We start from the raw sequence: 576,716 nt of genomic DNA, 5'->3' as shown, positions 1-576,716 counted from the left end.
CCAGTTCTCAGCAAAGTAGGAAGGCAGAACGGTGTAAGGAGTATATAGAGGGTGTATACAAGGGCGATGTAGTTGAGGGCAATATTATGGAAATGGTAGAGATATGATACTGCGTGGAGATTTTGACAGAGCACTCAAAGACCTAAGTGGAAACAAGGCCCCGGGAGTATTCCATTAGAACTGCTGATAGTCTTGGGAGAGCCACCCCTGACAAAACTCTACCATCTGGTGAGCAAGATGTATGACACAGGCGAAATACCCTCAGACTTCAAGAAGAATATAATAATTCCAATCCCAAAGAAAGCAGGTGTTGACAGATGTGAAAAATACTGAGCAATCAGTTTAATAAGCCACAGGTGCAAAATACTGACACGAATTCTTTACAGACGAATGGAAAAACTGATAGAAGGCGACCTCGGGGGAGATCAGTTTCGATTCAGTAGAAATATTGGAACACATGAGGCAATACTGACCCCAGAACTTACCTTAGTAGAAAGATTAACGGAAGGCAAACCTACGCGTCTAGCATTTCTGGACTTAGAGAAAGCTTTTTACAATGTTGACTGAAATACTCTCTTTCAAATTCTGAAGGTGGCAGGGTCAAATACAGGGAGCGAAAGGCTATTTACAATTTGTACAGAAAGCAGATGGCAGTTATAAGAGTCGAGGGACATGAAAGGGAAGCAGTGGTTGGCAAGGGAGTGAGACAGGGTTGTAGCCTCTACCCGATGCTATTCAGTCTGTATATTGAGCAAGCAGTAAAGGAAAGCAAAGAAAAGTTCGGAGTAGGCATTAAAATCCATGGAGAAGAAATAAAATCTTTGAGGTTCGCCGATGACATTGTAATTCTGTAAGAGACAGCAAAGGTCTTGGAAGAGCAGTTGAACGGAATGGACAGTGTCTTGAAAGGGGGATACGAGATGAACATCAACAAAAGCAAAACGAGGATAATAGAATGTAGTCGAATTAAGTCGGGTGATGCTGAGGGAATTAGATTAGGAAATGAGACAAAGTACTAAATGAGTTTTGATATTTGGAGAGCAAAATAACTGATGATGGTCGAAGTAGAGAGGATATAAATTGTAGATTGGCAATGGTAAGGAAAGCATTTCTGAAGAAGAGAAATTTGTTAAAGTCGAGTATTGATTTAAGTGTCAGGAAGTCGTTTCTGAAAGTATTTGTATGGAGTGTGGCCATGTATGGAAGTGAAACATGGACGATAAGTAGTTTGTACAAGAAGACAATAGAAGCTACAGAAGAATGCTAAAGATTAGATGGGTAGATCACATAACTAATGAGGAGGTCTTGAATAGGATTGGGGAGAAGAGGAGTTTGTGGCACAACTTGACTAGAAGAAGGAATCGGTTGGAAGGGCATATTCTGAGGCATCAAGGTATCACCAATGTAGTACTGGAGGGCAACGTGGAGGGTAAAAATCGTAGAGGGAGACCAAGAGATGAATACATTAAGCAGATTCAGTAGGATGTAGGCTGCAGTAGGTACTGGAGATGAAGAAGCTTGCACAGGTTAGAGTAGCATGGGGAGTTCCATCAAACCACTCTCAGGACTGAAGACGACAACAACAACAGCTGCAAAATACTAATAGGAAGTCTTTACAGTGGGGAAGGCTAAAGAATCGGTTGTACGGATACCATGTGCTGTAGGCCAAAATCACAAAAATCAGCCGGTGGAAATATTTGCACCTCTGCTTGCTCGACATCAATTGACTAGTGAACAACACCAACCATTCCTATTCTGTATCGTTACTGGTGACAAGAAATGTTGTCTTTATGCCAACTTAAGAAAAAGAAAGGATTTGTTCAGCTCAAAGTAGCACCTTCCTGTGCAGAAGCCTGCGCGCATCGACAAGACATAATGTTACGCATCTGGTGGAACAACGGCGGTGTAGTGTACTACAAATTGCTTCCTCGAGATGTAGGCATCACTACTGCTATTTATTGTCAGCAAGTGAGACGTCTTGTAGACGCAGTCCGAGAACAACTATCAAGAAGTCCGCGTTAAGCGATTCTACTCCACGATAACGCCAGTCCGCAGTCTGCTAGACAGATGAAAAACATGTGCTAACTTCTGAGAGATAATGTTTTTTGCCCCATATTACATTACCTTAATATTCGCAAGTATTGGTACTTCAGATTCCCGAGTACATGAAGCATGGAATACTAAACTAAGATGAAAATCAAAGAATAACACAACACATGGAACTGTACTTGTCACTGAATATTTCTGCACACTGCCACTGTGCTTTCCGTCGTAGAGTAATGCTCTACATGAAACGACTCCCCTCCCCCCACTGCCGCCCAGTGTCAACGGTATCTGAGATTGATTCGGACATGACGTCCAGCACGCGTTATCACTGTTTTCTACAAACCAGGTATTTCATTACTGAATTCGGTGGTGACAGCTTTTCGTGGGGGAGCTGCACACGCTGCTTCTTTCCTCGTTACAGCGCCCATTGATAGCATATCTTGTCGGCATCTTTTGGAACATGAGTAATTTCAGGTAGTGCAAGTCGGGGCCGGCCGCCTTCGTTGTATCTTCTATAGTGTAGAAGGGAGGTCTCAATCTTTCAATGTCTTCGGTGGTAGGCACATCTCTGATGTCTGTCTTAAAAGTGTTGTTACTTCCACCAAGCACTTTATATGGCCCTTCGTACGGGGGCTGCAGTGGCTTGCGCACCATGTCATTCCGTATGAATATATGGTTGTAGCTAGAAATGTCTTTCAATATGAACTGGTGTCGTCCACTTTACTCTCTAGGTGTCACTGGCCGGAGTTGTCGGATGTGCGATCGTAATTTGGCCACAAGCTCTGACGCATTAACCGCACAATTCGTCACAATATGAACTCCCTGGTAAGCGCAGTATTTGTCCGTATACTAGTTCTGTAGCCTTCAGGTCACTCATAAATGGTGTACGGAAATCAAGGAGCACAATGGGTAAAGTCTCCATCCAGTTTTGCGATACCGAAGGGCTGACGCGAATTGGCGTTGCAGGTGTTCTACTATTCCATTTGCTGCCAGATGATAAGCAGTGGTAGGAATGCACTTGGTGCCTACAAACTAGCCATTGCTATGAATAGGTAAGCCTCAAATTGGCATCTTTGATCTCTTGTAATGCGTACCTGTACGCCGAAACGGGCGATCCATCCACGGAAAAAGGCTTGTGTGTGTGTGAAATCTTATGGGACTTAACTGCTAAGGTCATCAGTCCCTAATCTTACACACTACTTAACCTAAATTATTCTAAGGACAACACACACACACACACACACACACACACACACACACACACACACACACACACACACACGCCCGAGGGAGGACTCAAACCTCCACCGGAAAAAGGTTTGTGCTAGCGTCTCGTCTGTAATGTCATTTATGGGGACAGCTTCAGACCATCTTCAAAATCGATTCATGACCGCGAAGCAGTAGTTGTAGCCTCCTGATACTGGAAGGGGAGCCACAATTTTTGCATGAACATGTTCAAAGCGTTGCCTTGGAGACAGAAATGTGATTAATGGTGTCTTGACACGCCGAGTGATCTTATTTTTATGACACTCCATGCGGTTTCTGATAAGACTAATTTCACCGTGCCCCGGACCCTGGGATGAACCGTGTTGTGCACTGATGCAATTGCTTGTGATCGAAATTGGTGAGGTACAGGGTGACAATTATTGAACTATATGAAAAACAATGCAAATTAGTTATAAACTACGGCGTGCACACAAATGACTGTTCGGCAATGGTTTTGGTATTCTTGCTGTACACCTTGCCTTTAATGTAGCACCACAAAAAGGAGTCGCATGTATTCAGATCCGGAGAATATGGTGGCCAATTGAGGCGCATGCCAGTAGTTTCTGGGTGCCCCAGAGCCAGAATGCGATACCCGAAGTGCTCCTCCAGGACATCAAAAACTCTCCTGCATTGATAGAGTCGAGCTCCGTCTTGCATGAACCACATCTTGTTGAAATCAGGGTCACTTTGGATAATAGGGATGAAATCATCTTCCGAAACCAGCACGTGCCGTTCGGTAGTCAACGTGCCATCGAGGAATATCGCACCGATTATTCCGTGACTGGACGTTCCATACGACACCGTCACCTGTTGAGGGTGAAGAGACTTCTCGATCGCGAAATGCGAATTCTCAGTCTCCCAAATGCACCAATTTTGCTTATTGACGAACAAATCCGAATGAAAGTGGGCTTCGTCGCTAAGCCAAACAAGAATTCGCATACTAATTCCCATCATGTCCCGCGGTTAACCGTGCAGTTTGAACGTGCTAACGCAAACCGTTCAGAAGTAACGACGATTTTATTTCATATAGTTTAATAATTGTTACCCTGTATGAACGGTTGTACTTTCGTGGCAGACAGCCCACAGTACAGTACGACATTTGTTCCTGGTACAGTCATGCGTTGTAACTTTAATTCCGCTGGGTTATTCAGTAACGTGCGTAGCTCCTCATTTTGCTCCTGGGATTGAGCCAGGACCTCGTAATGGCCGCGCCGACTAGCCGCACGGTCTGGGCGTCTCGCTTGTCACGGTTCGCGCGGCTCCCACCGTCGGAGGTTCGAGTCCTCCCTCGGGCATGGGTGTGTGTGTTGTCCTTAGCGTAAGTAGGTTTAAGTGAGATTAAGTAGTGTGTAAGCCTAGGGCCGACGACCTCAACAATTTGGTTCCATAGGAACTTATCACAAATTTCCAAATTTCCTCGTAATCTATTGCGGTGGTTACAGCTTCAGCATGTCAGAGAGCGTCTTTCTGGCACATTTGACTTTCCTTACACATATACTTCCTAAGCGTGGCATATGCGGCGCTAAGTTCTCGATCATAAGTTGCCTAGCGTTGTTGTGACTGTAAAAATGATCGTGTCACATTGTTGCCGGCCGGAGTGGCTGTGCGGTTCTAGGCGCTACAGTCTGGAACCGCGAGTCCGCTACGGTAGCAGGTTCGAATCCTGCCTCGGGCATGGATGTGTGTGATGTCCTTAGGTTAGTGAGGTTGAAGTAGTTCTAAGTTCTAGGGGACTTACGACATCAGAAGTTGAGTCCCATAGTGCTCAGAGCCATTTAACCATTTTAACATTGTTGGCCGGGAGGCACCATTCGGTGGAGTTTGGCCGCCGTATTGCAAGTCCTTTTTATGTGCGCCACCTCGGCGACCTGCGAGTGAACGATGATGAGGGACACACAACATCCAGTCCCCTGCCGGAAATCGAACCCGGACCCTTTGCGTGGTAGGAGGTAACGCTACCGCTACGCTACGGAGGCGGACTACTGTGACGGCGACAGTTTGCGACTGAAGAGCGCCAGTGGTTGCAAAATACGTTGCACTTGCTGCTGAAGTACGGCGCAAATAGCGGTAGCTGATGCATCTACCATGAGCGTAAGTGGGGCATTGATACTGGATGACCTAATAACGTAGCCTCTGCTATTGCTGTTTTTACTGCTTGGAAAGCAATTTTTGTTTCGTTTGTCCATTGCACTCTAGTATTTTGCTTCGATGCACCCTTCAGAAGATCAATGAATGGCGTGTTGTTAGTGCATGATTGCGTATAAATCGATGATAGAAATTACTGATGCCGAGAAAACGACTTAGCTCCCCTAACTGTTACAGTACTGGAATACTTGACTGTGGCTTCCACCTTATCTTTAGGATGTCGAATGCCATGGGCGTCTATTGTATATACCAGAAACTGAACATCTGTTACCTCACAGACACACTTTTCAGTGTTAATAATCAGGCGCTGCATACGTAAACGATCAAATATTTTGCTAAAGTTTTCTAGATGTTACGCTTCTGACGCAGATATCACTAAAATGACCTCTATGTAGACGTAACAGAAATCCAGATCTGTTGCCATTTCGTCCACAACGCTCTGAAAGTCTGCGCCGCATTACACAGTCCGAAAGGCATTCTCACAAGCTCAAAAAGACCGAAGGACGTTGTTACAAACGTCTTGTGTGTGTCTTCCGGTGCAACAGGAATACGGTAGTACGTTCGCAATAAGTCAGTAGTAGAGTATATTGTCTTACCGTGTATGGTGAAAGCGAGTTCTTCTATGCGTGAGACCAGATACCGGTCAGGGATTGTCCTTGCGTTGAGTTGGCGGTAATCGTCACAAAGGCGCCAACCATTGTTCTTCTTCGGCACCACGTGTAACGGGGCTGCCCAACTGCTTCTGGAAGTTCAACAGATGCCTTTTGTTAGTATAGTACAGAATTTCTGCTTCACGGCTTTGAATTCTTCCGGCATTAGACACGGAAGACGTGCGTAGCGTGGTGGTCCTGGTGTGATAAGGATAAGGCGTTCTGTGATGGGCTTCACTGGCGCCAAGGTGGGTGATTGTTCTGTGATCTCGGGGAACTTCCGTAGCACGTTTAAGTATGGAGTATCCCCCGAAATCGATTGTACTGCCGTCTGAGTGAGACAGCATACCTTTCCTCGGCTATCCAGGTTAGTACTAGAACCTATCTCTCGCTGATGTCGTAGGTCGGGGACCAGGTGGTAAAAAGATAATAAATCAGCTCCCGGAGTAGGCTGAGGTACCTCTGCAACTGTAAACTGCCAATCTAAGCTGGGACGTAATCAGATATTAAGTACTAATGTCACGCACCCATATGTCGTGATCTATCAAATAATGTTTTTTTGTGTCACGGTCCGTGACGAGATGGCGACGTCTGCTATTGCCAGGAACAGCTGCTGCAGATATGCACTCTGCGTCACATTTCCATTTGCATGGTGGCGTACATTTTCGGGGGTGCGAAGATGTCTTGCACCTCCGCAGCTAAACTTTCATTTAGTGCTGTATTTGGTTTCATCTGACAATCTCTGTGCTGACACGAACTGGCTTTCCAGTTGCGCGAACCATACTACAGGGTTATGTTGCCAGAACGATGGTGGTTTGATCGCGTTTCTACTGATCCCGCTGCTTGCAGCTAGTTCTACATTTATTGTTGAGTCTGTCATTTCGAGCGTGGAAGGAAACGCGACACGGATGGCGCGGAAGAAACGAGCCTGTATGTTGCAATGCGACACGGCGTTTCTGAGCCAGCAGAGTTTGCTGACGTAATATGACGTTGGGCTCACCAAAATATGCGGTTAATGACTTATTTCCACATATTGCATTACTTTAATACTTGCATGTCTAGGTGCGTCAGGTTGTCTAATATATGAAGCTTGGAATACTACATTAAGTTGAAAATCAAAGAAAACACAACACATAGAAGTGTACATGTCACGGAATATTTATGCACACTGCCACTGTGCTTGCCGTCGTGGTGTGATGCCCTGCAAATACATTCAGGAGTTTGGTTCGGAAGTCATTCCGCATCCACTTTATTCACCTGATCTTGCGCAATCAGATTTTTACCTCTTCCGCTCTCTATTAACAACTTTCAAGCAACTTCCCTTCCGGATGAAAATGCTATTCGAACATCGTTCCAACGATTTCTTCGCCTCAAAACCGCGTGATTTCTACGGTTGCGGAATCTGAGTTGGCAGACTGTTGTAAGCCGCCCCGTGTGGCCGAGCGGTTCTAAGCGCTTCAGTCTGGCACCGCACGACCGCTACGGTCGCAGGTTCGAATCCTGCTTCGGTCATGTGTGATGTCCTTAGGTTACTTTGGTTTAAGTAGCTTTAAGTTCTAGGGAACTGATGACCTCAGATGTTAAGTCCCATAGTGCTCAGAGCCATTTGAACCATTTTCAGAGTGTTGTAAATAGTAATGCAGAAAATATTGTTGAGGACTAAAGTCTCTGCTGTGTGTATCAGATTATGGAAAAACGCTGCGAACTTACAAAACAACCTAGTACAGTTAAGTTATAATCAGCTGCTGTTAGACTTTTTATCAGTACCGACAACACGAAAATTCAGATGCCACAACTTATATAGTGTGCGCCTCCTTTAAAGCAGTAGTCGGATCATCAGATTGCTTACCAGGAGACCTGACTTCCACCATTCATTGTTATCATAGGTCCTGACAACCATTATTGTTGCTCGGTTTTCGCCGTGGGACGCAGTCCGGTAACTTAGCTGAGGCTGCGCCAACAATGTTAATAAGGCATTCCTTGTCCTCCCCTTTCCGGTCAAGTACCAGCAGTGAAAGTTTTTTCCACCAGCAGGATTCGAACCCATTGCCGTAGTTCCAAGCGCAACACATGAACGTGCATTTAAAAAACCGTGAAATATAGTTTATTGCTTGCTAAATGTAGATTAATTCCAGTCCCGTTTTTTCATGGGTCTCATTAATACGCCGCATTTTTATGGTACGTCACGTTTTATAATATGTTGTGCTCACGTTGCAGCCTAAGTCACCGCCGGCGTATTCAGGGCATTTTCATGTACGGCCCAAGCGCTTTGTCCCTCGTTGCTCAGGAGCCAAACACCCTAAACCCCCGATTCCTTACAGAATCAAAATTCCGTGTATGTTCAAAGTCTGATTACTTTACAAATGAACTAATGTGTTAAATATTAGACATTAAGCATCTAAGCCATAAAAAGGTTAGAGAAGGTTCGAAATTATGCTCAAAGTTTGTTGGAAATCGCCAAGTCTCTCATTATGAAATACTGGATGAGTATTGTCTGGGTAATTTATGCTCCACTTAAAACAAAAGCAAGTTTTTCACGAATATCAATGTTTATGACGTCATGTATCCTGAACAATATGCCATACAATGATGTAATTTCGCAGGTACATTCAGTGGCACGTCTGGGTACCGTCTAAAAACTGAGTGTTGCGAATAGAGAATACAATGATGTAATTTCGCAGGTACATTCAGTGGCACGTCTGGGTACCGTCTAAAAACTGAGTGTTGCGAATAGAGATGGCACACGGTACAGTTACATTAATGTGACCACTACCTCTGTATGACGTCAACGTGTAACACCCACTCACAGACGACAGGTGGCAGGACTGACAGTGGTGACTATATAAAGCATGTCGGGAGACGCGAAAAACCGTGCAATTGTTTTCATAATGCGGAAACGAAGTGCTTTATCTGACGTCCAAAATGGCATGATCATTAGCTTGGTTCGGGTTATTGCTGGAAACACTTACGAAACGGCTAAGTTTGTAAACTGTTCGCCTGTCGCCGTGGTTAAACTATACCGTTCGTGACAAAATCGTGCTATCCACAACCAACGCCGAGGGAACTGTGGTGAACCAGGGGTGATAGATGACAAGAGGGAACGACGCCTGCAGAGATGTGTACGAGCCAATAGACGTGCAACTGTCGAGCACCTGACTGCAAAGATGAAACTACGGGCTACCAACAAAATCTCATCAATGACCGTTCTGCGAACGTTGCTGCGTATGGGCCTCTGCAGCAGGCGCCTGGTTAATTTAAATAAGCTGACTGCTCTTTCGATGAAGGCTGGAATTTCCACGCCAGTACCAGAACTGGACGTCTATTGAGTGGCGACAGATGACCTTTTCAGGTGAATCACGTGTTATGCTCAATTGGACAGCTGGCCGTGAGCGTGTACGGCGTGAAACCTCTGAAAGCAAAAGGACCAGGCGGGAGAAGGGAGCGTTATGGTCAGGGGAATGTGATCGTGCCATTCCCTGGGTGATTTCCTCATTCTGGAAGGTTCAGTGGATCAATAAAAATGTGCACCTATCCTTTGGAACCAAGTCCACGCCTACAAACAGTTTACTTTCCTCGGCACGATATCTACCAGCAGGACACAGAAACGTGTCACACAGCTCATAGTGTACGAGCGTGGTTCAAAGAGGACCAGGAGGAGCTTGTATGTATTGTATTGTATGTTAACCGGGGACCTAGAAACGATGGATAGGCTCCGCCCCCGCCGCAGCCGCAGTAGCCCACAACCCCACAACGACTACCGCAGTCCACTTCACCCCTCCGCCGCCCCCCACCGAACCCAGGGATATTGTGCGGCTCGACCCCCGGTGGATCCGCCAGGGAACGTCTCACACCAGACGAGTATAACCCCTATGTTTGCGTGGTAGAGCAATGGTGGTGTACGCGTACGTGGAGAACTTGTTTGCGCAGCAATCGCCGACATAGTGTAACTGAGGCGGAATGAGGGGAACCAACCCACATTCGCCGAGGCAGATGGAAAACCGCCAAATACCATCCACAGACTGGCCGGTTCACCGGACCTCGACACAAATCCGCCAGGCGGATTCCACCTGGGGACCAGGCGCTCCTTCCCGCCCGGAAAGCCATGCGTTAGACAGCACGGCCAACCGGGCGGGCTAGGATGAGCTTACCATAGTCTCCTAGCCACAAAACTCCTTTGATTTAAACCCAGTCGAGAATCTTAGTACTGCGTCTATCAGGCTGTTAACGGCATGGCACCTCAACCGAGAAACGCAGCGCAGCTGGCACCGTACTAGAGTCGGCGTGGCTCCGCGCCTTGTCGATACCACCCAGAACCTTAATGACCTCTTCATGCATGTCTCGCAGTGGACCGCATTGCAGTGGTGGTTATTCATGTTTTTGAGAGGTGGTCGCATTAATGTGATTGGACAGTGTAGAAAAGAAGTAATAGGGAGAATCCTACAGTACCGACCGTCTTATTGTACTGACTATCGCTATTTCTCGATTCTAGAAGTAAGTGGCAGCACATACAAGGGTTGAGCTTAAAGACGCCATGATCCCACTCATGAGACATCGGGACACTTTATCCTGCGTTCAGTTGTTCGTGAGTTGTGAGCGTTTAATGTTACTTGTGCGAGACACGTTAGTTTCTAGACTGTGGTACATGTTTATGAGCAATTGAATTTATTTTTACATTTTAACTGTATTGTTTAAGAATGCTGTAGCCGTAAAACTTTCAAGACATAATGTATTAAGCAATATGCAACTGGTATCTTTGCTACTGTGTGGTCGTACAGTACCGTCCGGCCAGTTGACCACAGATGTTAAGTCCCATAGTGCTGAGAGCCATTTGAACCATTTAGATTCATGCTACTTAGGAAAAAATTCTTGAGGTTAGCATTTGCGTTGGCTTGAGCACCTAGAGAGTAATATAAAGAGTGCGTTCATGTTGGATGTGTACACAAATATATTATATTGTGTTTTGTGATCATTGCAATAAGTGAACAATGTTTTTGTTCATACAATAGTGCGTTTAATGGTTTTCTTCACTTGTGTGATGTTATCTACCAATAACGCCTGACAATTTTCGTTGAGAGGCACTGGCCGGTATTGGAAAACAGTTTTTGTACTGATTGAAAAACCACCTGTTTTACTTGTACATGACATGTCACTTTCGTAGAATTTCAGGGAAATCATGCATGTACATCCATAAGGCATTAGTTTGATTACTAGATCACTGTATAAAATTCCCAAATTTCTAAATATTTCACATTTTACAAGTGAAAAGATTAACGTGGCCGGTAGTACTGTGGGACTCTCCCCTAAATTAAAGCGTCGTGACTGATGCTTCCGTTTTACTACAAGAACAGTGGAAATGTAGCAAGTTGTGTAATAGATCGTAGTCTGGAAAAATGTGGTTCAACATCGAATTTATCAGCACGATGCAGGAGTTACCATTAAGCAAATTTCAAAATCATGAACGTTTGGAACGCAAAAGCAATAAACTATCGTGCGGCTTCAAGGCATTCTGGAGTCACAGAAGCCAATGTTCGGCGGTGGCGAGGTGGCGAAAGGGCAAAATAAAAATGCGAAGTCGACTGGGGAAACTTCCAGTAACCCACAGAGTGGTCGTTTCCAAAACACTAAAATGGAAGTAGCGCCATTTTTGTGAGAGAAACGGAAAGAAGCATTGTCAGTTTTCCGCGACGTTATACGAAATAAAGTACATGAATTGGCACGTGAACACGGTGACCAATTTAAAGCCAGCTCTGCGTGGCGTGCAAGGATGACGTGACGCAGTGAAGTTGTGCCTCGACGTCGAACTTGCCTTGCTCAGCGTCTCCAGGTTCGTATACGGAGAAGTTGGTGGAGTATAAGAGACACGTAATAACACTGAGAAACGAACATGCTTACCTCTTAGGTCAAGTCTGAAATGCTGAGGAAAATCCTCTTTACTTCGAGAAGCCATCCAAGGACTAGTGACCAATGATTTGGTACAGCAACTGGTTACTTCAAGATGTTCAAGCCCTGACCCCTAGCACGAAGTTTATGAAGTCCGTATCTCTAATTGCGAAATGGATCCAGACTGTTTGGACACGCGTATCCAGTGCATCAATTGCGAACGTCATTAAGAAGCGCTGTGTAACAACTGCATTAAATGGGAGTGAAGACAATCTACTGCGGGAAGAAATACGAGATAACCATGACGGTGGCAGTGACACTGTAGATTCTGTGGACCATCCCACTGAAGAGGAATTTTTGACATCTGTCCTGATTAAGGAAGTCGTTATATTTTGCTTTTTGTTTACCAGTACTTTTATTGTCTCCTTCAGTTATTTATAATAAGGCAACCATTGGTACGAGTAAGTTTTCAAATTAACCTATTATAGGTACACATGTCTTTGTGTAATCCCTTGTTGAATACTGGCTGGTCGACTTGCATTCGGAGATATACGATATACGGCATGCACGCGTCCAGCATTATGCAGTTTGCCTACTTTAGGAGCAATTGTACAGCAGGGTTCAAATGGCTCTGAGCACTATGGGACTTAACTTCTGAAGTCGTCAGTCCCCTAGAACTTAGAACTACTTAAACTTAACTAACCTAAGGACCTCACACACATCCATGTCCAAGGCAGGATTCGAACCTGCGACCGTAGCGGTTACGTTGTTCCAGACTGAAGCGTCTAGAACCGCACGGCCACATCGGCCGGCTGAACAACAGGGGCAAGCATGCACCCTACATGTTGTTGCTGTTTTTTTATGACGAGTAGGCCACTTCGGTTGTTATTCTGTGTCTACGAGACTCAGGTGTTATCCTATTGCTTGGAGGATGGATGTTGTTTATTGAGCCTTATCGCTATAGTTTATTATCCTTAGATTTGTAATTTATGACTCAAGATGGATGCTGGATATTTTCAAAGATAACTCTACCTCATCAGCATAATTTTTGACCCAATATGATGTCGCTATTAAACAGGGCTTCTCAACTGGTTGGAGAGAAGGTATTGGCGTTTTTTTAGGATTTAATTTATGACCAATTATGCCTATCCCTACCAACAACCCATCCAATTTATTATGTTAATCACCATAATTTATGATCCAAGTTGGCTGCCACTATATTTATGTCACCTCATCTATATAACTTTTGACCCAAAATGGCCAACACACTATGTCGTCACTTTCAGAGAGCCCAAGACGTGTCTAGCAATATGACATTAAAGTAAACTTATCAAAACAGCCGTCAGTTTAAAAAATCCATTGTCTCTTTATGTAGAAACGTTTATAGACATGTATCTACGTTAAAAACACACTGCAGCTCACACAAAACATAGCTGAATTACTCCATAGAACTGAGGCCAGTCGAGGCCTGCTTTGTCGCCATCACCTTAGAAGTAGCTGAGCATCCAACCTTTTATCCAGAATATAGCGGCTGGCAGGTTTATGTCTTCAGGAAATACGTATGTCGTAGCTTCAACTATGATCAGAGAAATGTGGCGAATGAAAGTGACCATCTTGTGGCCCAGCTAGATGTTAAGGGTTGGTGGGCATGTGAGGCAGTGGGTGTCCTCACTGAGGTCTTGGCAGGCTGCACATAACACGATGTCAGCTAATCCAGTTGCATGTAACTTCTGTCGTGTCGCAATTTTTCTGTTGATAACCATGTTGCTCGAACATGTGTGTGGAGGTAAACTTGGTAGAGATGGTGCCATATATTTGAGCAATCGCTTGCAGGATACTTCTGTTCGACAATTTGTGTGAAACTCGTTGTAGCAGGATAAGATATATGGCTTTGACTGTAGGAGGACACGTCGTCAGGAGTGTGGGGTAATCTACAGTAAAGGAAACAATATGTGACAAGGAGGTATGAATGTGACCAACCAACACTGCTGGAAGAATGAACACTGGTGGGAAGGCTTTCACCTTATTTCATGTAATGGAAACTCCCAATCAACTCCACTGTTTCTGCATCGTTTGCATATACAGAGTACTATCCTTGTCCTGTACATTGAGTAAACCAAGTCCTCCCTCATGTCGGGGGACGGTAAGCATTTCACAACATACCTTAAAGATTGTTCCCACCATCAGATAGCAACTGAGGGCCGCTTGCAGACGAAATCCAACTGTGTACTGTAAGGGTAGGTCTCAATTAAAATACCCCATTTTGAAGCAACATGACGACTGGGTTAGACCACCCATTGAAGAGGGTCGGGACAGCAGAGAGACTGTTGTAAATCTTAGCGTGAACACTCTACAACACGTGCTGAAAATTAGTGGATGTCGTACAGGATGTATTGGGGGTGAAGACAGTACCCAGGTACTTGTTGGTCTGCATCCATGGGAAGAATGCTATTTCAGCATCAGGGAGGCGGTGTCCTTTAGGCAGCACTGAAGATTTATTCACATTCATCGAGCTGCCTGCCGTTGTACTGTATGTCAAGAGTGTTTCAGAGGTCTGTTGTGTTTCTGTTCCCGAGGGAACCAAAAGTCGATGTAGCTTTTCCCCACAAAAGGTAAAGGTCCCAAGTTTGAGTCGCAGTCCGGCACACAGTTTTGATATGCTAGTAAATTTCAGTAAATATTTTCATTTTAAGCTTATTTTTTTAGAGATAATTGAAACTTGTCTTTTTAAGAAGGTTGATAACTGCATTTAATGCATTTTTAAATATGTAAAGGCTGTAAGGTGACTATAATTTCGCAATTTACAAGCACTCATATACATACTTTGCCATGATTTAAGACCGGAATTAGGTGTCATTTGATAGGTTGTACATCGTTTATATGAATATTTAAAGAAGACTGACAGTGTCACGTACACCTTGTAAATAGTTGCTAACGCTTACTGCATGAAAGGTGATTGACTGCCTTTATTATCAAAACGGTGTAATGAATGTATGCCTATACTAGCAGAAGTTGCAGTGCCAATGGAAATGAAACGGCAGACGTAACTCAAGCCGTGGGTGGAAAAGCGCGCACGGGTGTGTTGGTCTACCTAACGCAGGAAGTAGCCCAAGATGGACGATCGGGCCACCTGAGCGCTGAAGCACAATACAGTGGCGGCCTGCTGATGTGGTAGCGGGACCGGAAGGGTAACCGGAAACTGAAAATCTTGGACACCACAGAGAGGAACGAGGAAGAATTACCTTGAAAATCATGCAGGCTGGTCTATTTGTGAGAATTTTTACTATGAGAAGCGTACCACTGTATGAATTCCTAATTAACGGGGATAGGTATTTCCTCGCAAACTTTCTGCGGTGGACGACAAAAGACTAAAATATAGCTGGTCGGCGTGTTCAGTATTCAGTGATTGAGAGCACTTCTTTTGTCTACACTCACGGTGGGACGTTATCGGAATTCCGTTCTTGTGTCTGGGAGTTCGCGTTTCTTCTCTGTAGAACACAGAGAGGAGAAGACAGTATTAGGTTATATCAGTGAGGGCCGCCTTTTGCAGTCCTAGTGTTTGAATGAGTTTTTTTTTATTTTGTGGGTGCAGTTCTTCCATCGTCAAAGACGTGTATGAGAACCATCACTCCGACGCACCGGACGCAGTCCATACGGTGATATCGCTAATTTGGCTTAGTAGGGCTATAAAGCAAAACAGCTGTGATCAGTAAGTGTTATTTCCACTGAGTTTGCACAACATTGGAGATCATCATTGAAAGTAGTGTCTTCTAGTGTTTGGGACGTAGATGAAGCCAGTTTTCTCGCATTATTTATATTAGATCGCGTAGCCAATAAAAGGGGACAGATTTGGGCAATTGATCAATAATATTAGTTAAGAAATTCATTTGTATCTCTTTATGTCCATTGCACATTGATACATAAACATTTGCAAAATATAAAGGCGTTTTAATCTACAATAAATGTATAATCAGAAACAATATCATTTAGTAGTTACTAGTTCCCTTAATGATTCACTTGTGTTTATGTTGTAATTTATATGTTAAAGAGTAAGAAGGAGGAAATAATATCAGCATTAAGAGATCCTAATATCTGCTGCAGGGGGTAGTCGGACATGGCCAAATCTTCATTTTCACGTTCAGTATTTTCTGTTGCAGACATTCATTTGTACACCTGCCTGGAGTAGCAGCTTTGAAGATGCATGTTTGTGAAGAGTGCTAGTTTAATGTGATAGTATTTGTGTACAAACAGCTTGAAGTAGGCTTTAGTAGTTTCTCATGCAGTCTGCATGGTCAAATGTTAGTGATTTATAAGATTTCAAATCAAATTCACTAAAAGTAATGAGTATTAAGAGTGATATAGTAGAGCATGGTACAGGTGTTCGACACTTGTATTTATGTTGCGCTGCTGAGTGTCAAGTAAAGTATATTTCTTTCACAATTGGTAATCATTCAGTACATTCCACTTCCGAAAATCTGTGTCTTTTCCAAGCGCGTTGAGGACACAATATACTAAGGTACACAGCTGTATAGCTTACTAAAATATATGTAACAAATGGATATAATGTTCAAGGAAGCACCCAAGATGTCTTCGTGATGGAAGGAGACCGCCCCTAAAAGTGCTACCACATCATGCACCACATAAACCCACTTGCACACCTTATTTGGGAACATAGCTATTGTTTGTATTGTATTGTAAGTTAACTGGGGACCTAGAAATAACGGAGAGGCTCCGTCCTCGCAGCAGCCGCAGTGGTCCACAACCCTACGATGACTACCGCAGTCCACTTCACCTCTCCGCCGCCCCACACCGAACCCAGGGTTATTGTGCGGTTCGGCCCCCGGTGGATTCCCCCCCCCCCTCCCCGGGGAACGTCTCACACCAGACGAGTGTAACACCTATGTTTGCGTGATAGAGTAACGGTGGTGTACGCGTACGTGGAGAACTTGTTTGCACAGTAATCGCGGACACAGTGTAGCTGATGCGGAATAAGGGGAACCAGCCCGCATTCGCCGAGACAGAAGGAAAACCGCCTGAAAACCGTCCACAGACTGGCCGGCTCACCGGACCTCGACCCAAGTCCGCCGGGTGGATTCGTGCCGGGGACCAGGCTCTGCTTCCCGCTCCAGAAAGCCGTGCGTTAGACCGCGCGGCTAACCATGCGGGCCCACATAGCTATACTATACTGTCTGACAAATTTGCTGTACTATACCATCTGGGTATTGCCTTCAGGTACAGCACCATACTATACAGTTAGGCTAATGTGCTGTACTATATCACACGTATGGGTGCCACGCGCGAGGGACTGTCTCCCCTCCTTCCACAGACATTGTGTATGGCTCGTCGAATATTATTTCCGTCTGTTACATTCATTTAGGATCTTTAGAGCATGCGTGAAGCTTTGTGAGCTGCAGCTGATCAGCGTACTGCGTTACCGACGTACGAGGAATTAACAATCGGTGTCCCTCTTGTACATGATGATGGAGCTAGATTTTCTCAGAACCAGTAAGCATCAAGCTGTATTTAAAATAGTTGAAAATCAACGCAGCTGCCTACAACGCACTGACATTACAGGACATTCCGCCTTCAGAGCACTCCATGTGCTTTTTACGTATATAAGGGACTGCTTTGACAGATAGCACTGTGATGATGGAAGATTTCCTGGGTAGACATTTGGAAGAAGAGGCAGGAGTGGTCTTACAAACATTTTGTTCATTGTCTGGGTGAGAGAACCCGAATCACTGTTGTGTGCTAAAGAAACCTAAACGCGCCTGGTAGGATAATTAATAAGAAAACAAACAATTTTGTACAAAACTTTGTTAAAGTTTGCAAATACATTTACACACACAATACGGAAGAAATCGGTATATAAATGGGGATTGCAGGGTATTTGCATTTACTGTAAAGTTAATGGAAAGTGATCCCATTATGGCATACTTGATGAAAATGATGGATTCGAGGATGTTTGTTACATTAAGGGGTACATGAATGATCTGTTTATAAACCTCTATTTATATTTGGATCTGTTTAAAGAAAAGGGCTGGTTATATTGTACTAACATGTGATGGACCGGCATTGTGCTTATTGTCCTTCCACAGGTCTTAATAAAAAAAGCACCACAAACTGTTAGTGTGCCACAAATTTTATTCTACAGGCCTGCAGAAAAAGAAGCAATGAAAGCAGTGTATAGAATAGACTGAAGCTGACCACTACTAAATAGACCACTCTTTTAAGTGCAGTTAATGTAGAAAACTGTAAACAGGAGAGATTGGGGTTAAGAAAAGAGAACTGGGTTACTTGGTAAAAACAGTTGCCTTGAAGGAAAACTATGCATTGGTACTCAAAAAAGAGCAGTTCGCTACCAATGTGTAAGCAACGTTTACAAGTTACTTTAAACGCAGTATACTGAAAAAATTTTGATTCGAATGGGGAATACAAGATATCTGCATTCGAGGATGTTCACTACATTAGAGGATATTCAAAATTCATTTGTTTGCAAACCTCCACTTCCAGTTGGATCCGCTTAAAAAATGCGAGAAATAAAAAGCAAAATCAAAATTCCAGAATGCTGTCGGCTACAGGCAGGCACTGTCTACGCAATTTTAGTAGATTTTTTATATATTCTAAGTATTTCAGGAGCATAATGCAGTACTTCTGCCCCGTATAGCAGTATAGATTAGTTTGCATGATATTTTGGACATGCAAGAGATGGGAAGTAAGTAGACATCTGGATATTCTGCAAAATTCACATTGCGTTGCAGATACACAGTCAGAAATCCTACAGTAGGTTTAGCAAAAAATACTGCGTAATTATATATGCTCAGTGGATGCAGCCTTTTTTGTTAAAGTCATGCACTACACATCGAAATTCTATATTGAGACAGGTAACACCTAGACACAAGTCAGCGTTTAATATGATGGCTGTGAGTACACCGTAATCTTAACACTTTCATCGATAAAACTGACTAGCACTAAAGAATCATGATTTTAGTGCCAGATTGTAGCATTGTCAGACACGAGTCTCCACAATACCGCTATTTATTGAGATAGTCTTCACACAGAGCTAAAAACATCATTTTATTCCCTGCTGGGTTCTATTTTCAATACATTTAGACCCCTAACGCAGTTTCATACCATCGGATAGCAAGTACTTTGCGATGTGGGAATAGAATGTCAGAGGCAACACTTACACTCATCTAATCTAGTAACTACTAGAGGTTGCAGTGGGAAGTACACCGTGGAAAATACCCAGTTCCGTTACCACAGAAGCACTCTAACATACCATATGTATAATTCATTGCCTACACGCATTTGTCAGAATCTTTTTTACAATTCACACTTTAGCAACAAACTATTAAAATGTCAGCAGTATGCATTAAAAACAGGCCATTTATCATATATTCTGCCATCTTACTACTAATGACATCTAAGGGAGATATTTTTAACACATGTTTTAACGTCAGATTCCTGTGGAATTTGCAAATTTTAATTTTGTCACTGTATGTTGTCTATTAAAAATGTCAGCATCACCCTGTTTCTTCGAAAAATAAAGCTGTTACTACTTTTATAAGCAAAGGAATCAGTAGAATGGTAGCAGTGCTCTGAAAATAATAGAATAGAAGTGATTTTCTTCGATTCCTGTAATTACAATGGAAAAGACGTTTTACAGTAAACGTTTTAAATAAATTACATTGTCCTAGGCACTGCTTGTTGACCCAAAACTCCATACAGCATGCGTTTTGTACTGATTTCACTGTCCAGACACTTCGTCCATCAGTCAAAGATGTCTTTATGGGAGAGATAGGTTTTGTATAGCTTCTATTTATATGGTTGTTAAGACGGTTACTAACTGTAAATTGCGTTGGAGTCCGTGTAATCGATTTGCATGTTAACCGCTTTGGCAACTGAATGGTCGTTAAATATAGTAATAATTGTACAGTTTTTAAGACTTATGAAACTGCTGTCCAGCTTTTAGATTCATACTACGGCGAATAAAATCCTCCACATTGGCTGTTAAAATACTTTTATTAAAAATTAACTACCTGTTTTGCATCAATGGAGATTGCAGCTTTGGGTAATACTTTTTATTCAGTCTTGGAGGGGCAAAGCTATTACTTCGAGCCAAGTCCCATTGTTCATCGCCAAAATGCTTTTACCAACTCAGTGCACATATTCCAGAACAAAGCACGAGATACTGCTTGTTAGGATTATAAATGCCTTACACGATTATAGGGTTTAATAATATGTTCTTTAACCAGGTGAACGAGTAACAGGATTTGTGTGGTACCCTGCCCACTCGTGTCTTGTAGGGTGCCTAGGAAGCTGTTTTCTCGGATAGCTAAACAACTTTTTTTTCTTTATTGTTATTTTCAGACCTGTTTACAGGCAGGCCTGCAGCAGCATATTACGCCGCTCTTTGGCCTCAGAGAAACGCACAAGATACAATTGAAGACAATGTGGCGTAGAGTCCAAGATAAAAGTTGTTCAGACACTTGGACACATACAGAGACGAAAATTGTCACACGTGAACGTAGGTGCACAAAACGAATAACACTGAACCACTTAAGCACAAACGACGGCACACACAGAAACAAGAGGCGTTGATCTCCGGCGCGCGAATGTTCAATAACCGTGTACGAGTCCAGGGACCTGCCAAGAGAGGAGGAGGGGGGAGGGTTGAGAGAGGGAGAGGGAGAAGGAGAGGGGAGAAACGATGCCATGGGCAGGGGAGATAGGGGGAGGGGAGAAGGGGGGAAGCCAGGGGGAAGAGGGGTGGAGGAAGGGGACAGGGGAAAATTAAAGAGAAGGGAGGGAGGGTGCCAAGAGGAGAGGGTACAGGAAGTGGGGGCAGGGAGGATCAAAGTTGATAGGAGGGGTAGATGGAGGGGAGGAGGACATCATCAGGGATGGGGAGCTGGCGGAAGCCACCTTGGGAGAGGGTAAGGAGGGTGGAGAGATGGAGACTGGATGGGACGTGGGAATACAGGCGCGGCAGCGGGCGGGGGTGGGAGAGGATGGGCGAAACAAGCGGGTGAGGAGGGTCGAGTTTGCGGGAGGTATACAGGATCCGTATCCTTTCAAGGAAAAGCAGGAGGTGGGGGAAAGGAATCAGATCGTACAGGATCCGCGTGAGGGAGGGGAGACGGATGCGATAGGCAAGGTGGAGAGCATGGCATTCAAGGATTTGAAGGGATTTATAAAAGGTAGGGGGGGCGGAGATCCAGGCCGGATGGGCGTAGCAAAGGATAGAGCGGATGAGGGATTTATAGGTGTGGAGCATGGTAGAGGGGTCTAGACCCCACGTACAGCCCAAAAGGACCTTGAGGAGACAGAGTCGGGAGTGTGCCTTGGCTTGTATTGTCTGGAGATGAGGGGTCCAGGAGAGGCGACGGTCGAGGGTGACACCAAGGTACTTGAGCTTGGGAGTGAGGGCGATAGGGCGGCCATAGATGCTAAAATAGAAATCAAGGAGGCTGAAGGAAGGGGTGGTTTTGCCTACAATGATCGACTTGGTTTTGGAGGGATTGACCTTGAGCAACCACTGGTTGCACGAAGCAGTGAACCGGTCAAGATGGGATTGGAGAAGGTGTTGGGAGCGCTGCAGGGTGGGGGCAAGGGCAAGGAAGGCGGTGTCATCGGCAAACTGGAGAAGGTGGACGGGGGGAGACGGCGGCGGCATGTCCGCCGCATACAAAAGGTACAGAAGGGGGGAGGGGATGGAGCCTTGGGGCACACCGGCGGAGGGAAAAAAGGTGTAGCAGTCCATGTTATGGATGGTGACATAGGAAGGCCGGTGGGGGAGAAAGGAGCCGATCAGATGGATGTAGTTAATGGGAAGGGCGAAGGTTTGGAGCTTGAAGAGGAGACCGGAAAGACCGGAATGCCATATGCGGTCATAAGCTCGTTCGAGGTCCAGGGAGAGGACGATAGTGGAGTGACGGGAATTAAGCTGGTCGGAAAGGAGATGAGTGAGATGAAGGAGAAGGTCGTCGGAAGAGAAGGAGGACCGAAAGCCACACTGGGTAAGGGGAAGGAGGCGGTGCTGGCGGAGATGCTGGTGGATGCGCCGGGTGAGGATAGCTTCCAGGACCTTGCTGAAGACCAAGGTAAGGCTGATGGGTCGGTAGGAAGAGATGGCGGACGGCGGTTTGCCAGGTTTGAGGAACATCAGGATATGGGAGGTTTTCCACAGGTCGGTGTAGTAACTGGTGGACAGGACTACATTGTAGAGCCTGGCCAAGGTGGAGAGGAGAGAGGTGACACGATTGTGACCAGGAGCGGTGTTGCGTTTTGTGCGGAGTGTAGCAATGAGATCCTATGTAGTGACTGGGGCATTGAGTTCCGTGTGTGCAATGTTGTCCAAGTACTGAAACCAGGTGCAAGGGGAGGGACACAGGTGCCAGTTCGATCGCGGACATCTGGGAAGAGGAGGTAATCGAACTGGGGATCTTCGGGGATGGATAGGACATCGGACAGGTAGGAGGCAAAGTGATTGGCCTTACTAAGGGTGTCAGGGAAGGAGTGATCATCATGGAGAAGAGGGGGAGGGTTTAGTTCCGGTAAGGCGACAGAAGGCTGACCAGAACTTGGACGAGTTGATAGGTAGGGTAGCATTGAAACAGGTGCATGTCTGTCGTCAGTCCTGGCGTTTCTTGGCCGCAAGGAAATTACGAATGTGTCGCTGGAGTTGCTGGTGTGGCACGTGTGTGGAGGAAGGCATAGTAGAGACAGCAGGATTCACAGAGGAGGAGGACGGCCTGTGGGAGTAAGGTAGGACGGTGGGGTGGATAGCGACAGTAGGGACGTGGGCCTCCAGGGCCTCAAACAAGGTCTGCTGGAGAAAGGAGACGGCATGGGTTACATCGTCAGGGTGGCGGAAGGTGAAGGGTTGGCTATCGACCTGGGTGGAGAGGGTATCCCGATACGCATTCCAGTTGGCACGGGAATAGTCATGGACGTACTTAGGGGGAGGGTCTTTATGAGGGTCGAGGTGGGGGCGACGACCGTCTGAAACGGTGAGGAGGACAGGGAGATGGTCGCTACCAATAGGCTCCAGGACATCCACCAGTATGCAGCCAAGGAGGTTGACGGAGGAAAGGACAACATCAGGAGTGGAGTTGGATTCGGGACGGGTGTGCTGGGGGATGGGGATGAGGTCGACTTGAAAGGAGGAGAGGAACCGATGTCACCACCATAACTGGGTGGCGGAACGACTGTGGATGTTGAGGTCGGCGGCGATCACGTAGGAGGAGAAGGTATGGTCAATGTGGGAGAGGAAGTCGAAGGGAATAGGGGCGTTAGTGCGGACATAGATCGTGGCACAGGTAACAGTAAGGCCATGGAAGAAGAGATTAAGGATCAGGTGTTCGGTGGGGTCGGGAAGGAGAGGTTGGAGCCGAACAGGGATCTGGCGGTGGTGACCAATGGCAACTCCGCCACGCGCAATTGGGAGGGTATTATCAGAATGGTGAAGGAGGTATGGCGAAGTGTGGACGGGGTGATGGGGTTGGCGCAAGGTTTCATTGAGGAGGAAGGCGTCCACATGGTGGGTGGCAAGGGTGTGCAGGAAGGGAGCAGATGTTGTAAAGGATACGGTGCTGTCGTGCCATGACAGGGATTTAGACAAGGGTGTCAAGATGGGAGAAGGTGAAATGGGCCTGGTTGTTGGAGTAGGTGGCGTACATTTTCAGGTGGAAAACGGAACGGGCGGCGAGGGATACCTGTTGGAGGGTGTGGGGGCGCTGAAAAGGATGAACATTCTGAAGGATGATGGTGAGGAATCTGATGATGTCCTCAGCGGTAAGGGATGGACAAAGGGAATTGCTGGAAGGGGTGGGGGCGTCCAGAGGGCGGACAGGAACGGTAAGCTCAGGAGTGGTAGGAGGGGGTCGGGCTTTACATTTCTGGGAGTAAGTGGGGTGAGGGAGGTTACAGGTATTACAGGAGGTGGGGGGGGGGGGGGGAATGGAGATTGGGGCACTACCTGAGAAAGTGGGCTTGCCTACAGTGCGGGCAGGTGGGGGCCTCGCGGCACTCTGATGTAGGGTGCGCATTATACTGCAATCACCTCTGGCAGCGGAGGGATTGAGGAGGGAAACGGGAAGGCTCAACTTGGTAGTGGCGGTGAAAGAGCAGGGCACCCTCCTTCACGAGACGGTGGATGGAGGGGGCGTGTTTGGAAAAGATCCGCATAAGGCGGGTGGGGCCGGTGGATTTATGGATGCGGCGAACCACACGCACCTCCAGATGGGGATGCGCCTTGAGCTCTGCCAACACCTCCTCCTCCATGATTGCCGGACTAAGCTGAGTGATCATGGCAGTGAGGGTCGGTGGGCGACGCGGGGGTTGGGGTTGGCGGGAGGGAGACGGGGAAGGAGCAGGGGTGAGGGAGGCATTAGGGCCAAAGCAGGTGACAGGGATGTGGGAAAGGAGGTCCGTGTGGAGGGTAGGGCTGGGGAGGAGATTACCGAATCACAGCAAGGAGTGAGGAGGGAGATGGGGGCACCAGGAAAATGCTGGCGAAGGAAGAGGGTCAGGTTCCGGGCTTGAAGAAAGGAGGGATCAGGATGGGAGAGGAGGTAGCAGTAGGAGGTGGATGTGGAGGAGGAGGAGGAGGAGGAGGAGGAGGAGGAGGAGGAGGAGGAGGGGGGGCAGGTGGGGAGACATCCATGGCATCATGGGTTGGGGATGCGGGACGAGGCGGAGCCTTTTTGGGAGTAGAGGAGGCAGGGGTGCCACTGGGACGCTTGACGGCGGCGGAGGAGGTGTGGGGGATGGGAACGACTGGAGTGTGGTGGGGAGTGACAGGTCCCGGTGCTGGAGTCGGCGCCAGAGACGGTGAGGGTGATGGCGAAGGCGACAGTGAAGATGATGACGACGAGGGCGAAGGGGAGAGTGGGGCGTGAGCTGTAGCTCTCCGGGCAACCACCCTAGTGGGGGCTGCAGAAACGCTAGGAGCAGAGGGAGGGAGGGGATGGAAGGGATCAGAGGAGGCACGGGAGGGAGGAGCCGGGGATGGGGCGACAAATAGGGAGGGAGATGGCAGAGTGAGCAGTGGGGGGATGGACTGAGGGGGGAGTGATCCGGCACACCATGTGATATTGGTCGCAGCGGCTGAGGGGGAGGTGTAGACGATGGCAGTGGTGGTGGCTGTAGAAGAGGTGGTGGGGTTTGACATTATGATCAGAGGAAAAACACATGACAAGACAAGGAAACAAACGAGAGACGGGAAGGGCGACGAGAGACACAGACTAGAAGGTCACGGAGGACGACGAAGGAAGAAGGAGACTGGGGCCGAAGCCCCACTCTGCTGTCGCTTGCGGTGAGGGTGACCCGGCTGGCTGGCCGGTGGGGACGCCTCCGCTGCTGCTGCTGCTGTAGGCAGCTAGGACCACTGCTGGCTGCTGGCTGCGACCAGGGCTGGCGGGGACGCGCTGGCGGGGACCGGCGCTGGCGGGGACCGCTGCTTCCGGGCACCGCTGGCTGCTCGCTCCTCGCTGCTGGCGGGGACCGATGCTGGCTGGACTGCTGCACGTCGACGGGCTGGCTGGGTGGCTGGCTGGCTGGCGGGAACCTGCAACACCTATCGCTTCGATTGGTACCGCAACAGCACAATCGAAGGGCGGTATTCAAGCGAATTACCGCCGGAGAACCGCTAAACAACACACAAACAAATCATATTAATGGTGTTTACTACAGTAATTGAATTGATAACACTTTGGGTCGCAAGCAAATGTCGACATGCAAATACCCAATGCCCTTCGCTATGTACAGTGTCCATACAAGTAATTTATATGGATCGCAAGTCACTCTCTTCTAGTGCGGCTCTACTAGTGCAGCTCTACTAGTCCTCTCTTCTAGTGCCTCTCTTCTAGTGCGCCGTTTCTAGTATTCGGCCGCTACTAGGCGGCGCGTCATTTTGATTCTCTTCATGCAGATGCCGCTCCTGTCGTGGTGACGTCTCAGTCAACGTGCTATCGTCTCACATCCCTCTCTGCTGTATCGTTCTTGATCTTCGTGCCGTCGCTTATCGTTACGCAAGAACAATTTATAAGATCAGTAAGTGGTTACCTAATTGTCTAGTGTGTGTGTGTGTGTGTGTGTGTGTGTGTGTGTGTGTGTGTGTAGGCTTTAAAGTGCTCTCTATACCTGGTGCTGAAATCTCGGACTTTTTTTCCTACGCAGAATGTGGAGACGTCCTGGCATGTTTCGTAGATTTCAAAGTCTGAGTGAGGGGCATGCGTGATCTTTGTTATGCAATAGTTTCTGGTTTAGTTTATCAAATGTAGAAAACTCGGTTTACTTTGCTCTTTTTAAAAAATCTGCATTTCTCTGTGATATATTGCCAATGTATGCATTGCTAGATTTATTTTTGTCTATTTCATCTGTGGTGTGGCTTGTGTCTGGATCGTTCTTCACTTTGTCTGGGTCTCTGTCAACCATGGAACCATTGACCACTGCAATATGTTTCGCAACAAACACACAAACTGGCAACAGGCACACACATACACAATACAGGAGACCCATTTGGAACAGTAGCGCAAAATCTCAACGTACTCCATCGACGAAATAAAGGACATAAAATGTATCTGTGAGAACTGGAGATATATTACAGAAAATATGAGGATAAAATATTAAGCGATAAACTTGGAAGTAAATCAGCCAATTTCTTCAAACGCTTTGACAACACACTTAAATGAAAATAGTAACACACAGAAATAAGTGTCATTGTAAATATAAGTAAGCAAATCATGATCTGTATTGTTAACATAAATACCCTTCGACCTGGAATCTCATTAGCTGGAGTAAAATTGTCTTCAATGATGAGTCCACCCGCATCTCGTGGTCGTGCGGTAACGTTCTCGCTTCCCACGCCCGGGTTCCCGGGTTCGATTTCCGGCGGGGTCAGGGATTTTCTCTGCCTCGTGAAGGCTGGGTGTTGTGTGATGTCTTTAGGTTAGTTAGGTTTAAGTAGTTTTAAGTTCTAGGGGACTGATGACCATACATGTTAAGTCCCATAGTGCTCAGACCCATTTGAACCATTTGATGAGTCCCACTTCGAATTTAGCCCCAATGCCCAGTGAACATGTGTCTAGAGATGCTGCAGTCAGCAGTGGGATATCAACCTGTCTCTCGCCCTCCGTTCTGGTCGACAAGCAGGAGTGATGGTCTGGGGTGCCATTGCATTCCACAGCAGAAGCTCTGTGGTTTTCATCCCGACATCCTGCCAGCACAGTGGTACGTCGACGACATTCTCTACCCGTTTTGTTGCCTTCCATGGCGAGCCATCTTGGGCTTACATTTCAGCAAGATAATGCCTGCCCACAAACGACTAAAGGTTTTAGTCCTTGTCTTCGTGCTTGCCAAACCCTACCGTGACCAACGAGGTCCCTGGATCTCTCCCGATTGAAATGTTTGGAGTATTATAGGTAGGGCCAATCAACCAGCACGGGATTTTGCCAGTTTAACGTGTCTGTTGGAAAGAATTTGGCACGATATCTCTCAGATGGACACGCAATGACTCTATCAACGCCAAGCCGAATAACTGTTTGCTTAAGGGCGAGAAGTAGGCCAACCCGGTGTTGACTAGTTCAATTTGTCAAGCTCTTTCTTTTGAATAAAAATTTTAATAATTTGTTTGTCTGTAGATGTCCATCAGTCTACCGATTTCTTTTCTTTCATTTCTTTTTCAGAATGTACATTTCCTTTGTCGGTAACAGTGGATTGTGTGTACAGTTAGTTGTAAACAGAGCAGACCAATTAAAATCGATCGTGAGCACAGTTTTCAAACTCAATCCAGAACATCTGGACTTGGTTCACTGTGTTTTCCTAAATCAGCACAAGCAAATGGTGCAGTGTTGTACTATGATGGGTCATGGACCAGTCACTGCCTCGTCCTAATCAAACGTCGACAGGACGTTAAGATCAACATCTGTCTGAGGGGAAGTCGCTTTTACATCTTAAGAGAGATGGAAGAAGGGAGAAAAAGACGTTGTCGACGGCGCTAGCGCATACTTCTACGCTGACATGACGCGCAGGTTGCCACTTTTAATCCTAATGAAGGTAGAAAGTTTCACAGTCAGTATTTTATATTTCATATTAATTCTTGACTTCCGAAGGGCAGAGTGTGAGGAAATGTATTGTAGCTTCTGAATTGGTAGAGCCTAAAATTCTCAAAATAATTTTTACATCACTTGCATATCTGTGAGTATTTGTGTAAATACAAAGGGAACAGGGAAAGAAGTAATAAGCCTTATGAATCTAAACAGAAACAAAACAGTAGCCAAAATGAAGCCTGTTTGCTCGAAAGTACACACCTTTGCACATGTGTGGAATGAAAGTCTTTTGCGGGGGAAAACACAGTATTGTGTTCTCCATTCCGTGTATAGTTACCCACTTGCTTGCTATCCACATGGCAGTCGAGGCTGTTTCATTCTCAAGCGCCGGCTTCCTGAAATGATTAAGAGCTTGACGACAGTTCCTGCAAGTATCTGATGGTCCAAAGTATCTCCGTCGGGTTCATGACAGCACAGACCACATACCATTCCATTCGGTTGCGTTCTTGATCGAGGCGTTAACGAGGAGGGCACGGGTTTCTCATGCATCGTCACATTAAACGAATCAATCGCCGAAATGTTGACTGTACGGTTGGACAGTACGTCATAGTATCTTTTCTTAACATTGCACAGCCTCCAGATGATCATCAATAGTGGTGAGAGGCGTCCGATACACTGAAAAGGTAATGTAAATCAGAAGACTGGGAGGAGTCGTGGTCTAAATAACAACTGATTTATTCTTTCTTAGCATCACATGACAAATGGTGGCTAAAGAAACGCCACACAAACATTTTTTTATCTGATAGTCGCTTTCAATAATAAGCGGACTATGGTTAACAAAGCGAGCAGCTGGAGATCAACGCACCACACTAACGAAAACTGATAGCTTTATTTGACTTCATAAATGTGATTCTGTGGTGTGGCCCAAAAACTACGCTATTATCAAGCATCTATACACTACTATTCCATAAAGTAAACAATGGTTCCAAAGAACAGGATGCTGAGAAGCATATATTGGAACCCTACGCCGTAGCAGCGAATACTTCATCCTTCTGTAAGTGAGGGTGGTACAGCTCGCCGAGTGCAGTCATGGACGGCAGTATCTGATATTAACGGCACGCGCCCGGGCATATGCAAGTACGTGATCTAGCGTTCGGCTGATTCGGAATGCAGATACTTCCCTATAAGCCTCTGAAACCCCAGTGGATTCCAGTGTGCAGGGGGACCCGTTTGCTGATCTGCCAAACCAGTCTGACTCCATGACACGACTATGCGTGTTGTGATATGTCAAACATTTAGACGGCCAACTTAAAACAAATAAGTACACCCACGCATAACTCGTTGTGTGCGTGATGGAAAAACGCAGTACCTCTGACGGTTCAGATGGTGACTGGCACAGGCTCTAAGTGACACAGTAGCAAAGGACACAAGTCTGACTGTCTAGGCAAAAAACTACCATTCGTTACTAGCGAAGCCCCAGTACAAGAAACTCTTTGTTTTTCTCTGCAGCTTTCCTCCACATCTCGGTAGCATAGCACATTTGCGTGCTTAGACTACACACACATTATCACAAGCCAATCACGAGCTGGAGCTCGGCATTCGAAGCTGGGAGACCGCCCCGCTGCTCTCCCGCTGCTCTGCATACACAGATTTGACCAACCAGCGACTTTAAAAATTAATTGAGAGGAAAGGAAAAAAGAGTCAGCTTCGCGTCCTCTCTTTCATGCATTTACGCCGTGTCTTTGCTAAAAGCATGACTTAGATGGAACCACAGCCCTCCATTGAAAGATCGTTATTTACCCTGTTACGTCCATTTCGAACTTTCTAAAGAATGGCCATAAAGTCGCTAAAAGCCTCGTGTCTTCACAAATATGTTTTGTAGCATTGTCTGGAAGCCTAGGCACCACTGCCCTATCCCATGGAATTCGCAAAAATTCTCAGCCGTCTCATCTACTTTCTACCTAACAAGGTAATGCTGGCTTTATTGCTGGCCATCAGATCTTACAATGTGCCAAAAAAACATTCAGCAACTCCTCGGCCCTAGTCAGCCTACCTGGACACGGCCGCCGACCGACCGGCGCCACCCAATGTGTCTGCACAATGAGACCAGGGGATTTCGCTGTTGGCAAATGCTTTCACCCATGTTCCGCAGAAAGAAGTTCCCTCGGCCTGCAGCCGTCGTACTCTTCTACTTCTGTCAATTAACTAGGGACCTTCTTCCTTCGAACACAGGTAAAACCTACAACTATGCCTTCACGAGAACACACAAACAAGAGCGTTAACTACTGACAACCATTTCATCATATGAATGAAGTCAGATCGTATCAAATGTAGCAACCAAGTGATAAAGATCACCTTCCCTATGAACATTAAGCAGCATGACACCGTATCAAAAGTGGGAGTGCCCTGAATTCCCTCAACACCAGCCCAAAAGATGAATGCCCCCCCCCCCCCCCCCTGCCCTATCATGGGACCGTATGCCTTAGACATGCATTGGTACCTAACTGTCTGCAAATTTTTCTACAGCAGCCAGCAAGAGACTGGTATTTCATGCACTCGCTGACAAAAGGATCCACAAAGTCACTTATCAGGCTTCCATTCTAGAAGGTTCTTGTTCACCTTCTTCACACACCGAGGTACTCGAAGTATTTCTATACTGATGTTCGTAACGGACACGCAGTAATCAAGTTAACAGTATGTACATGTTTGAATACCCCATTTGTCTCCATAAAGAAAGTGTGCAGTCCTGTTGCATTCGTCTCAGGGTTCTTCCGAGTCACAATTTGTAGGTAGTGGTCACTAACTGATAAAAAACGCAGCCACTACTTTCAGGCTGATCTGAGATGTCTGTGTCTCATGGATGCAGACGAATGCTCGAATTACGTCGTAGTAGTATAAGCCGTTTTGGCAGACAACCCTTTTCAACATAAATTGACTTCAGTCCTTCGAGTTGTGGCGAAACAACCGTTGTATGATTTGTCAGATACAGAGGCAAGCGATTTTCCTGGGACTTATCCAACACCAATGTTATTTGCGCCGCGGCATCAAACATGCCTGTGCGCTTTTTTTTAAAAAAAACATTATTTAAAAAAAGTTGTGCTGAATAATACAGCTAGAAAGCCAAATATTGGTCAGAATGCGCAAATATATGTCGTGCCATCAACTATTACGAGTCTCAACTTTATCTGAGCAATATTTTGCTCAAATCTGGAGTTCTTACGAAAAATTGAATGCGCTGAATATTAGACTAAGAAAAATGAAAATTGCTACGAAGCTACAGTTTGATATAAAATATTAACTATGTGACCCCATTAAGCTACCTCTAATAGTTTTCAAGTAATTTACTAAAAACTAAATCTGGAAATTTAAACGTTCTTATTTGTAATAGATTAAGTATCATTTATATTAATGATAGAAAGTTCTGATTACAGTACTTGATTATATCCATTAAATAGTAAAGCTATAACAGGTTTCAAGACCTTAATGTAAATAACAATCCATACAAAGTCTCTTAAAGAAGTAGTTTGGACGTCATGTTATACTGTTAATTTCGTTCTAAAAGTTCTAGAAGGCAAACTTTAAATGCAGTCAAGCAAAAACTTTTTCTGTAATTAAAGCCAACTTAACATTCATACAAAAATTACGAATATTGTAAATTGATTAATGATGCAGTTATTAAAATCTATGTGTCCGAGAAAGTGGCCATTTAGTGCTACTTAGCGGATGACGGCAGATGTTCCGTTCGGTGTCCACTGCGCCCATACATAAATAAGGCCTGAGAAGTAGTGACACACACACTTCATACCCATCTATCAATCTGTCCTCGTCAAACGCTCGCTTACACACTGCCACGGATGACGTCACAGCCAGACTGCTATTAAAAGCATGCTTTGGATACAAATAGGAAGTGAAATCGCGAGGACTGTACACCTTACTGGATCGCTTAGATTTTACGGAAGTAACTGTTTGTGTTCCGCCCGTAATGTTAACAAAACAGCGTGGCAAGCGGTGAGATTGTTTTCCACTTTTGTGGCGAGCAGTTAATTTTGATGATTAGAAGTCAGGATGAAAGACCAATTAATAGCGATTTACCGTAAAAATCGCCTTTGAGCTGCTCATATTACTGTTGTGATAGGGACATTATTATTTTTATTATCAGGAATATAAGTATGTTTGTGCCTCTGAACTTTTACTGATTATATGATTCAATTAGAACTCTAAACTTTTACTTATAATCATGGTTCCTGATCGCTCTGAGTAAACAGAGAGTAGAAACATTTCTTTCAGTGAGCGCATGAAGAATGTGAACTTGCAGACTGGAAGCTATGGTCAATACGTTCTCCATCGTTTTCTGGCTGACCGCAGAAATAGTTTTCAGGCTCTTGTAAAAGGCAGCGACGAACGAACAAATTACAATACTGATATACACCCGCCGCCCCACAGGGTCACATTGATAGACTAAAGAATGCACGTAAGCCACATTATGCTGTTCACAACTGGAGAACCGCTCACTCTACTGAATTACATTCAGACTGCTGGATTACTTTTACCCCCTTTCCGCAGATGTGGGTTAGTAGTAAGTTTCGGTGGTTGAAATTCTGGTTAAAGAAACACAAACTATGAAAGTCACGGAAGGATGCGACACATTTGCTATGCAGATATTATTATGGAAACATTTCTGGGAAATGTCGTGGTGACTTTTGTAGGATTCCTCCAGAAGTGCCCCGGTAGCTGATTTACGGCTGAATATTCAACATACTCTTTTGCCATGGTATACATACGCTCACCGATAAAACTTAGTAGAATACACTCGATGGTCTTGAGAGCTATGGATGTAAAAAGAGAGGGAATATATACGGCAGAAACAATTTGTCGCATGGTTTATATGCCCTGCTGTCGTAGTTAAAACTGATGGCAAGAAAGAATACGAAATCGTACATTTTAACAGCACAGCATATTCTTTTCTCGCAAACGGCTTTAATAGAAATCTACACATCGTTGTTCAAAAAAATGTAAAGCTTTTGTCGGTCTGAATATTTTTTAGAATATCGTGTTAAAATCTGAAGTAAGTCGATTGAGAGTTTTTAAAATTTTTGCTGACATCTTTTCCCCTTGATGTAGCATAGGCATATATTTTTTATGCATAATATGTCCGCCTGAACTTGTATTAAACTTTTGTTGTTGTGGTCTTCAGTCCTGAGATTGGTTTGATGCAGCTCTCCATGCTACTCTATTCTGTGCAAGCTTCTTCATCTCCCAGTACCTACTGCAACCTATGTCCTTCTGAATCTGCTTAGTGTATTCATCTCTTGGTCTCCCTCCACGAGTTTTTCCCTCCACGCTGCCCTCCAATACTAACTTGGTGATCCCTTGATGCCTCACAACATGTCCTACCAACCGAGCCCTTCTTCTAGTCAAGTTGTGCCACAAACTTCTCTTCTCCCCAATTCTACTCAATACCTCCTCATTAGTTATGTGATCAACCCATATAATCTTCAGCATTCTTCTGTAGCACCACATTTCGAAAGCTTCTATTCCCTTCTTGTCCAAACTATTTATCGTCCATGTTTCACTTCCATACTTGGCTACACTCCATACAAATACTTTCAGAAACGACTTCCAGACACTTAAATCAATACTCATGTTAACAAATTTCTCTTCTTCAGAAACGCTTTCCTTGCCATTGCCAGTCTACATTTTACATCCTCTCTAGTTCAACCATCATCAGTTAGTTTTCTCCCCAAATAGCAAAACTCCTTTAGTACTTTAAGTGTCTCATTTCCTAATCTAATTCCCTCAGCATCACCCGACTTAATTCGACTACATTCCATTATCCTCGTTTTGCTTTTGTTGATGTTCATCTTATATCCCCCTTTCAAGACACTGTCCATTCCGTTCAACTGCTCTTCCAAGACCTTAGCTGTCTCTAACAGAATTACAATGTCATCGGCGAACTTAAAAGTTTTTATTTCTTCTCTATGGGTTTTAATAACTACTCCGAATTTTTTTTTCTCTTTACTGCTTGCTCAATATACAGCTTGAACAACATCAGGAGAGGCTACAACCCTGTCTCACTCCCTTGCCAACCACTGCTTCCCTTTCATGTCCCTCGACTCTTATAACTGCCATCTGGTTTCTGTACAAAATGTAAATAGCTTTTCGCTCCCTGTATTTTACCCCTGCCCCCTTCAGAATTTGAAAGAGAGTATTCCAGTCAACATTGTCAAAAGCTTTCTCTGTCTACAAACGCTAGAAACGTAGGTTTGCCTTTCCTTAATCTATCTTCTAACAAAAGTCGTAGAGACAGTATTGCCTCACGTGTTCCAAATTTCTACGGAATTCAAAACGATGTTCCCCGATGTCGGCTTCTAGCAGTTTATCCATTCGTCTGTAAAGAATTCGCGTTAGTATTTTGCAGTCGTCACTTATTAAACTGATAGTTTGGTAATTTTCACATCTGTTAACACCTGCTTTCTTTGGGATTGGAATTATTATATTCTTCCTGAAGTCTGAGGGTATTTCGCCTGTCTCATAAATCTTGTCACACTGGCTCTCCCAAGGCTGACAGTAGTTGTAATGGAATGTTGTCTACTCCCGGAGCCTTGTTTCGACTTGAGTCTTTCAGTACTCTGTCAAACTCTTCACGCAATATCGTATCTCCCATTTCATCTTCATCTACATCCTCTCCCTATTCCATAACATTGTCCTCAAGTACATCGCCCTTGTATAGACCCTCTATATATTCCTTCCACCTTTCTGCTTTCCCTTCTGTGTTTAGAACAGGGTTTCCATCTGAGCTCTTGATATTCATGCAAGTGGTTCTCTTTTCCCCAAAGTTCTATTTAATTTTCCTGTAGGCAGCATCTACCTTACCCCTAGTGAGATAAGCCTCTACATCCTTTCATTTGTCCTCTAGCCATCCCTGCTTAGCCATTGTGCACTTCCTGTCGATCTCATTTTTGAGGCGTTTGTATTCCTTTTTGCCTGCTTCATTTACTGCATTTTTATATTTTCTCCTTTCATCAATTAAATTCAGTATCTCTTCTGTTACCCAAGGATTTCTACTAGCCCTATTTCTTTCCCCCTGTTCCTGTCAATTGTTCCCCTATGCTCTTCCTGAAACTCTGTACAACCTCTGGTTTAGTCAGTTTATCCAGGTCCCATTTCCTTAAATTCCCACCTTTTTGCAGTTTCTGCAGTTTTAATCTACATGTCATAACCAATAGATTGCGGTCAGAGTCCACATCTGCCAGTGGAAATGTCTTACAATTTAAAACCTGGTTCCTAAATCTCTGTCTTACTATTATATAATCTGATACCTTCTAGTATCTCCAGCCTTCTTCCATGTATACAACCTTCTTTCATGATTCTTGAATCAAGTGTTAGCTATGATTAAGTTATGTTCTGCACAAAATTCTACCAGATGGGTTCCTATTTCATTTCTTACCTCCAATTCATATTCACCTACTACGTTTCCTTCTCTTCCTTTTCCTGCTATCGAACTCCAGTCACTCATGACTATTAAATTTTCGTCTCCCTTCACTATCTGAATAATTTCTTTTATCTCATCATACATTTCATCAATTTCTTTGTCATCTGCAGAGCGAGTTGACATATAAGCTTGTACTATAGTGGTAGGCATGGGCTTAGTGTCTATCTTGGCCACAATAATGCGTTTACTATGCTGTTTGTAGTTGCTTACCCGCAGTCCTAATTTTTATTCATTATATATATATTGAAAAATATGTAGCCTATGTATGACCACACATAGAAATTATAATATATTTGTAAACATTGTATATATGAAAAATATGTAAGTTATGCCCGTCCAAATATTAGAAGATTGTGTAAAAATTTGAAGTAATTCGTCAAGTACTTTTCGAAGTTTTTGGTAGCAACTTTAAACAATGACTTGTCTTTATACAGTACTATGGATTTAAGATTTAAACTGTACATCTTTTAAAGAAATAGTGTTTCTTCCTCTTGGTAGCATTTACTGTCGTTTTTCGAATTTTTCAGCTGTATATTTTATTTAGAGTTGTTTGATAAAGTTAAATTATGTAAAAAGATTGTACTTGTTTATTTCTCGATATGTGTGCTGGGTGCATTCTCGTACCAAATTGAGTGTTCTATCTTTTGATATTGTAATTTGGTGTAGATTACCAGAGGCCATTTTCGTGGCTTGGATGTCTGTCACAGTTACTCAAACCTTGTTCTCCACACTGTAGTGACAGGTCAGCCCAAACCAAACTTCGATACTTCATAGTGTAATCTCTCAATACCCCAAGTAAATTTATTCTCACTATGATGTATAGATGACAACACTTGTCTTCTTATATTGAACAGTGCCTCTGCATTGTGCTGAAACATATGTATAAATTGAATTAAGTTAGCTACTATTGTGTCACTGTGGAGAATATTTTCATCTGTATACCTCATTCATGAACAAAATCTATACATATGTGCAGATTGATTATTTTTAGCTTAAAATATGTTATTATACGTTCAGTGGGTTAGCTGCCCTCTGTAGTAAACAACTGAGTCAACGGCTCAACACTAAACTTGAACGGGTGTCATGGGAAATCGGCACCGAACAAATGCAACGAATAATATCGAACAAAATGAGAAAAAAGTGGTAAAACGCATGCCTGCAAACTACGAGGTCGCGGGGTCGAATCCTGATTGCAATATGGAAATTTTTAATCTGATTTTAATCTAGGCGTCACTTCTCAAAGATGTGAGGAGAGCCATGAACGACACATTGTTCAGATTCCACATTAAACTCTAGGTCCCCTTTCCCCGATTGAATAACTCAGGTAGGTTAGAGACACATGAGTCGCCGAAGCGGTGTCCAATTGAAAGACACACTCCGTCACTGAGTCACACGCGAATTACTTTAATTTCATTAATTTTTGTTATCAAATATAGCAGTGCCAATAGTACCACTTGTGTTGCAACCCTACATCTACGTCTACATCATTACGCTGCAATTCACAGTTAAGCGCCTGCAGAGAGTTCGTCGAACCACCTTCAAACTATTTCTCTAACATTCCGCTTTCGAACAATGCGCGGGAAAAATCAACACTTAATCTTTAAGTGCGATCTCTGATTTCTTATTTTATTATGATGATCATTTTTCCCTGTGTAGACTAGCGCCAAAAAAAAAAAAAAAAAAAAATTCTCGTATTCGGAGACGAAAGGGTGTGATTGAAATTTAATCAGGAGATCCTTCCGCAACGAAAAAGTCTCCGTTTTAATCATTGCCAGACTAGTTGCGTATTATATCCGTGGTATTCTCTCCCTATTTCGCGATAATAAAAGACAAGCTGTTCTTCTTTACATTTTTTTCAGTGAACTCCGTTACTCCTATCTCATGTGGATCCAACACGTAACAGCAATAATTCAGAAGAGGACGGAGAAGCGTTAAGTAGGTAGTTTCTGTAGCAGATCTTTCGCATTTTCTGTGTTCTACCAATAAATTTCTGTCTATGGTTCGCTTTCCCCAAAGCAGTATCTATATGATCGTTCCAATAAAAGTTACTCTTAATTGTAATCCCTAAGTACTTAGTTGAATTCACCGTCTTTAGATTTGTGTGATTTATCGTATAACCGAAATATACCGGGTTCCTTCTAGTACTCAAGTGGATGACTTCACACTTTTCATTATTAGAATTCTCGTCAGTTTCAACCTGTTCAGACGATCTTCAAACGTAAAAATCTGTCGTACCATCATGTTACTTCTGTAACGTTGCCCGTATTTTGCCTGCTTTTATATTTGCTTGCCAATGGCCTTGCCGCAGTGGTAACACCGGTTCCCGTCATACATCTACATCTATATCCATACTCCACAAGCCACCTGACGGTGTGTGGCGGAGGGTACCCTGAGTACCTCTATCGGTTCTCCCTTCTATTCCTGTCTCGTATTGTTCGTGGAAAGGAGGATTGTCGGTATGCTTCTGTGTGGGCTCTAATCTCTCTGATTTTATCCTCATGGTCTCTTCGCGATATATACGTAGGAGGGAAGCAATATACTGCTTGACTCTTCGGTGAAGGTATGTTCTTGAAACTTTAACAAAAGCCCGAACCGAGCTACTGAGCGACTCTCCTGCAGAGTCTTCCACTGGAGTTTATCTATCATCTCCGTAACGCTTTCGCGATTACTAAATGATTCTGTAACGAAGCGCGCTGCTCTCCGTTGGATCTTCTCTATCTCTTCTATCAACCCTATCTGGTACGGATCCCACACTGTTGAAGAGTATTCAAGCAATGGGCGAACAAGCGTACTGTAACCTACTTCCTTTGTTTTCGAATTGCATTTCCTTAGGATTCTTCCAATGAATCTCAGTCTGGCATCTGCTTTACCGACGATCAACTTTATATGATCATTCCATTTTAAATCACTCCTAATGCGTACTCCCAGATAATTTATGGAATTAACTGCTTCCAGTTGCTGACCTGCTATTTTGTAGCTAAATGATAAGGGATCTGTCTTTCTATGTATTCGTAGCACATTACACTTGTCTACATTGAGATTCAATTGCCAATCCCTGCACCATGCGTCAATTCGCTGCAGCTCCTCCTGCATTTCAGTACAATTTTTCATTGTTGCAACCTCTCGATACACCACACCATCATCTGCAGAAAGCCTCAGTGAACTTCCGATTCATCCACAAGGTCATTTATGTATATTGTGAATAGCAACGGTCCTATGACACTCCCCTGAAATCACTCTTACTTCGGAAGACTTCTCTCCATTGAGAATGACATGCTGCGTTCTGTTATCTAGGAACTCCTCAATCCAATCACACAATTGATCTGATAGTCCGTATGCTCTTACTTTGTTCATTAAACGACTGTGGGGAACTGTGTCAAACGCCTTGCGGAAATCAAGAAACACGGCATCTACCTGTGAACCCGTGTCTAAGGCCCTCTGAGTCTCGTGGACGAATAGCGCGAGCTGGGTTTCACACGACCGTATTTTTCGAAACCCATGCTGATTCCTACAGAGTAAATTTCTAGTCTCCAGAAAAGACATTATACTCGAACATAATACGTGTTCCAGAATTCTACAACTGGTCGACGTTAGAGATATGGTCTATAGTTCTGCACATCTGTTCGACGTCCCTTCTTGAAAACGGGGATGACCTGTGCCCTTTTCCAATCCTTTGGAACACTTCGCTCTTCTAGAGACCTACGGTACACCGCTGCAAGAAGGGGGGCAAGTTCCTTCGCGTACTCTGTGTAAAATCGAACTGGAATCCCATCAGGTCCAGCGGCCTTTCCTCTTTTCAGCGATTTTAATTGTTTCTCTATCCCTCTGTCGTCTATTTCGATATCTACCATTTTGTCAACTATGCGACAATCTAGAGAAGGAAGCGCAGTGCAGTCTTCCTCTGTGAAACAGCTTTGGAAGAAGACATTTAGTATTTCGGCCTTTAGTCTGTCATCCTCTGTTTCAGTACCATTTTGGTCACAGAGTGTCTGGACATTTTGTTTTGATCCACCTACCGCTTTGACATAGAACCAACATTTCTTAGGATTTTCTGCCAAGTCAGTACATAGAACTTTACTTTCGAATTCATTGAACGCCTCTCGCATAGCCCTCCTCACACTACATTTCTCTTCGCGTAATTTTTGTTTGTCTGCAAGGCTTTCGCTATGTTTATGTTTGATGTGAAGTTCCCTTTGCTTCCGCAGCAGTTTTCTAACTCGGTTGTTGTACCACGGTGGCTCTTTTCCATCTCTTACGATCTTGCTTGGCACATACTCATCTAACGCATATTGTACCATGGTTTTGAAGTTTATCCACTGATCCTCAACACTATCTGTACTTGAGACAAAACTTTTGTGTTGAGCCATCAAGTACTCTGAAATCTGCTTTTTGTCACTTTTGCTAAATAGAAAAATCTTCCTACCTTTCTTAATATTTCTATTTACGGCTGAAATCATCAATGCAGTAACCGCTTTATGATCGCTGATTCCCTGTTCTGCATTAACTGATTCAAATAGTTCGGGTCTGTTTGTCACCAGAAGGTCTAATATGTTATCGCCACGAGTCGGTTCTCTGTTTAACTGCTCAAGGTAGTTTTCATATAAAGCACTTAAAAAAAATTCACTGGATTCTTTTTCTCTGCCACCCGTTATGAAAGTTTGAGTCTCCCAGTCTATATCCAGCAAATTAAAATCTGCACCCAGAACTATAACATGGTGGGGAAATCTACACGAAATATTTTCCAAATTATTCTTCAGGCGCTCAGCCACAACAGCTGCTGAGCCCGGGGGCCTATAGAAACATCCAATTACCATTTCTGAGCCTGCTTTAACCGTGACCTTCACCCAAATCATTTCACAATTCGGATCTCCGTGAATTTCCTTCGATACTATTGCACTTCTTATCGCTATAAACACGCCTCCCCCTTCACTGTCCAGCTTGTCTCTGCGGTATACATTCCAATCTGAGTTTAGGATTTCATTACTGTTTACGTCTGGTTTCAGCCAACTTTCTGTCCCTGGTACTATATGGGCGTTGTGACCGTTTATTAATGAGAGCAGTTCTGGGACCTTTCTATAGACGCTCCTGCAGTTTACTATTAGCACATTAATATTGTTATTCCCTGTTGCATTTTGCCTACGCCTACCTTGCCGCGTCTCAGGAGGCGTCTTGTCGGGCCTAGGGAGGGAATTCTCTAACCTAAAAAACCCCCACGTGCACTCCACACGTACCCCGCTACCCTTGTAGCCGCTTCCAGCGTGTAGTGCACGCCTGACCTATTCAGGGGGACCCTACATTTCTCCACCCGATAGCGGAGGTCGAGAAATTTGCACCCCAGCTCTCCGCAGAATCGTCTGAGCCTCTGGTTTAAGCCTTCCACTCGGCTCCAAACCAGAGGATCCCGATCGGTTCTGGGAACGATACTACAAATAGTTATCACCGAGTTAAGCGCTATCGGGCTTGGCTAACACTTGGAAGGGTCACCGTGAGGTTCTGCTGAGTGCTGTTAGCAAGCACGATGTACTCACCCTTTGTGAGGCCAATTGAGGAGCTACTTGACTGAGAAGTAGCGGCACCGGTCACGTCAACTGATAACACCAAGGAGAGCCCCTCTGTATCCGCATCCGGTGACGCCTAGGGGCTGAGGATTATACGGCGTCCGGTCGGTACCGTTGGGCCTATACGACCTGGTCGGACGGTGTTTGTTTTTTTACTTTTGCTTTCAACATCCCACAGCTCTTTGTTAACAAGATTGTTATGCACAGAGCGTATGTTAATTTCTTGTTTCCACTTTCTACCATCAAACCCATTATTTTTATTTCTTGTCGATTCCTTTGCCAATTTCAACGTCCCATTTCAGACCTTAGTTGCGACCCAGCCAGTTTTGTGATTGCTTGTTAGCCATTTCTTCTCTCTGAGGAATATCAAACGTTGCTACATTCTGCATTAGGGTGTTTTTGTCGATCGAACTGCCACTTTTCCTGGAATGACCTTGGTTTCTGTTATCAGGAAACCGCTGATGCTCTCGAGTATTATTTTTGGCATGCTGTCCACACATATTACAGTCGTGTCCACTTCGTCCTCTGTTTTCTTCCATTACACGTAAATTGTTGCTTTCGTCACTTCAGCCACAAATCCAGAGAACGATTCGACTGAATTAGTAGGACTGTGAATTGAATCCCACTATAGCGACTGAGAGCAAAGTACGGTTAAGTCACCCTGAGGACTGTAGAAAGTGGACTGTTCTGCGTAACTCATTTTGGCAGAAAGGATGCATTGTCTACCTGCAGCTTCTGTACGTAGGCCCATTCAAAACTTCCTTTTTAAACCTAATGTGCTTTCGTCTCGTTCCAATATTTGTTGACAAACTCTTCTAAAAAAACTAAAATTTACAAACATATTGCAGTTTTGGTTTGCCTGATTTTGTACAGAACCTTCTTACTGAAGCTTTACAGATTTAACTTTTATTTCGTCCTATATCCTCCTGACAAATTTCTCAGTAGAAATCGCTAAGAAATCAATTAGGTGATATCTTCTGTCCCCTGAAAACGGTTTCGACATAGGTCCCTGCACGACAGGAGGAATAGAAGACATACAAGACTTACTTCTTCAATAACTTCAAGGCAACTGGCACCAGCAGCTAAGCTGATATCAAAACATTTAGCTTATGTTTCCACATCACATTTACTTCAGACTTCACATGCGTAAAATCGCATCTAAGCTTGTCAAGATAAGATTTAATATCCTTCTCTCGGATGTCGCACTGCGACTTATACTTTCTCCTATCCTCGTATGAATTCTCCGCGACTGCTTCCAACTTGGCAGCAAGTGTCTTTTCCACTTCTCCAGATATATCTTCTAGTCCCTCCAACTTATCGTTCATGCTGCTTTGAATCTGTTGAATTAGTCATTGCACCCATCAAACAGATTTTCAAATTTCGAATTCATATTCACGAATTAATTTTGGATTCAGTGAATTTAAACTTCCTTATTTATTTTCAAATTTTGAGACTAGATTTCCAAACCGTGAATTTAAATCTCCAAATTTACGCAAAACGAGTTGCCAAGAACTATCCTCTACTGGCACTTCCGCACCCACCCCAGGGCTTACTAGGTTATTAGCTATTTCTCCAAACATCGGTAGCTTGGTGGTTTCATTATCTGGTCTCCTAAAATCGACAACACAGTTCACAATACTCAAAAATGTCGTGATAGCTACAGTCAATTTATCTAGTCATTCTCGAGGTCCCTGCGGTTTGTACTGATGCAATACTCCGAACTCGGGAGGTTGATGTGGTCACGGAGCTTGTTCAACGAGGCGCGACGGCTCCGCTGTACTGCGCAGAGTGTAAACGGACAACGGCGTTGTCCACAACGAATTGCGGCCACGTACTGCCGAAGAGATGACTGTAGCGATGCGCTGCTCGTGTACTGCCTGCTACGTTGCAATGCCTCAGACGCCAATCAATATTTACTGGCGCTCAGTTTGTCTCTAAACTCGTCTTAGCGATCCAAGCCAATGTCCACTGGACTGTTAACTAAGGTTCGAAAAATCCCAGATTCAGATCCCCGTTCGCTAGCTGCCATGAACGTATGTTGGCAGTCGAACATAAATGTAAGATTGCATTTTGTTGACTCGATTTTGGTGTTGTGGTCAATTGATAGGTCGCACACAGCTGCAGAACAGTTCTTTTTTTAAAAAACTACAAGTTTATAGATCTTTACAGACTGTTAACGTGCAGTTATGTACGTGTAGTTGATTATATAAATGGGTTAGGGACTGCAAGGAATACATTTTATATATGTGACGACTGTTCTTCCTGACATGTCCGAAAGAACAGACACGATTTTGATACTGTAACCGTTATGAATCAGGACATACAGTGGTCACAGTTGAAAATTTGTGCCTGACCGGGACAGCACATATATAATTAAGGCATGAACGACCAGTTGATCACTTCAGTGCAGATGCACACCATGTTCGAAATCTTGTGGGTATCGATGAAATGCCGCGAATAACAAGATTAATGATTAAGGAGCACTACTTTAATAGTGTGTGGATAAGTTGAGAATTTGGGTCTGGCGGCAGGCGTTCTAAGGTAGTCCGTGCGTTGCGTCTGGTGTGTCTGGTTGCCTTAGTGGTCAGCGCATCTGTCCAGTAAGCCGGAGACCTGCATTAGAATCTTGATCCGGCACAAATTTTCAACATCCCCCAATGATTTAAACTAATGCCCACTAACAGCTAATATCAGTCATTTCTTTTCGTCTTGAAAACCTTTTAAATTTAATAGTTAATTAATCAAAACATAGCTCTTTGTAGTCGAATTAGATATGCCAGCATCTAATATAAGTCGCACTGCGGGCAGAACTCACAAAAAATTGAAGTTTCGACAGTTGCTCTACGCAGCCAATTATCGCCTACAAATCGAAGCACACAAACGTTATAAACGCGCATCCTGAAGACAAGCTCGTCTCTCTTCCACATTTAACGCTGTCTCAAGTCGCGACAGTTACCACCATTGTTGCTGGTTTCCTAGCGACTTATGTGTTGGGTTTTCTTTTGAAAACTACGAAGAATTCTTCTAGGCGTTTATTTCCATTTCCGAGTTGTTGTAACAGCTGCAGCTCAGTAACAAGCTCCGTTGTGCCAGGAATGCCTCTAAGCCTCCGCTCAAGTGCCTATGTGCTCGGGGCTCGGCGGCTGTCAGTCTGTCGTTAAATGGACAAGCCTTTCAGAGCGAAGTAGACATTTAAGTTAAAAGTCATCTGTGTCTTTCACGAAAGTCTCATTATTTCCAGGTGCATACTCAATGGGACCTTTTTGGCCTTAGCCAGAGTGACCGAGAGGTTCTAGGCGCAACAGTCTGGATCCGCGCGACCGCTACGGTCGCAGGTTTGAATCTTGCCTCGGGCATGGATGTGTTGAAACGTCCCCTTAGAAAAATTGTACATTACTGTGCTTAAAATGATACACAATATTTTTTTGCGCAACGCAATCTGACTTTCAATAATCCCTACAAAAGAATGGCTCTATACCTTTCAAAAATCACTTACCACACAAAAATCTTCGTTACTCGAACTACTGCTATGCAGCGAGCGCCACTGCTGCCAGCTAAATAAAAAAATTCAAACTACTGAAGGCACTAACTACTGATAGGCACAGTTAGCAAATTAAAGATTTTAATAGAGAACAAACAATGTATTTACCTTAATAGTGTTCAAAAGTCATAATATATATAGCAGTTCATGACATCCATTCTTACAAATTTGAAAACTCCGCCATCTCTTTCCCCACATCCACCACTGCTGGCGGCTCACCTCCAACTGCGCAACGCAATGCGCTGTTCACTCCCATCTGACCAACGCTACAATGGCGAGTATTACAACAATGCCAACCAGCCACAGACTGCACACAGCACAGCCAGTGATCCTCATACAGAGCGCTATGTGGCGTTGCCAATATAAAAAAAAACCTAAACAGCCTACTTACATAGCCCCTATGCTCCCAACAAAAAATTTAAAAATTGTTTTGGGCACTGGCCAATACAGATTTGAAATTTTTTTTCATAATTATGATTACAATAACAGAGAAATTAAATGCACACACTTATTGATACAATGTTGGTGAAAAGCTAAAATTTTCTCACAGTCCATAAAGACAGTCCTGATCATTCATCACAGTAAAATAGCAGTGTTTTTTTCAAAGACTGAGCAATAAAAGAAAATGCACTCGGAAGTAGTGGATTTCCATGCAGTCTTGAAGAAGTAGTGTTGTCCTTCCAACGGAAAGACAGTGCTGACTCTTGACATGCAGACAGGTAATGGGCCACAACAGAGCAAATCCACAGCAGAGTCAGTCGAAGTTTTGAAGAATATTGGTAGGCAGGTCATCACACAATAGACCCACTGTAGTCCTGGTAGAGATTACGGTATTGGTGGGCCACCAGAGGTGCAGACCCACTGCAGTCCTTGTAGAAATAATGGCATTGGTGGGCCATCAAAGATGCAGACCCACTTCAGTCCTTGTAGAAACAGCCAGCAGCCATCTGTTGCGACTGTGCAGGTGCACAATCACCATCGAAGAGTCTTGTGGACAATATAGCAAGTCCATAAACCTCCACTTTTTGGAATTGTCCTTAGAACCAGCAATGCTGTTAACCAGTCCCTTGCTGAATTATCAACACATGTGCAAACACTATCAGTTCCTACTTCTCACATATTGTCCATATACTATGACCAACAGAAACGTGTGCACTGAAATGTAACTTACAAGTTGCTTAATTTGATGAACTGATGTCAATTACAATTCTATAACATAAGAATACAAGGACATAACAATACAGATAACATTTTTAGTAATACAGGCTTTACAAAAGAATCGAACTAACATATACATCAGTGTTACAGGAATTATGACATAAGTACATACATAAAAGATCAGAATAACTTTTGAAACATCAACTTCACACATGAGCATTAAAATAAAACAGAATAAATAATGTCCAAGCATCTTTACAAGGTAAATAACATATTATCAGAAAAATTCTACAAGATAAATCTTATAATCTAAACACATACACACAGGAAAAAGACAAATACACAAGGGTACACAAACACATAGTGGGATAACACAAGAGGAAAGGGCAGGGTTTGTTTTCAGTTTAACGTTTGGTACTGCAGTCCAACCCAAAACTTCATTCCATAAATCGTCCCTCTCATTTCAACATTTGCTCCAGCCAAAAAAAATCCTATCCAAGCATGCTTTCTGTAATTATATGTTCACATATTTCTTACCTCATTATTTATTTTCCATCATCGTACCTCATCATTTATTCCCAAGAAAATCCTACCTAAACCTGTTGTCCCTAAACCCTAATTTTTGTTCATATCCTCTTTCAAAATCCTTTTTTGGCCAAACCATTTCTTATAGCTTCTCAATGCATTTCTTTCCTTTCATCACAACTCGTTCTCTTATATAGCCTACCCCATCTTAAGCTAACTTAAATCTACTGAGCTCAGATGCTAAACTAAAGGACCGGGCAATGCAGCAGTACAAAACAATTAACACAAACTGCAATGACAAAAAAATGCAAATTGGCAAAAAAGGGCAGCAATACAGTACTTAGCAAAGCAAATGCAACATTACAACTAATATGAAGCAATGAACGGCAACAAGAAAAATAAATCAGTAGTAAAACTGGCTTAACAGAGTAATACAAAGTGAAATCCAGTAACACTATGCCAGGCAAACAGCAGCAGCAAATGCAATAACTTATATCTAAACATGACAAAGTTCAAGCAGAAAAAATATTACAGTAAAGACAACAATGCAGAAAAGTGAAATGTCTATTCACATCTTAATATCTATGTCATTAAAGTGGTGCACCAGAAAACTAATTCTACAAAAGATATTACCAAGTAGTTGAAAAGAAAATTAAGTATGCAGTAACTGTTATTAATCCCTTCTTATTGTTCTTTCCTTTCCAAGTGCTCCTTTTTTGAAGAACGTGGTCATTAAATGATTATTTAATAGATCTGTTGACAGAAAGTGTTCACGTTAGCAAATGCATTTAATTTTATTTTATAAAACCAATGCTGCAACACAGCTGGAAACCAGATATCAAATGAAATAAGCAACTATGAAAGGCAAAGCATAAAAATATCATTCAATAGTCATGTGACATTTCATAAGTTAGTACAAATTCTCTCAACTCTCGTAGAAAGACGCTTGTCATTATCAGGTGTGCAGATGAAAGTAAGTATCTTTCCAAGTAACGAGCGTGTCGGTTTTGCGATGCTTTCTATAAAGGAATGTCAATAGTGAGGATAATGGCCTCTTTTTTTTCGCCTAATGGCTTTCTTTTGTCAGGTAGCTGTCGCGCAGTTGGGTGCCCACGATGCATTACGTGCAGGTGGTCACTTAACTGTCTTACCGAAATATTTACGACACCAGTTTCCGTTACAGTGGCAGTCTCATATAAAAAATTTCACAGGTCAAGAATTTGCGTTACACATCTGTAGAAACAAAATCCTATTGATATAAATATCCAAAAAATTTTCGTCGGCATTGTAATACATTCACGCATTTACATACATTTCATAACTCTTAAAGTACGATTCTTGGTTTCCAACTACCTTTTTCACAAACAAGAGTGGCTAACCACTACTCATTATTCCTTACCTTATTCGTCGACACTTCTTCAATATTTCATCATAACAGATACGTAGCATAATCAAATAACTCATATAGCATCAGCTTATTGATCATAAACATACCGCAACAGCATAATACATATCGTCATCATAACATCATAAAACCTCAGCCAAATCTCAAAATCATCGTAGATTTCTGCAATAACTTTAAAACCTAAAAAATATTCTCTGCTCATTTCAATAGTGTCATCTACCTCAAACGTACTTTAAAAATCATCATCCCATACCAAATACATCATTCAAAGCTCTCATAGTGTAACAAATACAATTTCATAAGTGTGAATTTATCCAACGGTGTAAATACGTAAACATCTGTCACTGATGTAGTATAATAAATGTTTGTTTCTCTCAGTTAAATGATCAGATAGCTGTGTAATTTATGTTTTAGAGAAATATGGTACCCATTTGTAAAGTTGTATAAGCAAATACCATATTAGCTAGGGCTCCTTGTGCTTGCCAAACACATGGTACACAAAGTAAGCGTGTACCCCCCCTGAGGATTAATACCCTCAGGTGTTACAGATTACAGCAATGGAATGAAATGTATCACGGAAAACCTTTGTACGTTGTATTTCAAATATCTTTAAAAATAAATGTTTTAAGTACAAAATTAATCAGCGCTAAACTGTGCGTCTTGTTGTAAAATAATCTCTGTGGAAGTGTCGTAGTTATCGTCCTCCGAAAGCTAAGTTCTGCAAAAGTCACTGTACTTACCTCATGATAAACAAAAGTGAAATGCTTTGCGTATAGATATCGTAGTTATTACGTACCTTACCATGATCAAGAAAGTACTATAATGTAACGTATTGTTGTGCTACGGAAAATGCTATCTCATTGTAGCTATACTACAAAAGTTACTACTAAAACATTTTTTACTTTCCAGAATAATAGAGAAAAACTATGCAGATATAAAACAGAAACACCGCAAAAGCAACATTGTAAATGGTCACTCATTAGTAGCGTCGTGATAAAATCGTGTAGCTGTCACATAAACTAACCACTATGTCATCTGGTATCTCACAGAAAGTACTTTAAATCCAGAATGTATTTTCAAGTAAACCAAAATGTAGCATTAAAATCTCATTAGCAGTGCTGGTAAATGTTCAAGTATGTGAGTCTTATAGCCGATACGTAATCGTGCAACTAACAAGTAAGAATGTACACACACAATAACACTGTGTCGTCTGTTCACTATAACAATGCATTCGTAATTTCTGTTTAAATAAGTTCTCTTGGTTCTTCACTGGATACTTAACTTCAAACATTGTTGCATGTTAACAGATTCTAAGTCTGACAAAGCATACTAGTAATGTAAAGTGAAAAGTTATATGGCAAAGGCAAAGTTAAAAAGCATATTATCTTTCAATAAACGGTTTTACATGTGAAATGTGGTGTAAACCTTTACTCTTCCTAGTACGCAGAGTTTCAACTTCAACGCAATTATCATGTGGTATACGTCGGATTCTGTAAGGTCCATTGTAAACTAGAAAGAATTTGTGACTCCAGTGTTTCTTCTTATGTGACAATGAATGAGCTTTAATGAGAACTTTCTGACCAATATATAATTTCTTTGCATTTGCTTTACCGTGTAATTTTCTCCTTTTGTCTGCAGCAGAATTTATATTTAAGAGCCAAATCAATTATGTATTTGTGTCGAAGTTTACGTGTATTCGGAAAAGGTACAAGCTCTCTGATTCTGTTCGGTGGTTCTTTATTCTTCAGTACAAGAATAGGTGGTAAAACAGTGGAGTCATGAGGCATTTCATTCAGCACGTTTTGAAATCAGTGTAAATATCTGTCCCAGTGGTGATGCTTTCTGTGACAATAAAGTCTGCAAAGCTTATTGATTTCTTTCATAATCCGTTCAGACGGGTTACAATGTGGTGAGTACAATGAAATAAAAACAGATTTGATTTTATGGTTACGAAGTATGCGTGACCAAACAGCAGATCTGAATTGCGGTCCGTTATCTGAAATGACTTTACTAATGTGTCCAACTTCAAGTAAGAAATTTTTAACAAACGCGTTGGATACAGACCGTCCAGTGACTTTACGTAACGGAGTGAAAGAAACAAATTTTGAAGTAAGGTCAACAGCGACTAGAACGTACGAAAATCCATTAGATGTTCTGACAAGCGGTCCCAAGAGATCAACAGCAGCAAATTCTTTTAATTTAGAAGGAATGATAGGAAGCAACGGAGCACGATGTGAGACAGTAGATGGTTTCGCCTTTTGACAGAGTTTACAAATAGACAAGACTCTTCGAATTCTCTTTTCCATATTGTTAAAATAACAAGTCGTTCGAAGAATATGATAACATTTCCGTGGACCAAAATGTGCATAGCTGAAATGAATGTACCAAATGAACTTATTAACAAAATCGTCTGGAATGCAAAGTACCCATAGCTTGTCATCAATAGTGCTGCATTTGAACAGTATATTATTTCTAACCAGATAATAATGCCGAATCTGTGTGTGTGTCTTTTCATGCCATTTACTTTTGATATCTTTCCAAATCGGATCTTTATCTTGTTCATGAGCAATGTCCTTTAAAGATGTGGTGATGAAGTTTTCAAAGGCGACTTTCTGAATGTAAAGAATACTGAAATTTTTCTCGAGGTTGCCCTCTGTGTTACTTTTCTCAAGCCCAGCCGGTGCGCGTGACAGTGCGTCCGCAACAATGTTCTCCTTGCCGGGAATGTAAACTATTGTGAAGTGGAATTCTTGCGAAAACAATGCCCAACGTTTTAACCTGTCATGATTTAATTTTGAAGACATAAGAAATTGTAATGCACGATGATCACTGTATACTTTTACGTGCTTACCAGAAAGAAAGAAACGGAATTTGTTAAATGCCCAAACGATAGCTAAGGCTTCTAATTCAGTAACGGAATAATTTTTTTCAGATTTTGTTAGCACTCGGCTAGCAAAAGCAACGGTTTTTTGGACGGTAGCGTCGTTTTCTGTGGCTTCTTGAAATAAATGGGCACCAAGACCGACTTTAGAAGAATGCGTGCTAAGGCAGAAATCTTGTGACAGTCTGGATGAGCTAGTGTTGGCGCGTTAAGTAACGCTTCTTTCAAAGAATTGAATTTCAACTGTGCTTGTTCGTCCCAGTTCTAAATAGTATTTTTTCCAGTGAGAGAACAAAGTTTTGGTGTAACTAGAATTTGCATATTCAGAAACAGACGGTAAAATTTTACGAGACCTAGAAAACTGTGGGTTTTTTTTGTGTGTGTATAGAACTGGAATGGCTCTGATTGCTTCTAACTTTTCAGGATCTGGCTGAATGCCTCCAGAAGAAATAATATGTCCCAAAACTTCACCTTTGTCCTACCGAATTCAGACTTTTCCAAGTTAACTGTAATTCCAGATTCTGCACAAATATGTAACACGCTGTTGAGGATGCGATTATGTTGTTCCCATGAGGATTCTGCTATCAGAATATCGTCCACATATAAGGTGATGTGACGTTTTAAGAACTCAGGTAATATGGAATTTAGCCCACGAATGAATGCTGCCGAAGAAATGTTCAAACCAAAAGGAAGTTTCCGAAACTGATAACAAACGCCGAAACAAAGGAAAGCTGTGTATTTTCTACATTCTGGATGAAGTTTGATCTGATAAAAGCTGTATCTGAGATCAATGGAACACAACACTTTTACACCATTAAAAATTTGAAGAAGTTCTTCCAAAGTTTGCGGCCTGTCTGTATCAGAAATAATGATAGTATTGATTTGTCTCGAATCTAAGACAAGCCTGATCGATCCATTTTTCTTCTCAACAACATGTAATGGATTGTTGTATGAGCTTACTGCAGGCTCAATAATGCCCTCGTCAAGCATAGATTATATTTCTGTTCTAACACAGTCCCTATAATGTGCTGGAATTACGTATGGTCTAACACAAAATTTAGTATGCCCACAAACACGAAATTGGTATTGAAATCCCTTGATTGTTCCTGTTTTGTGAGTAAAAACTGTGGAATGTAAAATCTCAAAAAGGTCCTGCCTATCAGTGTCATTACAATTCTCAATTGTTTGCATTTTATTCTGAATTAACTCATTAGTTTCAAATATGCCGTCGCTATCATCCCTGTCAGTACTTGTAGAGTGATTGTTAGTGTCTAGTTCCGTAGAAAATTCCGAACTGTTGTCTAACAGAAGGTAAAGCCGATTAATTTCCTCGTCAAGGTTTGAGAGCCAATCTTCAAATTTCAAAGCTATTGACGTACCTTCTTTCTCTAAACTTATTGCAGCATCGTAAAAGTTTAAGATTGCTTTTTATTCATTCAAAAAGTCTACTCCCAGTATAATTTCTGTCGACAATAATGGAACAATAAGAAAGTTCATAGAGAAGCTGTGGCTTTGACAAAAGAATTCTAAGTTGGTTTGTTGGCGTACATCTATACTTTTTCCAATGACTGCACCTTGTAATTTAATCTTACGGAACGGAAGTATGGGGCAATCGTTCGATTTGTTGCATTTGCTAAAAGCTGTTTCACAAATTACTTGAAATGGGACTGCCAGAGTCAAGTACTGCCGTAAATTTTACATCATTTACAGTAATGTGAATCACAGGATATGCAAGGCTGTTATGTTTTACGTCGTGTTCCTGGAGTGAGATGTCCCTAATGTCTTCCATTTTTACGTAATTACTAGCTGCGTCGTCAGTTTCATAACTACGTTTTGTGGCTGCCAGCAGTATGAGTCATTGCCTATTGTGTCTTTGTTGGCTTCCGTCGTTATTGGGATTTGGAGAACTAACTTCTACAGATTCACCTTGTCGAGAGGGCCCTGCTCTGTTTGAATCCCGCCAGCTCTGATGCAATTCAGGTCTGTCGTTACGATCATATCGTCTGTCGTCATGTCGGTAATTTCTGTAATTAATTTCTTGTCGGTCACGTGGTGGAGAATTTCTCCCTGAATTATCACTGCACAGTGAACCGTTGCGTCTGAGGTTATTCTGTCTACCGTAATAATAATTGTTTTGGTTCCCATATTGTCTGTTTCTATTGTAGTCTCTGTGATAGTCATTACCGCGGAGAGGTGATCTTTCCCTGTAGTTATTACTACTCTGCCAACGGTTGTCATACGGGTGGGGTCTGTTTTGGTCACGATTTACGTTGTACGAATAGCCTTGTCGTGTATTATTTCTATCATCGCAGAATTGTGACAGGTGTGACCTGTAACTGTTGTGCTCCTGTTTTCGCGTTCCGCGATTGTCAGTGTCAATTTCCAGTTCTTGTAAGAGTCCCTGAAAAGCTTCAATGTCGTCTTTGCATCGTCCTGCTAAAATAATCTGTCGTAAATATTGAGGTAATTTGATTAAGCAAATGCGGATGAGTTCTGAGGGGCTGTATGGGTTTGAAAGATACTGATTCTTACGCAACATATCTTCAAAATATTTCATAAGACTGGAAAATTCAGATTGTTCGAAACGTTTCATCATTCTGATGCCATGTTTTACTCGGTCTTGTATAGCTTGAGACCTATACGCTGAGAGGAAGGCATGAGAAAATTCTCCTTCACTGTGACAATCGTGAATGACCGATCGCATTCTTACAGCTGGTTCATTCTACAAGTAGCCACACACAAATTCTAACCTGTGCTCCTATGACCAGTTGGGAGGAAAACAATGAGAGAATTGATGAAGCCATGCTTGTGGATGAATGTCGTTGTCAGAATTCTTAAATGTTTTGAATTTACGTGCAGTAATGAACAGCTTATAGTCAAAATCACATCGCTCATTGTTACTTCGTTTCGGCGGTTCCATCTCAAAATCCAATGCGCCTTGCCAATTTCTTTCATAATTTCCGAAGTGTCCTGTGTTATTATTTTGTGGTTGTTCCGTATTTCTATGTCCCTCTTCCCGTACTGGAGCACGAGTGTCCTCTGAAAAATGTAATTCTTGTATTACTTGTGCCAACTGACCTTGTACTTCCCGGATTTCTCTTTTGTACTGCGTATTAATTTGATTTTGATTTTGTTTGAATTTTCTAATTTGTTCATACTCTTCAGTGTCAGTGAAGGCTACAGGTCTTGGGTCATTCAGATCATCATCTACCTTTGTAGATAAGTTAGTGAACTGATCTGAAAGTTCGGTTACTTTATCCGATAGTGAAATTATTTCCTCTGTGTGTTTTTCTGAACCAAGTTTCAGAGTGTCCATTTGTGTTGAAATCGTATCTACTGTATCCTTTAAGTTGTCCTGAGTTTTTGCAAGTTGCGTAACCGAATCGGTAGATGCAACTGAGTCAATTTTAGCTTGCAAGATCTCATGATTATCACGAACAATAGTTTGCAGTTCTTTTATGGCTGCTTCGTGAATCTGTAATGCACTTTCATGAAGCGAAAAAATAGGTTGGAAATGCCCACAAATTTGTGTTTTTAAGTCATTACAGACTTTTTGACATTTCGATTCAAAGTTATGTAACTCAGTAGTTAAATCTTCACGTGTTTGTTCGAGCGTGGTGTCTAACTTCCGAAGATTTTGTTCCATTGTGTCTAACTTTTAAAGATTTTGTTCCATTGTGTCTAAATTTTCCCGTTTGTTGCATTAACTGTAATAACAGTGCACTGGTGTCTGAAACATGTTCCTCAGTGCTTTTCGGCAGTGCATTTGAACCGGCAATATTCGCATTTTGAAAAGCAGGAAATGTGTCTTGATTTATTTGAGAAAACCGTGAGGACGCAAAATCTGAATCTACAGTATTTGCAAGATTGTGTCCTGTCATTTCGGAATCCTGAGGCGAGCTGTTGCCGACCGATCGATCGATAATGCTTCCCTGTTCACTAATTGTTTTCTGCCTACACCATATTTGCATCCCGCTCCATTTCCCATGCACAATTACCAAATTACTACTTTGAACAATAGTTAATTCATTATATGGTGGCGCTAAGATACTGCTTTCGTCTTCACTATCATTTCTCAGTTTACTTTGGAGCCTAGAATTACGTTTATCACACGCCATTATTGTCACAATATTTCACACGATAACTCAGAAAACCACAATTTGAAGAGCAAAATAAGAAAACACATTAACCTAACATTGAAAATAATATCGCGTTAATTGCATGCGCAGCAGCGAAATACTTGGTGCAGATCTACATGCATGCCACAACTGTTTTACTGTACAACGATGAAAGACTGCAGCTACAAAGGAGATTCTCTCTACAATTACGTGCTAGCAATAAACGAGATCTACACTAATTACACAAACTAAAACAAAAAATCAGAAGATTCCAGTGAGCTATCCTCGGCTAAGCGTCGACATATGAAACGTTACGCGCTGTTCCCTCCCATCTGCCCAACGCTACAATGGCGAGTTTTACAACAATGCCAACCAGCCACAGACTGCACACAGCACAGCCAGTTATCTTCATACAGAGCGCTACGTGGCGTTACCAATATAAAAAACCTAAACAGCCTACTTACAGTGTATGATATTCTTGGGTTAGTTAGGTTAAAGTTGTTCTAAGTTCTTGGGGACTGATGACCTCAGCAGTTAAGTCCCATCGTGCTCAGAACCATTTGAACCATTTTTGAACCTTTTTGGCCTTAGCGCCAAACTACAATAAAAATGGTGTTTCGAAGTCTTTCCATCAACCGGTCACGTCCTGGGGAACAACCTATGATAGAGGCAAAATGGTCACTGATGTTTCCTGGTGACACTAGACCTCTTTTACTGTTGGCTATACGTCTGAGAGGCAGACGGGCATAGGCGCTCTGTGAGGTACATATGCAATGTATTTTGCCTCTGATCCAGTACTCCGTGTGAAACAGCGTAGGCCCGGCAAAATTAAAGTTCCTGATTCGCTTCTAAAATATGTTTCTCTGCTTAGAGACACTCATTCTTAAGGATTTCTTGTTGAAAATCAGTCTAGTAATTTTCTTGGGTTGGAAGTATACAGACGCAGCACACCTTGTTATAGACCGTAGTTGTTCGGTGAAATTTCGTCTTTCCAGGGCCAACAGATTGAATAAATTGACGGCTAGCGCTGCCGTGAAACGTTGTCTCTGACAATAATTGTTTCCCAAGACGTAGTTTGTCACGCTTAGACGTTCGATGCAATGACTTTGAAGCACCTTGTATTACGTTAAGAGCGTAGCCCTCTTTGAACGCATTAATGTGATATCCGTGATTTCTTTTCCAAAAATTAACTAATGCGAAATATCATGATATAATTTTATTCCTTGCACTTGTGTCTTTCAGAAATGTTTAGAGCGGACGCTCCCTATAACCTCTACAACAGGTGGGAGGACCCCTTGCAGCCAAAACATTGGTCATCGGCGGGAATGCCCGAAGGCCTCCTAGTAGACCGGTATCAGAATAATTTTGCATAAGTCATTTTCAATATACAAGGGTCGCAAAATGGAAACCGCAGTGAATATCCGATGAAGTTTTGCACAGATGTGTTGGGCAGTGTCTCTTGTATGCCCGTCGATCGCATTACGTCGTTCGTGTTAGTTCTGAGCATTCAGGGAGCTCATAAAGATACCTAGAACAATAGTGTCTCCCGCCAAGTACGAGGGCCTGGTGAGAAATTTCGTCTGAAGCTGTGCAGCCAACATTACATAACTGTCGTGCGCTTTCTCCGTCAAGACAATTCTCAGACGCATTCTGCAGGGGCAATGAAGATGCTCCTGCATCGTTTTCAATTGGAAATGTTTGATTATCCACAATACAGCCCGTAATTGTCTCCCTCTGAGTTTCATCTCTGCTCACATGAACTGCTGGCTATGAAACAACAATTTGGCACAGACAACGAGTTGCAGGCCAGCGTAGAGAATTGGCGGAATGCACTGGCGGCTGCCTTCTACAACGAGGGTACTGGAAAGTTCGTACAACACTACGACAAACGTCTAAGTCGGATCGACGACTATGGAGATAAGTTGTAGGTAACTGTTGCAAAATAAAACAGTTTTGGTTTTCACTGTGGGTTACTTTTCGCGACCTATCGTTCCTTACTTTCTGAATATCCCTCGTATTTTCTATCAGTATAGACAGGATAACTGAAAATTAATAAGTTCTAACAAAAGGTCTATGTGTTACAAAAATATCACATTTTCACCGAAACAATCGAGACAAAAGAATGCACCAAAAATAGACTTTTGAAGATATCCGAAAACATGTATGTATCTGACAGATAACTCACATTTGAATTCCGGCATCAAATTCATATCAAAGTCGTATGTACCGACCTAAAACTGTGTGTCCCGCTAATTTGAAAAATAGTATTTCGATAAAAAATAATTTAAAGTTTTGGGTTGTATTTTTTGTAGTTAGGTTGAACATACCTCTAGTTAGTGATTACTGAACCATACAGCGATTCTTCCAGATCCAAAAGAAGAACCTCCTGCATCTTCTTCCTGGACATTGTGGTCCTGTGGCCTCTTTGGCGGCTTGTTACATCCGCTGCATTGCTCACTCGATACACTTTTCGTCCGGTTTTGTGAAGAAGTTGTAACAGGATGGTCTGATCTCAAGTTTAAGCACTTTCATAATTCCCATTACCCCTGTCAACCGTCGTTGAAATTACATCCTGCCACATTATCTGCGATTTTCCACTGTGAATGGTTTTGGGGGACACTTTTATCACAAATGGCTACGTGACTTGGTAACACAGTTTTTGGCGAACTTGGGATGAACACTACAATAGACAACTTATAGAATATTTTAAGCCAAGAAAACGATTTTCTGATATTTTCAAAGAGGGGTATTCCCTACAGATAGCTCATAGGCACATTTTCATGTATATTCATAAACATGTCAAAATAAAAGTTATGTGTTCTCATTTTATGAAAACAATAAGCTGTTTCATATTCTCTGTTTGCACGTGTTTCTGGTTCCTTTAACCATAGTTTATTGTGACCAACTACATGGTTACTTGGTACCCAGTTGATTAGTAAGTCGATTAAAGATATAAAAGTCACTTAAGATTCCTCACACGCTTATGAAACAATGGGTATACAGTGACCGTGGTCTTTCATATTAGACCACAAATATCGATATATTGTAATATTTATAGACGCTGGAAGATCATTGGCACTTTTGGAAAATCGTAAGTAATCTTTAGGTGGTATGTATAGTGAGAAACAGGCATACCTTCGTTCATGAAGAAATTATAGCAACCTACGTTGGTCCTCTGGTTTGGAGTCGCTGAGTGGTAGACTTGAACCAGAGGCTGAGATAATATTGGATAAGGATTTATCGACCTCGGGTGGAGAATTGTGAAACAACCCTTAATAGATCAAGCATGCATTTCACACGCAGGAAGCGGCTACTAGGGTAGCAGAGTACATATGGCGTGCACAAGTGGGCTTTTTGGTAAAGAGAAGTCCTTTCACTGGCCCAATAACATGCGCTCTGATTCCATCCAGGGCATCATTCGTCATATGAATTCGGTGAAAGCAAATATTAATACAGAATTAGCTACTTGCAAGAATGTCTGTTAAAGATTTCGGAATTAGACTCGCTAGTGCAATGACCACATTCTACTAGGGACGGAAGTCTGGCTGAAACCAGATATCAATAGCTGTGAAATTGAAAATCCCGACTGGAATGTGTATCTCAAAAACAGGTTGAACGCTGTTCGCGGAGGCGTGTTTGTAGCAATAAAAATATACCATAACATCTAGAGAGATTAGTACAGATTCATAATGCGAAATAATTTAGGTGAAGAAAAGTGTTGAAGGTGGATCAAATAGTATCATCGTATGCTTTTATAGATCCCCTAGCTCAGCAGCAGTAGTGGCGGAACATATGAGGGAAACTAGGAAAATATTTCGCGTTAATTTCTAATGTTAGAATTTTAGATGGAGACTTTAACTTACTGATAAATAGCATGCCTTCGCATTCAACATAATAACCAGAAGACGCGACGTACTCGCTAACAGAAAAGTGTATGCAATCGAGTTTTTGACCGGTTACCAAGTGAACGAATGAACTAGGAAGCAAAAAGCACCGACAATATTAAAGTCACGGAACTCTGCTATTCAGCGAGGAGAAGGTAAAGCTCTATATAAGGAAAGTATGGTCATCCTTTTCCCCCACGTTTGCCACTGCCCGCTGTTCAGGACTGGCTGAAACCGCGTCAGGTGACATTAGCAGCCACTGTGAGCCCAAGCGTTACGTATGAAGCATTGAAGTGTTGTGTATCTTCGAAGTTTTAAGGAGAATAATGCCTCAGTGTTCAACTTTTGGCTGTTCATTTCGAGGTGAAAATGGGGGAAAACGGCACAGAATTCCTTCCAAAGGGAGAGATCCAAAAAGAAAGAGAATATTGGTCGCAATGGGAAAGGTTGGAGAACTCGACTAAATAATTCAATTAATTTTATTCATTTCTGGCCTTTTGTCTTTGAATCCTTTTTACATTTCTGTTATTTAGCTTACATTCCACTCGAACAGTAAAGAAAAGTCTGAAGAGCTAATAGGATGGTTTAATAGTAATTTAATTACAAAATAGAAATCTTATAGATAAAACTGCCATTGTTAGCACGTAAAACGAAAAATTGTAAGTGGGGACCGTACGAAGTTACCATGACCGGTAAAAATTTGACCTGGCTGACTGTACAGTATGGTTCAAACTTACATTTTCGATGCTCACAATAATAAATTGTACTTTGGTCCACACAATATAATGTACAAAAAGATTTTTTTGTACTAAGTAAGTACTGAACCTACGACCTTTTATTCAGTAACCATTAACGTTACCAGGAGATTGTAATCACTTCTGCCACCTGGCCCCTAATCTACAATACGAATACAGTTGTTACTGTTTCCTACAGCCTGATTTCGATCGTAGGCCTAGTTTTATTCGAACACATTTTAAAAATATTTGTATTCTCTTGTACTTTCGTAATAATTCTCCAAATGTCATAGAACAATTTACAGACAAAAGTTTATGGGATAGATCTGACAAAAATACAAAGAATCCGTAATCATATAGGCACGTTCATCAGTTCCATTTACTAAGGTACCGCGCACATATATTTGAATCCAGTGTTTTATTTTGTATAATAAAAGAGACATTGGGCGAATTTTCGTAGAGCCTATTAGCAGAAACAAGAAGTAAGCCGATATAGAACTTCAAATTAGTGACTGATTTTTCCTTGCAATTGCGAAATAATATTAGTTCCCTTTCGTCCTGCTGATTACTGGATAGGACCAATTTAAAGCTAATTACAAAAACAGGTATTCAAACTTTATACCGCAAGAAGTCCCCCCCCCCCCCCCCATGAACCATGGACCTTGCCGTTGGTGGGGAGGCTTGCGTGCCTCAGCGATACAGATGGCCGTACCGTAGGTGCAACCACAACGGAGGGGTATCTGTTGAGAGGCCAGACAAACGTGTGGTTCCTGAAGAGGGGCAGCAGCCTTTTCAGTAGTTGCAGGGGCAACAGTCTGGATGATTGACTGATCTGGCCTTGCAACATTAACCAAAACGGCCTTGCTGTGCTGGTACTGTGAACGGCTGAAAGCAAGGGCAAACTACAGCCGTAATTTTTCCCGAGGACATGCAGCTTTACTGTATGATTAAATGATGATGACGTCCTCTTGGGTAAAACATTCCGGAGGTAAAATAGTCCCCCATTCGGATCTCCGGGCGGGGACTACTCAGGAGGATGTCGTTATCAGGAGAAAGAAAACTGGCGTTCTACGGATCGGAGCGTGGAATGTCAGATCCCTTAATCGGGCAGGTAGGTTAGAAAATTTAAAAAGGGAAATGGATAGGTTAAAGTTAGATATAGTGGGAATTAGTGAAGTTCGGTGGCAGGAGGAACAAGACTTTTGGTCAGGTGAATACAGGGTTATAAATACAAAATCAAATAGGGGTAATGCAGAAGTAGGCCTAATAATGAATAGGAAAATAGGAGTACGGGTAAGCTACTACAAACAGCATACTGAACGCATTATTGTGGGCAAGATAGACACAAAGCCAATGCCTACTACAGTAGTACAAGTTTATATGCCAACTAGCTCTGCAGATGATGAAGATATTGATGAAATGTATGATGAGATAAAAGAAATTATTCAGGTAGTGAAGGGAGACGAAAATTTAATAGTCATGGGTGACTGTAATTCGTCAGTAGGAAAAGGGAGAGAAGGAAACATAGTAGGAGATTATGGATTGGGGCTAAGAAATGAAAGATGAAGGCGTCTGGTAGAATTTTGCACAGAGCATAACTTAATCATAGCTAACACTTGGTTCAAGAATCATAAAAGAATGTTGTATACATGGAAGAATCCTGGAGATACTAAAAGGTATCAGATAGATTATGTAATGGTAAGGCAGAGATTTAGGAATCAGGTTCTAAATTGTAGGACATTTCCAGGGGCAGATGTGGGCTCTGACCACAATCTATTGGTTATGACCTGTAGGTTAAAACTGAAGAAACTGCAAAAAGGTGCGAATTTAAGGACATGGGATCTGGATAAGCTGAAAGAACCAGAGGTTGTACAGAGTTTCAAGGAGAGCATAAGGGAACAATTGACAGCAATGGGGAGAGAAATATAGTAGAAGAAGAATAGGTAGCTCTGAGGGATGAAGTAGTGAAGGCAGCAGAGGATAAAGTAGGTAAAAAGACGAGGGCTGCTAGAAATCCTTGGGTAACGGAAGAAATATTGAATTTAATTGATGAAAGGAGAAAATATAAAAATGTGGTAAATGAAGCAGGCAAAAAGGAATACAAACGTCTCAAAAATGAGATCGACAGGAAGTGCAAAATGGCTAAGCAGGGATGGCTAGAGGACAAATGTAAGGATGTAGAAGCTTATCTCACTAGGGGTAAGATAGATACTGCCTACAGGAAAATTAAAGAGACCTTTGGAGAGAAGAGAACCACGTGTATGAATATCAAGAGCTCAGATGGCAACCCAGTTCTAAGCAAAGAAGGGAAAGCAGAAAGGTGGAAGGAGTATATAGAAGGTTTATACAAGGTCGATGTACTTGAGGACAATATTATGGAAATGGAAGAGGATGTAGATGAAGATGAAATGGGAGGTAAGATACTGCGTGAAGAGTTTGACTGAGCACTGAAAGACCTGAATCGAAACAAAGCCCCCGGAGTAGACAACATTCCATTAGAACTACTGACGGCCTTGGGAGAGCCAGTCATGACAAAACTCTGCCAGCTGGTAAGCAAGATGTATGAGACAGGTGAAACACCCTCAGACTTCAAGAATAATATAATAATTCCAATCCCAAAGAAAGCAGGTGCTGACAGATGTGAAAATTACCGAACTATAAGTTTAATAAGTCACAGCTGCAAAATACTAAAGCGAATTCTTTACAGACGAATGGAAAAACTGGCAGATGCGGACCTCGGGGAGGATTAGTTTGGATTCCGTAGAAATGTTGGAACACGTGAGGCAATACTGACCTTACCACTTATCTTAGGAGAAAGATTAAGAAAAGGCAAAGCTACGTTTCTAGCATTTGTAGACTTAGAGGAAGCTTTTGACAATGTTGGCTGGAATACTCTCTTTCCAATTCTAAAGTTGGCAGGGGTAAAATACAGGGAGCGAAAGGCTATTTACAATTTGTACAGAAACCAGATGGCAGTTATTAGAGTCGAGGGGCATGAAAGGGAAGCAGTGGTTGGGAAAGCAGTGAGACAGGGTTGTAGCCTCTCCCCGATGTTATTCAATCTGTATATTGAGCAAGCAGTAAAGGAAACAAAATAAAAATTTGGAGTTGGTATCAAAATCCATGGAGAAGAAATAAAACTTCGAGGTTCGCCGATGACATCGTAATTCTGTCAGAGACAGCAAAGGACTTGGAAGAGCACTTGAACGGAATGGATAGTGTCTTGAAAGGAGGATATAAGATGAACATCAACAAAAGCAAAACAAGGATAATGGAATGTAGTCGAATTAAGTCAGGTGATGCTGAAGGAATTAGATTAGGAAATGAGACACTTAAAGTAGTAAAGGAGTTTTGCTATTTAGGAAGTAAAATAACTGATGATGGTCGAAGTAGAGAGGATATAATATGTAGACTGGCAATGGCAAGGAAAGCGTTTCTGAAGAAGAGAAATTTGTTAACATCGAATATAGATTTATGTATCAGGAAGTCGTTTCTGAAAGTATTTGTTTGAAGTGTAGCCATGTATGGAAGTGAAACATGGACAACTTGACTAGAAGAAGGGATCGGTTGGTAGGACATGTTTTGAGGCATCAAGGGAACACAAATTTAGCATTGGAGGGCAGCGTGGAGGGTAAAAATCGTAGAGGGGGACCAAGAGATGAATACACTAAACAGATTCAGAAGGACGTAGGTTGCATTAGGTACTGGGAGATGAAGAAGCTTGCACAGGATAGAGTAGCATGGAGAGCTGCATCAAACCAGTCTCAGGACTGAAGACAACAACAACAACAACCGCAAGAAGAACTACGAAATCTACTTTCGCTATTCATAAAGGATAGCAGCGAAAAAACTGTTTCATGTTCGCCACAACAAATGCTTTTCGACTCATTTACCTTAAATTAGTTGAGATTTTTTGTTGCTGAATGTCCGACATTTTCCGTTTGAAGCCACTGATCAATTTTAGCAGTGCATTGGACAGCACTTCTTTAATATGCACGAATAAATATTCTGCAGAAGTCAGTGTATCGCCAGGGACGTTGCGGGCCCAAAGACCACCGGCAAGTCGGCCGTACTCTCCCTATACAGAGCTTCAAGGAAAAGGCATTTCACAGCGCTCCTGGCGACCAGTGCGTGAACCCTGTTGATATCTGCTAAACGATCAGCTGCCTTTTGTCGTCGCTACATCGCGACACAGCCCCGCTTCGGGACTGGTGCCCGGGTCGCCGTGCATGAATCGTGGCATCGTTCAGAAAGCGTTCGATGGTGAGTGAGAGTCGGTGAAGGTTCGAGTGGAGGCTGCTTGGTTACTGGCGGAGGTTTCGTCTGTTTGTGTGGAAGATGTGGGCGTGAAGATTCTCGTATGACTATTCACTCTGTCAATGAAGACAGTGTTGATGTTTCCGTTTACTAGGATTTCAAATGTTTTCTCACTTCTATTAATGATGTGATGGGGAACGGTGTAAGGTGGTGGCAGTAGTGGTTTAACACCATATCTTCACAACATTACATGCGTACAGTATTGTTGTAACTCTCGATGTACGAAGGACCACGGAGTACCGTGGTGTGGTGTTCATCGCGGCGGATCTGCGTCATCCCTTCTTTGAGATGAGCTCTGAACTGTGGTGCATTAGCGTCACCCATCAAAAACGCGTGTGAATTGACGGATGGTAAGGAAGATGTCCATTGTGATTCACGGCACCTTAGTGCGGCTTTAAGGAACCGGTGCCAGCGTTTGACCACTACATTACTTGCAGAATGGAAACTTGATGTTGTGTGGTGACTGCGCCGCAAAATTTGCTTAGTTGGGCAGATAGGTCGGATTCGAACTGCTGTTCTCTGTCTGTCGTTATGTGGAGCGGCCAACCAAAACGAGACCCAAGAGCAGTGGCTAGCGTCTCAGCAGAAATGTTATCCACCAGAGTGGCATCTGGCCAGTGCGTGGAACGGTCTGTCACTGACAGTGGGCAATGTTGTACTTCTGAAAAAGGCGCTGGATCTACGACATCAGTATGATCATGCATGAGTCGTGCTTTCGTGTCTGCAAAGTTACCTTCCGGTGCATGAACATGACGAGATATTTTGCTATCATATTATATTTAACTTTCTCCCTCTGAAATTGAAGTTGAATTATTATGATTGAATAATATCTAGTTACTTAAATGGTAAACTTTTGTACGAGAGAAGTCGCTTTCCAAATATTTTTACACAATTATCTGCCACCCATCCACGTAGAAATTTTGTTACTATTTTGAATTCTCCAGTCTACAATACAAAATGATTAGAAGTTACAGTTCATAATCATACACAGTCTGACCCGTGTTGTTGAAGTCAGCGCCCGGAATGAAATCTCTGTGGCTCTGCAGAAATCTGGCGATCATCAGCTCTCAACATTCTTAATCGCACGCCGTGGGGAAGCCGTTTCTGGTGCTACGACGTGCTCGCTCTGCAGCATGGAAATCAACGTTCTAGTTGTGTATCGATTTCGATAAAGTACAGAATTTAATCTGTTAAAATATAGCATAAAGGGCCGTGGTGCAGGTTGTACTGATTTCCCAGGATACAAGGGTCCCTACGAGTTACGACACACCAAATATTGTTCCGAGCCACAGACAAGGGAGAAGTTAAAATAACTAAATAATTGAACGTATCTTTTCCACTCATGGAATTATATTTTTCCATAAATAATCTTTCTAGCTACATTTCAGTATATATCACCCTCATGTATAAGTTAAAATCTTATCACAATTAATCAAATTTAATTTTGTATTAAAGATGACAGCTTATAACAATGCCGCTAATTACAATTCCAATGTAATTCTACCCGCTGCAATTCTAAATCAGAAGTAAGTTCATTGTACACGTAATGTTCCACATTATATCCACAGAGTTCTTATATCACGAGTCCGAGATACGAGAGCTATCCACAAAGTACATTACGTTTTCGTTGGTGTCCGTTAGGGGCAGTGCTAGCACGGCCATCTTGGTGTCATGGCATTCCGCCACTCAGTCGGCATCCTGCTGTGCTACTGAGAGGTTCGTGCTGTACTCCGTTGAGTTACTGTGACAGTTTGAAATGTCAGCGTTAATTGAAAATGCCACGAAGTGTGAAGTGCGTGCTGTAATAAGGTTTCTGCGTGCAAAAAACTGTACACCGATAGAAATCTATCGGCAGCTTTGTGAAGTGTATGGGGACAACATAAGCACTGAAGGTGGAGTGCGTCAATGGGTCATAAAATTTAAAAATGGCCGAACTGACGTTTACAATGAAGAGCGAAGTGTAAGACCCAGCATAGTGACTGCCGAATTTGTCGAAAAAGTCGATGCCGCGGTCCGTGAAAACCGTAATTTCACAATAACGGAACACTCTACGAGTTTTCCACAAATTTTACGAAGTTTGTTGCACGAAATAAATACCGAAAAGCTTGGTTACCACAAGTTTTCTGCAAGATGGATACCAAAAATCTTGACAGAGATTCACAAAAATCAGCGAATGGCTGCAGCGTTAACGATTTTGGACGCTTACGAGAAAGATGGCGACTCATTACTCGATCGCATCGTTACTGGTGTCGAAACATGGGTTAAGCATGTGAACTGCGAGACAAAATTGCAGTCAATGCAATGGGGGCACACAAATTCCTCCCAAAAACCCAAGAAATGCACGCAGACAATGTCGGCAAGGAAGGTGGTGGCGACTGTCTTTTGGGACAGAAAAGGTGTGATTTTTGTGGATTTCCTGGAAAGAGGCACTACAATAAACTCTCAAAGGTATTGCCAAACTCTGCACAACCTCAGAAGAGCAATACAAAACAAGCGCAGGGAAAAGTTGGGCTCAAAGATCTTGCTGATTCACGACAACGCCCTGGCCCACACGGCAAGTGCCACTCGTGAAGTTCTCGAATCTTTTAAGTGGGAGTTGTTTCCTCATCCGCCGTACAGTCCCGACCTGGCACCGAGCGACTTCCACTTATTCCCAGCAATCAAGAAGTGGTTGGCTATGTAGCGTTTTGATGACGACGCACAGCTTCAAGAAGAGGTAACCACGTGGTTGAAGGCGCAGGCGCCCGAATTTTACGACGAAGGAATTTCCAAGCTCGTCCATCGCTCCGACAAGTGCCTTAATTTAAATGGCAACTATGTAGAAAAGTAGTATTTAAGTGTGGCTTTCATCTGCATATAATTTTAAAAATTCCAATACTTTATTTATTTTTAATTCCAAAACGTAATGTACTTTGTGAATAGCCCTTCGTAATTTGCCTTTCGCAGTTGTAATGAGTCTTTGAGCCATATAAATAACTTGCTCGATTATGCGTAACATCTGTGCCGCACAAGAAAAAGTAATAGGAAAATAAGTGATACTAGGTTGGCATTGTACATATTCGCAAGCCCATGTTCGACTGTCCATTTGTATCTCAGGCCACACAAAACTGCTATGTATTAGTTTAATTGTTGCCTTCACGCCGGAATGGCAAAAATTATGTAAGCTTTCAAAATCTTGTTTGTGTAGCGCCGAAGGAACGAACGGACGAGTTTCCCCGTTTGAAACCTCACAGTACAACTTGGTGCTCCAGGCTGGAACATCGACAGGCTTAAGTTGAAGATCACATGCGGTGCTATAAAAAATGCTGAAGTTCCCGCTCAGAATCTTGCTCTTGGGCTAGGTGCATAAAGTCAACTGTCTTCATGACACTGCTCACCTGGGACAGGCAACCTTTCACTACATTGTCAATTTCTGATATATGCCTCATATTAGTAGTGAATCGAGCTATGAATTCCAGATGATTGTGTTGCGTCGGGGAACATCTGTCATTATTTTGTCGAAAGACATAGGTTAGGCGTTTATGATCTGTTAAATGACGAAATCTCTCGCTACCAGCTGTGTACGAAAATATTGAATGGACTCATAAACCGCTAACAACTTGTGATCGTACGCACTACATTGTTGCTGTGCCGGAGAGAGTTTTCGTGAAAAGAATGTGAGAGGCTGCCTGCCGGGCCTTGTCTACGTTCTGTTGCAATGCAGCATCAGTTGCCGTTTGGCTATTGCGAGCGTGAGAGATGCTTCTAAAGCCGCATGTCAAAGAAGGGCTGCAGCTGCTACACTTTTTGGCTGCTTCAAACGCGTTATTCATTGACTTTGTCCACTGCACTGGTGTTTTGCCTTTTAACATTAGGACTAGCTAAAGCTGCGGTAGGAGACTCTTGGAGTTCTGCCACATGAGGCAGATGACGTAGACAAAAGTAAGAACTCCCAGGGATCTTCGCAAGACTATAGCAGTTTCTGGCCATGAAATATTGAAAATAGTTCCAACTTTCTCAGGTAATGGCAGTGATCCAGCTGGTGATCAGAGGTGATCTAAAAAGATAGTCTCTGCCTGGACAAAAACTCACTTTGAAGTGTTCCACACTACTCCGAATTTGTCATGGTGCTTAAATTTCGCAATCAGTTGTTGTTCCTCTGGGGTCGCTGAAAAAATGTGCATGTCATCAAGATGTGCAAAGCCATGTAAAACTGAATTCCATGTCTAGGAAGCATTTCTCAACCTGAAAATCATCAACAGGCTTTCGAATAGGCCGTATTCGGAATACCCCTTTCAGCTACAGGAGTCTTCGTGGAATCTAGTAAGCTAAACACCTTTTTCCACATAATGGATAATTGTAATTCCTCGATAGAGGAACAGGATAGCGATTCGGTATTGTTCTAGCATTCAGGGTATCTAACAACCCTACAACAACAAAGGTCAAAATTTAATAATGATTGTGTGTTGCTCACGCTGCTAAATACTGCATTTTCGGGCAACAACATAGTTATTATATGGCAGGTGTCATTAGAGCACAGTTAATAAAGTCATTTCATGTAATAATGAATAAACTAGGCACTCATCTTTTCGTGTTTCCCACGTTGGAGTCGTTGTAAAATTATGGTTCAATCGTCGAAAATCTAGGGGGTGATGATTCCAAGCTCGAATGCAAAGAGGCCTAGGTTTTATTCTCCTATATTCTAAAGTTTTGTAGATGCGCTTCGCAAACCGTTCTTGAAGATTAAACTTTTCAAAGTTAGTACAATAGTGATGTAAAAAAAAAATCTGCACTCCGAATTTAAGTTACACTTCCTATTTATTGCTTTTGTTGCAATATCACGTGACACACAAACATCACTTCACAATACAAAACATACTTGGAAACATCTTCCTCACAGTCACTGTTAAAGTTCACATTTTATAAGCTGACTACAATATGCTTCTTTCCAACATGACGTCCAAGACTTGACTTTTTCAAGGTCCGACTCTCTAACAACTAACTAATAATCGCTTACGCGCCCAAAAATCAGAGTTACAAGTACGTCAGAGATCATAGTGACAAAAGAAAGAATACACATAAGAATAATATCATTGCAATATAAACATATCGATGTATCACAAATGAAATCAAATCTGAATTTTGTCTCAGAAATATGTTAAGTAGTTAACAGAAACACAGTAGAATATCGCTGATATCGAGAGGTTGAGTTGAGGTGCCTAATGGTTACGTACTTCAAGTACCATTATAGGTGCTATATATAACATGACCACCAAGCACCTTTCTTCTTTGGTATTAAATGTAGAGATAATGACCAAAGTTTTCTGACGGGCGAATGACGCCTTCCTTCAAAATTGTATCGAATTCCGCCTTCGTCCTGTATGAAGTCGATGGGCCTACAGTAGTGTTGATATAATGTGCAGTGTTGTGGCATACTCTTTGTGTGGTCCCAGGAGGCCTTGTGATACCAGGAAATTGTTTTAGAACTTTGTCGTACCCGCCCTCCGACTGGAGCAATTTGGCGTCGTGTACCGTCTCTGTACGACAGAATCTATCGGCAGATAGTCTGGTGACATTGTCTATTATATAAGCCTTGCCGAAGTCCGGCAGCAGACGGTAATGCGCTCAAAAATCGGCTCCGATTATACACTCGGTTACAGCCGCTACTGTGGCATTCCACATCGAGGTGCGTCGTAGGCCCAGGTCCAACTCGGTGTGCTGAGTTCCATACGTCGCGATTGTTGAATTATTAGCCACAGAAAAACAAAACAAGGTGGCTGGTAGGTATTTGTGTCACTGGGTCCACTGAAAATTACTAAAATTACTTAGGTCAGAATCTTTGCATCCTGTCTGCGATGAAGATGTGCAAGGACGACTACTGACTGTCCGGAGCGATTACTTCCGCCTGCCGTTAACCACTGACGAAGGTACACGGCAAGGTATAGTCGTGTGTCTGGTTTTTCAAATTCTTGTGATACCAGCACAGGTCTGCTCAGGCTGAATCGTTAACTACTGGAGAGTTCGCTGACGAACGACATCTCAACTTGTGCGGAAAGGTCCTCAAGCGTTCCGGTCTGAGAGCAGTTCGGCCATCAGCTTGCTCACTACACCGGAGTTGTTACGCCGCGTGACCTGGCGCAGGCCTGTGTCGTGCAAACATGCGCGCTGCGCTGCGCCGTACCACACGCGCTATACGCCTCTCAATTTACGCCTAGCCTTATAATCAACTTGGCCATTACGACATGTTCCTTTGTGATGCAAAAATGGCATTTTTCTTTGCTGACAGACGTGTGCTTCACAGTGTGCGCAGCAGTGGATCAGGTACCGTGATCGTGTCAACTTTGCTACTAAAAAACGGAGCCACGGGGATGGTTTTCTCTCATCGATACCCTCATGCGCGAGAACCTGCTGCACTCATTGTCCGCAGCTCGTGGTCGTGCGGTAGCGTTCCCGCGCCCGGGTTCCCGGGTTCGATTCCCGGCGGGGTCAGGGATTTTCTCTGCCTCGTGATGACGGGGTATTGAGTGATGTCCTTATGTTAGTTAGGTTTAAGTAGTTCTAAGTTCTGGGGGACTGATGACAGTAGATGTTAAGTCCCATAGTGCTCAGAGCCATTTGAACCATTTTGCTGCACTCATTAGTGCATTCGGCAGCCACTCCGCCGCAGCGGAAACTTGCCTGCACCTGTGCGAACCACAGCGCCGGGCTGTGTGGACAAAACGCGGTAGCCGCATTGCAAGTCTTCAAAGTCATTTGACTAATTTCCGATTCTAGAAGGTTCACCGCAATACTTGCGTGTTGCCGGTTTATTTTCTCTAGATGTTATTACGTCGGGGTCACCACTATCGCAAATCTGCTGGTTGCTACACTCGTGAACTCGATATTGTGTTCTACTTACAGCGAGAATCAGATACAAACGAATGCGTGACTTGGAGTAACTATTCTGATAAATAAGAAGCCTTCACGTTCAATATAATAACCGGCAAATGCGATGTATTCGCTAACACAAAAGCGTATGCAATCGACTTTTTTTTTGCTCGGTAAGCAAGCGAACAAGTAAAAAAGGAAAGCACCGCCAGCACTGATGTCACGGAACTCCGCGCTGCAACAAGGAGAGGGCATTTCGCAGCTCACCTGGCAGCCAGTGCGCGAGCTCTGTTGACGCCTGCCAAACAGTCAGCTGATCGTCTGATGTCTGCCATAGCTGCCACTTGTCGTCGCTTTAAATCTTTGTGCTTGTCGAGAGCGGCAAGAAACAGATTCGTGAGCGGACGTCATGAACATTTCATCCCCAGCACTAACAACGTTGAGGTGCATTGCACAGCACGCTTTAGACAGACATGCGCCGTGTGAAATTGTGAGGGATGAAAAAGAAGACTCGCCGTGGCTCGACAGCCGTGTTAGCAAATGGCTAAGAAAGCAGAGAGAGCTTCACTGCAAATTTAAAGGTGGCCAAAGCCTTACAGACAAACAAAAATTAAACGAAGCCAAAATTAGTTAATGTGTGAAGCATTCAACGATTTCGAAACTAAAATTGTGCCTACCGACTTGACAGAACATCCTAAGAAGTTTTGGTTTTATGTTAAGTCGGTGAACGAATCGAAGTCATCTGTCCAGATACTCTGTGACTACCGGTATATTTGAAACGGCAATAAAAACTAAACGAGCAGCGATATAAATACACCGTTTGCTGCAGTATGCTTGGGACAACAGTACATTTTCAGCCGGACAAACTTTCGAAATTACAGTAGTTACAATTTTCAACAACAGATGGCGCTGCAAGTGATGTGAAAGATATAGAAGACAACGCAGTCTGTGAGTGCGCCATTCTGTACGTCGTCTTTCTGCTGTAAGCGTGTGCTGTTCACAACGTGCAAGTGTGCTGTGGACAACATGGTTTATTCCTTAGAACAGATGATTTTCCTGGTGTTGGAATTCCACCGCCTAGAACACAGTGTTGTTGCAACAAGACGAAGTTTTCAACGGAGGTTTAATTTAACCAAAGGACCGAAAAGCGATACAATAAAGGATCTGTTTGAAAAATTTCAACGGACTGGGAATGTGACGGATGAACGTGCTGGAAAGGTAGGGCGACCGCATACGGCAACCACAGAGGGCAACGCGCAGCTAGTGCAGCAGGTGATCCAACAGCGGCCTCTGGTTTCTGTTCGCCGTGTTGCAGCTGCGGTCCAAATGACGCCAACGTCCACGTATCGTCTCATGCGCCAGAGTTTACACCTCTATCCATACAAAATTCAAACGCGGCAACCCCTCAGCGCCGCTACCATTGCTGCACGAGAGACATTCGCTAACGATATAGTGCACAGGATTGATGACGGCGATATGCATGTGGGCAGCATTTGGTTTACTGACGAAGCTTATTTTTACCTGGACGGCTTCGTCAATAAACAGAACTGGCGCATATGGGGAACCTCAGAAAGTACTGGTCTGGGCCGCCATTTCTTCCAAAGGAATCATTGGCTCATTTTTCAGATCCGAAACGATTACTCCATCACGCTATCTGGACATTCTTCGTGAATTTGTGGCGGTACAAACTGCCTTAGACGACACTGCGAACACCTCGTGGTTTATGCAAGATGGTGCCCGGCCACATCGCATGGCCGACGTGTTTAATTTCCTGAATGAATATTTTGATGATCGTGTGATTGCTTTGGGCTATCCGGAACATACAGGAGGCGGCTTGGATTGGCCTCCCTATTCGCCAGAGATGAACCCCTGTGACTTCTTTCTGTGGGGACACGTGAAAGACCAGGTGTACTGCCAGAATCCAGAAACAATTGAACAGCTGAAGCAGTACATCACATATGCATGTGAAGCCATTCCGCCAGACACGTTGTCAAAGGTTTCGGGTAATTTCATTCAGAGACTACGCCATATTATTGCTACGCATGGTGGATATGTGGAAAATATCGTACTATAGAGTTTCCCAGACCGCAGCGCCATCTGTTGTTGACAACTGTAACTACTGTAATTTCGAAAGTTTGTTTGCCTGAAAATGTACTATTGTCCCAAGCATATCGCAACAAACGGTGTATTTCTATTGCTGCTCGTTTAGTTTGTATTGCCGTTTCAAATATACCGGTCATTTTTGAAACACCCTGTATAATAGCAATGAAACGGAGGACGACAAATAAAATGTCTTTTTTCACAACTGTTCCACAGAAGAAGCTCGCACTAAAGTTCCTCTTTTGAATCGTCGCACGAATGACCAAATGGCAGCAATCGAGATAAGTAACCATGGGATAGGAAAGCAACTGAAATCACTCAACAGAGAGAAGGCCACTGCACCTGAGAGGATACCAATATGATACCACACAGGCCATGCGAAAGAACTTGCCACTCTTCTAGCGGCAGTATTCTGTAGGTCTGTGGAGGAGCGAAGTGCTCCTTATGATTGGAAAAAGCACAGGTCATTGCCGTTTTCAAGAAGGATCGCCAAACAAGCGTAAAAACTATAGGCCCACGTCACTGACGTCAGTCTCTTCTAAAATTTTGGAACATTTTTTTGCTCATGTACTATGACATTTCTGTAGTAACTAACACGGGTGCCGAAAACAATGACAGAGTGAAATTCAGCTTGCTCTCTTCGTCCAGGAGACCCAGAAGACGGTAGATACAGGCGGCCAGGTAGATGCCGGGACCCTTGTCTTCCGTAAAGCATTCGATACAGATCCGCGCTGCGTCCTATTGAGCAAAATATAATCGTACGGAATAGCACAACATCTCTGTGATTCGATTGTGGAGCTTCTAGCAAAACTGAACACAGCATGTAATTTTCAATGGAAGCAGTCTTCAGACGTAAAATTAATTTCGAGCGTAAACCAAGAAAATTTTATAGTTCCCTTGCTTTTCACAATATATATAAATAACATAGTAGACAATATAGGAAATTCCATGAGGCTGTTCGCGGATTATGCTGTTTTATACAGTGAAATCCCAACGCCGGAGAATTGTAGTGAAATGCAGGATGCCCTTAATAGGATCGACGCTTGGCACAGGAATCGGGAACTGACGCTCAGCATGAACAAATGTAACGTATTGCGCGTATCTTATGAACCCCCAATAGACTAGCCGTGGTAATGGAGTGATAAATTAGCCGCCGGTCCCCGAGTTTCGATCGTTAAAAGTCGCCACCATTCGGAACACTTCGTGGCGATTCCTGTCTCAGATACCTGCCACCCGTAGTAAACCAAAGCTCTGCCACTATAATGCCTTAACGAAGTATTGTGTTGTCTGTGTGAGTGGATGATTAATTGATTAGTAACAGCAATTATATGTAATTGCATTATACAATAATAGACATGATTACAAATAAAAGTTTGTCTGCGTGGCAATCCTTCACAGCAAGCACAGGAATACTGGTTTCGTAAATAAAATAGCCTTTTCTTGCTGCAACTTAATTTATTTTCCCCGAACGAGTTTCGCCTTTTTCTTGCTCTAAAGCATCTTCAGTGGGATCTATAACGATACAGTTGAAAGCGCAGTGATCGAACAAATAGCTATATGTAGTGGCAAAAGAATAATAGTACACCACACAAAAAGGAGAAACATGGTGAACAGTGTGAAAAAGTTCGCAATACAAAATTGTGCTTATATTTCGGAAATAAAGTAGTAGTGTGACCACCAGATTAGATGAGAAGAAATCCAGATCACATAAAACTGTAAGTAATTACTTATCTACATAAAAAAGTGACGTAAACTGTTTGATAATCTGAAAATAACATAACTTTATCGTTATAAATCCCACCGAAGATGCCTTAGAGCAAGAGACAGCCAAAACGCGTATGAGAAAAATAATTTAAATGGTTCAAATGGCTCTGAGCACTATGAGACCTAACATCTGAGGTCATCAGTCCCCTGGAACTTAGAACTACTTAAACCTAAATAACCTAAGGACATCACACACATCAATGCCTGAGGCAGGATTCGAACCTGCGACCGTAGCGATCGCGCGGTTCCAGACTGAAGCGCATAGAACAGCTCAAAAATAATTTAAATTGTCTTAATAAAAGGTGGTTTTATTTACAAAACAAGTATGATTACAAATGTTTACCAAATGTTTCGAATGTCAGTTTTCTTCTACTATAGCGGAAACTCACGGGCATGCATGACTCGCACCGATCAACTGCTGTGGTATAAATCTCAAACTGATACAACATGGATTCGTGAATGCTGATTAGAGACGCGGCTATCTTATGTAGTGTGATTCCGTGGTGAAGCTACATACTTTAAGGGATGTTGGAGAATGGTGAATGTGTCAATTACAGGTAAGGGACCCTAATCTGGGAATAACCGAGTCGAAAGTTTTAAGCGAAAGTCGTTCTAAGAATTCTGACAGTGGAATACATGTACAGGTATTGTTGTTGCTAAGGGTGCTGGTAGACAACTTTTAGAGGAGTCAGTATGGACCAAAACAAGATAAAACTCTTCGGCAAAACTTGAGCTCTAAGATGCATACCTTAAGAGTTAAGCGTACTTGTTCACCTTCGCTTAAAATTTAGAAACCAAAGATCTTACATTAGAAGAGACGTTTCACACTATCGAAGATGAACAGGTTCTCATAGATCTCAAGGTAGGCATTTTAGATCTGATGTTCACTAGACTTTTTTTTGGTTCACGCTACCAGCTCCAAAAGTTTCGTACCCTACAACAAGTATACCGGTGCATTTATTCCATTGTTGTCAGAAGTATTAGAAGGATTTTATCTTATAACTTTCGTTTCGATCGTTCCCGGAATGGGGTCCATTACCTCAAACTGATACATTTACTTTTCTCCTACTTCCCTGAAAGTTTGTAATATCATCACGGAATCATCCTGTATGTGCCGCATTTGAAGATAAACGTACCTCTAACGTGCATTCACGAATCCATGTTATTTCAGTTTGAATATACCATCTGATTGGTACGAATGTCGCGCGCCCTTGAGCTTTCAGTACTGAAAGACACACAATAAAACATTCCCCCTTTCATATACTTTAATTTCGCAGTGACCGCGTTACTAACCCATGTCCCTCAGGTACGAACGCTAATTAAAATTAATCACATGTTTAAATATTACTGTTTGTTACTGAGGAGGAAATCTACACTCTTTAGAAGCTGTTAACAGTGGTTGACGTTTTTGGGTTCGGCTGTTAGTTGCCAGTTATATCCTACTATAAAATACGTCTGAGAATCGCGAGACACACAAATACACACAACAAAAAAGTTTTGCATTATCCCGGTTCCCAGAAGATAGACTTTGACTGTGGATATTGTATCGCAGACACAGTTCCTTTGACTGTTCAGAGATGTCTCTAAGCCGGCTGCTGTAGCCGAGTGGTTCCAGGCGCTTCAGTGTGGAACCGCGCTGCTGCTACTGCCGCAGGTTCGAATCCTGCCTCGGGCATGCATGTGTGTGATGTCCTTAGGTTAGTTAGGTTCAAGCAGTTGCATGTCTAGGGGACTGATTACCACAGATGTTACGTCCCATAGTGCTTAGAGCCATTTGAGCCGTTTGAGATGTCACTAAACCAGCCCAAAGATATAAACAAACATGCATAAGCAGCGCCTGTTAGAAGGAATGGGTCCGACAGCAGGTCAGTTCCAGCCATTCCACCAGAAAGGAGGTACACGTCTACCGCTGTTCTATCGCATCCGCATTGTTACTTTGTGCTAGGAAGGGTTCTCAACAAGGGAAGTGTCCAGATGTCTCGAAGTGAAGCAAAGCGATGTTGTTCGGACGTGAAGGAGATGCAGAGAGACAGGAACTGTCGATGACATGCCTCGCTCAGCCCGCCCAAGTGCTACTACAGCAGTGGATGACCGCTACCCGCGGATGATGGCTCGGAAGAACCCTGACAGCAATCACGCCACCATGTCTAATAATGCTTTTCGTGCAGCCACAGGATGTCGTGACACGACTTAAACTGTGTGCAATTGGCGGTATGATGCGCAACTTCACTTCCGACGTCCATGGCGAGGTCCATATTTGCAACCAAGACATCATGCAGCGCGGTACAGATGGGCCCAACAACATGCCGAATGGACCGCTCAGGATTGGCAACACGTTCTGTTCACTGATGAGTGTCGCATATGCCTTCAACCAGACAATCGTCGGAGACGTGTTTGGAGGTAACCCGGTCAGGCTGAGCGTCTTAGACAACACTGTCTAGCGAGTGCAGCAAGGTGGAGGCTCCCTGCTGTTTTGGGATGACATTATGTGGGGCCGACCTACGCCGCTAGGGGGCCACGGAAGGCTCTATAACGGCTGTACGATACGTCAGTGTCATCATCCGCTCAATAGTGCAACCATATCGGTACCATATTGGCGAGGCATTCGTCTTCATGGACGACAATCCGCGCCCCCATCTTACACATCTTGTGAATAACTTCCTTCAGGATAACGACATTGCTTGACTAGAGTGGCCTGCATGTACTCCAGACATGAACCCTATCGAAGATGCCGTTGAGGAGTGGGACAACCTGGATCAACAGTGCGTTGATGAACTTGTATGCCACGACGAATACACGCATGCATTAAAGCAAGAGGACGTGCTACTGGGTACTAGAGATACCGGTGTGCACAGAAAACTGGACTACCACCTCTGAAGGTCTCACTATATGGTGGTACAACATAAAATGTGTGGTTTTCATGAGTAATAAAAAGGGCGGAAGTGATGTCTATGTTGATCTCTATTCCAATTTTCTGTACACGCTCCGGGACTCTCGGAACCGAGGTGATGCAAAACTTTTTTTGATATGCGTACTTGAACCAGGTATCATGCGGTTCGTGGGTCACAGTTTAACAACCATTGCCCTAATTGCAATTGGGCACGGTGCCTAATGACAAGTAAGCTTATGGTATGTTATATCACAGGACGATATAAATATTTTTACATGGTTGTGCACGGAGTATTACGATGTGTTGATTGGTTTACTTGTTCTATACTACTTGAAAATGGGATTACGTAGACCCGAAACATGTTGTGATATAAATATCACACATTTCACAACTGTTGCCGTAACATTCTCAGTACCAAATAAAAGCTCTATCTCATATACTATAGGATTACTAAAATTTTGGTAACATTAGCTCTAATCTCTTCGTATTTCACTGAAGACCACGAAAGCATGCAGTTGAATGAAATTTCGTCATACCAAGAAACTCAGTCTTTGGTGACCAAATAGAAGTGTGTGACTTGGTATTTTCCATGCTATTATGACGGGTGTATGACGGAAGCCAGTGACAGAAAACTTTAATGAACATCGAATCGCGATCTGTTTGTCCCTTTTTCCGGGTTACGGCATCGCAACTATAGCTCGACGTTTCGCGCCGCAGTTATATACAGTAGCACTCAGGAACAACAGACGTGTTGCGTTGACTCCGTCTGGCAATGGCGAGAGGTATTCGGGCGGGCGACAAGCTGGCTGGGTGTGTTGGCCAGCTGGCGCTCCTGTCCGTGTCGCAATGTGCGCTCGCGACAATAGACGCACTGCGCATGTCACGTGCCGAATTTTCTGAAGTGTCCTCTGTAACACCGCTCCCGATATTGTGAACGTGGAACGTACTCAGTGATTATTGTACTCCATCCTATTTCTTCGCCGCATTGTTGAGCACAGGTAACTGTAGGGGAGAGTGTTGTTCCAGGGAACATTTTCTGTCCTTCAGTTCTCATTTATCATACCCCATAACCTTAAGTCACAGAGTGTGAGATCCGGAGATTGGGGAGGCCATAACAACGTTTCGTCGCGACCAATCCAACGGTTTGGGAACGTTTCATCAACACAAGTACGAACGGTGCATCATCTTGTTGGAAGTACCCTTCTGATCTAAGTTGTAGGAGCATGTCATCAACGGAAAACACTTTCAGAATTTGCAACTAGTCATACGTATTCATCGCTGGTGCTGTAAAGAAAAATGGGCCAAATAAACCAGTAACGGTCACGGCACACCATACATTCATCTTCGGAGATGCACGTTCATGCTCACAAACGATATGTGGATTTTCAGTACCCCAGAAATTTCTGTTATGACGATTAACTTGACCATTGGTGTAGAAAGGTAGCTTCGTCACTGAAAACCATTTGCCTGGTTGCTTTCGTGACATTACTGCCAGAATCTCTCAGCGTTCTGCTCGCACCGATTTCTGCCGAGCACTCAGACCTTTAACTTTTTGTGGGTGATATGGTCACATGTCAAGGTCCTTGGATAGAATTCAGTTCATTGTTCTTTGTGGAATCCATTTTTCCAGACTGCAACGTCTCGTCGATTTTCATGGCTTCCGTAGTATGGCCTTCCGCACTATAAGCAATGTTTACTTCACTTCTGCCAGTTCTAGGTCGCCTCGCATTTCTCATTTCCGTGGTAACTGTCTGTTACTGATCCAGTTGCTTCAGACTTCTGGTACAGGCGATAAATTGTTAAACAAGTTGCTGGCCGTCTACAGGTATTTGGTAATCGGTCTGCAAACCTTCCACGCACTTCTGTCGGCGACTGCATAACATCCATCAATCTTTCAACCACTCTTCCCAACTCCACTGTGAGTCTGTCAGTGACGGGCACTAACAACCTGGAATAGAAAACGAAACAAAATTTAGATTAGATTAGACTAGTACTTGTTCCATAGATCATGAATACAACACTTCGTAATGATGTGGAATGTGTCATATACTTTCGACCTATCCTTTATTTTCTTGTTGTTTTTTGGTCTTCAGCCCTAATACTGGTTTGATGTAGCTCTTCATGCTATTCTATCTTGTGCGAACCTCTTCATCTCCGAAAAGTACTGTAACCTACATCACTCTAAATCTGCTTAGTGTATTCACCTCTTGGTCTCCCTCTACGATTTTTACCTCCCACACTTCCCTCCAATACTAAACTGGCGATCCCTTGGTGTCACAAAATGTGACATCTCAACCTACCCCTTCTTTTGGTTAAGTTGCGCCACAAATTCTTTGTTTCCCCGATTCTGTTATACCTCCTCATTAGTTATTCCATTTTAAATGATGGCATTAACTTCTTTAAGTGCTGCAGTCTTTTTCTGAAATTTCAATTTAAAATTTTTCCAAATGTAAAAACATGTTTCAAAGTACCATAGGACCACCTACCTAGGAGCAAATATTAGACTAAAATTTAAAAGCGTTGCAGCAAAGAAAATCTTGTCGCTACTGTATTTAATCGTTTGTTTGGTACACTATTGCGCTACTACACACGAAAAACCAGTAAGTGAAATAAAAAACCAGATAAAGTTACATACGTTTTAAATTAGAAATTAATGTAAGCCAACACAAATATCCATTTCCTGTACGGGTAAAATTGTTAAGGCATTAGCAAAACTCAGTTAGTTTACAAATATCACATGTTCCATTGTAAAAGACATTATTCTGTTTCAAGGTACAACATGGTGCACGACCGAAAAGTATGGTTTAAGCGTCCACGCGTTATATAACTAGCTTTAAAAATATATAGAATTTTACTTGCAATGAAGTTTTTAGCTGAAGAATAAACATAAGATTTCAAATAGATTTAATATATTATACCACAATTAAATATACAGAGCTCGAAATATTTACAAATCCCATATTTCTACAGAATCCAAACTGATCTTCCCCGAGGTCGGCTTCTACCAGTTTTTACATTCGTCTGTAAAGAATTCGCATTAGTATATTGCAGCCGCGACTTATTAAACTGATAGTTCGGTAATTTTACCATCTGTCGACGCCTGCATTCTTTGGGATTGGAATTATTATATTCTTCTTGAAGTCTGAGGGAATTTCGCCTATCTCATACATCTTGCTCACCAGATGGTAGAGTTTTGTCAGGACTGGCTCTCCCAAGGCTGTCAGTAGTTCTAATGGAATGTGGTCTACTCCCGGGACTTTGTTTCGACTTAGGTCTTACAGTGCGCTATCAAATTCTCCCATTTCATCTTCATCTACATCCTCTTTCCTTTCTATATCAGTGCCCTCAAGTACATCGCCCTTGTATAGACCCTCTATATACTCCTTCCACCTTTCTTCTTTCCCTTCTTTGCTTAGAACTGGGTTTCCATCTGAGCTCTTGATGTTCGTACAAGTGGTTCTCTTTTCTCCAAAGGTCTCTTTGATTTTCCTGTAGGTAGTGTCCATCTTACCCCTAGTGAGATAAGCCTCTACATCCTTACATTTGTCCTCTAGCCATGCCTGCTTAGCCATTTTGCACTTCCTGTCGATCTCATTTTTGAGACATTTGTATTCCTTTCTGCCTGCTTCATTTACTGCATTTTTATATTTTCTCCTTTCATCAATTAAATTCAATATTTGTTCTGTTACCCAAGGTTTTCTATTAGCCCTCGTCTTTTTACCTACTTGACCCTCTGCTGCCTTCACTACGTCATCTCTCAAAGCTACCCATTCTTCTTCTACTGTATTTCTTTCCCCCGTTCTTGTCGATTGTTCCCTTTTGCTCTCCCTTAAACCCTCAACAACCTCTAGTTCTGTCAATTTATCCAGGTCCCATCTTCTTAAATTCCCACTTTTTTGCAATTTCTTCAGTTTTAATCTACAGTTCATAAACAGCAGATTGTGGTCAGATTCCACGTCTGCCTCTGGAAATGTCTTACAATTTAAAACCTGGTTCCTAAATCCCTGTCTTACCATCATATAATTTATCCGAAACCTTCCAGTACCTCCAGGCCTCTTCCATGATTGGTTTAAGAATCAGGTAAGAAGGTTGTAGTAATGGAAGCACTGGAAGGTTTAAGATAGATTATATGATGGTAAGACAGGGATTTAGGAACCAGGTTTTAAATTGTAAGACATTTTCAGAGGCAGACGTGGAGTCTGACCACAATCTGCTGGTTATTAACTGTAGATTAAAACTGAAGAAACTGCAAAAATGTGCAAAATTCTGCCAGGTGGCTTTCTCTTTCATTCCTTACCAAATGGTTCAAATGGCTCTGAGCACTTTTGGACTTAACATCTGAGGCCATCAGTCCCCTAGAACTTAGAACTACTTAAACCTAACTAGCCTAAGGACATCATACACATCCATGCCTGAGGCAGGATCTGAACATGCGACCGTAGCGACGCGCGGTTCCAGACTGAAGCGCCTAGAACTGCTCGGCCACACTGGCCGGCTCATTCCTTATCCCCATTCCATATTCCCCTACTACTTTTCCTTCATGTCCTTTTCCTAGTATCGAATTCCAGTACCCTTGACTATTAAGTTTTTGTGTCGCTTCACTGTCTTAATGATTTCTTTTACCGCATCATAGACTTCTTCAATCATCTGCGGATTTAGTTGGCATATAAACTTGTACTACTGTGGTAGGTGTGGGCTTCGTGTCAATCTTGTCTACAATAATGCGTTCACTATGCTGTTCTAAGTAGCTCACCCATGCTCCTATTTTTTATTCATTATTAAACCTACTCATGCATTACCCCTATTCAATTTTGTATTTATAACCCTGTATTCACCTGATCAGAAGACGTGTTCCTCCTGCCACCGAACGTCACTAATTTCCGCTATATCTAACTTTAACCTATCCATTTCCCTTTTTAAATTTTCTAACCTACCTGCCCGATTAAGGGATCTGACATTGCGCACTCCGATCCGTAGAACGCCAGCTTTCTTTCTCCACATAACTACATCCTCCTGAGTAGTCCCAGCCCGGAGATTCGAATGGGGGACTATTTTACCTCCGGAATATGTTACCTATGTGGATGCCAACATTATTTAACCATACAGTAAAGCTGCAGGCCCTCGAGAAAAATTACAGCTGTTGTTTCCCCTTGCTTTCAACCGTTCGCAATACCAGCACAGTTAGGCAGTTTTGGTTAGTATTACAAGGCCAGATCAGTCAATCATCCAGACTGTTGCCCCTGCAACTACTCAAAAGGCTGCTGCCCCTCTTCAGGAACCACACGTTTGTCTGGCCTCTCAACAGGATACCCCTCCGTTGTGGTTGCACAACAGTGAATTTGGAGTAGGATACCCTCACAATTTAACCTCTGCTACGTGTTCTTCGTTCCAAACAATGTATGCACACAACCAGAAAAAAAAAATAAGTTCCCAATTCATTCAGGATTTATTGTTGGAACAGTGAAAGAGGAGTAGATGAAGAGATTACATTTACAGATGACCAGAACAAGCATTTCTGAGGAACAGGTGTGGACCCACGCTGAAACAGCCAAATTAGTACGTGGTGCAGCTTCCACAGACGGCGATGCAGGTGATGCCGCTAGCACCCAGTCGATCGTACAGCTGGCGAATACTGTCCTGGACTGCGTATACCACGCCTGTTCGACCTATTCGCGTAGGTCTGTAAGAGTTGCTGGTTGACAAGTCATACGAGTCACTTCGCCTTCATTGATACCTCACACAAGTCTGGAGATCGTGCTGACCAGAATAGTTGCTGCAGTTTGACGAGCAGTGTGTAGGCGAGCGTTATCCTGTTGGAACAACACCTTATTGCAAGAACGGCAAAAGAACTGGTTTAACAACGTTCAGCACGTACCGAGCGCTGGTAAGCGTCCCCACCACAAGCACCATAGATGAATGAGAGTTGTAGCTTATCGCTCCACACAGCACAAAGCCTTGTGTGGCACCAATCTGTCTTGGACGAATGCGCTCTTCGAGACAGAGCTCACCACGTCTATGTCGTACACGCAAACGAATATCACTTGCATGCAGGCAGCATATGCTTTCATCGCTGTAGACCACAGTGCGCCATTCCATCTTCCAAGTGACTCTCTGATGGCACCACTCAAACCGTGCACATCGACGCTGTGGCGTGTGTGGAAGACGGACAAGAGATGTGGATTTCCGTAGTCCCACTGCTAATAACCGGTTCGCAACAGTTTGTATCGACATGCCTGGACCCTCGTACCTGTGCTGTGGTAGATGTACGATCTGCCACTACTACCCTTACAATAAGATGATTCTGGCGAACGTCTGTGCTGCGTGGACGTCCAGAACCTCGTCTACGGCTGTGAGAATGTTCACGTGATCACTAATACCAGCATCGTTGCACAACTGACGCAGCATGTCCAACTAGTGTGGCAATTCTCCGAAAGGAGCCTCCCGCCACTCGGAAGACCACTATTTGATCCCTTTCAAACTCACTTAGTTGGCTAAGAAGCACGAGTGCGTCTCTGCGGCATGGCTGCCTGCTTGCCGCACACGTCTGCATCACACTGTGCCGTCTGTCTGTGAGCATTCCATCTTAAAGGATAGACACAGATGGCGCTCTGGTCGCTGTGCCACTACTCTGTTGGTCGACGACGTTGAAACCGTTATGAGTACATCTACTATCCTGAAGTGACATATGCCGTCATAGGATCAGAATCGGGGTCGTCTTTGCCAGGTGTACTAATTCGTTTTTCACGCAGTTTACAAATGTCTTTTGAGAGTAGCACACCAGATACATACGCTCTGTATCATATCATTTTAAACATTACCCTTCTAACTCCAGTAATATGAACTCACTTCCCACTACATTCCACACAGATGATTAACTTTTAACACCTACCATTGTAACTTAACATGTGTCTCGCTGGACACGTCACCAGCTATTCTCACAAAAGCCACCACTTTTCTCTCGTGCAAGACTCCCCTTCAGTGGTCTACAAGTAACTTCATTCCAAATTATTCACTGATAATTCATTCTTAGCATACTTTTCTACAACCTTTTCTTCTCGCACGTCGTACAGCCAATCAGTCCAACAAACACCATTACACCTCTCCTCCACACATGTCCTTCAGCCGTCTCCCTCTCCCTATTCTTTTGATTTTACACCGATATTAATTTCTCTATGCATAGTACTTATACAACAGTAAATGTATTTGTGCATTATGTAATACATTGGTTTACGTATTTCAGATAACATAAATAATCTCACATAAAATATATAAATAAATGCTGGAAGGAGAATTCCGCCATTGTACGCGGACTAATTTTGTCTGCTGCCATGTGATATCACAGAGCCCTGCAGTTTCCTCCGTCTGACTGGATGTTTTCTTTGCGTAGACTGGATCTGAATATTTCCGACGTCACTAGGCTCGCTCTAAGTATACCGTTACTTGTATCTGATGTGGGTCTCGTCACGGCCGTGTTCACCTCCCAGGCAATTACTCTCCTTCTCTTAAAATTCATTGTGCCCATTTCTAAACTAAAAGTCGTTTATTCTCCACTAATGGTACTGTCTGTAATATGTTAATCTGATGGTATATACCTACCTAATGTGGGGCGGAAGTGTCCCACACAGAACTCAAACTGAATCCGAAAATTATTTCACAAAACTTGGTTACACCGTTCTTTTAGCATGTCTCCCGGGTAAGTCGGAGCTCTTCTAGGGCGGTGGCATCATTCATGGAACTTCTGTAACTGCGTTCGGGCGGGTATTTTCATCTCAGGGCAGCCTCTAACGTTGTGGCCGGCGTCCTGCAATAAAGACGCACGTAATCCCTCAAAACGCGAACGCGCGCGCGCACACACACACACACACACATACACACACACACACACACACTCACACACACACACATATGGTGTTTCAAAGTCTTTACATAAAAAGTCTAGGGGTGGCTGATCATGTCATGGGAACAACATTTTTAAGAGACAAAATGTTCGCTAACGCTTCCTGACGACGGCAGACGTCGTTTAGTATTCGTCAACCCGGGGACGACGATATCTCACCGAACTAGCACGGAGTACTAACCATATGCCTGCATACTACCTAACCCAGTAAATTTCTAGAGCGATTTTCAACAAGAAAACCTTAAGAATAAGTAACTCTATATGACCAGTTGATATTTTTTGCTATCTCTACAAGGCATTGATTGTGTGGGTCATGATACTCTCTTAGAAAAACTCAAGATTTATGGATTTGTTGGTTTAACACACAACTGGTTTGCTTCACACTTGAAAAACAGAATGCAAAAGATTGTGTTAAATAATTCAGGTGCTGTTGGAAAGGCAGAAAATTTTAGTGACTGAGGTAAAATTACAAAGGAAATCCCACAGGGTTCAATTCTGGGTCCACTCCTATTCCTTGTATATGTGAATGACCTTCCACTTAACATTAAGAAGCAAAGCTGGTACTTCTTACAGACGGTACTAGTGTTATAATAAATTCCATTAGAGCGAAAACAACAGGCGAATTGTTAAATCATATTTTTCTAAAGAATTATTAAGTAGTTCTCTTAAAACTAACTCTTTCTAAATTTTGAGAAAGCATACAACTCGTACATTCACATTTTTATAACAAATAAAGTCGCACCAACAACTGATTTGGCACATTAGCAGGAGTCAGTAAATAGAGTTGAAAGCACCAAATATTTGGCTGTGCATATTGTTGAAAACTTTATCTGGAAGAAGCATCTTACTGAGCTTCTCACACAATTAAAGTCAACTACTTTTCTTCTTCCTATAACTGATAATCTTGGAGATTGGCGTATCAACCTCCTAACAAAATTCAAATGGTTCAAATGGCTCTGAGCACTATGGAACTCAACTTTTGAGGTCATTAGACTCCTAGAACTTAGAACTAATTAAACCTAACTAACCTAAGGACATCACACACATCCATGCCCGAGGCAGGATTCGAACCTGCGACCGTAGCGGTCTCGCGGTTCCACACTGCAGCGTCTAGAACCGCACGGCCACTTCGGCCGGCCCCAACCTCCTAACATATTTTGTATATTTGCATCCAGTAATGTCGTACAGAAAATTTTCTGAGCAACTCATCACTTAGAAATAAAGTATTTATTGAAGAAAACTATCAGTAAGAATAAGATATGGTGTTCAAACGGTTCAAATGGCTCTGAGCACTATGGGACTTAACATCTGAGGTCATCAGTCCCCTAGAACTTAGAACTACTTAAACCTAACTAACCTAAGGACATCATACACATCGATGCCCGAGGCAGGATTCGAACATGCGACCGTAACAGCCGCGCGGTTCCAGACTGAGCGCCTAGAACCGCTAGACCACCGCGGCCGGCCATATGGTGTTCACCCACGGACATCCTATAGATACCTCTTCAAGTAGGCATTTTAACTGCGCCGTCACAATACATATATTCGCTAATGAAATTCCTCATAAATAATCCATCACAATTTTAGAAGGTCAGTGGTGTACATACCTGTTACACTTGACGTAAAATTGATCTTTATTACTCATTATTAAAGCTTTCAGGAGCGTAAAATATCTGAAATGTAAGATAGCAAGTTTTAAACCTGATTTAAAATCATTTGTCCAGGACTATTCCTTCTATTCCATTGACGAATTTCTACTCAAAAATCTGTTAGCCAGTAAAAAAAAAAAAGTTTTTGAAGTGCAGTTGGTTGAATAGGAATAAAAGACTAATGTGTTCATTAATGTTAGCAATAATCATTTATATGTACTGTAAACTGACTCGTTCTACATTATCTCGGAAAAGAATCGTTCAAATGATCTGCGGAACATGTAACTAACAAGTGAAGAAAGATATTTTAGAAGAAAATCAGGAACTTTAATTTTACTGGGCCTACTGCCTTTCATACGAAGCAGATGACTGGATTACAGGCAGCACACAAGGCATACGCACGCCTCAGATTGCGTATGCTCCGACGCCTCTCAGGCGCATAACCATTATGCTACAAAAGGTCGCCATGCGACGCCTCGAAGTTTCAGCAAACATTGTCTCTCTAACAAAGGTTTTTCTCCTTGACGTGGTCTATCGTCCACAGACGTTTGATGTAGCGACTTTGGAACGCCCTATGTCTATATTTATACAGGAGGTGGGCAAAAATATGGAAACATCGAAAATACTACACGTGACCGTGTCTGATACGGTTTAGGAAACCCATTGTCATTCGAAGCAGCTGCATGTCTAATCGAAATGGATAAATACAGGACCAGTATGGTTTTCACGAGAATCTTATACCACTCTTCCTGCAATATAGTTAAAATTCAGGTAACGATGATGAAGGTGGGTAGTGACCACAAAGGGTCAATAATTTTCGATCAGGTGACCATGGAGCCCACGAAAAATGCGATAATTCATCCTAGTGCTCACGAAATCAGCCCTGGACAATGTGAGCTGTGTGAACAGGGGCCCTGTTCTCTTTGAACGCAGCATCACAATTTGGGGAACAAAAATTGTACATTGGGGTGGACGTGGTCAGCCAAAATGGCTTGGCAGTCATGCGAATTTCCCGAGTAGCCATGGGACCCACGAAATACGGCTATATGGATACCCAAGTCATCGCCAAAACCGTGCCATGTTCGACTCTTGGCAGTAAGCAGTCTGCATCGTAGGCTTAGGACGGCGTACGCCAGACGTAAACTCGGCCAGAAGTTGGCAAAAGTGTGGAGCAGGACTCACCCGGCCATCTGACTTTCCTCCATTGATCCGCAGTCCATGTTTCATAGCATCGGCACCACTTTTTCCTGTTACGTGGGCATGCATTGCTGGTGGTTGTTTTTGGAATTCCAGATCGCCCTACAGTTCCCTGACTTTGGAACTCCATTCCTGTCTCAGTCAGCGGAGTTCGCGAGTGCGACATTCAATTTCGTAGTGACTTTTGCAGCTGTCGTCATTTTACTTTTTGCCATAGCCCACTTCAATGAGCGTCTGTCACGATCACCCAACTCACATTTTAATCCACGTTGTAACTTGGTGGATTATGTTTCTTCCGCTTTCCCTGTATGCGTATAAACATTTGATATGGTGACTTGAAAAAACAAACGCTTCAACTACTTTGGTTAAGGAACCACACACCATACGAAAACCAACAGTTTGCCCACTTTCTAATCAACTTTTATCTGATGTTGCGGCAGATATTTTCTATTTCGTTTTTACAATGTGTTGCTGAAGGCAGGCTAAACAAATCCTGCTCATCACGTCATTAATGCGACGCCAGCTGTCGACTGAAAGCATCGATTTGTTTCCCAGTACAAACAATAGGTTTTTTAAAGCGAAAATACACAATCAAAAAAAGTTTTGCTTCACCTCGGTTACGAGAGTTCCGGAACCTGTACACAAAACTGGAATAGAGATCAACATAAACATCATTTCCGCTCTTTTTATTGCTCATGAAAACCACAGATTGCATGTTGTACCACCATGCAGCGAGACCTTCATAGGTGGTGGTCCAGATTGCTGTACACACCAGTACCTCTAATACCCAGTAGCACGTCACCTTGCATTGACGCATGCCTGTATTCGTCGTGGAATATTCTCCACATTTTCATCAAGGGACTGTTGGTCCATATTGTTCCACTCCTCAACGGCGATTCGGCGTAGATCCCTTAGAGCGATTGGTGGGCCACGTCGCCCATAAACAGACTTTCCAATCCATCCCAGGCATCTTCGATAGGGTTCATGTCTGGAGAACATGCTGGCCACTCTAGTCGAGCGATGTCGTTATCCTGAAAGAAGTCACAAGATGTGCACGATGGGCGCGCGAATTGTCGTACATGAAGACGAATGCCTCACCAATATGGTGCCGATATGGTTGCACTATTGGTCGGTGGATCGCACTGAAGTATCGAACAGCCGTTACGTCGCCTTGCATGACCACCAGCTGCGTACATCGGCCCAACATAATGCCATCCCAAAACAGCAGGAAACCTCCACCTTGCTGCACTCACTGGACAGAGTGTATAAGACGTCCAGCTTGACGGGGCTGCCTCCAAACATGTCTCCGATGATTGTCTGGTTGAAGGTATATGCGACACTCATCGGTGAAGAGAACGTAATGCCAATCCTGAGCGGTCCATTCGTCATGTTGTTGGGCCCATCTGTACCGCGTTGCATAATGTCGTGGTTGCAAATATGGACCCCGCCATGGACGTCGGGAGTGAAGTTGCGCATCATACCGCCTATTGCCGGCCGCGGTGGTCTCGCGGTTCTAGGCGCGCAGTCAGGAACCGTGCGACTGCTACGGTCGCAGGTTCGAATCCTGCCTCGGGCATGGATGTGTGTGATGTCCTTAGGTTAGTTAGGTTTAAGTAGTTCTTAGTTCTAGGCGACTAATGACCTCAGTAGTTAAGTCGCATAGTGCTCAGAGCCATTTGAACCATACCGCCTATTGCGCACAGTTTGAGTCGTAACATGACGTCCTGTGGCTGCACGAAAAACATTATTAGACATGGTGGCTGTGCTGTCAGGGTTCCTCCGAGCCATAATCCGTAGTTAGCGGTGGTCCACTGCCCTTGGGCGGGCTGAGCTAGGCTTGTCATCGACAGCTCATGTCTCTGTGTATCTCCTTCATGTTCGAACAACATCGCTTTGGTTCACTCCGAGACGCCTGGACACTGCTCTTGTTGGGAGCCCTTCCTGCGGACGCGATCGAACGCGGTATTGACCGTCTAGGCATATTTGAACTGCAGATAATACAAGCCGTGTACCTCCTTCCTGGTGGAATGAGTGGAACTGATTGGCTGTCGGACACCCTCCGGCTAATAGGCGCTGTTCATGCATGGTTCTTTATATCTTTGGGAGGTTTTAGTGACATCTCTGAACAGTGAAAGGGAGTGTGTCTGTGATACAATATCCATAGTCAACATCTTCAGGAGTTCTGGGAGCCGAGGTGATGCAAAACATTTTATGATATGTGTGTCTGTGACCAATCGATAGAGCGGTTCCATATTAGTCTAGTGCGATATCTGCTTCATCGAAATGTATTAATAGGGACAACAAAACAAAACACGTAGAATAATCAGTACTCTAGCTGCGACTGAGCAGCACTGCTGCGTGCCGGAAGCAGATAGCGTGGTACAGGCTGCTGGAGTGCTGGTTATTCTTCGGTTTCTACCATACTTCCCCAAACCTATGAAGTGTATTACGTGCCAAAAGTTTGGGCACACCACTACAGAATGGAAAAGTAAAGCTTCGTGTGGTAAGGGTGGTATGGCCACCCATGCTGACGCACATTTATGTCAATTATTCAGGACCGCATCCCGCCTGGAGCAGACAGTGTTTGATGGTCAAGGAAGAAGAGGAAACCTGGGAATTAAAAGTGACTAAGCACATATCTTGCGCTGAAAGCAGTCATGGAGAAACCTGCAATAGTAAATGTTTCCACTCAGATGTCACCTGTGGATCCTGATACCAAGAAAGGCATCTGCGGAAGCAGCGCTTCAGATGAAACTGTTCAAACTCCAATGGTAAGCGCCACTTCCGTCCTGCTGTAGATGCCGTATATGAAGGGAAATTGCAGAAAATTAGTTTGCCTCAACCGAAATCCCTTTCATCATATCTGGAGGAGGAGATTAAGGCGCAGCGTACTGTTAAGAAGGCGGAATCGAAGCAAGTGGACTGTCAGTTGCAGGAACACTCGGAGGGTGACGACTCGGTCCTGGACTTCGAAGGCTACTTAACTGAACCCTCGAGTCCTCTCAGTTCTCCGTCTTTTGAAGTGGATTCTCCCACACGCAGGAGATCAAAGGAGAAAATTTAAAACCTCATCAGTCAGTGGAACATGAACGACTACAGAACACGTATTGAGGAGCTTAAACTGTTGCCTCAAGGGAGGCTCATGTGTCTGCCTCTCCAGGGAACACATTTTAAACGTAGCGACACTCCTCTGCTCAGGGGATACAGCCGAAATATAAAAGATGGTCTAAGTGGAGACAGGGCTAATAGCGAGTGGCTATCTATGTGAATGGCACTTACCACTCCACTTTATCGTTCTCTCTATTAAATCAGTTGCTGCTGTAGTGCACAATCCATACGCTGTTGGAATTTATAATCTCTATCTACTACCAGAAGAAATTCTGCATAGAATGGCTCTCTCTGACCTGCTCTCACAATTCCACAGCCTGTCCTACGTGTAGATTCGTAGGGGACTTTAATACACATAATGTGCTACTGGAATGTACATTGTCCTGCTCCTGTGTCGATCGTCAAAAGCCTCATTGTAACAGAAGAGTTATGCTTTCTCAGCTCTGGTGGTAGCACACGCTACTGCACATCCACGGAGTCATTCTCCTCCATAGACCTTAATTTCTATTCTGCTAGCGTTAGAGACGCAGCTCACTGGGACATGATCGCTGCTTTGCATTCAAATGACCCACATCTTAATCAACCTCTCAGACAGAGCTGTCCCTGAAAGGAAACCACCGTGGTGGATATTTAGCAGACCTCACTGTACGCTGTATAGCGAATGAACTGGTTTTGAACATCGCGACAGTGTCCACGACTGTGTGGAACACATCACTTGCGTGATCCACCGTGCTGCTGATGCATCTATCCCAACATCCTAAGGCTGACTTCAGAGGCGACATGTCCCATGGTGGCATGAGCGTTGACCCGCAATTAACGCTAGATGCATGGCCTTGCGTCGGTTCAAATGCCAGTCATCTGCTACGAACCTCGCAGTCTTTCGGGTCGTGAAGGCAAACGCGTGAAGGTCAATTAAAAAGAGCAAGAAGAGGTTTTGGCAAGTGTTTCTGGACTCAATAAATTTTTCCACTAGCTTTTCAACAGTATGGGAAGGATATCTGCCAAATATGTCAGAGCGCCTATTACTGCTGTACTTAGACAGGGGTGTGTACCGTCTACGCATGGTGAGGTCGAGCAAACAATGCCAGAGCAGTTCGGTTACTGTCACAGACAACCTGCATCCTTCTTTTCGCCGCTATCGGGCATTAATGGAGAGGGGTTGTTGGAATTTCCACTCAACCAATACTGAGGACTACAGTTTCACCTCTTCTATGTTGGAGCTTGAGTGCGCATTGTCTTGGGTCAAGGAGACTGCACCAAGTAAGGACTGAATCCCTTTCACCATGTTACAGAGCCTCAAACGGCAGGCAAAGGAAATCCTTCCATCCATTTTTAACACAACTTCGTTGATTAAGAACTTTCCGGATTCGTCGAAGGAGGCGATTTTAGTGTCCCTTGTGAAGCCCAGGAAAGGCTGCACATTGCCTAGTAGTTACTGTAGAGGGGCCCTCACTAGCTGCATTGGAAATACGCTAGAATGCATGGTCAACCGTCGTCTGACTTCTGTACTAGATTAGCGGGACCTACTTAGTCGCAGCCACTTGAGGTTTCGGAGGTGTCACTCAACCCTCGACAACCTCACTACGCTGGAGGTGGATTTACAACGATCTTTCCTACACCGACAACAATTCACTGTATGCGGCGTCGGTTGTGGTGTTTTCCATACCCCTATATGCTAAAGTCCGATCTCTGCTGACCTACGGAGAAGGAAAGCACTACATATGGTCATGAAAATTAATTATGGAGATTAATAATAATACTGCACAAAGGAAATGGCTTATGAATCATAATTAATCGGGGTGGCCCAATCAAAAGCTACAATATGGACGCTTCACCACGCGCATAGACATATTAATGAGAGAATTATGTAATTTGTAACGGGAAAAGGTGATCACTATAATAGTCAGATTTACAATCACAATGTTAAACACGTGAGTCAGACACTGACATAAATAATTTAATATTAAATACTTGGAAAAGGGGTTCTAAAGCGGAACTGTAATCGTGGCAGAGGTGGCATGATAAATGCAAAGTTATGTTGATTATACAGGAATACAACCAGTGACTGCAAGCAAGGTTAATAAATTACAGGAAGAATACGGAGAAATAGCATCGAACACCAATCAGAATGCTAAAGTAAGTATTGAAAGCAAACTGTCTGGTTGCAATTTATTAAAACGGAATAACTGGCTCCTAAAGGGAGTGAACTTATATTGCGTACCTACAAAATTGCTAATCGCAACGACGGCGCATCTTTACCATACTCTTAGCGTAATGTAGGAGGCAGTGGCGGCAGCGACTGGACACTCAGAGATAAGCCCTCTTTCTACCCCCAGTACTCGAGTGTAAACATCCTTCTCTGCGACCACAAGGCTTCCTCGTCAGTCACACAGCGGCCTTGTCATTACTCTTCCGTAGCCTGGTATGAAGTCATGACTTTTCCGTCGTCTAGCGTCAAGTGTTCTCTTTCAGAGTGATCTGTAGCGTAGCTGCTTTTCGCCAGAGCAGGGACTCGCCAGTCAATTGAGTCCAGTAAAACTCAAGTAAAGATGTTAAACTATCTCCTGCTCTTGTGGACTTTTCCTGTTTCTAACCAATAGTGCTCTGAGGTGAGGAGGAAGGCAGAGAACCACTCTCACCAAATGACACAATTTTGTAACATATCATGAGACGGCTGACATGTAGGCATAACACTAAGAACCAACCAGAAAGCTGGCTCATGAAGATTCATATGCTAATCTCTGGTAAGTAACATCTGGTTAGAAATCGATTATCTTTCTGAAAGGCTTGTATGAGCAATAATTTGCCTTTTTTGACAGAAATTGGCTATCTCATATCTCGCCTGGAGAGTGTTGGGTGAAGGTACTGAATGCTTGTTCGTCTATCTGAATTTGTGGCTTCGCCTCGGATTCTGAACAATTTTATGATGGACAGCTCCTCTATAAAGGACTGTCACATTTTTCTAGCCAGCCTGCAGGCTTACAACTGTGCAGTCCCCTCACCGTACTAAAACGAGAAATGAACAGAAAGCAATAAAAGGGGACAGTCGCTGGAGGTACTGACTCGACTGAAATATTATTATGAAGTGTCAGTGATCGACTACTTGTTGAGGGATATGAGCACAAAGTATTCTGAAATATGTTGGGTGACAGTTTAAGAAAAAACTGGCCACCTAACAATTGGTATGTTCTTCGACCTTGAGACTCCCTGCGACATCATTTGGAAACACAACCTCACAAATGGGGCTTCGGAGGACGACTACAAATATTCACGCGGTCCTTCTTTTCTGCGAGTTTCTTAGCGATTCTGACAAGGCAATGGTGTCCCTTTGGGATTTATAGTGACTCTGTTTGCTATTGCCATCAACGGTGCTATGGTGCCAGTTAAGTCTCCAGCTCGATGTCCGCTGTTTGTGGACGATTTTGTCATATTTTTCTCCTCCTCCAACCTTGCGATGACAACTCGTCAGTTGCAACAAACGGTATGACAGTTGGAGGGGTAGGGTGATGGGACAGATTTTAAATTCTCCAAGATGAAACCGATCTTGTCACCATTTTAATCTGCCTATTCTTAAAATAAGGGACACTATTTTAAATTTTAAATGTTCTGCCAGTTTTGTGCGACTTCCATTTGATGAGCAGCCCACGTTGTTACCACACACTAAGAATATCGAGGCCAAAGGTTTGAAGGCAGTGAATGTAGGTGATGGGCAGCACACTGCACACGTCTGCTCCAGTTTTAGAAGGCGTTTCTGTGATCCCATCTTTAGAACTGGTGCACATTTTCTGGCTCAGCTAGGCCGTCTTATCTTAACATTATCTATGCTGTTCACTGTTCTGTCCGTCTGGTTTGGCACACGAGCAGTTCTTACACATATGGTAGAGCAAAGTTAATGAAATAAGAGAGAAACATCTTCTCTGACGTGTATTAGTACAACATAACAACTAATCACTTGACACGGACAATTACTTCTTGAATAAGGAATAAACAGCTTTGAAGAGAAAGTCCCTTCTCAAGTAGTAAAATAACAGTAATATTATTAGGAAGGTAAAGGGACTGAATGAAAACGGCCACTTTTTGGAACAACGAATAAAAATCAATATTGTCTGAAGGTTGAAAGGCTTTAGGAAGAAAACAAACACTGCCAAAAAGTCACTACCTAGTAAATACACTGTGCACTGTACTAGTCAAAGTCCAAGCCCTTGTGGGAGCGTCCAAACTTAAAATTATGCACACTTAGACACAGTATGAGACAAAAACACAGAAGGGCAATTCAGTTTCAGAGTTTCAGTATAATGAAACTCAGTCAATTCCGGGTTGTTGCGGCGGATCCAAAGTGAGTTCCTGATTGATGGAATGCGACTGCAGGAAATGAACTACTCGTCATGACTTGAGCGTCGGTCTCAATACAGCCGTGTGTCAGGGTATCGCAGATACTACTTTCACGCATGTGGCCCATGGAGGAGAATAGGTCCGTGGGGCCAGCGACCTGAATCGTCATGGTCCATCCTGGCTGAGCGAGGCCAATGTGCGTGTCTACAGGACGGCTGTCCCCTAAGAGTTATGTAACCGCTTCCCACGGATGTAATGTTGACTGCGGCCTGGGTAGGCGCAAGGCCTACCCATAGCATTCACCTTGAGGGCATTCATGAAATGTATTCGTAACTGCGAACATGGACGACCATCAGCTGTGTAATAGAATGACGCCAGTGAAAATTTGTGGTGGACCGGGACTCGAACCTGGATTTCTCCCTTATCGGGGGTGGACACCTTACCATTAGATTGTCTTAGCACTACTCACAGAGACACTGAAACTTCTATATGTCGTCAAACATGTATTTACTACCTCTACTGGAACATCCATTTTGTACTATGGTGAGTCAAATGAAAATCTATAATGTTGTTGTGGTCTTCAGTCCTGAAACTGGTTTGATGCAGCTCTCCATGCTACTCTATCCTGTGCAAGCTTCTTCATCTCCCAGTACCCACTGCAACCCACGTCCTTCTGAATCTGCTTAGTGTAGTAATCTCTTGGTCTCCCTCTACGATTTTTACCCTCCACGCAGCCCTCCAATACTAAATTGGTGATCCCTTGATGCATCAGGACATGTCCTACCAACCGATCCCTTCTTCTGGTCAAGTTGTGCCACAAACTTCTCTTCTCCCCAATCCTATTCAATACTTCCTCATTAGTTTTGTGATCTACCCATTTAATCATCAGCATTCTTCTGTGGCACCACATTTCGAAAGCTTATATTCTCTTCTTGTCGAAAATATTTATAGTCCATGTTTCACTTCCATATATGGCTACACTCCATACAAATACTTTCAGAAATGACTTCCTCACACTTAAATCTATAATCGATGTTAACAAATTTCTCTTCTTCAGAAACGCTTTCCTTGCCATTGCCAGTCTACATTTTATATCATCTCTACTTCGACCATCATTAGTTGTTTTGCTCCCCAAATAGCAAAACTCCTTTACTACTTTAAGTGTCTCATTTCCTAATCTAATTCCTTCAGCATCACCTGACTTAATTCGACTACATTCCATTATCCTTGTTTTGCTTTTGTTGATGTTCATCTTATATCCTCCTTTCAAGACGCTATCCATTCCGTTCAAGTGCTCTTCCAAGTCCTTTGCTGTCTCTGACAGAATTACGATGTCATCGGCGAACCTCAAAGTTTTTATTTATTCTCCATGGATTTTAATACCTACTCCAACTTTTTCTTTTGTTTCCTTTACTGCTTGCTCAATATACAAATTGAATAACATCGGGGAGAGACTACAACCCTGTCTCACTCCCTTGCCAACCACTACTTCCCTTTCATGTCCCTCGACTCTTATAACTGCCATCTGGTTCCTGTACAAATTGTAAATAGCCTTCCGCTCCCTGTATTTTACCCCTGCCACCTTCAGAATTTGAAACAAGGTATTCCAGTCGACATTGTCAAAATCTTTCTCTAAGTCTACAAATGCTAGAAACGTAGGTTTGTCCTTCCTTAATCTACCTTCTAATATAAGTCGTAGGGTCAGTATTGCCTCACGTGTTCCAACATTTCTACGGAATCCAAACTAATCTTGCCCGAGGTCGGCTTCTACTAGTTTTTCCATTCGTCTGTAAAGAATTCGCGTTAGTATTTTGCAGCTGTGATTTATTAAACTGATAGTTCGGTAATTTTCACATCTGTCAACACCTGCTTTCTTTGGGATTGGAATTATTATATTCTTCTTGACGTCTGAGGATATTTCGCCTGTCTCATAAATCTTGCTCACCAGATGGTAGAGTTTTGTCAGGACTGGCTCTCCCAAGGCCGTCAGTAGTTCCAATGGAATGTTGTCTACTCCGGGGGCCTTGTTTCGACTCAGGTCTTTCAGTGCTCTGTCAAGCTCTTCACGCAGTATCTTACCCCCCATTTCGTCTTCATCTACATCCTCTTCCATTTCCATAATATTGTCCTCAAGTACATCGCCCTTGTATAAAACTTCTATATACTCCTTCCACTTTTCTGCCTTCCCTTCTTTGCTTAGAACTGGGTTGCCATCTGAGCTCTTGATATTCATACACGTGGTTCTCTTCTCTCCAAAGGTCTCTTTAAGTTTCCTGTAGACAGTATCTATCTTACCTCTAGTGAGATAAGCCTCTACATCCTTACATTTGTCGTCTAGCCATCCCTGCTTAGCCATTTTGCACTTCCTGTCGATCTCATTTTTGAGACGTCTGTATTCCTTTTTGCCTGCTTCATTTACTGCATTTTTTATATTTTCTCCTTTCATCAATTAAATTCAATTTTTCTTCTCTTACACAAGGATTTCTACTAGCCCTTGTCTTTTTACCTACTTGATCCTCTGCTGCCTTCACTACTTCATCCCTCAAAACTACCCATTCTTCTTCTACTGTATTTCTTTCCCCCATTCCTGTCAATTGTTCGCTTATGCTCTCCCTGAAACTCTCCACAACCTCTGGTTCTTTCAGTTTATCCAGGTCCCATCTCCTTAAATTTCCACCTTTTTGCAGTTTCTTCAGTTTTAATCTACAGGTCATAACCAATAGATTGTGGTCAGAGTCCACATCTGCCCCTGGAAATGTCTTGCAATTTAAAACCTGGTTCCTAAAACTCTGTCTTACCATTATTTAATCTATCTGATTCCTTTTAGTATCTCCAGGCTTCTTCCATGTATACAGTCTTCTTTTATGATTCTTGAACGATGTGTTACCTATGATTAAGTTGTGCTCTGTGCAAAATTCTACCAGGCGGCTTCCTCTTTCATTTCTTTGCCCCAGTCCATATGCACCTACTACGTTTCCTTCTCTCCCTTTTCCTGCTACCGAATTCCAATCACCCATGACTATTAAATTTTCATCTCCCTTCACTATCTGAATAATTTCTTTTACTTGATCATACATTTATTCAATTTCTTCGTCATCTGCAGAGCTAGTTGGCATATAAACTTGTACTACTGTAGTAGTTGTGGGCTTCGTATCTATCTTGACCACAATAATTCGTTCACTATGCTGTTTGTAGTAGCTTACCCGTATTGCTATTTTCCCATTCATTATTAAACCTACTCCTGCATTACCCCTATTTGATTTTGTGTTTATAACCCTGTAGTCACCTGATCAGAAGTCCTGTTCCTCCTGCCACCGAACTTCACTAATTCCCACTATATCTAACTTTAACCTATCCATTTCCCTATTTAAATTTTCTAACCTACCTGCCCGATTAAGGGATCTGACACTCCACGCTCCGATCCGTAGAACGCCAGTTTTCTTTCTCCTGATAACGACGTCCTCTTGAGTAGTCCCCGCCCGGAGATCCGAATGGGGGACTATTTTACCTCCGGAATATTTTACCCAAGAGGACGCCATCATCATTTAATCATACAGTAAAGCTGCATGCCCTCGGGAAAAATTACGGCCGTAGTTTCCCCTTGCTTTCAGCCGTTCGCAGTACCAGGACAGCAAGGCCGTTTTGGTTATTGTTACAAGACCAGATCAGCCAATCATCCAGACTGTTGCCCCTGCAACTACTGAAAAGGCTTCTGCCCCTCTTCTGGAACCTCATGTTTGTCTGGCCACTCAACAGATACCCCTCCGTTGTGGTTGCACCTACGGTACGGCTATCTGTATCGCTGAGGCACGCAAGCCTCCCCACCAACGGCAAGGTCCATGGTTTATGGGGGGAGGAAATGTATAATAACAAATCGAAATTTTGCGCCGTTATCCTGTAAGTTGGTAATCGTGCTCCATACAGCGTGAAGAATGGCCTGTAGGTGGCAGCATGGTGTAGATGCACACATACCGTCGCAGTATCAGTATAAAGATGGCCGCCCCACTTGCGACTTACACCAGGGAAGAATAGCGTTCCGTTATTCGGTTTTTGCGTAGTGAAGGTAAGAAACCTATTGAAATTCATCGACGAGTGAAGGTTCAGTAAGATGATGCACGTTTGTCACAGCAGCAAGTCTACGAATGGAGTAGGAAGTTCGCAAATGGTGTGACTTCAGTGCAAGATGATCCTCGTCCAGGTCAGGCACAACGAGCTGTGACTCCACAGAACACTTCAGCAGTTGAAGCCATAGTGAAGGAAAACCGCCAAGTGACACTGAATGACCCTGCAGCATGTTTACGGATTAGTAATGGGTCAGCACACCACAATGTGCATGATGTGTTCCAGTTTCACAAAGTGTCTGCAAGATGGGTGCCACCGCAGCTGATTCCTGAAATGAGAGAACGACGTGTTGATGCTTGCGAAGAACCTCTTCGGCTCTTTGAACGAGAAGGTGATGGATCCCTTGCAAGAATCGTTACTGGGGACGACACCTGGGTTCACTTCCACCAACCGGAAACGAAAAGAGCGAGCAAAGAATGGCGCCATTCCTCATCACCAACACCAAAGAAGTTTCGAACAGAACCATTAGCAGGGAAGGTTATGCTGACTCTCGTTTTGGACGAAAAAGGCGTCATTTTGGAGCATTACATGGCGAGAGGGACCCCTGTCACCAGTGCATCACACACAGATCTCCTAAAAAATCATCTGCGGCCTGCAATCAAATCAAAGCGATTGCTGTTAGCAGGTGTCCTTTTACAACATGACAATGTAAGGCCACACACTGCCCGTACAACAGTTGCAACAATCACAGACCTGCATTTTCATTGTCTTCCTCATCGGCCGGCCGCGGTGCCCGTGTGGTTCTAGGCGCTTCAGTCCGGAACAGCGGGACTGCTACGGTCGCAGGTTCGAATCCTGCCTCGGGCATGGATGTGTGTGATGTCCTTATGTTAGTTAGGTTTAAATAGTTCTAAGTTCTAGGGGACTGATGACCTAAGATGTTAAGTCCCATGGTGCTCAGAGCCATTTGAACCATCTTCCTCATCCAACAAACTCACCAGAGGGGTGAAATTCTCATTCTGGAAACTCACCAGAGCTTGCCCCAAGTGATTTCCATATCTTTGGACCACGTAGAGACGCAATGGGAGGAAAGAAGTTCCGTTGTGATGAAGGAGTACGCCACGTGGTGCATGAGTGGTTGCGAGGACTACCAAAAGAATTTTTTTCTAAAGGAATTTATGCACTTCGTAAGCGCTGGAGGACTTGCATTGAGCGTGGGGGAGATAATGTTGAAAAGTGATACAGCTTTGTACCACCTCTGCACAATAAATAATATTTTTTAAAAAAATTAAGGTTTTCATTTAACTCACCCTCGTATATTTCCATACAGGCAAGACATTCTACTCAGAAGTCGGAGGATAAATACGATATTGCAGTGCCTGTGTTATTCCAAATTACAAAGCAGTGTTCCTTTGGACATTCGGGTGGCGACAGGAACATATAGGACAAGTCCAGCAGAGAAGCATCTTCAGCTGTTCGACGACACCCTGTTCCACTTACAGAGGCAGGGCAACAAGGTATGATTCTGCTGGGTACCAGGGCATCTGGGCATTCTGGGTAATGAAGCAGCAGATGACGCAGCTAAGAGTACCTGTTACGATAACGCGATTTCTGAGTGTGGTGCCCCTGCACATGCTGTTAACTCGCTGTTGAGGCAGAGGGTCAAGCGTCCGTGGGAGGAGGAGGGGTTAGGCTCGAGCATTAACAGCCTGCGGTGGCTGCTTCATCTTGTATTCTCACATTGCTCAACCACGCGAAGTTCCCTGTTACACTACTTGAGATCTTGTGTAGGTATAAATTGTGTATTTTAATTACAAACAGCCTTGAGGCATGCATCTATTGGTATTCTGTGTCAAAGTGTGAGTGCGATTTGGAGAGAGTGTCCCAGGGTGGCTGAGGATTGCACAATTTTGCACGAAACAAAACCACATTCGTCGCCCATTAGGTGAGTACAGGCGCTGATGATCTCACTGTTGAGTGCCGTATACATACCAACACCACCGCCACCTACTGGAAAACATGGGAAAAAATCGGTCGTCTCCTTTACGTAGGGGCTTTTTGCTTTGAAACTTTTTTCATTTGGCGAGTGCTTGTGGATGAATTTCGAAGTTTATTGACACATGCTCATCTAGTGCAACCGTACGTGGACGGATGGTATGCGTTTTGATACCAGTCAAAAATACAGAGTAACTGGTAAAGCATTCAGCAGTATAGTAACTTTCTCAGTCTGCTCCGTACTGGTACTGAACACAAGAAAACACACTCTACAAGCATACGCTAAAATTCTGGGAGAACTTCAGATGTAGAATACGATAATTACTCGCAATTCTATGAGCTGTCTTAGTCTTATTAATATAATGTCACTACCTCGTTGATTTTTATTTGTATACCATACAAGTTCAAAGGCGGTTGCTTCTTTCAAACATCGCTCCAAGTGCTCACTGCCTTAAATCAGAAATGCAATATACACTGAATTTTTTCAACACCAGGGGTTTAGGTTTGAGAATCCTATTGATGTTACCAAAATCAGTTCAGAACTTTAGCCGCTACTCTAGCAGCGCGTCCACACACCAGCAGTCTGGCATTTGTCATAAGTAATAAATTCTTCACATAAAACTTCCAAGTTGATAGGCCGTAGTCGAAGTATAAAACTGTCTCCTGACGTTTCGTCTCCGACTGCGGGAGACATCCTCGGAGGTAAAGCAGATAAGGGCAATACCACCGTCATACTGAACATGATATTTTGGTTCCCTCCAATTACAAAAAACTCCAGAAATATCCCACTATGAAGATTTTAAGAACGACAAATCGACTGGTGAAAGCGTCTTCATTTGGTTCTGACGATAAGAAGCTGCTTTGTAAAACAGAAGCGTACCCACCTAGACTTTATGGTTTACCCAAAGTTCATAAACCTGGGATTCCGTTGGGGCCAATTGTCAGCGCTATAGACGGACCAACACACGAGTTAGCTAGACACCTTGCCTCAATGCTGCAGCCTTATGTTGGTAGGATGGACAGTCATAGTAAAAATTCAGCTCATTTCATTGACAAGTTAAAGGAAACGAGCGTGGGTCCGGATGATATCCTCGTCAGTTTTGACGTTGTGTGGTTATTTACCATGATTCCGGTAAACGAAGCTATCTTATGCATAGCGGATATTTTTCCTACCGATATTGTGGCATTATTCCGACACTGCCTCACCACAATCTACTTTCAATACAATAATAACTTTTATGAACAGATTGACGGGGTGGCTATGGGGAGTCCTCTCAGTCCAGCTGTGGCTAACCTATTTATGAAGACTTTTGAACAACGGGCGTTGCAGATTGCCAGTAAGAGACCAGCCGGGTGGCATCGCTATGTCGATGACACGTTCGTAGTATGGACACACAGAGCAGTGGAGCTGGATGACTTCCTGACACATTTAAACAGCATTAACCCGAAAATCCAATTCACTATGGAGACGGAAAGGAATGAGCAGTTGGACTTCCTGGATGTGTCTGTGATTAAACGACGGGACGGAACGTTCTGCCATAAGGTGCATAGAAAGCCCACACATACTGATCATTATCTACATAAAGATTCAAACCACCACCCGAGACAAAAAAGAGGTGTAATGAAAACTTTGGTAGACAGGGCGTACAAACTTTATGAACCGGTTTATTTAAAAGATGAGATTGAACAGCTACTGTCAACTTTCGTGAAGAATGGCTATTCTAGCAAGGATATAGATCGAGCACTTCGCTCTAGGGAGAGAATCAGGAAGAACGACGAACAACAGTCATCCAAGGGCAAAGTTTTTTTCCGTTCATTAGTAAGATCACAGATCGCATTGGGAAAGTTTTAGGCAAGTACGGGGTAGAAACTATTTTCAGACCCACTAGGAAAATAAAAGAATTTTTACGGTCGGCAAAAGATGCACGACACCCTTTGGCTACACCGGTGGTATATAAAATTCCTTGTAGTTGTGGACAGGTTTACATCGGTACCACAAAGAGAAGTGTGAATACCCGTCTTGTCGAAAATAAGAGGAATTGCCGCCTGGGTCACACGGATTAATCGGCCGTAGTGGAACATATTTACCAGGAAGGTGATCATGAAATAAAATTCAGCGAGACAAGCATCATATCAAAAACCTCGCATTATTATGCAGGCTTGTATAGAGAGGCTATCGAGATTGATAAACATCGTAATAATTTTAACAGGAAAGACGAAGGTGTTAAACTGAATTAAATTTGGATGTCAGCGTTGCACAGCAAGCGTGATAATCGATTACTTTCAATCGAGAATGTTGGCAATACCAGAGACAATCTCATAGCCGACGCCACGTGATCGACAGTGGCGCCCTCTATACTGCATATACAATCAGCGCTTCCTCGAGTTCTCTTCGCAGTTCACCACTTTACCTCCGAGGATGTCTCCCGCAGTCGGAGACAGAACGTCAGGAGACAGTTTTATACTATGACCACGGCCTATCAGCACGGAGGTTTTAAGTGAAGACATTGGATACCATGTTCTTCGTTTTGTGAAGTGCGCAGTTTTACATTTCCAAACATTTAAAACAAGTTACCAATCTTTGCATCACTTTGAAATCTTATCAAGATCTGGCTGACTATTTATGTAGCTTCTTCCAGACTTTACTTCATTATAGATAACTGCACCATGAGCAAAAAGCCTGAGGTTACTATTAATATTATCCGCAAAATGATTAATAGAAAACGCGAAGAGTAAGGATCCCAACATGCTTCCCTTGGACACATGTAAAGTTAATTCAACGTGTGACAATGATTCTCCATCCAAGAAAACATGCTGCATTCTCCATACCAAAAAGTCCTCAATCCAGCCACAAATTTCACTCGATAACCCATATGATGGTACTTTTGATATTACAGTATTATGAAAAGGATAGTTGCTGCTCACCATATAGTGGAGATGCTGTCACAGATAGGCACAGCAAAAACGACTGTAGGAAAGTGAGTTTTGGCCAGAAAGGCCCTCTTAAAAATTAGACAACACACACACACACACACACACACAATGAGCAGTCTCTCGCAGCTGAAGCCAGACTGTGAGAGGATCAGTGCATGGCGGGAGAGGCAACTGGGTGGTGGGAGTAAGGAGGAGTGAGGGGAAGGGCGAACAGGTCATAGTTGGGGTATGGTAAAACGCTGCTTGTGGGAGCATACAGGGATGAGGTGGAGAGAGGGTAGGGCAGCTGGGTGCACTCAGGGCGTTAGACAGTGGGCAGGAGTGGGAGGGGGTTGCGGGAAAGGAGAGAAGTAAAAAGATTGAGGGTCTGTTGGTGGATAGAAGGCTATGTAGTGCTGGAATGGAAACAGGGAAGGGGCTACATGGATAACAACAATGACTAATGAAGGTTGTGACCAGGAGTGTTACAAGAGCATAGGATATACCACAGGGAGAGTTTCCACCTGTGCAGTTCAGAAAAACTGATATTGGTGGGAAGGATCCAGATGGCACAGGTTGTGAAGCAGTCATTGAAATGAAGAACGTCATGATGGGTGGCATGTTCAGCAACTAGGTGGTTCAGCTGTTTCTTGATCACTGTTTGTTGGTGGTCATTCATGCAGACAGCTTGTTGGTTGTCATGCCCACATAGAGTGCTGCATAGTGGTTGCAGCTTAGCTTGTAGATCACATGACTGGTTTCACAGGTGGCTCTGCCTTTGAGGGGATAGGTCATGTTTTTGATGAGGCTGGAGTAGGTGATGGTATGTAGATGTAAGGGACAGGTCTTGCATCTAGGTCTCTACAGGGATATGAGCCATGAGGCAAGGGGTTGGGAGCTGGGGCTGTGTAAGTGTGGATGAGGATATTGTGTAGGTTTGATGAGTAGCAGAATACCACTTTGGGAGGGGTAGGAAAGTTAGTGAGTAGGATATTTCTCACTTCAGGGCTTGTCAAGAGGTGGTTGAAACTGTGGCGGATAATGTAATTCAGTTGCTCTAGTTGTGAGTGGTACTGAGTCACGAGGGGAATACTCCTCTGTGGCTGGAGAGAGGGAATTCGTGAGATGCTGGGTGACTGTAAAGATGAGGCATGGGAGATCTGTTTTTGTAGAAGTTGGCAGGGTAAGTGTGGGTATGGTCTGTGAAGGCCTCAGTGAAACCTTCAGTATATTTTAAGGGGAATTGCTTGTCACTACTGATGCCATGACCATGAGTGGCTAGGCTGAATGGAAAAGACTTCTTGGTATGGAATGAGTGACAGTTGTCGTTGTTGAGATATTGCTGGTGGCTGGTGGTCTGATATCGACAGAAGTACTGATGTAGCCATCTTTGAGGTGGAGGTCAACATCAAGGAAGGTGACTTGTTGGGCAGAGTAGGGCATGCAGTGAATGGGGGAAGAGCTGTTGAAGTTCTGGAGGCATATGGGTAGGGTGTTCTCACCCTCAATCCAGACTATGAAGATGTCATCAGTGAACCTGATCCAGGTGACGGGTTTGGTGTTTAGGAAGGAATCCTCTAGATGGCCCATGAATAGGTTGGCATAGCCATACACCAGATTTATTTGTGGGTAATGCCTTCAAAGGAGAAGTAGTTATTGTTGTTACCAGTGTAGCCCCTTCCCTGTTCCTACTGCATCAGTACACCGCTCTCCATTCCACCAGTGCAGCCTCAAGTGTTTTACTTCTCTCCTTTTCCACAACTTCCCCATCACCCCACCCTCCGTCTAACCTCCCAATTGCACCTAGCTGCCCTATCCTCTCTCCCCCTCGTCCCTGTACAATCCCATGAGCAGCACTTTCTGTCTGCAACCTTCACCCTGTCCAGACCCCTCTTTACACCCATCACCTGGTTGCCTCTCCCATCACATACTGTCACTCTCAGTCTGGCTTCAGCTGCCAGAGGCTGTTATCATGTGTGTGAGTTGTGTTTGCATGAGTGTATATGTTGTCTAATTTTGAAGAAGGCTTTGTTGGCTGAAAGGTCACTTTCTGACAGTTTTTTTGTTGTGCCTATCTCTGACTAAGCATCTCCACTAAAAAGTAAGTAGCAACTATCTGTTTCATGATATTCTTACATTCCATCCTGAATTGTCCACAGCTTATTTTTTATATTAAGTGTAGATGTGGTACAGAGTCAAATGCTTTTTGCAAGTCAATAAATACTGCATCTCCCTGACTGCCTTTATATAAAACTTTCAGTATATAATGTGAGAGTTTTTTTCACATTATCAATGTTTTTGGAATCCATGCTGGATGGCAAGTAGAGGGCATTTTGTTGAGATGTCTCATTATATTTGAGCTCAGGGTGTGTGGTAAGATTCTGCAAAAAACTGATGTCAAGCTTATTGGATGGTAGTTTTGTGGATCGCATCTAACCCTTCTTGTGAACAAATGTGACTTGTACTTTCTTTGAACAACTGTGCATAGCTTTTTGTTTGAGGGATGTATGATAAATTATAGTTAAAAGAGGAATTAGGTCAGCAACAAAGTCAGTGTAGAATCAGATAGGGATTCCCCTGGCACTTTTTTCAGTTCGAATGAGTTCAGCTGTTTCCCAAAACCACTGACTCTAACACTTACTTCACATATTTTTACAGTGATACGAGGAGTAAACTGGGGCAATTTTCCAGGGTTTTCCTTTGTAGAGCAACATTTGAAAACAGAGTTAAGTATTCCAGCTTTTACTTTGCTATCCTCAATTTTAGTTCCTGTCTCATTCACGAGTAACTGGACACTGTCTTTGGTACCACTATTTATTTCACTTTAGTGAAACATCATTTGGCAGTATTCTACTTCAGTAGTCATTGAAGGCTTCACACATTGCTCTTTTGACAGCCAAACACATTTCATTTAGCATCTCTCTACCTATAAACCTGTGCTTTGTTTTATACTTACTATGCAGTAGTCTCTGTTTCTTTAGAAATTTATTTATAGTGACAGTATACCATGGAAAAACCCTCCCGTTATGAACTGTTCTATTGGGTACACATGTACTCAGTTCATGGTTAACTACTCTTTTAAAGTTGATCCATAGTCCCTGTATATGCTCCTGTCCTGTGTTGAAAGTGCCAAGTTACTCTTTGAGATATAACTCTACTGCATTTATATCTAGTTTACTGAACATATATATCTTTATACTTGTTTCAGTTGGCCTTTGTACTTTGAAAATCATTGTTGCCTCAACTCCCTCATGGTTACTGATACCAGTTTCATTGTAAACATCCTCAGTGAGGTTGATCAGTGTCTTGTCCTGAAATCCAATATATTTCCAACTTTTCAGACAAGGCATTTAGTAATGTTTCACAGGATGTCTTGTTGTGGCAACCACTAACAAAACTGTAATTTTCCCAATTGGTTGTTGCGTGATATAAGTCTCCACCAGTGAGTGAGTCTCATGGGTGGTGGAAGGATCGAATTACCATTTTATGCCCTTCCCTGATGCTGAGTCTTACGCAAACTGTCTCACATACAGCTCCAATTTCTATCTTGATGGTCACTTGCATTTCCCATTAGCCTAGCCTTTTGATATATACTTAAGTTTTCCCCAAAAATCTCACAGCTACCAGTTCATATTTCAAACAGCTTTCTGTGTCTAGTATTATGTGAGATTCACTGCCTTTTGGGGCACTTCAGATTCCTGCAGTTTGTTGTGAATGCTTCAGCAGTGAACTACTAGGTTTTTAATACTCTTGCCTGTGTGCAGCATTCTTGTGGATCTTACACTTATAATTCTGAATCTCCTAGAGATGTTGTTATCTAAAATGGATGAAGAGTCACCTAATGTAAAAAAACTTTGCCGGCATCGGTGGTCTCGCGGTTCTAGGCGATCAGTCCGGAACCGCGCGATTGCTACGGCCGCAGGTTCGAATCCTGCCTCGGGCATGGATGTGTGTGATGTCCTTAGGTTAGTTAGGTTTAAGTTGGTTGGTTTGTGAGGGTTAAAGGGACCAGACTGCTATGGTCATCGGTCCCTTTTTCCAAATACCAAAAACACCCACAGAGAATAAAAACAATCAACAGACGATAAGACAGACGACACAGAACAAGAGAAACGTAGACAAAGACCAGACAAGACGAATTAAAATCACACAGAGTGTGACAGTGGTTGGCCGACCACACAAACAAAAAGGGAAAATCCAACCGCTGAGAAACACATGAAAAAAAAAAAAATCTGACAAATCGTAGGCCATAGGCCAGAATCAACACAAAAACTCACACACTTACATTAAGCGATAAAATCCCCCTGCCTGAATAAAACGCAGAACTATGTCCGCTATGGAAGAGTCGTCAGATAAAAGTGCAGAGAGCGTATCAGGCAGCGCAAAAGTCTGCCTGAGCACAGTTAAAAGGGCGCACTCCAACAGAATATGGACCACCGTCAAGGACACCCCACAACGACAAAGAGGGGGATCCTCACGACATAGCAAATAACTGTGCGTGAGTCGGGTGTGGCCAATGCGGAGCCGACAAAGGACGACTGATTCCCTGCGGTTGGCTCGCATGGATGACCGCCACACAGTAGTCGTCTCCTTGATACGGTGAAGTTTGTTTGGCACGGGCAGGTTGCGCCAATCAGTGTCCCATAAATCAAAAACTTTGCGGAGTAATAGTGCCCGCAAATCAGTCACCGGGAGGCCAATCTCCAGAGATGGTGCACTAGTGGCCTCTTTCGCCAGGCGGTCAACAGTTTCATTTCTGGGTATCCCAACATGGCCCGGGGTCCAAACAAAGACCACAGATGTGCCGCAATGGGCAAGAGTATGCAGGGACCCCTGGATAGCCATCACCAGACGAGAACGAGGGAAACACTGGTCGAGTGCTCGTAAACCACTCAGGGAATCGCTACAGATAACGAAGGACACACCTGAGCAGGAGCGGATATACTCTAGAGCACGAAAGATGGCGACCAGCTCAGCAGTATAAACACTGCAGCCAGCCAGCAACGAACGTTGTTCAGAATGGTCCCCTAGAGTTAGTGCATAACCGACACGACCAGCAACCATCGAACTGTTGGTACAGACAATGCCAGAGCCCTGATACGTGGCCAGGATGAAATAAAAGCGGCGTCGGAAGGCCACCGGAGGCACTGAGTCCTTCGGGCCCTGTGCCAAGTCGAGCCGAAGGCATGGGCGAGGCACACACCATGGGGGTGTACACAGAGGGTCCTGGAAAGGAGGTGGTACAGGGAAACACCCAAGCCCGTAGAGAAGCTGTTTGACGCGTACGGCGATCGGACAACCCGACCGGGGCCGACGTTCTGGCAGACGGATGACTGACAGTTCTAAGTTCTAGGGGATTGATGACCACAGATGTTAAGTCCCATAGTGCTCAGAGCTATTTGAACCATTTTGAAAAAACCTTTGCATGTACCCCACATACAACTGGCTATCTGAGTAGCAGTCTCTGATGTATAGTGCATACCTAACACATTTATGGGGACCCTACAGTTCTCAACTATATGGCACAAGTGCAGGAAGTTGCAACAGAACTTTTGAAGTCTCCGGTTCAGTCCTTCCACTCAACTCAAAATAAGAGGGCCATGATCAGTTCCAGGGAGAATGGTGCAAGTTGGGAGCTTTGTTGAAACTCTGTGCACAAGGGCTAGTCTTCTCAGATCCCCTGTCAGTTGCTGGAATGGCCAAAGTATGACCTTGGAGCCCAGACTGTTTCATTTTCAGTAAAAGACAACACCTCAAAGTTGTTGGTTAGGGGAGGATCAGGGGGTCCTCTCTGGTCCCACTCTACCCTGTACAGGATGGCTATATCTACCACTGAAATGCCATTCACATTCAAGTGGTCAAGATCCCATATTTTATGCAGAGCAGACAGGATCCACAGGAGATGATAATAAGTCAGGTAACACCAATAAACGATTCTTGGGATCTCTTCCAACACACTGATTCACAGAAGGTGGCAATCATCTGACAGTAGCCATAGTGATTTCCAGCTGCTTCCAAGTGTCAACTAATTTATCCTGTGCTAGAGAACAGCATTCACAGTGAGGTTACACTGTGCATGGTGCAGTGTTTTGCAGAGCAATGAACAATGACTTAGAACTAAGAATGTTGACTATCTTTCAATCTACCAAGCTAAAAAGTTTCTAATTTCCTATAAGAATTGAAGCAAATATATGAACAAAGATTTGTATTAAGGCAACAGAGAAAAACCTGTGAAAAATAACACACACAGTAAATTTTTTTACACCAGGTAAATTGTTTCTGGTACTGTTTTGTGGATGACGTGGAAGATCTTTCATCTGTGAATGATCCGATATTCAGTATTGTGGCGTCCTGTCTAATAGTTTTGCTGCTTGTCTTCCTTTGATGCAGTGATAGGATAAGGAATTCGCTTTTAGTAGGCGTATTGGGCAAAAAAAAAGAACACACACACACACACACACACACACACACACACACACACACACACACACACACACACAACACACATAGACACACACACAAACAAACAAACAAACTTTTTCCAGCAGCAATTTAAGAACATGGTAAATATTCCAATTTGCAGGTTAGATGAATTTTTTTTTCTTGTTATCACTGAATTACATGAAAACAAAAATAAATTGTGGAAAAATAAAAATGTTTTGTCATCTTTCTTACACTGTCTCAAAGCAAAATATGTAGAACAATGTAAGATTTAGAGAGATATGATCATAAATCAGCTGATTTTAATGAGTTCAGTTTTTTCAAGTAAATTTTCAGTCATGAAGTGCTGTATGTTAAAAGGTAACATCACTTTAATAAATAACTATACTATTTATTTTTACAAAACATACTTCAACAATGAGTATCCTCTTTTGTACATTGTTTACAATATTTACAAATTTTTACATGATTTTTGTGTCACATAGAATTCAATGAACATTACTGTACACAGATGATATATGGTATGATGCAAAAAAATTGCCCTCTAGCAAAGAAAGAACACAATAAAATCATTTACACTGAGCCAGTTTTATATAAAGATGAAACTAATATTACATTTTGGTTTGTTCTTATTATAACATACACACTGTTATATATTTTTAGATTGCCATACTTTGTACAGAAACATACAATTTATTTGCTGTCATTATATCAACCATTATAAACAATTGGCAGTGTTGTGCAATAATTATACATCTAAGTTTTTAGGTTTTACTAAATTCAGAAATAAACTGATCAGAGAGGAAAAGAGAACAGATATGAGTGTAAAGGAGGAAGATAGGAGAACACTTAATGTAAATTTTGAGAACTAATGGCAAGATTTCAGAATGCTTCAATAGACCGTTCTCAGTTTATATATGTTAGTATCTCAAAGTTCAGCATTAAATCAGTTCTCTCTGTTACTGATAACTGACTTGAAGAGACCACATAAGCTACTGTTCATTCTGTAGACATATTACTCTGTAGACATATTACTCGCTTTTACAGTGTAGACTGTACAAATAACATGTGGCTGTAGTATAGTTAATTGCAAGTTCAAATCAATCCAGTGCCTAGTAGATGGCTTTTTCAGTGTTTCCCATTCTCATTATCTCAAATTCCACAGTCTCTCATTATCTCTTTTTCTAATATATATATTTTGTTGTTTCAGTCGTTTTCAGTTATCTACCATTTGCTTAGGCCTATTTAATTCTCCTTTCAAGCTTATGATTTCCTCACTCATATAGTCTTTAATCCCTTCTTATTGAACTTTTCATTACAGATACCTCGAACTTGAATTAAAATAATGTTCTCAATCTAAGAACCAAACTATTGGGAGGCCAACTGTAACTAATCATTTAGTCTTCTCTATATTGTAACAGTATCTCTCAAATAAATGCTTTAATTTTTTATGTACATTTCACTTCTCTTTTACAGTCTGTGTGTATAACACACAGAAATGTTGATTAAAAGGCCAGGAAATTTAATTTTATTTTCATAAGTTCTGTATATTGCCAGACATCATTTCTCTGTCTCATTTACAACATACATTTTGAAACCTTGCTGTAACTACTGGAAGAAAGAGTAGAATAAGTTTACATCTAGTAATGCAATGAACACACACACATTGATTGTAGCATCTTCTATGGCACATGACATTTTAACACATTTACTGCACTTCCACACTGTCCAGTTCCTTTCCTTCACAATCACATTACAAAAATAATATAAGGAATTGAAAAAATGGAAATATTTTGCAGTGAAACATTACATCTTATTTAAATAAATATATACTTTTTCTTAACATTTAGAAAAAAGCTCCCTTTATGATATAAAAAACCTGTTGCTGCTGAAACAAATCCTGCTCTTTTCTGATATTTCTAAGATAGTTGACTGATATGAAGCTGTTACAGAGAAACTGACATCTCTCAGAAAATCTCAATTTACTCTTATTGCATATTGACAGTATTTGGAATGAGAATCACTTCCACAGAAACTGGGTCTCTCACTTCAAAACTGAATTTTCTGTGTATTTTAAAGTCATAAAACTAATTCTACTAAATTATGGAAGAGGCGAATTAAACAAATTTCTGCATGTATAATCAGAGGACTTTTGTGGGTCATTCAAACACCAGGATTAATTACACCAATAGGCTTAGGATTCCCTTCAACAGAAGGAGCCGAAATCTTAAACTCTTTAGTTTTCATCCCCTCTGTATCTATTTCCAGCCCTTTAAGATCTAACTGTGTAACTTAAAAGTGTGGTTTCTGGGAAATGCTTACATTTATTTCTTACATTAGTTTTTGTTTTGCAAATGGAATGCCTATAAATATTCAGAAATCACACGAATGGAAGTTTCATAGTTTCCGTCATGTTCCTTTTGGTTTCATAATACAAATTTGTACAGCAACAATCAAATCTTCATAAATGAGCAATAAGAGTTCATGTCATCAGTAACTACACATATTGAGCTCATGTAGTGAACACCCTGAGGAAATATATGTTCTGTTAGTAAACTTACAAAACAGTTTCTTCAGATTTATCCTTCTCATGTCATGTCAGATAGTTCATCTGAGTAATTTGCCATCATTCTTAATAGTACATTTTAGAGACTGTTTTAGGAACAATGTTTCTGATCATATAGCAATAAACATACTCCAATGGTACGTGAATCTCAGAGACTGTTCATGCTATTGCAAGATCAAATAGTTACACATCATGTCACAGACATGAAGCTGAAGCATGTGTTACGATACAGTGCTGAGGCAAAATCGTAAAGATGACTTATTGTCTGTAATGTAGTCTCTAAAGTTTATAAACCTATCAGATAGTTTCACATTACTGATGCACCCTTGAAAGCCAGTGTAATAGCTGGGATGTAGTCCAGTGGAAGTGGCTGGAGATCCTCCTGTAAAACAACAACAAATCCTGGCTGTAGTTTTGCGTAAGAAGTAATCACAATGTCATGTTGACAGTGAGAAGCATTATAAAGAATTTGAGAAACACAATTAGTGTCTGTTACAAATTTCACTGACAAACAAAAAGTCATCCTTGAACAGACAGTCAACTATCAAGAAAAAGTCTTGTGATTATACTATTAAATGCACATTTTATGGACTCTGTTATATATAATTGAATCTGTATGGTTAACAACTCTGTATTAACACCACTACACATTAAATCTAAAATTAGTCAGAACATTAGTGTCAGCAACAGTACAGTATCATGTATTGTTTATTTTTCTTCAATGGGCATCTGTGATGTTGGTTAATCATAGAACAAGTCATTATACATGTGGAAAAATTTTCAAATAAAAACATGAAAATTATGAATTACTATATGCCATAATAAAAACATTGATAACAAAAATTCTACACAATAATTTATTTTATTTCATAAAACTTGATAATCAGTAAGGAATGAGATAGGAGCTGGCTTGTAAACTAGAATAATTTCAGTATTCATCTAGAATGCTTTAGGAAAAGCACAGAAAAAGCATGTTACACTGGCTGGCCCAGCTAAACAAACATGAACCTTCCTATAATACAGTTTCTTATTACTTTTTACTACTTTGAAGAGAGAAACTGTCAGAGAAAGAGAGAGAGAGAGAGAGAGAGAGAGAGAGAGAGAGAGAGAGAGAGAGAAATTGTGTGATAAGTAGATTGTATGTTTTTGTTATATTGAAACTGATTAGTTTGATTTTATCATTTTCGTTATCATGTTAAAAAAAGAAGCAGTAAAATATTCCGATTGTGTCAAATAAATGGTAATCCACAGAATATATCCATTTCATTTATTGCTTAAGACTTTCTCAAATATGAGATGTGGCCATGGAGAGACAATATCTATCAAGATTGATTTTAGCATGAACTGTTGAAATGCATAAGCATGTTGCCTCAGTAATGAAGTGCCACATCAGGTAAAAACTGTTAAGCGCAAGCAAGAAATCTGTATATTCGAATATGAGGGCACCAAATGATGAGTTAAATCACAAATAATGGCAGAAATGCTGGGCTACAGGTTAATTGTTTCATAAAACTCTTTTTGGCAAATGCTAAGCTTAAGAGCATTCCAGTAGTCACATACTGTAAAAAAGACATTTTAGCCCAGCACATTGTATATATATGTGTAATTATATACAATAATATGACTTTGGGTGACAAATGTACATGCTGCTGCAAGTTAGTTAATAGTTCATGATTGGTGTGTGGGGGCTGTGAATTGCAGTTTCACTGCAGGTGACTGCAGTGGGACAGAAGAAGGAATTCCCAATGAGGTTCTCCTACAGATATATAGGTTATATTTAAAAACAGGAAGATGAAAGAACCAAAAGAGAGACAGAGGCCTTGAACACTGAATTAAGCAGTAAGGGGGGGGGGGGGGGGATAAGATTACAGGAAAGAGGTGAAAAGGGTGTAGTTTGCATACTTCTGTTGCTATTGCTGAACTCGATAACAGATAAGCCTATTATTTTTCAGCTGTTGAAGAAAGTAGGACACAGTAAACCATTATAATAATTTAAGATATGGATCAGAAACGATGTTGAACAAAAAAAGAAATGTTTTACTGCTTGGTACCAATCATGGGAGAGGTGTAGGCCAACATTTGCAGGAAAAACTTGAACCAGGGTGCCAGACCACAAATATTGTAAAGTCTTGTGCTACCCTTGGCAGGTATAGATGTTTTGTATGCACTAAGAATTTGAGTAAGGACAAACAGGTATTAATACTTGGAGGAGCAAGCAACTGGCTGGTGGAAAATGGAGAAGATAGCATCAGGAGTGGCCAGGATAAGCTGTGTGCAGCAACCTCACACATAAATACAGATTTCACTCAAGTTCTGCAGCAGCAGGATCAAGCCTCAATGAACAATTCCATCAGTCATGTTAAGAAGGGACTGATCAGACCGCTACTCAGTTCGAGCAGGGCTCGCAGCTGTGCTGCAACAGTTGCTGCTATTGGGAGGCAGGGATACATAAAGCATGGTCTATACCTTGACATGAGTGAGAAAAATATATTAATTCAACTCATAGGTGAAAAGATAAGGGAGGAAAGGTAGGAGATTGTCACAATGATAAAATTCCTGTTGTTTGGATTCAGATTCTTTATTTGCCATTGGCCACATGTAGTGGAATGGGCTTTGCAATGATGATATGAAACAACAGCAAACACTATATTAATCCTACTTTAATCAGTTGTACAGAATTGCAGTTATAACCACAAAACTTAACTTCTATATTAAATGTATCCCAGAAATCTCTTCAGCTGCAGAATGGATTGTTTATTAACCAATTATACAACTTTCTTGTAAAATTATGAGAGGTGTATCGAGTGCAGAATATGGCAGTTTATTAAATAATTTCGGACAGTTCACTTTGTGAAAGTTGCCTATTTGCATCAGCCTATGCCTAAGAATGTCAATACTCTTTTTGTTTACAGTGTCATGACAGTGAATATTCTTTCTGGTGTTAACTCTGATATGTTTTTTTCTCTTTGGTGTTAACTCTGTTAGTCTGTTTTTAGCATCTATCAGTGATACATCGATATAGAGGTTTACCACTGTCAGTATTTTGATCTTTTCGAATAAAGGGCGGCAGTGTTCCCTTGAACCAAATTTACAAATTATTTGTGGCCTCTTTTCTGAATAAGTACTACATAACTGACATGATATGGGTGACCACATAGCAACAGCCTGTAAGATATGTGAGACAGAAAAAGCCCAAAGTAAGCTGTCCTAAGATAATTATTACTCACTATATCAGCTAATTTTCATATGAGAGAGGACACCTGTGATATCTATTTGCACACATGATTAATGTGATGTTGCCTGTATACTTTGAAACCAGTGGGTATTCCAAGCAGTTTCACAGATTTTGATTCTATGTTATTAGCTAGTCACAGTTGAAAATGTTGAGCTTTCTCTGAATTACACAATAGTTTATTAGATAAGAATCTGTTTAGTGTTGGAGGGGAGAATACTGTAATTCTGGGGTAAGTCTGACATATCACTATTTGTGGTGATTAAAGTTTTATCAGCCACATAGCAGATGACTGACAGAAGTCCAACATAATGTGGCAAATCATTAATTGCAACAAACAAAGAAGGACTGTCTGACGACAGAGACCCAAGGCACACCAGATGTGACTTTTTTCTAGGAATAATGTCTCTTTGAAATGACAGCGCATGTACATTATAACGCCTGCCTGCTCGCGCTTGCAGAGTCTAAGTCCGTTATCAGAGCGTTACGTAATCAAGGTCACTCGCTCTCTATATAAGTGGGCAGTGCACGCCGCAGAACCATTCCGCTGTGGGCTCCATCTGCAACAGCATTGAAGCACTATGCCACGTCGACGTATGTATCGTCAACACCGCCACCGGTGGTAGCTTGGAGAATAAACTTGGAACAAATGGAACAGCCCACTCAGTGATATTAAATGCACCTATATTCTTTCTTGGGTGGAGTGGACCTATATTCTTTCTTGGGTGCAGGGTTAATTTTACTCTTGATGTTGCTACAGGAAATTCTGGTAGTGGTTGGTTTACTCTAGCCATTGTTCGTTGTGAAAAAACCTCCTTTCCTGGACTTGAATCTTTTGCTGATCGAGATGTCATGGTCTACAAGACCTGTCATTGTGGAATTGACCCAAAGTCTCAAAGTAGACCTAGTTATGTGTATAGTAATATGCCTTTTACATTGTGTACCCGCTCCTGTAGAAAAGTTAGAAATGATGAAAAAATACATGTATGGATGAAAGTACTTGGTGTACTTGCTGAAAATGTAAATGAAACTGGTGATATTACTATGTACTATAACTATTAATTAAGTGTGGTCCTTGACTCCTGTAACCGGATAACGTCAGCCGAGAACTGCTAGATGCACATAGTGCCGTACTGCCCGCTGAGCGCCTAGCAAGTTGGTGACGCAACCCGCTCCAAGAGACATGCACTGTCAATTCTTATTTATGTAAGAATTAACTAGGACACAAATGTTCTTTTGCTATTTAGATAATAATTAACTATTTCTAATGCTGTATTATTTATTCCATAATACTGTAGCTTGGCTAGTGAGATGTAAAATTAGATACATTCAAATGCCTTACTCAAATCAAATAGTTCAAGAGAGACCATATTCTTATTTTCAGATGCAATTACCGTCTGATTAACAGTTTCAATGTCTGCAAAAGTGGTATTTTTCCCTTGTCAAAAACCATGTTGTCTGTTACAAAAATCATCATGTTCTTCAAAATAGTTACTAAGCTATTGATGAAAAATTGCTTTAAATATTTTGGAAAAGATAGGACACTGGTCTATAGTTCTGGTAGATGCATTTCTCCCCTTTTGCACATAAGTATAACTTTTGAAATTTTGAGTTGATCAGGAAAACCTCCAAATTCTAATTTGTAATACAAGCAGACAGTTTGCAAATACGATGTTTTGTTCTTTTTTTGTTGTGTAGTTAGACAGCCCACACCTTTTGACTATGGAAATTTTAAAACAGCATGTACTATATCTATGGGTGTGACAACATCCTGATGGAATTCATGACCTCTAGGAAACTGATGTGATTGGCTGTTTAATTTTTAATCTTAATTTATTTACTGTAGTAATAATGTAGTTACTGAGCATTTCTGGCACAAGCAGAAGTCTTCAGTTTGGGTATAAGTGGATTCTTGTGTTTTAATACTCGAAGCAGTCTTGCATTTGTTGGGTGCTCCTTCTCTGTCGTTTCCATAGGCAATCAGTTTGGCAAATTTAAGCTTGGCTTGTCAATGTTTTTTTATACATATCCCAACGCTCGGTGCCATGTTTACAATTATTTATTTTTACACATTTTGTTCATTGAAAGCACCTATCCTCTGATACCGGAGAAAGATTTAAGATTTTTCCTTTTTTGTTGGTTTAGTAATTTCTTTTCAGTGATGAGAAAAAGTACCATAAGTCAGTATCTGACTTAAAGAAATTATTAAAGGGAGTCTCAACAGTTGATTGGAAGACATTGTACTCATAAATATACCTCCCATTTGCTTTTCTATGGCAGCCCATGAATAACATAAAAACATTCTTGCTTTTGACTTTTAACTCGTGTCATGCGTGGCTCCTTATTTGCAGCCACATAATCAGCATCTGACTGTGCATAGTGGTGTATAAGGATCATGAGCTGTGAAACATTCATTTGCTGTATAGGTCTCTTGAGAAATTAACTATAATATTGTTCAAGCAGGCATTCCCATGTGTGGGGCTATTGTGAGTACAATATAAATTTAATGATCTGAGTAGGTTTAGAAATGCTTTTGAGTTGTGTTCATCTGAGTCTTGAGCCTAACAATTCTATGCTGAAACCACCAATAATGCAACATTTGTTTCGAGTTTTAAAATTTTTCTTATCATTTGTTCAAATTTCTCAATAAATAAACATCACATATTTTTACCTTACAAAAGAGTTCTAACTCTAATAATTTACTCCTAATACAGTGAATGTTGACTTGCACAAGGGTAAGTAATTCACGTCTGTTTTTATTTCTCTCTAAACCATCGGGGTCCTGTTTTTTACATGAACTACTTGTACTCTGTGATGATTCTGGAACTGAAGGCTTACAATTTTCTCTATGTGATGACTCTGGAACTAAAGGCTTACAACTTTCTTCCTCTAAGACACTAATATTCTGATGGAAGATGGTCACTTGGTGCTTTCCAGAAGTAGTTAAAATGTTTTGTCTAAAAATAGAGTTGTACTGATTACAGGTGTTGGAGGTAAACCTTTACAGGCTAAATACCTACAGTCAAATGGTGAGGCTGAACGACTGGTCCGCACATTTAAGGCTCAGATGAGGAAACTCCTGACTTCTTCTGCTGCTGCTGATGCACTTCTCCAATTTCTGGTTTCTTATTGTTTCACCCCCATGGGCGACCACAGCCTGGCTGAGCTCTTACATGGCCGATAGACCCACAAGCTACTTCATCTTATGCGGCCTTCCACCTCACGGCCACGGGTGCCTTCGCTTGGCCGGTTCACTGCTGGCGAGCTTGTATGGGCACGGGGATATAGCAGGTGGCCAAAATGGAGTCCTGGCCGCATATTACGACACCGTGGCCGACACCTGTATGAAATCCAGATGGACACGGGTGTTGCAGTGTGTCATTCGGACCATCTTTGGCCTCATGTGCCGGAACGCTTGTTCCGAATGCCACTACACCACCTTTGGCTCTACTTGACACTTGGGATCGTGGAATCTCTCATTATTCACAACACAGTCCTCTCACCATCATCTCGGTGTCAGCACAAGAACTGACCCCACCAGGAGATGTGCCCATGCAGGAACCAGATGACCATTATCTGTCGGAGCAACTCTACTCATCTCCTTCTCCTACGGATGCCGACACATCGTCCATGTCTCCTGTTATAACATCCAGACTGGCCACAATGGTCAGATTGGGGCATGGGGCCCCAGCAGATTCGACCCCCACATCTCCTGTCATCTCGACCCATTATCATCGGGGACACTTCCGTCCATACGTGAAGCCTCCTCCTTGGGACTTAAAGGCCAGTCAAACAACACCTATGGACATTAGCAATCTACAGGCCACCTCCATCAAGACCTGTGCAAAAAATTCAAAGGGGAGAAAACTGTTGTGACTTGCCGATCTTTCAAATTGCCGCCGCACAGTTACGCACATCCTCTACATTCGGCACTGTCTGCCAGCCATGCAGCAGCTGCGCCCCCTAAATTGCCAGCCAGCCAGCGGCCGCTAGACTTGGACTCAGTGCTGATTTGACGGTTACAGTCTACACACGTCTTACTTTGTTTACTTGATCTGTGACTTTCATGTATTGTGTCGTCCTTGAAACATATTTGTTCAACTTGAAGTTGTAACAATATCTATGTAACATTTTTTTACAAACTATGGGTATAATACATACCTTATGCACTACACTTCAAAGAATCTCAACCATCTGCACAGTATATCATGTCACATAAAAAGAAATTTCAAGAATATGTAAGGTTTAATATAATGCCATATCATTAGTAAAACTATCTCTTACATAAAATATCATGCATATTACACTGGGTATATGTGCTCATGTTTGCTGAAGAGCTGAATGAAGATTGAGATATGATCAACCACCAGGTGTCACCGCAACAGTAAGAAACAGAATACATCATCATATCACACAAAGCATAAATACAAACATATTGTCACGTAAAAGAAGGTGTACTTAGATGAATGACAAACACTACCTTCACTTAATGAAGGTTTATTCAGCACTTGCATACACAAGAGTGTGGAGCGAACTGCCTCCAGCCAGAACACATACAGTATATATTCAGCTACAGAACATTCCAGTGAAATGATTCTTGAGATTTGTAGATACTTCTAGAATGTACTCAAACTGAATATAGAAATTAAAATTGTATGCTCCAGGTGAGCTTTGAATTCACAACCCTACATTCAACAGTCTAGTAGCATAACCACTGCACCACGGTACTGCTCAGCTTTTTCTGTGACATTGCTCCCTCCTGAACAAAACAGTGTCTCATTGTTATGTTGCTGCTACACTCTTCATCACCTTTCCGCTTGTTGCCTGTTGCCGGAGCCTCAAATTTACCCTGGGTGGCAGGATCCTCATGGGGCTTCATACAAAGGACATGGACCATATCTTCAACTTCATAAGTAACATCAGACAACTGTCTTACAATCTTATAAGGTTCAAATATCACCTGAGGAGCTTCTCAGAGAGACGAACCTTCCAAACAGGAGTGAAGATCCAGACGAGGTCACCAGGCTGGAAGATAACACGGCAATGGCCTGTGTCATACCTTCCATGATCGTTTTCTTGAGCATGCAGCATGCGGAGTCGAGCTAACTGCCAGCTTCCTCAGCTCTGGTTAACACTTAGCCGATGCAGTTGTCGTCCACATCATCAGGATGTAATGGAAACACAGTGTCCATCATTGTAGTCGCCTCACTTCCAAGCACCGGGAAAAATGGCATAAATCCTGTGGTGTCTTGTTTGGCGGTGTTGTAGGCAAATGTCACAAAAGGTAGCACCTCATCCCAGTGGCTCTGCTCAACACTGACAAACACTGATAGCATGTCGACCAATATCTTATTGAGGCATTCAGTAAGCCCGTTAGTTTGCAGATGGTAGGCAGTGGTCATGTGATAAGTACTGTTGCACTGATGGATTATCTCTGTCATAAGATTTGATTGAAAAACTTCCCCTCAATCTGAAATTAATGATCTTGGGGCACCGTGTTTTAATACAAAGTCTTCCACGATGAATTTGGCCATCTTCAATGCTTCGGCTACTTTCATGGCTTTTGTAATGGCATAACATGTCAGGTAATCAGTGCAAACAATAATCCCTCTATTGCCAGTACCAGACATTGGAAATCGTCTGAGGAGGTCAATCCCAGCACACTGGAAAGGCATTTTGGCTGATGGAATTGGTATGAGTTGGCCAGGTGATTTCTGAGGAACTGCCTTTCTCCTCTGGCACTATTTCCAGTGTGACACATAATGACGGACACTCCTAAATAAAACTGGCCAGAAAAATCTCTTGTGGATTCTATCATAGGTCTTAATAAATCCTAAATGTCCAGCCTCAGGTGTGCATGGAATTTCTGTGGAACATCTAAGTGCGCGTGTTTAGGAATCACTGGTAGCCACTTCTTTCCAAATGGATCAAAGTTTTCCTTTCAAAGTAATCCATTAACTACCTGAAATTGTCTTTTCACATCATCTGACCGATTTGAGGCAGGCATAATTTGAGATATCTTGGTGTCCTTCTTCTGTTCAGCAGAGAGATCCTGGAGTGCAGCGAGACAGTCACTATCTTCATCAAAGTCTTGATGGTCTTACACAGGGTTTCTTGAGAGACAGTCGACATCTTGGTGTTTTCTTCCACTCTTGTACAGTATGGTAATATCATACTCTCGAAGATGTAGTGCCCACCGGGTGAGTCATCCTATTGGATCCTTAAGACCTGTCAACCAACAAAGTGAATGATGGTCTGTAACAACTGTGAATGGCCTTCCATAGAGATACTGTCGAAATCTGCACATGGCCCATTTCACAGCAAGACATTCTCTTTCTATAGTTGAGTAGTTTCTCTCAGATTTTTAAGTGTCCTAGAAGCATAAGCTATAACTTTCTCTTTTCCATCCGAAATTTCCACCAGAACAGCACCAAGCCCATACCCATGGGCATCTGTGAGTAGTTCTGTATGTGCTTTCTCGTCATACAGACCAAGTGCAGGGTCAGTCGTCAGAGATTTTCACAGCACATTGAAAGAATCTTGTTGAGCACCACCTCCGATAAATTTAGCATCAGGTTATAACAATTCTTGGAGTGGCCTGTCTTTGATACAAAAGTTTTTGATAAAATGATGATAATAAGAACATAATCCAAGAAAGCTTCTCACATCTTTAGTACTTTTAGATTCTCACATCTCTAATACTTTTAATAATAGGAAATTCCATTATAGATCTCACCTTTTCTAGGTCTGGCCGCACACCTTCGTCTGACACAAGGTGTCCAAGTATTCTGATTTCTTTTGCTCCAAAGAGACACTTTCTTGGATTAAGTTTCAGTTCGCCATGTTGGAGACACTTAAGAATGGCCCTCAGTCTTTTTATATGTTCATCAAATGTCTTTGAGAACACTATAATGTCATTTAAATAACGAAGGCACATCATCGACTTCAGGTGACATAGAAGATTATCCATCATCCGTTCAAAAGTTGCTGGTGCATTACACAAACCAAATGGCATTACCTTAAACTCATATAGGCCCTCAGAGTGATGAATGCAGTTTTCTGATGATCAGTCTCATCTATCTCGATTTGCCAGTATCCCAAGTACATGTCCATGGTTGAGAAAAACGTAGCCCCCTTCAGACAATCTAGTGTAACATCAATTCGTGGAAGAGGGTAAATGTCCTGTTTAGTTATCTTATTAAGTTTCCTGTAATCAACACAAAAGCGCCAACTGCCATCCTTCTTCCTGACGAAGACCACTGGTGACAACCTTCAGCAGAAATGTTTTGTTGTTGACAAATACGGTTTTCTGCAACTGGTGACGGTACTTCTCTGAAATGACTAAATATGATGCTCCAGAGTCCACAAGAGCATGGGCTGGTTGGCCATCCATGAGGATATCGACATAGTTTCCTATCATTTTTGTAGTAATCAACGGCAGAGGATTTTTCTCTTCGGCGGTCTCACCTCCAAGGAAGGTCGCAACCTTTAGTTTTGCAGGTTGCAGTGGCTAAGTGATTGGCTGGAGCTTCTAAACAGCAATAGAGACCTTTATCGGTGTGTTGGGGAGCATCCTCTCCAGCGGCTAGTTTGCAGCGATGCTGGCCTACATCGTCCTGCACTGACATCTTCTTGTTCATCTTTGTCGTCCCAGAGTTGGCATCAGCTAAGATCGTTCTGCTGTCTTCTCTTGCGGGCGTCATCAAATATCTGCCATCTTTCTCAGCAATAGCACACCACATGTCCCAGTATTCTGCAGTGGAAACATACTGGTTGGTTATCATGGGTCCTCCAGACGTCAGTCTTCCTTGGAGCCGAAACAAGTTTCTCATGCAGCATTGTAGGAACTTAACTCCACCTGGGTCTCGACTTTTTCACCATTTTAAAGGGAAATGAAGGGTGAGAGATTGGGTTCAATGTCTATTCCACCTCCTCCCTTATGACCTCTTGAAGTCTCTTGGTTTTTTGCTCAACGTACAATCCAAGTGCCTTCTGAACTTCCCCTCTCACTGTCTGATGAAGAACACTTATGAAATCATTTGCTTACTCCATCAGAGACATTGATATGATGTTTGTAAGCTGTTCAAACTTTATGCATGTCATTCTTTTTTGATGCACTGTTTTGATATACTGGCACCATCTGCTGTCGAAACCTCCTTCAGGAGTAGGGCTTTATACATGTCATGCAATGTGCAACCTTATCGTCTTCCTTCATTCTAGGACCACTAATTTACACAGCTCCAAGGCGTCTTGAATTTAAGATGCTGTAGTTTCTCCTGGATGCTGTGCCCTGCACTTTAATTTATCTTCAGCCTGGCACTTCTGTCGTTGTGTGTCACCGATGGGGGGGGGGGGGGGGGGGGGGGGAGCTCTGTGTTGTCGATAATGTATGCTTTCACAAATTCCAATACCCAGCATCTCCACAGAATAATTTCATGTAGAAGAAGTCATACTTAGATGAATGATGAACACAAGCATCACTTAAGAAAGGTTTATTCAGCACTTGCATGTACAAGAGCATGGAGCAAACTGCCTCCAGCCAGAAAATGTACAGTATACATATAGCTGCAGAACATTCCAGTACAGTGATTCTTGACATTTGTGGACACTTCTTGAAAGTACTCAAACTGAATATAGAAATTAAATGGTACAGTCAAGGTGAGTTTTGAACTCATAACCCTCTACTCAAAAGTTTAGTATCATAACCACTACACCATGGCTCTACTCAGCTTCATCTACAACAATATAACCACAAAATTGTTTACAAAGCAATTGTACAATTTTACCATACAAGGAGTCATTCATTTCAGTGTATATAAGAAAAATTGTTTTAAAAATATTCCGGTTTTTGTAATTCCTTGTACAACATGAAAGAAAATTTTGTTTATTGAGAGTTTGTATACCTGCTAAGTATGTCTTGTACCTAGACCTTATGCTACATAGATTCTTATGATTATTCTGTAATATCTGAATGGAATTTTTTCATTCACAAATTACTGGATTTATCACATAGACTTCAGATCATTATATACACTTATGCATCATTTTGTTGACTGTATATGAAACACTATAGCAGTGTTCATACACTTTGAGCACCACTACGTATTAACTTTGTGATTTCAACTCTTTACTGTGGATTTATATTATATTGTTCTGTACATGATATTAAGAACTTACATTCTTTCTATGTTTCCTCCCTACTGTTTGAAGGATCTGCATTGGTGTCTTTTATGTAAAAAAAAAGATTATATTTATGTATTATGCTTGGCATGGACTTCAAATATTATATAATGCAGTACATGCACTTAATGTGTGCTGTGCACTGTATTCCAATTACCAGTGGTTCCTTTGCAACCTTTTATTCTTTGCATCATTATGTGCTGCACCTAGATATTGACCACTATGGCTCCTAGACTTTGAGTTTCATGCTAATATATTTGAATCAATATGATGGCCTAATGATTTCACTGTAGTGCAGTTTTACTATACACTAAGAGATGTATATGAGATTTTATCATGAAACTACTGATTATCCTTCTGTGATGTCAAAAGTTTTATAAAGATGTACATAGGCACTGAGTGCTAGCTTTATGTAGTACCTGGATTTCGTGCTATAGTATTTGTGAGACAGAAATCAAACAGGGGCCTCATGTCAGGGAATTAAAATTTTCAGTACATGCAAAAATGCTTGATAAGGTCTAAAATGCTTATTTTCAGTTTTCTGCATATTGTAATAATTTACTTCATTCTGTGTACATTCATATTGATTTTAAAGTTGTTTGAATCTGACAGGTGTCAGTAATACATTGAAAGCAATTGATGACAGTCTTCTCGAAAAGACCACTTGCTGCTGTGGGGATATAACATTGGCCCCTTTTCTAAACCTCACAGCTGCTTATGAAGTACTCCACAAAATAATATCTTCTAAATTTTACAGACTTTTTAAGGAGCTCAGAATAGCTTTGTATAAAAGAAGAATGTTTTCTGAATACAATAATGCCAAACATGACAAGTGGTCCTTCTCATACAAAAGTTATATTGCGTACAGATGTTTCCAATTTGCAGTTTGCACCCCTAAAATGTCACCTGACAGCTGGCACTACTGTAGCAACAAAAACCTTCACCTACAGAATATGTTAAATCTGCCGTTGCTGCTAGAAACGAAAAATGTGAAGTTCCTGACAGGCTAAATCTCATTGTGAATAGTAATTCAAACAAAACAACTTAAAGAATCAAATATATCTACTTTGAATTCATCATTAGCTACAAAGGTAGTGTACATTGTAGAATAGCTGCTCATGGAAATGATTTTGCACACCGCATCTTTCCCAAAGAAAATGGACCTGGTGGGTTTCCTTGTGCAGTAATTCCAGCAGGGATGACAAGACAATGATGATTTGTTTTTTAAAGACATCAGGACCTATTGCAAAGGGGAATAAAAAGACACTGTGTGCCTGAAGTAGAACCTGAACCAGAAGTTCAAGTCAGTGGCAACGAGGATCCTGAGAAAGACCTGAGCAGCCAGGTATTCCAGAACCAAAGAAGAAGAGGCAAAAATGTTATTTGTGAACAGACACCTTCAGACAGTATTTGAGAAATAGCAAATCAAATCCCTTGGCCACTATAAAATCTCAGTAATCAATCTTTGCATGTTCTTTGAATTAAAAATTTTAGGTCATTTTGGTCCAATTAAGGGCTTCAAAATCAAAATTTGGTCTAAGAGATGCCATAACAATATTTTGGAAAAAAAGACACAGACAAACGAAAGAAAATAAGTTGTGCAGTGTACACTAATTTTTCTCAGTTTGGGGCCAATTTATTTGGTTTCAATGTTCCATACACTACAATGTGCTACAGGTCTGAATGGTTTAACCACTTAATATGTAGTAAATTTAACTTAAAAAAAAACTCTGTACCATTTGATAAAGGACATTCTAGGTGCATATATATGCAAAATGTGTTTATCAAATATCTAAAATTAAACAATGGTAATAAAGGTAAACTTAAAGTGCTTTCTCTCCAAAAATCTACTTCCCACCACCAATATTCAGCATGTCATAACGCACTCAAATTTAGAGACAGAAATCAATTTGTTTTTCTTTACAAATTGAACAGAATTTAATGTCAAAAGTAAAAATTGCAATAGCTCAAAATCCAAATTTTTTGACAAGAGATCTCTTTTCGCTTTCCATCTCACATTTGTGGTATTTAATATAAATGATTCCATACAATGGTGGAGGATATATCAGGTAATTCTCATCACGATGCTGTGCATACTTGATGTGTGCTGTCTGTATTGTACTTACATCCTCATTTCTAATCCTTAAGTGAGCTCCTGGAAAATATTTGTTAACATAAAATTCAACCATGTATGATGTTGCACTTATACTTTAGTGTGTATTATGCTTTTAATGCTACTATTTGGTTTACAAAATTCTTTACTCTCTTATTTCCTCTCATTACACCTAGGCCTTGTTTACCATGCTGGCGCCTAAACTTACATCTCACCAGCTCAGTACTGAACAGTGTGTATAATAGCTTATATGGTTCTCTTTGTAAAATTAATGATTAAATTATTTGAACATGTTTTTTGTTTTCCCTTTCAGTGTCTACACTCTGGTTAAATTCACCTAGACATAAAGCAATATTTTCCCTTGTACCTTGACTTCATTTTTCATTTCTGGTAGCATGTAATATAGATTACTTACATATAGTTGTTAGGAATATAGCAATTAATTCTGTTTATGTTACCTTTACAATTTTTTTAACTTTTAGGGGAGCTATTGCATCTGTTTCTTGTCTTTTAAACTTTAGGTGGACTTTTGTTTGTCAGTGTATTTTATTTGTACATGACATATGTTTGGCTTCATTACAAATATAATAAATGATAAATATCAATACACAAAACTCTCTTTTACATTTGACAAAGAATTACAAAAATTTAAGATTTTTTAGAAAAAATTATAATGTTTTTCCTTATGTACTCTGATTACGATGACTCCTTATACAGCAAAATTGTATAATTGCATTACAAACAATTTTATGGACCTATATTTGTAATTATGCTTCATAAGATACAATGTATCCTGTTTGTTATTACTACAGTGCCATTGCTTGATGGTTGATCATAATATCTGTAATGCCTATGACATGCCAATATACTATGCCTTGCATGTTCTTGAAATGTTTTCGTATGAACTGACACAATATGTTGTGCACATGGATGAGAGGCTTTGAAGTGTCATGTATTAGGTATGTTAGACATCCATATTTTGTAAAAAAATGTTATGCACATATGTCATACCTGCTTTGAGTATCCACACTGTGCTTACATATCGGTCTATGCTTTGCAGATCCGAAGATGGCAACATAGTTTGCCAAAACCAGTAATCCAAATAAATGCTCTACACAATTGTGGACATTAGAAGTTTTTTTTTCTTTTGTATTTAGAGCATACAAATAACTAACTAATTTACCATAGTTAATATTGTAGGACATGCTGGCTCTATGAGCCCACTACCTAGCTGAGTGGTCAGTGCAACAGAATGTCAATCCTTAGGGCAGGGATTCAACTCCTGACTGGGCCAGAAATTTTCTCCACTCAGGGACTAGGTGTTGTGTTGTCCTAATCATCATCATTTCATCCCCATCAACACACAAGCAACCAAAGTGGCGTCAAATTGAAAGACATGCGCCCAGCGAACGGTCTACCCGATGGGAGACCCTAGTTACATGACATTTGCATACAGTCTATACATTTTTTATTTCTTAGAAAAAATTTTAGTATGTAAAGTTTATTACCAATCCAAAAACTGCCCTTTAACCTTGGGATAGGCTTGCTGATTGTAATTGTTACAGGGTCTTCTTCGTCCACTTGCAGGGCAGCATGATACATTCGATGAGATGCTGTGAGGCGATGCCAAAGACCATCAGCCACTTTCACCTGCGCACAGTTGTGAAGATGATTATGATGTTAGCAATAATGGAAATTCCTGGGTGACGAAATACAAAAAATAAGGGAAAGGCAACAACTCACCTATAACAGATCAATGGGTGGAGTACAGAAACACAACAGGAAACAGCACTCACACTGGCTTTCAATCACTGGCTCTTTTTCTAGCAACAGTACACACATTCACATATGTGTGAGAAAGTGTGTACTACAGCTAGAAAATGGGCTAGTGCTTGAAAGCTAGTGTGAATGTTTCTGTGCTCCTTTCTTCGATCTGCTTTAAGTGAGTGACTATGACATTAATATTTTGGTATTTATGTACCAAAATAAGTCTAACAAAATGGGTAGTGCTGTACTTAACTGCTAAGTACATGTGTAACATTTGGCAAATTTCTACATTAATACCATAAATATAAAAGCACAAGAAATTGTTGTATCAGTGTCTATCTATTTATTATTTCTGACATGACCACAATCACAGTTTTGTGCCATTTCTGTTTTATTTTAAACATACAATAAAAACAAGAGATAAATATTGGCTTAAATATAATACTCCAGATGTTGTGTTCTTCATACTGAACTTTGGTCTTTAATAGACCACGTCCCTCAACACAGCCTTCACTAGACATAATTACCCCAACAGCCTAGTTCAAAAGCAGATTTCCTGGACCATCTCATCCAATCATGGGATTGATGATCCCTTTAAAAAGAAGCAACTTCAGAGCACACCACTTGTTACCAAGTAGTATCCTGGCCGTGAATGTACTAATCAGCTACTTCGACATGGCCATGGCTTCCTGAAATCATGCCCTGAAATGAGATCCACTCTGTCTGAGATTTTGTCCACCACACCTAGAATAGCTTTTCATTGCACCTCCCCACCCCCTAATCTTTGCAATATTCTTGCCAGACCCTATGCTCTTTCTGGACCCATCTCCCTACCCTACAGCTCCTACCCCTGTGACAGTCACCATTGCAAGACTTGCCTTATATACTCTCCTACCACCACCTATTCCAGTCCTGTTACTGGCAAAACATATACTATCAAAGATAGAGCCACCTGTGAAATGAAATGTCATATACCAGCTGCTATGTAAACACTGTTTAGCCTTTTACATCGGCATGACTACCTCCCAGTTATCAACCAGGATGAACGGACATAGACAGAGGGTGTATACTAGTAACACACAATATCATGTTGCACAACATGCTCTACAACATGACAATCATGACCTCAGTGCCCGCTTCTCCACACGCGCCATCTGGATTTTCCCACCATACACCAGCTTTTCAGAACTCTGCACGTAGAAACAAGCACTACACGTCTGTGGTTCTTGTCACCCATCTGACTTAATTTATGTTAATTTCTTCCATTTCAGCACTACTTCATCGTAATGCCTCCATTCTTCACTCCAATTTAGTTTTCTACATTTTTTTCATTTTCTGACCTGTCTACTTTCTCACCACCCCCCTTCCCACCTCTGTTACGTACCAAGAACTTCGCTTTTCACTCTTATTAACTTTTGCATGATGTTTTAGTAGTAATTTCTGTCTTGCATATATCCTGTCTTCCACCTTTAAGCTCTCAGGATTTCATATCTCATCAGCACAGTCCTCACCAATCAGTCTTTCCTTCTCATCCCATCTGGTAAGTGTTCCCTGATCAGGGGTACTTGGTCACTTTTCTGAACTGTACCCCTTTCCCTGAGCCTCTCCAGTCCTTTTCCTTCACCCCTCTTCCTTCCCCTTCAACTCTTTCATTGGAAGAAGGAGCCACTATATCTGAAAGCTTGTGATTATATGGTCTTTCATCATTGATAGAGTACAAGGTAACTTTAATGTTAGAAGCATTTATAAAAACAACCAGGTGAAGTTTCTTAAGTTTCTTCCCTGTAGAAGTGCAGTACCTCTGCCTGTAACATTAGTTTGTTCTTGATTGATTCTTTATGAATTTCTTTAGCTTTTGTGGTTACAGAAAACTGAACCTTCAATTAAATCCTGTACCAATAACTGAAATCAAATCTTTTTTCTCTTTGACATTAAAAAAAAAAATACCAAACCTACCACATATGAATGCAGTTGAATTTTAAAGCGCAACATTTTCCTTTAGGTTACTGTCATATAATGCTTTGCTTCATGAAAGAATGTCTTCTTTCTAGTGATCCATATAGTAACAAGGCTGGCATATTTTTGGTTTGAAGTTTGATACCAGTTCTAAGAAGAATAGCAGTAGCCATCATTAAGCAATTGAATTTTCTCCATCACAACCACTGAGGACAATATTCTTTACATCAAAAAATTTCTTCACCTTGAATAATGATGTTTTGTGTATTAGAAATTTATTTTACTCATCTTGCAGCAAGCAGTTTTGAGCAGAGTACTGGGAAGGATCCATATTATTTAAAATCAACTATTATAACCAGCAAAATGAATATTTTGTGATCAAGATTAGAAATCAACATGTATATGCTAACTGAAATTAGAGCATGTTTGTATATACAAGACACAACAATACATGTAAATTACTGGTGACAATTTTAATAAGTTTTATGTAGATATGATAATGGGAAGTCCTTGATGGAATATAAATATTGGAAGAAGTGAAGGTAACAACTCACCATGCAGTTGAGATGGTGAGTCGCTGATAGACACATAAGCTAGACTTAGTACATTGCTAGCTCCAAGAGAAATCCTTCTTCAGAACTAATAAAATACTCATACACACATACTTACCTGGATACATACGCATACACCAGCACATTGTCTCAGCTGACTACACTGTGCCAGCACTGCACCTTGACTAGGTGAGGGGTTCTGTCAGGCCGAGTGGACAGTGGGAAAGAAGAGGCCATGAATGAGAGGGAGGGTTGGGGAAGGGTGACTGTAAGGGAGAAACACCAGGCACACTGGATGGGAAAGTTGTACAAATTAGCTCTTCCAGCTGAAAGTGGAGACTGTGTGCAATGAACAGTGACATGAGATGTGGATTAGGAGGGGGAGATAGAACAGAGAAAGAGGGAGAGTGTGGAGAGGAGAACGTGACTACAGTATGAGCAAAGATAAGGGGTGTGAGGCAGGAGTGGAGGTGGTGTGGGGCACAGGCAACTGGAGACTGAGGCCATGGGGATTACAGGACCACATATCACTTCCCCTACCTGCAACCAGAACAAACTCATCAGTGCCACATTTCTATCCCATCAGCCAGCTAGCTCTGTCTTCCAGCTGTCAATGACCCGTCCCCAAACTTTTCCACTTCCTGCCTCCTTTTTTCCTATGTCCACTTCATCTGATAGAGCCCCTCCCCCAACTCAAGCTTCAGTACTTACAATGTAGTTGCAAAGGTGTATGTGTATTCTGTTAGCCCTGAATAGGATTTGTCCAAAAGTTAGCAACATTCTCACTCATGTTAATTTATCTATCAATTACTCAGTGCCTCAAATACATGAGGCCTGTCTAAAAAGTATCCGACCTTTGCCCTGAAAAATATTTCGAATACCTGGCGGGGTTGGGACCCTAATCCCCTTCAAAGTAGGCCCCTTGTGCTCGCATACACTTAGCCCATCAATCCTTCCACTGCTGGAAACTCCTCTGGAAGTCTTCTTTTGGAATGGTGTTCAGCTGCGTCATCGTATTCCACATTATCTCTTCTCTACCCTCAAAACAGGATCCTTTCAGTGGCATCTTCAATTTTGGAAACAACCAGAAGTCACAAGGAGGCATGTCTGGATAATAGGGAGGTTTGTGAATGGTGGTAATTCCATGTTTGGCCAAGAAATTTTGGATCAAGTGGGATGAATGTGCAGGGGCGCTGATGTGATGCAGTTGCCAGTTTTTCACCATCCACATGTCTAGTCTTTTGCGCTGAACTGTGCCACAGAGTCACTGGAGAACATCTTTAAAGTACTCCTTTGTCACTGTTTGTCCTTCCAGTGCATATTTGTGATGCACAATTCCACAGACTTCAAAGAAGGCAGTCGTCATCACCTTGAATTTGCTTCACACCTGCCACACTTTCTTTGGCCTCAGAGGCTCTGGACGCCCCCACTGCGATGACTGTCTTTTTGTTTCTGGCTCATATCCGTACACCCATGACTCATCTCCAATTGTCACGGTGTTCAGAAACCCAGGATCAGTGTTGGTGGTGGCCATAAGGTCCTGTGCAAAATGGAGGGCTTTTTATTCTGGCGACAACTTGGGCACGAATTTTGCAGCCGCTTGGTGCATGTTCAAATCATCATGCAAAAGTGCATGTGCAGAACCTTTCCTCACTCCAGCCTCTTGGGAAATCTCCTGCACGGTCAAACAACAACCTGTCATCACCAGATTTTGCACCCTCTCAACAACAGCTGCACTCCAAGCAGGTTGGGGCCTGCCAGAATGCTGGTCACTCTCCGCTGATGTGCGGCCATTTTTGAATCGGTTGAACCACTCCTTAATTTGCGGTACACCCATTGAATCTGCTCCAACCACCTGCTGAATCTTGTTTCACTTTGAAAATCACCAAGCTTTTAAAAAAATTTGCTGCAGTATCTTTGCTCAACTTTTCATTCATCTTGAGAGAATCGGCGGCGGCTGCAGTGTAACACGTGTTAAATTCGGCTCACAAAATTTAGTTGAATTTGAAGGTGTTCTCGCAGGTGGTGTTGTCTAGTACAAGTGGAAATCGTATAAACAACAGTGTTCTGTGCAGTAGTGCTATTTTTCTTTCTGTGCTCCGCAAATATCTTCAAGAAAATGGTAAACAGAAGAGTCAACAGCAGCGCATCCAGCAGTGGGGAAGCAGCAGGTACGGTGGGCCTGCTCTTGGCGGAAGGTGTGGCTACGGCTCCCGGTATAGCGGAATTGGTCCGCTCTGAGGTAAACGCTGCGCTTCGCGATAAAAACAATCTCGATCTGATAGCAGGCACTATATCAGATACTGTAACAGCGGCAGTATTGGCCAAAATGCGTGAAACTGTTGAGGCCAATACTACCGAAATTACAGCACTAAAAAAGTCTGTGTCTGAATACGAGAAAAAGGCACGAGAGTTGGAAGTGAAACTATCTGCCACAACAGACGAGCCAGAAAAATACCAAAGGCGAAATAGTCTACGACTGTTTGGAGTATCAGAAAATAAGGAAGAAGACATGGACAACCTGCTTATACAGGTTGTGCGTGAAAAATTAGGCATTGAAGTGACCAAGGCAGACATTGACAGGAGCCATCGGGTGGGACGAAAACTACCAGGTGCTACCAAACCTCGTCCAATAATAATTAAATTTGTGTCGTACCGAAAAAGGGCTGAGATCTTTACCCAGAAGAAGAAGTTAGCAAGGACAGGGCTTACAATAAGGGAAGATCTGACACACGAACGGCTAAAGATTTTAAACAGTGCCATATCCCATTTCAGTCTTCAGAATGTGTGGACTCAGGATGGCAGAGTAATCATTAAGACAGCAGCTGGAAAGAAGACAGTCACAAACATGACAGAACTGAATAGTATTAAGTGAAGCTACTTGAGCCAAAAGTGCAAACTTAACACCATTTGCAAATTGTAACAGTCCTATACTCAGATATAGTCTTGCAATTGTATTAACTTTTTAATTATACCCATATTTGTACCTTCAACTAATTGTTTTTGTAACTGTATTAACTATTTACTATTTTGTGTGTCTGTAGCTCTAACCATTGCTTAATTTTAGTTACTGCTAATACGTTTTTCATTTTCTCAGTTTATTCTCTTCCATTCTGTAATAGTTCTATTGAAATTATTAGTCTCTCCTTTAGTTCATTAGTCACCCATCTCTTCAGTTTAAATTGTTCATAACAAATATCACTATCAGTATCACTTTAGCAAATTTAAATCTAATTGTAGCTTCCTACGATAATCACTATCAGTATCACTTTAGTAAATTTCAATTTAATTCTAGCTTCCTACGATAATCTATTAAATATTAAGCTTACTTCTCACTGCTGGCAGCATCGGCCTCTTAAATCACTCCCCTTTCCCTCATTTCCACCCTAAACTGTTTCAAATATGCTAATTACATTTCTCCTCTTACGACATAGGATACTCAGTGACACATAGCCGTCACTATTTTGGTCATATTCTCCTTGCACCGAATACCACTAATCCATTTTCTATACTCCCACAACCTCAGGAAATCTCTTGCAGTCGCCTTTCTTTCGGCACTCGCGGAGTCACAAACAGGGCTCGCAAAATCTCGGACACCCCTGTATTATGTCACTTGGCGGAAACACCGGCCAGTGCCCCTCGCGGCAGGTAGTGCCTAACAAAGGGACAAACCAGTCTGCCACCCTACTCCAGGCTGCTCAGCGGAACGCGTCAGAGCTTTTAGCAGCTCACTGCAACATCCAGTCTTAACCTGCGCATTACGAAGAACTTAGCCGCCTCTTCAACCAACTAAACTACCACGTAATCCTCTTATCCGAAACGTGGTTGAAACCACACATATCCTCTGCATCTATTCATCTCCCAGGGTACACATTTCTTAGGGCAGACAGATCAAAAAAGCGAGGTGGTGGAGGCGGCGCGTATATACGAACAGATCTCAAAGCGAAAGTCTTATGTACGTCAAATCCTGCTGAAGAAAAAGAGGCTGAATTCATGTTCATTGAAATAAATATACGAAGTCGGAAATTCTTGACTGGCGTTGTGTACAAGCCGCCAAAAATAAGCTCAATGAGTTCCTTCCAGTCGGAATTACATTCACTTCAGTGTCAATACGAACGTGTCATCGTAATGGGTGACTTGAACATAGACCTGCTAAGAGACACTCCCGCTGCAATAAACCTAAGAAGATTGTTTAGTTGCAATAGCATGAACATTCTTCCATTACAACCTACACACCGTACGGCGCACATACTCTTATAGACGTAATCGCTACGAAACAGACTGACAAAGTAAGAGATGTTGGTCAATAATCGGCCCCTGGCCTCTCAGCACACGATGTAATATTCCTGGCCTACTCTGTGCAGCCCCCAAGGATCAAATCGCGTTACATAACTTGTAGTAACATGAAACGTATTGACCTTGACGCTCTAACAGCCGATTGCTCAGAAATCTCATGGCATCAAATAATCAGAGAACCTACAATCAACGGCAAAATTAATGAACTTGGTGATAAACTCACTGCCCTCTATGACAAACATACACCTGTGTGCACAGTCCGTGTAAGAAAATCTCCTGCTCCATGGCTGACAGCTGAATTACGTGAAATGATGACTGATAGGGATGCTGCCCACAGGCACTTCAAGGCAGATCCGCAACCCGAGCGCTTCGAAGAATATAGAAAGCTATGGAACAGAGTGAAACAATGCATTCGCAATGCCAAAATCAGGTACGCTCGCTCCCTTGTATGCAGCGATCTGACACCCACGACTCTATGGAAGAATCTCCGTAGCTTGGGGGTCGGAAAGGCAAAATCGGAAACTACTTTTCATGTGTCAGCTAACGAATTAAATGAATTCTTCTCTGTACCTCTGAATACCAGCACGGCTGATAATTACCGTCTACAAGAATCCCTAAACAGGGTAATTAACAACGATACCTTCCATCTAAAACATGTAACAACAAATACGGCAAGAAAAGCAATAATGAGAATCTCTTCTTATGCAAATAGGCAGCGACAGTATCGGTATAACCATGATTAAGAATGGTGCCGATATCTTAGTACCTGTCTTAACTGACATATTTAATTTTTCCCTCGTGAACAGAATATACACCACTGCATGGAAAAGAAGCATAATTCGACCCATTCCTAAGATCGAAAACCAGCAACTGCCTAGTGATTACCGACCAATTAGCATACTGCCTGCTGTTTCCAAAGCACTTGAATATATTGTTCATGACCAAATCACTGAACACTTGCATGAATTCAGTCTACATGACAAATTTCAATCTGGTTTCTGTAAACATCACAGCACAATCACTGCTCTAATTAAAGTAACTGATGACCTTAAATATGCCATTGACAATCGAAAGGCAACAATATTGACGCTACTGGACTTCAGCAAAGCTTTTGACACTGTTAGCGTTGACATATTGCTCAGAAAAATTCAACAGCTTAATTTCTCTGATAGTGCAATGAGATGGTTTGAAATCTACTTAAAAGACAGACACCAATGTGTTGTCTGCGTAAATGAAAAATCTTCCTGGAAACATGTTTCTTCGTGAGTGCCACAAGGATTAGTCTTAGGACCACATTTGTTTTCTTTATATGTCAACGACATTTCGTCGGTTCTGTCCTGTAAATATCATTTCTATGCCGACGACCTCCAGCTCTACCTAAGCGTCAGACCTGAAGATGTAAACACTGCAATTGCTCTGATGAATGATGATCTGTCTCCAGTAGTGATATGGGCGAAAAACCTGGGGCTTAAACTAAATGCAAAAAAGACGCAAGTAATCTTAATAGCCCATCAGAAATTAAAAAGCTCAGATTTCCGCGAACGGCTGCCTCCTATTCTGCTCGACGGTACTCCAATACCATATCAGAAAACAGTGAAGAACTTGGGTGTAACTTTGGATGAGCATCTCAACTGGGCAGAGAATACAGTTGCAGTGTACCGAAAGACGTCTGCTTGTCTCTATGCTCTCAAAAAGTTTCGGAACATATTTCCACAGGACTTGAAACGCCATCTCGTGCAAGCACTCGTTGTACCGAACCTCCACAATTGTGATGTGATTCAACAAGGCAGGAGTAGTGAAAACAAAAGACGGCTGGAGCTAAGCATGAATGCCTGTGTGCATTACACCTGCAACATTCGCCCATATGATCATGTTAGTGCTTTATACTCCGAGCTAGAGTGGCTGCGGCCGGACAAATTGCGTGACTACCACACTCTATGTGTACTTCACAGACTCCTCGTCGTGCAAGCACCCCAGTACCTTGCTTCAGAGATTAAAAACCTGTCATGCCATCATAATCGAAACACGAGGTCACTCTTATTTGGTATCCTAACTGTGCCCACTCACAAAACAAAAACTTTTGCAAACTCCTTCTCAGTTGCCGCTGTCTGCCTCTGGAACAAACTGCCCCTTACCTTGAGGAAAATTCAATCTCCTGCTGCTTTTAAGAAGAAGTTGAAGCATTTCCTACTATCATCCTCATAAAGTTCTCCACAAAATTAATGTACAAGGCCAATCTTATCATCTGTCAAATAGCAAAGCTAGCGTCTCCTATCTTGCTCCTGAGACGCCTTCCTCTTCATCTATCTCTATTAGCCACACAATCTTCTTTTCCTTTATATTTCCTTAATTATCTTTCATCATGTCTCTCTATTCTTCTCCTCCCTTCACCATGAGTCTCCCTCATACTCCCTGCTGCCAGCACTCCTATCTAAAATCTTTCTCTTCAATAATGTATTTTTCCAGGTGTACCTTTCTAATTGTTTATTTTGCTTTTTGTACTAGATGTAGTTTAACATGCCTACTAAAACATATGAATGTAAAATAAGTAGAATGCCTGGTTAGATGTAAGAGATGCCCTGATGGCCCTAATCTTGCCAGGTTAAATAAATAAATAAATAAATAAATAAATAATTCGGTAATCCGACAAATACGTTGTGTAGCACCTCGCTAAGCGACCGACAGGCAGCGACTGATGTGCTGGAAGGCGGGGACAAAATTCACGTGTGTGCATAAAGATCTCTTCCTTTACTGTGTACAGTGGCGCTGCACTATTGTCTCTATTTTGCACTGGAAAATCAAAGGTCGGATACTTTTTAGACACACTTCGTATGGTGACAGTGCAAAATTTGACTGGAACTTGATGTGTCCATAAAAATTAAAACAGTTATTCCATATGTGGTAAATATTTTTTGGTAAACAGGGTATGTAATGACTGATATAGGAACAAATCTTCAACTCATATGAAGAGTACTTAAGGGGAAATACTAAATATTTTAGAAAAATTCACAGTAATTCACATACTTAGCTAAGCACCCAAATAATATCACAAATAACAGGTGTATATTTTATACCATACACAACATCCATTTACTGATTAGTAAACAATAAGAGGTAATTTTAGATCATATAAATGCTTCCTAGACAACTTTATCCTGTGCAGGTACAACATGAAAATGAGCTCTGCTTGAAACTAGCAGTAGAAAAATAAATTGTAGCTGCTGTTAAATAAAAAGCAAGTAATGAAAAATATTAAGTTTGATCTTAATAAATGGTTCATGGCATGGCTTCAGCAATATTGGAAACATTGGTGTAAGTATGTTAACACAGCAATAATGACTTTAAAGGAAATATAGCTAAAAGTTCAGTAACAATTTTGTTTTTAAGTGATTTGTTTTTGATTTTGTTCCTGTCTGAGATATCAGAAACTATAATCTACATTGATACAGGGTCCACAGCTGCAGTAATATTTTTAAATGCTTTTGTGATGTATTTTAAAATGATTTTGTGATGCCTTCAGATGATATTTTCTATCTTTGATGTACAGTTGTACAACTGCAGCCTTACACCATTTTCAGGTATCTAAAATAGAAGCATTATACATTAAATGAATTAACATATAACACATGAACAAGTTTTATCCCAAGATATACTAAGAGGATTATAACTTACTTTACAGAAGATCTGTTAATGGTATATTTGCCATATACATATTTGCTCCTATGTTGAAATTATGATAGCATATTCACTTTTTTTCTTCTTTTTCTCATGCCTTTGTCCTGCATCACCACAGGATCAGCATGATTATTAACAGATTTGCCACAGTTAGTTTAAGGGGTGGCTGGCTGCCCTCCTTGTGACCACCTCATTCCCCCAGGTGGAATATGTGTGATCCAACTGTCTATGTCTACTTGTTAGTCATATTAAAGTGAGCAAAAGTTTTTCTAAATGTTTGCAAATCATGTAACTGAGGCATAACTTTAGTACCATTCTGGTATTCACATAGGGTCAATTTCCAAGAAGTTAGTGCAATGGGTAGAGGAGGATCAGGTGAAGGAGAGGAGAGAAAATGTGTTGTGGTTGTGACGGAATGTGGATAGGGTGTCTCCTTTCAGATAATGAAGATATCAATGAACCTCAATCAGTCTAGGGGTTGTGAGTTTTGGAAGTCTAAGAAGGTTCCTCTAGATGACCCATAAACAGGTTGGTGTGGGAGGGTGCCAAATAGGTGCACATTGCCGTGCTGTGGATTTGTTATGGGTCAGGATATATGAGGGTAATAACAAAAGTAGGGTCTCCTATTTTTTTTATAAGCACAGAACTCTGTTTTTGTGGCAGTTGATCATACTGTTATGAAGAGTGCTTGACATGCTGTGTGTAAACATCAGCACACTGCACTGAGGTGCTCAGTCTTGGCTTGGCAGCCGTTGAGAATGGAGCTCCTGTTGGATGTTACCGCCAAGTGTGACTTGCGTGCAGTTATTCAATTTTTGAATGCAAAGGGCACTGTGCCGATTGAAATCCATCACCAATTGACAGAAGGGGATGGTGAGTCGTGCATGGACGTCAGAAATGTTCGTATTTGGTGTAGAGAGTTTGCAGCTTGTTGGACCGAAATTCACAACAAACAATGGAGCGGGAGACCATCGATTTCTTAGGAGACAGCGTTGAAGGTTGAGCAAAGCATGTGTAAAGATCGGGGGATCACCCTGGATGATCTCTGCACGTTGGTTCCTGAGATTTCCCGAAGCACCGCTCACAGAATTTTAACAGAAACATTGAACTACCGGAAGGTGTGCGCAAGATGGGTGCCACACATGCTGACTGAGCACTACATGTGGCAACGAGTTGAAGCTTCCCGTGCATTTCTTCACTGCCTTGCAGCCAAACAGGACAACTTTCTGGACTCAATTGTCATGGGTGGCGAAACCTGGGCATACCACTTTACACCTGAGACCAAGCAACAATCACGCTAGTGTCAGCATCCTTCTTCGTGAAAGCTGTGGAAATTCAAACAAACACAGTCTGCTGGTAAAGTCATGACAACCGTTTTTTTGGGATCGGAAAAGGGTACTGATGGTTGACTTTATACCCAATGGGACCACAATTAATGCTCACAGGTACTGTGAGACTCTGAAAAAACTCAAACGGACAATTCAGAACCGGACAAGAGGAATGCTGAGCAAGGGCATACACATTCTCCATGACAATGCTTGCCCACACACGACTCAGCAAACCGTTGCTCTCCTGCAACAGTTTCAGTGGAACATAATCACCCATCCACCATGTAGTCTTGACTTGGCATTCAGTGACTACCACCTGTTCTGTAAGTTAAAAGAACATTCAACTCCAACAACGAGGTGAAAGAAGAGGTTCATTACTTTCTGAATAGCATGGCGGTGAGCAGGTATGACATGGGCACACTAAAACTGCCACAGAATCTACAAAAATGCATCAACAGAAATGCTGATTACGTCGAAAAATAGCTAAATGTTGAAGCTGTAAAGTGATGGAAACCATTGTAGAAATAAATAGTGCTATGTATTTATAAAAAATGGGAGACCTTACTTTTGGGATTACCCTCATAGCTGTGTAAGGAATGAGGTGGCGGATTTGGAGGATGAAGGGCAGTGGTTGATAGCAGCAAGGCCTTGGGCGTGAGGAATGTTGGTATATAGTGTGATGAGAATGGACCCAGAAGGATGTAGGAAAGTCAGTGAAGGAAGTGGTTAGTATCTTTGATGTTGGAGACTAGGTTTCAGGCATTTTTTTTTTTTTTTTTTGGGGGGGTAATGGTCAACAAGAGCAGAAATTCTTGCAGTGGGAGCATCCAGGATTGTTGGGTTTGTGGATTTTGGGGGGCACATAGGAGGTGGGTATGTGGGGTGGTGTTAAGGTGAAGAGAGAGATGGACTCAGGTGAGAAGTTCTGGGAAGGACCTAAGCATTTCAGTAGGGACTGGAGGTTTGTTAAACTTATGAGGTGGGAGTACTACGGCATAACTTGTAGGTGGAGGTATCAGACAGTTGGCAGAGGCCTTCCTTCAAGGAGTCACCATGACTCATCACAACAGTGGTGAAGTATTTGTCTACAGGGAAGATGATTATGTCTGGATCTGTTTTCAGGTTGTATATGGCTGTCTTTTCTTCTGCTGAAATATTAGTTTTCTTAGGAAGAGACCAAGAGCAGGGTGGTTGCTCCGAATCCACCCATCCCTCCTCACACTTCCCTCCTGTCAGAGCTTTACATCTTTCTTCTTTCACATGCATGATGATAACTTAAATATCATCATGTCACAAAACCACATTATTTCTCCCAGCCCAATTTCTTCTGTACTTTTCACTCCAGGAACTCACAATATATTATCCAATCCTCCCTATAAATGCCGAATGTTTTTGCTTGTCCATTTCCTGCATAATTTGCCATTTTGTATCACCATCTCTACCCCAAAGGGCCCCTGCTCCACCTTCGTGCACCAGTTCAGAACAGTATTCCTTTCTCCAGCTAAAACCCTGTCCCACACACTGTTCTTTAAATGCTGTCTAAACCATGGAATACCCTCCCCCCCCCCCCCATCCCCTCTAATAATCTAACCATAAAGAAATCCTTTCTCTGGATCTCATGCCTCCTTTCACAATTATCTTCAATCTTCATCTTTTCCGATTCCACCATTCCCTATCCCTCACAAACTTGGTACTGCAAAAACACCTCTCCATGACACAAATATCTCAGAACCACCTCTACTCCCTCAACAAGATACTGTTCCTCCCACCTTGGAGCACCACTAACTATCAACACTCATTGTTCTCTCACTGCATCCCCCAACAACCTCTCAAGCACACAGATACTGCTCAGCTGAGCTCTTCAATTTACCACATCCTCCAAAATTCCCTTCCAGCATCCCACAAAACCAAGAACCCAAGCAAATCCAAGAAGTTGTGTTAACCTCTCCACCCAAAACCTCAGTCCCACAGTAGTTTCAGTTCTACCCAAAGACCTAACCTTCAGCCCTACACCCAGATTGAATCATGTTGAACTTATCAAATACCTTCTCTCAAACCCTACAGTGGAAACACATCTTTGCCATCAATCCCTCCAATCAAATCCAACCTGATCCCAACATTGAACCTTGCCTCTCACAGTTCATACAACCATTCAATCATGACCTTCTCCCCCTCCCAGCTGACCACCACTTAGTTGGCTTCCAGGAATTCCATACCTACGACTTGGCCTCATCATCCTTCCCCAGTTTCCTTTCTGAGAACACTAACCTTTCAGCAGAAGAAAAGACAGCCATGCACAAAATGAAAAAAAAAAAAAGATCCAGACATAATCATCCTTGATGTAGCAAAGGCTCCACCACTGTCATGATGAGTCATGATGACTGCCTGATGTAAGGCCTTTGCTAACAGTCTGACTCCTCTGTGCCATAGCGATCCCAACCCACAACTCCAACATAACCTCCAATCCATACTGAAATCTATAGGCCCTTCTAGAATCTCTTCCTTGTCTTCACTCCAATGCACCCCACATGCCCACCTTTTACATGCTGTCCAAAATCAACACTCACAACAATCTTGGACACCCCATTGTGGATGGCTACTGCACCCCTACTGGAAGAATTTTTGGTCTTGTTGACCAACACATCCAACCAATTACCCCAAACCCAGACTGCCACTTCCTTCACTGACTTTCCACCATCCTCCTGGATCCCCACTTGTCACAGTTGATGCTGCCCTCCCTATACACCAACATCCCTCATGTCCACAGTCTTGCCACTAACAAAAACTACCTCTCTCAATATCCCTCAGACTCCAAATCCACCACCTCATTCCTTATGCACCTTACCAGCTAGTTGGTAACCCACAACTAATTTTCTTTTGAAGGGAAGGATTATAAACAACTCCACTTCACCATGGGCACTCTCAGGGCACCCTCCTATGCCAACCTGTTTTGGCACAGTGTTACACTGTCCGGGTCATCTGGATACTTCCCACTAACACCAACCTGTCAGAACTTCGGAGATGGGAACTTGCCCTTCAGTATATCCTCTCTTCTCGTTATCCGCCAGGCCTCAACCAAAGATTTGTATTCCAGTTGCCAGCCAACGTTAAACACACACTTTCTTTTGCCCATTGCTAAATGATAAGAAAAAAATGAGTATAGATGAAATGATCAAGAATGTGTATATACACACACACACACACACACACACACACACACACACACACACACACAAACATAGATAAACACACTGCCCTGTTTTGTTGCTGAATGACTAATTGAAAAGTTGTGTTGCAACTGATAGCCATGCCTCCACATCTTCAGCACTTGCACCAAACTCAGCTGAGAGAGGCACAGCCATAACAGAATGTTTAGAAATAAGATTTCAATATATAGGTCTAAAGCTTGAAAAAAAATTTCAAACTCTGGATTTTTGCAACCCCATACATTACCCCAGGCAATGCTATAAAACTAGGACTATCTGGGCTAACCCCAGATGTATAGTAAGCCTATATATGGCATAATGTACCACTAAAGAATTCCTGTAAAATAATTTACAATCTTCCTAGTACATGTATGTTAAAAACCTCAACTTTATATATATAATATTTGCAACAACTGCTCAAAACTAACGTGCTCCCATATAATGAAAAAATATTTCCAATTTATTTTATGACAATTATATGCAGCCATAATTACAATAAAGGATCAAGATGTATGCAGCATTATTTACCATTGATGAGTCTTCCGTAAAGTTAGTTATAATTCTCATAGTGTATCTTGGAATATGATTTGTTCTTATGTTAAATTCATAACTGATGCTAACACATTCAACATATAGAGCTTCCACATTACATGCTTGAAAATGGCATAAGACCCAGATTGTACACTTGTACATCAAATAAGAAATATGTCAGCTGAAGGCATCATAAAATCATTTAAAAATGTTGGAAACTGCAAATAGAACTTGACATGCACTATTTTTAAATTTCCTAATGTTATATTTCTTAAAAATTTACCAGCTAAATTTAACTTGTTAATGTTTGATTCTTCCAAATGTCTGATTCTTTATGTATTTTTCTGGTGATAATTACATTTATAGTTTATGAAGAAATTAATTAAGAATGAGACTGACTAATAAAGTATAATCAGAACTGATAAACAAATAACACACAAATTCTTAATAAAAGTTTTTTTAGTCATCACAGATTTTGTTTTTAAGGTTATAGGAAATAATTATAATGAAATAAATTAATGATGTAAATATTATACACTTCTCAAGAGACACTTGGCAAGAGATGTTTGGCAAGAATCTCTTTCGATAAATGCAAAAAATGTGTTGAATTTTTTTGTGGTAAGCAAATATACTTTCAAGCTTTCAAAAACTTTTATTTGATAATATTCTATTACACACCTGTGATTTAGCAATGACAAAACTGTGGTGACTGATGCTGAGCTGCATGTATCCTCCAACAACAACTAATGCCCAGTGGCCACTGTAATCTTCTTCCAAGCTGTGCCATAAAAGTAACCCTTCAGTCTCTTCTGTTCGAAATGAAACCTCATAGTGACTCCTTTGTGAAGCTTCATGCCTAAAAGAAAAGAAATGAAGTGTGTTATTTAAGAATATCTGTTTAATACTACATTTGCAATGAGAACATGAACATTTTCTGTGTTGTTTGAATATCTTGTGTGACAGGGAGGGTCAGACTCAGAACAATTTCACATGACAGAAATTCTGATATACTGGCCAGCTCAAGTGTGGTTTTTAGGTCATTCTCCACACTTCTTTTTGCAAATGTTTGGCTGCACCTAAGAAAACACAAGGCACAAACAGCTCAAATATGGTGACATACAGAATAAAGTTTAGACAGTTCAAAGAGTGATGGCACACATGCCTCCCATTCCTGAGGTTAACTGACAGCTCTGGTGACAGAAAGGGCAGAATTAAACAGTGGGTCTAGAACAGCTGGTTACATACAAGGAAAGAGAGAGATATCCAGGTGAACAATTTTAGTTGTGGTAGTTTAAAAATATCTTTTTTTTCAGCTCATAAATATCAGCAAAACATATCTTTTTTACTATCTCTGGCACCACTCTAGCAGTATAGACTACAGTACACACAAATACAACTGTCCGTCATAGCACTCACAAATCATGTTCTTCTGATATGTCAGGTGGTGGATAAGAGAACATTTTCCACCTAAAGGTAAATGCAAATTATGGCAATGTAGTACTACCATGATCCTTGCATATCTTGGTCATAACATCACTAACAAATGTGGATAGTTTGGAACTTCTAAAAATTCATAGAGAGGTTGTACTTTTAGCTGGCATTGGTTGCATAGCTGTAATTATGAGGTCTGTTCAAAAAAAATTGAAACTTTACTAATTTCACACCAATGGTGTGTTGGAGTGAAATGCAGTTGACATCTCTGCAAATGCAGGTGTGTGATGTGTAGCTGCTGGAAGTTTCATTATTGTATGTCTTTTAGTTATTGTTCAAGGCTGCATTGAGTAGAATGTTGTGCTGCACAATTTGCAAATTTCGAGCTGGCATAGATACAGGAGCAACATAGCTGCATTAAATTTTGTGTTAAACTCAACAAAACATTTAAAGAGACACACTAAAAGATTAGGAAGTCTATAGAGATGAGTACTTAAGCCATATTCAGTGAACAAATGGTTCACAAGAATTAAAAATGGCTGGACTGAAGTTAAAGATGACCCATTATGGATACCCTTTGATCTTTACTGATGATGCTCATGTGAGAAACATCAGTGAAATTGTTCAGACCAATGGAAGACTGACTGTCCAAGAGATTGCAGAAACATGTAACATTTTGGTTGGATCATGTCTGAAATTCTGCACAGCATCTTGAAATGCAGTTTGTTGCTGCCAAATTCGTCACACAGCTCAAGAGTCAAGACCAGGAAGACCTTACAATCTGTGAAGAGCTTTTGGATTGCAGAAATGAGAATGAGATATTCTTTAAGAAACTCATAACTGATAATGAGACATGGCTCTATGGTTCTGATGATGTTAACAAAGTGTCGGTAAAGGCCATTCAAGACCAAAATAAACTTGTCAGGTCAGATCAAATGACAAAGCCATGCTGATAGTTTTCTTTAACTGTGAAGGATTAGTTCACCATGAATTCATGCCACAGAGACAAACTGTTAATTGAAGGTACTATGGGGACGTGTTGTGATGCTTGCGAGAAAATGTGAGAAGCAAATGGCTCTTGCATCAACATAATGCACCTGCAAATTCATCCTTGTTGGTGTGTGACTACTGCACACAAAAACAAAACCATTGTCCTACCTCCTACTCCGTGCTCTCCAGATCTGGCCTCCATGGACTTTTTCCTATTTCCAAAGTCAAAAACCCTATTGAAAGGATGACTATTTGCAATGACAGCTGAGATAAAATAAATTCTGCAATGGTGCTTTGTGTGATCCAGTAAGAGGTGTACCAAGATTGCTTCCAGACGAGGAAATGGTGTTGGGAGTGTTGTATCAGTTTTGGAGGGCAGTATTTCAGAGACCATGCACAATAAGTAAAAGGTAAGCATAGAAAAATTTTGCAACAAAGTTCCAGAATTTTTTGAACAGACCACATACATGGTGAGACTCAGCAGTATACTGTTTCATAGTCACAGCTTGTATGCTACATATTCATAAACAAATTTTATAACAGTCAAACAGAGTTGGAAAAGAAAGATAATGTCGAGAGTCAAGGACTGATATGATAATATGACTGCTTTTCTAGTGAAACATTCATCAATTGTTGAAACCACAGTGTCAAGCAGAGGAAACAATCCAAAAACTGCTTTGGAAAAACAATCACTGCAGTTTAGGCAAAACCAAATACTCCACATGCAAAGGAGTAAAATTGTGCAATCCACTAACTCTTTTGGGTAGAATATGCTTTTTAGTGCACAGCAGGATTTGCAGACATATTGCCGGTTCTACATCTACATCTACATACATACTCCGAAATCCACCATACGGTGCGTGGCGGAGGGTACCTCATACAACAACTAGCATCACCTGCAATCAAGACACTGACCATGAATCAGCACAAAACTACTACATGGGCTAATTACTAAAATTAGTATCTTACATTTATTACATTGTTGTAAATGATGATTTATAATTTCTTCTCCTTCTTCATTTAATGGAGTGCATTTACAGCCTGCTCCATTTTCACTGACACAATCTGCTCCTCAGTCTTTCTACATCTCTCTTTGCTATTGGTTTTTATAAATGATTCCTTATTTTATTATTCTATCTTCTGGTATTCTGTTGTTATGCTGTTCCCATTTTATGCAGCCTTGATGTATTTTTTAATTGATATAGTTTAGTGTCATGAGCTTTTAAATCCATGTCAGCAATACTGTGTAATGTGCAGTCAGTTCTTTGCTAACATAAAACTGTTGTACAGCATGTCTTGTGCCACAGTATGTACATAGTCCATGTTTTTTAGTTGCTTTCATACATTTATTATAGTCTGATTGTAACAATCTGCAGTGCACTTAATAAAGTGACATATGTGAGTTAAGGCAGTACTCTTGTGCTGGAGGAAGAAAAGCATTCTAGGTGTACAAATTGAATGTGTAAAGGAACACCCTCCTCTAGCATTACTTTTCCTCGACAGAAGTAATTGATATCATAAGAAGAAATTACTTTATTTTCATTATTACAGTTGTTATGTAATAGCTCTGAAGGTACAGTTGAAATTAATTTCTTTTAGAAACATTTGAAATTATGAAATATTTGGTATGCTTAAAATTTCTATTATTAATTACACAATTTAGTACTGTTTATTTTGGATTCATTTATAAAATAACAATATAAATTAATAGAAATTCATTTGCCAAGAGAATTTTTAAATCCTTTGGAATATTGTTACTACCACAGAGTGAGATTGTGGTGGGCATGCCTCTGATTTGGAATAACAATGTAATTTCAACTTTGTTAATGTGAAAATTCAAAAGACAGTGTGATATAGAAAAATGTGAGAGAATACGATATTCGTGAAAACAAAAAATACAGCGCAGGCTTACTTCAAACTTATGTCAATTGGAAACATGAGAACCTATAAAGTCAAAAATTTCAGCTTCAAGAATCAGCCCCTAGATGTGAAGAACAGTATGTTGCTGCAGTGTACCTCATTAGATGACAGTTTTTGACTAGTGAACTCTCTCTGATTATGTTTAGTGTTATCACAAGATGCAATGAGGAAATGGATGAAGCAGTTATTTGAGATTAGCCACATTAGAAAATAGTTCATTTAATTTATGTTTTTTGTAAAATATTTAGTGTCACACCATTGTTTATTTGCAGAAGTTTTGTAGGTCTGCAATGACTTTTTAGTCATGAAGATTTAGCTAACAATTTTCTAACATATGGAAATGCATAAAAAAGAATTGTTCAATATCTCATCTTGAAGGTTACTGTGATTATGATAGCAGTTTTCTTAAGTCATTGTGATTATTTGTCAAATTGCAAATAAATCATCAATATCTATAGCATATAAAAAAAAGTATCTGAAGTGAAATAGATGTGGCACCTGTATTTTGAGACCATAGGGTCCAGCTGTTTGAAATACCTTCATTCCCTATTGAACTGGTACATCCTGAGCCTCCATCTGAAATGGCACACAAGCTCAACCTCCCCAGAAAAACCATTTTGTGACCAACAGTAGTTATGAAACTTTTAAAATCACTTTTGGTGATCATCTGATTCACATAAAGTATTGGGCACAAAAGTTAATGCATGATGACAAATCCTTGACAATAATTGTATCTGATTTAAGCTAAGTTGTAAAAATGATAAAATCTGTCCTCTTAAACACAAGTAACCATGAATAAAATATATTCAATCTTTCAAAACAAAAGCAAAACTTTTTCCCTTACCTATGGAACAGCTGGTTCCAAGCTGCATTTTCAGTTTGAAACATGATTTTCATGATATTCCAAGTAACTTTAAATTAACAGAAATAAGTTGTACTAATAACTGTGGCCTAAATTTTATGGCAAGTATCCCTAATGGAGATGTTAACCGGAATTATAACCATACAGTTTTTGTGAAAGATCATTCCAGTCATCTAATCTAGATTCTAACCTTACCAAGGGGCTCTAATTGTCCAGCCACAGGTTTAATATTCCAAAAACTTGAATATATGGAATTTAATTTTACGATTAAATATGAAGGACTATATTCCGTGAACCTGACATGTTTCATATCATTATGAAGTGTTGTATTCGTGATCTATGGAACAAGTACTGATCTAATATAATCTAATCTTCAGAACAAACGTTAGATGAACTCACTTCAATACAGCCCCCTGCATGGGAAGATCCCTTTGGAAAGGCAGTTTATTCTGTAAAAAGCAAAAGTTGCTACACTGAAAATTAAAGGCTGAGGCAAGAAGTTTTAGTCCTTAGGTGAGACATTTCATACAATGTCATAAGAGATGCCAAAATCAATAATTTTTTTAAAATTTTTTGAGTGTAATTTGCCATTCAATATCTTGTTTCAAGAAACTAGTTGAAACTCAGTTAAACACAACAGAAAATATTATGTGACAAATGTCTTGACTGCTGTTTGTACTGTGTATGAAAAACCAGTTTTGAGTTTTAATACAAAATTGTCTGACCCTTGGTCTAGGAGTAGCATCTTTGACATTATGGTTCCTGGATCAACCCAATCACTGAGTAAATTTTGAAAAAATTCATCAGCAATGGCAGCTGAGCACTTTGAGTATAAGGAGTCCGCTCTTTCTGCCAAGGGTTTTGTTCATGAGGGCAGAGAAGTCTTTCAGGGTAATATCTTACCAGTGGAGTGGGAAACTGTCTCTAAAACATGAAAGAATCAGCAATAATCAGTGGCATGAGGATAAATAAGACAATGGAAACAACTGCACTGCAGACACTTCACGTGTATTCATAGAACACGTGGCCTTTAACTGAAACAAATGTCATGGTGATTTCTCCAACGACAAAATATTGTGGATTAGTTCCTCATTTGGATCTTGAGGAGGAGACTGTCAAGAAGGCTGAGATGGCCACAAGAAGAGAAAAAAAAGACTAACTAACGAAGTGGTAACCTTCTATAAGTTAAGTTGGAGCTTGCTTGTCAGAAGTTTGAATGTGATAGGAAAATTAGAAAATCTCAACAGGGATATAGGGAATTGCAAAGGCTTAGTCTAGATACAGTGGAGGTCTTTAAAGCAAAATGGAAACATGACCATTACTGATTAAATGAATGGCAGAGAGTAAGTTACTCTGAACAGTTCAGTGATAGGGTTGTTTTCATCAGAATTGGCAGCAAATGAACACTAACAATAATAGTTCAGGTATATATGTGGGTTCATTATCATGCTGCAAGAGTCATGAATTGTCTTGCCACACTTCAAGCCATTTGCTTCTCACATTTACTCACAGGTGTCACACAACACCCTTGTAGTAACATCGATGGATGGTTTGCCCCTGTGGCATGAATTAATGATCCTTCAGTATCAAAGAAAACTATCAGCATGGGTTTTGTCATTTGATCTGATCTGACAAGCTTTTTTTGGTATTGGAGAATCTTTCCTGACCCTCTGTGAAGAGTGAACCATGGTTTCAACATCATAAACATAGACCCATTTCTCAACACCAGTTATGAGTCTCCTCATCTCGTTCTCATTTTTTGCAGTCCAAAAGCTCTTCACAGATTCCGAGGTGAAGGTCTTTCTGGTCTTGACCTATGAGCCATGAGATGAACTTGGTGGCAACACACTGCATTCAAAGATGCTGTGTCAGGATTTCATGACATGATCCAACTGAAATGTTACATCTCTCAGACAGACAGTCTTCAATTGGCCCGCACAATTTCATTTATGTTCCTGACATGAGCATTGTCGGTAGACATCGAAGGCGGTCCTGAACGAGTGTCATCTTTAACTTCAATCCAGCCACTTTAAAGCCTTGCTAACCATTTGTAACACCAAGTACAGTTTAAGCACTCATCACTATAGGCTTTCTGCATCATTTTGTGTGTCTCTGTAAAGGTTTGCTTGAGTTTCATTATCACATTGCTCCTCTCTAACTCTACCATCTCGAAATTTGCAAACTGTTTGTCACAACATTCTACTCAAGACAGCACTGAACAATAGATAACAGACACTACTATAACAGAACTTCTGGTAGTTACACATAAAACACAGGCATGTCAACTGCATTCCGTTCCAATGAATTTTCCAGAATTTTTTGAACAGATATTGTACACTGTTCGAAAATAACAAGAGGAGAAGTTATTTTTGGAAAACTGCTGGAGGTGTGGGAAGACTCCATCTGGATTACATCAAGGTGAAACTGAGATTCTAAAAGCAGATATTGGAATGTAAGGCATCCCTAGGAGCAGATTCAGACAACAATTTAGTAATGATGAAAAGTAGACTGAAGCTGAACAGGATCATCAAGAAGAATCAAGATGAAGAGAAGTGGGATACTAAAGTACTGAGGAATGATTAAATGCATTTAAGTTCTCTCTGGCTGTAGATACTGTGAAAATGAATACCACAGTAGGCTGTTCAGTTCAAGTAGAATGGACATCTCTACAAAGGGCAGCCACAGGAGTTGGAGAGACATGTGTACTTGCAAGGTACATAACCATGAAGAAGTCTTGTGTACCATAAGAAATAACCCACTTGATCAATGAAAGAAGTAATTACAAAAATGTTTGCAGAAAGACAGGAACACATCTACATAAGTCACTCAGGTATGAAATGAGTAACCCCGACCTCTGATTCTTTCAAGAATCACATTCTACTGTATAAATCAGCTTCAAGCATCTGACTACTTAAGCTAGCTTTTCAAACATATCAGTGCTAATGATGTCATATCTCCTGAACTATGTATTGTACAATGATACAATTTTTCCAGGTACATTCAGTGGTATATGAGGATACTGTCTGCAAGATGTTTTGTAAACTGAAGAAGTAATAAATTAAAATGACATGCCAAATGCAGAAGTTTTACTGCGCAAACAGCAAAAATGTAATAAGTGATAAACATTTTTCCTTTCCCAATGTTGTTGGTGATGTCAGTAACAAAGAGTTTCATAAAGGTTTGAAATTACGTATAAAGTTAGCTGGGAGTCATAAAGTGCTATGACTCTGAAATACTGGATGAATATAGTTTTCATAATTTTCACACTGATTTATGCTGCTTCAAGACATATACTCAGCTTCTAACTGTAATATTTGATGTACTGCCTTAAACCTTTAATGTAAGATTATATCTCTTAATTGTGTAGATCACAACAGTACTTAAAATTCTTAAATTCAGGCAATAATTATATGAAAAAATAGGCAGGTAACTGGGACCATGCTCCTTGTACTGGGTTAGCCATTTTGTAATACAGATAAATAGGAAACACAGGGAAGCCAAGGTGAAATGACTGCATGAAAAAAGTGAAGAAATCAAAAAGGAATTGGTTGTCAGATACAGAAAAGTCAAGACACTCTTTGGTGAAATTGAAAGCAAAGGTGGCAATACTGATATTGCAGCAGGAATTCCACTGTTAAACATAGAGGAGAGAGAGGGAATGAGTGGAAAGAGTACACTGTCACAGTCTCTATGAGAGGGCAGGAGATTGGGAGGAGTGGAGTGTGATGGGGAAGGGGGGGGGGGATGGTGCGGGGGGTCTGTCTGATGAGATAACATGATAGAAAAAGAAATGCAAGTCAATATGAAAAGACATAGGGAATGCAATATTAGAGTCATTATCTATCAGAGCTTTGGAAGACCTACACTCAAATAGGGCAGACGGGGTAGATAATATTCTTTTGAATTTTCTAAAATCACAAAATGTGGAAGTAATTGACTATTCAAGTGGATGTGCAGAATCTATGAAACTGCAGACATGCCATCAGATTTGGGAAAATATTATCCACACAAATATGAAGATAGCAAGGACAGATAAGAACAAGAACTATCGCATAATCAGGTTAATAGCTCATTCACCCAAGCTACCAACAAGAACAATACAACACAAGAATCGGGAAAAAAGAGAAAAAAATCAAGGAGCTGTTAGATGACAATCAGTTCAGCTTTTGGAAGGATAAAGCCAACAGACAGGTAGTTCTGACATTGTGCTTGATAATGAAAGCAGGAGGAACAGCAGCAGTAGGAACAGCATTTCTGATCACACGAATACAGGGTTATAGATACAAAATCAAACAGAGGTAATGTATGAGTAGATTTAACAATGAATAAGAATATAGGATCGCAAATAAACTACTATAAACAGCATAGTGAACACATTATTGTTGCCAAGATGGACAAAAAGTAAACACCTACCACACTAGTACAAGTTTATACGATTGAAGAAATGTATGATGAGATAAAAGAAATTATTCAGATAGTTAAGGGAGTCAACAGCTTAATTGTGATGAAGGACTGGAATTCAATAGTAGGAAAAGGAAGAGAGGGGGAAATAGTAGGTGAATATGGACTGGGTGAAATGAATGAAATAGAAAGCCGCCTGGTAGAATTTTGCATAATTTAATCATAGCTAACACTTGGTTCAAGAATGAGGTTGTATGTGTTGAAGAGACCTGGAGACACATATATAATGGCAAGACAGCGATTTTGAAACCAGATTTTAAATTGTAAGAAATTTCCAGGGACAAGTATGGACTCTGACTACAATTTATTGGTTACTGACTGTAGATTAAAACTGAAGAAATTGCAAAGAGGTAGGAAATTAAGGAGATGGGGCTTAGAAAAGTTGAAAGAACCAGAGGTTTTTGAGAGTTTTAGAGGGTGCATTAGGAATTGTTGACAAGAACAGGGGAGAGGAATACCACGGAGATGATTGGGCAGCTTTACGAGATGAAATACTGAAGGCAGGAGCTTCTGTAAAGTTTGGAACGTAGGAGACGGATACTGGTAGAAGTAAAGCTGTGAGTACCGGGCGTGAGTCGTGCTTCGGTAGCTCAGATGGTAGAGCACTTGCCCGCGAAAGGCAAAGGTCCCGAGTTCGAGTCTCTGTCGGGCACACAGTTTTAATCTGCCAGGAAGTTTCATATCAGCACACACTCCGCTGCAGAGTGAAAATCTCATTCTGACTCATCAGTATATTAAATACAACAATATTCCACAGTAGTATGTAAACTAGTCATAGTGGCTAATGTCATAAATCACACAAGTAGCTTAAATTCCAATGTATAACAAGTTCCATTAAGACTGCTGACAGTTAATGACCTCTTAACTGTCAGCAGTCATTATGCAACCCGTTATATATTGGAGTTTAACCTACTTGTGCGATTTATGACATTAGCCAATTATGGCTTTTTTATGTACCACTGTGGACATCATTGCATTTGGTACATTGTTGAGTCATTTATGAGCAGTGTGCATTTTTGATCTATCTGATGTACAGCTTTTCTTGTTACAATAATTGAAACCAATAAATTGTAAAGGTGAATGTGTACAGGTGACGTCTATAAAAATGCTTTTCTTCAGGTACACAGGGCCGAGGGGGGGGGGGGGGGGGGGGGTAGTGGGAAGATACAGCATGAAGGAATCATCTGAAAGGGACAGAAATCAGTAGATGTGATATACATATACAGACAAACTATTGATTAAAATTTCAGAAAAATTGGTTGATTTATTCAAGAGATAGAGCTTCACAAATTGAGCAAGTCAATAATGTGTTGGTCCACCCCTGGCCCTTACGCAAGCAGTTGTTCACCTTGACGATGACTGATAAAGCCACTGGATGCCCTCCTGTGGGATATCATGCCACATTCTGTCCAACTGGTGAGTTAGATCATTAAAATCCTGAGCTGGTTGGAGGGCCTACCCATAATATCCCACATGGCCTCAATTGGGAAGAGATCTGGCAACCTTGCTGACCCAGGAAGGGTTTGGGAAGCACAAAGACAATCAGTAAAAAATCTTATGGGATGTGGGTGGGCATTATCCTGTTGAAATGTATACCCATTATGGCCTGCCACGAAGGGCAACAAAACATGGCTTAGAATACTGTCAACATACTGCTGTGCTGTAAGGGTGCCAATGATGGCAACCAAAGTGATCCTGCTATGAAAACAAATGGCACTTCAGACCACCACTCCTGGATGTCAGGCCGTATCATGGGTGACAGTGTGTCCGCTCCGATAGCTGAATGGTCAGCAAGACGGACTGCCAACCTAATGGGCCCGAGTACGATTCCTGGCTGGGTTGGGGATTTTCTCTGCACAGGGACTGGGTGTTGTTGTCTTCATCATCATTTCATCCCCATCTGCTGCACAGGTTGGTCAATGTGGTGTCGAATGCAGTAAGACCTGCACCAAGGCAGCCGGACCTGTCCCGTAAGGGGCCTCGCGGCCAATGATGCCAAATGCTCATTTCCATTTCCATGGGTGACAGTCAGATTGATATTCCACCATGACACTGGGTGCCTCAAGATACATCTTCATCCTGAAATCTCCTTGGCTGGTGCAGAGCTGTCTTCATTGATGAGGCCTGCATTACACTGAGCCACAATGACCAATGAAGACATATCTGGAGATACACTGGACAGTAGTGGGATACTCACCTGAGTCTTACCTGACAACATGGAGTGATGGTCTGGGGTGCCATTTCTTTCCATAGCAGAATACCTTTGGACATCATCCGCAATATCCTTACAGCACAGTGGCATGCTGACGATATTCTACACCCCATTTTGTTGCTCTTCACGGTAAACCATCCTGGGCTTACATTTCAGCAAATGTTTGTGTAAGGGCCAGAGATGGACTAACACATTACTGACTTGCTCAATTAGTGAAGCTCTTTCTATTGAATAAATCATCCAAGTTTTTTGAAAGTGTAATCATTTGCTTGTCTGTACATGTACATCACATCTATTTATTTCTGTCACAAATGGATAATTCCTTTGTAGTGCATGTTTCTTTATTTTGTCTCAGAGTGTTTTCAGCAGCTGTAGCAAGTTATCTACATTATGTTGACTTAAAAAGAAAAACTCATATCTCAAAAATAAAACAAAATTATTTTTGTTGGATTATTATGTTGAAAACCTTGTATCTCAATTAGTAACTGAATGAGAGGTAATGGCCAATATGCTGGGCTCTAGTGAGGAAAAGAAGAAACAGTGTAATGGGTTGTTACAATTAAGCCAAGAGTGTCTGGGTACTGCAGCACAGGCTGTACACACTACAGGACACCAAAAGGTGGTAGGTATCTTTACTAATCAGTGTGTTCACAGAGTATGCTGAAAAAATGATAATTCCACTAACTGTCAGCAGGTGAAAATATGGTGCTGAAAGCAGTCAGAATATGAAATGTTTCTGGTTTTAATGTTAGTTGTCTGTTTGCCACTTGGTGACACATTTTGATTTCGTTTTTGAAGTGACTGTAAGTGTAAAGTGTTAAGAAGGCTGAAGTTTGCTTTACAAGATGTAGTGGCTATTTATAAGAGAGAGTGTATCATTATAAAACATAAAATGTAAAAATAAATAAATACATAATACAGATTATAAAAATTGAAGCTGCCTGCTACTGATTCAATAATGACATTAACAGATTGAAGACAAAATAACAGATGAACTGAAATCCACCATCTCTGTAACAAAAAGAATCCACAAATGTGGACATGAGGTATAATAAAGGAAGAAAAATCTCTGCAGTAAATTCAGTTCAGAGAATAGCGTCATAACAAATTCTCTTTTATAAACCTTACATAAAAGATATTTGAAACTACAGAGTAAATATGTTTTATTTTAGAAGAGTATTTTAATTTAGTTTATTTTTGTTGTAAGAACAGGGGGGTGGGGGGATAAAAGGGTGCCCAAAGACACATAAAAGGAAAACTACATGACACTACCGTCGCCAGTGTTGAGACCTCTCATCCTGGAGTCTGAGTGACCTGTCCGTCCTTTTTAACTGTTCTCAACCTATCTCCCTGAGAAAGGGAAAGGAAGTTAGGATAGTGTCATGTGCTATATCGTCACCACGTGTCTTTTGGCAGTACTAAATATTTTGTCTCTGGTAGTAAGTGCTGGTCAGAAATTCTGTCATAAGTCAATAGTTTCCATGAACAAACTTTCCTTTTGATAGTGTAGGTCAGCATGTACTAGTCACAGGAGCAAATAGAAGATAATGGATGAAAACATCATGTATGTTTTGTACCATAGCCATCCACAAAGATATGGGCCAAGTGAAGTGACAATTAGCGGGAGTGAGAGTGAGAGAACAATGTCCTAAGATTCTTACATGCTGTCTGGGTGGTGGTATATCTTTTGGGAGTGATAGAGACCATTGTAGGGAGGATATTACTCACTTCAGAGCTTGATGAAAGGGTTTCTGAGTGTTGCCATAAGCCATTGTTAAGGTTGCCCAGTCTGGAGATGCTTGTTAACAGATGTGGTTGGTATAGCTGGGTGTATATGACACATTAGATGTGCTTATAGACTGCATGTGGGACTAGGTTCTTTTGTGCATGTTTGTAGAATATTATGAAGGGATTCCTCATCCCCACAGATTCACTACATACATGTTGCAAGATTGTATGGGAAATACTTTCTGATCTGGAAGTGGCAGCAGGTAATGTGGATTTAGTTTCTTATAAATTCATCCCATAGAGAGATAGAGGTTGATACTGAAGAAGGGGGCACATATATATTAAGATCCCTAGCTGAAACACATTTGTGGTGTTCCCGACAAGGGTGCCCTCACTGGATGTGGAAGACGTTGCACATACTGATACATCTGTATTTTCCATTCACATGGCATGGAATTACTAGAGAGAGGACAGAAGATTAGCTGAACACAAATAGGATAAGTATCGATCTAACAAAGAGCACCATAACATTTGCCTACAATTGTGTTGGAACTGCTCACTGTGTTGACAAATTTTGAATATCTGGAGGTAGTATTCGAGAAAGGGGGGGATACAATAATGATAATAATAATAATAATAATAATAATAATAATAATAATAATAATAATCCAAAAAACCGAATGTGATGGTGTCTTCCAGTGAGAGGTGTAGACTGTCAGGCAAAAAAGAGCTTCTTTCAGGTAAAACAAGCAATGTGGACTAGTGGTTCAGACATTTGAATTTTATTTAGGAGGAGTATGATTCAAATGATAATCTGACCATTTTGTTGTACATATTCTGTTGTTTCCCTAAATTGATTTAGATGAAAGCAGAAACGGTTCATTTGAAAAGGACACAGCTGATTTCCTTCCTCATGCTTGTTCTATCTGAGCTGGTGATCTGCCTGCAACGATCTCTTTGTCAGTGGGACATTAAACACTTAATGTTCTTCTGACATTTGAAATGATCAGCTCTGAAGGATTGCTCAAGAAAAGTGAAGCTTAAGTGATAATGTTCTTAGGTTACATATTATATATTAATGTTATGTATGTCAGTCACTAAAAATGTACAACAAAGAGCTTCACATTTTATGGAGGGAAACTTGTGTGCTGTAATAGTTAAATGACTTGAAATAAGTTTCATTCACCAACTACATGAAAATATTTAGCTTGAAGAATAGCTTCAGTGCATGAGTGCATAATAAAGAAAGCCAATGTGGAAGAATGGAGGAAAAGTGAGTAGCTAGATTATGCTCATAACATAACTGAAAGTATGCAAAATGATAGAGACCAGTGGCAATGTATGAGTAGAATCTGTGTATTTGTTTGTACATATTATGACAGAAATATGAAAGCTTCACTATAGTACTGTATAGTTAATTATTATGTAAAATAGAAAATGTGACAAACAGAACATCGTTAAACTGAATTAAATACAAAAATAAAATTTTATAAAGGACTTACTCTTCACCAAAGTATTCAATATCTTCATAGTATGCATCATATTCATTGCTTATTTCATAGTCCAGGTTCTGTAGGATTCCATGGAGGCCTGTCAGATTTTCTGTGATACTTCCACTAGTAGTGTTGACTGTTTTATCTCTCGTGTAGTTCATGGAACTGGAAGAGAAGAAATAATTCATCCTTTCATCACTTACATAATTTATTAGACTCATCTGTAATTTTGAGGTTAAATTTTAGTGGAGCTTGTGAATTGTGGTTTATTAGTCTCACAAAATACATAATCAAAATCATTTGATTCAGTTACAGGAGACACATCAGAAGTTTGGTAAAATTTACCGTAAACATAGAAAGCTGATGTTTACATACAACATCATAACAATAATACAATTTTGTTTTATATACAAAAAAGGCAGAGATCATAACAATAACAATAATAAAAAATAGTATCTAAAAATCTAACGCTAAATTACTCTAGCTCAAATTATCATGTCATCCTCTAAAAATTCTTCTATCAAACAGTAGCATCCCCCCCCCCCCTCCCCAGAATGTGATGTAGCCTTATTTTGAGGATCTCTGGCTTGTGTTTTGATACAAATGGGTATGCTGATTGTTGGGAGCACAGATGCTGTTATAAATATTATCAGGTGAGCACCAGCATATTTTTCTCGTGTATTAATTATGGTATGCACAAACAACATTTTCATAGTTTGCTCAGTCATTTTATTGATGGGCTTAGTTAGGATCTTTTCTTTCAGTATCTACTTACCATAGCAATTCTCACTTTTTTCTAAAGGCTCACAGAATATCTGGACATAATTTCAAGAAGAACCATTAAAACAAAACTGAATCCAAATCAAGTAGCAAAACTACCAGTTCTAGATAAATAGATGTTCTCTATGTTGTTATTTGGTTGTTATTATTGATTTAAGTCTGAAGACTGGTTGATCTTCTACATAAGTACTGTGATGTACATTCATCACAGTAATCACATAGAAACAAAAAGACTTGCACAGGATAAAATGGTGGGAAGAGCTTCATCAAACCAGTGTTTGGTTAATAGAGAAATATCTGACAGTGCAAGTCACATACCTGATTAACTAACAAGAAACCCCTTGAGTGGGAGGTTGAAAAAGTTTACAGCATTTTCACCCCACATATTGTCTACCATGCAATCATAATATTGGCTGCTAATGGCAACAGGGGACAAGAATGGAGGTATCCAATGGTGAGCACAGCGTGAGGCAATGGAGCGTAGTTGAACTACTTACTTAACTGGTAACTCGCAACAGTACTACAGTGCTAGTGGTGTTAATACAAAGCAGAGCAATGGCAAAGATAATCACAGAGAACATTGCATTATATCTACAATAACAGTTGCCAAAGTTGGAATTTTGCAAAGTGAGAAAGACATGTCACATGAAATATTAGTGTTTCTGCAACGCATATGCTCAACTGTGTGGACATTGTCCATGAGGAATACAATGATGAGAATACAGGTTTAACAAGTGAAAGTGATACTGAAACAGGTGTCAGGCCATGTAATTCATAATCCTTGTTGGACTGGAAGCCACAAGTCACGTCTCCAATGAAACATAGTTCAGGAAAATCGTTGTTTAAGGAGCAGGTACTAAACATAGCTACATACATGGAAGATTATCCAGTTAAAAAACAATTACGAACAGATTTGAATAAATCCACAGCAATACAACTGTGTGTATTCAAGGGAGGACAAGGTGCACTTGTTACAAAAACTTGTGTTTGTGCATTTCAAGAATGCTCCATACAATTTAAAGAATGTGCACGATAGTGACCTACTATGTTGTGCACATCAAATTGCATATGATATAGATTACACTGATTTCAAGGGAAACAGTTGGGAGTTGCATAACTTCAAACAGTGCTACAGAACTGTGGGACATAAAATAACAAAATTTCAAATGAAACGTCAACTTGACAATGCAGAGCAAACTGCGAAAATTAGGGACACCAAGGGACATCAAGGTCAGTTAACATCAGTGCCTTGACACATTTGTATAGTTAAGCCAACTGTAAATATGGGCGGTAGATTGGCAGAAAAGTTATTTAATGTGCTGCAAGAAGTTGGAGGAGCTCTGGCCCCTACAATTCTTTCTTGTGTGTGTGATCTTACAAGGGTAGTTGGGAATATTTATGTCACAACAATCAAGTGTGGGAAAATGGGCATAAGAGTACTACATCCATGATATGAGCACTATTTTTGGCTGTAGCTGGTCAAAATAACTTGCTTTTACTTGATTAATGGTCTGCATATGAAAATCATACTCCTTTAGAGCAAACTATCCCTCCTGTAAAGTGTGTGACATTTCAATTCATACCACCTGGATCACTTAACAAGTTCAGCCTCTGGATATTTTTTCCCATGTCTATAAACATATTATCTCACTACCTTCAACTATGATTTAAAGGATAGCCAGCTTCACGATAAGCACCATCACAAACTGTTTCACATCCAGTTGCATACCATCACATTCCATCAGTTCTCATCATCCCATTACACCAATGTGATTCTACATGCCTTCTTTAAGAGTGGATACCTACCGGAATATTGAGCACTATCAGTCTTGATGGTGTGAACCTTTGTGATTACTGTGGCATGCCATTTTTGATTCAGTGTTCATGGTGCTAGTTAATGGCTTGTTTTGAACATTTCTCGAATCTCAACAATATCAATTTTGCGAAGTGTAATTCACACATCTGATAGAAGGTTGATCTCTGCACCTCCCAGACACTAATTTTCTGTTGCCTTCCAATCATTAATATTTTTCCTGTCATAATTGTTAACACAACTCTTTCAAATGAGCCTGAACATGCAGCCCTGCCCACAAGGAAACTCATTTGTAATTACAGACATTAAACTGATGTGCTTGGGAGATAGTATTACAATTTACCCAGATATGTTCCGAACTTGAACAAAGAAGTGAACTAATGTATGCATGGAAATAAGGTTGTATGTCATACTTGTATTTTTGCACTTGACAGTTTGCTAAGTAATTTACAGTCAAAGCACAAATCAGATGCTAACATTCATATATATTATAATTTTCAAAATGCTAGTAGGAAATAATTATAAGCTTCTTGTGAAACTGGAAACATCTGAAAGTAAGTGATGACTCACAAACTGATTTTCTGGCAGAAAACTGATCAATCTGAAACCATTAGTCACTGAGGTTTCATTTAAAGTGCTTTCAATAGTAACACTTGCAATAATAGTTGTTAATGTTATTGAGAAAGGCACTGATGATTTACACTGGTTGCCATAAATTGGGGAAAAGTTATGACAACTAACAACTACTTGAGCAAACTTAAGGAAGTGACACAAAATTGAGTATCTTGATATGTGAGTAGTACTACACGAAACAACAACATGTAAACCAATAGTACAATGACCAATTCATTTCGTCAGTGCAGAACACAGATCTGCATGGGATAATAGCAGTCTTACATGAAAAATAAAAATCAACTCTGTTGAACGGCAATAATGTGTCGCTTACCAGGTGAAAATTACGGGGAGCCACTGCCAAACTGGAGGCAGATAGAGATGGTCCAGAGGTTAAATATTCACCATTATCTTGTTCATAAGCTGTTGGAACAATGTCTAACTACTGGTTCAGCATCCAAAAGGTGCTGATGGTGCTATGCCTTGAATGACTAGGACTGTGACATCACCCAACTTACACCAAACTTTGCTAAAACTAAACTAAACTCCACCCACACAGGCCATGAAGGCCCAATGATACTGATCAGCCACTGTTTGATCTGGCATGTGGTCAGCACACCGCTCTCCCAGCCGTATGTCAGTTTACAAGATTAGAGGCACTACTTCTCAATCAAGTAGTTCCTCAGTTTTCCTCACAAGGCCTGAGTGCACTCTGATTGCCAACAGTGTTCAGCAGACTGGATGGTCACCCATTCTAGAGCTAGCCCAGCCTGACAGCACTTAACTTAGTCTGCAGACTAGAACTGGAGTTACTACTGCTGCAACGTCATTGGCCACCAAACTTTGCTACACCCTCCATAAGACTGATATCTCTGTCTACTATGCACAGAGAAGGGTTCATGAAAAAGTTGATGATCAGCTACAGATGTGATGCTCACCCATCAATTATAAGCGAGCCCTTCTAGAATGCACATTGAAATGTACTCAGTGATGAAAATAAATGGATAGCTGTTTTTTCTGGAGTAAGTTCTGGGTTTAACTTGTAAAGTGACAGTGGGCATGGTCTGATTTGCATGATTTGTGTTTATCTAAACATTTATAAAAAATACGTCTTCTGACAAGGCATGTCTTTGTGCATGGTGGTGTGTCTTACCAGGTGGCAATGCAGACCTCCATGTTCTTCATCACAATATTGCAGTAATGTCTGTGTAGAGAGATTATTATGTATGTCCTGATGCCAGTAAGGTAACTAATGATTTTATCCTACTAGATGACAATTCTCAACCACTCAGGTCTTGTCTTGTGATAGAATATAGTCTAGAAGAAACAATCTGTTTATCTGTGTGTGGTGGAGCAAGCTGGGATATTTTTACTTCCCCTCTTGTTTTGCCATCTGCCTATTTAATTTTTTTTTCATTTTTGACTGATTACCATTAACATATGTGAGTATAATCGGCATTTTCATAAAAGAGAAAGGTTGGCCCTCAGTTTTAAAGAATATAACACCAGTTCTAATTTTGTGCTTAGTTCTACATATGTAATTGATTTTCTAATTTATTTCGACTATTCCTAGTTAGTATCTTTTGTTATAGGGTGAAATCAGTAATTGTTTTCTAACTTAAATTCTATTGTTGAATTATAAACAAATATAAATTCTGTTCTAATTATAACATTTGGAGGAACAACTAATAGTTGTCTTAAAGGATCTATTTGGCTCTATTTGAAAACATGTTAGCAAAGCCAGCCCTTAATTAATTCCAATGTAATTACCAGTTTTGTTCAAAGTATTGTTTGTGTAACTATATTTGTTGATTTCATCATTTAAACAAATAATTTGACCTAACTCTTGTAGTAGAAGAAACTGTTAATGAAACAGAATTTTTTGTTGTATTCAGTTAATTTAATGAGTTATGTTTTAATTGTAATTACTGTAAATTAAACATCAAACAATGTCTAGTTTTAGTGCCTATTATTGTGATGATATATAAGGGCCTGATTTTTGGTCCCAAGATAGTCAGTCCACGGCCGAGTTTCGGGCAAGAAACCTGTGTTGGTCAGAACAACAACAATGCATCAACTTAACTGTGAAATAAGTGTTAGACCAATAGGCCATGTATTAAAACAATGAGAGTGTGTATTCATTTTATTTGAAAGATTGTAAAATGTGTGGTTAGGTTTTTATTGTTCGTAGATGTTCAACAGTAATCTATTGTAGCAGTTTGTTGTTGTTTGCCTGCAAACTATTAATGAGGCTTATTGAAAGTTAAACAACAGTGCACTGCCCATATAACTGTGTATTATTGTGTGGGGGGGGGGGGGGGGGGGTTGTGATCAGTGAAAGTAAAGAACTGTGAAATGCAAATGTGCACCTCAGCTACATCATTTAAAGTAGTCAGTGTTGTACTTCCACCCAACATTTTTCAGCCAGTGTAACATTGCTGTATGTCGATACCAAGGACAATCAATGAGGAAATAAAGCAGGCAAACATCACATGTGGGAACATCAACAGTGTCATAAGCTGTTATTCATATGTAACCCAACTCAGTACTGGCTCTGTCGTCACTGTTATTCAGAATAAAACTTAATAGTACATGAAGACTTCGAAAATTTAATTATTTTGTTGGAGGTGCATGTGGTGACTGAGAAATCTTTTCAGTTTATCTTTTATGGACTTTAAGCCTACATCTCTGTGTATTCCTGACAGACAGTGCTTTGTATTGTTGTAGCTGAAGCTTAGTACAACAAACAACATGACAGAGAATGACAACAGAAATAATTACAGTCAATCTGTGTAAGATGCTAAAACCTGTACAGCCTAGTTTACTGCCTGCACAGAGGACAATTAACCAGCCAGTAACATTGTGGAATTTGCACACTGTGATAACCAAGTGGGTTCGGTGTTTTTAGATCTTCTGGGACTCTCCACTTTCTTGAATCATATAGAGAAGGATTTGCTAAAATCTTTTACTCTAGAGACAGCACACATAAGTAGAGTCTTTTAATGTGAAGTGAATATTGCCATTTCACTGCAAATGCTTCACGCAGATGAGTACAAAGTATAAAACATAGGCTAAATTCAACTGCTGATAGTTAATTTGATATCCTAGATTTCAGGTACTTGTCAGTGATTCTCAATTTTCTAATCCCACTAACTATTTACATTGCTGGCTATTAAAATTGTACCATGGAAGACAGCAAGCAAGAACATCAGTTTGGCATGAAGTGTACTACATGCTTAAACATGCAAATGATTAGCACTTTAGTGCAACTACACTGTTTGTAAACAAGGAACAATTAAACAGCTGGTTTCTTATGCAGAAATAGCATTTGAATGTTGTTTGTCTGCAAAAACGTTGTGTTATGCCTCAAGTAAGGAGAAACATCTGCCAGCATGTGTCAGAATGTGATAGGATGGTGGCCTAGTGAGATTGAGGTTTATCATTTTGCGATAATGCTGCTCTTGCTGATAGGAGACCCATGGCTGTCATGAGAATATGGTATCAAAGGAGTTCACAACAGCCAAATATAGTGATGTGCAGCATCACAATGGATCCACATGCCTAGAGAGGCATACTGTTCACCTGGTTAAGCGGGATTGTACGGCAGTATATTTACTGTATATCAGTCCCTGTGAACCATTTATAGCCTTTATTCTTCATTTTTTATGAATCACCTTACAATGCTGTACCAAGTAAGATGGTCTGCATTGGTGATAGAATACTGACAAACAGCAATACAAATTTAGTGTCATAAAACTTGTCATCTCTTTTCTTTCACTGGATGAATACTATTTAAATATATGGCAAAACCTTGGCCTGCATTTTAAAATTTCTTCTCTCGCTCCAGGCCAGAGGGTCATATCAGTAACAGTGGAGTAAAGCAAGAAAAGGAATCTTTTCATATTTTTGTGCCATAGTCAAGTAATAATGTTTGAATGATATTCTGCCATTTTACTGTACAATTTCTTTATTATATGTTACTAACATAATTTCAGCCTTAAGCCACTACCAAGTACAAGAGTGTTCGATATAATTAGACTTTGTTAAATGAAGTCATTATCAGGTTCTACTGAACTAGATGTCCCAATGTGTAGATGAGAACCAAATCAACAAAATGTATGGCAGACAGGTAGCAAACATGTTTTCCAGACAGGAAACAATTGAAACACAGAAAAACACCAATACACTAGTTACACATGCAATGAACCATGTTGATTTCACTAAATCATGTTAACAGCACATGAAACTGCCATATTGGTGTTCATTCTGTGTTTCAGTTGTTTAATGGCTGAAAAACATGTTTTCTACCCATCTGCCATACATTTTGTTGACTTTTTACTTATCTACATGCTGGGACAGCCAGTTCAGTAAATCCTGATGACAACTTCACTTAACAAAATCTAACTATACCCAACACTGTAGTTGTACTTGATAATGACTTAAAGCCAAAATCATGATAGTAATATAAAATAAAGAAGTTGCACAGTCAAATGGCAGAAATATCATTCAAACAAAAAAATTATTCTTGCTTTTGTTATTTTTTGTATGCAGCTTTAACCAACAATATGAAAGTAAATCATTTGACAGTGAAATAATTTTACTGCATTAATAGTGAACTTCCAGGTATTCAGTCAAGTTGTTGTTACCATTTTCTGTACAATATTTTGATGACTGACCTAGCCATCTTCTTCAGATGCTGTGAGTCTTGCTATTATGTGTACTTACTGCCTGGACTCCAACCATACTGTGAGATATTGTTGCTCTCATGCTGCTATTTATAGCCAAGTTCAATTCCTAATGTCCACTCCACCCTTGAATGCACTTTTGTGTTGTAGAGTATGCACTGATACTCTGCAAAATGCCAATTCCCTTCTATAAAACAAAAGAGCATCAAAGGATGAAGTGGACATTAGAAAAGAAATTTGCCTGGAAATGGTGGCATTAGACCAACAGTAGCTTGCAGTCTAGTTGGAGTCCAGGCAGCTTGTACACATAATAGCAAAACTCACAACACTGGAAGAAGATGATTAGGTTGGTCATCAAAATACGGTGCAGGAAATGGAAACAACAATTCAGCTAGATACCTGGAAGCTCACTATTAATCAATCGTCCAGAGAAAACCTAAAAGATTACAGTTTTACTGCAGATAAATATTCCTTTTAACATCAGTGTGCAATGTAGAAAAGGGATTCATCCTTTTATCTGTTTGTTGATAAAGCTGATGACTGCCAGTTTTACAAAAAAGAGAAACTCAGCACCACCACATGCAATTTTTATTGTTTATGACCATTGCCTATTTTTGCTTGTATGTGATGTCTGTAAGAGCACTGCAGAAAATAAATTACAGGAGCATATCTCTTCTCAGGTTCCCCAACTCTAAAACACAAACAATTAGAATATTCACATAGCTCCTTTCATAACATTATATATCTGTATGTGTGTGTGTGTGTGTGTGTGTGTGTGTGTGTGTGTGTGTGCGTGCGTGCGTACGTGTGTGTTTGTGTATGTGTGTGTTAAGGAGGTAGCTTTTCAGCATGTGAAAAATAAAAAACTTAAATGAGTGAAACTGAATGTGAGTGGAATATACTGGTCCCTACAATGGCACATTGATTAAAGCCATCCTTACTTAGGGCATATTCACCATGAAGCATGCCAAATGCAGTTTGCATAATGATTGGATGCTCAAATGTCTACATATGAAACTGATAAATTAAGAAATAAACATCAGGATACTAACTTTAACATTTATGCTTATGTATCTTTAAGGTGTTCAGTTTACATTCTCGTGAGTTAAAAAAGGAAACAAAGGTTTCTAATGAACTGTAATTCAACTGTGTTTGCAATGTATAAATACTAAAAAATAATATACTGAGAAGCAATTTAACTGAGGCTAGCACTTCATTTAGTTTGATAATGAGTAAGTGTAAAATGCCGAAGAATCACTCAGCCACAGACTACAAACTGAAGCATAGTCTGAAAAGACATTTATCTTCGAAAGTTAGATATTCGTAAAATGTCATTGCATGTCAATAATTTACAGCTCATTAGAAAGCTTAGAGGACAGAATTAACACAATGCACATTGATGGAATAGGTCACAGGGGAACAGCCAGATGCCAGTGTCCAATGGACACAACATTTTGGCAAGCAAGCTGATGAAGATACTGCCTTTTAAGAGTCGCCTCACAGGTGTCATCTACAATCTTGCTACACCTGTCTCAGAAGTCAGTTCATTTTGCAATATCTCCTTCCTGTTCTTAATCACACTAAGTGCAGGTTCTAAAGCCTTACTAAGGATGTAGCAAATATCATTAATGATAAATGGTTCCATTAATTGAATCAAGATACATTCTTCAGTGACACAGTCTAGAAGTTAGGCATCTGTGTCAGAAACATACGATGATTGTAATCCGTTCTGTGTAATTCTGATAGTGTTCTGTGACTGTTGACTTGTTAAACTGCTGCTGTGTAGTGTCACTGGTGTTTTCAGCAATGATCTCTGACTGTATGCACCATCTGACCTAAGTATGACATGCCACATTTATAAGGAATCCGACGGATCTCAGATTTCCATTGCTAAGGATCGTCCTTGACACTATTGTTTTAGTAGATCACATGGCTGCTTTCCTACATGGCCTTGCCTTTGATGGGGTTGGAGATTCCTGTGACTGGACTGTAGTAACTGGGTCCAGAAGTATGTATAGAACAGGTCTAGCGACTAGGTCTGTTGCAAGTATATGAGCCATGTGTCAAGGTGTTGGGAGCAAGGGTTGAACTGTAATGGACAAGTATATCACACAGCTTGAATGAGCAGTGTAATACCACCATCAGGAGGAAGGGGAGGATAGTGGGGAGTATATTTCTCATTTCAAGTAAACAACAAAGCCAGTTGTACAAGACGTGAGGGCTATGAGAGGTGCAATGTGCAGATCAGACCATTTCGTGCTAATGTCTAAGATATTATACAAGTTTATCAAAGGCACAGAAATTCAAGTGGAAGCCAAACCAGAGAAAGCCAATAATATTCAATATAATTTACAAAGCCTTGACCATAGTTCTACCCACTTCTTGTACCAGCAAAGGCTAGCAGAAAAACTTGCTGCCATTGAAGAAACCTCTGCAGATAAGATGTATGAGATGGTTAAAGAAGCCATCCATAATGCAACTTATGAAACACTGGGTAAAAAAAAAAATCCGAAAGAGTAATGGAATATGTGATGAGTGGTGGAACCACTCAGTACAAGAGAAGGTAGAAAGTAAGAAGAAAGTTTATAACAAATTCTTGAACTCAAGATCAGACGATGATTGGCTGGAATACAGAGAGCAGAGAAAAGATGCACAGAAAACAATAATTAAGACACAAAACCAAACCTGGCAGAAAACTGGTGAAGAGATACAACAAAAGCTTGGGGAAATACACGAGCAAATAAAGCCTGGAAGGTATTAAAAACAATGAGAACACAGAATAAAGATGAAGCAAATATAAACTTCATTAGCATACAGGAATGGGTACAACACTACCAAGGACTACTAACTGAGAACAGAGCTGCAGTCACTGAGAACCCACAAGGCATTGAAATGAGTAATAGTCACCTGGTTAAAGCAACACCGTCAAAACTCTTTGAGATATTGGCAGTGATTTTTGACAAATGCCTTAGAGGTGAAAGCCCCAAAGGAGTGGAAAAAGACAACAATTACATCAATATTTAAGAAGGGCAACAGGAGGAATTGTGCAAACTATCATGGTATTAGTGTGATGCCATCCATGGTGAGAGTCTATGGCCTTATCCTGAAAAAGAGGGTAGAAGAAGAAATAACCGAATCTGAAGAACAAAGTGGATTCAGATCTGGTTGCTACTGTACCGATGGAGTATTTACCCTCAAAAACCTAGTGGAGAAAAGGAGAGCAAGGAGCCTTACAACCCACCTTGTCTTTGTAGACCTCCAGAAAGCTTATGACACAGTTCCTCAAAACAAGCTATGGACAAGTCTAATTGATATGGTGTGTCAGTGAGCTATGTGAAAGCCTTCAGACTCCTCTACCAAGGTTGTACGGCAATGGTTAAAGTGAGAAATCAACTATCTCCAGAGTATGAGGTGACAAAGGGACTATGCCAGAGATGCACACTTGCCCCTACACTCTTTAAGATCTACCTATAGGAGGCACTAATATCATGGAAAAGGAAATGCAGAGGAATGGGTGTCCCTATAGACGATGAGATCTTGTTCACTCTATTTTTTGCTGACAACCAAGTGTTAGTAGCTGGAGATGAGGAAGATGCAAATTACATGTTACGCAAATTAAAAGAAGAATATGAAAAATGGGGTCTTATCATAAACGTATCTAAAACAGAATTTCTGAAAGTGGGAGAAAATACTGTTAACAACGTACAGCTTGGTTCTGATACTGTTAAAGGGTGTCATAATTTTAAGTATTTGGGAGTGACAGTGACGTCCAATGGTAGAAGTATGGATGATGTAAACAATAAAATAGGCCAGTGCAAGCAAGCCATAAAGCAACTAAATGGTATTCTCTGGAAGAAGGAAAAAAAAAAAAAAAAAAAAAAAACATAACGCACAGAACAAAACATACCATCTACCACACAATTATTGAAAGTATCACAACTTATGGTGCAGAGTTGTGGGAACTAACTCAGAGGCAGAAAGATCACCTGCTGGCTGTTGGATTTCTGGAGATGGAGTTGTGGATGCTCCAGACTTGACCATATTAGAAATGATAGGATCAGAGAGGTTATGAATGTCAAAAGCACAATCCTAGAATACATAGAAAGGAAGCACCTACTCTGGTATGGTCACTTACAGCATATGCCAGACACAAGATAGCCAAAATGGGTATGGCAATAGACTCCACATCAAAACATAAAGTGCGGTAGACCTGTGAGATGCTGGAAAGATGACGTCAATGAAACAATGGTGGCGAGAGATCTTAATGAAGGAGACTGGAATGACCGTGAATGATGGAGATTGGGATGCAAGAGGTGGTGGCAGCCATAGAAACCTCGCTCATATATATATACATACATACTCTGCAAGCCACTGTATGGTGCATGGCAGAGGTACCCTGTACTACAATTAGTCATTTCTTCTCCTGTTCTACCAGCAAACAGAGCAAGGGAAAAATGCTTATATATATTTCTCCATATGAGCCCTACTTTCTTGTACCTTATCTCTGTGGTCCTTATATGAAATGTATGTAGGTGGCAGTAAGACTGCCCTACAGCTTCAAATGCCAGTTCTCTAAGTTTTCTCAATAGTATTCAAGAATGGGTCACACTATTGTTCTATATGTGATCTCTTTTACAGATGAACCACAATTTTCTAAGATTGTTCCAATAAACTGAAGTCAACCATTTGTGTTCCTCACTACAATCCTTGCATGCTTGTTCCATTTCACATCACCCTGCATTGTTACACCTAGGTATTTGATCAACTTGATTGTGTGAAGTAGCACAGTATTAATGCTGTATTTGAACATTGTGAAATTGTGTTTCCTACTCATTTGCATTAACTTAAATTTTTCTATGCTTAGAACTAGCTACCAATCATCATCACACCAACTAGATATTTTGTTTAAGTCATGTTGTATGTGCCTAAAGGCTATCAAGGCTGACATCTTCCCATATAGTACAGCATCATCAGCAAACAGCTGCTGATTTCTGCTCAGCCTGTTCATCAGATCATTCATGTACAATACTGGTCCTATCATACTTTCCTGGGGCACTCGTGACAGTACACTTGTGTCTGATAAACACTTGCCATCAGGACAAGATATTCAGTCCTTTTACTTAAGAGGTCTTCAAGCTATCCACATATCTGGAAACCTATTCTCTACAGTGGGGCAGGATGTCAAATGTTTTTCGGAAGTGTAAGAATATGGAATTGAATATCATGAGCAAGCTGAGTTCATACAAGCAATGCTTACTAAAACTGTGCTGATTTGAGGAAAAAGGCTTTTCCACCTCAAGGAACTTTATTGTATTCAAACTGAGAATATGTCCAAGAACTCTGCAGAAAGGTCATGTTAAGGATATTGGTCTGTAATTTTGCAGATCAGTTCTTTTATCTTTCTTATATACAGGAGTCTCCTGTAATTTTTCCCAGTTCATGATAACTACAAGGTGAATAAGGGACCACTGCTGTAGAGTATTCTTCATAATACCTGAATTGGGATCCCATCTCGACCTGGCAACTTATTTATTTTCAACTCTTTCAGTTGCTTCTCTATTCCAGGAATGTCTATTATTATGCTCTCCACATGAGAGTCTGTATGACATTCAGGTGACAGTGTATTTGTATGATCCTCCTTGTGAATAGTTTCTTAAACATGGAATTTAAAACTGTAGCTTTCCTTTTGCTATTTTTGATTGCCACACCAGACTGGTCAATGAGTGAGTGGATGCCCTCCACATGAGAGTCTTAGCAATTTTACATATGACCAGAGTTTTCTCAAGTGACACATTATGGTGGTAGTTCTTGTATGTTTTTATGAGGTTATTTTTATGGACGCATGAATCTTTACTAACTTTTGCTTGCCATAATTTGTGCATTCTCTTTTGAACTGAGAATGCAACAGTTTTTTCTTCCTCAGTGTTTTTCAGATTTTGTTATTAATCATGGTGGTTATTTTCCTTTCTTAGTCCACTTACTTGGCACATACCTCTCTGGAGTGTGATTTACAATCTTTTAAGCTTTGCCCATAATTCCTCTGCTTCCATCATACTGGAACCAAATGATGTCCATTCACTGTCTAAATAGGATGCTAGCAAAAGCTTATCTTCTCTTTCCAGAAAAAATACTCACCTATCCTTCTTGACTGGGTTATTAACTTTTGTACTCATTATCACTATGTTGACATATGCCTTCTTATATCTACAAGCTCAGAATGTTTCCATTGCATGTGTCGAACTGGCTGCTCAAAACAACTTTTGGAAAACATCTTCAAAAGCACTTCACAAGACTGTCTGTAGTCCCTGCAGTGAACCCATAGATTTCCCAGTCTATACTTGCTAGGTTAAATTCACCTCTAATTAATATTGCATGCTATGAGTATTTCCGCCTTACCGAGCATATACAATTCCTCAATGAATTCAAAAAGCAAAAAGCATTGTGCTGGAATCGGGTGGCTGGTAAAAACATACAACAATTAACTTGATTTCAACTAGGTCTGCCCAAACCCTAGTAATGTAATGGTCACATTTGAAATTGACTTCATTAGAGACAATATTTTTGTCAGCTGCAATGAACACTCCACATTCTATGGTGTCTAATCTGTCTTCCCATTATGAGTTCCACAACTCGCTAAATATTTCAGAGCTTTTTTTTTGGGTTTCAGCCAGCTCTTGGTTCCCTGAATAATTTGAGTGTGGCAGATTCCTTGGAGGGCAACATTCCAAAGGAAGACTTCCCTAAGTTTCACAAGTTTGTATGAATGTGCAGTGTATTTGGGGTGGGGGTGGGGGTAATAGGTAGAACTTCAGAAGCATTAACACCACAATCCTAACATTTCCCTGTAGGTGGATCAAAACAAAATGTCCAGATACTCCGTGACCAAAATGGTACTGAAACAGAGGATGACAGACTAAAGGCTAAAATACTAAATGTCTTTTTCCAAAGCTGTTTCACAGAGGAAGACTGCACTGTAGTTCCTTCTCTAGATTGTCGCACAGATGACAAAATGCTAGATATCGAAATAGACGACAGAGGGATAGAGAAACAATTAAAATTGCTCAAAAGAGGAAAGGACGTTGGACTTGATGGGATACCAGTTTGATTTTATATAGAGTACGCGAAAGAACTTGCCCCCCTTCTTGCAGCGGTGTACCGTAGGTCTCTAGAAGAGCGTAGCGTTCCAAAGGATTGGAAAAGGGCACAGGTCATCGCCATTTTCAAGAAGGGATGTCGAACAGATGTGCAGATCTATAGACCTATATCTCTAACGTCGATCAGTTGTAGAATTTTGGAACACGTATTATGTTCGAGTATAATGACTTTTCTGGAGACTAGAAATCTACTCTGTAGAAATCAGCATGGGTTTAGAAAAAGACTGTTGTGTGAAACCCAGCTCGCGCTATTCGTCCATGAGACTCAGAGGGCCATAGACATGAGTTCACAGGTAGATGCCGTGTTTCTTGACTTCCGCAAGGCATTTGATGCAGTTCCCCACAGTCGTTTAATGAACAAAGTAAGTGCATATGGATTATCAGACCAATTGTGTGATTGGATTGAAGAGTTCCTAGATAACAGAATGCAGCATGTCATTCTCAATGGAGAGAAGTCTTCCAAAGTAAGAGTGATTTCAGGTGTGCCACAGGGGAGTGTCATAGGATCGTTGCTATTCACAATATACATAAATGACCTTGTGGATGACATCACAAGTTCACTGAGGCTTTTTGCAGATGATGGTGTGGTGTATCGAGAGGTTGTAACAATGGAAAATTGTACTGAAGTGCAGGAGGATCTGTAACGAATTGACGCATGGTGCAGGGAATGGCAATTGAATCTCAATGTAGACAAGTGTAATGTGCTGTGAATACTTAGAAAGATAGATACCTTATCATTTAGCTACAAAATAGCAAGTCAGCAACTGGAAGCAGTTAATTCCATAAATTATCTGGGAGTAGGCATTAGGAGTGATTTAAAATGGAATGATCATATAAAGTTGATCATCGGTAAAGCAGATGCCAGACTGAGATTCATTGGAAGAATCCTAAGGAAATGCAATCCGAAAACAAAGGAAGTAGGTTACAGTACACTTGTTCGCCCACTGCTTGAATATTGCTCACCAGTGTGGGATCCGTACCAGATAGGGTTGATGGAAGAGATAGAGAAGTGCTCAGTAGCTCAGTACGGGCTTTTGTTAAAGTTTCGAGAACATACCTTCACCGAAGAGTCAAGCAGTATATTGCTCCCTCCTATGTATATCTCGCAAAGAGACCATGAGGATAAAATCAGAGAGATTAGAGGCCACACAGAAGCATACCGACAATCCTTCTTTCCACAAACAATATGAGACTGGAATAGAAGGGCGAACCGGTAGTGGTACTCAAGGTATCCTCCGCCACACACCATCAGGTGGATTGCGGAGTATGGATGTAGATGTAGATGTAGATGTAAATGATATTAAACTTTTTTTTTCAATTTAGCAGTTTTCCTTCAAATTTTTATTTGTTAAATTTAGTCTGTAGTGTCAAGATAATGTCCAGATTTAGTTAGCAACTACAAGGGTGGTTTGATAAGCCTGGTAAATTTCCATGAAAGATGGAACATTTTTGTTGTGCCTTCATGGTTGGTAAGTTTAACTGTTACAAGGAAATTTATAAAGAATTTCAACAATGTACAGTACACAGTTTATTACTGAGAGACAACTGAATTGGTCAGTGTGCCAACTGCAATTGAAAATGGAAAAAACTGAGTTTTGTGCTGTTATTAAGCTTTTTCATTTGAAGTGTTGGACTGATGCACAAATCAAAATAGAATTGAAAGTTCATACAGGCTCTGAACAATCACTGAAGGCGATTTACTTCTAGGTTAATGAATTTAAAAGTGGTCATACAAGCACTGAAGGTGAAGTGTACTCTGGCTGTCCAGTTGATGTCACCACAAAGGAAACCATTCACAAAATTCATGATATGGTAATGCAACACTGCTGAGAGTGTAGGCATGTCAACTGAGCAAGTGCATAATATTCTTCGTATTAATCACAATCTACAAGACTTTTTGCACCAATTTATGCCTACTGATGAAACCTGGATCCATTATTAAACACAAAAGTCAAAATAGAAGTCAAAACAATGGACAAAGTGACAATGGTGAAAGTGTGCTGAGGAAGGTACAGATGATTTTCCGAGATGATAATGTGATGGCAACTGTCTTTTGGGACTCCCAATGAATAATCCTCATTCATTACTTTAAAAAAGGCAGAACCATAACTGTACCCTATTATACTTCATTGTTGGATCATTTTAAACTTGCCTTGGTTGAAAAAAGACCAAGGCTGGCATATAAGAAAGTGCTCTTTCACTAGAATATGTGCCATTCAGTGCATAGGCAATAACAATGGTGTAAATGCACAAATTTGGCTTTGAATTGGTTCCTAATCCACCTTATTCATCAGACTTAGTCCAAAGCGACTTTTTCCTTTTAACCTAACTTGAAACTTAGCCTTGCTCGGAAGAAATTTTCATCAAATGAGGAAGTGATATTTTCAGTCAACGAGTATTTTGCAGAGTTTGATGAAACATTTTTTTTCTATTGGGTTGAAATAGCTGGAGGATTGCTGGACTAGGTATATATCCCTCTAAGGAGACTACCTTGAGATGTAAAGTGTGCTTATTGTGAAACAAATATTTTTATCAAACTTATCAAACCATCCTCATACTTCTCTGTTGTTAATATATTTGACTTATTCTACTTGACTGCATGTCCTCCTTCGTTATGGGAACCACTGATTGAGTTAATGAAAAAGAAATCATTGGCTGTGAGACAGAACAATGAGAAAAGTATGGATACACTTTTGCTAGCTTTTTTATACTATCAGCTGAAAAACTCTCACCCTGACACACAAATTTGTGGTTTGAACAATCTTGGCTCTCTTCTACAGCAAAGCAACATTGTTAATACTATTAGAGTCATACTTTACAATCCTGTGAACGTGTCAGATGATAAATACTGTACCACTGTCGGTTTCCTCCCTCCATCTGTTATGGATCATGCACGGGAAGAACGACTATTGATAAACTGCCACTGACACATGAGGCTGAATCCTTCCAATTTTGGTTATCATGTTTATTTTGAGGAACACATACTGAAGGAAGTAATGAGTTTCTTAACTGGTCTTGGAATGACCTGTCTCAAAATTTTGAATGTCTGTATTTGTGTCATGTACAATGTATTTTTTGTAGTGCTTACCACTGGTGTTGATTAACCATCTCTAAGTGTTCTCAGGCTGACTGAAACATTCTTTTATTTTCAATAGTTATGTTAAAGCTTGAGCATATGTCTATTTTCTCATGGCATTGCCATTTTGGTTGGTACAGTTTTGCAGGAGCTAGGGCAATTTTTATGTGTTCTTGTCATACCAGTTTGTTGCCTCCAGTTGAGGAGCATTTTGACTTGTCATAATTGCTGAAACACCTCCCTACCAAATGTTCTTTTCATTTTTGAAACAAGTAGGAGTCACTGGGTGGCAAGTCTCGATTACAGAGTGGGAGAGTGGGTTGTTGTTTTTGTTATTAGAGAGTGACGTTTTTGATGAGCAATGTGAATGTGAGTGTTTGTGTGGAGGAGTTTTATGAACTTTCTCAGAATGTCTCCTATCTAGTTCAGAATCTCTTGGCTGTATTTGCTTGAACTTTTGCAGTTTGTGCACAAATAAATCTCACAACTTATGTGACTGCTGTTTGGTCTCAGGTTTTGACACCATAGTAATCAAATGCAAAAAGTTTGTGCAGAGAGCCTGTATGTTGCCATTATGCCCACACAGAAGTCTATATTTTCAGTTAATCATATGAATGATCCTTTGAGAAATCTCACATACCAATATGCAAAGTTCAGCACACTGATTCTCTGATCTTGCATGATCTGTCCGACATTAGTGACTGTGTTGTCAGTGTTTGAAGGTTTTCATTTCTTTCATCACTGTGAATGTCAGTGCCACCAGCTATAAGTGACCTGTATCACTTCTGAACATTTTTTCTATCAATTTTCGATGAATTTCAATAGATTTAATGCCTTTCACATTAAAAAAAAACTGAATAGCTGCTCAAACTTTGTACCTCAAGAAACTCAATCACAAACATTTGCTGAGCCAAGTCTGAGCATTGTGGTGAGATTGGAAATGTGGAAAGAAACAAACACAGCAATCTGAATGACTGTTAAATGTACTATTTCACTGCTGCCTCAAGACTTCAAGAGCCTTAATGATTTTATGGCTCTATAGATGAGCATTTGTTTCAGTGATAATCAAATGAACTGATTTTACACTTACTAGCTCCTTAAATGTTGTAATTTTGTCATGACCTGAGTAGTAATCAGTTCAATGGTCAAATAATCATATGTGAATTCCCTAACTCACCTCTTCTCTGCAACTGAAAACAACGTCAGATATTTCTTCTAAGAGTAGAGAGTGTTTTAGAATTAATGGCATAAATACATACAGTTGAAAGTACATGATACTAGAAGCAAGAAGTCTCAGTAAACATAGATCCATAAATGAACTGTTTGCGAGATAACTGTGACTTTGTGGTCTGCGAGCTAACTGAGACTTTGTGGTTACTGACTTAATTCTGTGTAAATGTCATCTCAGTTAGGAAAAGGTAATAATACTGTACAAAATTAAGAAAAGTTATTAGATATACTATGGTAGAAGCGCACATGTTCTGAACGGACATGACAACAGTTACATGACTGTACTCATAGATAAAAGGACCTTTAAGGTTGCCCCAAACACAGAAATCCATGGGAATCAGATCAGGTGATCTTGTAGACTGTGGTACAGGTCCTTCTTGCCATATTGCTGTGTTAGATGTCATCTCTTCATAGCAGCAAAATGTGCCAGAGCTCCATCATGCATGTACCACATCCTCCGGTGTTGCTCTAAGCATCCTGCCAGATGATGCCACAGTAACTGAAGGTAACTCCCACTGAATTTGTTTGTATCACATACAGACCACTAAGATGATCACCTACTACCCCTAACCACATATTCAGTGGAAACTCACGCACAGGATTGGGTTGGAGCCTATAGTGTGCTTAAAATAGTTGCAACTTCTGACAGTTCAGTACAGAGCAAGTGGACGGAAGCATAATTGCCAGCATGGGCTGAGTGCATCAGCAGGAGATGATAATGTCAGGCTTACTTGGCACAGAACCTGGCAGACTCACTTAACTGCATGAACAGCATGCCAGACAAGCTGGCTGATGTGTGATCTTTCTCAAATGATTTTAAAGAAATTATTCAGTAGTAATCTCTGCTTCTTACACATCTTATGTATTAAGTTGTCAGCTTCATGATGTACTGTGTATCATATCACTAATGGTCATAGTAATTGTTATTTTTTGATGGTAGATAAATTACTGCCAGAAATTCTTAAAGTTTTCAGTGAAAAATAATGATCACTATGAATTTGCTTTTGGTGCTGTGTATGAATGTAGATAACATACTGAATTATTCTTTTAAGTTAGAAGGGTATTGCAATTTGTCTCTAGTCTTGCTATCATGGAATGTACATCAAGAGCTCAGTCACAAGTGCATGCACCATTGAAAATGCCAGAATAAAATATTCATAGATCTATCACATCTCACGAATGGTTTGAGAAATCAAAAAAAGACTTTGGCAAATGACAGCATGCAAAGAAGAGAGTATTTTTCCATATGATTAATATGAAGAACTGCCGTATCTACCACGACATTTAACCGACTACAAATTTTTTCACTGAAGTAATGTAATTTTTAAGGACCATCAATAGCTGGTGAAATGAAAATTGCTGTGAATTTGACAATAATATAAATGAAGGAGTTACATGGTGCTTTTTATGCTGAGAATAAGCTTTTTCATAAACTATTGACCTGTCTTGCCCTCAGTTGCTAGTTTAATATTATACTGTTTCAGGATTCTGTCACAATTTCAATGGCATTAGAATGTTAGTGACATGAATTTTTGTAAACTCTGCTGTGTTTTGGCAAAAGAAGCAGACTTTAACATGGCAACAAGACAAGTTACATTTACTCAAAACTCGCCACAGTCCTTCATGAATCCGTCTCCTCGACTACCTTCTTGGTATGTCTGACAACTCAAGACTAGTCCTGTAATGTAACATTTGCTATGGCTTCTTTTGTCAGCATTTCGGGCTCACATTACTATTCACATAGGCCCATGTAGTCTCCGTTAGATTTAAATCAGCTTGATATGGTGGAAGCCTGATCAAATTATGTCCTTCAGCATTAGCCAGTCTGTCAGCCTGGCAGCATGGCACCATGGAGAATTTGACTTGTACAACACTACAAGTTCCATTAACTTTGCCTTATACATGCTAAATTCAACTTTATAAATGAAACCTTGGTTTCTACCCAGAGCAAAATATCTGCTTTTTCCACTGTATTATTGGAGCTTTGTTCATCACAACAAAGTGGTGCACACATTATCTATTACTATTATCAAATGTGAAGTAATATTTCATAGCAGAAGACTGTCTTCATAGCTGGTAAATGTGTTCTTGGATGATCACTTTTAATGAGAACCTCATGTTCAGATGTGTTGCACTGTTGTTATTAATGCATCGCTATCATAAAACACTTCAATACTTGAATGAGATTTTCACTCTGCAGCGGAGTGTGCACTGATATGAAACTTTCTGGCAGATTAAAACTGTGTGCCGGACCGAAACTCGAACTTGGGACCTTTGCCTTTCGCAGGCAAGTGCTCTACCAACTGAGCTACCTGAGCACGACTCATGCCCCGTCCTCACAGCTTTACTTCTGCCAGTACCTCGACTCCTACCTTCCAAACTTTACAAAAGCTCTCCTCTACTAGAGTGGCCAGCATGTTCTCCAAACATGAACCCTATTGAACATGCCTGGGATAGATTTAAAAGGGCTGTTTATGGATGACGTGACCCACCAACAACTCTGAGGGATCCACGCCGAATCGCTGTTGAGGAGTGGGCCAACAGTGCCTTGATGAACTTGTGGATAGTATGCCATAACAAATACAGGCATGCATCAATGCAAGAGGACATGCTATTGGGTATTAGAGGTACCAGTGTGTACAGCAATCTGGACCACCACCTCTGAAGGTCTGGCTGTATAGTGGTCCAATATGCAATGTGTGGTTTTAATGAGCAATAAAAAAGACAGAAATGACATTTATGTTGATCTCTTTTCCAATTTTCTGTACAAGTTACAGAACTCTCGGAACCAAGGTTATGGAAATTTTTTTTTGATGTGTGCATAATGTTCCATGTTACCATCAGCACTCATACAACACAGTTCATGCTCCGCAAACAACTGACATGAGTAGAATTCTGACTGTGTGCTGCACAGCGGTATCTATTCTGTTTACAACTACACATCTCAAAAATGTAAACAAAGACTGGACCATGGACTAGCATTCCCTGTTTACACAGAATCACATCAATAGTGGCTGGTAGACATAAAGTTGCAATTATCTATCAAACAGCCCATTTGCAGACCTATGATTACTGAGACATTTTTGCTTCTAGTATTGTGTACTTTAACCATATTCTTGTATGCCATTAATTATGATGCCCCCTGTATAGCTTGTTTCTGTACAATGATGTTAAATCTTCATATTTATTTTTGACCACAGCACATGGCTTCTTTCTATTCATGATTCATCAAACTTCACACTCTGTTTCGTTTGACCAGTCATATGCAGATACCGTCAGTCATAACGAGCCACCAGAAAAGTTGAACCACCTGACGATGTTGGACAGTTTCTCAGAGGAAATATTGTGGAATTTGCACAATGTGATCTGGCGGCAAGCCTATGAAGACTATATACATTGCTACAGGTATTTGGATTTAGGTTATGACATGTTTGATATGCTTGCCATTATTGGTGATGATGTGGAGCAGACGAATAGCGAAATTTTGCATGACCCGCTGAAGTGTCGGAGCATTGATGCTGTTGATGATCTCCTAAATGGCTGTTTCCAGCTCAGCAATGGTTTTGGGGTATTGCTGTACACCTTGTCTTTAATATAGCCCACCAAAAAGTACTTGCATGTGTTCAGATCCGAAGAATATGGTGGCCAATCAAGGCCCGAGTCAGTGGCCTCTGGGTAACCCAGAGCCAGAATGCAATCCTAAAAGTGCTCCTCCAGAACATCAAACACTCTCCTGCTTCAATGGGGTCGAGCTCTATCTTGCATGAACCACATATTGTCGAAATCAGGGTCACTTTCGATAATGGGGATGAAATCATCTTCCAAAACCTTTATGTACCTTTCAGTAGTCACCTTACTATCAAGGAATATTGCATCGATTATTCCGTGACTGGACGTTGCACACCACACAGTCATCTGTTGACAGTGAAGGGACTTCTTGCTTGTAAAATGAAGATTCTTGGTCCCCCAAATGCGCCAAATTGGCTTACTGATGAATCCATCCAAATGAAAGTGGGCTTTGTCACTAAACCAAATCATACTCACATCAACGTCCTGTTTGTCAGTTCTATGGGCAATAGTGCTGGGCAAACAAACACAACTGCTGTTCCATGGCCCTGGGGCTTAATGTCTGTTGGGCTTGAATTTTGTATGGGAAGAGATGCAGGTCTTCAACAAAAATTTGTCACAGTGACTTCTGGTAGACACCCACCTGTTGCGCAGCTAGTCTGAACGATTTCCTGTGGCAGGTTTGAAACACAGCATATGTTTGCTCAATGTTTTCCGGAATTTTCACCCTTTTAGGACAACCAACATTGCCAACACTGTCATCATGAACACTATCCGTTCTTGACTGTAGGCACACTTCGACTGGTTGACATCAGCTTGAACTCCCTCGCAAACTTCCTTTGAGCCACAGTTGGGCTGTGGTTGCTTGCGTAGTAGGTCTTCACAAGCACTATATGCTCTTGCACACTGTACAATGATATCTTTACATGCAAATGGCCGACAACAATAAGGCACATGCACAAGCGCATACTAATCTCCATCATGCACCACAGCCAACTGTGCAGTCTGAACATCGTAATGCAAACCATTCAGAAGTTTTGATGATTTTATTTCATACAGTTCAATAATTGTCACCCTTTACTTTTATTACTTCTCAAAGAGCCACAATTACTTTATAATTTCACCACACACATAAGATTATTTCAGATGTTGTTACATACCTTTCCTCAGTTTCAATTTGTAGATGATAAAATGTACTGCCACTTAGTAGAATAGGTGTGTCAAAGGTAATGTCATCAGAATCTGGAAACAAATAATGTTATAAGACATTGGTATGTTGATGAAAGTCTACAGAATGAATAGTAAAATTATTAGAAAATGTCATTTCTGTACATTTTTACATGGAAACCTGATTCCATATTATAATACAGAATGAAATTGCACCATTGGAACCTTCACTGTTGTGAGCAGATGCATGATTTATCTTCTAAATGGTACAATGAATCTCATAACGTGCTTGGATACAACTTCAGATTAATCATTACATTGACTAAAAATTCTGAAAACAAGTCATGTTAAAATTAATAATGACCTGCACTTGTCTATTCACTGGAAACTCAATCAGACATCCACCTAGTAGTGTGAAGTATCCCATTCTGCCCTAATGACAGTGGTAATGCCTCATGGCATGGACACCATCGGGGTGCTGTCTTGACCCACAGGTACTAAACCAACATGTAGTTTAGAGATGGGCACAAGGCTTGCACATCTTGCTCAGTGGCCTCCTAGATAGAGCCAATAGGACAGAGTGCATGTTACCTAGTGGCCTCACAAACACCCTTACTGTCCATGGAGCACTACTTAATCAATATATAATTCATTATTTGGGAATTATAGGAAGATTCATCATCTTGCCGAAGTTACAGGTTTCCTGCAAATGCTGTAGGAAAGCAAACAGATGTATATGATTGGTCAGTAATTACCTGTCTCATTTGGTTCTGATAAATGATGACAGATCCCAGAGAATACATCAGTTATTTCTTTACATTGATTCTAGACAAATTTTTTCTATGATTAGAGTGTTCAATGGCAGTGTTCTTGCACTCATACAAATTTCTGTGCCCCATAATGAACAATGGTCCATAAGTTGGGCAACATCTTGAATACCTTGCAGCAAGAATTTTTGTTTGTTGTTCTTGGCTATTTAGTCTGATAGCTCTGACTATCTTTAAATCGATGTTCTCACATTAGAACCATGCAGCAGTGACACTTAAAAAGCACAACACCTTGCAGATGTAATGTTCCATGAGATGGGCAGTCATGATCTACTTGTGATAAAATGCACTTTTACATGGCCGTCCCACAGGAAAGGTGACTGATTTTATTTTTGCATTACTGTTAATGCCATCTCTGAATGGAAGCATGACTTAACTACTGCAATATTGAGACTACTTTCTATTTTAAATTTAAGAGCACTGGCATCATAAACTTCTTGTAATAACTTAACTTAACAGTACCTCCTGAACTACAGTCATGATACGAGCAATGGAGCAACAGAACAAATCCATGGTAAGAATATGGGCCATGACATCCTATCCTCATTCTTTTACAACCTCAACACCTTTTCTCCTATCTACTTCTCCCATACAACCTGACCACCCTGGGACGGTATAACTGCAGTGGCAAGAACTCCCTTGCCCAGTATGCTGGACGCCATACAAAGGCCTTCAGAGACAACCACTACCCCCAGACCTAATCTGCAGATCTCCTGTGTCATATTCCCGCACATCCCCAATCCTCCTACTACCCAGCAAGAATCAGTGCCACCCCGTACTGGAAAAACTGCACAACATCCTTCATCAGGGCCATGGTTATCTATGATCATGCCCTTAAATTACAGATATCCTACCAACGATACTTCCCATAGCTATTCCAGTCCTGTTACAGGCTTAACCTATCCCACCAGAGGCTGGGCCACCTGTGAAAGCAGTCATGTTATATATCAGCTCTGCTGCAATCATTGCACATTTTTTTTATAAAAGAAAGGAAGGAAGACTGTGTTTAATGTCCCATCACCATTGAGGTCATGAGAGACAGAACAGCTTTTTTAAATTGGGATGATTACCAACTGGCTGTCCAACAGGATTAATGGCCATGACCAAACTGTGGCCAAGAGCAAAGTGGACAATCTTTGCATAGCATGCAGCTGAACATAACATGATTGAGTTCAATGGCTGCTTCACAACCCAGACCATCTGGATCCCTACTCCACCAACATCTTTTCTGAACTCTGCAGATGGGAATTATCCTTCTTACACATTCTCCACTGCCAAAATCATCCTAGCCTCACCCTTAGCTAATCTACTGTCCCAAAACCCTCCAACCAACAGTTTCCACCCCTCCATCCTATCACCTTCTCCCAATTCAAGTCTTCTCACCTTCATTGTGCATAGCTCTATGCCAATGCACCTGCTAGTCTTTTACCCTTCTCTACCCCTCTCCTTTTCCACTCCCCATCCCCCCCCCCTCCTCCTCCTACATCCTCCCAACACTGCACGTGACAGCTTTGTCTAGCCACCATCTAGTCCCTGCACACTCTGCCAGGCTGCACTGACTTCTCTTTCCCCACCCATATTCTGCTCTCTCTCACCATTCTCTGCCATACTTCAGATTACTGCTTCTGTCAACACCACACAGTCACATTCTGGCTGGAGATATTAGTCATGTGTGAATGAAGTGTGCTTGCTTGTGTGAATGTGTGTGTTTTCCCCTTTTGGAAGAAGGCTTTGGCTGAAAGCTCAATGTGTAACAGTCATTCCATTGTGCCTATCTACACCTCAACATGTCATCTTTATGGTAAGTAGCAGACTATTCTTTTTATAATATTGTGGGACACTACACTGGTTTGAACTGGGTAAAAGTGCCACATACACATTTGAAATTAATCAAACTCTTCATGGTAGTGAAATAATGAGTTGCGAAGATGTTTTAAGTGGTATGTAAAGTTTTGTAATCAGGGAGGGAGCACTGAAGATGATCCACATCCAGGAGCACAACTGAAAATTCGAGTTGAAGAAAATGCTCAAAAGTGCCTGAACTGAATATGGCAGTGAAAGGAGCATTTTGACACAATTCCAGGTATCCAGAAGGTTATGACTGTAGCACTGTAAGCAATTTCGGTGGCTGATTATCAGAATTGTTTCAAGTAATTTTTACAGTGCTTCTAGTTGTGTATTGACTCATAAGGAGCCTATATTTTGAATAAAAAGTCAAGTAAAATAAACAAAAACAGTATCTTGTATTTTATTTCAAAGCAGTCACCTTTGTCAGACAAGACATCTTGCCTTGCCTTTGTAGAACAAATAAGTTAATAGATGTAAAAGTTTCACTAGGTTTTTTTTTATTTCTCTACACTTGTTGTCTTTGGCACAAATCAAGATCCACAATAACGCTGCAAAAATTCAACAAATGTTCTAGTAAACAATTCCTCTAATAGTATCTGGCCGGCTACAAGACAAATTCAAGTGTTAATCTTAATTAATCATGTGGTTATTGCAATATTGGTGTGAGAAATCCATATCAGAGTATACATTTAGTTATCCTATTGAATGCAGTTGTTTTTGCTTTGAACAACCTCTCAGTAGAGTGCTAAGTTTGGAGCTGCCTGGAAATGCTCAACGTGGAGTCAAGATATGTTATTCCATTGTCTTCTAGCCTTCACTGGGGATGGTCAGTGCCAGATTTTGTTGTGCTGTTTATTCATGCTATACCATTTTTACATCTAAAATGCTGTCTGCTAGACGTTCCTTCACACTATCCATCACTGGACAGTAAAATTTGGTTCCAATAGATGATTTTGTTCCTGTGAAGCCACCACGCCATGAGCACCTGTGACAGCATAGAGTAGAGTTGGTTCACTTTTACTACGTGACACAAATGAAAAAATAAACTGTGAGAAATAACAAACAGATCTTTGCTGAAATCTCAAGACAGTGACCGTGGATAACGTTCCTCAGCAATACAGGCACTACTGACACCTGTGTGAATGCAGTAATAGACTTTTATACTTGTGTTACTGGAATAGTTGATGACAAAAATAGTGGATTTTTCTGGATATTAAGAAATGAAAATATCTACTCAGTACTAAATTGCTGAAAATAAGAGTGTTCTAGGCAATGTATTATACTCTAAAATCAGTCATTTTAATGATTGCTTTGATGCTCTTGAAAGGCAAAAATTAAGACATTGTACACTATGTAGACTTCTCACTAAATACAAATACACTAGAAACATAAAGTAGCACATCTAGGAACAATCTAGAATAAAGAGTAACGTTGCCTTTAAATATGTCTGCTTGTGTCTGTGTATGTATGGATGGATATGTGTGTGTGTGTGTGTGTGTGTGTGTGTGTGTGTGTGTGTGTGTGTGTGCGCGCGCGCGCACGCGAGTATATACCTATCCTTTTTTCCCCCTAAGGTAAGTCTTTCTGCTCCCGGGATTGGAATGACTCCTTACCCTCTCCCTTAAAACCCACATCCTTTCATCTTTCCTTTTCCTTCCCTCTTTCCTGACGAAGCAGCCACTGATTGCGAAAGCTCAAAATTCTGTGTGTGTGTTTGTACATTTTATTTATTGTGCCTATCTACCGGCGCTTTCCCGCTTGGTAAATCTTGGAATCTTTGTTTTTAATATATATAGTAGCTAATGGGGGTATTAGATGATGATGCACATGAATGGTACGGATCTAGTGTGACAGTCATTTGGCAGTAGAATGGGTGGAACTAAGAGGGTCAGTAGACACATTATCTGCACTTGGGAACAAAAACCAGTTCTAAACTCCAGTGAATCTGTGTATACAAACTAGATAGTGATAGCTTGTGCATGTGCAGAAGGCAGTATTCCGAGCATGCATTCTGCATGTCACTGGTTATTGTTTAGACTCGTTGTTGACATCTGTGGCCTGCAGCTAACTTTGGGTTTTCATATTGGATATATTGCACTATTTTTGGTGATTGAATTTCTGTAAATGTAGTAACCAAACAAAAGAAATAGGGTTTTTTTAACAAATTGTCTTTCATACAAGCTGTTTAGGAAAAGATTTCTTTGTACTGATTGCTTTGTATTTTAAAAATGGAATGGACCATGGAATGGAATGCATTTAGCATCCTAATTCAGGTGTTTTGTATGGAACGTTTATGTATGATCATAATGCAGCCCTGGATCAACAATATTTCCAAACTGGGGCAAAAGCCTGATAGTCCCCCTCCCCCTCTGCCCCCCCCCCTCTCCCCTCCTTTTCTCTCCCCCTCGAGCATCCTTCAGTAGGGTATGATACATAAAACATATTTGTTTGAGGAAATGTAAGACATGTCATTTGGGCTTAAGTGTGCAAAAGTGCAGTGCTATGCTTCATCATATAGAATTCTTCTATCACAATTCACTGTATTTCGCTCTGTGGAATTCAAACACATATATTTTGTAATGGAAGCCATCAAACCCATATTCAAGACAGCAGAAATTAAAATGTCCTGTGCTGCCTCTCCTGCTCCCAGTAGGCCAGTTTGACACCCTACCACTGTTAAAAAAGACTCAAGTCAATACTGGATGGGATTATTTGTGACCATGAGAATAAGAATTCTTCAGAAAATTAGCACATAAAATTAAATACAGGAAACACAAAACAGGTAAAGGCATGAGACAAGCAAGACAGTATACATTTCTTCAAGCTGTAGGTCCAAGCATTTTTTCCTCCTTTATCTTGCTACAGCTTCACACAGTGTGATTTCTTTCTGGAAAAGAATCTATTATCTCATCACAGTTCATCAAACATTTTGCTACATGGAAAATCAAAAAGACGTTTTGTCTAATACTGAAAAAGCTGTTAATTTGCATATTACCCAAGACTGATGTGGTTTATCAATTTGATTATGTCTATTTTGTGACTGTCTGCTCGATAAAATGAAACAGGCCTAGATAAAATGAAATAGGCCTGTCTCATATTGGAGCAACTGTAACGTACACCACATAAGCGAGACAGTTTTGGCACAAGTGGTCATATTTATCTATCTCATTTACATCAATAACATGGCAGAATATAATTCACTAAGTACTAACACCAAATACCTATTATGCCAACTACAAGCAAAATGTTTTATGTTAGAAAATAGTTTTGCATTTCATTCAAATGCTCCAGTTTCTCAAGAATGAGATCAAAAAGTAGTACTAGTACGAAATTTTAATATAAATTGTCTTGTTCTTCCATATAATTTATGTTATGTCCCTGTTTTTTCTCCTTCCTTTTTCTAACAAACAATCTTGTCATCACCAATTCTGTAACTATTCCTGCCATTGTCAAAACTTATGCTCCAATTCACTTCACAGTCCTGCCAGAATCACTGGTTTAGTTATCCCACGTTTATTCTCTGGTTAAGCATTACTACATGTTCATACAATGTGTTTCCACACTACTCTGGGAAAAGAATTAAGTGGCTGCTAACCAGGGATTGTACACTTCCCCTTAGTAGTGTAGAATTCTAGCAAACATTTTCTGTCAAAATTTCATTTTCTTGGATACCTCAACAAGATAATATGTAATCATTCTGACCTATTATTTCTGTTAATCACTTATTTCCACTCTGGTAGTCTGAATCTATGGATTTCATTAATAATTATAACTACACTTATCATTCACACACCCAGTCAACCACAAAGCAAACAGCAACTGGTTTTCACCCGTACATGTTTATTTGGCTCAGCTCGTGTAGCCCCATCGCCTTTTGTCTGCGGGAAAGGTTTTTTTTAATTTCTAGATGCAGCATAGATTGCCATGGCAGAGACATCATATACACTGTGCATGCATTCAAACATCAACTTATGTTTTGTTCAGATATCAACTTAAAATATGTTCAAGAATGCTCAAAGGCCAAAAGGGATGCATTTCAAAATCATACGAACAATCAGTATGCCAACATGTGCTGGATGCTAGGAGCTTTGTGAAACAACTTCCCCCTGAAGAATATGTATTTGGCACCTCCTGAATTTGCCACCCAGGGACAGATACCCCAGTTTGCCCCCCCCCCCCCCCCCCCACCCACCTGTCATCATGACCCACTGTATTACAATAACATATGTCGGCAACTGTTTATTTATGAGTAAATATTTGTAGAACTTTATATACCTGATTTCCAATTTGTATTTATAGTATCATAATTGACAAAAGATTATGTTTGATTTTATTGCATCTTTCATTGTATTTCTGCATGCCAGGAAGGAGAAACTGGTAATAGTCAGAAAGAGAAGCCAATCACAAAATTAATAAAAAAAATTGTTTTCCAACTAGGTGAAACTACTTCCTTCATTACCATGCTACTTGAGTGAATTAGTTCCTGTATCATAGACAGCAACTTGTCAAAATAAGTGACATGCCCATGTCCATTCTTACAAAGTTCTGAAATTCCTGTGTATCTTTGGCCCTCAATTCCTTCATTAACAGAGAATATATGCCACTGCCTTTGCCCCTCCTTCTCAGCCAGGTCCGAATCCAACAATTTCTGGCTTTTTATCATTGTTATCCTGCCCTAAGCATTACAGGCACTGCCAGGGTAATAGCTAATAATAATAATAATAATAATAATAATAATAATAATAATAATAATACTTTGTGTGGACACCAGAATCAGTAACTCACCAGAAGGCACATGTGACTGAGTGGAATATCTGGTTAGACTCCAGAAGTCAGTTTAGAACCATGTACTGTCTGACCATGATGTATTTCTTCAAACAACTTATGGGAATTCAGCCAGGTAGTATTAACAGCTGAAATATCGGCAGTTCCTGTTAATACTACCTGGCTGAATTCAAGTTGTTTGGAAATTGTATACACCAGGAGAAATTCAGGTCTCACACATTGTATGTTGTGTTATGAGGGTAAAGCAATATCGTCATACCAATGTGTTATCACTGTTAAGGGTATGATTCCTACACCTAATAGGGAAAGCTACCATATGGGTGTCCCATGACAACTGTATAACATGACAGGAAGATATTTTGTTCCATATTGCAGTAATGTGCAGTAACAATGCCAGCCATCTTGCATCAGTTATGCCACATCACCAGTCCCTCAAGATCAAACCCAAAGCATTGTTGTGAGTGATGTGTATCTTGAGTGTACTGTGTGTAACAACTACCATCCAGTGCTCAAATATGAACTAAATACTACTACAGCTGTCGCTTCTCAAAACAAAGCATGCTCTGACATGCCACAACAATGACTGCCATCAAACAATCTACTGTTGGACTTTCTATAAGATGCAGCAGCCAGTCTATCAGTTCATGATTCAGCAGGTCAGGTTGCACTAAATAGGAACAATAATGTGAATTGTGCTTCAGTTGCAATGTGAACAATATGACCACCATGTATGGCACAGGCACAGTACAGCAGGTGACACATTACTTGGATGAGAGTACCAGATTTGCACCCAAGCCCTGATTGTTCCATGATACTTTGTCACTTATATCATTCTGCATGACAGCATCAGTACAGCCACAACCAGCTTATACACCAGTTCTGAGGCACGGCACACAACCCAAGCTGCTGCTGTCCCAACCAAAACAATAGGCACTTTGGGTAACAACAGTATAACATGTGTTTGCTTCATTAGGAATTTTGGATGATAACTCTCAATTTGTGGCATTAATTTTGACAGTTAACAGAGTATTCTGACATTGTCAATGTTGCCATCCTTGAACTGCCAGCATGAAATGAATCTGAAGTGACAAAATCTGATTTGCTCCATTGTTTGTCACTCGTACATGAACAACAACTGAAGCAGGCCACCTTCGATGAATGACTTGTGGACAAGACTTCATTTCAACTGTGGCACTGACTATAGACACTACTCAACATGAACCTCACGCCAACCGTGCCATTATGGAACCTATGGTTTGTCACGCTCCCACTGGAGCTACAACTTCCAATGATCACCCATGATGCAGATCCACTAGAGAAGAAGCTTTCCCTGGCAGACAGAATCTTCACTGTGCTACAGTACTAAACATCACTGTTATGGAAAATGACATGAGTGCAGTGATAGATCTCAGTTGAATGCCACCGATGCTGAACTGCTCTGACATATGTTGAGAGGGCACAATGGTGATGTCACCACCCTTACCCAGGATACTGAACAGCACGATAAGCACTCCATTGCTCTCCTAGATTGCAATGGTGCACCAAATGCCACACCAAATTGTTGGTGTCATGCCCAGTTTGGTGACTTGGCAAAGAACTGCAAGCCTCCTTGCAGTTACTGTAGACACTCCACAATAGTAGCACCAACCTGCACTGGCACATCAATCTCTCAATGCCCACAACACACAGGACAAATATACTGAACAACACTTCACCCCCAGGGAGAAGGGTCTGTATGTTCGATCAAAGCATGTGTCAATAATTCCTTATTGATAAGGGGTCAGACATCAGTATGGTACCAAAGGAAACAAATGCAACACTATCTGGTGCAACATCTCTACAACTCCACACCACAAATGACTCACATATGACTATACATGACATCACTAAATGTACCATGGAATTATGCTTTGATCAACAGTTTCCATGGACTTTATTCACTAGAGATGTGAGTGAATAAATTTTCTATAGAACTTTCACCAGATTTTAAGAAAATCAGGGCTACTTCATAAGGAGAAATGATCATTTTAATAAAAAAGAAAAATCAGAGTTTCAGTGAAAAGATTTGAATGGTCATTTTTTAATGCTTTGTTCGTGAGTGGAATGGTAGAGAAATAGCTTGAAGGTGGTTCAATGAACCCTCTGCCAGACGTTTACTTATGAATTGTAGAGTAGTCATGTATATATTTATTAATCTTCAACAAATTTTTGTCTTATACAATAATGTCCACACTCTTTTTAAGCTGCCTTTCAAGAATAGAACAAATCTCAAATTTCCCATGACTATTCAAAATGTTATTGCCAGACACCAGAATATATTGGACTAAAAAATCTATAATAAACTATAAAGTACCAAAAACACTGATATAGGTTCTGTGAATACTATTAGCAGAAAAGTGCTATGATTCATGGAGGACAATTTTACAATTTGAGATACAGAATAGTACATTTATCTGTATACTGTTTTAACTATAAATGATTCTGCAGTAGGAAGCTTTAAATTATGTAAAACATTCTATTCTGCTTCTCTTTTGCTAAGTAGTAACAGTTTACTATAAATTTAGCAGGTTTCCTATATAAAAAAGAAAAAAGTTGTAAGTCTAAACAATTCTGCAATAAACAACAATACAGAAATTCCTGGATGAAATAATACATAAAATAAAGGGAAGGTAACCGCTCACTTCTACATCTACATATATCTACATATATACTCCAAGACTTACCAAGCGGGAAAGCGCCGGTAGACAGGCACATGAACAAAACACACAAACACACACACAGAATTACTAGCTTTTGCAACCGATGGTTGCTTCTTCAGGAAGGAGAGGGAAAGACGAAAGGATGTGGGTTTTAAGGGAGAGGGTAAGGAGTCATTCCAATCCCGGGAGCGGAAAGACTTCCCTTAGGGGAAAAAAAGGACATGTGTACACTCGCGCACACACACACACACAAACACACACACACACACACACACACACACATATCCATCCGCACATACACAGACACAAGCAGACATATTTAAAGGCAAAGAGTAAGGGCAGAGATGTCAGTCGAGGCGGAAGTACAGAGGCAAAGAAGTTGTTGAAAGACAGGTGAGGTATGAGCAGCGGCAACTTGAAATTAGCGGAGGTTGAGGCCTAGCGGATATCGAGAAGAGAGGATATACTGAAGGGCGAGTTCCAATCTCTGGAGTTCGGATAGGTTGGTGTTGGTGGGAAGTATCCAGATAACTCGGACGGTGTAACACTGTGCCAAGATGTGCTGGCCGTGCATCAAGGCATGTTTAGCCACAGGGTGATCCTCATTACCAACAAACACTGTCTGCCTGTGTCCATTCATGCGAATGGACAGTTTGTTGCTGGTCATTCCCACATAGAAAGCGTCACAGTGCAGGCAGGTCAGTTGGTAAATCACGTGGGTGCTTTCACACGTGGCTCTCCCTTTGATCGTGTACACCTTCCGGGTTACAGGACTGGAGTAGGTGGTGGTGGGAGGGTGCATAGGACAGGTTTTACACCGGGGGCGGTTGCAAGGGTAGGAGCCAGAGGGTAGGGAAGGTGGTTTGGGGATTTCATAGGGATGAACCAAGAGGTTACGAAGGTTAGGTGGACGGCGGAAAGACACTCTTGGTGGAGTGGGGAGGAATACATGAAGGATGGATCTCATTTCGGGGCAGGATTTTAGGAAGTCGTATCCCTGCTGGAGAGCCACATTCAAGGTCTGATCCAGTCCCGGGAAGTATTCTGTCACAAGTGGGGCACTTTTGGGGTTCTTCTGTGAGAGGTTCTGGGTTTGAGGGGATGAGGAAGTGGCTCTGGTTATCTGCTTCTGTACCAGGTTGGGAGGGTAGTTGCGGGATGCGAAAGCTGTTTTCAGGTTGTTGGTGTAATGGTCGAGGGATTCAGGACTGGAGCAGACTCGTTTGCCACGAAGGCCTAGGCTGTAGGGAAGGGACCGTTTGATATGGAATGGGTGGCAGCTGTCATAATGGAGGTACTGTTGCTTGTTGGTGGGTTTGATGTGGACGGATGTGTGAAGCTGGCCATTGGACAGATGGAGGTCAACATCTAGGAAAGTGGCATGGGATTTGGAGTAGGACCAGGTGAATCTGATGGAACCAAAGGAGTTGAGGTTGGAGAGGAAATTCTGGAGTTGTTCTTCACTGTGAGTCCAGATCATGAAGATGTCATCAATAAATCTGTACCAAACTTTGGGTTGGCAGGCTTGGGTGACCAAGAAGGCTTCGCTTAGAGGAAGCTTCCTATTTATATGCCAACCTATTTATGGGTCACTTAGAGGCAGACAGAATACAGAATACTTCCCGGGACTGGATCAGACCATGAATGTGGCTCTCCAGCAGGGATACGACTTCCTAAAATCCTGCCCCGAAATGAGATCCATCCTTCATGAAATCCTCCCCACTCCACCAAGAGTGTCTTTCCGCCGTCCACCTAACCTTCGTAACCTCTTGGTTCATCCCTATGAAATCCCCAAACCACCTTCCCTACCCTCTGGCTCCTACCCTTGCAACCGCCCCCGGTGTAAAACCTGTCCTATGCACCCTCCCACCACCACCTACTCCAGTCCTGTAACCCGGAAGGTGTACACGATCAAAGGGAGAGCCACGTGTGAAAGCACCCACGTGATTTACCAACTGACCTGCCTGCACTGTGACGCTTTCTATGTGGGAATGACCAGCAACAAACTGTCCATTCGCATGAATGGACACAGGCAGACAGTGTTTGTTGGTAATGAGGATCACCCTGTGGCTAAACATGCCTTGATGCACGGCCAGCACATCTTGGCACAGTGTTACACCATCCGAGTTATCTGGATACTTCCCACCAACACCAACCTATCCGAACTCTGGAGATTGGAACTCGCCCTTCAGTATATCCTCTCTTCTCGATATCCGCTAGGCCTCAACCTCCGCTAATTTCAAGTTGCCGCTGCTCATACCTCACCTGTCTTTCAACAACTTCTTTGCCTCTGTACTTCCGCCTCGACTGACATCTCTGCCCTTACTCTTTGCCTTTAAATATGTCTGCTTGTGTCTGTGTATGTGCGGATGGATATGTGTGTTTGTGTGTGTGTGTGTGTGTGTGTGCGCGAGTGTACACCTGTCCTTTTTTTCCCCTAAGGGAAGTCTTTCCGCTCCCGGGATTGGAATGACTCCTTACCCTCTCCCTTAAAACCCACATCCTTTCGTCTTTCCCTCTCCTTCCTGAAGAAGCAACCATCGGTTGCGAAAGCTAGTAATTCTGTGTGTGTGTTTGTGTGTTTTGTTCATGTGCCTGTCTGCCGGCGCTTTCCCGCTTTGTAAGTCTTGGAATCTTTGTTTTTAATATATTTTTCCCATGTGGAAGTTTCTTTCTATTTTATTTACATATATACTCCGATAGCCAACAAGCAGTGTGTGGCGGAGGGCACAATTCGCACCAAAGTCATATTTCCCCCCTTCAGTTCCACTCGTGGATAACGCGAGGGAAAAACGACTGCCTGAATGCCTCAGTATGAGCTCTTATTTCCCTTATCATTGAATGGTGATCATTGCTCAATTTGAAAGTTGGTGGTAATAATATATACTCTACATCCTCGGTGAAGAATGGATTTTGGAATTTAGTGAGCAGTCCCTTCTGTTTAGTGCGCCATCTATCTGCAAGTGTGTCCCACTTCAAACTTTCTATGAGATTTGTCACGCTCTCACGTTGGCTAAATGTACCAGTCACAAATCTTGCCACTCTTCTTTGGACCTTCTCAATCTCTTGAATCAGACCCAACTGGTAAGGGTGTCATACAGACGAACAATACTCCAAGACTGGATGAACTAATGTATTGTAAGCTATTTCCTTTGTAGGAGGACTGCATCGCTTCAGGGTTCTACCAATAAACCGCAATCTAGAGTTCACCTCACCCATGACTTGTGTAATCTGATCATTCCATTTGAGATCATTTCAAATAGTCACACCCAGATACTTGACTGATGTTACCGCTTTCAAAGACTGATCATTTATTTTGTACTCATACATTAATGGGGATTCTTGCCTTGTTAAACGCAGTAGGTTACACTTGCTAATATTGAGAGATTACTGCCAGTTATTTCACCATGCATTTATTTTCTGCAAATCCTCATTGATTTGTTCACAACTTTTTAATGATACTACTTTCCTGTTGACTTCAGCATCGTTGGCAGACTGACTGATGTGTGATGTGTAGAAACACACAACATAATGTAATATTTATACTAACTTTCGAGGTCTTGCTCTTCCTCTAGCAAAGTACACACATTCACATACACAACCGCAAAGAAATCCAGATACTCATATCGGCAGTGAGACTGACTGTTGTTTATTGATTATTAAGGGCAGCTGCCTGGGTACAGGGAAGAGGGGATGACATAGGGAAAGCTGCACAAGATAAGGAAGGAGTACCTTAACTCTGACAGCTGCCATCCATTCCACATCAAAAAGTGCCTTCCTTACAGCCTCACCACCTGTGGAAATCAGGAGCTGTTGAAATATATCAATAACATTAGGAAAGCCTTCATTGACGGTATCCTATTCAATTCATCCATGACCAGATCTTCTGAGCCATCTTCTACTCTGACACCATAAACCTGCTCAGAAGCCACTGACTAGCACTCCTCTGATCACTTTCTTCACCAAAGCTTTGACTACCTTTTATCATGCCCTGAGATGAGGGATATCCTACCCAAAATTCTGTCCATGTCACCCAAAGTGTTGCTCACTCAACCTACAGAATATCCTTGTCCAACCCTACTCCAGTCCTGCTCCCAATCCTGCACCCTATGGGTCATGCCTTTGTGGTCGACCCAGTTGCAAGACCTGTCCCACACAACCACCTATAATTTCCTACCACAGCCTAGTCATGATCATTTCCTTCCATATAAAAGCCAATGCCCTGTCTGAAAGCAGCCATATTATATATGACCTAAGCTGCAATTACTGTGCAGCATTCTATGTGTGCATCACAGGTAACTAAGTGTTTGCTTGCATGATGGGCACTGCCGAACTGCGGCAAGCTGCAAACTTGACCATCCAATCGTCAGACATACTGCATACACAACAATACAAATGACTTCAATAGCTGCTTCACTATGCAGGCCATTTGAATTATCCCTTTGAGCACTAGTTCCACTAAACTAAGTAGGTGGGAATTGTTTGTCCTGCAGGTCCTGCGATCTCGCAATCCTCCTGGATTAAACCTCCACTAACCTGTTTCCCACTGGGTCACCTTACAATTTCACTCTCTCTTCAGTCTCCACCACTCCTTTCTTGTCCAGATCATGTACTCCCCCCCTCCCCTCCTCTTCCTCCCTTTCCTTCTCTCCCCGCCCCCTTTCCACACCTCTCCCATTCTCTCATCCCTCTCTCCCCCTTCATCTCCATTCCTCCACTTCCTTCCCTTACCCTTACCCTCTTCCTAAGTTATATGCTCTATCCCAAGTACCTTCCTCTCACCCCACTACCCACTCCCCCCTCCCATGCCTCTACAACCTTCTCTACACCTCCACAACTCCCTCTAACCAGCCTACTGCTCTCAATAACTGACAATCAACAGTCGCAGTCTTGCTGCAGCCATGAATGTGAGCATTTGGGTTGTGGGGTGGTGTGTGTGTGTGTGTGTGTGTGTGTGTGTGTGTGTGTGTGTGCGCGTGTGCACTTGTGCTTGTTTTACTGTTCACAAAATTGAGGGCAGTAAATGTTATCCATTTAATGAGATGCTGAGGGCAGTAAATGTTATCCATTTAATGAGATGCTGAAGAACCTTAAGATCTGGACCTGTTATTCTGTAACAGATGCATTACATTGACCATCAAGTACTGGTAAGTAGCATCCAGCATAGAACCCAGCACTGAGAAGACACAGGAAAAAGCTCATCTCATTGTACAGCACTAGCAATCACATAAGAACTTGTGAACCACACACTGACACAGAAAAAGTGTAAGTTTTGCAGTCTAGTCACGCTTTCACCTTAGTATCTCCCTTCACATTTCTTGATTTTATGAAAGTCACTAGCTCTGCCATTTACCATTATAGGAAAAACAATATTAATTTTGTTGCCTCAACTGGAAGACATGGTATGGTGCTACCCTAATAAATTTCTGGACTGTAATGAAAGTTTCACAAATAACAAATATAAATTAAACAATAGAAAATCCATGATGGAATAACAGCAATATGGAAAGATAGCAGTCTATCTGTTCCATATTGTTGTTACATATCATAATTTGGATGTCATGTACAAACTCATCCAAAAATATTATTCTATTATCACTGAAATTTGCAGATGCACTGAAAATACAATGCATGTCATTTGACCAAAAAGGAAAAAAATATTTTGATTCTGTTTGCTTACCTATTTCACAGAACTGTCCCCAGTGTCTTGGGGAGCACTTGCAGTAATATTGTGCCAAATGTGGTTGACAAATGCCATCATTTTGACATGCACTAAAATTGCAAGGTGGTCCTGACCATTGTTTAATATGTTTCTTGTCTACAATTTCTAGGACTTCACCATTCACAATGACACGCTGCACTGCCCCATCCAATCCAGGTCCAAGGCCTAGAGGTTCATATTCTCTCCTGTTAAGGGATGTCAGATATGGAGATTTATTTACATGCTTTGCAATTTTGAAATATGTATTAATATGCAAACAAGAGAGGAAATTGAACAGTTCAATTCTGTAATCAGTAACTAGACTAGTTTTTCACAATCTTACATTTCTGGATATCTATCACAAAAACATCCTTCCATTATACACTCCAAACTCCTAGTTTCCACTGGATCTTATAATGGTATTACTCTTTAAGATTGTGCATATAGGGTGTACATTAAAGTCATATTACTCTGTTCTTAAACCAAAATATTTGCTACTGTTGCATTTATATATTTATAGACGGTCCAGGTCTTCAGCATCAAAATTATTCTGGTGATGAAGCATCCTAAGCCAAGTACTTTGAGATAAGGCTCATGAGTCATAAATGAAAATGTCTTGAATGAGCACTCCATGTAAGACAAATATTTGTAAACTGCTTATGTTTCATAATAAACAACTGCCTGTCACATCAAGATTAGTCACTCCACTCTGAAAAACAATACACTGACATCTGGGATGTGTCCACTGGGCAGTTTATTACAGTGTACAGTTCATAAGAGGTTGTTGATGATGGAGCATTAGTCGTTACAGGAATCCACAGACATGCATTTAATTTATGGTATAGCAGGACATAATGCTCAGAAAGCTGAATGCAGGCACAGAGAAAAGTTATGCAACAGGCATCATCCTAAATGAAAGATTTATGCCTGTGCACAGAAACTAACAACAAAGCTGAGTGAGTCAAGCTTCAGGCAGATTCATGCAGCAGAATCTGAGGTGGAAGAAGATCCATCAATAAGCACCTGTCAACTGGCCCAATTAAATGCACACTTCAAAATATGTAATTATCCCAGTCATGCACAAAATGTGTAAACAGCTGGATCAAATGATGAGTGGCACAAAGTTGCATTTAATGAGGAGAGTAGATTTTAGACTAGTATCAGGCATGCTAATTTGTGACTGTTAGTCAGATTATATCAGTCAGCAACATATAAAAAAAACTGTCAGGTCTTATTGTGTGCAGATGCATAAGCCATACTTCTCTGGCATTTGTTGGAGGAACACTGAACAGTGTGGGATATGTGCAGTCCATTCTGCTTGGCTTTTTAATGGACCAGAGGCATTTATTTTTTTATTATCTACACATAACATGTAATGTTACATGCATGATGTTACTAACTATAAATTAATCTTTCACAATTACAAATTATAAATATTTTACAATATGCTACAATTACTATACTTGTTTCTAGTACAGGATTGTCTCTGACATTATTATTCATGTTAAGTCCAAGTTATACAGGTATTTTTGGATAATCCACTGCTATAGTAGCATTTTAAAAGTACCCCCTTTAAGGCATCTTAACTTCATTTGCTGACAAATTATTAAACAAAAAAAAAAAACAGCTCTTTTGACATACGGCCTTTTTGCTGTTAAAGTTAATCTTCTGTTAACCATGTGAAAGTCTTTTTTGTGCCTTGTATCATTGTTGTGGTGCTGTCTTCTAGCTAGGGAATGCTCATGTACAAATTTTTTGCATTACCCAACACAATCTTCAAGATGTCTTCGTAAGTACAATTACCAGACAATATCTCTTACCAACAACATCCTTTCACCTTTTGTGACCACAGATAAACATAGTGAAAAATACTGTTTCCCAAAATGGCATCTGACACCATTGTGACTGTCTCTACATATTTGGAAAGCTAAGTTTTCGATACAGGATACTGTAACTGTCGTCCCAGACAATCTGTCTGTAGGTGTGTGACCCTGTGATTATGATTATATACTGTGTACAATAAAATTTTTCATGTTGTAAAATAGAAGTGTCAAAAAAACTGTCCAAGTAAAATATATGTGGCACAAAAAGTTCTGTTAAAATGTAATATATATTTAGAAGTATGTTGATTACAAAGGTGCAGACTATTCAGAGCTATGCCACCATGGAAAATGTGTAGCTGTAATAATCACAATAATCAAAATGAAAAATCTGGATCAAAACAGCAGGAAACTACTACTGAAGATGCAATATGGTACCCTCCTTCAAATACCTCACAGGAATCTTACTATTCTCAGAGGTGGACAGTTGTGCAGACATTGAAAGAGCCGTGAAAGTTCAAAAAGCATTCAGAACCACTAAAACAAAAAGCAATATCATGAATCACCATAATAACAAAAAGTAATATCATGAAATAAAATTTGAAAATGCAACATTACAGGGCTGTTCATTTTACAGGAAGCACTACATGCATTGGAGACCATAACTGCTGGAAAGCACACGAAAGTTGTAGAAAATGAGAAATAGGAGTGGAAAAATCTTTGAAAAATATATGGATTCACACAAGAAGATGAAATTTGGATGAAGGGGAGAACATCTGACCTCTACACACAAACATAATGTTTCACTAACATTGTACACAAGAATGACTTGAAATTTAATGTCAACAGACAACCCACTAAATGTCTACTCAACATTATTAATTTAAAGAAGGTCAAAGTCACCTGGTAAGAAGAAACTAGGGAAGATTTACGAGACATGAACAATACAGAAGAAAATATTATCAATTGGAATATTAATAATGAAGCACTTATTCCTGGAGAAGCCTAAAAACAAAAAGAAGGCTGATGTGAGAGTTACGAAAATCCAAATATAGTTTGGCTTCTCATCTTGGATTTATCAAGTAAATGCAACAAATTCTTCTGAATATAATGATGTTAATTCTTCTATGAAAAGCCAGAGTTAAAAGCTAATACTTATTAACAGTAATTCCAAATCTACAGTCTCATAAGATCAGCAGTGCCACTATGGTTAGTTGAAACATTCATTGTCATTGGTTTATTTCTAGCAAAACATTTCACATACCCTATGAAACTTCAGCTAATTATTACTTACGGGACTCCACCAATGTATAGGGGAAGTTCAAGATTTAGTTCAGTAAGTGAAGGTCCAGAAGATCCTTTTGCCACTGAACCCATGTCAAGCTGTAAGGTACCATCTTGCTCAAAACGACTAACTTTGACAGAGTGCCACTGCCCCACCATTATGGTATCCTCAGAACTGTCAAAAAATATAAAATTATTTAACATTTATAAATAAGGTCAATGTGTGAATGTAAGTATTCTGTAATAATTTATATATATCTAAAAACTGTGATGCACATATAGTCAACCAACAGACTTTATGCACAATATTGATCGTTCTATGATACATTCATTTTTTTATCAAAAGAACTATAATTCTGGACTTAATTTCTCTGTTTAATATGAAATCTCTCAAGGCCTAAAACATTTCCAAGTACACTGTCAGTAGATATTCTTCCAACCAGACATTTTGGAAACAGAATACAAACTAGATAACTGCCTATCACACTGTGATTTAACACTGTACCAAAACACATACTACTGGGATAAACAATAGCTAGAACTGATTTAAAATTCTTTGAGAGATAAAATAATGTATTCATTATAACAAAACTTTGTGAACCCTTCAGGATTACATTACTTTAGTTGCAACAGATTTGAGGTCTTTTTGAAAATCATAGATCTTTAGCAAAAGAAATTTCTAGAAAAGACATGATAATTTTGTAGACAGGAAGGGCACATAAGATGAACCTTGCTGTGGCGATGTTTAAAAGGCTATGAACTACATACAAAGGAAATGAATTCAGAAGTAGCACAGGTCTGCTTAGGATGTTGAAGAGATTGAGAGAGTAAGAAAATGCTTGTTTGAGAGATGAGGAGATAATATTGGGCCTCATATTAATAAACAATTTTAAACAATAGCAGCTTTGGTAGAGAGCTTTGCTCATATAGCCAAATCAGTTGGATGCGTTTCTGGTCAAAAAGTATTATGTGACAGAAAGTTTTGTTTTTCACATTTGTAAGGAATCTGCAGTTCTGAAGCTGGCTAAGATGGCACTCACGTTAGCTGTGTATTCGTGCATCAAACAAGCAGTCAAAAAGATATGTTTTTTCACAAATAGAATGGTATATCATGTGATAGGTTGGTATTTCCTGGAAAATATGATAGTTGGCTAATTCCGCTTCTGGTAAAATGAAGATCAATATCAAGTAAAATAGCATGAAATTCAGAAAAGAAATATGAGAATCATGTTTGTGGTAATGAGTTCAAATGTTTCATGGAGCTCATCCTGACTGCACGTTCAAATACAGGTAATACTGTCACTCTACTGACCATATCCAAGGACTTTAACGAAAGCCTTCTTTAAGCAGCCCAAAACAGTAAATGAGGGAGCCATCCTGATTTTTTATGATCACATCCATAATTTGTTTGTTTGACTCTGATTCAAAGAATAAAGAATGTCTTCTTTTTTTCTGGGTGAGAATGAAGTATTATTTTAGGTAACCTTTCTTTACTCTTTGAGTATTTCAACCATTCATTTCTGTAACATTCAATCATTTTAAGTTTACAATTTTAAACTACTGCCACACACCTATGTTTCTCCTTCTCTCTCTCACTCTTATATCTGTTACTGATCTCAAAGTCTCATTTAGCAACCTGTAATCTGATTTTGTAATTTACTTTTAATAGTCATTACTCACTGTCATAGAAACAATTACTTATAATCATGGTTTTAAGGAAGTGTACTTTGCTAGATGTTTTGTCCAATGAGTTTCCATGGATTACATGCACTTATTTTTTAAAATTTCCAGCTTATGACTGATTTAGATTCTTGAATGTCTGACGCACTTCAGAAAATTAAATTTGATAAATAGTGCAATGCCATTAGTTGCAAGAGCTAGCAAGTATTATATCAATGAGTATTCTATAAATAACATTACTTTAATTAAATGTATAGAAATTTTGAGTTAAAATGTCTGTACAATTTTAACATAGTTCATAAACTTGTCATTGTAAAATGGTTTACTGGTCTGATTTGATAATTTGATCCTCTATAAATATAAGAGTGGAAAAGAAATTATTTGTTACACTATATTTACTAAAATCTAGAAGTTTAAGTTTAGTTTTCAACTTTATAATGGCACTGTCATAATGCATATAAGTTTAAAGGAGTGATTTATACTTCCAGGTCAGTTTTTATAGTTAATAAAGTTACACCTTTTTTCTATTTGCATAGTTCTGTTTCTAACAGTTCATTTACACACTGCCAAAAGTATCTGAATAATATACAAAATTTACTAAATTCCTGTTTATTTTCTATGAGCAATCTTGGCATGAAAAATTTATGCATATGGAAGCCTGCTTTCCAAAAGCCATTCTTCTATCCAAGGACAATATTTTCTGTATTTATCAATCTCACTGTTATAAAACTTGGTGTCCTACAGCTGACTGCATTTTCATAAGCTTCAAAGAGGAAATGGAAACAGCTACATGGCATCCCAGATTTATGTATATCTGGAAGAAAGTAGGGTTGAAATATATGACTTTGAGTGAGGAGCTCCAGTTTCAGATGCAAAGCCTTGGGAGGGGCTTGTCTCTTTCATTGACTGAAAGCATACCATTAAAACAGGCCCTACATTTGATCAAATTTGATGAGCAGACATTTCATGTGATCTTTTGAGTTTTCTAAGCAAAGTTGATAGTTAACAAGTATCTGAGTTTGCGGCCAAATTGTAATTTCTTCTTTACACAATATTGCAACTGCTCCTCTGGTTGTCTTTGTCAGGCATTGAATGCAGATTTTGTTTTTGGCTGTTTGGACTCTAACTAAACTGTGAATGGGACAAGCTGCATGCTGACTTGTGATTGTGCCACTGAACAATAAGACAGCCAATAGACATTTAAAATCAACTAAAAGGATATACCAAAACCCAAAAAGGTTATATTACTTAATACAAACTATACATGAGCTGAGAGAGAGAGAGGATGCATAGGTAGATAGATAGAGAGGGAGAGAGAGAGAGACAGACACACACACAGAGAGAGAGAGAGAGAGAGAGAGAGAGAGAGAGAGAGAGACACTTAGTGTTAGTTTCCAAGAATCTTGGTTAACACCTTTATTGCTTTGAGATTTTTTGTTATCTGCACCCACAGTACTTGTATTTCCATATTTCATTTCTTGATCACAGGTGAATCAGTGTTCATTTTTTACATCTGGTTCCCGTGTTCTTATTGTCTGACACATTTGTATGATACATGATACACAGCCAGTTTTTGGGGCCCCAGATTTCCTTGCATCCAACAAAATGTATCTTTTAATTTCACTAGTGGAATCAGTATACATTGGATACTCTATTTTTGTAGTATTCTCTTGATCCTCCCAGGAAGGGCACAAGCACATGGCAAATATGTGATTCTAGCTTTTTCCTCAGAGGTGTCTTCAAAAATTCCTACACCTCTAGTAAATCCACCCATGAATAAAATTCATAATGTAAATAGAATGAGATGTCAGTTACCTTTCTACGATGTTTTAGTGAAGAGAATAGTGAATGGATCCATGGGAAAGAATGATTAAAAGAAATTCACCCACACCAATACTTACCTGCATGTCAAAAGCTATCAACAACAATCACAGTGAAGTTCCACACTGAGAGCAATGGTCCACAGAACATGTATGCTGTCAGATGAAGAAAGCCTTACTGAGGAACTGAGACATGTGAGGGATTTTTTTTTTTTTAATGAATAGGTGTTCAGAACAACAGAATGAGTGTCTCTTAAAACACAAAATGACCACTCTGCTGAGGGAACTAACACCTACGAAAACAGGTGAAATCACATAACTTTCATACACTAGTACCATTTCTGCGAAAATAAGAAGAATATGGTGTCCCAAATAAAAATGATCTACGAGGTGTGACAATAAAGTAATGAGACTGATTTTCTTTGCAAGATGTGGCAACCCTGCATGCTTGCGTAGGCACAATATCTTTGACCTTGGTCTATAAGCTGCTTCTAGTCCAATCGGCACATTAATGCAACTGCTCAGTCATGAGTTATGCTGTAATAAGTTAACATGTGTTTGTGTCTCTCATCATGGAAATGGAACCGTATAATATTGCTCAATGGTATGCCATTTCTTTTTTCCATTAAATTGAGTGAAAACGTGATTACAACTTAAGGTAAGCTTCAGAAGGCTTTTGGAGAGGATGTTTTGTCAATAGCTCAAGTTTCTCATTGGCATAAAATGTTTAATGAAGGCAGAATGAATGTTGAAGATGAAGAGCGCAGTGGACGACCATCAACCTCACAGGTGGATGTCAACTTGGCCAGGGTCTGTGAACTCATACGATCTGTTCGAAGATTACCCATGAAAATGATTGCAGAAGAACTGAACATCAATTGAGGAATGGTTTGTCTAATAATAACTGAAGATCTTGGTATGAGAAAGATTTGTGCAAAAATGGTCCCCAAAACACGGAAAAATGTGGCAACCAATCTGTTAGAGAAAATGGAAATCAATCCAGAATTTTTGAGCCATGTTATCACTGGTGATGAAAGTTGGTTTTTTCAGTACAATCCAGAGACAAAACACCAAAGTTCGCAATGGTGCTCAAAGGGATCACCCAGGCCAAAAAATGTTCGCATGTCAAAGTCAAAAGTGAAATGCATGCTTGTGTGCTTCTTTGATTCCAAGGGAATTGTTCATGAAGAGTGGGTGCCTCCTGGACAAACATTTAACAAAAATTACTACAAAGAAATTTTAGAAAGACTTTGTAAAATATTTCTTCATGTCTGTGCCAACATTGCTGATAATTGGGTTCTGCATCACAATAATGTGCCATCCCATACTGCTCTGTCAGTACAGCCATTTTTAACCACAACACAAATTTCAGTACTACCACAGCCACCTTATTCACCACATATTGCTTCATGTGACTTTTTTCTATTTCCAAGAGTCAAAATGGCAGTCAAGGGATACCATACTCAAACAACAAAAGATATCCAAAAAACTGTGACGAGGGTCTTGGAGGATATTACAGAAGATGAGTTCCAGAAATGTTACCATCGATGGCAGAAGCGCTGAAAAAAGTGTGTGCAATCAAAAGGGAACTACTTTGAAGGAGACAACACTAAACTTTACTATAATGGTAAGCAACATTTTTTTTCACATCAGTCTCATTACTTTATTGTCATACCTCGTATAAGAATAATACATAAAGAAGACCTCGCACCCTCTGAATAAGATGTAAAGAAGACCTCCCCTCCCAATATACTTCTCCATGTCCTCATGCATTGCAAGCTTGAGCTTACTGCAGGTGCCTGCGCTGCTTTCCTATCCTATACCACTGCTGCCTCTCCCTCCTACATTCTTACCCTGACACCTGCTGCCATTACTTCCCATATTTCTATCCTACTCCCCCCCCTCCCTCCCCCCCCTCCACCAACCCCATCTGGGACAACCCCCTAACCTAGTTGAGCTGCAGAGGTACACGTCAATACTATGCAGTCATAGAGCACAATATGGTTGTACAAGTGTGTGTGTGTGTGTGTGTGTGTGTGTGTGTGTGTGTGTGTGTGTGTGTGTGCGAGCGCACTTGTGGGGGGGGGGGGGGGGGGGGGAAGAAGGGGTGGGGAGAGTATGAGCTCCAGGCGCACCTTTCAGAACCCTGTAGACTAAGTCATGGTGTTCCACATGGCTCTATTGTAGGTTCCTTTCTTTTTTGGTATGCATTAATGATTTCTCATTACACAATAAGGATTCTGAACTAGGTACTGTTTGCAGATGACACCAGTCTATTGATTGAAGGAAACAAAGAAGAAAATCTTATTGCATCTGCAAAAGATATGATGAAATAAGTATCTGAATGGTTTACCAGGAACAAGCTAATGTTAATCCCCAAGAAACAGTACTTTTGAATTTCCACACAGATCAAAATAAAAATGCAACACAACTAGTAAAATGTATAGAAAATCAAAACATTAGTGCTGTCATTGAAGCTAAATTTCTTGGGATACATATCCAGGAAATTCTTAAAAAGAGCTCTCATATCACATCCCTAAATTCAATACTAGCAACCATGAGCTATGTAGTAAGAATAGTGCAGAAACAACTAAGGCTGTATACTTGGCTCATGTATATTCAATACTGAAGTACGATATCATTTTCTGGGGTAATGTACACCAAGTCAAAACAGTTTTCAGGGAACAAAAGGCAATTATAAGAATAATGAAACAAGTGAGCAGCAGAAAACCATGCAAACCTTTCTTTAAAGACCAAACGATCTTATCCTTTCCCTACATAAATACGTGGAAGTAGTCATGCCTGATGTAATTTGTATCTTTAATTGTAGAAGTAAGTTATAAATATACAATATTTAATAAAATTTGTAATTATTAACATTATAGATCCAATTTATTATAAAAATTTAAATTATTTACGTTTGAGATTTGTAAAGCCATATGGCCCAAGAATGTTGTAATAAAGTGTTTTTTTTATTCCAGAGATCAACCAGCGCCCCAGTAAAATAGACTCTGAAATAAAAAATCGGGACCATGGATTATCAGATAAAAAGAACATTAGTGATAACAGCAATATGCCATTAGTTATAGCGAATGTATATCTACAGTGCTTAAGAACCAAAGTGGACCTTTTATCGTTCTTCGTAGAAGAAGTGAAACCAGATGTTTTTTGTATCTGTGAGCACTGGCTGAATGAAGCAGAGGGTGACTGTTACAAATCTGTTGAGTGTTTGGATGTGATAAATGTATGGTATAGAACTACTGCAGCTCACGGTGGTGTGTCCATGTATGCAAAGAAAAATCTTAGTGTAAAGGAAATTGATTTAAAAAACTTTTGTACAGATACGGATCTTGAAATAGCTGCATCAACGTTACCAAATATTCATCTCACTGTTATCTCTGCATAGCATTCAACTGATGGTAACTTCGAAAACTTTATTGCACTCATGGATAACTGTTTATCTTACCTTACACACACACACACACACACACACACACACACACACACACACACACACACACACACACACACACCTTAAATCTAAACTCACATTGTGTGGCGACTTCAACATAAACATAGGATGTGGAAATACTAAAGAGAGGGGTTTCATGAACTTAATGAACAGCTGTGGGTTGTTTGTAGCAAACCAGCTCCCAACAAGAGGTGTTGCCTATCTAGACACAGTTGTCACCAACCTCAGTACTTGGGAATATAATATCAGTGTAGTTGAACCAATGATTGCAGAACACAGTGAACTAATAATGGAGCTTATTATCGAGAGCAAAAGTGAACTGCAACCAATCACATGGCTCTCAAGTTACACATTCAGTAAAAGGGCTATCAAAGAAGAAAGATTTAATTACCTTAAAGCAGCACTGTCTAGTGTAAACTGGCAGCAGAAACTTGCAGAAATGGGATCCAGTGACCCATTTGAATGCCTATTCCCAACCTTAAGAACAAAATTTGATGACATTTTCCCAGAAATCCCCAAGAAGAACTCTGCAAGCAAGTTACAAGGAAGGGAAAAACCCATTAAAGGGAAGATATGGTATACAGCTGAGCCAAAGAAATTATGTACAATGTATCACCAAAATATTCAGAGACCATATGGAAATAGATCTTCCAACTAAAGACCTGCTTCACTGTAACTATTTAAGAGCCAAAAAAATCTACCGAAAGGCAGGGGAGGATGCAAAAAAGAAATACAATGACAAGTTCATTAAAGAGGCTCATAATCCATGTAAAGCAGCATGGAATCTGGTAAATGAGCACAGTGAGAAGCCTACTTCCATCTCAAATTCTGGTAGTCCTGATGCCTTTAACCAGTACTTTGTTAGCGTAGTGTAAAGTACGGAAAATGAAATACCAGTTTCAGGTTTAGATCCAATGGCCAATATAAAAAGTGTAAGCTGCACTTTTAAAAACTGGGAGGAAATAGACCCTGAGGACCTTGTAAAATATAGCGAAGTCTTACACGCATTCAGAGAGTCGAGATATCTATGGTATGCCCTGCACAGTACTGAAGAAAATAATACCATAGCTCAATCAGCCACAGTAATTAACAAGTGTTTATCTTCTGGTGTCTTCCCAGATTTTCTGAAGGTGGCACGGACAGTACCAGTCTACAAAAAAGGTAACCCATGCAAAGTGCTGAGCTTCAAATCTATTTCAATAATACCCATTCTTGCTAAAGTCATGGAGTCCGTAATGAAACATCAGATACAAAATTACTTCAAAAACAATAAACTCTTCCAGGACACACAGCATGGTTTTCGCAAGGAAGGTCAACACTTACTACACTTACTACAATCACCAACAAACTTTCACATACACCTTTGCCTTTAACCCAAATAAATACAGATTCGTTTACAGATATTTTCCTCCTGTTACGAGTATATAATGACAAAGAACAAGGAGAAACATATGCTGATTTACCAAAATCCTTATTAGCCAATTTAGAAATATGATAAGTGCGAAAAGCAATAATGTCTCTGTCAACAAAACTTTCAAGTCCAGGAACATTTGGTACTCCTGTGCCACCACAAACAATGGCTATGGTAAACCATCCGTTACCATGACCAAATGAATCGTTTATATCTAAACTAAAATTAAGTCTGCAACTGACGAAAACAGCAGGACCATCCAGCAGAGCTTGTGCAGCGACCGACTTAACTGGAATACGATTCTTCTTGTCTCCAGCTGTTGTAGCAAATTCAATGTTCTCGATGGTCTTGTAGACTGTTTGTTTAGAACGGTGATGATATCTTCTGTACGGCATCTTGGCAGCGTTCAATACAGCTGCCTGTGCAGCAGCAGCAGCGCGACAGAGCCGCTGCGCGGCGCTCGCTCGCTTATATACATGTCCGAACATGCGTGACCTTGATTCAGACTTAGAATATTTCTGCCTGCTGGCGGAGCGTTATCCCGTACGCGGGCACTAGTCACTTTAGGTGCCCGCGTACGCTGTGCGCCAGCCAGGCGCGCTGCCAAGATTACGTAAGTTGGTCGGCGGGTTGCGTCAGCCGCCTTTGTGGCGTGACATGCTGTTGCCTCCTTGAGCCCCCCGGTTCTAGATGTACCCTTGTCCGGTTCTCAGCTACGCTACAGATCAGTTTGCAAACAAAATCATGAAGATAAGGGAGGGGTTTGAAGATAGAGAGAGTGTGGCATTGACACTCTGCGACCTGAGCAAGGCATTTGATTGCATCTCACAAAAGATACCGATTAATAAGCTCAAGTATTATGGTATTGAAGATGTAGTGCTAGCTACTCTTCAATCTCTCTAGAAAACAAAAGACAAATAGTATCACTCCATGGAGCAACCTCCCTAGAGCAAAAATTAGAGCATGGTGTATCCCAGGGATCCGTCGTAGGACCCCTCCTGCGCCTTATCTATGTCAATAATATAGATTGTATCTAGAGTTTGCTGATGATACCACGCTCTTTGCCAAGAGGAAAACATCTTAATAAACTCTGTTGAGAGCAGATGCACTCTTTGAAAGCATTAAAGAGTGGTTCATCGAAAATAAAATGAAAATTAATCATGAAAAAACACAACATGTTATATGCAGTCTCAGCAAAGTTGGCTGCCAGGACAACATGGAGGCTGTCAAACTACAAGGCTTCATGACAGACAGAAAACTAACAATGACAAGCACACAGAGTGTTTGTGTTCCAGGCTCTCTTGTGTTATATACCTGCTTTGAAAACTAAAAGGCATATTAACTAACCAGTACCTATTAACAGTTTATTATGCACTCTTTCATAGCCATATTAATTCTGTTTTGCTGATTGGAGCACAAGACAGTTTTCCAGTGGTAGTCCTAAAAATGCTCAATACACTGGACCGAGAAGTGCAGACTCTGCTGCTAGGACTGTTCAAGAGGACAACTGCACAGGACTTGAAAGAACACCCATTATATTCTATTGGAGAATTTTCCAATATTGATCAAAGTGAATGAACAAAATAATATTGTCTTAATATGTTATAACTGCCCTTATTTTGGAAACTTTTCTGTATGTTGTATAAATTTTTAACTAAATCTTATATATGTAATCCTGATGTAGTCTGTCCAGTCATGACTGGTAAATGATGCAGACCTAGTAATAAAGTAATATCCATGTACTGAAAATGAGATTTATATGGACAAATAAATAAATAAATAAACATAAATCAAGAAAAGAAGGGGTTTCAACAAGGAAGTCTGAGGAACTGAATTATTTGATATTAGTAATTTTGAATTTGAATAACCCACTTTTTGTTTCAAGTAACAATAATTGTTTGCAGTTGCTCGTATACCATATACTATTTTATCAACCCATAACTTGTTCCTCTAACATGCAGATTTCATAGCTTGTCAAGTAATATGGCAATGTTAAGACAATCAAATGTTTTTTCCACACTCAAGGAACATTCCAGTAACATACTTCTCACTCTCATTTTCTGTGGCAGTTTTATTTTATCTATTAGTTGTGTTATTGCTACTGAATTTGACTTGTTTTTTTCAGAAAGCTATTCTGATTTTCAAATATTAGATTGTGATGCATGAGGAATGTCACCAATTTAGCGTAATTATGTTTGAAAATACAGCTAAGATTGAGATTTGATTTGATTTTGAAATGGGTTGAAAGTTTTCTGGTTTAGATTTATCACATTTCTGGCAAACTGGGAATATCTGCACTATTTTTAAATTGTTTGGGAAACTACTTGACACAATTACATAATTTAATATTGTGGTCATGGCATCAGACATGTTGACTGAGCACCTTTTTTTAATATGCTAACAGAAATTTCATCATAGCCTGATGATTTCAATGTTTTTAATGGCCTGACTTTGTAACTTATATCCTTGCTGTTAGGTGGGGCAAAGTTTTGTTTAAATGGAAAGACCTTATATTTATGAGAAGTGGTCACTGATGGATTTTTACAGCAGAAGAAAAGTACTTGTTAAAAACATATGAAACATGATGTTGACATCCTGTGATAATTCTATTACGGCTTATTGTAAGATCACTGCTGGACATGTCCTTGTAAATCTTAAAGTTATTTATAACTTTCTGAAAAGCTGTGCCAGTGTTACTCAAGTTTCTTAACTTTGTCACTGCATATTTGCTTCTAATTACTAATGGTAGATCTTTGTAATAATCATGGTAGCTCCTAATTTCTACCTTTAGTCTATGATTATTGCCAACCTTTAGCATTGCACACTGGAAAAATATAAATTTTTCACTTGTTGCTTATATTTCATGATTCATACTTTCATGATTTGTATTTTTTGCACTCATTTAGTAGCATGAGTATTTTTAGCCCAATGCTGACTTTTTCAACACTATCATCATGGGTGGTTCTTTTTGAAAAATATATATTTTCTTTATGCTACTGGCATAATGATTTTCAGGCTTCATCAGTACCTGAACAGCATGTTGCTCAGAAAGGAAAGCTTCAGAACTAAATATAAATGAAGCATGTTATAAGGTTGCTAATGCATGATTTGCTACAACTGACCTCTTCAGTGGACTCATTTAACAGGAAAATGAAATTAAACTGATGTAGTATTAGCATTAGTGTTTTCAGCTAGAGTCAGAACACAGCAAGTGAATGTTTATATCACCTGTTGACATGATGTTAATCCATCATTTTCATTGAAGTATTTACTGTCTATGTCAACAAGTACCTTTTGTAATTTATGCTATTGTGATTAGTTTGAGCTTTGCCTCTGGTAGTCTGTAACAATATGATATAGCATCAAAATTCATAGAATCAGTGACCTATTGCTATAATTGGCTGAGATCAAATATTGTTACAACATAATCTTAGGGCTTTATTAAAATTTCTCATCAGACTGAAACAACTTTCTGTGATGACCCCAAAGGATTGAGATATCTTTCACTCTTAAGTTTTGGAGGTTGACTCTTTCTGGAAACGAAGTTCTTGAAGTTTTAAATTGACTGCAGTGCAAATAAATTTGATATTATTTGCCATATCTCACAGATCGATCGTACAAGAGCTGTGTCACATATAAAAGTGCTCTGCAAGCTTTTCATTCTAATCTAGTAACAAGATTCCAAGCTTTCGAAAATACTCTCCATTGTTTTCAGTAGGAAAGAAATTGGTAGTCAAAACGCAATAGGAGTTGCCGAAGGCACAATATTTATTGTTTACAGATGGACAAATAAATATATAAAATGGTAAATGATGCAATGTGACCCTTTGCAGACAGAGAACAGAGGCATCAACAGTAGTATGTCACAACTGATGCCCATGTTCTACCCGTGATGTTTTTCTGTGCTCACATGACAGTAACATTTCTCAAATATGTAGTGGCGTACCTGTGATCATTTATGGAAATAGACCTACACAAAAGCAACAAATGACTTCTGTAATTCAGATATTAGGCAGCTTGACACTTTACAGAACCCTCTTTCATCACAATGATTCCCTGAAAGTGCTACAATTTTTTGATTAGCATATTATAGTACACAGAAGATTAACACTAAATACTTACATAATGTCTGCTGCTCCACTGCCAAGATCGAACTGGAATTGCACATGACCTCCAGTGAGTATGAGAGCTATGAAATCACCCTTGCCATGCAGTGTCTGCCCATTGTAAAGGATAATACCATTAAGTGATCTTGACAGAAACCACACTTCCAATGAAAATGCTTGAACCACACCTTCTAGGCGTTGCATTTCTATGTAAGTCTCTCCACTGAATTCAGGAACAAATGTCTCTTCAAACTCTGAATTAACTGTAACAAAAGACAAAAGCCTTACAACAAGAATCTAAAAAATACTTATTGATGGTCACTACCAATATAGGCAGTATGTTAATGGTGCACTGTAATGGTCCAGCCTTTATTTAGAGATTAACACTGCATAGAAATGATTACAAAATGGAACTGTTTGCACTGGACAAGAATATGGTTATACAAAATAGCCAATGACTGCAAAACGATAAAAATAAACTGGCCATGAGTCCAATGTGTGCAGGTAAAACTACTGGCATAGTATGCAGAGTCCATAAATTTTAGATAGTAGTTCAAGGGCTGAGACATAGCATAAGCTAAACAGGCAAGTAGATACAATGTGTTTATGTTATGACATATGAATGTTAATGAGATTTCCATGTAGTGCTTTGACTTTTACAACCTTACCTGTTTTCAGTGGATGAACACAGATGTTAGCAATGATGTGGTTTGCATTAATGGTTTGTCCCACCTGATGGACATGTCTCCCAAGACGAGAAACAGCTGTTAGAATTCTAAATCATGGTGGCAATACTCTATTTCCATATGAGAAATTAAATTGGCATTTTCAGGGGATAAAATGAGTATAAAGCTGTATAGGTTTATTTTGAGAAGGGATACACATACTTTTCATCTATATCCAAACTCTACAAGCCACTGCAAAGTGTATGGCAGAAGGTACATCCCAGTGTACCAGTTACTAGGATTTCTTCCCATTCCATTCATGTACGGAGTGCGGGAATAACAATTGTTTGAATGCCTCTGCATGTGTTGTCATTATTGTAATCTTCCCTATGAGAGTGATACATAAGGTGTTATATATTGCTAGAGTAACCATTTAAAGCCAGTTCTTGAAACTTTATTAATAGATTTTCTTGGGATAGAGTATGTCTATCTTCCAGAGTCTTCCAGATCAGTTCCTTCATTATTCTGTGACACTCTCCCAAGGATTCACCAACCATGTGACCATTCATGATACCCTTCTCTGTATATATTCAATATCCCCTGTTAGTTCCATCTTTACAGGTCCTACACACTTGAGCAATATTCTAGAAATGGGGATTTTTAAGGAGTGATCTTTGTTGACTGATTACACTTCCCCACTATTCTACCAATAAACCAAAGTCTGCCACCTGCTTTACCCATGACTGAACTTACATGATCATTCAATTATATATCCCTACAGACACTTACACCTAGGTATTTGTGTGAGTTGGTCAATTCCAACAGTGATTCATTGATATTATCACTGGATACTACATCGTTTTTGTTTTTTTTGTGTTTCTTGAAGTGCAAATCTTTACATTTTTGAACATTTAAAGCAAGCTGCCAATCTCTGCACCACTTTGAAATCTTACAAGGTCTGACTTAATATTTATACAGCTTCTTTCAGAAAGTGTTTCAATGTAGATAATTCCATTATCTGCAAAACCTCTGAGGTTACCATTAATATTTTCTGCAAGGTCATTAATATAGAACATGAACAGCCAGGGTCCGACACACTTCCGTGGGGCACACTCAAAGTTACTCTCACGCCTGATGACTTTCCATCCAAGACAACATGCTGCGGTCTCCCTGTCCAAAAATTCTCAATCCAGACCCAAATTTCTCTTGATACTCTGTATGATCAAATTTTTGACAAGAAGCATTGATGCTATATTGAGTCAAGTGTTTTTTGGAAATCAAGAAGTTATGCATCTATCTGGTCTCCTTGATCCAATGCTTTCAGTATGTCATGTAAGAAAAGTGTGAGTTTGGTTTCACATTACTGATATTTTCAGAATCCATGCTGATTCTCACAGAGAAGATCATTCTGTTCCAGATACCTCATTATGTTTGAGCTCAGAATATGTTCTAAGATTTTACAACAGTCAATGTCAAGGATACTGGATGGCAGTTTTGTGGATCACTTCTACTACCCTCCTTGTGGATGGGTGCGACCTGAGCTTTCTTCTAACAACTGGGCATGGTTGTTTGTTGAAGGATTCTATGATAGATTATTATTTGAAGAGGGCCTAACTCAGCTGCAAAATTTGTACAGAATCTGATAGAGATTCCATTGAACCCTTGAGCTTTGTTCAATTTTAACTATTTCAGCTCTTTCCCAACACCACCAACACTCATCATTCCAGTGGTATGAGGATTTAATTGGGGCAATTCTCCTCTGTTATCCTTTGTAAAGCATCACTTGAAAACAGAGTTAAGCATTTCAGCTTTTGCTTTGCTACCCTCAATTTCAGTCCCACTGTCATTCACTAGAAACTGGGCACTTTACATCCAACAAGGAATTCTTTGGGCTTTGTGAAAGATTGTTTGACAATATTCTGGTAGGGTAGTCACTGAAGGCTTTATAAAGCTATTGACCTATAGAGAGTCAAGAGACTTAGCACTAATGAAGCAAAGAATGAGATTTGAACAGTATTTAGTGTATACGAGCGTCTGCAGAAGACAATATTCTTTGACTATCAGTAGTTCAATGTTTATATGCAATTAACAAATGTTTGTAATATTATGTAAGTAACAATAATTTTCAGAAGTTGCAGGAGCAACAGTCTGGATGATTGACTGATCTGGCCTTTTAACACTAACAAAAACGGCCTTGCTGTGCTGGTACAGTGAACGGCTGAAAGCAAGGGGAAACAACAGCCGTAATTTTTCCCGAGGGCATGAGGCTTTACTGTATAGTTAAACGATGATGGCGTCCTCTTGGGTAAAATATTCCAGAGGTAAAATAGTCCCCCATTCAGATTTCCGGGTGGGGACTACTCAAGAGGACGTTGATATCAGGAGAAAGAAAACTGATGTTCTGCAGACCGGAGCGTGGAATGTCAGATCCCTTAATCGGGCAGGTAGGTTCGAAACCTTAAAAAGGGAAATGGATAGGTTAAAGTTAGATATAGTGGGAATTAGTGAAGTTCGGTTACAGGAGGAACAAGACTTTTGGTCAGGTGAATACAGGATTATAAATACAAAATCAAATAGGGGTAATGCAGAAGTAGGTCTAATAATGAATAAAAAAATAGGAGTGCGGGTAAGCTACTACAAACAGCATAGTGAATGCATTGTTGTGGCCAAGATAGACATGGAGCCCATGCCTACTACAGTAGTACAAGTTTATATGCCAACTAGCTCTGCAGATGAGGAAGAAATTGATGAAATGTATGATGAGATAAAAGAAATTATTCAGTTAGTGAAGGGAGACAAAAATTTAATACTCATGGGTGACTGGAATTCGAGAGTAGGAAAAGGGAGAGAAGGAAACATAGTAGGTGAATATGGATTGGGGGAAAGGAATGAAAGAGGAAGCCGTCTGGTAGAATTTTGCACAGAGCATAACTTAATCATAGCTAACACTTGGTTCAAGACTCATAAAAGAAGGTTGTACACATGGAAGAATCCTGGAAATACTAGAAGGTATCAGATAGATTACATAATGGTAAGACAGAGATTTAGGAACCAGGTATTAAATTGTAACACATTTCCAGGGGCAGATGTTGACTCTGACCACAATCTATTGGTTATTAAATTGTAACACATTTCCAGGGGCAGATGTTGATTCTGACCACAATCTATTGGTTATGAACTGTAGATTAAAACTGAAGAAACTGCAAAAAGGTGGGAATTTAAGGAGATGGGACCTGGATAAACTGAAAGAACCAGAGGTTGTACAGAGTTTCAGGGAGAGCATAAGGGAACAATTGACAGAAATGGGAGGATAAAAATACAGTAGAAGAAGAATGGTTAGCTCTGAGAGATGAAGTAGTGAACGAAGCAGAGAATCAAGTAGGTAAAAAGAAGATGGCTAGTAGAAATCCTTGGGTAACATAAAAAAATATTGAATTTAATTGGTGAAAGGAGAAAATATAAAAATGCAGTAAATGAAGCAGGCAAAAAGAATAGAAACGTCTTAAAAATGAGGTCATCAGGAAGTGCAAAATGGCTAAGCAGGGATGGCTAGAGGACAAATGTAAGGATGTAGAGGCTTATCTCACTAGGGGTAAGATAGATACTCCCTACAGAAAAATTAAAGAGACCTTTGGAGAAAAGAGAGTCACTTGTATGAATATCAAGAGCTCAGATAGAAACCCAGTTCTAAGCAAAGAAGGAAAAGCAGAAAGGTAGAAAGAGTATATAGAGGGTCTATACAAGGGTGACATACTCGAGGACAATATTCTGGAAATGGAAGAGAATGTAGATTAAGACAAAATAGGAGATATGATACTGCGTGAAGAGTTTGACAGAGCACTGAAAGACCTAAGTTGAAACAAGGACCCCGGAGCAGACATTTCATTAGAACTTCTGATGGCCTTGGGAGAACCAGTCCTGACAAAACTCTACCATCTGGTGAGCAAGATGTATTAGACAGGCGAAATACCCTCAGACTTCAAGAAGAATATAATAATTCCAATCCCAAAGAAAGCAGGTGTTGACAGCTGTGAAAATTACTGAGCAATCAGTTTAATAATCCACAGGTGCACAATACTGACACGAATTCTTTACAGACGAATGGAAAAACTGATAGAAGGCGACCTCAGGGAAAATCAGTTTCGATTCAGTAAAAATATTGGAACACATGAGGCAATACTGACCCCAGAACTTACCTTAGTAGAAAGATTAACGAAAGGCAAACCTACGTTTCTAGCATTTGTAGACTTAGAGAAAGCTTTTGACAATGTTGATTGGAATACTCTCTTTCAAATTCTAAAGGTGGCAGGGGTAATATACAGGGCACGGAAGGCTATTTACAATTTGTACAGAAACCAGATGGCAGTTATAAGAGTCAAGGGACATGAAAGGGAAGCAGCGGTTGGGAAGGGACTGAGACAGGGTTGTAGCCTATCCCTGATGTTATTCAATCTGTATATTGAGCAAGCAGTAAAGGAAACAAAAGAAAAATTCAGAGTAGGTATTAAAATCCATGGAGAAGGAATAAAAACTTTGAGGTTCGCCAATGACATTGTAATTCTGTCAGAGACAGCAAAGGACTTGGAAGAGCAGTTGAACAGAATGGACAGTGTCTTGAAAGGAGGATATAAGATGAACATCAACAAAAGCAAAACGAAGATAATGGAATGTAGTTGCATTAAGTTGGGCGATGCTGAGGGAATTAGATTAGGAAATGAGACACTTAAAGTTGTAAAGGAGTTTTGCTATTTGGGGAGCAAAATAACTGATGATGGTCAAAGTAGAGGGGATATAAAATGTAGACTGGGAATGGCAAGGAAACCGTTAATGAAGAAGAAAAATTTGTTAACATCAAGTATAGATTTAAGTGTCAGGAAGTCGTTTCTGAAAGTATTTGTATGGAGTGTAGCCATGTATGGAATGATACGTGGATGATAAATAGTTTAGACAAAAAGAGAATAGAAGCTTTCGAAATGTGGTTCTACAGAAGAACACTGAAGATTAGATGGGTAGATCACATAGCTAATGAGGAGGTATTGAATAGAATCGGAGAGAAGAGGATTTTGTGGCACAACTTGACAAGAAGAACGGACCAGTTGGTAGGACATGTTCTGAGGCATCAGAGGCTGACAAATTTAGCATTGGAGGGCAGTGTGGGGGGTAAAAATCGTCGAGGGAGACCAAGAGATGAATACACTAAGCAGATTCAGAAGGATGTAGGATGCAGTAAGTACTGGGAGATGAAGAATCTTGCACAGGATAGAGTAGCATGGAGAGCTGCATCAAACCAGTCTCAGAACTGAAGACCACAACAACAACAACAACAACAACAACAATAATTACCTTTATTTAACTAAGTATAATTCTTTGTAAGGTGAAGTCAACACCAGCTCAGGGCTAAAGTTAAAAATAAGGTGGAAACCAATACGGATTTACTGATGTTTTGGAAGGTTGGAAAAGGTGAACATTTTTTGCTGCTAACAGATTCAGGTAGGAGAGGACAGAATTGGAGCGGGTCAGACAGGCACAAGACACTGTTGATGCAGGTGACAAAAGGTAATGCGCACTGCACTCCACAGTATTGTTTTAACAAAACAAAAGTTTAATTGCTTAATATGTGTGAGTGAAGCGGAAGTGCTAAGGTACAAGTTTGCAACACTTTAGAGGAGATATAAATTACGTCTGCAACAAGTGTTTGTTCCTGGATGTGAAATGGTCTAAGGCAGGGCTTCCCACTTGTGGTGCGCAGACCCCTTATAGGTCTGCTGGGTCTTTCTAGGGGATCCGTGGTCACCTTTCACCAAATCGTGTAAAATAATGAGTAAAATTGTTGAATAAAATGTGAAAATCAAATTCAACACTATTTTTTTTTTTCGTGTGAAAAACATGTGTACTTTTACTTCAGGTCGTATCCCCAAGCAGCCTTTGCGGTTCCTAAGTGAGAACGTATACACAGTTTAGTGCCGAAGAATGCGGCTTCTCTGATCGACTGTTTAGCAACAATACGGGTTTCGTTTGTGCCCCGGCTCTCGGTGATAGATGCGCTGAAACCTTTTACGCATGCACGGAACAAGCTTTGACGACCAATTACAGCACTCGCTGGCACGTATGCGGGCCCAGGCATCATTAAATGTTAAACTTGCTTTGTTAGTGCACTACCTATTTCATAAGTCGATTTTTGACCAGTTTATTACTTCTAGCATGGATCGGTGGCTGAAGTCAGGATCATTGAAGAAGGGTGCAGTTTCTTCATAGCCTTCACAACAAGGGAAGTTTCCAGTTGAAATGAATGACCAAAGGAAGACTTTACATACCTTTGAACATTTTTCTTCGGATTTCACGAAAAATCACACACACACACATGACTGTTGCGAAATATGCATGCTCCTTAGACAACAGTAGCCAAATAGTGGAAGTGAACTGACCATAAGTGGCAGCTTGTCAACAGTGAACAGGTTAGACGTGACGTTGATTGCTCTTGGAGGAAGACAGCTCCATCGTGTGAAATTTCAATTACCATGTAATTTTAATCAGGCTATAGTGTGCTGAACAAAGGGAGTAAATCCACTAGTAAGTGTCTGGATACAGAGGGAATTGAAATTGGATCGTTAATTTCAAGTTGTTTTCATTCATCTCTAAACCAAAGACTATTGATACTTCAGGGGAGGGAGGAGGGGGGGGGGGGGAGGGTGGTGTCATTGGGAACATGGCACTTGCATTAAGGAGCTTTCAGTTCCCATGGGTTTCGCTCTAAAATTTAAAGTTACTGTGCTCTTGACTGACTGGGGGTCCGCCAGCTGAAAAGGTTGGGAAGCCCTGGTCTAAGGCATCCGTTAATTAGACTGATGCAGATCCCCAGGAAAGACTAACTCATATTTGTGGTGGGACAAGTCACATAATTAGATGCCATGAGGACAAGAAAAAAATTTCCGCCGCTGCAAAACGGTATGTGCCTTCAAAGCACCTAAATCTCCAGCAACTGTCCTCACAACAGCACTACTGAAATTAACCCTCCACAGTTCTGTTATGAGCTGTGTTGACAAGTTTTTGCGTGTTTTGTTCAATATTTATTTAAGGGACTTTCTTATGCAAAACTACTTATTTAACCTAAAATGTTCCAAGTAGGGATCTTTTCCTATACTAAAGAGACTGAAACCGAGAATCCATTGGTGTGAAATATTATTGGGCAACTGAGTATTTTCTTTCAAAGTAAATTTAAATATCACTTAAGTGAACAATTAAAATAAATGTGGAGAGTTGTAGATTACATTGAAAGTATGTAAAGTAAATAACAATTCTACCTAGTGGGTGAACTTGGTTATTGGGACCTTCTGTCTGTGAAATTACGAAAAGTAAGTATTTCAATAGAACTGAGAAAAACCAATTATAAAACCTTTTGCAATCATTTCAATACTAACAAAAGTATCGTAAATATATTTCTTGTGTATAATACATGTTTTCAGAGGCAGTGTTGCTGATATTGCCTTCAGGAATGTAAGAAGGCATTATTGTTGTTCTGGCATTGTTTTCACGGACCAAAACTTTCTAAGTGTGTGGGTGTGTCCAATTCTGACTGCAGTCATGGTTCATCTATCTACGTGAATTAGCCTGTTCCTCCAGTGACAGAAATTATTAAAAGAGAAAAAGTTTTGAAAAGAACCAAAATATAGTAAAGACCAAATTTGGTGAATTTGTGGAATAAAGTCAATTGATTTGTTATTCTGGCTGGCGACCATGTTTTTCAGTAATATTATCACCCGCAAGTAGTAGTAATTTGACAAAATAGAAAAGCTGCAACCAAGACTACACAGTAACTTCACAATTGACCGTGCTTTATCCATTACACAGCATCTGAGGTCACTAGCAGTTGTTAAGGTGGTAGTTGTGTTTAAGTTCTTCAATTACCGAAGCTAGGATAACATCTGAATTCCTAATTGTAATTGCAAGAGTAGAAACCATGAGTGTTGTAAGCGGCCTTTAGACAGGACTAGAAGAAATAGTATGTGTAAATACTATCGTTATATATGTCTTAAGGTGACAGAACAGCACTTACATCACCATGATACCATTATAGATGGCAACTGTGACACGACTCGTTACTGAGAAATAAATAAAGTATCTGGAAAAAGAGGAAAAGAATAAATTGTAAATTCCATTTTCAGACTTTAAAGTGGGAGTTGTTGGCACCAACCTGTATATTGTAATGGTGTGGAGATAATAAGTATAATCATAAAAAAGATGGGTGACAAATAATGAAATTTTATCTTGTATCGGAATGGGAAATCACAAAGTGAACTTAGAGATTCCACAATCAGAAGGACTGATGACATAGGCAGCGAAGATGGCGGGCGGAGCGAAGATGGCGGCTGAAGCGGTAACATCATGCATGAGGCCAAGAGTGGTGCTACAGTGTCTGGGGTAACGCAGGTGGTGGCTTATACGCAGCACATGCGGGAAGTAGGAACTCCAGACAGAAGAAAAATTTGCACAGAAGAATCTCTGGATCCATTTGCAAAGACACAAATAAACAAAGAGCTGTTAAGTATGCAAGAATGAGGATAAGGCACTTTGCCATGTACAAAAAGAGAACCATTAGAAGGATTAGCTGGGGGAAAGTCAGTCAACTTTTTTGTTAGATCCCAGTAGGCAAAGAAATTGGTCTACACGATCTACAGAGTCAGAGTACAAGAACGTACATGGTGAATGTACTCCAATGAATATGAATGATTTTTTTTTCAGTGAGAATGGCTCAATTTGAAGAGTTGCATAAAGAACAAAAGGAGGCTAATGGCAATATAAAAGGTATAAAGGCTTCACAAAAAGAGACTAATGATAAAATTGAGACTTCTCATAGAGGAACTGATAATATGATTAGATTGTTTAGAGAAGAAATGAACAGAAAATTTGAAACTATTTCAGGACAGTTTAAAGAGCTAGTATGTGATCTTAATATCAGGCTTACAACAGTAACTCAACAATTTGGTGAGCAAACTGAAGGCATTGTTGCTCATTTAGGGAGTGTAGAGAGCCAGTTAGATGCTACTGAAACAGAAGTAGATGTCTTGAAAGAGAAAATGAGTACAATGAACGATCACATAGATACTGGATTAAAGGAAGTACAGGCCTAAGTAGAATCCTTAATCAAACACCTTGTATTTCATGAAGTTCAAAAAGCAGGATGTACCATTGTTGAAAAATGTGATTCTGATATCTCAAATATGAGAGGAAGAATATTTGATTCCGAAAAGATAATGGGTGAAAAAGCACAAAAGTGTAGTTCAGAAACCATTAAGTTCAGAAGACAATTTCAAAACTTGGAAAAGAAAATGTTAACTAGACAGATTTGTGAGGGTGAATTCTCAATTTAAATAAAATACTGGAAGGGGAAGACAAATTTAATCAAGACATGAAAAGTCAATTTTGGCACCCTCTAGATTTTATTTAAACTTGCGAAAGAAAGTTTCCAGGAAATTTTTAAATGTAGTCATTAGCGTATTAACAGGCGAAGCTAAGAGATGGGGATAGAGTTTATATACCGAAAGCATGACTTTCGAAGTTTTCAAAAGGAAATTTACAAAAGAACGTTGGTCTGAGGATAAACAGGAGAAGTTATGGTGTGACTTCAGCATGGCCTGAATTTTTGAGCTAAGAGGGAGAAGCCCCATCAAAGACTTTTGCAAAATGTGGATGAAGCGATTGGCACACATCCGAGATAGGGATTCGGTGAGCGAAATAATCTGGGAACTATGGAGCAAATTCCCAGGAGAAACGAAAAGATTCATAGGAAGTAATCATACTAGTTATGCAGCTTTTGTCAAAAGGGTAGAAGATGAAGACTATTGCTGTTCTATATCAGAACATAGTTCTGAAAACTATAACAACAACTTCTGTAGAGACCAAAATAGGTGAAACAATGGAAATAATGATCAAAATCAAGTGAAGTTTCAAGTAAACTCTGTTTAAAGTAATAGAGGGCAAAATGGTGCTTAAGGGAAAGGTAAAAGTACTGGTTCTCAAGAATCAAAAGATTCTATAGAACATTTAAACTGAAAACCATGGCTATGAGGGGCCGTATTTGTGCAGGAAGAAATAAAGGGCCCAATAAAGAGTATGTAGGGAAAATAGGAAGATATTACTGCCCTCAAAATGAGTATCAAACGTTTAAGTATGTTGGTTTTATGAAAGAACATAGACTGAAAATGTGTGAAAAATGCGGAAAGCACATAGTGATCGTGAGAAATGGTTTAATGTACTTAAGAGTTACAAGGCAGCACTAGGAATGCCTGAACGGCATGGAAACATCCACTGCAGGGTGAAAGGGGCGTACCACCACCTGGCGACAGGGGAAAGTGGCCTTGACTCAACGCCGAGCAGTAGGTGAGTGAGTAATGGGAAAGCCAGTCGCTCGCTTGGCGGAACTCAGCGAGCAGCTGGCGAGAACACTATGAATGATTTCGAGGTACAAATACTTCCTTAGTGCCATTAATAATTGCTCAATGTGATGCACAGGGGGAAATGTTAGGTTATGTAAGTAGAGTGTTAGAGGAAGATGGAATGGGTGCAAAAATAACACAATCTGCAGGTGTTAACGAACAAGAAGGTATTGCAATAAGTGCAAATAGTTTATGAGAAGGAGCTGTAGGTATGGTAGATAAAAGTGATAAGAGTTCAACTTTGGGTAGGGGCAAGAAACAAGTGTTTCCAAAGAATGACCATGCACGGTTAGGAGTAGATGATCAAAGAAAGATTAATGAACTGTTTTGTGATGAGCAAAGTAATAGCAAACGAATCCAAGTAAAATTTGAGGAACCTATGTTAGTTAAAGATGTGTATGGAACTGCTCAAGGAGCAATACCAAAAGTAACATCAGGCGTAGTAATTAATAACAGGGCCGCTGGTAAAAGAGTGAATTTTCCCAATGACATTAATACTGAAAATGCCGCAGGAATGCACGAGCTGTCCTGGTGATAGAATCAAAAGGATGAGCACATTGGTTTGGGAATACTCAAATGGAATGATTTAGCGAACTTCATGAAAGGAAATCTACTGGCCCAAAGAGCAAAAAAAGGGAATAATTTAGGACTATCTTCAGCTATTGAAGTAGACATGTTATGATTTTGAATAAGAAATACCCAATCAAACAACATACATCCAATCTCAGTAGAAACACGAGAAAGTTCATTTCAGTTAACTGCAACTGATCAGTCTCAATCTAAAAGCAAAATAGCAGATTTTTCCGAATTACCTAATACTTATCAAGGAAATGAAATGGTATGTAGAAGCCTAATGAAAGATTTGGAACTAATTGCAAATTTGCCGGAGAACAAAAACTGGGGCATCGAACAAACAGGATGCAGATGCTTTAACAGGGATAAAACCAAAAGAACTACCAGACAGGGAGAATAAAAGAGTGTGCACTTTGTCTTGGGAAGACATTGATGTAGTAACAGATTTAGAACATGAAACACACGCAGGAAAAGATATCAATTCAAAAAAGCTAACTATAAATTTAAGATTTTGTTAGATACCAGATTGCAAATAAGTGCGATGTCTCAACTGTTTTATGAAAGAATTGTGGATGAGCCTGGATTAACAGTTATGTCAGTAACAGGAATAAAAGTAATAGGAGCAACAGGGAAACTAAGTAAACGTATTAAAGTACAGGTTTCAGTGGATTTCAGGATCAAAGGTGAGAACTTTGAAGTAGATTTCTTAGTAGTAACGAATCTGTTTAGTGTGTTGATCTTGGGGATGGACTGGTTAGAAAAGGAAGGTGTAGTGATTGACTGCAAAAATGAAATCATAAGAATCAATAAGGATGAAAAGATAAAAATAGGTTTTGAGAAAATGGATGTAGAAATAGGTGTCGCAAGTAAATCAATTAGTATTGAAAGAGATGAAATTGGTGGTAGCCTATGCGAAATCTATACTCTATATCATGTAAAGAAGGTGTTGAGTAAAGAAGAGAAAGATTCTGAACTTATAAAATTGATACAGGGAGTTCAAGGGTTAAGTCCTGAACAGAGAAAAGATGTTTTGGATATATTGAGAGAGTACAGAGACATATTTTCAGAAGTGCCAGAGTTGATAAATGGATTTTAATATCAAATCAAAACCATGTCAGATGAACCATTTTGTTTCGGCCCCTATACTATCTCTTCCACACGAAGAGAAGCTGTCCGAGTACGGATCGAAAAAATGATGGAATGGGGCATAATAAAAAGGAGTGATAGTACATTTTCGAATACCTTGATAATCGTAAATAAGAAAGATGGATGAGTTCAAGAATTAATCGATGCTTGAAACTTAAATAAAATAGTACAAAGAGAGTTAGATAGACCGGAAAATCCAAACACAGTTTTGCAAAGGTTTCTCGGGATTAAGTATTATTCGGGCTTGGATCTGACGGCTGGATATAGGCATATCCCATCAGAAAAAAGTTGTCAAAAGTATACAGCATTTATCTGTGATGGAAAATGTTATCAGTAAAAGGTATTGCCATTTGGATTGAATATGTCTGTATCCATATTCATCAGAGCATTAGATTTTGTACTTGGAAGAGAGTTGTCTGCAATAATAACCATGTACGTAGATGATTTGTTGATAGCTATGAAGAAGTGGAAAGAACATTGTCAGCTGTTGAAAAGAGTGGGTCAAGCTCTGAGGGAAGGAGGAATGATACTAAAACTTTCTAAATGCGATTTCGGAAGGAAAGAATAAAGTTTTTAGGGCAGATAATTTCCATGTCAGGAATCAGAAAGGACAAGGAGAAAACGTTGGCTATATCAAATTGCCCAGCACCTAAAAACAAAACACAGCTGAAACGTTTTATCAGATTGTGTGGATTTTTTAGAAAATTTGCGGAAAATGCAGTGATAAATAGCCCAATTTGAACAAGCTTCTAAAGAAAAACTGTGTGTATGTATGGACATATGAGTGTCAAAAAATTTTCGAGAAAATCACGGACGAGTTAGCTAGGAATATAATTCTCTATCATCCCAATGGGGCAAAAACATTCTTAATGAAAGCTGATAGTAGCAATTATGGAATTGGAGTAGAAATTTTTCAAGAGGAAGTATTAGATAGAGAAATCAGTTAAAGGACGATTTCATTCACTAGTCGAATTCTGACCAAAGCCGAAAGAAATTATATGGTTTCTGAAAATGAAGCATTGGCCATTGTATGGGGTTTGAACAAATTTAAGAACTACTTATGGGGTTGACATAGTAATTAACACCAACCATAAAGTGTTGATCTTTTTAAATGACTGCAAGTTACTGAATGCTAGTCAAACACATTGGGAACTGTTGTTACAACAGTACGATTATGAAATTCAGTATGTAAAGGGAACTGACCATATAGTAGTGGACGCATTGTCAAGGTTACCAAGGGGATTAGGTAATGTTCCAGAAGAAGGGTATGAAGACGGTAATTTTCAAATAAATATCATACAGGAAACCATGGAAAATAAAAAGATTAAAGAAATTGTTAAAAAATTTGAAGCGTCATCAGAATGAGGATGACATATGGAGGGACATAAAAACACAAATGAACGATAAAAATAAAACCACAATTTTGAGTATATTATAAAGTATACAAAAATGTGTTATTTAGAAGGAAAAATTTAAACAAAGAGATTGGCGGAATCTGATGGTCTGAATAAGTTCAAGGCTGAAATAATAGATTACTACCATTTAGCCTTAGGTCATGCAGGAGCTAAAAGATGCTATGACAAAATGAAGCAGCAAATAGTAGTATAAAATAATGTGCTAAGGAAGATCACAGATCATATAAAGACTTGTGATCTGTGTCAGAAAGCTAAGGTTATGAATTTAAAGAATAAAGGATCGATGCAGCATATTTTGCTACAAGACACTTTGTAACTAATTATCTATACTGAAAACAGTAGGAGGATGTGTACAAATTTTTGTGGTTCGACATGTGTTCACAAAATATATAAAGTTGTATCTGGTAAAGAAGGCTACGACAAAAGTTTCATTCAAAAAGATGGAAGCTTATTAGGAAGCGACAGTAAAACCAAAGGCTGTATTGTCAGATGTTGTTGTTGTTGTGATCTTCAGTCCCGAGACTGGTTTGATGCAGCTCTCCATGCTACTCTATCCTGTGCATGCTTCTTCATCTCCCATTACCTACTGCAGCCTACATCCTTCTGAATCTGCTTAGTGTATTCATCTCTTGGTCTCCCTCGACGATTTTTATCCTCCACGCTGTCCTCCAATACTAAATTGGTGATCCCTCGATGTCTCAGAACATGTCCTACCAACCGATCCCTTCTTCTAGTCAAGTTGTGCCACAAGCTCCTCTTCTCCCCAATTCTAGTCAATACCTCCTCACTAGTTATGTGATCTACCCATCTAATCTTCAGCGTTCTGTTGTAGCACCACATTTCAAAAGCTTTTATTCTCTTTTTGTCTAAACTATTTATCATCCATGTTTCATTCCATACATGGCTACACTCCATACAAATACTTTCAGAAACGACTTCCTGACACTTAACCCTATACTCGATGTTAACAAATTTTTCTTCTTCATTAACACTTTCCTTGCCATTACCAGTCTACATTTTATATCCTCTCTACTTTAACCATCATCAGTTATTTTGCTCCCCAAATAGCAAAACTCATTTACTACTTTAAGTGTCTCATTTCCTAATCTAATTCCCTCAGCATCACCCGACTTAATTCGACTACATTCCATTATCCTCATTTTACTTTTGTTGATGTTCATCTTATACCCTCCTTTCAAGACACTGCCCATTCTGTTCAACTGCTCTTCCAAGTCCTTTGCTGTCTCTGACAGAATTACAATGTAATTGGCGAACCTCAAAGTTTTTATTTCTTCTCCATGGATTTTAATACCTACTCTGAACTTTCCTTTTGTTTCCTTTATTGCTTGCTCAATATACATATTGAATAACATCGTGGATAGGCTACAACCATGTCTCACTCCCTTCCCAACCACTGCATCCCTTTCATACCCCTCAACTCTTATAACTGCCATCTGCTTTCTGTACAAACTGTAAATAGCCTTTCGCTCCCTGTATTTTACCCCTGCCATCTTTAGAATTTGAAAGATAGTATTCCAATCAACATTGTCAAAAGCTTTCTCTAAGTCTACAAATGCTAGAAATGTAGGTTTGCCTTTCCTTAACATAACTTCTAAGTCGTAGGGTCAGTATTGCCTCACGTGTTCCAATATTTCTACGGAATCGAAACTGATCTTCCCCGAGGTCGGCTTCTATCAGTTTTTCCATTCGTCTGTAAAGAATTTGCGTTAGTATCTTGCAACGGTGACTTATTAAACTGATAGTTCGGTAATTTTCACATCTGTCAACACCTGCTTTCTTTGGGATTGGAATTATTATATTCTTCTGGAAGTCTGAGGATATTTCACCTGTCTCATACATCTTGCTCACCAGATGGTAGAGTTTTGTCAGGACTGGCTGTCCCAAGGCTCTCAGTAGTTCTAATGGAATGTTGTCTACTCCGGGGACCTTGTTTTGACTCAGGTCCTTCAGTGCTCTTTGAACTCTTCATCCAATATCACATCTCCCATTTCATCATCATCTACATCCTCTTACATTTCCATAATGTTGTCCTCAAGTACATCGCCCTTGCATAGACCCTCTATATACTCCTTCCACCTTTCTGCTTTCCCTTCTTTGCTTAGAACTGGGTTTCCATCAAAGCTCTTGATATTCATACAAGTGGTTCTCATTTCTCCAAAGGTCTCTTTAATTTTCCTGTAGGCAGTATCTATCTTACCCCTAGCGAGATAAGCCTCTACATCCTCACATTTGTCCTCTAGCCATCCCTGCTTAGCCATTTTGCACTTTCTGTCGATCTCATTTTTGAGATGTTTCTATTCCTTTTGCCTGCTTCATTTACTGGATTTTTATATTTTCTCCTTTCACCAATTAAATTCAATATTTTTTATGTTACCCAAGGATTTCTACTAGCCATCTTCTTTTTACCTACTTGATTCTCTGCTTCGCTCACTACTTCATCTCTCAGGGCTAACCATTCTTCTTCTACTGTATTTTTATCCCCCCATTTCTGTCAATTGTTCCCTTATGCTCTCTCTGAAACTCTGTACAACCTCTGGTTCTTTCCGTTTATCCAGGTCCCATCTACTTAAATTCCCACCTTTTTGCAGTTTCTTCAGTTTTAACCTACAGTTCATAACCAATAGATTGTGGTCAGAGTCGACATCTGCCCCTGGAAATGTGTTACAATTAAAACCTGGTTCCTAAATCACTGTCTTACCATTGTGTAATCTATCTGATACCTTTTAGTATCTCCAGGGTTCTTCCATGTATACAACCTTCTTTCACGATTCTTGTCAGATAACGGACCTCAATTTGTTTCCAGAATTTGGAAAGAGGGTCTGAAAGAGTTGGGAATAGGGGTGAAACATACAACAGTAAATCACCCAGCAGGGAACCCAGTGGAACACTGTATTAGAGAAATAGGACGATTAATAAGAACCTATTGCAGTAGTAACCATAAGGCATGGGGAAGATATGTTAGTGAATTTGAAAGAGCGATGAATGTGTTACCCCACTACTTCATCTCTCAGAGCTACCCATTCTTCTTCTACTGTATTTCCCCCCCCCCCCCCCCCCCCCCCATTTCTGTCAATTGTTCCCTTATGCTCTCCCTGAAACTCTGTACAACCTCTGGTTGCTTTCGTCCAGATGAGATAATGCTGAAAAATGAAAGCAAAAGTTTGCTATCTAAGTTAGTATCATTTCCAGCAACTAAAGATATCCCATCGTATGAAAAGAAGGAGATGATTTGAATGAAAATGAAGAAACAGGCTGAGGTGAATGCAAAAAGGCATGATGTATAAGTAAGAGCAAGCCAAATTCAAATAGGGGGATTTAGTCTTGGACAAGGCGCATACTAGATCGAGCAGAATTGATCAGGAAATTTCATAATTTAATTTTATTTACAAAGATCTATTTGTGATAGACAAGCGTCTGCATGACAACGCCTACAATTTGGTATTTCTGATATCAAAGTGAAGGTACGTTCATTACAATATCGAAAACATTAAAAGATATTTTCCTCGAAGAATAGAGGAATGAAAAATGTTAAAGTCTTTACAAAAAAATTGTGTGTTAACGAAGCTGTAAATGTTGAGGAAATTTAGAAAACCTCAATCGTTTATGTTGAAAGTAACACCAGAAAGTGAAAACAGAGATTGGAAAGAAGGGACTGTTAAGTTACTTTCGACAGCCAAAAAGTGAAGTTTTGCAATAGGAATGTGATGAAGGAACTGTTGTGACTTCCGACAGTCTGAAGTAGTGCATTTCATTAAATCGAAAAAGTGAAATTTTATTGACTGTAAAAATTAGTTAAGAATTGAAAATGTTCAGGTCAAGCATTGCCCAAATGAAACTATCAAATTTTATTAATATTGTAATGTGAAAGGAAGATATGAAGAAGTGTTGTGCCCTAAGCACATAATGGTGTTTATGTTTTACTCCTGATATCTGGAAGTAAAATGGGGGCATGTGTAACACTATCAACAATTTGAAAGTCGAGAGACTTTGCACTAAGCAAAGAATGAGACTTGTACATTATGTAGTGTACAATAGTGTCTGCAGAAGATGATATTCTTTGACTATGTGAAGTTTAATATTTATATGTAATTAACAAATATTGATAATGTTATGTAAGTAACAAGAATTATCTTTTATTTAACTATGTATAATTGTTTGTAAAGTGGAGTCAACACCAGCTCAGTGCTAAAGTTAAAAATAGGTGAAAACCAGTATGGATTTACCAACGTTCTGGAAGGCTGGAAAAGGTGGACTTTTTTGCTGATAACAGAATCAGGTAGGAGAGGGGAGAAGTGGAGTGGGTCAGACAGGCACAAAACACTGTTGAGGCAGGTGACAAAAGCTGATGCATAGTGTACTACACAGTATTGTTTAAACAAAACAAAAGTTTAATTGCTTAATACATGTGAGTGAAGGGCAAGTGCTAAGGTACAAGTTTTCAATGCCTTAGAGGAGATGTAAAATTACATCTGCCATGAGTGTTCGTTCCTGGATGTGAAATGATCTAAGACATCCATTACTTAGACTGACGCAGATCCCCAGGAAAGAAAAACTCATATTTGCAATGGTATAAGTCACACAATTCGATGCCACTAGGGCAAGAAAAAATCTCCACCACTGAAAAATGGTACGTGCCTACAAAGTGCCTACATCTCCAGCAACTGTGCTCATGATGACACTACTGAAGTTAACCATAAATAGTTCTGTATATGAGCTGTGTTGACAAGTTTTTGTGTGTTTTGTTCAGTATTGATTAAAGTGTCTTTTTTTTATGCAAGACTACTCATTTAACCTAAAGTGTTCCAAGTAGGAATCCTTTCCTCTACTAAAGAGAATGAAACTGAGAATCCACTGGTGTGGAGCATTATTGCGCAGCTGAGTGTTTTCTTTTGATGTAAATTTAAATTATCACTCAAGTGCAACAATTAAAGTAAATGCGGAGAATTGTAGATTACATTGAAAGTTTGAAAAGTAAATAACAATCGTACGTAGTGTATGAACTTGGTTATTGGGACCTTCTGTCCGTGAAATTATGTAAAGTAACTATTTCAATAAAACTGATAAAAACCAAGTATAAAACCTTTTGCAATCATTTTGAGGCTAATAAATGTATTGTAAAAATATTTCTTGTGTATAATACATGTTTCCAGAGGCAGTGTTGCTGATCTTACCTTCAGAAACATAAGTAGGCATTTTTGTTGTTCTGGCACTGTTTTCATGGACCAAAACTTTCTAAGTGTGTGGGTGTGACCAATTCTGACTGCAGTCATGGTTCAGCTATCTACATGCATTAGCCTGTTCCTTCAGTGATAGAAATTATTAAAAGAGAAAAAGTTTTGAAAAGAACCAAAATACAGTAAAGACAAAATTTGGTGAATTTGTTGAATAACATCAATTGATTTGTCATTTTGGCTGGTGACCATGTTTTTCAGTAATACTATTACTTGCAAAAAGTAGTAGTCTGATGAAATAGAAAAGCTGCCACCAAGACTATACAATAACTACACATTTGATCAAGCTTTATGCATTATGCGGCATCTGAGGTCACTAGCAGTTATTAAGGAGGTAGTTGTGTTTATGTGCTTCAGTTAATGAAGCTAGAATAACATATGAAGTACCAAATGTAACTGGAACAGTAGAAATGGTGAGTGTTGTAAGCGGCCTTCAGACAGGATTAGAACAAATACTACATGTAGATACTCTCCTTATGTATATCTTAAGGTGACAGAACAGCATTTACCTCGCCATGCTACCATTATAACTTCTTGCATATTTCTCTTGATAACCAAATGCATTTCATTCAGCTTCTCTCTATCCACAGTCCTGTGCTTTGTTTTACACCAATTATGCAGTAGTCTCTGATTCTTTACGGTGACTGTATACCATGGAAGTGTTCTACTTGGTACATGTGTGTCCAGTGCATGGTTAACCATTCTTTTAAACTTGAGTCATAGTTCCCCAACATTTACCTTCCCAATGGTGAAAGTTTTCAGCAAACTTAATTTAATGCTGTTTGTTCACTTTCCTGTAATACGTTGCACTAGCCAAAATGCAGACTCAGTGTGAATGCTGTTCTTGAATACAGGATGAATTGGCTGATGTTTGGATATCGCCATGACCACTGTCAAACAATTGGCAACTGCTACAAATTGGTGTGTTAGAAGAGCTCCAGAGACTCATGTGCCTGTGATCTCAGTACCAAAGGTACCTCAAATATTATCCTCACCTGCAAATCCATCTCTTCTCCAGAAAGCACAGGATTTGTCATTACACACACACACTTTTTTTTTTTTTAAATGTAGCAGTGTTTTTTTATGCTAACCACTTTTTTATCTCATTTTGTTCATTACTGTTCCTTGCATTTGTTCAGGGCGGATGTCCTGTGACACCCATCCAAGTTCACCACTGAGCCATTCACTCAGTTTTTTTAATTAAAGAGGGCAGCTAACACTCCAACCAAACATGCTGAGATAGTGTGCCAGTATTCCACTTGACTGTGAGTGGTGTTTCAATGGTAGATGTAGGCATCCTGTACAATGTGGACAGGGACCAGGGAGGACTGATCCCCACAACCAAGAAGTTCAAGGTGCTGCCTTTCATGGAAACTGAGCCAGTAGGAGTCACTTCACCTGTTTTGGGGGCACCTGCTTTGTCCTGTGTCCAGAGTAAGTAAATGCAAAATGGTAGGTGCTATTAATCATTGGCAATTCAAATGTATGGTGAATAATGGTACCCCTTAGGGAAATGGCAGCAAAGGACAGGGAAGAATACCAAGTGTGTATGCCTGGGGGCCTTATTCAACATGTTGAAGAGGTTATTCTGGCAGCCACTGAGGGAATAGGGTGCAACCAACTATAGATCGTGGTGCACTTTGTAACAAATGGTGCCTACCATCTGGGCTTTGAGGTCAGACTTGGATCATTCCAGTGACTGGTAAACAAAGTTAAGAAGTCTAGCTTTGCTAATGGAGTTCTAACAAAGCTTACAATTTGCAGCATTGTGCTCAGAGCTGATTGCAGCCCCATGGTTCGGATTCGAAAGGAAGGGCTGAATCAGAGACTTCAAAGGTTCTGTTACAAGCTTTGTGGGCCCATTTTTGGGAAACATGTGGTGACTCTTTGTTGATACAGGCTCAAAGTAACTGCAGTCATGTTGTCCACTATGATGGAAGCCACACCCAATGTATTGGCCTAGGTTTGGTTCATTGAACGTTTTCTACACATGCTTATTACAATTTACAGAGGCTGCCTTCAAGGAGTCCTGTGTCACCAAGAACATAAAACATAACTTCAGCCTTTGGTTCCATCCTTCTTCTAATGACAAAGCTCAATGCTAGGTATTGACATTTAAGGAGCAAAAGCTAAAAGCTGTACAATCTGCTGAGATTCTGCGAGATGTCATCAGTTGCTACACTCTTTTTGAATACCCACAGGATCACACCAACTGAAGATTGTAGCCCAGCTAAACTACCCCAGAGAAGACAGTCATGGAATTTTCTTTATTTGCTGACACCAACCCCTCTGAAACCTGGATAAGACACCCATAGCATTACTCATCAGGCACAGCCCTATGGACTTGTTCCAATGGGAGTAATGACAAACAGACACCAGCAATAGTACTCAAGGCAAATGGACAGTGCTTCATATCAGTGCAAATCCCAAACTTAGTCACTGTTTGGTTTTCATTCATTTGTCCATCTCATTTTCTCATTGTGAACACTTGCCTAGGATACTTCTAATTTATCGACTGAGCACAATGTAGGGAGACAGGAATGTGCGTGTGAGTGAGTAAGTGAATGTGTGTGTGTGTGTGTGTGTGTGTGTGTGTGTGTTTGTATGTTTCTCCTACATCTCCTAAGGAAGTGGATTCCGAAAGCTAGCTACACTCTGTACCTGCTGTTTGTGTACCTAAACAGAAATCACAGTGTATAGAGAAAGTGAAAAGTTCAACAACTTTTCATGCAGTGCATATCCTTTTGTTTTGTGTACAGTATATGCTAAGCTTCTACACAGTAGACACGTATGCTGAATGCACAGTACATTTTGTATGTCCACGATTCTGTACTGTGCCTGTGCTGCTCCATATCCAAACCATGCATAGCCTGTAGCATTTAGCCTAACATATTTGAGTAAGAATGTTTTGAGAGTAAATTACATTAAGCAGCTGTGAACAACAAAATATACTTATTTTACACAGCAGTAGACATATTACTTGTACTGTTGTGTATATACTATATGTCCTGAAATTAATATTATAAAGAATGTATGTTTTATTATATACTGAATAGCCAAGGAAACTGGTACATCTGCCCCCGCAAGCATGCAAAAGTGCCACAACAAGACATGCAATGGAATCGATTAATGTCTAAAGTAGAGCTGGAGGGAACTGACACCATGAATCCTGCAGGGCTGTCCATAAATCCACAAGAGTGCGACATTGTGGAGATCTCTTCTGAACAGCAATAATGTTTGTGTCTGGGAAGTTCAGTGGCCACTGGAAATGTTTAAACTGAGAAGAGTGTTCCTGGAGCCACATGTGGCGTGTCACATTGTCCTGCTGGAATTGCCCAAGTCCGTCGGAATGCACAACTGACGTGAATGGATACAGGTGATCAGACAGGAAGCTTACGTATGTGTCACCCATCAGAGTCGTACCTAGACATATCATCAATCTCATGTCACTCCAACTGCAGATGTCCTACAGATTACAGTGTCTCCACCAGCTCGAACAGACCCCTGCTGACATGAAAGGTCCAAGGATTCATGATTTTGTCTCCATACCCGTACATGTCCATCCACTCGATTCAATTTGAAATGAGACTCATCTGACCAGGCAACATGTTTCCAGTTGTTAACAGTCCAATGTCACCTCTGGCTGGGTTTGTGATACGTACATGACCTTTAGTTATTACTTGCATGGCACTGTTGTCTGCAAGCATTTAATTCTATTGTGTTTTTATCACATGTGTGAACACTTTAGAATTATTACACATGTGTGACGTGCAGTCACTGTTTATGCCCCAAAATAATGTTGGAACCACAAAACCTTGGAGCAAGTTCATACATAGAGAAACAGCAATGAGCTTCATTGACACTGTTTGCAGCTTGCGCGCTCAGTTTCTTCTTGAAAAAGCAGTCATCTTCTTTTTCTTTTTTCTTCTTACAAAATCTCCATTTGTACACTGATTTTTCCCTTTTGTTTTCACATTTTTTTTCAATTTTGTCACTGTTACTCACAGAAAGTTTTGGCTTATTCACAAAATGTTTATCCAGTTTAATCAGCATTCAACCATTCACACTTTCATTGTCATTCTGAATCCTCAGCTTGTGTCCTTCCAAGATTTACTTTTAGTGTCTACACAGCCGACAGATTGTCATCGGATTCAACACTATGTTTCAAAATGTCAAGACTGTAGAGCATCATTATTGACAGCAGATCACCATTAATGTCAACAGCAATTGCTTGTGACTTATCCACAGCATCAAAGATTCTTAAGATCCATAGACTGGTTTGAGTTTAAACCATATCTGACATGATGTAGTGCATGCAGTTCTTTACTTGGTTCAGCTTAGTGAAATCGATGGATAAAATCAAGCCTGCTTTTACTTTTCCTTCTTCTGCTAGCCATGCTTTGTATGCAGCTTCTGCAGCAGGAAGCACTTTGCCTTCATCACACACTGCACTGTGGTATGTCTCTAGACACATATCAAGTGTCATTTATGATGAGTAGTGCTTTGACTTGTATTTTCAATGAGTCAAACTCTGTGGAGCCCTCATATGTGCCGTACTAATCATTTTAACAAACTTGTTAATTTCCAAACTTTTAATATTATGAATTCAAGTTTTAGTGTAATCAAAAAAGTCAGTTTTGCTGAATGTGTAACCTGGGTCCATAACCTGTTGGGATGTTGTTTAAGACAACAGGCACAGAACAACTTCATTCACACCTCACTGCATGCAGAATAACAGAGAACTACTAACAATTGACTTGAATAAAATGTGCATAGTGATATCTACAGAAGCCGAAGATATTACAGGGAAGTAAAATTTGAATCTCAACAACGTTCAAGAGATGAATCATAAACACAGATACTTGATAAAGAAAATAATAAAATGAAGAAGTACCTGTACAGCCTTTTATTACCACTTTAATTTAAACAGTATTTTCTAATTTGCTCTAATTTTCTGGTAAATACTCACATTTGTGACACTGTCCTTCAGTTGCCTCTGATGGACATTCACAGGTAAATCCCCCACCTTGAATAACTTTGCAAACTGATCCTGCTACACATGGACTAGATGTGCAGATATTAATTCTATTTTCACAAAGCTGACCTGTTGAAGGAGAATAATTTAAATTAATACACAGAGGAAAAAGTTATTTATTAGCTAACAGAAAAATAATATCTGACAGTTAATGTTCCCACAAAATTTATAAATATGTGAATGAATAGAGAAGATGAATATGTACAGAATTAGTATCAGTAATTTATAAAATAGAATTAAATGAAAGCATGGAACTATTGTACCTCTGGATATTGCTACACATTTCAGTATAATGAAACATATCCTTGAAGCACATTGCACTAAATGTTGACAAACATTTAACCATAGTTTTAATTGGGCACACACAATAGTACAAAATTAAAGAAATCAGATTGTACAAAGAATCTAAAATTCCTACATGAATCTATGAATTCTAGGAAAATATGTAGGACCTATATGTGTTGTTCAGAGACACAAAATTGTAGTACTTCCTAACAAAGCACAAATGTAACAGGAAAACATACAGGAGGTACCTAAAGACACTATAAACACACTATTAAACTGAACAGATAAGTGATCCAGTAATGTTAGTAAAACAGCCTGGAATATAATACACGTGTAATATGAAAATAGAGAGTATTCAAGTTACACTAATACAGCACTAGGAGAAAATGGAATGTTGCTGAATGAGCCAAAAACAGTATGTGAGGCCTTCATAGAAAATTTTAATAAGACATGCAAAGAAGACATTGAAAAATAAACACTACAAACAAAGACAGTTAAAACAAGCAATTCATTTTTTTAAAAATAAAATCATTCCAATTTAGGCTGTTAAAACATTATTTGCTATAAATAATGTTTTAACATCCTGAAACAGAATGATTTCATTTAAAAATGTCAAGAAGGTTGTGGACCCAATCATCATCAAACTTCTGGAATCTGAAAATAACCCCAAAACTCAAAAGAATAATGCCTAATGGCTGGGATGATGTATCATCTACAGTACTTAAAGAGCGAAAAATGAAATAATGAAACCAATAGCAAATTTAATGAACATTTCAGCTAGCCAGGGGACTTTCTATTGCCTTTTAAACATTCCTGATATACCAACAGTGTATACAAAGGGTGCAACCACTGGCACAATTAATTACAGGCCAATTTCCTTAACTTCAACACTTGGCAAGGTACTTGAAAGATTAATTCAAGACCAAATAAAATCTTTCTGCTGCAAATACAGTATACTGAACATCCACAGTATGGTACTGGAAAGGGTGATTCTCAATAACAGCAGTAATAAATTCCTTTCATGAACTGCTAAAAAGACTGGTTGAAAGTGAGAAACTCAATTTTTTCTGTATTTGTCTAAGACCTGTGATTCTGTGGATCATGCAGTACTTGTATCTAAATTAGAAACTTATGATATATGAGGAGTAGCACTCAATTTCTCAAATTCTTACCCCAGGACGGAAGACAAGTGCGCTAAACTGCGTTATAAGAATGAAGGTAATATCCTGATAGTAAAATCAGCATACAAGACTTTGGAGTCCTGGGGACATATTCTTGGCAGTTTCTGTTTCTGCTATATATAAATGACATAACATAGCTGAAAAATTCAAAGCTGGTGAGCTATGCTGGCACTACCTCAACTTTTAGCTGGGGCTTTACTGAGCAGCTAGTGTTTCAAAATAATAAAGAGAACTTTACTTTGAAATGTTCACAGAATATCTAATCATGAATAAACTTACACTGAATAAGGACAAAACTAATGTGATCAAATTTTTGTTAAATTATAACCAGTCTCAAGTGAACATCAATAATTAACCTCTACCTACAGCTGAAAAATTAAATGAACTTGAATTTTTAGGTATTGCGATTAATGAACATCTTACATGGAAAGACTGTACCTTTAAATGGATTAGCTGCAACATTTACTTACCTTAAGTCCCAAAAATATAAAAACTCCTCCTGTCGTTAAACAAATGTACTACTGATGAATCCACTCACATTTGCGACATGAGATTGAAATCTGTGGTGGGACACTGACAGTCTACATGCGTCAGATATGTAGGCTTCAGAAGAGAGCTGATAGGATAATTGCTACTATAAGCAAATGTCAGTCCTGCAGTGACTACTGCGGCAAGTACAATTTACTAACTGGGCAGTCATTGCATTTTCTTAGGACAATTATATTTGTAAAAGACATTCATAATTACATTACATTAACCAAATGTGGTTTTCATAGAATCTGAGTAACAAAAAGCTACAGATCACAGTTCACTTGCAGCTGGAGACAATTTATAATGTATTGTCAAATAATATAAAGCATTTCTGTGCAAATCTTTTAAGGATGAGCTGAAACAGTTTATAATAAAAAGTATTTAATTATAACTCAAAGATTTCTGGACACTATTTCTGATAGTACTATTTTGTACAGTGCAGTATATCAGTGGTGGTAAATGTTTATATAATAGTATCTAATTTAGGCCTAATTGTTGTGTGTATTCACTAAACGTATGGCACTGTATCATAGTTGTAAATGAAAAAAAATGATAATGTCTAAGACTGATAAGTTACTATGGACAAATAAAGCTTCTTTTTCTTCTCATTACTATTATTAGAATGGTAGAGTATTGCAAACTGAGTCATACATGCATATATCATTACTTACGGATCGGCACATGGTGGACTGCATGTGAATAGGTTGGGCTCTAAAATTTTTGGTTAAGTTCTGGGAGATGTGCATGCAGTTATAAAGAAACAATGGAATCTGATTTTTAGTGAAGAGGGTGATGATTTACATGCCAATGGAGTTAGAAAGCAAAGCAAAGATAAGTGCTCAACCAAGCAATCCTGAAAAAAAGGTCCATTATTTTAACTGTTCCATTAGAATGTTCAGTTCCTACACAAGAAGTTAACAGAATTGCAAATAATGCTTTGAAATGAGCTAACGGATGCTTTTGTACTGTGTCTGAAGAAGTACTAGTTAAGATAGGATACTTTACCAACAGTGAACATGAATTGGCAGCCTACACATATACAAAGCACCTCCAGTGTAGTATTAAGAAAAACTAAAGATGCTAAATGGTGAAAGGGTTTTGAAACATTAACCACAGAATTATCAACAGCCGAAACAATTACTGTATTTTGCCTGTACAGATCTCCTGAAGGAGACATAAAAAATTTTCTTCAACACATGGACAACACATTATTGTAAAGTGTAAAAACATACCTAACATCCCAATCTGTGGTGATTTCAGTGCTGACTTTAGCAAAGCTCATAACGTAAGAACAGAGCTATTGAATTGCTTGTTCTCTTGTGACTCATAAATCACAAGACATTCCCCCACACAAGAAACTTGTTATAGAAAATCCACAATATGTAAAATAACAATAACTCTAGTTAAGAACATTTTCAAGCAGAAATAGTAAGGACTAGACTAAGAGACCACTATGGTGAAACCATAAGTTTCTGCACTGAAAGTAATAAGGCAAACCAACTGACAAGCACCTACAAGGGCACAACTTACAATGATCAGGAAAAGAGAACAGTATCTTATTATTTACCAGTTTTGGTAGTGCTATACATTTTTGTTGTAAGCATCTGTGAATTTGTGTTGAGTGAACTTAGGCTATAGTGTAATCTTCTGCTGCAGAAGTAGCTAGTGTTGCTTTAGTTGCTTGATTTCACAACATTTGCAAACAGTAAATATCCAGCAGACCTCCAGCTTTGGAACAGGGTGGAATTAGCAGCAGCTTGAAGCTTGTCGATTGCACACAGTTTGTTTACATCATTTAGGTTAGTGCTAGTCTAACTTACTTCTGAGTAGAAGTGAACAGTGAGACCTCTGCACAGCAGATTTTAGTTTATTTTTCTCTCAGTTATGTTTTGCATACACTCCAAATTCAGTAATGCCACACTTAGGTAATTTTCTCTTGTTTTTGGAGGAGGGGGGGGGGGGTCTGTTTGTACTTCCTCAATTACTCTTCATTGCTTTTTCTGTATTTCTGAGATACTATTAGCTTTTTTTACACTGTATGATATGGGTAGGGGCTGTGCTTCTCAGTGGACACAAGAAGAATTAGCTGGTGGCCATAAACAGCTGCAGACTGTTGACCATTGTTGACAGGCTTCTGGCTATTGCTTGAAGCTGTGGTGGCATCAGGGCACTGATTACAAGGCCTTCAAAACCCTTGGTGCCGTTGGCATCTCCTGGTGGTTAGGTTGTTGCACAACATCTGACCAATTTATCTTCACTCAAGAGTGAATGGTGGACAATGGTTTACTTGCTTGTTACTAGGTTATAAGTGAAAGAGGGAATGAGAAGCATGGCTAGTCCCTTACACCTTATCAACAGGTATGAGGCACTATCCAGTGTAGTCACTGGGAGCTCCAGCATGAGGCAGGAAGTGGAGCCCCTCAGGGAAATAGCATGCATGGTGGAAAAGAGTCCCAATGTATGTTTGCAGTATGGTCTTGCCCATAAGATGGAAGAGGCTCTGCTAGCAGCTGTACAATTGACCGCAAATGGTGGCACATGACAGCAAAAATGACACCTACTGCTTGAGGTCTGGGGACATCCTTGGTGCCCTTTGGCAGATGGCTGATTTGGTGAAGACAACTAGCATTACACTTGAGGTGCAGGCTAAGCTGACTATTTGTAACATCATACCCACAGTCAGTCAGTCACAGTCACTCTGGTTTAGACTCGAGTGGCAGACCTTCTGTGATGGTATCAGATGCTAGTTTCTCAGTCTCCACTATCAGGTACAGAGTTAAAGGATTCCCCAACATAGGTCAGGCATCCACTACATGCAGGAAGTGGCTACAAGGGTAACATACTGTATGTGGCAAGCTCGAGTTTTTTTTTTTTTTTTTTTCAATTAAAGAACACCTCCTTTGGGATCAGGATGGATTGGGATCAAAGTTACTTTGGCCACAGTGTTCTCAGAGAATGTCTGTCCTAGCAGATCAGCTATAGAAGAGGTTAATATGATATTAGCAAACTGTAGGAGCATCCAAGGAAAGACCCCAGAATTAGTATTGAAGTACTGAAGGTTATAATGTCCAAATAGGGAACAGAAAGTTGGTCAAAACCAGAAGTGGATACCAATGGCATCCTAAGTTTGGACTGGAATCTTTATCATAAAGATAGGTTAGTTGCCGATGGTTTATCTGTTGCAGTTCATGATTCAGAAATATCTACTGAGGTTATCACGGATTCTGTAGGTGAATTAATCCAAGTTAAGTTAAGCACAAAAAGGGGGGGTTAATTATCTGCCTTTATTGGCCTCCTGGGACAGGAGCTGTAGTGGTAGTGGTAGAGCACTTCAGAGAGAACTTGCAGAATCTTATTAAAAGCTTTCCGGATTATGCTGTTGTAATAGGAGGTGACTTCAACTTGCCAGGTACAGACTGGGACACTTATGCTGTAAAAACTGGTGCAGGGGACAGGGATTTGTGTGACATTAATATGAATGTGTTGTCAAAAATTACTTTGAGCAGATAATTAGAGAACCAAGTCATGAAGGTAATGTCTTAGATCTCCTAGTAACAAACAGACTCCCCTGAAATTATTGAATCAGTTAATGAAGAGGGAGGTATGAATGTCATAAAGATGTTAAAATAGGTAGAAAAATAACATTGCTTAGCCAGAATGACAGGATACAAAATGCAGAGTATTTGAGTAGACAGCAACAAATAGTGTTGAGGATGGAGATGTAGAACAGATACGGAAAACATTCAAAATCATCATTCAGTATGCCTTAGACAAGTATGTTCTGAATCAGGTTTTGAGGGATGGACAAGATCCACCATGGTTTAATAGCAGTTTTAGAAAACTGCTGTTTTAAAAAAGGAGAGCTTCATCACTGATTCAAGATAAGTCAAAACCTAGCTGACAAGCAAAAGCTGAATGAAGTGAAAACGAGCATATGGAGAGAAATGAGACAAGGACTCAATTACTTTTAAAGTAAAATTTTGTTGACCAATTTGAGTAATAATCCTAAGAGGTTTTGGTCTTATTTAAAATCAGTAAGTGGTTCAAAATCCTCGATTCATTCACTCAATGACCATACTGGCACCAAACCAGAAGAGATGGCCAAACAGAGAGATGGCCAAAATATTGAATTTGGTCTTCTGGACTTTTTCCACTGTGGAAGATAGTAACGTGGCCCCTCCTTTCAATTATTATATGAATGCTGAAATGGCAGATATTGAGATAGCCAATCACAGAATAGAATAGCAGTTACAGTGGCTAAGCAGTGGAAACGCATCAAGACCAGTCACAGTACCTGTAAGATTCCACAATACCACAAAGATTATGCAAAAGAACTTGCCCTCCCCCTTTTAGCAGCAGTTTATTGTAGATCACTGAAGTAATGAAAAGTACTTACTCACTGGAAAAAGCTCAGGTCATTCCTGTTTCCAGGAAAGTTTATAGGACATATGCACATATCATTGATGTCAGTCTGTTCCAGAATTATGGGACATGTTTCGTGCTTGAGAATTATGATGTTTTTGGGGAATGATAATCTCCTCTCTACAAATCAACATGAATTCTACAAACAGAGATCTTGCAAAACTCAGCTCATTTTGTTCCTCTGCAAGATTTGACTTTACAGGTGCTCAACAAGATTATCAACATCCATGAGATTCAAAACACTATAGATAACAGCATTCAGGTCGAGCCCATGTTCCTTGACTTGAGAAAGGCATTTGACACCATCCTACACTACTGTTTAATGGAAAAAAACAAGTTCACTGAGTACCAGACCAAATTTGCAACAGGGTTCAAGACTTCCTTGTAGACAGAAGACAACATGTCACTCTTGTATCGATTTGAAGAATGATCTGCAGAGGATTAATGAATGGTGCAGGCTTTGGTGGTTGACCCTGAAGGTACATAAATGTAACATATTGTGCATGCATAGGAAAAGAAATCCACTGCTGTACACGTACAGTGGTGATGACAAATTGTTGGAAACAGTACCAAGTGTAGAAGTATGAAAAGCCATTTTTGTACATTTTCACATGAACTGAAGCATTGTTCAGTGATACCGTGTCCCAGTGATGCAAATAGATGATAATCAGATGGCACCAAGTCTGGAGAATAAGATGCATGTCCTAGTATTTCCAAGCTGAATGGCTTGATCATTTCCCTGGCCCATTTTGCTGTGTGTGATGGGGCATGTGACGGGGCATTATCATGGAGCAACATGACTTTGTTTTGCTTTTTTTTCACCAGGTTGTAGCAGCTCATAATACATGAAACCCTTCTGATTCCACTATACACAGAACCTTGTCTTCTTTCCAAAACGATGTTGTCTCGCAGTCGATGTCAGTGGTTTGCCTGGAATCACCAATGATTTACAACACTTAGGAATCTCAAAACATATCCATTTTTCATCACCTATCACTATTCAATGGAAAAACGACTTTCTTTTGTATCTGGTGAGCAGTATTTCATAAGTGGTCTTTCGATTTGCTTGCTGTCTTTAATTCAGTTCCTGTGGAATCCATTTTCCCACTTTCTGCACCTTTCCCATAGCTTTCAACCAAAATAAATGGCTTTCTGCATCACATTCAGTTGTTCTAAGATTTCGTGTTGAGTCTGAGTATCTTCTTTATACAATAAGGCTTGCAATTCATTGTCTTTTTAACTTTTTCTGTGGTTTCCCATGCTGGTCAAAGTCACCATTTCTGAATTTTTTGAAGCACTCAAAACACTGTGTTTTCCCAAAAGCATGTTTGCCAAAAACTTTCACAAGCATTTGATGTGATTCTGCAGCAGTTTTCTTCAAATGATAAAAGGAAACCAATACTATCTGCAAAACATAGTTAGTAGGCACAAAACTCGACATGTATATGGGTTTGAAACAGATACCGATGTATGGAACTTGGGTTACTGTGTGTTGACTTTCACCATCAGCCATTATAGGAAGCAAATGGTACTGCAGACGTGGTCTCATGGGCCCTACACTGACGGTTAGCACTGTCTATAGGGAAATTCCAGTTTCATACTTCTACAACTGGTATCTACCATAAAATATTTAGGAGTAACTATCCCGAGTGACCTTAAGTGAAATGACCACATAAAGCAAACAGCAGGAAAAGAACATGCCAGACTGGGATTCAAATGAAGAATCTTAAGGAAATTAAATTATCCACAAAGGATGTCACTTACAAGGTACTTGTTCAACCAATTATTAAGTAATGTTCATCAATCTGGGATCTTTACCAGTTAAGACTGATAGAAGAGATAAGATCTAATGAAGAGTGCTTTGTTTTGTCACGGGATTGTTTCATTGGTACAAGAGTGTTACAGAGATGCACAATAAACTCCAGTAGGAGATATTACAAGAGAGGCATTGTGCACTATGGAGAGGTTTACACTGAAATTTCAACAGAGCACTTTCCAAGAAGATGTGAACAACATACTACTTCCTTACACATACATCTCATGAAATGATCAGAATACAAAAATTCAAGAAATTAGAGCTAAGAAAGTGGCTTACTGGCAATCATTCTTCCTATGCACCATTTATGAGTGGAACAGGTAAGGAGGGATCAGTTAGTGGCATCAAAAGTACCCTTCGATACACACCATTACATGGCTTGGCTTGCAGAGTATGATGATGTAGAAATCAAAATATTTATGAATAATTATTTAAAAAGTAATGTGAGAAAGTTTACTGTACTGGAAGTATATCTGAGAAAGTCAATATCTTTTTGATAAATTAAATATAATTTTGATGTAGCATTTCCACTTAAAACTAGCAGGTAAAAACCAGTCGCATAAATTATTCCTGCGTAGCACACAAAACCTGATATTGATAATTATTTTAAAAAACTGTAAAACAATACCCAGGAAGCTAATAAAAACAGCATAATGGTGTAAAATGACAGATACATCAGAAATATGCCAAATAAAGTGAAACCTGTTTGGAATATTGTAAAGAAAGAAACAGGATGTAACAAAATGAAAATTAACAGTACACAATTTAGTCAAAATTTGCAAACTATCATCAAAACAAAGGATGTATCTAATGTGTTTAACAGTTATTTTGTAAATGAAGTGGGAGCAAAATGTTACCTATAAACATTACACTCACCTGACATCAAAAATTTAAGAATTAGGTAACACAATATTTCTCAATCCAACAAACATGTAGGAAGCACAGAAAGAAACCAAGCTACTAAAAGCTAAACACTTATCAGGAATAGATAATATACCAGATTTTGTTGCATAAAATGTACAGACATAATCTCTGAACCATTGACTTATCTTTTAAACCTTCCCTTCTCAACTAGTAACTTTCCAACATGCTTAAAATTGTTACATAAATCAGGAAGCCAAGAACTATCTAGCTATATATCTGTTTCTCTACTGTCTGTATGTTCAAAAACTCTAGGACACCCTATGTCTTTTTTTTAAAATAAAAGACTGTCTAATTTCTTAAATAAGTATGAAACACTAATAGAACCACAATGCAATTTTAGCAAAAATATATAAATAAATAAATAAAAACCTGTCAACCAAAACAGTGATCTTATCTTTTCTATACAAAATGCCTCAAACACTGGATGGACAGAAACATACCTAAAACACATTCGTATATGTATCAAAACTCCTTGATGCCATCAGTCATGATGAATTACTTAGTAACATTCAGAATTGTGGTATTAGGGGAGCAGCATGTAACTGGATTAAGTCATACTTCCATGGAAGGAGAGGGAGGGGGGAGGAGGGGGGAGGGGGACAGTTCATAACTATAATGCATGAAGTAAGTGGCAGTCAATATCCATCAGTCAGACTTATAGTGGTTAAAGAATGAGTTTCCCAAGGACTCAAGTCTAATCCTGTTTTCACTATGTGACAGACCATCACTGCACATTGATCTTAACATACTGTCCCCATTCCATATGCACCTGGCTCACTACAGCCATTTGCTATTGCAGCGAGTTTCTTTCTCCATGTGCCTACTTACACCCAAAACCCTCAATTTAGGCATGTCAGTGGATACATATCTACTACAGTCACAGGTTATCAGGACCAAGACAATAGCTCCAGACCTGGCTAGGATTCAGCTGGGGTAATCTCATCTTCAGTTTGTATCTTTCCTTCATGGTGACAACATAGGAGCACGTGTAATGAAGAACATGTCACTTGGCTATACACTTCATATTTGAGACCCTTATTGCAAAGAATTGAGACTCACTCCCAGTGTGCTGCTTCATGTCAGCAACACAGCTCAGTATTTAAAACAATGCTCTGTGCCACAAAACATTCCCTCTGACCAGCTACTGCATTTACCCATGTGGGTACTAGCAGGGGTTTGAGCTCCTGCCTGCCACAGTCAGTTTGCTCACTTAATAAATGTGTTTCATTTCGTTAAATTTGCCCAGGCTATTTCTCCCATGAGAGACATTATCATTCCTGGTCTTTGTGTTGGAGATGGTGAATACTTAGTGACCAGTTAGTGACTTTGTTCTGTGTCCCACACTCATATGGACCACTTGTAAAATTTATTTTCTGGGTGAGTCAGCACTATAGAATGTTATTCTAACAGCAACTCATGGCTTCATTCTTATATTTAGTGTTGTCGTATCAGCAAGTGACTTTCTCTAAGAACTATTAATTGTTTGTTGAGTAATTTAGTTATTTGAATAAATCTGTTGTTCATCTTAAACCTCTTGTCAACATTATACTTTGTGCTACTACTGAATATACTTGTTCTCACATTCTCAATTTCAGCTGTTTTTTTGTGATTAATTAACTTATGTAGGGACACACACCTACAACTATTTGTAAATGATGTATGTATAAACAGCAGTAACAGAAAACTAAACTAATCTGTGGATGATTCCTGGATCTTAATTACTGGAAATACCGAAGAAACCTTTGAAAATAACATTAAGGCCTCACAAAGAATATGGTACAGTACTTTGATGCTAACAGTTTGATTATAAATTTGGAAAACAGTCATTGCAGTGGACATATTCTCCATCCACATGAGGACACCAGCTAGTCCTCATACTGAAATAAATGGGTATACACTGGAAAAACAGAATGTACAATATATCTTGGTATATAGAAACAACAGAAGATTAAATGAGCTATGCATGTAGGCTACATAACCAGAAAACTGAGGAAAATGTATTTCAAATTGAACAAACACTAAGAAATTTTACATTGGACAATAATCTTGGGGCTATATTTTTTGATTATGCTCACTTAATTTTGCTGTAGCCCTTAAGAGACATTGTGGACCAAGTTTGAAATCATTTGGATTACAGAGAAAGATTATTAGACTAACAGAAGGGGTAGATCAAAGATCTTCATGCAGGCAATTATTTAGGAAAAATAAAATACTCCACTTCCATGTATTTACATAAAAGTACTAGAAAACATAATTATTGTAAAAAAGAAATTAAAGAGTAACCATTCACGTGTCACCCATATTGAATGTGTGCACAGCTGCAACACAAGACAAATGCAAGATGTACAGGTACAACAGACAAATATGGCACTATTTCCAAAAAGGCATGCTCCAACCCAACATCAAACTGTATAATGCATTTTCTAAATTTATGAAAATAATAATGGATGGAAACAGTTTCAAATCACTGAAGGATTATTTGGTCAAGCACTGATTCTATACAGGGTTGTTCTTCCATGGGGGTTACATAAAAATGTTACGAGTTTTGAGCGCACATCCCCCCCCCCCCCCCCCCCCCCCATTTTTACTTTTGACATGTTTTGATAATGTGACAAATTTCATTACAAGTAATTCATACTATCCCATGCTGTAATGGACTTAAATATTTAAATAAGACTTACATACTGAAAAAAGTGTGAGTATTTTATACTGTAATAAACAATTAAAATCTACTGATATATGTTTTGCAAATATTCGTAAACTTATTTAAATTGGAGAAATTTAAGTATTTCTAAGCAACAGAACATAAAAAGTGCATGATTGCAGCCTAAATTGTGAATGCAGTGTAAATCAACACCAATTTAGTACCATTTTCTTTCTAATATGGTTTCTTTGCAATCAGGGTATTGTCTCTGGTGATCTTGCACACATCACAAAATTAATTATTTTTGTTCTTCATTGGTTGTTGTTAGTTTATTGAAAACTTCCATTAACTTCATTTCTCTTTCCGCCACATCATTTGTCATCTTAAAATCTTTCATAGCCTCTGTGGCACTAAGGTAGGAAGTGTAGGAATTCCAATAAAAAGAAACCTCATTTAAGAAACCTAAATCTATGCTTAACTGACCAAACTCTTGGCTAAAATGAACTCATCAGCCCTTTGCAAGAAGAAAATTTCATTCTGGAAACATTACCCAGGTTACAGTAAGCCATGTCTCCACAACATCCTTTCTTCCATGGTGCTCAACACCCAAGTTTCACATGAGAAATTCTGTGATGTTAGAAAGATAGGAGGTGCACTGGCACTGGCACTGGTGAGTTATGATCATGCTTGGGTAGCTCAGTCAGTAGTCTGGTTTTAGCAGCTAAGTGGAACAGACATCCTGTGTTTCTGTCTGTGGAGTGCGCATGCTAGTTTCGTTTGCCTTCTATAGTGTTATTTGTGTGCTGTCTTGTGCTCTAGATCGATGGTGATAAGATTCCATAAATCAATACTCCATTTCAAATTCTGCAATGCCTATGCGAGTCCAAAGATCTTGAAGTAGAATGCTTTCTTTGTAATGCAGCCAAAATCCCAACAAACGACATTGCGGGCATCCACTTATCTGTACTGAACAGCTCTGTGTATGTTCAAGCTGTCAGTGACATGAATTGTGATAACATCCTTCGGAACATGCAGTAGGGACCCTGTTTCTGCCACACTGATGGTAATGTTGGGATGGTGATGGACAAACATGCAGGATTAGGCATGTGGACAATTTGGATCTTTGAACTGCTGTTTGAACTCTCTGCAGCCAACATCATGGACACCTTCCATCCATATGGTGCCATTTATGGCTATGTAGCCTAACACTGGGCACAATTGTGAACATACCTGGTACTCAATCCATTCACCAGATAACCTTAGACCTCTGACGTAACGTGCCAGCCTACCTCCAAATATGTGGTTGCCTTGTGGTCATCATTTACCATGGCCAACCTTGGATTTTCTCGGAATGCAGCAAGGAAGGGCATCACAATACTTCCAGCCTCTGACGTGATACCTGCACCACAACCGATGTTCCTTCCAGTCTCCTATATGATGGCTCTTGTTGCCCCCACAAATCTGCACCACCACTTTGATCCTATATCAGCGTCCTTAGCAGAAGCCACCTATATAACTGTCGTACAACACCCACGGCAACAAAATGGCTCTGTTGACGCCACTGACACCACCACTAGTGAAAGCCTATTATCCCTCAGATAACAACATAGAGTTTATGTAAATGACAATACTGGTGACAAGCTTTGTGCCAGAACCATGTGATTTGCTCCTGTCTTCTGACATGGGAAGTCAGTCACAGAAGCAATGGCCACCAAAGTGCCAAAAACACAGATGTTGCACAGTCTCAGATCATGGTGCCTCTCCTACTGATGTCACCTTGGTTGCAGTTCCCATGGATGATGACCATGAGTCAAAGAGATCAATGTAACACTGGCTCCCATGAACAAATGGCCAGCAAGTGCTGGGGTTGTGGAACCGAGAGGATGTGTCTGACCCTTTGGACAGTTCTTCATCAGTTGAACACCCTAAACCACTAGAGCAAATGGATGATTTGCTAGGACTTCACTCTTCTATGTAGAATTGGAGCATGACCCCCATTTGGAGTGGTACCTTCGCAGCCACAACCTAACCATACCCTGGCTACAACTTCGTGGGCTGGATGGAATGGTCTATGACTGCCTTGCTTGGTCTCAATTCCCAGCAACGTGATACTGAACCTACACTCACTGCACCATCAATCATACAGCATTGCAAATATCAATACCAACTACATCAGTTTGCATGTGAAGATATCTCTTATTGCGAGACATGATTTGGTCATTTGACATTGACACTGCGCTCCTACAAGAAGAACAATTAGCTGTTCTACCTCACATTGCCAGACATGTACATTACACCTCTGCCAAATCCCCCTGGCTAGGGGTGAGGTTGCATATGTTTGTGAAGGATTTCTCATTATGGATCTCACCATTCTACCAACAGGATGAGGCATGGCCTTCACCACTACAGACATGCAAATCATCAGCATCTATGCTCTGCACAGTTCCACTCAGCAGGAGAGAGCCTTATTCTACTTTGGAAACATCTCTCCCCCTCCCCCCATCTTTATTAGAGCATTGTGCTACTTCTATATTTGGAGGGATCTTCAACTGATTCTCACAACTGAAAGATCAGGTGTCTCATTTTAAAAACCGAGCGAGGTGGCGCAGTGGTTAGACACTGGACTCACATTCGGGAGGACAACGGTTCAATCCTGCATCCGGCCATCCTGATTTACGTTTTCTTTGATTTCCCTACATCACTCCAGGCAAATGCCAGGATGGTTCCTTTGAAAGGGCACGGCCGCCTTCCTTCCCCGTCCTTCCCTAATCCGATGAGACCGATGACCTCGCTGTCTGGTCTCGTTCCCCAAAAACAACAACCTCACTTTAAAACCTGTCAAGAACTCTGCTTGATTGTCTGAGACCTCTGGCTCATTGACACATGGCAAGAGAAGTGTCTCCCAGGAGCTAGTGTCTGATGTTCAAGATGCTGATCTATGACTGCTGGCTTTCTCTCACCACAGTGCATGTATCTACATAATTCTCCTCAAATTACAAACAGTATATCATCGTCACACACCATGAAAAATGAACATCACCCATCTCCAGGAGGCGGGATGTCAACGTCACATAACAGAGACTTGGAAAACTTGTGAGTAATGACTTCCCACCTAAAGAATGACTTTAGAGTGGTGGTTATGGTGTGCCAAGGCCTCCTTAAGGCAAACCCTGATGTGATGAGGGAAGCACATTGTGCTGACACACAACTATTACTATTATGCCATCCTCTGAGACTTCACTGGACCACTAGATACCTACCATGCATCACATAACAACCAATGATCCATGATGACAGTTCATAACCAAACTTGTCATGCCACTGGCACAAACCATCGCCCAACAATCTGAAATAGTCACCACTTTTGTCGATCACTACTGGAACATCTACAGTGCCAGACTGCCAATGTGACAGTAACTGGGCAGGTCTTGTCTTACATCCCTTGCACTGTCCATGGCAGACAGGATAACGAATTGATGGAACAGATAATCATGGATGAGGTGGTGGCTGCTACTGACAAGGATACAATTAACAAATGCCCTATTATAGACATGTTGCCTATAAAGCTTTATTATGCCTTCCAGATATTAAAGGTTCCAAGATGGAACAGCATGTTTCAAGACCTTTTCATGCTAGGCTATGTTGTCCCTCCTGACTTTGTCCAGGCAGCATCATCCCTACCCACCTGCCAATCCTCCGTAATGAGGACTACAAAATCTTTGCCCGCATTTTGGTGGCAACCCTTCATCCCCTTCTTCCCAGGGTCCTTTCACTAAAGCATATGGCCCCAGGTGGTCAGGAAACTATGCAGGCACCAGCTGATGAATTTCAGAGTATGGTAGCACTGGGTGTGACGTGTAGCTACGGTCACAATCAACTTCGACAGCACAAATGACAAAGTACATCGTGGGTTCCTATTCTCCCTGATGGCTCCGATTGGTTTCCCAACCCCATTTCCTTAAAATCTTATGTGACATGTATGACAGTGCTAACTCCCACATACAAGTCAACCATTGCTTAATGAGTCCAGTTCCAGTATGGCGATATACCCCATGAGGCTATCCACTGTTGACCCTGCTATATAACTTTGAACTGGAACTCCTCTTGGGAATCCCAAATCAATATTCATGGGAGTCAGGCTACAACAATACCAAACATGACAGACCATTGAAGCAATCATGACATCTGGTGCAGCAGCAGGCAGTTCGATGAACATAAATAAATTGGCAGCACTGCCAATAGGACGCAGCCTCTCCAGTGCCAAACTAGTCCTCTTCCCATGGGTGCAGACCATAAAGTACCAAGGCATTGTCTTCACCCCCCAATACATCCCATATGATGGCCACTAATGTTTGGTGCACATTGCAGCATTTTTGAGCTGAGATCTGCAACAATCTTCTTCCATCTCAACCCTCTTCAGTGGGTTGTGTACCTCAACTGCTGTGTTACTTTAAAACTGGTTCAAGTTACAAACATCCTATCCTTATTGCACACAATTAGACTTGATCTGCAAGTGACCTTTGAATATTATCTGATGATCCTATGGAGGACTTGGTCTACTCAGTATTTAGCAGAGGTCTGATGCTCTGTATATGTTAATGACACAGAAACCATGGACTGGACTGAGAACATCCATCACACATAGAATGGTGGATGTCCTCATGCTGGTGTCCACCCTGCCACCAGTGCCAATTGGTCACATTCATACCTCGTCACATATTGTGACCTTTCTTGCAGTTTATAGTCATGTGCATCTTGCATTCCTGACCACGCATCCACCTATGGCCAAAGGTATCTTTCTCACCCTCTTATGTCAGGTGTCATGTTACATCATTAAATGGAAGTACCCTGCGATCTGTTGGTCAAATGTATGGACCATATTCATCCATTTTACCTCCCCATATATGTTTGAGCAGTATTACATAAGATCCATGCATCTGGATTAGCTGACAACCCACAGTGTGCTGCCTGTCAACAACTTGATGAGCAAACCCACTGCCTCACATGCCCATCAACTATTAACATTTGGGAGCTCAGCCCATAGATGGTTGCCTGTTTTCTCCACATCCCCCCAATAATGATTGAACCTAACTTCCTGGCTCCCAAACCCAACACTATACTATGGGAAAATTTTGGATGCTCAGCTACCTCTACAGCGATGGTGACAAATCAGGGCTCAGCTTTTTGTGCAACTTACAGAATGTCCACCTGGGAGCAACAACCCAGTTACCAGAAACTGTGGAGTATTTATGCATGCCCTGTCCAGTTGGGGTGTAATGGGCCTTATTCCTACTCCCTTCCTACGACATATCCCTCCCATTCTTACTCTGCATCAGGTCCTGAGGCACCATGACTAGATATCAATTATGACTCCTGCCCTTGGGCTTCACCAGCTGCTGAATGTATAGCCCTGATTGTTCTCCTCTCCCCCTCCTTCTCTTCTATTGTACATTATACTGTAGAAATGTTCCTCTACTGTCCTTCATTGGTTATGGCAAATTAAAAATAAAGTAATGAGTTCAAGTCTCAGCCTAGCACACAGTTTTAATCAGCAAATAAGTTTCATATCAGTACACATTCTGCTTTAGAGTGAACATGTCATTCTAGAGTTTGATATCTGTCAAGCACACACACACACACACACACACACACACACACACACATATATATATATATATATATATATATATATATATATATATATATATATATATATATATATATACTAAGACTTACCAAGCAGGAAAGCGCCGGCAGACAGGCACATGAACAAAACACACAAACACACACACAGAATTACGAGCTTTCGCAACTGGCAGTTGCTTCGTCAGGAAGGAAGGAAGGAGAGGGAAAAATGAAAGGATGTGGGTTTTAAGGGAGAGGGTAAGGAGTCATTCCAATTCCGGGAGCGGAAAGACTTCCCTTAGGGAAAAAAAGGACAGGTGTACACTCGCGCACACACACACACACACACACATATCCATCCGCACATGTCTGCTTGTGTCTGTGTATGTGCGGATGGATATGTGTGTGTGTGTGCGAGTGTACACCTGTCCTTTTTTTCCCCTAAGGGAAGTCTTTCCGCTCCCGGGATTGGAATGACTCCTTACCCTCTCCCTTAAAACCCACATCCTTTCATTTTTCCCTCTCCTTCCCTCTTTCCTGACGAAGCAACTGCCAGTTGCGAAAGCTCGTAATTCTGTGTGTGTGTTTGTGTGTTTTGTTCATGTGCCTGTCTGCCGGCGCTTTCCCGCTTGGTAAGTCTTGGAATCTTTGTTTTTTTATATATATATATATATATATATATATAAGCAGTAATAAACCAACACGCTCCTTCTTGGTCACTGTGGCATGGGTTCCTTGTCTTAAATTTCAACAAAATATGAAAAGTAAGTGGCCTCCCATTAAGATTCAGTTATTCCACTATGGTTTTGTACATTACATCATGAAGGAAAATTTTCAGGGATGTGGAATAGGCCAAGTAGCACAACAGAAGAGAGGAACAACTATTTTAAACATGTAAACATAGTTTCTACACATTAAGTAACACAAAGAACACTTGTGGGATTCATTACACCAAAAAATGTATTAATAACTTTTATTTTTTTATTTTATTTTATTTTATTTGCAGAGAACAGCTGCTCATTGAGTATATTATTTACATAGTATTTATATATGACTGCTAGTTCATATTTATTAAATTTACTGTCTACTGTTAATATTTGAATACACTGTTCCTCAGGTTCAATAATGTTTATCATGTAGATAAGAACAAATACTATCTACCCTCTGAAATCAAATTTTTATCATTGTTTTTGCCAAATATGTTTTTCCTATCTGTATTAGCCATCTTCAGTGGTTTTTGTGTCTCTCATTTTGTGTGTCCACTGGCATTTTCATCAAATTAAGTGCAATGTACAGCAAGCAAGGTTAAATGGAATGAAATGTGAAAAAAGATCTTTGCATCTCCTTATCATTACAGCAGGTGAATGGTTTTCATCCTGGAGTCTGAACGATAACTTTCCTCCCTCTCCTTATGCTGAGAAAGGATCTGTCTGCTTAGCTGAGTGGTAACCTGTTTGCCTACCCTGCAGCTGGCCTGGGTTTGATTCCCGGCTGGGTTGGAGATTTTCTTCACTTGTGGACTGGATGTTGTGCTGTTCTCATCATTATTTCATCACCACCGAAACACAAGTCACCCAATGTGGCTTCACCTGAAATAAGACTTGCATCCTGGTAGCTGAACTTCCCCAGACAGGGTCTCCTTGCCACCAATGCCACATGAGAAAGGAACTAACCAATAGTATTAAAAGTTAGGATATTGCTGTGTAATAATATTGCTGTGTAATACTATATCTCTATTGGCAGTACTCAATATTTCATCTCCTATAGGTAAATACTGGCCAATAATTCTATCACATAATTTTATAGTTTTCTTGAATGAATTTTCCTTTAACGCATAACATCATGTGCTTACACGAGAGCCAATGAGCATACAGAAAGAATAGTATATACAAAAACCACTGAAGGTGCCTAATATGATTAGGGGAAACATGTTTAGTAAGAACAACAATAAAAATTCAGTTGAAAAAGAAAGATAATATTTATTCTTATCTACATAATAAACATTAATTACTGAACTGATATTTATAATGAACAAATATTAAAATGCTTCAAGAATATACATATTTCTTACAACCCTAACAAAAATTTCTCTGTAACTGAGATGGCTAAAGAGATGTGCTTGTTTTTGACACAAATATACTAATTTAGCAACCAACCAAATGACACTAGCCCCAGCCCAGATGATAATTAAAGTGGGCTACAGCCAGCTGACAGCTGGGTAGTATGTTTCACTTGCAGCCATTCATTCTCATTCTGACATATAATACTGTTTCTCAACATTAAGGACTTAGCTTGCAATGGTGCAATATACTGTAGTATTGAAGGTACTGTGTATGTGTCCTTGGCTGCTGAATCTATTAAACTGAGAAACAGTCTTGCCCATTAAGAATATCCTTATTGACTTACATCCTCTAGGGTAGGAGGTGATATTCTGTTGGGTACCTGATGCTCAGGTACTCCTAACAGACACGGTGTGTTTCACTTTTTGGTTCATGTAATGGATCAGAGTGCTATTTGGGAGTCCAAGTTCATGAGGAGTATGGTAGCTTAAATAATTATCAGGTGCTTCAGTTCCATCAAGATCTTGTGTAAATTATATCCAAATGGAGCATACATTCAGTTAACAGATTTTGAGGACCCACATTGAAAATCAGCCAAGGTTGCCCCCTGAATATTTTCATCAGTGTAGACTGGAATATGGAAGTTCACATAGTTAACAAGAGTAGCAGTCAGCTCAAACCCTTGCTAAGAGCTGAAAATCATATGGATATGAGCTTGCATGCACTGTGAGGAGTTGTTGCTGGGTCGTTAATGGCAGCTCACCAAGCTCAATGCAGAGAGATGGGACCCCTCCTGTTAACCTCAAAAACTATAACAACAACAATTTTAAAGTATGTTGGTCCATGTGATACAAAGACAATATACATGACAGTCATCATCTAGTGTTAATTATATGTAAGACTCACTTAAATGAAAGTCTAGGTTGGGATACCAACAATATTAGGAAAAGGATAAATTGCTACTCACCATAAAGATGGCACGTTGAGTTGCAGACAGGAACAACAAAAAGACTACATTAAACTTTGGCCAAAGCCTTCTTCACAAAAGAAAAAACACACTCTTTCACACAATCAAGCACACCTCACACACACGAAATTGCAGTCTCTGGGCACTGCAACCGGCATTTTCATTCCAGCTGGAACTGCTGGAGACAATGGTCATGTGTACATGAGATGTGCTTGCTTGTGTGAATGCAGTTGTTTTTTTCTTTTCTGAAGAATGCTTTGGGCAAAAGCTAAATGTTTACAGTCCTATCATTGTGCCTGTCTGCAGTTCAACATGTCACCTCTACAGTGATGAATAATCTATCTTTCCCCTGTACTGTTGATACTCCAACCTAGAGTTTCCATTGTTTATATCTAATGAAGATTATATTGAAGTGGATGAAAAAAATAAAATTCCGTGCAAAAACCAAAAATTCTCATATTCTTCTGAACACACCTTGTATATTTGTGTGTTTGTGACAATTTTGGTATAATCTCTTGAATGAAAATATGTTTGAGATTTTTGACTTATTCCAAATCCATGAGAACTATTTACTTAGGATTTTTGGAAGGAACATTACCAAATTTCTTTTTTTGTTTTTGTTGTATTTTTCTTTATATGACATGTTATACAGGACCTCCTCATGTTAGATCTATGGAATGAAAATTACACCTAATCCTAGTTGAAACAAGTCATGGGAGTCAATCAAACTAGAACAGTCTATATCACACAAATCATGTTTCTTGGTGACTGGTTACAGTCAAAATGCAGACCTCCCCAAATTGTACTCCAAAGTTGACAGCATCTAGAGACTTCTGTAGTCCTGTAGTCCCTGCTCCATGGATCTATCTCCACACATCAACTTTGGAGAACAGTTTACAATTGTGGACTCTCTCTCTCTCTCTCTCTCTCTCACACACACACACACACACACACACACACACACACACACACACACACCCGCACATGCACACGCACACGCACACGCACACACACGCGCACACACACACACACACATACACACACACACACACACACACACACACACACACACACACACACACCGCAAACACACACACGAACTGACTTACACAGCCAGTTTTATGTGGACTCCAAACTACAAAAGCATTGACAGAGGGGAAAGAGAAGTGATAAGTGCAGAAGATATCTTAGAACCAACAAAGGATTTACTCATAGAGCTATGGATTTGTAGGTACTTAGCCATCAAGTCACACTCCACAAGAAATAACAGAAGTAAACTGAAATTAGTTCCTTACAGTCACTAGCAGAGTTTATAAGTTGCAACTGTATCCATACACACCTGTGTAAAGAGGCTGACAATGGCAAGAAAAATGATTGTCATGAACACTGAGACGTTCACATGTCCCTTCATGGAAGCAAGGCATACTAGCACAAGGATCATGCCTACATTCAGTTAGCCCAAAAGTGTGAATCACATGTGGATCACGACCTTCATGAAGTCTGATACGATGCCTTCCCACTTGGAGGAGTCGTATACATCCTACTAATCCAGATGATGTACCAGCGTTCTCAAACACTCTGAAACACACATATCAAGTAGAAAAGAGAAAATGACAAACAAGTATTGAAGAAATGTCTGCACAAGCAATATGGCAACAGTAAAAATGGAAGAGAAAGAAAGAATGAAAAAAGATTCTTCTCTTCACCATTGCTGTAAAAATAAGTATCAAATAGTAATAAAATATCAAAAGATTTTCTTATAATGACATTCCTAAGTGCACAAAATTTAATACTTCATGTTTAATACCAAATCTCACATAGAGGAATGTTCCTGATCAAAATATTTGAAGCAATAAAGTAAAGTAAAGACTGTAATGTAAAATGTAGACAGAAAAAATTAAGTACTTCTGCAAATGGATCATAATTTGGCCATTCACAATAAAAAAGTGTATACAAAACACGTCAAGCTTCTGAAAATGAAAATTATATACTGGAATACAGGGATGGAAATAGAACTCCTGTTCTTTCACACCGTGCTTATACTATTCTTTCCACTCATTGATCTGTTTGCATCTAGTATTTCCTCCACTTGTCACTATCTTTTGAGAAATCAGCAATCCCTATTCAGAGAATGAGATTACTTACTGTAGTTAACCAGTGCTTCTTTTCTGGGGGGAAAATGTGCTGGTAGTCACAAATATGTTATTCCAGTAACTTCCACACTTTTAACATATCCTGTGATTTACACTCATCATTTCTAGACTGCTACTTGCTTTTGCTATCAGCTGCAGATTGATGACCTTGGAGCAGCCATGAATCCACATATTTGTGGTTTGAACTGTGTGTGAGGAAGCCCTACAATTATGATGAATAGCACTGCAGAAGTTGTCCATACAAGCATAGGTGATCTAGATGAAGTAACTATAAAATTAATTTAAGAGAAACCCCTTTCACATTCACTAGGAGATATTGCAATTGTGCCCAAAGTGCGTTTCAAAGGAAGTAGCATATTTGGGAATTTATTTCCTTGATGATCTTTATGGAAATCATAAATTGCTCCTACTTCATTTAAGTCAAATTTGCAGGCTAACTTCCTAATTTTGGCATAATCGAATGTCAGATATTTCACAGAATTTCTGGCCAATACTTGGAATCTAAAATCTTGGTATCTTCAGGCATACCAACATAATCTCCTTGATGCAGATTCTTTTGAACAGCTTAGCTTCTTTCAGATTTTTATAAAATGCTGATGAAATACTTACAGGACTGTGTCTTTCATTTTTGTGAAGTTCAGTCTATGTCTGCATCTACATCTATACTCTGCAAACCACCATGAGGTGAATGGCAGAGGGGATGTCATATTTTACCAGTTATTAGGGTTTCTTCCTGTACCATTCACATATGGAGTGCGGGAAGAATGATTGTTTGAATGCCTCCGTGCATGCAGTAATTATTCTAATCTTATCCTCATGATCATTATGTGAGCGATACATAGAGGTCTGTAGTATATTCTTAGAGTAATCATTTAAAGCTGGTTCTTAAAACTTTGTTAATAGACTTTCTCGGGATAGTTCACCTCTATCTTCAATAGTCTTCCAGTTCATTTTCTTCAGTATCTCTGTGACGCTCTCCCACAGATTAAACAAACCTGTGACCATTTGTGCTGCCTTTCTCCATATACGTTGAATATCCGCTGTTAGTACTATCTGGTATGGGTCCCACATACTTGAGCAATATTCTAGAACCAGTTGCATGAGTTATTTATAAGCAATATTCTTTATAGATTGAATGCACTTCCCTGTATACCACCAATAAACCAAAGTCTACCACCTGCTTTACCCACAACTGAACCTATGCGATCATTCCATGTCATATCCCTACAAAGTATTACATCTAGGTTTTTCTATGAGTTGGTCAATTACAACTGTGATACACTGATATTACAGTCACTGGATACTATTTTTGTTTTGTTTTGTGCAGTGCAAAATTTTACATTTCTTAACATTTAAAGCAAAAACTCTGAGGTTACTATTAATATTGTCCACAAGGTCATTAATATGCAACATGAACAGCATAGGTCCCATCCCAACACACTACCCTGAGCACACCCGACATTACATCTACACCTTACGATGACTCTCCATCCAAGATAACATGCTGCATCCTTCCTCCCAAAAAGACCTCAATACAGTCACAAACTTCACTTGATACCCCATACAATCATACTTATGACAATAAGCATAGGTCTGGTACTGAGTCAAATGCTTTTTGGAAATGAAGAGCTACAGCATCTACCCAACTGCCTTGATCCAAAGCATTCAGTATGTCATGTGAGAAAAGTGTGAGTTGGGTTTCATATCACTGATGTTTTCAAAATCCACATTAGTTGGCACTGAGGAGATCATTCTGTTCAAGATACCTCATTATGCTGAACTCAGAATATGTTCTAAGATTCTACACAAATCGATGTCAAGAATATTGGATGGCAGTTTTGTGGATCACTTCCACTGTCCTTCTTGTAGACTGGCGTGACCTGTGCCTTTTTCCAAGAACTGGGTATGCTTTTTTGTTTAAGGGACCTAAAATATGTTACAGACAGAAGAGTGGCTAACTTAGCAGCAAATTCAGTACAGAATAACAGGGATTCCATTTTGCCCTGGAGCTTAGTTCAATTTTAATGATTTCATTTGTTTCTCAACACCACTGACACTGGTACTGATTTCATTCATCTTTTCAGGAGTGTCAGGATTAAATTAGGGCAAGTTTACTGGATTTTCCTTTGTAATGAAACATTTGAAAATGGAGTTAAGCATTTAAGTTTTTGCTTTGCTACCTTCAATTTCATTTCCTGTCTCATTCTCTAGTAACTTTAGTGTGACTTAAAGCCTTTACATAGAACCTGAATTTCTTGGCTTCTGTAAAACATCATTTGACAATATTCTGATTCTACTCATTTTGAAGACCAATTTGAACTGATTTAGGCTAAATTAACTCAAAACTGACACAAACACCTCCCAACTGCAATAGAGAAAACTCTGAAGAAAAAGAAACACTGATATAGCAAATGAACTGAATGCAACTAGCTGTTTCCAATACCAGTATATGTAACTAAAAAGTGGTGTGAACTTATAAGGAATAAAACTCGAAATTTCACTTGTAAAAACAGTGCCATCTGCTGGGATATTTAAAATACATGTTGCTCTAAATAAATCAAACACTTTTTAAAATGTAAGAAGAAGTTGCCTGTACTGTGTGATGTTACATAACACCAGAGAAAAGGGTGGCAGTCACCTTACTTGTACTTTTTGAATTTAATTATTATATACTCATTACCATATTTAATGTAGCCTTTAGTTGAAAGTAATAAACAGATAAAAGATAGACTTTCAGCATTGAAGTCTTGCTGAAAAAGGTACCAATAGTGAATAGAAACAATCACATATTATTGAAAATTTGTAATCAAAAAAATCTAATGAATTATATGTGACAGAAGTCTTGCAAGAGTCATAGAACAGAATAGAAATGGATTACATATTTCATTTGAAAGAAATTGGCTACTCGAAAAATGTATGTTGTCTGCTAATTGTACAAAATGTTATAAAATGTAGAACAAAGTACTTTTTAAATGGCTTTAGTAGTTCCTTTTTACTAATTTGGCCAATAGACAAAGCTTCAGCTTTTATAGTTTTCCATTCAGTATCACCAATGAACTTGATCAGCATCCTCTTAAACACACTGATTTTTGCATATGTGTTTTACCTTAGCTTCTTGTACTCCTATGATATTTGTTTCAACTGTGTGTAACTGTTTCCACTTTACTTATCTGTACTTCACTCATTACAAAGTTTCCATGTTATTCTATTTCTATTTCCATAACCACATGCTTTCTGTATTTTTGTTCCTTGTATTATGCTTTAAAATGTTATATAACAAAGTTTATTCTTCTCTCTTACACTAGTAAAACTACGTTCTGATTATCACTGGTATGCAGCAGGTAGGTTTTATGATTTAAATAATTAATGAACTAGCATGTCAACAATCTTTATTACATTTCCCATCCTCCTGGTTTTATTCACTGCTCCATGATCTGAACCATATGGTTGAAGAATAAGGTAGCTGGTCTCTTTTTAAGCTTCCCCTTAGAGAGTTCTTGCAATGTTGCAGTGTACCTTTTGGTAAGTGTCTGTCTTGTCAATTATATTTTTGTCTTCTACGAACATCAAAAAAAGTTTTGCATCACCCAGGTTCCTAGAATTCCTGAAGATAGATGTTGACATTGTATCACAGACACAGTCCCTTCAACTGTTCAGAGACGTCATTAAACCCACCAAAAGATGTAAATGACCATGCATGAGTAGCGCCTCTTAGATGGTGGGGGTCCAAAAGCCGATCAGTTCCAGTCAGTCCACCAGGAAGAGGCACATGGCTCATGTTATCTGTAGTTCAACCATGCCAAGATGGTCAATACTTTGGTTTGATCGTGTCCGCACTCTTACTTTGTGCCAGAAAGGGCTCTGAACAAGGGAAGTGTCCAGGCATCTCAAAGTGAACCAAAGCGATATTGGTCCAAAATATTTCAGGCATGCAGCTGCTTACATTCGACTTATTCTTCTAATATTTCAGCTGAATACTGTCCAGCCATCTTCAGAGTGAGCCGCGGTGACTGACACTACAGTACTTGCTCCTCCTTTTAAACCCATGGACTGCACTACTGTGCATGCGCCCACAGACATACAAGGCACCAAAGATGTTAATCGGTGGCATGGAGGTATGGAATAGGCATGGAAATAGATCTATGGCTGTGCAATCGATCCACATGGTGATATCGATGTATCACTGTGAGCTGCACCATCATGATGTCTTTGTGATTTTATTACAGAAATTGCCGGATTCCACAATTTGTCAAAGCTGAAACCACTATCTCTATTAATTAAATTCCTTGCCACTTCCTTCCTTCATTACTGAGGCTCAGACAGATGATGTTGAGGCTAAAATTTTGATGTTATTGTACACCATAGAATGCCCAGTGTCAATACAGTGCTCTGCCACCACAGATTTATTAGGTTGTAAGAGCCGGATGCACTTGCGGTTCTCTGTGGAACTCTCCTGGACAATAAATACTGTCTGTCCGATGTTTAAATGGGCACATTCACAGGGGATCTTGTAAAGCACAGGCTTACGAAGCTCCAAATCATCTTTAACAGAACCCAGGAGTGCTGCTGTCTTTGGTGAATGGCGAAAAATCACTTTCACTTTATGCTTACTGAGGATCTGTCCTGTTTTTTACAAGAGTCTTCCCACATATAGCAGAAAACCCATCGATTTAAAACTTTCCCTGTCTTCTTCTGGTTTTCTTATACCCACAGTTGGTTTCATTGGTAGGGCCTTGCATATCTGTTGTGGAGAGTACCCACTGGATTCAGAAACTCTTCTCAGGTGTAGAAGCTCATCCTCCAGACTGCTCTCATCAGCAATGACATTTGCTATGTGTACTACAGTTCTGAGTACACTCATCATCTGTGAAGGACGGTGGCAGCTATTTGCGCACAAATATAAATCTGTATGAGTCAGTTTTTTATATACTGCTTGTCTCAAAGTGCCATCATCTTTGCGCCCTACCTACACATTCAAAAATGGAAGGCATCCATCTTTTTTGATTTCCATCATGAACTGAATTTGTCTTCATATGGAATTCAGATGATCTCAAAAGATTCTTCACCATGGGGCCACACTACAAACATACCTCCAAAACACTGTGAGCTTAAGATATCAGATTCCAGGGTCTTCTCCTTGAAGTCCTCCATAAAAAAGTTTGCCACCATAGGCGACAAAGGACTACCCATGGCAACACCATCAGTCCGTTCATAAAATTCATTATTGAATAAAAAATATGTCAAGGTCAAAACTTGTTCAAAGAAAGCTGAAATCTTTTTATCAAAAGTTTTTCCACTAAGAAACAATGATTTTGAAAGAGGAAACTTGTGAACAATGAGACTACATCGAAACTGACTAACATATCAGAATTGCTCAGTTTGAGTGATTTCAGTTTGCCAATAAAGTCCACAGAGTTATATATATAATAAGCGCATTTTCCCACAAGAGACCTCAATAACGATGCTAAATGTCTGGCAAAATCATAGGTTATTGAGTCGATGTTACTCACTATTGGACTCAGAGGAACACCATTCTTGTGGATGTTTGGAAGTTGACAAAGCCTTGGAGGCTCCACACCACTTGGTTTCAATCTCCACACAACTTCTGGTGGAAGGGGGGAAGCATTCAGAAGTGAAGCAGTCTTCCTTACCACCTGGTTGCTGGGGTCTTTACTGATCTTCCGGAATGTGCTGTCACTCAGTATACTGTTCATTTTATCATGACAATCGTCACCAAACATTAAAACAGTGGCATTACCTTTATCAGCTGTAAGAACGCGCTGGGAAAAAGGAACACCTAAATCTTTCTGTTCAAGCTCTGATTTCTCTTATTTTATTATGATGATCATTTCTCCCTATGTAGGTGGGTGTCAACAAAATATTTATGAATTCGGAAGAGAAAGTTGGTGATTGAAATTTTGTAAATAGATCTTGCTGCAAAGGAAACCACCTTTTTTTTCAGTGACTGCCACCCCAACTAGCATGTCATATCAGTGACACTCTCATCCCTATTGCGCAATAACATGAAACGGGCTGCCCTTCTTTGCACTTTTTCAATGTCATCCGTCCATCCTACTAGTAAGGATCCCATACCACGCAGCAATATTCCAGCAAAATGGTTCAAATGGCTCTGAGCACTATGGGACTTAACATCTATGGTCATCAGTCCCCTAGAACTTAGAACTACTTAAACCTAAGTAACCTAAGGACCTCTGCCATCACGAGGCAGAGAAAATCCCTGACCCAACCGGGAATCGAACTGGGGAACCCATGCGTGGAAAGCGAGAACACTACCGCACGACCACGAGATGCGGGCATATTCCAGCAGAGAATGGACAAGTGTAATGTAGGCTCCCTCTTTAGTGGGTTTGTCACATCTTCTAAGCATTCTGTCAACACAGCACAGTCTTTGTTTTGCCTTCCCCACAAGGTTATCTATGTGGTCTTCCCAATTTAAGTTGCTCGTAATTGTAATTCGTAGGTATTTAGTCGAATTGACAGCTCTTAGATTTGCGCGATTTATCATATACCCAAAATTTTGTCAGATTTCTTTTAGTACCCATGTGGATGACCTCGCACTTTTCTTTATATAGTGCTAATGACCACTTTTTGCACCATCAAAAATTCTCTCTAGATAATTTTGTAATTGGAATTGATCATCTGATGATTTTACTAGACGGTATATTACAGCATCATCTGCAAACAATCTATGGGGGCTGTTCAGATTAAAAAGATGTCACAACAGTGCAGCTTGCAGTGATACATCGATATCTCCATGTGGATCAACTGTAAAGCCATAGATCAATTTCCATGCATATGTCATACCTCTATGCTGCCGATTAACATCTTTGGCACCTTGTGTATCTGTGGCCACATGTGCAGTCCATAGGTTTAAATGGATGGAGCAAGTGCTGGAGTGTCAGTCACTTTGACTCACTCTATAGGTGGCTGGACGGTATTCAGCCGAAATATTAGAAGTCGAATTTACACAGCTGCGGGCACAAAATTTTGTGGATCACTCTTTGCACTTTGAAAATATGAAGATGTACATTAAGTACTTCTTTAGGGAAGAAATGGTTTTAAGTGTTTGCCAATTGGATAAGTTAAGACACTTGAGACCAAGGTTACTGAGCTCTTTAAGTTTTTTGTTAAGATGCCATGACCGTGGCATGGTTCCAAATTTGCCAGGTTAGTACATTTTACAAAGTCGGCTGCTATGAATAAAATTTTAAGGAATGCAGGTGCTGCTATTGTTATGGAGAGGAACTGTTATACCTGCCAAAAATTGAGCCTGTTTTCAGAACAACTTTATCGCCTACATCTACTAAGGATATCTGTGGACTTACCCAATACTTCATGTAACCGAATCGATGGTATAACATGGGCCAAGTCAGACTGGGTTCATGAGGTAGCCACATTGAGATGTTTAGCTGTCTTGAGACATCTTCGCAGCAAAAAACTGTTATTCGCTGCTCCGTCATTAAAGTGACGGATAAAGATTTGGACAACACTGCAATGATGGTTTTAGCAAAAGGACTGAACTTTGCACACACGCCAAAGGTTTCATCAATAGCAGCTTTCATCAGTGCCGTTGAAGAAGCTGTTCGTCCTCTTTCTACAGAATCAGGAGAAGAAATAAGATGTAAAACTTGTCGAGCAGTTATGAAGGCTTGCCCATAAAGGAGTAACATATGTGTGGCAGAGAAGGCTGCACTACGTAAACTTTGCCAGGATACGGAGACAATGGTTCTTGCAGCTGATAAAGGGAGTGCCACTGTTTTAATGTGTCTTGACAATTATCATAATAAAATGAACAGTTTACTGAGCGACAGCACATTCTGGAAGATCAGTAAAGATCCCAGCAACCACGTGGTAAGGAAGACTGCTTCGCTTCTGAACACCTCTCCCCTTCCACCAGAAGTTGTGCAAAGATTGAACCAAGTGGTATGGTGCATCCAAAGCTTTATGGACTTTCAAACATCCACAAGCACGATGCTCCTCTGCGTCCGATAGTGAGTAATATCAGCTCTCCAACCTATGATGGTGCCAAACATTAGCATCTTTATTAAGGCCTCTGTTCAGAAAATGTGCTCATCATATACGGAGCTCTGTGGACTTTATTGGCAAACTGAAATTAGTCAAACTGAGCAATTCTGATATGTTAATCAGTTTCAATGTACTGTCATTGTTCACAAAGGCAGCTCTTTCGAAATCATTGTTTCTCATTGCAAAAAGTTGTGATAAAGAGATTTCAACTTTCTTTGAATATGTTTTGAAGGTGTCGCCATGGGTAATCCTTTGTTACCTTTGGTGGCAAACTTTTTTATGGAGGACTTCAAGGAGAAGGCGCTGGAATCTGTTAGCTTGCAGCCACAGTGTTTTGGAGGTACGTTGATGACTCGTTTGTAGTGTGACCACATCGGGAAGACAAGTTAAAAAGAGTTTTTAGATCATCTGAATTCCATCCACAGACAAATTCAGTTCACAATGGAAATTGAGAAAAGATGGGTGCCTTCCATTTTTAAATGTGCTGGTATGGTGGAAAGATGGCACTTTGGGACATGCAGTATATTGAAAACTGACCCACACAGATTTATAATTACACGCAAATAGCTGCCACCATCCTTCACAGACGATGAGTGTACTCAGAACTTTAGAACACAGAGCACATGTCATTGCTGACAAGAGCAGTCTGGAGGACGAACTTCTACACCTGAGAAGATTTTTTGAATCCAATGGGTACTCTTCACAACAGATACACAAAGCATTACAAATGAAACGAACTGTGGGGGGGGGGGGGGGGGGGGGGGGGGGAAAAGCAGAAGTTTTAAATCAATGACTTTTCTGCCACACATGGGAAGCCTAATGGCAAAAATAGGACGGATCCTCAGTAAGCAGAAAGTCAAAGTGATTTTTCATCCTCCACCAAAGACAGCAGCACTCCTGGGTTCCATTAAAGATGGTTTGTTGCTTCGGAAGCCTGGTGTTTACAAGATCCCCTCTCAATGTGGCCGTTGGTACATTGTACAGATGACACGTACTGTCTGGGAGAGATGCACAGAGCACCGCAGGTACACCCAGCTCTTACAACCTAATAAAGCTGCAGTGGCAGAGCACTGTATTCGCACTGGGCACTCTATGGTGTACGATAATGTCAAAATTTTAGCCTCGACTTCAACTGTCTGGGACTCAGTAGTGAATGAAGCAACTGAAATTTGGTTGGCGATGAATTTGATTAATAGAGATAGTTGTTTCAGCTTGGACAAATTGTGTAATCTGGCAATTTCTGTAATAAAATCACAAAGACATGACAACAGTGCAGCTCGCAGTGATACATCAATATCACCATGCAGATCAATTACACAGCCATAGATTTATTTCCATGCCTATACCATCTTCTATGCCACCGATTAACGTCTTTGGCGCCTTGTATATCTGTGGCTGCATGCGCAGTAGTGCAGTCCATGGGTTTAAAAGGATGGAGCAAGTGTTGGAGCGTCAGTCGCCCTGGTTCACCCTGAAGATGGCTGGACGGTATTCAGTCGAAACATTAGAAGAAATTTTATGGATCACTCTTTGTGCCGCAAAATTATGAAGTTTCACAAAGTGATGTTGTTCGGACATGGAGGAGATACAGTGAGACAAGAACTGTTGATGACATGCCTCACTCGGTCCACCCAAGGGATACCTACTGCAGTGACCCCTATCTACAGATTATGGCTTGGAGGAACCCTGACAGCTACACCACCATGTGAATAATGCCTTTCGGCCACCCACAGGATATCATGTTATGACTCAAACTGTGTGCAATAGGTTGCATGACGCGCAACTTCACTCCCAATATCCACAGCAATGTGCATCTTTGCAATCACAACACCATGGAGTGCGGTGCAGATGGGCCCAACAACATGCCACATGGACCACTTAGGATTGGCATCACATTCTCTTCACCGGATAGTGTCACATATTCCTTCAACCAGACAATCATCAGAGATGTTTTTAGAGGCAACTGGGTCAGGCTGAATGCCTTAGACACACTGTCCAGCGAGTGCAGCAAGGTGGATGTTCCCTGTTGTTTTGAGGTGGCATTATGTGAGGCTGACGTACACTGCTGGTGGTCATGGAAAGTACTGTAGTGGCTCTACAATATGTGAATGCCATCCTCTGACCAATAGTGCATCCATAGCCGTCCTCTGACCAAAAGTGTATCCATATTGGCAGAATATTAGGCTTTTATCTTCATGGATTACAATTCACACCCCCATTGTGCACATCTTATGAATGACTTCCTTCAGGACATCGCTTGACTAGAGTGACAAGCATGTTCTCCAGACATGAACCCTATCGAACATGCCTTCAATAGATTAAAAAGGGCTATTTATGGACAATGTGACCCACCAATCACTCTGAGGGATCTACACCAAAGCACCATTGAGGAGTGGGATAATCTGGACCAACAGTGCCTTGATGAACTTGTGGATAGTATACCACAACAAATACAGGCATGCATCAATGCAAGAGGACATGCTACTGGATATTAGAGGTAGTGGTGTGTACAGCAGTCTGGACCACCACATCTGAAGGACTCACTGTATGGTGGTACAACATGCAATGTGTGGATTCTGTGAGCAATAAAAATTATGTTTATATTGATCTCTGTTCCAATATTCTGTACAGGTTCCGCAACTCTTGGAACCGATGTTATGTGTATATAAATTTTGTCAGTCCCAAAATACTGGAAATGCTCTAATTATTAAGTAATCTATACACCAAGAAAAGATTAGGGTACTTGGATGTGTTACATCATACAATAAATACTGATGAAAGGATTTCACATTTGTGTACCATATCTGACATTTTAATGGTTCCCTCTTTCTAATACTGTGTGTATTGTCATATCAAAAAAACTTGAACAGCCTTTTATAAGAGATTATTTACAAAAAAGAAGGAAAGATGTAGGTCCATAAAAGCTTCATTTTTGAGTTTGAAAGAATATTTCATTTCATGCTATCGACCCAAGTCAACTTGCAGATGAAGTCATTTTATAGCAGAGTGTGATGCTTTGTTTTGGAAGGTTTCCTGAGTTTACTGTTTGCAATCATTAGTTGGTCATTAATGCTGCACTTTGATTGTGCATTTACTACAGTTTTGTATGATTAACACATTTCATAACAAGACAGGCATCTTTATTTAAATTTATGCCAATTGTTTAGAATGTGAGGCTGTATAGCTTTGCCTGTGGTTTTTTGGTACAAATTGACAAACAAGAATTTGTCTCTACAGTGTAGTCAAGGGATGATGCTTGACTTGGAAGAGATGATGTCACAGATGATGTTTCACTTCAAATGTCCATGAAATGGTGCATATGCTTATGGTACAAATCATGCTGTACTTCAGCATTAGTTTAAGATGAATGTATGGACAGTAAATGGAGGTGACTGTCTGGTTGTGTTTAGTTGGAAATGTTTACAATGGCTTCACTGGAATCACTCTTCCTGACTGTCTGCAGAATATGCCCTGGTAATAATTTTTTGTAGCTTACACATGATGGGCTCAAGAAATTCTTTCTCACATTTACTGCAGATGTTCTGAGCAGTGTGTAAAATGACAGATGGATAGGTGGGGGAGAATCAGTTCTAGAGCATGAATGTCTGTAAAACCTGAATCATTTAGATGTCTGTCTGTGGGGACGCCTGATAAAATTAGTTTGTGCAATGAAGAGATCTTAATAGGACCAGTTGCCAACATATTAGGGTGGGTTGTAACAGTCCACCATGCGTAGAAACAAGAAGAAGATTCTTTATCAACCATTCCAGTCAATTGGCATTATTAACAGCTCATGGTAGTTGGTAACTGTAATGTGTCATCAAACAATGATCATTTAGCACTAACTAAAACTGCTGAACTTTCACACACCTTCACCTCTCTTCTTTCCTTGTTTTCAAATAAGGGAAGCTCTCTTCTCTCCACTAATTTTGTATTAATGATTTGGTTAGATGCTGTATGGCAGTTTTTGCTCCCACAAAATTAAGCTGTTTCAGTGATGTGTTAAATACTTGTGTGTGATACTTTAAGAATATATCATGCAATAAATAATAATGAAAAGAATTTCCTCGTTTGTTTCACAATGAATACCCGTGATAGCAGTTGTCCCACACACTTGGAGGCGTTGGTGGGCACATGGCCAATGAAGGCATCCTCCTGCAGGTCCAATGATCTAAGTGCTCCTTGTGACTGGCCAAGAGTAAACTCTCCATTATCCAATCGCAGCATGCCATCTCTTTGGTACCTCTTTGCGCTCACTTTATGAAAGTGGTTGAGTTTCACACGTTCTGTTGACTTGATGACAACTGGACCATTACCCAAGTTGTACCTGAATTCCACATACCTGCCAGAACAAAAATGATTTCTTAAACCATTATGCTAATGAGATGCACACTGCATTTATATTAACAGAAGATTATATCAAGATTTAAAAAAAAACATATTATGCAATAAAATTGCATAAATGTTCATAGAGCTATTGTGTAACATTTTCGAGTATTTAATCAAGTAAAATGCTGCGTAAAACATCCACTTGTGGAATTGAACTGGGGTGTGACAGCTTTCAACCTCAGTATATTATCTTACTGCTCAATTTTCTATAGAAAAATGACTCAAGTAAGTATCTGAAATTACAGTTATACTATTACAAAATTGTTGCAGTTTTCATGGCCACTTGTTAACATATTGCCTGTTGGCTTCTGCCTAGGTATCTTCAGCCAATGTTTGTTTAACAGTTTTCCTGATATTTTGCCAGAATGAGTGGTTGGTACTGTCAAAGGCTCACCCTACAATCTGCCACCAGCAATGGAGGGTGAACATCTGACAATGCCAGCAACTCATGCTGATGAAACATCACGAAAACTGATAAATAAACATTGGCCTGTCAGCTGAAAGTCCCAAGATGTAAGCCAATGGGCAATGTGTCACTTAGCTATTGACTAGTTGAAATAATTAGTAACCAGATATGCAAGAGATGAGAAGGTTTTACTTCCAGTATGACTCGTAGGTGCATTTCCCTCTAACCCCCCCCCCCCCCCCTTCTCTCTCTCTCTCTCTCTCTCTCTCTCTCTCTCTCTCTCTCTCTCTCTCACACACACACAATTACCATAATTGAGAACAATTGCTGTTATTAGTTGTTTAAGTATCACAGATTTATTTTGAAGTCTGTGCAATGCTAATTACTTGTAGTTTTGGATGTTGGATGTTGTAACATATTCCCTTCTCAGTTATCAGTAACCCACACAAACATCAGAAGATTAAACAACTGCATAGCAATAATAACAAATATGGACTATGAATATAAGATTGTCTCTTTCCTAGCCATTATCCTGTCATTCGTCACCACTTGTTGATGTACTGTCTGCTGGCTTCTGCTTTTGTATCTTCAGCCAATGTTTTTATTTTCATCTTTCTGGTCAGATGCCAGTTATCAGTTAATCTAAGTGAATGAAGTCAAATGTACAATCTGCTTATTGCCCAAACTTTGCTCTATGCATTATCATATTTTAACAGTTTGTGTTCAATATTTTTGGGAACAAGTCTGATATACATCTAAATAAACATGGAAAACTACCTAAAACACAAACTCAGGCTGACTTGTGTACAAAACCAATTGTCGTCAATCTAGTGCACAGTTCGATCTATTGAGGCTACACAGAATTTATATCGCGAATGGCCCTGTACCCATCTAAACTCCTAATCTTCAGAAGTTGAACATTTCTCATTCTGTGCCTGCAGACAAGCACCCCAAATTACTAACACAAACCATAAACCTATGGGAGTTTAGTATAGAATATTGACATAAAAAATTAATTCTATCATTCATCCAGCATTATATTTTCGGAACAGTATATTAACAGTAGCTGGAGCGCACTGGAAATTTTCATTCAAAAAACTAACATATGAAAAAATTACAAAACAATGTAAACTGATCACCTCTTCATCAGTAAAGTTAATCTCCATTGTGCAGCTCACGTGGAAAATGAGCACAAAACTTTTGTAAATACATCTGAGATCAATTTTAAATGCTATCATATTATACAAACATTATGTAATACTAAAGTATCTTACCCATTAACAACAGCAAGTGACACAAAATCTCCAGTACCATCTGCCATCTGCTGGTTATAAAGTATAATTCCATTATTGTTATATGTGCTGAATTCTACATCCACACTTAGTCTGTGATATGCCTTTAGACGTCTTATTTGCACATATGAATGTCCATCAAAAGCAGGCACCAGGTAATCTGTTAATGAAGTTAATTATTAATTTATGTTTTTGGGTACAAAAGATTTTTAATTTTCTCCCTGTATGTATTATTAAAACTTACCTACACAATCTTGCCTGTCAGGAGTTTCCACATATTCATCCTTACACATGCATGTTCCATGCACACACCAGCTGTTTCTCACTCTGCATTCTGAGTCTGAGGTACATAAGTCACCCAAAAGACTTATTATATGAACAGTAGCTGGAGTGGGCTGGAAATTTTCATCCAAAAAACTAACATCTGGAAAAATACAAAACAGTATCAAACAGACTGAAGGATCTGACCATCAGCCTAAAACTACAATGTATATATTCTTCTCAACTGACTCGCAGCTAATTTTACAGTATTCTCAGAACTCCTTTCTGTTATACAATATTCATTTTCCAATACAGAGCCAATGGCTCAGTAGTGCAATTGACCACCTGTCTAAAATTGAAATATATACATTCTCCTCGAATCATTATCAGCTAATTATCAATATTCACAGAGTATGCTGATGAAATAGCTCCATTTTTATCAGTAATATACAACTGCTCACTTGATAAAAAATGAAAGAATGAAAAGCTGCACAAGTTACACCAATACACAGGAAAGAAAATAGAAGTAATCCACTTAATTACAGACTAATATCACTGGCATCCATCTGTAGTATGATTTTGGGACATTTACTATACTTCAACATTATGAAATACTTTTAAGTCGATGATCTATTGACACATAACGTGCACAGACAGAAAATAATGTTCATGTGAAACATAGTTGGCTCTTTATTCATGGACGATTTTGACATGGTATCTCAAGATGATTACATATTTTTAGATTTTCAGAAGACTTTTGACACTATTCATCTCAAGTGTCTCCTAATCAAGTTGTGGGACTATGGACTACAGCCTAAGATATGTGATTGGATTTGTGATTTTCTGCCAGAAACAACACACTTGTAATAATCGCTGGAAAGTCATCTAGTGAAACTGAATTTGTATCTAGGGTTTGAAAGGATGCTTTATAGCCCTCTGCTGATCTTAACCTACATGCCCTAAAAACAAAAGCAAAGCACCCAGAATGGGAGGAGGGCCTGAAAAGAAATGTCACAGTCTAAGAGGGTATGTGATATTATTTCAGTGATTACAAAATCCAGTCAAATTCACAAGGAAATTGGCAGCATATGCCCACTTATCAGTATGACATTGCCCCCATTCTGACCTGAATACTCACACTGAATCAGTCAGGAAGCATATTGTAAAGCACTTGTATCCTCTCCTGAGGTGATCTGGCTAATGACTGCTGCAACTGGTGCACAAGATCCTAGATACAGGCACTTGGATGGAGATGATGCCTGAACTGGTCCCATGCTTGTTCCTGCTGGCCATGCGAGTACCTCACCATCATGCAGATAGTTTATAGAGACATGTGTCATATGTGAATCAGCGATGTCCTGTTGAAAAATAGCACCACAAAACTGTCACACCATATGTAACCCATGAGGACACAGGGTGACCTCAATGTACTGATGTGTCTGAGTTCTCTCAGTCACTACCAGCCATGACCTGAAGCCATACCCAACGGTCCTCTACACCATGACACCAGGAGTAACATTATTGTACCTCTCCAAATCTTTGGGAGTGTGGGACCATTCCCCAGATCACTGACACACTTGATGACAATGGCCATCCAGGGTGGGGCAGAAGCACAAACATAGTTCATCGCTGAACACAACGCGATGCCATTCATCTGCTGATCATAATCATCCCAGTCACAACACCTCTCCAAATGCAGCCTTTTTTGTTGTGATGTTAATTCCAGTCAGTGCATGAACAGTGATTTCCTCGTCTGCCTGGTGGTAGCCTTTGACCAGTGGTACGAGATGACAAGGAATGTATGCACAGATGGCAGGCACAGGTGAAAGGGTTACAATGTGCTTGGTTCGCAATAGGTCAGTCCTCCCTTGTGCTGGTCAGATGTGGTCGACTGGAACCTAGATGATGAGTATGTTTGCTGTCAGTTTCCCATGCAGTACAAGACTGGGCCACTGTCACATCCAAATGCATCACGAATGTGGACATTGCACAATTCAACCAGCCAAGCGAATGGAGACCAATGATGATGCACCTTTCAAACTGTGTCAGGCACTGATAATGCTCTCTCATACAGGTACATAGCTTGTGTCCTTCACAGTGATGACTCAACATCTGATCCCATTCCTGCCACTTATATACACTACCAGGCCTGGTAGTCATTAATGCTCTCTGGGAGCTGTTCTGTCTATCACAGGGATTTTCAACTAATCATGTACATACCTGCTAATGGTGCATACATGTACAAAGTTATATTGACATCTGACTATGTCTTCTGTGTGCTTCACTTCTTTCTCATGCATTGTATATAAATGTTTTAGTAAACAACAGGAGCAGTCCTATTAGACTGTTTGCAGATGACATTGTCCTTTACTGTCTAATGAAGTCATAAAAGAATCAAAACAAACTACAATTATTTCAGCTTCATTTAATGATGGCGTCTAATGTTTCTGAATTTTCTTGGGATTGGGTGGACGGTGCCTCTTGGTCACAGTCTGACTGGGAATTTCAATCTGTAACTGCTCGTCATTTGGCAAAGTTTGAACATTTCCTTGGCTCAGTGTCTAATTCTAATTTTAATTCTTGACATTCTGTGATCAATCTCACAGAGAAAACATTTGACGTCGCAGCTTTGTAGGTGCTGGGGAAAGGTTTGAACTTTGCACTGACGCCTAAGAATTTGCCAATCATTGATTTTATTTGGTCTATCAAACAAGCTATTTATAAACTACCTTCCGAGGCTGCGGAAGAGGTTAGGAGGGAAGCTTGTCATGTGTTGGCTGGGGCCCGTCCACCCAAGTGTAACATTACAGCAGCTGAGGTGGCTGCTTTACGTTCACTCAGAATGGATCCTGATATTGTTATTTTACCTGCTGACAAGGGAAATGCGACCATTTTGTTGAACAAGCATGATTACATTCAAAACATGCAGTGTATATTTTCTGATTCGGCGTATCGCAAAATCGGTGCTGACCCTAATAAGAGAGTTGAGAGAAAGACAAATAACCTTCTGAAGAAAAGTTCTTTGTGACAGGAGACTGTCAAGAGTCTTAATTCTTAATGTGCTGTACCACCTAGATTATATGGCCCCCATAAGGTCCATAAAGAGGCTGTCTCAGGGAGGCCTATTGTTTCCAAAATTGGTACTCTGACATATTGTGTAGCTAAACATCTTGCTAGTTTGTTGAGCCCACTAATAGGTAGGTGTGAATGCCACATTAAGAACTCTGCAGATTTCTTACATCAATTGCAGGGATTGCGTTTGAATGACTCTGATATTTCAGTCAGTTTTGATATGGTTTCTCTTTTCACTCATGTTCCTCTTTCTGATTCATTGCAGCTAATTGAGGTTAAGTTTGGTGTCGAGTTAACAAATTTGTTTCGACATGTGCTGACTTCCACTTACTTTTTATTCAATGGTCAGTACTATGAACAGACTGTTGGAGTAGCAATGGGAAGCCCGTTATCACCTATTGTGGCCTATTTGTTTATGGAGGACTTTGAGGAACGTGCGTTGGAGTCAGCAATCTTGAAACCTGCACGATTTTTCAGATATGCAGATGATACTTTTTTTGTTTGGCCTCATGGTAGTGAGAATTTAAACTGGTTTTTGGAACACCTGAATTCAATCCACCCGAATATTCAGTTCACTATAGAGGTGGAGAAGAATGGATGCCTTCCCTTCCTTGATGTGTTGGTCAAAAGGAAGACTGATAGTACATTGGGACATTCTGTTTACAGGAAGCCCAACCACACTGACTTGTATCTGTGAGCTGATAGTTGTCACCATCCAGCTCGCTCAGTGTGAAGGAGTACTTCGTACCTTGGTTCACAGAGCCCACATTGTCTCAGACCCTTAAAGTTTGGCAGCTGAGCTATCACATCTCAAAGTCATCTTTCATCAGAATGGTTATAGTGAGAGGCAGATAAATGTGCATTGTGCTATCAGCCTTCTGTGCAACGGGTGAATGACGATAGCAACGAAGTGGCACCTAAGTCTACGGTCTTTTTGCCTTACGCAGGAAGCATTTCCAACAGGATTGGCTGTATTTTGTGGAAATATGATGTGAAATGTATTTTTCGACTACCTTCTAAGATTAAGGTCCTGTTGGTGTCTGTAAAAGATGATCTTGTTTTGTGTAAGGCTGGGGTCTATCGTATTCCTTGCAGTTGTGGCATGTCATATATTCGTCAGACAATCAGGACTGTGGAAGACCAATGTATTGAACATAAGCATCACACACACTTACAGCAGCCGAGCAAATGCGCTATTGCAGAACATTGCCTTGACACCGGTCATCCTATGGAATACAACATGGAGATTCTGGCTTGCACGTCCAGCTATTGGGATAGTGTTATTAAGGAAGCTGTTGAAATCAAACTATCAAGCAACCTTATTAACAGAGATGGTGGATTTTGTTTAAATGCTGCTTGTAATCTGGCTCTGTCTCTCATCAAAAAACAGAGGGACAGAATTAGTGCTACTTCACCTGTTGATTAATTGTCACTATTGATATTTCTGATATTGGTTATCGTTGTTTGTGTTGACACTTGTTCTGTGTGTGGTATCTTCCTTGTTTCTCCTCAGTGAACTGAGGTATTAAATTTCCTTGCACATTTCTTCCTCCATGCATTTGTGCCTTGAGAAGGGCTGGGTGTGCTCCTGTCGAAATATCGGCGGTTGTCGACGACGTCACCCAGCAGCAAACCCGTAAGTTATTTGAAATTACACAATGATTTATACAAGATATTTGATTCATGTAAAAAGTGGCAATTGACCCTGAACAATAAAAAGTGTGAGGTGATCCATATAAGTACTAAACATTTCTGTAGAATTTAGGTTACTTGATAAATCACATAAGTTTGAAGGCTGTTGAATTCACCAAATACCTAAAGGTTACAATCATAAACAACTGAAACTGGAACAGATTCAGCTCATAGTTGAAGGATCTGAGATGGAGCCACCCACAATATATACTAAAATACATTTATCAGTAATGATTATAGAGTTCAAATTGTTAGGGCATATTTCTGACATGAATTTACCTAATGACAGTCACTGTTTTTGGAACTGTTAATACAGTATCTAATATCAAGTGATGCATTTCGAACAGGTAGTACCTAGTCTTCAGGCTGTGCATTGAAAAGCCACTTAGATCTATGTCACAGAGGTCTGGTGTGTGGCTTCTAAAGAGTAAAGCTCTTATACGCTTCCTGAGAGTTCAGTCCCTTCAGTATAGCTATACTACACAGGTCTATGTCACAAGCAGAACTTGGGGGATGCATTTTGATTTTAGTCTTAATTATTTGACGCCCATATTTGGTGGGTTTTATATTAAAATGTACGTTTTATGAATATACATTGTTTAAAAGCACTGGCACATTAAAGATGTCACAAGAAAGTGTCATTATTGGTACAATTTGTTATAAGAAAATATGAGAAACTTCCTGTTTGATGTTAAAAATGTTCATATTTAATTGTTTTTGAATTTTAACATGCATGTTATGAAACTATGTCATTTCAAGGCAATGGTAAATTGAAGATGTATCAAAAATGCGTCTTTCTTGAAACGATTTCTGACAATTACATATCAGTTAATGGCATATCAGTTATTAATGGCTTCAAGGCATCATACAACACAACAGACATAAGTGTGGAAGTGTGTGGTAGTATAATAGGTAGAGATAGACACTTTCTATGGAAAGAAGAGGTGCTACAAAGGATGTGATGAAGAAATGGTATGAACAAGAGAGAGATCAAATCCTCTTTCTCCCAATTTTTTGTTAATCACCATTGCTTTTTCTAAAAGAGTCTTAGACTTTACTATTAATTTAATAGAAGTATGTTCCATAATATTAGATGTTATGACTTATAAGAGCTCTCTATTGCAAGACCAAGTTTGTTCCATTATCTAAACACACCAGAGGATATGGGCCAACATATTACGAGATTTTTTCCTACGTCATTGCCTGATTAAGTCGCAACTCAGAATTTATTTAGTCATTCAAGAAGTACAACCACAACACAAGACCTATGACATCAGGGAAGAATCACTGACTTGTCTTGTGAACTTATAAACATCACAGATTAAACTCACAAAACCTTAAATGTCTCAAAATTTAAATTAAAAATGCAGAAAACAATAAGCACACAGCAAAGTTATCATAGACAGCATTAAAGATCTATCTAAAACATGTCTTTTAGTATGATTTGCTATGATAAAATGTTGGGAAATGTGGCTTTGGTTGATAAATACACTATCTATAGATCTTACCTTGGAGTAGCTTTTGGTGTTATTTAGTAGTTGACTATGAAATGGAAAGAAGATACAGTATGTAAACTTTTAGCTTGAGTATGATTTCTCAAGAAGAGAAATTTGTTAACATTGAGTATTGATTTAAGTGTCAGGAAGTCGTTTCTGAAAGTATTTGTATGGAGTGTAGCCATATATGGAAGTGAAATATGGACAATAAATAGTTTGGACAAGAAGAGAATAGAAGCTTTTGAAATGTGGTGCTAAAGATAGAATGTTGAAGATTAGGTGTGTAGATCACGTAACTAATGAGGAGATATTGAATAGGATTGGGGAGAAGAGAAGTTTGTGGCACAACTTGACTAGAAGAAGGGATCAGTTGGTAGGACATGTCCTGAGGCATCAAGGTATCACAAATTTAGCATTGGAGGGCAGTGTGGAGGGTAAAAATCGTAGAGGGAGACCAAGAGATGAATACACTAACCAGATTCAGAAGGATGTAGGTTGCAGTAGGTACTGGGAGATGAAGGAGCTTTCACAGGATATATTAGCATGGAGAGCTGCATCAAACCAGTCTCAGGACCAAAGACCACAACAACAACATGAGATCGCCCCCTCCCCATCAAAATCTTGGTTGTGATGACAGACTGATCTGTAATGTATCCCACAGTCTAGGTTAGTTCTGATCAATAAATTTGCAAACTTCACTGGTATGGAATCCTGTTTCAACTGGAGTCATCACACAGTAAATCTTGTGGGGGAAACAAGTCACAGAAAGCATTTGACTGACGAAACACTTAGAAAGTGCAACAGATCTACTAAAAGGACTCTCCACACTATGTTTGTCCATCCTCTTCTGGAGTACTGTTGAATGGTATGGGTACTTCACCATACAGAGCTAATGGAGGGCATCAAAAAGTACAAAGAAGCACAACTCGTTTTGTATTAACATGAAATACGGGAGGAAGTGTCAAGGATGTGATAAGTGAATTGGGGTGGCAATCATGGAGGGTCATGCATGGATGTAAAATACATTTGTAAGGGGTGTAGAGAGTTTACAGCTGGTCTCAGTTAAATTAATGATGAACTAAGGTGCAGGAGGCTGTCAGTTTCTGATGAAACAGTTGCAAAAGTTGAATATCCCATGGGTGAAGATCATCTGATCACTTTCAATGATCTCTGCATTTTGGTTATGAGGGTTCCTGAAGCACAATTCACAGAAATTAAATGGAAAAGTTGCAGAATTGGAAGGCTTGTGCAAGATGGGTACCACAAAAGTTTATGGAAGACCATAAACAGCAACAAGTTGAGTCTCACCAAAAATCTCTTTGCTGCTATGTAGATGAAAACCATAACTATTCTGGTTCGATTGCCACAGTCAAAGGAACCTGGTTGTATCACTTCACTCATGAGAGCAAACAACAATGATGTGAGTGGCAACATTCCTCTTCACCCCACCCACAAAAATTCATAGAAACACAGTCCACCAGTAAACATAAGGCAACACTATTTTGAGATCAAAAGGGGATATCTTTTGTCAGTTTCATACCTTCTGGGACCAAAATAAACACTGACAGGCACTGTAAAGTACTGAAAAACCTCTGTGCAATTCAGCACCAGATGAGAGAAATGTTGAGCAAGGGCATAAGCATTCTCCATAATAAGACTTGCCCACATACTGCACACAGCCCATCATTCTGCTGCAAAATTTTGAATGGGAAGCGCACAAAGCTGCAGACATACAAAAGGATCTTCTTCGAAAGTAAAATACATACTTTTTCTAGGACATTGGCAAACAAAATGTGAGATGCAACAAAATCTTCCTAAAAACGCATAACATCCTCAGTGACCTACACAGCAAGTGCAATGATGTTTCAGACAACAGAGCTCAAAGTTGGAAACACAATAAGGAAATTAAGAAAGCAAGAAGTCTACAGGTTTAGAAGACATTCCAGACTCCCTCCAGAAGAGACGCATAGCCAGCATACATGCAACATTAATAAACATAATAAATTAATCCTTCAGTTCACATATCTTTCAAAGGTTGCTAAAGCATGCACGATTGTGCCCTTACTAAAGGAAAGTAATGCAGGAAGTATTGACGACTACAGACAAGTTTCACTACTGCCTTTCTCAAAACTAATTGAATCTGTTAAGAAGGAGAGATTGAGTTACATGAATAAATACAACCTGTTTAAGGAAGCACAGTTTGGTTTCTGAAGTGGGAGAAGTACAATATTACAATAGTGCAGTGCCTGTGTTATTCCACATCATGATGCAAATGTGCAGGCACTGCGGTGACCACAACCATTATGAAATACATTACATGCATTCACAATTGTGAATATGGACAACCATCAGCTGTACTATTGAATGACAATAATGAAAATTTCTACTGGACCAGGACTGAAACGCAGATTTCCTGCTTATCATGAGCAATCACCTTACGGTTCAGCTATGTGTGCACAACTCAGGACCAGACCTAGACTTCCATTTGTCATCAACCACATGTCTTTTACATCCAATATGTATATCCCCATGCAGGGGAGACATTTTACTCGAAAGTCGCTTGCCTGGCGTTAGCAGATAGATATGATATTGCAATGCCTGTGTTATTCCCAATGTCTGAAAGAACATTACACTGTAATTCAGAATAACATAGGCACTGTAATATTGTACTTATTCGCAAACACCGGGCAAGTGACTTTCAAGTAATATATCTCCGCTGTAGGGGAATATACATAATGGATGTATGAGTACAGGTTGTAGACGCATAGTTGACAATATATGCAAGTTTTGGTCAGGCCATAAGTTATGCCCAGATAGCCAAATGGTAATGTGACTGCTTGCTTAAAGTGGGAAATCCAGGTTCAAGTGCCACTCTGGTATAAATTTTCATTATTGTCATTCCATTCTACAGCTGATTGTTGTCCATATTTGCAACTGCGAATAAATTTAAAGTACAATATTGGCCATTATTGTTTCACAAAAGTTTTACTTGATGTTCTTGACATGGACTGCTGCATTCCAAGCAATTCTTTGATTCGTCTGAGGCTTCTGACACTGTTGACCATAAAATACAGCAGAACAAGCTATAAGTGTGGGCTGACGAGAAATAGCGAACAAAGTTCCAGTCTTACCTAGAAAACAGGGTACAAAAGGTAGACATAGTCCACACATCTGCGGATGAAAAGTTCTTAGCAAAACAATTGTCAGACAAGAACCGCATAAATATAGATGTCCCTCAGGGCAGTGAATTGTGTCCAGTTCCGTTCTTAACATATGCCAGTGGCTTTCCAGATAGTGTATGATGTAGAGAAAATGTTTTCTTCACTGATAACAGCAATATCATAGTCACTGATAAAACATCGGAGCTCTTATTATATAAGGCAAATGAAATCCTCAAGCAGGCAATGAAATGACATGGAAAATAAAGAAAAGGAGCAGTATGCAGTTCAGCACAATGAAGGAAAACACTCTGTCACACTAGGCACAGAGGATAAATCTATAGATTGGGTAACAAGCACAAAGTTTTTGGGGATGAATACTGTTTATCAATTATTGTGGATGAGCACACAAAGATTCTGGCAAAAATAGAGTCATCAGCATATTGTGGCTTTATCATCAGTTTGTTACAAGCAATGTGTTGTGGTGCCATACTGTTCCTGTGTACACTCAGTTCATAGTTATAGGATTCTATCCTGGGGATCAAAGGCGCAAAAATGGAGACATTTTTTTAATTGCAAGAAATATCCATAAGAATAATAAATAGGAATTGTAGTCGAGCTCATTGTAAAGACCTATTAAGAAATCTGGGCATCCTTTCTGCAACAAGTGAGTGCATCTACCAATCTGTGCACTTACCATGGATAACATTGGTAAGTATTCTATTAACAGTTCTGTACATAATCATGGAACAAGAACCAGCATGGACTTTCATTTGCCACAGAAAAATAATCAAGAAGCTCGAAACAGTATTTGCTATCAGGGAACAAATTGCATAATAAATTGCCACAGGAAATGAAAGACATTACTAAAATACACTGATGGAAACAAATTTCAACATTAAAAGATCATTAATGTAGAGTAATGAAATTTTGTGAATACATTTGTCTAGGCAAAATATCCAAGTGATTAACATTACATGATCACAGGTTAATGTAAGTGTGAGACAAGCCACTGCAAAAAAGAAATGCTGGTGCATTAATTATCAGTGTAACTGCCAGTATGTTGAATGAAAGCACGCAACATTCATTCATTGTGTTACACAGGAGCTGGATGTCAGTTTGTGGGATAGATTTCCATGCTTATTCCATTTTGTTGGTCAATACAGGGAAGGTTAATGCTGTTTATGGATGACATTGGAGTTGTTGTCTGATGGTGTTCTACATATGCTTGGCTGGAGACAGATCTGATGATTAAGCAGGCCAAGGCAACATGTTGGCGCTATGTAGATCATGCTGGTTTACAAGAGAGGTATGCTCACAAGCCTTGTCCTTTTGGAAATCAACCCCTGGAATGCTGTTCATGAACAGTAAATCAGTGAGTAAAATCATCAGACTGACATACAAATTTGCAGTCAGGGTGTATGAGATAACCACAAGAGTGCTTCTGTTATCATATGAAATTGCACCCCAGATCATAACTCCACATGTAGGTCCAGTGGAACTAGCATGCAAACAGGTTGGTTACATGTCCTTAGCTGGCCTCCTTCTAATCAATATGCAACTATCATTAGCATTGGGGCAGAACCACTTTTGGTCAGAAAACACAACAGACCTCCTACATGTCTTCCAACGAGCTCTCTTTTGACACCACTGAAGTCACAAATGGCAATGGTTTGGGGTCATTGGAATGCATGCTTAAGGATGCCTGGCCTGGAGCTGTCCTTGAAGTAAGTGGTTTGTAACAGTTTGTTGTGTCACTGTGCTGCCAACTGCTGCTCACATTGCTGCTACAGATGCAGTACATCATGTCAGAACCGTACGCTGGTAATGCCATGTGACCATCTGGATCCATGTGACTGTACTTTGTCCCAACCACCAATGCCAGCAATCATGTACAGTGGCTACATTCCTGTCAAGTCTTCCTGCAAAATCTCAGAAAGAACATCCAGCTTCTCATAGCCTTATTACATGACCTTGTTCATGCTCAGTGAGGTGCTGATAACTGTATCTTTGTCACCTTAAAGGGGTTCTTGCTAACATCAACTCACCACATCCAGTCTCAAAGATAAGCAATACCACAACTATTACAGCATAATTTAGCAAACCTGATGTTCATCCTTATAGCAGCACTACTTGTGCCACTCTAATGCAACTGGTGTGAAATTGGAACACATACCATCTTTCAGATGTAGGAATAAGCCTACCAGTTTTAATTTACTCCTTCTTGATGTGGCAATTTTTGCCCGTCAGTTACATTTGTTCAAAAAGGCACCTAAAACATTCTTGATAACTAATGTCCTTAGTGTGTGCAGCAACAAAGAGCAAAAGTATGTTTTTATATCATTATTTATCAGAAGATATTTGTGCATTAATCAAAGAACATTGTGTAATATGGGTCAACTGAACGAGGCAGCACAACTGTTAAAGCATTGACCTCGTATTCAGGAGGATGGGATTTGCTCTGTATGGCCATTCTGATTTGGGTTTTCTGTGGTTTTCCTAGACCACTTCAGGCAAATGTCACAATAGTTCCATCACCAAACCATGGCCAACCACTTGTTCTATCCTTTTAAATAATAGTTTAGTATTCTGTGTGTATATACGTATTTTGAGCTACTGATTTTTATTGTAGTACTGTGACAACTTCTATGTCATTGTGAGATGATTCACAGATGAAATAAATAAATAAATAAAATAAATAAATCACCCATCCACCATTTAGTCCAGACTTGACACCCAGTGACTACCATCTGTTTTCTAAGTTGAAAGAACATTTATCCAGAGGACAATTCAGCTTTAACAGGGTGAAGCAGGAATTTCTGCACTTCCTCAAAGACTTGGCAGTAAGTTGGTACAATATGAGTATACAAAAACTGTCACTGCACCTACAAAAATGCATTGGCCAAAATGGTGACTATGTAGAAAAAATTGTGTAAATATTATAGAAAATAAAGGGCTTTTTTAATCACCAAAAAATAAGACACAGACAAGGGAAACTCCAAGTAGGAATATCAACAATGTAGGAAAAGATAGATTGCTACTTCCTGTAAAGAAGACATATCACATTGCAGACAAGCAAGATTAAAAGACACTCACATATAGCTTTCAGCCAAAGTCTTCTTTACTGAGAAAGGCTATGGGTGCAAGTTATATGTGAGTGTCTTTTAACCATACCTTTCTGCAACTTGATGTGTCTTTTTTACGGTATGTAGCAACCTATCTTTTTCTACATTGTTAAAGAATAAGATACCTTACTTCTGGGATAACCCTTGTATATTTAATACTCCAAGTATTATTACCATCCAAAAATCGTGGCTATGATGATAGATTTCTGGCATTTGAGTATGAAGGAATCTGTAGAAATATGTTTGGCTTGAAGTACTTATTAATTGGGATGGCTGGATCAGGCACAGAACATAGTCACTCCTTTAATGTGTTCACAAAGACAAAAGTATATGCCTAGTACCACACATAGCAGCAATTAATAAAATTAATTGGATTATCATGTTTTAAATGAAATAACACAACTTCAGAGACTTTACTAGTCTCATACAGATACAGTTTTATGTACACAGACTGCAGCTGTGAGTGAAAATTTGTACCAAGGCTGGGCATCTCTTGCTTAATAGTGGGGTGCATTGGCTACTATGCCACATTGGCACAACAGTTTGCACAACTGAATGGGCTACCCTGGCATGCCTCCCTCCTCAATCCAAATTCTCACTGCCACCCCAGTCCACCTGGATATCAGGCTGGATTCCCCATTTACGTTTGATGCTGAGTTGCTATTCCAGAACATGGAGAACCTCAACAATTCTGTTCATATGTAAGGGGGAATTCAAATTAAACTGAGGTGGCAGTGAGAATTTGGTTTGAGGAGGGAGGCATACCAGGGTAATCCATGGAGTTATGTGAACTGCTGTGGCTAATGCACCTGCCTAGTAAGCAGGAGACCTGGGTTCGATTCCCTGTCTTGTCACAAATTTTCAATCACCACTTCAGCCTACATACATAAAATAATACTGTGATTTAACTCCACTGACAAGCAGTCTGACAGAGGATGTGCATGCAATAACACTATTATCCATTTTCTGGTGCAACTCATGTGTAGTAAAATTCAAAAGAGGTTTCTAAATTTGAAAGGTGGTGAACATGCTATCAAGATTTATGCAGATGCATCACTGCTGATTTTCTTTTTTTTTTTTTTTTAACCCCCCCTTACAACAAGTCAGCAGGTGCATTTTCTCTGTTGTTTTGACAAATATTTCCAATCCCATTTCTGCAATGTGTGGATATAGTCAGCCTCACGAAATAATACTCAGTACTGGTTTCATGCAACACCCAATGTCAGCAGGAGATGTTTGTTTCTCACAACAAACTTTTTTTTTAATACTGAAATTTCTTTTGCTCATTTGATAGAGCAGATCCAGTGTAGTCTTGAGTGATACTTGGTTTAACGAGACATGCAAACAGGGAATGTAGTAGGTGAAGAACAACAAGGAACCAGCAATGAATGAGTAATACTGGTACATGGCACACAGTGTGGTGCAGACCGGCATGAAAGACGGGCCAAGGACGATGTAATAAACAAATGTTTACTGACCTTTCAGACTCTTGTTGTTACTAACTGCATTAGGGACTGTGTGAAAACAAGGCATGTAGCCACAATACAAACATTATGTAGTACAGCATAACTTTCAAGACATTTTCCTGGAATGGTTAGTGTTTCAGTTTCCTACCGTAACATGACAACAGTATTCCACAACGAATTGTAATTAGAAAAAACAGACAGTACTAATATCTTCTAGCACTCATCACTTTGGTAACCATTCTTCTGCATGTCCTCCTCACCTGACATGCCAGCCTTCACAATACTGTTTGTCTGCTATCACCATGAAGCAACACTACTCAGTAGTAGTAGTAGTAGTAGTAGTAGTAGTAGTAGTAATAGTAACTGTTGTTACAATAACAACAACAACAGAACCATAAAGGAAAATGTAGGTAAGATCCTTGTAATGTAACTCTGGAGTTATAGCAGAAATGTAATGTACATAAGAGAAATATAATAGCTTTGAAGGATGACTGTAACACTCCCAGCAGCTACTATTATCTCAGTTCTGTGAGCTGAGGTGACATAAAAAAAAAACACATTTCTTCTGGAACCAATGCATTAAGAAACACTGATTACATCTTTGATTTGACCTTGATAGAGTTGGCAGAGATAACATAAATTTTTAGATGTTTAATAAGAACATAGGTAAACATATTGTTTTATCAGGTAACATATAGTCTGGGAGTGGAAAATACAGAAAGCTACCAAGATTACATTAGATCTACAGAAGAACTAACAGAAATGAGGGTAGAAAATAGTATTAATAACTACAGTTATCAGAATAGGTGAAGTTTGTCAGGAATTTAGGAAATGTGTATAGAAAAATAACAACTGTAATTTTTGCAAAAATGAGAAATCTGGAGAAAATGTATGTAGAATGGACTACACGAGACAGTTGCTCAGAGATACTGTATTAACTATACGATGTTCAAATCCTTATATTTATTAATGACAAATGGAGTCACTGTAGAAGGGTAACTTGATAAACAGTATGATGAGGAAAATAAGAATGTGTGCAAATAATAACCACGTTTTCAAATTCCTGTGCATTTAGATGCAGTGTTAAAGCCTGGGTGGTATTTTATATCAAACACAGAGAAATATAATATAACGAAATAATTTACCCATCACTGTCATTAAAAACATGACAAATACAACTAAATACAGTAGTGTTACACAGTGAGTCATGCTTGGGTAGCTGAGTCAGTAGAGCGCATGCCCATGAAAGTAACACCCACTGTTTATCTGCAAAGGACTTTCACCAAGCAACAAATTTAAGCTTCTGCCTATGACTGAAAATTTATTTTTACATCCTATATCAAGTACATAAATAGTATAGCCTTACTGTAAGCAGAAATGAGCCTCTCACAAAATTTCATCACCAGTAACAATCTTGAATGAAATTTTCACCCTGCAACAGTGTGTGTATTGATACAGAACTTTTTGGCAGATTAAAACTGTCAGGAAGTTTCATACCAGTGCACGCTCTGTTTCAGAGTGAAAATTTGATTCTGAAAGGCTACCCCAGGCTGTGGCTAAGCTACTTCTCCACAATGTCCTTTCTTCCAGCAGTGCTAGTCCTGCAAGATTCACAGGAGAGCTTCTAGAAGTTTGGAAGGTAGGAGTCAAGGTAATGGTGGAAGTAAAGCTGAGAGGATAGGTTGTGAGTCATGCTTGGGTAGCTGAAGCAGTAGAGCGCATGCCCATGAAAAGCATAGGTCCCAAGTGTAAGTCTCGATTTTGCCCACATTTTTAATCTGCAAGGAAGCTTAGTAAAAATCCTACTGACATTGAGATCCAAAGCTTAAACAACATACAAAAACTGGAATAAGGAAACTGGAAGCAATTATAGGATGAAGTTAATAATCAGGTATTTGTGCAAAATATGAGAAAAATTTTACCAGAAGGGAAGACAAACTGATTAGACATATGCATTGCTGCAAACGAACAAGGTTTTATGTATTTGTTGTGCTTATTATTAGGTTCAACTGAATTGAGACTATCTATTCTTATTTGTCCATGTTGGCATGAACTAAATGTTATTTAGCTATTTCTTTTTTCCAACATTTAAATTTGAAACTTCAAAGAGTCCATATGCAATACAAACTTTGCCTGGCCAGCCAGGTGTTGGTGCTCACTCACTGTTGGTGGCCTCGCCCTGATGCAGGGAGGCTGGTGCAAGTTCAGGTGGCTTGCCCATTGAGTCAGTACGCTCATAATAATAACTGTGGCCACTCCTATGTGATGACAGGTCACGAGTTGATTTAAACAAAGGTGAGCTCACTCCTTCAGCCTCTGGCTGAGTAAATCTCAGTACTGTTGAATGATGTATGGGTCGTTCTGTACCAGCACTTGCTAGATCATCTCCTGTAGAATTAAAATAGGCTGTAGAAATAATATGAATGCTGTGTATGGCTAAAAGAGCCAAGTCTCTTTTATTCAGTAGAATGAAGTAAAATAATGACAATGGTCTAAAATAAAATATGTACCTGGAGCACATCCTGATGGTGTAAGTTTAAAACTGACTATAGTACAAACTGTACACTTCTGACCCAAAACTCCAGGCTTGCACATGCAACGTCCTGTCATTTGTTCACAATCATCCCTCACTGAACCATGTGGGTGGCAATCACAAGCTGAAAGATGGAGGATATGAAGATCAATTAAGTACAATGATTTATTTTGTTGGTACATATTTTTTTATATTTTAGTCTACATAAAACTAGAGAACTAGATAAACAGACAAAACATTTAAGCCTATATCATTTTTAAACATTAGCTCACTGTTTCATAGTAAGTTTCAGCTAAATGGAGATCAGACATATGTAAAAAAGTAAACAAATCGTTTATTATTTCAAAAGTAATCCCAATAACTGTCAATACATTTATCCCACTGCGAGAAAAAATAGCCAAATATATGGAAAAATGTTTGTGGTTGTCTTCAGATACATAACTACACCCTGGTATGCACCTCCAGGGCTCCAAAAATATGGAAACCGCATGTGGAGAGATCAGAACCATATGGAGGACATGTTAGGGCTTCACAGCAAACGTCTGTAGTGTAGTTGAAACAACTTTGGCATCATAAAAGGTTGGGCATCATCCAGCAACAGAATGATGCCATCTGTAAACATCCTGGATGTTTGCAGTTGATAGCTTGCTTCACTTTTTGCAAAGACTCTGTGTGTCACTATGCATTAATTGTGGTGTCATGTTCCAGAAAGGCAATGAGGATTGGGTCATTCAATCAAAGAAAAAGTCAAAGGCCCCGAGTTCGAGTCTCCGTCCGGCACACAGTTTTAATCTGCCAGAAAGTTTCATATTAGTGCACACTCCACTGCAGAGTGAAAATCTCTTTCTGGAAACATCACCCAGGCTGTGGCTAAGCCATGTCTCCATAATGTCCTTTCTTTCAGGAGTGCTAGTTCTGCAAGTTTCACAGGAGAGCTTCTGTTAAGTTTGGAAGGTAGGAACGAGGTACTGGCAGAAGTAAAGCTGTGAGGATGGGTCGTGAGTCATGCTTGGGTAGCTCAGATGTTAGAGCAGTTGCCCATGAAAGACAGAGGTCCCAAGTTCGAGTCTTGGTACAGGACACAGTTTTAATCTGCCAGGAAGTTTCAGCTGCTAAATGCTTTATATCTTATGAACATGTATCTCTTGCTGTATTTATTATATGATGTGCGCCACCACGTGCTGGTTTTATTTTTTATTTTTTTTATATGAGACTCTCAAACTATAAATCATGCTGCAGGTTTCAGGAATAATTTTAGTTAACAATTGTGTGGATACAGCAGTACTGAACCTCTTCACTTCTTCCAGTCACTAGGAATCATCAGGTAGCTAACAGCCTCTCCTCACAGCTCACATCCTCTCTCATATCTGTATACTTTTTCGTTAGGGATGGTCTGATGATGTTCTGGGGCACAGAAACTGGTGATTCATCCATTCTTAGACAGTTATGGAAATCATCAAGATTCCAGCTGCTTTAGGTAACAGAATGTGAGCAGATTTCTTTCCTTGCATTAGCCACTTCTTTTCCCAAAGCTTTCTATTGCTTTTTTGGCCTTGTTACCCATAAAACACCAGAATTTCATACAAAATAAACACACCTAGATTAAAAAATCTCAATAACAGGATGGTGATGTAATTGCTGAGTGCAACTGGTCAGACGTGTGCAGGCTGCCACAAAAGTGGTTGGTCGGTCTTGCCTGTGTAGGGGCATTTCAAAATGTAAATAGTTGTGATGTCACATTCACTGAAAGCAGTTTGCTGTTATGAAGTATAGCGTAGTCTTCGTGCTAAAGCCTTTGACACATTTTGCTGTCAGCAGATGTTTGTGTGTGCACTGTGTTTTGTTGCTTTAAATGGCTCATTTTATTTGCAACTACAGCTTTGTTTAGGTGTTAATCTCTCATTTATATTTTGATGCCACACTATTATTCTACTGTAGCTGCCAAAAGTAAAATTCTTTGCTAGCATATTAGTTTTTATCAGTCAAAATTACAAAAACAATGAAACCAATTATAAACTTCTAAAAAATCTCAGGTTTTTACCAGATGAAAAAAATCCTGCATTTTTTTTCAGGATTCTCCAGCTGTCCCAGGCATATACACCATGGCTCTGATGCTTGCTCTCCAGCTCAATATGATCACACCATGTTTCATCTCCTGTGGCAATATGAGATGGGGAATGATATTCATCATCGTGGTGCCACTTCAGGTGCTGCAGCAATCTCAACATTCTGATCAACTTCTGTTTCTACATCAGGTTGTGAGGAATCCCCCTGCACAATGATTTCTGGAAATTCAGATGCTCTGTCATGAGGGTGTAAGAGGTACAGTGTCTGAGGTCCAACATGATCCAAATATCTTCCAGTGTCTGCCTTGGTCATTTCTGATTACAGCATCCACTGCAGCTTTGGCAGAATGGGTAATGACACAATTATCCAGTCACAGACAGATCCTGTTTTTCAATGGTACCACAGCTTCTCAAAATTGTTTATTACCCACAAACATAAGCACACGTGACATACTGTGTTCACCATACTCAGTAGAATTTTAACAGATGAAAAAGATCCTGCATTTTTTCAGGATTCCCCAGTTGTCCCAGGGCCTATACACACTGGCTCTGATCTTGCATGAGTTTCACTTCCTGACACTCCTTCCAAACTCAGAAACTGCACTACAAATCACTGTTCCTCTTTCCCAGCCTGCCTCCATAGTGAACTATGATGCACACACGTCTCTCTGACATCATGTTGATAATGTCTAACAGACAAATGGCATAGTGGTGAACATTCACACTATTCCTTCCAGATTCCCAATAGAGTGCACTCACCTACCTGAATTACCAGCATCCACACCATGCTTTTTATGTAGTCTGTCTCATTTTCATTTGACTGCCCCATATTCTCATAGAAGTATTTCAAAGTAAGAATGACTGAACAAATTATTCTGCTGAAATTACTGAGATCTCGTGGATATAATCCCACCCCCCACCCCCAAAACCCCTGGCTCATGCACCCTTTATTTAAATCTGAGGAATGGTTGCTACCTTTAATCTGAGTAATTTTACAATTTGTGTAAGATTATCTAGTTTAACTGTGACTGTTCTGTAGTAAACTGCTCTTTCCTGATTCAGTTTTTACATTTACTGTTGTCTGAATGTCTACCTTCCATTATCTTGCCACTGTCACATTTAAGGCAATACAACACTCTATTTACACTCCCCTTCTTCCAAAAAACATACATAATATTTTACTAAAAGAACATCAGATTACATTTACACTCTCATATGAATGTGCAAATGATGATGGAAATTTGTCTTGTACCTGTTGTGCGACTGATGAAAAGGAATTAGTAAAAATAAACTACACATCATTCCAAATCTTGCCTGATTAGTCCAGACATTAGTTATATCATGCTCACATAATAACATCATATATTTCTGTTATTTTGTTATTGTGGATGGTAGCCTGTATTAGCTGCATAGCCATATCAGCAGCAGGAGTGTACCATGAACATACTTTACAACAGGTACTTTTAGCAGATATATTTTAATCAAAGTGAAATAAAATATGTTATAAGAGAGACAATAGCACCTGTTAGTTTTTCTCTCAATGTTTTAGAATTCCATACAAGATTTAAATGTGCAAAATGTAGAAGACTGTTTGTGGATTCAGATAGCTCAGTAAATGCATAATTTAAAAATAAAATATGTTATAAGAGTGACAATAGCACCCATATCCTGTTAGGTTTTTCTCTGAGTGTTTTAAAAGTCCATACAAGATTTAAATGTGCAAAATGTAGAAGACTGTTTGTGGATTCAGATAGCTCAGTAAATTCATAATTTAAAAAGTTCAGTATGAAGCTTGTGGCCAAGATAGACACAAAGCCCATGCCTACTACGGTAGTTAAAGTTTATATGCCAACTGGCTCTGCAGATGATGAAGAAATTGATGATGAGATAAAAGAAATTATTCAATTAGTGAAGGGAGACGAAAATTTAATAGTCATGGGTGACTGGAATTCGAGAGTAGGAAAAGTGAGAGAAGGAAACATAGTGGGTGAATATGGATTGGGGGAGAGAAATGAACGAGGAAACCGTCTGGTAGAATTTTGCACAGAGCATAACTTAATCACAGCTAACACTTGGTTCAAAAATGATGAAAGAAGGTAGTATACATGGAAGAATCCTGGAGATACTAGAAGGTATCAGATAGATTACATAATGGTAAGACAGAGATTTAGGAACTAGGTTTTAAACTGTAAGATATTTCCAGGAGCAGATGTGGACTCTGACCACAATCTATTGGTTATGAACTGTAGATTAAAACTGAAGAAACTCCAAAAAGGTGGGAATTTAAGGAGATGGGACCTGGATAAACTGAAAGAACCAGAGGTTGTGGAGAGTTTCAGGGAGAGCATAAGCGAACAATTGACAGGAATGGGGGAAAGAAATACAGTAGAAGAAGAATGGGTAGCTCTGAGGGATGAAGTAGTGAAAACAGCAGAAGATTAAGTAGGTAAAAAGACAAGGGCTAGTAGAAATCCTTGGGTAACAGAAGAATTACTGAATTTAATTGATGAAAGGAGAAAATATAAAAACACAGTAAATGAAGCAGGCAAAAAGGAATACAAACATCTCAAAAATGAGATCGGTAGGAAGTGCAAAATGGCTAAGCAGGGATGGCTAGAGGACAAATGTAAGGATGTAGAGGCTTATCTCACTAGGGGTAAGATAGATACTGCCTACAGGAAAATTAAAGAGACCTTTGGAGAAAAGAGAACCACTTGTATGAATATCAAGAGCTCAGATGGAAACCCAGTTCTAAGCAACGAAGGGAAAGCAGAAAGGTGGAAGGAGTATATAGAGGTTTTATACAAGGGCGATGTACTTGAGGACAATATTATGGAAATGGAAGAGGATGCAGATGAAGATGAAATGGGAGATATGATACTGCGTGAAGAGTTTGATAGAGCACTGAAAGACCTGAGTTGAAACAAGGCCCGGGGAGTAGACAACATTCCATTAGAACTATTGACGGCCTTGGGAGAGCCAGTCCTGACAAAACTCTACCATCTGGTGAGCAAGATGTATGAGACAGGCGAAATATTCTCAGACTTCAAAAAGAATATAATAATTCCAATCCCAAAGAAAGCAGGTGTTGACAGATGTGAAAATTACCGAACTATCAGTTTAATAAGCCACAGGTGCAAAATACTGACGCAAATTCTTTACAGACGAATGGAAGAACTGGTAGCAGCTGACCTCGGGGAATATCAGTTTGGATTCCATAGAAATGTTGGAACACGTGAGGCAACACTGACCCTAAGACTTATCTTAGAAAATAGATTAAGGAAAGGCAAACCTACGTTTCTAGCCTATGTAAACTTAGAGAAAGCTTTTGAGAATGGTGACTGGAATACTCTCGAGAGAAAGCTTATGAGAATGGTGACTGGAAAACTCTCTTTCAAATTCTAAAGATGGCAGGGGTAAAATACAGGGAGTGAAAGGCTATTTACAATTTGTACAGAAACCAGATGGCTGTTATAAGAGTCGAGGGGCAAGAAAGGGAAGCAGCGCTTGGGAAGGGAGTGAGACAGGGTTGTTGCCACTCCCCGATGTTATTCTATCTCTATATTGAGCAAGCAGTAAAGGAAACAAAAGAAAAGTTCACAGTAGGTATTAAAATCCATGGAGAAGAAATAAAAACGTTGAGGTTCGCCGATGACATTGTAATTCTGTCAGAGACAGCAAAGGACTTGGAAGAGCAGTTGAATGGAATGGACAGTGTTTTGAAAGAAGGATATAAGATGAACATCAACAAAAGCAAAACGAGGATAATAGAATGTAATCAAATTAAGTCGGGCGATGCTGAGGAAATCCAATTAGGAAATGAGACACTTAAAGTAGTAAATGAGTTTTGCTATTTGGGGAGCAAAATAACTGATGATGGTTGAAGTAGAGAGGATATAAAATGTAGACTGGCAATGGGAAGGAAAGCGTTTCTGAAGAAGAGAAATTTGTTGACATCGAGAATAGATTTAAGTGTCAGGAAGTCATTTCTGAAAGTATTTGTATGGAAGTGAAACATGGACAATAAATAGTTTGGGCAAGAAGAGAATAGAAGCTTTCAAAATATGGTGCTACAGAAGAATGCTGAAGATTAGATGGGTAGATCACATAACTAATAAGGAGGTTTTGAATAGAATTGGGGAAAAGAGGAGTTTGTGGCACAACTTGACAAGAAGAAGGGACCGGTTGGCAGGACATGAAGGGATCACCAATATAGCACTGGAGGGCAGCGTGGAGGGTAAAAATCGTAGAGGGAGACCAAGAGATGAGTACACTAAGCAGATTCAGAAGGATGTAGGTTGCAGTATGTACTGGGAGATAAAGAAGCTTGCACAGGATAGAGTAGCATGGAGAGCTGCATCAAACCAGTCTCAGGACTGAAGGCAACAACAATAACAATGAAGCTTGCAGTCAACAACACAAGTTTAGATCTTATGTACTTCTAATTATAGTTCACCAATGAAAATTTCTTCAAAACATGTGGCTTATTAACATATGACCAGAGGGGTATATTGAATGTCCATGTACCATCTATAGAAAATAAAATTGTGAAAATTACAGGTATTTTTGTTCAATAGAGTACTTGTAAGTCCATAATTAAGGCATAAAGTCTTATCTCATGAACTTAAATATACCAGAAGACATCTGGCAAACTCTGAGAAACTGAGCTCTAACCAGGCACATAGAAATAGATCTAGTGAAGTCCAGAACACTTACGTAAACATCCCTGGTGACCTTCTGAGATCTTTGGCAATCCCCAGAAGCCTGGCTCACAGCGGTCACACTTCAATCCACCAACTCCTGGTTTGCAGACACACTGTTTTGTGAGGGGATCACATGTATCAGATAGTGAACCTGAAAATTGGCATTTGTGTAGAACAACACATTGATAAAGCTGTGCGCAGTTTTGAGTAAATGGTGAACTGTTTTACCAAATACAAGTATATTACTGTAATACTTTGCCCCTTTCCATATTATCTTTAACCAAATTCAGAACATTTTCAAAATAACACACAAAAATTCTGAACAAATGAGTGAAAATCAGGATACAAGCTTAATAATAAGTGGTGATAAAAAAGTTTCCTTTCACATTACACCAATCATTATACCAAATGAAATTGCCATGAGCATTGAGGCAATGCTCTGGATTGAACACACCTGTTTGGTGAAACACTGTGTCCTGCTGCACAAAGAAGTCCTTAACTTCCTGCTACACATCCATTTCCAACATGAGCTGTCAAACCTTCAAGGCTTTTTTAAGGGACCAGAGGTGTGGTAATTAAACAGGGAGACATCAGATCTCAAGTGTCTCCTTCTTGAGATAGCATAACTCGTGCATTAAAACATTTGTGACATGGGGACATATGTTACCATGAAGCAGCAGCACCCTTTGTTGCAGTTTATGTGGAAGTTTTGCCTTGACGGCATGCCATAATTTCTCCAGTGTTGCAGAGTACCATTCCACAGTAATGGAGACACCAGGTTCCTTGAAATCAATAAGCAATAGGCCCTGGTATTCAACTAATATGGTCAACATCACATATCCAGCAGATGACTGCCTCTTCAACTTCTTGGGTTGGGGGGGGGGGGAGGGGGGGGTTGGATGACCCACCACATCATCGATACTTTTAACTCTGGTTCCCAGTGGTGGCACCAGCTTTCTGCACGTGTGACAATGTGCTCAAGGAACGTGTTGCTTCCCACATTGAAATGCATCAGGTGCTTCATGCAAATAGCCACCTAATTTGCTTTTTGTTTAGCATACAATATCTGAGCTGGGATATCTACTGGCTGGAGAGATGATGGTAACTTAACTCCTGCATGCTACCAAAGCTGTTGTTGAGATCCTTGGATAGTGCATGAATGATTATGCAGTGGAATGCCATAATTGCATCGTCAAACTACCCACTGGTTGTGTGCAATGGATGAGGCTGGCCTTCCAGGTTGGCTGGCATCTTGTGTCGAATCATGACCAGCATGGAACTTGACACACCATACCACAACAATGGTTTTCAACAGACATGCTTCCACATACACATTCTTCATTCTACTAGTGTTTGCCTTTCATCAGCCAAGAAAAGAATAACAGCACATTGGTCCAGTTTTGATGCATTTGGTAATAACACTGCCATAGTTCACATTTCAGAATATACCACATGCACATTGGAAAGACATAAATGCAATGCTAACTCCCTGCTTATGTTTTGGGAGCATATGTACTGCATCAGCACCATCAAACAGAAACTTTTTGATCGCCCATTATAATTTATTTTCACATATTCTACCATGCCACTGTGTGAGGTTAAGAACTGTACTGATTTTGTGAATTCAATTTGGACGTAAATATAAACACATATTTATCACATTTTGAATTTAAGTAATAGTATGGACTCAATGGTACTTCAGTAGTCCTTTTTAGTTGGGGGTACATTTCCTGTATAAGTTTATTTTCATTAAGCATAAAGTTGTAGAAGTCCATGCAAGGGATGTTTACAAATGTGGTTGTTATCATTGTCAATGCTTTTACTGTTTCTAATTTGAGTCTGTTTTTTCATCTCACCATATAAGTTTAATTACTGAAAGTATTGTTTATGGAGATGTATTAGAACCTGGAATAGGTGACGAAAATTGAACCAAGATTTTAACATGTTTTAGACACACTAGCTCATTATGAAAACGAATAAAAACTTCCTCTTTTTTTCACTGACACTGACATTTGATTTCATATTACGGTCCAGTGGTTTAGCTTCACAGAATTTTCTTATATAACAGTACTCATCAAATAATTCTCACTAGTTGACAGTAAAATTCATGATACTAGATTTTATAAAACAATACAATTCTTGAATACTAATCCAGCTGATGGTTTTTGTTAAGGCTATCCACTTCATTGGCAGAAGAGGCTCCAGAAATGGTTCACATCATTCTCGAATGTACCCAATGTAGGTATATATAAAGCTGCAGTATTATCATTAAACTGATAAAGTGTCACTAGCTTATCTCTTCCCAGTTCATGTAACAGATTTTTTTTTTAAATACAGCAGATGGCAAAAATCTTTCAGATTTTCTGATTTCTTATTTTTCAAGGAACATATTTATTTTGTTTGCAACTTCAATTATAGATACATTTTCTTTTTCAGTGCACAGAATGCTGTTGGACAAAATATGTAACTGGCTTGATTGTAAGTATAGGGTGACTTTAAAAAAAATCTGAATGATACATTAGTCATCAGTGGACAACAGTAAGTAGGATTTTAACACTTGGAATACATAAAAAACTTATTCAACAGTTGGTAGAAGAGATAAACATCTAGTTTCATTATGACTCAAACGTTTTGTATGTTCAGCAAACTTCCAGAATCATTTTAGTTTTTCAACACATACTGCATAAATAAGGAACAGTTGATGGATTTTACCAAGTTTGAGCTGTAATCAATGAATATGTTGCCTGTGCCTGTTTGGACGGAATTGTGCACAAAATAAGCAGGGCATTGTAAACTTATTAAATTATTTTAACTATATTTCTTTCTCTTTTTTTTTTAAGAAAGGAAACTTAAAATGAAAATGGTATTGACCTCCTTAGTTTGTATTCTGTTGTTAGCCAAAATTATTACAGCCTTTTAATTAAGACTGAACTTTTGCAACACCTGTAAGGCATACAGGCACGAAGTCAAATAGTCTGCACTTTCAACACCAGAGTTCACCAACTCCCAACACTCTCAGGACAATGCCTTTATCTGGTTGGTAAAAACTAATCACTAAAGAAAAGAGCTTGAAGTCCACTTAGCCAGAATTGGTCATCACTGAAATAAATTGTGTTTCTTTAAATTCCTTCATTATTTATTCCATAGCAAATGGTGCAATTGTGTTAGTGGTAACTGTTTTGGTTTTTGCCTGTGAGCATGGGAACTACTTGTTAAACAGTGACTCAATTAGATCAACGATGCAGTCTATAGACCAGAAACTTGAGTTATCCATCTCTGTGTGGTATGCAAATGTGGCTTTCTTGTGCCAAAAGTTGCCTATCTATATCTGAAACTACCTTCACAGATTAGTAGTTATCAATTTTTGATCCAGAAGAGTTAATCAAAAGTGCAGCTTCATGTTTGTTGGACTTCATGTGAGTCATTATATCATGTGTCCTCCATGCTCAGTGCTAAATTTCACAACATACACTGTACACTCAGCATTGTCACCATGTCCTTTAATAAACAGAAATTCTTTCAGTGTCTTACTCTTTAGTATGCACTTTTGTTTTCCCACAATTTACTCATGTAATGTTAAACTCTTCAAGCTGGCGGCGATTGAGAAGTTTAGTGACTTTGTGCCTCCAGTTATTTCGAATTTTCAAATGTTATCCGGCATCAATAGCAAGAAGATGATCAACAAAAGTGCTTCGCAAAGTTTCAAGTCTAGTGCCACGCAAAAAATCTGCAGTGAAAAATCATCCAAATCAAAATGTAAGTGTGTAACATGTGAAGTCCATCCTGACAAAGAAAACTAGTTGAAACTATTAATTCGTTGCAAGAAATTGTGCGCAGATCCTTGGCAGAAAACAAAGTGTTAGCTGATAGACTCAAATGTCTTGAAAATGATCATGGAAAACTAAAAACCGCCGAGCAGAGCATAAGTGAATTCGACAGAAATAAAGTTTACACAGTAACCGATGATTCCGTCGCCATTTCAAGTTTTCCAACACATTCTGGGTGTACCGGTAACGCTAACCATAGCGCAATCATTTCGTCGTCTTTAGTAATAAATTCTCTTGCCGTGCTCCAAAAGACGGTAGGCCTATCTACAAAAGATCAAATCGTGCACCATCTGAAAGAAATGCCTGTTATTAAGCAAAATGTGGAACCTACACAACAGAGTCCGTGTAAAATAATGTATGCAGTTATCGTAAATAGTGTTTCTTCTTCAGTAATAGCTCAAAAAAACAAATTCGATATCCTACTAGAAAACGATGGTCATTGTGAAAAACAAACTTCTGCTGCATACAATAAATTTGCTCCCAAGACCGCAAAGTTAACACAGGTTCATAGTTATCAAAAAAGGTTACCAAATGTGCAAAAACAGAATATATCTACACAGCAAAAACACGTTTCAAAACCTTCTAGCCCCAAAACTGTGATGAACAAAAAAATTTGTGTGCTTGGTGACAGTCATGGACGTGGAATTTCAGCACTATTGAAAGATAAATGTAATTTAATGGTAACAGGTTTTGTGAAGCCAGGAGCGCAGTTTTGTGAGGTAAATAAACTAACAAACTCTACTGATGTATCTCACTTAAGTAACTGTGATTTTGTCGTGCTTCTAGGTGGTTCAAACAATATATATAGGAATGAAACAAAAGGGTTTGCAAAAGAAATGAAGGAATGCTTAACTATTACATAAAAATGTACTCGTTGTTAACATTCCTCATCATTATGATCTGCCTTCCTGGTCCTGTGTCAACCAAGAAATTTGCATTGCAAACAAACTGATATCAGAAATATGTTCTACATTTCATAATGTAGAGATGATTGATACATACAATTTTGGAAGAAGATTTCATACAGCTCATGGACTACATTTAAATATGTTACGAAAAGACCAAATAGTAGAAAAACTCCGAAATCATATCCTGAAGAAATCAGCCCCAAGTATCAAGATCGCCAAACAACCACAACTTACAAAATGGTTTAGGCCAAAAACAGAAGCTCTGATGGAAGCAGAACTGTTTCAACCACTCAAAACCATCTCTACTACCGAAAATTGCGTGCAAGAAGCCACACACAAAAATAAAATCTGGGCCAATTTTTTAGGGTAAGTGCTGAGTCAGAAATACCTTTAGAAAAGAAATTAATTAAACCCTTAACTGAAAAGTCACAAAGTCCATCATTTCTTGTATTACACCATAATGTCCAGTCATTCAGAAATAAGATTCAAATGCTGGAAGTGTTACTTCAGTCTCAAATAAATCCAGATGTAATATGTATTACCGAACACTGGCTGTCTAAAGAAGAAATTTAGTCAACCTCTATTCCAAGGTACTCATTAACAAGCTTCTATTGTAGGAATTTCTCCACACATGGCGGTACTGCTATATTTGTAAAGCACCAGATAAAATTCAGTGAGGTAGGCCTAAATGAACAGATTGCATTATCTGAAGATAAGGAATTTGAGCTTTCTATGGTTAAGCTGCCTGAACTAAACTATATAATTATAAATGTATGCAGAGCACCAAGTAGTAATATTCCAAATTTTATGACCAAATTAGAAGTTCTGCTGAATAGTTTCAGCTCATTAAATATGAGAATAATACTTTGTGGCGATTTTAACATTGATTTATCAAAAAACAGTAATGCTAAACTTGATTTGTTAAACATGACCAAATCCTTTAATATGATCCCCACAATACACTCTCCAACAAGATCAACAGAGCATACTGATTCAATAATTGATCAAATTTTCATAACTGATACTTGTTACAAATTCACTGGCGAAGTACTGAGCATGGGATACAGTGACCATGATGCTCAGCTACTGAGTGTTAACATGGAAAATAGTAAAATCAGCCCCAAAAAAGTATTTCAAAGAAGAAACTTTTCAGATGGCAATATTAGGATTTTTAACTTCCTATTAGCTAAGGAAAATTGGGACAGTGTTTACATGCAAACAACTGTTGATAATATGTTCTTAAGCTTCCATAACACCTTCCTTTATTACTTTAATACAGCATTTCCTTTTGAAACAAAAACTTCAAGCAATCAAAATAGAAAGTCGTGGGTAACAAAAGGAATCAAAATTTCAGTGAGAGAAACAGATTTCTCCAATATTGCTCCAAAAAATACATAGTCACTGAAGAATTTTCTGACTATTGTAAGGCCTACAAAAAAACTTATCTTAGAGTGATTAGACAGGCAAAACTTTTATGGAATGACAATTTCATAAGAAACTCTTCAAACAAAATGAAAGCTATGTGGAAAGTTATTAAAAAAGAAACTTGTAGTTCAACACCTAAAAAGGAAAACATTTCTCTAACACTTAATGACTCTAAGGTCACAGATCCATACACAGTTGTAAACAAGTTCAATGAATATTTCACCTCACTAGTAGAAGATCTCATTCAGGCAAACTGCAAGGTATCGTTCTTCAATTCCACCAATATGTCAAACAGCACTAATGCTACAATGTTTGTTTATGAAACAAACCCTGATGAAATTATGAACATAATAAAATTCTTACGCAATAACATCTCTAGTTTCTCTGATGAAGTACCTGACCTCATATTAAAGGTGTGTGCTCCCCATATAGTAAAGCCGTTATCAACCATCTACAACCAATCATTAAAAACTGGCATTTTTCCAGATGCGCTCAAAATAGCTAAAGTCTCACCATTACTAAAGAAAGATTCCCCTGATTTAGTATCCAATTATAGACCATTATCCATATTAAGCATCTTTTCAAAAATCCTGGAAAAACTTTTTTATGACAGGCTTATAAATTTCATAAAAAACCACGCACCAATCAGCATTCAACAACATGGTTTTAGTAAATCTTTATCCACCCAGACAGCAATTTTTTAACCACATACTGAAATCAATTGACCAACATAATATAGCTGCAGGTATCTTCTTAGATCTCTCTAAAGCCTTTGATGAACTAGATCATAAAATACTGCTTGCTAAATTGGAAAGAAGAGGAATAAGAGATGTGGCTCACAACTGGCTATGCTCTTACCTACAAAACCGCAGACAAAAGGTATCACTTCAATACGATATTATTGTACAGAATAAAATAAATAACACAGTTTTCCTCTTGGAGGAAAGAACAATAAGATATGGTGTTCCCCAGGATTCTGTTCTACGGCCATTACTTTTCCTCATTTACATAAATGATCTTGTTGAACGTATGAGCCCACAAAAAACTATCCTGTTTGCTGATGATACAAGCATAGTGTTGACTGGATCTAGCCCTGAATCCCTTCAGACAATATCTGATAACTCTATGAAAAAACTTTCTGAGTGGTTTAACAAAAATGGCGTAATTGTTAATAGTGGGAAAACTGTATGTATCAACTTCCATCTAATTCCCACATCCAGTAAAAAAACTATCCAAGTAAAGTTAAATAATGATAAAATTGAAAATGTAAATGCAACAACATTTTTGGGTCTATGGGTCCAACAAAATTGAAAATGGGACACACATATAAACAACTTATCAAAGAAACTCTCATCATTATGCTATAGACTACGAATACTAAAATCTACTACAAGTAAATCCACACTAATGCAAGCATACCATGTGCAGTTCCACTCATTGCTCCGCTATGGAATCATCTTTTGGGGAAATTCAACTCACAGCACAAATATGTTTAATCTACAAAAAAGAGCACTGAGGATAATCTGTGGCCTCAAAAAGCTGGAATCCTGTAAATGTCAATTTATAAAACTTAATGTTCTAAGCATCCCATCCCTATTAATTCAAGAAACAATCCTATTCACCAGGGAATACCTCTCAAGAACAGGCAAATTAATCCAAAACAATGATATACACACTCATTATACCAGAGGGCAATCTAATATCCATCAAATTTTTTCAAGGACATCATCATACCAAAAATATATAACTCATCTGGGTGTCGTATTACCCAATAAAATTCCAGAACAAATAAAAACTGCTCCAGATCCAATATTTAAAAATAAACTAAAGGCATTTCTGACAAAGCACTGTTCCTATTCAGTACAAGAATTCCTGGAAATGAAAAATTATAAAGTTCCTTTGTAAAATACTGTGATTAGAGTAAAACATTCTGTAGGCAAAATAATAACCTAATTTCTACTATACACAACTAAGTTTCAGTTTCACTTCCCAAAATTTTTCAACTCGCTTTATGAATGTACAAGTACACATTCTATTAGTATTAAAACTTAATTGTCTGTGAAATCTCAATGTTAATTTCATGTTTAATGTAGTTTTTAAATGACATTGTCCTTCTGTTGTGTTTCCAGTTGACATTTTCACTATTCTGTAATCTAAGTGATTATTTGTGTAAATATAAAGTAGCACTACATTGCCTACATGTATCTTAGTTCCCCATGTAAATTGTTTGTATTCTCTGTATGTGAAGTTACTATATTCATCAATGAACAACTTTTTCTACATTTTTTTAAATGGCAGTCCATTGCCTGTTTTTTTCTTTCTCCAAACTACATATTTGTTAAGAAAAATGACTTGTCCTATATCATGTGCATTTTGTATAATATGTGATCCACAGGATAAATAAATAAGTACAAATACAAATACAAGACAAATCTAGAGCCTTAGCTGGTTATTGGTGATGAGTATGATACCAAAATTTAAAGCAATTCCCATGTGTCAGCTTGACAGCTTGCTCTACTTGCACTTGCTCATGAAACGCAAAGGTCCTGAGTTCGAGTCTCTGTCTGGCACACAGTTTTAATCTGCCAGGGAGTTTCAAATCAGTGTGCATTCCACTGCAGAGTGAAAATATCATTCTGAAATTCTTATCTGTTTGCTACTGTTAAGAATATTAGTCAAGAACAAATAAAACAATAGTACTGCAGGCATACTATGCACAGTTCCACTCACTGCTTCGATATGGGATCATTTTCTGGAGACACTTAACTTCTGGTGCAAAGGTTTTTAGAATGTAGAAAAGAGCTCTAAGAATAATTTATGACCTTAAAAAGATGGAGTCCTGTAAATCTCATTTTACTGAGCTTAGTGTTCTGAATGTTCCAAGTTTATTCACTTGTGAAACTATCTTGTTCATTTGAGACTACCTCTTGAAAATAGACAAACTAGTACAGAATGAAAATGTACACAACTGTTGTTCCAGAGGGAAATGAAATGTAGATAAAAAAAATACCACAGAACAACAGCATATTAGCGAAATATATGTAATGCTGGTTTAGTACCGCACAATAAATACAGAAGAAATATAAATTGCTGTGTATCCAATATTTAAAACGAAACTAAAGGCATTTCTAATAAAGTACTGTTTCTGTTTTGTAAAATAATTTCTGAACATATTACAAAAAAGTTACTTAAAATTAAATCGTAAGAATAGGTACTTAATTTTAATTTGCTTACTATTTGCTAATGCTATGGGTTGCTGCAGCTTTTCTTTGACCTGTCCAACGTCAACTGTACAGTTTGTGCTGTCTGATAAGACTGGACCAACAAAAAATCATTCAGTCAGTCTTGATGAGCTATCTAATTTATTAACTGGTTGATGGAAAGTGGCTGTTTGGATTTAGTTTCCTGTTGTGGTACACTGTCATATGAGATGACGTCACATTTTCTGACATACGCTTTTAATAAAAAAACAGTCTGTCACTTAAAATGTTTTTTCTGTCATCTCTCTTTTGCACTCTTATTAAAACTTCCTTTTCTTATGTGTCCATTTTTTCTTGTCTTTAAGAACTTTCTTTTAATGACTGATTACATCTTTTCATAAAAACTATTAGGACTGCAGAAATATCTAAGTAAATTGGCCTGTTTCCGTACACCACTATATGATCAGAACAAGAGTTACAGTCATTTATTTTGTTTTTTTAAAATGTATGTCAATCAGTTATTGTTTCTTGATACCATGGTCCAGCTTCAGCTTAAATTAAATAATGGTTGAAATTGTCTTGATTAACAAGAAAAGAGCAAAATGAATTTGGCACTAACATTATGCTAAATTTTCTGATTTTCATAAATGGTGACAGAAATGATGTACCTTGTGAAAATGTAGACTGTGCTCCACATTGAGACAGTATTGAAGCAGGTTGAAATGCAAGCATTCATGTCATTCACGAATAAGTTACTGCCATAGATGTAAGAACCTCTGAAGAAGACTTGAGGTATATAAAGTACACTGAACTTGTTCAAACAGTAAAAATATAACAATGTTGCAGAGTATTGTCTCACTGTCAGGAGAAGACAGACCACAAATGTTTGACACACTGTACTGTAAGCAAACTCACAACTGAGGCATAGTTCTTGTGTTTACCTGTGTGCTTGAAGCCCATCAGTATGTGCTCTGCTATTGTAGCAATCAGGCAATCTCATTGTGAAGCTGCTCCGATTTTCAAAATGTATACAACAGTCAAAAAAGTGGATATGGTATTTGTTTTTGGTAAATGTCACCTAAACTGTCCTAGAGCACCAGTGGAGTTGTATGCCAGAAGGTATCCTGAGTTTGCCATGTCCTCACAATTTGTCTTTGTGAACATATAAAAGTTTCAAAACAAAAGAAATATGAAGAACAAAAATAAACCTGTGAACATCAACAGAAACAGACGAGAGAAATGAAGTGAACATTTTAGCAACAGTAACATCCAATCTGTATGTCACAATGTGTGGGTTGGGTCAACCAAATGAGCATTCTGAAAATAATGCATTTCATTCTTCTCACATTTTGTTCCATCAACATTTTAATGCCAGTTACTTTGAAAATCAGTTAAAAGTCTTGCAATTGTGTAAATGAAACCTGCAAAGCGATGTGGCATTTCTATGCAAGAACCAGCAATTAGAGACCTTTATCGCGGGCACTTCTAATAGTTAAATATCCACATGGGCTGCAAGAAGTGCATAAACTCTGATCTTGGTGTGTGAATTTGTGGCTTGGGCTTTTCATTAATTGTTATCATTTGTCCCTGATTTATTGATGGGACTCTAAACAGTCGCAATTTGCTACAGATCCTAACACATACACTGCTGCAGTTATTGGAAAACACTCCCTGGAGACAGGGCAGTCTATGCTATACCAACATGATGGGTGTCCTTCTCATTCCATACAGGTAATTAGAAATTTGCTCAACAGAACATTTGGAGACAACTGGATCAGTGATTTAGGAAATCCAAAGTGGATTTCATGCTCAACAAACTTAACACATATGGACTATTAACTATGAAGAAAACAAAAAATAACAGGGCTACAAGGAAACACTGATGACTCTCAAGACACAGAATGCCTGTACTGTGATAAATCTAGATGAAATTCAACATGGAATATTGTATGTGCAGAACTGCTTTATAGCATATGTCTGTGGTCAGAGTCAGCATTTTAAACACTTGATATGACAGTCATAATAATAAATACATAAACAGTACCTCAGTAACATTTTCTTTTACATTTGGTGTCATAGAGTAAAACTTTGTGGAACCCTTTCTTCCAGTTGTGGGATAATGGTTTGCAGTTTTGTTATCTTGATACTATTTGATCAAGTTCTATACATGTTATGCCATTTTGATAAACATATACAATCCCACAGAAAAAAGTATATAAATCTATTAAAAAGGCATTGTTGTAATTCAGCAGCAATAAGCAATAAGTATTACATAGTTACTTGTCTGCAGCAGAAAATGTTCCACATTTTCCACTATAGGTTAGTGAAAACAGCGCCTCAGTATAATTACTGAATCAAGGTATATCTCATCAGTCCAAAAAGTTTCAAGTCGGAATGAATAAAAAATTTGGAAAGTTCAGATGGGGGTATTAATGCTTCAGGTCTCCTAAGTACCCACCCTCTAATTCCCACCACCCACTAGAGTGCAACACACAGAATATTCATATAACAATGTGAAACAATCAAAAAAGTCCTTCTTTGGGAAGTTGTTCAACTCACAAAACACATTCGAGCTTCCTTCGGTCTTGGTGAATCATCAGAGACAATTGGATCAGTGATTTAGGAAATCCAAAGTGGCTTTCACGCTCACCAAACTTAACATTTCTCGACTATTAACTACGAAGAAAACAAAAAATAACATGGCTACAAGAAAACTGCACTTCCTTGTTTTGTGGTAGGTTCATATTGATAACACCAATTCTTGTCACTTGTGATAATTTTTTCAAGAAAAGAAATGTTGATGATTTCATTTCAATGAAGCTGTGACAAGCCTCCTACGGTCATTGTATTTGCTTGGGAGTCTATGTACAGGACAAGCTTTGAACATGGAAAATGTCTTGAACAATTGATTTAGAGTAGTTCAGTTTGTTGCTCCACTGCAATTTGTAACACAGACATGTTGGCACACTACTGTCTACTCACAACTGACAGGTCAAATGCACATCTGTTGTTTATAGTTGTTAGTTCAAGCTGCCACCACAGTAACTATGGTGATATTACTTACAAACCAGGAATAAAATCAGTCTCATAACTTTTTGGATGGGTTGTATATTAATGATGGCTTATCTTATCTGCCTGACTGTGTATAATGTTGAAAAAGAGAATCTTCCGTAACGGAAATTCTAGTGAATTGGTATAAAATAGAATAATTTTACCTAATTTATTGCAACCACATTGTGATGGACAGCCAGCATTCAGTGGTCCGGGAGCAGGTGTCTTCCCATCAGGACAACAACCGTAGAAAGCACCTGAACACATGTCTTGCTTGTTGTCTGCATCTGCTGTGAACATCATTTCAAAAGATCATTATGATGAAGAGCTCATATAGGAAAGAAAATTATTACAATGTATGGATACTTGGAGCATTTTTAACAATATAATGAAAAGGGTAGCTGCTACTTATCATAGAGTGGAGATGCTGAGTTGCAGAAAGGGACAACAAAAAGCCTGTTGGAGAGTTAGCATTCAGACAACAAGGCCTTTGTCAAAAATAGACAACATATACAAATGCATACGCTCATGAAAACTCAACTCACACACATATGACCACAGTCTCTGTATGCTGGAGCCAGTCTGTGTAGGTTTATTTTTGATAAAGGCATGGTTGGTCAAAAGCTAAGCTAACTTTCCGACAGTCTTTTATTTGTGCCCTTCTGCGATTCAGCACCTGCACTGTATGGTGAGTAGCAACTATTCTTTTCACTATATTGTTGCATTCCATCCTGGATTTTCTGGAGCATTCTTAATTTTCATACAGTCCTCTCTCTGCCTCTTTACAAAAATAAAAGTATTAAATGTGGTAGTGTGTTTCGTGTCCTCTCTTTTGTAGCATTGTAACATACTGTTGTTTGTGGACTAAAGTAAAATGCTAAAGACAGCCTTTTAGTAATGAAATCACTAGCAGATGAGCCTACTTATAAAAATGTGCACTGGTCAGAGAGAGGAAATTCAACAACTAAAATCTGGAATGAAAATTTTCTTACAAGTACAGTTAAACAAGTTATACTCATTCAGTCATAAACAATTTAGTAGTACATTGGTGTATTTATGATGATGGAGCTATTGGACATGGATAAAAGAGCAACCTAAAGCAATACTATGGAACAGCATCAGATTTCCATATTCAGACCAGAAATAATGGAAAGATGTCGTGAAAACAAAGACAGAGAAAATAAATGTGGCTTGCTATAAAAATGTGAAATGTGACAAGGACAAATGACTCATTCATCAAATATCTTGTCAATACTAGCCAGATCTCACTGTAAAAAGTCTATGAAGGGGAAAAAAAGGTCTGTGTGACCTACCATTCCCCAACCAACCCCTTGCTCCTCCAGAAGAAAGAACTGTAGTGACATGAGCCTAGGAAAATGACCTCGGTGACACAAAGTGGGCCACTTAAGGCAATATGCTGACCCAGAATCACATCAAAGTGCTCACTACACTCGCTGTCCACCTGCTGATCAGTGTCTGGATGGTTATCATAACCAGGGACACTTTGGTATGTGACATACATGGCTTCTGCATCCACAACACCACAAGAAGCCCGTTTCATTGAGAATAAATACTAGCCATCAGGCCAGGCCAGATAGGTCAGCAGGCCATGAAAGTGAGTGCACCTGTGCTGGGCTAAGTGTAGCACTGGCTGGAATCCAAATGTAGTACCTTCCAAAGTCTGTGGGTCAAGGCCTACCTTCCAGCACTGCATTATGTGAAGCTGAATTGTACTACAACAAACTGCTGGATGCGTATTAACGAGAGTATACAGCTTCCAAGCATCTTCTGATGCACCCTGATTCGCCATACTCCATCGCATCATAGCCACACACTCTATAAGTGGCATCAGAAATCCTGATGGAGACTGTAGTGGTGCTTCAATGTTTCCAACAGCAAATAGCAACACAAGTAGCAGCAGCATGTGCATTATATAGCTGCTCGTGAGGTCCTTATATATGTTGTCCCTGCACTTGTCCTCTTACCACAGTCCTATTTCTCATTATACCGGGTATAGATTCACTTGTGGGACATGAGAAGAGCTCAAGGGATGAACCAATGCCACAGACAGGATGCACACAGTGTAACCCACCAGATTACTTGGCCCAAAGCACCAAACCACACAATGTGACATGTTAGGTAGGCCAGTAAAGAGGGAATTACATCAGACAGTGTAGGGAGAATGCATGTCTGAAATGTCGCCGGCTGTGGATGAGAAAGAAAAAAATGTGAAACACAAATTAATTTGTGTGTTTGTCATATACCGGAATGTAAACCATTTTAACGTATACACTAGCAGTTGCTCATAACATTACAATGTGCATAAGTCTTGAATGCATATGATGTTAACTTCTGTGTTGTTTATCGTCTCTGGAGTATCTGAAGTTCGTTTCATATTGTTGTTTCTAAGAGTTAAAAAAACTTTTCGTTTTTACTGATATTAATTATATAAATTTCCTTCATGGTAGCAATGTGCCAGTTACGGTTATTGACAATGTTATCAAAAGAGTAGATTGCTACTCACTATATAGCAATGATGCTGAATCCCATTTAGGCACATTGAAAAGACTGTCAAACAAATAAGCTTTCGACCAGAAAGGCATTCACTGGAATTAGACAAAACACACACACACACACACACACACACACACACACACACACACACACACACACACGTGACCATAGTCTCTGGCTGCCTCCTGTTTGCATGAGTGTTTGTGTCTGTTGTCTAATTCTGATGAAGGCCCTTCTGAACAATAGCTTGCCTGTTTGACAGTCTTCTTGTTGTGCCTATCTGCAAGTCAGCATCTCTGCTGTACGGTAAGTAGCAATCTATCCGTTTCATAATATTGTAATTATTCCATCCTGTGTTCCCCATTGTTTGATTGAATGGTTGAATGGTTAGTGGTTGCTTTAGGAAACTAAATGCTTAGTGAAAACGCATCAGTGTTTTGTATTTGGCTTAATGGTGACAATTTGAAATTGGTGATTGTGAGCTTGAACTGTATTTAACAGAAGATGATGTAGTTTTTCAATAAAAATCAAATCCATGTTGAGGACCTCACCAAATGCCATAATTATGCAAGTTGGAATTTTGCAATACAAGCATATTCAGAACATGATGAACTGTAGGACTGTGGGTACCATCAACACTAATCCAAAGAAAGAAAGTAAGGGTAAGATCTAATTTTATAATTAGGTCCAATCAATTATGTACACATACACGTTACAACCTTAGCTAAGGAGATCTGGTAGAAATCAGAGTAAACTTTCTATGACATTATTGGTAGTTTAAACAGTCAAGTGGACTTATTGGAGGATACAATTCCCATTACAGAATTTTGGAATAGTCTAAAAGTGTTTAAGACTATGTGAACAAATTCATGTCAACCAATTATAATTTGAGAAATACTAAATTTGCTGTTTATAACTGTTTGTCAGTTTGACTGAAACATACTAAGCAATGATAACAGGAGTAAAAAGTGTGGGAAAACGTCAATCCAGATACCACACTAAAAAGGAAACTATTACATGAAATATCTTCACAGGGACATGCAGGAAGGAGAAAGACATCAAATAAATTTGAAGAAAATGAAAGTTTCACTTCAAATTTTATACCTTCATATTCAATGAATATTACTGATCTGTAATTTCAGCTGCCTTTATGTAGTGACAAATCGACATGACCCAGAACTACCAATGCCAAAAAGCCATCTTCTCTGATATAGATTAGATCAGATTAGATTAATACTTGTTCCATAGATCATGAATACGACACTTCGTAATGATGTGGAACATGTCAGGTTAACGAAAGATGTTTGTACAAGATATTACATTACACTAATATTTAAGTTAATTTTGTCCCCCTCCCTTAATTTATATCTAAAAATTCAGCCAATGAGTAGAAGGAGTTGTCATCTAGAAATTCTTTTAATTTATTTTTAAATGTTGGTTGACTATCTGTCAGGCTTTTGATGCTGTTTGGTAGGTGACCAAAGACTTTCGTGGCAGCATAATTTACCCCTTTCTGTGCCAAAGTCAGATTTAACCCTGCATAGTAAAGATCATTCTTTCTCCTGGTGTTATAGCTATGCACACTGCTATTACTTTTGAACTGGGTTGGATTATTAACAACAAATTTCATAAGTGAATATATATACTGTGAGGATCCCTAGATCCTTAAATAGATGTCTGCAGGATGACTGTGGGTGGGCTCCAGCAATTATTCTGATTACACGTTTTTGAGCAATGAATACTTTTCTACTCAACGATGAATTACCCCAGAATATGATACCATACGAAAGCAGTGAATGAAAGTAGGTATAGTATGTGAAATATCAAATTGACACTAAATCTACTTCTACATCTATGCTATGTAAACCACCAATGTGCATGGCACTCCATCACTGGTGTGGAAACAGAAAAACTCAGGTTAGAGATGTACTGTATATACCAAAAGTTGCTTCCAATCTTCTGTCAGTGAATGGAATGATTTGAAACAAATCCAAAATAAATTTTAGGCTTGGCTTCACGGCTCTGCTACATACAACAGAGATGCAACATTTGCATTTCCAGTAGCATTGATAAATACTCTGAACCTATTTCTCATACACAAAGAGAGAAGTGATTGCTAATATGTCTGCTTATAATTTAAATATCCTATGACGCTGGTGCACAGGACTTTTGAATTTTGCAGATGCAAATAAGCTGCCCAGTGCATCCACCTAATAATTGTCAGATAGAGGATGGGCAACGTGAAACAGACAAAGCATGTGGCTGTGGCTGATGAAGAAATTGTTGAGAATTCTGTCTGAAAATCCACCAATAGACCAGAAAACTGCAGAAGCCTCCTGTGCAGTACACACCAAAGGATGTCATAATGTCTAATGCTGCAAGGAGTAAAGTAGCTGTCACATGCAAGACATGTCTCTAAACAAAGCAAACCACAATGCTCTTTAACGATTTTGATTCAAGAACTTCACAACCATTACATCTATTACATATTCACAAGTGGTTCTATGGCAACTGCGTCACTGTGAAGTATGAAAAACACTAATACCAACACTTCCATTAATGACCATTCCAGAAATGTGCATCTATATTTTCTAAAAGAAAAAAATCTATATACTGGGAGCTTTCAGGCCTTACAGAAGCCTAACTGATAATCAGCTGGAAAAGAAAATACAAATTTGATCAACAACCGAGTACTGTAACAAATTCTTCCATAACTTCTTGATTGAGAAAGATATTAAGAATTGTATAGCACTCACTCTCCCCACACCTCTAGGAGACACGATCAATTGACTGACCACCAGTATCATCAGTTACATTTGCGATGAAAATATCATCGTCACTTGAATACTTACAAATTGGCTGTATTTATTTCGTAATTAAGATCGTAGACCTGCCCTAGATTTCATGTAAAAATTAAATTCGAGCGTTTGGTAAAGCCAGAAGCTCCCATTATATGTAACAACACTCTTAATACAATCCACTGAAGTGATTTGTCTGAATACCAGTAATTAAAACTACGTGGAGCTAATAGCAGTGCGTTGTTTTCTTCCCCCTTTTTCATTTTCCACTGCAATGAGTTGGGTGGATTGTTTAAGATTCGGCTAGCTCTTTTCAGCCAGTTTACCCTACCAACCGATAGTGGGCAGAGATTCCCAATATAGAATTACGGTACTATTAGTTCACAATGTCCTGAATGAGAGGGATGCCCAGTTCTGGATCATCAGAAGCCGTTCGACTTTGGCCTTCAAATGTTATGTCTAAAGCGGCTACGAACAATGGAGTGTTAACGATACAGTACCCTTGTGTACCATAGACATGAAGAAATAATAATGGTGTCGTGCTACGTCAAACCAGTAAACACAAGTAACACAGAGCATAAAACCGAGAACGGCATTAGTGTCTTCGAATGTGTGGGCATTATCAAGTGGAAATAATTGTGCTTTATCACATGTAAATGTTTAAAGAGCGTCTCACATCGAATGACTCAGAAGCTGGTTTCATCACATTGTTTACCTTATTACGACCCTTTATTTCTATATACTTTGATTAATACCTCTTGTGTGTATTGCGCTCTTTGAATTGCACTGTAAATATGTTGCTCACATTTGGCCTTATTTGTGATCGCATCCATAATACTACATGGAATAAATTATCCCATATTTGTTTTTGTTTCATATAAAATGGAAGCTGGGTTTGTCACTTGGTGTTCTGTGTACTCATGCACACGTATCCGTGTGTGAACTGCTCGATTTAAACGCGTTGTAAGCATATTGCTTGCATTCCATTTCATTTTTGTTCGCAGCTGTTGCTTGCATTTTCTCGCATTTAATGGAGAACTCCCAGTATGTTGATTTCTGTTAAATATATTGCCTGCACTGCCTGTTAATAACGTGTGGACCCATCTGCGTAACTACCGTTGTATTTTTAGTGTTTGCTCTGGTCACTAAAACAACAAAGCATTCCCATCTACGTCTGCAAACCACTGTGTTGTGTGTGACATTCAGTGACAATAAGCAATACCATTCAACGCAGAATTAGTTACTCATTCTTTGACAAGTGGTAATAAAGTCGAACAACATTTCTTTCAAAAGCTGCTAATGGAGATCTCCATTAAATGCGAAAAAGAATAAAAATGGATGCTAACAAAAATAAAATAGAATACGAACAGTACAGGCTACTCACAACACACTGAAATCAAGCATTCAAAAATTGATTCGTTGGCAGGAACAAATGTCCACAGAACACTATGCGATAAAACCAGCTCCTGTTTCATAGAAAAAAAAGAAATATTACGGATTCGAGCAAAAATCAAGCAGAATATGAGCAACACGGCCCCGGATCTACATTTCTGGACCAGGGCAAAAACTTGGTAGTGTCCCCACCCTTGGGTGTTTAAGATAGGATTGCCGCGAATGAATTAAGCATCAGCAACCACGTCAGTTATATGACACACTGAGTTTCAGTGGTTTCACTTGATGTGAGATAAACGACTGACACTAATCTGTGACGGTAACATGTTATATGAATGCTTTCACCAACTTGTTTTACACTCAATCCCTCGAAAGGAATGTTTTTGCTCACATACTTGTGCAGCCCTTTTGGTTGTGTCCTACATGAGTAATGGCCAGGGTTATCAACATTTCAGTGGAAAAGGAAACTCATCCTATTTCAAGGAAAGAACACAAAAAACACGTTTCATCATTCTTATGTAACACCACATTTCAAAAGCTTTTATTCTCTTCTTGTCTAAAATGTTTGTCGTCCATGTTTCATTTACGTACATGGCTATACTTCATACAAATACTTTCGGAAAAGGCTCCCTTACACGTAAATTTATACTCAATGTTAGCAAATCTCTCTTCTTCACAAACGCTTTCCTTGGCATTGTCAGTGTACATTTTGTATCCTCCCTACTTCGACCATCATGAGATATTTTGCTACGCAAATAGCAAATACTCATCTACTACTTTAAGTGTCTCATTTCCTAACCTAATTCTCTCAGCATTACCTGATTTAGTTCGACAACATTCCATAATACTCGTTTTGCTTTTGTTGACGTTCATCTTATATTCTCCTTACAAGACACTGTCCGTTCCGTTCAAATGTTCTTCCAAACCCTTTGCTGTCTCTTACAGAATTACAGTGTCATCGGAAAACATTAAGGTCCTTATTTCTTTTCCCTTAATTTTAATTCCTACTCCAGATTTTTCTTTTATTTCCTTTACTGTTTGCTCAATACACAGATTGAGTGACATTGGGGACAGTCTACAACGCTGCCTCACTCCCTTCTCAACCACTGCTTCCCTTCCGTGCCCGTCGACTCTTATAACTGCCATCTAGTTTCCATTTAAATTGTAAATAGCCTTTCGCCCCCGGTATTTTAGCACTGTCACATTTAGAATGTGAAAGAGAGTATTCCAGTCGCCGGTCTCAGTGGCCGAGCGGTTCTAGGCGCTACAGTCTGGAACCGCGCTACCGCTACGGTCGTAGGTTCGAATCCTGCCTCGGGTATGGATGTGTGTGATGTCCTTAGGTTAGTTAGGTTTAAGTAGTTCTAAGTTCTAGGGGCTGATGACCTCAGAAGTTAAGTCCCATAGTGCTCAGAGCCATTTTTAGAGTATTCCAGTCAACATTGTCAAAAGCTTTCACTAAGTCTACAAATGTCTAAACGTAAGTTTGCCTTTCCTTTACCTATTTTCTAAGATAAGTTCCTACATTTCTCCGGAATCGAAACTGATATTCTCCGAGGTAGGCTTCTACCAGTTTTGCCATTCGTCTGTAAACTGATAGTTTGGTAATTTTCACACCTGCCAGCATCTGCTTTCTTTGGAACTGGAATTATTGTACTCTTCTCAAACTCTGAGGGTATTTCGCCTGTCTCATATATTTTGCTCACCACGTGGAAGAATTTTGTCATGGCCGGCTCTCCCCAGGCTATCAGTATTTCTAACGGATATTGTCTAGAATTTCTGCTGAGCTCTCGAACGTATGGGAAAACGCTACGAGCTTATGCACCAACCCAATAGCATTCGAGGGAAACCTTAAAGTAGGACACGTGCTCATTTGATCTCAGACACGAAGTTCCAATCTGCGTAGTGGGGTCTGTGGCATTGTAACACGTGCTCGGGCTACTGGCGCAGCGGCTCAGGCGCTTACCTTTGCGGCAGCAGCGAGCGAAGAAGGCGGTCTGGTGGCAGTAGCTGCCGGAGGGGCAGTCCTGGCGAGCGGGCCCGCTGCCGCAGTCGTACTGCCGGCCCGTCTCCTCGTCCACCAGCGGCGGCTCCCCGTTGCACGGCTTCACCTCCATCCCTGCAAGCAGGCCGCCGCCACACGGCTGGCGAACAAGGCTCTGCACCACGCACTTGTTCCCCTACAGTCTCCTGACAAGTCACACTCGCCATCGCACCCCCCCCCCCCCCCCCCCCCCCCGCAGATTTAGTGGTAAGATTGCCCAGTGGATAGCCCGTCGAAAACTGAACACAGATCGAGCTTGAAAACAGGAAGAAAGTGTACTGAACTGTGAAAAGACAAGCAAAATAGGAACAGTGAACGGTCCAAGTGCAATGTAGAGCAGCATCAAAGAGGAATGGCGTCACGCTTAAGTGATTACGGTGTAGGGCTGCCAAGTGGGCGAGCTGCGTTAAACCAACACCGTGCCAATTTTTGCTTTGTTTTTGATTTTGCACAAGTACTCTGTAGCAACCGAAAGGAGTTGGCTGTGGAATGGGAACCGCACACGTTTGATGACAAGGTGACAAGTCATCCGAATCCTCCACCGCAAAACACGTCTGGTGTGTCATACACAGCATTAGTGACAACACGTGTGTCATATGATAGTAATCTCTTATCGACGTACCTAATTTATGCAATTGGCAAGTGAGTGAGATATACATCCTTGCCCCATCGGGCAATTCGTATGAATTTTAATGTGTTCACTCCCATGGAAATGATGACAACATAATAGTTTGTCACAGAAGCTGCAACAAAAGAACGCAACAGTTTCACACACTGTTTCTCCGTGCTCTGTCACATCTGTTTTAACGTTTTTGAAGTTGCGTTCCGTTTAGGATGTTTTGACACTTGAATTCCTTTGTTGAAACATAGTTCACACCCGTTTATTTGTTGTATCCATTTCTGTGAGACGCTTTTGTGGTAACTCGCCTGCTCTCACTATTCATCACACTTACTTGCGACGGTAAAGTATTCTTTGCACGTGAGTCATACTCTATAACTAATGTATTGACAACTGCCAAGACTACACAAAAAATTCTAAAATTCTAGTACTCTTTCTCAGTGAAAAATATGGAAATATTGTGACCATTGACATGAATACCCTCTATGTTAATCTTAAGCTACTTTTATTTTTTCGAGTAGAGTAATTACAGTTATCTTGCGTACTTTGTTTATTCATATACGAACTACATCATACAATATATAGCAACTGAAAAAAATCCAAGGATACAATTTAAAATGCACAATAGGTGTGTTTATATAAAAATATACTAGTCAAATACAGAAATAAATACTAAAAAATATAACATATACCATATTTCGCTCATCCAGAATTCGATGTAAGCTGCAGCCGTCCCAGTATGATTCAGGAGGTCCTCTGGAGTACACTCCATTCCATCTACTAATAGGCATTTTAGAAAGTATTCCACTGCTTCATTATGTACTTAACCATGTTCAGTTTCTCCCTCCCTCTTTCCCTCCCTCTTTCTGTCTCCCCCCTTTCTCTCTCTCTCTCTCTCTCTTCCATAGAGACATCCATGCATTATCTCATAACATAGTAAAAAAGTCTACTACGGAATAGGGAATTTGTCAACGAGGCGTGACTTCAGTTTCTGTTTCAAGTTAATCTTATTACCTGTTACACTGGTGTGTAAGACATGGGACGAAAGTAACTTTTCCGTGATGTTTTCCTGTCAAGTAATATAGCTCAATGAAACTTAGACAATACATAGAAAAAACTGCTGCAGTATAGTAAATAAGATAAATCAAATGGTTCTAATGGCTCTGAGCACTATGGGACTTAACATCTGAGGTCATCAGTCCCCTAGAACTTAGAACTACTTAAACTTATATAATCTAAGGACATCACACACATCCATGCCCGAGGCAGGATTCGAACCTTAGACCGTAGCGGTCGCGCGGTTCCAGACTGAAGCGCATGGAACCGCTCGGTCACAGCGGCCGGCTACAGAAGATAAATGAAAGAAATAAACAATGAAACGAACAGAAACGACACTTTCATTCAAAGACAATAATCACCATGGTCCCCTTGATATTACAAAAGGCGGGCCATGGTTTTTCCCAGGGTGTATTATTACCATAGACGGCATTGCATCCTCAGCAACGTGCTTCCATCAAGGCCACAAGATTGGTAACGACTTCATGTAGTAGGGCGTTCCATTCGTCCACCAGCGCGGTAGATGATCGTTGCTACATGTACACATGCTACAATACGGCTCTCCAACGCATTCCACATGTGCTCGACGCCATTTAAGCTGGGTATCGGGCAGGCCAGTCCATTTCCCGAATGTACTCTAGTTCCAAGAGCTCCTACACCTGTGCTATTTGGTGTGGTCGTGCAATGTCAGCCATAAACATGAAGTCAGGGCCGAATGGAGCCGCGAAAAGACTTACTTGGGGAAGGAGTACATGCCACAATAACGCTGACCGATGAGTGTGCCGTGTTCAAAGATTCTGACATCTGAGCGCCCAAGCCACACCTTGACACCTGGGCCACCAGAACGATCATGTTTGACAATGTTCCTGAGAGCCGTTAAGCGTTTCCCACCTCTCGGCATTTGATGATTCGTTCACCATTGCTGAACATTGTTCCTTTGGTACCCATTACATTCAGAATCTTTGAACATGGTACAGACACCGATGAACGTTATTGTAATATTGTATTCCTTCCCTTGTGCTATGGTCCTGATTTCATATTTATGTGGATGACAATGCGCGACCGCACAGAACTGCGCAGGTGGGGGAACTTTTGGAACGAGAGGGTATTCAGCGAACGGACTGGTCTTCCCCCGACTTAAATCCCATCGAGCACGTGTTGGATGCGTTGGGGACACGTACTGCACCACGTTCGCACGCACCAACCACAATCTAGCAATTGTTGACGGTCCCTGCGACGAGAACTCCTTAGCAGACCTACCGGGCAACATGGCAGCCCGATGCAGAACATGCATGTGAAAATCACACACCTTGTTAAGATTCACATTCCGCCTTTTGTAATGTCTCGGGGACTAGTATGAACCGCGGCATCTACAGTGTATTTATTGTCTTTGAATAAAAGTGTCATTTCTGTTCGTTTTATTGCTGCCCTCTGTATTATAAAATAGTTGTCCTTCTATGTATGGTCTATGTTTCATCGAGCTGCTATGACATCTCATGCGAAAGTTACTTTCCTCCTTTAGTTTTGCAAACGACTGTAGATTCTTTACATCCCTGGGGAAATTGCAAAGATTTTGTGACTATGTATCTCACTTCTTGTGTCACACTCGAACTGAGTGACCCTAATAGGCTGCCATTTCTCCTTATTATAATATGTCTGTGAGCGTTACTATTGTTTTCAAATTGCGATTGATCTTTGAAAATAAATTAGTAATGGAGTAATTGTACTGTGAGGCTACTGTCAGTATGCTTAACAGGTTAAGTAACCGTCTATAGGAGGTTGTTGAGTGGGCACCACCTGTTATTCATGTTACGCGCTTCTGTACAACAAGCGCTTTCTTCCTCAATGAAGAGTTAGCCCACAAAATGTCATAATGTCATAAGATTTTATTTAACGAAAAGATGAAAACTAAATAAACATTTTGACACTTTCGTTTGTTGAGTTTACAATGTCCAGTGCTCAAGTTTCTACAGTAGGCTTGATCATAGTACTTGCATCGCCACCAAAGAAACCTATTTCTGCTTCTACAGTAACAGTTGCCATCAACACGTGGGATCTTACCGATTTAATTGTGGTCGTATGTATGGGTCTCTCTCCGAAGTCGTACAGAGACTGATCTGCGATTTTCACTGCCACTATGTTGACGATCAGCTGTTAGTACTACCATTTTGCTCAAATGGCAAGTACCACAGTGCACTGATGTCCTCAACAGAATGTAGCTGACAAGGACTGTTTTCAGATAGCTCCGAGGGTCGTAGCTGGTGTATGGGCCATAGCGCCATCGCTTGTCGATGCAACGCTGGAGAATAATAACATGTGAGCAACCACACTATCGAAGAACACCTCTATTCTGCTGAAAGCATGTCACAGAGCAAGGAGGATAGCAATAGCCCGAGAACACTGCCAACTGACTCACAAAAATGAGGAAAGAGCACCATAACTGCTGACTGTCTACACTCTTGCAGATGCTTGGCCTTTTATTCTGATTTTGCGGTCTTCGGTCAGAAGACTGGTTTGAAGCAGCTCTCCACGCAGTCGATACTGCGCAAGCCTCTTCACCTCCACATAAATGCTACTATCTGCAGCTACTGCTTACTTTAGTGAAGCCTGGGTCTACCTCTATAATTTTACTCCCCCCCCCCCCCCCCCCCGCCGACCCTGCCTCCAGCCTACCCTCCACACACACACACACACACACACACACACACACACAGTTCACTCCAACGATCATTCCCTTTAGTCAAGTTACGTCACAAATTTCTTTTTTTCTCCAATTACATTCAGTTCCTCTTCATTGTGGCCATGGTGGTCTAGCTGGTAGACCACTAGACTTCAGCCCAGGAGGTTCTTCCTGAATCCCGAATGGGGGCGGATATTTTTTCCTCGTTCCAGTTGCTTCAGAACTGCCCTAGGTCCACTCAGTCTGCTATTAAATAAGTACCGGGGATCTTTCCCGGGGAAAAAACGCACCTGGGGTGACCGGCTCGCCACCCTCCCCCTCCTAGTGCAGCGGCAAAGAACGGCTGATCTCTCCCTAAGGCCAATAGCCCGATAACAGAATTGCGCCACAGACTTTACCTTTACTTTTACTTCTCTATTAGTTATTCGGTCTACTCATCTAATCTTCACCATTCTTATGTAGCACCACATTTCAAACGCTTCTATTGTCTTCCTGTCTAAACTTCGTATCGTCCACATATTACTTGCGTACAAAACTACACTCCATACAAATATCTTCACAAAAGACTTCCTGAAACTTAAATTTATATTAGACGTTAACGAATTCCTTTTTTCAGAGATTGTTTTCTTTCTATTACCAGTCTGCGTTTTATATCCTCTGTATTTCGGCCATCGTTAGTTATATTGCTGCTAATAGACCAGAACTCGTCTATTTACTAGTATAATTTCAAGTTTTAGTTATCGATTATTGAATAATTGGCCGGTTTTGGTGCCTTGGAAAAGACCGGGGACCTTAAGATTTTGCATGAACCGAGGTCTGGCAGCCACGTTGCACGAGAAAATGTGAAAAGTGTGAATATTAGTAAAAACCTAAGAAATACTCCCGTTTTCGTTGTTTGCTATCGAGTCGACGTAATGCCAGATCGTCACATTGGTCGCTTTTCTCTCCCAAACGTGTACATTTATCGTCTGCTAACTTATGTCGCGTGATTTACACTGTCCACTCATATTAATGTGAGTACCTACCAAAATACTGAATAAGCACTATGTGCTTCATGGACCGCTGCGAGACGTGACGGAAGGGAGTCCGTTAGGTTCCGGAAGGTACGGACAGGCATGTGGAGCCATGTTGACTCTAGTGCCGCGGCCAGCTGAGCTACGTTTCTCTGTTGAGGATCCACGGGGCGAACAACCTGTCTGAGGTAGTCCCACAGACTCTCGACTGAGTTTCTATCCAGAGAGTTTGGTGGCCAGGACAGTACGGTAAATCCATCCTGGTGCTCTTCGAACCACGCACGTTCTCTGCGAGCTGTGTGACACTTTCCACTGTCCTACTGATTGATGCCACCATGTTGTTGTTTGGTGTTCAGTCCAGAGACTGATTTGATGCAGCTATCCATGCTACTCTATCATGTGCAAGCTTCTTCATCTCCCAGTACCTACTGCAACCTACATCCTTCTTCTGTTTAGTGTATTCACCCTACACGCTGCCTTCCAATACTAAATTGGTGATCTCTTGATGCCTCAGAACATGTCCTACCAACTGATTCCTTCTTCTAATCAAGTTGTACCACAAATTTCTCTTCTCTCCAATTCTATTCAATACCACCTCATTAGTTATGTGACAATCCCATCTAATCTTCAGCATTCTTCTGTAGCACACTGACGAAAAACAAACTGCATGTAGGAGTGGACATGGACATGCATGCTTGTGTTGATACATTACGCCTTCCTGAATAGGGACATCACTGAGGGAATGCCAGTAAAACATTCCCCAGACAATGACCCTCCTTCCTCCAGCCTGGACCTTGCCGACGGCTGTTGCAGGGTGTTTTCTTCCGCACATTTCACGTCGTACACGCTAACAGTCGTCTGTTCAATGTAGCATAAAACGTGATTCATCTGAAAAGGCCACTCAGTGGACGCCCAGTTGCGGTGCCGGCGTGCAAATTTCAGCCTTCGTCGCTGATGAACAGCAGCCAGCATTGGTGCATGAACCAGGCACCTGTTGCAGAGGCCCACACTCAGCAATGCTCACTGAACAGTCGTTGAGGAGGAACCGTTGTTAACCCCTTGGTTCATCTGGGCGGTCGGTTGTTCAACAGTTCCTCGTCTATTCACCCGTACGCATCTCTGCAGCCGCCGTTCAAACCTTCCGTCTACTGCAGGGCTTCCGAACGTGTGGTCCGCAGACCCCTTAGGGGTCCGCCGGCTCTTTCTAGGAGGTCCGCGGTCGCCCTTCACCAAATCGTGCAAAATAATGAGTAAAATTATTGAATGAAAATGTGAAAATCAAATACATCACTATTTTTTTTTTCGTACTTCAGGTCGTGTTCCCAAGCAGCCTTTGCGGTTCCTAAATGAGAACGCATACACAGTTCAGTGCCGGAGAATAAGGCTTCTCTGCTCGACTGTTTCGCAACAATACGGTGGTCATTTGTGCGCCGGCTCACGGCGGTAGATGCGCTTAAACCTTTAACGCATGCGCGGAGCGACCTTTGTCAATCAATCACAGTGCTCGCTAGCACGTATGCGGCCCCAGGCATCATTAAATGTTAAACATTCTTTGTCAGTGCACTACCTATTTCATAAGTCGATCTTTGACCTTCAAGTTGTTTTCATTCATCTCTAAACCAAAGACTATTGATACTTCAGGGGGGGGGGGGGGGGAGGGGGGCTTAGTGGGAACAGGGAACTTGCATTAAGAAGCTTTCAGTTCCCATGGGTTTCGCTCTGAAATTTAAAGTTACTGTGCTCTTGACTGACTAGGGGTCCGCCATGGATTTTCGAATGAAGAAGGGGTCCGCCAGCTGAAAAAGTTGGGAAGCCCTGGTCTACTGCTACTGTGCAACACAGTTGCCTACGCACCAGTTCTGGATACTGTCATTTTGCCATGCGCGGTATACGTTAACCACGGCGACACTCGAACAGTTTACAAACTTAGCCATTTTGGAAATGCTTCCACCCTTGGCTCGAAAGCCAATGATCACGCCCCTTTGGACATCAGATAAATCGCTCTGTATCCGCGGCATGACAACGACAGCATTGTTTTCTGCGTCCAGCCCCCCATCCTCATCCCCCGACATGCTTCGTATACCTCCGCTGCTAGTGCTACAACCTGCCGTCTGTGAGTGGTTACAGCACTTTGATGTCGAACATAGGTGGTGACCACATTACTGTGACAGGACCGGTAATTTTCCTATACTCCGTTACCCATGTAATACTTGTGCTGACGTTCACCTTACACCTTGTGTCAAGAAATATCCATTCCGTTCGACTGATTAACAAAATTCTTTGCTGTTTCCTACATCAGCAAATCTCAAAGTTTTAATTTCTTCCCCCTGAACCTTAGCTCCCTTTCTATATTTCCCCCTGGTTTCCTTTACTGCCTGCACAACGTACAGAGTGTGTAAGATCGATGATGAGATGCAAACCTGTTTCACTACCTTATCATCTGTTGCTTCTATTTCGTGTTCTTCGACTCTTATAACTGCTTCCTCAGTAGCTCGGGGTAATAAACGACGGCGAAAGATTATCGCACCGTTTTTGCGACTGGATAAGTGGTGGACACGTACGGTTGCGGAAACTAGTAATCCCAGGAACGTTACTTTGTTTAGCACCGATGACGCATTTCTCTGGATTTATGAGGATTCTGCAGTCATCAGACCTTTGGAAGATTATGCCATCATTTATGTGTGCGAAGCGCAAGTGCAGTCACCGCAATGCTTCTTCGATAAAGTGCAGAAAAGTCTTGCTGCATATTTGGTTATAGGCTTTTACTCTGCCCAATGTCGGCCCTCTATAGTCGCCACAGGGACGCCAGCCGTCTGGATTCTTTGGTACTAAATGAAGGGAAGAAGCCCTGTCGCTTTCATACAAGTTCCATGCTACAGCGAGGAGCGACTGGGAAGACATGGAACTGCCGTATAAATCAAGCTACAGCAGTTGTAATTAAAGGCTTACGTATATCTTGTGGTGCGAAGTTAAGGCGCGTATTAAAGCACGCCAGCGTTGGGGCGAACTCAAGTCATTTGACTGGCGATTGTCAGGGCAGGCACAAATTGTTCAGCATCCGCAACAGACGCTCAGCCGTGCGTCTCGCTTGTATGAAGTCGGCTGATTAATGACATGCAATAAGTATAGTGGTATTATACGGTGATCTTTGAACTTATTTGGATTCAACAACCAACAGTCAGTCAACAGATTCGGAAAAGTCTTCCAACGGTAGACAAGTTGAGATATTTAGGTGAGAAAATGAGCTAATTGGATAAGTCGGGAAGCTAGCAAATAAAGAACTGCAAAACTAAGAAGATTGTACAAATTGGCTTGAAGCAGTTACAATAAAAAAATCTCTATTACAGAATGCAAAATTACGACATTACATTGCGCTTGTTAAAACAAGTATTTTGCGCATATGAATCTGACAGCAGATCTCAAATCAAAAATATCAAAAGACAAGAAAGAAATATTTTGAGTAAAATTCTAGGACCAAAAGATGAGAATGGAATTCGAATGATTAATATCTCAAAAGAAACCCATCAAGTTACAGAAATAGTGACAGATATAATCGGAAAATGACGATTACAGTTTTTTGTATCATTTATGTAGAAAGCATGTTCAACAGGCTCACAAAAGATTTCAGTTTTAGATTGAGCTTACCAGTTGGCTAACAAAAATTCATGATCACGAAAAGAAATTGACATACAGGAAGAAGTACTGTAATAAAAAGATAGACCAAAATTTCTAATAATGATGAACACTCAGAGATTTGCTGAGAAGCCATCTTGACAATCTTTAGAATGTATAGATGAACGGGAAAGGAAAAACACAGCGAATGGATGAAGAGGTATTCGGAGGAAAAAGAGGAAAAAGCGCTACATAGTTAAAACATGTTCTCCAGTGGGACACAAAATTAAAAGAATATGTACACTTCTCTGTGAACGACCAGCCGCTATCCACTTTCTTTTATAGGAGCCACGTTTCGAATGCGTCAGCTGCAACAGGGAGAGCGCCAGATGTGACGTGATGCAGGTACGCTAACGAACGGTCTGTATTCCTTAATAACAGACCAATAACGCCATTCTTGACGTATCATGAAGTGCCCTGAACAGAAAGTCAAGTTTAAGACAAGGACGCTGCGTTAGTCTCTACATCGCAGTTTAAAAAAGAAGTTGAGTGAATGACGTTTCAATACACGCTTTTATGGCGACCACTGGAAGTCCGATATATAGTCGCCTTTTCTATCATTTTTACTAATGCCTTTGTTCACCAGGCGGTAAATCTGGTAAAGACGAGGATGTCCTCGAAGCAAATTGTATTGACAGAAGTGGGAAATGTTACAACATGAAGTACCAGTGCCCTATTTATCATACTTTGTGGAGATGTTATCACCTAAGAGTACTAAACGATTAAACAATGGAGTCCTTGGATAAAAAGTTCTCCGTTACCGTGAAATATCGAAAGATTTAAGTTTCATTCCATTCGCAAATGAAGTCCATCAACAACATGACAGGCGTGACCCGCATAGACACAAAAATGCTCCAGTATTCGTCATGCAATGTATCCAAATAGCCTCCAAACATCATTTTGAGAAATTTCTTCCCCTGCCTGAAAGGCTTGCTGTGCCAGTACATGAAGTTTGCAGGCTCAAGGGTAGTGTGAAAGTATACAGCCTCCCATCGCATCTCAGACATTCTCTATCCTTGACAAATTAATGAACCGGGCAGGTCATTTAAAGCTCCTTACATTCCTCAAGGTGTTTGTGGTGTGAACTGTAGTTATGGTCTTGCATTATCCTACCGAAAAATATCACTTGGTACTGTGGTCTTGCAGAGTGTGGCTACAGGGTTTATCATCCTTGCCAAATAAAAATACTGACGAGCATTCAACCTCCCTTCAATAATTACCAAATCATTTCTGTTATCGTATCCAACAGCTTTCACACTACGATTCCAGGACTTGGAGAGGTATAGATCTCGAGAATCGCTGCTTTCTGTGGCCTTTCAGCAGGACGTCGATCTGACCGTAACAAACCGAAGAAAGAGTCATCACTGAAAACCACTCAATGTGCCTGTTGACTCTGGCTCTGCGCCATGCAAGTCTGTTGTCCGTAGTATGATATCAGCGGTTAACGACGCATGGCAACTCGAGATCTCAGCCCTCTTCTACTAATTTTTTCCTGGAGATAGGTATTGATATAACGAGTGTAATGTCTGTCCGAGTATGAGCTGTAGTCATCCTTCTATTGGTCAGAGACAGTCGAACAATCCTACGGTCTTCTCGTGTTTGGTGCAGTCTTTTTGGAAGGATTCGTGCCAAGTCATCTTGCCACACTGTTGTCGTGAGTCCATCTGGTCGGCCCTCGTTCTGCAGTCTTTTGCACTACTGCCTTTGTCGGTGAGATGGTCCAGTCTTCGTCATCCAATGATTCGCCCTTGCCCAAGTCCGAAAGATGCTAATAAGCAATTTCCGCCTTAAATTTCCATTAACTTTAGACACACCCAGTCGTCATCATGTAGTCACACTAATCTTTATGTGTAGGAAGGTCTTTAATCTGTGCTGAAAATATGCTTTCCCAAGGATGAAATTTGATCAACGTATCGCACAAGCTTGAAAACACTACATTTGGTATGAGTCCAGGTTCTCATGGTCTAACAATTTCCGTTAATGTACTGATCTACCACGCGACTGTACGTGATACGAACCCAGACGAAGACGTGTACGTTTTGTGGTAGAGAAGGCTGGCTGGTCCTTACCCTGGCAGAGCTCCATGGGCCGGAGGCGCAGCTCCTTCTGGCTCTGGCATGCCTCCATGCGCATGGCGCACTCTGACGGGTAGGTGCGCATGTCGGAGGCGCATACGGGCCCGCTCCCGCTCCCGCTGCCGGCCGCTCCCGCCTCCGGCTCGGCGCCGCAGTCGAACTGGCAGGTGCAGTGCGGGTACTCGTCGGGCCCCAGCCGACACGTCGCGTCGAAGTCGCACTCGATGTTGAGGCAGGCCTCGCGCTCCGCGTCCACCGTGTTCTCAAGCGACGTCTGCCACGAGTCCAGGTCCAGCTCGAAGGCGCCACCGGGCAGCGGCTGGAATACTACCTCTTCCGCCTCCGTCTGCAGCGTCGTCGGGACCGTAGTCAGGTCTTCTTCTTCTGCGAAAACATTGCTCGTCAACGGCGTGGTAGCGTCTTCAGGAGACTAGTTGGCACTACAGTAAAAGTGTGATTCTGCGTCTCTCGTCATTGTAGACTGCAGTGTTTGTGGAATATGCAGGTGACGGAAAAAGACACTGACGGAAAAAAAAATCGCAACACCAAGAAGGAGTTGTGAGACATAAACGAATTTTAGTAGGCGTGTTTCTGGATCTGAAAGAGGCCTCGGGAGTTGCATATGGCGCTAGTAGCGCCATTATGAAACTCAGGTTTGCTTTAAATACGCGTTGCAACGGTCTTGAGCATTATATACCTTCCAAATTGTACATTACTGGCCATTAAGATTGCTACACCACGAAGATGACGTGTTAGAGACGAGAAATTTAACCGCATGTGATATGCAAATGATAAGTTTCTCAGAGCATTCACACAAGGTTGGCGACGGTGGTGACACCTACAACGTGCTGACACGAGGAAAGTTTCCAAACGATTTCTCATACACAAACAGCAGTTGACCCGCGTGGCCTGTTGAAACGTTGTTGTGATGCCTCGTGTAAGGAGGAGAATTGCGTACCATCATGTTTCCGACTTTGATAAAGGTCGGATTGTAGCCTATCGCGATTGCGGTTTATCGTATCGCGACATTGCTGCTCGCGTTGGTGGAGATACTGTTAGCAGAATATGGAATCGGTGGGTTCAGGAGGGTAACACGGAACGCCGTGCTGGATCCAAATGGTTCAAATGGCTCTGAGCACTATGGGACTTAACTTCTGAGGTCATCAGTCCCCTAGAACTTAGAACTACTTAAACCTAACTAACCTAAGGACAACACACACATCCATGCCCGAGGCAGGATTCGAACCTGCGACCGTAGAGGTCGCGCGGTTCCTGACTGCAGCGCCTAGAACCGCTTGGCCACTCTGGCCGGCGTGCTGGATCCCAACGGCCACGTATCACTAGCAGTCGAGATGACAGGCATCTTATCCGCATGGCTGTAACGGATCGTGCAACCACGTCTCGATCCCTGAGACAACAGATGGGGACGTTTGCAAGACAACGACCATCTGCACGAACAGTTCGACGACGTTTGCAGCAGCATGGATTATCAGCTCGGAGATCGTGGCTGCGGTTACCCTTGACGCTGCACCACAGACAGGAGCGCCTGTGATGGTGTACTCACCGACGTACCTGGGTGCACGAATGGCAGAACGTCATTTTTTCGGATGAATCCAGGTTCTGCTTACAGCATCGTGATGGTCCCATCCGTGTTTGGCGACATCGCGGTGAACGCACATTGGAAGCGTGTATTCGTCATCGCCATACTGGCATATCACCGGGCGTGATTGTATGGAGTGCCATTAGTTACACGTCTCGGTCGCCTCTTGTTCGCATTGACGGCTCTTGGAACAGTGGACGTTACATTTCAAATGTGTTACGACCCGTGGCTCTACCCTTCATTCGATCCCTGCGAAACCCTACATTTCGACAGGATAATGCACGACCGCATGTTGCAGGTCCTGCACGGGCCTTTCTGGATACAGAAAATGTTCGACTGCTGCCCTGGCCAGCACATTCTCCAGATCACTCACCAATTGAAAACGTCTGGTCAATGGTGGCCGAACAGTTGGCTCGTCACAATGCGCCAGTCACTACTCTTGACGAATTGTGGTATCGTATTGAAGCTGCATGGGCAGCTGTACCTGTACACGCCATACAAGCTCTGTTTCACTCAATGCCCAGGAGTATCAAGGCCGTTATTAGGGCCAGGCGTGGTTGTTCTGGGTACTGTATTCTCAGGATCTATGCACCCAAATTGCGTGAAAATGTAATAACATGTCAGTTCTAGTATAATATATTTGTCCAATGAATACCCGTTTATCATCTGCATTTCTTCTTGGTGTAGCAATTTTAATGGCCAGTAGTGTACTTGGTGTGTTGGTGCTAGTCAAGAATGCCTTTAAGGTGACAAAGACGCCATTATCAACAGCTCATTGAGTTTGAACGAGGTCGTATACTAGTGCTACGAGAAGCTGGATGTTCCTTCTATGATATTGCAGAAGGACTTCGCAGGAATGTACGTAGTCGCTATACATGATTGCTGGCAGTGATGGTCACGGGAATGTACGGTCGCAGGAAGACCGGGCTGCAGACGGCCATGTGACACAGCCGCGAGTGAAGATCGTCGTGTTCGGCGTATGGCCCTGTTGCACCGTACTGCATCTGCAGCAGCAGTTTGAGCAGCATTTTGCACCACATTGATGCAACGAACTGCTGCAAATCGGTTACTTCAAGGACAGTTCCGAGCCAGACGCCCTGTAGCGTGCATTCCACTGACCCCAAACCACCGCCATTTGCGACTTCATTGGTATTAAACGGTACCTCATTGGAGAGCAGGGTGGAGGTCTGTTGTGTTTTCTGATCAAAGTTGGTTCTGTCGCGGTGCCAGTGATAGATGTGTGTTGGTTAGGAGGCCAGTTGAGGGCCTGCAAACAATCTGTCTGCGTGCTAAACACATTGGACCTACACCTGCAGTTATGGTCTGGGGTAGCCTACGCAACCTGAGTGCAAATTTGTACGTCAATGTGGTGATTCGATATCTTGTGTTTCCATTCACGAACAGCATTCCAGGAGATGTTGTTTAACATGATAACGCCTGTCCACTTACCGCTTTTGTAACCCATCACGCTGTACAGATTGTCGACATGTTGTCTTGCCTTGCTCAGTCACCAGTCTCCAGTCGAGCACATATGGGACAACATCGGACGACAACTCTGGCGTCACGCACAAACAGCATTAGCGGTCTCTGTATTGATCGACCAAGTGCAACAGGCATGAAACTCTATCCCACATCCGGCACCTATACAATACAATGCATGCACGTTTACAAGCTTGCGTTCAGAATTCTGGCGGTTACACCGGTTATTATTGCACCAGCATTTCACGTTGGCAGTGTCTTATCCCGCGCTTACAATATCCTGTGATTTTGAAATGTTAATCACTTAATTTTGTTTTTCCACAGACAAATGTATTCCCTAAATTTCAGTACTCTAAATCAGTTATTTTTTGGTGTTGAGATTTTTTCCGTCATTGTAGAAAGAGTGTGATGTTAAGGCTCGTTCTGTGACCATGGAGTTTCTTTTTTCGTTTTTGTGCGTTTGAACGACACAGAAAGATATTGGACCAGAGTGTGCATTGATTGGTAGGTTTGAAGTTCACGGAGCAAAAAACGTAAATTGAGTTAAACAACGCGCAATAAGTAAAATTCGCCTCTGCAACAATGGCACTTCAAAAGGCTACCGTTTCCGGAAAATTACTCCTGCTTCATCAAACATTGTAACAGCGAGACATTTCTCACCTAAATATAACTCACGTGAACAGGGATACCTTTAGCCACTCGGGGCAGGACGGGTTACTAGACAGAGATGTATGTACACATTCCGCTTTAACCTGCACAAGCTGTTAGCCATGCAAGCAAGATGCCGCACGTTACCAGCAGTTTTACTCCCAACCACGCCAAGTTACACTCAAACCAAGCAGGCTAAAGGAGTCTTGCTTGCCTCCCAGTCTCTGTTACGCTACGTAGCAATTATTTCTGTGCACTTTGTAGTATTAGGATTAGAGCTCGGAAGTTGATTAAAAGTCATTTTTTGTTCGACTATTACTAGACCTGCCCTCCCAGGCGACACCGTCTTATCGTACGCATCTTCAATGCCTTGCGGGAGGGTTTGCGTGCTTTGATGAGATCGAGAGCTGCGCCGGCGGTAGCGTAGCTACTGGCATCGATACCCAAGCAGGGGAGGCCTCGACTGAGGAGCCAGACGAAGTGTGTCCCACAACATAGGGTAGGGGATGGGGGCTGGATACGCTGGGTCGTCGACTCCTCTAAGGGAGCTAACCTTGAAATGAAAGCCCGGTCCTACAGGGTGGGGGTCGAGCGCCTGGAAAAAAAATAATAAATGAAAAAATGCTATTGCGAATAACTCTTCAAGGAATGTCGGACTGCCCCTATGAAGACAAACTGTGCTAGGAAACAGGAATATGGATTTACCAGTGCTTAAATTTGGAACATGGAACGTGCGTACACGGTTGCAAACGGGAGCTATGAATAGTGTTTGCAGAAGAGGTGCTAAGGTATGGAATGGGAGTTGTTGCACTGCAGGAAATCAGGTGGAAGAGAAGAGAAGGGATTTATAAGCAGAAATTCTTCCTGTACTATTTAGGAAAAGACGAAAGACAAGGGGAGTGTGGAATTGGGTTTATAGTCTCCAAAGATATGCGTAGATCTGTTATTGCTTTCACACCACATAATGAAAGAATATGTACTCTTCGTATGAAGGGAAATATCACGATGTGACGTTAGTGAATGTATATGCACCTACGGGAGAGTCAAATGAAGATACTGTGGACATCTTACATGGTCAACTGCAGGAGGTTTGTGACAGAGAACCCAGATTTGATTCCAAAATAGTTCTTGGCGACTATAATGCAAAACTGGGAAAGGAAGAGGCATTCAGAAGAGGGTGTCGTAAGGAAAGTCGGATAAAACTAATAATAATGGTATGATGGTTGCCCAGTTTGCTTCTGCAAACAAGTTGAAGGCAGTAAGTACCTGTTTTCCAAGGAAAAATATCTACAAAGGGACTTGGAAAATACCAGAAACAAATGAAGCAAACCAAAAAGATCATATATTGATATCAAAGAGGTGGGCATCCGATGTGGAAAATATGCGCACTTTCCGAGGAGCTAATTCTGATTCTGACCATTACCTAGTAGGAGCCAAAATGAGATAAAAACTTGCCATGGCTATCGAAGGAAGTAGTACCTGAGTAAAGGAATGGAATTTAGAACAGCTGAAAGATAGGGGTGCTGTCCAGGAGTGCCATAACAGATTGAAACCGGAGTTACAAACAAAAGATGATGGAGATGACATAGACAAAGACTGGAACTCTATTAAAGATGCCATTAGGACAACAGCACATGAAATACTGGGGGGAAACAAGGAGACTTAGGATTGAAGACTGGTATGATGATGAATGTAGGCAGGCAGTGGAACAGAAACAAGAAGCAAGGCTGAAATGCTTGCAGCGGAACAATAGATCGAATCAGACATTGTATAATGAAAAGAAAATAGAGGCAGCAACGGTATGTAGGGAAAAAAAAGAAGCCATGAAGAGGAAGATAGAGGCGATAGAAGAGCCTACCAAAGGAATGAAACCAAAAAAATTCTAAAAGAAAATTAAAGAAGGAACTTGACAACATGGACCGAAAATAACAGTTTGTAAGGACAAAGAGTCAAATCTGATGACAGATAAACAACATGTTCTGTATAGATGGAGAGAATATTTCAAGGGAATTTTTGAGGGCAATCCTACCAGGAATGAGCAGCCAATCTATTACACCTCTGATCCACAAATAGTGGAACCAACGTTAGGGGAAGTACGGAAGATAATGTATTGCCTAAACAATTACAAAGCACCAGGACCGACGAAATAACTGCAGAAGTGCTAAAAATGGGGGAACTGATCTCCAAAAGCGCATCCACAAACTTATTAAGTTGATATCATATCAGGAAAGAACCCCGGAAGAATGGACCTCAGGTGTAATTCACCCAATACGCAAGAAAGGAAACAAGACCTACTGTTCAAATTACCGACGAATTACCCTGCTGGATGTAACCTATAAGATCTTCTCTAGTACTATCGACAACAGATTAGCAGCATATGCGGAAGAGATTCTGGGGGAATATCAGCGTGGATTCCGGACTTATAACAACAGACCAGATATTTGTATTGAGGCAAATACATGAAAAGGAATATAACACTGAGCTTCATAACCTCTGTGTAGACTTCAAGCAGGCCTTTGATAGTCTCGATAGTGCTCAAATGCTAAATGATTGGCTGCTGCTTGATATACCATCGAAGTTCTATAAATGAAACAAAGTACATGAGTTTCAACAGAAAGGAAAATAATAACTTGGACAGACATTCAGCAGGTGGTTTCGATTTTGAATATATTCAGAACTTCTCACGGCATTACAACCCTCTGTGGATTTATAGTCTCATCAACAAGTTTCCTCCATTCTGGCGTCTCCAGGGTCATCGTCGGACTCTATCTTCTTCCACATCATTTATCCACTGTCTCGGTGGCCTTCCTCTCTGTCGTCTTCCGGCTGGCCTCCATTAAACAATCTTTTTAGTTATTCTTTATTTAGTTCTTTATTTATTTTGTTCTTTATTAACAGCACAAATTCCATGCCAATTGAAATAAAACTGCGCATCCTAAGTTTAAGAAATTGTTGGCCTCCAGATTAGTAAAAGGCAGCTGAAGCAGCAACTAGATGAGATCATGACCAAGCCAGTTGTAATTTATGGATGCGAAACACGGACGCTAACGAGTGTTGATAAGCAGCAGCTCATGATATTTGAACTTAGATTGCTGCGCGAGATCTATGAGGCAGTTCAGGATGATATGGATATCTGGAGATCTAATACGCATGCTGATCTGGACCGCCACATACAAGGAGCTGACATAGTAACAATTATAGAAAGTAGAAGAATAGCCTGTCTTGGACATGTCATCAGGATGGATAGTGGAAGAAAAACTAAAAAGTTTTTTAATGGAGGCCAGCCGGAAGAAGACAGAGAGGAAGGCCACGAGAACAATGGATAAATGATGTGGAAGAAGATATGAAATCTCTCAGAGTCCGAGGATGGCGCTGGAGACGGCAGAATGGAGGAAACTTGTTGATGAGACTAAAATCCACAGAGGGTTGTAATGCCATGAGAAGAAGATCACAAGACATGGCTCAATGAAATATGTATTACTGTCAGTCATTGAATGTCAGAAAATGGTGAATTTTATTTGTCATTTTTCCTTTTCCGGCGTTTTTCGGGATTATTTACTTTTTGTCGAAACGGTTTCTTTCCACTAGTCCTGGCGATTCTCAATTCGAACCATAATCAGGTTACCTCTAATACGTATTTTCTCTAGTAAGCAGAGCCATCTCTGAAAGTCGATCCTTTGCACCTATGAACGTGAGGTTGTCTATTGCACTGCAAAGCCAACTAAAGTAAGCTATACCAATTTTAATTGTTTTTCGAAGATGTGTATGCGGTGTTTAATGTCAACTGAGCCTATTTTTCCTGTTTCAATAAATGTTTGCCCTAAATTTAGAAAGACTATATGCTGCAAAATGTCACTTCGTTATGTAACCGCAGCGCGGCTTACGCAACTGCCGGAAGTGAATTTGGGTGCAAGCAATACTAGTGCGCCCAGCCAGCCTCGCGTAGCTCCTTTAACGCTATATTCTTAAGCATAGTAGACTATTCTGTGTATATCGAAGTATGTTGCAGCAGTCACATATATATAATCAAAGAGGTGGGGGGGGGGGGGGGGGGGGGCAGGCCCCCCCTCATGTGGCTGGTTCCCCCCCCTTGAGCTGTGAGTGTTTGTTGATGACTCAGTAACTGGGATGTTTGGGATTGGTCCTTAACCATAAGCCAATGGGATTCTTTTTTTTTTGCTGTGTGTAATATTTATAATTTTTTAAATGTTTTAATATAAGTTTTTTTAAATATCACAGGAGATAAGGAAAGGATAGGTACCATATTTCAGTTTCTATAATAATGTGTCACATCTACAACAACTTTAATCTTGCTAAATGGCCTCAGGTGCGTAGCACACATATCCACACACTAGTCAGTCTTTGTCTTCTTTCAAAATATTTATAGAGTGAGGGAAGCGCTGGTGAAATTTTCAAACTGTCGTAACGTATTCGAGGTTCCCGGCACAATTTGCATTGCGAGACATCTTCCGATTTACTAGAAACTTCATTATAAACAGAGAAAAACTTTTTCCCTGCTCACTTGGGCTCTGTTTCGTGACTGGTATATATTCCCCAATTCTTAATTTCTCCTCAATCTCCTTTGCGTTTGGTTTGTTCATTTTTCTGTTCGCACCGTTATGATAACTGTGCTGCAGTGAAACTATCTAAGGAAACATATAGTTGGATTGCTACGTTGGATTGACAGCGCGACCTATCGTCACGTGCAGTAGACTGAACGGGTCCATGAAGCTTGCCAGGCTTGCGGAAACACAAGCTGGTCTGCTTTAACCACTGTGGTTCAGTACACATGTACTCTTGTGGCTCTGAGCACTATGGGACTTAACTGCTGAGGTCATCAGTCCCCTAGAACTTAGAACTACTTAAACCTAACAAACCTAAGGGCATCAGTAAGTGGCTCGAAACAGAATACCCAGACACTCCGGGATGATGATGGCATTGAAACAGAGGATGACACGCGTTAAGCTGAAATACTAAACACCTTTTTCCAAAGCTGTTTCACAGAGCAAGACCGCACTGCAGTTCCTTCTCTAAATCCTCGCACAAACGAAAAAATGGCTGACATCGAATTAAGTGTCAAAGGAATAGAAAAGCAACTGGAATCACTCAACAGAGGAAAGTCCACTGGACCTGAGGGGATACCAATTCGATTCTACACAGAGTACGCGAAAGAACTTGCCCCCTTCTTACAGCCGTGTACCGCAAGTCTCTAGAGGAACGGAAGGTTCCAAATGATTGGAAAAGAGCACAGGTAGTCCCAGTCTTCAAGAAGGGTCGTCGAGCAGATGCACAAAACTATAGACCCATATCTCTGACGTCGATCTGTTGTAGAATTTTAGAACATGTTTTTGCCCACGTATCATGTCGTTTCTGGAAACCCAAAATCTAGGAATCAACATGGATCCCGGAAACAGCGATCGTGTGAGACCCAACTCGCATTATTTGTTCATGAGACCCAGAAAATATTAGCTAGAGGCTCCCAGGTAAACGCTATTTTCCTTCTCTTCCGGAAGGCGTTCGATACAGTTCCACACTGTCGCCTGATAAACAAAGTAAGAGCCTACGGAATATCCAACCAGCTGTGTGGCTGGATTGAAGAGTTTTTAGCAAACAGAACACAGCATGTTGTTCTCAATGGAGAGACGTCTACAGATGTTAAAGTAACCTCTGGCGTGCCACAAGGGAGTGTTATGGGACCATTGCTTTTCACAATATATGTAAATGACCTAGTAGATATTGTCGGAAGTTCCATGCGGATTTTCACGGATGATGCTGTAGTATAGAGAGAAGTTGCAGCATTAAAAAATTGTAGCGAAATGCAGGAAGATCTGCAGCAGATAGGCACTTGGTGCAGGGAGTGGCAACTGACCCTTAACATAGACAAATGTAACGTATTGCGAATACATAGAAAGAAGGATCCTTTATTGTATGGATTATATGATAGCGGAACAAACACTGGTAGCAGTTACTGAAGGTGGACTTTGTCTCAGTTTTACCTGTGAGAGATTCTGATGATTTTTACCACAAATCGGCACTTAGAATTTAGTGTTGCGCGTCGGTTTGACACCAATAGGTTGCGTTTTAGTCGACGGTTCATTGTCTTTCAATGATTAGCGATGAACATAGTTAATGATTAGCAACACTTTTGAAGTTCATTAAAATTTTACATAGAGAGCTTACCTGCCGCTTTATTGTGGGCTCGAGTGGCTTTTAACGATTTACTGAAGTCGTTGGTTCCACCAGTTTTCGAGTTTAGAGAAAATACAAAAGGCGATAAACTTTTGTTACTGAAAATTGAAATATCGTAGCTGCGGGTCGTCATGTCGCGTAATTTGCACTTCTATAATGTCTAGTGATTAATTTTCTTTACAGCACTAGGAGAAGTTTTATTTCATTATTTCAATTACTATGTTCACGGGAAAGGAAAGCTGAAATTATCTTCCGCATTGAAGACAACGAGAGCTATATTGTTTAATTTAAAGTCCAACATATTTGTTCCTCGTAACGTCGGACAGTGTAGCGTATTAACCCTGTGGTGCATGAATTTCACTGCAGTGGACAACTTATAATGGTCAATGTCCTGCCGTTTTCAATCAGTCAGGGGCTGAAAATGCATGCACGACACAACAACAGCAGGGAGTGCCGACTGCAGTGAAGTGTCTGCATTTGCAGCCTCAGGACTGATCGAAAAAGCCAAAGAAGCGACCGTTAACAGCTGTCCACTGTAGTGGACGCTATGCGCCACAGGGTTAAGTAGGTATACTGAGTCTGTTGCGAACGACACCGAGAAAGAAAGACAGGGTAGGGGCCGTGGACTTACCGGAGGAGGAGAGCTGGTCCTGGCAGTCGCCGAAGAAGAGCAGGTGAATGTCTGCGGCGGCGAGGCAGGCGGCGCGCTGCAGGTGGCACACGCTGGGGTAGGTGCGGCCGTCGGAGCCGCAGGCCGGCTCGCCGCGCTCGCACGCCTCCACGCACACGCACTCGCCCGCCACGCACTCCGCGCCCACCTCGCACGAGACGCCCTCGCACTCGTCTGCGGACCAAACAAGACGCCGGCGCTCGGTTCCCCGTGCACAGTCTGCGGCGAACGTGAAAGGTCTGCCGGGCTGCAACTCCACCCCGGAACTTACCACTCGCAGCCTTAGTTGATGTTTCCTGTGGCGTATAATAAATTAAGAGTAGCGATCCGTTCCTGCTTCACGCTGCACAAGTATCTTCGGCTGGGCTATTTGTTTGGTGAAGTGGTAATCCATCCAAACATACACTGAAGAGCCAAAGAAACTGGTACACATGCCCAATATCGAGTAGGGTCCCGGCAAGCAGGCAGAAGTGCCACAACACGTCGTGGCACGGACTAATGTCTGAAGTAGTGCTGGAGGAAACTGACACCATGAATCCTGCAGGGCTGTCCATAAATTCTCAAGAGTACGAGGAGGTGGAGATCTCTTCTGTACAGAACGCAGCAATGCATCCCAGATATGCTCAATAACGTTCATGTCTGGGGAGTTTTGGGGCCAGTGGAACTCAGAGGAGTGTCCCTGGAGCCACTCTGTAGCAATTCTGGAAGTTTGGGGTGTCGCATCGTCCTGCTGGAATTGTCCAAGTCCATCGGAATACACAATGGACATGAATGCAGGTGTTCAGACAGGATTCTTACCTACGTGTCACCTGTCAGAGTCGTATGTAGACGTATCAGGGGTCCCATATCACTCCAACTGTACACGCCCCATGCCATTACAGAGCATCCACCAGCTTGAACAGTCCCTGCTGAAATGCAGGTTCCACTGATTCCCGAGGATGTTTCCATATCCGTACACGTCCATCCGCTCCATACAATTTGAAACTAGACTCGTCCTACCAGGCAACTCGTTTCCAGTTATCAGCAGTCCAATGTCGGTGCTGACGGGCACATGCGAGGCGTAAAGCTTTATGTCATGCAGTCATTAAGGGTACACGGATCGGCCTTTGGCTACGAAAGCCCATATCGATGATGTTTTGTTGAATGGTTCGTACGCTGATACTTATTCATGGCGCATCACTGAAATCTGCAGCAATTTGCAGAAGGGTTGTATTTCTGTAATGTTCAATGATTCCCTTTACTCGTCGTTGGTCCCGGATCTTTTTACGGCCCCAGTGATGTCGAAAATTTGGTGTTTTACCGGATTACTGTTATTCACGGTACACTCGTAAAATGGTCGTACGGGAAAATCCTCACTTCATCCCTACCTCGGAGATGCTGTGTTCCATCGCTCGTGCGCCAACTTTAACACCATGTTCAAACTGACTTAAATCCTGATAACCTGACATTGTAGCAGCAGCACCCGATCTAACAACTGCGCTAGACACTTGTTGTTTTATATAGGTGTTGCCGTCCGCAGTGCCGTATTCTGTCTGTTTACTGGATCTCTGTAATTGAATACGCATGCCTATGCCAGCTACTTTGGTGCTTCAATGTATTATAAAATGTACATCTATTATTTTATTCGCCCGTGTGTGTGTGTGTGTGTGTGTGTGTGTGTGTGTGTGAACACGTTCTACATCTTCTCCTAAACCATTCTACAGATTTCAATCAAATTTGGCACACACTTCTCTTCTGTTAGCCCCCCGACACATAACGTCAGAAACACTGAGATGCGTCAAAAACTGCGGCATTGTGCCTGCCTGCTCCCGGTGTACAGAAACTACCTGAGATTTTGTTGCTTCATTTTGATAGATGTGTCCATTATGAATATTGCTCTCTACGGTTGTTTCATAATTTAAAATGTGTTTTCAAGGATAAATGGAAATAAAAATTTTTCGGGACGTCTCTACAAGCAGTGTTCATTTTTTTGTTTTCGTTTTTAGTAGAAAATTTGTCAACTAGTAAATTACACACAACCCTTCAACCGGAATAAATATGTCTATCACTGGAAACCATATCAGAATTCTCTACAGCAGTTCCTGAGATTAGGCTTCACACACAGACGGCGGTGGAGTTTAATTTATAATATGTATAGAAGAAGAAATTCTGACAATAGTAATTTCGTGTGACTTTTTGGCCTGGCGCAAGTCCTCTAATTGGACGCCACTTTGGCGACTTGCGTGTCCCTAACGTTTTCTTTATGCAACCATGCAAAGATTACTGTGGATCCGAAGCACGTTGCATTTATGGCGAATCTCCACATAACTGAGACATGACTGCTAGGTTAACAGGCAAACTGAAAAGTCCGTGGCCTGACCAATATACGAACCCAAGTGCTTTACTGCTAAGACTACCACCATGGAATATGGTCAAGTTTCGCTGCTTTCTGGAGTTACTGCGGTTGTATACTTTACTGTCCTTCCCGCCAAATATTGCCTCCTCTGTACCTGACTGACAGGTAGCTTCCATCATTGCCATGAGATGTCATTCCAACCGCCAATCGAATACAGAACAGGTAACGATATATATATATATTACTCACTCATCATTTCTTGGCAATAACGAATTGGTTACGCAAAGCGTCCTCGTTAGTAAGTCTACCTGTTAGTGAAAACCATATAAAAATCCCTATATTACTTCGTAACAGCAGCCTGAACATGCAAACAGAAACTGCGGGGGAGGGGGCGGGGCTTTATAACATGCATAGATACAGTAAAAGATATACAAACAGAAACAGCCGTCCAAGCAGATCAGCATCTTGACTGAATACTACAACAAGAACTCTTCTATATGACTCGACCGCAGTGCCGTGTTACCGTCATGAAAATGTTAATATCCTAGGCCGTTTGCTTAACCGTGCAACTCAAATGGACCCAAAAAAACCTCAGCATACAGTAAACACAATAACGTTACACATACATAAAAACACATACCACTGACAAGGCACAGTATTTCACCAGAATTTCTGATGAAATAAAGTAGCATCAAAAGTTAAACAAAACGCATGATCTCTTAAAGAAGACAAGAAGCTTTATCCAAGAGCTCAAACTGCGCTAAGGCTGATATAGATTATTCACAATAATTAGCAATAGTTTGCTGGAAACAACACTGCGAAACGATGTATTACTGAGGAAATAGCATCGAAGAAGAGAACATATCTATGACTTCAGACACAGAATATGATATTCTATTTAGTAAAATCGGAAATGCCATTGAGCATTTGAAAAACAATAAATCGCTAGATATAGACGGTATTTCCAGAGATATGCTGACTGTGATGGTAGAGGAAGGCATCGGTGCTTTACATTTATTATGTAATACTGTGTGGAAAACTGGTGATTGGCCTAATTCCTGTTCTAATTCCTCTTCGCAAAAAAATGTAGGCCTATAACATTAATGGAGGTTTTTATAACAGTCATACTGCATCCACAAAGACGGATGGTGAACACCTGGAGTTTTTTAAAGTGACAAATGGGGTCAGACAAGGTTGTATACTATCCCCTCAGATCTATAACATCTATGCAAAGAATGTCATCAGGGAAGAACTGGATGGCTAGATGATGGCACCTGAGCCGCAGGAAGGGAGGAAGAACTCAGTGTGCTGGTCTTCAGACTGAAAATTATTAGTTTAAGTTTCGGTCTAATGGTGATTAATGGCGAAGGTTTAGATCAAATTTAACTTACATAATGGTTAAAGGATCTGGAGGTAGTGACGCAAGAAATTATGATAAGTAATAAAACGTAGAATCGTCATTGGACTGGCCACGATAGTCAGATTTATTAAGATCTGACAGAACCGGGCAATATTCAAAACAACGAAGATGCGATGGGTAGAATCATTGGTGTTTCCTGTGTTCTTGTAAGGCTGTGAGAAGTGGTTCGCGAAAGCTAGTGACAAGAACTGAATTAACGCCTTCGAGATGTGTTGTTGGTGGAAGATGTTACTTTTAACATGGACAGAAATAAGAACAAATGCTTCCATTAGAGAATAACTTAGCATCACAAGAGGTTTATCTTCTCGCTCCATCCATAAACACTTCCAGCTCCTTGGCAAACCTCGAGAAGAGAAGGGGATAATTTAGAAACAATCCATCTTGCAAGGCAAAATTGAAGACAGAAGACCACGATCAAGAGAAAAAGACTGCCAGCTTGCCTCTTCATATTATATTAAGAAGAGCTGAAGATCGCTGTTGATGGAGTCGTTTAATCGACGACTCAATTACTTAAGAAATTCGTAAGTGAATTACGGTCGTGACACTCAGCAGCGAGTTAACCGGCTAATGATGATGATATTTAGATCACTTTCTTTTATAAATTAAACTTACAATCACTAATTCAGTTTCATTATTGACGAAAAACTTGAAAAAATTCGATGAAGTGCAGCTTGTTTTGTAGGATCGTGATCCAGAGTATGACAGATGTGATAAGCGTTTTACATTGTGAAAAGATGTTGTCACAGGTTTTCAACCACTAACTTTATCCTCCGAATGTGGAAATATTTTGTTGACTCCCACGTACGAAGGGGGAAATGATCATCGTAATAAAATAAGGAAAGAGAGAACTCCCACAGCAAGATTTAGATGTTCATTCGTGCTATAAATGAGTGGAACGGTCCATATATAACCTGAATGTGGTTGAGCGAAATCTCTACCAAATACTGAAGAGTGAAATGTGGATGTAGATACGTGAAGTGTGAAATTAAAAAAAGTTGATACTTCAGCTTATATGTGTAACTTCGCTCTATGACATGACTTAATATTTTTATTGAAAAATATGATGTATTTATTATAATGCATCCTGGACGATTGTAGAATTCAACTAATTATACTTTTTCTTGTAAGAACTCTTTGTAGCTGGAAAAATCATACCGGAATTTGCAGCAGCAAAAAACACTGCACATGAACTTCTGTTAATTTGGTTCTCTTGCCCCTTCATATTTCTCTTTGAAAATTATTAACTGACTTCCAACTGAATTTCCGATGATTATATGTCACCTTCAGGCATCTTCTAGAGCGTATTAATAAATAATAGGATACGCAAATACAGTACGAATGTAGATCAGGCGTATGTGTAGCTCTGTAGACCACCAAAATCGCAAGCCAATACGTCGATCTGTGAGTGAGTGTAAAAAGTAACTATAAGGAGCAGTGAGAAGATAACAAGTCAGATGGAAAAAAGTAAGTAAACTGTTTATTATTATCAAAAGTAATCTCTATAAGTTTTAATACATTTGTCTCATTGTGAAAAGGGGCAATGCCTTCATAGACAAATGTTTGCGGTTGCCTACGGATCCATGACTACTCAAGCGTGCGCCTCTTTATCTGAAGCAAATCAACAGACACGAATTTCTTTCTTCAGCGCTCCAAAAATGTGGAAATCGCATGAGGAAAAATAGAGACTCTATGAAAGATGTGTGAGGGCTTCCCAGCAAAACATCTGAAACGTAGGCGACAAAACCTTGGCAACCTGTGGGACACATGGGTACAATGAAGGTTTCGTAGGCAACTGCAAACATTTCTCCAGAAAGCCATTGACTGTCTTGTCTCAAAGTGGGGTAGATTTATTAACAGTTATAGCGATTTCTATTGAAATAGTATTCATTTTACTTACTATTTTTCCGTTTCGTTTTCATTTGAGTGCGCCTTATAAATGACTAAAGAAAACTACAGGCAAGCGAAATGAATAAACGGATATCAGGAGTTACTGGTGAGCTGCTACCTTTCCGTCTTACTACAGGATCTGTTATACCATACATTAACCCATCTTAGATGCATTATTTCGTCAACTTAGATGTGCCGATTTTCAGGTGCCTAGAACACTAACTTGTGGAAGCTGTAGTACGGTTCCTAGTAAATATTCTGTCTCGTTATGCCAGATAACTTTTCCTGCATTCTCCGCTGAGGTAATGAAGTGCTACATTCTTGCTCCATTATAGTCCGAAGCTGTCTCACCTATGTGCTTATGAAACCAGTCTTGGAAACTTGCAGTTGCTTGATTAAGGATAGAATATACGTCCATCTAATTTCACACGTGGCGAGATACTTCATGATGTTGCACATTTTGTGGTAGGTAAATACTTGAAAGTAAGCCTAAGGGATCATACTAAATGTTTCAGTTTTAGTTTTTGTGATCCTTGTTCCGCTGAAGTCTCGTCTTTGCGTTTACTTGATTTTTTTTTTTAAGTTCAAATGTGTGTGAATTTCTAAGGGACCAAACTGCTGAGGTCATCGGTCCCTAGACTTACACACTACTTAAACTAACTTATGCTAAGAACAACACACACACCCATGCCCGAGGGAGGACTCGAACCTCCGGCGGGAGGGGCCGCGCAATCCATGACAGGGCGCCTCTAACCTCGCGGCCACTCCGCGCGGCTTACTTAATTAGATTAGATTAGCTGTACTTTTTGTTATATAGACCCATTGTCAAAGGATTCTCTATGATACATAATATTTCAGAAACAAGATAAGTAACACATATCGACAAGAAAGAGGTATATTATTGTTCTTTCCACGTTAGCGAAACGTGGTCCTCGTGGAAGCAAAATCGGTAAAAAAACCTAACACAGCTGACAGTTGTGGGATTCAACAAGTGATTCAGTTGTTAAAAGACACGACTGGAGTAGAATTTAAATGTCTAATCTGTTACATTATTGAGGAAAGAGGTCTCTTTTGGAATGTGGTTCGTAGGTGGGTGTTGATGCTCTGTACGCAGCGTGAGAATGTCTACGAGGAGGAACGCAGTGGTGGAACTTCGCAAGGAATGAGGACCCGCCTGAAAAAATTGACGCGCCGCTTATCCTCAATATACGTTTCACGATAATATCTTTGTTTTTCCTACAAAAACTGGAGTATTTGTTGGATAGTCAGTCTCGAAACAAGTGAATATACTTATTGCTCTCAAACTGTTGTGACATTATCTCAGTTGATGGCTCAAGTGAATTACAGGGCGCGTCACACTGTTCTGACGATTTCAGATTTGAATAACGCGCGCTAAAAGCAAGTTACAACGACGGTGGCACCGTTTATTAGTAGCGCGGAATGTCAAATTTCATCCCGTATACAAGACAGTAACCACGTTGCACTGATCAGATGTGTAAAAACTGTCCTTGCAGTCTTCCGGCCCCTATCTCATCCGCAATCATTAAAGCAGCTAAACGTGCCGCAACGGAGACACAAGAGTGGCTAAAGCAGGCCAGCTTGTGTTTCCGCTAGCCTGCCAAGCTTACGGAACGCTTTCAGACTGCTGCATCTGTCAAAAGGTTCGCTGTCAATGCAACGTGACTATAGAATAGCCAGGTATACTTCTGCGTAAGTAGTTTCACTGCGGCCCATTTACTATGACGGTGGGAGTAGCAAAATGAACCAACTAAACTTAAAGGAGATACAGCAGAAATACGAGTTGAGGAAGAATATGTACCAGTCACGAAACACAGCCTCCGTCCAATAGGGGAAGAGCTATCGTACAGTTGTAAGGCAGCTTCATATAAAGCGGTAGGTATCTCGCAACACTGGTTGCGTAAAAAGTTATTAAACACTCATTCGTCATCCTCGAGCATGTTACGACGGTTTTGTATAGTTGACCAGCAGTTTCCTCAATCGATAAATTTTTTTAAGGAGAACAAAGACTTAATGGCTGACAAGTGTTTCGAAATGTTAAGCACATGAGGCTATTTTACAATACATAGGTTTCCAAATTTAGGGCACACATTGATTCAAAAAGGAAAAAAATAAGCCTCAGTGGATACTAAAAACCACTTTCAGGTAGTACGCAAAGTAGCGCAAACAAAGCTTAGCATGAAAGAAAAGCTTCTTCTTGCAGACATGTACGTTTTAAATTGACATAATAAAGAATAGCGAACTCCGGGTCTGCTATAACGCATTTGGATAAATTAGAGTGAACTATTTGGAGCCACCAGCTACTATTTGGGGCTACCAGCAGGGGCACCGATGCCGGACAGGCCAAAGGGGAGGAGCCAGACAAAGTGTGTCCCACAACGATCTATCGCTCCCCTTTCCTGTCCCAAACCTGTCCTCACCATTTCCTTTCCCTGTCATTCCCTGGTATATGTACAAAAGGGCAGAAAGACCACTAAAGGCGTGGAGAAGCCAATCTTTCTACGGGAGAAAACCCCGAATGAAAAATCCTGGTCCTCCAGGTTGGGGGTTGGCGACGGGCTACCAGCCCGTCCTGGAAAAAATAATCACCGGTACTAGCATCACAGAAGAGCCTCGGATAGGACTGATCTCTGTAAAACGACCTAAGCAAGAACAAGGACTACGGAAGGAAATACAACTAGGGACCTGGAATGTCAGAAGCCTATACCAACCTGGGGCAACAAAATGTGTAGTAAGGGAGGCAGATAAGTACCAAATTGATCTATTGGCCCTACAAGAAACAAGGTGGACAGAAACCGGAGCTACAGAAATGGAAATCTATGTCACATTCCATGGAGCCTCAGAAACAAACCACTCACTAGGAACTGGTTTTGCAGTGAAGAAATCACTCTGTACCACTCTCATAGATTTTAAATCAATCAACCCCAGAATCTCACTCCTAACCATAGACACGGGAAAACACAAACTCACATATATAAATTGTCATGCCCCAACCGAAGAAAGTGATGACATCAAAAAAGATATTTTCTACGAGGGATTAGAAACGGTTTTAGACAATGTACCAAGTGAACATTACAAAATTATCCTTGGAGATTTTAATGCGATAGTGGGGAGGGAGGCAGCCTTCATGGGGACCATCGGAAAGCACAGTTTACATGATGTGAGCAGTGATAACGGCACTAGGCTGGTTAGCTTTGCGACTGCAAAAGGCTTGTTTATAAGTAGTACTGATGTCGACAGGAAGAGAATATATAAAGGAACCTGGGTGTCTCCAGATGGGAAAACAGTGATCCAAATTGACCACCTAATTGTAGAGAAGAGAATAAAGAAGTGGATACAAAATGTTAGAACGGCAAGAGGTGCGGAATGTGGATCAGACCACTTCCTTGTCAGAGGAAGGATGAAAACAATATGGAGAGCCAGGAAGCACAAAAGAATGCAAAGAGTCACTCGATATGACCATGAGAGTCTGACTGAAGATAATATAAGAAGAACTTTCAAGATAGCACTAACGAACCGTTTTGAGGCTTTGAATGAAGAGGAAGGAGATACTGTGGTAGATCAGAACTGGAAGGCGATTGCAGAGACCATTAAAGAAACAGCCCAAGAAGTAATCCCAAAGCGAACTAGGGAAAAAAGAGTGTGGTTCAATGAGGAGTGTGAGGGAGCTATCAGGGAGAGACAACGGGCTAAACTACTGTGGATACAAAGAAATATGCAAGAAAAAGAAAAATCGAAGTTTGGAGAATCACGACGACAGACCCAAGCCACATTGAGGAAAGCAAAGAGAAAATATGTAAAAAGTATCATGGAGGAAGCTGAACAAGACTTTCATGGAAATAGGTATAAAGAACTTTATAGAAAAGTGAAAAGTTTTAAAGGGGGGACATACCATCAACACAGATTCATAAAAGATGCCAATGGAAGAATGTTAACAGAAGATCATAACATTGGAAGAAGATGGATGGAATACTTCAGAGAATTAATAAACTCTGATGAACCAACCGAACTACATGAGTTTGATGAACCAGTAACAGTAGACCCAGAATATCCTCCACCCACCATTGAAGATATAAGGAACCAGATTAAAAACCTTAAGAATGGTAAAAGTCCATGTGACGACGGTATTTCTGCTGAACTTCTCAAGGCTGGAGACAAAATCCTCTGTTTCAAAATCCACAAGCTAATCAAGCAAATTTGGGTAAAACATGAAATACCAGAGGAATGGATGGTAGCTGTGATATGCCCCATATATAAAAAGAAAGCCAAATCCGTATGTGACAACTACAGGGGCATAGCGCTACTCAACACCTGTTATAAGATCTTCTCCAACTGCCCATTAGAACGAATAAAACCTCTAGCAACAGACATAATTGGATAATACCAAGGAGGTTTCCAGGCAGGGCGATCAACCACGGACCAGGTCTGTGAAAAAATGTACGAATACGGACGAGAGATAAATCTCCTGTTTGTAGACTTCAAGAAGGCTTACGACAGTATACATAGACCTAGCCTGATTAGAACTATGACAGAGTTTGGTATACCAAAGAAGTTGGTCAAACTGGTAGAGGTATGCCTAAATGACACAAAACTTAAGGTTAAGGTAGGCAATCAAATGACAGAAAGCTTCCAAGTAGTAACAGAATTACGCCAAGGAGATGGGCTGTCACCTGTCCTCTTCAACCTGGCACTTGAGAAGGTAATGCGGGATTTCAACAAAGAAAACATCAAGGGCATTCAAATTGGTAATGAACACATTACATATCTGGTCTATGCAGACGCCATTGCACTATTAGCATGCACACAAGAAGATCTGAAGAGAAGTATCCAGACCTTGGAGTTATTGGCAGCTAGGATCGGTCTACAAAATAGCTCTGAAAAGACAGAGTATATGACCATAGGAAGAAAGATCCAGAACTCTCAAGATTTAATTGTGAACAACACCAGGTATAAACATGTGAAAGAGTTCAAATACCTTAGATCATTTTTTACAGAAGTAACATCAACTGAAGCAGAGATAAAATCACGACTGCAGGCGGGAAACAGATACTATCACCCTCTAGACCCTATATTAAAATGTAGAAGTGTCTCTCAACAACTAAAGCTACCGTTGTATAAGACATTAATAATGCCAGTAGTACTTTATGGTTCTCAAACCTGGAGCACTCGAAAACAAGACCTTAAGCGACTGCTAACATTTGAAAGGAAAGTCCTCAGGAAAATATTTGGACCAGTCAGAGAACAGACTACCGGAGAATGGAGAAGACGCCATAACACTGAATTAGAAGAGCTGTACAAGGAGCCTAACATCTTGGGAGTGATGAGAAGCAAAAGACTGCAGTGGGCTGGACATGTTGTTAGAATGGAGGCAACAAGATGGCCCAAAATCACAATTGACTGGGTCCGGTCAGGCAGCAGACCCGTGGGAAGACCTAGAAAGAGGTGGATCGATGGAGTGAGAGAACTGTTGCAGCTGGGAGTCACGGAAAACTGGAGACAGATAGCAGAAGACAGAGACGGATGGAGAGCTCTACCTGTGGTGGCGCGCGGTCCTCTGGGCCTGATCGCGTGAGTGAATGGATGAATGAATGAATGAATGAACTATTTGGGGCACTTAGAATGAATTCAGTGAAACAGCAACACACATGCTGGAAAAAAATAGTTGAAATTGGTATAACGGGTTCACAGTTGTGAACTAAAGTTACAGAAATTTCAAAACTTTACTTCAGTTGGCATTACTCATCTTCAGGACCGTAAGTGCAAAGGATCTAGACTTTCAGAAATGGTTCTCATTGCTACAGAAATCGTGTGTCAGAGGTGACCTGATGATGGTTTGAATTGAGAATAGCAAGTACTAGTCTAAAGAGGATGGAGTTCCAGAGAAAACCGTTCTTCTCGAAACAAATACATGAGTCCGTAATACGCCGAAAAGGAAAAAAAGGACAAATAAAATCCACTATTTTCTGGGCTGCAATGACGCAGAATGAATACATATTTCATTAAGCGCCGTCTTGTTATACTCGCGTATTTCTATCAACTTCCGAACCCCACTCATAACACTACAGCGAAAGCCTACACGATAAACTGCTACGTAACGTGGCACAGCGGGGAGGCGGGCAGTCAAGCAAGACTCCCGTAGCCTGCTTGGGTTGGGCACGGCTTGGCTTGGATTGGAGTAAAGCAGCTTGCCCGTTCTGCTGCTAACATGCGGCAGCTTGCCTGCCTGGCTATCAGGCAAGCATGTCCAGGTTCCAAGCGGAATGTGTACATCTCTGGTACTGATCGAAGCAACAACATGCTTTCGCGGTGGAGTGCCATTTTTGCTAATGCGAATCTTTCATGTGCGTGCAACGTGCCTTTCGTAAGTATTTCAAGATTCAGGCACGAAATCCAATTCCTACTCGTGGAACAATACTGAATTGGGTAAGAAACATCCGCGCAACTGTCACTGCATCGAATCGAAAGTCAGCCACTGTGGCCGAGCGGTTCTAGGCGCTTCAGTCCGGAACCGCGCTGTTGCTACGGTCGTAGGATCGTATCCTGTATCGGGCATGGATGTGTGTGCTGTCCTTAGGTTAGTTAGGTTTAAATAGTTCTAAGTCTAGGTTACTAATGACCTTAGATGTTAAGTCCCATAGAGCTTAGAGCCATTCGAACCATTCTGAAAGTCAACCAGCCCTCAGCAAACGTGCTAAATTCCCGAGAACATCGAAAGTGTGCACAGCAGTTTACTGACAAGCCAACGTCGCTCGTCGCGAAAATGCGTCCAAAGGTTGAACATGCGACACATTCAACAAATACTCGGTGAAGCATTTGGTAACCGCATAGTTTCCAAAGGCGCTTGTGCTGAATTGTCACTTGGCTCGCCTGATTTAACCGTGCCACACCCTTTTACCTATGGGGTTATTTCAAGGCGAGACTGTACTCCGACCTGCCGAGAAGTTTTCAACAGTTAAAAGACCGAATTCGCGATGAAATTTCCAGAATTCCTCCTGCAGTTACGAAAGATGTGTTCAAAAACTGGGTGAAACGCTTCGAGTATTGTGCAGCTTCGAATGGTCGTCATTTTTCCTATGTAGTGTTTCATAATTAAACTTGAATAAATCTTGTATCTTATATAAAATGTTCAACTTCGCAATTAGTATGTGTGTTATTCAAATTTTAATCGTCTAGACATTGTGAAATACCCTGTAGTACTACCCACGTTGTATATTTAGATTCATAAAGCAACTACTTCAAGATGCGTACTCAAAATTTCAGCTAAATTGCAAATGGTTCAAATGGCTCTGAGCACTATGGGACTAAACTGCAGTGGTCATCAGTCCCCTAGAACTTAGAACTACTTAAACCTAACTAACCTAAGGACATCACACACATCCATGCCCGAGGCAGGATTCGAACCTGCGACCGTAGCAGTCGCGCGGTTCCGGACTGAGCGCCTAGAAGCTAAATTGCAGTAGTGTTACGATCGACCAATGCAACTTAGTTTCTGAAGTGTTGTCACTAAAATTACCGACCCTTAGTTACGTGGAGACGTGTGTACAATGAGAAATGATAAATCCAAAGCACAGAGCGAGTTTTTGGGAGACGCCAGACGTTCTCGGACTCGGTGAGGGCTGTGGCTTACCGCACTGTCCGTCGTGCGCCACGGAGACGGGCTGCTGCCTCTCGCAGGACGCCTTCTGCAGCTCGCACAGGCTGGTGTAGGTCGCGTTGTCCGTACCGCACACCGGACTGGGCGCCTGCGCAGAAACACCACATTACAACTTCACTTCTGCTCTCTTACAAAGGCTCACGTTCTTAAAGTTCATTTGAACACTGCGTTACTGAATGTCATATGGCGTATTTCCTAAACATTACTTTCCAGAGAAAGGATTTGTCCCTAAAAGTATTTGTTCATGACGCACACACACAGTACTCTCAAGTAACATTTATCATGATCACATCCAAGAAACGCCATTTTCAACTCTTATATCGTGAGGTGCGTCTGTCACTTGAAGTAAACCGTCCAAGTCGTTATACACAATGTAATAAAATGAGACCAACGATCAGTAAGAGTATTGTAGAGGATGTTTAAAGTAACAAATTGAGGATCGGGACCCATGTCCGGATGACGTGAAACGCGCCTCATAAAAACGCAACTTTTGAAGTTTCCGCTATTTTGTGTTCGAGTATGTTGACAGCACTGAATCTTGTACGAGTTTTCATCTGTTGTCTTTGTGGTTAATAATGGAGCGTTTCGCGGCGTGTTTTCGTACTGAAAACTAATTAAAAATGTGATCAATGTTGTGCAGAGACTGATCGCACAATCCGTGGACCGTTTGATCAACGTAAACTACATCTATATCTATACTCCGCAAGCCACTGTACGGTGTGTGGTGGAGGGTACTTGGTGTACCAGTGTCGCTTTCCCCTTTTCTTGTTACAGTCGCATGTCGTTCACGGGAAGAACGACTGTTGGTAAGTCGCCGTGTGAGCTCGAATCGCTCTAATTTCACCTTCATGGTCTTTTCGCGAAATACACATAGAAGGAATCAATATATTGGTGGACCCTTCTAGCAATCTATGCTTTCGGAACTTCAACAGTAGACCATAACGTTATGCAGAACGCCTCACTTGCATCGTGTGCCACTGAAGTTGGCTGACCATCTTCCTGATGCTTTCGAACGTCCTAAATGAACCTGTAACGAAATGTGCTGCTCTTCTTTGGATCTTCTCTGTTTCCTTTATCATACCTATCTGGTACGGATGGCATACTGACGAACAGTATTCATCTTCTGGTGGAACGAGTGTTCTGTGAGTTACTTCAGTTCTTGATGAACAACATTTCCTAAGGATTCCCTCAATGAATTCTGGCATCCGAATTACTCGTGGTCAATTCTATGTGGTAATTCCACTTCAAATCACTCCGTATGCATACTTCTAGATATTTTGTGGGAGTAACGGTATCCAGTGATCGTTCTGTAATTTTATAATCATAGATTAAACGGTCTTCCTCTCTTTGTATTCGCAATACGTTACACTTATTTACGTTGTGGGCCAATTGCCGCTTCCGCACCAAGTGTTGATCCTCTGCAGCTGTTCCAGCATTTCACTAAGGTTTCCCAACGTCACGACGTCTCTCGTACAACAGCATCATTCACCAAAAGCCTCATGGAACTTCCGATCTACTAGATCATTTATGTGTATTATAGTTTCTATAACACTCCCCTAGAGCACTCCCGAAGTTACTTTCACGTCTGGAGACTTCTCTCCGCTCAGAATGATATGCTGTGTTCTGTTTGCTAGAAACTCTTCAATTCCTTACGCTTGTATTTTGTTCATTAGACGGACGAGCGGGACTGTATCGAATGCCTTCCGGAATTCAAGGAACATGGCGTGTGAATCTGCTGCTTTCTGTGTCTCGTGGACGAAAAGGGCGAGCTACGTTTCAAACGATCGTTGTTTTCGGAACCCATGTTGGTTCTTACAGATGAGATTTTCGGTCTGTAGAAATGTCACAACACGCGAACAATAAACGTGTTCCAAAATTCTGCAACAGATCGATGTCAGAGATATAGGTCTATAGTTTTGTGCGTCTGTTCGACGACCCTTCTTGAAAAGAGAATGACTTGTGCTTTTTTCCAATCATTAGGAGCACTTCGTTCGTCAAGGGACCTACCTACTGCACTCTGCTTCTAGAAAAGCGGCAAGTTCTTTTACATATTATGTGTGGAACTGAACTGATATCACGTCAGGTCTAGTGGCCTTTTGCTCTGTTGAGCGATTTCAGTTGCTTTTCTGTTCCTTGGTCTCTTATTTCGGTATCTGTCATTTTGTCGTTCGTGCGACGATTTGAGGGAGAAAGTACAGCGTGTGTGAAACAGTTCTGGAGAAAGAAGTTAAGTATTTCGTCCTTTTATGTGTCATTCTCTGTTTCATTGTCATTATGATCGCATAGTGTCTGGGCAGATGGCTTCGAACCGTTTAGCGATTTAACAGACCAGAACATCTTAGGATTTTCTGTCAAGTTCGTAGCTAGAGTTTTGCTTTCGTATTTCTTGAAAGCTTCACGCAAATCTCTTCTTACGCTAATTTTGGCTTCGTTTAATGCACCAAATAAGTTTACTGTGATGAGACTGACTGGTAAATTTCAAAAAACCAATTGGGCTGTGGAGATTAAGCCGTTGGGGCGTAATCGTGTCCGTCCTTCTGCGATCAACATCGCCATCGTGAGTGATAATGTTGCTGTAAGCCAGGGGAAATCTGTTCGCCGACGTTCACAATCATCCCAGGACCAGCATTCAACGAATTCTGAAAGAAGATCTGCACCTTTTGGCCTATAAAATCAAATTGATACTAGAACAAAGGTCAAACGATTACGAAAATCTACAAGCATTTGTCCATTGGGTGCTTGAGAAATAAAGAGCGGACAACCACTTCACCAACAAAATATTTTTCACTGAGAACGCGTAAATTCTGTAGAATGGTTTAGTGATCAAGAAAAATTCCAGGATTTGGGGGACAGAAAACCCTGGAGTAACTATGGAGAAGCCATTACTGCCACAACGAGTTACAGTGTGGGCTGTGGGAATACCTGAGCCGTACTTGTTTGAAAATGGCGCCGGGAACACTACCGCAGTTTGTAAAAAGAGTTTCTGTGATCTGAACCGGATGGTTCGAATGCTGCAGAGGTTTGGTTTCAACAAGATGGTACAACCTGTGACACATCGATTGCAACAATGGGCCAATTACGAGAGACAGTTGACAGTTGATGGTTGGAGAGACATCACAGTTACAGGTAGTCTGCGTAAACCAGTAATATTGGCCACTAATACATCTTGTGTACGGATGGTGTTAACCCCTTCAGCATCAGCTAAGGCCTGAAGACGGTGTGTTGAAGCGCCGAATCTAGTAGCCGTACAATAAATGACATCATAAGGACGGCTGTAAGTGTTTCATTTTCTTAGAATAGTGAACAGCTGTATTCCCCGAGACCTCCAGTCACAAGGGTGGACATACAAAAAATTACGAGAGAGTTTTCCTGTCCGCGTAATTTCTCTTAACAGCGACGTGAACTGGCCGCTCTGGTCTTGTGATACGACACCATGTGATTTCTTTCTGTGGCAGCATTTGAAGCCTCGTATGTACGCCAACAAACAATGATCACTTCCAGAATCCAAGGCGCAGAACTAGCGTGTAATTTTGGAACTAGAGGTGCAATTACGCAGAGAATTTGTGGAATATTTCATCGAAAGAACGAGAGTGAGACTGAAGTAATACAAAGGGAGTATGAGTTACATCATATTTCTTAAATAACCACAGGTAGCATTGCATTTAAATAAATTACTTAATTTTGTCAGTAAATTTGTATGTTATTATGAACTCAAAAGTTGTGTTTTTTATGGGACATCCTTTACTACCTGCACTTCGTCAGGGATGGCCTAGTGGCAGGTGCTGCCCTGTATAACTTCCACTCTCTGTAGTGCAGGTGGATGACGTTACCGAACAGAGGTTGCCATCCTCAATTTCTTCCTCTAGACTCCTTCTAAAGCTCCTCGAAGTCTGTCGGTTTTGTACACGCTGTATAAGAGACATTGTCAGGGGGCACTGTGTGCTCATTGCTGTGCTGTCATGGATAAAAGAAGCGACTTATTTGTAAAGCAAAAAGAGGTAATCGTCGGCTTTCAGACAAGGTAGGGAGGATGGAGGGGCAGAGACAATACATTTGATGCGGGTAAATTTGTGAACTGTGTCAATGTTGACAACGTATCGTGAATGGAGTAGTGGCCTATTTGTGAATAACTTCACAGGTCTGCGACATAAAAATTGTTTCAAATTTATTAAGTGATTTTTATAGTGCTTTCACCACTGATTTCGTAAAAACTAGTGAAAAAATTCAATCACGTACAGTTATCTCACAAACTGCTTGTCTAGTTTTAGCCTTTTTAGAAATTTCAGCACTCTAGTGAGTCTGAATTTTGGTTTTTAGGATATCCATGAACTGTCATTTAGCTGTTTTTATACTAGATATACATAAAATAAAGAGTAATTAGGAGAAACCAGCAGTATTTTCGTTTCAGTGCCTGTCTGTCGCGCTGCCCCTTCCCCCGCCATCATCAAGCAGTGAGCCTATGCTATTGTCTTTCAGTTCACAGTACTTCTTCACTCTGTGCTATTCACATCTTGTTGTTACTGGTGCTTTAAAATAGTGACTGTTTTCTTGTGTTGTGAAATTGTTTTATGGAAAATTGACAATAGCTACCAGAGGATGTATAAATTCGCCAGATTGCTTCTGTTACATTTGTGGTAACTATATCGTTAAAAAGCAACAAAGAAACATTTACCATTTTGTTGAAAAAGTATATTTTGCCTATTTTGGTATAAAGTTGGGAAATCATGTTAAGTCTGGGGCCCCTAACAAAGTTTGTTCAGTGTGTGTTGAAGAACTGAGGCAATGGTTTCAACATAAAAAGCAGTCCTTACGTTTTGGAATACCAATAGTTTGGAGGGAGGCCAAAAGTCATAGTGATGAACGCTATTTTTGTTCTTGCAACGTACGAGGCTTCAATTAAAAAAAGGATATTTTTTACCTCACATTCAATCAGCCGTTTGCCCTGTTCCTCATGGACCTGAAGTACCAATACCCTCTGCTCCAGATCCTTTGGATGATACAGATGATCACGAGCCATTGGCTCAGCAAGGTGATAGTGAAGAAGACAGAGATTGCTAAGATCCTGGAACAACCGATCCCATTCCATTCTCAGAATCTGAACTGAACGATTTAGTTAGAGACCTAGGCCTTTATAAAGAATCGGTAGATGTTTTAGGATCTAGATTGAATGATAAACGTATGTTGGCTCTGGTTACATCCTTTTCTTGGTATCGATCGAGGGAAAAGAAGTCTGTATCTTTCTTCTTTCAAGAAGGTTACCTGATGTTTTGCAGTGATGTTCCTAGACTTATGGCACGTTTCAAAATAGAATATGCTCCTGATGAGTGAAGACATTTTATTGATTTAAAAAAAAGCCTTAAAGCAGTACTTCTACACAATGGCAATAAGTATGCTTCTATACCCTTTGGACACTCGGTTCACTTAAAAGAATGTTACGAAAACCTTGAACTGGTTTTAAGCAAACTCTGCCATTCAGACCACAAGTGGACACTATGTGATTTCAATGCTGCTTGGTCAACAAAGTGGCTATACAATGTTCCCTTGCTTTCTCTGTGAGTGGGACAGTAGAGACAGAAAGCAATACTACATAAAAAAAAGCTTGGCCCTTCAGAAAAACCTTACAGGTAGGGGTTAAAAATATTGAGAGGAAAACCCTTGTGGATCCCAAAAATGTGTTATTTCCACGACCTCACATTAAGTTGGTGCTGATGAAACAATTTGTTAAGGCATTGCCAAAACAAGGGGAGTGTTTCAGATATCTTTGTGGACAGTTTCCTGGTTTAACCGAGGTAAAGGTGAAGGAAGGAATCTTTGTCGGACCAGACATCACGAAACTAATGACAGATCGCAACTTTGTGGGCAAAATGGAAACAAAAGAAACGGCAGCATGGACATCTTTTAAATTAGTTGTTACCGATTTCCTAGGAATCATAAGAGATCCACACCACAAGATAATCGTCGCAGGCGTGCTCGACAACTCTAAGAAGCTGAGCTGTAACATGAGCATTAAAGTTCATTTTCTCCACTGACATCTTGACTATTTCCCTGCAAACCTTGGTGATGTAAGTGAAAAGCAGGGCGAAAGATTCCACCAAGACATCAAAGAAATGGAAAGATGATATCAAGGAAGATGGAACGTCAACATGATAGCGGACTACTGCTGGATGATAAAAAGAGATGATCCTCAACGAATCAACAGTCGGAAAAGCAATAAAAGAAGCTTCGGCAGAAAGCGTTATTGTAAGGACTTATGAGCTTAAGGAGAAATGGAAGTGCACTGGAAATGTAGTTTACAACATGATTTATAAATAACATGAAATTATATAACGCTGGAAAAAGTGTGATAAATTGTTGAAATTTTGTTATTGTAACCAAAAATACTCTTTTTTGTGAGAAAACCTGACGTGATAGAAAAAAATGGATTGCATTTTTGAATTCAGCGCTGCAGAGTACATAAAAGTCAGCTATCAAATTTCAAACAACTTTCAAAAAATATTTTTTGCAGACCTGTGCAGGGTCTATACGCCTGATAAGAACGTTTCATTCCAGGGCTCCCACTGAGGCCTATTACCTTGCTACATATAAACAGTTCATCGTCCAAGCGGCAACGTGTGTTTCGTTTTTTTTTTTTTTTACGACACATCAGGAAAAACCTGCTGCCTGTGGAGCTCTGTTGCCTATGGATGACGACTGCATTCATGATCATGACACGTACAATTCAAATTTACGTTTCCTGTTTCACAGGATGGCTCTACGTCAGCCTGTGCAACTAATGCAGCTGGACGCAGCAGAACTTTTACTGGGAGAAAATAAGTTGGAGAATGCAACGTTTTGTCATGAAACTAGGCTTCATTAGTTAGGTTAAGGTTTCATCCTCGAAAATCGTCATTCTTGTTACATGATGAGGCTGTGCTGTTCAGCTAAAGCACTCGGTTCTCGTTTGTGGATGACGCACCCCGGCAAAAACAGTGACACAGCTCAAAAACGCAACACTTCAGAAAACTCGGCTTAAAAATTAATTCTATTGAACATGCATTGAAATACTATAAGCTTGCTTTCAATTTCAAGTAGGTATTGTTCACAGTAAATTCGGTTATATTTTTCCTACACGTTGGGGAACTTCACCCGTATTTCTCAGTGAAATAAACTACAGGTGCCGTTTTTCGACTTGTGTCACTTTTTTCACCGGGGTGCAATATACCGTGCTTGCATCCATAATATGAAATTACGTGTTACCTGTAACGTACATAAAAACAGTTTTATGTAAATAAAGCACCTATTTGCTAAGTTTGTTTTCCAACAACAGATAAACAAATCTAGAAATTTCAGTACTAAAAAGCAACTGGAAACAAACGGAGACCAACATACATCAGAGAAGCGAGAACTTTTGCGTCTCTGTGCTGTTGTACTGACATTATTGCGTGTCTCGGAGCGGTAGTACTTACGTCATTGCACGCGTCGGGACAGACACACCGTGGTTTCCCCGATTCTTCGCTTTTGCATTCAGCGTAGTGACTGCATTTGTGGCCCTCGCAACCATCTGAAAAAACCAAAACATAATTTTTCACGCTCAGTAGGAAAAAAGACCATGAGATACCAATGTTTTCAACTAGGGCGACGTTTCCTCCAAATGACAAAGACATTAGCACCACGTGCACAAACACAAGAGAAATCACAACAAAAAAGACGAATGTAGTTGAATGTATTGACAGTTTACGTTTATTCAGGAGATAGCAGATTGCTAGATGGCTGGTTTAGTCTTCTTCATTGCAGTATAGCACTGCCACCAGATATTTAGAGCGACTATTAATTACTGCACTATATAATAAGCATATATTTTAGTCAACACTGAACATAAGTGCATAATTTTAACATCATATGGAAGTGGGATGTTTAAAGTTCCGACCATAGATACACTATGTGTGGGTCTCGAGTCTAAGAATTCGCCGCGGTCAGCACATGCTCTCCAGTCCACAGTCAGCTCCGGTGGCTGTTATCGACGTGTCTGACAAGATGTATTCTCGATTTCGGCAACTCCGCTGAAATGGAATAATGTAACATTCTCCTATGCCAAACCGCACAGGAACCATTCAAACTCTAATCGAGCTGATGAATGAGGTTTCCATGTACTGAAGGTGTCAACTATGGCGAATGCATTTCAGTTTACTAATCACACAAATGTCAATTCTGTTCCGGATGTCCTGTTTGATGTACGTTCATGCTCAAAAATGAGTCACTTTCCTCCTTCTCTGCGGATGAGATGTGGCATTAAGCAATGTAAATTTATGATCTTGGGATGAATCTCTCAGTGGTGAAAAAGCGGCCAAACGCTTGTTGTTTCGGAAAGGCCGAAATTAAATTTGATTTTGGGCTCTCCTGTTGGACTCCCATTGCATCCGCCGTATGCGGATACTGAACCTACAGATACTTACAGCTTCACTGAATGTCGCTTCGTCTCTTATAATGATATCTTCAGGAAAATACCAACCTTATTCAGATTGCTACAAAAAAACTTCCTCCTTTACGGAATCGTTTGGCTGAAGTTTGTAGGAGATTCATATAAATCACATTTTGCAGAATATTTCTCACCATCGGTGTTTGTAGCTGCATGCCTTAGGTGACCGTCTATAGCGGTTTTCACGATGTGTATAGAAAACTTTTATGTACGTTGTTTGTAATATAATCATACATGTTTCTCCCGGCAGCAAATACCAGTGGAATTACGAACTGTAATTAAGTTCATCAACATGACGTGGAGGACGAGAAACAGTGGTTAATTTTTATTCCGATAAAAGAGCGTCACAAACGTCTTTGAGTAACAAAATCGTCACCAGCAAGCACATAAGCTACACGTAACGCTTGCTTCGGGTACCCACATCAGTCGTCAGATTCCTCACTGTGTGCATCCTACATGTAGAGTATGGCCAAGGAAAAACTTGACACCGCAGCATTTACAGGAAGTACGTAAATTGAAGGTAGAGGGGGAGAAAGGAAAGTGAAGGAATTAATGTTATCGGCAGCATCGGGGGTTTATGTGAAATAAGAGTGAAAATATGTTCCGGGCTGGGATTCGAACCCGGGATCTACTGCTTACTTATTTTTTTTTTTCATTTTGTTCGTTGTTGATCATTGCGGACGTCGCATGACATCCGTTCAAGTTCGTTGTTGATCCTTTCAGTCAGTTTTTTTATTATAGAGACCAACCAGATCTCTGACCGAACACGCTGAGCTGCCGTGTCGGCAATACAATTGGCATTCAAAAATAGGAATGATTGTATGGCACCAGTGGCCGGGAGTTCCCAGGCGGGAGGTTCAGCCGCCAAGTGCAAACTCCTGCTTACTAGGCAGTGACGTTAACCATTGCGTCACCTGGACACAGTGTTTATGGCAAATGCACGGGCTGTCCCGGCAAGTTCCCCGCTCGACCACACTTCAGCGTAGTGCCACCCATCTGCAGTGCCCGCCCATGTCCTTCACGCTCGCTAACTCTAGGTTCCGACAGGAGGTCGAATGTAAATGTGCATCTACGATGAGGGTTGGCGGTTCACTGCCCTTCGAGTCGAATCAGTTATATGAATCCACAGTGTCCGTTCTTTTTGACATGTTCGAGAGTACAGACACTGTAAGTAGGCTGTTTACGTTTTTATATTGGTAACGCCACGTTGCGCTCTGTATGAAGATCACTGGCTGTGCTGTGTGCAGTCTGTGGCTGTTTGGCATTGTTGTAATACTCGCCATTGTAGCGTTGGGCAGATGGATGTGAACAGCGCGTAGCATTGCGCAGTTGGAGGTGAGCCGCCAGCAGTGGTGGACGTGGGGAGAGAGATGGCGGAGTTTTGTAATTTGTAAGACTGGATGTCATGAACTATCATATATATTTTGACTATTAAGGTAAATACACTGTTTGTTCTCTATTAAAATCTTTCATTTGCTAACTATACCTATCAGTAGTTAGTGCCTTCCGTAGTTAGAATCTTTTATTTAGCTGGCAGTAGTGGCGCTCGCTGTATTGCAGTAGTTCGAGTAACGAAGATTTATGGTGAGGTAAGAGATTTGTGAAACATATAGGTTAATGTTAGTCAGGGCCATTCTTTTGCAAGGATTATTGAAAGTCAGATTGCGTTGCGCTAAAAACTATTGTGTGTCAGTTTAAGTACAGTCTTGTATAATTTTTCTAAGGGGACGTTTCAACACCACTCATTCATCTACTTGCAGGAATGTTGCTAGGATGGAGAAGGTGATTTACTACAGACGTCACATCAGACCTTCTAGAGAGCTTGGCGAGAAACTGAATATCGCCAAAGTTCTTGTTGTGTTACACACGGAGCTCGAATCGAATGCAGACTTCCCTCTTTTCTGAGCAAGAGGGCGCAGGGGTTAGCACACTGGGCTGGCATTCTGGAGGACAGAATGCGTGCTAGGCCTCCAGATTGAGGTTTTCGAGACTTTCCGAAATCGCTCCTGGCAAATGTCGGAATGGTTCCTTTGAAAGGGCACAGCTGATTTGCTTCCCCATCCTCGAAATGTTCTGCTTCGTTCATTATTACCTCGATGTGAATGGGAAGTGAAACCCTAATCTTCCTTCTTTCTCGCTTCCCTCTGGGAGACGTGATAAGACTATGTATTAATGGCGAAAGTTTGTAAAAAACTAGTGTTACGAAATGGTGGAATAATTTGTTTTCGCGCCGCGCCGGGCCGCGGACTCACCGCAGGGCCCGTCGTGCAGCAGGTGGAGGTCGGCGTCGCGGCGGCAGGCGTCGGCGCGCAGGCGGCACTCGTTGCCGTAGGTGAGGCCGTCGGAGCCGCAGACGGGCGCGAACTCGGCCGGGCAGCGCGGGCACTCGCACACCGGCGCGCCGCCGCGCTCCACGCACTCGGCGCCGCGCGCGCACACGTGGCCCGAGCACGGGTCCTCGGCGCCTGCACACGGCAGTTCTAAAGTCACACTACAGCCAGACTATACACCGTCTCACGAAAAGCTTACGCACCTGGGAGATATCGTCGAACGTAGACGCAGTTTAATACACCACTGGCCATTAAAATTGCTACACCACGAAGATGACGTGCTACAGGCGCGAAATTTATCCGACAGGAAGAAGATGCTGTGATATGCAAATGATTAGCTTTTCAGAGCAGTCACACAAGGTAGGCGCCGGTTGCGACACCTACAACGTGCTGACATGAGGAAAGTTTCCAACCGATTTCTCATACACAAACAGCAGTTGACCGGCGTTGCCTGGTGGAACGTTGTTGTGACGCCTCGTGTAAGGGAGAGAAATGCGTACCATCACGTTTCCGACTTTGATAAAGGTCGGATTGTAGCCTATCACGATTGCGGCTTATCGTTTCGCGACATTGCTACTCGCGTTGGCCTAGATCCAATGACTGATAGCAGAATATGGAATCGGTGGGTTCAGGAGGGTAATACGGAACGCCGTGCTGGATCTCAACGGGCTCGTTATCATTAGCAGTCGAGATGAGAGGCATCTTATCCGCATGATTGTAACGGATCGTGCAGCTACGTCTGGATCCCTGAGTCAACAGATGGGGACGTTTGCAAGACCACAACCATCTGCACGAACAGTTCGACGACGTTTGCAGCAGCAAGAGCTATCAGCTCGGAGACCGTGGCTGCGGTTACCCTTGACGCTGCATCACAGACAGGAGCGCCTGCGATGGTGTACTCAACGACGAACCTGGGTGCACGAATGGCAAAACGTCATTTTTTCGGATGAATCCAGGTTCTGTTTAGAGCATCCGTGTTTGGCGACATCGCGGTGAACGCACATTGGAAGCGTGTATTCGTCATCGCCATACCGGCGTATCATCCGGCGTGATGGCATCGGGTGCCATTGGTTACACGTCTCGGTCACCTCTTGTTCGCATTGACGACACTTTGAACAGTGTACGTTACATTTCAGATGTGTTACGACCCGTGGCTCTACCCTTTATTCGATCCCTGCGAAACCCTACATTTCAGGAGGATAATGCGCGACCGCATGTTGCAGGTCCTGTACGGGCCTTTCTGGATACAGAAAATTTTCGACTGCAGCCCTGGGCAGCACATTCTCCAGATCTCTCGCAAACTGAAAACGTCTGGTCAGTGGTGGCCGAGCAACTGGCTTGTCACAATACTCCAGTCACTACTCTTGATGAACTATGGTATTGTGTTGTTGCTGTATGGGCACTGTACCTGTACACGCCATCCAAGCTCTGTTTGACTCAATGCCCATGCGTATCAAGGCCGTTATTACGTCCAAAGGTGGTTGTTCTGGATACTGATTTCGCAGGATCTATGCACCCAAATTGCGTGAAAATGTAATTACATGTCAGTCCTAGTATAATATATTAGTCCAATGAACACCCGTTTATCAGCTGCATTTCTTCTTGTTGTAGCAATTTTAATGGCCAGTAGTGTACATGTACATACGAGGGACGTTCAAAAACTAATAAATCAAAATTTTTTTGTCCACCAATTGCAGTTGATAAGTGCAGAATTTGCTGTGGGACATCGTGGAATATTTCCGCATCAGCCTCTGTAGTTCCATGAAGTTCCGGTAGCGACGGCGCTGTACTTCGCTTTCAAAATGGCATCTGTAATGGAGGTGCGTTCCGAGCAGAGAGTATCTTATGGGAGAAAAGCAGAGCATCGCAGATATTCATAGGCACTCGCAGAACGTCTATGGAGATCTGGTAGTGAAGAAACGGACGTTGTGTCGTTGGGCGATGCGCTTGTCATCATCGCAAAACCGGTCTGATCGGCCACGTGCCGACTGGCAGTGTACGGACACTCATGTCACGCGACCAGTGGATTCCAGGCAAGCGCCTCGCTGCTCAACTGGACTGCTCTGCACACTCGTCCATCAGCTTGGGTACTCACAGGAGTGTGCCTGCTGGGTACCACGGTGACTATCAGGAGAACGTAAAGGACCGATGGACCCTCTGTGCGTAATTGCTTACACATTACGTAGCTGATCGTAGCAATTGTTTGACGAACATCGTCGCAGGCGATGGAACACGCGTTCATCACTTCGAAACGGAAACGAAACAGCAATCCATGGAGCGGCGCCACACCACCTCTACTCCGAAGAAAACGTTCAGAGCCGCATCCTCAGCCGGCAAACTCATGGCGACGGTCCTCTGGACTCCTGAAGCCTTTATTCTGTTTTTTCTGCCCTACCTCATTTTGCAACGATCAACTCGGAAATGCATTGCGTAGCCCTTAGGAAATTGAAGAAACGACTTCAGGATGTTCGTCGCCACAAATATGCAAACGACTTCTCCCTCTCCATGACAACTCAAGGCTTCGCACAACTCCGTGCACCAGAGAAGAGCTCAAGAAACTACACTCCTGGAAATGGAAAAAAAGAACGCATTGACACCGGTGTGTCAGACCCACCATACTTGCTCCGGACACTGCGAGAGGGCTGTACAAGCAATGATCACACGCACGGCACAGCGGACACACCAGGAACCGCGGTGTTGGCCGTCGAATGGCGCTAGCTGCGCAGCATTTGTGCACCGCCGCCGTCAGTGTCAGCCAGTTTGCCGTGGCATACGGAGCTCCATCGCAGTCTTTAACACTGATAGCATGCCGCGACAGCGTGGACGTGAACCGTATGTGCAGTTGACGGACTTTGAGCGAGGGCGTATAGCGGGCATGCGGGAGGCCGGGTGGACGTACCGCCGAATTGCTCAACACGTGGGGCGTGAGGTCTCCACAGTACATCGATGTTGTCGCCAGTGGTCGGCGGAAGGTGCAAGTGCCCGTCGACCTGGGACCGGACCGCAGCGACGCACGGATGCACGCCAAGACCTTAGGATCCTACGCAGTGCCGTAAGGGACCGCACCACCACTTCCCAGCAAATTAGGGACACTGTTGCTCCTGGGGTATCGGCGAGGACCATTCGCAACCGTCTCCATGAAGCTGGGCTACAGTCCCGCACACCGTTAGGCCGTCTTCCGCTCACGCCCCAACATCGTGCAGCCCGCCTCCAGTGGTGTAGCGACAGGCGTGAATGGAGGGACGAATGGAGTCGCTTCTGCCTTGGTGCCAATGATGGTCGTATGCGTGTTTGGCACCGTGCAGGTGAGCGCCACAATCAGGACTGCATACGACCGAGGCACACAGGGCCAACACCCGGCATCATGGTGTGGGGAGCGATCTCCTACACTGGCCGTACACCTCTGGTGATCGTCGAGGGGACACTGAATAGTGCGCTGTACATCCAAACCGTCATCGAACCCATCGTTCTACCATTCCTAGACCGGCAAGGGAACTTGCTGTTCCAATAGGACAATGCACGTCCGCAAGTATCCCGTGCCACCCAACGTGCTCTAGAAGGTGTAAGTCAACTACCCTGGCCAGCAAGATCTCCGGATCTGTCCCCCATTGAGCATGTTTGGGACTGGATGAAGCGTCGTCTCACGTGGTCTGCACGTCCAGCACGAACGCTGGTCCAACTGAGGCGCCAGGTGGAAATGGCATGGCAAGCCGTTCCACAGGACTACATCCAGAATCTCTACGATCGTCTCCATGGGAGAATAGCAGCCTGCATTGCTGCGAAAGGTGGATATACACTGTACTAGTGCCGACATTGTGCATGCTCTGTTGCCTGTGTCTATGTGCCTGTGGTTCTGTCAGTATGATCGTGTGATGTATCTGACCCCAGGAATGTGTCAATAAAGTTTCCCCTTCCTGGGACAATGAATTCACGGTGTTCTTATTTCAATTTCCAAGAATGTACATTGAACCGTTCTTCCTTAACCACACACGCCCGGGTTCCCGGGTTCGATTCCCGGCGTGGTCAGGGATTTCCTCTGCCTCGTGATGCCTGGGAGTTGTGTGATGTCCTTAGGTTAGTTAGGTTTAAGTAGTTCTAAGTTCTAGGGGAATGATGACCATAGCTGTTAAGTCCCATAGCGCTCAGAGCCATTTGAACCATTTATCCACACTACATGCCAGATCTTGCATGTTCCGGCTATCATCTGTATGACCCAATGAAAGATACTACCTGCGGGAAGCGGTACGTGTATGTCGGGAAGGTTATTGTGCAGCAGAGCGTTGGCTTCGATGTCGACCAGTGCTGACCCTACCAGTAAGTGTGTGTAAGACCATCGCAAAGAACGGAGACCATGTTGAAAAAATCGTTTCGTCGCCAAAAGGACAGGGTATAATCTGGTGCATAGGAATCCTTGATAAAATCAAACTACTTTCCGAAAAAAATTTGACGTACTCCTACTTACTTAACGCCCCCCTTACATACCATCAGCATAGATCTAAACTACTAGGGTTGCAATGACCTATGACAGTTGAAAGGCAACTACTCTGTCTTAGTGTTATTACCACATGACCAGATTTATCGGGCCCGATAAGATATGTAATAAGTGTGGGCTCCATCACATGACAAGGCAGGGCATCACCTCCTCTCCATCTTTTTCAGTATACCTATGACTCCATTTTCATAACCCTCTGTCCCGTCCGCCAGGTGTACCAACGGTCCCTTCATATCAACCTCAAGCAGTTCGTCTTCTGTAACAACAGATGGCTCGTCAAAATAAACTCCACCAAACCCCATACATTAATTATAAGACGAACCAAAAGCGGCATCCGTTTCGAAAATTTTCGAAACAATTTATGATCCTCCTACATAATTAACTAACACAAAAACTATGTCGGACTAACTATCGACCATAAGCTAGCATACGAACGAAAAAAAAGTGAAGCATCTAGAAGGGAGGAGGAAACGAAATGAAACGTCACGGTTTGGAGAGTATGTGATATTATTTCGTTGAATACAAAATCGAGTAAACTTTACGAAGAACTAGGCAGTATGACCTCACTTATCAGTATGACGTCGCACGCCTTCTGGCCTGAGTGCACGCACTGATTCGGTTGAGAAGGGTTGCATCTTCTCCTGGGGCAAGCTGGCCCACAACTGTTGTAACTGGTCCTTCATACCCTGGACACTGGTGCTGGGTCGGAGTTGACGTCCGACCTGGCCCGTCACATGCTCTACCGGGAATATCTCAGCATCACGGAGACAGTTCATAGAGACAAGTCCCTGTATGGACGAGCATCGTTCTGCTGAAAAATGGCACCACGATACTGTCACATAAGAGGTAACACATGACGTATTGTTCTGCTGTCAGCCACTACCAGCCATGACCTGAAGTCATATCCCAAGGCTACCCAAAACACAACGTCAGGAATAGCACCACTGTGTCTATCTGAAACTGTGAAAGAATGAGACCTACCCCCAGGTCGCGACGATGTTCAGCCAGGGCAGTGCTGAACCGCGTCTGTTAGCTGAAAACAACGTTAAGCGATTTACTAACAACCCACGGTTCCCAGTTATTGCACGACTCCAAACGCATTCGTTTGTGTTGTCTTAACGGTAACCTAAGCAATGGACATTAATTCTCGAGACCGGCTGTTGTTAGTCTCCGACCAACGGTGAGAGATGACACAGAATGTTGCCGGGAGTCTGTTACCTGTCCTCAGATGCCAAGGTACTATGAGTTACTATGTGATTGGTGCACAATACGGCGATTCTCTCTCGTGATTGTGAGGCACTTTCGTCTGGAACCTCGACGATATTTATTTCTGCCCTTTCGTTCCCATGCACGCCAAGTACGAGATACTGTCACATCCGTATGTTTCAGAAATCTGGACATAACAGAGTTGAGCTGTCTGGCCAAATGGATGCATGCAATGATGTCCTTTCAAGCTATTTAAGGCGCCGAGACCGCTGTCTCATACGAGTACCCGGCATCTCTTCGTCCTTCTCAGTGATCACTCAATATCTGACGCTCTTCACGCCCCTTACATGTCCTACGAAGTCTGGTAGCAATAGAAAACACGAAAAAGTCCTGCACTCTGGTGCCTTCCTGCCTGCCGCAGAGGATTACTCGCCGATTGCGAGTACATTTACGACGTTATGCTCATACTCGTCCATGTCTTCTGGGCGCTTCACTTTTCTTGTCAAAGGAGTGTACTTGCTGATCGAGTAAGCAATTGCATCCCTCCACTGTCCCAACATGTACAAAGCCTTGATCTGTTCCACCCTGTGCTATGTTACTGTAGTTTGAATATCCTTTCCAACCAAAAATCTGTCACCCTCTGCACAGCCTTGAACGCCCCGCACTCCTCCTTGCTTTCCGTACCCGTTTACCGGCTTCCGTTCAAATCGTTTATCAGATCATCAGATTACCATTTTTCCCTTCATCTCATACACCTCCGGATACCCTACACATCCCGCAAACGTGCCTCTAACAACCCCATGCTTCTCTTATAATGTCCAATTCTGGCATGTTGCTACACATGCAAAAGCACATCCCACAAACCCTACACTTACACTCTGTCCATATCGTCTCCCTGAGCAATCGTAACAGACTCCATCTCCCAGAAAATAACATCCGTCGTGACATTTACACTCAGATTGAAGACATTTCCTATCCTTTCCACCATTAGCGCTCCCTCTTCCCTTCCCGTTCCACCCTCTACCTCCCTCACCCCTTATAACCATAGCTTGACTTCACGCTCGTTATTCACATCCGAAATTCCACGTTTTCTTATAACCTACCATCCTTTATTGTATTCCTAATAAAACCCTTCGCTCCACTGAGATCCCACACCTTACATCATCAGAAACCTGCTTCTACTCTTGCAAATTATTCGCAGTATACTCATCTCGGGTTTGGTGCAGTGGAGTTTTTGGGTAGTTTTATCGCTAATACTATCAGTGAGTAATCATATTTTCAATTATTTTCAAAAAGGTGTAAATTTTTCTAATATTTTAGAATTATTTGTATGAGTATACAGGCTTTTGAGTGATTAGCGGCAAGTTGTACCACAGCCGGTTCACATACGCCCCTCAGGAGCGAAGGAATGAAAGAACAAAGAATGAAAGGAAGTCAGATTGGTTAAGGAGCAAATTAAAGGAGTACAGACCGTGCCACGTGCTAGTGCAAGACAACGTTACCAGCACTTGACAGAGTTTGAAAAGAGCGTCATTGTGGGCCTACATATAGCCAGCTGGCTAATCGTGCAGTATTTCCGAAATGTGAAGCGTTAGAATGTAACAATGCTTAATTTTGGACGCAATGGGAATGTGAAAGGGACTACACGCTCCAGAAGAAGACGGCCAACTTACAGAGGGTCTTTAGACCTCACACCCAGAACACTATCGTCTGGACAACAGCATACGTCAAGAGCGACCTGAAAAATTTGACAACGCACGGTTTCCAGCAGTCCACTGCCAATACAGGATAGTGGAAGAGGAGATACAGAGAGGCGGGGACGGAAAGCCCCGGCCGACGGCAACCTTGTCCCATGTAGACTGGGCGATTGATTGTGAAGAAGACCTACTGACTGTCGCAACAGGCGACGACGTAAGCTCCCATGGCCGATACACATGCGATGCAACGAAGACAAGCATATCAGCTTCCCTCTATCAATATAAATAACATAGGACCGCTGATTAACAGGTCATTACTTGAAGATAGGCTACAAGCAGTGGACGTCGATATCGTCCTCCTACAAGAAGTATACGACAGTAAATTTCCTGTCATGTACGAGTACGAATCCTACATATCGCACGCCTCCGAAGCTGGCGGCAGCACAGCAATACTTCATAAAGAAGGTTTCTCGGCAGAGGATGTACTGTACCTGTCGTCTGCGGGGGGATTAACAATGACAGTACTTGATGTACGACTCATCAACATCTTTGCATCGTCCATTGCAGACAGGAGGCGAGAGTGTTCCCGCTTCTTCGCAGAGGAAATTGCCCCACTGTTCCAAGGTAGACACGACCGATTAATTCTTGGCTGCGATTTTAATGGTATACTTGCACCGAAAGAGCAGTTTCCTCGATATACCCACTGCCAAGAACTACGATTGATGGTGCAGACTACTCATCTGGTTGACATGTGGGAACATGTCCATGGTCTACGTCCAGCATACAACCATACAACGAATCACTCCGATAGCCGTCTCGACCGAATATATGTTACACGCAGTTTTAACGCTGAAGTCCTGGAAGCGGAACTGTGACCTACAGCCCATACTGACCATACGGAATTAGTCTGTACAATGTCCTTCTGGCAGCAGCAGGTGTAGCGTAGCCGTGGTCCTTGGAAAATGAACGTCACTCACCTATGGGAACCAGCTTGTCGAGATACCACTGAAGATAATAGGAGATCAAGAGCCTTGGTACGTTCCGTGGACACCGATGATGACAGACACTTAACATCGCAAAAAGAAATAGGCAACGCCTTTGGAAAACAGTACGCTCAACTTTACAATGCAATGGATACCGATATGGCGGCCATTATCGAAGTTACAAATGCGATTTTCGGCACTATTGAACCAGAGGCGGAAGTGCGACTGATGGAGGAGATTACAGAAGAAGAGGTGATGGAAGTCATTGGTAGGGTAGCGGTGAATAAATGCCGGGACCAGATGGCCTCCCTCTGGAATTCTGTAGGACCTTTAGCTACATGATAGCACCACGATGGACTACTATCTGTCGCGAATTAATGTCACCCGACATGCCCCGCTGGCTTTTATGGAGGGACTGATTATCTCGATAAACAAACTCTCGGACGGTACACGGATACGGGATTACCGACCACTGACACTCCTTAACTGCGACTTTAATATATTCACCAGATCATTATCAGCACGCCTCTGAAGAGTATTACGTCACGTGATCTCACTCGATCAGACTTCACTCTGCGGAGATAACAAAGTCCAGACGGCGCTTGTTTAATACCGCGATTTGATAGCCCTAGCCGCGTGCATGCAGAACTCGCCTCGATAGATTTTGATCAAGCCTTTGACAGAGTAAGCCACGCCTATCTTGCAGAGATCCTGACACATAAGCGGTTTCCACGTCGTGATGCGGCTACTCAGCAATGCCTCCTACAAAGTTCTCGTCAATGGACGCAGGACCAAATCTCTCATCGTAGCGAGGTCTGTCAGACAACGATGTCCATTACTTATGACATTGTATGCACTGTCTCTCGGCTCGTTACTTTACGGCCTACGGCAACGCTTGATAACCGAGGATACACATTAACGTGCAAGTCATATGCGGATGACCTGGTGCTGATAGTGCGAAATGAAAACGATTGGAGTGTGGCTTTAGATTTGATATGTAAATATGGAATTACCACATGCAGCCGTTTAAATATGGACAAGTCTGTAGCGATGAATTTTGGTGTTGGGCTGGCGAAAGAATGTGTAGCACCATTACGGCTCATGGATACCTTGAAATTCCTAGGGATTGTTTTTACCAACGACACACGTCGCACAGCAGCGTACAGCTATAAGAGACTTCTACAGTCAGTCGCGGCGGACGTTAGAGGGAACATCACACGGGCATTAGACACGATCCAACGGATCACATACATCAACGGCTACCTGGCGTCACGAATTCCGCACTTTGCTCAAGTACTCCCCCTGCCGGTGATGATAGCGTGACGGATACTGGCGGCATTCGGTTCCTTCCTGAGTGCAGGTCTACTATTTAAAGTAAGATACGACTCCCTCGCCCTCCCTCGTAGTAGGGGTGCACTTCGTCTTGCACACGGTCACCATTGAGCGGCGGCGCTACATATTAGCACAATGTTAAAGCGTGGAGACTATAGCGGACTTGCCTGACAGAAATCTTAATAGAAGAACTGGCACCAGTTTCTCGAATGGCGCCAGTGGCGGTCCAGCACATTTCACTGTCATTTCAGAATATAAGGGCTTTTTTTATAGAGTGCAGCTACGTTCGGACGGCTGTGCCGGAAACCAGACGTGCAACGACGCATGGCACCTATCGGATATTAATGACCGGACGACGCAGCAATCCTACTGAGAGGAAGCATCCACATATCATTTGGCATATAGTATGTCCATATATACATGTTTCCTTAGGCACAGACACACTTGCTATGTGTTACCTAACAGTTATTGGTAAAAATGTTACCCGATCCAGACCCCATGCAATTCACATGACAGATTCACCATTGTTTCCTCAGTGCTAAACTCTGGACAACGATGAACATCACCTCATATGCATCCCCTCGGCAGAAGTGTGCCGTTTTGTCGATACAAATGATCATTTTCTTTCTTCGAATGGCCGGCCGCTGTGGCGTGCGGTTCTAGACGCTTGTCCGAAACCGCGCGGCTGCTACGGTCGCAGGTTCGAATCCCGCCTCCGGCATGGATGTGTGTGATGTCCTTAGGTAAGCTAGGTTTAAGTAGTTCTAAGTCTAGGGGACTGATGACCTCAGATGCTAAGTCCCATAGTGCTCAGAGCCATTTGAATCATTTTTTCTTCGAATTGGACAACACAGCACTGAACCAGGGATTATTTTCTCCCCGGACTGGACGTACTGCCCACGTGCTAAAACGAATGCAGTAAAGTGGCTTCGAGGCCAGACGGTGCTCTATTTGTTCAGAAAGGGCCCTAGGAATGTGATGGACTTTTGGACTTTTTTTACAGGAACGACATCTGAAGATTGTGAGCAATCCGAAACACCGACACTTTTTCTCTAATTTCCTATGGAGTGCGTTTCAAGATCCCCCGCATAGTTGGAATGTCCATAGTAGAAGAAGTTAAATTATCGATGCGGTGAAAGAATGAACAGAAGATAAGAACCGGTGGATACCGTATGCCTACGACAAGGCATACTCGGATGGTAGAGCAGCGGGGGATTGGAAATACGTTCTCCATTGTGCTGTGTATTTCTTCTTTATGTTATGCGAAAATAATGTTTAGTTTAATATCTTCCAAGAAATACGCAAATATTATTTGTGGTATGGCAATGAAATTGTTGTTACTGAAATTCAACTTCACTTAAGAGTTGTATGTATACCATGATTTGCTTTAATTTGTGAAAGATATTCATTAAAATCTGAAGCATAGTTGGATAAGTATTTCTTCTCAACATAATTTTATTGAGTTTTTCAATTGCTGATGTATGTTTAACTTTCCAAAGATTACTGCTTATTACAATATTAGTTTTACGTCAGGCTGGTTCACAGTTATACTGTTCAATTTATATAGAAAATTGTCAATGTCATTTTGTAACTACAACAGAAAGGTAGTTTTCTGTTTTCTATTGTTCGTATTTAAATTTAAAAAAAGGTGGTAGAACACTTACCTGCAAAAAAGAAAAAGGCGCTTAATGCAACCACTCATATTATATGGGAGATCCGGGTTAAAAAAATGTGTCGGTACAGCACTTGCCTGCGAAAGGAAAAGATCTCCAGTTCGAGAGAGAAAAAAGTCGGCACATAGTTTTAATCTGCCAGGTAGTTTCAGAGCAGCACCTATTCCGCGGCAGAGTGAAATTTCACTCTGGAAAAAACCCCTGTACTGTGGCTAAGCCAGTTCTCTGCAATATCTTTTCTTCCGGGAATGCTAGCCCTGCAAAGTGTGCAGCAGAGGTTTTGTGAAATTGGGAAGGTAAGACAGATTCACGGACAAAAGTGAGGCGGGCAGGGCGGATCGTGAGTCACGCGTGTGCAGTTGATTAGGTAAAAGGACTGCCAACGAAAGACAAGGTACCTGGTTCGAGTCCTTGTCCGGTATACCGTTTTAATCTGCAATAAACTTCGAACAGAAAACGACAAGCGGAAAACGACAACCAGAAAAGTTTTGAACAGTGGAGGGAATGGATGCCGACGCGTCTGGAACCAAATAGACTCTGCTTCATTGGAGACCGTTACTAAGTGAACGGTTAACACACTGGATTCCCGTTTCGGAGGACGGCGATTATAATCTCCGTACTGCCATCCAGATTTAAGTTTCCGTGGTTTCCCTAAATAGCGCCGGCCGCGGTGGCCGAGCGGTTCTAGGCGCTTCAGATCGTAACCGCGCGACTGCTACGGTCGCAGGTTCGAATCCTGCCTCGGGCATGGATGTGTGTGATGTCCTTAGGTTAGTTAGGTTTAAGTTGTTCTAAGTTCTAGGGGACTGATGAACTCAGTTGTTAAGTCCCATAGTGCTCAGAGCCATTTGAGCAATTTTTTGAACCATAAGTAGCTTAAAGCTAATGCTAGGGTAGTTGCTTTGAAAAGAAGGCCCCCTAACTTCTTCCCCATCGTTCCCATTCTGAACTCGCACAGGCGGGTCTTTTAGTTACTTACTTGCCCCATAGATCAAATTCACGTTAAAGGCTAAGATGTTGAACGTATCAACAGAGCAGAATTAGAGCACTTATATACACAACTAATTAGAAATATAATATTTAGAATGGCCGCATGCTGCTTATTTACAGTTTTTTGTGACTGATTATCTCTACTCAACAATTCCTCTGTAGTATAGAAGTTGTTAAGGAGAAAGCACTTTAATCTACAATTGAAAACACTTCTGTTATCTGTCAGACATTTTGTATGCATGGGTAGATTGTAAAAGAGTTTAATAGCTGCATATTTCACAGTTTTCTGTGCCAAAGTTGGATTCATTAAATCATAATGCAGATAATTTTTCCTTCTAGTATTGCGCTTGTAAATATATCTCTTATTTTCGAACTTAGATGGATTGTTGATAATAAATTCAGTTAGCGAATAAATGTACTGTGAGGCTCTGGTTAACATTCCCAGCTGCTTACAGAGATGCCTGCAAGATGTATATGTGTCAACTGTACACACAATTCTAATTACTTTCTTTTGTACAATCAATACTTTTTGCATAAGCGAGGAATTACCGCAGAAGATTATCCCATAAGGCATCAATAAATAAAAATATGCAAAATATGTTAATTTACTGACTTGTGTACCCCTAAATTTGGGTATTATTCTTTTAGCAAAAGTAGTCGAATCTGAATACATCATCAGCAGTTTAAGTTTTCATCGGTATGCACACTTACAATCTCACAATATTCGATCCTGTTTTGAGAGTACAAAACTGGAAGAACTGCGTATTGTTTCGAAGTTTAATGCTCGTGTGTTTAAGCAAAAGCATTCAGTAACTTTCACAAAAACATAGTTTACTATTTTCTCTGTTGGCCCTTCTTTGTTCTGCTTTACAACAGTGCTTGTTATCATCTGCAAGCGGCACTAGTTCTGCCTCCTGCTTGAAATAAAATGGCATATCATTAACATAAAGCAAGAACAGTAGTGGATCAGTGATTGAAACCAGTGGGATATCCATTTTAATTTTTCCCCATGCATATGATATAGGAACTTCCTTTGTATTATTTGAACAGCCGAAGGTAACTTTCTAAGATTGGTTTCTTACATAGGAACTAAATTAGGTAAGTGCTGAAATAGGTATGGCATAAAAGCTTGATTTATCTAATACAATATTTTGATTGACACAATCAAATGTTCTCAACAAATCACAGAAGATCCCAAAGCCTTGTGTTTTATCATTCATAGATTTTGGAAAGTGCTCAGGAAAAGTGTAAACATCTGACTGCAATTGGCTAAGTATATCATTTCTACACAGTTGGGTGGTAACTCTGAAGTACATTAACCTCTTAAGAATTTTAGAGAATGACGTAAGGAGTGATACTGGGCAGTAGTTGTTGTCGTCATGGAGTCATCCTTTTTAGAGGCCTAACAATGACATCTTTCAATCTTTCTGGGAAAAAGTGCTGACTTAACGGTGCATTATGCAAGTGACTAAGGACATTACATATTATACACCCTCAGCTTTTAGTATCTTAGTGGACATATTATCCAATCCAAATGAACTACTTTTTAAAGTAATGATGATCGTCCTTATTTCAGATGGGTATGTGAGATTAATTCGCCCTAATTTTACTTTCTTTTTATCAGTTGAGCGTATTTGCTAAATACACTTATTTTCAGAAACAGTGGCCTTTCTTTTAAGTCAGTTCTTCTACACGAAATTTTCGAACGATTCTCACTAACGCATCATGTTAGCTAACTGTTACTGATAAGATTAATTTTAGCGAAATGTGTCATGGATTAAGGACGCAGGTGAAGGTGAATGAACAGCCATTCATTAATATGCCAAGTTAAGTAGTTCCGTAAAATGTGAGCAGTCTCATTCCTCATGTAGCAATTGGCAATGAAGCGCAAGTTAACCAATAATCAGTTGTAAAATGGTAAGAAATTAAGAAGAAAGGTCTAGGATAAATAGAAAGAACGAGAGGTTATTCAGAGTTTCAGGTGAGCATCAAGCAGCCAACGTTGACTGAAACAGGGGAAGGGAATATAATAGAAGACGAATGGATAGCTTTGAGAGATGAAATACTGAGGGCAAAAACGCAAAGAGACAAGGCTCACTACAAATCCTTGGATAAGAAAGGGTATATAAAGTTTACTTGACAAAAAGAGAAAATATATAAACATAGCAAATGAAGCAGGTGAAAGGGAATACGGACGCCTGAAAAATGAAATGGGCAGAAGGTGAAAAATGGCAAGCAGGATTGGCTAGAGGACAAATGCATCTTTAGAAGGGCGTGTAACTGAGGGAAAGATGAGTACTCCCAATAGGACAACTGAAGCGACCTTTGGAGAAAAGAGAAGTAGCTGAACGAATATCAAGGTCACTTTCTTCAGATGTGTATTCCGTTTGTGGTTAATAGTTATAATTCCAAATATTTGGACAATGTTCGCTTTCTGCATCTCCTAGACATGACCGCAGCTCTTGTTGTTCACTATTCTTCACGGGCATGACATACACTATTTGATGAAATTCTTTGCGATGAAACTAAAAAAAAAAAGTACACGGGCACAATTCGAACCCTTACAGCCAGTGATGTAGCCGTGCACATTAGCCTTGGCACGAAAAGCCGCTTTCCAGGTATTCAACACAGGTCCCTCTGCAAGAAACATAAGACTCATCAAAACCGCGATTTACAGGTCTCATGGTCCCTTGTGAGATGGACGTGTCAGCCATTGTAAATTCTGAAACAAATTCAGATCACTGATGCTATAATCGAATTCAAGGAAAACTGTTACGTGCTCTAAGTAACGTACAACAGTCTAACAGTTTGTGACCCGAGTTCATTTGCATCCTCATGGTCGGGTAAAACAGGAGACGTCGGGTTTAGTTCTCTAGAATGAGCTTGTCGGCAGCAAGAAATTTTCCGAAGGCAGTCAGGAGAGCGCACAATAGGAGGTTGCTTGCTGTGCTCCGGAAAGTTGCAGGAGAGTTGGCGATGGAAGCAAGAAGCCATCGCCTCGGTTGGACCACTAACGGAGCAGCAGTATCCGTGGGAGATGCAGAAAACATTCTCCACAAGGTTTCAGCTTTAGCAGAGGAGAGACTACGCTTGGTCTGAGAGGAGATGAGTTATTGCATGAAAGTAAAGGATAGGGGTACGATAAAATATTTCTATGAGTACATTTGAACTACCTTACTCGTCATTAATTCTTAGTTAATGAAGTGAATGTTTACTCGATATTAACTACCTAAAACCCCTTACCCGCCAGTAGTTAATTAGCGGTTTCTTATGGAAACTGTCGCGGTCACAAGCGCATTACGAGCTCATGTCACCTGTTCCAGCTTTAGAAGGCAAGAACTTGACATGCTGACACTGCAGGTACCAGGACGACCGCAGCTATATGATACAAGGTATAGACTCACATCCAGCTGTGTGGTGTTCTCAGAAAATATGTGGATGAGACTGATTTTGTGAAATGTCTATACATTTATGTAAGGTGTAGGTGTTTAGGTGTTTTAAATGTATCCACTCGTCGAACACCTACTCAGTTAAATATAGTGTAGTTGTAGTGTAAATAAAGTACGTTTATGTTCCCAAGATTAGAGTGCCTTCGTTATTTCGAGATCTATTTTTCTTAAGGTTGTCACAGTGAGCGAATGTACGAGGGTCACTCCAAAAGCAATGCACACTATTTTTGTAAAAATACAGTTTTCATTCTGCATGTTTGAAAGTTTTACAGTGTGTAGATACATCCTTCCCTTTTGTTTTGAAACTTAGTTCAACCTGAAAGCGGGCACGGCAATACTGAGGATTGTTCCCGCAGTGGCAGGTCTCGTACTGCACACACACTAGACAATGTGCAGAGAGTTAACGAAAGCAATGCACACTATTTTTGTAAAAATACAGTTTTCATTCTGCATGTTTGAAAGTTTTACAGTGTGTAGATACATCCTTCCCTTTTGTTTTGAAACTTAGTTCAACCTGAAAGCGGGCACGGCAATACTGAGGATTGTTCTCGCAGTGGCAGGTCTCGTACTGCACACACACTAGACAATGTGCAGAGAGTTAACGAATTGGTGACTGCTGACAGACACATCACAGTGAACGAATTGTCACGCTTCCTTAGGATAGGGGAAGGAAGTTTTTGCAGAATACTGAAAGTGTTGGTGTTAAAAAAGGTTTGTGCCAGGTAGGTTCCCAGGATGTTGACAGTGGCTCCCAAAGAAACAAGAAAAACGGTATACAGCGAACCTTTGGGGCAGTACGAGAATGGTGGAGATGAATTTCTTGGAAGAATTGTGACAGGTGATGAAACATGGCTTCCTCATTTTTCACCAGAGACGAAGAGGCAATCAATGGAGTGGCATCATGCAAATTCACCCAAGAAAAAAATTCAAAACCACACTTTCTGCTGGAAAAGTTATGGCTACGGTGTTTTTCGATTCCGAAGGACTCGTGCTTGTGGACATCATGCCAAGTGGAACCACCATAAATTCTGATGCATATGTGACGACACTGAAGAAACTTCAAGCTCGACTGAGTCGTGATCGACCACATCGGCAAAAGCATGATGTTTTGCTGTTGCATGGCACTGCACGGCCACATGTCAGTCAAAAAACCATCGAAGCGGTTACAAAACTCAGATGGACAACACTGCAACACCCGCCTTACAGTCTTGACCTGGCTCCATGCGACTATCATCTCTTTGGCAAAATGGAAGACTCTCTTCGTGGAACAAGTTTTGAAGATGATGACTCCCTTCTGCACGCTGCTAAACAGTGGCTCCAACAGGTTGGTCCAGAATTTTACCGTGCGGGTATACAGGCGCTGGTTCCAAGATGGCGTAAGGCAGTTGAGAGGGATGGAAATTATGTGGACGAAAATATTGCTACTAAAGGATGTATCTGCACACTGTACAACTTTCAAACATGTAGAATAAAAGATGGATAAAAAAAATTGTGTCCTTTTATTTTGGAGTGACCCTCGTATCTAAAATTACATTCATTTATATATTGAATGGAAAATAATTTGGGAGATAATTTCAAAATTTTGTTTCCATTCCAGTTCACAACTTTCTGATCCCTAAGTTTTTATGGGAAAGATTATATGTAGGAATTATTCATATTTTACACCTAACGTGAAAGATACGAAGAATAACAACACGCTTTAAATTTATTTTGTTTTCTACACAAAACGTATAAAGGAATAAAATTTCTGATTGTTTCTAAAATTTCCGAGATCATATCCTTTTCAGTTGATGCAGAAAGTTGTAAAATGTGCTTCCGCCGCGCATTGGGCAGAGTCACCCACATGCAGCTTTCTCAGTTACAATTCTCGCGTTGTTGTTGTGGTCTTCAGTCCTGAGACTGGTTTGATGCAGCTCTCCATGCTACTCTATCGTGTGCAAGCTTCTTCATCTCCCAGTACCTACTGAAACCTACATCCTTCTGAATCTGTTTAGTATATTCATTTCTTGGTCTCCCTCTACGATTTTTATCCTCCACAGTGCCCTATAATACTAAATTGGTGATCCCTTGATGCCTCAGAACATGTCCTACCAACCGATCCCTTCTTCTAGTCAAGTTGTGCCACAAACTTCTCTTCTCCCCAATCCTATTCAATACCTCCTCATTAGTTATATGATCTACCCATCTTATCTTAAGCATTCTTCTGTAGCACCACATTTCGAAAGCTTCTATTCTCTTCTTGTCCAAACTATTTATCGTCCATGTTTCACTTTCATACATGGCTACGCTCCATACAGATACTTTCAGAAACGACTTCCTGACACTTAAATCTATACTCAATGTTAACAAATTTCTCTTCTTCAGAAACGCCTTCCTTGCCATTGCCAGTCTACATTTTATATCCGCTCTACTTCGACTATCATCAGTTATTTTGCTCCCCAAATAGCAAAACTCCTTTACTACTTTAAGTGTCTCATTTCCTAATCGGATTTCCTCAGCATCGCCCGACTTAATTCGATTACATTCCATTATCCTCGTTTTGCTTTTGTTGATGTTCATCTTATATCCTTCTTTCAAAACACTGTCCATTCCATTCAACTGCTCTTCCAGGTCCTTTGCTGCTTCTGACAGAATTACAATGTCATCGGTGAACCTCAAAGTTTTTATTTGTTCTCCATGGATATTAATACCTACTTCGAATTTTTCTTTTGTTTCCTTTACTGCTTGCTCAGTATACAGATTGAGTAACATCGGGGATAGGCTACAACCCTTTCTCACTCCCTTCCCAACCACTGCTTCCCTTTCATGCCCCTCGACTCTTATAACTGCCATGTGGTTTCTGTACAAATTGTAAATAGCTTTTCGCTCCCTGTATTTTACCCATGGCACCTTCAGAATTTGAAAGAGATTATTCCAGTCAACATTGTCAAAAGCTTTCTCTAAGTATACAAATGCTAGAAACGCAAGTTTGCCTTTCCTTAATCTATTTTGTAAGATAAGTTGTAGGGTCAATATTGCCTCACGTGTTCCAATATTTCTACGGAATCCAAACTGATCTTCTCCGAGGTCGGCTTCTACCAGTTTTTTCCATTCATCTGTATTGAATTCGCGTTAGTATTTTGCATCCGTGACTTATTAAACTGATAGCTCGGTAATTTTTACATCTGTCAGCACCCGCTTTCTTTGGGATTGGAATTATTATATTCTTCTTGAGGTTTGAGGGTATTTCGCCTGTCTCATACATCTTGCTCAACAGAAGGTAGAGTTTTGTCAAGCCTGGCTCTCCCAAGGCCGTCAGTAGTTCTAATGGAATGTTGTCTACTCCGGGGCCTTGTTTCGACTCATGTCTTTCTGTGCTCTGTCAAACTCTTCACGCAGTATCATATCTCCCATTTCATCTACATCCTCTTCCATTTCTATAATATTGTCCTCAAGTACATCGCCCTTGCATAGACCCTCTATATACTCCTTCCACCTTTCTGCTTTCCCTTCTTTGCTTAGAACTGGGTCTCCATCTGAGCTCTTGGTATTCATACAAGTGGTTCTCTTTTCTCCAAAGGTCTCTTTAATTTTCCTGTAGGCAGTATCTTTCTTACCCCTAGTGAGATAAGCCTCTTCATCCTTACATTTGTCCTCTAGCCATCCCTGCTTAGCCATTTTGCACTTCCTATCGATCTCATTTTTGAGATGTTTGTATTCCTTTTTGTCTGCTTCATTTACTGCGTTTTTATATTTTCTCCTTTTATTAATTAAATTCAATACTTCCTCTGTTACCCAAGGATTTCTACCAGCCCTTGTTTTTTTACCTACTTGATGCTTTGCTGCCTTCACTACTTCATCCCTCAGAGCTCCCCATTCTTCTTCTACTGTATTTCTTTCCCCCATTCCTGTCAATTGTTCCATTATGCTCTCCGTGAAACTCTCTACAAGCTCTTGTTTAGTCAGTTTATCCAGGTACCATCTCCTTAAATTCCCACCTAAGGTCTGAAAAATTAGACTGCGATCCCTCTGCAGAAGAGGCGTTGCGCTCTAGCCATTTTATGCAGTGCATGAATAGAGTTTAAAGATAGGATGGAGACTATTTATTATTATCACATACACATGTAAACAGATTGTCACAGATCTACTACGTTGTACAGTCTGTTCTATCTACAGTGAATTTCGTGCACCTGCATTACGGCATGATCAGCTTAGAAGATTATGTTTCACGCAACATGCAATTGTTGTAATCGGCCAAGGGGTATTTGCAGACGGTCGTCCTGTTATATTCCTCATTGCTCCATGGGCGACAAGGTGGATGACAGAGTGGGTCAAGGAAGTGTGTATGCACCCGCATGGTCTTGATGGAAGCGGTTGTATCTTGTCGATGGCAACAGAATGAGCTGTGTGATATTACGAATGTATCCTGAAACGTCCAATTTTTGTATCGCTTTTTTATTCGGCTCATAAAACCAAACGAAGAACACGACGTCAACACAGTTCTGGGGAGTCGCTCGAATTTGCGCGTGGAACGGCCTGATTGGCCAACTCCAGTGATAATTAAATCGGAAGCGACGCAACATATTTTTTTTCTTAACAGTAGAATTATTTCTCAGCTCAGTTTAACCTGTAACACCCTCACAAGCTTTTCGGACTGCTTGTCACCACCCTGTAGATACAGATGCAGATTTAGCAGACGTGAAGAAGTTATAATATGTCGGCTGTCAACAGCAAGAAACGCTTTTCTGAAAAAGATAAATATATTAACGTTTGTGTTAATTTCAATGTTAGGGATCTTTTCTGAAGGTAGTTTTCTTACATATAGCCCTCTGCGGAAGTGAAACAAACAATTCGGAGGAGAAGATATCAAGTGTGATGATACAGTGCAATGCTGAATATCACATGAGTAGATCGGACTACTAATAGAAAACTGAAGCAAATCAGAGAAAAAAAGAAGTTTGTAGCACAAATTGATTCAAAGAATGGTTATATCGATCGGACTCATGCCGAGTCAACAAGGAATACGTAAGCTGGTAATGGAGAAAACTGTGAGCGATAAAAATTGTAATGTGACACGAATGCTGGTGTACACTAACCAGTTTGAAATCGATTTAGGGAGCAATAGCTACACAAAAGCGAAGAGACTTTCCAGTATAGAGTATCATAGGCAGCTGCATCAAATCAGTCATCTAATTGCTGCCACAAGAACAACAACAGAAAGGCAGTGATTCAGAGCGGTATGTAGTGGGCGCAGTAGAAATGACGACAAGGGTATCGCCAAGAACGCCTCAGGGAAGTGTGATAGGACCATTATTATTTTCAATATACATAAGCAATCAAGCGGACATGGTGATCAGAAATCTGCGGTTGTTAAGTGACGACGCTGAAGTGTCGAAGTTCAGTGACTGTTGAAGGATACAAGATGACTTAGACAAAATTTCTGGTTGGTTATGAACGGCAGCTAGCTTTAAATGTAGAAAAATGTAAGTTGATACGAATGGGTAAAGAAAACAAACCGGTAATTTAGAATACAGCATTAACAGTGTCCTGCTTGACGCAATCATGTCATTTAAATATGTGGGCGTACCGTTGAAAGCCGATATGAAATGGAACGAGGATGTGGGTATTGTGGTACAAAAGGTGAATGGTCGACTTCGGTTTGTTGGGAGAATTTTTGGGTAGTGTGGTTCACCTGTAAAGGAGGCCGCATAGAGAACGCTAGTGCGACGAATTATTGAGTGCTGCTCTGGTGTTTGGAGTCCGTACCAGCTCGGATTAAAGGAAGACATCGAATCAGTTCAAAGGTGGGCTGCCAGATCTGTTTCCAGCAGGTTCGAACAACACGGAAGTGTTTGGAAGATGCTTCGGGAACTGAAATGGAAATTCTGGAGGGGAGGAGACGTTATTTTCTAGGAACACTATTGAGAAAATTTGAAGCTGATTGCAAAACGATTCTACTGCCACCGACATACATTTCGCGTATCGTCCACGAAGATTAGATACGAGAAATCAGGGTTAACACTGATGCATGTTCAAAATGTTCAAATGTGTGTGAATTCCTGAGGGACCAAACTGCTTAGGTCATCGGTCCCTAGACTTACACTCTACTTAAACTAACTTATGCCCGAGGGAGGACTCGAAGCACCGGTGGGAGTATACTGATGCATACGAAAAGTTGCTTGCGAGTGGAATTGGAAAGGAAATGATTACTAGTATTATAGGGTGCACTCCTCCACACACCTAAAGGCGGCTTGCAGAGTATGTATGCAGTTGTAGATGCAGATATACTTCGTATGACTACTGCTGAAACAGTGGTCGCTCGTTCCGTGCATCGTGCTGTGTTAATAAAAATTGTAGGCATACTAGGACAATGTAACCTCAATAACGTAAATTAGTAAATATAACGCAGTATATAGACTAAATTTTTTGACTATTAAATATGTGATTAATATAACAGCTCACTGTATACAACATCTGGAGACTTGTAAATATCTCCAGATATTGTATGCAGCGTACTACTAATGACATTGTATCATCTGAGCTGTATTTAAAATTCTGTTGTCCAGTTCACGTCTTTGAATTTACTTAGAGGTGGAATGCCATGTATATATCCATACAAATACTAAAAATCATTCTGTACCTCAGGACGATTTTCAAAAATCGAAACTGGTAACACTAACAAACATTTTCGTAAGTGCTGAGGGTGTGTAGTCAAATTTTCGATACGTATTTATTAAGTATGCAGTGTTTCGTGACTTTTGTCATTGAAGGCAAAATCTTATGGACTATTAGATAGTATCATACTTCCTCTACACGCTCGACGTTTCGATCTCTCTGCTGGGATCTTCTTTCGGTCTTGTGGTGTTCACGGTTAGCTGAACACCACTAGATCCTGAAGAAGATCCTAGAAAAGGGATCGAAATGTCGATCATGTAAAAGAAACAGCATGCGGCCTAACAACCGAGGAGATTTTACCTTCAAGTATTTAATAGTCTACCATGATCAACTGATTATGGATATTCATACGTGATTTAATTAGGTTGGTGCGTAATTCCGTAGCGGCTGCTATGGGTTTACTTATTTGTAGTTTTTGTAATATTTGTACATTTTATTTGTAGTTCACTGTTGCTGTTTGAGTGCACATATTGTCATTTTGTCAACTGAATATAATCAGTGGAGCTGTGGACACTTTAAAACAGAGTGCCAAGTGCAGAAATAGGAACATTTGTGGTGCATATTCTTCTATCTGAGTTCAGTAAAGGGATGAAAGCAGCGGAGATAGCCAGAAGCATTTGTGCCGTGTTTGGGGATAATGTCATTCGACAGAGCACAATAGGAAAATTTTTTCTCGTTTTAAGGAAGATCGTTTTAACATTAGTGTCTCCTACGTCCAGGAAGACCTTCGGGTTTTGATGAAGATCGTTTGGATGCATTAATCCACTACGACCCATGTCAGTGTAGTCGTGAACTGCCAAATGTGATGAACCGTAATCATTTCATCATCGTGCAACATTTGCATGCAGTGGTGAAGGTTTAAAAATCGGATGTGTGCGTATCGATGCTCTAAGCCAAAATCACTCTTTCCTCGTCATCAATTGACTCGTGAACAACATCGACCATTCCCATCCTGTATCGTTACTGGTGATGAGAAACGATGTCTTTATGTCAATGTAAGGAAAGTAAAAGAAATGCTGAGCCCTAACAAAGCAGAAACCACTCGTAAAAAGACCTGTGTGCATCCACAAAAGATAATGTCATTCATCTGGTGGAACAGCGAGGGTGTCGTGTACTACGAACTGCTTCACCTAATTGCAACCATCACTGCTGACATTTATTGTCAACAACCGAGACATCTTCCAGACGCAACCCAAGAACAACGACCAGGAGGTCTGCGCAGTCATACTACTCCACGATAACGCCCGCTCGCCATCTACTAGGCTGACGAAAAACACTTTTATGAACTGGGGTGGGATGTCGTTCAGCACCCACCTCTTTCAAGTAATTTTTCACCCTCAGAGTTTTATCTTTTAAGCTCTCTATCGAACAACCTCCAAGGAACTTCCTTTCCTGACGAAACCACACTCCGAACATAATTCGAAGAGCTCTCTCCCTTAAAACCACAAGATTTCTGAATCCGGAGAACCGAAAAGTTACCACAGCGTTGGCAGACTGTTGTAAACAGTGCTGGGGAGTATATTATTGATGACCGAAGTCTCGTACATGTATTTGTTGTGTTTATCTAACATATGGCTAAAAGCTACGAACTTATGCACCAATCGAATGTATGCACAGATAGCTCATAAATTTTTTTGTATGTTTTATGTTCATAATTATAACAAGATATTGACCATAGGGACTGAAATCAAATGGTCGTGGTAGACTAATAACCACCACCTTATTAGGGAATAGTGATGTCAATAATTTCATTCATTCTGTGGACACCCGTTCTAACGGTGGTTTTCTAGTGCTGAATGGGAGAAAAGAGCACGTGTCATCACAGCGGCAAACAGCACCAATTCCCATACTAAGGCGATACTCAGCTTACATTAACTGATGTTTTGTGGTGACCGTCCAAGCTAGAGGCTGAGCAGTCTCGTGCGCTATCATCTACGCAATGAAAACAACTAACATTAATTGAATCTGGTAGGTCGTTTGCATTTGCACGAGCAACGGCCTGATAGGTTAACGTCAATGCTAATTAACTCGGGAACGATGCAACGTATCGACTTTTATGTTTGGCAAACTATTTCTTAGCGCAACCTTCCTTGCAGACGATTATAAACTTTTAAGACTGTTTCTGATCATTCTGTCTACTCCTAAAGCTAACTTACGGTGTGCGACGGGGAGTGGTTCCGGTCTCATTACCATTTCGCCCTTTTTCCTGTTGCATTCATGAAAAGTGCATGAGAAATATACACATCAAAAGAAGTCTTGCATCACCTCGGTTCCGAGAGTTCCGGAACCTGTACAGAAAATTCGAATAGAGATCAACATAAACATTTCCGCCCTTTTTATTTCTGATGAAAACCACACACTCCACTTTGTGCCAACATACAGCGAGACCTTCAGACGTGGTGGTCCAGACCGCTATACACAGCGGTACCTCTAATACCCAGCAGCACGTCCGCTTGCATTGATGCATGCCTGTATTCGTCGTGGCATACAATCCACAAGTTGATCAAGGCACTGTTGGTGCAGATTGTCCCACTCCTCAACGGCGATTCGGCGTAGATCTCCAGAGTGGTTGGTGGGTCACATCGTATATAAACAGCCCTTTTCAATCTATCCCAGGCATGTTCGATAGGGTTCATGTCTGGAAAACATGCTGACCACTCTAGTAGAGCGATGTCGTTATCCTGAAGGAAGTCATGTGCACGATGAGGGCGCGAATTGTCGGCCAAGAAGACGAATGCCTCGCCAATATGCTGCCGATATGGTTGCACTACCGTTCGGTGGATGGCATTCACGTATCGTACAGCCGTTACGGCGCCTTCCATGACCACCAGCTGCTTACGTCGGCACCACAAAATGTCATTTCGAAACAGCAGGGAACCTCTACCTTGCTGCACTCGCTGGACAGTGTGTCTAAGTCTTTCAGCCTGACCGGGTTGCCTCCAAACACGTCTCCAACGATTATCTTGTTGAAGGTGTATGCGACACTCATTGGTGAAGACAACGTGATGCCAATCCTGAGCGGTTCATTCGCCATTTTGTTGGGCCCATCTGTACCATGCTGCATGGTGTCGTGGTTGCAAAGATTGACCGCGTCATGGACGTCGGGAGTGAAGTTGTGCATCATGCAGCCTACTGCGCACGCTTTGAGTCGTAACACGACGTCCTTCAACATGGTGGCTTTGGTGTCAGCGTTCCTCCGAGCCATAATCCGTAGGTAGGGGTCATCCACTGCAGTAGTAGCCCTTGGGCGGCCTGAGCGAGGCATGCCATCGACAGTCTCTCTGTATCCCCTCCATGTCTGAACAACATCGCTTTGGTTCACTCCGAGACGCCTTGACACTTCCATTGTTGAGAGCCCTTCCTGGTACAAAGTAACAATGCGGGCGCGATCGAACCGCGGTACTGACCGCCTAGGTATGGTTGAACTACAGAGCCGTGTACCTCCTTCTTGGTGGAATGACTGGAACTGATCGGCTGTTGGACCCCCTGGCGCTGCTCAAACATGGTTGTTTACGTCTTTGGGGGTTTAGTTACATTCCGAATGTTCTTATTGGCGAGAGATTCAGTGACCTTTCCGGGTTAGGCAGGGTTCAGAAACGACTAAATCAAGCAGTTGAAATTCTCGCGGTTTGTGGTCGGGCATTATCTTACTGAAATGTAAGGCCAGTATGGTCTGCCTTGAAGAACAAAGAATATTGTCGACGTACGGCTATGGCACAATCGTGCCGCAGATGAGAACCAAAGGTGTCCTGCTACGAAATGTAATGGTACCTCTAACCATCACTACTGTCTGTCGGGCCGTATGGTGGGCAACAGTCAGGCTGGTATCCCACCGCTGTCTGAAGCGTCGCCACGCTCTCTGCGGGCTGGAGTGTAGTTGACTGGAAAGGAACTGTCCAACAACTCTATCAATCAATGGCAAGCCGAATAACAGCTTGCAGAAGGGTCAGAGGTCGACCAACGTGTTACTGACTTGCTCAGTTTGCGAAGCAATTCCTCTTAAATAAAACATCCTCTTTTTCCGAAATTGTAATCATTTGTTTGTCGCGACAGGTATATCACATCAACCGATTTCTGTCCCTTTCGGATAGTTCCCTCGTCATGCGTTGTGTTTGTGTTTTGGAGTGTATCACATGTCATGCATATTACTTAGCCGACTTTCCCGCTTCGCGGATGCAAGTTCCAATCCTCTGCCGGTAGACGGCTGCGAAATGTAGCGTGTAACATGGCGGTATGCAACGTAACTATCTCCGTGCGTGAGAAACAGCTTGCTGTAACCGACCTTCGATATCTAAGAGTTCGTCCACACATTGAGCACCTCTCCTTCAGCATGACAGTCCCAAACCACACATGAGCGGCGCGACATCTACAACAGTCAGACGCCTTGGGTTCACTGCCATCGATCATCCTCCAAACACTCCCGGCTCCTTGATTCATTATGTCTTCTGTATCTTTTTTATTACGGAAATGTTTGTCATACCATCGTGTTTTCCACATTTACACTGTATCAGTGTCAAACATATCCTCATACTTATGTGGTTATTCAATGAACCGTTCACTATCTTGCCAGTAACTTTATTGAAATGTTGATCGCAGAGTGCTATTAAAGAAACTGTGCTAATTTTAAAGTTGCCAGTGACATGGGTTAGCGGACACCACAGCTGAAAAGAGTACCAAAACACACTTCTGTCAACAAGGAGTAATTGATTATATAATTAATATTTAAGGACATTCTGTTGTCACTTATTATGAGCGACCTTGTACAAGAATACTGGCTTATTTATACATGGACATACCTTTATTTATATTCATTGTACATCGTCTGCACGTGACAAAATGTTTCTAACATTTCTTTTATTTAAGTATTGTTGTAATATATAAGTGGTCAAGTGAGCCGAATCATATCCGTAGAATATAAGAACGATATTTGTTTTGTGGGGACGGCCTTCAGCCAATGGAAAAGCAGACAGTAGTGGAACACTATAGGAGCCAAGTTAAGACTGGGACTTTTCGAGTGAAGAGCTCAAGGGAGCGGTTCTGGACACGTTATGTCGAGTTCTTGAAGAACCTGGGGTAACGTGCATGATCCAGTAGTGCAGGTGTTTGATTCTTGATGGTAAACGGCCATTACCGTAGATTTATTTTTGAAGGGACCTTATATTTCCAGAGGTCTGAATGTGCTGCAGAATAGGACTCTTGAGTTAATTCGCATGTATCACGGAAAGGAGGATAGACAGATTATGAGATAATGTTCTTTGTATCACGTATGATAATTTGTAAATCAACAGGTTGAACACAACTGTTTTGAACTGCTGAATATCTCATGTACTGTAGTTATGGAATGGACTTAGTTTTCGAGTCTGTTCGATGTCTGTTTAGCTTGGGGATTCTGTTACCATTCTCATAACGCTCTCAACGTACCTTTACTGCATTTGATAAGAGTATTTTTGTCTGTATTTTAACTCAATATTGTAGGACCACTTACCGCTTATCTGAGGTGTCTTTTATAGAATAAACATTAATCATGTCGTTCTACATCAATTACAGACGCTGGAATTGAACCCTTGCTATTAATTTATCCATTCAACTTTCATTATGTATTTTTATGTATTTTATTATCTCGCAATTCTAGCCAATGCATAGACTGTTTGACTGCAGGATCGCAGCTACAGGTTATTGTTTTTTTGCAGCGAATTAGCTGCTGGGCATGAAAGCAGATGTGTGTGGCTGGATCCTATGACTATGCCGAGGTACTTTTTAAACAGAGCCGTGTTTAGCCCAAGTACCTAAACTTCCACATGTAAAGACGCAACTGGTTTTCTCGTGTGGATGCTGCGTGGAAGAGCAGTTCAGCTACCGTTGCATAACGAAATACGAACTTCGTGGAAACTTCGCAACTTGTACCTCAGAGAACAAGGGTAGCTAGAAAACTCTGTGGAAATATTGTTCCCTCTATGGAATTCAGTTTAAAAAGCTGTCATAAAAAAACGAATTAGTGTGTGAGAAGGAGCTTACATAGTTTCAAAAAAGACATAAAATTAGATTCCTAAGAAAAAATTGAAGCGTCAAAGTAAAGACGCCAATGCTTCATGCAGACGAAACACTGCTTCAGATCCTTCACTCTGTGAATAAATATTGCCACAATGATAGTGTACAAGAAGCTTTGTATAATAAAATATGCTGGTCAAAGTTTACTCACTAAGGAGTAATCACGATGGTGCTGCCACCAGGCAAGGCCTTCAGTTTGCTTTGCCACATAATGGTAGTAAGCAGCGTATTGTGCTGTTAAGAGTCCTATGAGCAGTGTGTAAAAGACAGTGTCATTTACTCACATATTGTCCACTTGTACACTCACCACTTAGCTCTGGAATTATTTTTTGGGGACCAATTGCCAAGATATGAACACAGTTTTCAAAAAACTGAAAAGGTCCATAAGAGTAATAACTGAAAGCAATGAACGGCATTATTGCAAAGATCTATTCAAAATACTGCGTATTTTAACCATACTATGTGAGTACTTTTACAAATCAGTTACGAACATAAAAATTACCTTAACAGTTACTGAACAAAATGCTCTGTCCACGACTATGGAACAAGATGTAGACTGAACTTAGATGCAGAAAAATCGTCAGCATAAAACTCAAACTTCATTTTCTACGAAAAAACAAAATTGTATAATAAATTTTCCAATGAGATTAAAGAGATTACTAAAACGAAGTTATTTATAAAGGCTATTTAGCAATACATTCTATACGTTGGGAAGTACTTAGATAACATACTAAGGGTTTAGAAAAAATGTAAAACAAGTAAATAATAATAATTTTAACAATAATAAATTAGCTGTGTTACTTCACATAGCACTTAGGAGTATAAAATTTGTTTTCTGTTTTGGGAAACTTTGCTCCCCAGGTTCTGCAGTGGTAATACTAACGCCTCACTGTCTTCTTGAGATCAGAATCTCACTCCTTATGGATGGAAGCTGACTAAATTTTCTGGGCAAGAAAATGGGAAATTACCGTACAAGAAATAGATGTCATACATCGTCGTTACGGTTATGATTTTCAGCTGATACTGTGTAAGGTTACATTACAAAATATGCGTGTGGAGTGTACAGTGTATGTAGTCGATGGTAATGAAAAATGAAAAAATCGTGTAGCAGTAGCTTTTCACTTTATTAGATAACCTGTTTGCAAAACAATATTGTACACTACGGCTAAACGGAATAAGATTGCGCTGTTTCAAACAGACTGAACATGAATTTGGGCATATGGAGGTACAGTCTCTATGAGGTCACCTCGATTTGGTTTTTCCGTGCTTTCCCAAAAATATTTCAAAGAAATGTAGGATGGTTGTAGTATAAGGTTATGGTAAACTAGTTGTCCCAGCCATGCGGAACTAGCCGTGTAAGTATGTAAGTGTTCTGTATACAGGGTGCACTTTTATTTCGACCATTCCAAATAACATTAAAAACAGACCACATCCTACCAGCCACATACGCATGATGTTGTCAAAGATGTAACACAAAAATGACATTCACTCTTGTTTTTTAGCGTACTCAGGCATCATTATCTCGTTCAAGTGCTGGAACTCACAGTAAACAAATGGACTTTGCGCTAGAGAACGCCTAAACCAACGAAGCAAAGGTCGGAATGCTACTTACCTATGCCTAATATAAGTTTGGGTTGATATTTCTTGTTTCCTGAAGGGCGAAAACAAGACGAGAAAGGATCTGTAAGTCGGGTGGGCTGTGTCTAAGCCATGTCTGCGCAGTATCCTTTCTATCAGGGGTACTAATTCTGCAAGGTTCGCAGGAGAGCTTCTGTAAAGTTTGGGAGGTAGGAGACGAGATACTGGCAGAAGTAAAGCTGTGAAGACAGGGCGTGAGACGTGCTTGGGTAGCTCAGAAGGGCAGTCTGCCGCCGGCAGTGCTGCGAGGCGGTCACGCGCCAGAGCGCTGCGGGCGAGGCGCGCACGGTGTGTTTGTGTTTACTTCGGCCGCTGTAAGTGCCGTTTTCCCTTCTATACCACCATGGCGCACAACTATCGGAAGAAGACATTACGTTTCAACTTTTGTTCCGACTTTGCCCGACCCAAGGCCCTGGAGTTAGAACGATTTATTCGCGATGAAGTTAAGATACCACCAACGGATCTAATTGGTATCCACTTGTCGATAGTTAGCAGTACCGTCTACGTCAAAATGATCAACGATGCGGCGTGCGACAAGGTGCTTCAAGAGGCAAAACGTGGACTGCGCTTCTGCCATTCCGACGGCAACGTCGGACCCGTTACCGTCGATCACGCAGGTCTCGGCACACGGACGATAAGGATCTTCGAACTGCCGTTCGAACTACCTGCAGACGTCGTCATCGAGGCGCTCCGTCCCTATGGCAACGTTCTGGAACATGTTGCCGAACGATGGGTACAATTTCAGACCTATCCCGTTTTAAACGGTGTTAGACAGCTCCGCATCGAGTTGCAGAAACACGTGCCTTCCTATCTACGTATCGGAGGCTGCCGTGCCATTATAATGTACGACGGCCAACCTCGAACCTGTTCCGGTTGCGGGAAAGAAGGTCACCTACGGTCTGAATGCATTCAACGACGTGTCGCGCAGCTCCCGTTGTCGGAAGCGTCCGTCACACCCACTATGACCGCCCTACCGCTCACTTACGCAGCGGCTCTTGCCACGTCTACAGTTTCGTCCAGTCCGTCGCCCGTTCCTTCCGATCGGCACGTCCCACCGTCCCAATCACCTATGGACGGTGTGGACGTCCCACCTGACAACCTTGCCGCCGAACAGGCTCCCGCACCGGACGCTGAGGAGAACAGTACTTCTTCACAACACCTGTTTGACAATTTCATTGTACCCACCGACGCATTCGAACCAGGTCGACGCTCTTCCTTGCCGCCGTCCGACACTGAGGAACATGTGCGCAAACAACGCTCGCCACGTAGGCGCAAACGCCGTCGCCGTTCACCCACGGGCTCTCAAAGCGTCGCCACCCGCGACGACGAAGACGACACCCAACCAACCGACATTTCCATGCAGAGGTCGGCGGACAACTTTCACGATGATCATTTCGCAGGACGGGACCTCTATGGAGGTCGCCACGCACAATGTAACGATCGGTGCGCCGGTTGAGACGCCTGTCTCCCCGCCGACAACTCCAGATCTCTCTCACCACGACGCAATTCCCATGGACATTGGACGGACCCATGGCATAGGAGCATGGGCCGACGAGATTGAGGAAGATACGCCCCCTCCTCCGGATGAGTTGCCTCCGCCGGACAAGGCTGCCTGTTAACATCAAAAGCGAGGCCCTGCACCTGATGGGACGGGACTTCCTGTCGGTGCCCTCCCCTTACTTGCCTTGGTGATGGTAGATGCGCGTCCACCACCACTGAAACAAACGTATCGGTTTGCCACGCTGAACATCAACATGATCGGCACTGTACCCAAGCTGCAACTCCTATGTGACATGCTTCGGGCCTCTGACGTCGACGTCGCCCTTCTTCAGGAAGTACGCGTTGCCACACTACCACCAGTCTACGGCTACGACTCATACACGTCCACATGTGATCAATCAGGGCGTGGAGTGGCTTTCTACATACGCGAAGGAATCCCACTCAAGGACACGACAATCCTTCCCTGTGGAAGAGGCATGACTGTTACCATCTTCGACACACGCGTCATCAATATCTACGCTCCGTCTGGCTCCACGAACCGTCGGCAGCGGTCCACTTTCTTCGGACATGACGTGGCGCCCCTGTTTTCTGGACGCTATGATCGCCTTATCATGGGAGGCGATTTCAACTGTGTCCTCCATCCGCAGGACCAAATGCCTGGTTATTCGCCATGCCCGGCGCTTCTCACCTTAATCGAAGATTTTCACCTAGTGGACGTTTGGGAGAAAATTCATGGCAATACCCCCGGTTTCACCCATTATACAGCACATTCTGCGAGCAGACTGGACCGGTTAAATGTCTCTGCCCACCTTGGCAATGACGTCGCCCAAGCTGAACGGTGGCCCCTTGCATTCTCGGACCACTGCGCCGTCATTTGCTCCCTGGCTCTGCCACCTCAGTCAGTGTGGCGCAGCAGAGGTTACTGGAAGCTTAATACTTCCCTCCTTAATGATCCACACTGCCGACAATGTATTGCCACTACGTGGGCGTCTTGCGAAAGACGCCTTCCGCAGTACACATCCACGTTCCATTGGTGGCTCAAATGTGCCAAACCTGCGATCAGAAAGGCCTTCATACAATGTGGCAAGGAAGCAGCAGCATGGCATCGAGACACCACAAATTTTTACTACGCCGTCCTCCGTGAGCTCGATGCACTCCCTCCATCACCTGACACCCATAGGGAACGACAACGTACCAAAGCTCGTCTCCTCTCTCTTCAACGTGCACGACTGCATGGTGTCGTGGTGCGTTCCCGACGACAAGACCTCTTCCACGACGAAACCCCATCCACAATCCATGCCGCATCCGACCACAGTCGTCGACGTCGACTCTTCGTCTCCCACATCACGACCTCCGATGGTGTTCACCACACAACACAGGCGGCGGTGGTGTCTGCCTTTGCTGAACATTATCGTCAATTTTATGATGATGAACAGATGGCGACGCCCATTCCTGATGATCTCCGTCCTTCCCCTGACCGGACACTTACCGTAGCGGAGTCAACGTCCATGATGTCTGCAATCACCGCAGAAGAGGTAGTAGATGCGATCAATAGAGGGGCCAAGAACAAATCACCAGGACCAGATGGTCTCCCAGTGGAGTTTTACCGGGCGTTCACCACGTTGATGCTTCCTCGCTGGACGGAAATGATTCAGGAACTCTTTACTCCATCCTTCCCAATTCCACCTGAATTCGTCACTGGCATTCTTCTACCTGTGCCTAAACCGAAGGGAGGGTCTCATGTCTCTGCATATCGCCCCCTTACACTCCTGAATGCAGACTATAAAATCTATGCACGCCTCTTAGCAGCGCGCATGCGCACCGTCTTACCTACGGTCCTTTCACCTGAGCAGACTGCACGTGGTTGTGGGGCCACCTTACAAACAGCCCTAGGAGAATGCCGTGACCTCATTGCACTGGCGTCGGTTTGTCGCCTTCGTGCATCACTGGTATCCGTCGATTTCACGAGTGCCTTTGATCGCGTTCGACACCCATTCCTCCTCATGGTGGCGACACGTATGGGGTTCCCATTACTTTTTGTCGATGCCATTCGCCGGTTACTACTTCCCGCCGTCTCGATGGTACAAGACAATGGGAGGCTAGTAGGACCGATTCCTATACGCCGCTCTGTACGTCAAGGATGCCCTATGTCTACTTTACTATATGCCATTGCACTTGAGCCCCTCATCACTGGACTTACCTCTAGACTGCAGGGCCTCACTTTGCGTTACTACACTTCTCACAGTAGGGCTTATGCGGACGATCTCCTCTTTCTCACCTGCTCCTCCACGGAACTCAATGACGCCATCCAATGGATCCACCAGTATGGACGTCTTTCTGGTAGCATTCTTAATGTCCGTAAATCGACTATGATGCACATTGGGCGCGGCCTCCCGGCTCTGGTGCCGAACCCACTCCCAGTCAGTACCACCCTTCGTTACTTGGGTATCGAATTTACGAGCTCCATACACCGCACAGTGGCCCTGGCATACCGGCGGCTTTTGCAGTCGATTCGGCACCATGTCCGCGGTCAAGTGCACCGTACTACTCCAACGTGTGTCCTATGTCAACATGTATGTAGCCCCTAAACTGGTACACGTCGCCCAGATCCTCCCAATGCCGTTACTCCTTGGCCGCCGCATCCAATCAGCCTTTGGATATTTCGTGTCAGCAGGGGCACTTTTCAAAGTCCGTTACAGCACTTTAACATTGCCTCCTGCAAAAGGTGGCCTCGGACTCGTCAACGTGCGGGCACGATCTTCTGCACTCTTTGTCCACACTCTGTTGCGGCACTGGCAGGGGACGGTTCCGTCCTTAACTCGTAGTCTCTTAGATATCCTCCGACCAGCTTCTCTCGATCCACTGATCAATGTGGCACCTATTTCTCCATTATTGTACCACGTCGCCAATTGTTTCATAGAACTCAGCAACGTTCGGGCCGATCTTCCAGTCGCCCGTCCTCCCCGTACAAAAGATTATTATCGTTTGTTTATGCTGTCCAACCCTTGCGACCCCATGGTGCTACGGCATCCTGACATTAACTGGCGCACAGTTTGGGGGTGTGTGCATGCACCCTTTTTACCGTCGTCTGTGTCTGCACTCTGGTATGTTTTAGTTTATGGAAAGTTACCGACTAACAGTCGACTTTATCGCATAGGACTGGCCACCTCCCCACTCTGCCCTGACTGTCAGCTCGAAGACACCGACGAGCACCGTCTTACGTGCCCCCTGAAACAAAACGTATAGCTCCTCATCCAACGAATCGTGGGCTTTTACCTCCGTGCCCCGCCAACGACGGTAACCCCGGATTTCCTGTTGTTGCCCCAGACATTTCACTACCCTCTTGCTAAGCACCATACTCTCATCTGGTTTCGAGGACTGGCTTTAGAATACCTCTTTCAAAATGGTCCGCATACAGTCCTTGACTTCTGGTACAAAGTTGTGACCTCGCATAGCACCCTCACCCGAAAACCATCTTACCGACAAACTTTTGCCGGTTATCTCCGCAGCGTCTTCCTTGACCCCCCTCAAAGCTGGGGTGTACCATGCATACTTATCACATGACGCAACACCCTTATCCACGTTCCCATGCATCGACCAAAAAAAAAAAAAAAAAAAAAAAAAATTAAAGAAAGCAAAAAGACAGAGTATGATATACTTTGTTGTATTTAATGTTTTTTCTTTGTAATGTATTTATTTATTTTTTTGCTTAACTAACAGTTATTTGTATATGTTTAAATGGAATGGTACCTTGAAGAACTCTTGCATAGTGAATATATATATATAAAAGATGGAAGAGCACTTGCCCGCGAAAGGCAAAGGTCCCGAGTTCGAGTCTCGGTCCGGCACATAGTTTTAATCCGCCAGTAAGTTTCAGGGCGGGTTCTCGTCAGGAAATCGCTATCTGTATAGTTCTTCTGTCTGAGTAACATTACGCCTACCTTCAAGCACAATAAAAAAAAAGCAAGATGATGTGGTTTTTTTAATCGAGGATGGCTTTATGCAACGTTACATTTGTAAGTACTACAGCACTGCATAACGTATACCCGTATTGTAAATAAGAAAACATTATTGCAATTACGTATCTGGTAACTTATATTGTCCGTGGAAAAGAGAATTTGCGCCTTTTATTCGTTGGTGTACACTGTGATCTCTCAAACCTTCAGTTGAAGACGACTAACTGAATGTTCGATGTGTGTTGTCCTCGTATTTCTCTTTGTTTACTGTCAAATCCGGCACGTGGACGAATTTACAATGGAGTGACAGAAGTCATGGGATAGCGATAAGCAAATATACAAATGACGGCAGCATCGCGTACACAAGGTAAAAAAGGGCAGTCATTTGTACTCAGGCGATCCTTGTGAAAAGGTTTCTGACGCAATTATGGCCGCACAACGGGAATTAACAGACTTTGAACGCAGAATGGTAGTTGCCGTTAGGTCCATGGCACAGTCCATTTCGGGGATAGTTAAGGAATTCAGTATCCCGAGATACAAAGTGTCAACAGTGTACAACATTACCACATCTGAGGCGTTACCTCTTACCACGGACAACGCAGTGGCCGACAGCCTTCACTTAATTGTCGAGAATAACGGAGTTTGCGTGGAGTTGTCAGTGCTAACACACAAGCAGCAGTACGTAAAATAACAGCGGAAATCAATGTGGAACGTAGGACGAACTATCCGTCAGGTTAGGGTGGCGAAATTCGGCGTTAGTGGGCTATGAGAGGTGACGACCGACGCAAGTGGCTGTGCACGACAGGGACTGCAGGGCCTCTCCTGGGCTCGTGACCGTATCTGCTGGACGCTGGAGAACTGGCAAACCGTGACCCCATTGCAGTAGGTAATAGCTGACAGTAGTGTTCAAGTGTGGTGCAGACCCTTCGAAGCCATGGACCCTACGTGTGAACAAGATACTGTGTCAGCTGGTGGTGCCTTCATAATGGTATGTTCTATTTTTACGTGGAGTGGCTTGGATCTTCTGGCTGTTCGGCTGGTTATAGAGCATTTGCAGCCATTCATGCTCGTCTTGGTCCCAAAGAATGCGCCATGTCACCGGGCCACAATGGTTCGCGATTGGTTTGAAGAACATCCTCGATAGTTAGAGCTAATGATTTGTCCAACCAGATTTCCGACATGAGCCCCATCTAACATTTGTGGTACCTAATAGAAAGATCAGTCAGTGCTAAAAATACTGCACAGGCAACCCTATCACAGTTGTGGAGTGCTACAAAGACAGCATGACTCATTAATTTTGCAGGGGCTTCCAATGACGTTTTGAGTCCGTGTTGCGTTGAGCTACGCTGGGCAAAAGGACGTCCGACAAGATATTAGGAGGTATGCCATGACTTTTGTTACCTCATTTTACTTTATCCTGGATATCTAAACTCTACGCTAGAACAGCAGTGTTACGTTTTTAACAACTTCACGTGTGTGTAACTGGCACACTGTCACATGCATTAGAATAGTTCTTCAGATGAGGAAGATGACTAACGAATAAAAAATGCTGGGTGCTGTTTAAAAAAGACGTAGTGCTGTTCATATCCTCATAACGAACAAAGTTATAAGAAAGGCAGTGAAGCTGGTTAACGTGACATGTCCAGTTTCCTTGTGAAAGAAATGCGCGGATGAATAAAAGCAGTGCTAGTACAGGACGGGGCAAATAAAAATGGCCCGGATGAGTGGATACAATTGGGAGTGAATGTATGCATACAATCCGTGACGCGCGCCGTGGTTAGCACACTGGACTCGCATTCGGGAGGACGACGGTTCAATCCCGTCTCCGGCCATCCTGATTTATGTTTTCCGTGATTTCCCTAAATCGTTTCAGGCAAATGCCGGGATGGTTCCCTTGAAAGGGCACGGCTGATTTCCTTCCCAATCCTTCCCTACCCCGAGCTTGCGCTCTGTCTCTAATGACCTCGTTGTCGACGGGACGTTTAACACTAACCACCACCACCATCCGTGACGCGCACAATATGTGTACGCCCGCCGCGTGGTCCACATCGGTTCAGAGCGAGTTCGGGCTATGTCGGTGTGAGTCGAGCACTGCAAAGGGGACAATGGTACTCTTAGTGGAGCGACGGGTGTTCGTTGTGGAAAGTTACGTCGTAATATAGTCACGGAAACGGCGTCGTCAGTTATATACATAAGAACGTAGGCTTCCGCGGCCGTTGTCATAGTGATTAAAATTCTTCTGGGTATTATGCCCCGTCATTGCTCAAAAACTAACAACAATAATAAACTAAAACCGACGTTTCCCTCTTCCCTTGCGTCATGACTAGCCAATCATATTAGAGGGCCAATTAAAAGTTTTACAACAGTGACGTCAGACATCGATAGTCTATATAAATAGAAGCACCTATCCCCATGCAAAACCAGTCGTGCTCTGAGGAAGGCCGTTGCAATTCGACCGAAACGTCGGTTTTAGTTTATTATTGTTGTTAGTTTTAAAGCAATGACGCGGCATAATACCCAGCAGAATTTTAATCACGGTGCGGTCAGTTGTTTGCTGAGGTTAAATGGTGTCAAAGTCGCAACAAAGAATGCCATACAATGCTTAGCCTGAAAATGGTGTCAGACAGAATCTGTTTTGGCCAAGTCTAAAACATGCCGAAACGTGTCCGCACACCAGAAAATGTGGCTGAAATTCACCAGAAGAGGTTTCAGAGTGCTACCAAATCATCCCGACGCCTGCCGTAAGAGCCCGGCATATCTCGTCGATCATGCGGATGAATACTCCACCTGGAACCACAGTGTGGTCGCGGCCCTAGCTGGCCACCCAAGTCGCATGATCTGTCAGTGTGCTATTACATCGTGTGGCAGGCCCTACGTCTAAGTTGTATCGCAACAGCCCTAGTAGTCTTCAAGAGCATGTGAGGTATCGGTCGAGTTGCGGTGCCCTGGAAATATTCTAAGTTCAGAGTTGGCGGCCACCGCTCGGGCCGCTCGGAAAGGCGCAGCTCGTTAGCAACCGCGTGATGCCGCACAACGGCCGGACCGCGTGGTCCATCGAGCACTTGTCTGGGAATCCTTGGTGACGTTGTGCGCCGGGAGGGCCAAAGATGGCGGAGTTTGTGGACCTTAATTGCAGACATTTCACAGTTTGAATTAATAGTTGCCAGATGAATCATGATACCTCAAAAAGAAACATGTACATTACCATTATTTGCACGACAATTCTGAAGGTGTAATCAGATTTTCAATATCTTTATTAGTTTAAAGTTTCGTATCTGACGGTAAATTGTGCAAGAAACACCCAGCAACGAATTCCTAAAATCTGAACACTTCATCCCATTGCGTCGATCGACGAGTCTTTAGAAAGCTATCAGTGTAAACCTAAATTGGTATAAATAACAAGCATATAAACTTGAATAGTGCACGAGTTATTGGAGGTCAAAGTGGCCGATTACTATCGATCGCGTCAGGCCATAAGTACTCCACAGTGACACGAAAATACGGTAGTAGCATGCTTATAAATGTATTTATTCGTCTATATCTTTGTTTATATCCGATATATACCATTCATGAAGAATTTGGTTAAATATTTACTGTGTGTTAGAAAGCACAGAGACATTAGGCTCCTGGTCTACCTTTTGCTTCTTTTCTTTTGATATATGTTTACTTAATTTGTTATGTATTTAATAATGTGGCCGGCCGGTGTGGCCGTGCAGTTCTAGGCGCTTCAGTCGCAGGTTCGAATCCTGCCTCGGGCATTGATATGTGTTATGTCCTTAGGTTAGTTAGGTTTAAGTAGTTCTAAGTTCTAGGGGGACTGATGACCACAGATGTTAAGTACCATAGTGGTCAAAGCCATTTGAACCATTTTAATAATGTGTGTTAGAGCATGTTTATGGTCCAGCCGTAGCAATATTTATTTAATTTCAAGTATTTAAATGTAAATCCAGTATTTCGAAAATGTTTCATTATGTTTGTGAGTGTGCGTTGGCGCGAAGACATGGCGCGAGCTCTCTAGCCAATCACAGCGCACGTAAATAGGGAGACTGGATGGAAGCGAGTTTCCGGAGAGGATACTAGGTAGTTCTGACAGGGCGGCATTTCTGGACGGTTGGGCACAGGACACGGGAAGCGCCGGGACGGTACGGCGCTGGGGACGCACGGTCGCGGCAGAGAATTGGAGTGTGGAGCGGTTTGTGCGTGGTCGCGAGAGATAGAAATACTTCGGAGTGCGGACTTGTGAGATTTCCGAGGTTTCTACAGTGAAGACGTAGTGTGCCTTTAGGAGTGACTGTCTCGCGGACTATGTTGTTGTTCTTAACTAATTAATTGCAGTAGGAATCTATTGTAGCCGTCCGGTGTGGCCGTGCGGCTATAGGCGCTTCAGTCTGGAACCGCGTGACCGCTACGGTCGCAGGTTCGAATCCTGTCTCGGACATGGATGTGTGTGATGTCCTTAGGTTAGTTAGGTTTAAGTAGTTCTAAGTTCTAGGGGACTGATGACCACAGATGTTAAGCCCCATAGTGCTCAGAGTCAGTTGAACCATTTTTGAATCTATTGTTTCCCTGTTATACAGCTTATACTTTATTTAATTGCTGGACCATCGACACCAGTAAGTGTATTGGAGACATATACCGCACTATCAAAAGTACTTCTAGTATCGTACTCATCATTTAAAGTCGTTAAGATAGTAGCTCCAGCTTTTATTTAATTGCAATCTTTCATTTATAAAGTTATATGTTACTTTCATAATTCGAAATTGCCGAGTGATAGAAACTTTCGACCATTCGATTTATGTGTGTATTCTTATCGTATACTGTAAACTCAGTATATGATCTGTAATGCGGCAAGTACGTATCCTAGGCCTTAGACAACGAAACCAGCCAAAACTATTAATATTGCAACGTTGAGTCGGAGGTTATGTAGTTGAGGGCCATGTCACCTCATTTCAGTCATATTATTTGTTGAAAGCCCGCAAGCAGCAGTACACTTCGGATGAGACTGCAGCAATCCACCAGTCTATCTTCGATCCGCCTTCAGCAAGTTGCTGACCAGGGCCCAGAAGTGGCAAGAGATGAATGGTGTCACGTTCAGCATCTCCTACAGTGGGATTATTGGGTGTATTTCCTCTCTTGTGCTGCGTTTGTAGCTTGGAACTCTTTTCTACAGGCCACTTTTATTTGCCCCGCCGCATACTACTATAGTGCGCGTCATTTATGACGCAGGCCGAGTTTAGGTTCGTTCTGCGCATCTGACGACACAAAACACAGTCAGCCAATGAACAGAGAACGACGTTGCCAGAGCTCGACTGCAGTGCAGAGCACGGACGAGTGTCTTCAGTTTTAGAAACGTTCAGTCATAAATAAAGTAACTGAACAGAAGCAATGTCTTGATACCAGACTCTTTTATAGAAAGATTGGAAAAAGCATTCTTTATACCAATTGCTTCAAATTCTATAGAAAGATTGGAAAAAGCATTCTTTATACCAATTGCTTCATATTCTATTAATTAATTGAATCAAACCAGCACTAAGCCTCCTAATTCAGGCGACAGCAAGGAAAGGTGTTTGCATCGATCTCAGGAACCGCTTTTTCGCAATAAAAACATGGGTAATTGTTTATTTGTTATTGTACTTCGACGAAGGGCGAGTAATTCATAGTCATACCAACAGTGAAGGACTTTCATCGACTGCCAAGCTTCGTTAGCGTCATAGTTAAGGTGTTGGGCTGCTGAGCGAAAGGTTATGAGTTCAAGGCCTGTGTGATGCTTAATATTTTCTTTATTTAAAAACAATGTCGAGGTGTCGTACTTCATGAATTTTATTCGTTTGAATGTAATTTTTTGAAGTTTCTAGTGCTTTGTCTCGTCATTAACCCTTTCGCTGCTACAGAGACGTGCTCCCTGCATTTCGCGCTGTGCGCGATTTTGTCATAAATTGCAATGCTCGCCTGTGCAGACACATGGTGTTTCGACTGCTTTGACACACTTATCATTCGATTTAACAAAAGCTATTTGGCCCAAAAATTTGATTTTTACACATCTTAATACTGCACAATAACTGCGTTGAACAACGAAACAAAATTAAGTCATTTATGGGGGGAAGGTATCAGTCAAGAAGATGTGTAAAAATCAAATTTTTTGGGCCAAATAGTTTTTGTGAAATGGCATAAGTGTGTCAAAGCAGTCGGAACACCATGTGTCTGCACAGGCGAGCAGTGCAGGGCGCACAGCGCGGAATGCGTGAAGCACGTCTTTGTAGCAGCGAAAGGAATAATGTTGCCGTGGTGGCCTTACTTCATGAACTGCGCGCTGCCCCCTAAACGTAAGTTTCGAACTATACCATACTATGGCGCTGCTTCTCTTGGAGCGTGCGTCGTGTGCAACTGGCAACGCAGCAGTCTACCGCGTGTGGGCGGGCATGCGCGAACCGCCAAGATAAAAGAATTGAACTATAGTGCTAGTGGTAGTGGTGGGTGCCGGAGCGAGAGGTACTGACCGCAGGGCCCGTGGTGGGCGACGGCGACGTGCTGGCGGGCGAGGCAGGCGGCGCGCGCCAGCTCGCAGGCGCTGGGGTAGGTGAGCGCGTCGCTGCCGCAGACGGGCCGCAGCACAGGCTGGCAGGGCGGCGGGCACTCGCAGCGCGCCAGCCCCAGCTTGCTGATGGCGCACCGCTGCCCGGGGCCCGAGCACTGCAGCGCCGCGCACGGGTTGCTCCCTGCGGCCGACACGTCAACAATCAGGCGGCAGCTCCAGGAATACGACCCCTGAACGAGATCAGGTTACAGCCGACACTCTTCCTCCCTCTTTCATAAGGACAACACATAACCAAACTTTTGGTTGCACCGGGTCGCCCAGAAAGTAATGCATCGCATTTTTTTTCTCACCCAAAAACAATGCTACGAATGCGAAACGTTACGCACGTATTATTTCAAGTCTCCCGACAAGGGAACCTCTCCATCGCACCCCCCTCAGATTTAGTTATAAGTTGGCACACTGGATAGGCCTTGAAAAACTGAACACAGATCAATCGAGAAAACGGGAAGACGTTGTGTGGAACTATGAAAAAATAAGCAAAATATACAAACTGAGTAGTGCATGTGGAAGATAGGCAACATCAAGGATAATGTGAGCTCAGCACCGCCGTGGTCCCGTGGTTAGCGTGAGCAGCTGCGGAACGAGAGCTCCTTGGTTCATATATCGACAGAAGCACAACATGCCGTTTCCAGAGCAAAACTGCACCAAGCAAGTGCCATGCAAGAGAATTTAAAATCTCAGTTTACAGTGAAACCCCGGCTAGACAACACACACACTGTAATCACTAGCGCCATCACAAACCAAAGATAAACCGACGTCAGGAGTTATCGATAGTGAAATTAATAATGAAGCGTTAGGTAGCATTAACTCTGTCTCTCTGAGACTAGGGAGCGAGCAGTATTCCACACAGAACTTAAACAAAAACTACGATGTCTATTAATAAGGTTACTTGCTAATTTAATTTCAACAGGTTCCTTAATAACTCTATCCCAACGGCTGGAAGTTTATGCCAGAAGCCCTGTGATGTTATGTTCCGTAGGGTGACGGGGATTTACAAATTAGTAAACTAACATACTTTGCATACTTGCACTCTCTGATGTCATACGGAATAATATTCTGGGGCAACTCAACACTTGGCAAAAGGTATTCACTGCTCAAAAGAAAGTAGTTAGAATAATGTGTGGGGTTCATAGTCGCACATCTTGTAGGTATCTGTTTAAAAGGTTAGGAATTCTTACAACTGCATCGCAGTACATTTACTCAGTAATGAAATTTTTTCTCGACAACATGAACTAGTTTAAAATCAACAGCGACATTCGTGATTACAATACCAGAAAAAAAGAAACACCTACACTATCCTTTACTTAACCTATCTTTGGCACAGAAAGGGGTAAAATATACTGCTATAAAACTTTTTGATAAATTACCAGATGAAATAAAATGTCTGACAGACAGACAGCAGTAATAGATTCAAAAACAAATTGAAATGATACCTTCTTGACAACTCCTAAAAAAAAAAAGGTCTTCCCTCGAGTGAAAAGTTTACTTTCTTTATTTCCGCAAAGTTATGATCTGTACGTTCGTTCATTGACGTCTCTGTTCACTGTAATAAGTTTAATGTCTGTGTTTTGGGACCGCACCGCAAAACCGTGCGATTAGTTGACGAAAGGACGTGCCTTGTTATTGAAGTCACGAGCTATATTTGCTGGATTCATATAGCCCACGGAATACATCTCACGTATTTAATGCACTCTCGTTCAAAGTAGCCAACAGTCAATTGCCAGCCAGGCAGCCTCGTTAGCAGGAATACTCTGTCTGTAGTCGACTGACGTCGTGTGTTTCGATGTTTGTTTAGGTGTAGCGTCCCCATACTACGGCGCAGTTACCTCGCATCGGACGGACAGATAATAATTGTCTGAAAATAAAAAAATTAAACATTTCGCACGACGGAAGACTTGAACCAAGGACCTCTTGTTTCACACCTGCTCACGCTCACCACGGGACCACTGCGTTCCTGAGTTCACACTCTCCTTGATGTGGCCTATCTTGCACATGGACTACTCAGTTGTATATTTTGCTTAGTTTTTTCATAGTTCCACGCAACTTCTTCCTGTTTTCCCAATTGACCTGTGTTCAGTTTTTCAAGGCCTATCCACTGTGCCAACTTATAACTAAATCTGAGCGGGTTGCGATGGGGAGGTTCCCTTATGAGTAACCGAGCCAAGTTACGTCACTTCCGACAAGCTGCAGGGCAGTTTCAAAATGGCGTCTGTAGGTGGTGTACGTTACAAGCAACGGGCCGACATTGAATTTCTCACTGAAGAGGAAGAAACTGTGGGGAATATTTACGAGTGCTTGTGTCAACTCTGTGGAGCATCTGCTGTCGACAGAAGTACAGATAGTCGCTGGACAAGGAGGGTGAGGTCATCTTAAGCGAGTTCGGCGGAGCTCCACGATTTGCAGCGGTCTGGGAGACCATCCATGGCTGTCACACCTGACACGTTGCAGCGAGCTGGTGTTGTCATTCTCGAGGACAGACGCATCACGACTCGGCAGTTAGCGGTGCATCCGTTAATCAGCAAAGGACGTTCACACAGTGGAGCACCGGCTCCACCACCAGGACAAGGGTTGGTACCGACAGGCCATACACGCCCTTGTTTCGTGGCGGAGGGCCATAGAACGGGATGGAGACTACCTGGAAAAATAGGATGTGTAGATAAAACACCATTCCTTCGTGTGTGTAATTATCATTCTGTTCAATGAAGAATTTCTGAAGAAAAAGATACAGTGCATTACTTTCTTGGCAACACTCGTAAATAAAATTCAACTGTACTGTTAAAAAAAAAAAAAAGAAGATGAAAGGTGTATAATCTGCCAGAAAATCCAAAGAGATAGTCGTATGTTAACTTGGCTACACCAGGGGCAAGCCATTGCACGATACCAGTGGTTATGTTACCTATGGCAGTCTTACTTAAGAGCAGTTATTAAACATAATTTTCCAAAATTTGATGTTTGAATGTAGAAGTCTTGGTTGCAAATTATTCTTTTATTAACAACGCGTTTCACCTTCGTAGTACGTCTCCAGATTATCTTACAATTTTCCTTTCACAAAGTATCAAAAACAATAAAATGACTATATGCTAGATTAAAGAATGCATCGAATCCGATGCTTCAGTCTAGCACACACCCGATTTATTATTTTTAATACGTTGTAACGGGAAATTTCTAAGATAATCTGAAGATGTTCGCGAAGGCGAAACGCGTCGTTAATAAGTTCCAACCAAAATTGTTTTTAATGCATTTATTCTACGTACGGTTGCTGTACCAGACGGCCTAGCGCAGAGCAATAAATTTCCGAAATTCCTTTGCCAAAGAAGATTAAGTAAATGTTCCAGAATTCGAGTCAAACATAGCTGCCAACATGAGGAACTTCGATGCAGTGAATGAACTTAAATCATCTAATAAAGGCTTCCTTTCAGACACTGCTGATACAACAGACCCATCCTTTGCAATCATATACAAGAGATCGTTTGTCGTACCAAAAGGTTGGAATGTTGCACAGGTCATATCAATACTCAAGAAGACAACTAGGAGTAATCCGATGAATTAAAGACCCATATCACTGACGTCGATTAACAGCAAGTGTTTGGAACATATTCTCTGTTCTATCATTATAAATTTTCTTCAACAAAACGGTTTGCTAACATGTAGCACGGATTCAGGGCATATCGTTCACCTGCAACACAACTAGCTCTTTAGTCTCATAAAGTAATGACTGGTACTGACAGAGGTCCTCAAATTTATTCCATATTTCTGCATTTCCAGAAGGCTTTTGACAAAGTTCCTTATAATGAAATTTCGTTCCTTATAATGAAATTTCGTTCCTTATAATGAAATTTCGTTCCTATGGAGTAACACGTCGTGATATTGTATCAGTAAGAGCAGAGAACGTAGTAATAGACGGAAAATCGTGGAGTAAAACAGAAGTGATATCCGGCGTTTCCCAAGGGAATGTTATACGCCCTCTATTGTTCCTGATCTACTAGTACATAAACGATTTGGTTTATAATCTTAGATCGTTTGCAGATGATACTGCTACTGGCCGTCCAGAAAAGTCATCAGAAGATCTAAAGTAATTGCAAAACGGCACGATATCTATATCTTGCGGAAAAGTTACAATGATCTCTGAATGAGGGAAAATGTGACAGCATCCACATCAGTACGAAAAGAGACACGTTGACCACTGACGTCAGTAACCGGTTGACTATTTATTTGCGTTTCATATGTACAGTTAAATTGACGGAAAATTAACTGTGCGACATAAACGAAAGTTGGCAGGCGTCTTTCTGCATCTGAAATGTGATGTGTATTTAAATTTCGCGTCAGTCGCACAAGAGCGGAACTAGTAGCGCCACTATGAGGATACAAAAATACACGAGGTGACAACCATGAGCGTCAGTTACGTTTGAGGTTCCACGCGGTGAATTGATATTAGTCAATACTGCTTTTAAGGCCACAAACAGGGTATTATCATCACCTTACCGAGTTTCAACGAGGTCGTGTAATAGGAGCTGGATAATGTTCCTTCTGAGATATTTGAGAAAGACTTGGCAGGACCGTAGCCACTGTACAATGATTTCTGGCAGCGGTGGTGACGAGAATGTACGCCCTCAAGATGACGCTGCTCCAAACGGCCACGTGAAACTACCAAGAGGCAAGATCATCGTTTTCGCGGTATGGCATGGCATATCGTACTGCACCTGCAGAACTTTTAGCACCCCAGTGACAACGAACTGGTAAAACTCTGTTACTTTAAAGACAGCTCCGAGCAAGACGCCCTTTAGCGTGCGTCCACTGATCGCAAATCACCGCCATTTGAGACTTCAGTGGTGTCAAACGAAAGCTCACTGCAGAGCAGGACGGAGGTCTGTTGTGTTTTCTGCTGAAAGCTGGTTCTGCCTCGGTGCCAGTGATGGCCGTATGTTGGTTAGAACGAGGCGATTTGAGGGCCTCCAACCAACCTCTTTGTGTGCTACTACCCCTGGAGTTACGGTCTGGGGTACGATTTCGTATTGCAGGGGGATCATTCTCGCCGTTATCCGTCGTACCCTCACTGCAAATTTGCACGTCACTTTGGTAATTCGAACTGTTGTACTGCTATTCATGAGCAGCATTCTACAGGGTGTTTCTTAATAGGATAATTCTCCCGCACATACTGCTATTGTGACCTAACGTGCTCTACATGTTGACTTGGCCTTCTCGATCGCCAGACCTGTCTCCAATCGAGCACATATGGGACATAATTGGCTGATAGCTCCAGCGTCGTCCACGAACAGCATTAACTGTCCCCGTATTGATCGAGCAAGTTTAACAGACTTGGAACTCCATCCCACAAACTGACATTCGCCACCTGTACAGCACAATGCATGCACGTGTGCATGCTTGCATTCCACATTCTAGCAGTTACACCGGTTATTAATGTACCAGGATTCCACATTTGCAATGCCTTATCTTGCGCTTACATTAACCTTTGATTTTGCAATGTTAATCACTTAAATACGTTACACTGACAAATGTGTTCCAGAAATTTCATCACTCTACATTAATTATTGTTTGGCGTTCCAATTTTTTCCGTCAGTGTATGTATTTAGGAGATGATACTGGTTTTTACAGCGTAGTAAAGCCATCAGAAGATCCAAACTAGTCATCTATGTGATACGTAAAGTGTCAACAATCTCTGAATAAGAAAAAGTGTCATCCGCATCAATACTAAAAGAAAGCCCTTAAGCGTCGGCAGCAGTAACCGATAGACTATTAATATGTGTTTCATATGTACAGTAATTTCAATTTAGACACTGAAATGGAAATGTGTAAATGCCAAACAAGAAGAGAAGGGGGTCACGAATAGAGGCGCACACGGGTACGTTTAGGCCGAGGCGACTGACCGGAGCTGCACATGCCGCGGTAGATGACGCGCAGCGGCTGGCGCGTGCGGCACGCCTCCCGGCGCAGCTCGCACTCGTTGCCGTAGGTGCGGCCGTCGGAGGCGCAGACGGGCGACACGTCCGGCGAGCAGGCCTCGCCGCAGCGACACACGGGCCGGCGCTCCTCGTCCAGCTGGCACCACTCTGACTCCAGGCAGCGCACGCTCGCGCACGGGTCTGCAACACACACACGCGCACTCCTAGCACCTTCCGAATCTCATAAAAGCAGCTTACAGGTAGCAAACTCCACCTCACAGCGTCACGCGACATTCGCTTAGATACACTGAAACGGTAGTTTAGTGGTCATTGATGCGTATTCCAAATTTGCGGAGATCTTACTTGCAAAAACAAAATGCTGTAAAAAGAAGGGAATGAGGGGGGGGGGGGGGGGGGGGGCGGAAATCGGCTTCACAGGTGATGGACAACTTTCTACAGATGTGGATGAATCGTTCCCAGTAAACTATCCAACTGATCATAATGGTAAGTACTGTATCGTTCGAACAAGACACAGCCATGAAAAAACCACCACAGGTACAAAGATGTGAGCTGGTGCCAGTGGCATAGAGACTGGACACTTGCATGAATATATCGACTTCGCCTCGGCCAACTGCCGGCTGAGAGTATTTGAACAACGAGAGATCTTGCACACTCTGCATTGTTGCTAGATGTATCCTAGATGGCGGCAATGTCGTCATCTAAGATTGCGGCGTGTAGACTTAGTGCATGAGGTCATGCGCCTGCCAGTGTGACCGAGTGCTTCTAGGCACTTCAGTCCGGAACCGCGCGACTGCTAGGGTCGCAGGTTCGAAACCTGCCTCGGGCATGGATGTGTGTGATGTCCTTAGGTTAGTTAGGTTTAAGTAGTTCTAAGTTCTAGGGGACTGATGACCTCGGATGTTCAGTCCCACAGTGGTCAGAGAAATTTGAACCATTTTTTGAGGTCATCCAATGGCAGCTATGACGTCACTCAAGATGGCGAATTTTGGCAGGAAGATATGTCAATCGGGCTACCTCCACTAACCCCCCCCCCTCCTCACCATCCCCAGAAAAACGGCGGGAAGTTTAAATTACCAACAGGATAGTGTATCAATTATATCTACTAACCTAAGAAAATGGTGGGAAGATGGGCCACTTGGGCTAAGTGATATGACCGACACTTCTTCCTATGAACTGGCGCCAAGTTTGAATTTTGGCGGTAAAGAAAGGTCAATTCGCTTATCTCTACTGAAGAAAATGGCGTGAAAGAAAGGACACTTGTACTAACCTCAGTCACCCGACCACCACCTCCCCCTGAAAAATGGCAGGAAGTTCAAATTCCACCAGGATAATGCATCACAGCAAGGTTATCTCTACTAAGCTGAGAAAATCACGGGAAGATAGCTCTCTTGGGCTGTCTCCACTAAACTAACTAACTCACCTAACCGCCACTTTGTTGTATGAACTGGTACCAAGTTGGAATTTTGGTGTTAAACAAAGATCAATTTGAGTGTCTCTACTAATCTAAGAAAATGGCGCGAAAGAAAGGACACTTGTACTAACCTCAGTCACCCGGCCGCCACCTCCTCCTAAGAATTTGTGGGAAAAGGGCTTCACTTTAACAATTTCAAGCAGTACAGCCATCTGGTGTCTTCAGCACGAGATCCGGACTCCAGCTGACGTAGTATACATCACCACCATGAGAGGGTGCTCTTATCTGTGACGTAATCCAAGATAGCGGCAAACAGTGCGTTCACCACAAGCCCTGGTCCTAGTACACAGCGCCACCAGCTGAGGGCGCTACTGTGACGTCAGGTAATGACGCAAGTATCGTTATCCAAGATGGCGGTATACAATGTGTTCACAAAGAGCTCCAGTCTCCAACTGACTTAGTACACAGTACCAGCACCAGAGGGCCCTATTGTCCGTGATGTCATCTGATGATGCGACTACCGTTATTCAAGATGGCGGCATAACTTGTGTTCACCACGAGGCCTAGTACATATTGACGCCACCAGAGAACACTACCGTAGACTTGGAATGAATTTTCACGAATGCCACGCCCACCTGGACTTGGAAGGCAATAGTTAAAGTTTCCCCCACGATCCTCAACCGACGCCGTGTCTCCCAACCAGCCCATGTTGTTGGACTAAGGAGCACTAACGTGTACTAATGTGCACAGTGCATGACGTAATCCAAGATGGTGGGAGGAAATGGTGGGAAGACGACTCTACCTATGATCGATATAAGTTTTTATTTTGCGAGCAATGTCTCCACCACAAGATCTAGACTCCAACTGACCTACTACACATTATTGCCACCAGAGGGTACTGTCATCCCTCCTATGACCTAATCCTAGATGGTGGTCTGTAGGGGGGGGGGGGGGGGGAATGGCGTGAAAATGACTCATGCTGTACTGGGCTGCTGGGGAGAGTAAGGAAGGAGAGCATTCTATTTATTTTGGAACATTTTATTTAGGGATGGAGCATATTTATCACACTGACACTAAACACTCGCCCTTATGTGGTTGGAATCACACTACACAGACTGCAGACACGCAAACAACCCCTAATTTTCCGAAATAATTTCAGTACAGACCTGTAGACTCCTCCTAAATAATACAGTACACAGATGTGCAGACACGAAATCAACTCTAAACTGTCCAACTAACGCACAGCGCATCTTACAGACCTGCTCACAAAATAATACAACAAAAACACGCACAAGCATCACCCACTACCCCCTGACCCATAGAGCACACAGGAGGTTAGCGACAACCCCCACCAAGTGATGCAGCCGTCAGCTGTCAAGATACACACAGGTGCCCTCAGGCATGAGGTGGTGACATCCCTTTTGTACTTGACACCAGAGAAATTCCTATTGCAATATGTGTTCACCTAGACACCAGTGTTGACGTGATCGGTCAGGAGCGCAGCCGCTAGCTGCCGCCTAATGCAGGTGAAAGTTGCCTTTATTTTCGAGTATACAGCCACTGTATACTCCAAGGCGCAGTCCCCGTATCCATCTCCAGACAGCACTTGTCATTACCGTTGATGAGAGAGTAGCACAGGGCGCATTGCTCCTAGCGCGAGATGACACACCCGTTCAACCCTGGTTAACAGCCCAGCATGACTGACACCTCGCTGTGAAACGTCCGTGTGGCGAGTCGCCATCTAAAGCATTCTCAATCTTATACTCATGTCACGTGACTATATAACAAACAAGAACTCAGTCAAACTCTAGTAAATCGCATAGTGCTTTTGTAACAGTTTTCGTGATGTCTCAGCTTGTATGCACGGGAATTCTTGCCCTAACAGAACCTGTTTACCAAAATAGCGCAAATGACATCGAATGCACTCTTCCCAGCCGTCCTAACGGGATACCCCAGTCCATCACGTGTTACCCTTCCTGCTTGCAACACACACAAACGTTCCCACCGCTATGTAAAGGCTCCTGTATCCCAGGACAAAGGATGTGAATGAATCGAGCTTTATGATTGGATCTTTTCGAATTTACCCACCGAATTACTGATGGCGTCGCTATTGAAGCACCATACACCTCTTCTTTCTTTCTGCAAATGAGGCTTTCAGCGGTAAAATGATTTTGCACAGATCGCTAAACTGCATTGACAGTTAAACCCACAAAGTTGTTTACAGATCATCAAATACATATCAGACTCACAAGGATATTGGAAGCTAGGATCATATTTACCAGTGCAACCACAATCAAATATTATGATTGCTGCTACAGTCTGACACTGATCGATGTTCACGTAATGTATCCTCTTGATGGCTGTGCTTCTGGAACGAAACTCAGTATCTATAGTGCACATAATTTTCCACGTAATAAATCTCTCTCATACCCTCGCAGTTGTCAATGTGTTGAATCTATATGTCCCTCACAATAGGACACACAGTCATCCTCTCTAGCCATGCCACAACATAAACCACAGTAACTTTACACTGCAATATACTCATTTAACGCAAACAATCCATTTATTTTTATATCTGTACAGCACATGAGAAAATTATCGTATGCCTACACTCACACAGATTATACGTCACGATACTCCTCAGTCCTAGGGGAGCACTGTCCACCTTTTCTTTCTTTCTACAGACTTGACGTTCAATGGCAATAAACTATTTTACACTGGTTGCCATATTGCACCGACAACTAAACCTCACAAAGTGCCATACATATCGTCAAATACGGAAAGACACCAACTCGATTACACTGTCCTCCCACTGGGGCCAGGAGCTTGAATATTAGTGCCTGAAACCGATCTCCAACTCAGCAATATATCAATGTGTACCGTGTTGATGTAGTACACATACGAGGGTAATGCCACAAGTAAGGTCTCCTATTTTTTATATGTACATAGACCTGTTTATTTCTACAATGGTTTACATCAGTTTACAGCTTGAACATTTACCTATTTTCCGACATAATCACTATTTCTGTCGATGCATTTTTGTAGACGCTGTGGCAGTTTTTGTATGCCCACGTTATACCAGCTTGCCGCCAGCTCTGCTGCTTTGACAAAGAAGGATGCCGCCACTGGCGTGATTATTGCTTGGTCTCAGATGTAAAGTGGTATGACCAGGTTACATCATCCATGACACTGAGTCCAGAAAGTTGTCCTGTTTGGCTACAAGGCACTGAAGAAATGCGCGGGAAGCATCAACTCGTTGCCATATGTGGTCCTCAGTCGGGATACGTGGCACCCATCTTGTGCACACTTTCCAGTAGTTCAATGTTTCCATTAAAATTCTATGAGCAGTGCTCCAGGAAACCTCAGGAAATAACGTGCAGAGATCATCTACTGTGATTCGCCGATATTCACGCATGCTTTGCTCAACCTTCAACACTGTCTCCTCAGAAACTGATGGTCTCCCACCCTTTTGTTCATCGTGAATTTGGGTCCGACAAGCTGAAAACTCACTACACCACTTATGAACATTTTTGACATCCATGCATAAATCACCATCCACTTCCATCAATTGCCGATGGATTTCAATCGGTGCAGTGCCCTTTGCGTTCAAAAACCGATTAGCTGCTCGGAATTCGCTCTTTATGGTAACATCCAACGGGAGCTCCATTCTCAATGGCTCCAAAGCCAAGACTCAGCACAGGGTGCACATGTTTACACACAACGCGTGAAAAACTCTTCATAACTGCCACACAAACAGAGTTCTGTTCTTATAAAAAAGTAGGAAACCTTACGTTTGGGATTACCCTCATACAATTCGTAACCTACGCCATACAAAATCACCACTTTTACATCAGAAAGCCCTCAGTGAATCGAAGTCACTCTCAGAACTGATGTGCAAAGACTGGCTCGTTTCCCCCCTCGGTACAAACGCACTACTGTTTCTGGTTTGGACCTGCCTGCTTGCTTGCATTTCTGCACTCATATGCAGACTCTGGGATTACATGAATACAAGTATTTCTGCATTGTTTGCCATAATATTATACCATTTTAACTGCAGTTCTAGATATTAAGCAGACAGCAGTATTATACCGATCGCTCGCTGAACATAATTCCTTGGATATAGACAGGAAATTACTCCTCAGCAAACCTTAAACTTTAGCGAGGTGCAGTGTGCTGTAAACCACTGAGTAACTGTTAAAAACCGAATCACAAAAAATACTGCATGTTACTGTCACAAGCGATCTTCGTTTTTCAGGTGCACACAAGTATCCATGTTAAAAGCCATACGCACGCCAGTTCATATGAAGAAACCTGGCGCCAGTTCATATGAAGAAGTGGCGGTCAGGTGAGTTGGGTTAGTGGAGGTAGCTCAAGTGAGCTATCTCCCCGCGATTTTCTTAGCTTAGTAGAGATAAGCGCTGTGTGATGCATTAACCTGTTGGAATTTTAACTTCCCGCCATTTGTTCCGGGGAAGGTGGTGGTCGGTTGACTGAGGTTAGTACAAGTGTCCTTTATTTCACGCCATTTTCTTAGCTTAGTAGAGATATGCGTATTGACCTTTCTTTACCGCCAGAATTCAAACTTGGTGCCAGTTCATAGGAAGAAGTGGCGTTTGTGTAATTTAGGTTAGCCCAAGTGGCCTATCGTCCCACAATTTTCTTAGGTTAGTAGAGATAACCATGGTGTGATGCATAATCGTGTTGGGAATTTGAACTTCCCACCAAGTTTCAGGCAGAGTGGAGGTGAGTGGAGGTAGCCCAACTGAACTACCTTCCCACCACAATTTAAAATTCCAGCCAAAATCCGCCATATTGGGTGACATCATGCACTGTTGCCAAGTCTACATGCTGCCTTCTTAGATGACGCCATCGCCGCCATCTTGTATACATCTGGCAACAATGCAAGTTCACCAGATCTCTCTTTGTTCCAATACTGCTGGATACAATCTGCTACTGGCTGGACGACAACAGAGAAGCCTTTTCAGTAGATAGAAGATTAGCTCTCGTGCTCTTGGTTATAGATCATCATCTAGGGCTGACATAGACAGCAAACACTCTTTTGTAATCTTTTAGACGTGAGCAGACAGTTGTTGTAAATTGCATTTGTTATGTACTGTGATTAATTGCACTTAGCCATTGAGGGCCTTTTTTGTGTTTTATGACATAATGTTGCAGACTTCATTATTCAACTAGCTACAAAGATAAGTAAACCTTTTAACTCATTTGTGTGGTTTGTTGCTAATTTGTTGGAGTGTTGTAGGACCTCCGTTCTCCTATCCTGTTACCTGACCCTGGGGGAAAGCTATGTAACAGTGGCAGGAAGAAATTGTCTTAGCGGTGTGGTGCACCAGAAGCTGTTTTGCCAACTCACAAACTCGGCCTACCGTAACAACAGTGACGAGTCGGCCTCCACAGCAGTAGCGACGAGGCCTCTACAAAGCTAGCGACGAGGGTTTACAAATGTAAGTTTCACAATCGATATTTCAAAGTACTACGGCAGTAGTATGACATACATGACTATTCAACATTCTCCTACATGAAAGCAAGTACCGTGCAATGTATGAAAAGAACGATAAAAATACATTTGTGGATGCATGTTAGTCTTCATGAGTCATCCAAAAGGACTGTGTATTTTGTTACATATAACTGAATAGTACAAACAAATCATACATGAAGCAACAAACATGAAACAAAATTACGTTCATCACAGTCAGAATTTAAATGACATTTAAAGTCATATTAAAACATTGGATGCATGCAAACGAAAATTTAATACATGTGATTTGGGATGTATTTCAAAACTCAAAACTGCACTTGATGAACAATATATATGAAATTAGTCGAAAAAGATATTTACCGTGCCCCACTGCAGCACATGAGTTTAAAAACTCACATTTTAAAGGAAAGCAGAAGTAACAACCTAACAGTAAGTGTATATGTTGAAGAATTACAGAGAAATGTTGAGCAGATCAAGACATGTAGAGGGAAGAAGATGTTGGTTAGATGGATATGTTTCTCTTCGTCACACAACGGTCAATTGGATATCAAACTATATAACAGCGTAGCTTGAGTGGTGGAAGTGCACTGAACATGACAAAAGCAGTATTCTCAACAAACTACCTGTTAATTTCACGTTCCAGCGTATTGTTATACTGTATTTACAATCTGCTTGAAGTGGTATTTTTTGCTGCTGTTGTTTGCTGCTGCTGTATCTCAGCTTTACAGTTTGGTGCTCATACATGGCAAACTGCTTCTTTACATTGTGTGGGTACTATTATTGCTATTGCAATGTGTGCTATAGATTGTGAAATTTTAAAAATGATCGATCTATTTATTCTTGTTGTTTGTGCATGCATATCAGATCAAAAATGGCTCTGAGCACTATGGGACTTAACATGTGTGGTCATCAGTCCCCTAGGACTTCGAACTACTTAAACCTAACTAACCTAAGGACATCACATACATCCATGCCCGAGGCAGGATTCGAACCTGCGACGTAGCAGTCGCATGGTTCCGGACTGCGCGCCTAGAACCGCGAGACCACCGCGGCCGGCACTACAAGTTCACACTTTGTAAGTTCTGCCTGATTTTCATAAGCCTATTAGAGACAGGGCAAAAAAGAGATGTAGTCCTTTTGGAAGGACCTGTGCCTCCTCTCCATACTGTTGTCCTAAGACATTTCGTCACCACTACATCAGGTGTCACTACATTGCTGCAACTCACTGTTCGACTATAGGTATGCTTCTCTCATGTGGTCATGGCAGTGATTCGATGGCGATAGGCTGCATGTGCGCGTCCTGTGGGCATGCCTTATTGCGATGGGCACCTGAAACTTTCCAGTAACGTTAGGCACACCCAATGAATGACATACAGTGACACCATTCTACGTCTGTAGAAATGGCCTTTTTCTATATTGCAAGAGTGAAAATAAGCTTCTATTAAGATGAAATCTTAAGCGATTTATACCATGGACCTGAAATAGTGGAGTATGAGTGGTCGAGCGTCCACTCACGGAGTTAAATCAGAAACACTTTCCATTTCCTTTAGTGTAAATGACGAAGAGTAATTTCATCCCATTGGTCTTACTTTTCGACTTCCATGTCAAATACTATTTGATTTTTCAGATGAATAACTGCTACTATAGATTAAAAATACCGCATACACGCTCTTTCTCATAGTCGAGTGAAAGGCCGCTTCAAGGCTTTCTGAGGGAGAGAGGCGGGCAATCGAGAAGCCTCCCCAATTCTTCTGATGAGTAGGTTTCCTGCGCTATCTGTGATTTATAGAGAACCTGAGCCGGGTGGTAGACACAAAATATTGTCCGAAATTGTACTAGATTGGTTCTTCGGAAATTATTTAGAGCCATTATTTCAAATCCCTAGTCGAAGTGTAAATGGTTGCAGTAATATACTTGACCTCTTAGCAACAAATAATCCTTAGGAAATACGGAGCATCATGACGGATACAGGGTTTGGTGACCGCACGGTCATTGCAACGAGACCGGCCACTACAACATTCAAAGATACCGCAAATAATCGCAACGTATATCTGTTAGAAACAAATGGTAGATGTGGTAAGGCCTTATGGGACCAAATTGCTGAGGTCATCGGTGCCTAAACTTCCACACTACTTAATCTAACTTACGCTAAGGACGGCACAAACACCCATGCTCGAGGTAGGACTCGAACTTCCGACGGGGGAAGGAACCAGATAAAATTTTTCTTTGTTCTTTCCTAAGAGAGAGTCCCATTCCCAACACACTACCTACGTAATCGTAGACCTTATGTGGCTTACATTCAGACAAATAGTATAAACGGTGAGAGGTTTATATCAAGTAAGCTAATAAGAAACTTATAAGTGTGGTGTCACCGTCAGACACCACACTTGCTAGGTGGTAGCCTTTAAATCGGCCGCGGTCCGGTAGTATACGTCGGACCTGCGTGTCGCCACTATCAGTGTTTGCAGACCGAGCGCCGCCACACGGCAGGTCTAGAGAGACTTCCTAGCACTCCCCCCAGTTGTACAGCCGACTTTGCTAGCGATGGTTCACTGACAAAATACGCTCTCATTTGCAGAGAAGATAGTTCAGCATAGCCTTCAGCTACGTCATTTACTACGACCTAGCAAGGCGCCATTATCAGTTACTATTGATACTGTGAATCATGTGATGTCAAGAGCGACGTTCAAAATTAATGGATTAAAGTTAAGTATTCCACCAGCTACGTCCGTTTTTCTAAATTCTAATTTCCTTGTCCCGTTCCAGACATCACGCCAGCCTGCCTGATGTAAAACGCGCGCCTTTCGGCCTCCTCTAGTAACACGGTGTTGGCTCTCCTGCCAACCACAACAATCATATCTCCTATGATACACATGACTGGTCTGGATGCTATTGCAGGAGCACCGATAAAAGCGTGCCAGATATAAAAGAACGCAAAATTTCCAAGTTTGGCGATGTTTTACAGAAGATCCGTTGTGGATGGTGCACGCTAAAAGAAAAGTGTGCTCAAATAGCCAAAAAATACAGACCTTTTTACTGGCAGAGACGGTACGCAATGTCGTTTCGTTCTGGATAGCAACTGAAACAATATCGAATGAAGGCAACAGAAAGATCGAACAAGTTTGATGAGAGTTTGCCACTAACACAACTGTAGTTCTATAAGGTAAAAGCTGAGCACACATCTGTCGGTTACCGTGAAGAAACACTGCCGTGGAGAAGGTCTTTACAGGCTGGACAGCGAAGTCTTAGGCATACTCGCGGAGTTGAGAGTTGAGAGCGGAATTCGTACTGACTGCCGAGTTGCTGGGTGGTGTGCTATAAAGGCTGCCCATATGCGAAATACCTGGAAGTTGTCTAGAATCGCATCGCTCACGGTAGTGAGCTAGTTATGGTTGTTTCTGGCAGATGTGAAGTCCTGTAATAGTGCAGTGGTTGTCGAAGGTAAGGTAGGTTGCGGCTGAGTTGTAGGCGTGTAGACAGAGCAGCAACCTGCACCACACTGTTGTGTGGCGTGCGGCTGGATCGGAAGGCGCTTGCCAGATGCCACAGACTGTTGTTGTTATGGTCCTCAGTCCAAAGACAGGTTAGATGCAGCTCTCCATCCTACTCAATCCTGCTCAAGCGTCTTTATCTCCGAGTAACTACTGCAACCTACATCCTTCTTATCTGCCTAGTGTTGTTATCCTTTGGTCTCCCTCTACGATTTTTACCCTCCACACTTCCCTCCAATACTAAATTGACGATCTCTTGGTGTCTCAGAACGCGCCCTAAAAATGGTTCAAACGGCTCTGAGCACTAGTGGACTTAACTTCTGAGGTCATCAGTCCCCTAGAACTACTTAAAACGTACTAACCTAAGGACATCACACACATCTGTGCCCGAGGCAGGATTCGAACCTGCGACCGTAGCAGCAGCGCGGTTCCGGACTGAAGCAGCTATAACCGCTCGGCCACAGCGACTAGCTAGTACCTCCTCATCTACCCCGCTAATCTTCGGCATTCTTCTGTAGCACTACGTTTCGAAAGCTTCTATTATCATCTTGCCAAAACTATTTATCGTCCATGTTTCACTTCCATACATAGTTACACTCCATAAGAATACTTTAGAAACTACTTCCTGACATTTAAAGCTATACTCGATGTTAACAAATTTCTCTTTTTCACAAACGCTTTCCTTGCCATAGACGGTCTACATTTTATATCCTCTCTAATTCGACCATCATCAGTTATTTTGATTCCCAGATAATAAAATTCATTTACTACTTTGTGTGTCTCATTTCCTAATCTAATTCCCGCAGCATCATCCGATTTAATTCGACTATTCGACTACATTCCGTTATCCTCCTTTTGTTTTGTTTCTCTGCACTACACTGTGCAATAAAATTAAAAGATCACATTTTCGAAACCACGCAATTGTACCCATTGTGACTCATAAGTTTGAAATTTTGGCTCAAAGGTGGCTACAGTATCCCTTTACACAAAAGCGTGGCACATTGAAACGTCACCCTCGGGCTTGGCTGCGCTTGAATCAGCAAGGTGTCGACACGTCTGGAAAAAAGGTCGCACCTCGTATGTTCATGCGGTGGGTTAATGATGTCACATTGACAAAAACGTTTCAGCACAATTCTGCCAAAAGTCAGCAGACCTGGCACCCTCTCATACTGCAGTGGCTGTCGAAGGCAAGATAGGTCCAAAACCATTCAACGATATTTGAATGTGAACTGAAGTAGCAAAGGGGGTTTCTGTCTTCTCAGTCCTCTTTTGCCGTGATCATGGGTGGCTGTAACATTGACATGTACATAAATAAAACGGGAAAAGTCCCTCTAAGACCCCACAGTTTGGCAACAGCCTCGGTGCAACCAAAGCACCTTTGTTTTCACATTAAAAATATATTTGTCAGAAACTCAATGAAGATGAGTGGATGGCATCGAGAGTGTTGACAAACGGGGCGAGGAGGGGGGGGGGGGGGGGGCCTTAGAAGGACTCTTTGCTGTTTTATTCACGCATGCGTCAATGTTGCAACCCCCCTCCTTCGGCTCCAACTACGATTACGTCACAGGCGTACTCGGAAGTGGATGACTGAAAAACATAAATACCCTTTGCTCCTTCGGACCACGTTCAAATTTCGCCAAATAGTTTTGAACGGATCCTACCGGTTCCAACCTGTACCCCAGAGCAAAAATTGCGGTAACACTACACTCCAAAGGGCTCAGACCATGTTCAGTGGAGTACCATACCCTCGGTGTCCTTTGAAGAGGTCTGAAACACCCAGGGGGTGGTATCAGTGTCGAAAGTTGTCAAGGACGTCGTCTTGTTGATCATCGGACTGCAGTCGTCTTCGACGGTGAAATGTGTAGGAATTAACGCCCAAAGGCAAGGGGTGGTTTTATTGATGCCATTTATGCCACCCCATTAGGCCTTTTCCTGTCAATTCTAGACGACGGTGTGTCTGAAATATTTACCTAGGCTACAGATAAGAAAACTGTCTGATTTCAGCTCTGAGTGTTCACGGTTTTGCCTCCATCGCAGAGGTGTCAAAAGAAGGGGTGAAATGTAGCGTGAGGGGCTGTTACGACCATCCCATCGTGTGACCCAACCACAGTGGGGAATTGTGGTAAAATTTGGTGCCAATGTGACATCTGTAGCTCACCTTATAGCTAGCATGAACTTATAAGCTTTGGCCCTTTTTTCGCGTGTGTCTATACCTTGCCGTTTGAAGCATCGCCGAGCCCGAGATGACGTCGCAGGGAGCCATGCTTTTGCACCATCGCAGAGAAAGACTGTAGCCACCTTTGAGACGAAATTTCAAATTTATGTGTTGCAATGGCAGGCATTTATGTGGTTTTGAAAAGGTGATATTTTAATTTTGTTGCGCAGTGTATATAAAAGATTCAGGGTAAAACTGAGAAGCGCAGTTAGATTGTTTGTTGTTGAAGCTGTCGTTTATAGTCTAATATAGTGCTCGGCGATAAAACCTTAGAAAATGATTTTCAAGATGTAACGGTAGATCCTTCTCTACCATTACTTTTCCTCAACAGTAGCTGTCGATAATAGTATTATTTTCCGTATTTTGGACAGGTCAGTATTATCACAGATGCTTTTCTCAAAACTTTCATATAATTTTATACACAATATGTTATATTTCAAGCTAAAATTTACGAAAAAGAATTACCTTACTTTCGATGCTACAGTCGATAAATAACAGCTCTGAATGCTAGTTAAAATATTTTTTTTAGAAACATTTGAAATTACGAATTATGTGGCATAATTAAAATTTCTATTATTACTTACGCAATGTGATACTGTTTACTTTGTTTATTTCTGAATTCATTTATGAAATAATAATCAAAATTAATAGAAATTCATTTGTCAAGAAAAATTGTAAACCCTTTGGAATATGGTTATTACCGCAGAGTGGTGTAGTAGCAGGCATGTCTCTGGTGTGATAGGACGTGTTTTTGTATTTTGGTCGAACAAAGTAATTTCGGTTTTGTTAATTTGAAAATTCAAAAGACTGTATGAAATACTGACATGTGACAAAATACATTAACGTAACAACAAAAATTCTGCGACAACAATCTTCAAGTTTATTTAGATCAATTCAACCAAAGGACCTAAAAAGTGAGAATTTCAGCTTCAAGAATCTGACCCCTAGACAAGAAGAATTGGGGGCAACTCTATACGAAAAGCTAAGTAAACTAGAAAGTTTATTGTAGTCCTCGCTTCTCTCAAATTTTTCATAAAAGACTTTGCTTATTGTGGATAATAACTGGAATTAGGAAGGAGAGGGCAGATTACAAACATAATATCACCAATTTTACTTCATATTTTAAGTGACAGGAAGGACACTTGCAAGATGTCAGCATCAGCAGTCCATCCCGCGTAAATTTGGAACATCTTGTAACAATACGCAGTTACGACGTTCTGAATGTGCAGCTTTAAAGTCCGCACGGCCCGGCTGTTTGTCACTCGCTCCCCTTCACTGCAGGTGCCAAATGTCTGAGCGCGAAGTACTGTGCTGAGGGCTGACAGCAAGAGCTCTCCGATTCCCGGGATGTTGATGGCAAGGGCAGGATGTCACGTCTGTGTTTTGAAATCTCGTCCGAGAACACGTTGTTCTACACGAAACAAGTCAATCTCACGTACATAGATGTTCAATAATACTAAATAAAAATAAGACCCTGAAGAATTATTACGAAATGGATTTACTCATTTTCGATTTGGAAATTAAACTTGTCAATCACATTGAACAACAGCTCAAATCCTGCAGAAGTATCTCACGTTAACATTGTCAGCTTTTGAAACTAAAGAAAATAAATCACAACGGTGATGTTAATAATTAAATAGCTCTATCTACTTCTGTAATGACACATTCATTCATTTCATTAATTTGCACTGAATTTTTCTATCGCAACATCAAAGTGCGCAAAGCAAAGAGACCTCAGTCATCAACTACAGAGTTGAAAACGCACGTTTTTACACAGATGAACAAAGCACTATCGCTTGTTAATCATCTACCTTACGAATACGAGCCTCTTTCTCACTCCTCTGTACAGTTCTTCGCTCTTGGCTGCAGTGGGCCGGAGCGAGTGATAAAAAGCCAACGTTTAAAAGCTGTACACTCATAAGGATCAATTTCTCGAGCAGATATCTTGCAAGTGTGGTTTTTGGTCCTTAAAATGCGAAGTCGAATTGTTATGTTCCCTTGTTAGAGAGGATATCTGTATGGTGCAAAAAGTGGCAACTGACAGTAACAAATGTTAGGTGATCCACACGATTACTAAAAGGAATCCGTTAAATTTCGGTTACAAGATAAATCGCATAAATTTAAAAGTTGTCAGTACAACTAAACACCTAGGCATTACAACTGCGAACAACTTTAATTAGAACGATCACACAGATAATCCTGTGGCGAAGGCGAACCAAAGACTGCTTTTTATTGGCAAAACAGCTGGAACATGTAAACAGATCTAATAATGACACTGCCTTGACTACGCTTGTCCGTCATCTTCTGGAGTACTCCTGTGCGATATGGGATTCTTAGCAGATAGGATTCACAGACGGTGTTTAAAATGTTCAGAGAAGGGCACTCGTTCTGTATTATAGAGAAATAGGGGAGAGGGCGTGCCCAACGTGCTAGGCGAGTCGGAGTTGCAGTCATCAAAGCAAGACGGTTTTCGTTGCCGCGAGGTCTTTCCACAAAATTTACATTACCGACATTGTTCTATCAATGCGAAAATATTTTGTTGACGCTCACCTACATAAGAAGAAATTATCATTGTGATAAAATAAGAGAATCGGAGTCGGCGCGGAATGATTTAAGCGTTTGTTTTTCCTGCGTGCTGTTCCAGAACAGAGCAGTAAAGAAACAGTCTAATTGGTGTTCTATAAGCTCGCTGCCAAGCAGTTAAGTGTGAATTGTAGATTAGTGCACGGAAGAGACAAAATCATGAATACCTCCTAATATCGTATCGGACCTTCCTTTGCTCAGCGTAGTGCAGCAACTCGACGTGGCGTGGACTCAACAAGTCGTTGGAAGCCCCTGCAGAAGTACTGAGCCATGCTGCCTCTATAGCTGTCCATAATTACGAAAGTGTTGCCAGTGCAGGATTTTGTGCACGAAATGACCTCTCCGATTACGTCGCATTAGTATTCGGTAAGATTCATGTAGGGTGATCTAGATGGCCAAATCGTTCACTCGAATTGTCCAGAATGTACTTGAAATCAGTCGCGCACACTTGTGGCCCGGTGACGCATTGCATTACCATCCGTAAAAATTGCATCGTTGTTCGAGAACATAAAGTCCATCAATGGATGCAAATGGCCTCCAATTAGCCGAACATAACGATTTCCGGTCAATCATCTGTTCAGTTTGACCAGAGGACCCAGTCCATTCCATGTAAACACAGCCCTCACTATTATGGACCACCACCATCTTGCACAGTGTATTGGTGACAACTTGGTTCCATGGGTTTGTGGGTCTGCGCTGCACTCGAATCCTACTATCAACTCTTACCAACAGAAATCGGTGCTCATCTGAGCAGGGCACGGTTCTCCAGTTGTCTAGGTCACGATCCCAGGAGAGGTGCTGAAGGCGATGTTGTGCTGTTAGCAAAGGGCACTCACGTCGGTCGTCTGCTGCGATACCTCATTAACGCCAAAGTCCTCCCCACTGAGCTATAGGATATGTTCGTTGTACATCCCACGTTGAGTTCTGCGGTTATTTCACGCAGTGTTGCTTGTTTGTTAGCACTGAGAAATTTACAGAAACGCCGCTGCTCTCGGTCGTTAAGTGAGGACCATCGGCCACTGCGTCGTCCATGGTGAGAGGTAATGCCTGGAAGTTTGGTATTCTCGGCAGACTGTGAACACCGTGGATTTCGGAATATTGATTTCCGGTATGGAATGTCACTTCCTCCGCCACACACCGTTAGGTGGCTTGCGGAGTATGGATGTAGACGTAGATGTAGATGCCTCTAGCTCTAACGAAAATTTCATGTTCAAAGTCTGTTAATTTCTGTCATGCGGTCATGAATCGGAAACCTTATCACATCAATCACTTGTGCACAAATGATAGCTCCACCAATTCACTGCCCTTTTATACCTTACGTACGCGATATTACCGCCATCTGTGTATGTGCACATCGCTATACCGTGGCTTTTGTCACCCCACTGTAATCTAGATGTAGATATCAAAGCTGGTGGTCGTGTATCCGACTACAGTCCACAGTTCACAGTCTTCAGTCCACCAGCTGCAGTCTGAACATTTTCGTTTGTCACCCTTTGTGCACCCCACCGTGCGTACAGGCGGCGGTTCGCGCTGTGCTTGGCGCACCCAGCAGCGATTCGGCACCCCGCGGCGGCTGCCACCTGTTGCTCCGCGACGCGACAGCCACTCTGCTGGAGGGCCATTTCCTCGATGAGAATGTGCGCCAATATGCGGCCCGGCCTGTGCGAAATAAACTGTCCCGGGGCGGCGGCTGCTGTGGTGGACGAAGCCGGTGGGGCCGTTGACAACACAGGTGTATCCACCAGCCTACATCTGGTCCATAGAGTGCCTTCCGGCTATGCGAAGGCACAGTTTATTATTGGTTATCCCTCTATTTCACCCCAAACGACAATACGACTAATTTTGTAGCGATACATTTAAAACAATATATATTTCATTCGTTATTAATATTTACAGCTTTCTCCAAACATTTGGGTGAATGCGACAGGAGTGTAATTCTGCTAGCGACTCGGCATCTGTCTCTGCAGATACTAGGAGTTTCAGATAAGGCGTTTTTCTCTGTAACCCATAAAATATTAAGTGAAAAGAATAGTTATTCAGACGTTAAGCCGGGTGGTGTAGCCGAGCGGTCGCAGGCGGCTTCGCACGGTTCGCTCGGCTCCCCCCGTCGGAGGTTCGAGTTCTCCCTCGGGCGCAGCACGGGATTAGCCGATCGGTCTCAGGCGCTGCAGTCATGGACTGTGCGTTTGGTCCCGGTGGAGGTTCGAGTCCTCCCACGGGCATGGGTGTGTGTGTTTGTCCTTAGGGTAATTTAGGTTAAGTAGTGTGTAAGCTTAGGGACCGATGACCTGAGCAGTTTGGTCCCATAAGACCTTACCACAAATTTCCAAATTTTTGCTGGACAGTTAAATGTAGAAAAGGCTACTATTTCTAGTGAATTATGAACTCAGATTAGCTACTTTCTTGAGAATTACATAAACCAGTTACACTTTATAACATTATTTTTTCTATAATGTAGCTGATATGTGGGTTGTGCATAAGCGTTTTTCCGTAAGCTCAATAAACACCACAGATACACTAACGTAGACTTTAGCCACAAATAATACAAACGTCAAAAGAAGTTTTTCATCACCCAGGTTCCCGGAACTCCTGAGGATAGACGCTGACTATGGTTATTGTATCACAGACACAGTTCCTTTGACTGTTCAGGCAAGTCACTAAACCCGCCAAAAGATGTAAACAACCATGCATGAGCAGCGCTTCTTAGATGGGGGGGGGGGGGATCCGACAGCCGATCATTTCCAGTCATTCCACCAGGCAGGAGGTAGACGGCTCGTGTCGTCTGTAGTTCAACACTGTCTAGACGGTCAGTACCACGGTTCGATCGCGTCCGCATTTTTACTTTGTGCCAGGAAGAGCTCTCAGTAAGGGAAGTGTCCTGGCGTCTCGGAGTGAACCAAAGCGACGTTGTTTTTGACATGGAGAGGATACAAAGAGACAGGGCCGATCATATGCCTTGTTCAGGCCGCCCATGGGCTACTACTACTGCAGTGGATGACGGCTACCTAAGTTTTATGGCTCGGAGGAGACCTGATGCTTTTAGTGCAGCCATAGGAAGTCGTGTTACGACTCAAACTGTGCGCAATAGGCTCCATGATGCGCAACTTCACTCCCGACGTCCATGGCGAGGTCCATCTTTGCAACAACGACACCATGCAGCGCGGTACAGGTGGGCCCAACAACATGCCTATTGGACCGCTCAGGACTGGCATCACGTCCACTTCACCGGTGAGTGTCGCATATGCCTTCAACCAGACAATCGTCGGAGACGTATTTGGAGGCAACCCGGTCAGGCTGAATGCTTGAGACAAACGGTCCAGCGAGTGCAGCAAGGTGGAGGTTCCCCGATGTTTTGGGGTGACATTATGTGGGGCCGACGTACGCCGCTGGTGGTCAAGGAACGCGCCGTAACGGCTGTACGATACGTGCATGCCATCCTCCGACCGATAGTGCAACCATATCGGCAGCGCACTGGCGAGGCATTCGTCTTCATGGAGGACAATTCGCGCCCCCATCGTGCGCATCTTGTGAATGACTGCCTTCAGGATAACGACATCACCCGACTAGAGTGGCCAGCATGTTCTTCAGACATGAATCCTGTCATAAATGCCTGGGGATCTACGACGAATCGCCGTTGAGAAGTGGGACAATCTGGACCAACAGTGCCTTGATGAACTTTTGGATAGTATTCCATGACGAATACAGGCATGCATCAATGCAGGAGGACGTGCTACTGGGTGTTAGAGGTACCGGTGTGTACAGCAATCTGGACCACCGACTCTGAAGGTCTCGATGTATGGTGCTACAACACGCAATGTGTGGTTTTAATGAGCAATGAAAAGTGCGGAAATGACGTTTATGTTGATTTCTATTCCAATTTTCTGTACAGGTTCCGGAACTTTCGGAACCGAGGTGATGCAAAACTTTTTTTTTGATGTGTGTATATTCTCATTCACTGTTTACAGCAGTCTGCCAACGCTGCAGTAACTTTTCGATTACGCGACTGTAGGAATCACGTGGTTTAGAGACGAAGAACTCGTCGAGCCTTGTTCGGAGCACCTTTTCATCCGGAAAGGAAGACGTTTATTCGAGAGGGAGCGGTAAAGGCGAAAATATGAGGGTACAAGATCAGATGAATAAGGAGGGTGCGAAATGACTTAGTAACCCAACTCCTCTGCTGTGTTTTTTGTTACTCTATCCGAATGCGGGTGGGAGTTATCGCCGAGAGGCATCACTACACGCAGTCTTCCTGGTCGTTGTTCTTGGATTGCGTCTGCAAGACGTCTCAGTTGTTGACGATAAATGTCAGGAGTGACGGTTATACCTCGGGAAAGCAATTCGTGGTAAACCATTCCATTGCTGTTCCACCATACGCAAAACACTATCTTTTGTTAATGCACGCACGTCTTATGTCAGCATAAAGGCACCATTTCTTGTCACCAGTAACAATAAAGGATAGGAATGGTCGGTCGGTGTTGTTGATGACGAGCATCCAGACAAGCACATACGGCTTCCGCTGACTTTTGTGATTTTGGCTTAGAGCATGCGATACCCATACAACCGATTATTGAATCTTCCCCAGAGCATGCAAATGTGTTGGGATGATCACAGCTCATCACATATGCTAGTTCGCCAGTACAGTGACGTGAATCATGCTGGATTAATGCTTTTATACGATCTTCATCGAACCCTGAATGTCTTCCTGAACGTGGTGAGTCATTAATGCAAAAAGATCCTCCTCAAAACGAGAAAAAAATTTCTTGCCGTGTTCTGTCCAGTAGCATTGTTCCCATACTGGGCGTAAGAGTTTCTTGCTGTCTCCGCTGTGTCACCACTCTATTATACTCAAACGGAAGAATATGTCGGAATTGTTACGATTTATCCACCTGGCATTCCATTTTCTAGCGTCCACAGGTACACCCACTATCTCAAGACGACAAAACGGCGATATGTAAGCTCAAGTGGTTACAGTAATCTACTAATAATAAATGATAATTGATAAATAAATCCATAGAAACCACAGTAACAACATGCAAAACGAAAACGCTACGAACTTATGCACCAACCTAATATTTAAGCCATCTGGGTAAAAATCAATTAAAATAAAATTTTTGTCAGTTTCTGTTAGGGAGCTAGAAGTGTTGCAACTTTAGGAGGAGCTGCAACATACTGTTCACAACTGTGCTCAGATGGATGTGATACTGGAATGTTGATATAGGTGTTGAAACCTAAATGGACGACTGAGTGCACCTTCTAAACGACTTGCGGACTAAATATAAAGCTTCTGATACACGTAATAAGTTTACTCTCTGTGCTGTTTGAAACCATTTGGGATTGTGGGTTCGGTGACACTAACACGATGCTTTAGATATGCCATAAACAGAAATCTACTGGTGTGAGTGAGCGTTCAGATCATTCCTGAGGACCACGGCGTCCTAAGCATCTGCCAGGAGATCAGTAGATCTTACGGTGACCTACAGTGTTTAACCACCTCTATGTCTTTACCTGACATATAACTAACTGAAACGGCTCTTTTTATATACATAAATTTTCAGTGCTCCGATGACTTGAAAATGACATCCTCCAAAGCAAGCAAGCAAATTATAATAGGAAAGGCACCAAATACGAAAAGACTTTAACTACCGATATCCTGTTTCTTGTCATTTTTTATAACAAATCGAAGCAAAAATGTGAAACGTCTCCTTAGAAAAATTATAAATGACTGTGCTTAAACTGACACAAAATATTTTTAGCGCAACGCAATCTGACTTTAAAAAATCCCTACAAAAGAATGGCCATGACTAACAATAACCTATACCTTTCATGAATCACTTACCTCACAAAAATCTTCGTTACTCAAACTACCGCAATACAGCGTGTACCAATACTGCCAGCTGAATAAAAGATTCTAACTACTGATAGGCACTAACTACTGATAGGCATAGCTAGCAAATGAAAGATTTTGATAGAGAACAACCTTAATAGTGTTCAAAAGTCATTATATATATATATATATATATATATATATATATATATATATATATATATATATATATATATATATATATATCAGTTCATGACATCCAGTCTTACAAATTTACTGTCTCTGATGGACACACGTCCAGATCATCCGCTCTCAAAACTCCGCCATCTCTCTCCCCACACCATCATTGCTGGCGGCTCACCTCCAACTGCGCAACGCTTCGCGCTGTTAACAGCCAACTGCCCAACAGTACATAAGCAAATTCCAACAATGCAAACCAGCCACAGACTGCACACAGCACAGTCAGTGATTTTCATATAGAGCGCTACATGGCGTTACCAATATAAAAACCTAAACAGCCTACTCACAAATGAATCGCTTTCGGTTTATATTAAATGTACCGCTGCTTTTAAACAGCCTATAATCATCGCAAAGCCTCCAAATACAGCCTTTGTCCGCAAGGGACTTAGTCCAGTATGGCATTTCCAATTTGATACTTGCGGCGTTTATAGCGATCGTGCAGCCCATCGGCCACGTCCTTCTCCGAGCTGCAAAAACCTGACATTTCTGATTCAGCGTTTCATGTTTGGAAATAATCGAGATGCACGTTTCCGTTGGTGATCTCGATGCATAAAAACACTCTTCCTTACGGGACTTACAAAAGTAGATTCATCGGCTCACATTACAAATTCCTTTATTAATATTACCGTTCAGGTGTTACGGTCACCATTTAATCTGTTTATCATTGTCCCAGTTTTCAAGAGTTTCAATTATGCTGGCTAAACCATGAATGTCTTGGTTATTTAATTCACATACATCGTGTTGGTGTTGCAGTAACTAACTATACTCTTTAATGCCATCCCTCTATAATCCAGTTTAATTTCTCTTGGACCAATATATTTAGCACGCAGAAACGGCACAGATGATATGTGTGCGAGACTGTAGTCACGGATATGTCAATATTGTGGACACCAAAGACTTGCTCCTGCAGCTATTAGGTCATATGGATAAACCTGAGAATCTACTTTACTCTCGGAATTTCAGGGAACATTTTCAGAATCGGATGAACAAAGTGAGCCAGAGAACATATTTCACCTAAGAATGTACTCACCTTGAGTAAAAGTCTAAGGAGAAGTTGCTCGGAAGCAAAACAGATACACCTAGCCCAAAAAAATAATGAAGAGAGAAACTATAGAAGTTTGTACAGGTTTAACAATAAAAACATTATTTGGCTTACTTCTTTCCCGAAGATAATGAAGCACAAGGGGGCGAACTTTCAGACGAAGCGAAAATGAAAACATTTTCTTCACTATTTAGCAGACCCAGGTTTTCAGACTATAGAAGAAGACCTAGGTGTATGTCAAACAGCTGTGAAACTGACATTTTCAGATGTTCTTCATCATATTTTCTCACAGCATAAATCATATCTTTTGTGTTAGAGGCCTAAGGATAAAAAATGTTGTAACTGGCTTATTACAAACATAGCGGTGTGCTGATCGTAACGAAACCGCGAGGCCTACCGTTACAGCATTTGACCCGTGATCGGACCATTGTGCATCATATTTAACCAAAACCATCTCATGTTAGAAATCTATGGCACAGTTCCTGTTTGGAGTGGGTGAAAATGTGATGTATCCTTTTGTTACCTAGCTTCAACAACAACAAAAGCTTCCCGCAGATCGAAATTATTTTCCATAAACTGTCCGTGCATCACCTTAATGATTTGTTGCCACACATAAAACTAAAATCGAAATGGAGTACCTTTCTTCCGGAACACATTCGTCGAAACATCCATATTTGTAAACTGAATAGTTTGCCTGTTTGAGTGAGTTGAATGAAATGTAAGATTACACGTGTATTATGTGTCGGATGCCGCAGACGAGACTCAACGAGAACTTTCTCAAGAAGGAGGGGAGGTAGTGAGTAAGAATTATCTCGACAGAGAATATGCTTCAGATTTTCTATTCGTACGAGACTGAGAACTTTTCCAGGGAACTTTTTTTTACTCTGAGATTCTTCTCTGGAGAATGTTCTCTTTTTCATTCATCCATTATGTAACATCCAGCACGACGGCAAATCAACACAACACCACAATGTTCACATACGGACACGTCCATGGTTATTATGGTTCAAGGGGACATGGAGAAACTATGTCTGCGAGTTAAAGAGACGACACAAATGACGCACAGAAAGTATTTGTACTGGGATTTTACGCGGCGTATTCCGAAAGTAAGATCCGATCGGTAGTGAAATGGAAACTACAGTGAAAATCAAAAGTGTTATATTTGCAATAGTTATCCACCCTTTCCAGCAACATCCCTACATAGTTGCCGCTCTGTCTGAGACATTTTTCGTAGCGATGTACCAACACTCCAATACCATCGTCATAGAAGGCAGCCACCTGCACTTTCCATTGATTCTCTACGCTGATCTGCAGTTCGTTGTCTATGCCAAAACGTTCTCATTGTCCCTGCAGAGTGCGGCTAAGAACTGCCATGAAGAAGGAAATGCATGAGAGTTATGTTGCGTGGGCTGCATCAAACCAGGCGGAAATTCTCAGAGACACTCATACTTGGCGGGAGACATCTTTACGTGCTCACTGTCAGCTCAGAACTGAAAAGACGGAAGTGACGCGATCAACGGGCTTACTAGAGACACAGTCCAACACACCTATCAAACCCTTATCAGATATTTACTGTGGTTTCCATTTCGCGACCGATCGGACCTTACTTTCGGAATACGCCACGTATTATTTCTCAATCGTGAATGGAACAATAAGTCTTACGTACATTCTTAAATCTGTCAGAATGCCTCAAAGGGCCACTCTCTCCTTACTATCAGACAATGTCACAGTGTCAGCACTTGTCAGCATGGGATTCCCTGTCAAAATGTCTTATACCATAGAGACGTCATTTGGACATTAACATATTATTGTGAGACAGAAAACTTCGAACTTATGCCTCGCAGCGGTCGCCAGCAGTCAACATCGTAAATAATGACCATTTCCTACAAATTACGGTTCATGGTTACCTCAAAGAAACAATGGGAAGTATTGGTTTCTGAGTCAAGCTATAAAAAGCTTATAAAAGCACACAAAAATAATAATAATAAAAGTTGGCGTCTCCTAGACTTTCCCTGCGTAATAACTGCTGATATTCTTCACGGGTTTGCAGCCAGATCATGTCGTCGTCCAGACACAATATTTCGGCGGACCAGCTGGCAGCCATCTTCAGGTGAGTTAATGCTCGTGTACTGCCTCGCCGAAACTGAATTCCAGCCACAACGACGGAAACCTTTATATACCACGAACAGAGTACCGCGCGTGCGGAAGGTGATGGGGAGCGCCTCCTGGCGACAAGTAGACACGCAGCGAGCCGGTGGGAAAAGAGCGAGTTGAATGAAATGTAAGATTATACGTGTATTATGTGTCGGATGCCGCAGACGACACACACCGAGAATCTTTCTCAAAAAGGAGGGGAGGTAGTGAATGAGAACGATTAATCGCAACAGCGCTAGTTAGAAGAATCCAATGACCGGAAAGAAGACCGTTGTTGTTTAATGTCGGACGAAATCGGATTCCATATTTAATTTAGAGGAAAACCTTTATTCCTGTTAATAATATTACTTACTAATCTAATTTCAATGAATTCTTTATGAACGCATTCCCATTAGTGAGAAGCAGGAGACATCAAATGTGTCTTGTCATACATAATCCTGTGTCCTTCGTTAAGGCAGTGTTCCTCCACTGCCGATTTCTCAAGCTGGAAAAACGGAGTGAGCCGATGATGTTCCACAGACCGGTACTGCATAGTTCGAATAGTTTGACCAATATACTTCTTTCCACAGTGACACGGAATTTCATAAGCCCCAGGCTTCCTCAAGCCCAAATTATCTTTAACTGAGCCAAGAAGGGCTCTAGTCTTGGCCACCGGCTTAAAAACACTTTTAATATTATATTTTCTTAAAATTCTTGAAATTTTGGATGATATACATCCCGCAAAAGGTAAATAAGCAACAGCTTCAAAAATATGCTCTATTGGCTCGTGTGGCGGACCAAACAGAAGAGCACGGCATATTTGTTGTTCCGTATATCCATTCTGTTTAAAAACAATCTTCAGATGATCAAGATCTTCTTTTAAATGTTCCTCGTCAGAAATGGCATATGCTCTCTTCACCAGAGTCCGCAAAACTCCCCTACGTTGGAGTGGTGGATGACAGCTGGTCGCATGAAGATAGCGGTTAGTATCAGTACGCTTCCGATACACACTGTGTCCCAAAGTCTCATCGTCCTTTCTTTGAACTAAAACATCAAGAAATGGAAGTTTATCATCACTTTCAATTTCCGTAGTAAATTGAATACTCGAATGTAGACAGTTAAAATGATCTAAAAAACGATTTAAAGCATCAGTTTCATGTGGCCAAACCATAAAAATATCATCAACGCATCTCAAAAAACACTTTCGTTTAAGAAACGAAGTTCTGAGTGCATGTCCTCAAAGTCTTCCATAAAAAGGTTGGCGACTATGGGGGAGGGTGGACTCCCCATAGCCACTCCGTCACTTTGCTCAAAGTTTTGCGGACCTTAATGAATGTGTGACGCTGCCGCGCAATTTGACCGCGCAGCTGGCATGGCCACTATACAGGGGACATTTCGAGAACAGGACAGGCAACTCTTTGCGAATTTGTTTACGTGTACGTGCGTAGCTGGCATGAACAGTTGCATACATTTCGATGCCAGGGCAGGCAGCTCTTTGCGAATTTCTTTCCATGTACCAAGTTGGACAGTTTATGCCTCTCAGACAAATGCATAGGCAGTGTATGCCGATGTCAGAGAGAAGCATTTGAGAATGGACGCGTGGCTGGGCTCAAGAAGCTGGTTGGCGTAACCGGAAAATCGCTCGACATTTGAACAGGAGCGATGCCAATATTCGACGATGCTGACAGGGATGCGTGACCACGGCTGTACACAGTGTCAAGAACTAAGCGGTCGACCTAGAGAGATGAGAGAACCTGGGGACCCAACGACCATCAAAGATCCTCTCAGAGCCACGGATTCATCATTATCACCGATCCAGCGTCCAACTGATGCTTCAGTGACTACAAGAACCATTAATAGGTGGCTCATAGAAAGTGAGCTGAGCTCACAGTGTCCCTTGCGCTGACTACCGTTGACCTCTGTACACCAACAGGCTAGTCTGCAGTGGTATCCGGCACATTCGACGTGATATCTCGTTGACTGGAGTAGAATTACCTTCAGAGATGCGTCCACCTACGAACTGACCCCTACGACCAGCGAAGACGTGTCTGGAGAATCCCCGGACAGCGATGGGATACCAACATGACTGACGCCCGCCATACGGCCCGACAAACACGGTTGATGATCTGGGGTGCCATTTCGTTTCATAGCAGGATCATTTTGGTTGTCATCCATGGCACTCCTTCAGCGCAGCGCTACGTCCACGATATTTTACGCCCCGTTTTGTTGCCCTTCTAGACAAGGACTCCTGGACTTGCCGTCGTATTTGTCAAACCCTACCGTGGTCCGCATGTTCCCCCTATCTCTCCCCGACTGAGAACGTTTGCAGCAATATCGGCAAGGTTCTCTAACCAGTTCGGGATTTTGACGATCTACTGCACACAGAATGTGGCACAATATCGCCCAGGACGACATCAGTCAGCTCTATTTATCAACGCCAAGCCGAGTAACTGCATTTATGTGGACCAGAGGTGAATCAACGCGTTATTGACTTGTTCAATTTGTGAAACTCGTATTCTTGAATAAATGTTCAATTTTTTTCTGAAACAAGTTATTTTTTTTGTCTGTACATCTCATTTACTGATTTCCGTCCCATTCCGATTATTCCTTGATGGTGCGTCGTTTTCTTCGTCTTAGAACGAAATTTTTGTTTTCAAAGTTTCATAGAGGTTATGGTTTCATTTCCCACTAGTCTTAAATCTAAGCCCACGCAGGTCCCGTGATATGCAGGTGTTATTGGGGAGTTTAGATGGTGTTTGTCAATATACTGCCACACGTCGCAAATGATACAGAAGAAAGCTAGCGAGAGAGCTTGGGCACAGCAATAAGGAAGCTTTCCGTGTGCGAGCAAAGTCATGCCGTCTCCCAGGAATTCTCGTGACTAGCGCAGCAGGGAATGAATGACGCCCTATTGTCGGTGACGTCACGCAGTGCTCACTCGGTAAGCAGCCATTAGCTGCGAAGGCAGCACGCGCCGCTGCGACACGCGACCAGCAGTTAGGATCAGGATAGCGTGACGTGACGGCCGGGCATCGCCGCCATCGCAGCACGGCAGCGCCGCGCTGTGGAACCGCCGGCAACGTAATCGTGTAGCCGCGACTATCGTATCAGCCGCAGCAGAACTCAGCAATTTGCGAGCGCACATTAAAGGCGCAGTAAATGGGGCAGTTTACGGCCCAGCGCAGGTATTCCGGTGGTACGGAAACTAACAGGTAAGGGTATGCTTTCTTTTTTTTTTTTCAGGCAGACCGTAAAATGGAGCCTGCATGGAAATATAGGAGCTGTGCGCAACACCCGAAGAAAGTAGATTTCACATTTGTAAGAATTTCACTACCACGCATATTCCACGACATTTCGCAATCGCCGAATGAATCTTCAGATGGCCTTAGGGAAACGAGTCTGTGTGTTTGAAGGAAGACCGACCAGATCAAATGTACATAAGGGCGTCTGCATTGTTTCCGGAAACAAGTCCTCACATAGGACGTGACAACGAGGGTAAACATGTAGCTGGACGAGTTTTCTGACTTCAGAATGTGGAATTTTACTTTGCAGTTGGGAATGCAGGCAGGTACTCCACCACTTCCTCCAACACATCACAAGGAATTGTGCAGTTCGTGTAAGAGGATCAACATAAAATAGCACTAAACAGAAATGAGTGTTGATAGCGAGTGTTCTTAAAATAACTGACGCTATTTTGGATTTTATATGTGTCTGTATATCACATCAGGTGAGTGTTCGTATCATTTTCGCATTCCCTGTAGCCTGCAGTACACTAGCGGCGTTGCCATGATAGATCTAAAATGAGTTGTCAGTAGAAGGCTCTGCGAAGAGATGAAGTGTGGAGCGAAGTGAACGATCTGGTTTATCCCCAACATATTCCACTGAGACAAGGTGAGGAGTCCAGGCAGGCCAGGCCAGTTCAGCGATGTTATGGCCCAGAAACCATCGCCTCACAGATGTTGCTTCATTACAGGTTGCTTCGTAATGTTTATACAACCATCGTCTCCGAACTGTTCCTCTACTGCTGATTGTGCGCTGTAAAATCTATTCATACCCTTCCTCATACACAAGGTACCACATCCAGACCAGAAAGAAACACTTCATGCCATAACATCAGCTCCAACATACGCCATTGTTGGCACTGCACACGAAGGCTGGTAATGTTGTCCAGACATTCCCCAATTTTACGCTAATTTAAAATTACTATTGTCACTGAGTTGCTGCTTTGCCTGACCGTGACCGGCACTCCTCTCGTAGTGTCTTTACTCGACTGCTACTACTTCTCGGTCGTCGTCCGTCGTAAAGCAGTTCGGGTTGCGAGCTCGGGTCTGCCAGTCAGTTGGAACGCGTCTGGAGCGCAGTCTGGACCTGCCAGTCGGGGAGTTGCAATGCCGCGCTCGTGCTGTCGGGTTGGAGCAGCAGTGAGGTCTGCGTCGACATGGCTCGCCCGACCACTGCCGCCACTCATCACTTGAGCCGGGCCACGGTCTTGGTGGATCGTCGGTCGGTCGTCCTACCGGACAACGCGGTTTGGCTCGCCGATCGTTCATGAGTCGGCAGTGTGTGTGTGCATCGACTCCAGATTTGTATTCGTGCGTGCTTAGTTACTGTTTGGTATCGTTCAGGTCCCCCCATGAACCATGGACCTTGCCGTTGGTGGGGAGGCTTGCGTGCCTCAGCGATACAGATGGCCGTACCGTAGGTGCAACCACAACGGAGGGGTATCTGTTGAGAGGCCAGACAAACGTGTGGTTCCTGAAGAGGGGCAGCAGCCTTTTCAGTAGTTGCAGGGGCAACAGTCTGGATGATTGACTGATCTGGCCTTGCAACATTAACCAAAACGGCCTTGCTGTGCTGGTACTGCGAACGGCTGAAAGCAAGGGGAAACTACGGCCGTAATTTTTCCCGAGGACATGCAGCTTTACTGTATGATTAAATGATGATGGCATCCTCTTGGGTAAAATATTCCGGAGGTAAAATAGTCCCCCATTCGGATCTCCGGGCGGGGACTACTCAGGAGGATGTCGTTATCAGGAGAAAGAAAACTGGCGTTCTACGGATCGGAGCGTGGAATGTCAGATCCCTTAATCGGGCAGGTAGGTTAGAAAATTTAAAAAGGGAAATGGATAGGTTGAAGTTAGATATAGTGGGAATTAGTGAAGTTCGGTGGCAGGAGGAACAGGACTTCTGGTCAGGTGACTGCAGGGTTATAAACACAAGATCAAATAGGGGTAATGCAGGAGTAGGTTTAATAATGAATAGGAAAATAGGAATGCGGGTAAGCTACTACAAACAGCATAGTGAACGCATTGTTGTGGCCAAGATAGATACGAAGCCCACACCTACTACAGTAGTACAAGTTTATATGCCAACTAGCTCTGCAGATGATGAAGAAATTGAAGAAATGTACGATGAAATAAAAGAAATTATTCAGATAGTGAAGGGAGACGAAAATTTAATAGTAATGGGTGACTGGAATTCGAGTGTAGGAAAAGGGAGAGAAGGAAACATAGTAGGTGAGTATGGATTGGGGCTAAGAAATGAAAGAGGAAGCCGCCTAGTAGAATTTTGCACAGAGCACAACTTAATCATAGCTAACACTTCGTTTAAGAATCATGAAAGAAGGTTGTATACGTGGAAGAACCCTGGAGATACTAAAAGGTATCAGATAGATTATATAATGGTAAAACAGAGATTTAGGAATCAGGTTTTAAGTTGTAAGACATTTCCAGGGGCAGATGTGGACTCTGACCACAATCTATTGGTTATGACCTGTAGAATAAAACTGAAGAAACTGTAAAAATGTGGGAAATTAAGGAGATGGGACCTGGATAAACTGAAAGAACCAGAGGTTGTACAGAATTTCAGGGAGAGCATAAGGGAACAATTGACAGGAATAGGGGAAAGAAATACAGAAGAAGAAGAATGGGTAGCTCTGAGGGATGAAGTAGTGAAGGCAGGAGAGGATAAAGTAGGTACAAAGACGAGGGCTGCTAGAAATCCTTGGGTAACAGAAGAAGTATTGAATTTAATTGATGAAAGGAGAAAATATAAAAATGCAGCAAATGAAGCAGGCAAAAAGGAATACAAACGTCTCAAAAATGAGATCGACAGGAAGTGCAAAATGGCTAAACAGGGATGGCTAGAGGACAAATGTAAGGATGTAGAAGCTTATCTCACTAGGGGTAAGATAGATACTGCCTACAGCAAAATTAAAGAGACCTTTGGAGAGAAGAGAACCATGTGTATGAATATCAAGAGCTCAGATGGCAGCCCAGTTCTAAGCAAAGAAGGGAAGGCAGAAAGGTGGAAGGAGTATATAGAAGGTTTATACTAGGCGATGTACTTGAGGACAATATTATGGAAATGGAAGAAGATGTAGATGAAGACGAAATGGGAGATACGATACTGCGTGAAGAGTTTCACAGAGCACTGAAAGACCTGAGTCGAAACAAGGCCCCCGGAGTAGACAACATTCCATTAGAACTACTGACGGCCTTGGGACAACCAGTCCTGACAAAACTCTACCAGCTGGTGAGCAAGATGTATGAGACAGGCGAAATACCCTCAGACTTCAAGAAGAATATAATAATTCCAATCCCAAAGAAAGCAGGTGCTGACAGATGTGAAAATTACCGAACTATCAGTTTAATAAGCCACGGCTGCAAAATACTAACGCGAATTCTTTACAGACGAATGGAAAAACTGGTAGATGCAGACCTCGGGGAGGATCAGTTTGGATTCCGTCGAAATGTTGGAACACGTGAGGCAATACTGACCTTACGACTTATCTTAGAAGAAAGATTAAGAAAAGGCAAACCTACGTTTCTAGCATTTGTAGACTTAGAGAAAGCTTTTGACAATGTTGACTGGAATACTCTTTTTCAAATTCTAAAGGTGGCAGGGGTAAAATACAGGGAGCGAAAGGCTATTTACAATTTGTACAGAAACCAGATGGCAGTTATTAAAGTCGAGGGGCATGAAAGGGAAGCAGTGGTTGGGAAAGGAGTGAGACAGGGTTGTAGCCTCTCCCCGATGTTATTCAATCTGTATATTGAGCAAGCAGTAAAGGAAACAAAAGAAAAATTTGGAGGAGGTATTAAAATTCATGGAGAAGAAGTAAAAACTTTGAGGTTCGCCGATGACATTGTAATTCTGTCAGAGACGGCAAGAAGAGCAGTTGAACGGAATGGACAGTGTCTTGAAAAGAGGATATAGGATGAACATCAACAAAAGCAAAACTAGGATAATGGAATGTAGTCAAATTAAATCGGGTGATGCTGAGGGAATTAGATTAGGAAATGAGACACTTAAAGTAGTGAAGGAGTTTTGCTATTTAGGAAGTAAAATAACTGAGGATGGTAGAAGTAGAGAGGATATAAAATATAGACTGGCAATGGCAAGGAAAGCGTTTCTGAAGAAGAGAAATTTGTTAACATCGAATATAGATTTATGTATCAGGAAGTCGTTTCTGAAAGTATTTGTTTGGAGTGTAGCCATGTATGGAAGTGAAACATGGACGATAACTAGTTTGGACAAGAAGAGAATAGAAGCTTTCGAAATGTGGTGCTACAGAAGAATGCTGAAGATTAGATGGTTAGATCACATAACTAATGAGGAGGTGTTGAATAGGATTGGAGAGAAGAGAAGTTTGTGGCACAACTTGACTAGAAGAAGGGATCGGTTGGTAGGACATGTTTTGAGGCATCAAGGGATCACAAATTTAGCATTGGAGGGCAGCGTGGAGGGTAAAAATCGTAGAGGGAGACCGAGAGATGAGTACACTAAGCAGATTCAGAAGGATGTAGCTTGCAGTAGGTATTGGGAGATGAAGCAGCTTGCACAGGATAGAGTAGCATGGAGAGCTGCATCAAACCAGTCTCAGGACTGAAGACAACAACAACAACAACATCGTTCAGGTCTTCGTGCAAGTGTTTGTCAGGTTGTGTGTGTAGTTGGTGTTATTTCCACTGACGACTATTTTAGATGTTGGCATTCTGAGAGGAGGCGATCTGTTGCTGCGGACCAGGGAAGTTAACTCCACATGGTGCAGTCGGCTGGGTCCGCTGGCGGTCTCTGCGTAGTGTCGGAGCGTGTGTGAAGCTGTCCGATAGCTACGAGCTTCGTGGTTCACCGACCCAGGACGTCAAAGTTGAGTAGTGGTTTCAAGTACCCAAGCCACATCCATTCATGCAGTGTGGTTCGTTTCGGTGGTTCACTGTTGGGGAGGTTTTCCTGTGAGCAACACCGAGTGTTTGTATTGCCGAAATTTAGCTGCCATGCGGTGGAATTAAATATATTGGTTGACTTCAATTCAAGTGCACCAGCGGAATTTTCTGCCTTGTGGCTATTAGTGTTCAGGTTACCTGCCCTGGCCACTAACGTAATTTCAGGCAGTGTCCTTTCCTCACCTGTTTTTGCTGTCCAACACGGTGTGTAATTTTGACAGCTTAATACGTATACATATTTGATTGTGGATAATAACGCCCGTAAAATTTTGTGTTTGAATTCTCATGTACCGGTTGGTGGCAAGCAAGTCGTTTGTCGGTCGGTCCGTGGCTGTCCCTTGGTTGGTTCCGACAGATCAAGTTGTAGTTGGGCTCACCATCTGTCTGACCTAAGTGAAGGAGGGCAGACCGTCCCCTGGAGGCTTCTGAGTGCTGTTGTCTTTGTTGTCTTACTCACCGGTGTTTAATTGTCTGTTTAGAATCTATCATAGCCAATGATAAAAGAAAAATTCTTGGTTTTACTGTGTTTTATTTAAGTAAGTTTTAATTCCGGCAAGTGGATAGTTGCTGAAAGGTTATTGCCGTTCTCTTGTCTTTTCTTTTTGATAGATTTCATCTACTTAAAACTTAAGGCTCATGGCTATATTTTTTTTTAAATTTTGGAAGTTAATTGTGGGCCTTCAGCCATTTGTATTGCATCTTGTTTTTGTTTGTCTATCCACCTTTGCCTTGAGGCTTTCAGTCTAGCTGAAATATATTTTCATTCAAATGGTTCAAATGGCTCTGAGCACTATGGGACTCAACTGCTGTGGTCATTTGTCCCCTAGAACTTAGAACTACTTAAACCTAACTAACCTAAGGACGTCACACACATCCATGCCCGAGGCAGGATTCGAACCTGCGACCGTAGCAGTCGCACGGTTCCGGACTGCGCGCCTAGAACCGCGAGACCACCGCGGCCGGCTATATTTTCATTATTTTATTTGCTATTTTAACGGCATTTTTATCTTGTTGATTTTTAAGATTTCTTGTTTGGAGGCCTTCAGCCGTGAAATATTTGCATTTTGAATCTGGTAGTTGTAAAGGTTCGGCTATGTGCCACTTCTGTTGTAAATGTGTTATTAAATTAGAATAAATTACAATATTAAGGTGAAACTGACCCCAACCTTATTTGGCCCTTTCCACAATCCTAATTACATTCCTGGAAATGGAAAAAAGAACACATTGACACCGGTGTGTCAGACCCACCATACTTGCTCCGGACACTGCGAGAGGGCTGTACAAGCAATGATCACACGCACGGCACAGCGGACACACCAGGAACCGCGGTGTTGGCCGTCGAATGGCGCTAGCTGCGCAGCATTTGTGCACCGCCGCCGTCAGTGTCAGCCAGTTTGCCGTGGCATACGGAGCTCCATCGCAGTCTTTAACACTGGTAGCATGCCGCAACAGCCTGGACGTGAACCGTATGTGCAGTTGACGGACTTTGAGCGAGGGCGTATAGTGGGCATGCGGGAGGCCGGGTGGACGTACCGCCGAATTGCTCAACACGTGGGGCGTCAGGTCTCCACAGTACATCGATGTTGTCGCCAGTGGTCGGCGGAAGGTGCACGTGCCCGTCGACCTGGGACCGGACCGCAGCGACGCACGGATGCACGCCAAGACCGTAGGATCCTACGCAGTGCCGTAGGGGACCGCACCGCCACTTCCCAGCAAATTAGGGACACTGTTGCTCCTGGGGTATCGGCGAGGACCATTAGAAACCGTCTCCATGAAGCTGGGCTACGGTCCCGCACATCGTTAGGCCGTCTTCCGCTCACGCCCCATCGTGCAGCCCGCCTCCAGTGGTGTCGCGACAGGCGTGAATGGAGGGACGAATGGAGACGTGTCGTCTTCAGCGATGAGAGTCGCTTCTGTCTTGGTACCAGTGATGGTCGTATGCGTGTTTGGCGCCGTGCAGGTGAGCGCCACAATCAGGACTGCATACGACCGAGGCACACAGGGCCAACACCAGGCATCATGGTGTGGGGAGCGATCTCCTACACTGGCCGTACACCTCTGGTGATCGTCGAGGGGACACTGAATAGTGCGCGGTACATCCAAACCGTCATCGAACCCATCGTTCTACCATTCCTAGACCGGCAAGGGAACTTGCTGTTCCAACAGGACAATGCACGTCCGCATGTATCCCCTGCCACCCAACGTGCTCTAGAAGGTGTAAGTCAACTACCCTGGCCAGCAAGATCTCCGGATCTGTCCCCCATTGAGCATGTTTGGGACTGGATGAAGCGTCGTCTCACGCGGTCTGCACGTCCAGCACGAACGCTGGTCCAACTGAGGCGCCAGGTGGAAATGGCATGGCAAGCCGTTCCACAGGACTACATCCAGCATCTCTACGATCGTCTCCATGGGAGAATAGCAGCCTGCATTGCTGCGAAAGGTGGATATACACTGTACAAGTGCCGACATTGTGCATGCTCTGTTGCCTGTGTCTATGTGCCTGTGGTTCTGTCAGTGTGATCATGTGATGTATCTGACCCCAGGAATGTGTCAATAAAGTTTCCCCTTCCTGGGACAATGAATTCACGGTGTTCTTATTTCAATTTCCAGGAGTGTACATGTTCTGCCCAGCCGGTTTAGCGGGCGTTTCAATGGACACAGGGTACAGCAAGACTCATCACTTCAAATCACCCGTTTCTAGTCATACACTGTCTAGCGGCATCGGTCTTTATTCAACCCCAATTATCCTCTAACACTGTCTACGAAATATATGGATTATGAGGAGATACTCGACCAGTGTGCCCCATCGTTTTTTATACCCCGTGCACAGTAATGTGCTAGCTGGAGCTTTGGTAGCGCTTTGGAACACACGAGCGAATCCTTGCGCTACTTTCATGCGATCTTTTACAACCACCATCCGAAATGCTCGGTAATCCCTGTAGGTTAATCCAAGAGATCTGCCTGACCTTCGTATAACGTTGATTGTTTATTCATGCCTCCACTTCACTGTCACACCACCAGTAGTCGACTTAGGCGGTTTTGTAAGGACTGAGATGTCCGGTATGGATCTGATGCTCGAGTGATCTCCTTTGAACTCTCCTGACCGACCCGTTCCCCCCTAAATGCAATGCCGGTGCCCCTGTCGTAGCATCTAGTGACGCACTGATAACCTAGACGTTGAGCGCCCCTAAACCACAAATAAACACACACACACACACACACACACACACACACACACCCACACACACACCCACACACGACTCCTACTGGTCAATTCCGTAATACGTCGGGATGTTCGAATGGTTTCTATCAGACGGAAACCAATGACACCTGAATCAGGATAGCATGGGAGGTATTTCTAGCTCTCTCCTGCTGAACGCGAGTGTAGTGTGTGGGTCATAGCGCCTTATTGCTCAGATTTACCGTTAGAAGTGTGGCGGGACTATTCTCAGCAGTCAAGAAGGCAGCCGATGTCAAGTGAAAAGTATGTCTCTTGCAATACTCGATTGCACGACCAGTACTTAATGTATGACGCAACCAGACACCAGATGATGAGTGGTATAGCGATACAGAATGCTTCTGACGACGAGTAGCCCATGTTGAAACTAATAATTCTGGTATAATATTAAACGCGTTTTGTAATGTAGCTGAATAAAATAAAGTCAGAAATCCAAACTGAACGCCAAAAGACAAAAAAGAAGAAAAGATCCACTACGAAGGAGTTATAGGAATGGGACACGTTTCCGGCCACCAATGTAATTGAGTGGAGTGGAATAGTCTCCAGTAACGAGTCCCATTTCGAACTGAGCCCCGATGACGAGCTAAGACGTGTTTGAAGACGTCCTGGGCGGTGGTGGGATACAAACTTGACTGTCGCCCACATTACGACCCGATAAGCAGAAGTGCTGAGCTGCTGTGCAATTCATTTCATAGCAGGATCCCTTTGGTTGTCATCCGCGGTATCCTTACAACACAGCGATACGTTGAAGATATTGTACGCAACGTTTTGTTGCCCTCCTTGGCCAGCCATCCTGGGCTTACATTTCAAAAAGATAATACCCGCCCGAATACGGCGACGAGAGTTTCTACTGCTTGCCTTCGTATGACCAAACGCTACCTTGGATGGCAAGGTCGCCGGATCTCTGCCAAACTGAGAACGTTTGGACATTGTGGGCAGGGCCCTCTAGCCACCTCGAGATTCTAACGATCTACCGCGCCAATTGGACAGAATGTGACACGATATATCTCATGAGGATGTCCAACAGCTCTGTCAATCAATGCTGAGCCGAATAACTGCTTGCATAAGGAGAAAAAGTGAACCAACGGGTTTATTGCCTTACTTAATTTGTGAAGCTCTTTCTCTTGTGAAACTGATCAGTTTTTCTAAAATTGTAATCATTTGTTTGTCTCTACATGTACATCAAATCTACCGATTTACAACCCATTCTGATAACTCTTTCGTGGTATGTAGTTTCTTTGTCTTACTATGTATTTTCAGTAATTTACTACACTGTCATACAGTTACTACATTAACAGGCCATATAACATGTATATCAGTGTCTAATAAATTCATTACTTAATAACAACAAAATATTTTGTAATATAATATACTTAATTTTATATTACTGTATTTTATATTACATATCACTGTCAATTAAAATAGCTGTATCAAAGATAAATGATGTATTCAATTTAAATTTCTTTCTTTTATAACAAGTGCAATAATTATTATTATAAGTTACATTTATGTATCTAATAATTTTGGACCCATTCTTTCCTTTATGTATTTATTAATAATTAAAAAGTTATTGTTGGGCATCAGGGAGGATATGTTATTATTATTATTTCTTTCTATAAGAGAGTTATAGTAATCGAATTAATACCTTTTAAATATATTTTTATTGTTTGCATGTATTTATAATTAAAAAGTTATTGTTGGGCAACTCGGTAAATGCGTTAGTATTATTTCTTTCTTTAAGATTGTTATAGTAATCGAATATTAGTGAATCAATACATTTTTAAATATATTTATGGTGTGCTAAAGTTTTATTTTTGCTAATTTATTATTTTTCATTTGTACTGAGTATCAGTTTTGCTGAAATAATCGGTCTTATGTGTAACAATTAGATTTTAATTGAATGATCACGATGATTGCAAGATAGGCATACTGTGAGCTGAAATATTTAGCACATTAAACACGCAATAACAAATAACAAAACAGAAACTTAGCTTGTAACTAAATGAGGAAAAAACGAAGACGCAGAATAAACAGGGATTAGGAGTATTTACAATACTTTATGGGAATTAGTTACCAACCTGTGTTCAAAAATTTGTAATTAGAGTGAGACACAGTTAGTCCGAAAGCTGTTAAGTTAATGTAATGTAATGAAAGCAGCTGTATAAAAATAAAGTTGCTGTGGATGCCGAGTTACACTGCAGTATCTGTCTGAGGCAACAGTTAATTGTTGTTGTTGTTGTCTTCAGTCCTGAGACTGGTTTGATGCAGCTCTCCATGCTACTCTATCCTGTGCAAGCTGCTTCATCTACCAGTACCTACTGCAACCTACATCCTTCTGAATCTGCTTAGTGTACTCATCTCTCGGTCTCTCTCTACGATTTTTACCCTCCACGCTGCCCTCCAATGCTAAATTTGTGATCCCTTGATGCCTCAAAACATGTCCTACCAACCGATCCCTTCTTCTAGTCAAGTTGTGCCACAAACTTCTCTTCTCCCCAATCCTATTCAATACTTCCTCATTAGTTACGTGCTCTATCCACCTTATCTTCAGTATTCTTCTGTAGCACCACATTTCGAAAGCTTCTATTCTCTTCTTGTCCAAACTAGTTATCGTCCATGTTTCACTTCCATACATGGCTACACTCCAAACAAATACTTTCAGAAACGACTTCCTGATACATAAATCTATATTCGATGTTAACAAATTTCTCTTCTTCAGAAACGCTTTCCTTGCCATTGCCAGTCTACATTTTATATCCTCTCTACTTCGACCATCATCAGTTATTTTACTTCCTAAATAGCAAAACTCCTTTACTACTTTAAGTGTCTCATTTCCTAATCTAATTCTCTCAGCATCACCCGATTTAATTTGACTACATTCCATTATCCTCGTTTTGCTTTTGTTAATGTTCATCTTATATCCTCCTTTCAAGACACTGTCCATTCCGTTCAACTGCTCTTCCAAGTCCTTTGCCGTCTCTGACAGGATTGCAATGTCATCGGCGAACCTCAAAGTTTTTACTTCGTCTCCATGAATTTTAATACCTACCCCAAATTTTTCTTTTGTTTCCTTTACTGCTTGCTCAATATACAGATTGAATAACATCGGGGAGAGGCTACAACCCTGTCTCACTCCTTTCCCAACCACTGCTTCCCTTTCATGCCCCTCGACTGTGATGACTGCCATCTGGTTTCTGTACAAATTATAAATAGCCTTTCGCTCCCTATATTTTACCCCTGCCACCTTTAGAATTTGAAAAAGAGTATTCCAGTCAACATTGTCAAAAGCTTTCTCTAAGTCTACAAATGCTAGAAACGTAGGTTTGCCTTTTCTTAATCTTTCTTCTAAGATAAGTCGTAAGGTCAGTATTGCCTCACGTGTTCCAACATTTCGACGGAACCCAAACTGATCCTCCCCGAGGTCTGCATCTACCAGTTTTTCCATTCGTCTGTAAAGAATTCGCGTTAGTATTTTGCAGCCGGGGCTTATTAAACTGATTGTTCGGTTATTTTCACATCTGTCAGCACCTGCTTTCTTTGGGATTGGAATTATTATATTCTTCTTGAAGTCTGAGGGTATTTCGCCTGTCTCATACATCTTGCTCACCAGCTGGTAGAGTTTTGTCAGGACTGGTTGTCCCAAGGCCGTCAGTAGTTCTAATGGAATGTTGTCTACTCCGGGGGCCTTGTTTCGACTCAGGTCTTTCAGTGCTCTGTCAAACTCTTTACGCAGTATCGTATCTCCCATTTCGTCTTCATCTACATCCTCTTCCATTTCCATAATATTGTCCTCAAGTACATCGCCCTTGTATAAACCTTCTATATACTCCTTCCACCTTTCTGCCTTCCCTTCTTTGCTTAGAATTGGGCTGCCATCTGAGCTCTTGATATTCATACACGTGGTTCTCTTCTCTCCAAAGGTCTCTTTAATTTTCCTGTAAGCAGTATCTATCTTACCCCTAGTGAGATAAGCTTCTACATCCTTACATTTGTCCTCTAGCCATCCCTGTTTAGCCATTTTGTACTTCCTGTCGATCTCATTTTTGAGACGTTTGTATTCCTTTTTGCCTGCTTCATTTACTGCATTTTTATATTTTCTCCTTTCATCAATTAAATTCAATATTTCTTCTGTTACCCAAGGATTTCCAGCAGCCCTCGTCTTTGTACCTACTTTATCCTCTGCTGCCTTCACTACTACATCCCTCAGAGCTACCCATTCTTCTTCTACTGTATTTTTTTCCCCTATTCCTGTCAACTGTTGCCTTATGCTCTCACTGAAACTCTGTACAACCTCTGGTTCTTTCAGTTTATCCAGGTCCCATCTCCTTAATTTCCCACATTTTTGCAGTTTCTTCAGTTTTAATCTACAGGTCATAACCAATAGATTGTGGTCAGAGTCCACATCTGCCCCTGGAAATGTCTTACAACTTAAAACCTGGTTCCTAAATCTCTGTCTTACCATTATATAATCTATCTGATACCTTTTAGTATCTGCGGGGTTCTTCCACGTATACAACCTTCTTTCATGATTCTTAAACCAAGTGTTAGCTATGATTAAATTGTGTTCTGTGCAGAATTCTACTAGGCGGCTTCCTCTTTCATTTGTTAGCCCCAATCCATACTCACCTACTATGTTTCCTTCTCTCCCTTTTCCTACACTCGAATTCCAGTCACCCATTACTATTAAATTTTCGTCTCCCTTCACTATCTGAATAATTTCTTTTATTTCATCGTACATTTCTTCAATTTCTTCATCATCTGCAGAGCTAGTTGGCATATAAACTTTTACTACTGTAGTAGGTGTGGGCTTCGTATCTATCTTGGCCACAATAATGCGTTCACTATGCTGTTTGTAGTAGCTTACCCGCATTCCTATTTTCCTATTCATTATTAAACCTACTCCTGCATTACCCCTATTTGATCTTGTGTTTATGACCCTGTAGTCACCTGACCAGAAGTCTTGTTCCTCCTGCCACCGAACTTCACTAATTCCCACTATATCTAACTTTAACCTATCCATTTCCCTTTTTAAATTTTCTAACCTACCTGCCCGATTAAGGGATCTGACATTCCACGCTCCGATCCGTAGAACGCCAGTTTTCTTTCTCCTGATAACGACATCCTCCTGAGTAGTCCCCGCCCGGAGATCCGAGTGGGGGACTATTTTACCTCCGGAATATTTTACCCAAGAGGATGCCATCATCATTTAATCATACAGTAAAGCTGCATGTCCTCGGGAAAAATTACGGCTGTAGTTTCCCCTTGCTTTCAGTCGTTCGCAGTACCAGCACAGCAAGGCCGTTTTGGTTAGTGTTGCAAGGCCAGATCAGTCAATCATCCAGACTGTTGCCCCTGCAACTACTGAAAAGGCTGCACCCCTCTCCAGGAACCACACGTTTGTCTGGCCTCTCAACAGATACCCCTCCGTTGTGGTTGCACCTACGGTACGGTCATCTGTATCGCTGAGGCACGCAAGCCTCCCCACCATTGGCAAGGTCCATGGTTCATGGGGGGGGGGGGGGGGTGGAACAGTTAATTACTGAGAATATTTAACATTGATCAGAAAAACACAGATAGCAGATGCGGAGGGTCGCGGCAGTGTGGCGAAACCGATGGTTCACGTTGATTCGACGGTATGTGTCATGATCGCCTGGGAGAACGTTCTCACCATAATTTGTGTTTTTAAATGTTATAAATTCTGTTTCACACTACTCAATATGTGCCGTTAGATCCATAGCGTTTTGTAGTGCTTTCGGAAATATGTGCAAAAGGCGTCGAAAAGTCGCTGTTTATTTTTGTGTCTTTCATTCTCTGCCATGGAGCAATGGGTGAAACCATTAATGACCATTTCTTGTAACTTATTACGAGCAATGGGTGAAACCAGTAATAGCCATTGCTTGTAATTTGTTTACGTGCAATGCTTTACTGAACAGTAATTGAAATAAATATGAAAGAAAATATTTACTCATAAATCACACCCACTATATATCTGAGAGAAACGCTAAAACAACTTGGTAATTGAAATGATGGTCGGGAACAGTACAAGACCAAAGAAGGCAGCAGCAAAATATCCTTCCCCAGAGTCAGGATACACTCAAGAACAACAATTAATTATAATAAAGTTGTCTCGGAAACTACCAGCTGGAAAGAAAATTTAATTAATTTCAAGAAGCGGAAGGGAGGGAACTTTTCGAGGTTTGTATCTTGTTTTAACTTATCCGAACAGTGAGAGATAAAACAAAGGACCAAGACTTAATTTGGCCGAACAGAGATGACATCTGCGGTGCTTTGAGAGTGGAGAGAGTATTTTGCGAAGGACAGAATTAGAACTTCGTGTTTGCGCGAGATACGCTCTGTGGTTCCCCTATCCTGGCATACAGTAATCACAATCAGCTACAATGCAAAATGTTGCTTGTTAGTCCTAAATATCAGAAACTGTTATTATATTCGCGATTTGCTCTTCTTCAACAGTTCTTACGTTTCAGTCTCATAGAGCAAACCAACATGGATTTTCGAAACATAACAACATTTATTGTCTGCAGAGCAACAAGTCTTTTCACACAGTCTTATCGTTGAGGTAATCCGGCGATTAGAAGGAATTGTATCTATTAAAATTAAATTATATGTCTATATACCCATGTGAATAACTGAGCGATCTGCACATCTAAATGCTATACAGGGACTCAGATTCTAACTCCCTATGCAGTCAAGACATTTTTCGTTGGTGAAAGGAACAGGAATGCGATCACTGAGAAACGGTTTGAAGAAGAAACAGTAGCACTGGTTGAGCAGGCTGATATCTACAGCTGGGAAAGGGCAACGCTCAACACCTACACTCCGGCACTGCCACCACTGGCGCCCTGGGTATGGCAGTTCTCAGCTGGAGAGCCCGCGCAAGGGCTGACAGTGCACATGGTCGGCTGCAAACACGACAAAGCCAGCTACTGGCCAGAGAATAAGGTGTTATTCACGAAGTGTGTTGGTAACAGACTCTATTTAACACTCACATATTCAAACTGAAGCAAAACCACAAGTTCTTTGCTATGTTTATGAAATGCTGAATGTGTCTTCAACTAAAAGCCACCAGTAAAACTATAACACCAAGAACGATGGCGAATATCCAAATTTTACTCTTTTGAGCACGCAATATAATAGGAAGGATATATGTAGTCTGAAAACAAAAACTGAGCCACATTCCAAACTTTAAGTTTTGAGAAAATGGAAGAAACATTGTCTTTATCACAGTTTTTTACATTTTCCTCAGAAACGCCTACACAGGTCAGAATATAAACGCATGAAAGCTTAATGTTACCTACAGAATATCTCTTTGGTCTGAACAGTTTATGAAAGCAGTTATGTGTCAACTTTTGTGTCATTAAACATGGCAAGCGCCCTGAAATGTACATAATCAAAGGCAAAATACCAAATAAAAAGTAAGCAAAAAACAAGTTATGTCAATATTTTGGTAAAAGTGGGAGAAAATAGTTGTTTTTTTACAAGTTTTGTTCATAAAACGTAAGAAACTAGTAGTTAAGTCTTAAATTGTAGGTGCTAAGTAAAAAGTAGTGTTCTTGAAAACTCTCGTATTGAAATAACTACTTCGAAAAAATATAGGATACAGTACTGTTCTTTAGGGTACATAAAGATATTAACATATTATTAAAAGTTTTCATACGTAAAGAACAGCTTTCAGACCATGGTTACCATGTTACTTCAGTGTAAAAAAGTTTGTTTCATCCGTTTGTGTATGAAACCATTTCAGAATTCTATACTGACGTCATTCCCAGCCGTGAAAGTTCAAGGATTTTTTTTTCATGTTTTAAACTGTTTTGTTTTCACCCACGGTTCAATACCACTGAAAGCTTTTTTCCTAGTTTCTCCTTGTCGATTTAGACCTAACAGTCTCAGAAATTTCTAAAGTTGTTGCATTAAAGCAACTTTTCGCTGATGCACTGAACTCACAAAATTCATCATCATCCATCAAAATGGTTAGAAATGATATTTTCGTGCGAACATACGGAGAAGATTGACAACGGGCAACCTCACATTCCTCATCTCTGTTTCTTTTTCCGTGAGACCAAAGTCGCCATACAGATTAAACAGGGATGGCCTGGCATAGTGCCGGCCGCGGTTCTGGGCGCTGCAGTCCGGAGCCGCGCGACTGCTACGGTCGCAGGTTCGAATCCTGCCTCGGGAATGGATGTGTGTGGCGTTCTTAGGTCAGTTACGTTTAAGTAGTTCTAAGTTCTAGGGGACTGATGACCTAAGATGTTAAGTCCCACAGTGCTCAGAGCCGTTTGAACCATTTGAGCCTGGCATAGCGTATTTATGTCGAACCTCGACAGCATGATAGTTAGACCCCAAATATATCCAAAGAAACAATGACATTATTATTTTGACTACTAAAGTTGTCGCTCCATACAATTATTTCTTTCTTCCTTGTTATTTTATTTTTAATGCCTCTCAATATTGAACTGGCGCTTTCACAGTCTCCTTGGCCACTCAAACGGTCACGTGAAAGAAACAAAAATCATGATGGTTGCCGGCCATGTGCAGACCCATATTAAAAGAAGACAACTGTCGTAAGAAATACATTTGGCAGTAGTTAATGTTGCTACAGAAAAAATAACTTGGAGCAAGTCGATTGTGCCTTGGTGAGCAGGGGCATCCGCAACCCTGACAACAGTTTCGATGCTGGGGTCAAAGTAGGCGACGCTCGAGCTCTCCGTACCACTTAACGCGGGAGCATCAATTATAGACCCACAGGAGGCGCACTAAGAGCTGCGGACCACCGGGTACCTCGCCAGGCATCAACAAGAGGTCGCTGGCCGCATCATAAAATCACGCCTCCATCCGGTCACAAATGACTAGAGGGCAGTGCGTCTCTTCCTGCAGAGTGACTATTTAAACCACCCAGGGACCACTGCGGACCCACGTAGTCATGCTCAAACATCGTGCCTTCATCATGACAATTTGTTGGTGTCACCAGCACCCCCATTACACCATGACACCATTCACATTCATCAATGACCCTATTTTACCTGTAATAAAAAATCGTGGAACGAGTCTTAAAAACGACCAATATTTGCCATCTACGTGGTTTTACAAAACCGTCGTTTATTGTACCTTGTGCCTTGTGCCTTGTTTTTACGCAAAAATCGTCAAAGGAAACAAAATAAAAATTCGGAGTACGTATTAAAATTCATGGAGAAGAAATAAAAACTTTTGAGGTTCGCCGATGACATTGTAATTCTGTCAGAGACAGCAAAGGACCTGGAAGAGCAGTTGAATGGAATGGACAGTGTCTTGAGAGGAGTATATCAGATGAAATTATTATCGATGTGGAAATATTGCAATAAAGTGATCCTACAGTTACATTAGGTATTTTTACTACTTTTAATCTACAGCGAAACTCATCTGGTCGATAATACCTCAAACCCAAAAAATTTACGCAGAGTTTTAAATCCAGCTGCATGGTAAGTACTTAAGCTCAACGTGCTATATCATTTATATAGTTTGTTAATATTCTGAAGGTTGTAGGGTAAAATACAGGGAGCGAAAAGCTATTTACAATTGTACAGAAAACAGATGGCAGTTATAAGAGTCGAGGAACATCAAAGGGAAGCAGTGGTTGGGAAGGGAGTGAGACAGGGTTGTAGTCTATCCCTGATCTGTATATTGAGCAAGGAAACAAAAGAAAAATTCGGAGTAGGTATTAAAATCCATGGAGAAGAAATAAAAATTTTGAGGTTCGCCGATGACATTGTAATTCTGTCAGAGACAGCAAAGGACTTTGAAGAGCAGTTGAACGGAATGGATAGTGTTTTGAAAGGAGGATATAAGATCAACAAAAGCAAAACGAGGATAAGGGAATGTAGTCGAATTAAGTCGGGTGATGCTGAGGGAATTAGATTAGGAAATGAGGCACTTAAGGTAGTAAAGGAGTTTTGCTATTTGGGGAGCAAAATAACTGATGATGGTCGAAGTAGAGAGGATATAAAATGTAGACTGCCAATGGCAAGGAAAGCGTTTCTGAAGAAGAGAAATTTGTTAACATCGAGTATAGATTTAAGTGTCAGGAAGTCGTTTCTGAAAGTATTTGTATGGAGTGTAGCCATGTATGGAAGTGAAACATGGACGATAAACAGTTTGGACAAGAAGAGAATAGAAGCTTTCGAAATGCGGTGCTACAGAAGAATGCTGAAGATTAGATGGGTAGATCGCATAACTAATGAGGAAGTATTGAATAGGATTGGGGAGAAGAGAAGTGTGTGGCACAACTTGGCCAGAAGAATCGATCGGTTGGTAGGACATGTTCTGAGGCATCAAGGGATCACCAATTAGGTATTGGAGGACAGTGTGGAGAGTAAAAATCGTAGAGGGAGACCAAGAGATGAATACACTAAGCAGATTCAGAAGGATGTAGGTTGCAATAGGTACTGGAAGATGAAGAAGTTGGCACAGGATAGAGCAGCATGGAGAGCTGCATCAAACCAGTCTCAGGACTGAAGACCACAACAACAACATCGTTCACATATGTATTTTTTACAGAATCATCTGTTATTGTCAGCTGTTACATATTTTAACCATATTTATATAACCTTTGGTTGAAGAGTGGTTTTTGTCCGCTGCCAGCAGGCCACCATTGTGAGTATTGAAAAAACAATAAAGAAAAAAAAGACAGTTCCCGTCGGCGAAAGAAGTCTGAGTCATGCGCCGACTGACTGCAATCCATCACGTCGACGACGTGTCATCGGAGAAGACTGCATCACGCCAAGAAGTTAGGCTTCGTAGTAGACAGCAGTTCTCCGAGTGCAAGTTTCCCCGTTTTAGTTCTGGCTCCCGGGAGTTAATTCAAGCCTATACCCAGAATTGTATTTAGCTTGAACCGCTGAAGAGGTTCTTGTTATCCTTAGTGCATCCACCAGTTTTCTGCGAGCTAATGAAGAAGTTGCTTGTGACATCTAACGGGGCTCTCCTCAATCATTAAAAAAAAGTAGGATTTGTCTGACTAAAAACGTATAGGTGCGTCTTATAGGAGCTGTTCATCCTTCGTGAACTTGTTTCATCATTTCTCTGGCTCGCTCTCTTTTCCTGTGGTGGATTTTAGCAATGGTTCAATGTAGTTCTTTGTTCCTCTGGCTATTTTGTAATTTGTTGTGTGACAAATCTCACATATTACACATGACTTTTCTCGACTTCAGAAATATCAGTTTTGGAAAGCTTTTTACTCATTGTATCTGTGTAAAACCAGTAATGAACATTAGTATTACGACATGAACATAAGTATAGTCTAAAAACTGTAAGCAACTAGTTGTAGTTCATATGTTCACTTGAAAACAAATTTGAACCCTTGGCCTTGGCGTAGTGACTTTACTCTTTCGGTAACTTTCAGTCATTAGCTCTACATTTTTCATTGGTGTACTTTTTGTTTTTAGTTTTGTTACTCCTATGTTCAACATAGATAACGTCACCCCACTTGTTTACTGCAAATAGGGTTTCGACTTTTTTTCCACACCTGTGCGTGTTTCCTTTTGCCGTTAGAAAGTGAGAAGAAAACAGCTGCCTACCCACGAGTTCCTTCCGGAGCTGTGTCCGAACCACGTTGCCTACTACTTTCAACGACACTAACACCTGCGAGTCCCGTTAGATGCTAATTGTGCTTCAAGTTGTCTTCCAGGCAGTAAAATTAATGAAATATATTAATCCTGTGTGTCGTAACCAATGTTCCTACATTCATAACAGCACCGACGTACAAGATAACAGTAAAGCAACATGACATTAGAGGCTTTGCTGTTATTGCCAGCAATAACGTGTTTGATACTCTGCACAATTAACTACTAAAAAGGCTAAAGCCTTAAAACTAACTTAGTGTGAGTAGGATTATCTTCGAATTCAGATAACCTATAGCGTTGACTTTAGCGGTCTAGGCCTACCACACTAGAAGGGGCTTCTTTTGGAGGAACAGTTCGGTTGTCATTTCCCTCATAAGTTTTCCAGTCGGACCTTCACTTCCCCTTAAATTGTTAAAAGCTTTCTTCTCCCCTTCTGTGGCGTTCCTTGGGCATACCCACTGTTAAAAGCTTCACAACAGTCTTAAAATACTTAACACACGCTAAAAAGAAGCGCCCAACGACTTCCAATACGTGTAAATAAGTACCAAACCAGTCTCATGGTGCTTGGCTCATAGACTGGATTTGGATACGCAGGAGGTGGCGCTTAGATCCAGAGAAACATTTTGACTTAAGGGTGATCTGTTTTGAAACTGAATAAGGTTCTTAGGCGTCAGTCTTCTGACCGGTTTGATGCGGCACTCCACGAATTCCTCCCCTGTGTCTATCTTTTCATTTCAAAGTAGCAATTTCAACCTACTCCGTCTGCCTCTAAAATTTTTACCCTCTACAGTTCACTCTAGTATCGTGGACGATATTTTCCCTTTTTTTGTCAGTGTTTTCCGTATATACCCTTCCTCGCCTATTCTGCGGAGAACCTTTTCATTCCTAGCCTTATCAGTCCACCTAATTTTCAACATTCTTCTGTAGCACCACATCTCAAATGCTTCTATCTCTTCTATTCCCTTCTGTTCCCACAGTCCATGCCTCCCTACCACACAGTGACGTGCTCAGCACATTCATTCGCAGACATTTCTTAAATTAAGACCTATGTTTGATACTAGCAGACTTCTCTTGCCCAGGAGTACCTTTTCGCCAGTCTTACTTCAATTTCTATGTACTGCTTCCTCCGTCCGTCATTTACTATTTTGCTGCTTAGGTACTTCATCTACTTCGCGATCCCCAATTCTGATGTTACGTCTCTTGAGCTTCTCATTTCCACAGTTTCTTATAACTTCTGTTTTTCTTTTGATTTATTCTCAGTCCATATTCTGTACAGTAAAATCAGTGTGCATTGCATTCAACACATCCTGTTATTCTTCTTCATTGTGACAGACAATAGCAATGTCATCAGTAAATGTTATCACTGGTATCATTTCACCTTCAATGTTAATCCCATTCTTGAACCTTTTTTTATTTTCACCATTGCGTCTTCGATGTATAGAGTGAACAGCAGAGGCGAAAGACTACATCACTATCATACACCCTTTTTAATCCGAGGACTTCGCTCTTGGTTTCCCACTATTATTATTTTCTCTTGGTTCTTGTACATATTGTATATCACATAGTTTAACTTTTACCGCAGTGTCGTATACGCATAGAACATATTTCAGCAAAAAAATAAAAATCGATTGTTGTGGCGCTTAACCGGGTTTTTATTTGCAGTCAACATAAATTTAATTTTATAGATGATTTTGCAGTGTACGGGGAACGAAATTTAGTACACAGAGCTGCCACCTCCCAACTTGGTCGAGCATCGAGTCAAGTTGGTCCCAGACGGGAGAGACGGCTACGATACCAGAGTTCATGAACCGAAGTATCTGGTACCGTGCCAGTCTCTCGCCATCTCACGCCCAGACCTTTCTAGTGGGTGAGAGATCTGCAGAACTTGCTGGTCAGAGCACTGGCCGAATACCCTCGGTATCGAAGTAGTTCAGAACAGCACGAGCAACATGTGGTCGTACGTTATGTTGTTGAAAGATAACGTCGCGGTGACGTTGAAGACAGGGCACAACCAGCGCCGTTAACGCGTCCGTATTGTAACGACTGCTGTCCACATTGCCGGCTAAGCGAAACGGAGTTGATCGCATTGTGTACACGATTGCAGCCCATGCTGTACCAGCAGGCATAGTACTGGGCCCGTATGACGATGTCGAATGCGGTTTGGCGACGTTCATCATCGTCCGAGTCTCTATACATGGCCAGTACCATTGTGATGATGTATGTAGACCCAGGACTCTTGCGACAAGATGACTTGGCACTACTCCGGTGTCCAGTATCGCCGTTCCGTGCACCAATGTCGGCACGGCAAAAGATCGGAAAGTAGCGGAAGAGCTGCTGACGGAATCGAAGCTGAAAGGGCGAGCCACGAGTCCTGCTTGGATGGCTCAATTACTATAGAACTTTCCCTCGAAGGGCGAAGGCCCGAGCTTCGACTCCGTGACCGGCACGCAGGTTTGATTTGCCAGGAAACTTCAAACCTGCGCATGTTCTGCTGCAGAGTAAAAGGTCATTCTGGAAATCCGGACAAGGCTCTGCTGACTAACACACCACCCATCTGTAACTGGAGAGTGCTCTAAAATTCCTCTTACAGAGTTCTAGTAGGTAATATTTTGGACTGGATTTGGGTTGTTTAGGGGAAAGAGACCAGGCAGCGAGGTCATCGGTCTCATCGGATTAGGGAAGGATGAGAAATGAAGTCGGCCGCGCCCTTTGAAAGGAACCATTGCGGCATTTTTCCGAAGCGATTTAGGGAAATCACGGAAAATCTAAATCAGGATGGCCGGACACGGGATTGAACCGTCTTTTGAACTGGAACCCCTGTCCGGAAACGTACCGTTTCCGTGCTACAGCTCTTTGGAAACATCTTTGCTAGGTTGATATGCAAACAGCGTAGACATGGTGCGGGGGAGGGGGGGTGTGGCGATGCTTACGTCGGATCGGATGATGGCATTTGACGTCTATTCTACTTCTCTGACCTGGTCAGAGCCTCGTGCACGTGTCTGTGAGTGTTAAAGCAAAGTGGTTGATTGTTCTTTTGCACAATACACCTACATGATCCTTCAGAATGGCGAAGCGCACGGGAACGGAATAGCTGCTCGTCCCCTTTATGAAGTTCGTTATCTACAACGTCCGACTCCATTGGATACTCTTTTCGCTACAATTACAAACGGCTTCGAGAAAGGGTAACTTCACTGTCAGCAGACGAGACTGCGGTGCTCCAAACAGACGCCGCACACTCGAGTTAACTGTAAACAACAGTGTTTGTGAAAACTGATTAAGTTTCCCTGATGTTTCTTTGGGTATTAATGACTGGAATTGCAAAATAAGTGATGCACTAGATCGCGCTTAATAAATTATTCGTAAAACTGGTCGCGTTACCAACATGTTTGCAAATGGTTGTAGGTGGGAGGCAGTAAGATTCCGTGCAAGGGTTCCGAATTAAAATATTATCTACTAAATTCGCTATAAAAGACCTAGAATCTTGTAAGGAAAATTTCAGAGCACGCTGTTTAAGGCTCGGTTTACACTGAGACGATACGGTGTCTGATACAACACGGTGCAATAAAGGTCGCGTGACGCGATTTTTATCGGTGCGACACTCGTTTTACCACTGGAATGATACGATATGCGAATGACACGCGATGCGACTCACCATACACCAATCACCAGGTCATCACGAGTCACGTTTCTGCTTCAGTTTCAGTTGCTATCATGAGCTATTCTGAAGAGTATGTTGTTGTGGCTTATCATAATTTAAAAGTCAAAAAACTGAAAAAGAAAAGGAAGCAATGGGTGCGGCCGTACAATTCTACAAATATCGAACATAGTTTAGCTGTGCCTTCTCGTGAGCTCTCCGAACACGAACACAAATTCCACGAATTCTACAGAATGAGTCCAGACAGTTTCCACTTTCTGGAGCAACTAGTATCGTCTGCTCTGACAGAGCAGGACATAAATCTTCGACTTGCTACTCCTACTGAACAGGTTCTCACTGAAATAAGTTTGTGCAAGTGCTTGAGCGACGTTAAAATGACACTATTAAAGACTAATTTTTTGTGAGGCCACGTAGTACGGTACGATATTGAGTGTTATATAATGGTTACGAATTAATAAAGATAGGATAACATTTCTACAACAGTTCAGTGGTGTATAATCCAGTCTGAAGAGCAGTGAAAGGAAACGTTGCTGGATTTGAAGAGGGATCAGCCATCATCGACGATGTAGCAGTGGGTAGTCAAATCTGGGTAGCGGTAGACAATGTGTTTGAAGAAATGGAAGCAGCCCATGATGATAAGGAAAATCCCGACTTGTCTTTATCAGGTTCGACCAGCTGCTCATTCAGAAGTAACAGGTACTTAACTTTCAGATCTCTTCTACGCCTGTCACAAAGTTTCCTGGAATTAGGGAGCATAGACCGAAAAAACATCGAGTCAGCATCATCAGATGATGAGTCCCGATGTCTTTTCGTTTCAACAACTTTTTACATTTCCAGCTCCAGCTTGTGTTGGCACCACACAAAAAAGAGAAGCGTGAGGTAGTTCCGCACTCAGCATAGTAGGCTCCAGCAAGCAACAATAGTTTCGCGCGTGGCATCTAGCTGCCAACCTCTTCGTGCATGATCTCCAGTATGCCTCACGTATTTTCTCGAGAGTGGAAAGAGGTTTGGCTCTCCACCAATAGTTAAAAAAAATTCGACCTGTTAGCTATATTTCGTATGCAGCAATATATATCATAAAATGCAACTTACGTAAACTGGAGAGCCAGTATAGTTTTCACTGCAAACTTTTCAACATACAGGATGTTCGGAAATTTGCGTCACAGAGTTCCAGGACTTGCAGAGGGAAGAGAGTAGATAATATTTTGAACTAGAACCCGTGTCTGCAAACGTGCCGTTTCCGTGCTACAACCATCTGAAAGCAAGTAGGTAACTCGACCACCTTAACATGTAATTGATTGGGCGTGAGCCAGTGCATCACTTGGTTTACAAATCGCTCGTGTACTCATTGACTGGTTCACTTGAACGTGATGCAGAACGACCTCCATGAGGTACGGCAGTCACGTAGTACGACAGTCACGCCTGCTTACGGTACAGGTACCCTTTCTGAAAGCCGATGCTTAATTGTGGCGAAGAGGATACGCAATGGTGTCTCACGTTGTGGATAAGGATCTTGATAAAGGCGACGAGTGGCTCTTCCATTACGGTGAGCTCCACCATTCACAGGGATCACGTTGATGTGTTCTGAAAACGTGTACTCAGCCACGTTGCTTTAATTCTCGCAGACACGTGAATGAGGCGCGAACCACGTCATCGAGGTAAGACAGACGTCAAATGATATCAGCCTATCCGACGTAACCACTCCCCACCATTGTCTACCCTGTTGCATACCTACATAGGAAAAGTGCTGTCAAATGGTTGTAGCAACGAAACGGTACATTTCTAGACACGGGTTCCTTTTCAAAATATTGTGTAATCACTTCCCTCTACAACTTCTAGAAGATTGTAACGGAAATTTTAGAACAACCTGTACATGTAGTGTTTAGTAAACTTCGAGGAGTCACGATGAATTATGATTAATAAAGAAAGGGAAAACAGTTAATTATGAAGCTACGACGTCAGACTGTAAGATGTATATATATATATATATATATATATATATATATATATTGCGAATATCAAAGACTGCTTAGCAGAGAACACGCGCGAATCTCAAAACAGTGGTATTTAATTTTCTATGCGAAGAGTAAAAATTTTCCTGAGACATGTAACTATAGAGATGGATGTAGATTTGCTTCATCTCTATAAAACAATTTTTGTGATGTACCTTGGATGACTTGAAATTTGCCTCATTGTCTACCGCACGATAGAAGCTGCGTGAAGCGACCAGCACTCCTTGTTGCGTATCGGTGGGCGTCCCGGTGTGTACCGCTGTGAACCAGAGTCAAGTTGCTCCTACTACGTTTTATACGTTCTGCCGATGAATGTTGTTTCTGCGCCTTATCCAGAGTCTCATAGCACATCGTATCACATATCGTCTACACTCAGTGAGAACTGCACTCTACAGTTTACATAAAATATTTGATCAGGCGAACATCCACTACTGAGTAACGTATTTATACAGTAAAAATCCACTTCAGTTTGCTATTAATTTTTCTGAATTTATTCCATTACCGTTTTCTAGCCTTAACACCTTATCTTCAGTTGATACCATGTGAGAAAGAGGAGGGGCTTCTAACTTGACAGTACTACGTGGTTATCACAGTAAAATAAAAGCTTCAGATGTGTATTCCATAATTATTAACCATAAATGTATGGCAGTCTTGTCAATCAGAATCGCACCCACCTCAAACAACAGCATGGGAACGTATGACCAGCAACCACAGGGTCCCCTGGACATCACGACACGGAAGCAACTAGGACAGGCGCCCCAGAAACCAGCTGACCGCAGCAGCGGAACTGAATGACGTCACGCGGGCGTTGTGGTTGCTCGTCATACGTTCCCATACGGTTGTCTGACTTGGGTGCCATCTCCGTTGACTAACTGGCTCGACCACCACGCATTTATGGTTTCGTAAGTGTGTGAGTACACCACTTTACACAACAGAATCTTTCATTCGAATATATTAACGCCATAGAATCTGTACGTTGGAGGCCCCTCCTCTTGTTCGTTAGTGGCACCTGAAAATGAATGTTTAATCTTCGAAGCTAATCGTGGAATAAATTTAGAAAAGTTACTAGCAGCTAAATGGGATTTTTATTCTACAAATAACGGTTTACATGTTTTATCCTTATTTTAATATCATAGAAATTCTTCCAATCCATGTGTGGCATACAGCAAACCAATGCTTAACAGTATTGGTTAAAAACAGTCTTGGTTGCAATTTTAGTTTTTTATTGTTCAACGACGCGTTTCGCCTTATTTAGGCATCTTCAGGTTACCTACATAGAAAACAGAGAACAAATACATCTAGTTAAGACTCGCGATCGCGTTATGCAAACTTAGATAAGCTATAAGCATCTATAAACAGAACAACTATTGCCCTTTGGCTACATTAACTAAAGGATTCTTCTAAGAAATACCAAATTAAGGTATTTGTTCTTTCAATAGTTGATCTGTTTATACATGTTATCCAGGTCTGCACAACGCGATCGCGGTTCTTAAATAGATATATTGTAAGTAGGCTGTTTAGGTTTTTATGTTGGTAACGTCACGTAGCGCTTTGTACGAAAATCACTGGCTGTGCTGTGTGCAGTCTATGGCTGGTCTGAATTATTGTTTGCTATTGTAGTGTTGGGCAGTAGCTCTTAACAGCGTGTAGCGTTGCGCAATTGGAGGCGAGCCGCCAGCAGTGGTGGATGCGGGGAGAGAGTTGGCAGAATTTTGAGAGCGGACGATCTGAACGTGTCTCCATCAGAAAGAATTAAGGTAAATACATTGTTTGTTCTCTATCAAAATCTTACATTTGCTAACTGTGCCTATCAGTAGTTTGAATCTTTTATTTAGCTGGCAGTAGTTGCGCTCGCTGTATTGCAGTAGTTCGAGTAACGAAGATTTTTGCGAGGTAAGTGATTTGTAAAAGGTATAGGTTAATGTTAGTCAGGGCCATTATTTTGTAGGGATTATTGAAAGTCAGATTGCGTTGCGCTAAAAATATTGTGTGTCAGTTTAGTGTTGATCAGAATAGGTAAAGAGCGAAATATCTGAGTACGTTCAGTTCTGCTCAGCTGTTCGAAAATCAAATAACGTAAGAGGTTTATCAGCACAGTAATTCATTAATTTTTCTAAGGGGATGTTTCAGTACTTGATCTCTGTTTTCTATGTAGATGACCTGAAGATGCCTAAATAAGGCGAAACGCGTCGTTGAAAAATAAAAAAAAAAAACTAAAATTGCAGCCAAGACTGTTTTTAACCAATACTTTTAAAATGATGTAGAGTGGTTAAGACAGGCATGTCTTCATTCACGGTGTTCGTCGTGACGTCAGAGGCTCAGCACACCGGTACAGGGGCGGGGCGGCCCAGCGCCGCTGTCGCGGCCCACTCACCGCAGGGCCCCACGAAGCGCAGCTTGAGGTCCGAGTGGTTGCGGCAGGTGGCGTGCCGCAGCGCGCAGTGGCTGTCGTAATCGCGGCCGTCGGAGCCGCAGACCACCTGCGGGGGCGGCGCCGCGCCTTCCTCCGCCCCCGCCGCCCCCGCCGCCGCCGCCTCCAGGTCCGGGCAGTCCGCCGAGCACTCGCAGGAGGCGGCGCCGCCCGGCGACGTCGGCACGCAGCGAGAACCCGCCGGGCACGTCACGCCGCCGCACGGGTCGTGGTCCTCTGCAAGAAGGCGGGTGGGCGCGCAGTGTCAGCACGGAGATCTTGTGCACATTCGTAGCGAGTTGCGGAAATTTGTTGCGACAAATGGGCACATTCGGCGTAGTGGTGCATTTTATTAGGATACACGTTGTAAGCAATTTAATGAATCTTGATTATAGTCTTTCTATCCTGCCTCGGGCATGGTTGTGTGTGATGTCCTTAGGTTAGTTAGGTTTAAGTAGTTCTAAGTTCTAGGGGACTAATGACTACAGCAGTTGAGTCCCATAGTGATCAGAGCCATTTTTGAACCCATAGTCTTTCTTTGTGAGACCTGCCTGGATAGCCGTACGTATTAAAGCGCCGCTTCCATTATGGGGAAATGCACCGGCCCGGGACCGAATCCGGCAGGTGGATTACCTACGAGGGTCTGTTTGCTGGCCAGCCTCGATGGGGTTCAAAAATGGTTCAAAGGGCTCTGAGCACTACGGGACTGTGGTCATCAGTCCCCTAGAACTTAGAGCTACTTAAACCGAACTAACCTAAGAACATCACACACATCCATGCTCGAGGCAGGATTCGAAACTGCGACAGTAGCGGCCACGCGGTTCCAGACTGAAGCGCCTAGAACCGCACGGCCACAACGGCCGGCCCTGGATGTGCTTTTCGCAAAAAAATGTGTGTGAAATCTTATGGAACATAACTGATAAGGTCATCAGTCCCTAAGCTTACACACTATTTAACCTAAATTATCCTAAGGACAAACACACACAGCCATGCCCGAGGGAGGGCTCGAACCTCCGCTGGGACCAGTCGCACAGCCCATGACTGCAGCGCCTTACACCGCTCGGCTAATCCCGCGCGGCTGGTTTTTAGACTGTTTCCCACATTCCACTACGCGAATGCTGCGCTGCACAGAAGTTTTATCTCAGTTACGCAATTCACAAATATTTACATAACTTTGGCTGAATTCCACATGAATAACACTAAGCGTAGGCACTTGGGGTACACATATTTTGCCCCAGGAGGGGGTGGAGGTAGCAGGTTGGAGGCAGGAAGAGCATCCGGCCACTCCTGAGACGAACCGCGCCAAATACGTTAATAGCCGTGCCGTTCCTGCTCCGATGCATGACAAAGGTACAAAAAAAAGGAGTCATTATCTATAAAATGATTGCAGCTGTGTATCGTAGCCGGCCGGAGTAGCCGAGCAGTTCTAGGCGCTTCAGTCTGGAACCGCACGATCGCTACTGTCGCAGGTTCGAATCCTGCCTCGGGCATGGATGTGTGTGATGTCCTTAGGTTAGTTAGGTTTAAGTAGTTCTAAGATCTAGGGGACTGATGACCTCAGAAGTTAGGTCCCATAGTGCTCAGAGCCATTTTTTTGTGTATCGTATTTTCAAATTAATAACACCATCTGCAGGGGTGTAAACAGAGTAAACTACAAACATTGATTGTTACGTCCCGCTCCAATAGCCGTAAGCGCTAGCATGCTGCTTCTGGCTTTCGGGGAGCCGCCCCGGTCCCGAACTGAATTCGCCCCGCGGCTTTAAGACAATGGCCGATGTGTCAGACAGCCTGGATGTAATTTTTAGGCGGTTCTCGACTTCGTACTGGGTGAATACTTGGCTGGTACCTACATCCCGCCTCAGTTATACGATTCGCAGACATTTCGTAAACATTGTGTCAATTTCACATGGATAACACTCGACGCAATCTGATGTGGTATACAATTTCCGTTCTGTCTGGAGGGAGGCTTGCGAGGGACGGACGAGTGGTGAAAGGGAGGGCATTCCGCTGACCTGTACCACTAACACTGCTAAATCCGGATTAACATGATTACTCAGAGGAGATACGAGGTAATGGCAAAGAAAAAAGAGGAATCCATTAACATGATCACTCAGTGGGGATACGAGGTAATGGAAAAGAAAAAAAAAGAGAAAAACAATCAAGTATGCATGAAATGACTGGATATTGTCCTATGAGATAAGGGCTTCTAGACGTCGGTGCCGGCGGTCAGATTCCCTTCAATACTGAAACTTCCTGGAAGATTAAAACTGTGTGCCGGACCGAGACTCGAACTCGGGACCTTTGCCTTTCTCGGGCAAGTGCTCTACCAACTGAGCTACCCAAGCACGACTCATGCCCCTTCCTCAGAGCTTTAATTCCGTCAGTACCAGTACTTCACAGAAGCTCTCCTGTGAACCTTGTAGAACTAGCACTCGTGGAAGAAACGATATTGCGGAGACATGGTTTAGCCACAGCCTGGGGGATGTTTCTAGGATGAGATTTTTCTCAGATTTCATCTGCCAGGAAGTTTCATATCAACACACACTCCGTTGTAGAGGAAGTTTCATATCAGCGCACACTCCGTTGTAGAGGAAGTTTCATATCAGCGCACACTCCGGTGTAGAGTGGAAATCTCATCCCTTGAATACTTCTCACGATATAGCCAGTAGCGTGCGGAGCTATTGCGGTTAGAGTTTATGTAATACGATTCTCAAGTATGCAGTCGTCTAATGACAGCGTTCATTCGTCTTCTGGAGCCAGAGGTGTGTATTATTTCTGCTATGCGGATGGCGACTCAGTGGCATGTTTGGAACCTGTTAAGCTCGCTGAATAAGGTGTCCAACTGTCGACATAGCGTAGTGGAAACGAATTGCAGAACGACATCGTAAACTCAAGACAGTGTGCAAAACTACACGTTCAATTAAGACAATTCGGTGTAGAAGTCAATCACCCCGTACCATGGCTACAATGCGTAATTCAGCATCCGTTCGTCAATGTATAGGAGCCTGTTGTATCCACTGACTGAACACATATAGCACTGTTGTAGCAGTATGTCACAGCAATGTAAATGTAAATAGTCACAAGAGAGAGAATGCTGTCGGGACTGTGTACCCACTGTCTATGTAGGGACCTAATACTTGTAAAGTTGAACAAATACGAAGTCTGTGGCCCTGAACTACAAGAGATAGTGTGGCAGATGACATTTGAGGGTCGAGTAATGATTGGTACTAGTGAGACGTCTGTAGCCGGCGGTGGAAGCCAAAGCTAGAGGGCCTTGTAGTCAGACAGGAAAGCAGACGTATATGTCCAGCTTGTGTTTTGGCGGCTATTGAACATAAAAGCAGCTTGCTGCAACGAAAGAATGCTTTAGGAGGAAACTTTTCTTGGTTAGTGGTTATCTTGTAGCTCTGAAAAAGAGTTCGTTACGGAACCACTACCAAAGTTGTAAAATACACTGGTGGCCATCAAAATTGTAACACCAGGAAGGATAGCAAAGAACGAAATTTAACTCTCTGCATGTACAACCTAGTAGGAAGAGCGCAGAATTGCCTTTGTAGGTGATGTAACTGTGTAAAGTTGCGGTTATTGGTACACAGAGGTGCCATCTATGACTGCAACAGCTTTGTACATCTACATATACATACGACAAGGCATCTTATAAAGTGTGATGGAGGGTACTTTGTGTACCATTTTCCTGTTCCAATGGCGTATGTTTCTCGAGAGAAACGATTATTCGTAAGCCTCTGTGGGGGCTCGCATCTCTCTAATTTTATCTTATGGCTTTCCCGCGATATATACACAGGAGGAACCAATACACTGATTGCCTCTTCAAGGAATGTACTCCATTGGAAGTTAAACAGTAGATCATAACGTGATGCAGACGCCTATTTTACGGTGTCTGCCACTGGAATTGGCATCTCCGTGAAGTTTTCGCGCTCACTAAATGAAAGCTGTAACGAAACGAGCTGTCTCCTTTGGAGCTTCTCTATTTCCTGTATCAGTCCTTTCTGGTATGAATCCCGCACTGACGACGAATATTCGAGTATTAGTCCAACGAGTATTTTGTAAGTTACTTTCTTTGTTGATTGACTACAGACGCGCGAGATTAGCCGAGCGGTCTCGGGTGCTGCAGTCATGGACTGTGCGGCTGGTCCCGGCAAAGGTTCGAGTCCTCCCTCGGGCATGGGTGTATGTGTTTGTCCTTAGGATAGTTTGGGTTAAGTAGTGTGTAAGCTTAGAAACTGCTGACCCTTGCAGTTAAGTCCCATAAGATTTCACACACATAAGATTTCACGTAATAAGAACTACATTTGCTGAGGATTCTTTCAATGAATCTCAGTCTGGCATTTGCCTTACTCACGATTAAGTTTGTATAGTTGTTCCACTTTAAATCCACCCGTACGCATACTCCTAGACATTTTATGAAAGTAAATGCACCCAGTGATTATTCTAAATACAATGAAGGTCTTCCTATCTATGTATTCGGAATACGTTGCTTTGGTTATGTTGAGGATCAGTTGCCACTCCCTGCACCAAATGTCGATCCTCTGATGCACATCATGTATTTCGATACAATTTTCTAGCGTCGTGACTTCTCTGCAGCAACAGAGTCATCTGCGAAAAACCGCATGGAAGTTCCGACATTATCTGATAGGTCATTTATATATCTTGCGAAAAGCAGTTGCCGCATAACACTCCCCTGGGGTACGCCCGAAGTTACTGTTGTATCTCAAGACTTTCCTGCGTTCAGAATGACATGCTGTGTGCTGTTTGGTAGAAACTTTTCAGACCAGTCACACAGTTGGTCTGATATTCCATAAGCTCATATTTTGTTCATGAGGTGGTAGTGTGGGACTGTATCGAATGCCTTCCTTACGGAAGACAAGGGACGTGGCATCTTCTTGGGCGCCTGTAACTAATGGCTCCTGTATCTCTTGGGCGAACAGAGCGAGCTGGGTTTTGGCACAGCTGTTGATAGAGTCGACCTGTCAATGAATGAGGCACAGGTGTGTACATCATTCCAGAGTTTATGCTAGAATACATCAGTCGCAGCGGCTAGCGAGTGATAGCGTGGCAGTATCTCGGCAGTCTTTGACCAGATTTTTCAGTGGGTAAGAGATGTAAAGAACTTGATTAAGCGAACACCCACTCTGTGTTTGCTGTGGACAGCACTGGCGTAAGGGAAGACAGGTCTCATCAATCAGACTTAAGAAATTAGAAATGTAACTTTTTCTGTCCAAATTATCAGGTATGTCAATCGGATGTGATAATGTGGTCTACCAAATTGGATCCTGTACAGTCACGCCCGGTGCTGTAGCCGTATGACGATGACGAATGCAATTTGGCAACATTCGCTCTCCTCAGAGCCCACACAGATACGTCCATAGTGGTCCTACTCCGCTGACCTGAGACTTTTTTGAAGAAATGGTGCCACTTTTGCATCCCAATATTGTTGTTGGGTGCACCAGTGCCAGCGTGCTCTTTCTGCTCCGCGTCAAAGAAAGACGAAATGTCACTGTATCGAGAGTCAACGGTACTCCGGAAGCCATTGCACAGTGTGTGTAGAAACTTGTCTTGCTGCAAACAAGCCCATTTTATGACTCAAGTGCGTGACGTTGTTAAGCCCTCTCAGGCGCTAATCGCGTGGGGCCATTGAGGTATTGCGTGGCCTTCATTATAGCCCTTCTAAGCCCTTCGATATCATATTCGAATGAAAGCTCTGGGTTTCCCGACCAGCTTGGCAGCAATATCGCAGAAGGGTAAACCGTTGCCTCAAAAGATCACGATCCTATCGTTGGTGAATTCCGACAATTTCTGGGAGCCGTTTCTCTTTCTTACACGAGCTGTTACACAGTTTTATCACCAACAGTCAACATTCAAAGATGATTTTTGAAGCATAAAACCGCTGCAACATCGTTTCTTATATATAGAACGCAGGTGGCGTTACTTCCATCTACTTTGTGCAATTCAGCTGCAATACTTACTGTTTGCATAACCAATCATGTAGGATATGAGAACGAAGTGTTTCGCGACGACATTGTCATACAGAACTTCGTGATGCGTCAGTGGAGTGTAAAATCTCGATCTTTCGACGATTACCTTCATCGCTTTCGTCAGGATCAGCTGACTGCTGCTGTAGTGGCCTTATATAGCCCATAGAAGACTTCTGATTAGTCGGTAACTACGTAATGCTGTCGCAGATGGTGCCAACGTCTGCGCTGGTGACACTACCGTTCTCGTGGTAGCGTAAACATTGCGACGAAAATCTCTGTTCTCTGCATCGAGAGCTCGCTTCCATGCAACGCTGTTGTCACGGCTGGCAGTACACTGAGTGGCCGAGACGTCTATTCGACTTTCGTTGTACCAAAACATCTAAAAATGGCAGCCTTCCTTCTCTGTCTGTCTCGAAAGTGAACTGGATATTCGGATGCATGCTGTTCACACGTTCAAGGAAGTGCTCAAGAGGTTCTACGCCTTGTGGCCAGACCATAAAGGTGTCGTCAACATAGCGATAAAATGAACACGGGCGAAGGGGAGTCAAATTTAATGTACTCTCCTCAGAACGTTCCGTTTAAAAGTTGGCCAATGCTGGGGACAGCAGAGAACCAATAGCTATTCTGTCCGTTATTTAATATAATTTACCATCAAACGGTCAGTTTATTGTCGATATAGACAAAGAAGGAAGGCAGTTTTTTTGGATGTTTTACTAATACGGAAGTCGGATGGACGTCTCAGCAAATCATTTTACCGCCAGCTGACGCACACCGGTTTATATATTAGCGCTCAGAGTTTTCTTCATCCAATCCCGGAGAGAGGAGTGTTAAATACATAGCTACACTGAGCAAAAACTGTTTCTGACGAAGAACTCTTGCATTCCGAAATTAACTGTCTGAAGTACGTGTTCCGAAAGAACGGCTATGTTTCACGTGATATGAAGTCCGCGTTCTCCTAGCGATCTCTCCAAGGAGAAAAATTAACGGCGGATTGAAACTCGTGTCTGAAACCATGAACCATGACATTCATAGCAGATAAGGCGTTTCTACACACCAACCAGCTCTACCTTCTTCACTGTCGACAGTGGCAATCAGTCGTGGTTCGAGGTCACTAAATAACAAACAACATCGCGAGACGTTCCGCCTACGGTCCATTAGCGTTCAAAGACACGTTAGCTGTAGCCTAGCGGCAGGAGTTTTAACTTAGACGTTCTGTATCGTCGTTGGAAGAAATTTTGGGACACGGTTTCCTATTCTCGATTTGTTGCTCAAGACGCCTTCTACAGCCCCTCGAAGTCTGTCGCAGTATTTATTGGATGTCCTGTGTAGGCTCTACGGTAAATGAAATAACAGTAACTGCCTCCTCGATAAATTAAACTAAAGGGCTCTGTGATAATATATGCAAATTGTCTGTATGTGTCAATATAGTGTTATGTAGTAACAGTTGTAAACATTATAACAGAAGAACAGATCAACAAATGGATACTGCAAAAACAGGTATATTTTTGTGATATAATGCATTTATTGCTGTGCACGCTATTATGGTGGATCGTGATGATTATTTTTAAAAAGTGTTTTACATTTACATCATAATTTTAGTTTACAAAACGTGGAACGTTTCTACACGCATTAAAAATTATTGTTTCACAATGTGGAGAAACTTTTTATGTTGTGACATTGAAAGTGTAAGATAAAAACGATGCAAAGTAAATGAAATGTAAATTTGTTCGTGGTTACATGCGAACACCAAACAGCAAGACGAAGAAATACAGTTCTGTAAAGTCAAACGACTGTACCGAAAGGAGGCTAGAGGTCCTGCAAGACAGATACGTTGCGTGGGCACTATGAACCAGACAGCACGCAGTACCCGGTCGCTTTGGTAAGTCGGAACAAAAGGATCTGGTCCTTATTGTATTAATGTTTACGAGTTTCATATGTGTCAAAGTAAAATTGAAGCGTTCATCTGTTATTTAATGTTAACAGTAAGGTATGTTGCGTACACCGTGTTATTCACATATTTTCAAGGCTTTGAATTTCGGAATTTAGGAAGACAAACGTGACTTCACGCCCAGTCCAGACAGGCCAATCAAAAAGCAAATTAAAGATCTAGAAGTTAACTAATATTTATCATATGACTATCAAACATTTAATATTAGTGACCAACCCATCAAATCTCAAAGCAGAGTTACTGTCTCTAGCTATATTGATTCCACTGTGATTGACGACCGTGTCCATTTCTGTCAGTACGAAAAGAATGAGACTATTGTGACTCAGCTGCCACTACGAGATAACTCAAGAAGTACTGGGTACAAATGACAACGATAACGTCAGAAAACAATGGCTTAAACCGAAGGACGGTGGCCGTTGAATAAATCAGATTTATTTAATAATTCCTCATTGACTTACTACAGCTTTCGTGATTCAATAAAATTCTCAGATATTTGATCATAATCTGTTCTAACTACATATTTACCAATATATTGAAATTTACATACATGTTGCGTTTTCGACGGGTTCCAAATTGTAACTTTTAAAAAAATTGACAAAGTTTTTTGACTATTTCTCAGAAGACAGAGGAATTTGTACTAGAAAAGCAAAGTATGTGTTGTGAGCACATTGGGCGTTTAGTGGTTGCTTCCTTAAGAAATCAGACAGACAATGTAACTGAGCAACTTAAAAGAAAAATAAAATGCGCTATCTGTATGTAAATATTTGTCCATTGCAAACTGCAGCATTCCATGTTATAGTGCCGTCTATAGCATTTGTGATTTCTTCACAACGTATTGTTGCACGACACGTATTAACTGACGGACCAACGTCTGAATAGCGGCCACCATAGTCCTTCAAACGCACTGACGGAAAAAAAATCGCAGCACCAAGAAGGAGTTGTAAGACATAAACGAATATTGGAGGCGTCTTTCTACATCAGAAAGATGATTTCTATTCAAATCTAGAGTCTGTCGCATAAAAATGGCGCTAGTAGCGTCAGTGGAAGCATATCATGTTTGCTTCATATATGCACTGTAACCGTAGTGATCGGTAATTACCTTTGAGATTGGACAAGGTGAGGTGATTTTAGTCAAGAATGCCTATAAGGCGAGAAAGACGCCATTATCAAGAGCTCACTGAGTTTGAACGGAGTCGTATAATACGCTACTAGAGCTTGATGTTCCATCTGTACTGCAGAAAGACTTGGTAGGAATGTAACCACTGTACTTGATTGCTGTCAACGGTCGTGAAACGAATGTACGGACGCAAGAAGACCGAGCACCGGGTGGCCAAGTGTCAGTAGTGAATGGGAAGACCATCACGTTTGACGTATTCCTCTGGAAGCAGCAATTTGCATCTGAAACAACAGTTTGAGCATCAGCTGGCACCACAGTAACACAACGAAGTGTCACAAATATGTTACCTCAAAGACAGCTGCGAACCACACGCCCTGTCGCGTGCATTCCACTGACCACAAACCACCACCGTATGCGACTTCAGTGGTGTCAAGCGAGAGCTCACTGGAGTGCGGGATGGAGGTCTATTGTGATCTCTGATGAAAGCTGGTCCTGCGTAGGTGCCAGTGATGACCGTGTGGAAGGAGGCCAGGTGAGAGCCTGCCACCAACCTGTCTGCGAGCTAGACACACTGGACTTCCATCTGGAATTGTCGTCTAGGGTGCGAACAGTATGACAGTAGGAGCGGTCTCTGGTTATCCCAAGCATACTGACGGCAAATTTTTACGTCAGTCTGGTGATTCTACTTTTTGTGCTGCCGTTGATGACCAGCATACCAGGGGGTATTTTCCAACAGGATAACGCTCGCCCACACGTCACTGTTAACCCAACATCCCCTAGTCGATCGCCAGATCTGTCTCCAACCGAGCACATACGAGACATCATCTGACCACAACTTAGGGGTCATCCACAACCAGCGTTAATCGCCCATGTATTGACCGACCAAGTGCAACAGGGGTAGAATTCTATCCTACAAACAGACATTCGGAACCTGTACATCACAATGTATACACGTTTGAACGCTTGCATTCAACATTACGACGGTTACACCGGTTATTAATGTACCAGCATTTCACATCAATTGCAATGGCTTATCTCGCGCTTACATTAATCTGTAATCTTTGGAATGTTACTCAATAACATATATTATCTAGACCAATATGGGTATTAAAATCCATGGAGAAGAAATGAAAACTTTGAGGTTCGCCGATGACATTGTAATTCTGTCAGAGACAGCAAAGGTCTTGGAAGAGCGTTGAACGGAATGGACAGTGTCTTGAGAGGATGGTATAAGATGAACATCAACAAAAGCAAAACAAGGATAATGGAATGTAGTCGAATTAAGTCGGGTGATGCTGAGGGAATTAGATTAGGAAATGAGACATTTAAGTAGTAAAGGAGTTTTGCTATTTGTGGAGCAAAATGGCTGCAAATGGTTCAAATGGCTCTGAGCACTATGGGACTTAACATCTATGGTCATCAGTCCCCTAGAAATTAGAACTACTTAAACCTAACTAACCTAAGGACAGCACAAAACACCCAGCCATCACGAAGCAGAGAAAATCCCTGACCTCGCCGGGAATCGAACCCGGGAACCCGGGTGTGGGAAGCGAGAACGCTACCGCACGACCACGAGATGCGGGCGGGGGAGCAAAATAACTGATGATGGTCGAAGTAAAGAGGATATAAAATGTAGACTGGCAATGGCAAGGAAAGCGTTTCTGAAGAAGAGAAATTTGTTAACATCGAGTACAGATTTAAGTGTCAGGAAGTCTTTTGTGAAAGTGTTTGTGTGGAGTGTAGCCATGTATGGAAGTGAAACATGGACGATAAATAGTTTAGACAAGAAGAGAATAGAAGCTTTCGAAATGTGGTGCTACAGAAGAATGTTGTAGATTAGATGGGTAGATCACATAACTAATGAGGAGGTATTGAATAGAAATGGGGAGAAGAGGAGTTTGTGGCACAACTTGACTAGAAGAAGGGATCGGTTGGTAGGAAATGTTCTGAGGCATCAAGGGATCACCAATTTAGTACTGGAGGGCAGCGTTGAGAGTAATAATCATAGAGGGAGACCAAGAGATGAATACACTAAGCAGATTCAGAAGTATGTCGGCTGCAGTAGGTACTGGGAGATGAAGAAGCTTGCACAGGATAGAGTAGCATGGAGAGCTGCATCAAACCAGTCTCAGGACTGAGGACCACAAGAACAACAACACATCAATATATTCCAGAAATTTCATTTGTCTGCATTAATAATTTTTTAGCGCTGCGATTTTTTTCCGTCAGTGTAGTTTGTGATGTTGCAAATACTTCTAGCAGAGATAAAGTTAACACCGTCAAGTTCCTAAACATCTATAAAATGACATTGGTGGTTGTCAAGCAGCAGAAGATTTTTTCCTGTTTCTTAGCCGTAGGTAACTCTAGGGTTTGGCTTCCTTTGCACAGCATGTTTCTTGTTATTCCACAATACCGAATCAGCGTTTAGTGTCATCCTGATGTAGAAAACATTAGTTTGACAAAATTGCTAGCCGCTATTTAGTTACCATTATCGTGGAAGAAAGACAATTTAACGACATAAAATGAAATTCGTTGCTTCTCTGCGTAAGAAATTTCCACTTTCCTTCAATTCGCAGCTGGCGATCCGTTGTCAAGGAGGAGAAGAGGAACACGGACAGAGGGCTTGACAAGAAAAAGTCTCGCGTGAAGGCAAGGGTGGTCGCGCTGCGGTGCGGCTGCGGCCGCGCCTCAGACAAGGCGGTTTTAAAACCTTCCTTCCGCTGTTTGCAAGTAAAAAGCCCTCATTCTGTAGGAGAATTCTTTTATAAGTCCCTCCACCCTTCCACACCTCGGTGGCGACAAAGGACTAGGGTGGGCTGCGCAGATGAGGTACTTAGTGGGGGAGGGATTGAGGGGGTGGCAGAGTCTGGGGGTGAGAAGATGTGGGGGTGGGAGTAGGAAGCAGGCGGCCCAGTGGGGCCGGCTATTACGAGGGCCTGCAAAGGAGGACGGAGCCGACTACCTTTTGCAATAGCTCCCCACCTCTCTCGGGAACCACAAACTTTGCATCCACGGTGCATTATGTAGAGCCTCTTACGCTGGAGGAACGCCTACATTTTTGGCCTTAAAGAACATGTTAACCTTTTGTAGAAGGAGAGAAGTTCCTTACCCACTTCATTGGCGAATGCGATAATACATTTATCAGATATCTGTAAAAAATATGGTTAGAGAAGCGTGCACTTACGCTCTATGAGACTAGTATCAGCACTAATGACTTCTTAGAAATAATGTGTTATTTGAAGGTTATGTGGTACTACAAGTTTTTGCGGCGCAAAGACTGCTCCATTAAGTTTCGGGAATGCAGCCGCATGAATTCTGCTTCTTCTTCTAACTTTTCGGCTGTATACCTTTCAGCCATCTTCAGAGAGAGCCGTACGACTGACGCTCGAGCGCTCGCTCCATCCTTTTAAACTCGCGGACCGTGCCACTGCGCATGCGGCCACAGATAACCAAGGCGCCAGTGATGTTAATCGGCGGCAAAGACGTACAATATGCATGAGTTACGTCTGTGGCTGCGCTTTCGATCCATGCTGGGAGGTCGATGTATTACTGGGAGCTGAACTGTAGCGACGTCTTTGTAAGTTCAATATTGAAAGTGCCGCATTCCATTTGATTACAGACGTAACTCATGTATATTGTACGTCTTAGCCGCCGATTAACATCACTGGCGCCTTGTTTATCTGTGGCCTCATGCGAAGTGGCGCGGTCTGCGAGATTAAAAGGATGGAGCGAGCGCTGGAGCGTTAGTCGTACGGCTCTCTCTGAAGATGGCTGAAAGGTATACAGCGAAAATATTAGAAGAAGAAGAAGCAGAATTTATGCGGCTGCATTTCCGAAACTTAATGGAGCAGTCTTTGCGCCGCGAAAACTTGAAGATTCACATCAAGTACCTCTTCGGGGAGGAGATGGTTTTATGTGTTCGACGATTGGACAAGCTACGACATTTGAGAGCGAGACTATTGAGCTCTTTAAGTTTTTTACTGAGGTGCCGTGACCATGGTATAATTTCGAAGTTTGCCAGGTTAGTACATTTTATAAAATCGACTTCCATGAATAAGGATAAATCATGGAATCCGGCACTTTAAATATTGAACGTACTAAGACGTCGCTACAGTTCAGCTCCCAGTAATACATCGACCTCCCAGCATGGATCGAATGCGCAGCCACAGACGTAACTCATGCATTTGTACGTCTTTGCCGCCGATTAACATCACTGGCGCTTTGTTTATCTGTGGCCGCAAGCGCAGTGGCGCGGTCCGCGAGGTTAAAAGGATGGAGCGAGCGCTGGAGCGTCAGTCGTACGGCTTTCTCTGAAGATGGCTGAAAGGTATACAGCGGAAATATTAGAAGAAGAAGCAGAATTCATGCGGCTGCATTCCCGAAACTTAATGGAGCACTATGTCGTGCTAGTTTCTGGCTCGGTATCGAGTGAGATAAGTTTATTGTTTGGCGACTCCATGGCATTTTGTGTGCACCACGACCAAATAGTGGATAGAATTGGAAAGAAAATCAGCACTGGCCGTATTTTGCTGTTTTATTGTGAGCAAAATCGATTTTCGGTCACTTAGTGACCATCCTCAGTGCTAGAAGTTAAAAATTTTCACATAATGATGAGAGAGTATTAAACCGAATATCACAACTACACCTGCGTATGAACATAACAGTTGGTAGGAACATACCTGTATCATACAATTAAATTTGGTAGGCACTGGTATCAAGCTATAACCACAAGCTTAGAGCGATCACATAAACTGAGGCCGCTGTATACATGCACCTGTACAGCAGACCTCAATCTGACAGGGCTTGGAACGCCCTCTATGTGTCACGTGAAGACTTAATATTACTGGTTTTGCAAGATACTAACACAAAATACTTCTTGTGCATTTGTGACTCATGAAGTAATTCAAATTTAAAATGTACGTAAAAAACGTAGCAGACGAAGGGGGAAGGAAACATATAAAATACACTGGAGTATTGTTTTTAAAAAAACCAAATTACAAAACATAAGACAGATCGATAGTAAGTCGTCAGAGTGCAGGACAAGTAAAAGAGAAAAAGAAAAGGAAGCAGAATAAAATATGAATAAAACGAATAGAGGTATACCACAGTTTTTTAAGAAACGCAGTACCCACCATCTGGCGTGGGAAGTTAGAAGTACAACGTTCGTCATTTACGTAAACTGTTACGTTAAGACTAAGGAGTCAAATATATAAAAATAGTAATAGTACGAAAATGCCATTACGTAATAATTAAAATGCCGTGAAACACAATAATCATTATAAAAAAGTTTGGAAGGTGTAGACAAACAATTTTGTTATCATATTTAACCGACATGATGATGTACATCTCGTTTGTCCCTTTGGACAAGCTAACATTATTATAACAATGGTTGTATGCTTTCGCATAAGTAGTGGGTCAGAACCCATACATACATGACATCAAACGTACTCGGTTGCTTAATATAAAACATAGCTCCCACAATTTGGCGTGGGAAGTTAGAAGTATATCGTTCTTGATTTACGTAAAATATTACGTTAAAACTGAGAAGTCAAATATACAAGAAATAGTAATAGTACGAAAAATGTCACTAAATAACAATTCAAATGCCATGAAACCATATTCATTACAACAACAAAGATAAGCGTAAACACCGCAGTCGAAAAGTCTGTGGTTTACTTCTTTGTTGGCTCTGGAGTTTTTTCTGGTTCTTAATGCAAGTATTAAAGAAAGGTAAAAAGTTTCTGAATTTGTGGGCATCCGTGCTGCAGCGTCCTTCAGTTTCAGCGTGGATCTGTGTCCCCACTAACAGCTGATAGACTGAACTGTTGTTACTCAGGTATAAAGAAGGCTTGCACTACGATCAACACCAGTAACCCACTGTTGGCTTCGAATCAGTTTTTGGTTTGTTGGGTGCTTGATATTTCAGTGTTCATACAGAAATGTTATTAATGAAAATATATTTTTGAAACAGCGTTGTTTTTGTGATCTACAGTCTGAAGGCTGGCTCAGTGCTGTTCTCCAAGCAAATCTACCCGGTGCGAGCCGCTTCATTTCTGCATAATTTTTGCAACCTTCATCCATCTAAACCTGCTTTCTGTATTCATCCCTTGGTCTGCTTCTACAATTTTAACTCCTCCCTCCTCCCTTCAAACCGTTCCCACCCTACACTTCCCTCCATTACAAAATTACCAATTTGACAATTCTTTGCTGCTTCCGGATGTTCAAATGGCTCTGAGCAGTATGGGTCCTAACTTCTGAGGTCATCAGTCCCCTAGAACGTAGAACTACTTAAACATAACTAACCTAAGGACATCACACTCGCCATGCGCGAGGGAGGATTTGAACCTGCGACCGTAGCGGTCGCGCGGTTCCAAACTGAAGCTCCTAGAACCGCTCGGCCACTTCAGGATGTTTCGTATCACCCGGTTCCTTATTTTAGTCAAACTGTGCCGTCAATTACTTTTTTCCCTAGTTTTATTCAGAACCTCTTCATTAATTACTCTATCTACCCGCATAGTCGTCAGCATTTTTTGTAATACCGCATTTCAAAAGCTTATATTATCTTATTGTCTGAACTACCTATCATTGACTTTTCACTTCCATACAATGTTACACCTCGGACAAATACCTCTGGAAATGACTTCCTAACACTTAAATTTATATTATATGTCAACAGATTCCTTTTGTTGAGAAATCTTCTGCTTGTTATTGCCTGTTTGCATTGTATATCCTTTCTACTTCGGTATTAGTCGCAGTTAATTGTACTTTCAACGAAGAGAGCAGACATGCAGAGATAAATAGACAGATAGAGAGAGAGAGAGAGAGAGAGAGAGAGAGAGAGAGAGAGAGAGAGAGAGAGAATAGTGTGTAAAACTAGAGAGAAGGGATAATAAACTACTTTCTAGGTTCACAAAGGGCTTAGACTCAAAAACTAACGACAAGACATAGTTCAGGGAAATCCAACCATTTGCACGAGATCAAGTGAGAGCTTCAGTGTAGCTTTGCTGCGATGGTGGGCAGAAAATAAACCTTTGGTGGCACACTTTTTATCATGAGCACATATACTATGCTTCAAATTTACTTCTTCTCCGAATGCAGGCACTGTCGGTGATAAGACCTATATCCTCTTTAAATTCGTATGAGACTGCATTTTAGAGCCCATTTTTTCTTTACTGTTATGAGAATGAATTTATTCACTGATTATCACTGACGTGTGACTAACCAGTGTAGTGTGTTATCACAATTTAGAGAGACGGCGGCAAAACTCGGGTAGCTTTCAGTAGTTCAAATTTATGGCTATGTCTGGCTAACGTATCGAGAACAGCGAAATCTGTCCTCGGAGTCTTTCGCGACGGCATACATGAATAAAACGTTCTCGGTTTTCAAGACGCGTTGATTCGAATAAAATCCTCGAGCTTTCCATGACCATCTCCGCCATCGTCGTCAGGAGTTAACTGCCTGCCGGCGCTGCTACGGTTTCTCGCTTATATAGGCATGATGATACCATCAGCAGCCAATCAGATAGACCAGTGGTTCACAACAGCTGGTGCGCGGACGTCCAGGAATCCGCGAGCTATGCCAGAGGGGTCCGCAAGGTTCTATTAGAATAAAAAAATACATTAAATATATTTCGTATGATAACAGATTTTTTGTCTTGGCCGCTTCCTGCATGAACAGAGCTTTAGCGAACGCTGACTTCTGCGTCTAGCGTCTTCCTACAGGCAACTGACACTAGCACACTCTAGCGCAAGACTAGAATTAGATAGAGGCAAATAGTTTTGCTGTATGCCGTTAGACTGCGCGAGCTGCCTCTTTGCAGCTGACAACTGACAGTCACTTTACACATAAACTTGCATTTCAGACGACAATCGGCCATTGTTAATCTAATGCCAGCGCTTACACAGACCGTGTTGTTGACATATACAATATTCTGTATTAAAACAGTAGTGTTTGTAAAGCGTTGTTTTTCGCGGAAGCTATTGTTCCGAGAGAGAGACAGAGAGAGAGAACACTCACTTCTCAGTCTCTGTTTTTGTTTTTCTGACTGGTTTGATGTGGTGCCCCACGAATTCCTCTCCTGTGCTAGGACCTGTTCATATCAGGGTACCACTTACATCCTTCAGTAGCATCGTATCTTCTCTGTTCCGGTATTCCCAATGTCCATGATTCACTAACATTGAGTGCTCTGCTCTTAGAGTACATTGCCAGAAGTTTCTTCCTCGAATAAAAGGCTATGTTTGATACCTGTAAACGTCTCTTGCCCAGTGGTAGTCTGCTTTTTATATGGTTTTTGCCTCATTCGTCATGGGTTGATTTGCTTCCACGGTAGCAGAATTCTTAAAGCTCGTCTGCTTCATGTTCACCAGTTCTGATGATTAGCTTCTCGCTGTTCTTATTTCTGCTGTTCCTAATAACGTTTTCTTTCTTCCGGTTTATTCTCAATCCATATTCCGTACTAATCAGACTGTTCATTCCAGTCAATAGATCCCATAATTATTCTGCACATTCACTGTGGCTAGCAATGTTATCAGTAAGTCTTATAATTGAATTTTAATTGCATTTTTGATTCTTCTTCTATGTACAGAATGAACGATATGGATGAAAGGCTACATCCATGTCTTACACTCTTTTTAATCCGAGCACTTCGTTCTTGGCCGTCGATTCTTATTATTCTCCTCTGGTTCTCATACATGTAGTAAATTACCCGTCTTTACCAACAGATTATCTCTATTTTCCACGAAATTTCGAACATCTTGCACCATTTTATACTGTTCAGATGTGTGTGAAATCTTATGGGACTTAACTGCTAAGGTCATCAGTCCCTAAGCTTACACACTACTAAAACTAAATTATCCTAAGAACAAACACATACACCCATGCCCGAGGGAGGACTCGAACCTCCGCCGGGACCAGCCGCACAGTCCACAACTGCAGTGTCCCAGACCGCTCGGCTAATCCCGCGCGGCCAGTTTTATACTGTCGAATTCTTTTTCCATATCGACAAGTCTTGTTTCCAGTATCAACGGCAACGTCAGAAAACTGCCTCTATGGCTCCCTTATCTTTCGTGAAAGCAAACTGATCGTCATATACCAGATCCTCAGTTCTTTTCCATTCCTTTGTACATTATCCTTGTCAGCAATTTAGATGTGTGACCTGTTAAGCTGACTGCGGAATAGTTCTCACACATATCTGCCCTTGGTGTCTTCGGAATTGTGTGGATGATATTTTTCCGAAAGCCTGGTATCTCGCCAGTCTCATAGATTCTACACAGCAACTTGAATATTCGTTTGGTTGCCACTTCCCCTACTGATTTTAGAAATTTCTATGGAATTTTGTCTATCCTTTCTGCCTTATTTGATCTCAAGTCTTCCAGAGCCATCTTAAATTCTGATTCTAATACTGGATCCTCTATGTCTTCCATGTCGACTTAAATTTTTTGTTCTATCACTTGAACGGACAAGTCTTGCCCCACACAGAGGCTTTCAATGTACTCTTTCCACCTATCCGATGCATTTAGCAGTGGAATTTCCATTACATTCTTACTGTTACCACCCTTAATTTTAATATCATCGAAGGCTGTTTTGACTTTTATATATGTGGAGCCAGCCCTCTTGACGATCATTTCTTTTTCGATTTCTTCACACCTTTGCCGCAGTGATATCGACTTGGCTGCCCTAAACTTTCTGTTTCTTTCATTCTTAAGGAATTTGTATTGCTATATTCCTCATTCCTGTACTCATCGTATCGAAGATGTTTTCATAGCATATAGTGCCAAGTCAGAGAAAACCCACAGAGAGAGAAATAACCTGAGGGATCAAAGATGAGAGCGTGAGGATTACGGGTTTGTGATCGGCAGGGAATGTTCGAAATCGGCACTTTGCAACAACCAATAAATTTTTTACTGAGTGATTTATTCTTATCAATTGAATTTTAACTCACGAACAAATTTGAAAGGACCACCGGAGGTATGTTGGTAGCTTCCTACCAACAGTACGGCAGAACAGTACTTGATGATACGAATTTTACATAGCACCCTGCTATTATTTCCTTTGTTAGCCTTTCTTAAACGAAACGCGTATTGTTTCCTTTTATAGCTCCGCAAGTTGAGCCAAGAAAATTTCTCCGCGTCGAGGTCTATTGTCTGCGCTCGGGACCTAAAAATAATACCTAAAAGGCTGTGTAATAAAGTCGGAAGTTGTCGGGAGGAGTTCCCTAATTTGAACACAAAAGAGCTCACGGAGATCTTCTCGGCAGCCAATTGGCCGGGCTCGCAGAAAGCCAAAGGCAACACGAGGAGTTACGACAGTGGAAACTTTGAAATACACTACTGCGAATGATGAGAGTGAGCTACTACGGTAAACTTTCAACACAATGCTGATGTCGCATTAGTACTGTATATGATGTATCAGTCATTATATGACAAACTGTATGTCGAAATCAGCTGTGCGTAGTTTTTCAAGTGGAAAATCAATGCATCAGGGGGCTCGAGGAGCACCTGTGGCATCGCAGGTTTATTACTCTTTTTTCTACTTTCAGTTCTATAGCTAAATCATTGTGATGTAGTGATTATATTTCCTTTTATCTTAGGACTACCTAATCCTTTTAGAAGTGAAATAAGCGAAACATATATAAAGAGGGTTGCTGAATCATGGTCTCGCCAGGGGTAATGTACTGTTCCTGCAACTCCCAGGTGAACGACGTCATAGAGGAGGAAGCAGTCTTCAGGCCGAAATCCAGATCCGGTTTCGCAAGATGGTGTATTCAGGATGCTGACAACGCCGACCGGTATCTCTGGGAGTAGAAGTTGGGAAATCTTACAGGACTCTTGAGGAGCTGAACAAACAAGGTAACCAGAGGAAATGAAGCCATCGCCGCCCAATGGTGACGCCCTGGTGCTCGAGGCCGCTAGGAATCCCGGGGTGGCAGTGCAAGCGTAGGCAAAATATTTACTAAGCTGTTCACATATACAAGACTATTGTTGCAAAACAATTTATTTCAAAACCGTTCATATTTAGTTATTCTGACCCTCAATATAATCTTTTCCTCTGCCCCTACAATACTCGTTGCGAATTTTCCGTTCATGGAAACAGTGTTGGAAGTCTTCCTCTGTAAGCCCCTTGATGATGCGTGCCGCTTTTTTTTTCGCCGCTTCAATGGACTACAAATTTATTCATTTAAATGCAGGCATGTCCCTGGGGAATAGATGAGTCACATGGTGCTAGGTCAAGCGAATAATGTGGGTATTCTAACACTGGGATGCTGTACGTCGCTGGAAATCTCTTAACAGACAATGCAGTATGAGTCGGTGAGTTGACTTGGTGAAGAACCCATGAGTTGTTTTTCCAAGATTCGGATCGTTGTTTTCTTAATTTCTCGCGGAGTTGTAGAAGAAGATCAAGGCAACAATATTGTTTAACAGTTTGACCTTCAGGAACACAGTTAAGATACACAGTGCCACGCATATCGAAAAGATACCATCATAATTTCTAATCTTTATTTGCTCATTCAAGCTTTTCCGCTTAAAATGTCGAGTGACTGGGGCGTCCCGTCAGGTAGACCATTCGCCGGATGCAAGTCTTTCGATTTGACGCCACTTCGGCGACTTGCGCTTCGATGGGGATGAAATGATGATGTTTGGGAAAACACAAGACCCAGTCCCTGATCGGAGAAAGTCTCCGACCGAGGCGGGAATCAAACCCGGGCCCACAGGATTGACATTCGGTCGCGCTGACCACTCAGATACCGGGGGCTATTAACATCATATCAACAATCTCTGTAGGAGGATAGTGAGCCATGTTTCGCTAAAGAATCATTTACTTTAGTGAGTTGATGTTTAAGGTTCACAAACTGAAAGTGAAGTGACGTCTGATTGCATTGCACCGACCTTTACACTTAGTCATAGTTCGCAGTTTGGCCATTGTAGTGCCACAGTCGGGTGAGTAAATCAATTATGAAGAGTTCCCTAACGAGATTTTAATAGCTTTCCGCCTCCCTCCATCAAAAACTGTGGCGGCTATGATACATTTTGTAAAAAAAAAAAAGCTTTATTTGGCGTAATGATAGAATTGGTGCACATTTTGTCTCGATTCGAAGGTCTTTCTCGGATCATTCTAAATAAATCGGAGTTCTTCCCAAGTTATAATTTATCTAGATTTCAGTGCCATCTGTCAATGATTTAAAAAATGTTTCAGACAGAACTTGATTACTTTTTTATGGAGAATCCGAATCTGCAATAAAAAAGGGTTTTTTTCCGTTTAAGATTTAAAAGCTGCCCCACCCCACCCAAGGGGGCGAGGGCAGTATGTCACGTGTAGTATCACGTGATGTCCCCCTTTGAGCTTACGAGCTTGTATTACCCACTATTTTTACCCGATGTATAGTTTTCGAGATAATCTACCTGTATATAATCGACCACCCTGTATATAATCGACCCCCAAGAAGATGAAGTAGGGATTAGATCATTTATATACATTTTTGTACATCAGCGAACATAAACCACGATAAAAATTATTAACTTTTTTGCATAATTTACACATTGTGTAATGTGTATCTGATTCTGTAGCATGATGAACACATGCGAAAACCTGCGGTCGGCCCTACACCACACACACCATTTGTGAGTGATGCATTGCGGCAGCTGGGGAAGTTGGGGGAGGGGGGAATGCACACATCTTTCCTGAGCAGGTAGACAGGTGAGGGCAACTAATGTTTTTCCACGTACAGTAAGTTACTTACTCACCATCCTTCATCATAACGAAATTACTGTATTCGCACGCAGGCTCGGGTAACAGCTAGTTTCCTCTAAATGTTCCAGTGCTAGGCGTCCACACGTTTTATGAATCGAAGGCAGAGAAACTGTATTCGACTAGCAAGCTAATACACGTGTGAAGCAATTGGATTTTAAGTAGCAGGTCAAATGTTAAACGCCACATTCATTTCAAATCGATGACCCAGTTTGAACCAATTTTCGAAGCGTAACTGCGAAGCAATTTCTTGCGATGAGGACGAACCGAGAGTAGTCGGAAGGACTGAAGCAATTTTGCCTCCAAGTAGGAGAGCGCAAAGTAATTTCAGGGCTCCGACCTGTGTCCCCTCCCTCGAATGAAGGGCTAAAGAGCTTAGTCGGCAGCAGCAGAAGACAGTCGCCGCGGGCGGAGATGGTCCACAAAGCGGTGCGGTGCAGCGGCCGGGTATTATTCCCCTTTGCTGCTGGCGCTCCACACACACACACACGCGTACACACCCACACCCACCCACCCACCCACACACACACACACACACACACACACACACAGCCCGGAGCAGGGCTTCAGTCAAAAGCGATTCCCCGCGACACAGTGGCCACTAATTCCACCAGGGAGCAAACAGACCGACTGTTTTTTTAGGTCGTGGGCCGGATTATGCTGGCTGAGTGCACGCGCCACACACGGTTCCCCTGGCATGTGCGGGACTCCCTTTAAGATACACATCTCGCGGCCAGCGCTCTCTTCTCTCCAACCCCCCTGTCTCACCCCCCCCCCCCCTTCTGCACACATTCTTAAGCGCTCCTCTTGTACCCGTGACAAGACATTTGACACGGTTTATTCTGCGCAAACACTTCCTATGGTCTTTTTCCGCCACACGTTAGGCCTTTTATCTCTTCGTCTCTGTGTGTAGGGAAGTTGAGGAACCAGAAAATCTACAAAGGTTTTCAGTTCCATATGCGTCTCTAGTGCTTCCATTGTAAGAAGAAAAGGCCCAGAAGGGAAGCAGAGCCTGAAGAACAGGGCCTTACTTACGGAGTGGAAAAATGGAATCCCGTTAATGGCACTCGCAGCGAAGGTAGCAATAACTGACTGACAAAAAGAACTGACATGGAGAGGTACGTCGGTTGTCCCATCCCTCGTGTTCCTATATTTTGCCTCACAGGGGGACCATATGAACTTCCGCTCACCGATTAGATGCATATTGACAGGGGCCGTAGTGCACAAATAGGACTTCACTATATACTGACGGAAAAAAAATCGCAGCACCAGGAAGCAGCTGTGCAATACTGACAAAAGTTGGTAGGTGAGTTTCACCGTCTGAAACATGACGACTAATCATATTCGACTAATCATATTCGATCCATCACCGAAGAGTCAAGCAGTATATTGCTCCCTCCTACGTATATCTCGCGAAGAGACCATGAGGATAAAATCAGAGAAATTAGAGCCCACACAGAAGCATATCGACAATCCTTCTTTCCACGAACAAAACGAGACTGGAATAGAAGGGAGAACCGATAGAGGTACTCAGGGTACCCTCCGCCACACACCGTCAGGTTTCTTGCGGAGTATGGATGTAGATGTAGATTCACGCCAGTCGAATAAGAGAGCCACTACGAGCCACTACGACGATGCAAATCAGGTTTGCTTCAAATACTCGTTGTAGCGGCCGTGAGCGTGTTTGTTACCTTTGAGATTGGAGGTGGTTGAACGTGACTGGAAATGATGATGCCTCTAAACTGACAAGGACGCCATTATTAAAACCTAACTGATTTTTAACGCGATCGCGTAATAAGGCTACGAGAACCTACGACATTGCATGAATGTAGCCACTGTACATGATTGCTAGCATTTGTGGTCACATGATTGTACAGTCGCAAGAAGACTGGGCTCCGAACGGACAAGTGGCTCTGCCGAGAGGGAAAGCCATTGTGTTCGGTTTATGGCTCTGGCGCATCATACCACATCTGCAGCGGCAATTTCAACAGCAATTGGCACCACAGTGACAAAACGAACTGTTACGAATCGGTTACTTCACGGATTACTCCAACGATAGCTCCGAGCCAGGTGCCCTCTTGCGGCGTGCATTCCACTGACCTAGTTCCACTGACTGCCATTTGCGACTTTAGTGGTGTCAAGCGAGAGTTCATTGTAGGGCGTGGTAGAGGTCTGTCGATTTTTATGATGAAAGCTGGTTCTGATTCTGTGCCAGTGATGTTTAAAAGGAGGCCAGTTGAAGACCTGCAGCCAACCTGTTTGCGTGGTAGACACACTAGACGTACATGCATCTGGAGTGCGATTTCGAATCAGCGGGAGCAGTGTTTTGGCTATCCCACTTACCCTGACTTTAAAACTACGTTAGTCTGTTGATCAGAACTTTTATGTTCCCATTCGTGAACAGTATTCCAGGGTGTGTTTTCCAACTGGATAACACTCGTCCGCATATCGCTGTTGCAACCCAACATGCTCTACAAAGTGTCGACGTGTTACTTTGTCCTGCTCGATCACTATATCTGTCTCCAGTCGAACATATGGGACATCATCCGACGACAAGAAGAGTGTTAGCCACAACCAGCATTAACCGTCCTTGTATTGACCTGCCAAGTGCAACAGGCATGGTACTCCATCCCAGAAACTGATATGCCGCACCTGTACAACACGATGCTTGTATGTTCTGCATCCTTTTTTTAAATATTCTGCCGGCTACACCGGTTATTAATGTATCACCATTTCACATTTGCAATGGCTTATCTCGCGTTTACATTAAGCTCTGGTTTTGCAACGTTCATCACTTAAATGCGGTACCCAGAGAAATGTATTCTTGTGACCTCATCACTCTACGTTAATTAGTTTTTGGTGATGCCATTTTTTTCCATCAGTGTATATAAACAGGGAAACGCTACAGAGTTTGAAAATTTTAGGGCCTCTTATATAATTCGTACGTTGGCCACTAATATTTAAGGAGTCCACAGCCCAGCGAGTAATCGCTTTGTTTTATAACCGCGAGGTCTCTGAATGGAAACTCACTTCAGGTATTTTTGTTTCATTCCTTCTAATTCTAACAACAGATATTCGTGGTATGCAACGAAATTGTGCGATGGTCGAGAACCGTTTACGAATGTAAACGAAATGTGTTTTGCAGCAGACACACTGAAAAAACCACGCACATGCATCATTCGGCTTTATTATATATACTGTATGTCCTGATATTTATTGTTTTTTCACATTCCCATTGTCAATATCATCCTGATTCGTGCAGTGCTCAATAGGTTACAAGTTATACTTTCCACAAACGTAGATACAATAATACAAATAAAACTGTTATACTGATTTTACTGGAATAATTGTATATCCGATTTTTATACTCAGCCTCCATACGAAAATTTTTTTCGCCCTTTCTCGATACAAAAAGTGTGAAAACAATGAAAGAATTATTAAGTATTGATGATTTCAGTATCGTGATAACATATTGTTAGAATTACGTGTGAGTGGAAAAAAGATGTACCAGCATCGATATTCGATCAAGAGAAATAACCTTTATGAACCTAAGCATTTACTTGGCTTACTTACTATTTTTTTTAAATTTAATCCCTGTATATGGTCTAGTTACTTCTTACAGGAAAACTCGCTCTGGCAAAAACTGGACGATGTATGTTAAGTATGACTTTTCACAACAGTATGATGTGACAACATACATAAGTGCTGTATAATTATGTATCTCGTTAATATTATGTTAGCAATGAATGTTCCACTTACTTCTTCTCTGTTAATGGAATTTTCAGTCGTTAGTCAATGTGAACCGGCAATAGCTACCTCCAGTACCGAAAATGTTTTGCAGTATTGCATTTAATTGTCGGTAGAAATACGTGACCATTGGGTAACAGTCTCAGAATATACCAAGCTCGTATCTCAAATCTAGAATATATTGTATACAAAAGTCTGTCCATTTTTTCAAGATATATCCTAACCATAACTTAGCAAAGCTGCAAAGTGAACAGAAAACTAAATATTGGTACGAGATGAAAGCTTGTGGACCCAGTAGAATATTTTCAACTGTCAAGTAAAAATTGTACGATGAATGCTTCTAATTTACGTTTGTATCCACAACAAAACTAATGTACACATGGCTGAAATAGTACTGAGAATTTATGCATAACGGAGATTCAAGTCCATACAAAGATATTATCTAGATGTGCATGCAACCAACTTCAGTACAGTTAGAGAAAGAAACTAGTAATGATGAGTTTAACACAATGGTTATCTTCTATCTAAACAGAGAGCTTGGTCCAGACATTAAAGACACAGAATAAGATTTTCACTCTGCAGTGGAGTGTGCACTGATATGAAACTTCCTGGCAGATTAAAACTGTGTGACGGACCGATACTCGAACTCGGAACTTGTGCCTTTCGCGGGCAAGTGCTCTACCATCTGAGCTACCCAAGCACGACTCACGACACGTCCTCACGCTTCAGTTCTGCCAGTACCTCGTCTCCTACCTTCCAAACTTCACAGAAGCTCTTCTACATACCTGCAGTATCTTCTCTTCCAGGAGTACTAGCTCTGCAAGGTATGCAGAAGAGTTTCTGTGAAGTTTGGAAGGTAGGAGGCGAGGTACTGACAGAACTGAAGCTTGAGGACGTGTCGTGAGTCGTGCTTAGGTAGCTCAGGTGGTAGAGCACTTGCCTGCGAAAGGCAAAGGTCCCGAGTTCGAGTCTCGGTCCGGCACACAGTTTTAATTTGCCGGGTAGTTTCATCGAAGATATAATTTTCAACAGAAATTGCTGATACAATTATGAACGTCCATATCCATACAAAAGACGTCCTCTTCTTTTATTCATCACAGTATGGATATCGATACTTTAGTCTCTCAAAATATTGAAAATTTGGTGTTCTTGTTTGCAGAGTTGTATCCGCTAGAGTAAACAACGTCAAAAAAGGACAGCAACAATTGCCACAAACGCAAGCCTCACTGCGGCCGTTACCACCGTCAGCAAAGAAACGCATTCAGTGCACTGCTCGTTCCGATGCGGACTCCTTGAGTAATAGCGAACATAATTTTCAAATGCGATCTTCTCGGAAACGATTGAGACTTGCGTCTTCCCGTTTGCATATGTTGAACTGCTAGTCGTGGCCTGCACACCCTATCAGCAGAAATCAAATCGGTGAGGGGAAGTTAGTAAAGATCCGCTTATAAGAGAAGTAGCCTTTCCCTCGTCCCGCGCGTATAACTTCCCTCTGTTGCCACAGCGTCATTTCCTCCAGGTAGCGTCATAAAGGAACGACGACTTCCCAACGTGTCTCTGTTGCCTAACGTGGATCATGCGGTACCGATGGGCTTTGTTTCTCCAGCCCTGGGCCACACAGCTCGCTTGTTGCTGCTACTTCGCTAGGGTATTGTATAGTCTCAGAGGATGGCGCGCGGGTGCTGAAGGTCATGTGTCATTTGACCGAACATTTTCGATTTTGGGAATTTCTTACGAATGAGGACTTGAACTGGTCGCGACGGTGGAGGAAACAAGCAAAAGCTGCAGGTCGTATGTAATTTACTTGTCCCAGGAACCAGTACTGTTCCCTTTCCCTACTTACTGGTACTATCTGCTGTGTAAATAAAAAATAATTCAGCGATGAGCCTTCTGTAGTTTAGTATTTTACTCGTCCTCAGCAATTGTAAGAGTACCTGTCGACAAAACCAGCAACGAACTGCACAAAAGAAATTTTATTTCTTGATCAGTTTCAGGCACCTGCTGCCCTTCTTCTGAAGAAAGGCATTATGTGTCTGACACCGCTCAACAAATAAAATTTCTTTTGTGCACTGATTACTATGCGCGTTTTTCTTGTAATTTGAATAGGTTAGCCAAATTGGAGTTTAGCAATGAAGTCATCAACAAGGAAAAGGAAATGATTGTTCTGGCGGATCTAGCCAATGGATGTAGAAAAAAATCCATCCGAAAAATGTGCGAGAGAACCATTAACAGACAACATCCCAAATCCCAAGCAGATGAAAAAGCAAAACCTGTTTCTGTTTCCTATCATGGCCCATGTTAAGAAAAATGGGGAAGCTGGGATCTATAAAATCCAGTGTGGCTCTTGCAATGACATTTATGTAGGGCAGACGGGCAGGGATTTCGCCATTAGGTATAGAGAGCATACATACATAAATATCAGTGTGCTTGGATGCCATTTGAGCGGCAAATCTCATATTCTACTACTCATGGATAAGGGTTTCAGTGTCTTACGCGTTGAGCCTAAAGAACGTTATCGTGGTATTCTTGAGGAGTTGGAAATTCAAGAGCACCGTTCAACCAATCACTTTGTAGTAATTAATGATCAAATAGGCTCTAGTCCATTGCTTTTTTTTAAATCTCTGATGATCTGTTGACTGTGAAATTTGCCCTTTCCTGGCTTCTTTGCCTGTATTTTATTGATTTAACACACGTCGCTGCTGCTTCTCGTTGCTCAGGCGCCCTCTAAATCCCACCGACTTGCCTTGTAAGAAACCCTTACTTCACGCGTGTTTCATCGTGCCCTGAGTGAGTTAACTTCCATTACAGCTTCCTATAGTTACCGGAATCGCATACGATCAGAAGGCACTAGCCGATCGTCCAAGGACGTCGATGGTGAGAATCTGAACTTTACAGAAAGATAACAACAGTCATGGAGGAACAACGAAGTCCTGTTCACAGAATGACAAGTTCGGGGAGTGAACCGATTCACTCGAATCGCACTAGGCATTGCAATATCAAGAACCAGGCAACGCTGACTACTACGAACAAAACGGGAGCGCAGTAGGAACACGACTGAGGTCTGGGACCCTGCGCTGCGTGGCTGCGGGCGCCGATAGGCTGGCGGGGGGGGGGGGGGGGGGGGGGGGGGCAGGGCCCGCCCCTATCGCTGAGGCGGCGACAGCAGCGCTTGCGAATACCAGGAGCGCCGCTTGCACCTGTCGTGAAGGTCCGCGCGTTCCGGTGGTCTTTCGAATTCGTCGGGCCAGGATATTACAATTTACACTCTGTTTTTCTCCTATCCTCACTCTTATACCCTCCTTCCGTTTATTATGTCTCGCTTGCGGCCATCTACTCCTATGAACCCCTTTCTCTTGATACGCAATTTTGTGTGGCTTATTGAAATTCAGGCACCATCGCTTCCTTCCTCTCTCTTACTTGGTCATAACATCAAAGACCTTGCCCTGTGGCAATTTTTCTGATATGGACCTTGTAGCTTTAGCTCATATATACTTTCTTTCACCCGACAACATGACATATGAAAATACTAATTCCTACTGTTCACAGGTATCTCTGTTTTAAGGAAACCAAGTTTATTATTTAGTTACTTTAAAACAGAGATATCTGTGGACAATGAGCATGTATGAGCCAGCTCAGCGCGAGAAAGTACATGGCATATTAACAAAAGCATAGACCACTAGGAGTCACAGGATTCATAAAACACCCGGAGAACGATCTGAGGAGCAATGGGCACTCCACCAGTTGTGTAAGAAGTGTGATTCAAATACTCGGCGAAGTGACACGTCGGAAAAAGAAATGCCAGGTTCCGCCTTTCTCCCATACATTCCCAGAGTGACGGACAGAATCGGCCGTATATTCCAAAAACACGGCGTAATGACTATTTACAAACCGGCAAAGAGGATCAAAGGGTGTCTCAGATCGGCAAAGGATGAAAGGGACCCCTTGCAACGTCGGGAATATACCTGATAACATGCACTTGTGGAAACGTTTATGTTGGAATGGCTGGACGATCAATCAACACCAGGATCACAGGGCATAAGCCGCGCTGCAGATTGGGGTAGGTGGTAGAGCACGAGCTGTGTGAGGTTGAGCGGATAGTAAAATTCGCTGATACGGAAGATCTGGCTGTAGAGTGGAGCTGTCACACCCTCTATTTCAGATAAGCTATAGAAATACACAAACGTGAGAAAAGCCTCGACAAGAAAGAAGGAAGCCTCAAGGATTCCCGTGCTGCAGCGAACGACCGTGCAGGTAGCAAGAGGAGAACAGTACCGGAAATAACAACGGAAAGCCCTCATATGTTGGTGCGCCAGGTACATACAATGTGCGGCCACGAGCTCAACTACAGTCCTCCACCAATAATAGAGTGTGAAGCTTTGAGAGTGCCATCCAGTCGTGAAAGCGAAACGTCAGAAAAACCGTCAAACAAACGTCGGCTTTGCTCCTGCTTGGTGTTGTCGTGCGGCGCCCATTTTTGCTTATATACGGAAGCCAGTCTGCACGCAAGCCTGTTTTTAGGATGGTGTGTGAGCCGATGCACTACCACTGTGTCTCCTCGATGAGTGGGACTGCCGATCACACGTGCGCTGCGGTGAAGCGTACGATTGGAAGAGGCTTTCAAAGTTTCTAAAAAGGCACTGTTGATAAAATTGTTCACCTGACGTAATGTGTTGCCAGGTTCTTGCAGGTAGTTTGTAAAAATCTCAGATTCTACCAACAATGTCATGACGTGTACTTTAGGTTCAATGTGCAGCACTTCGCCGGCCGGAGTGACCGATCGGTTCTGGGAGCTACAGCCTGGAACCGTGCGACCGCTACGGTCGCAGGTTCCAATCCTACCTCGGGCATGGATGTATGTGATGCCCGTCGGTTAGTTAGGTAAAGTAGTTCTAAGTTCTAGGGGACTGATGACCAAAGAAGTTAAGCCCCATAGTGCTCAGACCCATTTGAACCATTTTTTGCAGCACTTCCAAATGCGTATCAATTTTTTTACTACTATGAATTGAACCGTGCTCTTTGAAGAGCATTTCAAACGCCCTTCCTGATTGACCTACGTAAACGTTTGGACAGCTGCAGCACTTAAATTTATATACCCATATCGCCGTGAATTTGGAGGTTTTTCTATCTACACGGTGCTGCAGTCTAAAGCGAATAATGTCCATAGTCTTATACCCTATACGGAAATGAAATGATGATCGTATGGAATTTATTGGCCGGTATATCCTCTTCGGGGTTCTGCCGCCGTATTGCAAGTCTTTTTAGTTGACGCCACTTCGGCGACTTGCGTGGCAGTATACGCAAATTAGTATTGCGAAACTATCTATCAATAATTGCTGAAACTCGTCCTGTATAACTCTTGGGCATGTACACGACTTTCTTGTCTACCTGCTCACCTGCCGTTGTTTTTACTCGGTTGTTATCTTTTAATTTTCTGTAGTAACTAAGTTACTGTTGAGATGGATAATCTTTGCTTTCTGCACTTTGCTTTGTAATAGGGATTTCTTTATTCTTCTCATGATCGTCGAGATAATCGATGGCTCGTTTATTTTCCTGCTCAACTGTAAACCTACCTAAACAGCACTCATTCTCTCCCCTATATCATTAACATCGCTTCTATTTACTTTAATTAATTAAAAAATAACATCATACTGATAGCAGTAATAATAGAGAAGTGTGCTGGTTATTGCAGGGTTGCTAGTGCGAAACTGGTTTTCTAAATGATTAAGAAAAATCAGAGCCTTAATGCCGACTAGGGAATTTCCCACGCCTACCTCTTCAGGTTGGTGATACATCTTACCGTTAAACTAGAAATAGTTGTACGATAACGTCACTTCTAGAAGCTCCATTAATTCAACTCTTTCTCCTACAGCCATTTTATTGTATTTTATATAGCTGTTCTTAATTATATCTAATGTCTTATGGAGAGGCATGCATCTAGGTACGCAAAGATAGAGTCAGATGGTATAACTATATCCTTAACTTTTCCCGCAAACTCTTACGTAAGTTTAAAACTATATTGCTCGTAAAATGTGTAAAACGTTTTTAGCTTTTGTGCTAGTATTGTATTTACTGAGGCAATAGGACTCTGTCTCATGTCAGATACAAACCAATTTCAGTTTTTTATACACCTTTTGGTGAAGCCTGGCAGCATATTGAACCAGCAGAATGATTTCATTAACATTTTGAACGCCTCTTCCAATCGTCCACCGCACCGCAGCGCACGTGTGGTCAACAGCCCACTCACCGAGGAGACACAGTGGCAGCGCATCGGCCACACACCGTCCTAGCAGCACGCCGACGTGCAGAGTGACGTCCGTACATACTGCAAAACTGAGCGCCGTACTACGCCACCAAGCCTGAGCAAATGTATCGAACCGTAATTGTCACATCCTGTTCCCCGTTAACTTTAGTCGCTGCACTCAGTTTCACTTTTAAAGTTTATTGTTCTTTCTTTTTTACGGTTTTATACTTCATATATTTTTAAATTTTATGATATTTAATGAAACTTCATGAAGTTATAAGTCCTCTACATAATTCTACTTGTGTAATGTTACGATCTTTATCCCTCATTATATGTGCATTCACTGTTCTACGCTTATACTTTCAATATTTTACAGAAAATTTTTTCATACAGTTTGTATTTTCATATTTTTGTAATGAGACCTTCAGACTTTATGATTTCAACATTTCTGACTTTGAATATCTTAAGATACTAATTTTGTTTTCACTACTTTATTTTTAAGTTTATAATCTACTTCTCATCCCCCTTTTACAGTTTTACACATCCAGTTTGAAGTTTTAACAGAATATAATTTTACATAGTTGAATTTTTGCAATTTTAGTATAAGACTCTCTCTTGTTGAGCCCATTGCATCCCTGCCACTGTCCCTCCATCCCCGGTCCCTTTACCTCTTTTACCCGGTCTCAGTTCCATTTTATAATTTTACTATTGCATGTCATTTACATATCACAATATCACAAACCGATTGTTCTATACTATTATTATTTCAACGAGAATTTTTACATAATTATACGTTCTATAATTTTAGCATTGCATGGCCCCTCTTTTTAAACTCATTACGTCGCCCCCCCCTCCTGTTTCATATTCCCCTCAAAATCAGCCTCATTCCATTTTCCGTCTCTCCCCCCCGCCCTCCCCTCAAATGCATCTACTTAAAGCGATGACTGCAGTTGCAAAACACACTACCCCGACATGTCGTTCGGAGTAGATAAGATGGACTGCTCACGCTACTATTTAGGTAAATTCTAAATTTATGTACAATTCTATTCTTTTCTAATTATTGTGAAATATTAGGAAGGTATATGTTTAGTTTTACTTTGTTTTAGAATCTGAAGGTAATCCAGAGTGATAGAAACATGTAATCTAATTAAAAATGTGCAGATGAGAGTGACATAGTAACTGAGAATTAGCTTAAATATCAGTGCAGTAGCTGAATCTCTGAAGACGAATATGTCGGCTATAGTTAAATACAAACCATGTTAATGGTGTCGTTTGTAACCTACGTATATGTAATTTGTTGTACCTTCCAGATACATTCCAGATACTTATAAATTCCTAAACAGGGCAGTAGCTTCAAATTGATTCACTTGGATATATTAGTCTCTCGTGATTCTCTCTATTACCTGTGAAACCGACTTTGATTTAGCGACAAATAAACAACTTTATCTTCCAGACGGAACATGATGTGCGTTGTGAGCTGGTTTGATATACGACTACATGTTACTATATCCTGTGTAAGTTTCATTTATGCATAACTACTGCAACATATGTCCACCTTAATTTGTTTACCGTAGTCAAATATAGAACAACCTCTACATTTATAATGGTTCGCCTCATAATTTCCGCCATTATCTAATTAAATATTCCTTAATTCGTCATGCTGTTTCCATTGAAAATTGCTTCCAGTATAGAAGGTGTAATGCAGGAGAAACGCTAGTAGTTCGGTTCAAAATTTGCTTTTCTATCCATTAGACATTTTGTATTGTGGCTGCATATTCAACATTGTTCTTAGACAATGGCATCGATGGTTATTTACAACGAATTTCATTCGACGAACGTGTTATTCTGACTGCTTGTTTTTATGGAAACAACAGTTTCTTTGTAAACGACGATTTGTCGAAGAAGACAATGTTGTTGTGGTCTACAGTCCTGAGACTGGTTTGATGCAGCTCTCCGTGCTACTCTATCCTGTGCAAGCTTCTTCATCTCCCAGTACCTACTGCAACCTACATCCTTCTGAATCTGCTTAGTGCATTCATCTCTTGGTCTCCCTCTACGAATTTTACTCTCCATGCTACCCTCCAATACAAAATTAGTGATCCCTTGATGCCCCAGAACATGTCCTACCAACCGATCGATTCTTCTCGCCATGTTGTGCCACTAACTTCTCTTCTCCCCAATCCTATTCAATACTTCCTCATTAGTTATGCGATCTACCCATCTAATCTTCAGCATTCCTCTGTAGCACCACATTTCGAAAGCTTCTATTCTCTTCTTGTCCAAACTATTTATCGTCCACGTTTCACTTCCATACATGGCTACACTCCATACAAATACTTTCAGACGCGACTTCCTGACACTTAAATCTATACTCGATGTTAACAAATTTCTCTTCTTCCTTGCCATTGTCAATCTACATTTTATATCCTCTCTACTTCTACCATTATCAGTTATTTTTCTCTCCAAATAGCAAAACTCCTTTACTACTTTCAGTGTCTCATTTCCTAATCTCCCTCAGCATCACCTGACTTAATTCGACTACATTCCATTTATGCTCGTTTTGCTCGTGTTAATGTTCATCTTGTTTCCTCCTTTCAAAACACTGTCCATTCCATTCAACTGCTCTTCCAAGTCCTTTGCTGTCTCTGACAGAATTACAATGTCATCGGCAAACATCAAAGTTTTTATTTCTTCTCCATGGATTTTAATACCTACTTCGAATTTTCTTTTATTTCCTCTACTGCTTGCTCAATATACAGATTGAATAACATCGGGGAGAGGCTACAACCCTGTCTTACTCCCTTCCCAACCACTGCTTCCCTTTCATGCCCCTCGACTCTTATGACTGCCATCTGGTTTCTGTACAAATTGTAAATAGCCTTCCGCGCCCTGTATATTCCCCCTGCCACCTTTAGAATTTGAAAGAGAGTATTCCAGTCAACATTGTCAAAAGCTTTCTCTAAGTCTGCAAATGCTAGAAACGTAGGTTTGCCTTTCCTTAATCTTTCTTCTAAGATAAGTCGTAAGGTCAGTATTGCCTCACGCATTCCAGTATTTCTACGGAATCCAAACTGGCCTTCCTCGAGGTGGCTTCTATTAGTTTTTCCATTCGTCTGTAAAGAATTCGTGTTAGTATTTTGGAGCTGTGGCTTATTAAACTGATTGTTCGGTAATTTTCACATCTGTCAACACCCGCTTTCTTTGGGATTGGAATTATTATATTCTTCTTGAAGTCCGAGGGCATTTTGCCTGTTTCATACATCTTGCTCACCAGCTGGTAGAGTTTTGTCAGGAATGGCTCTCCCAAGGCCGTCAGTAGTTCCAATGGAATGTTGTCTACTCCTGGGGCCTTGTTTCGACTCTGGTGTTTCAGTGCTCTGTCAAACTCTTCACGCAGTGACGTATCTCCCATTTCATCATCATCTACATCCTCTTCCATTTCCATAATATTGTCCTCTAGTACATCGTCCTTGTATAGACCCTCTATATACTCCTTCCACCTTTCTGCTTTCCCTTCTTTGCTTAGAACTGGGTTTCCATCTGAGCTCTTGATATTCATACAAGTGGTTCTCGTTTCTCCAAAGGTGTCGTTAATTTTCCTGTAGGCAGTATCTATCTTACCTCTAGTGAGATAAGCCTCTACATTCTTACATTTGTCCTCTAGCCATCCCTGCTTAGCCGTTTTGCACTTCCTGTCGATCTCATTTTTGTGACGTTTGTATTTCTTTTTGCCTGCTTCATTTACTGCATTTTTATATTTTCTCCTTTCATCAATTAAATTCAATATTTCTTCTGTTACCCAAGGATTTCTACTAACCCTCGTCTTTTTACCTACTTGATCCTTTGCTGCTTTCACTACTTCATCTCTCAAAGCTACCCATTCTTCGTCTACTGTATTTCTTTCCTCCATTCCTGTCAATTGTTCCCTTATGCTGTCCCTGAAACTCTGTACAGCCTCTGGTTTAGTCAGTTTATCCAGGTCCCATCTCCTTAAATTCCCAACTTTTTGCAGTTTCTTCAGTTTTAATCTACAGGTCATAAGCAATAGATTGTGGTCAGAGTCCACATCTGCCCCTGGAAATGTCTTACAATTTAAAACCTGGTTCCTAAATCTCTGCCTTCTTTTATGATTCTTGAACGAAGTGTTAGCTGTGATTAAGTTATGCTCTGTGCAAAATTCTACCAGGCGGCTTCCTCTTTCATTTCTCTCCCCCAATCCATATTCACCTACTACGTTTCCTTCCCTCCCTTTCCCTACACTCGATTTCTAGTCGCCCATGAGCATTAAAATTTCGTCTCCCCTCACTATCTGAATAATTTCTTTTATTTCATCATACATTTCTTCAATTTCTTCGTCATCTGCAGAGCTAGTTGGCATATAAACGTGTACTACTCTAGTAGGTGTTGGCTTCGTATCTATCTTGGCCACAATAATGCGTTCACTATGCTGTTTGTAGTAGCTTACCCGCATTCCTATTTTCCTATTCATTATTAAACCTACTCCTGCATTACCCCTATTTGATTTTGTGTTTATAGCCCTGTAGTCACCTGACCAGAAGTCTTGTTCCTCCTGCCACCGAACTTCACTAATTCCCACTATATCTAACTTTAACCTATTCATTTCCGTTTTTAAATTTTCTAACCTTCCTGCCCGATTAAGGGATCTGACATTCCAAGCTCCGACAATAATAAGTTGATATAGGGAAAATATGTTACGTTATTCATTTATTTGTTTCTAAAACTGGCAATTGCATAATGAGTACAAACGTCTGTACTTAGAAGAAGATTAAAACTATTTTTAAAATATCGAATGCTACTACGAAGAAAATAGTTACATCCAAAAATTACAATTGCTTCCATGTTACAAGAGCTATGAAAGTTACGGACCTTAAGAAGACTTTAAAACACTATGATTTGCAAAAACCGAGTTGTATTACATTGTCCTCTATCTTGTATTTTGAATTTCCAGACCTATTTAAGATACTATCGACCTTAACAGCACGCTGAAATTACCAAAGACGGAAGTCCATGACAAAGATGGCTACGGAGCACAAGGAGATATATTATGAATAAAAACTGCAGTATATTTGTTTCTGCAACAAAACGACTCAAAATCCTTCGAAAAATCCATCAAAGACCCAATTAGCATATCAACCGTAGCACACACAAGAAACCCACCCTTACGGACCAGTATCTGCACATTCTCGCCCATGGCGCCCTGGCTCAGAAGTGCTGTTTTCCGACAACCCTGATGCATCGAAGAAAAAAGTCTCAGGTAACCTCACGCGTGAACACAAACGAAATATCTTTCGAAAAAATATAACTACAATACTGACAAATATCGCAGAAGATTAAGAGCGAGCCAGTAACCAAAATACCACCGAGCTGTAACGCGATGTTTTCGTTTAGGCTGTTTTCTGAGTCTTTGGTGGAGAATGTTACACGACTTCTGAAGAGACGCAATAGTAAATCAGTTGCCTCCGGTAAGGCAAGAAACTTCTTAAAATGGATGTAGGAATCAGAACACCCAGTGTGTAGAAAATTCCTTACGAATGTGGACACTTATGTTGGGCAGGCAGAGTATAATATAGAGCGGAATCGGATGAAAAACGGTATGTACGCCTAAAACTGACATACTTTACAAAGTAAACTTCATTTGCCAACACTTAAATAGGATAATTAGACTTTTTCGCTGTTGATAGCTAGCAATCAAAATGTTTACTTTGTCTGTGGAGCACCTTACGGATATTACTTGCCATGTTATGACATATGTTGTAATTAATTAGCTATGAGTAGGAATGCAATGTACATTCGAGACCAAACAGAGTACTTTGCCAACATAGTAAAAAAAAAAAGAAAGAAAGAAAGAAAGAAAACTGAACTGTCAACGCACTCGGGTGTCCACTGCACAAGCAGAACTGACAATTGTGGCCTAGTAACTCTATTGCTCTACCCACTGCATATCACGCTACCCTTCTTACTATGAGGTCATAATCATCAAATAACAAACTATGTCCCCTAATATACGATGTAAATCGCATTCCAAGAAGCTACACGTCATATCTTGGAATGATGGCTGTCATTAAAACGAAATTTCCAGTCACATTCCAGTACTTATGGATCACTAAAATGATACAGCCAATCGCAATGTAGTCCCGGAATAGCGATCTTGGATGTGTAAAAAAGTATTGCAACGATGCCAGTATTTTTCTCCACATTCAAAAGCATTTGTGCAAAAAATTGCGTAAAGGGTGTAGCTTGTAGTATTTCCACACATAAAATACATGAGGAAAGTACACGCACACACACACACACACACACACACACACACACACACACACACACACACACACTGTGACGATTTTTTAAACTGCTAAGTATCACTTAAACTGCACATGTTAATAATAGATCAGGAGACGTTCTGGTATGTTTACATTCATCACAATACGACCAAAAACAGTGTTGGAACAAGATAGATATGAAATATATTTATTGTGTACATATTATATTATGATGTTGGTGCATCATTAAAGTAAGTGCTACAAACACAGAAAAAAGAAATTTACTTTATGAATATACGAGATAGATTATATCAGATACTGGGTACATCATTTAGTGGAGGAGGTGTCAGCTGCTGTCTAAAACTGCATTCCTTTCTTTCCTCTTTAATATATTGTAATGTTCTACCTCATTAAAATAAGCATGCCGAACAGAAAGAGAGAGAGAGAGAGAGAGAAAATGTTTGTGTGTGTGTGTGTGTGTGTGTGTATGTGTGTTTGTGTGAAAGAGAGAGAGAGAGAGAGAGAGAGAGAGAGAGAGACCGAAGAAATTTACAGTGGTGTGTACGTTCGAGAAATAATGCCAGATAATGAGAATGTCAGCAACTGGAGGGGTTGTCGGCTACTATATTCCACTCCCTTCCTCTGTAATGTATTATAATGTTGTTGTCTCATTAAAGTAATCATTACAGAGAGTGAGATGAAATTTACTGTGGTGTGTAAATCTGAGATATGGAATTTACTGATGATAATATGTGGCAGATGTGGAAATACTGTATGTAATTTTTTAATGTTCTGTGCAATCATGTGAGATGAAATTTAATGATGAAGCAGTTGGTTCAAATGGTTCAAATGGCTCTGAGCAATATGGGACTTAACTTCTGAGGTCATCAGTCTCCTAGAACTTAGAAATACTTAAACCTAACTAACCTAAGGACATCACACACATCCGAGGCAGGATTCGAACTTGCGACCGGAGCGCTCGCGCGGTTCCAGACTTTAGTGCCTAGAACCGCTCGGCCACCGCGGCCGGCGGATGAAGCAGTTCCATAATTTTAGTGTGTGTGTGTGTGTGTGTGTGTGTGTGTGTGTGTGTGTGTGTGTGTGTGTGTGTGTGTGTGTGTGTGAGAGAGAGAGAGAGAGAGAGGGGGGGACAGGGAGAGAGAGAGAGAGAGAGAGAGAGAGAGAGAGAGAGAGGGAGAGAGAGATAGGGAGAGAGAGAGAGAGGGAGAGAGAATATGTATGAGTTTGCAAGGCAACTCTAACAACTTGCTCCAAAACCATAACAGCTTATCCCAAAATTACTTCATCTTGCTCCATTAACTGTATCAACTAGCACCTGAAATTGTGTTAAATTGCCTGTAACTATATCAACTTGCACTGAAAATGTATCAGCTCGTCCCAAAACTGTATCAACTGGACGCAAAAAACTGTATCAACTCGTCACTGAAAGTGTATCGGCTTGCTCCTGAAACTGTGTCATATTTCCCCAGAAACTGTACCAACTTGTCACCAAATCTTCATCAACTAGCCCCTCAAAATGTAGCAACTTGTCTGGAAAACATATCCACCTTCCTTCCTAGCATATTAACTTACTCCAAAAATGTATCATCAAAACATCCCTCCAGATAGTAGTGGATGAGGCTATGATAGTTTTGAGTCAAGTCGATACAGTTTCAGGATACAGTTTCGGGGCTAGTTGATTCTTTATCAGCTGCAAGTTGACACAGTTTCAGGGACACACTGATATATTATCGGTGTAAGCTGATATATTTTCTGGACTGGTTGATACACTTTTCAGGCAAGTTGATACAGTTTTGAAGTGGCAAGTCGATATAGTTTCAGGGGCAAGTTAATTTGGCTTTGAGGTAAGTTGATAAAGTTTTGGCCTCAGGTTGCCACAGATTTGTAGGCAAATTGATACAGTTTCAGGGGCAAGCCAATACAGTTTTGCGGTAACTTAATAGAGGTTTTGGGGCAAATCGATACAAGTTTGAGGAAAGAGGTACATTTTTGGGGTAAGCTGATACAGTTTTGGGCAAGCGATAAATTTTTTTGGGGGCAAGATGATGCAATTTCAAGAGGAAGTTGATACAATTTTAGGTTCTAATTGATACAGTTGGGGCAAGTTGTTACAGATGTGTAGCAAGATGATACACTTTAAATGACAAGTTTGTTCTAAATTTTAAAGAAACACAAAAGTGCATGCACACACGTGTATGAGCACACACACACATATTTTATCTCACATATGTGCACAGACAATTAAAGAATCACATTTGTCTTTCCACATCTGCGACATACTAATCATAATCAGTTAATTTCATTTTTCTCAAGATTAGGAAAAAATCTTTCTGGGTGTCGAATGCCTGCTGTATTACAACTGCTCTATATTCATGATTAAGAATATAGACACTGTATAAATATGGCTTGATGTTTATTTTTGATGTTTGTGGTCTAATTTTGTGTGTAATTAGTAGGTGATAAATTAGGGAGAGACATGCGTGTTGACACATTTGGTTACTTGAAATTACGAGTCTTAATCCTCAGTACAGTGTAATACGTTTTTCATCCAAGAGTAAAAATATATTCACAGCGATAATCCCTAGCGTCTTTTAGTTATTTATTTCTGGTGATAAACTTTATGTAATTTACCCGTAGTACTATACGATTACGACTGTGATAGAGTCACAGCATAGATCAGTTATTATCACTTGTTTAACTAATGCCAGGTAAGTTTATACAGCCACAACAATAACTCCGCCGTCAAAATTTAGGAGGTTGTTCAGGGATAGTTTCTGAATATTTTTGTAAAAGTGAGCCATACCCGCTGGAGGCTCTTGATAATGTCATTATTATTTATTTGGTTTGTTAACCCAATTAATTTATTTAACCTTATCTGATTAGGGCCATCAGGCCTTCTCCTACATCGAAACAGGGTCTCACACATACAGTATTATTACATCATACTCACCTAACAAAATAAAGTGTTTAGTATGACAACTAGTATAAAAATATGAGTGTCCGCAATGGCGGTATGGGTATTTGAACTAATAAAGGTAACACTGGCATTTCTTATTCTACTGCAGCTTCAGTCACTATAGTTAATATTATAATAATAACAATAGTAATAATTACCTAATAATAACAATAATATAATAATGACAATAACTGTGACATTAATACCAATAATGCTAGTGGCAGGTAAAAGAAGAATTTATAGATCTACAAAATAGATGTTTTATGATACAACGTGTTCTAGGAAAATACCTCCACAACCATGAAAAGGCCTATAACATGCAATCCATTCTCTCAAGATGGTTTCTCATAGATGCCTATGGATAGAGGCAAAATTTGCAACAATGCCGTTGCCATCAGCTTTGAAGCAGATTGACAGAGCGTCAATGCACTGCTCTTAATCTGGATTGAGTCAACCAATACACAAAGTGCATATTGGTCAATTATTCATCAGTAAATCTACGCATAATGCTGTGTGTGGCTGTTAATGTAGTACACTGCCGGTGAACTAAATCTGAGACAAAACCGAGCAGTACTGAATACTAACTTCAGGTCGCAGAGTTAAGCAGGCATTGGTACTATCAGCAGCAATTACCGTGAGTGAACGGAACAATTTCTGTGATAAAGACACATATACTCGCCACAGTTTCACTGTTGTGCAGACAATTTTAGTGTAATGAAGATATAATAATACATGAGGTAAGAAATCAAATGACATGTAATTACTCTGTAACGAACCTACGGAGTCCAATGGTATTTTATAATAAAATACATCCTTGAACAACCTTCGATACTATGTGGGCGGAGTTCGGGTTCATCCAATATTATTGTGTGTTTTGCAGTGACAGTATGTAATTAAATGCTGCGAATGATATTTCCTAAATGCATTTTAAACATACCAAGTAATTATGTAACTCGTAAACATACGGAATAATTATGTAGGAGACTAAACAGCTGGACACGTAGAGGCAACACAAGAAAATAAGAAATTAGAAAAAAAAGGGGCATAGAAGGATGCAACAGTAGGCTCAGTGTTTATATTTTTGTCATCCATCCTGATTAGCAATTACTGCTGCAGGTAATTCCATCACTTAATTGAAGTACATTCTAAAATTAAAAAAAGGTTTGTTACAGCGTCGGCTAAACGCTTTTTAATTACGTTTAATTAAGTTTAATTATTGGAACGTGAGAGCCTTGATTACATGCACTTTTTTTCGTCGTTGCTTCGCAGACTGGCTGGTCTGGCGTATGCGATACTGTAATTACTGAGAATTCATTTTGTGAATTTCAGATGAAATTTTATGAACTGGACCTGGTGCGACTGCTTGCGCGGACTCTGTGTGTGTGTGTGTGTGTGTGTGTGTGTGTGTGTGTGTGTGTGTGTGTGTGTGTATGGTGTGAGCATCAGCCGCAGGTCTCAGGCTGTATGGCTGCGAGCAGCAGGTGTGCGGTTCTCTTCCATACTCGCTCAGTAGGAAGATCTGATTCTGGTGGAGGACGATAGAAACCGATAGAAACGGAGCGGACGATAGAAACTGATAGAAGCGGAACCTTTCTGCACTTGAAGGGCTCTGAGAGACTCTATGAAATGACAGATTCATTATTTATACACTGAAGCGTCAAAGAAACTGGTATAGGAGCGCGTATTCAAATATAGAGATATGAAACAGGCAGAATACTGCGCTGCGGTCGTCAACGCCTATACAAGTCAGCAAGTGTGTGACACAGATTTTAGATCGGTTACTGCTTCTACAATGGCAGGTTATCAAGATATAAGTGAGTTTGAACGTCATGTTATAGTCCTGCATGAACGGGACCAACGACGACGGAAGAGAATCGTTCAACGTGACAGAAGTGCAACCCTTCCGGAAATTGCTGGAAATTTCAATGCTGGGCGATCAACAAGGGTGAGTGTGCAAACCATTCAACGAAACATCATACATATGGTCTTTTGGAGCCGAAGGTCCACTCGTGCACCCTTGATGACTCCATGACACAATGTTTTACGTCTCGCCTGGGCCCGTCAACACCGACATTGGACTGTTGATGGCTGGAAACATGTCGCGTGGTCGGACAAGTCTTGATTCATATCGTATCGAACGGATGGACTTGTACGGTTGTGGCGACAACCTCATGAATCCATGGACCCTGCCTGATAATAGGAGACTGTTCAAACTGGTGGAGGCTCTATAATGATGTGGGTGTGTGAGGTTGGAGTGATGTGGGGTCCCTGGTACGTGTAGATACGACTCTGACAGATGACACGTACGTAAGCATCCTGTCTTATTACCTGCATCCACTCATGTCCATTATGGATTAAGACGGACTTGGGCAATTCCAGCAGGACAATGCGATACCCCACACGTCCAGAATTACTACAGAGTGACTCCAGAAACACCCTTCTGAGTTTAAACACTCCCTCTGGCTACCAGACTCACTAGACATGAATATCATTGAGCATATCTGGGATGCCTTGCAACGTGCCTTTCAGAAGAGGTCTCCACGCCCTCGTATTCTTACGGATTTATAAACAGCCCTGCTGGATTCATGGTGTCAGAGTCAGTGTCCTCCATCACTACTTCAGACATCAGTCGAGTCAATGCCACGTTGTGTTGCGGCACATCTGCATGCTCGCGGAGCCTTAAACGGTATTAGGCATGTGTACCATTTTCTTCGTCTCTTCAGTGTATGTTACTGCGTAGGTAATGCTCTTTGATCTTTAAGTTTGTGCAGAAATTAAACTCTGATGACGTACTTTATGTCAATGTTTTAGTACATAATATTAAAATTTAAAAGATTTCAATGAAAAATTACAGTAGTGCAGCGAATGTGTAGCCTGATACTCAGAACAGGAGATTGTCCGTGGATATTCAGATTGCCAGTTTTTCCCTTCGAAAAATCATTAGAGCAAATACGATGCATATCTTCAAGACACATCATGCTAAGTACACGTCCAAAGTAAACGAAAAGTAATGAAGTAACCCTCACTCACACCCCTCTCTCTCTGGCTAGTACTATCCTAAAGCTGGCGAACCTACAATCAACGTTAGCCAAGGATGTCTTAGTAATTTCTACATCTGTCTGTGATATGATCTAGTTCCGCCATTTGCTTAACGATCATCGAGTAAGTTGTCGACTTTACTGATCACAGATTCACAATAACACATGGAGTGTTTAAACTCAGAAGAGTGTTCCTGTAGTCACTCTGTAGTAATTCTGGACGTGCGGAGTATCGCATTGTCCTGCTGAAATTGCCCAAGTCTGTCGGAATGCACAACCATGGTTGTTGGAGACAAAAGTTGCTTCAGAAACTAATTATAAATCAACATTTTTCGGCTAAAGTTTCTCGGAGGTTTTCCTAGTTTATAAGGCAAATCCCGAAACTGGTTACTGCCTCCAATAAATTTAGTGATGGAGAACGCTTCTGCCTCATTCCCAGATCACTGGAACTCAGCTGCAAAGAATTCAGCTACACAATGGGCCGGATCATAAACAGTCCGCCCTTCTCCTTAGAATATAAACTGCGAAGTTTAAGAAAAATAAAAATAAAAAGATAGACGACGGTCAGCCGTTGCAAAATGATGTTTTACAGTAGGTTGGTGACCTCGAAAAGGAATTCCGGAGAAATTCCTTCTAAAGGAACTGGAGAGATAATTTGCACTACGTAATATTTTACAGAAGGGAGAAGAGCGATATGCATGTTACAAAGTTAACTGTCGCTGTTGGTAGTGGCACTCCGAAGAATATTAAACTAATATCCTAGATATGACGTTATGCCAATGCCACAACGCTCGAATCGGTTCAAGTACTTTTTTTAAAAAAAATTTTAATTCGAGTACATGCTGAAAAGTATGCCTCCGAATTTTTTATTCTGCTCTCAATATCAGTTGAGTTATATACATGTTACGCATATTACCCGGTCGACTTCCCCGCTCCGCTGAATTTCCCGCTTTTCTGACACAAGCTACAACCGTCTGCCATTATAGAACTCAAAAATGTAACGTGGTGGTGTGTAGCGCAACTTTGTCAGTCCGAGAGAAACGACGTGCAGCAGTCGAGTTTTTAATTGGGGAAAACGTACGTCCATTTGAAATCCATATGAGAAAGAAAGCAAAGCTCTGTACGGTGATGATTACATCAACATCAGTAATGGGTGACATTGAGACGTTGTGCTCATAATGAAGGAAACATTGCTGTTAACCTGAACGTGTGTGATGGAGCTCAGATTGGATGAGTTCGTATGGCAACTGACGAAACTCATCGGAATCGGGTTGATGAACTCATCAGAGAAGATCGTCCAGTAACACATACAAAGCTCTGAGGTAAGTGTGACATATCACGAGAGAGTGTGCAGGCCTTTACTGCAGAACGGTGGTACAGAAAACTGTGCGCGCGGAGGGTGCCTCAAATGCTCACTTCGGGCATGAAACGGAGGAGACTAGACAACTGTTAATAATTTCTTTTGCTTTTTGAGCGTGAGAGTGATGGGTTACTCAGCAACTTTGTTACAGGAGACGAAAACTGCGGTCACCATTTTGAGCCCAAAACAATATAGCATCTATGGAGTTCGACCACAAAGGATCACAGATTCCAAAAAAGTTTAAGACCACGTTATCAACAGGCAAAGAGGTGTGGTGCATTTGGAATTCATCCCTCATGGCATCACAATAAACACTGCAAGCTACTGCGAGAGCCTCAGAAAACAGAAAGTAGGAATTCGAAGAGTTCATCCACGCATGGAGCAACCTCGTGTTCAGTGTGTCAATGGCAGGCCACACACGAGCGCAGTGACATCTGCAACAATCCAACGACTTGGGTTCACTGCCATCGATCACCCTCCACACAGTCCCACCTTCGCCCCACCCGATTTTCATCTGTTTCCAGAACTTAAAGAACATATTCTAAGACTTCACATTGATAGTGATGAAGCAGAACAAGTACAGGTGAGGTTGTGCATCCATCAACAAAGTCAAACATTGTACAGTGATGGCATCAACAAACAGGTTTCTTGTTTGGAGAAACGCGTTCGCCACCAGGGTGACTGTGTGAAGAAATGAATATGCAGACATGAAAAATAAAGACACAGACTGTTAATACATTTGTAATGTGGCAGAATAAATGGTCAGATTCACTCCTTATATGAGATCTTTACAAATCGCAATTAGAAGGTGAAGATGATTCCTAATATAAATCAACAGTTATGAGAACATTTGCCTATCAATATGTAATGCAAAAAGGGATGAAAGTCGATCGACGGTAATTAACAGACCATTCCTATAGAATACATGTCTATGAGCGGAAGATAGAACAGTCACTTTTAGCTTTGAAAAGCCAGCTCCACAACAGCGTAGGAAGCCACACTGCGGGAGGTATGCGGGAAACCACTTAAAGGGGTGTCAGAAAGGAGGACAGATACCCCGGGCCAGTTGATTCAGGCTGGAGGGCCGCCTGTAGCGAGGGCATCGATACAAGAGCACAGAAAAAGCTTTAGAACACTGCGTTTCGAAATTCCAATGGGATACGAACTAAAGCAAGTGACGCATTTTCGTCCAGCGAGTGCAACACACAGAGAGGTCAATGTACTTTATGCATCTGGAATGGGCACAAAATGTCCGATTGGCGGAAACTCACTAGGAAGGAGAAAACTACTGAAGTTTCGACGCAGGTTTATAGAAGGGACGTTGCGATTGGTAGAGAGTGTTTCTACAAAACAAGAGAAACGTTCCTATTGGTCGAAAAAAGTAGTGACGTGAAAAAGGAACCCAAGTGGAGGGAGGCAGTTCTGCCATGAGTAGGACAAGAGAGAAATTTTGTGGCGTGGACTCTTCTCTGAACTGGTGTGAAGTGCAGAGCGGAGTGCTTAACGCTCCGTGCGATGCAGAGAAGAAATTGGTGTGGACGCTGCATTCACCGTAGGTGCACTCCAGCTAAAATTTGCTGTAGCAACGTTTAGCTCCAACTGTGGAGAAACGGAACAGCCAAATTAGTTACTCTTCTTGCGAGAACTGAGGGGGCACTATAATATGCACGTTGCTTCAACCATGCGCGTGTTTATCGCCACATAATAAGACTAGGGCTGAGTACATATTTTCTTGCATAACGAGAAACATAGGGAAAGTTTCTGCTGGAAAGTTCAGGAAAGGCCAGATTAGTTTTGTAGGAATTTCAGTGGGAGAGAGCGGCCTTGCAGACAGCAGCACGTCGCAGCTTAAGGTAAATACCGCGTGCAGAGGCGTAAACACTGTTGGTCCACCAGCTTGTGTCCGCTGTAAACTCGAGCGGCCTTGGGTAATCTTGCGCTCAAACGATCCACCGTAGACTTGATTGTCATCCTAAATAGTACCGAACTTTGAACCGCAATCAGACGATTTTCGTAGTACTGACCAACATAATAACGTATGTATAGGAGCAATTTTGTAAAGAAACGTCCAAATGAACTTTGATATTATTGTGCTTAGGATTATTGTAAAGAAACTTCGAATTAAACTTTCAGAATATTGTGCTTAAGATAAATGTTCTTTCAGAGAGTTAATATTTAACATTATTGTGTGTAAACTTATTTGGCTTTTTGATTTTGGCAAGATACGTTATCCATTGCGCTTTTTTTTATGTTGGCGAGTTGAAAACTCTGTGAAAAGCTGTAATTTGGTGAGAAATATTGCGTCATTAAACTTGTCATTTCACCTCACACAGTTGTTCTCGATTCAAGAATAAGCAAGCAACTAAACAAACACTCGCACCCTTACAAAGTTTGCTTTATTTAAAAACCTTTAAGAGTTTTCACATTCGGAGACATTACCTTTCAGCGCGTCCTTGTGTGTAATGACAAATGTACTGCTCATATTCACGATTCAGAGCCTACACTGGAGGTACACCGTAGCACATGCCGAGAAACAGCTCTGATTTTGAGAAACGACTGCGAAGTCCTTGATCACGGTATTTATCAGTGCTTTTGTGTTGTTGCACACCTTGAACAAAGGCTTGGGAGTCGTCTTTTAGCGGCTATATGACGCGCCACACATTGCAATATGTGATGTTCAAGACCATATGTACAGATTTTTAACCCCTGTACACCTAAAACTAAATAGTTTTTAAATGTAACACACACAGCACTTACAGAAGACGACTATATGGGACGTAACAGTAGTTGTAATTTGGGAAGTGTAACGATAGGAGATTGTTTTATCTTTTTACTTTGTTGATACTGGAAGCATCTGAAACTGGTAAGAGACCGAAAGTGGGTACTGATGTAATACATGATGCAATAACCTTTATGTAAAGAAACTTCCAATTAAACTTTCATAATATTGTGCTTAAGATTAAAGTTCTTTCAGAGAGTTAATATTTAACATTGTTGTGTATAAACTTATTTCACTTTTTGATGTTGGCAAGAAAAATTACGACAGCCAGTGGTTGACATTGAAAACGGTCTTATCATTAGAAAGTTAAGTCGAGGCTGTGTAGCCACATCTGACGAAACTAACGGTTATTTTTATGTATTTACAGTTTGAAGATGACCACCGTTGGCTGGTCGAAATCGGTTACGTCATTTTGAAGCGCTCACGTGACTGAATGGTGCAAAATAAAATAAATAAATAAATAGCAGATGTGGTATGACCTGGTGGCTGAAGATTGCCAGAGAGATGAATATCTATCTCGCCGCGGCGTTTTGCTAGCAGAAGCAAGCAGTAAGAAACCCCCATCGGCAGACGCAAAACGAATCAGTGGCGGCGATTTCCGCGCGTACGTCAGTTAGCGCTGGGATTGCGTGCGCGCCCTCGGCAGCTCAGCGAGGACGTTATAGCGCCGCGACGGCCCGCTCTGTACATTTGATTACCGGCCTCGCGGCGTCGCGCGGGAACGTCACCACGCCATTTGGCCCGCTAACATCGTTGGACCATTTCGACGTCATCGGAAAAGCCGGTAGCGCAACGCTCACCCAAGAAGCCGGGCCTCGCCAATGCCGTAATCGATGTCGACCCAGATACACTATTCGTGTTTCTCTCCACGCATTTCTCTCCACACATTGTGCAGAAATCGCTGAATAACTTAGGGAAATTCGCTGACTAGCAGTTACTTTGTCGATTTGTTTATGGATTATACAGCGCGAAGAAAAAATACCGAATTTGTGGAAAGATCGGCATGTGATTCTTCAATCACATTTAAGACAGAAGTTTATCTAGGAAAATCGGGGGTGCATCTTGAAAACACATGTCTGAAAACGAAGAGCTGGCAAAATTGTCGTCACATGCAGCGCATCGAAATCTCCAGAACGACGTGTGTCACATGAGAATAGGCTGTCATATGACAGTGGAACCCATTAAACATCTTGCTCGTGTCTACTAACCACACAGTGCACAACCATAACTTGTGGATAGTATGCCACGACGAATACAGGCATGCATCAATGGAAGAGGACGTGCTACTGGGTATTAGAGGTACCAGTGTGTGCAGCAATTGGACCACTGCCTCTGAAGATCTCGCTGTATGGTGGTACAACATGCAAAGTTGTTGTTTTCATGAGCGATAAAATGGGCGGAAATGATGTTTATATTGATCTCTACTCTAATTTTCTGTACAGGTTCCGGAACTCTCAGAACTAAGGTGATGCAAATTTTTTTTTTTGTTGTATGTACAATCTAGCGATTGGTGAAGTGTCTCCAAATGTAAGTTGGTCACCTCGAATATCTTCTCTAAAGTGAACGTTGCTCGCGTAGGTACATACCGGCTCTGTGAAGCTAAGCCTGGGCGTCAAACGTACAATATGGAATTATTGTGCGTAGCATAACATGCAATCTGGTGTAGCTATTGTGTATTTTGCATCTCTTTGTCTATATATCTGTTCCGAACGTTATTGTCTCGTCTCACTGAGATAATTGGACAGCTCGGGCAAAGCGCAGAGGTCGTGTTACCTGTTCTTGGCTACGCTGCACGCAATTGCAGCGTTACTAGAGCCTCGTTTTTTAAATCGCATTTTTACTAAACCTGCTGCACTCTTTTGTGTTAAATTTGGTTGAGGAATCGCATGCCGACCTCAAAGTGCGGTATTTTTTACTTCTCCCTTTATGTTGGGAAGTCCGCCCCTACAGCTGAATGGTCAGCGTGGCGGTCTGTCACGCCAAGGGGCCCGGGTTTGATTCTCGGCTGGGTCGGCGATTTTCTCCGCTTAGGGATCGGGTGTTGTGTTGTCCTCGTTATCATTTGATCAGAGTCGCCACCACTGGAATCACTTCCCTGGACGCTCATGCAGTGGCCATCTCTGACGAGGCTTCCCCCATGACACGAGCTGCCATAGGGCAAAACGCAGTGTGATGTTTACGTTGATGCGGGTAGTGCAATGTGACAATTACTGCCTGGGCAGAGGGTAAAAAATGCAAGGTTTAATTTAATGCGGGTAGTGCTTTGTGACAATTACGGCCTGGGCAGCTGGTATAACATGCAAGGCTCTATTTCGGATTACAAACTTCATAATGGGTCTGTCTGACATGTTTACTTAATATTTAAAAAAAATGTGACTGCGAGAAAGACGATTATAATATTATTATTATTGTCACTATATCTCTTAAATGAATTCTGAGTGATACGTGAATCATAGGAGACAGCGGAAGTGATACCTCTCTACTCTTTGGCGTGACGACATATGCGCGTGACTGCGTGTGAGATCGCTCTCCAAGTTTTTGTATATTTTTAGGTTTCATATATATATATATATATATATATATATATATATATATATATATATATATATATATATATATATATCAATTGTTTTTGTGATAATATTTACTATATGACTTATTAGTGGTTTCTTCATTCACCTCTGCCTTTCTTGTGTTGTGACCTGACATTTGTGAGTGTTTCGTATGAAGCAGCTTAACCTCTTACCTGTGTTCACATTGCGCACTGACCAGTTGCAGCTGTAGCGGCGCATCGAAAGCTAAGTACTAATTAATTGTTTGTGTATAATAGTTGAAAAACGCACAGGAGGAGCTAGATAGGATGAGGAGGGAGAAGGGGGTTGGGGAATGGGAGCTGGCTATTGGCAAGAGATCTGCTAGGAGAAAGAGATTTTCAGATACTTTTACTATTGGCGTTTGTAATAGATATGACCAACTGTCAGAGTCTAGTGGAGAGGAATCTCTAGTAGCTGTAGATGTAGGAAGCATGCAGCAGACCTCAGCAGTTACGGTGGCTAGGACAGTTGCAAAGTCTAAGAGAAAGAAGAAGGTTCTGCTGTTAGGTAGTTCTCATGGTAGAGGTGTAGGCCAGCAGGTGCAGGAAGTTTTGGGGAGTAAGTACCAGGTCACCAGCATTGTGAAGCCTAATGCAGGATTGGCCCAGGTGACTGTTAACATAGGGGGGTTATGTAGGGATTTTACTAAAGAGGATCAGGTAGTGATTGTGGGTGGGGCTGGTAATAGTGTTGATAGGTATGGGGAGTATGACATAGATGGTGACCTGGAAAAGATAGCCACTCAGACTGGCAACACGAATGTGCATCTCGTGGAACTGTTTCGGGGTCACGATCGGTGTCATCTTAATACAGCCGTCAGACGTAATAACATGAGACTTGGGGGTGCGCTGATGAAAAAATGGTTCAAATGGCTCTGAGCACTATGGGACTCAACATCTTAGGTCGTAAGTCCCCTAGAACTTAGAACTACTTAAACCTAACTAACCTAAGGACATCACACACACCCATGCCCAAGGCAGGATTCGAACCTGCGACCGCAGCAGCCCCGCGGTTCCGGACTGCAGCGCCAGAACCGCACGGCCACCGCGGCCGGCCTGCGCTGATGACAGAAGGCATGAGTCACATTTCAGTGGTGTCGGTGGAGTCTATCAGCAGGACGGGTTTCACTAGACATGGCCTACACCTCAACAGGTATGGAAAGGGGAGGTTGGCAAAGCTTATAGGTGACAGCATAGGTGGGGGTGGTGGGATCACTCATGTGAAAATTCCGGTAGTTGTGGGTGTTAGAGCTGTACCTTTTTTAGATTGAAGTCAGCTGATAGGTATTCCTGCTTAAGGGAAGTCTCTCTAACAAAGAAACCACTTTCGACAAAGCTTAGGTATCCGATTAATGAGGGAATTAGTATATTTCATCAAAATATACAGGGTATTAGAGATAAAGTCAGTGAACTGCTTATAGATGTTGACTCTGAAATTATTGCTATATCTGAACACTTCTTAAATAAGGAGATAATTAAGAGGCTTCCTTTACCAGGCTACAGGTTGGTGGCAGCTTTTCGAGGAGCTCTTTGCGGTGTGGGGGAGTAGACATGTATGTGAAAAACGGTAACCCATTTGAGTCAATTGATGTTTCAAAGTACTGCACTGAAAAGGTGTTTGAATGTTGTGCAGGTGTGGTTAAATTTAGTGGAGCTAAACTTCTTACTGTTGTTATTTATAGATCCCCAGACTCCGATTTCACAACATTTTTGCTAAAGCTAGAGGAAGTTCTTGGTTGAATTTATAGGAAATACAAAAAGTTAGTTATATGTGGTGACTTCAATATTAATTGTATAAGTGATTGTGCAAGGAAAAGGATGCTGGTAGACCTCCTTAATTCATATAATCTTATGAAAACCGTATTCTTTCCAACGTGAGTGCAAGGGAACAGTAGAACAACTATAGACAACATTTTTGTTCATTCCTCATTACTAGAAGGGCATTCTATTAGCAAAAAGGTGAATGGCCTTTCAGATCATGATGCACAAATTTTAACTCTAAAAGATTTTTGTGCTGCATCACGTGTTAAATATAGTCATCAGCTGTTTAGGAAAGCAGGTTCAGTTGCTGTAGAGACCTTTGTGAACCTTATCAAGGAACAAGAGTGGCAAGATGTTTATAGCGCTGATACAGTAGACGATAAATATAATGCTTTTCTCAAGACTTTTCTCGTGCTCTTTGAAAGTTGTTTTCCGTTAGAACGTTCAAAACAGGGTACTAACACAAACAGGCAGCCTGGGTGGCTGACTAGAGCGAAAAGAATATCTTGTAGAACAAAGTGGCAATTATATCAAAACGTTAGAAACAGTCACAATCTAAATGCAGCAGCCCATTACAGAGAGTATTGTAAGGTGCTTAAAAAAGTTATTAGGAAGGCAAAAAGTATGTGGTATGCAGATAGAATAGTTAAGTCTCAGGATAAAATTAAAACCATATGGTCAGTCGTAAAGGAAGTGGCTGGTCTGCAGAGACAGGTAGAGAATGTAGAATCAGTGCGTAGTGGGAATGTCCGTGTTACTTATAAGTCGCATATATGTACAGGATTTAATAATCACTTTCTGAATATAGCAGGTGAACTAAATAGAAACCTAGTCCCAACAGGGAATCATATAGCGCTCGTAGAAAAAAGTGTTCTGAGACTGTTACCTGAAATGCTCCTCCATGATACTGACAAGAGGGAGATTGAGTTAATAATTAAATCACTAAAGACCAAGAACTCTCATGGATATGACGGGGTATCTAGCAGAATACTGAAGTATTGTTCCATGTATGTTAGCCCAGTACTTAGCCATATCTGTAACTTTTCCTTTAGGAGTGGTCGGTTTCCTGACCGATTAAAGTACTCGGTAGTGAAGCCACTTTATAAAATGGGAGACAGGGATAATATTGACAATTATAGACCTATTTCTATGCCATCGGTGTGTGCTAAAGTTATCGAGAAGGTTGTATATACAAGGTTACTGGAGCATTTAAATTCACATAATTTGCTGTCAAATGTACAGTTTGGTTTTAGAAATGGCTTAACAACTGAAAATGCTATATTCTCTTTTCTCTGAGAGGTTTTGGACGGATTAAATAAAAGGTTGCGAACGTTAGGTGTTTTCTTTGATCTGACGAAGGCTTTTGACTGTGTTGACCACAAAATATTACTGCAGAAGTTGGACCATTATGGAGTAAGGGGAGTAGCTTACAATTGGTTCGCCTCTTACTTTAAGAACAGAAAGCAGAAGGTAATTCTCCGTAATATTGAGAGTGGTAGTGATGTTCAGTCCCAGTGGGGCACTGTTAAGAGGGGTATTCCTCAAGGGTCGGTGCTGGGGCCACTGCTGTTTCTTATTTAAATAAATTATATGCCTTCTAGTATTACAGGTGATTCAAAAATATTTCTGTTTGCTGATGACACCAGTTTGGTAGTGAAGGATCTTGTGTGTAATACTGAAACAGTATCAAATAATATAGTTCATGAAATAAGTTCGTGGCTTGTGGAAAATAATTTGATGCTAAATCACAGTAAGACTCAGTTTTTACAATTTCTAACTCACAATTCAACAAGAACCGATATTTTGATCGGACAGAATGGGCATATTATAAGCGAGACGGAACAGTTCAAGTTCCTAGGCGTTCGGATAGATAGTAAGCTGTTGTGGAAAGCCCATGTCCAGGATCTTGTTCAGAAACTAAATACTGCTTTATTTACCATTAGAACAGTATCTGAAATAAGTGACACTTCAACACGAAAAGTAGTCTACTTCGCATATTTTCATACGCTTATGTCGTATGGTATAATTTTTTGGGGTAATTCTTCTGATTGAAAAAGGGTATTTTTTGGCTCAATGTGGTGTAAGTTCGAGAACCTCTTGTCGACCCCTATTCAATAGTCTGGGAATTCTGGCCTTGCCCCCACACTATATATATTTTATTTAATGTCGTTTGTTGTTAGCAATATCAGCTTATTACCAAGAGTTAGCTGCTTTCATTCAGTTAATACTAGGCAGAAATCCAATCTGCATGTGGAATGCACTTCCTGGACTCTTGTGCAGAAAGAAGTACAGTATTCTGCTGCATCCATTTTCAATAAGCTACCACAAGAACTCAAAAATCTTAGCAGTAGCCCAAACGCTTTTAAGTCTAAACTCACTCCTTCTATTTTGTCCCCACAAGAACTCAAAAATCTTAGCAGTAGCCCAAACGCTTTTAAGTCTAAACTCACTCCTTCTATTTTGTCCAGGAGCTCCTGGAAGAGCTGAAAAATTAAGCAAATTCCAGTGTTACATTATTGATTTTCTTTATTTAAACTTACGACTTGTCACCTGAATATATTTTTTTTTTTTTACATTTCATTTTATCTGTTTCTAATATCGTGTTATAATTTCATGTATTGACTCGTTCCATGACCATGGAGACTTCTCCTTAATTTGGTCCCACGGAACAATAAATAAATAAACGAGGTGCACGTGCAGCCACAACGAACAGCCGATGTAAAATCACCGGAGCCGCGCACTATCGACTTCGCAATGTAGGAATTCAGCGCTAACATCAGGTGTTTTACATTTATTTTACGTATCATGCCCTCCAAAACACACATTCCCGCTTCTAGGGTGGCTATGGTTCTTTCTTTCTTTCCCTTGTTTCAGTTTACGGCGTTTGTTTCCAAATGGTAAGTCATATGTTTGTTGAACTGGGTTGACATTGCTCCTGTTGTTCATGACCCATGGTGTATTATACACATCCACTTTACGCTAAATAGTGTCGATTGCTCGGCAACATAGTACTGAGAGAGTTTAAAGAAACTGTTTTTTTTTTTAAAAATACCTTTCAAACCACTGTAAAAATAAGTATCAGCAAAGACAATAGTGAAAAAGCCGCGACACAGAAAGAGTGAGTTCTGGCCGTCCAGCCTAGCTGAAAATTCAGTTTCTGTGTATAACATTTCCACAATAACGCCATTACCTTGGCCCCATTGTGCCAGTGTGCGGAATATCGCCACGAATAGATCACTATGATTCGATATGAACCAGGTGAATTCGTAACACCTACGTATTCAAAGCCCTAAACTGACAACTATTGGGCAACTTTTGGAAGAAATGCAGCTAAGTGGTGAAGTTAAACGTAATGAACAAATGAAAGTATATGGAGTGAAGAAGATGCTGTACTGGCTACACATTTATTTCTTTCTTCCTTCTTTTTTTAATTTTTTTAAAATGATCAACTCTCTTCAGACTCGTTTCAAGTAGTCAACCACAGTCTCCCTCTATAGTGCAATTATTTCATCTGAGAGTAGCACTAACACGCAGCATCCTCCGTTACTTTTTCTGTTTATTCTAGTTTATGTCTTCCCAAACATTTCTTTCACTCTACGGTTCGCTCTAGTAGCATGAACGGTATTCCCTCATGTCCTAGCTCTTATTTTAATTAGTATGTTCCACATATTCTTTTCTTCGGTGATTCTGTGGCCCACGTCCCCTTTAGTTATCAATAAACTTAAGTTTCAGAGTGAATTTGTAACATCACAGCTCAAACTCATCGATTACTTTCTTTTCCAGTTTTTCCACTGTCTTTGATTTCACACTTTTTTTTACATTTTTAGCTAATATGGAAATGAGTGAATGTGTGAGGAAAGCTGGTGCACATTTCTACTAGTAACTAATTTAATCAAAGTTCGGCAATACTAAATAAATGAATTAATACACAATACAGCTTACGGAGTTAAATGTGCAAAATGCTCTACTCCAACTGAAAATTTTGAGCAATTTGTTTCTCAAGTTAGGGCTTATGTCTGCAACTTCCTGGTAGATTAAAACTGTGTGACGAAACTGGACTGGAACTCGAGATCTGCAGTTGTTGCATGCAAGTGCGCTACCGATTGAGCTACCCAAGCACGGCTGACCATGGGTCCTCAGAGCTTTAATTTCTGCAGTACTTTATCTCCTACTCTCCAAAATTCACAGAAGTTCTCATGTGAATAAAATGTTTTGCGGAGTTTGTGCGCCTGGCGAAAGTAAACCTGTGAAGAGGTGTCGTGACTCGTGCTTGGGTAGCTTGGCCGTAATAGGCAAAGGTCCCGATTTCGAATCTCGTTACGGCACACAATTTTATTCTGCCAAGAAGTTTCACATCGGCGCACGGCCCGCTACAGGGAGAAAATTTCATTCCTATATTTGATCACAGCAGACTTCTTTCAGCGAGAAATACCCTCTTTGTCTACGCTATTCTTCTGCTTTATCCTCGAAGAGCTTTCTTCCTCGGCGGTAAAATTCCTTCATCCCTTTTATGATGCTCTATAACACTTAAGTCTTTCTTTGGGCTACTTTTGGTCTATATTTCGTATTCAGTCGATTGTTCACCCTGTTCAACAATTACCGTAATTCTTCAGCAGAGGACCGGAATGCCGTCAGCCAATCTTATCCTTAATGTACTTTTACTTTATATTTTTAAATCATTTGTCAATAACATTTCTAGATTTGATTAGAAGACTCAAAAAACACCAAAGTGCCCAAAATCAGTATTTATAACATTTCTTAAACCTTTCTTAGAAGTTATAAATAAGAAGCAAAACCAGAAAACAGTTAATAGCTGATACGTTTGTCCCCGAGCTGTTCCACATACTTGGAAGTGGCGTGCCACGGTTTCTGTGAGGTGACTAGAGAGCTGTACTGGCGATCGATGGCAGTGCTGACAGAGAGCTATGCGTAGATCCGACAGGGCCTTTGATCTCGGCTGACTGCTTGCATTCGCGTCCACAGCGCATCCCAGACACGCTGTATACGATTAAAACACAAGGTCTTGCCGGCCACTCCATCCGGTTGACTAACAGAGCAATCTGACGGAACACACATAATCGTCGAGCAACAGTACCACTGAAAAATAGCACATGTGGCTGTAGTATCACGCCTTTGTACCACAATACGTAAACGGAATTATTTCAAGAGCGTAGAACGATGTCACATTCTCTACGTCCATCTATCATTCGTTATCGTGATCTCGCTACCATCAGACTGGTCTCTTTCCACGAGGTTTCTTTAACTACATCGTGCACCTCTTATTCTCTTGACGAACGTTCGACGAGATTCGTATGCAAACTTAAGCGATATCTATCTGTGAATAGCACATTCTTCGATTCATTTATTGTCCTAAATTCAATGTTTCCGACTCTTCAAGAAGCTCTTTACTGCAATGTATAGGATATCTGACATTCACTATCAGCTTTGAACTCGTGATACTTTCTTGGGAAACTGTAATCTCTGAGGCATCTCCAAGTTGCCGGCCGCGGTGGTCTCGCGGTTCTAGGCGCGCAGTCCGGAACCGTGCGACTGCTACGGTCGCAGGTTCGAATTCTGCCTCGGGCATGGATGTGTGTGATGTCCTTAGGTTAGTTAGGTTTAAGTAGTTTTAAATTCTAGGGGACTGATGACCACAGCAGTTGAGTCCCATAATGCTCAGAGCCATTTTAACCAACCATCTACAAGTTCTGCTGAAGCCACAAAATTTAATTAATACCAGATATCGTTTGTGATGCTGAAAGATTCGTCTTAGTATTCGCCTACGGCCAATATTTTCAGTGAAAGGGAAGTCCCGTCAAATCTTTGAAATGGCACATTCAGCACCTTTGAACTGTGTTCTGAGACAAACGTGCCTGTAGAAGTTGGTTAGTGCTACCCTGCAAAGAACGGGTCCTCTCCATCCTAATCTACATTCCCTACATCTACGTTAATACTCTGCAGTTTCTCTTTCGTCGTCTGACGCTGTTTGCTTATGACACCTCTCTGATTTATACCCTGTCCTGTTCCAGTCGCAAACGGCCAGCGGGAAGAACGACTACGTGTGAACCTCCGCATAAGCTCGAATTAGTCTTATTTTAACGAGCGTGTTATTTCGCGCGATGTAAGTACTTGATAGCATTTCGGTACATCTTTGGAACGTAATACAGCAGCGAATCTTCGAGGTGTGGCTTCGACAAGTCTTGGTAGGTTTCCAGAGGTATCTGGCAACAGGTGTCTTCGGGCCGGTGACGCAATTTCTGTAAATTACGGGCCAGTTGTCCGTGCGCGCGGAACTGGGCCCCAACATCTTGACAGGTATAACCCATTGAGGTCACATGAGTGAATACCGTGGTCAAGTCATCAGTGTAAACTCACTATCATTCTCCTCCAACTACTGTAACATTATTCTGATTTTGTGACACGGACAGTTATCCTGTTCAAAGACTCCATAGCTGACGGTGAAGATATCAAATATGATGAGGTGCGCGTAGCCGGTGTACTGGTTGGCATGATTCTGCGAATACAATCGATTTTTGCTATCGATTAGCGTCTACCGTCTTTTTTCCTCAGGGGCAGAGGCGCGAGGTCGAGGGGCCGTGGGGAAAGCCGAGTGGCAACAGCAGAAAGCTCGTTTGCCGTGCTGTGACGAGAAACCGCGGATTGGGAAAGTTGTTGAGTTCATTAAGTTCAAATGGTTCAGTTGGCTCTGAGCTCTATGGGACTGAACATCTGAGGTCATCAGTCCCCTAGAACTCAGAACGACTTAAACCTAGATAACCAAAGGACATCACACACATCCATGCCCGAGGCAGGACTCGAACCTGCGCGGTTCCAGACTGAAGCTCCTAGAGCCGATCAGCCACACCCGCCGCCAGTTCATTAAGTGAATTTGTGATATTGTGCTGCTGTAAATTGTTGGACTACACCCTGTGTTCTGATGTTTCAGACCTAAAATTGTGTTAAGTCATACGATTTGAGGATTTTAGAAAATTTATGCGAAGAACACTGTCCGGAGGACAGTTTCATGGTGTCTGAAGCTCTGGTAACGACACTGTAAGTGAGGGGCTATAGTAGAGTGCTGTACTGAGCACGCGTCATGTGAATTCTTACGTAGGAATCTTCAATCTGCCCTGTTGGAACAGTGAACTGGGAGGACGAGGATCTCAGTATCGCTAGTGAACAGTTACTGGTTGTTGGTCAACTGGATGCGTGGGATTTTTGGAAAGGTTCTCACCCAGAGACACGCTTATAAAATTGTAATGGGTGCTCTGTCTCATCAAATAAAGATACGTTGAGTAAATCACAGTCTGTTAGATTGGTGTATTATGTACGTAGACTTAATTATTCGTTAATAGAGGTTTTAATAATACAAAATTACGTAATTGTTTGTTATTCTGTCGCAATGTCACCTCTGGCAGTCTATTAATTTGTCGGCGGGGGGGGGGGGGGGGGGGCTTCGGAATCTATGGTATGGAGAATTTTATACGTTTTTGGTTTTAATGTTCGTAGAAATGGTTTTGTAACATTCTCTTGTCCCTTTATGAGGTGCTGGTTACTGTGCAGGAGCAGATTATCCTAAGAGTCTGCTTTTGATAACATTTGCATGTTATGATTTCAGTTTGTGGTTTTAACGAATTAAATGAATGTCGCTTTCAAATAACTTCCGAGAATTCAGCCAGGTAACACTTTCAGCGATTGCCGATATTTCGGCGGGAGAACACCCCGCCATTTTCAAGGCCAACTGCAACGGACAGGTGACGTACATGCAAATTTAAAACCTCGGCTCTCGGACTGATGCAGGAAAGATAACACACACTCTGAACACTAGTGCCACCAAAGATTACCAAAGTCAGAGAGTTCGATAGTGAGACTACGAACTCGCAGGTGAGGTAGCATTGACTCTGTCCCTCCGTTTTTTGACAAAGGAGAGAGCCGGATTCCAAACAGAGTCTAAACAGAAACCTCCATCCCTGATAGCGAGGTTGCTCGCTAGTTTAATCACAACTGTCTCCTTAATAACACTGTCCCAATAGCTGTACGTGCATGCCAATATCTCGGTGTTATTATATAACATGGGATGACCAGTTTCAAAGCAATGTTCAGCAACAGCAGATCTACTTGGTTGCTGTAATCGTGTGTGCCGTTTGTGCTCAGTACATCGGTACTCCACGGTCCTGATAGTTTGACCAATACATGCCATGCCACAGCTACAAGGAATGCGATATACACCCACCTTACCCAAGCCAAGATCATCCTTAACAGAACCCAAAAGCAGTTTAATTTTAGATGGAGGTCGGAAAAAACATTTCACATCGTATTTCCGTAAAATACGACCGATCTTGTTGGAAGTGCTTCCTACTTAAGGCAAAAAGGCAGTAGACTTAGGTGTCGACTCAGAATTATCATCAATCACCCAATGCAAAATTGGTCGATAGCGCAACACACGTTCAATCTGTCTATCACTGTAACCATTTTGACGAAACGAAACTTCAAGATGGGACAGCTCATGTGGCAAAGTCTCAACGTCGGAAACGACATGTGCCCTGTGTACCAAGGTACGAAGTACCCCTTCACGCTGAGCCGGATGGTGACAACTATTAGCCTGTAAATGCAATTCGGTGTGAGTTAGTTTCCTGCAGACTGCATGTCCCAATGATCCATCATCCTTCCTCCTAACCAACACGTCAAGAAAGGGAAGGCAACCATCCTCTTCCACCTCCATCGTAAATCGTATGTTCGGCTGGATCGAGTTCAGATGTTCTAGAAAGGCACTCAAATTCTCGATGATGTAGTGACCACTGAGATCGCAACTGACTTCGTCGTTGTGTCAGTATGGGAACATGCAGGGAGTAGTCCGCTGCGGAGACCGATGTTCAACAACTTGCGCTGCACGTTTTTCTCCGTAACACTTGTGCCTGCAGCAGCATTGCACTCTACCGTCAGAATTACACAGCCGGCTAGCCTTCGAATTCCACGTTTTGTGATGAGGCTTGGACGTCGAACACTTTGTCGCCAACTCGTGGGTTCACTGTCCTACTTTCCATAGGTGCGCACGACAGCAGCACCAAACAGCCCAACACCTTCTTAGTGACGGAGAGGCTTGTTTCCAGACGCCAGGCCACAACAATAAGCACTTTCTCAAAGACGCTAATGTCAGTGGGTTTTCTCATTTTCAGCCGGTATCGTCATTACGATTATTCCCCATTTTGCTCTGGTTATACAAAGTGCTCGGAAATTCCCGGTACACACTTCTAAGATTTGTTGTGGGGAGTGAGTAGATAATATCAGGACTTGGAGCCCATATCTGGGAACGTACCGTTTCCGTCCTACAATCATTTGAAAACATGTTGGTAACGAGACCACTTTCACAAGTAACTGATTACGCGTGACCCAGTACAACACTTCTTTTTTACAGTTTTGCTCATTAACAGCAAAACGAATTACTCACGCACTCGTTGGCGGGTTCTCGTCAGTGTGATGCAATACGGCCTCTTCCAATTCGGATGCACAGCCTACTGGCGAAGAAGGTACCTTTTCTCGAAGCTGTTTCGTAATTGCGGCGAAGAGGGTATGCAACGGAGTGGAGCGTTGTGGAGAAAGATTTTTAGAAAGGTGACGAGCAGCTCTTCCAACACTGTGAGTTTCGCCACTCAGAAGAATCATATTAGTGTTGCTCTAACATTCGGAGACACATGAATGATGCTCGAACCGGGTCAGAGAGGTTGGATCGACGTCAAATGACATCAGCCGATTCAGCGTAACTACCCCTCACCATGACCCTATTGCATGGTTTCAAACGGAAACGGTACGTTTACGTAGACGAGTTCTTCCGGACACCCTATATACTTCCCTTACTGCCTCACGTGCTACAACTCCACCACGCCGCATTTAATGTCGTGCCGGGTGCTGGTCGTATTATTTTTGCTTCTCTGTACATGTTGACTGAATCTTTTTGGAATAAAAACTTCTGAAATTACGCACAGCCTCTCTCTTGTAGTTATACCTATATGGATATTGTGTCTGTTCTTTCGGTGTCCGAAAGAACAGACACCATATCCATATGAGTATATAGTTCTGGCAACACCGGTCATGACCTCCTTCTTCTGTGCGGATGCACACATATTCCCAGAACTCTTACGGGACTTGGTAAGAATGTCTTCCACGAGTAATGAGTGTGTTGGGGTGGGACACTACGAATGTAGTGTGTGGACATACAAGGTGAGAATGTGGGTCTCGCGGGACGCGTGCGTGAGATAGTCCCTGCAATCGCACTGTACTGTGCGCTCGGTGGCACAGATGGATAGAGCGTCTGCCATGTAAGCAGGACATCACGGGTTCGGGCCCCGGTCGAGGCAAAAATTTTCACCTGCCCTCGTTGATATATATCAACGTCCGTTAGCAGCTGATTAATTTAAATCTCTCTTGTAGTGTCTACCTGTGATTTGAAGAGCTCATCTGTGACGAGCTCCTCGCTCTTATGAATCAATCTGTGACGAGACTTTTCGTTCTTCTCTGTTTCCTCTATTAATCATGTCTTGTAAGGCTCCAGACAGAGGAGCAATGCCGGAAACAAGCACCCTTTCCACTGATGAATCACATTTACTCATAATCCTTGCAATATGTGAGTGTGACATCTACCGATCATCCAACTAGTTTTATGTATGTGGTCCCTCCCTAAAGGATGAATCAGGAGAAAATACATATGCTTTGAGGGGTGGTAGTACCAGTGATTGTGAACAAAAACCTTCATATGGACATATGCCCTATTCCGGAAGGTTTCCTAGGTACAACACATTTAATATAGCTTTTGTACGTTTTTCTTGGATAACTGGAAAATTCCACCCTGGAACGAAAACGTCTCGCAGTACAAAAATAAAGTACGTCAAATTTCCAAAAAACGTTTCGTCTTATTTTCTCTCTAGTACTAAAAGTTGGAGCGAAGAGAACTCGAGAATACTGAAAATCTCACCTGACGCGCAGCCACTGTAAGTTAGGTAGTTTTCGTAGACAAGGTCGAGGCAGTTTCTCGGCTTGATGGACCGCGAGTGTCCTATATCAAATAATTCGTCTCAGTCTCTTCTGCACTTCCGCAGTTCATTTTAAACTGTGATAGTGTTTGGGTAATACTGAAAATAAATAACAATGTACATTAAATGTGGTGTGTCTCGGAAGCCATTCAGAATGGGTCACATGCAAACGTCACTTTTTTTGTTTGAGGGTCACTAATACTATCACCCATCAGAGCATTAATTTTCCCCCTGACTCAGCCTGTATACGAACAGACATTTACCGCGTAAAACTATTTAAAGAACTTTATAGAGAGTAGTGTAATCGAAGAATAATAGTTTCTCTGTCCACGGATGCACAATACATCAGAGATCAGTTTTTGGTACTATGTTACTATGGTCGCGTAAACGTTACATTGGGCTCGAAACAAAAGTGAAAAGGCAAGGTAGACATCATGGATCCCGCTTAGTAATTCTGGACGGTCGTTGCTCTCCTCTTCTATTTATAATTTTCTCTCTTTATGCTTAGTTCTTGGGGACTAGTGTAGGTCGAATGCATGCTCGATTAATTCGCCCAGTCATCTGGACCCTGCAGCTATTCACTTTTATACATATCACTACAAAAACCGTCATAGGCTGTGTCAGAACGTATTTACTAACTTTGCTTGGACTTTAAACAATGCGACAGTAGCAAAAGGAAGCCATAAATTTTATCAGTTACTGAGATGGCATCATTGGATCTAACACAAGTGGATGTTTGTACGAGTTTGGCGATGTTGCGTGGCACGAGGACATATATTTTCGACTAGCGGCCACACACACACACAAAATATATTTCATTTTGTTTAAGACTCAAAATCTTACAGCGATCTTTACAACGGAATGGTAATTTTAAGATCAACTTCTCGGTAAATGTTAAACACGCCATAAAGTTTCTAGTAGATAATTCAGCTATTACTTGTAACGAGGAGGAGCTTCGTTCATGCCTGATTTACATCTCATACCCCTCTAGCGTTTCTTTTACCTATGCCTCCTGTAATTCAGCTAATTTTCGATCTGTAATAGTACTAAACGTGATGTGGTACCAAGCCTTTATAGCAGCCACGTTGGCGCCATATTCTTCGTATTCATCTGGACAGACTGTATGTCATTGCGATATAGGAGATACTTTTTCATACGCTTGTCTATAGATCATGTTTATAGAGTAGGGTTCTCTGTTTTCATTCTTGCCTTATCCGATGCGAAACGGTTCAAAAATGGTTCAAATGGCTCTGAGCACTACGGAACATCGGAGGTCATCAATACCCTAGATCTTTGAACTACTTAAACCTAACTAACCTAAGGACATCACATACATCCATACCCGAGGCAGGATTCGAACCTGCGACCGTAGCGGTCGCGCGGTTCCTGACTGTAGCCCCTAGAACCGCTTGGCCACTGCAGCCGGCATGCGAAACGATAGTGCTTGCTGTTGTGGCAATACAAGACTGCGATGAATCGGTTTGGAAGTCGACAGCAATGTATAATAATCTTTAAAACATGATTTGTAGAAGAACTAAATCAACAGGTATGTCACCTTTTGTACCAGACATTAATTTAGGTAGGTTACTCCTTATTGTACAGGGTGGAGCAAAAAAAGTGGCCCTGAGAACAGAGTTGCAGGACACGAAGAAACGCAGCACAGGAAAGGAAATGCACTAGTAACCTGACTATAGCAGATGTTGAAAGTTACGAAGATTTATGTCTTGGCACGCTTTGGGTCCCGATTACCAAGCCGCTGAAGGCTGGAGTTGCTGCAGTCTGATTCCGAATGTTCTGCTGCTATGAGGGTTGTTGCGATACACATCAGACTTGAGGCCTCCCCACAGAAAGTAATTGCACACTGACCTATCAGGTGACCTGGTAGGCCAGCTAGGGCGGCGACCTGATTGAGTGACCCCTGATGACAACTCTGACAGGCGTGAAGTTGCAAAAATGTGCTCCAAGCTTCGGCCAGCTGTATGGGCAGTTGCTCCATCCTGTTGGAGGTAACTATAGGTGTTTTCCTCCTCCTTCAAAAAAATGTTCAAATGTGTATGAAATCGTTTGAGACTTAACTGCTAAGGTCATCAGTCCCTAAGCTTACACACTACTTAACCTAAATTATCCTTAGGACAAACACATACACCCATGCCCGAGGGAGGACTCGAACCTCCGCCGGGACCAGCCGCACAGTCCATGGCTGCAGCGCCTGAGACCGCTCGGCTAATCCCGCGCGGCCCTCCTCCTTCCAATCGCATCCATTCGTTTGGGATACTTTTATTGGACCCACCCTGTATAATGCGTAATTCAACGAACAGGTACTAGATGACGTGTGCTAAATGGCAGAACCGCAATTAACGTGTGGCAAACGCATCATAAAATTACTATTGCTAGCGAATGGAAGGCTATTTTAAGAACTATAGGGTCAGGGAGTACTACATATCTGTATTTCTCAGTTTTCTCTGTCACAACAGACAAGGACGCTTCTCATGCTCATCTGACTGACCGCTCTGTTCATCTGTTAATTATGTAACTCAATTAAGCAGGCAGTACGCCTTCTAATCAATCGGGGCCCTGGCGTAGATAGTTGGAAGCGTTGGCGAACAAAGTAGAAGTCCGGATTGTGAGGCAGCAAGTAAATAGCGAGCGCAAGGCGGAGCCGGCTAACTCAATCAGAGCAGAGTTCGACAGAGGTGCGGCCGAAAGAGACTACGGGGCCTAACGAAGTTTATTTTGCGTTATTTGCAGTTGCGTCGCAGATTAAATAAATCAACGCGGTGCCTCAGCGGGAATAATCCAGTTTGTACGGCAGGAGGGCAGTTGTAAATTTACCATCGATCCGCACATCGGTCACGCCGCTGTTTGCAGAACGTTGCCGCGCTACGCCCATCCGTTTGGATAATTGCCGCGTATTTCGAAATCACACGCGGCGATTGTCAGTCGATTCTGGTGACGGCTTGGTGGTCGGACGACCCGTCACGTATGGATTAGTGCTTTGTCACTCGTGACGCCGTAACAGTGATGTCCTCTGTGGAAGCCGGCCGCCGCTGTGTCGCTACAGTAGTTACGTTTTCATCGCTTTCTGGCGTCTGTCACCTGTTCAGTTCCGAGCGAACCACGACTGCTAAATCACGAGGGTAACATTCCTTTTATATTGCGATTTTCAGGTAATGAAAACGAAATGTTTCTCGGTGTCCTCGGTCTGGATGTGTACTCACTCACAAACAAATGTCTGGCAAGAGCATTGTAAACAGCAACCCGCGTTTTTTGTCCACGTTTAACGCGTGGCTGATTTGGTAATGAGTAATGCACTTTGATTATTCTTATAAAGACAATAGCCTAGAACGTTTAATAATATCTTTTTGTTTATAGCTACGTTTCGGCTACTACCACCATAAGGTCCAAATCCAGCGGTCGTAAAACAACGTTCTATGTCAGTTTCAACGGAAACCTCAAATGAGCTGACGCCTCCTTATGCATAAATTTTATAGAAACTTACATTGAACGACGCTTTACAAGTGCTAGATTTTCATCTAATGATAGTAGCACTGAAACATCGTTGTAAATAGAGAGTTGTATACAACGATCTCGATGTCTTTATTCACAAAAATCTAGCATTATTGCAGACTGATTCAGTAAATTTAATTCCTTTATTAATAAGTTGTGGTCAGATGTCGTAGTTAGTAATGCAGGCGCTATTCGTCCTATTTTAGGTGGTATTTGCCTCACAGTTGCGAGGAAATATACAAGATGTTTGCATACAGTTTTTTTTCGATGCTAAATTTGTAACTGGTTTTATTCAGTCCGCAACCTACTTCCAATTTGAGTTTACCTCTAGTTTCCTCAATTATTTATTCTATATATTACATTCCCTGCCCCCCCCCCCCCCCTCACCGCCCTTTCAGTTTTTACCCTTCACGGCTTCCTCTGCTACCTTGCCTCCTTCACAGACGCTCTATCAGCATGCCATGGCTATTTTCCCAGTCAGTTTTTTTCCACACATTCATTTCCTTGTCGATTTTGCGGGTCCTCCTTATTTCTTTTCTTATCTCCTCTGACCATATAGTTTTCAACACCCTTTTTGTAACAAGCCGTCTCAAACACTTCGATTCTCTTTCTTTTACAGTTTATAGTTTATAGATTGCAGATAATAGTGCGGAAACCATACAATACTGCAAATCCTACGGCTATTCTTTCGCTTAGTCTGCCTTTCTTTTTTTTAGTTTCAGTGTACTTGGTTTCGTTTCATGGCCATTCAACCATGTCAGTAACGGAAAGACGATACGACAGAGTATTGTAGACGATTTTCTTGACAGTTACGACGATACGAACGTAAGGACAGCACAACACCCTGTACCCAAGTAGAAAAATCTCAGACCTGATCGGGTCTGTTGCAATGACCGCGTAACTACCGAGACTGTTAGCCTTTTTAATTCGTTATCGTTCTTGATAGCTCATTCCTCCCGTACCGTCAAGGCTCGTATCGCAGATTAATGTCCGACAGTGCACAGACATATCTGAACCGGCGGAAAAATGCTCCTATCGGAGCACAAAAAATGCCAATATGTTCCTGATTATTTAAAAGACTCTGATTGGAAAGTGGGGTGCTAGTTGCCTCAGTCTACCGTACTCCTATAGGACCATTTTTCCGCCTGTTTCCTTCTTTTTCCTGATGCAGCAGTGCATGTAACTCATATGAAAAGAAATGTATTGGTCAGTAAAATTTATATAATTAGTTAAAATTGAAATAACACAAAACTAATTTTACACCTCAGACCGTAATTTACGTGCAAAAAAAGTTTGCGTGAGCTTTAGTGTTACAACATGGGGTTCTCAGATGATAACGGGAACACTTTACGGCATATTTCTCCGTGCTAAGTCATTTTATAAAATACACGTCCGCTTCACATCGGATACTGAGTGCGTATTTTACGTGTACAATTAGGATAACTTTGAACCTCTGTACCTCGGAAACGAATAATGATGTGAAGAAAATTTCAAAGGTACTGTAGTTCGTGATCGAAATTTTAGCAATACCTCGTAGAAATCACATCCATTTGCTGCGCATAGGCGTCTCCGAATCCTCAGCTGGGTTTTGGTGCCCAAAATTTGCACCTCTGCATCTTCGAAATGGACAAAGACGTCAAGAAAATTTTCGAGGTTTTATAGATCGGAATATTAGGAACATTAAAATTTCAGCCATTTTCTGTACATAGCCTCTTGAAATCCTCTGCAAGATTTTGGTAAGCTGGTGATGGCAAAAACATAGTAAAAAAACCTTTTTGTGGGTTGTTTCGAGAAACCACCAATGAACTAATGGTGTTCCATAAATCCCATCAAGCCCACCGTAGGCCATTTCAAACGCTGAAAGAACTAACCGATTTGATCCATTTGTCTAAGCATCAGGAAGAGTGTAACATTCATAATTTTATCCTGTACTGTAAGATAGTGACCATGAGACGACATTCCATTGGCTGCACAAATGGTTCGTGGTCAAAGGGTTATCAAAACACTTGACCCTATCTTTTTATCAGTAAGCATACTGTAGCTTGCATACTGAAACCGCCCCCCACCCCTACTCCATGCCAAAACAGAAAAAAGTAGTAAAATATTTCCTCGGGAAAATTTTGAATTTCGGACAAGGACCCACCCACTCGAGAGAATCCCATAGCCGACTACCACAACTGTGTATTCCCAATTTCATTTCAGCAATATATGGTAAAGTAATATAAGGTAAATTATAACACCCAGCTTTGTTGAGTGTTACGATTTATCACAGTCCAGAATGTCATTAAAAAGTGAAATTCGCATGTGGAACGAATCTAATTGAAATATTTTTCTTGTCGTCGCAATTTTTTCTCTGTACTTTTTCCCTATACCTAAGTCACTTCAGCTATATTCACGATGGACAGCAGAAAGATAATCAATGAAGACGAATCAATGGCCGCCTGAAGCTCAGTCTTCTGGGCCTGTTCAGACAGATCAACCCTGTAAGCACCTGTCCTTTACACAGTTGTAGCTTTCCAGACAGCTTCAAATTATGTCATAACTTTTACGCTAGCAATAAAGCAGTATTGGCCATTTACATCGTTCTGGAAGTCAACGAGATCATTTAACAGCAGAACTCGGAAGAAAATGCACATCTGAACGCAAATACCACCACCAACTGTACGATAAAGCTTATTTAGTACTTGAACTTCTATTTCCTGAGGTCGTATTGAATAATATTGTGCTGGAATACAGTACAGGCACAAAGAAAATTTGTACTACGAAATAAGGCATTCGGGTTAGGTCACTAACGTCAAGTAGGCCTCAGTTTAACAAGCTGCGTAGTAGTCATATACTGAGGTAACAGAACAACTACAAGCTTATTGCGTCTTCATTGGTAACACGAATTTCTTTAATAGGAGCAGCTACGTCGATTATGTGAAAAGAAGTCAGACCAAATATCTTGATGTGGTGAGCTCATTCTGAAGTACTGTTCATAAACTGCACACTTTCAACGCACTTCACGTACGAATTGTTGGTTGACTAGTCTGGCATTATTAAACAAATGTTGAAGGTTTCTCTCATGACACACGCCTTCTTTCGGTAACAATACTTTAACTATATGGCGCATATCGTCCAGTACATAGGACAGCTGTTAATTATCGCTTGTTTGGAGTTTTTAATCAGCCCTGAGGCTGCAAATGCAAACAGTCCACTGCAGTGGGCATTCGCTACTGATGTTGTGCCGTGCATGCATTTGTAGCTCATGATTGACTGAAGTGACCATTAACAGCTGTCCTTAGGTCCACTTCATTGTGTTAGGAGAACTGCAGCTCATCGGAATATATCGGAGAGTAGGAGCATGCTGCTCATGCAAACATTTTAGATGCGTTTGATCCTTTATGTTAGTTATAACTCACTGAAATGAAAAGTACGAAACAAATGATCATGTAGAGCTTCTGTCTTGTTTAGGAGACCTAGGCACTATAATTTGGGTAGTCCGTAGTTTTTATCGAATATTTTCTGACGAATAGCTCACTTACAGAGTAACATACAGAGAAAACTAAAATAATCTAATTTATTGAATCTAGATGTTCTGGTGAAACTCATGCCTGACGCCTCCCACGGTTTTCATTTATTAATATGGTTTGTAAAATGAAGCAAATTATTGTACTAATTGTTTATTATTATTCGAATTATTTTTTCTCCCGTATGTTGTGCTTTCTTTACACTTAAGTATTCGAATATCCTCCACAAATATTCTGAATATCAAATGTCGCATTTCATCATCAGCAGTCTCAGACACTAGGATCCTTCAGACCAAAACTGAAAGCTGATATGCGAGATATCACATCTCTTAATTGAGCAAGTTGTGCAATCTTGTGATGATGCTTTGGATGTGACTGATTAGACTAAGTATTCAGCAAATCGTGTAATGAAACAGTAACAGGTCTCTATGTATATTAGTACGCAGTATGCTACATTTGTTTATGTTTAAGAGAGCTGCCGAACCACGAACCAAGCGTCGATCTTTTGTAGGTCTTCCTGCATTTCGTTACAATTTTGTAGCGTTGTCACTTCTCTGAACAGGGTGAACAATATTACAGCCGAAAAACTGCATGGACGGATTCCTGACGGAAGTAGAGGAAAAAGTGTTCCATTAACATGTACCCGGAAATGGACGGAGTACGTGCAACTGCAACAAATCCTCTCGGAAAGCAATACAGAGCTGCATCGCACCCATGTGACAACAAACATTCAAAGTGGCCTCCGTGGGATGCAATGCACGCGTTCACATGTCGCATCATAGATTGCCAGACTCTTTCACACGTTCTGGCCTCTTTCCGAACCGCGTCACAGGCGTCATGAAAACGCTTTTGAAGGGTCTGCACATCAGGAACTGGTTCAGGATTCACAACGCTTTTCAGTTGCCCATGAGGTTATAATCCAGGGAGTTTAAGTCCACTGATCCAGCAGGCCATTCTCCCCAAGTCCGGGGAAGACGTTGGTGAGCTGCTGGGGAACTATAATACGGAAGTGGGGTGGTGCTCAGTCATGCAGAAACCACATAACTTGTCATACTGCCAAAGGCACACTCTCAAGCAACCCAGGCAGTCTGTTCCGCAGGAAGTCCAAAAAAGGTTCAAATGTGTGTGAAATCTTATGGGACTTAACTGCTAAGGTCATCAATCTCTAAGCTTACACACTGCTTAACCTAAATTATCCTAAGGACAAACAACACACCCATGCCCAAGGGAAGACTCGAACCTCCGCCGGGACCAGCAGGAAGTCCAGTACGTTCCCCTGTTGAGGTTTGTGGAATAATTACCGGTCCAAGTATGTCGTCGACAAGAGCCACTGTCCATACACTGGTGCTGAACTGATGCTGATGAGACGTTTCAACCATTCCCCGAGGATTATCTGTACCCCGCAGATGACTATTGTACAGGTTGGTGATGCCATTTTTGGTAAATTTTGTTTAATTGGTAAAGAGCACTCAGGACACAAATCCAATTACTATGATGGTCTGGTGCAAAAAGCAAGGAGACAAATCATTTCCGTAGAGGGAAATCCACTGTTGATGATCTTTGTATCCGTTTCCATCTTTGTTTCTTCCCGACATGAATACCGGTCCATTTTGCTGCCTACAGTATGCTGCGTCAATCACACAACCTGCAACATATTAGAAGTACATGGCACCTGGTCAGTGGAACTTTCATTCGTCAGCGTCATCTACCATGGCAGCGATGCATTTCTGGAAATATGTTCAAATGATCTATTTTCCTCCATTTCCAGTCAGGAATCTGTCTCTCCAGTTCGTCGGTTTTATTAATGTTAACCCAGTAAACAACATTATCATCCGCAAAGAACCTCAAGGACCTTCCGATGTTGTTCGCTTGAGGACTTATATATATTATCAACATCAGTGGCCCTATAACAGTCCCTTGGGATAGGCCCGAAGCAATTTTTACTTCTGAAGATATTTTTCCGTTAAGAATGACATCCGTTTTTCTATTTGAACGAAATAATCCAACGAAAAGGTTGGTGTGATATTACCTCATATTTACACTCTGGCCATTAAAATTGCTACACCACGAAGATGACAACTACGGACGCGAAATTTAACCGACAGGAAGAAGATGCTGTGAGATGCAAATGATTAGCTTTTCAGAGCATTCTCACAAAGTTGGCGACGGTGGCGACTCCTACAATGTGCTGACATGAGGTAAGTTTCCAAGCGATTTCTCATACATAAACAGCAATTGACCGGCGTTGCCTGGTGAAACGTTGTTGTGATGTCTCGTGTAAGGAGGAGAAATGCGTACCATCACGTTTCCGACTTTGATAAAGGTCGGATTGTAACCTATCGCGATTGCAGTTTATCGTTTCGCGACATTGCTGCTCCCTTTGGTCGAGATCCAATGACTGTTAGCAGAATATAGAATCGGTGGGTTCAGGAAGGTAATACGGAACGCCGTGCTGGGTCCAAACGGCCTCGTATCACCAGCATTCGAGATGAAAGGCATCTTATCCGCATGGCTGTAACGGATCGTGCAGCCACGTCTCGATCCCAGAGTCAACACATGGGGACGTTTACAAGACAACAACCATCTGCACGAACAGTTCGACGACGTTTGCAGCAGCATGGACTATCAGCTAGGAGACAATGGCTGCGGTTACGCTTCACGCTGCATCACAGACAGGAGCGCCTGCGATGGTGTACTCAACGACGACCCTGGGTGCACGAATGGCAAAACGTCACTTTTTCCGATGAATCCAGATTCTGTTTACAGCGTCACGATGGTCGCATCCGTGTTTGGCGACATCGCGGTGAACGCCCATTAGAAGCTATATTCGCCATCGCCATACTGCCGTACCACCCAGCGTGATGGTATGGGGTGTCATTGGTTAAACATCTCGGTCACCTCTTGTTCGCATTGACGCCACTTTGACAGTGGACTCTTCATTTCAGATATGTTACGACCCGTGGCTCTACCCTTCATTCCATCCCTGCGAAACCCTACATTTCAGCAGGATAATGCACGACCGCATGTTGCATGTCCTGTACGGGCCTTTCTGGATACAAAAAATGTTCGACTGCTGCCCTGGCCAGTACATTCTCCATATCTCTCACCAAGTGAAAACGTCTGATCAATTGTGGCCGAGCAACTGGCTCGTCACAATACGCCAGTCACTACTCTAGACGAACTGTGGTATCGCGTTGAAGCTGCATGGGCAGCTGTACCTGTACACGCCATCCAAGCACTGTTTGCCTCAATGCCCAGGCATATGAAGGCCGTTATTACGGCCAGAGGTAGTTATTCTGGGTACTGATTTCTCAGGATCTATGTACCCAAATTGCGTGAAAATGTAATCACATGTCAGTTCTAGTGGAATATATTTGTCCAATGAATACCTGTTCATCATCTGAATTTCTTCTTGGTGTAGCAATTTTAATGGCCAGTAGTGTAGTTCATTCTGCCATGCAAGATATTTAATCTGGGCACCACCAGATGAGTTATCCAAGACTGGCACTGGCTACCCATGCTGCGCATGCAGTTGAGAGGTTCCATGCCCTCTTCTGTATGTTGCCTCTCTCTTTCATCAACTTTATTAATGTTTTATGTCACTGCGCGGTGGTAACAGGCCAAATAACGTTATTGTAATGAATTTGTACTGAGAGCTCCCAATACTTTTCACTTGATACTTATGCATGTTGAGTTACTTCCCTGGGTGGTCTGTGCGAGGCGAGCATCGGAGGACGCGGCACACTGCGTTTCCAGTTGGGGGCTGCACTTCTCCAAATACTGAGAGGGTCGAATATCAATGAGCTTAAGCGCCCGGCGGAATGACTGACGTTGGGCGAGTTTCGTCTGTTGTACGCAGGGTAAAACGAGCTGCGAGAAGCCTGAGTGTCGCCAAAGTTTATGTATTTATCGTTCCGGCGCGTCCGGAACGAAGACTGCTGGCACCAACTGACTGCATTAGCCTCATGATTCTGAGAATACTTGTGGACTGTGCCCTGCTGGACGCGAGTGTCTGGCGCCGGATGGCCGGTGGTCTAGATATGTTGTTTTCGTAGCCGGTCAAACGGTAAAATCAGTGCCCTCAGTTGAATAGCAGAGGCATGGTTGGTCAACTTAAACTGAGACACGTTGACGTCATAAAGCCTGGCTCGAAATTGGAGGGAATGGTCGCTATTGGCGTGAATGGTGTTTTGAGACACTGTGGGGGAATTTTGGAATCAGCAGTGAATGCTGATTAGCGGTTTTCGAGGATGGTAGGTAGTTGAGCAGTGTTGGCTCTGCTCTTGCGTTGCGCGGGCGCAGTATTTCGGGATCTGATCTTCGTAGGAGTCGGACGGTCTTACGACGTAGTCGCACTTTTTCGGTAGAATTCTCGGACAGCCTTCGAGGCCAGGGGTTAAAACAGAGTTGCTGCACAGCAGAAGTCGGCGCCTACATAATCAGGATGCTGCCTACCGACGACCTGCTACAGATTTCAGTATTGGTAAAGTATTTTGCGGCTCCAGCATTGTGGGACCCATCAATTTTATACTGACATCCTCAACAGCATTCGCGCTCGCTTTGCTACAAGTCCACATCGCTCGTCTCTCCATGTGATCCCATTTGAGCTCTCACTACTAATCGCAATACTGCAATATAGTCGGGAGAGTAATATTTGATTCATTAGGACCTCCAGTCGTTATCGTCAGTCTATTGCATCACAGAGAGTAGGAGCCCCTTGTTCTTTAGCCAACTCGTATTCTCATAATAGTTCGGTATACCCTATCCTTTAGCCTACTGTTTGCGTCGATGATCATGTGCCTTTATGTTCTGATGTATAATAAATCTCATCGTAATGTTTAATCCGCATATCATTTCGTAGATATATGCAGAATCCCATTTCCTGCTCTTTATTATGATAATATTCTCTATTTTTTCTCTTAGTAGATTACGATTTTTATTAAATTATTGTGAGTGTGCACTCCTTATTTTACCAACTAGCACGGTCCGCATCATTTCCTTTCGTTACCGTTGTGCTCGTAATTAATTGGGTGATAGGTAAGGAGGGGGACGATTGCATGTCTCTTTCTCAGGCAAAATTCGTCAGAATTAAAGAGGTACAAAGTCTTCTCCACCCCATCACCTAGCATAGTGTGATCGTAGCTAAAAGATCGATCACACTGCCAACAGGCAGCACTCTCGATGGCGGAGATGTGAAATTCAGCTATCCGCTGCCGATGGCTGATGACGTACCCTGTCGTTTTGTTATGTTTATGTCTAAAATAACAGACACTGTGGACAATCCACGGCTGTATGAAATAATTTCGAAATTAATTCACTAACTGCATGTTCCTTGACATGAGCCATATTAAGCAAAGATCTACTACCTAATACTAACACATGAAAATTTTTGCCCGACCACGACTCCAACCCGGATTTCCCACTCATTGCGAGCAGTTGCCCTAACAACTTCGGCTATCCGTGCACGCTGCGCGACTGCCCCAAACTTCCATATATCACACTGTCTACAGGTTTATATTGTACTCCATTAAATTCATCACCTAATGATCGCAGCATTACCAGGCTTCCCGCAGCAGCGATAATGAAACAATTATAACAACACTGGTCTCGATTACTCGTTGTTTCATTCTTCCTGTCGTGTGAATCCAAGTAATGTTGCGATGTGACGAATTTAGTGGACCATGATAGGAGGATGTATACAGTATGACAAATGGAAGTTTGTGTAGGCCAGAAGAGCGTGCACGTATGTCCCGGATCTTCAAAGTGGTTGCGAAGACCATTCGCGAAAAGCGGGAAATCCGGGTTCGAGGTTCGGTTCGGAAAAAAATTCATGTGTCACAATTGGGTAGCAGAACTATACCTAATGTAGATATTGTCAAGGACTCGCAGTCGGCGTAATAATTTAGTTGCCTGTCGTTTTTGCTAAGAGCAAATCGTGGAAATGGTGTGACTACTTGTGTTACCCAACAGATAGTGTGGGATTGGTTCCCAAGTATGTGAGTGGCTCGAGGACTTGTTGAGTGATGGAGCCCAGTACGTTGTCCTCGATGGTGGGTGTTTATCGGGGGTGGGGGTGTCGCCTGGAGTGCTCCGCGGAGGTGTGGTGGATCCGCTGTTGTTTTCTGTCTACGTGAATGATCTTTTGTATAGGGTGGATAGCAATGTGTGGCTGTTTGCTGGTAGTGCTGTGGTGTGTGGAGGGGTGTCGTCGTTGAGTGACTGTGGAAGGATGCGGGAGGACTTGGACGGGATTTTTGATTGGTATGGGGGCTGGCGGCTGACTATGGATGTTGATGAGTGTGGGTTGATGCAGATGAATAGGAGGAATCCTGTAATGTTTGAGTTCTCCATTGGTAGTGTGGCGCTTGGCGCGGTCACGTCGATTAAATGTTTGAGCGTAACATTGCAGAGCGATGTGAAGTGGGACAGGCATGTGATGACGGCTGTGGGGAGGGCGGATGGTCGTCTTCGGTTCATTGCTAGAATTTGGGGGGGGGGGGGGGGGAGGGTTGTGGTCCATCTGTGGGGGAGACCGCTTGTAGGACACTGGTGCGACCTGTACTTGGGTGCTGGACGAGCTTTGGGATCCCTATCAAGTCGGATTGAGGGAGGACATAGAAGAAATTCAGAGGCGGGCTGCCAGATTTGTTACTGGTAGGATGGATCATCACGCGAGTGTTATGAAAATGCTTCAGGTACTCGGGTGGGAGTCTCTAGTGGAAAGGATGCGCTTTTTTCGTGAATCGCTACTGAGGAAATTTAGAGAACCAGCATTTGAGGCTGACTGCAGTCCAATTTTACTGCTGCCAACTTAGAATGGGTAGCTCTGAGGGATGAAGTAGTGAAGGCAGCAGAGGATAAAGTAGGTAAAAAGACGAGGGCTGCTAGAAATCCTTGGGTAACAGAAGAAATACTGAATTTAATTGATCAAAGGAGAAAATATAAAAATGCAGTAAATGAAGCAGGCAAAAAGGAATACAAACGTCTCAAAAATGAGATCGACAGGAAGTGCAAAATGGCTAAACAGGGATGGCTAGAGGACAAATGTAAGGATGTAGAAGCTTATCTCACTAGGGGTAAGATAGATACTGCCTACAGGAAAATTAAAGAGACCTTTGGAGAGAAGAGAACCACGTGTATGAATATCAAGAGCTCAGATGGCAACCCAGTTCTAAGCAAAGAAGGGAAGCCAGAAAGGTGGAAGGAGTATATAGAAGGTTTATACAAGGGTGATGTACTTGAGGACAATATTATGGAAATGGAAGAGGATGTAGATGAAGACGAAATGGGAGATACGATACTGCGTGAAGAGTTTGACAGAGCACTGAAAGACCTGAGTCAAAACAAGGCCCCCGGAGTAGACAACATTCCATTAGAACTACTGACGGCCTTGGGAGAGCCAGTCATGACAAAACTCTACCAGCTGGTGAGCAAGATGTACGAGACAGGCGAAATACCCTCAGACTTCAAGAAGAATATAATAATTCCAATCCCAAAGAAAGCAGGTGTTGACAGATGTGAAAATTACCGAACAATAAGTTTAATAAGCCACAGCTCCAAAATACTAACGCGAATTCTTTACAGACGAATGGAAAAACTGGTAGATGCAGACCTCGGGGAGGATCAGTTTGGATTCCGTCGAAATGTTGGAACACGTGAGGCAATACTGACCTTACGACTTATCTTAGAAGAAAGATTAAGAAAAGGCAAACCTACGTTTCTAGCATTTGTAGACTTAGAGAAAGCTTTTGACAATGTTGACTGGAATACTCTTTTTCAAATTCTAAAGGTGGCAGGGGTAAAATACAGGGAGCGAAAGGCTATTTACAATTTGTACAGAAACCAGATGGCAGTCATAAGAGTCGAGGGGCATGAAAGGGAAGCAGTGGTTGGGAAAGGAGTGAGACAGGGTTGTAGCCTCTCCCCGATGTTATTCAATCTGTATATTGAGCAAGCAGTAAAGGAAACAAAAGAAAAATTTTGAGTAGGTATTAAAATTCATGGAGACGAAGTGAAAACTTTGAGGTTCGCCGATGACATTGTAATTCTGTCAGAGACGGCAAAGGACTTGGAAGAGCAGTTGAACGGAATGGACAGTGTCTTGAAAGGAGGATATAAGATGAACATCAACAAAAGCAAAACGAGGGTAATGGAATGTAGTCAAATTAAATCGGGTGATGCTGAGGGAATTAGATTAGGAAATGAGACACTTAAAGTAGTAAAGGAGTTTTGCTATTTAGGAAGTAAAATAACTGATGATGGTCGAAGTAGAGAGGATATAAAATGTAGACTGGCAATGGCAAGGAATGCATTTCTGAAGAAGAGAAATTTGTTAACATCGAATATAGATTTAAGTGTCAGGAAGTCATTTCTGAAAATATTTGTTTGGAGTGTAGCCATGTATGGAAGTGAAACATGGACGATAACTAGTTTGGACAAGAAGAGAATAGAAGCTTTCGAAATGTGGTGCTACAGAAGAATACTGAAGATAAGGTGGATAGATCACGTAACTAATGAAGAGGTATTGAATAGGATTGGGGAGAAGAGAAGTTTGTGGCACAACTTGACTAGAAGAAGGGATCGGTTGGTAGGACATGTTTTGAGGCATCAAGGGATCACCAAATTAGTATTGGAGGGCAGCGTGGAGGGTAAAAATCGTAGAGGGAGACCAAGAGATGAATACACTAAGCAGGTTCAGAAGGATGTAGGCTGTAGTAGGTACTAGGAGATGAGGAAGCCTGCACAGAATAGAGTAGCATGGAGAGCTGCATCAAACCAGTCTCAGGACTGAAGACAACAACAACAACAACTTAGATTTCGCGGAAAGACCACAAAGATAAGATAAGAGAGATTAGGGCTCGTACAGAGGCATATAGGCAGTCAGTTTTCCCTCGTTCTGTTTGGGAGTGGAACAGGGAGAGAAGATTCTAGTTGTGGTACGAGGTACTCTCCGCCACGCACCGTATGGTGGATTGCAGAGTATGTATGTAGATAGATTCTGTCCTGGATCACAATGTCTTCCGCTTGCGTATATCCAACGGGCTCTTTAAAAATGGAGTCCGAAACTGCATTTATAGTAGCCAGAAAGGGATGTTTCATCGTATTAAGTTGTGTGCAGCAATGGCACAAATTGTGGGTCAAAAAAATGGGTGCTGCGTTGATATGCCACCCAATGTTCTTCCACCGCGCATGTGGTCTGACGTGTATGTGATAATAAACCACGACTTGATGCATTTAGAGTAGTGAAAAGCTGTACCGAACGTCTTCCGGAAGTCAAGAAACATGGCATCAAACTCTATCCTCAACTGTCGGATTTCATTGGAAATTTTTGGAAATTTGTGGGAAGTTCCTATAGGACCAAACTGCTAAGGTCATAAGTCCCTAGACTTACACGCGACTTAATCTAACTGAAACTAACTTACACTAACGAGAACACACACCTATAGCCGAGGAGGAGGGGGGGGGGGGGCGAACCGTGGCAGGCGCCTGAGACCGCACGGATACCTCGCGCGGCAGTTGGGTGAAAACATGAAAACGTGGTACCCACATGAGCTATTAAGTGACATATTTTACAAGCTGAATGTTCTATTCTTGACTGACTGTTTCATAACTGTGATTTTGTTGCGAGCGCACGGAAAGCGCTTCTGCAGGCCACACAACAGCCTGCGCTGCGCCGCAAGCCGCAACACGTCCACAGGGCCTGTCGGACCGCCCTGCGCCTGCTGCTGCTGCAGCCCGCAACACGCCCAGCTGGCGGTCGCTCGCCCGCGGCGCTGACTCACGGTCAATTATTTTATATAGACCCGCTACCCCATAAAATATGCGCCCGCTCCCTCCAAATTCGTCCCCAGGCGAGCATCGGGAAGGATATGGAGGAACGACAGCAGGAAGAGGAGGCTGCCGGAAGAGCGCCCGTCGCCGGAAGGCCCCCCGGCCGGCAAAAGTGGATTGCTGCTTCGCCTTCCTCTGCTGTTGACAATAGAGGGTAAACGTATCGGGCCGGTTCTCAGACAGCCGTGCATTCGACCGGACAGCCATATTTCTCAATATTGGGAATACTCGCAGTTTATCTGGATTCTGTGATTCTCGACTGGATGAAGCATCGTCTGCTCTACGCACAGATGGATACCCTGAACGGAAAAGACACTCCTTAATTCTCTGCTCTCTTTCAGACAACCAGTTATTTACCGTTTGTTCAGTCACCGAACCATCAGGTAACTATTTTAATATTCCTGTCACTCTACCTGCCTCCCTCCCTAGCTCCCTTCCACCCTTCCATTCTCACTCCGACTGTCTCTCTTTGACTACAGCTATCAATTTTTCAGTTTGTATATATATATATATATATATATATATATAACAGTCGGCATAATTGTACACGAATGCATTGATGTTAGTTGATATATATATATATATATATATATATATATATATATATATATATATATATATATATATATATATATATATATATATATAAATAATCACTCGAGGTGGTGCACTGAGTAAAGGCACTAGAGTTGCATTACAGTTTACGTTTTCTCTGAATTTCTTAACGGGATGTGAGAACTGATGGAATATGGGGGCATGAAACCGGATGCGAAACAGTGTGTTGTGGAGTATATTGTGAAACGGGTTATCCTTTAAGGCTTAGCTGCAGATTGTGGCTTCAGATGGCTCTGAGCACTATGCGACTTAACTTCTGAGATCATAAGCCGCCTAGAACTTAGAACTAATTAAACCTAACTAACCTAACGACATCAGACACATCCATGCCCGAGGTAGGATTAGAACCAGCGACCGTAGCGGTCGGTCGGCTCCAGACTGTAGCGCCTAGAACCGCACGGCCACTCCGGCCGGCTTAGCTGCAGATAGTGCGATATGTGTTTTATAGGCACGGAGGAAACAAACATTTAGAGACTGAAGTTGTCCAGTGGTTCTGGGTGGTCTGAATTGGGCTGTCACACACTTTTCAGAATGGATAGTGTTCTCTAAGACAATATCATTTTTATACGGGGCCAAGAATCGTGCAAGTTATTTTGACCAGCTATTGGTCAAAAATAGTGCTGTTACCATAGTTACATCTCCCTTACGCCCGTTTCCCATGTCGCTTGCTGTGGCGCAAATATTCCTCGCTACCCTTGCAAGATCACGCACACGAGAAGGAATCGTAGGGGTCATAGCAGATTCAACTTTTCGCAGCACAATAAAAACTTTCCAGCCAATTTATCATCCAGATTAACAGTCAGCATAATTGTAAACGAATGCGTTACGGCATTGATGTTAGTTGATCTTGATACAACTCTCTTGGTAGCTCTAATTTCCAGGGTTCCTTTCATATGCATTTCCAGTTTAAATCTCGGGTTGAAAACAAATTCCTTATTGAACGAGGGGATAAGTTTGTTTCTCATCTAAAACTTTTCGGCCCGACTCTGCAGTTTTCTGTGCATCGTCAAGTTGACGTTCTCTTTGAAATTTCAGTATGTTACGTCTTCCAATTCTGTAGCACTGTCTGAAGTTGTGCAACTATCCACTAGCTCCCTGGAAATCATTGTAATCTATTTCGCGTGCAAATTAATGAGCATAATGTAATCAGTCACTAATATGCGCATCCCGTAAATAGTATCGAGCATCCTTGAAATGCGTAGAAACCAATTTTTGTAACAAGTGAGTCTTCTCCTCCCTTGAACATCCATAATTTGTCTTAAGCGCTACACAGTCATATTGCTGCGAACTTATTCTAAATCTGTTCATTTCACTATGTCACACATGATCCTCCATAAACGTAATTGTGTTTAGTACCTTCTCTTTGGACAATAACTGTTCTTTACTACGTTTCACTGGAGACCGGATTTGTGGCTCCGTGTCTGGCGATGAGCTACATGGCTCGGCACCTGTTTCAGTAGTACTTTCGCTTGTTAAGCACGTATAGTCATCATTTTAATGGCCATTTACATTGCTGCATAGTCAGGCGTATACGACACCACACATTCCACTGATTCATCTTGCATGTAAGTTAATACTTCAGCTGCCATTTCTTTCTCACTCTACAAAATTCTTTGGGTTCGGCTCTGACGAAATGTCAATAACGGCAACTGTTGTTGTAAATATAATGCAGTGTTTGCTTTGATTTGTATCAACACCACTAGACCACTAGCACTGTAGCACTTTTAAGTTACTCTGCGACTAAACAGTTCAACTGCGCTCGATAGCCTCATGCTGTGCTCACCATAGGATATGGTGGGGGCGTCAAACACTGTAAACATCGTTGGCCTTTTGATGTATCGTATACAAGGGGTTGTGAGATAACCCTGTTTGCCAGGAAGTTTTACATTCGGCTTACTGCTGATGATAAATATACAGTGAAATAATTTTTAGACAAGAAACATAAAAGTAGGTATTTTGCAGGGTAGTATACAGGGTTCTTGGTAAGACATGGAGAAAAAGTTCTCCTTGCCGATGGCAGCAACATCTTACTCACTAATACAACATCAGAACTCTTATTAGAGAAAGCAAATGAAACATGCTTACTAATTGGGTAGTATTTAATAAACTGATGTTGAACATGAATGAAACGAACAATATGTACTTTAGCAAAAAAAAGGGGGGAAGAAGCAACTCTGTCAGTTTAAATATAAAGAATAGGTGATAAATCTATAGACCGCAAAGCAAACACCAAGTTTTTAGCGATGAACACTGATTGTCATCTAACATAGTATGAATATATAGAGGCACTGGCAAAATGGATGTCATCGGTATGTTTTGCTCGTAGGGTCTTAGCATAAGTTTTTAACAGGCAGTGTCTTGCGGTGATATACTATGTCTTCATACACTCAGTTCTTACCTATGGGATCCTTTTCTCGGGATCGAAGGCGCAGGGCATGGACACAGTTCTTAAACTGCAGAAAAGGATCATAAAATAATAACTGGAGATAGTGGTCGTACTCTTTGTAAAGAGATACTTTAAAAAATTGGGAATCCTTCTCATACAGTGATTAATTTTTACTTTAATAACTTTTACTTCTGTTAATCTAATTACCGTCCTTAATTCGTCGTTTAGCATACATATCTGCTGTTATGTCATGCAAAATTTTGTCCGTTGTTAGAATGTGTGGTATCTGCCCCATCACAGTTTACGAATACAACCCACTTCAGTACCAGGTAAAAGTTATGTAAATAAAACGAACACTTTATTAACTCAGACGCTGACGCGAAACTTTACTACGAACTAGAATAGAGGAAAGACCAGAAGGAAAGTGTTCCATTAAGTAACATGACTCGCTCTTGTCTTTCTTAATATCTACTTCTTAAAAGTCGAAAAAGTCTATCCCCTCGAAGATAAAACCATATGTTTACGTACAATCTAAAATCGCAACTGCAGACCTTGATTTTGATTAGTGTTAATACCAACTGCAACATAAATTAGACATGATGAAAAAATAATATCCAGAATCACATAAAAGTAACCTTTGAATAGAAGGTGCTTCAGGAAATAAGATTTGTGCCCATATATCTCATTCCACACGTAAAATATACATTGAAGCTCTTAAATTTGCTACTTATGTTATTTTTATTTGGAAATGACAGAATCAGATGTAATCATCATGAATGGATTTTTCCTGGAAAGAATTGGCCTCTCAAAATTAGACAACGCAACGGAGAAGGCAGTTAACTGCTTGGAGATTACGGCTTGCTGGGTTGGAGTTGATTTCCGCACAGGACGCAGGAAAGTGAAGAGAAATAGCAGCGTAATTACATTTCTCGTTCGCACCATTTACGCTGTTGTATCGAAATTCTTAACGTCTTGGGCTTATTAAGTCTCAGCTTCCGGCCTGTTATCTGATGAAGGAAATGGGAGGGAAAAGATCAGGTCCATATAATGCTATTCATCTGATGCCTTCTGCAGAATATTTTAAAGATAATTTTTAAGAACTTGTTAGTAACCGAGGCAATGAAAGGAATTTCTGGCCCAAATTAATGTGGAGTGAGTTAATCTTCTTTCCGATGTCTCTCTGTTTGTGCCTAAACAACGAAACACATATTTCTCTGTTAAAACAAGAAGTCATGATACAACGATGAAGTAGTCTAACGAGGGAGTTTTGGTGCTGCACAATGAGTATTTTAAGTTACGTCAGGTACAAAATAAATATTTTCAGAAAAAATTTTGGCATCAGTAAAAACTGAGAAGCGTGAGTAATGTTCTTTGGCGATATAGCGAGAAGGAAGAATACAGGACTCACTAGACGAATTTTGTCAAGAGGCAACCAGTGGATCCAAGGAATAAAGAAAGACATGACATAAATGTGCACAATCGAGGATGTGCGGAAGCAATATTATGCAAAATGTGATGCATAATTGCAACTATTTCCGAGTTTAACAAAAGAAAAACATGCTACTAGAGAGAAGAAAGGAAACAAAGAAACAAAGCAGAATTATTGCAGAGTGCGAAACAGATTGGAAGACAAACTGAAATCAGTGGGGTATGTTAGATAGTAATAGACAACCCAAATTGAAAGAATGTGTTAAACTGCACGCAGTGTACTAGGAATATTGATGGCTGAGTGGAACAGTATTTGTATCCCACTGATATTACAGGCAAGACCGATAATGATTTTTAAGCACATAATTTATTTATGAAATCTCCTGAATGACGCAACATACGACTAGAGCGGCCGATTAGGTAATTAGACCTTTGGATCACGAATACTTGCTCAGCTTGCACAAGACAAAAACCGATAGACTGAAGTGTAAGTCATGAACTACTTCTGTGCTCATCCATAGGGAAATAGCGAAGTAATCGCACTGTACAGAAAGTACAGATAAGAAGGATTTATCAAGGCACCAGTTTCGCCATCTCAATAATGCCATCTACAGGCACCATATGCACTTCATGTATAGACAGTCAGCTGTTTGGCGATTTTCCTTGGCAAATATTTGGTCAGGTGCTCTCTCGCATCCACATTGGATCGACGGAGATGATGTTTTCGAATGAATGTGGGGTCTTTCTAGAGCTAACAAGAAATAGAAACAACCTCAAAACAACTATTGTATTGCGGTTCTGTGTCATATCACCATTTGAACTATGTGTGAAGTAATGTGATAACTTTTATTTTCATGAAGTAAGTATACCGTTGAGTTTTTGGGTGGTGGTATTCAAGTAAGGGAATGTTCGGCTTCATCTGCGTCGAAAAAATTTTCAAATGATCGTCCGAAAGTACAAGGGTGCTCATGTCGGTCACGTAATTTTTTTGAAACTTTGAATTATAAAAGTCTACACGTTGGTCACATTATCATCACGACCTAATTTACATTTTAATGCTTGTTGAAAGACTATAATATTAGTCCAGATCCCTTGTACTCAACACAATCACTTAAATAAATTATCAGATCTACCTTCTTTTTGCCATCCTTATTTTGGTCGAAATAAGAGTATTTCACTAATTTTTTGGGAACTGACTAAGTTAATGCAAACGTTTATTCACTGAATTTCTGCATGTGCTCGATGACCCAGCTGACACTTACATACGAAACACCGTATTGATTATGAGTGAATATGAGGTTTTTGTGGTCTGCAATGAGATGATAATATTTTGCCGTGTTCAATACGCAAGTTGTGTAAAGAGATATTGTTTCCGAGCTGAAGTGATTTATTCTGCCAGGGAAGAAACAGAACCATTTCCTGGAAGGACAGGAGCACCCTTGTCCCTAGAAAAGATGGAAGTCATTTCAGATTTTAAGTAGTCATCGCCGTTGTATTTCTCGTTTGCCTATGTCAAGAACATTCTGTTGATGTGGAAATATTTAAACTACTGCAAGGAACTGTTCACAAAGAATAATTTTCCAGCTTCAGTGGCCTGGGAAACCACTACTGTCTCGTAAAGCGGATATGGCAGGTTGGAGCCCCGCGTCAGGAAACCGCATTAGCCTTAAAGGTGCCTTTTCAGCATGTCTATCCTCTCCATTTAATGAAACGGTAACAGGAATGATCACATAGCTGCATTCTAGTACGGAATGTGTCTAAAATCGAGTAGGCATTCACAAAGTTTAAAGATAATTGATCTTATAACATTAATTCACTTACAACTCGTCTCCAGCTGGTAGTGCTCATCACACATTAAGGCATACATTTCATTACGTTACTAATACTGCGTTATTGCTAGTTCGTTGAGTTGTCGGGATCTTCACTAGATCCAGATCACATGCCTCAGAACACAGAAATTGAAAGAGGTATGTGTATGTCTTTCCATAAAGACTGTTTACGATAGAAAGTTAAAAAGCTTTAATTGAAGCTGCAAGTATGGAGACCTAAGCAGTATTATCAGCGTTCTTAGTTAATCGAATATTTAATCCTTCACTTTTGGTCGGTCCACTTTGTACATTGCTTATTCCTTTTGTTCCTCCTCATATCTGTGCGGAGTCTATAGTGATTGTTCCTTTAGCTAATACATATTTCATGCTTGGTATCACATACAGAATGTTATATATGTTACCATTATGTTCATTTTTACACCGTTTAATAAGGAGGCTAAGGTCTATTATCTTTACTAGTCTACTTGGTGGTAAAATCCTCTTTATATGCTGAATCTTAAAAATCCGAGGTAATATGATCACAAAGCAACTGTCGTAATACTTTTTCATGCAACTTTTGATTGGCATTTAAGGGTTTAGTAACGCGCTTGTGTGTTTCACACTGCTTTAAATTTTTCTTTAATCGTAACTTAGTTTATCAACTGATGTTTTGCGGTTATCGATCAAGTATGTTTATGAGAGCTATTTTTCATTTTTATGGAAACAATTGAACGCTGTTTTCTTGTGCAGTCAGTATCTTATCGGCCTATATGATTTTCAAGCTTCATGGTTATAGTTTCAGTGTGGGAAAATTTTTATAGATGGATGAATTCATTAATTCATTGTGTGACAAAATTGTTTGATGGATGTCCGTTGAGGTGCAGCTCCGTTTAAAAAAAATTCTCTAGCGTTACAAAAAGCATAAAATAGGAGAAAGGCTGCGTGCTGCGACGCTCCTTTCCTGTAACGTGTCATTCTGACCTGACCCTGGAATCGGGTAGCATCTATGCAAATAGAACAAGGAATAATAAACAGATATTTACAGAGTGATACGTAAGCAGCAGGCAATGGATTAATACACTACTGGCCATTAAAATTGCTACACCAAGAATAAATGCAGATGATAAACGGGTATCATTGGACAAATGTATTATACTAGAACTGACATGTGATTACATTTTCAGGCACTTTGGGTGCATAGATCCTGAGATATCAGTATCCATAACAACCACCTCTGGCAGTAATAACGGCCTTGATACGCGTGGGCATTGAGTCAAACAGCGCTTGGATGGCGTGTACACGTACAGCTCCCCAAGCAGCTTCAACACAATACCACAGTTGATCAAGAGTAGTGACTGGCGTATTGTGACGATCCAGTTGCCCATCCAACATTGACCAGAGGTTTTCAATTGGTGAGAGATCTGGAGAATGTGCTGCCCAGGGCAGCAGTCGAACATTTTCTGTATCCAGAAAGGCCCGTACAGGACCTGCAACATGCGGTCGTGCATTGTCCTTCTGAAATGTAGGGTTTCGCAGGGATCGAATGAAGGGTAGAGCCACGGGTCGTAACACATCTGAAATGCAACGTCCACTGTTCAAAGTGCCGTCAATGCGAATAAGAGGTGACGTGTAACCAATGGCACCCCATACCATCACGCTGGGTGATACGCCAGTATGGCGATGGCGAATACAGTTTCTAATGGGCGTTCACCGCGATGTCGCTAAACACGGATGCGACCATCACGATGCTGTAAACAGAACCTGGACTCATCGGAAAAAGTGACGTTTTGCCATTCGTGCACCCAGGGTCGTCGTTGAATACACCGTCGCAGGCGCTCCTGTCAGTGATGCAGCGTCAAGGGTAACCGCAGCCATGGTCTCCGGGGTGATAGTCCATGCTGCTGCAGACGTCGTCGAACTGTTCGTGCAGATGGTTGTTGTCTCGCAAACGTCCCCGTCTGTTGACTCAGGGATCGCGACGTGGCTGCACGATCCGTTACAGCCATGCGGACAAGATGCCTGTCATCTCGACTGCTAGTGATTCGAGGCCATTGGGATGCAGCACGACGTTCCATATTACCCTCCTGAAGCCACCGATTCCATATTCTGCTAACAGTCATTCGATCTTGACCAACGCGAGCAGCTATGTCGCGAAACGATAAACCGCAATCGCGATAGCTACTATCGGAAGCCTGATGGTACGCATTTCTCCTCCTTACACGAGGCATCGCAACTACGTTTCACCAGGCAACGCCGGTCAACTGCTGTTTTTTGTATGAGAAATCGGTTGGAAACTTTCCTAATGTCAGCACGTTGTAGATGTCGCCACCGACGCGAGCCTTTTGGGAATGCTCTGAAAAGATAATCATATGCATATCAAAGCATCGTCTTCCTGTCGGTTAAATTTCACGTCTGTAGCACGTCATCTTCGTGGTGTAGCAATTTTAATGGCCAATAGTGTGGTTGAAAGAGTTAATTTGTGTCACTGACGTCTTAGGCACGATGTGCGCCACTACAGATTGCGTGTCTGATACCTACTTCAGAGTATTGGGTAAGGTTTATCAGTGTTCACCGCTCACGCGAACCAAGTTGTTAGGGGCTGTAACAAGGCCGTTCACCAGAATTCTAACATAATCTACTGTGAAAAGATAGTGCCCTGATATAAAGGTAACGCAAGGGTCCTTACAGAGAACGAATCGTGAAAACCGTACTTTGCAACCGAATGAAAAGTGTGTTCATATCAGTCTCTATGTGGCCACAACGTGAATTGTAGTGTGAATTTTAACTTACGTAATAAATACAAGCGGGATGATTGTGTTTAAACTTCTGCACACGTCCTCGAATAATTATATAATTTAAAGATCTTGAGGATTCAAACGGACAAACAGTTTAATCGTATGTCTTATGTTAACGGGTCGCATTGAATAGCTCATTAGCCATGAAAAGTGTGCGAACTAACGCCTCTTATGGTCCAAGAATCATAATACGAGCACACGTTTAACCTATCATAAGAACATTATTCTCTAATCAGTTACCGTACTGAATACTTCGATTTTGTCACATTAAAACATTATATCATTAGCTCCGATTGTCCCCTGAACACCTTTGGGAGTATTTACCGAGTTTCGTTTGAGGAAGATCGCACTGTAACTCTCGTGTACCTATGGGGTTTCATATTCTACATGGTTCCCCAACTAATTTTAAACCAATCATGAACGGGTGAATTCTAGGACACTACTGCCGATTTCCGATGCCGTCACTATCCAACTGAGCTCGTGAACGGTCTCTAATGATGATTATGTCGATGGAACGTTGCTCTCTAACCATATTCGATTTTGCACTTCCCTTCGGGGATTTCACATGCCCCCAGCGACTAATAGAGTCATAGATTCTCTGAAAAAGTAGAAAGCATTTGCGTGCTAAAGCGCTTGTACTACAGCTAGCTGAAAGGTAAAGAAGTAGACGTACTATGTCGAGACTAATCGCACTTATGTTTACGAATATGTTTGAAAAGAATGTTGTGGAAGAGATATCGTAATATCACTTGATGAAAATGTGACATAATTGCAGTGAAGAACAAATCGACACGATGTATAAAACTTGAAGAGTATAAAATAATTTTGATCGCAAAAAGTTTTCTTTTTTTCTTTTGCGGTGAAGGACTGATTTATATCCTACAACGTCACGTGCAACCAACTCCACCCAATGGAAAGTGATATTAGGAAGCAGTTGTGTAACACATACATACTGAGATTTGCACCACTGTCATGGCACCTTTCTATATCACTTTCTGTTTCTAACCTACGGACTAATTTCAAAATTTATGTGTGCAGTCAAATATGATATCTCGTTGAGAATTAGCTTAATTGCTGTCAATTTCTTCTTGTTAAAAGTTCACTGCGTCATTGGTGATTTGACAGAGCTATACTAAGAAATAATCAAGAATTCTTGGAGCACCTAAATTTTGCCTGGTCTTTGCTGCTTTGTTATTTTCCGATTTAGATGATTCTGTCGTCTATTGATGAAAATAATTGATGAGCCCCAGTCTTCATTTACCTTGTTAATTCGTGCGCTACATAAAATTGCAGAAATCTAGAAATTTGTTATACAGACTGATTCAGCTGCTCCTAACTATGGGTTTTACGCAACCCGCAACACCTTCCGAAACAACGCACGAGATATTCATTCTCTCTTGAAAAGGTTCAAATGGCTCTAAGCACTATGGGACGGAACATCTGAGGTCATCAGTCCCCTGGACTTAGAACTACCTAAACCTAATCAACCTAAGGACATCACACACATCCATTCCGAAGGCAGCATTTGAACCTGCGACCGTAGCAGCAGTGCGGTGCTGGACTGAAGCTCCAAGAACCGCTCGACCACCGCGGCCGGCATCATATTCTCTCCCTCGCTACGTGCAAACTATTAACCCTTCTCAAAAAATGGATGGGTACTTTTCGTAGGAAATGTAATCTAGTAAAATTTTTTACTAGGATACATTTTCGCCGGAGGCCGCAGTTTCATTCAAGGAAAACGCACTTAAAGGTCACTTTTGTACGTTTTTCTTCAATAATTCGAAAACTACGGCCTCTAGCCAAAACATGTCCAAATACAAAATTTAACAATACTTAATTTCATACAAAAAGGTCTGGTTCATTTTTCGTGTAGGATTAATACACTAAGGCGGCAAAATGCATGCGACACCAACGAATATCGGGGTGTGCCTCCTTTCGCCAGGCGTAGCGCAGCAACTCGACGTAGCGTGGACTTCAAGAAGACGTTGGAAGTCCTCTGCAGAAACATTGTAACAGCCCATAACTGCGAAAGTGTGGCCGTTGCAGGATCTTATGGATGAACTGAGTACTCGGTTTTGTCCCATAAATATACGACAGGATTACGGGAATTCGACGACTTCCTCTGCCGACATCGCCAGTAGTTAGCTTCACGCCGTATGTTGGATGTCTACCGGGGACCTAAAAACAGCGCAGAGGCTCCGTCCCCGACGCAACGGCAGTGGTCCACAACCCCACGACGATTGCCGCAGTCCACTTCACCCCTCCGCCGCCCCACACCGGACCCAGGGTTATTTTGCGGTTCGGCCCCCGGTGGACCCCCCCAGGGAACGTCTCACACCAGACGAGTGTAACCCCTATGTCGGCGTGGTAGAGTAATGGTAGTGCAGGTGTACGTGGAGAACTTGTTTGCGCAGCAATCGCCGACATGTATAACTGTGGCGAAATAAGGGGAACCAGCCCGCATTCGCCGAGGCAGATGGAAAACCGCGTAAAAACCATCAACAGACTGGCCGGATCACCGGACCTCGACACATATCCGCCGGGCGGATTCATGCCGGGGACCAGGCGCTCTTTCCCATCTGGAAAGCCGAGCGTTAGGCCGCACGGCCAACCTTCGCGCAGTATATAGTACCTTATGTAGCTGGCGGAAATATGTCATGTTGACGGCACGATGTCATGTAATTTTCGTATGCTAACACGGATTATGTCGTCGTCTGTGATGGAGGAACATTGGTAGCGCGGCTAATCTGTTTGAACGGAGGATAACTTAGTTCATATGTCTGTGTCCTTCCGACATCAAACGCTCATTTCCAGACACCACTAAGCAGCTGTCCCTATTAATATCGTTGCTGAACATTCTCAGGGACTTCTTTGATGACAGAATTCCTGTAGGTAGACACACGGGATAAGATTTTTGTTTCATCACAGACATCATAGACATGAACCTAAAATCAAATGGCTCTGAGCACTATGGGACTTAACTGCTGAGATCATCAGTCCCCTAGAACTTAGAACTACTTAAACCTAACTAACCTAGGGACATCACACACATCCATGCCCGATGCAGGATTCGAACCTGCGACCGCAGCGGTCTCACAGTGTACGTGCGTGGTTTGAAGAGCATCGGGATGAGTTTACAGTAGTTCCCTGGTCACTAAATTAACCGGATTTAAACCCAATCGAGAATCCGTTGCAACATTGCGATTGAGCTGCACTTGCCATGGATCCTCGATCGAGAAGCCTAACGCAACTGGTCACGGCTGTATGGCTCCACATTCCTGTCGGAACCTTCAAGAACCTCACTGATTCTTTTTCTGCGTATCTCGAAGAGGTCAGCGCTGTAGAAGTTGGTTAATCAGCCTTTTGACAGGTCGTCACATAAATGTGACTGGACATTGTACAGTCTCGTAGCCATATTGACTAAATGCGACGCTCGATTAGTCGATCATCCGGACTGCTCCCCCTTGCTTTGAGATTGATGGCCTTTCCAGGAACCATTATGTTTGTGTGGCCTCTCCACAGACACCCCTCCTGCACCTACTGTACGTTTTGATGAGCACGCAGTCCGCACCCCCTTCCCTCAGACACCACTCCACTCACCGTGACTTGGACCGTATTTTGTGGATGGAGGGGATTCCTCTTTTACCTGTAGACGCCGTCCTTTACATGAAATCGATGAAGAGGACAGTATTCTAAAATTACCATCCGTACTTCTCATGGAGTGACGCGGAAAGTCGCAGTTTTTGCGGGGAAGACTGGTAAGACAATAGCTTCTGTAAAGTATTGGCTGTTGCAGCGTACGGCCACGGCGAGCGTGACAGTGGTATAGGCACGACAGGCATTTGTTTGCTGCGGGCCAATAACGCACCCCCCCCCCCCCCCCCCCCCCGCCCCGGCCCCTGGCAGCAACACGCGGGCCCGCCGCCACCAGCGCCGCATTTTTATTCTGCGGGCGACATCGGCCGCCGTCGCCGGAACTGCCGAGTCAGCTCCGCAGGAGGGGGCCGCGCCACAAATTCCATCAGAAGGCAGCGCACAACAGGAGGCAAAAAAACAACGAGTGGCGAGTGGCTGTATTCCCTTTTTTATTCTCTCGCTGTCATAGTTTCAGACAGCGACACGAAAAACGCGAAAAATGTACAATGGCCATTTATCTCCTTGTTTTAGGCTGGAAGAGTGTATTGTTATCCGCAACGTACAGCCTTTAAGCCCCTGTCGGCCCACCTACATTCTCCGAACATTAAGCGTCTAATATACTGTAGGCTGTATTTTTCGGCACAAATTGCCGGTGTTGTTTCAGGTTTTCAGAATCGGATTCTCTGTTGGCTTCCAGCAATCCTTATACACGAGAGTTTTTCATTTACAATGTCGCTCGTGAAATTGTTTCAATTTCATCGCAACTAAAGCATGGTCTTTTTATCTTAATAAAACTTGCAGCGCCAATCATCATTTTTTTTTATTTAGTACGATTTAACATAAAGGATGATTAAACTGCCACTACCTGTGGGTTTTAAGCGATCCGCAACGTTTTCAGAAACATGAAACTTCCTAGCAGATTACAACTGTGTGTCGGACCGAGACTCGAACTGGGGACCTTTGCCTTTCGCGGGCAAGTGCTCTACCAACTGAGCTACCCAAGCACGACTCACGCCCCTCCTAGCAGCTTTAATTCCGCCAGTACTTCGTCTCCTACCTTCCAAACTTCACAGAAGCTCTCTTACGAACCTAGCAGAACTAGCACTCCTGGAAGAGAGGAAATTACGGAGACATGGCTTAGCCACAACCTGGGGGTATAATGAAATTTTCACTCTACAGCGGAGTGTGCGCTGATAAGAAAACTTCCTGGCAGATTAAAACTGTGCGCCGGACCGAGACTCGAACTCGGGACCTTTGCCTTTCGCGGGCAAGTGCTCTAGTAACCGTCAGAAACAACTATGCGCAAACTACACTGATCTGACAAAAGTTATGGGACAGCGACGTGTACATATGTAGATGGTGGTAGCATCACGTACACAAGGTATGAAGGGCAATGCATTGACGGAGCTGTGATTTGTACTCAGGTGGTTGATGTGAAGAGATTTCCAGCGTGATTACGGCTCGCGATGGGACTTTGAACGCGGAATGGTAATTGGACGTAGACGCATTGGACATTCCATTTCGGAAATCATTAGGGAATTAAATATTCCGAGACACATACTGTCAAAAGTGTGCCGAGAATACCAAATTTCAGGAATTACCTCTCACCACGGACAAGACAGTGGCCGACGGCCTTGTCTTAACGACTGAGATCAGCGGCGTTTGTGTAGAGTTGTCAGTGGTAACAGACAAGCAATACTGCGTGAATAACGACAGAAATCAACGTGTAACGTACGACGAACTTATTCGTTAGGATAGTGCGGCGAAATGTGGCATTAATGGGTTATGGCAGCAGATAGCCGACGCGAGTGCCTTTGCTAACAGCGCGACATCGCCCGCAGAGCTTCTTCTAGTCTCGTGGTCATACCAGTTAGACCCAGACGGAAAACAGTGGCTTGGTCAGACGAGACCCAATTTCAGTTGGTAAGAGCTTATGGTACGGTTCGAGTGTGATGCAGACCTCACGAAGCCATGGGCCCAAGTTGTCAACATGCACTGTGCAAGCTAGTGGTAGCTCCATAACGGTGTGGGCTGTGTTTACAAGCATTGGACTGGATCTTCTGATCCAACGGAAACGATCACTGACTGGGAAAGGTTACGTTTGGTTACTTAGAGAGCTTTTGCACCCATCCATGAATTTCATGTTCCCTACCAACGATGGAATTTTTTGTGGATAATAACGCACCATGTCACCGGGCCACAATTGTTCACGATTGGTTTGAAGAACATCCTTGACAATTTGAGCATATGATTTGGCCATTCATATTGTCCGACATATAATTCGTGACAGATTATCCATGACCTTAGTGTGTTGCAAAAAGTAGTGGAGTTAGCTACAGTGGGAACTGATGGAGTGTGTTGAGAGGAAGGACAGAATTTCCGGTCTGGTTAGTATAATGTTATGAACGCAGAATCAACTAAGAATAGGTGTAATAATGAATAAGAAAATAGATATGCAGGTCAGTTATTGTGAACAACTTAGCGAACAAAAATTCATGACCTAGATAGATACAGTACAAAGCTAACATTCATTGTAGTAGACACTCATTATAGAAGTATAGGTTAACACTCCTACTGGCCTCACAGGTCGTGAAGAGACTGAAATCATGCAATTGAAATTAGTCAGATAGTAAAGGGAGACAAAAATTTAACTGTGATGGAGCACTGGAATTCGATAGTGTTAAAAGGCGGAAGAACAAGAGTAGAAAGTAGACTGGGGGACAACGATGAGGCAGGAAGACGATTGCTAGAATTTTAATAAAGAACAAATTTATTTATTAGGAAAACATGGTTTAAAACTCATGAAGGGTGATTGTATACCTGGAAGTGACGTGAAGACATCGCTAGGTTTCAGAGACAGAGATTTCGAATCAAGGTTCAAAACTACAAAGATTTGCTGTGGCAGATGTAGATCTTGTCTGTAACTTATCGATTATTAACTGCAGATTAAAACTTAAAACACTGCAGAAACTTATATGAGAATAAGGTAATGGAACCTAGATAAACTGAAAGAAACAAAGGTTGATGAGACCAATAAATGGAGCGTTAGTCAATGACTTCCCGAAACAAGTGAAAGAATTACAAGAAGACGAATACATAGATTTGAGAGATGAAATTATGGAGTTTGCTGAACGACAAGACCCATAGGAGGCCTTGGGCAATCTTCGAGGTATAGAATTTAAGTGACAAGAGGAGAATATATAAAAATACAACAAATGAAGGACGCAAAAGAGAGTACGGACGTATAAATCATGAGATCGACAGGAAGGGTAAAAATAACAATGCTGGATGGATAGGGGAGAAATGCAAATCTGTAGAAGCATGAGTGACTATGAGAATTATAGATATTTCGTGAAGGAAAATTAAGAAAAAAGTATTTTGAGAAAAAAAACATCTGGTGTGACTATCAAGAGGCTGTACTAAAGAAAGAAGGAAAGACTGATAAGTGAACGGAATATAAAAAGTGATTCAGGTGCCTCTAGCCACGGGTTTTATGCAACCTGCAACGCCTTCTAAAACAACGTGTGAGATTCTCATATTCTCTGGCTTGCTAGCAGCATACTCCTAGAAAATGTGGGCGTTTTTGTAGGAAATTTAATTGAGATTAATTTTGTAGAGGGATAGTTTCCCGCTAGATGCCATATTCAACATGAACATACAAAATTGACCTTGAAACGCGTTTTTATTAAGCGACTCGAAAACTGTGATCTTCAAAAACAACTTATTCCAGTGTAAAATTAAGCTACATTAAATTTACTAAAAAAGTATTGTTCATTTTTTCTGTAGGACTAATAGGAAGGGAATATGAAAATCTTGTAAGTGGTTTTCGATGGCATTGTGGGTTGCATAAAACCTACTGGTAAGGACTGCTGATTCGCCCTATAGAGAAGGGATTTACGAGGGAAACGAACTTGAATACAACAGCACAGTTAGCAAAGAGGAAGCAGATTTAGGTGAGATGGGAGATGTAATGGAGCTAAGGAATTCTACAGAGCAGTTGAGCTAAGCCGAAATAAGGCACCTATAGTAGACAAAATTTCCTCAGAATTTTTGCAATGCTTGGAAGAACCAGCGATGATAAAACTATTCTGCCTGGTAAACAAGAAACACGAAACTCTCGAAAAACCCCACACCCTGAGGAAGAATGTAAGAATCCTAATTCCAAGATGATAGGTCATTACATTACTGAACGTTACCGAACCATGTGTTTGCAAAATACGACGGCTGTCTGACAAGTAATGCCTCCAAATATTTTTTATATAAAAACTCTAGAAGCTTTTTAAATAAGACGAACGTTAGTAATATTTTACATCTATATTCTTCATGTCTACATATTCGCAGTCGTCTGCCACCAGAGGGTTCGGAATTGCAGAGTGCAACATGGCGATGTATAACGTAACGATGTTGGCGTCTGAGAAACAGCATGCTTTGATCGAGTCTCGAATTCGAAGAGCTTGTCCACACATGGAGCACCCTCTCCTTCAGGATGACAATGTCAGATCACACACGAGCGCTGAGACATCTGCAACAATCCGATGCCTTGGGTTCGCAGACATCGGTCTGCCTCCATACAGTTCCAACTTGGCCCCATCCGATATTTATGTTACTGTAACTTAAAGAACACCTTAGAGCACCTCAGTTCGATAGAGTTGACACGGTGCAAGAAGAGGTGAGTCTGTGGCTCCTCCAACAAAGTCAAACATTCTACAATGACGGCTTGAACAAATTGGTCTCTCGTTGGGAAAAAATTTGGTCGTCGCCATGGTGATTATGTTGAGAAATAGTTAATACGTAGACACGAAGAATAAAAGTTTGTTTTATTTAAATAGCTTTAAACGTTTTCAGTAAAAAATTCCGAAGCATTGGTTTCCAGTACTCCCTCTTACGGCTCTATCAAGTGACAAAACAAGAATGTATTAAAATGATGGCGTACACTCTTTTCGTATTCGCGTCTCTATCAGTTAACCAGAAATTCTACATAATATCCTAATTTAATAAGTTTTATTTTCATAAGATTTGCTTATATAGTGTGGCGCACTGACTTTACTTAGGCTAACAATAAATTTTAAAAAGCTGATGTTTGTTCACCGACTGATCTAATTTTTCAGTTTCTTTCTTTTGAAACGAAAACTATGATTGGTGAAGCCTAATATTTCGATACAAGTTGATACACTATGTTATCAGAAGTATCCGGGCACCTGGCTGAAAATGAGTTACAAGTTCGTGGCGCCCTCCATCGGTAATGATGGAATTCAATATGGTGCTGGCCCACCCTCAGCCTTGATGACAGCTTCCACTCTTGCAGGCATACGTTCAATCAGGTGTTGGAATGTTTCCTGGGGAATGACAGCCCATTATTCACTGAGTTCTGCACTGAGGAGAGCTATCGATGTCGGTCGATGAGGCCTGGCACGAAGTCGGCGTTCCAAAACATCCCAAAGGTGTCCTATAGGATTCAGGTCAGGACTCTGTGCAGGCCAATCCATTACAGGGATGTTATTGTCTTGTAACCACTTCGACACAGGCTGTGCATTATGAACAGTTGCTCGATCGTGTTGAAAGATGCAATCGCTATCCCTAATTGCTCTTCAACAGTGGAGAGCAGGAAGGTGCTTAAAACATCAATATAGACCTGTGCTGTGATAGTTCCACGCAAAACGACAAGGGGTGCAAGCTCCATCCATAAATAACACGACCACACCATAACACCACGGCCTCCGAATTTAACTGTTGGCACTACACACGCTGACAGATGACGTTCACCGGGCATTTGCCATACCCACACCTTGCCATCGGATCGCCACATTGTGTACTGTGATTCGCCACTCCACACAACGTTATTACACTCTTCAATCGTTCAATATTTACGCTTCTACACCAGACGAGGAGTAGTTAGGCATTTACTGGCGTGATATGTACCTCATGAGCAACCGCTCGACCATGAAATCCAAGTTCTCTCACTCCCGCCTAACTGTCATAGTACTTGCAGTGGATCCTGATGGAGTTTGGAATTCCTGTGTAACGGTCTGGTTAGATGTCTGCCTATTACACATTACGGCCCCCTTCAAACTGTCGGCGGTCTCCGTCAGTCAAGAGACGAGGTCGGCCTGTACGCTTTTGTGCAGTACGTGACCCTTCACGTTTCCACTTCACTATCACATCGGAAACAGTTGACCTAGGGATATTTAGGAGTGCGGAAATCACACTTACAGACATTTGACACAAGTGACACACAATCACCTGACCACGTTCCAAGGGCGTACCCAGGATCAGAACTGGGGGGGGGGGGGGGGGGGGGGGGAGAGTGGCAGGTCATACTAGTCTCAGGAAACAAGGACTCGAGACAACATACAGCACTTCTTATTAAATAAAACAGTAAACCAGTGAAAAACTGCTTTTCATAAACATTTTAAACACAAGAATGCACTTGTACAATCCGAGAAAACATGCAGCATTCCTTATTAAATAAAACAGTAAACTAGTGCAAAACTGCGAATATCTTCTAGGGGCGGGGGAGGGGGGGTGTTGCTCCCCCCCTCTCCACCCCTGCCCCACGCTGGGTACGCCCATGCCACGTTCGAAGTCCGTGAGTTGCGAAGAGTGCCCCATTCAGCTCTCTCGCGATGTCTAATGACTACTGAGGTCGCTGATATGGAGTACCTGGCAGTAGGTGGCACCAAAATGCAACTAATATTAAAAACGTAAGTTTTTGGGGGTGTCGGTATACTTTTGATCACATAGTGTAGCTTGTTCGAAACTCGGCATCAGTTCTGTAGTGTGACTGGTGTTTTACTGGGTGAACAGCAGTTTTACAGCGGCTTATCTGTCTTGCGTGACTTGTAAACTTGTGCTGAATGGAGCTGACGTGCGCCTCTGCATTCACGACTGTGCAAACCTGTAGTGACCGTATGGGCTGTCGTGATAACTCATCATCTAAACCTGTCATGTGGAACTCCCATTCTAGAAATCCACTAAGTTTATAATGCGCACGTTAGGCGACAGACTGTCACGAAGAAGCAGTGAAAATATTACGAGTATGTTCTTGTACCAATTTACGAAATCTGCCTCTCGTCTTGGGATGACTGCTGAATAAGTCAAGAAAAATATGTTTACAAGGGCAGTGACGTATTAAAAAGTAACCGCATGCAATGTACCTACAGAAAATAGGCTATTCCATTCCATGCACGATTTCTGGAACGCGGATCATACGAAAGGCGATGATATTCCAACACCCAAGTCGTTTTACTGAATTCTGTAAAGCTCTGGAATCAGTACGATTCACACACGCGGAGGAACACCCTTAATGTAGTGCACAACATGACTTGGCTGTTGACATCCAGGCATGAAGAATCCAACTAATTTATCTGTCAACTCACAGTTGATGATTGGAGTGCTGACACATTATCTGCGAATCCAGTAGTGCTAGCAACTGATGGGTTATGCATGGGGACCATATCAACCTGTACCGAATAAAAACAGCCTCAAGATGACGCAATGAAGCGTCGAAACTGGAAACGAGAAAATAAAATCAAATAATATGGACAGCTGTAGGTGTTTTTATTTGTCACGATTTATATAGTGTCTTGCGTATTTATGACAGTCATGTTAAGCAAAAGTTGTGAATGCATTGAATCAAATTGAGATGGTGAGGCACAGATTTGAACATAACTCTTTATTAATTAGATTCCAACTTTTTTGTGCCGTTATTTAGTGTTAAACAGCGAGTCCCCATCAGCAGATTCCCAAATCCACAACTCCTGTGTATATATTACACTACTGTCATTAAAATTGCTACACCACGAAGATGACGTGCTACAGAAGCGAAATTTAACCGACAGGAAGAAGATGCTGTGATATGCACATGATTAGCTTTTCAGAGCATTCACACAAGGTTGGCGCCGGTGACGACACCTACAACGTGCTGACATGAGGAAAGTTTCCAACCGATTTCTCATACACGAACAGCAGTTGACCGGCGTTGCCTGGTGAAACGTTGTTGTGATGCCTCGTGTAAGGAAGAGAAATGCGTACCATTACGTTTCCGACTTTGATAAAGGTAGGATTGTAGCCTATCACGATTGCAGTTTATCATATCGCGACATTGCTGCTCGCGTTGGTCGAGATCGAATGAATGTTAGCAGAATATGGAATCGGTGGGCTCAGGAGGGTAATACGGAATGCCGTGCTGGATCCCAACGGCCTCGTTATCATTAGCAGTCGAGATGACAGGCATCTTATCCGCATGGCTGTAACGGGTCGTGCAGCCACGTCTCGACCCCTGAGTCAACAGATGAGGACGTTTGCAAGACAACAATCATCAGCACGAACAGTTCGACGACGTTTGCAGCAGCATGGACTATCAGCTCGGAGACCATGGCTGCGGTTACCCTTGACGCTGCATCACAGACAGGAGCGCCTGCGATGGATTACTCAACGACGAGCCTGGGTGCACGAATGGCAAAACGTCATTTTTTAGGATGAATCCAGGTTCTGTTTACAGTATCATGTTGGTCGCATCCATGTTTGGTGACATAACGGTGAACGCACATTGGAAGCTCGTATTCGTCATCGCCATACTGGCGTATCACCCAGCATGATGGTATGGGGTGCCACTGGTTACACGTCTCGGTCACCTCTTGTTCGCATTGACGGCACTTTGAACAGTGGACGTGACATTTCAGATGTGTTACGACCCGTGGCTCTACCCTTCATTCGATCCCTGTGAAACCCTACATTTAAGCAGGATAATGCACAATCGCACGTTGCAGGTCCTGTACAGGCCTTTCTGGATACAAAAAATGTTCGACTGCTGCCCTGGCCAGCACATTCTCCAGATCTCTCACCAATTGAAAACCTCTGGCCAATGTTGGACGGGCAACTGGCTCGTCACAATACGCCAGTCACTACTCGTGATGAACTGTGGTATCGTGTTGAAGCTGCATGTGCAGCTGTACCTGTACACGCCATCCAAGCTCTGTTTGACTCAATGCGCAGGCGTATCAAGGCCGTTATTACTGCCAGAGGTGGTTGTTCTGGGTACTGATTTCTCAGGATCTAATCACCCAAACTGCATAAAAATGTAATCACATGTCAGTTCTAGTGTAATATATTTGTCCAATTGATATCCGTTTATCATCTGCATTTCTTCTTGGTGTAGCAATTTTAATGGCCAGTAGTGTATGTGAAATATAGGTGGAGGGGGAGAGGAAGGAATGGAAATGGAAAGGACTGGTAGTATCTGCTGCATTGGGACTTTATGCGAAATCAGCCGCGACGAGTCTAAATGTGTACCGGAAAGGGATTCGAATATGGGATCTCATGCTTACTAGGCAGCTGCCTTAACCGCTCGCCTCCCGGACAGAGTGTTTATCGCAAATGCTTGGAATATCTCGGCACGCTCCCTGGCTGACCCACACTCCGAGCTAGTGCCACCTATCTGCAGTCCCTGTCTATGTTCTCCACGCTCACTAACTTTAGATTTCCGCTGGAGGTCGAACGTAAACGTGCGTTCGCACTGAATACCGTGAATTCATTGCTCGCTGAGGCGAATCAGTTATGTGAATGCGTGGTGCCTGTTCTTTCGGATATGTCTGAAAGAACAGACACCACGGCATCACGCTTTCCTATAGTCCTGTGGACATGCTTATCTTGTGGTCGTTGGGCTTTCGGGATAGAGGGTCTACATATACAATTACTGTTTGTCTGACGTGACTTCCTAAATTACGAACAAAAGCTGTAAGTAATATTTGTTATTGTACTGTACAAAACCAAGACACTTAGCATCTGTCTCAGTCAGTGCTGACAAACTATTATTCAACAAAATATAAAAATCAGAATCACTGACCTAACTAACACAAGACTACTGAAAATTGCTCGCCCTCAGCTGAGGCTACTTCTTGTATTCTGCTGGCGTCTAATAAATCCAGCGTAGGAATTACGACGTGCCTAAGGTTTCAAGTTGAGTTGCATACAATTTTTAGCTATGTAGATGACCAGTTACAAGGATAATTCAGTATGTTTAATTGAAATTGGGTGTTTCTCACGAATTGATAGTTTTATTTGGATGTAAGTCCTCTTTATAATATACTAATTGAATCGGGTTGAAAACGGCTAAAAACATACATGAGAAAAAAGTCACTAACAAAACCAACCAAAGAAAATTCCAACACAATGTTGTAGCGATGTATATAAAACGAAATATGCTTGATCATCTTGAGCACCACAAATGACACTGAGGGTAACGATTAATGAAAAGCACCTCACCTATATTATTACTCATGTATTATATTACGATAGGTCTCGACCGAATAAAATCTTCAGTCTGCCGAGTTGTGCTTAAGTCAGTAAACTGCCCACTATAAGGAGCACGTCGTGCCTGGTCGCCATATTTCTGCCATGCAGTCTGCATAATGTTTATGATCAGTGTTTTTGGATCTGGTCCATAACACTGCACTCGACAACAATTTGTGTCACGATATTAGGCAGCCTGAAGATGTTCTACAACGAAACCGGCCGTAAGCCAATAAATGTGTAATAATATGCCTAAGGTGGCTTTCATTAATCATTATCATCATTCGTATACAAAGGATTATGATTCACCGGGGAATTACGAAACTGATACTGGATTTTGTCTAGGAGACGCTTTACGGCAGTAAACGATGTAATTTATCAATGTTTTAATTGATTAACAGTAATTAAGTATCGCCTTTTAGGTAAAATTCGTTATGAGATCAGATCAGAGATCGTGCTACAACTGAAATACAACTACTTCGAAAGACTTTTCTAAAAAAATGACGAAGTTAAGATGAGCAGTGCTCTAGTATCAGGCTATTCATGGTTAGTTCATAGAAGCGAGCCCCTCCTCCCCCCTCCCTACCTAGACAAAACCTATTATTTACTGTGAATAAAAAATGGTTCAAATGGCTCTGAGCACTATGGGACTCAACTGCTGTGGTCATTAGTCCCCTAGAACTTAGAACTACTTAAACCTAACTAACCTAAGGACATCACACACATCCATGCCCAAGGCAGGATTCGAACCTGCGACCGTAGCAGTCGCACGGTTCCGGACTGCGCGCCTAGAACCGCGAGACCACCGCGGCCGGCTACTGTGAATAAAAGGTGGTTATGACTTCCAATACCTTAGTAAAGGTGGGGATGATTTCCAAAAGAGAACTCAAATACGAAAATTTGAACTGCACGACTAGGGCCTCCCGTCGGGTAGACCGTTCGCCTGGTGCAAGTCTTTCGATTTGCCGACACTTCGGTGACTTGCGCGGCGATGAGAATGAAATGATGGTGACTAGGACAAGATGATACCCAGTCCCTGAGCGGAGAAAATCTCCGATCCAGCCGGGAATCGAACGCGGGCCCTTAGGCTTGACATTCAGTCGCGCTGACCACTTTTTTTTCTTCAATTTGTTCGATATCGTTGCGTTGGTCTGGGTGGACGTCACAAGACATCCGTTCAAATTGATCGTTGATTCCTTGGCTCAGTTTTTCTATTACAGAGATCACGCAGCCCTCTGACCGAACACGCTGAGTTACCGTGCCGGGGGCGACTCAGCTACCGGGGGCGGACAACTTCACGAAGAAACATTATAAACCAAATAGAAGTAAAAAGATCGATATCGAACGGGACGAATAATTTCAAGGAATTTTATGTAGTGACCGGAACTGTCTGAAGTTAAATCAGAACCAATTTTTATTACGTAAAATTTTAGATTATACTTCACGAAGGAGTTTTCGTCTCCAGTAGGGGAGAATTGATGGACTGACCGCAACTGATACCGGATTTTTGAAAAGAACGAGAATTTCAATACATTTGTACCACAGTGTGTCGAATGGTAGGATTATCAGCCCTTAATATCGTCTTCCTGTGACACGCACAAAATCGCGCAGTCTGGGTGTGTGTGTGTGAGGGGGAGGGGGGGGGGTAATTCGGCTATTGCTATTTGTTGTTACGTAATATTTAATCCTTTATAATGTATTGCCTTATACGGTCTTTTACTTTAGCCTTGTGGTTGCTAACGAAAACTCTGAGCTTCACGAATTAGGAGCGCTTATATCTCCCATCGAGCAAATGTTAACTACCGTGAACGACTTAGCTTCGCAATTCTCTCAAAGTGAATCTACAGTTTTTTTCTTAATATTGCTTTGGGACAGCTAACGGCAGGCACAGAATAATCAGAA

At 41.5% G+C, this 576,716-nt stretch overlaps 1 protein-coding gene and 1 non-coding gene across 2 annotated transcripts; both read right to left on the bottom strand.

Annotated features, from left to right (window-relative positions):
• Positions 1 to 111,211: 111,211 nt before the first annotated feature.
• LOC126335939 (agrin-like) lies at positions 111,212 to 477,406 on the bottom strand. Its single transcript, XM_049999415.1, has 27 exons — positions 477,388 to 477,406; positions 471,368 to 471,640; positions 415,774 to 415,989; positions 409,791 to 410,009; positions 367,598 to 367,810; positions 364,336 to 364,430; positions 356,864 to 356,978; positions 343,538 to 343,750; positions 332,985 to 333,374; positions 321,798 to 321,950; positions 313,292 to 313,414; positions 300,730 to 300,867; positions 293,925 to 294,071; positions 293,578 to 293,802; positions 277,389 to 277,568; positions 277,127 to 277,304; positions 275,172 to 275,399; positions 262,198 to 262,436; positions 240,338 to 240,472; positions 215,901 to 216,147; positions 203,406 to 203,570; positions 200,271 to 200,497; positions 184,425 to 184,506; positions 160,357 to 160,512; positions 145,929 to 146,106; positions 129,449 to 129,590; positions 111,212 to 113,797 (listed from the first exon to the last, which is right to left on the bottom strand). The coding sequence occupies exons 1-27, from the start codon at positions 477,404 to 477,406 to the stop codon at positions 113,637 to 113,639; spliced, it is 4,857 nt and encodes a 1,618-aa protein (XP_049855372.1). The 3' UTR covers positions 111,212 to 113,636.
• Positions 473,675 to 473,749, bottom strand: Trnas-aga (transfer RNA serine (anticodon AGA)). Its single transcript has one exon. It is a non-coding gene; the product is annotated as a tRNA-Ser (tRNA).
• Positions 477,407 to 576,716: the final 99,310 nt, after the last annotated feature.

Source organism: Schistocerca gregaria, chromosome 2, assembly GCF_023897955.1.
Source record: "Schistocerca gregaria isolate iqSchGreg1 chromosome 2, iqSchGreg1.2, whole genome shotgun sequence".
NCBI lineage: Eukaryota > Metazoa > Arthropoda > Insecta > Orthoptera > Acrididae > Schistocerca > Schistocerca gregaria.
This window is presented reverse-complemented; position numbering and strand designations above follow the sequence as displayed.

Coding starts and splice junctions, on each gene's coding strand:
- LOC126335939 (XM_049999415.1), bottom strand. Junction 343,751..356,863: donor GGCGCACGACGGACAGTGCG/GTAAGCCACAGC, acceptor TTTGGTCCGCAG/ACGAGTGCGAGGGCGTCTCG. Junction 293,803..293,924: donor ACCATCAGGATGTGCTCCAG/GTACATATTTTA, acceptor TTAATTCTACAG/GAGATGATCTAGCAAGTGCT.